General features: G+C 42.8%; 10 protein-coding genes and 1 non-coding gene across 29 annotated transcripts in view; 6 read left to right on the top strand and 5 right to left on the bottom strand.

The window, feature by feature from the left end:
• The window catches only part of fcsk (fucose kinase), a 134,284-nt gene extending 130,905 nt beyond the window's left edge, over positions 1 to 3,379 (bottom strand). The window contains 1 exon segment of the mRNA XM_078400619.1: positions 3,231 to 3,379. Coding sequence (XP_078256745.1) covers positions 3,231 to 3,379 — 149 coding nt within the window.
• Positions 3,380 to 4,075: 696 nt separating this feature from the next.
• On the top strand, positions 4,076 to 144,306 carry st3gal2 (ST3 beta-galactoside alpha-2,3-sialyltransferase 2). 2 transcript variants are annotated; one of them, XM_078400622.1, is made up of 8 exons: positions 4,076 to 4,381; positions 65,705 to 65,757; positions 89,103 to 90,359; positions 122,005 to 122,198; positions 133,074 to 133,253; positions 136,867 to 136,912; positions 137,490 to 137,609; positions 139,472 to 144,306. In XM_078400622.1, the coding sequence occupies exons 3-8, from the start codon at positions 90,021 to 90,023 to the stop codon at positions 139,643 to 139,645; spliced, it is 1,053 nt and encodes a 350-aa protein (XP_078256748.1). In that variant the 5' UTR covers positions 4,076 to 4,381; positions 65,705 to 65,757; positions 89,103 to 90,020; the 3' UTR covers positions 139,646 to 144,306. The 2 variants fall into 2 exon arrangements, with proteins under 2 accessions (XP_078256748.1, XP_078256749.1); XM_078400623.1 differs by lacking the exon at positions 4,076 to 4,381 and adding an exon at positions 4,601 to 4,773.
• An 11,878-nt stretch (positions 144,307 to 156,184) lies between these two features.
• aars1 (alanyl-tRNA synthetase 1) lies at positions 156,185 to 210,839 on the top strand. Of its 4 annotated transcripts, XM_078400625.1 has the most exons (22): positions 164,382 to 164,412; positions 165,306 to 165,412; positions 166,776 to 166,939; positions 170,838 to 171,026; positions 173,057 to 173,202; positions 173,810 to 174,001; positions 175,813 to 175,957; positions 176,785 to 176,930; positions 179,847 to 179,955; positions 180,805 to 180,955; positions 182,377 to 182,501; positions 184,758 to 184,902; positions 186,890 to 187,068; positions 187,320 to 187,433; positions 195,768 to 195,974; positions 198,561 to 198,745; positions 201,606 to 201,714; positions 203,369 to 203,482; positions 205,867 to 205,986; positions 207,711 to 207,797; positions 207,879 to 207,992; positions 208,806 to 210,839. In XM_078400625.1, exons 3-22 carry the CDS (start codon positions 166,781 to 166,783, stop codon positions 208,989 to 208,991), a joined length of 2,922 nt encoding a protein of 973 aa, XP_078256751.1. In that variant the 5' UTR covers positions 164,382 to 164,412; positions 165,306 to 165,412; positions 166,776 to 166,780; the 3' UTR covers positions 208,992 to 210,839. The 4 variants fall into 4 exon arrangements, with proteins under 4 accessions (XP_078256753.1, XP_078256752.1, XP_078256750.1 ...); XM_078400627.1 differs by lacking the exons at positions 164,382 to 164,412; positions 165,306 to 165,412 and adding an exon at positions 156,185 to 156,288; XM_078400626.1 differs by lacking the exons at positions 164,382 to 164,412; positions 165,306 to 165,412 and adding an exon at positions 159,165 to 159,265.
• A 9,052-nt stretch (positions 210,840 to 219,891) lies between these two features.
• On the top strand, positions 219,892 to 222,994 carry exosc6 (exosome component 6). Its single transcript, XM_078401715.1, has 2 exons — positions 219,892 to 220,285; positions 221,438 to 222,994. Exons 1-2 carry the CDS (start codon positions 219,993 to 219,995, stop codon positions 221,967 to 221,969), a joined length of 825 nt encoding a protein of 274 aa, XP_078257841.1. The 5' UTR covers positions 219,892 to 219,992; the 3' UTR covers positions 221,970 to 222,994.
• Positions 222,995 to 228,649: 5,655 nt separating this feature from the next.
• On the top strand, positions 228,650 to 242,501 carry setd6 (SET domain containing 6, protein lysine methyltransferase). The gene is made up of 9 exons (XM_078400628.1): positions 228,650 to 228,772; positions 231,205 to 231,309; positions 233,583 to 233,727; positions 235,989 to 236,130; positions 237,483 to 237,677; positions 238,292 to 238,415; positions 240,253 to 240,433; positions 240,522 to 240,664; positions 241,061 to 242,501. Exons 1-9 carry the CDS (start codon positions 228,746 to 228,748, stop codon positions 241,370 to 241,372), a joined length of 1,374 nt encoding a protein of 457 aa, XP_078256754.1. The 5' UTR covers positions 228,650 to 228,745; the 3' UTR covers positions 241,373 to 242,501.
• A 4,150-nt stretch (positions 242,502 to 246,651) lies between these two features.
• On the bottom strand, positions 246,652 to 411,651 carry cnot1 (CCR4-NOT transcription complex, subunit 1). Of its 10 annotated transcripts, none has more exons than XM_078400631.1 (50): positions 411,614 to 411,651; positions 410,288 to 410,408; positions 392,447 to 392,554; positions 385,095 to 385,193; positions 380,669 to 380,737; positions 380,498 to 380,552; positions 377,263 to 377,466; positions 376,136 to 376,304; positions 374,088 to 374,214; positions 372,186 to 372,296; positions 357,424 to 357,594; positions 354,374 to 354,501; positions 353,961 to 354,201; positions 353,012 to 353,131; positions 347,798 to 347,920; positions 343,771 to 343,922; positions 341,722 to 341,872; positions 336,639 to 336,840; positions 333,511 to 333,654; positions 327,501 to 327,625; positions 326,114 to 326,400; positions 320,554 to 320,632; positions 312,961 to 313,191; positions 311,308 to 311,448; positions 304,482 to 304,661; positions 302,971 to 303,087; positions 302,712 to 302,822; positions 299,072 to 299,149; positions 292,893 to 293,070; positions 287,411 to 287,541; positions 285,043 to 285,339; positions 281,333 to 281,473; positions 281,150 to 281,254; positions 278,975 to 279,094; positions 277,381 to 277,572; positions 276,076 to 276,218; positions 274,949 to 275,057; positions 271,813 to 271,982; positions 271,189 to 271,420; positions 269,542 to 269,790; positions 268,565 to 268,728; positions 267,415 to 267,532; positions 263,359 to 263,460; positions 259,868 to 260,062; positions 259,141 to 259,290; positions 255,139 to 255,319; positions 249,867 to 249,999; positions 249,369 to 249,503; positions 248,726 to 248,770; positions 246,652 to 247,690 (listed from the first exon to the last, which is right to left on the bottom strand). In XM_078400631.1, exons 2-50 carry the CDS (start codon positions 410,387 to 410,389, stop codon positions 247,612 to 247,614), a joined length of 7,194 nt encoding a protein of 2,397 aa, XP_078256757.1. In that variant the 5' UTR covers positions 410,390 to 410,408; positions 411,614 to 411,651; the 3' UTR covers positions 246,652 to 247,611. The 10 variants fall into 10 exon arrangements, with proteins under 10 accessions (XP_078256757.1, XP_078256756.1, XP_078256755.1 ...); XM_078400630.1 differs by lacking the exon at positions 411,614 to 411,651 and adding an exon at positions 410,978 to 411,451; XM_078400629.1 differs by lacking the exon at positions 411,614 to 411,651 and adding an exon at positions 410,561 to 411,451.
• LOC144594991 (U11 spliceosomal RNA) lies at positions 296,606 to 296,729 on the bottom strand. The gene has a single exon (XR_013547446.1). It is a non-coding gene; the product is annotated as a U11 spliceosomal RNA (small nuclear RNA).
• A 7,349-nt stretch (positions 411,652 to 419,000) lies between the features above and the next one.
• Positions 419,001 to 441,488, top strand: LOC144594300 (lysosomal protective protein-like). Its single transcript, XM_078400640.1, has 11 exons — positions 419,001 to 419,155; positions 424,401 to 424,512; positions 424,622 to 424,759; positions 427,347 to 427,505; positions 430,132 to 430,223; positions 434,904 to 434,988; positions 436,132 to 436,281; positions 437,555 to 437,685; positions 439,523 to 439,685; positions 440,138 to 440,227; positions 441,126 to 441,488. Exons 1-11 carry the CDS (start codon positions 419,001 to 419,003, stop codon positions 441,207 to 441,209), a joined length of 1,359 nt encoding a protein of 452 aa, XP_078256766.1. The 3' UTR covers positions 441,210 to 441,488.
• A 12,405-nt stretch (positions 441,489 to 453,893) lies between these two features.
• LOC144594302 (lysosomal protective protein-like) lies at positions 453,894 to 478,510 on the top strand. Its single transcript, XM_078400643.1, has 11 exons — positions 453,894 to 454,189; positions 461,167 to 461,278; positions 462,899 to 463,036; positions 464,368 to 464,526; positions 465,967 to 466,058; positions 468,152 to 468,236; positions 469,830 to 469,979; positions 470,682 to 470,812; positions 473,902 to 474,064; positions 474,951 to 475,040; positions 477,182 to 478,510. The coding sequence occupies exons 1-11, from the start codon at positions 454,035 to 454,037 to the stop codon at positions 477,263 to 477,265; spliced, it is 1,359 nt and encodes a 452-aa protein (XP_078256769.1). The 5' UTR covers positions 453,894 to 454,034; the 3' UTR covers positions 477,266 to 478,510.
• Positions 478,511 to 479,589: 1,079 nt separating this feature from the next.
• On the bottom strand, positions 479,590 to 500,682 carry slc38a7 (solute carrier family 38 member 7). 5 transcript variants are annotated; one of them, XM_078401717.1, is made up of 12 exons: positions 500,594 to 500,682; positions 500,079 to 500,364; positions 497,981 to 498,370; positions 495,043 to 495,241; positions 493,408 to 493,558; positions 490,732 to 490,830; positions 489,906 to 489,963; positions 489,513 to 489,627; positions 488,136 to 488,283; positions 483,968 to 484,167; positions 482,369 to 482,423; positions 479,590 to 480,964 (listed from the first exon to the last, which is right to left on the bottom strand). In XM_078401717.1, the coding sequence occupies exons 3-12, from the start codon at positions 498,230 to 498,232 to the stop codon at positions 480,862 to 480,864; spliced, it is 1,380 nt and encodes a 459-aa protein (XP_078257843.1). In that variant the 5' UTR covers positions 498,233 to 498,370; positions 500,079 to 500,364; positions 500,594 to 500,682; the 3' UTR covers positions 479,590 to 480,861. The 5 variants fall into 5 exon arrangements, with proteins under 5 accessions (XP_078257843.1, XP_078257844.1, XP_078257847.1 ...); XM_078401718.1 differs by having other exon boundaries at positions 500,030 to 500,364; XM_078401721.1 differs by lacking the exon at positions 490,732 to 490,830.
• Positions 500,683 to 509,088: 8,406 nt separating this feature from the next.
• got2a (glutamic-oxaloacetic transaminase 2a, mitochondrial) lies at positions 509,089 to 527,754 on the bottom strand. 2 transcript variants are annotated; one of them, XM_078400641.1, is made up of 10 exons: positions 527,600 to 527,754; positions 523,436 to 523,592; positions 522,159 to 522,287; positions 519,018 to 519,077; positions 517,365 to 517,526; positions 516,121 to 516,225; positions 515,707 to 515,857; positions 514,267 to 514,432; positions 511,293 to 511,443; positions 509,089 to 510,133 (listed from the first exon to the last, which is right to left on the bottom strand). In XM_078400641.1, exons 1-10 carry the CDS (start codon positions 527,680 to 527,682, stop codon positions 510,011 to 510,013), a joined length of 1,287 nt encoding a protein of 428 aa, XP_078256767.1. In that variant the 5' UTR covers positions 527,683 to 527,754; the 3' UTR covers positions 509,089 to 510,010. The 2 variants fall into 2 exon arrangements, with proteins under 2 accessions (XP_078256767.1, XP_078256768.1); XM_078400642.1 differs by lacking the exon at positions 527,600 to 527,754 and adding an exon at positions 527,374 to 527,519.
• Between the last annotated feature and the right edge of the window lie 10,757 nt (positions 527,755 to 538,511).

Below are 538,511 nucleotides of genomic sequence, written 5' to 3' on the forward strand. Positions count from 1 at the left end.
TCTGATCTGTTTGGATAGCATGCAAAACAAAGCTTTACGCTGTACCTCGAAACATACGACAATAATAAACCTAAACCTAACCAGCATTTTATCTGCTGCACCACAGCATTGATAAGTTGAATAGCCAGTCTTTTTGCCAGGGTAGGGGAATCTAAAACTGGAGGACATAGGTTTAAGGCGAGAGGGGAAAGATTTAAAAGAAACTTGGGGGGGCAACTTTTTACGACAGATGGCCAATTATTTCAGCATGGACGTGGTGGGTCAAAGAGTCTATTTCTGTGCTGTGCTCTTTCTGAATTACAAGACTCTATCTGTAAGTCTCAAAATGCTGACCTTTTCAAATAACTGAGCATTACAGCTATAATAACTTGATCTTAAAATTAATTAAATCCAAATGTTTCCAATTATTATATTACCAGGATATATTTATTCCCATCATTTCTGAGCTGATGAAAAGGAATTTAGTAGTAGCATTACAAAGAAAACCAGTGTGTCAGGAATATTTTAAGACTGGTATTTTCCATTAGAACTAAGTTTCAAAATATGTTTTAGATTTAGGCACAATTTCCATCTCAACATAATTTTAATGTTATGCTACGTACAAGATGCAGAACTGGATGCTATTTAAGAGATGAATTATAGGAATGATTATTGTAAAACTAAATATGATGGTTGATTTGCAGAGACCAATTGCTGAACTTGACACAGATAATATCCGAGGTCAGAATTGAACCTAGTTCACTGGTGCTGCAAATCAATAGCTCTTTCTTCTGCTGCATTGTGCTTTTGCTTCCATATGAAAAAAAAATTGTTAGGGTAAGTATCCACATAATTGTCTTATAAGAAAAGTCACTAACTTAGAGAAGAAACAAAACAGGCAGTTAATGCATTATAGTCACGAAAATATAATTTCAACAGCAGGACAAAAGGTTCGCACAGATCACCAGATACAAACAATATGCAGGATTCTCCCAAAAGATATGGGCGGCACACTGTCCACGGTTAGCATAGTCGCCTCACAGTTGCAACGATCTGGGTTCATTTCTGATCCTGGATGCCGTCTGTGTGCATGTTCTCTCTGTGAATGAGTGGGATTCTCCTGGGTGCATCGTTTTCCTCCCACATATCAAAAACATGCTTGTTGGTAGGTTAATTGGTTACAGTAAGTTACCCCTAGTGCTGATGGGTAGAAGGAGAATAGGGACACAGCTCAGAACAGAATGCTTGTTTCCAGCAACCGATGTTGGGGATTCACACAATATGGTTTTCCAATGTAACTGGCTAAAAGTAAACGGGCTTTAAATGCTGGGATGCTGCGCTGGGAGTGGTCACGGATGGTGGTTCCCTTATCATTAATGAATCTGGAAGACTTTGAACACAAGGAGCAGACGTTTTCCACTCAGCCCTCAAATCTATCCTACCATTCATCATAATCATGTCTGATCTCTTCCTCTTCTGTACCCCATAACTCTCAATTCCCTGATCTTTCAAAAGTATAATCTTCCTCCAAGTAAACATTTAAAATCATCTATCTGCTGACCCCTTTTGCCCTCCCAATTTCCTTAAACATGCTCTTCTTCCAAAACCCCTCCAGATATACACTTGATCCCAGTTTCCAATACCTGTCCCATGCCTCATTTTTCTTGACCAGAGCCTCAATGTCTCTCATTATCCAAGATTCTTTACACCCCAATGCCTTGCCCTTCACTCTAACAGGAACTTGCATGCCCTGAATTCTTGTGATCAGTTTTAAAATATCAGTTTCCTGACACCACCAGAAGTGCACCAACCAGAAAAGGAAAAGCATCCCACTTTCTGGACGTTCTTTTCCCCGCAAAGAACCTATTCCAATCAACTGAAGCAAGTTCCTGACTATTACTATCAAACTTGGCTTACCCTAATTCAGAACTCGAGGATAGATACAAAATGCTGGAGTAACTCAGTGGGACAGGCAGAATATCTGGTGAGAAGGATTGGGTGATGTTTCAGGTCATGACCCTTCTTCAGAATGAGCACGACAGAACTCGTGGGTCTGCCCTGTCTCTATCCTTTTCCTTGTGGTAATGTACAGGAAATGTTAATAATTATAGAGTGATACTGTATTGAAACAGGCCCTATGGCCCAACTTGCCCATGCCGGCCAACGTGTCCCAGTTACACTAGTCCCATCTGCCTGCGCTTGGTCCATATCCCCCCAAACCTGTCCTATCCATGTACCTGTCTAACTGTTTCTTAAATGTTGGGATAGTCCCAGCCTCAACTACCTCCTCTGGCAGCTTGTTCCATACACCCACCACCCTTTGTGTGAAAAAGTTACCCCTCAGTTTGCTATTAATTCCCCTACTCTGGGCAAGAGATTATTTGCATCTACCTGATCTATCCCTCTCATGATTTTATACACCTCTATAAGATCACCTCCATCCTCCTGCACTCTAAGGTATAGAGACCCAGCCTACTCAACCTCTCCCTCTAGCTCACACCCTCTAATCCTGGCAACATCCTCATAAATCTTCTCTGAACCCTTTTAAGCTTGACAATATCTTTCCGATAACATGGTGCCCAGAACTCAACACAATATTCTAAATGCGGTCTCACCAATGTCTTATACAACTGCAACATGACATCCCAACTTCTGTACTCAATACTCTGACTGATGAAGGCCAATGTGCCTAAAGTCTTTTTGACCACCTTATCTACCTGCGACTCGACCTTCAAGGAACCATGCACCTGCACTCCTCGATCCATCTGCTCTGCAACACTCCCCAGAGGCTTACCATTCACCGTGTAGGTCCTGCCCTTGTCTGACGTCCCAGAATGCAACACCTCACATTTCTCTATTAAATTCCATCAACCATTCCTCAGCCCACCTACCCAATCGATCAAGATCTTGCTGCCATCTTTCACAACCATCTCCACCATCTGCAAAACTACCTACCTTTGTATCATCGTGTCCAGCATTTACAGTAATTGCCTGTATCCCTTAACTGCTTCCTTGAACGTGCAGTTTATTCATCCTTTTCATATATTCAAACCGAAACATTAACTCTGTCTCCCTTTCCACAGGTAACTGCTCAACCTGCTGAGTGTTTTCAGCACTTTCTCGTTGTAACTACACTAAATCTGGTGTTGGAAACTTTCTCCCAATTGAGTAGAAATTTAAATAAAGACGTAAATGAAACTGTAAATTGTCATGAGCATTAAGATGGAGAGACGTTGAACATTTCACCTTACCTATCCCTCTCTTCAATATAAATGCATGACCACTGCCTGTACAGACATCTTTTCACCTTGTCGCCACAATGTTGACCTTTCCCCTTCCCGGTTGGTGACGTAATCGACGCTGTCGTTGGAGTCCAGCCCGAAGGCGGCTCTACCCGCATGCGCACATGCATTCCGCGTCGGCATGCGCAGTGGCGGGGCGTCGGCATGCGCAGTGGCGGGGCGTCGGCATGCGCAGTGGCGGGGCGTCGGCATGCGCAGTGGCGGGGCGTCGGCATGCGCAGTGGCGGGGCGTCGGCATGCGCAGTGGCGGGGCGTCGGCATGCGCAGTGGCGGGGCGTCGGCATGCGCAGTGGCGGGGCGTCGTCTGTTGTCTGGCGGACTCTGTTGCGCCGCTTTGTCCTTCGAACAACGGTCCACACGCTTTACTGCCCTCCTTCTTTCAGCAATAATTGAACCCCCACCGGCCCCTTCCCTGGGATTTAAAGGGTAGTTTATATCAGTCTCCAGAGCAGTTCCAACTCAGTTTTCCCCTGAAAAACATGAGATCGTGGGGGCATTGTTTCTGAGGTAAAATGTGTCTACTAAATAAATCCGTTTTCAACAAAGCACCAAAAGAGTGACATTTTATTACATTTGTTGCGCCCTCCCCTCAAAGGCTACGGCGAGAGTTGTTAAATGGATGGAGACGGGGTCCCCCGTGCGCGTGCGCTGGCCGCGTCAAACACGATGGGAGTTGTAGTTCCAAACGGACTGTCATTAAAACGAACGGCAGAACATTAAATATAAACTACAACTCCTAGCAGGCCCCGCGGCTCATTCAAACCGTTGTGTGAATGTCTCCAGTTGCCCCCGTGGACTGGTGATGGTAATAGGGGGTTGTGGTTCGGAGGTGGTAGGAGAGATAAATCATTGCCAGAAAGAGAGAATCGGCCCTCACAGTCCACTGGCTGCAGGAGAGTGAGAGAGAGCGAACAAGACGCCTCCTTCCCGCGCCCTCTACCTTTCAGAAAGGAGCCAGATTACCATCACTACCACTCACAGCCTCCGATCAGAGTGCAGGCTCCTGAAATCGCCGAGACCAGCAATAAATACCATCATCTTCCAATTCAGTAACATTCCGTCTATTGGCTTTGCCTTTGTTACTGGAGCACGCCAGAAGGGTAAGTGCTGTGCGTGGACTCAGCCTTTTTCAGAATCTGGCAGTGAGATGTTGCTACATTTGATGCATTTTGGTGTTTCTTCATCAAGTAAGCGTTTCAGTAATAGTTTATCCCATTCCGAGCCACACTCGGGGATTGCGATTTACAAATGGAATCCAGAGTTATCAACAGCTTGGTTTAGTTGTATTGAATTCGAGATACATCAGAGCCAGGAGATTTTAAGCGTCGAACTTTGCTGCAGTTTGTATTTAAATTTAAATGCTGTTGATAAACTCCCAGTAGTTTCAACTTTCTCCTCCCACTCCCCATCATCTGCAAATTAAGGCGAGCCTTAATCACAGCTGCGTTCAGATATGTGGAATTAGAATCGCCAAGCGAGTTGAAAACAAGAGGTACTTTCTGGGGAATGTGCGATTTGTTTTAATGTCTCTTTATTAGATAAAATAAATCAGAAGTTTTTTTTTTTTTTAATAATCTTGTTTTCAATAATATTGTCTCAAGGTACCGTTATAAAATTTGGACGCACAACATCTCTTTCTCGCAACGTGTTTTGTAGATGTGTTTCGTTTAAATCTATCAAGTTTAAAGAATAGATCCTTAAGAATTAAGACTTCGTGAAACGTAATCCAAGTTGGTCTATGATAATTTTGTTTGAGATAAATAATTGTAACTCGTCCCAGTGAATGAAAATGGTCTGGTTTTCAGGCGTATAAACGTGTAACGTTAGATTTTTTTTTAAATCACAGCTCCTGTAAATAGATATTCCGTCACGAACAACTAAATAAACATTAACTTCCTCAGTCCATTTCATATAAGGTTTGTGTTTTAGAAGTTGGAGTGTTAAAAGGTAGAGAATAATCGGCAAAGGAATAAAAAGCCAAAATATGTAGTCAGAACAATGGAATACATTGAACAAGAAGCAGCTTGGCTTAGTTGTGAGTTGAGTTAGGTTTCCAGTTCTGGGTAACATTCGTGACATTAGAAAAGCCATGTCACTAAGTGCAGTTGCCTGACTAGCTTTAAAAACATTGAATGATAAATAAATAATACAGATAATACACGATAATAAATGATACAGACCATACAACCAATGCAATCATGATAATATAGCCATGATACTCATGAAGAGCGAGTATTGGCTGAAAGAAGGTGAGTTAGAGGGAACGGAGATGTAAAAAGAGTGCAAAAAGGTTCAAGTCATTTACAAATTAGCCCTAAAGTAGTTGATTAGGTAGTAGATAAAAAATAAGTGCAGCTGCCACGGAACGGCCCTTGTTGAGGAAGTGCCTTGGTGAGTAAAATGCTAGTCTTTGGCTCAAGAGTCTTCGGCGAGGAGATTATGCTCATAGATGGAGAAGGTGAGAGGCACAACCAATTGGGATTTGTCTACTGAAATAATGGCAGGCAACTTGTTGCAGTGCGACTCTTGCAGGATCTGGGAAGTCAGGGACACTGCTGGTGCCTCTGACAACTGCACCTGTGGAAATTGTGTCCAGGTGCAGCTCCTGAAGGACCGTGTTAGGGAACTGGAGCAGCAGCTGGATGATCTCAGGACCGTCCGGGAAAACAAAAGCTTCCTGGACAGGACCTACAATGAGGTGTTACACCAACGCTATAAGAAGAGCGAAGGTGGATGACGATGAGGAAGGGAAGTAAGAGTGGAGTGCAGGAGACCCCGGTGGCTGTACCTATTGAAAGCAGGTGCACCATCTTGGAAGCTGTCGGGACGGACGACACTTCTAGTCCGAGCGGCGGACATGTCTTTCAATCAAATCCTGGTGCTGAGGTGCAACCTGAGAGACCTACATCGGGTAACTCTGTAGTGGTAGGTGACTCAAAAGAGAGAGGTACAGACAGGAGGTTCTGTGGCAACAGGCGAGACTCGAGGATGGTTTGTTGCCTCCCTGGTGCCAGGGTCGAAGACATCTTGGACCGATTGCTGGGTATCCTCAAGTGGGAAAGGGGGCAGCCAGAAGTGGTTGTGCATGTCGGCACAAACGACGTCGGGAAGAAGAGGAAGGAGGTTCTGCAATGTGAGTTTAGAGAGTTAAGAAGAAGGCAGAAAAGCCGGACCTTAAGGATGGTTATCTCTGGTTTGCTTCCAGTACCTCGTGCTGGTGAGAGCAGGAACAAGGAGATAGGGGATCTGAATGTGTGGCTGAGGAGCTGGAGCAGGGATTTAGATTTATAGACCACTGGGATCTCGTCTGTGGTAGGGATGACCTGTACAAAAGGGACGGGTTGCACCTTAACTGGAGGGGGGCCAACATTCTGGCAGGCAGGTTTGCTAGTGCCACATGGGTGGGTTTAAACTAAATAGCGGGGCGGGGGGGGGGGGGAGGTCGACAAATTGGAAGTATAAGGATGAAGTTAAAGGGAAAGAGAGTACAGGAAAAGTTATGAAAGAAACCCGAATTAATGGGACGGAAAGTTCAAGAAGGGATAAGAGAGTAAGGTCAGGTGAAATAGGAACCGGTGTGAGAGGGGAGGTGAATACCAAATTAAAAGTGTTATATATGAATGCGCAAAGTATAAGAAATAAAGTGGATGAGCTTGAGGCTCAGTTAGAGATTGGTAGGCATGATGCTGTGGGAATTACAGAGATATGGCTGCAAGAGGATCGGAGCTGGGAACTGAATATTCACGGTTGTACGTCCTATCGAAAAAGACAGACAGGTGGGCAGAGAGGGTGGGGTAGCTCTGCTGGTAAGGAATGAAATGCAGTCCTATGCGAGGGGTGACGACCCGGAGTCAAGAAAATGAAGACAACGGACTGTACATAGTGATCAAGACTCTGTTTTTGTTGCTTCATATATTATATATTATCAAAGTTTAATGGTAATTCAGAATAAGAAAACATAAAAATCTTTGTCCTATTCTAAGAGAAGAACCTTCCTCAGTTAATATTAATACCCTAACGCAAATAACTCTAGAGCAAATATAACCTGGCTATGACCAAATTGATTTTTTTTGTTGCTTGTGTTAGAGGTCATGGGATTGTACACTTTAGAAAAAGCTCCTTCATCCCACCATGTCAATGCCGACTACCATGCCTGTCGTGATATCACAAGTCTTGTATTAAAAGCATTGACCGATGAAAGCAAGCCATTTAGATACACCACTTTCACCACCATGTCTACCTTTGTCCCTGGTTTCAGGGAGCTATGTATTTGTACCCTGGATGTGATGTCTCTGTTCAATAATGCACTCTAGGGCAATGTATCCTTGGTCACTACGAGGTGACTGTATTTCAAAAATACCTACACTTCTGACATCCTGAGGTTATACATGATGCAAGTATTTTTCGTTGTATTAGCTTCAAATTCTGTACATTCAAATTTAAACAATAAGTGAATGTGAAATAGCTAGGGAATTTAAAGTACTTAATGAATGCAGTTGCACCAATTTTGACAGTGTTATCTCATTAAATGTTCTTAAACTTGCTTCAATATGCTGGAGTTCAGAGGGGAACATTACCAAAGGTTCTTGTTTCTGCTTAGTTTTAGGCAATTCTGATTGGAAATGGCTAATTATCAGCTGAATGTGATGTCTTAACATTAAACCATTGAACCTGATTTTATTCTAAAGATTTAGCATCCCAGAAATGGCTTTTCTCTTTGCTGTGTGTCCCAAGAAGCAATCAATGGATTTTAGTGAGAAAGAGAACTTCCCTCCTCATCGCTACTTCTACTTGCCCTTAAAAACACCTTCTTGCCCTTATGCAAAAGAAGGGTCCCGCCCCAAAATGTCACCTATCCATTTCCTTCAGGGATGCTGCCTGACCCTCTGAGTTCCCCAGCGCTGCGTTATTTTTGCTCAAGATTCCAGCCTCTGCAGTTCCTTGTGTCTACTTGCCCTTGTGTATTTTTTCTTCCAGCTTGAGTGCTACTTTATAATTGTGCTGCAGCAATTACAAAGAGGCATCAACTGTATTTTTGCTTGAACAAGGAATAGAAATTAAAATATCTGGTGACTCATTATGATTATTATCAAGATTATGAGGGGAATGTAGAATGATAATACTTGAGCACTCATCTAAAAGTTATCATGTAGTTACGACCTACAAGTTACATCAGAATGCTTCATCAGAAGTTTGTCTCAACAGTTCACATTTTCTGCTCAGTCTTTATTAAATAAACATTTCTGAAATTCTGACCCTTTGACTTATCAAAAGTGATAGTCAAAATCTCCATTTTCATTTTGCTGATGGCTTCTTTCTTGTCACAAAAAGGAGGCCATTCAGTTGAATCCGTGCAGAGCAGTCTCGTCAGTCCTAATCCAACTCTCCTTGTTTCCCTGTGGGCCTGCAACCTGTTGTCTCTCTCAGGCCCAGCAACTCTCCTTTGTTTCTTTTGCCACCTACTTACACCATGGGCAATTCACAGTAGCCATTAACATAACATTGCATCTTTTGAGATGTAGGAGGAAAGTGGTGCTCCAAATAGAAACTGGCACAGTCACAGGGAGAATGTGCAAACTCCATTTGGGACAGTGACCAAGATCAGGCCAGACTCGGGATCCCGGAGCTGTGAGGCACAAGTGCTGACTGCTGTACAACTATACCCTTCAATGAATTATAGCACTGAATACAATTTGCTTGATCATGTGATTGCCTGTGATTTTATCATTCATCCGGTCAGATGTTTTAGAAACATTGAAGCAGTATTATGTGCATATATCATATCATCATATCATATATATACAGCGCGGAAACAGGCCTTTTCGGCCCACCAAGTCCGCGCCGCCCAGCTATCCCCGCACACTAACACTATTAACACTATCCTACACACTAGGGACAATTTTTTTACATTTACCCAGCCAATTTACCTACATACCTGTACGTCTTTGGAGTGTGGGAGGAAACCGAAGATCTCGGAGAAAACCCACGCAGGTCACGGGGAGAACGTACAAACTCCTTACAGTACAGCACCCGTAGTCAGGATCGAACCTGAGTCTCCGGCGCTGCATTCGCTGTAAAGCAGCAACTCTACCGCTGTGCTACCGTGCCGCCCTTTCCACCATGGCAATCTTCCACCACATTGTCACTCTTTCCACCATGGGCAATCTTCCATTCAACAATCTTCCAATGTGACGTTAGTAAATCAACGGTAGTAACTAAGGCAAATGGCAGTTTTAAAATATTTAAACTTTTGTTAAGCTCTTACTGTATATCATTCCTGCAAAAAGTAATTCATTTGCATTTCCAGAAAACTCTTTGAATAAATCATTACATTTAACTACATTTATGGTTCATGATCCTTGATGTTCTCTTTGAATATTTACATTTTGTTTAAACTGTGACTAGTTAATAGCACCACCTTATTTAATTAAGGCAAATGGTTTCAAAACATGAAAAATAGAGGCATTGGGGTGACTTGTGAACTGTGCTATGTCAGCCAATCCATAGTGCATTTTAATCATCCCCTGTAACTTCTATTTGGGGAGGGAAGGGTGGGAAACATTTAGATTCCTTTCCTACTTTTACTGACTCTTCCTAGAAATGGATTTGGCTGTTGATACTTTGGGAGTGAATTTATTTATGACTATTTGGTTGGGATGAAATTTGATCGGTTGTATCACCCGAGATCAGGAATTCAATCTGCAAATTGTCTCATAATTGTGTGCCATGCTAGTTAGTGTAAAGAAGCTCATCAAGAGAGTTATACTGATGGCTTTTTACCACTTGATGATGAATTATACGAATAAAGTGGGCAGCACAGTTATGCAACTGGTAGAGCAGCTGCTTCACAGCACAGAGACGTGGGTTCAATCCTGACCTCGGGTGTTGTCTGTGGGGAGTTTGCACATTCTCCCTGTGACAGCGTGGGTTTCCTCCGCGTGCCTCTCACACCATAAAGAAATGCGAGTTCATAGGTTAATGATCTCTGTAAATTTCCCCTAGTATGCAGGGAGTGTGTCGAACCTGTGTGTGAACGGGTGATCAATAGTCGGCGTGGACTCGGTGGGCCGAAGTGCCCGTTTCCATGCTGCATCTCCCAACTCTAAACTAAAATAAAAACATGTTGAATGGGGTCTGTTGAACTGTATAATGCAACTGATTTATTTTGTCCCTGGCAGAAATAATTAGTGAATGCATCCATTCACTATATGCATCCATTGCATCACAGAGCATAGTGACAATTGCTGAAGGTAATTTTGATTATGTCTTGAATTGGACAGAAACAGAATAGATTGCAACTTGTGGAGACAACAGATCAATGCATGTGAAATATAGACACAAGGAACTGCAGATGCTGGTTTACAAAAAAGACAGCACTAGAGTAACTCAGCAGGTCAGGCAGCATCTCTGGAGAACATGGATATGTGGTGTTTCAGGTCAGAACTCAAATAGCTTCTTTGTGCCCAAAGATAATAGAGGAGCAAGATAGACCACTTGACCCTAAAAACCATAGTATATCATGGCGCCATGGCGCCATGTTAGTAGGCAGAAACTTGCTGAAACATTTTAAAAGAAAAATAACAAAAATCTGTGAATTGATAGATGAGAAATATTCTGCATTTTAATGGTATCATCACACATACTGTTCCCCCAAAACACTGATTACATTGCGAGAGGCATAACGAACGGCGGGTTTTGCCTACTAAAATGGTGGACGTTACGCTCCTTTGCGTACTACACCTCAGTATAGGCAATTTAATTAATTTTTTTTATTTAATTTAAATTTTATTTGTCATATGTAGGTTGGCACAGGGTCAACGGTACAATGAAATGTATTTGACAAGACAACGGGTCACCTCAGCAGTAATATTCCAAGGATAAATAAGATAAAAAGACATTAGTAAGATAATGGAGTGATCATCTTGTTCCACTAGTATCTTTGTTTGTGCCAGTGTAATTTCAGGAGAATCCTGCAGCAGGTGTAATCTAATTGGAACAAGTGATTATTTTCTTGTTCTTGCCCCAGGGTATGTGAATTCTCAACTACATGGTTTGTTTTGGAAAATTATATTCTAAATCCTATTTTATGTGTTTTATGTAAACTAATCTGATGTGTTGATTTTCATGTAACCATATTTCATTGAAAGGCTTAGAATTTCGATTTCTAAAAGATGAAGGAAACCATCCAGATATTTTTGAGTATGTGACCTGGCACCTGTAACACCACAGGGAATTAATTAAAAAATAATCTATGTTCAGAAGATGCAAAAAAAAAAAGTGAAGCTTGTTACCATGGAACAGTTGAGGAAATAGTATAGATGTTCTTCAAGGGAAAGTAAATAAGGTGATAGAGGTTGGTGAAGAAGGATGAAGAATGTATCTTCCTCTCTTCAGCGAGAGTTCTGAGACACTCGCTTCCCCTTCTGCGATTCCTGCTGCTCTCCTGCTCTACGACTAAGTTCTGACCTGTACTCAATACCACAGCCATGTTTGTTTACTCAACACATGCCTGTGCCACCATCTTGATTTTGTGACTTCCAACTCCTTTTCCAGGCCTTCCAGTTCGGGCCTAACCAGGATTTCTGATACCTGGACTCAACCCCCCGCTTTTGCCAACAGTTCTCCTTCAGTTTCCTGCGTTCTATTTATTTTTGTTTTCTCCTCTCTTCCCTGTGCTCCACCTGGACTAGCACTCATTTGTCCTCTTCCACCTTCACGCCTTCCTCTGCCTTCACAATTTTCATCTGCGTGCAGCGTAGGTTCACTAGGTTCACTAGGTTAATTCCCGGAATGGCGGGACTGTCGTATGTTGAAAGGCTGGAGCGATTGGGCTTGTATACACTGGAATTTAGAAGGATGAGGGGGGATCTTATTGAAACATATAAGATAATTAGGGGATTGGACACATTAGAGGCAGATAACATGTTCCCAATGTTGGGGGAGTCCAGAACAAGGGGCCACAGTTTAAGAATAAGGGGTAGGCCATTTAGAACGGAGATGAGGAAGAACTTTTTCAGTCAGAGAGTGGTGAAGGTGTGGAATTCTCTGCCTCAGAAGGCAGTGGAGGCCAGTTCGTTGGATGCTTTCAAGAGAGAGCTGGATAGAGCTCTTAAGGATAGCGGAGTGAGGGGGTATGGGGAGAAGGCAGGAACGGGGTACTGATTGAGAGTGATGGCTCGAAGGGCTGAATGGCCTACTCCTGCACCTATTGTCTATTGTCTATCTCTTCTCTCCTAATCTCACCCTCTTTATCTTTTCATCTCTAGCTTTGTCCAATCTTCTGCATCTCAAAATCCCCTCACCTGTATCCACCTATCATTCGCCATGCTTTGTCCTGCCCCACTGTCCTTTTCCAGCTTTCTCCCTGCCCATTACATTTAGTCTGAAGAAGGATTCTTACCCAAAATGTCACCTTTCCATGTTCACCAGAGATGCTGCCTGACCTGCAGCACCTGCATTCCTTGAATCTACTAAACAAAAAAAAATGATAGAGAAATTATTCTTGTTTCTCAAGCTAATATTTGTAATTGGAAACCTGAATACATAAGTAATAGGTGTAGGATGACCAAGCAGTGCAATTTAAACGTGTTTTAAGCTTTTGGTAACATCTGGAGTATCAGGAAGTAGCAAAAACTATTCCAAGCTTGTCTGCATGAATCAATGACAAAGTTTGGAATTTTTTTTAAATTACCCAATACTGTGGCTTAATCATTTTAATTTTCTTTTCATTTGCTTTTGTGAATTGGCCATAAAAAGACCCTACTTCAAACCTTAATTTTTCCCACTCTACTGCATCCTAAGCAACCAGAGGACATTGAAAAAACATTAGAATGTCATAGTTGGACATAAAGAAAGTGGCTCCAGCTTTTGTATGTATTTTTAAATTTTTAAATGATTTGTTAACTGACTGGAAAAAATATTACTCGCATTTAATATCTTTTATGGGATAATAAAGTGGGTATTTTCTGCCGATAATTATGATGCAGTGAGAACCAAATTTGATGCTTTTATCCCTGAATAGAATGTCAGTACTAGTTTGTATTCCTCTGATATCTAGCATAAAATTTTGAAACTACTTTGCTAGACTGAAGGAATACTGCTTGCAATGTAAGACCCTCTTATGTATGTGTAATGGCAACTTCAGTCTTTTCCAGTAAACTCTCTTCTAATTGCTATTACTCCATAGGGAGCTGGACTGATCTTGATGCAAACCCCACAGAGAGATTTTCCAGACGTATTTTCAGTTTAATTAGTTGTTTATTGAAGTGGTTGTACAAATAAGAAGATGAACATATCAGGCTGTACTTATTTTGCATTCAAGTCATAGCTGGCTGCTCTGTTCTCCCCTTCTGCCCACGGCTCTCGTTGCAGGTCTGGTAAGAATTGTATTCTCTCCTAGCTCCCCGTGTCTACCTCCTCCCAGTTCCTGTGTTTCCAGATATACTACCTGGTTCTGGCTCCTCCCAGTCCGTTATGCCCATACATGTATTCATCTAACGACAGCCCCCAAGTGTCCAAAATAATACGGCAAGATATATCTAGACAAAATAATGTAATATGCTAACAGCAGCTACTCCAAACACAAATGGGTCTTACAGTGTGCTTTCACCTCGTTTGCTTGCGCTTACTCTAATATGTCAGATTGCAATGCTTAGTAGATCTAGTAATGTGCAAATAACTGTCCAATAGTATTGTTGTAATGTTTACCCAGATTCAGCAGTTTTAGAAATATAGTTGAATTGTGTAATTGGTCATTGCAGAACATGAGACAAACATCCATTTTTGTTCATTTTCACATTAAAGTTATTGCTGGTGTACAGTCACTAACCAACTGCTTGAGCAATATCTGTTGGGGAAATACAGATATATGATTGAAAAGAGCCCCTGATTAGCTGAATGTGGTTAGACTCTGGCCACGTTAATGAGATGAAACGAAAAAATAGAGTACAGGTATACTACTTTTACAAATAGAAAACCAATGAGCTTGAATTCAGTCTGAAGAAGGGGTCTCGACCTGAAACGTCACCCATTCCTTCTCTCCAAAGATGCTGCCTGTCCCGCTGAGTTACTCCAGCATTTTGTGTCTGCCTTTGATTTAAACCAGCATCTGCAGTTCTTTCTCACACAAACCAATGAGCTTGGTTTATAAATAGATTATAAAATGTAGGGAGAAAAAGAATATTGCTGAGTTCCATTTGGTACAAAAATACAACCTTAACTGTAGTCAGAAGATACCACAAGAAAAAAGATACAAAACTAAAATGTTCAATCTTGAAGAGGAAAATATGCAGTTATGAGAGACTTGGGAAACTAAATTGCAAGAGCACTAAAAGATTGTAACCGTTCAGACTGGCAAAAGGAAATTTTTGAACTGATGTCAGGAAGTTCTGCACAATTTATAAAGCGTTTGGAATGACAAGACTGGTGTCAGACAAACTTCCCCAGTGTGCATTTGGTGTGGTAACACAACAGCCTCAATTTCCACATATAATGATACTGCTGCTGTAAGTGAACACGATCAACATGCCATTAATTAGCCCTAGTTTAACAGCTTAACTGGTCCAAAAATGAAATTATTGATCCAGTTTATGAAAACATGAAACAAGTAAATGTAGCCAGTCAAACTGGGTTTAACGCATAAGTGATAACAGCTTCCTTATTGCAGAGAAACATGTGCTAGAATTTAAATGGTCACTTTAGCACTTTTAAAATACAGTATAACATTTTGAACTGCATTTGGTCTTCATTTTATTTATGTATTGTGCAAGTTGAAGAAATTCATTAACAATCTGAATTAAATAATAATTACTGAAAACAAGGCACAGACAATATGTATTGTATGTTCCTAATTTTATTGGATCTGCTAATTAATCATTTATCTAGACTGGGTAATCTGCACCACTGAATAACCCCTGGACACATGGTACATCATGAGTTTAGAATGACTTCTTTTCCCATTCTGTATACTAATTTAGAATATGAAGATAGTTATTGATTATGGTCACAATTATTGTACAAGGAATTATACTGCCCTTGAAACATGTATTAAAATGCTAGTTTGTTGAGGATCCATGATTATTTATGCTATTGCCATTGAAGCAGCATTTTATTCTGCACATCTTATTCAACATATGGGTTCTGAAATAGAAAGTTGCATGTTTTCCTTATGCATTGAGTTGTAGTCAGGGAATTGTGGAAAGATCGGTTAATGTTCACAGCATAGGAGGCAACTATTCAGTCTATTGTGTATGACCTACTTGAAACAACTAGCTCACCAAATCCTATATTTCAGCCCTGCATTTTACAGTATTTAAAGTGACCAAGTACCATTAAATGTAATCGGAAGTGGGGGGAGGGGAGGGTTTCCTCCTCCATCTTTTTAAGCAATGAGATCCAAACCTCTGCAATCCTCTGGTTATGATTTTCTGTTTCTTTTGTACTTTCTGGCTATTACTTCAAATCTGTACCTATTTTTAACCTTTTTGCTGAGGAAAATAAGCCCCTCATAATTTTACGCACCTTAATTAAATCATTCTTCATTTTCCCCTATTCCAAAGAAAAATGTCTAGTTTTATCCAGTTCTTTAATCATTGGTAAAGTTTTCTAGTCCACACATCATTATAAATCTCCAGAGCATCAGCCAAAACATTATGACCACTGACAGGCAAAGTGAATAACATTGATTATCTTGTTGCAATGGCACCTGTCAAGGGGTGGGATATATTAGGCAGCAAGTGAACAGTCAGTTCTTGAAGTTGATGTGTTGGATGCATGAGAAATGGGCAGGAGTAAAGACCTGAGTGACTTTGACAAGGATCAAATTGTTATGGCCAGACAACTGGGTCAGAGCATCTCTGAAACGGCAAGACTTGTGGGGTGCTCCCGGTCAACAGTGGTGAGTACCTACCGACAGTGATCCGAGGAGGGACAAACCGGCGATAAGGTGTGGGCGCCCAAGGCTCATCGATGTGCGAGGGCAGCGAAGGCTATCCTGTCTGGTCTGAACCAACCGAAGATCTACTGTGGCACAAGTCATAAAAATGTTAATGGTGGTCACGGGAGGAATGTGTTCCAATACACAGTGCATCGCACCCTGCTGCGTATGGGGTTGCACACGGAGGACCAACAGCATATTAGGCAGGTGGTCATAATGTTTTGACTCATCAGGTAATAATGTTTTGGCTGATCGGTGTATCTTTCCTGTGATGTGACAAGCAAAGCTGTGTGCAATACACAAGGTGCGCGCCAAACTAGTGTTTCTTATAATAACCTCCCTGTTATTGAATTCTGTTTATCAGCTTATAAAGGTAAGTCTCACCAAAAGCCATTTTGTGAATGGCACATGACAAAGGAAATCAATCAGCCTCAACTGATGTTGAAGCTCTACACTTAAGGGGGGGCTGATCACTCAGTCACATTAGTGCTTGGAGTCATTGTGCAGTATCTCACAGACAACCCTGCATTATGACTGCTTAGGAACTGTCACAGTTACAGAAGTGGGAAGCCATATTCATAGACAACCTTAAAGGTATCACAAAATGCTGGAGTAACTCAGCGAGTTAGGCAGCATCTCGGGATTGAAGGAATGGGTGACGTTTCGGGTCGAGACCATTCTTCAGACCTTTGATTTGTACCAGCATCTGCAGTTATTTTCCTTCATAGATAACCTTGATCGTGGTAGAATGGGAAACAGCTGCAAGGAAAAAAATTGGACTTTTTTGCCTTCCTTCACAGTGAGGAACGTGGGGAATCTGCTGTGGTGGATGTTTATGTTAACTTCTATGTAGTTATGTGTCGTGTTGCTTTTTTTCGTATGGCTATATGGTAATTTGCTTATCACTGCACCGTAATTGGTACATGTGACAATAAAAGAACTTTGACCTTTGAAAACTTTGAAGTATGCATGCTGTGCCCCACCATCTGCCGATTCATCCAGATGAAGCAGCATTGGAAGGAGCTGCCATGGACATCAATATCAGTGATGAGAAGCCTGTGCCAGCACAAGAAAACATTTAATGACCTTGATCACTTAGTCATGATTAGTGTAGACAGTCTCAGATCCATCTGAGAACACAAGCCGTTCTACATTCTCTCACCTGGCAATGTTCTTGCATCTTGGGCATCACACATACAATGCAGTTGCATTATTCATGCACTTAAAAACACTCACTAACATTCTTCCCTCATTTTGCAAGAGGTGTGCTTATAATAAATACCAGTAAAGCGAACTTTGGCGGTTTGGAGCGTGGAATCCTTGATCTCAACGACTCGCTCTTTGTAGCATCAGCTCTGCTGCCACTCTGACACTCTGCCAGTCAAAACTGAAAGATCAGAAAGCATGCTGTTGACTGGATGTTCCTACCTAATTGGTCCTCTTGTGCCACCTCCCTTTCAATAATATCTTTTGTCGAATGTTTCCTGTGGACTATTTTCACCTGTTGCCTCCCTCACCATGACTATAAATGTTTGCCTTCCTCACCAGATTTTCAGGAGATCCTGCCAATGCAGATCCTTTCAGTTTACGTCCTGGACTCTGAAGAAGACAAATGCACCATCTGTTACTCCCACCAGCTTAATTCCTGGCACCTTGCAGAATCTAAGGGATAATTTAGTGCCACGATCTGTAGATGGTGTTTTGTGGGCATGATGGTCTGCAACTTGCTCCGTGGGAAAGTGGGTGCCTGTTCCCTAAAGGATAAGGATGCATATCGTGTTCTGTACTACAGGGAACTCAGATAAGGATGATGACAATCTATATGGAGAAGAAACTGAATGGAGCTATCTGATGAAATGTCCAGCAACAACATTTAACATGCTTTTGAGTCATGCTTGGACCCTATTCCTTCCATTGGGCAAGTAGCATGCTATTAGTGCAGACCCAAATATTAGGCAGTTGGTAATGGCAGAGGCTACAGCTTCTGCAGCACAGGGAACATCTTCAAATACACAGTACCCACCTACTGCCAGCCTCACCACCTACCACAAAGTTTCTGCGCTGCAGTGCATGCTGAAATTATTGTCATCTAGGCTTCCTTAGTGCCATTACTCCTGAAGCCTTGAGGGTGTGATAATAATTGTCTGATCTTTCCTCCAGCAAATTGCAAGACTACTGGATGCTCTGATCAGAGAAGAGATTTAGGGCTCTTTTGGGCAAGACCCCTAACTTGGCACTCCAAACAGGAGTGCATAGAACATTTTCTAATCAGTATATTTAATACTACTTGACTTTTGCCCATGGTGGAAAACAATTTTGCCCAGTGAATTGGACGTTAAAAATACTTGATGGAATTTTTTCCCCAGTGGGTTACTGCTTCTTAACATACTGAAGTGTTAAATATGCTAATGTGGGTTGATTCTTGTGCTCCGGTATCTAGAACATTCACACACTGTGTAAAGTATGCCTTATAACTAATTTGTTCCTTGTGTAGCAGTTGGGCAGGGAAATTATTTGTATATTGGAGATCATATGAGGAATGAGATCATAATTTTACTACTGATATTTTGTGTTCCACCATTTGTTCTAGCTGTGACATGATATAGCTCGGGAAATGTGTTAAGTACTTTTATCACTGTTATTATTTGCAGATTGATGTTTTGCCATTGTATAATTAGAAGTTTGACTATTAAGTGTGTAAGATGGAGCCAAGAGGTACTGACTAAAGTGAATGAAAATAGACTACTGATATCAATTGTCACATGGATAGTATCAAATGTGGCTGTCAATTGAGATAAGACACAACAGACTTGAGAAAAACATGCAATTAAAATAACAATGTAATAATAGTGAAACTGAATATTGTCAATGCTGCAGATTTTTGTTTATTTAAATTTATCTTGGAGTAAAGAAGTGGAGTTGAGTGATTAATTGAAAGGCTGGAATTCAAAGCTAGTTTTACCCACTGTATACTGGCATTATAAATTACATTGTTTCATTCACTATGCCTGTGCAGTGTCCTGTTGGAACACTGCATAGCCCCAAAGTATCAAGATGTGTCCCTTGATCGCACGTTATCATATCGCCAACATGTTGAGAAAACCAAGGCAAAGGTCAACACCCGGAACAACGTCATCGAAAAACTGGCAAACAGCTCATTTGGAAGTGACCCAACAATAATCCTCACTGGAGCCCTGGCACTCTGTTTCTCAGTGGCAGAATATGCAAGCCCTGTCTGGAGCCGCTCTAAACATGCACGCAAGGTGGACTCTGCGTTGAACACTGCCCGCAGGAAAATCACAGGATGCCTGAAGCCGACAAAGGTTGAACATCTGTACAAGCTGGTTGGCATCGACAAACCATCTTGAAGACGTGATCGGGCAGCTGCAGTAGAACGCTTCAATGCAGATACAGACCCCCGTCACCCCTTGCACAATCACCAACACGCCAAGAAACGCTTGAAGAGTCGGAACAGCTTCATGTAACTCGAGCCAACCGTGCCAGGTACCAAAACCAAAGAACAGATGGCACCAGGACACCACCAGCCTTGTACTACCCGGAAAGCCCTAAACCGCCTCCGCACTGGAGTGGGACGTTGCGGACTCAACCTGAAGAAGTGGGGCTTCTTGGACTCTGACAAATGCAACTGTGGAGAGGTACAGACAATGGCCACCTACTGACTTGCGGCGGCGAGGCATGCACTGCAGATGATCTCCGCAGAGGCACAGATGTGGCACTGGCTGTGGCAAAGCGATGGCAGAGCGTCGTCTGACACACGAGCAAAAAAAAATCACTTGGCTATGCTAATTAGAATGGGGAAGGCAGGTGATGGAATGTTTTAGATTTCAAAAAGAAATTGGAGAACAGTGGCACAGGCTAGCGAAGGGGAGAAGGCTAACCAAAGCATGAATGGAAGAGGCAGAAAATGAAACCAAAGGTATACTATAGAAGTGAATCCACAATAAGTAAGAATTATAACAAAAACAAAGTTTAATCCTCTTTATTTGAATGCATGTAGCATGCATCGTTAGAGAAGCTGATGGCACAAATTGTAACATTTGCATATGATCTTAACAGCTATTATTAAAATCTATTTGCAAGTGAACAGAGTTGGATACTTGATATTCTAGGTTATACAATGTTCCGAAGGGGAAAGGGGTAGGTAGTGTTGCTAATCAAGGAAGGCGTTCGAGGGTGCTGAGTCGTGGTGTAGGTGCTGAGCAGTGGCGAGAAATCAATTTGGGTTGAAATAATAAATACCAGGGGATAGAAGACACAAGTAAGGCTAATCTATAGGCCTTCAAAATGTATCATCTTAATAGTGCACAAAATCAATGGGGAAATGTTAAATGTACGAAGGGAACTGCAATTATCACAATAGATTTAAATCGGCATATTGACTAGACAGATAAAGCCAAAAAGGATTTTGTACAAGAAGTAGTGGTTGAGTGCTTCTTAAGGCTTCTTGGAACAATATATTGCTTCTTGGAACAATAAATTGCAGAATAACCTTGGACCAAGCTATTTTAGATTTGGATATGCTGAAGTAAGTTACTTGCTTGATGTGTGTACGCCACCTGTGAAAAACAAGCAAAGAATACAATGAGGAAGGATTAACAAAATATCATGTGATTAAGGGACTCTTAGGAAGTAGTGACCACACACACAATTCCGGATACTGTTTGAGGGTGAACTGTTTGATGGAATGCCACCTGCCCCAGCAGTCTTGGGTGCACCTGTACCAACAGTTACTGAGGCAGACATAAGATTTGCTTTCCTGAGAGTAAATCCATGGGAAGTAAATGGTAAAGATGGAGTCCTGGCCCTATCCTGAGGACCTGTGCGGATCAGCTGGCAGAGGTATTCACAGACATCTTTAACCTCTACTCCATTCTGAGGACCCCACCTGCTTCAAAAAGACCACTATCATCCCAGTGCTAAAGAAAGGTATTGTAGCAGAATTTGGCTGCACAATGTGAGAGTATAGGGACTATACACATCCTTGCAGGGCACTGATGTTAAGAATTATCGTGGAGGATGTGTTGTCACCTATCCTTTCTGATTGTGATCTAAGAGTCAGGAAGTTGTGGATCCATTTACAGAGGGGGTTACTAAGTACTGAGTCTTGGAGTTTGGAAATGTTTGGTTGGAATTATAGTGTATCTAGAGCTGCTATGGTTAACAAACTTCAGTGTGTCCTAGGTGTCCTTGTTACCCAGATATTCCAGGGATGAGTGTAGAACCTGGGAGATGTCATCTTCCATGGACCTATTAAGATGGTAGTGCAGTGGGTAGAGATTATCTGCGAATTTGGAGTTAATGTGCAACATGACTAGCCTCTTGAAGCACTTCATGATGGTGGTTGTCAGAGCCATCGTTCGGTTGTGATTAAAGCACACTACTTTTTTCTATTTGGCATGGGGAAATCAGTTGGGCACCTTGGAATGGAGGAGGGAGTGGTTAAAGATGTCAGCGAATATCTCTGGTAATTGGTTTCCACGGGTTTGTTCTCAGGAAGGCCGATCTGACACAGTGACCATGGTATGGGTTCACATGGGACACGTAACAGTAATGTATCGACTCGCTGTACAAATCTAGTATAGAATTCATTGAACTCATGGAGGGGCACATTACCCGTGATATTGCCCAACTTCACTTTTTCATTTGCCATATGATGCACTTATTGCCACAATTAACGAGTGTCCATGTGGTTATCATGTGACTCTAGTTTGATCTGGAATTCCTTCTTGGTATTCTTGATGGCTTTGCATAGGTCATATCATTTTCATGTGTCAAGTCAAGTCAAGTCAATTTTATTTGTATAGCACATTTAAAAACAACCCACGTTGACCAAAGTGCTGCACATCTGATTAGGAAAAAAAAGAAACATACAGTGGTAGGCAGCCAAACACAACGGCGCGGCCATCTTGAACAAAATGTTTAACTAAAGCAGAATGGTGTCCCACGGCCGCGCCGTGGCTCAGGACTGTTTGACTTGAACGCAGTCTTGTCCCAGGAGTGGACCTCGCATTTTATTCAAGGTTTCTGATTGGGGAAACACTCAGATTGTCGTCTTTGGTACGCAGTGCTCCATACAGTAACTGAACTCTGATGGCAGTGGCTGCCATCACAGGTTGGGTTGGCTGCAGAGTTTTAGGTTGGCTGCAGAGTCCTTAAATATGAAAAAGGAGTCAAAGCAGTCAACATCCACATGTCAAAGTAGTCATCTCTTGGTGAAAACTGGAACTCCTGGCTAGAATTAACATGGTTACAGAGAGATTGGGAAAACTCTACACATGGCAGCATCTGTGTTCAGGTTTGCACCTGGATTGTTGGAGCTGCAAGGCATCAGCACTACCTGCTCATCGCAGGTTGGCAGAGGACATTACCTTGTGGATGTAAAGTACAAGGCTCATCATCTCGCATGCTTTGGTGAATGAGTTGACAAAGACCTCCAAATGCGTGCAAGTGTTGTCTCCATGTTTTGGATTGATTGTGATGGTTGGAGTGGCCTTGGGTTGTGGAGCAAAGCAAGTTGCTTGGGAAGTATTGTGTGGAGATAGTAAGGAGTAAGACCTGTGTGATCTCCTGGACAAGTTTCGATCGCCTAGCTTGGGGTCGGAGAGGAATTTCCCGGATTTTTTTTCCCAAATTGGCCTGGGTTTTTATCTGGTTTTTCGCCTCTCCCAGGAGATCACTCAGTTCTTTTGGGTGGGCGGTTGGAGCAGCGGCCGGGCGGTAGGTTTGGAAACCGAGCACGGGGCTTTGTTTTCACAGAGGCCCAGGAGCGGTAGGAGCGGTTGGAGTAGCGTCAGGGCTGTAGTTTTTGGAAACCGAGCACGGGGCTTTGTTCTTACAGAGGCCCAGGAGCGGTTGGAGCAGACCACTCTGCAACGTATCCCAGTTAACGGGGAGTATGAGTGCCAGGGCAGTTTATTGTTCTGGGTGTCGGATGTGGGGAATCTGGGAGTCTGATAGTCTTCCAGACATCCACATCTGCGCCAGGTGCGACGAGATGGGGCTCCTAAGGGACCGTATTAGGAACCTGGAGCGGCAGATTGATGACCTCTGTCTGGTCAGGGAGAGTGAGGAGGTTATAGAGAGGAGTTATAGAGAGGTGGTCACTCCAAGACCACGGGAGGTAGACAAGTGGGTCACGGTTAGGGGGGGCAAGGAGCAGAGGCAGGGACTAGAGAGTACCCCAGGGGATGTACCCCTTGGCAATAAATACTCCTGTTTAGGTACTGTTGGGGAGTACAGCCTACCTGGGGGCAGCGACGGCGCCCGGGCCTCTGGCACGGAGTCCGGCCCTGTTGCTCAGAAGGGTAGGGAAAGGAAGAAGAGAGCGATAGTGATAGGGGACTCTATAGTGAGGGGGTCAGATAGGCGATTCTGTGGACGCAGTCGGGAGACCCGGATGGTAGTTTGCCTCCCTGGTGCCAGTGTCCGGGATGTATCTGAACGTGTCCAAGATATCCTGAAAAGGGAGGGAGAGGAGCCAGAGGTCGTGGTACATATAGGTACCAACAATATAGGTAGGATAAGGGAAGAGGTCCTGAAAGGAGAATTTAGGGGGCTAGGAAGAGAGTTTTAAAAAAAAGGACTTCCAAAGTGATAATCTCAGGCTTACTGCCTGTGCCACGCGATAGTGAGAATAGGAATGGAGTGAGGTGGAGGATAAATACGTGGCTGAGGGACTGGTGCAGGGAGCAGGGATTCAAGTTTCTGGATCATTGGGTCCTCTTCTGGGGGAAGTATGACCTGCACAAAAAGGACGGGTTGCATCTGAACCTGAGGGGAACCAATATCCTGGCGGGGAGATTTGCTAAGGTAATTGCGGAGACTTTAAACTAGTACGGTTGGGGGGAGGGACTCAAACACAGATAGCTAATAGGGAGTGTGTGAGGCAGGAGGCAGAAAAGGGAAACACTCAGACCCAATATGTAGGAGAGAAAGAAGTGAAGAAATAAACTGAGAATAAGAAAGATGGGTCCCTTAAATGTGTATATTTTAATGCTAGGAGCATTGTAAGAAAGGTGGATGAGCTTAGAGCCTGGATTGACATCTGGAAGTATGATGTTGTGGCGATCAGTGAAACATGGTTGCAGGAGGGTTGCGATTGGCAATTAAATATTCCAGGATTTCATTGTTTCAGATGTGATAGAATCGGAGGGGCAAGAGGTGGGGGTGTTGCATTGCTTGTCAGGGAGGATATCACAGCAGTGCTTTGGCAGGATAGACTAGAAGGCTCAATTAGGGAGGCTGTTTGGGTGGAACTCAGAAATGAGAAAGGCTTAGCAACACTTATAGGGGTGTATTATAGACCGCCAAATAGGGAACGAGAATTGGAAGAGCAAATATGTAAGGAGATAGCAGATATTAGTAGTAAGCACAGTGTAGTGATTGTGGGTGTTTTCAATTTTCCGTACATAGACTGGGAATCACATTCTGTTAAAGGGCTGGATGGTTTGGAGTTTGTAAAATGTGTGCAGGATAGTTTTTTGCAGCAATACGTAGAGGTACCTACCAGAGAAGGGGCAGTGTTGGACCTCCTGTTGGGAAATGAGACGGGTCAGGTGACAGACGTATGTGTTGAGGAGCACTTTGGGTCTAGTGATCACAATGTCATTAGTTTCAATATAATTATGGAGAAGGTCAAATCTGGACCAAGGGTTGAGATTTTGGATTGGAGAAAGGCTAATTTTGAGGAGATGAGAAAGGATTTAAAAGGAGTGAAATGGGACATTTTGTTTTATGAAAAGGATATAATAGAGAAATGGAGGATATTTAAAGGTGAAATTTTGAGAGTACAGAGTCTTTATGTCCCTGTTCGGTGGAAAGGAAAAAATAATAATTTGAAAGAGCCGTGGTTTTCCAGGGAAATTAGACACTTGGTTCGGAAAAAGAGGGAGATATACAATAAATATAAGCGGCAGGGAGTAAATGAGGTTCTTGAGGAATATAAAGAATGTAAAAGGAATCTTAAGTAGGAAATTAGAAAAGCGAAAAAAAGATATGAGGTTGCTTTGGCAAGTAATGTAAAAGTAAACCCCAAGGGGTTCTACAGATATGTCAATAGCAAAAGGATAGCGAGGGATAAAATTGGTCCATTGGAGAGTCAGAGTGGACAGCTATGTGCTGAGCCGGAAGAAATGGGGGAGATATTAAACAATTTTTTTTCTTCGGTATTCACCGAGGAGAAGGATATTGAATTATGTGAGGTAAGCGAAACAAGTAGAGTAGTGATGGAAATTATGAGGATCAAAGAAGAGGAGGTACGGACACTTTTGAAAAATATAAAAGTGGATAAGTCTCCAGGTCCTGATAGGATATTCCCTAGGACATTGAGGGAAGTTAGTGCAGAAATAGCAGGGGCTATGACGGAACTATTTCAAACGTCATTAGAAACGGGGATGGTGCCGGAAGATTGGTGCATTGCGCATGTTGTGCCTTTGTTTAAAAAAGGTTCTAAAAGTAAACCTAGCAATTATAGACCTGTTAGTTTGACGTCTGTGGTGGGAAAATTAATGGAAAAGATACTTGGGGACAATATATATAATCACATGGATAAACAAGGCCTGATTAGAAACAGTCAACATGGATTTGTGCCTGGAAGGTCATGTTTGACTAATCTTCTTGAATTTTTTGAAGAGGTTACCAGGGAAATTGATAAGGGCAAGGCTGTGGATGTTGTCTATATGGACTTCAGTAAGGCATTTGACAAGGTTCCACATGGAAGGTTGGGTATTAATAGTGAGGTTGCAAGATGGATTCAACAATGGCTGAATGGGAGATACCAGAGGGTAATGGTTGACAACTGTATGTCAGGTTGGAGGCCAGTGTCTAGTGGAGTACCCCAGGGATCTGTGTTGGGTCGACTGTTGTTTGTCATTTACATTAATGATCTGGATGATGGTGTGGCAAATTGGATTAGTAAGTATGCAGATGATACAAAGATAGGTGGCGTAGTTAATAATGAAGTAGATTTTCAAAGTCTACAGAGAGACTTGGACCTTTTGGAAGGGTGGGCTGAAAGAAGGCAGATGGAGTTTAATGCTGATAAGTGTGAGGTGCTGCATTTTGGTAGGACAAATCAAAATAGGACGTACAGGGTAAATGGTAGGGAATTGAGGAATGCAGTGGAACAGAGGGAGCTGGGAATAACTGTGCATTGTTCCCTGAAGGTGGAATCTCATGTGGATAGGGTGGTGAAGAAGGCGTTTGGTATGCTTGCCTTTATAAATCAGAGCATCGAATATAGAAGTTGAGATGTAATGTTAAAATTGTTCAGGGCATTGGTGAGGCCGAATCTGGAGTATGGTGTGCAGTTCTGGTCGCCAAATTATAGGAAGGATGTCGACAAAATGGAGAGGGTGTAGAGGAGATTTACTAGAATGTTGCCTGGGTTTCAGCACTTGAGCTACAGAGAGAGGTTGAACAGGTTGGGTCTTTATTCTTTGGAGCGTAGAAGGTTGAGAGGGGACTTGATAGAGGTTTTTAAAATTTTAAGAGGGACGGACAGAGTTGACGTGGGTAGGCTTTTCCCTTTGAGAGTGGGGAAGATTCCAACAAGGGGACATAACTTCAGAATTAAGGGACAAAAGTTTAGGGGTAACATGAGGGGTAACTTCTTTACTCAGAAGGTGGTGGCTGTATGGAATGAGCTTCCGGTGGAAGTGGTGGAGGCAGGCTCGATTTTATTTTTTAATAATAATAATAATAATGTATTTTATTTATATAGCGCTTTTCATATACTCAAAGACGCTTTACAGAGATTTAGAGAACATAGGGAAATGAATAAATAGATAAATAAGTAAATAAGTAAATAAGTAAACAAACAGAGAAAGGAGACAGAAGGTGAGGTGACCTTCAGTGGTTGAAGGCAGTACTGAACAGGTGAGACTTCAGCGATGTTTTGAATGTGGTGAGTGTGGAGGAGTCTCTAACGGTTTGGGGTAGTGAGTTCCATAGGGTGGGAGCAGCGATGGAGAAAGCCCTGTCTCTCCAGGATCTGAGTTTGGTCCGGATGTGGGGGGATAGGAGATTGGCAGCAGCAGAGCGGAGGGTGCAGGTGGGAGTGTGCCTGTGGAGGAGGTCGGTCAGGTAGGATGGGGCCAGGTTATGGAGGGCTTTGTAGGTTATGAGGAGGATTTTGTACTGGATTCTCTGGGGGATGGGGAGCCAGTGGAGTTTGTAAAGGACGGGGGTGATATGGTCACGGATCGGGGTGTGGGTGAGTAGACGGGCAGCGGAGTTTTGAATGTATTGGTTTACTGATGATTTTTGAGGGTGCGCCATAGAGGAGGCTGTTGCAGTAGTCCAGACGGGAGGTGATGAAGGCGTGGATGAGGGTTTCTGCAGCTGTGGAGGAGAGGGATGGACGGAGACGGGCAATGTTTTTGAGGTGGACGAAGGCTGTCTTTGTGATGTGTTTGATGTGTTTGTCAAAGGAGAGGGTTTGATCAAAGATGATTCCAAGATTCCGGATGTGAGGGGAGGTGGATACTGGGAGACCATCAATGTTGAGGATGAAGTTTTGGGTGGATTTGGTGAGCGTTTTTGGACCAATGATGATGATTTCAGATTTGTTGCAATTGAGTTTGAGGAAATTTGATTGAAGCCAAGATTTTATTTCAGTGATGCAGTTTGTCAGTGTAGAGTGTGTGGTGGGGGAGATTGACTTGGTGGAGATGAGGAGCTGGATATCATCGGCGAAGCAGTGGAAGTTGAGACCATGACGGCGGATTTATTGACCAAGGGGGAACAGGTAGAGGATGAAGAGGAGGGGGCCAAGGACTGAGCCTTGGGGGACACCTTGGGGGAGGGGAGCGGTGGGGGATTTACAGTTGTTAATGGAGATGAACTGGTGTCTGTCAGAGAGGTAAGATTTGAACCAGGATAGGGCTGTGCCGGTGATGTTAAGGGAGGTTTCAAGTCGGGTGAGGAGAATGGAGTGATTTATGGTGTCAAAGGCGGCGCTGAGGTCAAGTAGGATGAGGATGTTGAGGTTGCCAGCGTCGGAGGAGAGGAGAATGTCGTTTGTGATTTTGAGGAGCGCAGTTTCAGTACAGTGGTTTGAGCGGAATCCGGATTGGAAAGTTTCATACAGGTTATTGGTAGAGAGGTGGTATTTGAGTTGGGAAGCTACAGCACGTTCCAAAACTTTGGACAGAAAGGGTAGGTTGGAGATTGGTCTGATGTTGTTTGGGGTGTCAGGGTTTAGACCAGGTTTTTTCAGAATGGGGGTGACAGCAGCGATTTTGAGGGATGGCGGGACAATGCCAGTGGACATGGAGGAGTTTATTGTTGCAGTGATAAGTGGAGAGAGAGCAGGAAGGCAGGCCTTGACAAAGCTGGAGGGGGTGGGGTCCAGAGAGCAGGTGGCAGTTTTTATTCCTGTGAAGAGGTCAGAGAGGTCGGTGCTGGAGATTGGGGAGAACTGAGGCGGGGGTTGACAGGATAAGGGGGGGCAGGTGGTTTGAGGGGGAGCAGGTGCGTTGGTGGTTAAGGTGCTGTAGATGTTGTCTATTTTGCTTTGGAAGAATGAAAGGAAAGTGGTGCATTTGTCAACTGTGAATGATTGGGAGATGGTGTCCAGGGGGCTGAGGAGTTTGTTTATTGTAGAGAAGAGTGTTTTGGGGTTTCCGGAGCCAGAGTGAATTATTTGAGAGTAGTAGGTGGAGTGGGCGCGGGAGAGGGCATCTTTGTAGTGCTGCAGGTGGTCATATAACATATAACATATAACAACTACAGCATGGAAACAGGCCTGTCCGGCCCTACCAGTCCACGCCGACCATTCTCCCTGACCTAGTCTCATCTACCTGCACTCAGACCATAACCCTCCAATCCCCTCCTATCCATATACCTATCCAATTTACTCTTAAATAATAAAATCGAGCCAGCCTCCACCACTTCCACCGGAAGTCCATTCCATACAGCCACAACCCTCTGAGTAAAGAAATTCCCCCTCATGTTACCCCTAAACCTTTGTCCCTCAATTCTGAAGCTATGTCCCCTTGTTGGAATCTTCCCCACTCTCAAAGGGACAAGCCTACCCACGTCAACTCTGTCCGTCCCTCTCAAAATTTTAAAAACCTCTATCAAGTCCCCCCTCAACCTTCTATGCTCCAAAGAATAAAGACCCAACCTGTTCAACCTCTCTCTGTAGCCTAAGTGCTGAAACCCAGGCAACATTCTAGTAAATCTCCTCTGTACCCTCTCCATTTTGTCGACATCCTTCCTATAATTTGGCGACCAGAACTGCACACCATACTCCAGATTCGGCCTCACCAATGCCCTGTACAATTTCAACATTACATCCCAACTTCTATACTCGATGCTCTGATTTATAAAGGCAAGCATACCAAACGCCTTCTTCACCACCCTATCCACATGAGATTCCACCTTCAGGGAACAATGCACAGTTATTCCCAGATCCCTCTGTTCCACTGCATTCCTCAATTCCCTACCATTTACCCTGTACGTCCTATTTTGATTTGTCCTACCAAAATGCAGCACCTCACACTTATCAGCATTAAACTCCATCTGCCATCTTTCAGCCCACCCTTCCAAAAGGCCCAAGTCTCTCTGTAGACTTTGAAAATCTACCTCACTATCAACTACTCCACCTATCTTAGTATCATCTGCATATTTACTAATCCAATTTGCCACACCATCATCCAGATCATTAATGTAAATGACAAACAACAGTGGACCCAACACAGATCCTTGGGGCACTCCACTAGACACTGGCCTCCAACCTGACATACAATTGTCAACCGTTACCCTCTGGTATCTCCCATTCAGCCATTGTTGAATCCATCTTGCAACCTCACTATTAATACCCAACGATTTAACCTTCTTAATCAACCTTCCATGTGGAACCTTGTCAAATGCCTTACTGAAGTCCATATAGCCTGCCATTCTGAAAAGGACCCGTTTTTTCCTACTCTTTGCTTCCTGTCTGCCAGCCAGTTCTCTATCCACATCAATACTGAATCCACAATACTGTGTGATTTAAGTTTGCATACTAAATTTAAGTTTGCATACTAAATTTAAGTTTGCATACTAAATTTAAGTTTGCATACTTTGTAGGCTTGGGAGTGAATTGTGAGACCTGTTTTGTTGCGGAGTCTTTCAAGTTGGCGGGCATGAGTTTTCATCATGCGGAGTTCAGGGGTAAACCAGGGAGCAGAGTGGGTGAAGGAGTAAATTGGATAGGTATATGGATGGGAGGGGATTGGAGGGTTATGGTCTGAGAGCAGGTAGATGAGACTAGGTCAGAGAAAGTGGTCGGCGTGGACTGGTAGGGCCAAACGGGCCTGTTTCCGTGCTGTAATTGTTATATGGTTATATGGTTATATGGTTAAGTGACTCCAAAGACGTACAGGTATGAAGGTTAATTGGCTGGGTAAATGTAAAAATTGTCCCTAGTGGGTGTAGGATGGTGTTAATGTGCGGGGATCGTTGGGCGGCACGGACTTGGTGGGCCGAAAAGGCCTGTTTCCGGCTGTATATAATAATAATAATAATATTCATTTATTGTCATTGCAACGAGTACAACGAAATTAAAAAACAGCCAATCCTGACGGTGCGTACAAACATATATGCAATAAATGCAAAAACAAATAAATACATAAATACAATTAAATTAAGTACAAGATTTTTTAACGGTGTTGCCTAGTGCACAGGTAGTGTTCAGTTCTCGTATGGCCCTGGGGTAAAAACTGTTCTTAAGTCTGTTTGTTCGGGATTTGATTGACCTGAAACGTCGACCAGAGGGCAGATGAACAAACAGACGGTGGCCGGGGTGGGATGGATCTTTTATTATTTTGCCTGCTCTACTGAGGCAGCGCAGGCTGAACAGGTGCTCCAGGGAGGGCAGTGAGCAGCCGATGATTTTCTGGGCCGTCGTGATGACCCTCTGAAGGGCCTTCCTGTCCTTTTCTGAGCAGCTGGCATACCATGTGGTTATACAATATGCCAGCACACTCTCGATGGAGCAGCGATAGAAGGACAACATGAGCTTCTCCTGCAGGTTGGTTTTCCTGAGGATCCTCAGGAAGTGGAGTCTCTGCTGTGCCTTCTTTACTGTGGTGATGGTGTTGGTAGACCAGGTGAGATCCTCTGCGATGTGCGTACCCAGGAACCTGAAAGCTGGTACCCTTTCCACGCAGACCCCATTGATGTAGAGTGGGTCGTAATCTCCACTGGTTTTTCTAAAGTCAATTATAAGTTCCTTTGTTTTGGAGGAGTTCAGGACCAGATTGTTCACTGAACACCATGCTGCCAGCCTTTGGATTTCATCCCTATAGGCTGTCTCATCTCCTTCTGAGATAAGTCCAACCACAGTCGTGTCATCCGCGAACTTGATGATGGTGTTGGTGGGATGGGTGGGGGCGCAGTCGTGAGTGTAGAGGGAGTAAAGGATGGGGCTCAACACACAGCCCTGTGGTGAGCCGGTGCTCAGTGTAATGGTGGAGGAGAGGTGAGGGCCTATTTTGACTGTCTGGGGGCGGTTGGTCAGGAAGTCCTTGATCCATTTGCAGATGGTTAGGGAAAATCCAAGGTCGGAAAGTTTGGTGACCAGTCTGCTCGGGATGACCGTGTTAAAGGCAGAGCTGAAGTCGAGAAAGAGCATCCTCACATAGCTCCCCTGGTGTTCAAGGTGGGTCAGTGCAGTGTGAAGAGCAGTGTCGATGGCATCCCCTGTAGACCTATTTGCTCTGTAGGCAAACTGGTATGGGTCGAAGGTGGGTGGGAGGCTGGCTTTGATGTGCTGCAGGACCAGTCTCTCGAAGCACTTTGTGATGACCGGTGTGAGTGCTACCGGACGGTAGTCGTTAAGACCGCTGATGACAGGCTTTTTCGGCAGTGGGATGATTATGGCGGACTTCAGGCAGGGAGGGATGGTGGATTTTAAAAGGGACAGGTTGAAGATTTTTGTGAAGACCTCAGATAATTGGTCTGCACATTCCCTCAGCACTCTGCCCGTCACACCATCGGGGCCTGCAGCTTTCCTGGGATTCACTGCTCTGAGCACTCGCTTAACGTCATACTCCTGCACATTGAAGGTGTTGCTCTCAGGTGCTGGAGAGGGTGTAATGTCTGCCACTGTAGCTTTCACCTCGAAACGAGCAAAGAAACAGTTAAGTTCCTCAGCCAACGAGGCGTCGCCGTCGGCAGTCGTGCGGTTGCTGGTCTTGTAATTGGTGATGTGCTGGATGCCTTGCCATACCCGCCGTGGGTCATTGTTGGAAAAGTGGTCCTCAATCTTCCTCTTGTAGGACGCTTTGGCATCCTTGATGCCTCTCTTCAGGTTGGTTCTAGCAGCACTGTATAGAGCTCTGTCACTAGACCTGAAGGCGGTGTTACGGTCCTTGAGGAGAGACCTGACATCCTTTGTCATCCAGGGTTTTTGATTGGGGTACAACCGGATGCGTTTGTCGACGGTGACATTGTCAACGCAGTTTTTGATGTAGCAAAGTACAGTTGATGTGTACTCCTCCAAGTCCTGATCCTCAAAAATATCCCAGTTGGTCCTTTCGAAGCAATCCTGCAGCTGCGAGGAAGCTCCTTCAGGCCATGTCTTCACAGTCTTTATGGTGACTGGAGCTTTCCTCCTGAGTGGGGTGTATGCTGGGGTTAGGAATATGGACAGGTGATCTGACTGCCCCAGGTGTGGTAGTGGTGCTGACCTGAACCCCTTCTTAATATTTGAGTAAACCTTGTCTAGTGTGTTTTTCCCCCTGGTAGCACATCTTATGTGTTGTTCAAGTTTCGGGAGAACTGACTTTAGGTCTGCATGGTTGAAGTCCCCGGCTATGATGTGGGCTGCTTCTGGATATGTGCTCTGTTGTGAGTTTATTGCACCTAGCAGGTAGCCTAAAGCTGTGCTAGCGTTAGCATTCGGTGGGATGTAGACTGCTGTTACTATAACCCCTGTAAATTCGCGAGGAAGGTAAAAAGGCCTGCATTTAACTGTTAGGGACTCCAGATCAGGAGAACAGTGGCTATCTATGGTTTGGATATTAGTGCACCAGCTGTTGTGCACATAAATGCATAACCCCCCCCCCTTGCTCTTACCGGAGTCGATGTTTCTGTCCCAACGAAACGCTGTGCGCCCGGCTAGCTCAATGGCTCCGTCTGGGATAAGTGGATGAAGCCATGTCTCTGTTACTAAGAGAATGCAACAGTCCTCCACGAGTTTGTTTGCTGATATCTGTAGTTTAAGTTCGTCCATTTTGTTGATGATGGATCTGGCGTTGGTGAGGAACATGCTAGGTAGCGGTGGTTTGTGTGGCTGTCTCTTTAGCTTGGCAAGTATACCGGACCGGCATCCTCGCTTTTGCTTCCTGTTTCTCCTCCGTCTGCGACGCCTGTTCGCGCCGACAACTATCCACGGAGCGCCCGGTGTCCTGGCAATCTCTTCCGGTATATTTCGCGGGTGTGGAAATTCGCGCACAAGGTCCCGATTGCACTGGAATCCGATGATCAGAAGGTCCTTTCGGTTGTAGGTAGGATTTGCCTGATTTTCCTGGTTTGAATGACTAAATTTGACTAACAGACATAACACAGATAACACACATAAAACGCACCGAAAGGGAGAGCTGTGAGCCGCTGCGTCCATATATGATATGATATGACCGATTGAGATAAATTTGAGATTTTCCCCTTCAGATTGTGAGGAAAGGTTAGTATGCAAACTTAAATTTAGTATGCAAACTTAAATTTAGTATGCAAACTTAAATTTAGTATGCAAACTTAAATCACACAGTATTGTGGGTTCAGTATTGATGTGGATAGAGAACTGGCTGGCAGACAGGAAGCAAAGAGTAGGAAAAAACGGGTCCTTTTCAGAATGGCAGGCAGTGACTAGTGGGGTACCGCAAGGCTCAGTGCTGGGACCCCAGCTATTTACAATATATATTAATGATTTGGACGAGGGAATTGAATGCAACATCTCCACGTTTGCGGATGACACGAAGCTGGGGGGCAGTGTTAGCTGTGAGGAGAATGCTAGGAGGCTGCAACGTGACTTGGATAGGTTAGGTGAGTGGGCAAATGCATGGCAGATGCAGTATGATGTGGATAAATGTGAGGTTATCCACTTTGGTGGCAAGAACAGGAAAGCAGACTATTACCTGAATGGTGGCCGATTAGGAGAAGGGGAGATGCAACGAGACCTGGGTGTCGTGGTACACCAGTCATTGAAAGTAGGCATGCAGGTACAGCAGGCAGTGAAGAAAGCGAATGGTATGTTGGCATTCATAGCGAGGGGATTTGAGTATAGGAGCAGGGAGGTTCTGCTGCAGTTGTACAGGGCATTGGTGAGACCACACCTGGAGTATTGCATACAGTTTTGGTCTCCTAATCTGAGGAAAGACATTCTTGCCATAGAGGGAGTACAGAGAAGGTTCACCAGATTGATTCCTGGGATGGCAGGACTTTCATATGAAGAAAGACTGGATAGACTCGGCTTGTACTCGCTGGAATTTAGAAGATTGAGGGGGGATCTTATAGAAACTTACAAAATTCTTAAGGGGTTGGACAGGCTAGATGCAGGAAGATTGTTCCCGTTGTTGGAGAAGTCCAGAACAAGGGGGTCACAGTTTAAGGATAAGGGGGAAGTCTTTTAGGACCGAGATGAGAGCGTTTTTTTTTCACACAGAGAGTGGTGAATCTGTGGAATTCTCTGCCACAGAAGGTAGTTGAGGCCAGTTAATTGGCTATATTTAAGAGGGAGTTAGATGTGGCCCTTGTGGCTAAAGGGATCAGGAGGTATGGAGAGAAGGCAGGTACGGGATACTGAGTTGGATGATCAGCCATGATCATATTGAATGGCGGTGCAGGCTCGAAGGGCCGAATGGCCTACTCCTGCACCTATTTTCTATGTTTCTAAAAGTGCTGGTATGCATATCAATGAAAATTTACGGTACAGTTAACAACACAGGTTAAAAATTAAACATTATTAAAATAATATACAATTATACACAAAATATCTAATCATTTCAAAATAATGTTTAAAACTTTTTTAGAGGTATCGGTGGTGCTTACTGTCTCTGGTCATCAGTCTGAAATATTAACCATTTCTCTTTCCACTGATGTGGCCTCACATTCTCCAGAATTTTCTGGTTTTATTTCAGATTTTCTGCATCTGTAGTTCTTGCTTTCTGAGTATATTTCTTTCTACCCATTAAGTTTCGGATAAATATCCACCAAACTGCCAATGTCCTATTTCCAAGTTGTGAGTTGTGCTCTTGAGATGATTAATTTAGCATAAATCCATATTAAATTAGATTAAGTTCCATACTTTGGGTCCAGGCTCTGTTGGATTTTACATGAGCTCACTCGAGATTATTCCATGTATAGTCTGTAGTCAGTCAATAGAGGAAGCCTTTAATTTTACCAGTTTAGGCTGGACTTGAAGCCCCACATTTGAAAGAATTATCTCACTGAAGCTCCAGGTTTTTTGATTCTTTCTTTTGAAAAGGGTGGAAGTGCTAATGCTGGTACTCAAAATTGTACCGATAAATTTTAGTGTTTTAAATATTGGAGCACATAAGATCTGTTGCTATCCCAGTAGAAATGAACTGGGTGTTTAACCTATTTGTGGTATGGGCATCAGTCCTAGCATAAATATTGTATTACCAAGATATCGCGAAATAATTTATTTTACATGTCAGTATTCTCATAAGTCATGCTGGAATTATTAGGTGAACAGATACCCAAATATTTATTCACAAAATGCTGGAGTAACTCAGCAGGTCAGGCAGCATCTCAGGAGAGAAGGGATGGGTGACATTTCGGGTCGAGACCCTTCTTCCGACTGATGTCAGGGGGGCGGGACAAAGGAAGGATATAGGTGGAGACAGGAAGACAGTGGGACATGTCTTCCTGTCTCCACCTATATCCTTACTTTGTCCCGCCCCCCTGACATCAGTCTGAAGAAGGGCCTCGACCCGAAATGTCACCCATTCCTTCTCTCCTGAGATGCTGTCTGACCTGCTGAGTTACTCCAGCATTTTGTGAATAAATACCTTCGATTTGTACCAGCATCTGCAGTTATTTTCTTACGATATCCAAATATGGTAATGTACATTGATTGCAGTGAAAGTTTTATCATAACATTCCAAAGATTAAGATTTTTGTTAGCCAAATGATTTTAAACAAGATATGGCATTAATCTTAGATAGACACCAAAAGCTGGAGTAACTCAGCAGGACAGGCAGCATCTCTGGAGAGAAGGAATGGGTGACGTTTCGGGTCGAGACCGGAAACTTCATCAATTTCACCATTAATTTCCATCCAGCTCTTAAATTTACTTGGACTATCTCCCTACAGTTTCTGGATCTCACCATCTCCATCACAGGAAACAGACTAATGACTGTCATCTACTACAAACCCACTGACTCCCACAGCTATCTGGACTACACTTCTTCCCACCCAGTCTCCTGCAAAAAGTCTATCCTCTCCTCCCAATTCCTCCGTCTATGCCGCATCTGCGCCCAGGATGAGATGTCCTCATTCTTCAGGAAATGGGGCTTCCCCTCTCCCATTATAGATGAGGCTCTCACTATCTATATCTCGCAGCTCCGCTCTTGCTCCGCCTCCCTCCATTCGTAACAATGTCAGAATCCCCCTTGTCCTCACCTTCCACCCCATCAGTCAGTGTATCCAACAAATCATCTTCCAACATTTCCGTCACCTCCAACGGGACCCTCTACATCTTCCCATCTCCACCCCTTTCTACTTTCTGCAGAGACCGTTTCCTCCGAAACTCCCTGGTCCACTCGTCCCTTCCCGCCCAAACCACCCCCTCCCCAGGTACTTTCCCCTGCAACCGCAGGAGATGCAACACCTATCCCTTTACCTCCCCCCTTGACTCCATCCAAGGACTCAAACAGTCTTTCCAGGTGAGGCAGAGGTTCACCTGCACCTCCTCCAACCTTATCTACTATCTGCTGTTCCAGGTGTCAAATTCTCTACGTCGGCGAGACCAAGTGCAGGCTCGACGATCATTTCGCTGAACACTTCCGCTCAGTTCGTCTTAACCAACCTGATTTTCCGGTGACTCAGCACTTGAACTCCCCCTCCCATTCCCAATCTGACCTTTCTGTCCTGGGCCTCCTCCATTGCCAGAGTAAGGCCCAGCGCAAATTGGAGGAACAGCACCTCATATTTCGCTTGGGTACTTAACACCCCAGCGATATCAACATTGACTTCTCTAATTTCAGATAGTCTCTGCTTTCCCTCTCTATCCCATTCCCTTCCCAGATCTACCACCAGTCTTCCTGTCTCCTACTACATCCTATCTTTGTCCCACCCCATCCCCTGACATCAGTCTGAAGAAGAGTCTCGACCCAAAACGTCACCCATTCTTCTCCAGAGATGCTGCCTGACCTGCTGAGTTACTCCAGCATTTTGTGTCTACCTTCGATTTAAACCAGCATCTGCAGTTTTCTTTCCTACACCTTCTCTCCAGAGATGCTGCCTGTCCCACTGAGTTACTCCAGCTTTTTGTGTCTGTCTTCGGTTTAAACAAGCAGTTTCTTACACATATGCCATTGATCTTAACTGTTACTACTAATGGATTCCTTGAATAACCTTTGTGCGACAGCAGAGGAGGGTCAGAGATTACAATCGGCATGCTTGTTGAATTAGAATGCTTGCTATTAGTCAGAAATGTGGAGATAGCAGCTATCTGGGAACTGCAACTTTAAATCATTTCAGCTGAGGGTGGTGGTTACAGTGAAAATCTCTGAGCTGCCCTTCTCAACAAGACATGTCTACATGAGGTAGGATTTCAAGCATTTCAAACACAAAGTTTTTAATATATATATATATATATATAAAGATGGCACGGTGGCACAGCGGTAGTGTTGCAGCCTTGTAACGCCAAAGGTCTGGGTTTGATCCTGACCATGGGTGCTTGTCTGTATGGAGTTTGTACATTCTCCCCGTGAGCTGCGTGGGTTTTCTCCGGGAAGCTCCGGTTTCCTCCCACACTCCAAAGACGTATAGGTTTGTAGGCTAATTGGCTCAGTATAAATGTAAATTGTCTCTAATGTGTGTAGGATGGTGTTAATGTGCAGGGATCGGCGCAGACTCAGTGAGCTCAAGGGCCTGTATCTCTAAACTATATAGATTTTCATAAACGATGTAGATTTTCATAATTCATAAACTATATATATTTATGTCTTTATGGTCAGCAAATTTGGAGCACCTTTTAAAGTATTTTTCCTATTAATATATCCTCTTTCACACTGCCCTTAAAAATGCTCCCTCTAATCTCTGTGTGCCTCTCCCTCGATCCCTCTTGCATCACTAACTCTCTCAACATCTACTATATTTTTCTATATTCCATATGCAGGTTATCATTTTGATCTCCTATTGTTTTATTTATTGCCATTCTTCACGTTACCAAAATAAATTTTAGTATTTTCCTTAATTTTGGCTGTCATTAATATTTTTTAACTGTACTCTTTGCATTTCAAATTTCCTTTTATATTTCTCCCTTGAATTTAGGGCCTTCAGAAAAATGATATTAGCAATTTCATAAAATGTTATTATATCTTGGGATTCAGTCGCAAGATAAACTGCTTGACGTGTGTGATAACCTCAACCCTGAAAGTAATATTGCCTTGAAGACTTGATGTTAAATGGTGTTTATTTAATTATGTGCACCCAATGAAATACTACTCGTGTTCTGGAGAGTGCAGCATTTACATTCTGTGACGTTTCTTGAGTGTGCGATAAATTCAGCTTTAACTCTGAATCTTATTTTTTGTAATATGTCTGATGCTTTGGGTATCATTCTACACATATCTTGCTCCCTCTGGCATTTTACTCAAGTGGTCATTTGTTAACTGTGGGTTATAAACTAGGTGCCAGGCATATTGATTATTTCAGTGTTAAATATCACTAGTTCCTTCATTCCTTTCCTTACAAAATAATTTGATGCAATTACAGTTTAGATTAATGTGCTGCTGTGCCAGTGCTGTCAACATTTAATTCATGAACCTTGCATTAATGTAAAGCCTGGTGGTCATAAAAACTTTTTTTTAAACTGCTAACCCAGGTGTGCAATGATTTGGATCAGGTTGGCTTTGAGAAATACCATACGTTTTCAGGCTAATCAGCCTTAATTAGTATTTCATAAATGAATACACCTAATACTTAGAACTTACTAAATAAATGCACTGTTTTATATACTAGTAGACTACAATGTGATGTGGGGGACATATGGGAGATCTGCAATACTGAGTTGAATAGGCACGGATAACTTGTGTGCCTGGACTGGGATTCTGAATAAATGTAGGTGGTCAGATCAGGTGTGAAATTATATCTCCTTTGTTTTAGATAAGGTTTGGATTGACTAGAGTTGGGTCATTTTTTTATTTTGCTCATCTCTATTGCTGATCATGATCAGATAGTACACTATCCAAAGAAATAATTATTCATACTATGCTTGACTATGGACAAACATGAAACAATGCATCCCCTCTGCATGTTGGGAGTAAGTATATATTGAAAATTACTAAATTAATATATTTTCCAGTGTAACATTTGCAGCACTCTCAGTCCTCCTGCATTTTCAATCATTGTTTTCTTTTTAGACAATAGACAATAGGTGCAGGAGAAGGCCGTTCGGCCCTTCGGCCCTTCGAGCGAACACCACCATTCAATGTGATCATGGCTGATCATTCTCAATCAGTACCCCGTTCCTGCCTTCTCCCCATACCCCCTGACTCCGCTATTTGTAAGAGCTCTATCTAGCTCTCTCTTGAAAGCATTCAGAGAACTGGCCTCCACTACCTTCTGAGGCAGAGAATCCCACAGCTCTCTGACTGAAAAAGTTTTTCCTCATCTCTGTTCTAAATGGCCTACCCCTTATTCTTAAACTGTGGCCCCTGGTTCTGGTCTCCCCCAACATTGGGAACAAGTTTCCTGCCTCTAACATGTCCAACCCCTTGATAATCTTATATGTTTCAATAAGATCCCCTCTCATCCTTCTAAATTCCAATGTATACAAGCCCAGTCGCTCCAGTCTTTCAACATACGACAGTCCCGCCATTCCGGGAATCAACCTAGTACACCTACGTGTGCAACGTATGCTAGAAATTAGGTAAGCCTATCAGGCTGCCCAAGATTTGCAGCAAATTCTGGTATTTGAACATGAGCTACATTAAGCTCCTTTATCCTGAAAACATCTTACAAGAATACAAATGTTAAGTTTTTTTTAAATATTAGCAATTCTTCCCTAAAATCCATGTACCTTCAAATCATTATTAAATGTTTTGTACTATGCAGTGTATTTTATATTCCCTGCTAGCTAGATGCGATAGAAACCCAGAGACGCTATTATTAAAACAGACATTGGAAATGACAAAATCAGTGCTGCAGACCCACTTAGTCTTTGTGCTGAATCTCATCCAAGGTCAGGAGTGAGCCCTCTATCGTGCCATTCATCTTGTCTCAAATAGTTGAATAAAGCAGTTAAACCTCCTGTGTCAAAATGTTGCTATTTGTTAAAGTCAATCTTGCATTCAATTAAAGCTAATTAACTATGATTGCTAGGTTGAAATGATGTGAAAAATTGATGTTGAATTAAAATTACAGAAATTTAAAGCAAGAAGAAGGCTTTAAATTGACACTACAATTCTCAGCCAGTGTTTGTATTCGAGGATCTCTTTTGGCTTAATTGATCTGACTCTATTACGAAAGACTTCTCCCTTTTGGATGCTAGTTTACCTTTGCCTTAGTTTGGAAATGTGCCACGTTTCCACTGCAATTTTAAAAATCAGAATTCATCATTAGATTTCGAGAGTGTTTTTATTGTCATATGTACCGAAACAGAACAATGACATTTTTACTTGCAGCAACACAACAGATATGTAATACTCTGTGAACACCATGATAAACAACAATACAGTTCAGTATATATATATATATATATATATATATATATTTATTTTATTTTTAAAAAAATTAAAAAACAATAATAATACAAAGACAAAAACAATAGTCTATGTAGTTTAGAGCTTATTTGGAGGTTGCAGTGTTTAATAGCCTGATGGTTGTAGGGAAGAAGCTGTTCCTAAATCTGGACATTACAATTTTCAGGCTCCTATACCGCCTTCCCAATGGCAGGAACGAAATAAGAGTGTGCCAGGGTGTTTGAGTGTCTGATGATGCTGGCTACCTTTTTGAGGCAGCAACTCCTGTAGATCCCTTCAATGGTGGGGAGGTCAGTTTCTGTGAAAGAGTGGGCAGTGTTCACCATTTTTGCAATCTACTTCATTACTGGGCATACCGTGATGCTATCTACTGTACACCTATAAAAGTTCAAGAGCGTATTTGTTGATATTTATAACAAGTCTCAGTAGTAATTTTGGAATACGGCTTAATATTTCATCAGTGGCAATGCATTCTCATCTACATTCAAGATCTCTATTAGATCATCTTTTTTTTTAAGTCTCAGAGCTCGATCTTCCAAATAATTTCTTAGCTATGCTTTGTTTTGAAACAACTAAACCTTTTGTTTTGAGCTTACCTAGTAGTTTAGTGTATGAAGATACTGAATCATGTTGAAATTCCATCAGGATTCTTTCATAGTCAGTCAACTCCTGGTTATTGATTTCCTGCTCTGCCTTGACATATACAAGATCTAGCCTGTAATGCTGATAAAAAATTGTATTGGATCGTAAGTATCTATGGAACTTTTTGGATAACTAAGTAAAATGTAGGGCCTAATATGGATTTAAAAAGAATTAAGCTATGTGAAGAGTCAAGAGGCAAAAGTATTTACTTGTCCAATGCATCATGACCGGAACCAATTTTCTTACTTGCTGCAGCTTTACAGGCAAACTAAAGGCAACAATATAAAACAAATATACAATAAATTATCAGTTATTCTAGACAAACCAGACGATGATAGTTCAAGCCAAAGTATGTAGTCAAACCTTGGTTATGCAAAGTCCATAGTAGCTTGGTGCTTTGGTAGAGTTGTGGTTATAGTTGGGAAGGGTGGTTCAAGAGCCTGATGGTTAATGAGGCTGTTCTTGAACCAGAGGTATGCTTCTCTGGCTCCTGTACCACCTTCCCCAATGGTATCGGCGAGCTGAGAGCATGGTCGGGATGGCGCAAGTCTTTGATATTATCTACTTTCTGTAGGGCTTCCTGAAGATCCTTCCGATGTTGAGGTTAATACTATGATGGATTGAGCAAATGCCCAACATTTTCTGCAGCTTCCTTTATTCTTGAGCATTTAAATTACTGAATCGGGACACAATGCAACCAGTTAGTATGCTCTTCACTCTACATCTGTAAAGATTTGACAGAGTATTTGGCAACATGTCAAACCTCCTCAAGAATCACCTCAATCCTCTGAGGAAGTAGAGGTATATGTGAGCTTGATAGAAGATGTCGTAAGGTATTTTGTTGTGGTTGTCTTCCTGTAGACAGGAACAATGCCAGTATTGTAATTGAGGCATAAAAAGGCAAAGCATTGGATGGGATCAATTTAGTGAATTAATAATAAGCCGTTTAGCAGCTTTTAAGCTACTAAGTGGCCAAACCTAAATGAAATGTATTCAAGCTGTTAAAGGAAGCATGGGAAGAAATTGAGGAGTTTCTCATTATAAGTTTTAAATATGCCATGTCTATGTGGTTGATGACAGCTACTCTTTTGAAGTTTTAAAAAGAGGAATAACTCAGCAGGTCAGTCATCATCTGAATTACTCCAGCATTTTATGTCCGTCTGTGGTGTAAATCAGCTTCTGTAGTTCCTTCCTACACACTAATTCAATGAGGTGTTTAGAAGGACATGCCAGGCACTGCACAAGGCACACCTAAAAGTGAGGTCGAAAGCTGCAATTCGGCTTACCTAAACAGCATACAATAAAATGCTATTACAACGATCAGATTAAAATTTAAATTTTATCACTTTGGGGCTAAGCAATTGGCAAACTGTTAAGCCGTAGTAGCTCCGAAAGCATCCCCCAATATGAATGACTATGAAGCCTAGCGCAAGATTGAAGAACTTGCAACCAACCATGAATGCCAGGTGAATGAATTTGGTTTCCCCAGTGAGACATAAATGGAAATTGTATTCACTCCATGGTTTATCAAGAAATAGCTTATGGTACGAAACACCAGAGGCTATGTGGGATCAGAGAACATCTTGGCTCTAGTAAGACTAGCACTCCAGAACAGCTTGCACTTAATTGTTCTACTAATAATTCTAATAATTATAGCACTGGCAACTGTCTGACATCCTGATAGATGTCCAGGTAAGTTCAGTCCATTTCATTGTCAGACATCAACAAAATGACAGAGTGATACTTGACAGTGCTATCAGGTGCTGCAATCAAGCTCACCAGTACTCAATTTTGGTTTTGTCTGGATCACTCAGCTCTAGAACACATCAAAACTTTTATGTCCAAAGTCTATTTTTTTATTCCACATGTTTTACTCATCCAGGTTTAAAGCCCCAGTTATGATTATGGGATTTGAACTCTTATCTCCAGATTACAGATCCAAGATGCTGGATTAGTCTCATTATTTCAATGACTACCACCATTACAAATGTACAACATTGGCTGTCATGGTACTCCAATTAAGTAGATAGGCTTTCTGGAAGATATGAGGTTAGATTCTGACTGACCCTCTGTAGTATTTCAGTAAGGACTGTAGAATGAGCTTTCGAACCAACAATGTACTGCATTATTAACACACTGAAGCTTCCCTTGTAGAAATGAGTCAAGTAAGTCGACTAGCATTATCATTATAAAGTTCTTAAAGGAATATGGTTTGTAGAGAGACTGCATAGTCTGTAGCTAAAAGGGGTATCCATCAATGTTGTTGAAAGGGAAACATAAAATAAATTATAACTGGAAAAATGCAGCATTCAGAATGAGGGAAAATGAGGAGTTGAGCAGTTCTATGGGGAGAGTGCTCATAATTATTATAATGGAAAAACAAGATTAAAGGAGCAGAATTCGGCCACCCGGTCCCTCCAAACTGCTTTGCCATTCAATCCGATCATAGCTGATCTACTCCAGGACTCCTCCTGTGCCGGTGGAGGAGGATATGAGTTGGACCTGAAGCAAACTAATGCAGTCTGTTTTAAATTAAGCTAAAGTAACTCTTGCACAACTTGGAAAGCTTCCATTTAATTTTTCCAGTCCTTGTCCAGAATTCATTGTTCCAGTGTGCTCACACTGTACTTGAGTAGTTAGGTTTTGTCAGATGAAATAGGGCATTGCTGCACTTTAGCTTCCTGTCCCATATTTCATATTTATTTTCATATTTCAGATACAGCGCGGAAACAGGCCTTTTCGGCCCACCAAGTCCGCACCGCCCAGTGATCCCCGCACAATAACACTATCCTACACATACTAGGGACAATTTTTACATTTACCCAGTCAATTAACCTACATACCTGTACGTCTTTGGAGTGTGGGAGGAAACCGAAGTATATAGATGAAAAGCAAATAAAAATAAGAACCAAACACGTATGAGCAGTTAAATTGTCTTTCATTTTTAGTAAGTACTAAAACATGAAAGGTATAGAGTTAATACACGTTGTAACACACAGTCTGTTATTACATTAATCAAGTCAAGGTTATATAATTACAGAGACAGATGAAATTTCATTAAAGTATGACTACTTTGGGTCATTGCAAATTTCTATGAATACCAATGCTCTGATTTATCTTCGAAAAACAGCAGTTTTATGAAATTGCTTGGTCCTTGTATGTATATTCATATTTCAGACATGTTAAACAATGGCAAACATGCGAAACAATGTGACATATTCTCCAAGTTTCTTCTTGGGATACAAATTCATTTTTTCAGTTAATAAGATAACTAATATTCCCAGGTGGTTTCCCATTCAAGTTCCAACCAGACCCGAACAGACGGATGCCCGACTTGCACTGCCTCCCCGGCCGCTTAGTGCGCAGGCTTCCGAGGGCACCCGCCCGAATCGCAAGGTGCACCTTCCGTCCACCGCTTTTTCCTTTGCTTTGCCTCGATCACTGTCACCTCCTTCTTCTCCCGTCGCTCTGTCCACTGGGTCTCTCCCTCCCACGCTTTCACCGTTGCTTCCTCCTCCTCCCTGGAGCCACCCACATACGTCACCTTGGAAGCGGCAGCAGGTGAGAGGGGAAGAGCCCCACGGTGACCTAGCGCATCTTGCTATTGGCAGCGGAAGGAAGAAATGCCAGCCAGGGGTTACATCGTAAGCCGCAACACCAACCAAGTGAACCGGTGAAGGTGGGCTTACTGGTGCAGACCAGTGGCATCAGTTTGCATGTAATTGCAACAAAGAACTGCAGATGCTAGTTAATACATAAGTGGACACAGTGCTGGACTAAATCAATCTGAAGAAGGGTTTTAATGTCACCTGTTCATGTTCTCCAGTGATGCTACCTGACTTACTGAGTTACTCCAGCACTTTGTGCCCCTTTGTGTACTAACCAGCATCTGCAATGCTTTGTTTCAACTCAATACACAATTCCATACTCGGTTATAATGGACAATCAGCAATAACGGACATTATACTTCTCCCCCCCCCCCCCCCCTTCCCTGGTTTGTTATAATGAGGATTTACTATACATAGAAAAATTGGGGAAAGTAGACTGAGTGGCAAATTTTGTCTAATTAGCAGAGGGAAATTATACAAATACATGCTAAATAATCAGCAATACAATAACAGTATTTGGGGAGTATTTACTAATAGTTCACAAAAGCCATCAGCACAATGTGTGGCATGAATATAGCTGACTTGTAGGAATGTGTGGCTGAAGGCCGTGGCTGAAAAATTTGGCTTAAAACTTGCCCTTGTAGAAACTAAATGCAGCTGGAAAGAATGTTCCAAGGATTTAAAAAAAGTCTGAACAATTTATCCAAACAAAAATTAACTAATTGGTCTTAGCTGTAAACTAGCATCTGCAGTTCCTTCTTGCACACTAAAGATTAACTAAAGCTGGGCATTACTACTTCAATTCTTAGATTTTGAAGATTATTTTCCTTCACCATCTGCATCCATCTTGCATTCCACATTCAGCAATTCTCTTCATGCAACTGTTAATTTCACTCCTCGTTCCCCTGTTGCGAGGTTTATGCCAGAGTGGAAACTATTATTTGGATTTAATTGAGTAATTCCTTGAAGTAATTTGAAACTTCAAATCTTCCCATTTTTTCTGGATAATCAGATCCAGGCTATTTAAAATCTCCTCTCAATACGGACACATTAGCTGGAGATCAGTTCCACTGCACCGTTTGCAATGTCAGGAAAAGCTTCCTGCAGCATAGAAATTGCATCCAGGATATCTTCGTGGTACAAAAGCAAACAGAACTTGGGAAAGAGCAGGGCAGTCAATAAATTGGACAAGCTGCTCCAGCTAGGTTTTGTTTATTTCCAGTGAGGTTGCGGCGTGGTCGTGTGGAACAGTTATTTCTTGAAAAAGCAATATAGCTATTTTCGTGCATTACACATGTTCAACTGGTACATAAAGTAGCCCACATATCCCTGAAGGATTTGTGCAGATGTGCATTTTCATTAGCACTATCCAACTTGTATTCCATGACACAATTTTCTTTTCTTTTTTTATTTTTATTTTTTATTATTATTTTATTTTTTGAAAAGCATATGTACAAATAGAAATAAAAGACACATTTGTTACAGAGTTCTTACATAGCTTCAATTTTTAAATTTTTAAAGAGAGAAAATAAAAAATAAAGAAGAAAGGAAAAAAAAACAAAAAACAAAAAAACTATAAACTATTGAGAAGAGAGAATAAGAGGATTAAAAAAAAGATATAACTATAAAATTTAAAGGGAGTAGATCCGGGAGACAATAACCACAGTTGTACATCCAACCCTTAACTCAAGTTTCAACTTTTAATTTAAAATTTTTATTTTAGTCCTGTGCCAAACCCATTTACTTTTCTAAAAATTCAATAAATGGAGACCATATTTTAAAAAATAACTCAGGTTTGTCAATTAAGGCAAATCTTATTTTTTCCAAATGCAGGGTCTCTGACATTTCCGTAGTCCACATTTTAATTGTGGGGGTTATTGTTTTTTTCCAAAATTTAAGTATTAATTTTTTCGCAGTTATTAGACTGTAATCAAGAAAATGTACCTGACAAGCATATCCAATTGCTTGTTGATAAATTTAGAAACTATTTTAAAAATCTCCAACCAGAAGTTTTGCATTTTTATACAAGTTACGAAAATATGAGTTAAATTCGCTTCCTGAAATTGACATTTATCACAAATTGGAGAGATACTAGGAAAAATCCTATTTAATTTTGTCTTCGAATAATGTAATCTATGTATTATTTTAAATTGTATTAAGGAATGTCTAGTATTTAATGAACATTGGTGTATATGTTGTAAACTTTCATCCCATATATCTTGCATTATGAGTTGATTCAATTCGTCCTCCCATGCTCGTCTATAAGATTCTGATGACGGAATGTCAGTGTCTAGGAGAGTATTATAAATAAAGGATATTAATTTATTTGAATTATAATGTCGATTCAGGCATACATCAAGTGTTTCTGGACCTCTAAACTTATATTCTTGCATGTGTAATTTTACATAGTCTCTAAGTTGTAAATATCTAAAATAATTATTAACATGTAATCCGTACTTCTGCTGTAAATCCTGAAAAGAAAGAAAAGTTCCCTTATGATAAAGATCTCCCACCCTTTTTATTCCATAACTTTTCCATTGAGCAAATCCTCTATCTAAGACAGACGGTTTAAAAGAAGGGTTATTCGCAATAGGAAGGAAAACAGATAATTTACTCAATTTTAAAGTAAGATTTAATTGTTTCCAGGTACGGATAACACTGTGTATGATGGGATTACCTCCATATGTTTTTTTATTTAAATTTATCGGAGCTAAGAGGATCGCACCAATATCAAATGGTAAACAATCCTCTTTCTCCATCTTTAACCAATCCGGTTGTTGATCAGAATCATCCAACCAGCAGGTTATATTTTTAATATTAACCGCCCAATAATTAAATAAGAAGTTAGGTAAGGCAATTCCTCCATTAGTTTTAGACTTACATAGATGTCTTTTATTTATTCTATGATTCTTGTCGTCCCAAATAAAATTAGTAACAATTGAATCAATTTTTTAAAAAAAACTTTTTTGGAAGATAGATCGGAATTGCTTGAAATAAGTATAGTAGCTGTGGGAGAAAGATCATCTTTATAGCATTACTACGACCAACTAATGATATAGGAAGTGTTTTCCAAAATTGGATATTTCTGTGTAATTTAGTGAGTAAAGGAGGAAAATTTAATTTAAATAAAGAAGTATATTTCCTAGTCACGTAAATTCCAAGATATTTAAACTTTTCATAGGCAATTTTAAAAGGAAATTGTTGAAGTATGGCCGGATTATGCTCCATTATTGGCATAATTTCACTTTTGTACCAGTTAATTCTATAACCTGAAAATGAACCAAATTGAGTTATGAGATTTAATAAATTCGGAATGCTAATTTCTGGCTTTGTAATGTATATTAATACATCATCCGCATATAAAGAAATTTTATTGGTTGTATGTTTAGTATTATAGCCGTGAATATCTGAATTTGATCTAATACTCTCAGCAAGTGGTTCTATAATAAGGGCAAATAGAAGCGGGGATAGTGGACATCCTTGTCTACAACCCCTAGATAAATGAAATTTGGATGACAACATTTGATTAGTTAATATTCTAGCTGTTGGGGATGTATATAAAAGTTTCACCCATGAACAAAAATTTTCACCTAATTGAAATTTTTCCATCACTGAGAAAAGATAGGGCCATTCTACTTGATCAAATGCTTTTTCAGCATCTAGAGAGATGATTGCTAAATCTTCGTTTAATAGTCTATTTGAATATATTATATTGAACAAGCGTCTCAAATTGAAAAATGAATATCGTTTGGCTATAAAGCCTGATTGATCGGGGTGTATCAATTTATCTATAACTAGACAATCTATGAGCTAAGATTTTCGCTAATATCTTCTGATCAGTATTTAAAAGAGCTATCGCTCTATACGAACCAGGGTCTTCAGAATCCTTATCTTTTTTAGGAATGAGGATTATTGTTGATTCAGTCAGAGTTTGCGGTAATCTCTGTTATTTAAAGGCGTGACTATAAATAACGTTTGCAAACGTGGAGAGATCAAATCACTAAATTTTTTATAAAATTCATTATTTAAGCCATCAGGGCCAGGAGTCTTCCCATTTTTCATGGATTTAATGGTCTCTTCAACGTCTTTCATAGTTATTTCTGCGCCCAGTGAGTTTCTATCACTCACATTCAAACCAGGAAGGTTACATTCCTGCAAAAAGTTTTGCATCTGCGCAGAGCTATCTGTTATTTTTGATGAATATAATGACTGATAAAATTGCAAAAATCTCTGATTAATATCCTTAGGTAATTTAAGGAAATCTCCGTTTTCTGATCTAATTTTATGAATTGTAGAATCAACTTCTAATTTACGGAGTTGACGTGCTAGCAATTTCTGTGGTTTATCTCCAAATTCAAAATGTTTTTGTTTAGTATATTGAAAAAGCCTTAAAATATGAGCTGAGAGAATATAATTTTCTTTTCATTTTAAGCTGAAACTGAATATTGACCAAGCATTTTATTGTGATGAGCCGAGACTCGTTCAGACCTAATGCATATTTTCCAACATGCGTCATTGGAATGGTATCTAAGATAAGAGTGAGCAACTATCTTAATATATTTTGGGCTGAGGCTAGACAATGAGATGGATGGTGGAGAAGTTTGGAGATGGGGCAAGTAGAATAATACAAATTTGAAGTGATATCCACAGTCTGAGCTTGCATGACAAATTGAAGTTTGAAGAAATCTAATGTTTAATGATTTCAGCTTGTGCTGTAGCAGAAACGCCACTCATTAGAGTCTGCTCCCTGGCTGTGGTAGTTGCATGTTTTAATATTTGTAGTTTAGCCAATGAACTAGTTCAATTTGGGGTTGCAAGAACAGGAGTGTTTGGTGACTCGGTGAAAATTAAAACATAGACTGCAGAGTTGTCTTGTCCAGAACTGCACTGGAATTATCATGTCTAGAGGTGAGAAAGGCACAGATGAGCATTTTCACAATTGAGTAGTGGTGTGAATTTATTCAATGTCATGATAAATACAAAGGTGGAAATAGATGATTTTGATGATTATACAAATATACACGTTTAGGGTCAAGAGTACCACAAAGGCTGAAGGCGGTCTGATTGTGTTTCAGATAGTAGCCCAGGACAAGGATATGATTGATGCCTAGGGAATGCAGTTTGCAGATTTTCTTTTTATCTGCTCACATGATGTGGATGTTACTACCAATGCTGGAATTTGCTGAATATCCCTAATTAGCCTTGAACAAAGAAGGCAATTAAAAGTTAACCGTATTGGTCCAATTACAGTTACATCTAGGCTGTGTTGTTTGCATCAAACCGGGCGTAAAAGGTGTTAAGCTCGTCCGAGAGCGATGCGGTAGGCTGAACGGTGCTCCTGGTTTTCTCTTTGTAGTCTGTGACGCAGCGTAATCCACTCCACATGCGTCTGGCGTCCGAGCTGCAGTAGTTAGATTCCATTTATTCACAAAATGCTGGAGTAACTCAGCAGGTCAGGCAGCATCTCGGGAGAGAAGGAATGGGTGACGTTTCGGGTCGAGACCCTTCTTAGAATCTTAGTTAGATTCCACTTTGTTTCTGTAGTCTCTCTTGACTTTCCTGATGGACTTCCGGAGGTCATATCTGGCTACCTTGTAGGCGTTGAGGTCGCCTGAGTTGAAGGCAGTAGTCCGTGCTTTAAGTTTAGCACGGATTTCCCGTCCGACCCAGGGTTTCTGATTTGGGTAAGTGCAAATGGTGGCTTTTGGAACCACATCATCGATGCACTTAGTTATGTAGCCTAAGACAGAGTCTGTGTATTCATTGATATTGCCTTCTGCTGCGTCTTCAAACATGGATGCTGTTCATTGACTTTAGTTCAGCATTCAACACAATAGTCCCCAGCAGACTGGTTGAGAAGCTGCTGGAACTGGGGCTTAGCACCCCTCTGTGTGCCTGGGTCCTGGACTTTCTCACCGCCAGGCCCCAAGTGGTCAGGATGGGGGAACACACATCTAGCTCCCTCACCCTGAACATAGGATCCCCCAGGGTTGCGTCCTTAGCCCCCTACTGTACTCCCTGTACACACATGACTGTGGGGCCAGGTTCAGCTCAAACTCCATCATCAAGTTTGCTGATGACACTGTGGTGGTGGGCCGGATCTCCAACAACGATGAGAAGGCCTACCGGGAGGAGGTGGCAGATCTGGCACTCTGGTGTCAGGACAATAGCCTCCTCTTGAATGTCACTAAAACGAAGGAGCTGATTGTGGACTTCAGAAGGGCTAAACATCCAAGGACGTACATGCCACTGGAGATAAATGGGTCTACTGTGGATAGGGTGAGCAGTTTTAAATACTTGGGAGTCCGCATCACAGAGGATCTGACATGGGCAACGCACATTGCCGCACTGGTGGGTAAGGCAAAGCAGCGCCTTTACCACCTTAGGCAACTGAGGAAATTCAGAGTGTCTCTGAGGATCCTTCATTGCTTCTAATCTGGGGCTGTAGAGAGCATCCTGTCCGGCAACATTACAGTCTGGTTTGGGAACGGCTCTGCCCAGGACAGGATGGCCCTGTAGAGAGTAGTGCGTTCGGCAGAACACACCATGGGAACTACACTCGTCCCCCTGCAGGACCTATACATCAGGAGGTGCAGATCCAGAGCAAGCAAGATCATGAGGGACCCCTGCCACCCCAGTAACGGACTGTTCCAGATGCTACGATCAGGCAAACGCCTCCGCTGTCACGCTGTGAAAACGGAGAGGATGAGACGGAGTTTCTTCCCACAGGCCATCAGGACTGTCAACTTTTATAACTCGAGAGACTAAATTTTTGTCTACACTACAGTAACTTATTAACTTTATTTATATGCTGTAACTGTAATTCTTTTTTGTGCACAATCCGCAGGCATTGCCACTTTCATTTCACTGCACATTGTGTATGTAACAAATAAACTTGACTTGACATCTGCCAGTCAGTTGTGTCAAAGCAGTCCTGCAAGGCCTCATCAACCTCATTGTTCCATTTATATATAACCCTGGAAACTGGTTTTACCTGTTTTAGTTTCTGCCTGTATGCAGGCAGCAGTAGAATGGAACAGTGATCTGCCTTATCAAAAGCAGGGCGAGGGAGGGGCTTATAACAGTCTCTAAATGGGGTGTAACAATGGTCCAGGGTCTGCTATCCCCTAGTGGGAAAAGTGATGTGTTGGAAGTATTTTGGGAGAACCTTCTTCATATTGGCTCTGTTGAAGTCTCCCAGGACAATGAACGCAGCCTCAGGATGGGAGTTCTCCAGCTCATTTACAATCCCATACAGTTCGTCCAGGGCTAGAGATTTATCAGCCTGTGGGGGTATATCATCTGTTTTTCGTCCAACAGTGGTATCATTGGTGAATTTAAAGACGATGTTGGAACTGTGTCTGGAGACACAGTCATGGGTATAGACTGAGTAGAACAGGGGACTGAGCACTCAGCCCTGAGGTGCATTTTTATTCAAGGAGTCAATAGTCATTTATTTGACACATACACATAAATGTGTAGTGAAATGAAAAATTACCCGCAGTTCAACAATAAGACCAATAAGAATAATCAATAAAAATGCAATAACACAAACAATCATAAACTAACACCAAACAAAAGAAATAAAAGAAACATCCATCACAATGAGTCTCCTCCAGTCCCCTCCTCACTGTGATGGAAGGCCAGAATGTATTTTTCTCTTCCCCTGCCGTCTTCTCCCGTGGTCAGGCTGTTAGAGTTGCCACGTCGGGGAGTTCGGGGCTCCGAACATTGAAGCCCCCGCCGGGCGGAGAAAATCCCGCGGCCTATTCCAGGCCGCGCCGGACGGTGAAAGGTCCGCGGCGGGCCGACCCAAGCCCCGCGGTTCTGGGCGGGCAAAGACTCTGCCGCTGCCGGAACTCCCAATGTCGGCCCCTACCCAGGGGCCTGCGGGCTTCCGATGTCCAGGCGGCCCGCGCCGGAGCCTCCGGAGACGAGTCGCAGCCGCTCCCGCAGCATCCGAAGGCAGCCAGCGCCGCAGGTGGTGAGTCCGGGCCGCGGGCTCTGCGAACCAGAGCCCAGGTGGTCCCAGCTGGAGGCCGCCAGCTCCAGGTGCATGGCCGGTGGTAAGCCGCAGTGGAAACGGAGACACGACACAGAAAACAAAGGTCGCGTTGCCGTTCAGGAGAGAGAATTTTACAGTTCCCATCCCCCCCCCACATAACATACAAACACTACACCGTATTTAAACTACAATTCAGACAAAAACAACAAAAAACACAAAAGACAAGCGGACTGCAGGCAAGCCGCAGCTGCGAGGGCAGCGCTGGCTCCTCCCAAGAAGTGTTGCCAATTTGTACTGATCATGGTCTGCCAATGAGAAAGTTGAGGATCAAGCTGCGTAAAGGTGAGCAATTACCCAGTTTTGTAACAACAGAATAAAGAATCTAAATTATTTTAGTAAATTGTGCCCTTTCTCCAATTGCAGGATGTATTTCTTCCTGATCACTTTCTTGCATTCCTTCCTGGCTTGTAGCTGACCGTTCCTTTATAAACTTCTAACACGCAATCATGGGTCACATTTCAGGAATTTAATGTGGTTGTAAAACTATAGACAGATATAAAACTTATCTATTCTTAAGGCAGTGGTGATTGGCTGATTACTTCACTAACCTGTGATAATCCTCTCAGTCATAAATATTCTACACTCTCCCTCATCCTGAAGCTGTTAAGATGAATGCAGTGTGAGCAACAAGTAGTATAAGAAAATAACTGCAGATGCTGGTACAAATCGATTTATTCACAAAATGCTGGAGTAACTCAGCAGGTCAGGCAGCATCTCGGGAGAGAAGGAATGGGTGACGTTTCGGGTCGAGACCCTTCTTCAGACTGAAGAAGGGTCTCGACCCGAAACGTCACCCATTCCTTCTCTCCCGAGATGCTGCCTGACCTGCTGAGTTACTCCAGCATTTTGTGAATAAATGCAGTGTGAGCAGCTGTTTCAAATTTGTTCACCCGAACTCTGCTCTCCGATGTCAGAGGATTATTCATATCCAAGGGTTAACTAAACAGCTGGTATTATATCAGCCATAATTCCAGGTGATTTTGTCAACATATTTAACTAATAACCTAACAGCCGATATCTTAATCTGTATAATAAAACATTCCTGTATTATGATTACACTTTCATTCTAATCTTATCTGCAACTCTATTCTAAATCCATCAGTACACTCAAGCATACAAGTACAAATTTTGTCTGTTATCTTGCTGGCTAGATATGGTCAGAGCATTTTTTTAAAAGGGCGGAGGCGTGCGGGAAAAGAGAATTGGGGGGGGTGGTTCTAGAGGTCAGATTCTGGACAGCTAAAGACACAGCTGCTAATTGTGAACGAAAGATAGGTTTGCACAAGAGGTCAGTGTGAGAAGAATGGGGAGCTCTTTGGTATGAATGGCAGGAGAAGGTTATGGTGATAAATGTGACTATGGAGGGAATTAAATACTAGTTCTCATGCTTTGACAAATCCAGTAGAGGAGTTATTAAAGATGGTGGTATAGTCCAATGACAAGAAGTACTTGATTGGAGAATGCAAGAATGCGCTTAAACACATTCACATAAACACATTGACTGGGTTAGTTTAGTTTAGAGATCCAGCACAGAAACAGGCCCTTCGGCCCTCCAAGCCCGTGCCAACCAGCAATCCCTGTGCACTAGCACTATCCTACACACTCGGGACAATTTACAATCTTTACCAAAGCCAATTAACCTACAAACCTACAAGTCTTGTGGGAGGAAACCCACGCAGTCACAGTTGAGAACGTACAAACTCCTTACAAACAGCACCCGTAGTCAGGATTGAACCTGGGTCTCTAGTGCTGTAAGACAACAACTCTACCGCTGTGCCATCGTACACTCAATAATAAAGTCTGGATTCCACATTCTCCCACATTACATCATAAATAATTGGAGATCATTCAGTTGATCTGATTTGCTGGTCTAAAACACTCTGCCCGCTTATCCAAACCTCTCTATCCCTGGATGTTCCTGATCTATTAATTTCTGCCAATTTATCTAAAACTACACTGCTATATTTAACTTCCTGTATACCAGGGAATTCAAGTCAATATTTTTAATATGGAGGAGTGAAAAGCTCAAATATGCTGTATTAAGTTACAGCCGGATGTTTCTCCTCAGTAGCAGAGTGATGCCGGGGTAGCTGGTGATTGCCAGCTGCACTAATCTAAGACATGGGAAAACTCAGGGAATGAAATAATATGTACTTGTAGGTCATATTATCACATCTGCAGGATGACACAAACTGGTTACAACTAAATACTCTTTCGAGCCTGGATTCTGATTTTATCGATCTATCATGACAGAAAGCAGCAAGGTCCTGTGGTTACCATGATGCTCATCGCTCATCTCTGTCTGTGGCCTGGAGCCTTAAAACCAGTTTCATTCTTCCATCTTTAAATCTGTTTCCCTGTTATCTTTGGGTCTTTCTCATCATTGAATAAACTTGTTTGGGTCTGAAGAAGGGTCTCGACGAACGTCACCCATTCCTTCTCTCCCGAGATGCTGCCTGACCTGCTGGGTTACTCCAGCATTTTGTGAATAAATCGATTTGTACCAGCATCTGCAGTTATTTTCTTAAACTTGTTTGGGTTCTCTGTTTATATGGCAAACAGTCATGCAGAGATAAACATAATTTGCATATACATAAGCTGTGAATGGCCCACACATGGTTATTTTGGATTTGCTAGATCTATTTTAAGATTCTGACACTGCAAAAACACTATTGTTTTTGTCGGTGGCACTGACATCTGACACTGACACCTGATGAAGACACTGGAGCGACTGGTCCTCGTCCATCTCCGCCCCCTGGTGAGACCATCAATGGATCCGCTGCAGTTCGCCTACCAGACTTGCATCGGGGTGGAGTACGCCATCATCTACCTACGACACAGAGCTCTTTCGCACCTGGAGAAGCCTGATAGCACTGTGAGAATCGTGTTCTTTGATTTCTCCAGATGCGGTAGTCTGAACAGTACTCCTGTTTTTCCCTTTGTAGTCTGTGACGCAGCGTAATCCACTCCACATGCGTCTGGAGTCCGAGCTGTAGTAGTTAGATTCCACTTTTTTCTGTAATCTCTCTTGGCTTTCCTGATGGACTTCCAGAGGTCATATCTGGCTACCTTGTAGGCGTTAAGGTCACCTGAGTTGAAGGCAGTAGTCCGTGCTTTAAGTTTAGCACGAATTTCCCATCCGACCCAGGATTTCTGATTTGGGTAAGTGCAGATGGTGACTTTTGGAACCACATCATCGATGCACTTACTTATGTAGCCTAAGACAGAGTCTGTGTATTCGTTGATATTGCCTTCTGCTGCGTCTTCAAACATCTGCCAGTCAGTTGTGTCAAAGCAGTCCTGTAAGGCCTCATCAACCTCATTGTTCCATTTATATATGACCCTGGAAACCGGTTTTTCCTGTTTTAGTTTCTGCCTGTATGCAGGCAGCAGTAGAATGGAACAGTGATCTGCCTTACCAAAAGCAGGGTGAGGGAGGAGGGGCTTATAATAGTCTCTGAAAGGGGGGTAACAATGGTCCAGGGTCTGCTCTCCCTTAGTGGGAAAAGCGATGTGTTGGAAGTATTTTGGGAGAACCTTCTTCATATTGGCTCTGTTGAAGTCTCCCAGAACATGAACGCAGCCTCAGGATGGGAGTTTTCCAGCTCATTTACAATCCCATACAGTTCGTCCAGGGCTAGAGATTTATCAGCCTGTGGGGGTATATCATCTGTTTTTCGTCCAACAGGGGGGGGGGGATGTAAGCAGCAGTAAGGAGGACTGAACTGAACTCTTTGGGGAGGTAGAAAGGTCTAGTTCTAATGCTCAACAGCTCCAGAACCGGGGAGCAGTGTATAATTAAAAGGCAGACATCCATGGCCCACGAAGAGTTAACCATAAAGTACACTCCCCCTCCCCTCGACTTGCCTGAGTCCTTCGTTCTGTCTTGTCGGTAGACGGAAAAACTCTCCGGAGTGACGGTACAGTCGGGTACGCTGGTCTCCAGCCACGTCTCTGTGAACGCCAGAACACAGCAGTTCTTAATGTCCCAATGGTGTTCGATCCGTGCGCGCAACTCGTCTAATTTATTGTCCAGGGATTGCACATTAGCTAACAGAATGCTGGGCAGAGGGGGTTTATTACTTCTTCGCCGACCTGCACAGAGCGCCAGCACACTTCCCTCTCTTTGCTTTCCTCCTCCGCCGTGCAGGTAGAGAAAACACCCAGAGGAGGCTATCGTCTGTGTTATCAATAGCTGGCTTAAAGTCCGCGTTGGCTGACGTTCTTATCTCTAAAAGTGTCTGTCGATCATACTGAACATGTGATAGTACAGTATGTGCAAAAAGAGCAAGTAGTAAAAAGTAAATCCACACATGTTTGCTGTGTTGACTCGGAGCTCTTGTCAGTACAGCCATCTGCACGGCGCACTTTCAGTTATCTGATCTCTGCCATCATAACAATGGAGCATTATTTTTTGTCTCAGTACAACTGTGCTTACACAAAGCACCCTTTTAAATTGCTTCTGTTCATTGAATCCTGCTGAAAGGTTTCCTGTTGATAGCAAATGTCAGGTAGCATTCAACTTATTCACCATTTGTCTACCATAGTCTTATCTGGCAGCACTCCATTACCCAGGCTCCTTCTTGTCAAGTTAGTTGAAGATGATTACATGACAATGATTTATTGCTTATTTCTTTTTACTTAGGAGTGTATCATGTGGCTGCAGATTTCTTTGGTGAGAAAACTAAACTCACTAACTAATTTTCCAAGATATATTTGGCTTCAAAGGATATTTTTTATTAGTATCGTCTCTTTTTCAAAAATAAATCCAAAAAGTTGAATCTTTAGTCATTTTTAGATTGCTACTCCCCTTCTCCACCCATGGAAGTCTACAGGCCAGGTGTAAGATCTATGATATGGAACAAATACAATATTATATACACTGTATACACAAATTGTATACACTGGAATTTAGAAGGATGAGGGGGGATCTTATTGAAACATATAAGATAATTAGGGGATTGGACACATTAGAGGCAGGAAACATGTTCCCAATGTTGGGGGAGTCCAGAACAAGGGGCCACAGTTTAAGAATAAGGGATAGGCCATTTAGAACGGAGATGAGGAGGAACTTTTTCAGTCAGAGAGTGGTGAAGGTGTGGAATTCTCTGCCTCAGAAGGCAGTGGAGGAGAGTTCATTGGATGCTTTCAAGAGAGAGCTGGATAGAGCTCTTAAGGATAGCGGAGTGAGGGGGTATGGGGAGAAGGCAGGAACGGGGTACTGATTGAGAGTGATCAGCCATGATCGCATTGAATGGCGGTGCTGACTCGAAGGGCTGAATGGCCTACTCCTGCACCTATTGTCTATTGTCTATTGTCTATTATTTGCCTAAGGTCCAAGGGTCCACACCTGAATTTGGAATTTATATCAATCTGTAGCCCACATTGTCTTATTGTCTTCCAAAGCTACTGAACTTGTTTTCCTACTTTACCTAAAGCCCTCAAAACATTCTCTGCCTTGTTAGCATTCCACATCAGGTAGAACGAGATTTACATCATCCTGCTTCCACTTTGAATTATTTCATACCTTAGAGAAAAAAGAAAGAATTGTTGAAGAGTTTAGAGCATGATTTTAACCAAATTTTCAGATTGCTGAAAGGTGTAATTAAAAGAGAAAGTGCTGGAAATATGTAGCAGTTCAAGCAAAGTGAGACCATTCTTCTGTTTTTTTAACAAAGTTGAACTTTAGTAACTTTCCCCTTATCAAATTCCAATTGTTGTATTGGATATATATCAGTATTCAATACCTCTGACATTGAAGTCAAAGAGGAAGCAGAAAGTGAGGCAATCGCTAATTTACAGATTACTCTTTCCTATTATATATTTCTGAGTAAGGAAAACAGAGAATGTTACCATTTTTCCACCTAATATGCCTTTCAAAGGAAGGGGCTTGGTAGAGCTATCTCTTGTGCAAGTGTTATCCACTGAAAACCTGCTATATTTTAATATTTCTAATTTTCTGCTGATATTGGTGTCTGGCCTTTAGTTGATGGTTGTTGCATGACAAAGCAGGAGCCCCTATTAGTCAAAATTACTTTAAATGGATCTCCAACATACTAAGTTAACAAATGGCATAGGAAATAGAATCTAATTTGCTCATATCGGATGATCCAATACAAGAAAAAATATGGAGACATGAGAGTACAGATGCTGGAAGCTCGAGTACAAAACAAAGTTGGAGGAACACAGCAGGTCAGGCGGCACCTGTGGAGGGAACAGATAGATAATGTTTTGGGTCGGCATCCTTCTTCTGTCCATTCCTTGCATAGATGCTGCCTTCACAATTCCTCCAGCACTTCATTTTTTGCTCAAGAAAAAATATCATTGCTCAATTGGCAAAATGGCTCAATGGGTTATCCAAAGTAAAACTGAATGATACTGGTCCTTCTCTTTGAAAATTAATGCACATTAAGTTAATTGATTTTGGTCATGATAGAATGAAAAAAATATTCACTGCTGAATGTCAATCACTGACTCCTTGGAGCCAATGGATGGCCAGTTCCATTATAATGGCTTTTTGTGATGCATGATTAAAAGTGCCTGTTCAGTCTGATGTAGTTATTGCACCAATGCCATGCTGCTGACCTCTTTGGATAGTTAGAGCAGCTAGCCAACATTCATTCACAAGGGCAAATATTGCAACTGACGAATATGAATGAAGACTGGCCTTCACTCCTTTCTGGATTTGGACTCTGCTAAAGTGCAGAATAGTAATACTTTTCCAAATCAAAATGGTGATTTTAAGGTGGTGGTGCTTTCTTCCATTGCTGCTTCTTTTTGGTGTTTGAAGTCATGAGTTTTGGGAGGAGTGGTGCAGTAGCCTGAGTGAGTAACTGTAATGCATTTTGTACAGTACTGCAGACATGGTAGCTTTTTGTGGAAGGAATGAATGTTCAGGGTAGTTACGTGTGCTGTTTGTCATGTAAGGGGTTGAGTTGCTTGGGCGTTGTTACTGTCTAGATAAATGAAAAATATTGCACTGTATTCCTGACTTATTCCGTGTCGCCATTTGAACTGGAGAGGGGTATTAAAGGTTATTTAGGAAGTTGAATAATGGCAGTACCCAAGAAAATAAAGCCTTCATTTTTGAATGTTGCACTGGGATACTTGGAGGGAGAAAAAATAACTTTTCTTATACACTACCTTTCATGACAAGACAGTTATTTGCAGAACACGATGGAAAAACGTCTAGTACAAAATAAAGTTAAGAGTGCATTAGGGGATAACCAAATGAGGTAGAGTAAAACGTAGGAGTATGTGGCAGCATCTTGAGGAAAGGGGTGTGAAAGAGGTGAATGGCTCAGGATTTGGGCAGCGGGAAAAAAGCTGTTCTTAACTCTGGACACACAGGTTTTTAAGCTCCTGTATCTCTCTGAAGGTAGAAGAGAGAAATTGGAATGGGCAGAGTGCAGGCATGCTTGAGGCATGAAGATGCACTGGAGGAAGAAATTGACAAGCCTGTGATGGACTGGACAGTGTTCACCATTCTGCAAGTTCAAGCAGTAAAGAGCAGAAGAGTTGACAATCTAGGCTGAGATGTGTTCCATCAGAATACTTTAGAGCACATGTGTCTGTGTTTGAGGAATCTTTGTGAACATGCCAAATCTTTGCAGAAGCCTAAGAAAGTAAATATGCTGATGTGGATTCTTGGTCATTACATCAGTGTGAAGGGAGCGGGTTAGGTTGATGGTGAGATGAATGCAAAGTAACTTGAGGTGACTATCTCTACAGCAGTTCTGTTGACAAGGACAGGATATGAATACTCTCTCACTTCTTTTGATCAACAACCATCCTTTCTATCTTACTGATGTTCAGAGCTAGGTTGTTATCCTGACACCATGACACAGGTTTTCAACCTCTTTCCCTCCTTTTGTTGTTGTTGATCTGGCCACAACAGTGGTATCAGCAGCGAATGTAAAGATCAAGTTGGCATTGTACTTGGCCACACAGTATGGAGTTTCAGAGAGTAGAACATCTCCCATCATTTTGCTGGTAATTGAGAGCAAACTAATTAGGGAAATTTGGATTTGTCTTGCTTTTTGTGAGTAGGGCATAGCTAGGCAATGTTCCACATAGATGCCCGTGTTAGAGCTACAGAAACAGCTTGGACAGAGAAATGGCTAGTTCTAAAGCTGCATTTACAGTCCTGCGTCGAATATATTATCCTATCCCATATCCTTTGCTGTATCCAGTGCTCTTCATTGTTTCTTTGTAGCACGAGGAGAGAATTAAATTGGTTGAAGACGAGCTACTGTGATAAACTAGACTATGATAAGCTACTGCGATAAACTGGGAGATCATTTTACGCAACCCCTATGTTCTATCTGCAATCACCACCTTCAGTTCGTAGTTGCATACCATTTCAACTCCCCTTCACATTCCCAACTGACCGGTCTGTCCTTGGCTTCTCCACTGCTAAGGTGAAGCCAAACATATCTTGGAAGAACAATGCCTCATGCTGTTGAAGGAGGTCCTGACCTGAACTGCCACCATCCATGTTCTCCAGAGATACTGCCTGACATGTTGAATTAATCTGGCAAATTGTGTCTTTTTTTGTAAACCAGCATATGCAGTTCTTTGTATCGACCTCATGTTGCCCCTTGGTAATCTACAATCGAATGGTATGAACTTTGAATTTCCCAATTTTAAATAACCTACACCTGTGCTCCTTATTCTCTCCCATACATCCATACACTATTGCTAATAGTCTATCTCCGCCCCCAACTGGTTCTATCTGCCCATCACCCTTCCTAATCTGGTTCCTCTTATCACCCTTATTTATCCGCAGCCTCGGAACTCTACATCACCTGTCAGCCTGTCTCTGACTCGACCTTCCCCTCCCCCATCTTGCTCCATCTGCTAATTTTTTCTCTCTCGTCTCTACCTACCACCCACCAGCCACTGTCTCCCAAATCCACCCCACCTTCCTCAAGCTAGTTCTCCTTATTGCCCACCAGCCCCTGTCTCACCCCTCCCTCTCACCACTTTAAACTGACCAGGTTTATAATGTTCACATGTACCAAGGTACAATGAAAAGCTTTGTTTTGCTTGCTATCCAATCAAATCAGATAATACTATACCTAAATACAATTAAGCTGAACTCATGTACAGAGGTAGAGGAAAGATACAGGGTGTAGAATATAATTCTCAGCATTGTAGAGCACCAGTTCCATGGACAAAGTGCAATGTCCGCAGTGGGGTAAAGCAGAAAAATAACAGAGGTGAAAACGCTGTTACTGTGCCGGGAGGTGCATGCTTTCAAGCTTCTATATCTTTTACCTGACAGAAATAGGGAGAAGGAAAAATAACCAGGGTGGGACAAGTCTTTGATTATGTTGGTTGCTTTTCCAAGACAGCTTGAGGTATAGATGGGGTCATTGGTGGGGAGTTTAGTCTATGTGATGGACTGGGCTACATGCACAACTCTCTGCAGTTTCTTGCGGTCTTGGACGGAGCTGTTCCCAAACCAAGTTGTGATGCAACGTGACAGCATGCTTTCTATGGTGCATCTGTAGAAGTTTTTTACAGTAATTGGAGACATGCCAAATTTGCTTAGTCTCATTCCTCAGCACATCTCCCCTCTCCTGCAGTGTTAGACGGTGCTGAACTGAAAGCAGCAGGAATTAACTGGATGGGAATGATTGTTACAATTAGCAGATGGATCAAGCACCAGAAGACACAAATTTTTACATTTTGGCTGAAAAAATACAAGGGAATTTTCCAGAAATCTGTTGTGCTGAGTAGTTAGGACAAAATTGTTCTACCAGGAGTCAGTCAAGCCTCCATGGGCAGAATGGCCGTCTTCTATGCAATAACAATTCTCTGATATATTTCTTCAGTTTTCTGATGGGTGTACGTGTGCGTCCTAACCCCCATGGAGGAGATGGTCCTTATTTTTATTGGGGTGGCTATTATGAGTAGTTGACCCAAAACCATAATTGGTGAAAGTATCCGCATATCTAATCCAGCTCCCATTTCACTTTCCCAAAACCCACACCTGCTTACTTTTCACAAGCTGCAGATGCCATGAGGAAAGAAAGGCTTGCACTTATACACTTCATGCACATTTCCAGAACATGTCAAAGCAGTCAATTAATTCTTGAAATTTAGACACAGTTACACATAGAAAAAGCAGCAGTCGATTTGCCCACATATCACTCCCACAAGCAGGAATAATGACTGCATAATCTGTTTTGTTTTATACAAGATTCTTTTGAAGAAATATCAGTCAGAATACCAGGAATAATTCCCCATCTTTTTATTTCAGCAGTAGATTCATTACTCTGCTCAGCATGAGATTTAGAACCCAGAATCTACCGATCCAAAGATAAGAGTGGTAGCGGTTGAGACACAAATGTAATTTTACAACCACCTCTCACCATATCCAGTAACTAGAACCTAGCCAGAGGATGGACAGAGAATAAGTAGGCGGTGATGACGATACATCTTTCCTCACTTTCACTTTTGCAGTCAGTAATCAAGACAAAGAAATGTACAAATATGGAGAAAAGTGTAGAGGAAGTGTAAAACCAGAGCACAGACTAAAAATGTACCAGCTTTTGATAACTTCCATTAGCCAAGCTGCTAAAAAAAACTTGTGGGTGCACTCAGCATGTTGGGAAGTGTGTCAGAATGCATAAAGTCAGTATAATTGAATGCAGAGGTATCTAGCACAGCTTGGCACACAGCATTCAGAGGGCTTGGAAACCTTACTTTTGAGCTTGAATCTAGCATCCAACACCATTAACACATTTATGGAACCAAGCATAATGCAGTTTCTGAAGGCTGGCAGATCAGCTTCCTTACCATGAGCAGAAGCCATCTCTTGTTTGCGTGCTGCGATGTAAACACACATTGCTCCCATCTTAGCATTGCAAAATTCAAAGTATTATGTTACAGCAGTTCATCAATCTATCCTTAAAAGTGTGCCTAGCATTGCTGGGGGTCTGCTCTGGGGAAAGATAGTGCCAGCACAAAACCTTTGTCCTCTCTGAATGCTAAAGCACATGTTCTAGTTGTTGCCAACCAGACTGCTGACAACTATTCCCACAAAGGAGGCAACATTATTGAACCTGCTTTACAGAATGGAGCTGATCATTCAGTTGAAGTGTCAGTCAAATAATATATTGGAAATAGTGATAAAAACTCGCAAGTTTGAAAGTAATTGTAGAAAGGTGTAAGGTGGACTGGAAGTTAAGGTCCTGAATTTGGCAAAGGCAGATTTCAGAATCATCATTGGGCGGCACAGTGACGTAGCGGTAGAGCTATTGTCTTACAGTTCCAGAGACCCAGGTTCAATCCTGACTGTGGGAGCTGTCTGTACGGAGTTCGTACATACTCCCCGTGACCTGCGTGGGTTTTCTCCGAGATCTTCGGTTTCCTCCCACACTCCAAAGACGTATAGGTTTGTAGGTTAATTGGCTTGGTATAAATGTAAAATTGTCCCTAGTGCATGTAGGCTTAGTGTTAATGTGCGGGGATCACCGGTCGGCGCTGACTTGGTGGGCCAGAGGGCCTGTTTCCATGCTGTATCTCTGAACTAAACTAAATAAGACGGTGCCTGGTAAATCTAGACTGAGAGCAAATGCATACATGAATGCATACATCTAACAAATGGGAGTCATTCAAAAGCAAAATAGTGAGAGGCCCATTGTGTTTATGTTAAAGGTAAAACAGCAAGTCCAAGGAACACTGGATGCCAAAGGACATTGAGTGGATAAAGAAAAAAAAGGAAGCATGTGACAAGCATAGAAATTGAAAACTGAGAAATCTGTCAAGAGTATAGAAAGCCTCGGGGTTGGTGGAGGGATGGATCCTAAAAACAAAATTAGGAGTACAATGGATTTGTGAAACATCACTGATAGACATGGTTGAGAAAAACCTCCCAAAATTATAAGAATACTAAATGTAAGGGACTAACCAGGGAAAGATTAGGATCTTTTAGGAACAAAGGGCCAATCTGTGCATGGAACCAAAGGACGTGGGTGAAGACTTCAATGAATACTCCTCATCTGTATTCACTAAGGAGAAAGACATTGTATTTTGAGAATTTAGGCAGGAGGGTGGTGAATTCTACAATGTTAGGAAGGAGGTCCTAGGAGACAGCAGCTGGATAAACTTCACGGCCTGAATAGGTGGACCCAATGAGATTAATGATTAATTGTATTTTGTATGTGTTCTTACTGAAATTTGTTCTTTTCTTCCTCTACCTTTAGAAATGGACATGGAAGTATAGAACAGTAAGAAGATATCAAACTGCATTCAAATTGTAAGTAGTTGCTCCCTTAAAAATATATTCATTGTGATGTTGTTCTTGTTAATGAATGAGGAAAATAATCAAGGTTGCCTTCAAAACCTCTTGGAGAAAAGGTGTAATATTCATTCCTGACATTTCCAAGTCCGACAACTCAAAAGAAGACACGAAAGCACAAGATTGCAACAGGATCAGACATGGGCTCAGTGTTAGCAACAGAAGAAGATGCCTCCTTTCAAACCGCCTACTTGCCTGCTCTGCCAAACATCTCCTGCCTCAATCATGTCAATGTGCAGTCCCTCAGTGGTCTTAATGGTCATCTCAGAATCCATAGAGTTAGAATGGAAGTATCCTGATAAACTGCTCAAGAAGAATAGAAACTCCTTCTGTGTTTAAAAGAGTGTTCGCAGGAGTACTGCCTCCAAAGGCCGGTGCAGCATCAAATAAGTAAATCTGATTATCATAATGATCTGCCGACACTACCGACTTATGATGGGCAAGCAGTGGTACATTATAATACCCACACAAAGTTTACAGTTTTAGTTAGCTGAAAACTCTTGCAAACATCTCGTGCTACTAGGTCTAGGTATTCAATATGATGAAGCTTGAATCAGAAAAAAGGAGACTACTGTATTGCAATTTAATAATACAATTTAGACTCATTGCCTGTACTGTATGCAAAGAAAGTAATATAAATGTTACTGCAGTCATGCAGTCAATGAGCTTTTGTTCTACTTGAATGTCAGTCAATGAACAAAGGGACAAGTTAGTCAATATCAAATCTTTAAACATGATCTTCAGTGGACACAAGACCAACACAAAAAAAGTTATATTTGCAATTTCTAGAAATTTTACTCCTTGTATTCCTTTTTAAGGAATCGCTTATACATTATATATTTTTTCTGGTGCTTTAACTTTCAAATAATCGATAACTGAGTCAACAATTCTGAATGCATGAAATCACCCTGAAATGGACATATGTGTCAATAAATATAGATATTTAGTTGTCATTTTTCAGATCACAAACAGTTCCAAATTACGCACGGGAGCTAAAAAGGATAGTTAGAGGGGTGAAGTGAGTTATTAAAATGTTCTTAAAGGGGGTGGATTGTTGTAGCAATAATTCACGCAGTCAAGGACAGGAACATAACGGACCTCCCTACAGGCAAACAAAATGCAGAGTTGCCTGGATCAGAGTCCAGGTTCTGTCTTGGTCAAATTAACTGTCCTTGGGCAGATAGGAAAGTTACAGTTGGCTTAACACTATGGTAAAACAGAAAATTGAAAACTGACCAGAAAGTTAACCATTGAAGTCAAGTTGAGTTTATTGTCATATGCACAAGTACAGTGAAATATATATATATTTTTTAAAGATATCTGTGCAAAACACAATTAGAAACCAAGTCCGACATACTGCAAGAGGTGGCTGTAGTGCTTCATTGCCAAGGTAGATTAGGGCTGTGAAGGTCAGTTCAAGAATCCTATGGTTGTAGGAAATGAACTGTACCTGAACTTGGTGGGTGTAGGACTTCAAATTTCTGTACCTCCTGCTCATCAGTAGCAGTGATAAGAGGACATGGTCTCAATTGGAGAGATCCTTGATGATAGATGTCACATTCTTGAGCTAGTTTTTCATGTCGATGTGGAGGGCTGTGCCTTTGATGGACCAGCTGAGTCCACCATTCTCTGCAGCCACTTGCGTTCCTGTGCTTTGGAAAGATGCTGCCACCTTGAGGTACGTGCCATGCAGTTGCTTTTGATTTTGGGGTGGGCTGTGCCCATGAAGGACTGGCTGTCCATTGTACTCTGCAGCTTCTTGTCTTCCTATGCATTGGAACTGCCATACCAGTCCATCTTGCAACCAGTCAGGATACACTCTACAGTGCATCTAAAGAAGTTTCATTGTTAGTATTAGAAGTTAGCATTTGGTGACATTTGGTTCACCGTTCAAAGAAGCTTAGGTTATAAGAGAAGCAACAATTAGGAGTGCAAGAAATAGGGAGTTCAATGGTTGAATTGGAGGATCAGGAGATTGGAGTTAAGACTGGCTGGGAATTCACAAGCAATTGTTGTGAAAGAGGGCATGGAGCTCAATCATTGAATGCATTCAAAACAGAGATCCATAAATTTTTGGATATCGAAGGAGAATATCTTTAGCGCAGCGGTAGAGTTGCTGCTTTACAGCGAATGCAGCGCCGGAGACTCAGGTTCGATCCTGACTACGGGTGCTGCACTGTAAGGAGTTTGTACGTTCTCCCCGTGACCTGCGTGGGTTTTCTCCGAGATCTTCGGTTTCCTCCCACACTCCAAAGACGTACAGGTATGTAGGTTAATTGGCTGGGTAAATGTAAAAATTGTCCCTAGTGGGTGTAGGATAGTGTTAATGTACGGGGATCGCTGGGCGGTACAGACTTGGAGGGCCGAAAAAAAAAAGGCCTGTTTCCGGCTGTATATATATGATATGATATGATATGATATATGATATGATATATATGAAATTAGCTGAAGAACAGTTTACAAATAAGTCAAGTATTTTGCTGATCTTTAATCTATTTTCCAGCAGGGCAGCAGATTGTAATAGATATAAATTTAAATATGTTATTTAGCAAAACCAATAGTCATCCAAGGCACTCAATATGATAAATGACAGTGGCCCATTATAAAGAAATCATGCTGGGTGAAAGAGCTGCTCCTTCACTTGTTAAACCAACACATTGTCATAGGATTTGATACTGGTAACAATATATTTCAGTTAATATGATTGGAGGCCACTCTGTTTCTTTTCTACTTCTGTTGTTGAAGAGCGGCATCATATTGTAGATTATCTTGGTCCACGTGCCCTCTCCTTATTCCCCGAGTTACACTGTATTGCAAGATGAGACATCAACAAGGAACTGGTTTGTGCAAGGAACTGGTTTGTGCAAAAGCCTTAAAAGCAGCCTCTCTCCTTGCAGACATTTGGAATTTGAAGCAATTATAGAATGCATCACGGTTGTGGAATTCTTCTTACAACAGGAGAAACAAATTAGCAATTAACCCACCGCATTAAAAACATAAACAATGTAATAAAAAATGTAAATAAATTAAACAATTGTAAAACATCAAAGCAAAAAAAAAACCCTGGAGTTTGCCTTTTGCTGACAAAATCTTTGCTCACCGGTTGTTGTTTGATCCCAGGCCAGGTCCAACCTAATCCAAGACTGCTGAACTCCAGTGGTGGAGTGAACCGTTAGATTCGGCCTTCCAAATCAGAAAGTTCTCAGAGTTCACAGCACACATATTAAAGTCTACGATTTGCTTCAATTTCAATGGCAATAAACAGCGAGATCCAATCCATTCTAACTTTTTTTCTCCCATAGATTTTACATCATCTAATGAGTATCTCCAAAATTTACCGTCTTTATTTCAGATTTCCAGTATCTGCAGTACTGCAAGAGTCAAGTCAAGAGTTTAATTGTCATATGTACTGACAATGGAACAATGAAATTTCATGAAGCAGCCCATAAATACAAGGCACACAGATAAAATATAATATTTAATTTTAAAAAATCAAAAAATTAATAAGCATAAAATTAGGTGGCCATAGTAATGCAAAAAAAAAAGAGATCCTTAGTCCAACCAAGGACCGAGTCCATTAGAAGTTCATATTTGCTGAGGAATCCATTTTTGTATTCTTCAAGAGCCTGATGATTGCTGGGAAGAGGCTTTCCTTGAACCTGGTGGTTAGGCTTTACAGGCCATCTTCTCGATGGCAAGAGTAAAATGAGAGCATGGCCAGGGTGGTGTGATGGACTGCACAGTGTTAACCATTCTCTGTAATCAAGTTGTTGAACTAGGCCAAGATGCAATCAATCAGTGTGCTGTTTACAATACACCTGTCGATGTTCAATAGATTATTCATCAACATTCCAACTCTCCTCAATTTTCTAAGGAAGTAGAAGTGTTGATGAGCCTTTCTGACTGCATCAATGTGCTGGGTCCGGGACAGATCTTGAGACATATGCATGTCCAGGAACTTGAAACTGTGACTCACTCCACTGTTGTCTCATCAATTAAGACAGATTCATGGATTAACTCAGTGGGTCAGGCAACATCTTTGAAGAAAATGGATAGGTGATGTTTTGAGTTGGGACCCTTCTACAGACTGGTGGGGTGGGGGGGATTGAAAGCAAAAAAAGACCAGGACAAATTAGGGCGGCAACAGATAACCTCGGGCAGGGTAGTTCCTTGATAGGCCAGTTGTTGGTTAGGGACGGTGTGATCCCAAGAGGGATATATCGTTGTGATCTGTGGAACTGGCTAGATTACCTAAAATTAGAGAATTCAACGTTCACACCGCTAATTTGTCCTGGACTTATCTTGCTTCCAGTTTGTCCCTCCCTCACCCCCCCCCCCCCCCCTCACCTCCTCCTCACAATCATTCTGAAGAGGGCCCCAACCCAAAACGTCACCTATCCATTTTCTCCAGTGATGCTGCCTGACCCGCTGAGTTACTCCAGCGCTTTGTGTCTATCGTTGGCATAAGTCAGCATCTGCAATTCCGTTTTATTACATTAGGTTAATGGAGTCTTGGCTTTCCCCTCCTGAAGCCGGTAATCTTAAGATATGCACCAGTTTCTCATTTTCACCCAAGAAACACCTGTTTCATTTATCATGTTACTTTTTTGCATGTCTTTCATTCATTGTTCTTTACCTCTCTACATCATCACCTATATCTCTCGTTTCCCTTTTCCCTGACTAGTCTGAATAAGGGTCTCGACCCGAAACATCACCCATTCCTTCTCTCCAGTGATGCTGCCTGTCCCGCTGAGGTACTCCAGCTTTTTGTGTCTAGCCTTGCCACTTCGCACTGATTGTGGTCTGTCAATCAGGAAGTCGAGGATGCAGTTACATAGTAATGAGCAGAGACCCGTTCTGAGCTTGAATAGCTTGAAGGGGATGATGGTGTTGAATGCTCAGCTGTTGTCAATTTCTGTCTAATAACATTGTTTTCATTTTCCTGAGGCTTTTTCTCTCCTTTATCGATGCTTTACAGATCGAAGTTGTTTGCTTCATATGCAATGAGGTCTTATGAAGAGAACACATCATAAATGAGCAGTTAATTTGTTTTTAATGCTGTTTTTTGTAGGATTTTAACCATAACATTAGAGTACAAGTTGGTGTTCTGCAGCTGGCAAAACAATTAAGGTATTAGATTATAGTGCTTCTAAAGTGTGGCATCTCTAACAAAATAACATTTCCAGATAATGCACTGAAGTGTCGTACAGAGAACCCTCGTTTAACGGTCCCCATTGTAACAGATTTTGGTGATAGCTGACGGACCCCCTTGACTAGCACCATCTTCGTGGCTGCTTGGAGCGCAGGCCTCTGAGGACTCCAACCAAACTCTCAAGGTGCACTTCCTTCCACCACTGCTTCTTTTGCTTTGTCCGCTTGACCACCTACGCTTCCTCCTCGCGTCGCTCTGTCTTTCCCTCTGCCGCCGCCTCCTCGTCCAATTTCCGGGAGTCGTCAACATACTCCGCCTTGGAAGCGGTAGCAAGTGAGCGGGGAGAGAGCCCCTCTGTGACCAAGCGCATCTTATTGGTAGTGGTCTGAAGAATACACCGTCCCAGGGGTTACAACATAGGCTGCAACAACAGCCACGTGAATTGGTGTAGAATAACTCACTGGTGCAGACCACCTTAGTTTTAAAGTGAAATGATGCAAAGTGCTGGAGTAACTCAGCAGACTGATGTCACCTACCGATGTTCTCCAGCGATACTGCCCGACCCACTGCGTTAGTCCAGCACTTTGTGTCCTTTTGTGCATTAACCATCATCTGCAGTTTGTTGTTTCAACTACAATGATAATACCTTACTTGGTTATAACGGACAATCAGCAATACCAGACACCATTCCCCCACCATGGTCCATTATAACAAGGATCTACTGTTTTTATTGCCTATTCAAATTTTGGATTCAGGCCTGCACTTTGTGAATCATCAAAATGATGTGCTATTACAGAGCCAACACTAAATTGGTTCCAACATTTTCCACTTACCAAGGCATAAATGGCTTCTGAGCATCTGCCTCGTTTTTGGAGCAAGCCTGTGTACCTGTTGAATTGCTCTTAATGTTTAGCAGGAGCATTCTGTCAAGTGACGGTTGTTGCTATAGTTACAAGGCAGTCTGGCTTCTAAAGTGAATTTTACAGAATGCTTTTCACCACTGGGTAAAAGAAAAACAGTCTCCTGGCAGGAGTCATGGTGTTAGAGGGAAGATACTAATATGGATAGAAGGTTGGCTGAATGGCAGAAGGCAAAGGGTGGGAATAAAGGGGGCTTTTTCTGATTGGCTGCTAGTAACTGGTGGTGTTCCGCACGGGTCGGTGCTGGGGCCACTACACTTCACGTTGTATATCAATGATTTGGATGAGGGAATTGAAGGCTTTGTGAATTTATGAATTTGAGTTATGCGCAGCACAGAAGGAGATTTGTGGCTGTTGGAGTTGATCCTCTGAGCCCTAATACATTGCTGGAAGAGTTCCTTTGTGCAGTGTTGGGGACACAGGCAACTTTAGTTGTTGCAGCATTGATCTTCCCTCATGCTAGAGTGGGAATTGTTATTAATGATTCACAATGGTGAATTGAGCTCTCACCCTTTAAATCCAGCAAGCTCCAGACAACATTTAGGCCTGGGTGAGTAACTAACGGTAGTAACAGTTATCATTTGCATCATGCAATTGCCAGGAAATGGGAATCTCCAACTTTCACCTAAATTCCCAACCTTCTGCATCCTGAGAGTGTCTAATAGCCAGAAACATATCTGGACGTGCACGGTAAATACTGTTACTATTAGAGCAGGTTGGGGATTGGGGATCCTGGGGCATATGATTCAATTCCTAGCTTCCCAAAGCCTTTCATTCACTATAACGTTCCTGACATATATCCATCACTTGAGCATATGTGTGCAGAACAGTCAAATACTTTGCTTTTGCCGAAACGAGTGCACTTCACAATATTTGAATCTTAACACCTAAGCAGGAAAAAGCAGCCTGCTTGATTAGCATCTAAATTCACCACCCTAATCATTCATTCCTTCCACCACCAGCATGACTGCAATGCATATCATTCACATAATGTATTTCTGCAAGCTGTCAATTCACCACCCAAACCCTCATTTATCAACACTGAGAAGAACAAGGACAATAAATGCAAAAGAATGCATCACTTTCTTGTTCCCCACCAAATTCCATAACCTTATTTTAAAAATATATTGCCATTCCTTCATTGTCACTGGGTCAAAATCCTGGGACTCCTATACAACAGCACCGTGAGAGTACCCACATTACAAGAACTTCAGCATTAGTGTGTCACCACCAACTTGTGCTTAAACATAATACCTAATGTTGTACAATACAATACAATACAATATATCTTTATTGTCATTGTACAGGGGTTCAACGAGATTGGGAATGCGCCTCCCATACGATGCAATAAATGAATTAGCTAATCAGTATTAATTTAAACAACCCAATGAAACAAATTAGAAACAGTTTTAAAACAGAATAAAGTGCAAGTAGATCTGTGCAAGTAGATTTACCTACAATGCCCATATCATGAATTAATGACAAAAAACTGTGGTTTTGTGTTACTTGACATGAGTTGCAATGTTTCTTAAAAGGTTGGAGTCAAGAACATTTTAATGTTGGATTAACAAGCTGACTTGTTTGTTAAACTGCCCTTTTCTTGGGGTGATGTAGTTTCCCATAAAATGTCAGCTGCCTGCTAGGATTGATCACATGCAGTTTCACATGTTGTATGCAGAACATCAGCAAGGGTGAGATTCTTAAACAGACCCAGATGGTGAAAACGTCTGGTCTTTTAAGTTCAGAAGACAATGACATGGAAAGTAAATAGATTCATGCTGAGCATAAATTTGTGAGCCTGGGTGAAATTAACCAGAGAGAAACTGCATTGCATGTCGAGGCAAAAGGCTTGTAATGGAAACACTTTGGAATCTCTGCTGTCACCATTCATAGTTTGTGTGTGTGTGTGTGTTTAAATATATACATAATCACATATTACTGATTGTAAATCTGCAGTTTAGTGTATACTCACCCACCTCATTATTACAGTTTCAGCTGTCAATATTAGGGTGTATTTCCAATTGTTTCATTGCATAACGTCCTACCTCAAACCAACACCATCACCACAGTAAAGAAGGCACAGCAGAGACTCCACTTCCTGAGGATCTTCAGGAAAACCAACCTGCAGGAGAAGCTCATGTTGTCCTTCTATCGCTGCTCCATCGAGAGTGTGCTGGCATACTGTATAACCACATGGTATGCCAGCTGCTCAGAAAAGGACAGGAAGGCCCTTCAGAGGGTCATCACGACGGCCCAGAAGATCATCGGCTGCTCACTGCCCTCCCTGGAGCACCTGTTCAGCCTACGCTGCCTCAGTAGAGCAGGCAAAATAATAAAAGATCCATCCCACCCCGGCCACCGTCTGTTTGTTCATTTGCCCTCTGGTCGACGTTTCAGGTCGATCAAATCCCGAACAAACAGACTTAAGAACAGTTTTTACCCCAGGGCCATACGAGAACTGAACACTACCTTTGCACTAGGCAACACCGTTAAAAAATCTTGTACTTAATATAATTGTATTTAATTGTATTTATGTATTTATTTGTTTTTGCATTTATTGCATATATGTTTGTACGCACCGTCAGGATTGGCTATTTTTTTAATTTCGTTGTACTCGTTGCAATGACAATAAATGAATATTATTATTATTATTATTATTATTATTATTATCCCAGCATTCATCCATCCTTCAGATGCATTGCCATCTCAACTTTAACAGTGGCAGATACGACAGTGACATTTAAGAGACTTTTAGACTGGCATATGGATATGCAGGGAGTAGGGGGTATAAATTAAGTGCAGGCAGATAATGGCATTGTGTTCCACAGACATTGTGAGTCGAACGGTCTGTTCCTGTGCTGTACAGTTCTATGTAGAAACAAGAACTGCAGATGTTGGTTAATAAACAAATTTAAGAGACTTCCTCACAAACCGCCCACAATCTGTTAAGATCGGCCCCCACAGCTCCTCCACCATTACGCTTAGCATTGGCTCCCCGCAGGGCTGTGTGCTGAGCCCCCTCCTCTATGCTCTGTACACACACGACTGCACTCCTATCCACCCCTCCAATTCTATCATCAAATTTGCAGACGACACAACTGTGGTCGGTCTGATCACTGGAGGGGATGAGTCTGCGTACAGAGACGAGGTCCGTGCTCTGTCCGGATGGTGCGAGGCAAATAATCTAGCACTAAACACTAGCAAGACAAAATAAATAGTGCTGAACTTCAGGAAACAAAGAGCGGCTTCCACCCCACTTCATATAAATGGGGAGGAAGTGGAGAGGGTCTCCACCTTCAAGTTCCTAGGGACCACCATCTCCCAGGACCTCACCTGGACTGCAAATACCAAGGCGGTAGTGAAAAAGTCACAGCAGAGACTGCATTTCCTAAGATTACTTCGGAAAAACAGACTGAAGGAGAATCTGCTGGTGACCTTCTACCGCTCCACCATCGAGAGCGTACTAGCATACTGCACCACTGTGTGGTATGCTGGCTGCTCGGCTGCAGACCAGAAGGCCCTCCAAAAGGTCATCAGGACAGTAGAGAAAATCATCGGCTGTCCACTACCCTCTCTGAAGAACATCACCAGCTCGCGCTGTCTGAACAGGGCCAGAGTCATAATCAAGGACAGCACTCACCCGGGACACGAATTGTTTGTTCTCCTGCTCTCTGGGAGGCGCTATAGGAGCCTAAGGGCCAGGACAAAACGACTCAAGAACAGTTTCTTTCCCTGGGCAATAAGAACAGTGAACGGAAGCACATGATTCGGCTACTATCATTTTCAAAAAAGAAACTTTCTTTTAAGAATTTTTAAGTGTTTAACCCACTCATTATTTATTAGGATTTTAAATCGGTTTTTATATGATACTGGCATTTGTTGTGTTGGTTCGTATGTCTGTGCAATTGTCTCTGCACTGTCGCACTGTTATCAGTTGCAGCATTTCTAATTTCGTTGTACCTTGTGTACAATGACAATAAAGGCATATTATTATTATATTATTATTATTATTATATTATTATTATCATTATTATTATTATTAAATTGACAGAAAGTGCTGGAATAACTCAGCAGGCCAGGGAGCATCTCTGGAAAACATGGATAGGTAACGTTTCAGATCTCCACCCAAAATCTCACTTATCCATGTTCTCCAGAGATGCTGCCTAACCTGCTGAGTTACTCCCAACACATTCTGAACTGTTCTATGTATCTAGACCTGTGCTTGCCAACAATTTCCAATGCATGTTTCTAGATGTCACTCTATTAAATTAAATGCCATCCATTACTGGAGCAGCCTTTTTCCTCATCTGCAATATTTCTGTAACTGATGAACAAGTATTTAAATCAATGAAAAAATAGACAACTTAATTTAATGTTTCCTATGTTCCTTTTCCCCAGGCATGTTTTGAATTTATTCTTGAGATTCATCTTCAGTTTCTGGAGACTGCTAAACAATTCTGGAGGGTTATCAATCCTAGTTGCAATACGCATGCTTGGCATTTTCCCTCTTTTCTCTTGAGTCAATCATCTTCTGTCTTTTGCTGCTTTTCTTTGTTTTATTTTGCTTTGTATGGTGTTTGGCAATAATCTGCAGTGTGCACGATTGTTTAGAGGATAGTGGCATCTTTACAACCATAGAAATTGCTGATCTTATTTTCAGAATATGTTCACACACATACATTCCAGGGTGTGCAAATATTGATAATGACTCAGAATCCTGACTGATAACTGGGAGGCCAATTGTAGCTCCCCAACTGCTACACTGATGGAGAATCTTTGTGGATTGAAATTTCATATTTGGGGCCTTCAAGGAAAAACAATTTAATAAATGAACTCATTATGTGGGGCTAGAATTTTTTTTTTATTGTTATTATTTTTGGTTTCAATTACTTGAAACATAATGTGTAGGAAGGAACTGCAGATGCTGGTTTAAACCGAAGCTAAACCGAAAAAAGCAGTAGTAACCCAGCGGGTCAGACAGCATCTATGGAGAAAAGGAGTATTTTTGCAACCAGATTACATTTACTACTGGTAAAATGGAATTGCTGCAAAAATCACATTAAATTTCACAATAGTGTTGAGCAAAGTAAAACTGAAAAATGCTCCAGATATTATCTGGTTAAAGGTTGTCCAGAATAATCCAGCATCGAGCAACATCTCATATTTTCAACTGCTTTGGACAGTTGATGTGAAAATAATGCTTAACGTTTCTACTTGGCTATTTGCCTATGTGATGCCTATTTGCTATATGCCTATATTTGCCAATATCTAGATGTGGTTACTTCAGGCTATAAATACGATTAATTACAGTTCTGATTGGTAAATAAAAAATGCATAATGGATATCATCATTGAGCATATAAACATATGCAAGTGCAGTGTACCTTTTTATCCATTGCTTAGTAAAATTCTAAGTGAAAGTCATTACAAAGCCACCTGTGTCTTCTGACGTGTATTGTGATTGTGTGCCTGTCATGATGGGCTTCTTTGCAAGTGCAAAGCTCAGGAAAGCTTTGGATGCGTACATTTCAGGGGTCTAGGGGTCCCAGAAAATTATCCATAAGTAAGAATAATTGTTATAAACAATAGGAACCAAATGTGTGCCCTGTAATCTAGCACATGGAATTTCACTTTCATACACAAATCCTTGGCTTCCATTTCATAAACTGCTTAAGATACTGAGCACATACTCTCTTCCATACTTGGATTGATCAATAATGTTTAGGAATGATTACAATTAATTTGTTTGCTCAGTCAAGATATCATCTGTGAGATTGCCTGGTTCAGCAGTTTATGGCTATTACTTAAAGCCCATCTGGAATGACATGTATGAACTGTTCTTATTACTGGCCATCATTAAATAACTGATAGATATATTACTCTGGATAAAGTTAACTTTGATTTAAATTTTGTTTGAATTCCCAGTTTATTTACTTTATTTTTTTAATTAGATGTATATTTGTTTCATTTTGATGTTTGGTGACTAGACGTTACAGTAACCAAAATATTGATAATGATGCATTTACACACCACTTCTGGTTGATGCCAACAGAATTAACTGAATATGAACATGTCATTTAACTTTGCTGCGGATTGAATTGTCCAATGCTTCCAATTTGCAGTACTTAATTCGAGTGCTTGGCACACTTGTGTGAGTAATGATATTACAATGTTGTGGGCAGTAACAGGTATTCAGCTATGTGCTAGGATATTCGTGTTGGTCTCTCCGACCATCTAATCGGTACTTTCAAGGTCTTGGGGAATACAAAATTAATGCTACACATGTCCATATTTGTGTTGTAAATCACACACAAAAAAACCCATCATTGAGAACAAAGGTCAGGTATGGGGTGCGAGAGTGGAAAGGAAGTCAGTGGTTGATGTCTATACTACTTGGGCTGGAGTTACTTTGGTCATAGGAGGACTGGGACCTGGGTTCTGGTCCATGTATCTGGGGATTTTGGACTGGGAGGTGTATTTCATTTGCTGGATAATTGGGCCCTGAAGATGGGATTCAGCCATCAGAGGATCAGGGCCTTTGGAATGGGGTACTTCGGTCCTTGATGGCAGAAGTAAAAATTCCCATTGGAGCATCTGTCCTTTGCAGCTTTTCACATATCACAATTTCTCAAATGCTGAGAGGCCACGTTTAAACCATCCGATTCTTCTGTTGAGAAGATGTGAGGAGGAAAAACAGATATTAGAATGTTCTAAGCCCATGATTATAAATGCTCTTTGTTGATTGCAGCCAAGTCCTTGGGCTCAACATGGCCTACCCTGAGTCTGCTGCTGGAATGGAAAAGTGGAAATGACAGGAGCCGCCTTGATGTGTACCGGATTACCAAATTAGACCCTAAAAATACAAACCCAAGTTGCGGCAGAGTTTGCCAATTCTGAATTGTCCACTTCAGCAATATTAGTTAAATTTTTGTGAGGTATGATCATGCTTAATGACATGAGACTATCATTGAATGGATGATTGATGTTGACCATCAATGCAACATCATTAAACCTTTTCTTCATTACAGGAACCAGATCTTGAGTGTGCTTCTCCATATACTCACGTCCCCAGCAACTTTGCAGTTTCATCATCTTCATATTTTAGATAGCTTGTTGGACCCTACTTGGGACATGTGGAACCTTTCTTTTACAGGAATGTGAGGTGGGGAAGTTTGTTCCCATGGAGATGCAAGAAACTGCAGATTCTGCCCTCTGCATCTTCCAATTCACTCTATCTAAAGTACTTGAGTTTGACCTGATTTTATTTGTGTATCGTATATCTGATCTGTTCGGATCGCATGCAAAATAAAGATTTTCACTGTACCTTGGTACACGTAACAATAATGAGCTACATCTAGACCTAAAATATGCTGGATCTTGAGCAAAAGTGCTGGAGGAACTAAGAGAGTCAAGCAGCATCTGTGAAGGGAATGGATAGACAATATTTCAGTTTGGGATTTTTCTTCAGACTGATTGGAGTGGGGGAGAAAACTGGAAAAGAGAGGTGGGGCCAAGACAAAGCCAGGGAAGTGATAGGTGGATACAGGTGAGGGGGTGGAGGGGGCTGGGTGGGAAGGATTGATTGGTAGAAAGGTTGAGTAAGTGACAAAGGCTAGAGATGAAAAGGAAACAAAAGGGCGTCAGAAATGCTATTAGTGGTTTATATTAACGATTTGGATGAGAATGTACAAGGTGTCATAGACAGTGAAGGTTATCTAGAATTGCGGTAGAAACATAGAAACATAGAAAATAGATGCAGGAGTAGGCCATTCGGCCCTTCCAGCCTGCACCGCCATTCAATATGATCATGGCTGATCATTCAGCTCAGTAGCCTGTACCTGCCTTCTCTCCATACCCCCTGATCCCTTTAGCAAAAAGGGCCACATCTAACTCCCTCTTAAATATAGCCAATGAACTGGCCTCAACTACCTTCTGTGGCAGAGAATTCCACAGACTCACCACTCTCTGTGTGAAGAAATGTTTTCTCATCTCGGTCCTAAAAGACTTCCCCCTTAACCTTAAGCTGTGACCCCTGGTTCTGGACTCCCCCAACATCAGGAACAATCTTCCCGCATCTAGCCTCGGTGTTGTTCAGCTGGGAAAGTGAGCTGTGGAATGGCAAATGGAGTTTAATGTGGATATGTTCGAGGTGTTGCATTTTGGGAAGTCAAAGCAGGACAGGACCATGTTAAATGGTGGGGATCTGGCGAGCGTCGTAGAATAGAGAGATCTAGGTGTACATGTACACATTTAGCTAAATGTGGCTTCACAGGTAGATGGGGTGCTAAATAAGGCTTTTGGTACATTACCTTCATCAGTCAGGGTACTGAGTATAGTTGGGCCACTATGTTCCAGTTATACCAGACCTATCTTTAACACTTCTCTCCCTTTCGCAATCTCACTGACTCCCACAGTTACCTTTACAACACCACCTCCCACCCTGCCTCTTGCAAGAAAATCATCCCTTACTCTCAATTTCTCCATCTGCTACATCTGCTCCCTCGATGAGACTTTCCTATCTAGGACATCCAAGGTGTCCTTTCTTCAGTAAATGTGGTTTGCCCCCTGCAGTTGTGGATGGAGTCCTCACCCGCATCTTCTCTTTATCCACCATTTCTGTTCTCACTTCCCCACCACACAGATGGAACAAGGAGAGAGTTCATCTGATCCTCTCCTTTCACCCCATCCACCTTCCCATCCAACATATCATTCTCCGACATATCTGCCTCCTTCAACGTGATCCCATCACCAGTCACATCTTCCCATCCAGGCCTCTTTCTGTTTCCACTCCCTTTGCAACTCCTTGGTTCACTCATCCCTTCCCTCTCAAACCCTCCCCCCCCCCCCTCTCTTCTGGTTTCCATAGAGACCTCTCCTTCCTTAGTTCACTCATCCTTTCCCACTCAACCCACCCACTCCTCGGGTATTTTCTCCTGTCACCACAAGAGAGCTAACACCTGTCGCTGCACCTACTCTTTCACTTCCTTCCAAGGACCCCAGCAGCCCTTCCAGGTGAGGCAGAGGTTCATGTGCACCTCTACAAACCTCGTCTGCTACATTCGCTACTTGCCTTCTTTACATTGGTGAACCAGGTATGGATTAGGTGACCGTTTTGCTAAACACTTGCCCACCAAGGCCTGCTGGAACTCCTGGATGCAAGACTTTTTAACACTCCTTCCCATTCCCAAAACAACTTTTCTGTCCTTGGCCTCTTATATTGCCAGTGTGAGACCAGGTGAAAACTGGAGGAACAGCATCTCTTACTCCATTGGAGTAGCTTAAAACCCAATTTCCAATTTCAAATAATACCCACCCTTTCCTGTGCCCAATCCCTTCCCCGGTACACATACATTTCTCCCACCACCTATCCCCCTGCCTCCCCCCACCCAGTCACCCTGCGCTTTCCCCTCTGTACACTCATCTCTAACTCTCAAGTCCCCCATTTCCCATTCATACCCCTTTCTTCCCTTTCCACTGTCATCCCACTCTACAACTTTGCTTTTCACTCCTCTTCACTCCTTATCTTAATCCCTTTTGTGCACCTTTACAACTCCAGTGCTTGTCACTTACTCCATCCATCTGCCAATCAAATCCCATCCTTGCCTTATTCCACCCATCACTTGCTAGGCTTTGTTCCACCTCTCTTTTCCAGCTTTTTTCTCCCGACTCCAATCAGGCTGAAGTCCGTCCATTCCCTCCGCAGATGTTACCTCATGAGTGATAGCGAAGAAAGATGGGGATAACTGCACATAAAAAAAGACTCTTTGTCTAAATAATGCTCTGGATGTCAAGGCTTTCACTTCAGCACCAACTACCCTTTTGCGAAGTTGTTTGAGGAATGTTACGATAGGATGTGGAAAAGTGCCTAGGTACATGCTGTCCACAAAACCAAACAGATCAGATACAATTAACTAATTAACCATACCATCAGCCTGTTCTCAATTATAAGCAAAGTAATTGAAGATGTCTTCTATAACGGCTCTAATGTGGCACTTACTCACGAATAACCCGTTCACTGATGTCTAATTGGGTTTCACCAGACCTCATCAAGGTCTTGTTTCAAGGCAGGGATAAGATGAGAGTGACAGTCTTTGAGTGATGAAAGAGCAGCGTTTGAGTGAAAGTGGCATCAAAATACCTTGGCAGGATTTCATTTAATTCTAAGCTGCTCTCATTGTACTCCTAAACCCACAAACTCCAATACCAAGAAGAGCAAAGGTGTGAGACACATGCCTGCATTCAGGCACATGCAGCAGCAGACTCCCCTGTTCTCGTGCAGTATTGTACTATTGTGGGGGGCGTGGCTGTGTTCTGCAGCTGCGGCTCACCGGCAGTCTCTCCGTTTTTTTTTGTGTTTTTTTGTCATTGTTGATGTTAAATGTACGTTTTGTTTTATTTTTAATTCTGTGTATGTAGGGGGGTGGTGGGGGGGTTGGGGGAAACCTTTTTTAAAATCTCCTCCTCAACGGAGATGCGACCTTTACCGTGTCGTATCTCCGTTCGCGCAACGGCCTAACATCGTGGAGTCGGCGGCCTCCAGCTGGGATCGACCTTGAAGACTCCGGTCGCAGGGCCTGGACTTACCATCTCGGAGGCTTCGGCCGTGGGCCCTGCAGACCGCAACATCGGGAGTTCGCAGGTCCCTGGCTGGCGACCGGCTTTTGGGAGCTCCAGCCGTAGCAGCTTCGACCGCCCCGAAGCACGAGGCACGATCAACCCGCCCGCAGGCCCTTCATCACCCTGCGTGGCCTGGCCGCGGCACTTTACATCGCCCGGTGGGGGCTCAGGACTCTCATCGCCCTGCGTGGCTCGGCCGCGGCATTTTCCATCGCCCGGTGGGGGCTCAGGACTTTCTTCGGCCTGCTCGGCTCGACCCTGGGACTTTCCATCGCCCGGTGGGGGCTTCAAGGGGTTGGGAGCCTCGATCGCCTCGTGGCGCCACGGGAGAAGAACGAGGTGGAGATAAGACTTTGCCTTCCATCACAGTGAGGGTATGCCTAGAGCAATCACTGTGATGGCTGTTTTGTGTAAAAAATTGTATCTGTGTGTCTTGTGTTCTTTAATGTCTACTGCTGGACCCTGACGTGAGAGGACGCTGGCGTTGATTATTCGCCGCTTTTCCGTCAGGATAGTTTGTCTGTTTGTCTGTTTGTTTCTATGTTAATTGTATTTGTAAAGCGCTTTGTGCATGTGTTAAGGCGCTATATAAAATAAATATATTATTATTATTATTATCCTGAGCTACATAATTCAGTCTCTATAAAGAATAAAATGTGTTGAAAAATTGGGACTTACAACATGGATCATAATGTCAGCAATTTTTATTCTAAATCTTTTCATGTCAGCCTTGCTAATACCCAAATGCATGCAATATCATTCAAAGCGCGTCTGGATGCCAATTCCATAATTTTTTAACTAGTATGTGTGACCCTCTCTGAGCGGCACTCATACACCAGAGTTTTCACAACACCCAAGATGCCACTTCACATGTCTGTATTAAAGGAGCCCTCCCCGATTGGGACCTCGCCTAGAGCAGGGTGACATGCCACATCCCCCTCCCCCACCCAACAATATGATGAATACTGTTCAAATAATCAGCCTTTGTTTCTCTGTCACATTGTGTTAATTGAAATAAGTTCTATTTCAGAGTAAGATTAAGGAATTGTCACCACATCAGCTCCAGCCACATCTGCAAATCTGGGATTGTTATATCCCTGTGTGTGAGTGATTATTTAAACAAAAGTGAAGTAGGTACTCAATATATCTTTGGCGATGCTTGATGTAATCAAGATCATCAATTTAGTTGGGTAGAGGGTGGGGGGATGGGTGAGGGATGATGAGAGAACTCTGCACCTTTGTATTGCCATTCAATCTACTTCTGAAATTCATGGATCTCATATCCAACTCTGATATGTATTTAACTTGCAAGAGGCAAAGTAACTTTTATGGAAGTAATTAATAATGAGATTCATTACATATTGCTCCAAAAATAAAACTACATTACTTAGAACTTCTCCCTGATGCTGCATTTATACTTTAATTGATAGTTCACTTTATTTGAAAGGTTTGGAGCATTGTGGTGCATCAAAGGAAAGAAATGCCCTTTGCCCTGACCAGACCCGCTCATCATTTTGGAGTCCTAAACTTGCTCTCCTTGTCATTCACCCTAACAGGAACATGCAGCCCCTGTCCTCATGCTCTCCCACTTTTGAAGACCTCCCAGTTGCCAGTCATCCCTTTATCTGCAAACAAACTCTCCCAATTGATGTCTGCAAGTTCCCACTTGGCCTACACATGCCCTGTACATCTCCAGTGACTGCAAAATCAGCCTTGCTCCAAGTCAGGGCCTTAATTTGTGGGACAGTCCTTCCTTCTCCATAAGTACTTCAAAATTCATGTAGTAATGCTCATTGGTCGAAAGGTGTCTCCCCCCCCCCCCTCACCCCATGACACCATTCATTTGACTTACCTCTTACCCTCTCTAGTACGGATTTCTATATATTGATTAAAAAAAGCTTTCTTGGATATAGTCACACAGCTTTATCTCCCCCTGAATCCCAACAACCGGTCAAATTTAATCAGCCTCATGCACTGCCTTGAGGACATAAAATATTGGATGGCACAGAACTTCCTTCAACTAAACGAGAGCAAGTCTGAGGTCATCCTATTCACCCCCCCCCCCCCCCCCCCGACTCCATCAAAACGATAACAGGCAGCCTTGGAAGCCTATCCTCCCTAGTCAAAGCGCATGTCATAAACCTTGGCGTGATATTTGACTCTGTATTAAAGTTTGACAAGCAAGTCAACGCTGTGGTAAAAGCCAGCTTCGTACCATAGCTAAAATCAAACCATTCCTCCAATTTGACGACATTGAAAAAATCATTCACGCATTCATTTCCTCCCGCCTAGACTACTGCAACTCCCTAGACACTGGGATCAGCCAATCGTCCCTGTCCCGCCTGCAATTGGTCCAAAACACCGCAGCGATACTCCTGACGGGTACCCGTAAAAGGGACCACATCACCCCGATTCTGGCCTCTCTCCACTGGCTCCCAGTACGGTACAAAATCAACTTCAAGCTCCTCCTATTCACCTGCAAAGCCCTAAACGGGCTTGCCCCCCCCCCCCCCCCCCCTCCCATATCAAAAATCTTCTAACCCACCACTCTATCTCCAGGTCCCTCAGGTCGGTCGATTTGGGGCTACTCACTATCCCGCGGTCTAGGCTTAAGCTCTGGAGTGACCGTGCTTTTGCAGTTGCAGCTCCTAGACTGTGGAACAGCATCCCTCTCCCCATCCGAACTGCCCCCTCCATCGACTCCTTTAAGTCCAGGTTCAAAACCTATTTCTACTCCCTAGCGTTTGAGGCCCTCTGAGGGGGCGCTGTGAACTGTTTATGTATGTGCTGTTATGTTTGTATGCCATTGTATGTTCGTTTCTTAGTACCTGAACTGATGTACAGTACTTTGGTCAATGTGGGTTGTTTTTAAATGTGCTATACAAATAAAATTGACTTGTCTTGACTTGACTTGATACAGCATGGTAACAGGCCCTTCAGCCCAGCTCAACCGTGATGCCCCATTTTCCCATATTTAGCCAATATTGCTCTAACACTTTTTTATCCATGCACCTGTCAAGTGTCTTTTAAATTGTATCATTGTACCTACCTCAACTACCTCCTCTGGCAACTCATTCCATATACCTAACACCTTTTGAGTAACAATGTAGGCCCTCCAGATCCTATAAAATAATTCCCCTCCCTCTCTAAACCTATGTCGGCTGGTTCTTGATTCCCCTACCCTGGGTAAAAGACTTGGTCCCATCAAGTCCCCTCATGATTTTATCCACCTCTATACGATCACCCCCTTAGCTCCTGCCTTCCAAGGAATAAAGTCGCAGCTTGCTCAATTTCTCCCTATAGCTCTGACCCTTGAGTCCTGGCAACATATCCATAAATCTTCTATGCACTCCTTCCAGCTTAATGACATTCTTCCTATAGCAGTGTGACCAACACTGAACAAGGTACTCCAAATGCAGCCTCGCCAAGGTCTTGTACAACTGTAACATAATATCTCAACTTATATACTCAATAACGTGACTGATGAAGGCCAATGTACCAAAAACCTTCTCTACCACTCTATCTACCTGTGACGCCACTTTGGGAGCTGTGTACTTGAACTCCTAGAATCCTCTGCAACACTCCCCAGGGCCTTACCATTCACTGTGAATGTCCTGCTCTGGTATGACTTCCCAAAAGGAAACACGTCACACATATCTGTATTAAACTCCATTAATCATTCTTTCGACTACCTGCCCAGATGATCAAGATCCTGCTGTAATTTTTGAATATTTTGAAGCTGAGCACCCTCAACAAGTACATCCAATGTTTACAAATGATCTGCAAGCAGCTTAGATAAACTTGTAGTTGGTTAATGCAAGTCATGCTAAATGGGTTTCCTGTCCCACATCCTTTCAGTTTGGCCAGAGCTGTATTAAAAATATTTAGTGCTTATGTTGAGGATTTGCCCAGTCATAAGTTTGAATGAAATCCTTCATTGTAGCCAGGAATGAGTAAGAGAGTGATCCGCTTTGTGACAAATTGGTAAGCTCAGCAGGCAGAAATTGGGCAGTAACGCAGTGATAGAGTTGCTGCCTTGCAACACCAGAGATCCAGGTTCAATCCTGACTACGAGTGCTATCTGTTTTCCTCACGTTTTCCTCGTGACCGTGTGGTCCCAACAGGGTTCCATAGCACTAAGTACTAAGTCCCATTATTTGTTTTAAATATACATCAATGATTTAAACCTAAGGAAAGGGACCATGATAGAGAAATTTACTGATATTGCAAAAATTAGCTATGCAATTGACAGTGAGGGTATAAGTAAATATTTCAAAGAATAGATATTAGATGGTGGAATGGAAAATCTCTGCAGCGAACCAAGCACAGTGGTGTTATTAATTGCATGTAGAACTAATCCACGTTACCCAAGAAAGGATGCATAAATCGTAAAAGTAAAAGAGTGACCTTTGGAAAGAGCACCTCTGTGGGTCATTTAATTGTGGAAAATATCATACCCTGGCCTTATCCTGTTGTCATATTCACAACATAACTCATTTTATACTCGTACAGATTGGCAGATACTCCTAATTGTTTTTTCTTTTCAGTGGCTAGGAGCTTGAGTCAGTTGAAGTTCTGTTATTACACCATCTGAGCATATTTACATAGAACACCAAAAAGAGTGAATTGGGCATATGGTATGTTACCAGACTAACCAGGTGCCCCTTCAGCCCCTCGTTCCTGCATGATACGGCTGGTCAATGGAATGGGGTATTTTTAGGAGCGACTCTAATCCTGACTGTTTATGCATCCCTAGCTTTCATTGTTTATTCCTTTGACTGTTGAGACCTTTTGCTCTTGGATCCCTTCTCCTTAACATACTGCATATGCCTGTCCATCTCTATTTCATTCATTAAGATACTCTTTTAAATAACTATGGCACTTTCGACAATAAAATAAGACAGGATGAACAGAACTACCACCGAATATTTATTTACTTTGCATTAATCCCCCAGGCTGATACGAATAACAAATCTTCATGTGGTATTGGTTCAGATGGAGGTGAAGCTAGAAATGATCGGGAGAAAGTAGGACGAGGATGCAACTTCTTACTTACCCTGGTCAACAGTATACAAAAGCACTAATAAAACACTACCTTGGGCATAAGCAGGAGTGAATATTGAAAGTCACCAGGAAAAGCTATCAGATCTGAAGCTGGTAAAGCTTTAATAACAAGTACCCAGGTATGAACGACAGCTGTTGGTGGGTAGAACTTGCATTGACCTAATTTCTTAATAAATTGCCTCAATGTGGATAGACCATATTTCTAGGATTAAAAGGGAAGCATTGGAAATTATAATAAAGCAGTGACATAGTTCTGCTGAAATATCTTGAAAATCTCAGAAGCTAGCAGATATCTTTTGTGTTTCCTTTATGGAGTTACAAAGGTCATTATACAGTTTAAAATGTAAGACCGCATGTAGTCAGTGATTTTTTAACAGTGGCTCAGACGCCACACTGACAAGGACTAATTTACGTGGATGGATGCTTGGCAAAGGACTACATAAATGTGTGTCAGGGATTTTGCAAAAGCAAATAAAAAATACATGTATTTCAATGGCACATTTTCAGGGCATCTCAGGGTGCCTCCGTTGCAATGCAGAAAAAGCAACAGCCAATTTTTCCATATAAATCTCTGATGGGATAATGCCAAAATTATTTCATATCTTAATGCATCAGCCTGAGAGAACAGATGGAGTCTTCTAATTTCTCATACAAAGCATTTTCCAGTGTGCAGCAGTCTTTTAATTCAGCCTGGGCTTCAGCGCTGAAGACTGGAATTGGAGTGCCACAGTGCAGTACAGTAAAATATTCCAGTTATATTCACCATATAGAACCTCTACTGTACACTTTTCAGCTGGCTGACAGGAATGAACCTCCCGGGTTATGGACTTCCAAACACAGCTCATCTGTTACTTTGGAGAGACAAGGAACTGCAGATGCTGAAATCTTGAGCAAAACACAAAGTGCTGAAGTAATTCAGTGGGTCAGGCAGCATCGATGGAGGGAATAAACGGGTAACATTTCGGCTCAAGACCCTTCTTGAAATAAATGTTGTGTTCCATTATATTTTTAATTAATCGGGTGCTCGAAATCAAAGTACAGTTGCCATGGAAATCTAAGTATATCTGGGCTGCGTTCATATAATGCAAGATTTGGTCTTCCACTGAGCTGTGTAGTACAGAAAATTCCAGGTTCACTCCCTTGGCAATATAGGGAGCTGGTTTCAAATAAGATTGCTAGTTATTGCAGCACTGGGTTAGAGAGCTGGTAGGCCAGTCTTGATTCTCAACCTTGTGGTATCTGTTCAACTCTACTGGAAGGTACCACCAGAGACCAGCTTTGAACATTTTCATTCATATTTTCTTCAGATGAATAGTCTGGATCCAACCTTTGGTTGTTCACCATAAGCTTCCTGATTTCTGGTAGGAGCGGGCAAATTTGAAAACAAATATTATTTTGGTCACAATGACTTGGTTAAATGCCATTTATGTACCATGCACAAGTTTGTTTATTTCCCAATTCAGAACTTTGAATTGATTGAACCATGTAAAAAAGAGCAGCGTGTTTTTGTTTCATTTGCAGACTAAATTTTATTTTCTGCTTTTGTTCCAGTGTCTGTCAGTTGCCTGCCTGAGAATGTCCTGAGTAACGGGCCAACTGCAGAATCCGGAAAGAAACCTGGCATGGGTTTAGAAAGCAGAGCACACCCATCTAATTAGTTCTGCTGTTCATGGAGGGGAATAATTGCTGTTCAGTACTAATGCAATCTCTCACTCGATAGTGGATTAAGAAATCTGAACAAACAATGAACATACAGAGGACTTGTGAGACAATATGAAGAGACATTGCTCTCATCTGATTTACTCCTTTTTTTGAGCACATATTAATTGTCACCTTGGCAACAGCTCTCTCACAGACATACCTCTCATGAACAGAAATCACATGCAAAGCATGCTATGACATTTCTGAAGCTTCGAAATGGGCTCCGGTTAAGAAAAAGAGAGTTTTGAGATCTGGATTGCGCCTCTCAGTCTTAAGATAAATCAAACAGCTGTTTCAATGAATTAATCCAAAATCTTATACCACAGAAATGAAACTGCTTCCTTCATTTCTCAGTGGCTTAAGAAGCTACTGAGTTGGCCATTTGCTGGCATGAGAAGATTAATTCCATCAAGCATATTCCAAAGAATGATTGCTTTTTAAAAATTGTCATAAGATCTGAGCCAAAAGGAGATTTAGCAGAATTTTCAGTCACATTTATAATAGAAGGGAGGAATAAAGGAAGAAGCTAATTGCCATCCAGCAAGCGGTCTCAGTTGGAATTTTTAACTCCTGCATTGGAACTGTTGAAGTATTGTCTGGAAGTCACCAATTAAAACCACAAAGCTGCAGTGATTTAGACAAATATAAAAGGTGTAGTTGGGTTTTGGAACTCCTCTTTGACATTTGTTCTGCTTGCTGAAGTGGTTTAACAGCAGGGAGGATCTTTGATCACGCTAAAAGGCCACACTCAAGGGCAACAGTGCAACAATGAAGTGCTCACTTCGAGTGTGTATCCTTTTCCTTGGACTGCTCATTGTCTTTCTGACTTCTGTGTTCTTCACTTACACACTGACGGGTGTGACCAACATGGCCTACCTGCAGAGCCAATCTGCAGAGGATGTTCATCGTGTCAAGCTGCTGCCTGGCTTCTTGGGCATTCAGAAGTTAAATAAGAACCTTGCAAGTCAGAGGACATGCGCTTGTGATCATTGTGTGGGTGATCCTGGTGTGTCCCATTGGTTCGATGATAAGTTTGATGAAGACATTCTGCCACTTTGGACAAAAGCTAATAGGAAGTTGGAGCCTGATGTGTACAACTGGTGGGTGGTAAGTACATGCAAACTGAGAAAATTGATCTGAAATTGAATGCATTTTTAATTTTCTCACAATCTTCTGAAACTATCGACTTCACTGTGAATGCTGTTGCCATTCCAGCGCTTTAATCTAAATGACTGAATGTTTTAGTCCAGGCAATTAGAGTTACAAGATACCTTAATGCAGTGGACATCCTAAACAACAATCAGTTTGATCTTATCTGACATCCGCTCCTTAATCTAAAGATTACCTCACAAGAGACACAACCTTTTGTGATTTCAACAGCTTTCCTCGGAATCCCCCTTCAAACCCATTCTCCCTCCTTTCTCTCCTGCCAACCTAGAAACTAATTATGGAAATGCATTAGTCTTCACTAAAATATGCTGATTAATGCAGTTGGTGGTAAATTCAGGAGTGGGGAGAGAGTGAAATAGAGTGAGAGACAGAGAGGCTAGAAAGTTACAAGCTATTGGAAATAAAATCACTGGAGTTGAGATTAGTATTCTGAGGTTCATTCTCCATCCAAACATAGAATAATAGAGCTTTATGGCATGGTAACAGGCCCTTCGGCCCGACTTATCAATGCTGACGTAGTTGCTGATCTCATTTGCCTGCGCCCGGTCCATATCCCTTAAAAGCCTATCCTATCCATATACCTGCCCTAATATATTTTAAATGTTGTAATCGTACCTGCCTCTACCACTTCATTTGGCGGTTCATTCCATATACTCATGACTCTCTGTGTAAAAAGGTTACTTCTCAGGTTCTTTTTAAACCTTTCCTCTTTCACCTTAAACCTATGCCAAACAATGTTTGAATCCCCTTAACTTAGGAACAGACTGTGGCTTACCAATGGCCCCCATAATTTTATACCCCTGCAACTTCAAGGGACATAATACCTGTTCCTCTTCCTCTTCCCTCACGTCCATCCAATTACCCCAGCAGTCCTTCCAGGTGAGACAGATGTTCATGGGCACCTCCTCTCACCACATCTACTATATCCAGTGTTCCCCACGTGTCCTTATGTACATGGGCAAGATCAAGTGTAGACTTGGTGACCCTTTTGATCCTGCCGAACACTTACACTTGGTCTACCAAGGCCTGTTGGATCTCTCAGTTGATAACCATTTTAACTCCTCTTCTCATTCCCATACTGACCTTTCTGTCCTCCTTTGCAAGAGTGAGGTCAGACATAAACTGGAGGAACAACATCTCATATTCCACTTGGATAGCTTACAACCAACGAAATGAACATAGAATTCTCCAATTTTAGGTAACTCCAACACCTTACCCCTACCCTTCTTCCCTAATGCCCCCTCCCACATTGTTTACCCCTCCCCTCCTGTGCCCCATCTGGACTTGCACCTATTTCTCCATTCCCCCTCCCCCTACATTCCTTAATTTAGTTTCAAAATGTGCAACTCTTCAATCTTTTTGTCTCACACCTTCTGTCTTTTCATCTCAGGCCTTTGTCCACCAAATGCCAATTAAAACCCACCATCACCTGTATCAACCTATTATCAGCCAGGCTTTGTCCTGCCCCTCCTCTCTTCCTGTTTTTTTACCCTCCCTACAATCAGTCTGAAGTAAGACCCTGACCCAAAATGTCACCTACCCATGTTCATCAGAGATAATAGACATCAGACAATAGGTGCAGGAGTAGGCCATTCAGCCCTTCGACCCAGCACCGCCATTCACTGTGATCATGCCTGGTCATCCACAATCAGTACCCCGTTCCTGCCTTCTCCACATATCCCTTGACTCCGCCATCTTTAAGAGCTCTATCTAACTCTCTCTTGAAAGCATCCAGAGAATCGGCCTCCACTGCCTTCTGAGGCAGAGAATTCCACAGATTTACAACTCTCTGACTGAAGACGTTTTTCCTCATCTCTGTTCTAAATGGCCTACCCCTTATTCTTAAACTGTGGCCCCTGGTTCTGGACTCCCCCAACATTGGGAACATGTTTCCTGCCTCTAACATGTCCAACCACTTAATAATCTTATATGTTTCAAAAAGATCCCCTCTCATCCTTCTAAATTCCAGTGTATACAAGCCTAGTCGCTCCAGTCTTTCAACATACGACAGTCCAGCCATTCCGGGAATTAACCTAGTAAACCTACGCTGCACCCACTCAATAGCGAGAATATCCTTCCTCAAATTTGGAGACCAAAACTGCACACAGTACTCCAGGTATGGTCTCACTAGGGCCCTGTACAACTGTAGAAGGACCTCTTTGCTCCTATACTCAACTCCTCTTGTTATGAAGGCCAACATTCCATTGGCTTTCTTCACTGCCTGCTGTACCTGCATGCTTCCTTTCAGTGACTGATGCACTAGGACACCCAGATCTCATTGTACGTCCCCTTTTCCTAACTTGACACCATTCAGATAATAATCTGCCTTCCTATTCTTACCACCAAAGTGGATAACCTCACACTTATCCACATTAAACTGCATCTGCCATGCATCTGCCCACTCACACAGCCTGTCCAAGTCACCCTGCAACCTCATAGCATCTTCCTCACAGTTCACACTGCCACCCAGCTTTGTGTCATCTGCAAATTTGCTAATGTTACTTTTAATCCCTTCATCCAAATCACTAATGTATATTGTAAATAGCTGCGGTCCCAGCACCGAGCCTTGCGGTACCCCACTAGTCACTGCCTGTCATTCTGAAAGGGACCCATTTATACCCACTCCTTGCTTTCTGTCTGCCAACCAATTTTCTATCCATGTCAGTACCCAATACCATGTGTTCTAATTTTGCAAACTAATCTCCTATGTGGGACCTTGTCGAAGGCTTTCTGAAAGTCAAGGTACACTACATCTACCGGCTCTCCCCTGTCCATTTTCCTAGTTACATCCTCAAAAAATTCCAGAAGATAAGTCAAGCATGATTTACCCTTCGTAAATCCATGCTGACTCGGAACGATCCTGCTACTGCTATCCAAATGCTCCGCAATTTCGTCTTTTATAATTGACTCCAGCATCTTCCCCACCACTGATGTCAGACTAACTGGTCTATAATTTCCTGTTTTCTCTCTCTCTCCTTTCTTTAAAAGTGGCATCGTATGATACAAAAGCAATTTTTAAATACCAGGAACACAATAATGTTGGCTAGGAACGTCGTCCTTGCCTAGTTAGTGGAGTCTATTAGTTGCCTGCTGTGGGTGGATGTAAATATTAGGCGTAGTTTAATTTCCTATAAATTCAATATTTGCATCATCAAGTTGCTGCCAAAGTTCACATGTAAAAACAGGTTACATGAATGAGTATGGCTCTTGGAGCAATGATATTAATCCTGTTCTTCACCTTGATTTTCCCATCACTTTACACTGGGACAAAATTACAATAACCAAATTAACCTGGAAATAAATGATCTAAGAGATGACATAGAAATGGGGTCTAAATTTCATTTCACAGTGATTTATAATGAGAGATTATGAATATTTTGTAACAGTTAAGACAATTGCCCAGGAATAGGATGGACTAAGTGGCTGGAAACATGAATGTGATGGGGGCCAATTTAGTTAGAAATAAATGATTTTTAATTATCTAAAGTGATTACCATGGCCAATGATAGTGACAATAATTAAGGAAGCCCTCAACAAGTGATGCATAGATGCAGAATTCAGTATTTACATGAAGTTAAATTCACAAAATTAAATACAAGAGAAAATGCACACAGCATATTATAATAATATAATTGTGTTAACAAACCAGGCCAGATCTCTGTGTCCAATGTGTTAAAATTGTTCAAGTTGTAGCGAGTCTGATAGCGGATGGATGTTGCAGACGAAGTTTATTGCATGGTCCAAAAACTCCGTGACAATCGCAACACTCAAACTGTAGACAACTACCTAACGTCTTACCTAAACGGAGTTCAAAGCTAGACTATCTCTCCCGCGCTGGCACACCTGGTGACCTCGCTAGCCAATCCGAGGGTTCGAACTCTCCCAGCCAATCCCTATGTCCCTACATGACCCCCCCCAGAACCCTCGGTACCGTACCTCACGGGCGCCCGGACCGCCCGACCTGAACGCGTACGGAGAGGGGAGGCCGGTACTGCCAGCGACGAAGGAGGCGAGGGAGGCCCCGCCGGTGGAGACGATGGGAGCGCCGCTGGAGGGGGAGGGAGGGGGGACCCTGCAGGTGTAGGCGATGGGGGCGCGGCTGGAGGGGGCAGAGTAAACAGCCGTGGGCAGCGGAGGCCCGAGCGGTGGGAGAAGAGACGCAGCTGGGGAACCAGGTGGGCCGGCCAGAGGGCGGCCCCGGCGAGGAGGTTGGGCCACCAGCACGGGACGGTCCTGGTCCAAGTGGGCCGGTTTCAGCCGGGAGACAGAGACGAGCTCCTGTCGGGTGCCCACTTGTAAAATTAAGGTGACCGTCCCCCTTTTCAGCACCTGGAATGGGCCCTGGTAGACCGGCTGCAGAGGGGGGCGGTGGGAATCCCGCCGGAAGAAAACGAACTCGCAGTCCTGCAAGTCCGCCGGTACATGCACTGCGGTACTCCCGTGACTAGAGGCCGGGACTGGGGCCAGGGAACCTACCCGGGCCCAGAGAGAAGCCAAAACTGACGGGACGGACGACGGCAGGGGGGAGGATAAGGGAAGAATGTCACCCGGCACCCGCAGGGGCGAGCCGTAGACGGGTTCCGCCGAGGAAGTACCCAGATCAGACTTAGGGGCCATGCGAATGCCGAGGTGGGCCCTAGGCAGTTGGTCGACCCAGTCAGGGCCGGTCAGGCGGGCACAGAGGGACGCCTTCAGCTGTCGGTGGAAGCGCTCTACCATCCCGTTAGCTTGGGGATGATAAGCGGTGGTCTGCTGCAAGCGGGACCCATACAGCTGCGCAAGCGCGGCCCAGAGGGACGAGGTGAACTGGGCGCCCCGGTCGGTAGTGATGATGGGCGGGACGCTGAAACGGGCAACCCAATGTAACGCCAGGGCCCGTGCACAGGAGGCCGCCGAGGTGTCCGGCCAACGAGTAAAACGGTCGACCACGGTCAGGAGATGAGTGTAGCTCCTAGAGTAGGGCAATGGACCAACCAAATCCACGTGAATGTGGAAAAAACGGACGGGCGGAACCACAAAATTCTGGTACGGGGGCTGGACGTGGCGGTGGACCTTGGAGGTCTGGCACGGGACGCAGGCGTGGGCCCAGGCGGCCAACTGCTTCCGCAGGCCGTGCCAGACAAATCGGGCGGCCACCATGGCCGAGGTCGCCCGAATGGACGGGTGTGCCAGGCCATGAATGGCCTCAAAAACCTTACGCCGAAGGGCGGTCGGCACAACCGGGCGAGGGCGAGGAAAGAAAACGTCGCACCAAAGTGTGGTACCTGTGGGGCCGCACGCTACCTGGGCCAACCGCAACCCTAAGGCGGTGGAGGCGTACGCTGAGGCAATACCTTCCAGGCGCTGAGCCTCCGCTAGCTCCTGGAAATCCACCTCGCCCCCCACCGCAGCAACAGAGGAATTGGCCGGCCGGGACAGGGCGTCAGCAACGGCGTTCAGCCTACCCGCTATGTGGCGAACATCTGTGGTGAATTCCGAAATGAGGGTGAGGTGCCGTTGCTGGCGGGCCGACCACGGATCAGAAACCTTAGAAAAAGCAAACGTGAGGGGTTTGTGATCCGTGTAGGCAACAAAAGAGCGGCCCTCCAAAAAATACCGGAAATGGCGAACAGCTAAATAGAGGGTCAGAAGCTCCCTGTCGAAGGCACTGTATTTCAGCTCAGGTCGAGTGAGCTGCCGGCTGAAAAATGCCAGAGGCTGCCAGTGACCATTGACCTGTTGCTCTAAGACCCCACCCACCGCCACGTCTGAGGCATCCACCGTCAGGGCCGTGGGGGCAGAGGAGCGGGGGTGCACGAGCATGGTGGAGTTGGCGAGGGCCAGCTTGACCGCGTCAAAAGCCGCCTCTGCAGCTGTGGACCAGACCAACTCAGTGGGGTTACCCGCGAGGCATTGAAAAAGCGGGCGCATGATCCGAGCTGCCGCAGGCACGAACCGGTCATAAAAATTCACCATGCCCATGAATTCCTGCAAGCCCTTGATGGTGGTAGGGCGGGGAAAAGAGCGGACGGCGTCCACCTTCGCGGGCAAAGGAGTGGCACCGGCCGGTGTGACCCGGTGACCCAGGAAATCCACCGCGGACAGGCCGAACTGGCACTTGGACGGGTGGAGGATCAGGCCGTGGTCCTGCAGCCTCTGGAACACAGTGCGAAAGTGGACCAGGTGCTCTGGACCGAACGACTAGCAACCAGAATGTCATCGAGATAAATAAACACAAAAGACAATCCGCGACCCACATGATCCATGAGACGCTGGAATGCCTGAGCCGCGTTTTTGAGACCGAACGGCATGCGCAACCACTCAAATAACCCGAACGGAGTAATCGTAGCCGTCTTGGGAATGTCCGGTGGGTGGACAGGGATCTGATGATATCCCCGCACCAAATCGATCTTCGAGAAAACCGTAGCGCCCTCGAGGCTGGCTGAGAAGTCCTGTATGTGAGGGATCGGATAGCGGTCAGGCCGGGTGGCAGCGTTAAGACGCCGGTAATCCCCACATGGTCTCCACCCCCCAGATGCTTTAGAGACCATATGCAAGGGGGAGGCCCACGGACTGTCTGAAGGCCGAACAATCCCCAGTCGTTCCAAATTCAGGAACTCCTCCCGAGCCATGGCCAGCTTGTCGGGAGGGGCGAATGCAGGCGGCCCCTCGGTAGGGATGAAGTGGACGACACCGTGTTTAGCGGAAGGGGCAGCGAACCGCTGTACGAGGAGCTGCGGGAAGTCGGCGAGGACCGCAGCGAACTGACCGGGAGCCGTGGTGATGGCCTGGATCGACGGGCAGGGTGGGGTGGCAGGTGGAGGAGTAGCAGGCTCCATACTGCTAGCCGAGGGTTGTAGGCCCTTCCCGTGGACGTCTGTGACCAACGAAAAAGCCCAGAGGAAATCCGCGCCCAGAATGGCCTGGCCCACGTCGGCAACGATGAAATCCCAATGGTAGGTCTCGGACCCGAAGGACAGGGACATGGCCCTCTTGCCGTAGGTGCGGATGGGACTGCCGTTGACCGCAATGAGGGACGGACCCTTCCTACCTGCTCGAACTTCGCAGCCATAGGGAGGCACGATGCTAACGACCGCTCCCGTATCGACCAGAAAAACGGTGCCGGTACCTCGATCTGTGGCGTAGAGGCGGCGGTTGCGGCCGATCGAGACTGCCTCTATAATCGATCGGCCGACGCATTTCCCGGAAAGGAACACGGAGCCCTGCAATTTCGGGCTTCATTGCCCCATCGCTTGTGGAAAAAACACCAGCCGCGCCTGTGCGGCTCTGTTGCTTGGGCCCGCTGCAAAATGGCGGGTGCTGCAGCCCCGTCTTGGCTGGCTGTCTGTAAAATGGCGGCCGATGCGCCGCCATCTTGGCCGCGCGGCCGGTTGCTGCTAGGCCTCGAAACCCGATTTACCGAGTCATCTCGTGTGGAGCCCTCGTTAACGAGCGCGTCGGCTTTCTCTGCGAACGCTACCGGGTCTTCGAAAGAGACGTCCGCCAACACTAACCTGACGTCCCGGGGCAATTTCTCCCGGAATGCCGCTTCAAACATCATGCAAGGCTGGTGGTCGCCGACCAAGGTTAGCATTTCTGTCATCAGGACAGACGGTAGCCGATCCCCTAGCTCCGGTAAATGTAGGAGCTTCAGGGCCCGCTGGTTTTGGCTAAAGCCAAAAGTCCTCAGCAGGAGCTTCTTGAGCCCCTCGTATTTCTCGGTTTGGGGAGGGTTGGTCAGGTACCGTCCCACCCGCGCGGCCACCTTGGCCTGTAGACAGCTTACCAGATGGTGGAACTTCTCTTGGTCCTCCGCAACTTTCTTGAGGTGGAACTGGGACTCTGCCTGCACGAACCACAGGTGCGGTTGATGGGCCCAGAACGGGGGTAGGTGAACGCCGCCCGCGTTCGGCTGCCCACTGTTCGCTCCTACCTGCGACATGCTCTTGTGATCGTTGATCACGTCGGGGTCACCAATGTAGCGAGTCTGATAGCGGATGGATGTTGCAGACGAAGTTTATTGCATGGTCCAAAAACTCCATGACAATCGCAACACTCAAACTGTAGACAACTACCTAATGTCTTACCTAAACGGAGTTCAACGCTAGACTGACTATCTCTCCCGCGCTGGCACACCTGGTGACCTCGCTAGCCAATCCGAGGGTTCGAACTCTCCCAGCCAATCCCTATGTCCCTACAAAGTATTACTTCCAAAAATTGGGGCCAGGTCCTGGAAATGCATCCCGTTTTGATTCCATCTCCACCTCGTTCTGCTTTCTGCTGCGACTGTTCCCTCTGCAACTCCCTGGTACACTCATCTCTTCCCACCCATACCTCGCTCAGGGACTTTCCCCTGCAACCTCAAGAGTTACAACAATTGTCCTTATCCCTCGACTTATCATATCATATCATATATATATACAGCCGGAAACAGGCCTTTTCGGCCCTCCAAGTCCGTGCCGCCCAGCGATCCCCGCACATTAACACTATCCTACACCCACTAGGGACAATTTTTACATTTACCCAGCCAATTAACCTACATACCTGTACGTCTTTGGAGTGACTCATCCAAGGACTGTGACAGTTATTTCAGGTGAGGCAGAGGTTTACTTGCACCTCCTCCAACCTCATGTACTGTATCCAGTGCTCCCGGTGTGAGCTCCTACATATCAGTGAGACCATGCATAGACTTGGCGATCATTTTGCTGAATATTTATGCTCAGTCTGCCTTGGCGAACACGATCTCCCGGTTGCCAAACATTTTAACTCCCTTTCCCATTCCCATATTGACCTTTCTATCCTGGGCCTCCTCCAATATCAGAGTGAGGCCACATGGAAATTGGAGGAACAGCACCTCATGTTTCAATTGGGCAGCTTACAACCCAGCGATATGAATGTTGATTTTTCTAATTTCAATTAACTCCTGCATTCCACCCCCTACCCCCCCCCCCCTTCTCCCCAACCTTAGTCATCCTACTAATCCCACTGTTCACATCCTTGTATCACATTAGCACATCTACCCCAGCCAGCAATAGGCCATTATGGACTCCACCTTTCCTGAGATCATCTGTTGTCGGCCCTGATTTTCTTCTGGCTTTTGCTCGCCTTCAGTGCCCCCCCCCCCCCCCCCCCCCACCTATCTTTCAATCTGAAGAAGGGTTCCAACTAGAAATGTCACCTATTTATAGAAAATAAGTGCAGGAGGAGACCATTTGGCCCTTCGAGCCAGCACTGCCATTCATTGTGATCATGGCTGATCATCCACAATCATTAACCCGTGCCTGCCTTCTCCCCATATCCCTTGATTCCGCTAGCTCCAAGCGCTCTATCTAACTAGCTTTTAAATTCATCTAGTGAATTGGCCTCCACTGCCTTCTGTGGCAGAGAATTTCACAAATTCACAACTTTCTGGGTGAAATCGTTTTTTCTCACCTCAGTTTTAAATGGGCTACCCTTTATTCTTAGACTGTGGCCCCTGGTTCTGGACTCCCCCACATTGGGAACATTTTTCCTGTATCTAGCTTGTCCAGTCCTTTTATAATTTTATACGTTTCTATAAGATCCCCTCTCATCCTGATAAATTCCAGTGAATACAAGCCCAGTCTTTCCAATCTTTCCTCATATGACTTTCCTGCTATCCCAGGGATTAACCTTGTGAACCTCACTGCCTCAATAGCAAGGATCTCCTTCCTCAAATTAGGAGACCAAAACTGCACACAATACTCTAGATGCGGTCTCACCAGGGCCCTATACAACTGCAGAAGGACCTCTTTATTCCTTTACTCAAATCAATTCCTTTTCTCCAGAGATGCTGCCAGACCTGCTAAGTTACTCCAGCATTTTGTGTCTATCTCCAGTTTTGGTCATCTTACAAATGCTTTATTGCATGACGCAGGGACCCAGGTTTGATCCTAGCTTCATGGTGTTTGCATAAAGATTTCACATTTTCCCTGTGACTGTCCAGTTTCCTCCTAAATCCCACTGTAAATTGCCCCTTAATATATAGATATGTGAGAAAAGAATCAAAGAGGAGTTGAGAGGCATGTGAGGGAGAATAAGTTGCAGGGAGAGGGGGGAATAGGACTTGGTAAGGACCCAATGGGCGACAGAGCCTTATTTTGTATCACAAAAAATAATTATTATTTAATGATAATTAAATTAAATTGGCCCAGAGGCCAATTCCTGAACATCTGTGTTTTAGGTTGTGACTAATTGCCTGCAGCTATACGTTGTCAAAGAGAGATGACAAATTAATGTTTTATATGTAACACCTTTCTTGATTTTAGATACCTTGGGATCCTTTACAAACAATGAAACGCATTTAAAGTACATTCATTATTGTAATATAGGAAACACAGCCAATTGGTACATGGTAAGATGCCAAAATGGCTGGATGATCTCTATTTATGTGTTGGTTGAAGGAGAACTCTGTTCCTACTTCCAAAAATGCCATAGATTCTTTTATGTCTACCCAAGAAAGCAGACAGCCTCGGGTTAACCAAAAGACACCCCCAGCAACAGTTCCCAAGATTGGCCCCTAAAGAATCTGTTTTATATCTTGAAATGCAGACTACTGCAACCTGACATAAATTATGCTGGAAGAAAATACTTCATCTTTTTAACCCTCTTATTATAATAATAATAATAATAATAATAATGCATTACATTTATATAGCGCTTTTCTAAACACTCAAAGACGCTTTACAAGGTTTACTAAAACATAAAAGAAAATAAATAGATAAATAAGTAAACGAAGAGAAAAGGAAAAAGAAGGTGAGGTGACGGTCAGTGATTGAAGGCAGTGCTGAATAGGTGAGACTTCAGTGATGTTTTGAATGTGGTGAGTGAGGAGGAGTCTCTGACGGTTTGGGGTAGTGAGTTCCAGAGGGTGGGAGCAGCGATGGAGAAAGCCCTGTCTCCCCAGGATCTGAGTTTGGTCCGGATGGGGGGGGACAGGAGGCCCACACCGCCCAACAATGTCCCAGCTACACTAGTCCCACTTGCCTGCGCTTGGTCCATAACCCTCCAAACCTGTCCTATCCATGTACCTGTCCAACTGTTTCTGAAATGATGGGATAGTCCCAGCCTCAACTACCTCCTCTGGCAGCTCGTTCCATACACCCACCACCCTCTGTGTGAAAAAGTTACCCCTCGGATTCCCATTAAATCTTTTCCCCTTCACCTTGAACCTATGTCCTCTGGTCCTCGATTCCGTTACTCTGGGTAAAAGACTCTGTGCATCTACCCGATCTATTCCTCTCATGATTTTGTACACCTCTGTAAGATCACCCCTCATCCTCCTGCGCTCCATGGAATAGAGACCCAGCCTACTCAACCTCTCCCGACAGCTCACACCCTCTAGTCCTGGCAACATCCTCGTCAATCTTATCTGAACCATTTCAAGCTTGACAATATCTTTCCTATAACATGGTGCCCAGAACTGAACACGATATCGGAGGGGGGAGGGAGAGAGGGAAAGGTGGAGGGGGATCGGGGGGAGAAGGGGGGAGGGAAAGGTGGAGGGGGGAGGGGGAGGGAAAGGTGGAGGGGGAGGGGGAGGGTGAGGGAGAGAGGGGAGGAGGTAGGGGGAGGGGAGAGGGAAGGGGAGGGGGGGAAGGGGTGGGGAGGGGAGTGGGGAGAGGGGAGGGGGGGGGAGAGGGGAGGGGAGAGGGGGGGAGAGGGGGGGAGGGGGGAGGAGAGGGCGCTACACCAATGCAGGAGAGGTTTGGGTCCAACGAGTCCACTTGGTCTAGTAAACATTAAAAACTAACATAACCCAGAGCACTGGATTGAATTTTAACCAGCAATGCTTAATTACATGTTCCACTTGGTCACTCTCTACACAGACTGACCCTGTTTACTGACTACAATTCTTCTCAATTGTTCAACGCTGACAGAAAAGAATTGTCAGCCATTTCCTTCGATTATATTGCAATCGCTCTCGCCTTCCTGTACATTGTGCGAAAAGTTGTATTTTACTTTCCTTTAACAACAGAACCTTCCGGCAATTAATCCTCGGTTCCTTCCGGTAGAGAAAGTTCAGCAATTCTGTTGTTTGTGTCTAGTTTAGTTTGGTTTAGAGATACAGCGTGGAAACGGGCCCTTCGGCCCACCGGGACCGCAGGTCACGGGGAGAGCGTACAAACTCCGTACAGACGGCGCCCGTAGTCGGGATGGAACCCGGGTCTCCGGCGCTGCATTCGCTGCAAGGCGGCAACTCTACCGCTGCACCACCGTGACCGCCCTTGTTGGATTATATTGTTTACTGTGGCTTTAGGGTGAAACTATTAGAGGATGCAGAAGAGGTTCACCAGAATGCTGCCTGGATTCGAGGACATTTGTTACAGGGAGAGGTTGCACAAAATGATCTTTTTTCTCTCCGGAGTGTCAGAGGTTAAGGGGAGACTACATAGAAATATATAAAATTACTAGACCAAGTGGACCCAGTGGGCCCAAACCTCTCCTGCATTGGTGCAGCACCCTCTCCTCCCCCCTCCCCCCCCCCTCCCCCCTCTCCCTCCCACCCCCTCCACCTCCCTCCCCTCCCACCTACTCCATCCCCCTCAACCCCCATCCTCCCCCTCTCTCCCTCCCCCCTCTCCCCCTCCCTTCTCCCCCTCCCCCTCCCCTCTCTCCCTCCCCTCCCTCCTCCACCTTTCCCTTCCCCTTTCCCCTCCCCCTTTCCCCCCTTTCCCTCCCCCTCCCCCTCCCCCCCTTTCCCTCCCCCATTCCATGCCCCCTTACCCCCCTTTCCCTCCCCCATTCCCTGCCCCCTTACCCCCCTTTCCCTCCCCCATTCCCTGCCCCCTTACCCCCCTTTCCCTCCTCCTTTCCCTCCCCCCAACCCCCTTATCCTCCCCCCCCTCTATCCACCCCTCCCTCCCCCTCAACCCCCATCCCCCCTCCCTCCCTCGGAGATAGATTCAAACCTTAAAACGTGAATAACATCAAAAATACAACCCCAATTTCAATGGAACTTCTTCCATTAGCACCAAAGGGACGACGTTGAGCAAGGTGGGCCCAGAACTGTCGCGCTATCATGCACCGTCTTGGCTGTAGTTCAGGAACAAACAAACAAACGAGAGTTTTAGTGTATAGATGAGAGGCAGAGATAAGGTAGACAGTCAGAACCTTTTTTTTAAATCTCAAAACGGAATTATCAAATACTAGACGGCATAGTTTAGGTTTTAGTTCAGAGATACAGCGTGGAAACAGGCCCTTCGGCCCACTGAGTCCGCGACGACCAATGTTCACCATGGTTCTATCTTACACATTGGGGACAATTTACAAACCCGCAGGTCTTTGCAGTGTGGGTGGAAACCGGAGCGCCCGCGCGGTCTCAGAGAGAATATACAAACCTGTGTACAGCTAGTGGCCGCAGTCAGGACCGAACCCGTGGTCTCTGGCGCTGTGAGGCAGCAGCTCTGCCGCGGCGCCACCGTGCTGCTTTGAGGTGAGAGGGGCAAAGTTTAAAGGAGATCCGTGGGACAACGTTGTTTACGTGAGGGTGCCTGGAACTCACTGCCAGCAGGGACGAGGGAGGCAGGTACGATAGAGGCATTGAAGAGGCCTTTGCATAAACACGTGGATGTGCAGGGAATGGAGGGACATGGATCACGTTCAGGCACAGGAGGTTATTTTAACTTGGCATCATGTTCAGCACAGACAATGTGGGCCGAAGGGCCTGTTTCTGCACTGTAATTTTCTAAGTGTTGGAAAGAACTGCTGACGCTGGTTTGAATCGAAGGGAGACACAAAATGCTGGAGCAACTCTTTATGACACCTAAGGAGACCATTTAACCCATCAGGTTCATGCTAGTTCCCAGCAGAGCAGTCCCATTGCTACCATTCCCCCTCCTCATTTTTCTGTAGCATCAAAATTAATTCTCTCTCACATGCGCCCATTAACAACCCTTTTTTATCCCATTGCCAGGTATCTACAATAAGGAAAATGTAGGGTTAAACTACCACCACATCTTTGAAAAGTGGTAGAAATCCAGGTCACCCAGCGGAAAGCTACGCAGTCAAAGGAAAAATGTGCAGATTCCACATAAACGTCACTTGAGGTCATGTTCACTGGAGCTGAGGCCACAGCAGTAATTGCTGTACTGCCTAGTTACTCCTTGCATCGAGTCACTGGTATATCTGCTCCATACTGTGCATTACAAACTCACTCCCAATCCAGGGTGTGCCCACTCATCACTTGTTTAAAGTGGAGTAGTCTAAATTCTGCCCTTTACATGCCTGGAGACATAACATTCTCACTCTCCTTTTTTTCGCTGGGAATATGACTGATTGTGCCGCGATTGCTTTCGGCTGAATACCAGCCGAACCGCCATGAAATTACAGATCATGTTTTTAATATGAGAAGGCAGAATTGTGCAACAGCTTACTCGGAGGAGTGTCTTTTATGTAGCAGAATGTCTTGAATTGCTGCATGGGAGTGTTGTCAATCGTAAGTTTGACTCTGAGCCCAGCACAAGAACATAACAAATCAAAGCGGGGGAAGGCTATGGAGCCCGTGGAGCCTTCTGGCCCATGCATAAGATTATGAATTGAAAATTAGGTCAGAGTGGGAATGAGCTGAGAAATTCTTGGAAGTAAATCTCAAACTGAAGTATAGTTAACTTTAATATTTAACACTACTTTAAAACCCATTAAAAATCTTTATGTTTATCAACAGTTAATGCTATGGACTAATTCTGCTCATTAATGGCAGCTCACAATTAGCTGTGGGTGTTTGTCTCAATAGGGGGTAATTAGGGAATTGAGACATTCTTGTGACTTGGGTTGCCAAGAAAATTTTGTACAGCTTATCCAATTGAAAATAAATTTTATCCTTCCCAGCGTGAAAAGCAACAACAACTTCCAGGTCATTTCTACCCCCTGAAAGCCATATCAGGGATGCACAGAATCACAAGGCTTCTCGGACAATGCTTCTTTGAGAGAGTTGTGGGAGTACTTGAACCAAGTTTTCTAAGGAACATTTATCTATGGGCACTTTCTGGCTCTCAGCATGTAACTGAGGTCAAATGATGAAACGGTAATTAGTGGCCATTATAGTGCACATCCTCTGCACCCTTTCAAATACACTGGAATTTTGGGCAGCTGTTTGTGCTGCTGCATTTGATCACCACATAGAGTAATCTTCAACAAATGCTTCTTGGATGGAATGGGAGTTAGTCAGAGAGGAAGATTGTGCAGGGGGATGGGTGGTGCTACTTGTTTCCATGACATGATGGTTAATGTAAATGTAAGACTCAAAGTACATTTTGTCTTGTGCACTACAAATAAGTATGGTTATTGTAAAAATAAAAACCCATGTAACAGATGAAAAAATGCAACGCAGATATTTCAAATTAAATTAAGGCAGAGCAGGACTGTGCAGGAGCTGCAACATGCAGGAATTGTGCAGTTGAAGACTGTCTCAAGTGAACATGTGTGCAGTGATATTTCCATCTCAAATCATTGAATCTTTGTAGGTTTAAGTTACCGTGGAGAGCAAGTATGACCCCTTTTAATATATGAAGGATGGGTAAGTGCATCCAGGTAATTTGCTCTAGACCTTAATTATATCTTCTGGAGAGCTTAGTTTAGTTTAGAGAAGCAGGCTCTTCGGCTCACTGAGTCCCCACTGACCAACAATCACCCGTACACTAGTTCTATCCTACACACTAGGGAAACGAGGAAATATAGGACGATGGGATGGGTGAGAACATATGGATGTGTGGGGGATGGAGCAGGGTGACTGGGTGGGTGGGAGAGATGGGTGTGCACCCAGGTGAGGGTGAGGGCAGGGGAAAGAGAGGGTTGGGGTTAATGCGTGTATTGCTTGAACTTGCAATTCAATGTTCATGCTGTTGGATTGTAAGCTACCCAAGTGGAATATGAGGTGCTGTTCTTCCAGTTTATATGTGGCCTCACTGGCAATGGAGGAGGCCCAGGACAGAAAGGAAGCTCCTGTTGACGAACCATTTAAACTCCCCTTTCCAATCACATGCCACCAAAGGTTAAAGAGGAAGGATTAGTAAGTGAAAACTGAGAACCAGGATAGCCATCATGGGCTGAACAATCTGTTTTTATACTGTAACCATTTTTAATTCTATGAAAAAAAAATTGCCAGACAGAGCATACAGCACAATTCCCTGTAGGTACTAAATCAAACGAATCTGCTCCGGTATTAGATCCTGATCTATCTTTTCCTCTCAACCCCATTCTCCTGCCTTCTCCCCATATAATTTAACACCCTTACTAACCAAGAACCTATCAATCGCCATTTTTTAAATATTCAATGACTTGGCCTCCATAGTCATCTGCGGCATTGAATTCCATGTAGATTCACTACCCTCTGGCTAAAGAAATTTCTCCTCATCTCCATTCTAAAGTTACGTCCTTTTATTCTAAGGTTGGGCCCTCTGATCCTCGACTCTTGCACTACTGGAATCATCCTCTCCACATCCACTGTACTTAGGCCTTTCATTATTCGGTAAGCTTCAATGAGATCCACCCCCATCCATCTAAACTTCAGTGGATACATGCCCAGAGCCATCAAGTGCTCGCCATATGTTAAACCAATCATCCCCCAGGATCATTCCCAGCACATCCTGCTTCAGATATGGGACCCAAAACTGCTCACAATATTCCAAATGTGGCCTGACCGGCACCTTATAAAGCCTCAGTATTACACTCTTGCTTTTATATTCTAGTCCTCATGCATTTGCCTTCCTTACTACCGACTCAACCTGCAAGTTAACCTTTTGGGAACACAGCACTCCCCAGTCCCTTTGCACCTCTGATTTCTGAATCCTCTCCCTATTTAGAAAATAGTCCACAACTGTTAACACCTTTTATTCCTATAACAAAATGCATGGCTTTTACACTTTGCTATTTGTATTCATTTGCCACTTCCTTGCAACTCTCAAGACCCATCCAAGTCCTTCTGCAGACTTCTCACTTCCTTAACACTATCTGTCCCTCCACCTATCTTTGTATCATTCGCGATTTTGGCCCCAGTCATCAGTTCCATCATCTAGATCATTAACATATAACGTGAAAAGTAATGTGAAAAACTCCGACCCCTGCGGAACTAGTCACCAGCAGCCAACCAGAAAAAGCCTCATGTGTGCCACCTTATCGAAGGTTTTCTGAAAATCCAAGTAAACAACATCCACTGACTCTCCTTTGTCTATCCTGCTTGTTACTTCCTCAAAGAATTTCAACAGATTTGTCAGACAAGGTCACCCCTTAACAAAACCATGCTGACTTTGGCTTATTTTATTATGAGTTTCCAGCACCCCAAAACCTCATCCTTAATAATGGACTTTGAGAAGCAACAATATAAAGTAGAGAGCACTATTCTAAATGGGGTAAAATAACACAGAGTGCTTAGTTCACTGATAGTGGCAGGACAGGTTAAGGAATTAGTTAAAAACACATATGGGGTCCCAGATTTTCTAAATAGAGACAGAGTACAGGAGCAAAGTCACGATGCCTCTTTATAAGATTCTGGTTTAGCCATAACTGGGTTATTGCCAATTCTTAGAAAAGATGTGAAGTCTTTGGAGGAGTTCCAACAGAGATTTCCCAAAATGATTCAAAGTTTTTTAATCTATGGAAGGAATAGAAAAATGGGCCTGTTCATTTTGATTTGGGCAGAAAGGTGCAAGAAAATCTGACAGTGACATTTAAAACATGAAAGATAGAAACAGAGTACATATAAAGAATCTGGCCCCAATGGCAGAGGAATAAAGAACTCTAATGTAGAAACAAGGTGATTGATAAAAGAACTAACAGTGATAGATGGGAAATATTTTTTTATGCAGGGAACGGCTAGGGTGTGGAATGCATGGCTGGGGTTAACAACGGAGGAAGAATCGATTGCAAAACAAGCTGGATAAGTAACTGAAAGGAAAGAATTTGCAAGATTGTTAGAAGAGGGCAGAGGTGGGGAACCAATTGGATTACTCATATTGAGTCATTACAGACATAATGCGCCAAATGGCCTTCTTCCCAGCTATAATCTTCCATGATTGTGGCAAATGGGAGATTGACAGCGTAAGCACTGGAGTAATCAAAGCTGAAGTTCTCAGCAGTAGATGAGGTAAGGCAGAGGAGACAGGATCAGTAAATGTAGAGGAGGTATAGTTTGTCAACCTCGGTGATGAGGCTAAGGAAAACCAAGAAAACAAATTCATGTTTAAAAAGAACTGGAATGAACTCCTATTGCAAAAAGTAAGGAACAAAACAGAAATCTGGAGAAGAAAAAAAAAATCAAAAACTGAATTATTCAACAGATCAAGCAGCATCTGTGTAGAGAGAAACAGAGTTAATATTTCAGACCTGTTGTTAGAAATTTGAAAGTGTTTGTAAAATGTCAAATAGTTCCTATTTTATTTAACCAGTCTCATTGGCCAGTTACAATTGTGCAACTAAGAATTTCAGAGATTATAATGATTATTTAAGATTCCAAATGTCAGTGGTATTTTGATATTTTTAATGGGGCTCAACAAAGGCTCCAATTTAGTGCAAAAACGTTGATTTAGTCAAGACAACAGTAGGGTTAATGAGGCACACCATTACTGTGCAAATGGTTAATAACAGCAGACAAGGGGGAAATGCAAAATTAAATCCCCAAATCTCAATGTTGTCACTTCATGGTTAGTTTCATTAAACCGGCATTTCAGTCTGCCTCATAATTGAATGTACTGATCAGTGTGACGTTGTTGTACTATATTTGCATGGTATATGCAAACAAAACTCACAACAGAATGAGAACGCTTGCCTCTTCAGTTTGACAGCTTTTATAACAATGTGATAAATACTAGCATATTATAAGTACCGTGGAACTGAAAATGAATAGTCAAAGTAAAAAAATCTAATTCCTTTGATTGTTGTTGGAGATTTTATAGTCATAGAATCATCTCGCACAGAAACGGGGTCTGACATACAACGCTCTGATATACAACACTCTGATATACAATACTCCCTCGGGCCAAACCATTCCCAGTGAATGTTCTACATAGTTCGACCATACGATACCTCATACTTTTCTGGATTTAAATCCATAAGCCATTCATCGGCACACTTGACCAAATCTTTCCCCTTTCACCTTAACTTTTACCTTCTAATTTTTGTTTCCACAACCTTGGCAAAAAGACTCTGTGCATTCACCCTATCTATTCCCCACATGATTTTATACATATCTATAAGATCACCCCAATAAAGCGCTCCAAAGAATAAAGTCCTATCCTGCTCAGTCACTACGTATAGTTCAGGCCCTTGAGCCTTCGCAACATCCTCCTAAATCTACTCTGTTTGGGATCTTTTCTGTACAAAGATGAGGAATACATCTGATACATCTTTCTTCGACAAAACTGAGCACAATACTCCCAGTGCGGCCTCACAAACATTTTGTACACTGGTAATGTAACGTCCCAATTTCTATACTCTGATAACTGACTGATGAATGCCAGTATGCCAAAAGCATATTTCACCACCTTTCTGTACTTTTGATGCCAATTTAGGAGAACTTGGCACTTGTACTAGAACCCTCTGCTCTACGACACTCTCTCGAGCCCTACCATTCACAGTGAATGTCTTGCGTAGTTCGACTTTGCAAAATTCCAGACGTACCTCAGACTTACCTGAATTAAAATCCATTAGTCGTTCCTCGGCCCACTTGCCTGACTAAGAACCGGCTGTAATTCTTGATAATCGTCTTCAGTGTCTACGATACCAACTAGTGTCATCTGTATTTTTAATATTTTGTTTTAAAAATTATTTCATCTTTACTGGTTTTCTCTTCTGAATCTTTCTTTTCCTGTCTTTATTTTTCTTTCTGAAAATTATTTAACATTAAATTATTGAAATCTAATTTGTATTTACAGTGCCCTCCCTAATGTTTGGAACAAAGACCCATCACTTATTTATTTGCCTCAGTACTCCACAATTTGAGATTTGTAATATAAAAAATCACATGGGGTTAAATTGCACATCGTCATGTTTTATTAAAGGCCATTTTTATACATTTTGGTTTCACCATGTAGAAATTACAGCTGTGTTTCATCATTAAACAACCAATATCCCATCTGGTGAAAAGTAAGCACGCACTCACACACACATTTTCTCCTCTCCCCAAGTAGCAATGACGTGTATTGAGGAAAATGGAATCCAGTTCAATCACAAAATGCTCTGGAAGACAGAGCTGGTGCATTTGAACAGGAAACTAGCATCCAATCACAGGGGACCAATTAGAACAGCACTAGTTTTCTAATAGCACCTACTATATCAGTTGTCTCAATTAAATTGGTCCTATTTCTGTGATTCCAAGATGGTTGGAGAAAATAATGTTACTTTTTTGTATGCTAATGATGCATAATGGTAGGTTGTTGCTCCAAATAGTTAGAATAAAAAGGAGATTCTCATTAAAGAAAGTAGAGCAAAGGCCAGCATTATTAATTCAAGTTCTTATGATGATGGGGGAATGGAGACACTTTTACACATTCAAAAGGTAGAAGGGCATCATGAGCTTACATTAGCATGAAAATGATCTTTCAAACAGAGCGGAGGTCATTGGGTGGAAGTGGAAAATTCCCATTTGTTCCACGTTTTCATGTTGAGTGCAACTGGACTCTTCACATGGAATGAATAACTGCTTAATTAGTTATCAACTATCAAGCCATGTGTGTTTAACTTTCTAAGTAACCGTGACCTGCAATTGCCTACAATTATACTATCAGCCTATTATTGATTTTTTTTAAAGTCTATTAAAAGGTTTTTTTTCTTCTCTCTGCAACTTTTCCTGTCTTGGCTCTGTATCATTCCATTGGCACTAAATGAACGGCTTCCATCTGTAGGCCTTGCAATGAACAGATGTTTAACAGAGCAAAGATTGCTTTTGGAATTCTAATAGGACAGGAGAGGGAATGTTTTGTTTGTGGACAGCATTGCATTGGAAATGTCTGAATTGCATTGGATGACCCTAGAATTGTAGAACCTGGTGTGGAAGAAAGTGAGGATAGGGAGAATATCATGATTCTGGGAGGCGGGGAAAGATTGGGGTTTGTGGGGGGGATGGTGGAGAGCAGTAATGCTGGAAACACATGGTTGAAGCTCTGGCAACCTTTGCCGAGGGAATTTCTTGATTAAGGGAAAAAGGTAACATGTTCAAAGTACTCATATGGAAGTTGCCATTGTCATAATCATAATCATACTTTATTAGCCAAGTATGTTTTGCAACATATGAGGAATTTGATTCGCCATACAGTCATTTCAATAAAAAGTAACAAGATACACAATACATTTTAACATAAACATCCACCACAGTGACTCCTCCATGTTCCTCATTGTGATGGAAGGCAAAAAAAAGTTCAATCTCTTCCCTTCTTTGTTCTCCCGTGGTTGGGGCCTCGAACCTTCCGTTGACAGGATGATCTTGGCTCCCGTAGCCAGCGGTCGGGCCCTCCGCATCGGGGCGATCAAACTCCTGCATCGGGGGGATCTAAGCTCCCCTGCGACGGGCGATCGGACCCCGGGTCAGGGCTAGTTGAACCTTCTGGGACTTTGGAGCTTCCCGACATCAGTCTCTACCTGAGACTGCGAGCTCCTCAATGGTGAAATCCGCAGGCCACGGTTGGAGCGTCGATCCCAGGCAAGGTATCACAGGCTCTGATGGCAAGTCCACGGCTCCGCGGTGGGGCTCAAAGTCAGTCTTGAGCAAGGCCGCCAGCTCCATGATGTTAGTCAGCAGAACAACCGGAGATACGATCCAGAAAACAATTGCATCTCCGGCAAGGTAAGAGATTGAAAAAAAGTTTCCCCTGACCCACTCCTCCACCTCCCACATAAAACAAACCAGAGAACATTAACACAAACTTTTTAAAACACACTAAACATAACAAAAAAGACAGACTGGTGAGGCTGTCCGCTCAGAAACAACAGGGGTGTACAAATTGAGAAGTGGAATGGAATCGTTGAATGGAATCCTTAATGTGGGAGGTGTCAAAGTAGCTGTGGGCTTATGATAAATATCGGTTATGTAACATCAAGAATGGAGATAAAGACACGGAGGATGCGATGGTGTGGAAAAGGTGGAAAGTTGTAGCAAACGTGATCATTTTTTCATTTCGGACAGGAAGTGCGAGGTGTTGCACTTTGGAAAGTCAAGTGTAGGAGAAAGTACAGAGTTGATGGCAAGACCCTTAACAGCATTGATGTACAGAGAGATCTTGGGGTCCAAGTCCATAACTCCCTGAAAGTGGCAACACAGGTAGATAGAGTGGTAATCAAGGTGTTTAGAACACTTGCTTTCATCAGTCGAAGCACTGAATATAAGAATCAGGAAGTCATGTTGCAACTTTATAGCACTTTGGTTAGGCTATATTTGGAATATTGCTGATCGCTCCCTTACAGGAAGGATGTGGAGGCTTTGGAAAGGATGTACCAGACTGTTGCCCGGATTAGGGGGTATTAAATTCAGGGAGAGTTTGGACAGACTGGGATTGGTTTCTCTGGAACGCCGGAGGTTGAGGGAGACCTGGTAGATTAAATTGATTGGACATGATTTGGAAAGGCACACACCTGTCTATATAAGGTCCCAAAGTGCATGTCAGAGCAAAAACCAAGCCATGAAGACAAAGGAATTGTCCGGAGACCTCCAAGACAGGATTGTGTCAAGACACAGACCTGGGGAAGGGTATAAAACCATTTCTGCAGCGTTGCAGGTCTCGAAGAGCACAGTGGCCTCCGTCATTCTTAAATGGAAGAACTTTGGAACCACCAGGACTCTTCATAGAGCTGGCCGCCCGGCCAAACTGAGCAATCGGGGGAGAAGGGCCTTGGTCAGGGAGGTGACCAAGAACCCGATGGTCACTCTGACAGAGCTCCAGAGTTCCTCTGTGAAGATGGGAGAACCTTCCAGAAAGACAACTATATCTGCAGCACCACCAATCAGTCCTTTATCGTACAGTGGCCAGACGGAAGCCACTCCTCAGTAAAAGGCACATGGCAGCCCGCTTGGAGTTTGCCAAAAGGCACCTAAAGGACTCTCAGACCATGAGAAACACGATTCTTTGGTCTGATGAAACCAAGATTGAACTGTTTGGCCTGAATGCCAAGCGTCACGTCTGGAGGAAACCAGGCACTGCTCATCACCTGGCCAATGCCATACCTACGGAGAAGCATGGTGGTGGCAGCATCATGCTGTGGGGATGTTTTTCAACGTCAGGAACTGTGAGATTAGTCAGGATCGAGGGAAAGATGAATGGAGCAAAGTGCAGAAAGATCCTTGATGAAAACCTGCTTCAGAGCGTTCTGGACCTCAGACTGGGGCGGAGGTTCACCTTCCAACAGGACAATGACCCTAAGCACACAGCCAAGACAACACAGGAGTGGCTTTGTGACAAGTCTGTGAATGTCCTTGAGTGACCCAGCCAGAGCCCAGACTTGAACCCGATCGAACATCTCTGGAGGGACCTGAAAATAGTTGTGTATCGTCGCTCCCCATCTAACTTGACAGAGCTTGAGAGGATCTGCAGAGAAGAATGGGAGAAATTACCCAAGTACAGGTGTGCCAAGCTTGTAGCATCATACCCAAGAAGACTTGAGGCTGTAATCACTGCCAAAGGTGCCACAACAAAGTACTGAGTAAAGGGTTTGAATACTTATGTAAATGTGATATTTCAGTTATTTCTTTTTAATTACTTTGCAAAAAATTCTAAACACCTGTTTTTGCTTTTTTATTATGGGGTATTGGGTGTAGATTGATGATAAAAAAATGAATTTAATCCATTTAAAAATAAGGCTGTAACTAAACAAAATGAGGAAAAATTGAAGGGGTCTGAATACTTTCTGAATGCACTGTAGATAGGGTAGACAGTCAGGACATTTTTAGACAATAGACAATAGGTGCAGGAGTAGGCCATTCAGCCCTTCGAGCCAGCACCGCCATTCAATGCGATCATGGCTGATCACTCTCAATCAGTACCCCGTTCCTGCCTTCTCCCCATACCCCCTCACTCCGCTATCCTTAAGAGCTCTATCCAGCTCTCTCTTGAAAGCATCCAACGAACTGGCCTCCACTGCCTTCTGAGGCAGAGAATTCCACACCTTCACCACTCTCTGACTGAAAAAGTGCTTCCTCATCTCCGTTCTAAATGGCCTACCCCTTATTGTTAAATTGTGGCCCCTTGTTCTGCACTCCCCCAACATTGGGAACATGTTTCCTGCCTCTAATGTGTCCAATCCGCTAATTATCTTATATGTTTCAATAAGATCCCCCCTCATCCTTCTTTTTGCCAGAAAATTTCAAATACTAAAGGCCATAGTTTTAAGGTAATGTGCAGGGCAACTGTTTTACACAGAGGGAGAATGCCTAGCTAGAACAGACTGCCGGTGGTGGTGCTTGAGGTAGATACGATAGTCACATTTAAGATACTTTTGGATTGGGGTATGGATATGCAGGGAATGGTGGAATATGAATTTTGTGTAGGGACAGATGCGGTCTTGGCATCATGTTTGGCACAGACATCATGGGTTGAAGGGCCTGTTTTTGTACTGTACTGTTTTATGTTCTAAGTATTAGTCAATATTGGAGAAGTTAATATAAGAAGATAACTGCAGATGCTGGTACAAATCGAAGGTTTTTATTCACAAAATGCTGGAGTAACTCAGCAGGTCAGGCAGCATCTCGGGAGAGAAGGAAGGAGAAGTTAAAGTCACACGCTACGACAACCCTGTTGCTTTCCCTTCTTTCTGTAATTTTTCTATATATCTGTTACTCTACTCTATCTGCTGCTGGCTATTGGAAGGTCTATCGGATAATCACATTAAAGTGTTTACAAATTTCTTCTTTTTTACCCATATTTCCACAGTAGGCGAGTCCGCGATGACATTCTCCCTGATTATTAAACCAACTCCTCCACCTCTTTTATATCCCTCTCTATCATGTCTAGAATATCGAAACCTTGGAATATTAAGCTACCAGTCTTGTCCCTCTCGCAACATGGTCTCTGTAATGGCCACAACTTCATTGTTCTAAGCACAGTCAAGGCTCTAAGTTCATCTGCTTTACCCATAATATTCCTAGTGTTGAAATAAACACACTTCGGTCCATCAGTCTCGCCATATTCCTTACATCTCTCTCTCTCTGTCCGTCCTTTGAGACTTACTGGTCATAACCTCTAACTTCCCATCAGTATTTTGATTTACTGCCCTTCTGCTCTGGTTATCACGCCCCTGCCACTCTTATCCATACCCTCACAGAACATTAGCAAACCTCCCTGTAAGTTTATTGTGTTCCCACCCTCCCTCTCTAGTTCAGATGCAACCCGCCCCTCTTGTATAGTCTTGTCTGCACCAGAAGTTATTCCAGCTGTACAAAAATCGGAATCCCTGCCCCCCTGCACCAATTCCTCAGCCATGCGTGCATCTGTCCTATCTTCCTATTCCTTCCCTCACTAGCACATGACACTGAGAACAAACCGGAAATTACTAGCCTTGATGTCCTGCTTTTTCATCTCAACGGCTCTTTTTTAAACTTACCTGCTGCTGTATTGCTCCACCTCCTTCAAGCATCTGCAATCTCTTGTGTCTAGCTTTTATCCCATATCAGTATGAAGGAGGATTAACACAGTGTTAATGCCTCTTGAGACCGATCACCAGCAGCCACACAAGCGTACTTATTACAGCCAAAACTAGAATTTTTCACCTGCAAACACAGCCTGCTCTGCTCCTCTCCCTTGCTTTCTGTTTCTCTTTGAGTCACAGAATGGAAGAATAAATACCTTGCATTCCCTTTAATAAATGGGTAAAATGTACTAATTTTATTTCATGGCCTGCTATCTGGCTAAGGTTTGTAATATCTTTGTTTCCACTCCATCACTTCATATATTGTGGGTCAGCAAATTAAATGTCTGTGGAACAACACAAAATGATTTGTGTCTAACCCAACAAACTCACTCATAGAAATTAAAAAACAACTGATGTGCAAAATATAAAGGTATTGCACATTAGACAGCTGTAGTATAATTTTGATTGCTTTCTTAGGTCAAGGCACATTTTTGGCCAATAGTAGATTAAACATTTTTGATCCAGTTTCCATTCTTGGGAGCACTTCGGAAAAGAAAAGTCATGAATGTCCTATCGTTCTTCCTGATGCAGATAAAGTTTTCCTGCAAAGTTGGAGGTAGACGTGAAAGCAGGAAAACGTATCCAATCAGATTATGGAGTTTGACCTGGATTGTCAGTGGGAGCGAGGGGTTGGGTGATAACACGGAATTGTAGAATGTTTAACTGCAGAAACTCTCCTGTAATCTCTTCAGACTGAATGGAGTTAAAAAGACTATCTTAAACTTTTTGTGTAATGTGTTTCTCAGAACTGTGCACAAATTTAACATTTTTTCTAATTGTACAATCATAACAGTGCGGCCGATTTGTTGTTTTTATTTCGTCAAACAGCTACACAAATTTTTTAAGAAGGGAAGTACAACTGGATTTACTTTGTTGGTGTTTAGTTGCAATATTTTTGCTCCGGCTTTCTCTTCTTCCTTATTGAATATACAAGCTTATTATTGTACAGATCTGTGCTGCCACACAGCCAAGCCAGTGCAACCCACTAAGTATCCATTCTTCACTGTGAACCGAGTCAAACGTCAACAAAGTGAGGTCATTGAGGTCATTCCAGCTCCTGACATCATCTGTTCCACATGGAGCCCTCTCTCCCAGAGGCTGCTGCTTAGCAATTCAGAAATAAGCTGACTAGCTCTGCAGCTGATTCCAACGCACAGCTGTTTTTGGAGGTAGGAGGTCCAGACAGAATATCTTTGTTAAACAGTTAGTTATCTCACCATCTGCAGTCTGGAATTCCGACTTTCAGCATACTGTGGGAGTTGCCAGCCAGAGCTATCAGCTGCTGACATGTTTCTGCATGCTAATCTGAATAGATTTGGGAAGAATTAGTTCGTTTCTTGGATGAACAACGAAGTATATGATTTGTCAACAATGGAGAAAAAGTATGATAAATTTATATTTTAAAATTGACACAAGGTGGCCTCCCGAGTTGTGTCAAATCACATGGGATGTGGATGTTTTGAAGTCTCGGACGTGTAGCTTTACTGTTGTGATGTAATTAAAGTAAAGGGGGAGATGTGATGTAATTAAAGTAAAGGGCGCATATGCCTTGACCCACGTGACCTCAATGCGGCCATTCGTAGGGAGCATTTCCCGATGCCAACGTTCGAGAACATTGCAGCCCGCATGCCGCAGGCAGAATGGTTCTCGAAATTTGACGCTACAAGTGGGTACTGGCAGTTCCCACTGAGCGACGATAGCTCGTGCCTGACCACATTTAATACTCCTTTTGGGCGATACCGATACCTCGTCCTTCCATTTGGCATCTCATCCGCAAGTGAGATTTGGCAGCGGGCGATGCAGGAAGAGTTTGGCGACTTAGAAGGGGTGGAGATAGTCGTGGACGACATTCTCGTTTGGGGTGTGAATACAACATAAATACGACACAGAACGGGTTGGAAATACGACTTGCACGAGAAGTGGGCGATTGTCCAAACCCCCGGCACGGCTTGTTATGTAAAGTTGATAGTTTTGTAGTTTGAAGAGCATTGTGTTATTTGTGGTGTTTCATCCACATTAAATTGATTAAAGCTTCAAGTTATTAGTTTTGACCCCAACGTTGAAGGGGGAGATGTGATGTAAGTAAAGTAAAGGGGGAGATGTGATGTAATTAAAGTAAAGGGGGAGATGTGATGTATATGTAATGTAAATGCCAGTGCACCCTTGAGGCCAAGAGCTTGGCCAATGGGCTTGTGCCTTGTGACTGAGATCAGGTGACCTTCTAGGGCCAATGGGCTTGTGCTTTGTGACTGAGGTCAGGTGACCTTCTAGAAATTTCCTGGTGAAGGATCAGTAATAAAATCTTCTTACAAGATGTCGGGCGTATATTCATTGTGCTAGCCACAACAGGGTCTTACAGAGGACATTACAACTGTGGTATCATTAATCAGATGAGCATTCAGAATATGCATAAATAGTCTCTGGAACAATGATTCATCTTTGATCTCCTCTATGAGAAAATGCATCAGACATTCTCTAATCTATTATGTTACCTCAATTAAAATTATGCTTCTGAAAATACAGCAATTGTCACACACAGCACAGGAAATGCAGCATTGTTGAGAGTTAATTTAGTTACTCTACCTCTTAAACTTCATTGCAGTCATCCAATGTTGAACTAACAAATGATTGAAAGTTTCTGGCCTAAGGTCCCATTAGCACTCTGAACATAATTTGTCTTTGTGCATCCCCACCATATCAGTTGTAACAGATGTATCCTCAGGAAATCTAGCTGAGGAAGCGAAACGACCAACGCTCTGCAAAGGGCAAAAGATCATGAATTAGGGCAAGATAGCAGCTTGTGACCTTATAAGGATATATTGCTTAATTACTAATGCTGATTGGTGATAGATACCATGCTTGTAGCTTTTCGGAATAAATACGAGCTAAAACTTTGGAGCAGTGGACTTTTTTCCACTAGCCCCGGAGTCAACAACTCTGTGTGTGCTTTTAGAAACTTGTCTGAGAGCTCTCTAATAAACGAAGGTTGAATCATAAGTCTGTGCCGCGTCTGATTATTGACAACCGACTGACCGCGAACCGGCACAACATCTTCATTACCCCAGGGAAACAACCCTTGGCTTTATCAATAGTTTGTATCAGTATTGTTATCATTGTGGTACATCTGTGCATTTTTAGTGCTGACCCGCTATGACTAATGAACGCCTCATTTTTAACAAGGAATGAAAGTCAGATTTAGCTTCAGCTATGACTTCATTTGTTGCATGATGACTCGACAGATTACAAGGGGTGATGTTCAATGATCTGTGCCCGGAGCCAGTAACTTGCTTTGGAGCTGCCTTTCTGTGACGGAAGAGTATTTGACGCACATAATGAGTTAGATTGCAAAACTACCAAAGAGCCCCAGTCTTTGCTTTGTCATAACACAAGGAGCAAATGAATTTGAGGCCCATGCTGTGAGAGGAGTGGAATAGGTTGTATCTGTTTTAGGAAAGCCTTTAATTTTATGAGATTCTGCAAACCTTAATGAAAATGTAATGGCATGGCTTTCATCAACTTTCGCATGACTTTTCACTTGATGCCATGTTGGCCATCGTGAAGAAGTGAAACCCTTGAGAATTGTTCACTAATTCAAGAATTTTATCCAATAGGTGTGGCCCAACACATCAGAAGGCACAAATTGGAAATAAACTAGATATATTCACCTATTGTTCATTAATCATATCATATCATATCATATCATATACAGCCGGAAACAGGCCTTTTCGGCCCTCCAAGTCCGTGCCGCCCAGCGATCCCCGTACATTAACACTATCCTACACCCACTAGGGACAATTTTTACATTTACCCAGCCAATTAACCTACATACCTGTACGTCTTTGGAGTTAATATTAATATTTGTTCATATCAATTATTATTGGGGATTCTGTGCAATACCACAACCTACCACATCGAAGAACCACACTTTGGGGTAGGAGAGATTATGAACACTTTGTTCTTACTTTTCAGCATTTATAGCTAAGTTCAAATGTAGAATAAGCCTGTACTTACAAGACATATATTTACCTAAGTTCAGATCCCAACACTGCAACTGTGGAAAGTAAATTTGGTTAATATTTTGGAAATAAATAAAGCAAGCTAATCATTTGTAATGACGATCATAGAGCAACCAGATTGGTTATTAAATCCCACCTAGTTAACTAATGCCCATTGATGGTGGAATTATGCCATCTATGCCTAGTCAAAACTAGGTATTAATTGAGATCTAACAGTGTCATTGACGTTTGAATAATCTCTGATGTAGCTGAGGAAGCCATTCCGTTCTGCCATTTTCACTATGTTGCAACAAAGAGAGAATGAAACCAGATGGAGCTCGCATTGGTCTGGCCATTGAATTTGGACACAGCCAGTTGCACTTATAAAGTTGACCTCATAAACATCTGGGGATTGGTGTCAACGTTGAAAGAGCTGTCGTATAGGCAATTGAAGCATCAGCTTAATGTAATAGCACTCACAGAATCATATCTTAGTGTCCCAGATGCCTCCATCACAGTGGTGGCACAGCGGTGCAGCTGGTAGAGCTCTTGCCTCACAGCGCCAGAGACCTGGGTTCAATCTTGACCTTGGGTACTGTCTGTGTGGAATATGCACATTCTCTCTGTGACTGGGTGGGTTTCCTCTTGGTGCTCCAGTTTCCACATCCCAAAGACATGAGGGTTTGTAGGTTTGCCATCTGTAAATTGTCCCCAGAGTGTAGGAAGTGGATGAGAAAGTGAGATAGTGTGAAGAGGTGATCAATGGTCAGCATGGACTTGGAAGCTAAAGGATCTGTTTCCATGCTGTATCCCTAAATTAAAGAATCCCCGGCGGTGGCATAGTGGTATTCATATGGAACGGAATAGATTTTGGAAGTAGAAAGGAAAATCCATGTCAGCTTACTATTGAAATGCCTACCATCAGAATAAACGGTCTTCAACTATTGGATTGAAGGGTCTTTCAGAAATGCTTTTGGAGACCAGTAATGGAAATGATGACCAGATAAATTTAAACCATTCCAAAAGGCCTCCAAAAGACAATTGTCTATTGTCTATTGCCTCATAATATTTTACCCTTCTTAAGGTTGCTATGAGAAGGCACTTTCCTCTAACTCACTCTGCGGGGTTTTATAGGTAACCCATCAGAACCTACAAAATATTTTTAGTTAAGAGGAGATATTTTTTATACCTGCTCCTATCTCTTATTCTCTAAGCCACATAACTTCCTTATCAGGTGTACTCTTAGTTATTCTATCAGAAAACTATCCAAAATCATTGATTACATTCCATTCTCCATGTTAAGTATGAATATTGAGTGCGGCTATTATTATGACAGAGGTCTATCTATTAATGCAGATGTGTAGACATAAATTTGAAATTTTGACTAGTACCTAGCAGTCTCTGTTATTAAAGGTGTTCATTTCTGTTTGATTTAGTTTAGTTTAGAGGTATGGCATGGAAACAGACCCTTCGGCCACAGACCACGGCCCGTACACTAGTTCTATCCTACAAACTAGGGACAATTTTCAGAAGCCAATTAGCCTACATGCCTGCACTTTTTTGGAAATGTAGGAGAAATCCCATGCGGTCACAGGGAGAACGTACAAACACTGTACAGCCAGCACCCGTACTCAGGATCGAACATGGATCTCTGGCACTATAAGGCAGCAACTCTACCGCTGTGACACTGTGCCACTCCACAGGTGATTTGTGGGAAACAATATTCATTCTCATCCACTCACCCTTACAGCTGTTTCATTACAAGTTTGCTGCAGTTACAAGGAAGGTTGCTGAAAAAGAGAGAAGTATGGGGAGGAATATAATGAGAGATGTATCATTGGAAAATGAATTGCATTTGGGTCAGTTGGTCTGATAAGTAAAGCGACACTTATTTCTATAACAAAGACACTGTAGTCTAGAGTTTTGTACAGAGACTTCATTTAAATCTCCATTGTGTCTTCTTCATCCTTTGCTCCTCCCAGATGCTTCAGCCCCAGTTCAAGCCACAAGGCTTAAAGGATGTTTTGACCAAACTCTTCCTCATTGTGCCTGGAGAGAACCCTTATGGCTCATGGAACCAATCTCGGTGTCGGCGTTGCGCAGTGGTGGGTAATTCTGGAAACTTACATAAATCTCGTTATGGAGAGGACATCAACACGCATGATTTTATCATGAGGTAAATAACAAACTACTAAACTGCAAAGAGTGTGTGTGTTGTACTTGTGTGTGCTGCATAAGCATGCATGAATGTTATGTTTTGTTGCTTGCACATCGGCATGTATGTGTGTGACCACATGTGTGCATTTGTTATACCCAAACATCTACGTGCATTGTACATGTGAGTGTAAGAGAGTCCTTACATATATGTATTTCTTATCTGAGGAGGAAACATTGAGCAGAAAAGCTTGTGTCTTTGAAGAAAATAAACGGTTATTTTATTTAAACATATGATTCAGAGGTACTTTACAGGATAAATATTGTCAGAATATTTCCTTTATGAGGATTCCTTTGTCAGGATATAGGATCACCCACTTACATCTGAGATGAGGAGAACCATCATCCCTCAGAAGAGTGTGAATCATTGAAATTTATTGGATATATTTGGGCTATGGAGAGTGAGGAATTATGGGAAATGGATTGCTAAAATGCAGTTGAGGCCAAAGGTTAACCATGATTTAATTGAATAAACAGTCAAAAGAGGCTTCATCGTCTACTCCTACTATTTCTTATGTGTTTATATAAATAAGTACATTGATTTAAATTCCTTAAATTACAATTTGAATGAAATATCAAAATACTTATTAATCATATTAATTGCTTCATACTGAGGAAATTATCGGCAAAAATGCTGGAATACAAGGTAGGTCTTGTATTCAGCCTCAGAGAGAGAGATTATTCATTGGCTGCACATCTTACATTTCAGCCCCTGATTTGTTTCAAATAGTGTTTTTTTATTTCTCACACTACCTCTTTTATTTCAGATTCTCAGTATCAAAGATACAATATGACAGATATCAAAAATGATCATTGTGTTCATTTTCTATCACCCTGGCAGCAACACGATACAAGAACAGTGGAATCTTTAATTAATCGCAGTGATTGTTCTTTGTTAGTTGGGCAGCAACAAACTAGTTACATGCTCGCGAACAAGCTTCATTTACCACATATCATGTCTCAAATTACACATGCCCCCTATTCCCAAAGGTTAATTCCTGAAAGGAATCTAATCATTTTTTGTTTGAGTAGATACAATTTTCTGCCAACATCTCCCCTGCAACGCAGAAGTTGAAACACCCATCGCTTTACCTCCTCCCTCGACTCTGTCCAGGGACCCCGACAGTTCTTTCAGGTTAGGCAGAGGTTCACTTGCAGACTGGGTGATCGTTTTGCGGAACACCTTCGCTCAGCCCGCCTGAACCAACCTGATCTCCCGGTTGCTGGACACTTTAATTCTCCTTCCCATTCCTACACAGACCTTTCTGCCCTCTGTCTCCTCCATTATCAGAGTGAGGCTAAACGCAAATTGGAGGAACAGCATCTCATATTTCGCTTGGGCAGCTTACAGCCCAGTGGTATGAATTTTGATTTTTCTCACTTCAGGTAGCCCTCTCTCTATCCCTCCCCCACCAAAGTCGCACTAGCTTATCATTTTCAGCTTACAATGGCCTGTTTCCTTTATCATCGTTACTTTTTTGCATATCTTTTATTCATTGTTCTTTATCTCTCCACATCACCGTCTATATCTCTTGTTTCCCTTATCCCTAACCAGTCTAAAGAAGGGTCTCGACCTGAAAAGTCACCCATTCCTTCTCTCCAGAGATGCTGCCTGTCCCGTTGAGTTACTCCAGCTTCTTGTGTCTTTGGGATGGCGGGACTGTCATATGAGGAAAGACTGAAAAGACTAGGCTTGTATTCACTGGAATTTAGAAGGATGAGAGGGGATCTTATAGAGACATATAAAAGTATAAAAGGACTGGACAAGCTAGATGCAGGAAAAATGTTCCCAATGTTGGGCGAGTCCAGAACCAGGGGCCACAGTCTTAGAATAAAGGGGAGGCCATTTAAAACTGAGGTGAGAAGGAACTTTTTCACCCAGAGAGCTGTGAATTTGTGGAATTCTCTGCCACAGAGGGCAGTGGAGGCCAAATCACTGGATGGATTTAAGAGAGAGTTAGATAGAGTTCTAGCGACTAGTGGAATCAATGGATATGGAGAGAAGGCAGGCATGGGTTACTGATTGTGGATGATCAGCCATGATCACAATGAATAGCGGTGCTGGCTCAAAGGGCCAAATGGCCTCCTCCTGAACCTATTTGCTATGTTAAATTAATCCCATCTACCTGCATGCGATCCATATCCCTCCATTCCCTGCATATCCACGTGCCTGTCTGATAGCCTCTTAAACTCCACTATGGTATTTGCTACCATCACCTCCCCTGGCAACATGTTCCAGGCACCCACCACTCTCTGTGTTACACTTGCCTCACACATTTCCTTTAAACTTTCCTCCCTGAAGGCTATGCCCTCTGTTCTTTGACATTTCCACGCTGGGAAAAATGTTTTGACTCTCTACCCTCTTCATATCGCCCATAATTTTATATACTTCTGTCAGGTCTTCCCTCAACTCTGACACTCCAGAGAAAACATTCCAATTTTGTCTAACAAACAATACTGAATCTTTCCAGCATTTTCAGTTTTTACTTTGGATTTCTAGCATTTGCAGTCCTTTTTGATTTCTCCATCATCTGAGCCCTTTTCAGGAGCAATTTACTGTGAGATTTGATTTCCAACCACAGTCTAGACTATAAATTAATGTCAACGTTTCCTGTTTGAGGGAAAGAGGATATTGTGATGTAGCATAAAGGCCAAACTGGCAATAAGTGGATTTAGGAATTATGTTGAATGCTTCTTTAAATTCCTTAGAAATTTCATTCACTTTGTATTCGGCTGATCCAGAGAGACTTATTACAAGTCTTCTTCTGGATTTAATCACCAATAAACTGATGTTAAAATGTCCGATGGAAAAAAGCACTTTAGAAATTTTGATTTTACAAAGAACTAATCTTTGCAGTTACCCCATTATCTCAGGTTGCCTCAAAGCATGTGTCACAACCAACTCTGAAGCACGTCTACTATTGAAATGAAGGGAACGTTGGTGCTAATTTGTGCACAAACAACGTGACATTGACTAGATAATCCACTTCAACAATGTTAATTGAGGGATACATATTGGGCAGAACACTGAAAAGAATTTCCCTGCACTTTGAAAGAGTTTTGTGTGATCTTTTACATCTATAAAAAGGGCCGCCCGCACATACCATTTCTGGCCCCATGCCAAATAAACATACCCAAAATGTATGTGAAATTACTCAGTAGAGGCACTTAAGAGGAACTTGCAAAATAAATATTTTAATCTACTTTAATTATGTCAAAGTGGCTAGAGACAGACTGCAAGAATCTTAGAGAGGATTTACTTTTAACCAGGTTGCAACCTAAGGTTATAAATAATTTAACAACCATTTTATAAATATTCATTTTGAGAGATGATTGTGGCAGAGGCTGGCTTACAGTTACATTCCAGGGTGCTGTTGATTGTTTGGTTTGGACCAAAAGCAATTGGTCCAAAAACACTATTCTGTCCCTGAAAATAATTGGTCCAAATTGAGCAGTTAAACTAAAGCCAAATTTAGTCTTGTAAATGTGAGAACCTATCTCCTGCAACTGTACATATGAAAGTACCTCAGAATGACCTATTTTTCATTCTGATTATAAAGTAAAAACTCATAAGTCTGTTAATTTAAGATCATGGTTTACAAATTACTTTGCCCTAGACTGAGTAGGTTCAGGTTTAATCTTCAATGTATGTGGAATCAGCTGACCTTAATCAACGTGTCAACCTTCCAACTTTAAGATTAGAAAGGGTAAAAATCAACCGAGGTTCCATGTTCTGATTGCCAGCAAGCCCCTGTAACTGGAAGGTATGTGGACAGTGCAATTGAGGCCTTACTGGTCTGTCTCTAATGTCTTCCATCGCTTGTTTCTCTACACTCTGTAATGGAGAACTGTCATTTGAGTCATAGCTGGTAGCTGCAGAACTGTTGCAAAAGGGAGACAAAGTTAGGGAGAAATAGATAATCAATTCCTAATGCCTTTGATAGCAATTTCCTGTGAATATCTCTTTTACTTAACTAGCAAAGGTCTTCAGATATCTTGGACACACTCCGGAGCTCTCTTCTAAAACTTTGCTCTCCACAAAACATACCATTGACATACCTATGGTCTCTTCCACAACTTTCCTTCAGTCATTCTCTCTGCTTTGTGAAACACTTTAGGAGATTTTATTAAGTATCAGCACCTGTACATTTCCTTGGACTCCTGAGGAATACTGCATGTTCACGTGTTCTGCCATCCATGTACATTATGAAGCAATCCATTGTGAAGCCATAGAGTCATAGCGTGATACAGCGTGGAAACATGCCCTTCGGCCTAGCTTGCCCACACCGGCCAACATGTCCCAGCTACACTAGGGACATGCCCATGTTTGGCCCGTATCCCTCCAAACCTGTCCTATCCACGTACCCTTCACCTTAAACCTATGTCCTCTTGTCATCGATTCACCTATTATGGGCAAGAGACTCTGTGCATCTACCCGATCTATTCCTCTCATGATTTTATACACCTCTATAAGACTACCCCTCATCCTCCTGGTCTCCGAGGAATAGGGACCCAGTCTACTCAAACTCTCCCGATAGCTCCGACCCTCTAGTCCTGGCAACATCCTCGTAACTCTTCTCTATACCCTTTCCAGCAGACTGTTTAAGTGAATTCCTTGCTAATATTTGAAAAAGAGCATCGATGTTCTTCCAGAAGACTTGGTAAATTAGAAACAAGGGTGCTAGTTTACAAAAAAAGGCACAAAGTGCTGGAGTAACTCAGCGGGTCAGGTAGCATCTCTGGAGAATATGGATAGGTGATCATAAGATATTTGTGCAATTTTGTTTCACAGAGTGGTGGGTGCCTGGAATAGGCAAAGGCAATAGTAGCATTTGAGAGGCTTTTGGATAGGCACATGGAAATCCAGAGAGTAGAGGGACTTGAACCACGTGTAGTCAGAGGATATTAGTTTAACTTAGCATCATGATCGGCAGGGACATTGTGGGCCTGTTCCTGTGCTGTACTTTGTTCTACTTTCTACAGTGTATAGTTCTGGTTGCCATACTATAGAAAGGATATGATTGCACTGGACAGAGTGCAGAGGAGATTCACCAGGATATTGCCTGGTATGGAGGACTTTAGTATTGGGGAGAGATTGGATTGGCTGAGCTTATTTTCCCTGCAGTAAAGGCTGTGACTGGATAGAAGTTCATGAGATTATGAGGAATATAGATAGGCTAGACCGGTGGATTTATACACTTACAGCCCATATTTTAGGATAGCATGATAAATTGTCCCCTACTGATGAATTGTTCCCTACTGATTCAGGTTTTCAAAGCATTTTATTTTGGCTTTAAATCACGTTTAAAACATTAAATGAAAATCAAATTAAATAATTGAAAACAAAATGAAGGTATGAAATAAAAGACTCATAATGAATATTGTGATGACATTCTATCCACCAGTCCATAGCATGCTGAAACACTCACAGCAGCTGCAAGGCTGTGCGCCAACCATTTCAACAACTTTCGCTGAATTACTTCACGGCCCTGTTTTAATCCCTCGGGCCGTTGATGGATGTTGGGAACATGTAGGTGGTCAACATTTTTTCCAAGAGTAGGAATCTCAAAACCAGGAGGACGTAGGTTTAAGGTGAGAGGAACCAGCACCATAGGGTATCTTTAGTTTAGTTTAGAGATGCAGCGCAGACACAATCCCAGGTTTCACATTTTCGGCTGTACATTGTCCAATTCAGTAGAATCAACATTTGATGCAAGATTAATGATGCTCTTTTCAACCAAAAGAGACTCGTAGTCTTAAACAGCGAGAAACCACTTCTCTTTGTTGAGGAATGCATGCTCAGAAGCAGATGTGCAGGAAAGCTTCTGTGCACTCTTTTCAGCTTAATGACTCACCCTCCAGATCAGTTAACATTGATGACGAAGACAACAGAATAGCAAAAGCCAACTCTGCTTTTGGAAGACTGAGAAGTGTGGGAACAAAGAGGAATGAGCCTGAAGGCCCAGCTAAAATATTTGAAGATAGTCGTTCTTTTGTATAAGAGTGCCATACCTGTACTGCCAATGCAAGTGAAACTCTATATTGGGCCTTTGCACTTTTTGAACTTCCAGCGCTTCCATTCCTGTGGTATGGGTGGTTCATGAAGAATGTATTGAATACTGTAGCCTATTTATATGCTAAATATCAAGACTCCAGGAGCCACAGTTTGGGGGTGGATGGGTGGATAAAGGAGGCAAAGCCAACAACCAACTTTCAAAGCTAATGTTAAGTGCTAATTATGAATGGTATTGCATGGTTTGTAAATATCCTTTGATGCTAATGACCAGAGATTATGTTCATTCTTATCAATGGTTCAAGTATTCCCAGCCTAATTGCATCCATGAAATGTGCACATGGTGACAGGGAGATAAGGGCGAAAAAATGGAGCATGGCATAACACAATGCTTACTGTTTATGTAATTTTTTTCTTTTTGGTGAATAAATTGATTCATACTATTCCAAAACAAGTCATGCTATCTGTTGAAAATTTTCTGAACCTCATTTTTGGCCTATTCCTAGATGCCTTATTTCCAACAGAAAATTTTAAATCTCATTTTTTAACTGAATTATATTGTTCTCCCTTGCACTTTTGTCCGGTGTCAAGCTCCCCAGATAATGTCAACAGTCGAGCAACATGCAATATTTGTCAACAGCACCCTCATTGATCTTGGAGAATGACACTATTAGCCCAGAAACAATGTGATTTAAAGGGCAAACATCAGTATTCTGCAGATAGACGTAGATTAAGAACGAGAGCAAGTACATCATAAACACTGGCACGATTTATTTAGGCTGAACGGGCTTCTTCCATGCAGCACAACTTGTGTAAGGCTCTGTCATTTGTGCCCTATGTTTCTATTTAGTTGCAAATGCACTTTTAGGTAAACTGCAATGCACCAAGCTGTCAACTGAACTCAAGTGCAGTCAGCTGGAATCACAGAGCTTCAGACCTGAAATCAATGGATGGAAAATTGCAGACATGATGTGCATGATTGCTGCCAACCCTGCCTGCTTTATGTGATTCCCTGTTGGCAAGTGCCTGCAAAATCCCCTCCTAGTTGTCTGCTTATCAAATCAGATCAGTTTAATATCCACCGGTCTGAATTGAGTTTGTGCATGCCAGCACAAGACTGTATGTATACTGTAATGAACAAGCAGATTCCTCAGTTGATCCTCTGTCATGCAATGTTGCAAAGGACAGAGTACAATAAAGATAAAGCCACACAGAGCACACTCAGACTTGCAGGAGCTGCAGGAAAACTGTTGACAGAAATCAAAAATGTAATAACTCATTCAAGTGAGATTCTCCAAACAAATTGAAATCTGCACCAAGTGAAACATCTGTGTTAAAAGAGAGTATACTGTTAACCATTGGATGGAGAACTATGCAAACCTCACCAGTTAATTACTTTGGTAACCAAATCATTTCATATGTCTGTGTTTTTACATTTGTACCATAATTAATTAACTATCAAAATGTTATATAAATAAGTACATAGATGTCTATCGAAGCAAACAATTTTACCAGTTTCCATTACCATACTAGATGTAAATAAAGATTGAAATCTTCACGTAAACTTATAACTACCAATTGTTACAATATATTTATTTAACAACTCATTGTTATCTATCTGTTCTGTCTGCCAAATCTTTTATAGCGTGAAAATCGTTGGGATTTGATGCATTGGGTTGATCAAGAGAGGATGTGAAATGTTGTGCTTTACTGGATACCCATACAATAATAATTAATTGAAAAAACAGCTAATTTATTGAATTAGTGTAAATGGGAGTAAACAAGTTTGTCCATAATCATTATTTCGGTGTACCTGGGAAAGGGAAGTCCATCATATTTCTTTCCAATACAAATTTATGTGAAAGAATTTGTTTCAGTGAAATCCATTCCTGTCAGTAATGACAGGTAGAAAATTAGTTTATTACAATTCTGTGTCATATTATCTATAAGCAGGTATGATGCAGAAATCCGATACAATGAATAATAGAGTGAGAAAGATGAATCCTCCTCCGTTGGCTGGTAGAACGTGCTAGAACAGTAGTATAGATCATAGAGCTATGGCTTTACATCTCCTGCAACCCAGATTCAATTCTGACCACCAGGGCTGTATCAGCAAAGTTTTTTTGTTATCCTCCCTGGCCGTGTAGAGTTTTCCCTCAAAAAGCTCAGGTTTCCTCCCACATTTAAATTAATCGAAAGAAAGAAAATGCTGGAGTAAACTCAACGAGTTAGGCAGCATCCCTGGAGAACATGGTTAGATGACGTTTTGGGTTGGGACCCTTCATCGGAATAATTGTAAGTGCAATGGCAAGATAAATCATTGCAGGTAATAGGTCAATCAGGTGAAACAGGGTTTTTGATAGGCAGGTGGTTGGACAATGGTCAGAGATGAACACACACAAGGTGTAAGACAAAAGAATTAGAAAGTTTGAAATGTGAAGCTAGAGGATTAATGAGATGCAAATAGTTTAGGAATGCAGGGGAGAGGAGAGGCATGATTTGAAAGAAAGGAGGGTTATGGGAGAAAAGTGTTTTGTAGATGTTACATAAAGTTGGAGAATTCAGTGTTCATACGGTTGGGTTGTCAGCTACTCAAGCGGAATATGAGGTGCTGTTCCACCATTTTGCGTGTGGCCTCACTCTGGCAATGGAGGCCCAGGACATAAAGGTCACTTTATGTCCTGGGCCTCCATTTTACCACCAGGTGGCAAAGGCCATCTGATGCCAATAAACAGGACACATCAAGCAGAAAAATTCTGAGCTTTAATTCCCACTGAACTCATGTCTTGATTCTACTCTGTCCCTTCTCGACCAGTCTTCTGACCTACATCTGACAAATTATGGAGCTCTCCTACACGCTGCCGCGGCGCACGCCGGGAGCTTTCCTACTGCCTATGGTGCACATACTGCAAATAGTATGTCCTATATATATCCTATTAAATGTTTCTTTAATTAATGAAACAGATGTGTTAAAAGATTGAATGGTGAGAAGAAAATTGTTCTATTTAGTAATCAAAAAGAAAAATACTGTAAATTTGAAATAATAACAAAATATTGGAAATATTTGGCAGGTCAGAGCACATCAGTGGAAAGAAAATCAGTTATTGATTTTCATCAGGAAGATCGATCACCTTATATAATTTTCACTTTTGTGCCAATGTTTATACATTTTTTCCTGGTTTGCTCACAGCACTATCCTGGGGAATAATCAATTCCTGCAGAGACCAAGTAAATTCTGTCTTCTCGATTGTCCTATTCTGGATTATTGATGTTGAAGCAGGTGCTCAATTGTGTCTCATGAAATAAATGACCCAATCCGTTTGTAAGCAGACTAAAGACAGCAGCCCCATGAGGAAAAGGGGGTTCGTTCAGCTCCAATCTTCAGTACATAGAGGCTCAAAATGGGGATGACGACAGTTTAGAACATACATAGGAAGGAAATTTTCCCCACAATATTGGATACATAATAGAAATCTTTAGCTTTTGCTGGTGGTTCTCAAAACATTGCAGAACATTGATGAACTAAAACCACAAAAAGTACCATGAATGGAGCCAGTGCATCCCACATTTAAATATTATCACCATTCAATAACTACGTGTTTCTCATAAGAATCAGGAAATTGATTAAATTTTTAGCAGTCCTCATTATTCATAAAAGAAACAGTTAGCAACATGTTTAAACAAAAGGTAATGCTCTTCTTTGTCTCTGTTTACTTCTGTTGTCAAGGAAACATGGGTAATTGTCATGGTGATTTCATGTTTCCTTCAACCTATACTGCTCCTATTCTCATATTTTAATACCTTCGGGATTCAGTGAGACATTCAAAGTAAAGGGTCCGTCGTGATTTACCAAAATTCGTGCAATCACTAGTTACGCAGGGAAGAAATCAAGGTGAAATTAATGGCAAGTACCTCAGTTAGAGATACAAGCTGCATCAAATCAAACTGCAGGACTGGATTTACTGGTGTGGAATAAATATCAGAAGTGATTTTAGGCTGAAATTTATCCTCGTGGATAAATAACAGAGGCTTGAAATAAATTTCAGATTGCAATCTAATGCTGGGATTCTGATAGAACATACACTGTATACTGATACGTTACTCAGAGCAAATAAAATTAATGTTTGAAAGATGGCCCAAAGAAATATGATACCTCTAGGCTGGTAGCAAATGAAGACAGTCAAATTATTTCTTTGTAGAATGATAGGTGCTCAAGAGCGAGTTAAAGCCTTGTGTGTGCTTGTATGACTGTTTAGGGGAGGTTCCTACAGTCAGAAAGAATGACTGCTTTGTTTTGGAATAAGAGCAGAGAGCTTAAATCTCCATCCAGTCCCAGGTGAGAATATTTCTCTGCATCTTGGGTATGAGATTAAGGTCTGATTTCTGCTGAGGGTGCTTAGTGGAATATTAACCAAGAAACATCCTTTTCTCAGAGCTTGCTTTTAATCAGTAGTGTCTCGATCTGAAACATCACCCATTCCTTTATTCCAGAGATGCCGTCTGTCCCGCTGACTTACTCCAGCATTTTGTCTATCTTCAGTATAATCACTGCATCTTCTTGTGCTTAGAACAGTGAACTGCACACATACCAGGAGCTCTGCTTGAGAGGTGCAACTTCAATGTTACATTGGTATTACCTTTGCAAGTCAGGAGTGACTGCAAGTAATTCCTAAACTCAATCCAAAAGTAAACAGTAGTAAAAAGATTCAGTGATGTATAATGTCAACTTCACTCTGTGTAAATCGAGCTCCCTTGGCTTATTTTCAGTTTTGAGATCAGTATGATGCTTATTTTTAGTAAGCTCAACATGCCCGTCTGTTACAGAATGAACCAAGCTCCAACTGTTGGCTATGAAGCAGACGTGGGTAGCCGCACAACTCATCATTTCATGTACCCAGAAAGTGCAAAAAATCTCCCAGCAAACGTCAGCTTTGTTCTGGTTCCTTTTAAGACATTGGATCTCCTTTGGATTACCAGCGCTTTGTCAACGGGCGAGATCAGGTTGTAAGTATAACACTCAGGTTTCAGATTTGTTTTCCATAGTACGTATTTGTATATGTTGTCACTAACCAACCATAATAGCTACCAACGTTGTAGAGAAATAGAGAAACATTGAAAATAGAAGTATGAGTAGGCCATTTAGCTTTTAAGGCCATTCATCATCCACTTCAGTAATCTGTTCTTGCCTTCTTCCTATAATCCCATGATCCCTTTGGATGATAAAACCCATCTACCTCCTTGAATGTATTTAATAAATCAGTCTCCACTGCCTTCTGTAGTGGAAAATTCCACAGGTTCACCACCCTCTGAGAGGAGAGATTTCTCGTGATTTTGGTTCTAATCGGCTCACTCTGTATTCTGAGACCTATTTCTGGGCTCTCTAGCCATTGTGAACATCCTCCCTGTATAGACTATTAGAATATTATAGATCTCTGAGATTCTCCTCTCATTCTTCTGTAAACTTAGGTCTAATTGACCTAAAGCTCTCCTCATACTTATGTGGAAGAACTTGCTGGCGAACATTCCTTCACTGTAAGGTCAGTTGTTGAGCATTGTACCTGCCTTTGGTTTCTAACCAAGTTCCTCCAGCCCACATCTTATAGAGGCAATTAAACGAGTAACTTTGTATAAGAAGGAGCTTCAAGACATATTTGCATAAAATTTTCCAATGATTGTGGCAAATTAATAGAGTAGGTTTGTCAGTGGATACTTTGAATGGTGGAAAGGAAGAATTAAGAAATAGGTGATTTGCTGCACACTACACCTTTCAGCCCTGTTGTCATTCACATCTAAAATCGTGTAAAGCTAAACTCATATAATGCATCAATCAAACCAATACATTCTAATATATGTAATGAGATTTCTGTCAAACATTAAATTGATACTGAGCCACAAAGAATTGTTTTAGTTGAATGGTTTTAATGAGGACATGATCTGTTGTTTTTGAGAAAGTGTGATTTAATAGATTGATAACTACAGAAATGTCAGAATGAATAGTGGAGCATAGACTTCTGTACAGATTTCCATTGCCTGGATACATTACTTGCAATTGCTTCAACAACAGGTTTGGACAAGAAACACAGCACTTGTAGTAAGAAAACAGTGTTCATTATGGGCTCATAGGGACAATTAAAAGACTAATGTTTGCTTTATCCATTTGAAATTTGATGCATGAGTGAGATAGAGTGAACATAGCTCCGAGCCACTGATCCATGCAGAATTGCATCAATCAGGAGCCACTAGTGCAAGATAATGAAGTCTATAACATGAGTTTAAGTGCTCGTACTTTCATGATCTTTTCTTTTATATCCACTATACTCATAATTGATAGATTTTGCAGTTGAAAGGTTTTCTTAATCGCTGTGAAACTGGGTCTGCGGCAGATGAGTGAACCAACACACAATGAGAGCCTGTCACCTCATCCTCCTACTGCTTCTCCATCATAGGCAGTTCCTTAGAATTGGGGATAACTTACCACCAGGGCCGTTTTTACAGCATTATGGGCCCCCGGGCAAAGCAGTGTACTGGGGCCCCTACCGTTACTCTCCCCCACCCCCCTTTCCCTACCAGCCCCCCCCTGTCGTGCCGGCGAAAAGCACTTACCGAAAAGCACTTAGCGATGGACTTAGGGTGCTACATTGTTGCGAAAAGCACTTACAGATCGCTGTGAGAAGCACTTAGTGACCGAAAATGTTGCGAAAAAAGCACTTATTGAACCTACATTTTTAAAGTAGTATTTATTTATTGCAAGTCACTTAACATACACAGATCAGCATGGGGCCCCTATGCTCGTGGGCCCCCGGGCAAGTGCCCATCAGGCCCATGCGTTAAGACGGCCCTGCTTACCACCACTCCTGTTTTGTGTATTACATAGAAACATAGACAATAGGTGCAGGAGGAGGCCATTCGGCTCTTCGAGCCAGCACCACCATTCAATGTGATCATGGCTGATCATCCACAATCAGTACCCCATTCCTGCCTTCTCCCCATATCCCTTGATTCCACTAGCCCTATGAGCTCTACCTAATTCTGTTTTGAATGCATCCAGTGAATCGGCCTCCACTGCCTTCTGAGGTAGAGAATTCCACAAATTCACAACTCTCTGGGTGAATTTTTTTTTTCTCATTTCACTTCTAAATAGCCTACCCCTTGTTCTTAAACTATGGCCCCTGGTTCTGGACTCTCCCAACATCGGGAACATTTTTTCCTGCGTCTAGCTTGTCAAATCCCTTAATAATTGTATATGTTTCTATAAGATCCCCTCTCATCCTTCTAAATTCCAGTGTATACAAGCCCAGTCATTCCATTATTTTATCATATGACAGTCCCGCCATCCCGGGAATTAATCTTGTGAACCTACGCTGCACTCCCTCAATAGCAAGAATGTTCTTCCTCAAATTTGGAGACCAAAACTGCACACAATCCTCCAGGTATGGTCTCACCGGGGTCCTGCACAACTGCAGAAGGACATCTTTGCTCCTATACTCAAATCCTCTCGTTATGAAGGCCAACATGCCATTAGCTTTCTTCACTGCCTGCTGTACCTGCATTTTTACTTTCAGTGACTGATGTACAAGGACACCCAAGTCTCGTTGCACTTCCCCTTTTCCTAATCTGACACCATTCAGATAATAATCTGTCTTCTTGTTCTTGCCACCAAAGTGGATAACCTCACATTTATCCTGATGAGAACTGCGTAGGAGGTTCAAACTCTCACAGTTGGAGAAAGAAGTGGATAATGAGGCGGGCAGAGAGTAGTTTGTGAAGTGGTCTAATCCTTCCACCACAGGACCTCGGTGCGTTCCTGTTGCATGGCCCCTAGATTAGTCCTCGCTAATCTATTTGCTGCAGAAATATTGTGCCCATGATAGAATTAGTAGGAACTAGACCAAGTGGGTCCAAATCTCATAAGTAGGAATGATCATAATACAGTCCTTGTAGGGATGGATAAGCACTGATTGTTGGCTAGGGACGGTGTGATCCCAGGAGGGATACATTGTTGTGAACGGTGGAACTAGTTAACGGACATTTAGTGGAGAAAGGGGAACATGGGGGGGTGGGGGGGGGGGGGGGAGAGAGAGAGGGGGTGGGGGCGTTTGCAGTTGTATCTATAACTAGAGAATTCAATGTTCACCCAGCTGGGTTGTAAGCTACCCAAGTGAAATAAGAAGTGCTATTCCTCCAATTTGCATATGGCCTCACTCTGGCAATGGAGGAGGCCTAGGATAGAAAGGTCAGTATAGGAATAGGAAGGGGAGTTAAAATAGTTAGCAGCCAAGTGATCCAGTAAGCCTTGGTAGACCGAATGTAAGTGTTCAGCAAAACGTTCGCCGAGTTTACACTTTGTCTCATCAATGTACAGGAGCCCATGTCAGGAACATCCGGATGCAGTAGATGAGGTTAGAGGAGGTGCACGTGAGCCTCTGTCACACCTGGAGGGGGTGTCGGGGGCCCTGGATGGAGTCAAGGATTGCACAAGGACAGGTGTTACATTACCTGTGGTTGCAGAGGAAAGTAGCAACGTGGTCAGAAACCAAGAGTTATAAAAAAGACCTGAATCTATAAACCTATTCTTCATAGATTCAGATTCACCTGTCCATATCTCTTTTATTTTCAGCACTTACGCGCCTGTCAAACAATTTCTACGGGTGGATAAAGACAAGGTGAGTCAGGGTCTGTTGATAGTGTCTTTATTCATATATTGGATGATATGTGAGGTGAAAGCTGGACAGATCTCCTCAAACAGAGGCAGTAATCCTGCTAGAAAGGTAGAGGAAGACACCATCTATTGATGTAGACCCTACACCCTGGAGGACAATTTATACAAGCAAACAGCCTACCAATCTTTGGGGTGTGAAATGCAACCGGAGCACTGTGTGGAAACCCACACAGTCACAGGGAAGACATAGAACCACCACATAGACAGTCCCCTAAGTATAAACTCTGGAAAGATGGAACATTTACGAATAACACAAATACAATGTTTTTATATTTTACTGAAATTACTAACAGAACAAACATGTTGCATATTTATTGTGGAATAGTAGAACAAAGAATAAAACAGATAAAGATTGACCACTTGAGCAAGGCCTTAGTCAACTGCTCTGACCTGAGGTACTGTTCCTGCAGTAAAACTCAAATCCCAGAGAGACATTGAGGATAATAACAAGTGTTTCACCCTTCAGTACTGATGCTGTTTAAAAAACACTGTTTACAGTCTAACTCCTGATCTTTACTCAGGTGCAAATCTACAACCCAGCATTCTTCAAGTATATCCATGACAAGTGGACAGAACATCACGGGAGATATCCGTCCACGGGAATGCTGGTTCTGTTTTTTGCTCTCCATATCTGTGATGCGGTAAGTGCCTCATACCTTGAGCAGAGGGTGTTTTCACCTCCGAGGCTAATTGTAAGGATAAGGGACAAAGTGCCCTCCTTGCCAGTGTTGGAAATCTGGAAGCAGAGGTCAGGTGACCCCAAAGCTTGAAGCTTGTATGAGGAAGAGATAATCAGAGTCTGCATACCTGAGAGAGGATGAAAGCAAATATGGTCATTGCTGAAGCTAATACAAAGCAGAGCATATAAAAAGATGTATCTGAAATCTAAGAGAAAAGCTCGAAGCAGTAACCAGTGTTGAAAAATATAGGAAGGCAAAAATACCTTGAGGAATTAGCGTGTAGAAAGGGATTTCCTGGCAGCTAACATTTTGTTTTTCTGCTACCCTGTTCAAAGAAATCCCAAAAGAATTCTCCCAGATGTTGGAGCCATTTTCAATACCACAGAATCAAGATGCCTAAAATGTCGCACAAAGATACGCCTGCGTGGCTGATTTATAGATGCATGTACTTGCATTAGCACAGAGCAAAGACGGACGTTCACTTAGACTCTCTGTATATGAAACACCTAACCAAGTTATTATAACTTTCATACATATGCATTGACTTATTATTATGAGGGTATGTTTTAAAATGCTGAGATCCATTTCTCCTTTATATTACAAAGAGAAATTTGTTGTAGATTATTGTATTACTCTTGTGCATTGCATGAATGCAGAAAGCTTGGGAGAGCTGCCAGCAGTTATTACCAGTTTTTAAGTTGACACAAGGAACTGTGATGCTGAAATCTTGCTTAGAACACAAAGTAATGAAGTAACAGGTGACCTGACCCAAAGTGTTGCCTATCCATGTACGCCTGACACGCTGAGTAACTCCAACACTTTGCGTTCTACTACCAGTCGTAAAAGCCGCAGCCTTTGGATTCTCAATCTGACGCCCGGACTGGGTATGTGGAGGCTCTGTTAATAATTCTTCCCAGGAAATGCGAGCGGGTTCAAGAAAGCAGAGCCCAGATTATGTGCTCTCCCCCAGGAGGTGTGATGCAGTAAACAGGCTGTGAAAACAAGGAACTGCAGATGTGGTAAATTGGCTTTTGTATTTTGTAGATGGGTCCATTTCCAACATTGACATTTGCTATCACCAATTATAGTACTTCGTATCGATGCACATGCATCTACTGTTGTAGATCCAGAGAGTTTCCATATGTATTTGCATTTGTAGCATGTCCGATTTCAACTGATAGCTGGCACAGGTTAGCAATGCTAAATATGCAAGAATAAAGCAGCAACCCGGCCACCATAAGCCCTCAGCATCTGGATACACACTGCTTGTACATGAAGGCTGCTGGATGTATGTGACAACATTGCCATCAGTGGGAAGTCTGTAGTGTAGTCACAGAGAAGGCTGCTGTTCTTGGTAAAATTGCAGTCATGGTGCCATAGAGCATTCAGCTGAAGTTCACATGAAAGTGCACAATCTTATATTCTTATGTGCTTTGTTAAAAATGAACAGGTTAGATTCTACCTAGTAATACCCCACCAACAATACTATGTAACACATCCATACTTTGTTCTGCTAGATACAGTGCTCTGAATGACACTTCCGTCATTATGTACAGGTCACTGATATCGTTAACATCATGCAGGCCTTTAGAAAATATTGTGATCCAGAAAGAATAAGTTAACATTCACACTTATCCAGAATCAGCATAGCACAGAATCAGACTGTTGTAACTGTAACAACGGGTAAGTGAGCACAGGTTGTGATACTGAACCACGCACCGAGAATGCTCAGTTCCCTGGAATACGAGGTCTCTCATTATCAGAAGAAAGGGACCAGGTAAACTTCTGCAACCTTATTGAACCCCTTTACTTTGTCCCCTCAGGTCAACGTGTATGGATTTGGTGCTGATAACAGAGGAAACTGGCATCACTACTGGGAAAACAACCGGTATGCTGGAGAATTCCGCAAAACTGGGGTTCACCATGCAGATTTTGAAGCAAAAATAATAAATTCATTGGCTCAAATAGGAAAAATCAAAGTTTTCCGAGGAAACTGAAAGGAAACAAATAATTATGCATCTGATCTTCGAAGAAGGGGGCATCAAACGCAATGCTCACCAAATGGATATAAGACAGATTAGCCCATAATTATATATATTGAACATAATTTTCTTTAATCGTGTTTGAAAATTCAGGCAAAACTCTGGAACAAGGAAGATGGAGCAGTTGCTAATTTAATAATACCTTCAAAGGTTCATCGTCAAAAATGGTGCTATTTTGTGGATCATTTTTAAGATGTTATCCTGAAAATCTACAGGACACAAGATAACTCAATGTGCAATTTATTATCAGATCATTCTAGGAGTTGCTAAGAATTTTTTTAATATTTGAGTTGCAAGATCAAGTCAGGCTGATACCAACTAGAACGTGAGCCAAAGGCGAAGAGTGATGCGGGGGAGGGGGTGGCATTTCAAAATGTGCCATATGGAGAATGTCTTGTCTTATTTGTTGAACTCGCTTTCAAGAGGCAAATCGGCAATATTCAAGCTAAAGAAGCTTTGGCATTATCATACTGGGGGGAAAAAACTCAGCCTTTCAGACTCCCTGTGGTTTTGAGAGTGCAACTAGCAGCAAAACCATCTTTCACCTGTCGGCTGCAGTTGGGGTGAAACCATCATGCCACAGCATCAAAGGTCTGGATTATCATGGTTCTCACTAGTCTTGATTGAGTCCGTAATAGAGAAAGATTTGTGCATTGGCAGGATTCCTCCTCGTAGCTGATGGGATTTTTTAGTGAATGGTGGGAGTGTGTGAAACCAAATCTGGTGCACAGGAAGGGTAGGACTTCATTTTAATTTTGTTTCCTCTGATATCCAACTAATCTGATGTTATCTTGGTTGTTTCCTTGTAACCTTTAAGCATGAGAGCAATGAGATGGTCTTATGTTTTTCTTTCTGTAGTCCCGCAGCCCTAATAGTGGGTTTGCACTGTGGATTTACAGTGTATATCCTAAATCCTACCATCACAATGAATCTTATGCCAAGAATTGGGGAGGGAGGCAGGAGCTTAAGCAAAGGTCTCAAGCATTTATGGCTGCTACAAGCTATGAATCGCTAGAAATTCAATGAGTAGCTCAAGAAGCTATTTGAAGAAGGTCGAGTTGGTCATATTATTAGCTCCTTAAACCTTCCGCCCAGAGTGAGTCCCAGAGTAATGTCTTTGTACCAGCGCGCACAGTTGAACTGGAACTAAATGAGGTTTAAAAGCTGAGAATGTCTCCCTGCTCAGCATTGTGGCAACACTGGACTTTGCCCACAGTTGGCCCAAACTCTGCATCTGGAAAACCCCAGCGCAACTTAAATAGGAGAAAATACATAAATGATCGAGTCATTTCTCCTTATCCTTCCCAGCAGCACCTAGTGTAACTGAAGCACCACAGTGAGTAGAGGAGCCATAGGTTCTGTGTGTATTGCTGGAGACAGCATTGGCCCCACGCCAGAATAGGCAGCTACAGTAGACTTGTCTGTCCCTGATGTAAACGTGGCAAGACCAACAGCATCGGCATCAAGGCACGGTAAAAACAGGAGTATATGATATTTGTTTATTAGAAGTTATACATATGAAAGAAATTGTTAGCAATTACATTGAGGTTTTTATATTTGTTTCCCACATTCCTTTCCCATTATAACAAATAAAAAGAAATCCATTCCTCCTCAAACTGTATTTTGAAGGTGGAAATGGCACTCAGAATTGATGTGTCATGGTGTCTTTTGCTTCTCTTGTTACATTTTGTTCCATGTCCAAGAAAGTGCTGTAAGAACCCTGGATCCAAACTATCGCTTGATACTGCGATCAAATGCGGACTGTGCTCAAACTTTGTCCAGAAAATTTGTTCTTTAAACATCAGATTTCAAAAGTAATTGTCTCCATTTACAACAGCTGAATATGTTTTGTGCTCTCACATTTTAATGAGTTAAAGAGATAAGCTGGCTTCAAGGAAGGTTACCTTCTGGATAAATGTTAGTGTTGATCATGGCAGCTGCTGGAAGGAATCACTTCACTTCCACAGCTCATGAGGTGATGCAGCATGGATGTTAGTAACTCATCTGCACTGTTCCATCAGAGGTGGCATCATTCCTTAAGACACGGTAGTAACCAGGGCTGTCATGCTGCAGTTAAATTAAATTGTTATCATGATAGCAATCCTGGCCACAGGCTGAGCTCCAGCAGATGAAGGAGGATTTAAATGTGATTGCCATTGCATGACTCTGCAAAATAGTATGAAAATGAGTTCTGCTCTCCAGGCAACCAATTCACTGAAGCCTGTGGCTGCAGTTACTCACAGCAGGAAGGGTTCAAATCCATAACAATTAAACTTTTAGCAGGATGAAATGCTTATGCCACTCAGCAATGTGTTGTAATTAATATTTTGCAGCAAGGCCCTGGAATTTATCAGGAAGGGTCACTTTACAGCCAACTTTCACTTTTTTATGAGATATTCTTATTTAAAAATAATCACCGAGAATTTCCTGTGAGGGTCCTGTAGATTGGTCTCTGTAATTTGGGCAAGAACCTCTTTTATGCACACTGTGAAGTCACGATGGGGAACAGGATGAGCCAGGAGAAAATCCTTAGCAGATGTTTCTTTTTTATGATGGTCTGGTGATTCAGTAGCTGTGTCACCCCAAGATTGTAACTATATCTGCTTCAATGCTAAATAGGAATGCATCTTTCCAACTGACCCAACCCAGGTTATTGAAATATTCCCTTAACACTCTCTTCCTTCTAACCTCATCAAATTAAAAATATATATTCATGCTCTCCATAGGCCTTCTCCACAGACCTTTTCACTTGGGCGTTTAAGTCTCCAACTTGTCAAGACTGGGGAAAAGACTGGGGAAAAGCAATAAACGATTTGCCTACTTGTGGTACGATTTGGGTTCAAGAACAGAACCGGTCACAAAAGGAGCACACAAAATTTATGTGGGATTTGACAGGATAGATGTGGAGCTGATATTTTATCCTGGTTGAGGTGTCCAGAACTATTGTTCAATCGCAAAATAAGGTGTCATCCATTCAAGACGGAGGTGAGGAGAAATTGCTCCAACCAGGGGGTAATTAATCTTTAGAATTCCCCACGAGGGCTTAGTCACTGAGTAGATGAAAGGTAGAGATCGATGGATAATTAGTAAATTAGTGTAGAAAAGTGGTGCTGAAATATTTGATCAGTCACAATCAGCAAGCACAAGGGGTCGAATGATCTTTCTCTGGTTTTGTTTGTTATATTAAGAATCAGTGAGAAAGGTTGGAAGCAGTTGCCTTCTTTCCCTGAGTCCCAAAAGTAAAGTTATTTGCTCTCAATACACACAAAGCTCCAAGGATAAAATGTTTCCCCTCCAACCATTGTCCTCAACAAGAGAAGCTCCTTGGCCACTGTCCAGACTGCGAGAGTAAAAGAGCACCCACTGTGGCTCAGGTGGCAGTTGCTCAGCTTCTGAGTCAGTAGGTTGTTCATTGAATCGTAACAAAACATACAGCATGGAAACAGGCCCTTCTGCCCAACTCGCCTGTTTGATGCTGAGCTAAGCTAATCCCATTTGCTTGCGTTTGCCCTATATTCCTCTCAACTTTCCTATCCATGTACTTGCCAAATGTCCTTTAAACACTGTAATTGTACCTACTTCTACCATCTCATTTGGCGGCTCGTTCCATACACCCATAAGTAGAACATTTTGCCCCGAGATCTCCTATAACTCTTTCCCCTCTCATCTTAAACCCATGTCCAGCACTTTATTTTTTGCTTAAACCAATGTCGTCTAGGTTTAGACTCACTTACTCAGGGAAAATGACTATCTACCCTATTGATCCCCCTCATAATTTTACAAACCTCTATAAGGACACCAGTCAATCATTTTTGATGCTGGAAAATTTCTATTACTCAAGCAAAATCAAAAAGATATTCAATCTTGCATTACACATAACTTTCCCTGGCTCCTGCTTGATATTGAACTTAGACCATCTGGTAGCTCTTGGGCTACCTTTGACCCTGAGGTGAGCTTCAGAATCCACTTAACCAAGAGTGCTTATTTCACTTCAAGAACTGCCAGATTCTGCCCCTCCCTGCTGCTGAAATCATTCCCCTTGCCTTCTCTCCCTTCAGCCCTCACAATCCCAGTGTTCCTTGGCCAGCTTCGCTCACTCCACCCTCTGTGATTCTCAGGTCATCCCCTTCACTCGCCCTGCCTGCTGACTGGCTGAGGTTGAACTGCAACTTAACTGTAAAGTTTTCATCGTGGCTCCTATATATCCCTATATTCTCTGCAGATCTTACAACCCTATGAGATATCTGCACTCCTACTTACTGGCCTATTTATCATCCTTGAACTACTGCATCTGGCTGATTCTAAATATCTTAAGTTCATTCCCTGATCCTCTCCATACCTCTATCCCCCTTCTACCTCCGCACCTCTTCCTCAATTAAAGAGTTCCTTGAATCACCACCTCTTTAATCCAATCTGCTCTGGTGTCTTAAGGTCTCAGTATCTAATTCCATGTGGTTACCTTTGTGTAAAGGTTTGGTTATGATACATAAATTACCCAAAATGGCGGCGCTGCCCTAGCAGCTGCGGCTTACCTGCGGTCCGTTTGTCTTTGTGTTTTGTTGTTTTTTTGTCTTAATTGTAGATGTGATGTCGTGTTTTTGTGGTTGTGTACTATGTGTGTGTGTGTGGGGGGGGGAGGAGGGGAACTGTAAAATTGTAAATTTGTCCCTTCCGAACGGAGACCCGACCTTTGTTTTCTGGGTCGGGTCTCCGTTCCTGCTGCGGCCTACCACCGGCCAAACTCCTGGAGCTGGTGGTCTCCAGGGCTCCGGTTCGCAGAGCCCACGGACCGGACTCACCATCAGCGGAGCCGGCCTCCCTCGGAGGCTGCGGTAGTGGCTGCGACTCGCCTTAGGCTCGGGCCGCGTGGATGCCGACATCAGGAGCTCCGGCAGCGTGTTCGCCCGCCCCGGATCGCGGGGCTTGGGTCGGCCCGCTGCGGACATTTCACCGTCCGGCGCGGCCTAAAATAGGCCGCGGGATTTTTTTCTGCTCGGCGGCGGCTTCAATGTCGGGATCCACGACCGCCCCGACGTGCAGCAACAGCAGCAAGTGACAGCGTGTTTGCCCGCCCCGGATCGCGGGGCTTGGGTCGGCCCGCCGCGGACCTTTCACCGTCCGGCGCGGCCTGGAACGTGGCAACGACACCAGCCTGACCGCGGGAGAGGACAGCAGGGGAAGGGAAAAGACATTCTGGCCTTCCATCACAGTGAGGAGGGGACTGGAGGAGACTCACTGTGATGGATGTTTCTTTTTTTTTGTGTGTTGGTTGGGGTTGTGTAATTTGCTTATTTTATTGCTTTTATTGTTGGACTGTGGGTGACTAAATTTCGTCAAAAAAACTTGTTTTTTGGATGACAAATAAAGATATCTTGAATCTTGAATTGGTTGCGATGATTGCTTCTGCTTTGTATGTCACCTTCAAACTCTAGAGTCTAACCTTAGTAGAAACTTCTATTACTCAAGCAAAATCAATAAGCCTTCTGCAGTTAAACCATCGTTCACCCTTCAATGAGTTTAATCATTTACAGAACTTCCTTCTTTTAAAATCAATAATTATTTTTATTTAGCACAGAAAAATCAATAGGGAGAAAATATAATCTGATGAAAGTGTACAAAGGTGCTTCATTTTTAACTAAAACTAGACCAAGTGGACCCGTTGGGCCCATTCCTCGTAGAGGGGGGACAGGGAAGGGGAGAGGGTATGAGTGAGTGAGAGCCCTGGACCCAAAGCCTCTCCTGTATTGTAGCACCCTCAACCCCCCCCTCCTCAATCCCCCTTATCCCCCCTCCTCCCCCCACTGACCCACTCCATCCCCCCTACCCACCCCCACGTGACCCTCCCCTGCCCCCAAACCCACTTGCCCCTCCCCCACTTGCCCCTCCCCTACCCCCACTCCCCCCAGCCCTGCCTCCACTCCCATTTCCCCTCCACTCGCCCCCACCTCCCTCCTCTCCCCTACCCCCTCTCCCTGCCCACACCCCTCTCCCCCACCCCAATCTTCCCTCCTCCCCAACCCCTCTCCCTCACCACCACTCTTCCCTTCTCCCCACCCTGCCCTCCTCCCCACCCCCCCAACCCCCCCTTTTCCCCCACTCTCCTCTCCCCTCTTCCCCACCCTCACTCTCCCCTGCCCCGCACTGTCCCCCTTCCCCCCCACCCCCACTCTTACCCCGGCACCCAACCCCCTCACCCCCATCCTCCCCTGCCCCCAACACCCACTGTCCTACACCCCACCTCCCCCCACCCACTTTCCCCCCACCCCCACTCTCTCCTTCCCCCCACTCCTACTCCCACCCTCTCCTCCACCCACATGAACCCCCCTCCTGCGGGCCCGGCAACGCCGCTTAAAGCTCCCCCGTGAAAGGGGAGAGGAAGGCACTGAGCACGGCACTGCAGTCAGTCGGGTGGGTGCCACCCCCCCCCCCACCGGAGCGGGAGAGGCGACGACACCTCCTGGCCGTCAGCGTGGCCCGATTTGAGGAATGTCAGGCGCGAGGCATGCCGGGGGGGGCGGCGGCGGCGCATTAGTCAAAGGTCCAGGGGGAGGGGGTGCGCATTAGTTAAAGGTCCGGGGGGGGGGGGGGGGGGGGGGGGGGGGAAGCGCATTAGTTAAAGGTCCAGCGGGGGCGGGCTCATCTCTCACAGGCGCACGGGTCCCATTGTGACGTCACACGCTGAAGACCTTCAAGAAATGAACCTTTTAAACTTTAAAATCTCTCTAGCTTTAAAAATGTAGCTTCAATTTGAATGAGAGTTGTTAGACATTATGCACAGGATAATGGTGAGTAAGGTGGTGCAAACATTGTGGCGCTATGGTGTACCATTTTGGCTGTGCGAACCATAAAAGTTAATGGACTACTATTACAGAGCAGGGATCCTGATGACAAATGCTGTCCTTTAGCACATTGTTTAGATTGTTGGATCAGAAGGTCCCACATCTTTGCACATCTGATGTGCTGGTGATGTTCCTCAAAGCCAGTTACACGCTGCTTCCATCTTCAGTGTACGTATGGGCTTTCTGCCCCATCCTTCTTGAACACACAGTGAATAGAATGGGCAAAGGTTGGAGGAAACTCTTATAAGCCAAGGCGGAACTATTCGGAAATGCTGCAGGACTGCAAATCCCACTGTTGACACATAAGAATAAGAGACATCAAGTGGGTCTTATATAAGAGACCATGCAAGAAATAAAGATTCACATTTAATGTAACACCTTCCAAGGCTATATGATTTTTCTTAGACAATTAAGTACTGAAATATAGGAACCATGACGGAAAGCCACTGAAGACACAAATGAGACAATGACCAAAAAACACAGACTGCTGGAGGGACTCAGTGTGTCGAACAGCCTTTGTAGAGGCATAGGGAACTTGACATTTTGGGTTGAGACTATGTATCAGGAAGAGAGAGGGCCGAGACGGGGGCTGATAGGTGAAAGGTGGAAGCAGGTGAGGGGGGAGGTAATGGACAGATGGAACCTGATGTGGGTGGAGCGGGGGAAGTATACAGAGAGGTAATAACCAGGTGATCTGTTTTGGACATGGTGGTTTGATAACAAATGTTGTCTTGACATATCAGGGGGATTTACCTTTCTCATTTTAGTTTATTATCACGGTACTGAGGTACAGTGGAAAGCTTTTGTTCCGTGCGGAGGCTTCAGACTGTGCCCTGTGATTAAATATTGAACTGAGCCCGTTACCCTCTAAAGCAGGAAGCGTAAATCACAGGGATTTTATAAACTCTGTTTTGAATTGGGATCGTTGGAAGATGCTGGTAAATGCTGCCAGGGTTGGCTTGAGTGCAGAGAGGAATATAGAACATTGGGTCTTCTTGACTTTTAAATTATTTGTGTGCTATTTAAGTGGATCACATTTCTTTGATTCCCCCCTAGCAGCTGAAATTCAAAATCTCATTTCACATCTTCTGGAAATGCTACACTCAGCTCTTTCTCAAGGACAAACTCTCTTCCTGTCCTCTAGGGTGAGAACACATTACACATACTGAATAAAAGCTGCGGTCAGTCCTTTTCTGCCATTGTCTTATTAAATCCCAGGTTTCATTGTCACACAGAGATATCCCCCCCCCCCCTACTTTTCTCCCTTTTGCTAAGGTACCAACATTCACGAGACTGGCAATTCCATGGCATTCATGTCAAACTTAAACTGCCTGACTTATTTTATGTTTTAATGATCTAATCATAATCATACTTTATTAGCCAAGTATGTTTTGCAACATACGAGGAATTTCATTGGCCATACAGTCATACCAATAAAAAGCAACAGAACACACAAAATACATTTTAACATGAACATTCGCCACAGTGACTCCTCCGCATTTCGCACTGCGATGGAAGGCGAAAAAAGGTTCAATCTCTCCCTTCTTTACGTGAACGTTTAGCTCTTTGAACTAATCCAGCATTCCCATTGCATTGCTTATTTCCTGTTCTTCCACCCAACAATACAACATCTACCCCCAATTCTTCTACCTGCCACCTTTTTGATGAGTATTTTTCAGTGGTTAATTAACCTACCAGTCTTTGACATGCAGCATTTTAGACAATGTTAGCAGGTTTAAAAGCAAAAAAACTATAGATACTGGAAATCTGAATTAAAAATCGAAGATAGTGGAAATACTGAATAGGCAGCATCTATGGAGAGAGAAACAGAGTTAACATTTCAAGGCAATAGGTGTTCATGTATCTAGGTGTAAATATCACCAATAATTTGACATGGTCCAACCATATTGATGATACAGCCAAGAAAGCACACCAATGCCTCTGCTTCCTCAGAAGCCCAAGGAAGTCTAACATGTCCCCAATGATTCTTACCAATTTTTAAAGATGCACCATAGAATGCATCGTATTGGGATGCATCACAGCTTGATAATGGCAACTAATCTGCCCAAGGCCACAAAAAAATGCAGAAAGTTGTGGACACAGCCCAGAACATCACACAAATCTCCCGACTCCCACGTCCCCCCATAGACTCCATTTGCACTTCATGCTGCATCAGGAAAGCAGCCAACCTAATCATGGCCCACCCACATCCCGGTCATCCTCTCCCCTCTCAGAATGGGGCAGAAGATACAAAAGCTTGAAAGCACATACCACCAAATTCAAGAATAGCTTCTTCTCTACTGTTATCAGAGTCTTGAATAAATCTCTCATATGCTAAGATCCCCAATTGTCCAATCTAACTTGTTGTGGCACTCGCGCTCATTTATCCCTGTAGCTGTAACATTATATTATGTACTCAATTTATTTTCTCGAATGTACAAGACTACAGCTCGGCGTTCAATACCGTCCTCCCCTCCAAGCTGGTTACCAAGCTCATGGAACTGGGTCTCTTCGCATCCCTCTGCAATTGGAAGCTCGACCTCCTCATCCATAGACCACAGTCTGTTCGAATTGGCAGAAATACTTCTTCCTCATTAACAATCAGTACAGGAGCACTTCAAGGCTGCGTGCTCAGCCCCTGCTCTACTCACTATACTCATGACTGTGTAGCCGGACATAGTGCGAACTCCATCCTCAAGTTCGCCGATGACACCACCGTTGTTGGATGAATTACAGATGGTGATGAGTCAGAGTATGGAAGTGAGAGTGACCGATTGACCAAATGGTGCCAGCACAACAACCTGACTCTCAATATCAGTAAAACCAATGAACTGATTGTGGACTTTGGAAGAGGAAGGATGAGGACCCACAGTCCTGTTTATATCAACAGGATGATGGTGGAGAGAGTCAAAAACTTCAAATTCCTAGGCGGCATATTTCCTGGATGTGAGACTAAACATTAGAGGTGCATACTGAAGGGGCACAAACGGTATCTAGCTGCCAGCAACGACAAAGCATCTGATGGGCCAGAACCAGTGCTATTTTTGCGACATATGTGCTAGTATGGCATAATGGCATTTTTAAAAGTTAGGTCTTTTCAAATTTTAGAATTTTTAATATATGTACTAGTACCATTTTGTCTGCAATAAAGCACTGGTCAGAACTAATAGGAACCTAGCCTGCAGGCCAAGTATAGGCAAATGCTATGAAAATTACAGATCAGGAAAATGAAACCGTCAATATTTCAAGTTGAAGACCCTATCTCTCCACTGATACTGCCGACCTGCTGAGCTTTTCCAAGTTTTTGTTTCAGATTTCCAGCATATTTTAGATTTTCCTGAACTACAAGTAGTAATCTCCATTGAGCGGGCTATCGTGTTCATACACGTGACACCAAACTCCTGTAGCAGACATTTTATTCCAAGCACTGTCAACCAGCAGATGAGGAAACGATCCATGGGGGTTCTCAAAGCCTCCTTGTAAAAAATCCAATGTCCCCACTAACTTCTGGAATCCTTGGCCCATGGCCAGTCAACATGGAGAAGGAGCACTTCAGAGTCAAAAGTGTTTAATTGTCATATGTAGCAAAAAGAGAACAATTAAGTTCTTGCAGCAGCATAACAGGCCTGTAAACTTAGTACTCATTCATAACATAATAAACAAAACAAATCAATCAATTAATACCCCAATAATAGTGCCTGAAGACCTTAGTGCAACCAAGACGGTTCATAGGTTTAGTTAGTGTTAGTAGTGTTCAAGAATCTTATATTTCTTGGGTAGAAGCTGTTCTTGAACCTAGAGATCATGTTTTCATGTTTTATACTTTCTTCCCAATGGCAGGAGTTATGTGAGAGCACTGCCAGGGTGGTGTGGGTCCTTGATGATGCTGGCTGCCTAAGGCAGTGTCTCCTACATACCTCTTCAATGGTAGAGGTCAATACCCATGATGGACTGAGTAGCATCCACCATTTTTTGTAATCATATCATATCATATCATATATCTACAGCCGGAAACAGGCCTTTTCGGCCCTCCAAGTCCGTGCCGCCCAGTGATCCCCGTACATTAACACTATCCTACACCCACTAGGGACAATTTTTACATTTACCCAGCCAATTAACCTACATACCTGTACATCTTTGGAGTGTGGGAGGAAACCGAAGATCTCGGAGAAAACCCACGCAGGTCACGGGGAGAACGTACAAACTCCTTACAGTGCAGCACCCGTAGTCAGGATCGAACCTGAGTCTCCGGCGCTGCATTCGCTGTAAAGCAGCAACTCTACCGCTGCGCTACCGTGCCGCCATCCTGGCTGCTCAAGTTGCTGAACTAGATTTTAATGCAACTAATCAATATGTTCAGGATCATCCTTAATATGATTCAAGATGGTGTTGAGAATCTCGAGTCTATGCATCAGGAACACACAAAAATATATAAGCAGCATAAGCACATCTCCTCATAATCAATGCACTCGGACACCCTGTCAGCTACCTCTTACCCCATCTTTGGTTTTCACATTGGCCTCACCAGCCATCTGGAAACCTACAAAACTGGAGTGGTAGGAGGTATGTGCTGTAGGCAACGGCTGATGGGGTGAAAGGTGAGGGCTAGATAGACTCTGTCCCTGTTGTGACTGAGGGGATGAGGAGCAAGATCATCTGTTCACTTACCCTCACAGATGCTGCCTGATCCGCTGTTTACACTTTGCACATGTGTTAATAAAAGTACCATTTAATTCCTCCAGCACTTTGCTTTTTGGTCAGCTCTGATTAAAACTTGCTTCAGTTGAGAGTGTGTCAAGCCATATATGGGCCTCAAATACGCAAAGTATTTGATGCAAATTACCTCAGAACATGCATGCATACTTGTTTAACATCACTGGACATGCCCAGGGAATGTAGGCCTGGTAGCAGAACAGATGGGCTTCTGGATGTTTTCCACATGCACGAAGGTCTGATCACATCCAATCATTGCATTTTAATTAACATTTACTCAAAACGCAGGAGGATTTCTCTTCGGGGGGCTTTTCCAGCCTAATAGATTTCATTTTGTTCCTTTCAGAAATTAGAGTAGTTTGTACTTGAGAGCTGCAATGAATGAAACTCAGAGGCCTCGAGCTCCAATTTAAAAATCTGTCCAAACCATCTTTAGCTCAAGACTGACACCCAGTGCCCAATGTTGAAAAGGGCAGGTGTGAGGTCAGCACGTGGCCGAAGAAGGGACACAACTCGAAACATCACCTATCCATGTTCTGTAGGGGCACTGCCTGACTCACTAAGTTACTCCAATACTTTGTGTCCTATGGGCTACCAGCAGCATGGGCTACCAACCTAGTAATAAACACAGGGATATATGGTTCAAGAGTCCTAGGGGAAAGGAAAAATGGCAAAGCCATAACTATGCACAATTCCTGGCTACGTATATAATTTTCCTGTAAAATAGGCACCTAATGTTCAGTTGATTGTTTAAGTAATTGGAACATTATGGAAATTGTGCCTCATATCAGCAAGCCCAATTGCATAAATGGCAACAGAGTGGCCTAGTTCGTAGAGCCATTGCCTCGGCTACAGATCACAGTTTCAATCCTGACCTCAGGTGGTGTCTCTGTGTGGTTTGCACATCCTGCCTGAGACCACGTGGACTTCCCCTGGGTAGTTTGGTTTCCTCTTACATCCCAAAAATGTGTGGGTTGGTCGCTGTAACTTGTCCATGGTGTGTAGGTGAGTGGTAGAATCTGTGGGAAATGCTGAGAATGTGGGATCAATGTAGGCTTAGTGTAAGTGGGTGGTTAATGGTTGGCAGGAACTTGGTGGGCCAAATAGAAACATAGAAAATAGGTGCAGGGGGAGGCCATTTGGCCCTTCGAGCCAGCAACGCCATTCATTGTGATCATGGCTGATCATCCACAAGCAGTAACCTGTGCCCAACTTCTCCCCATATCCCTTGATTCCACGAGCCCCCAGAGCTCTATCTAACTCTCTCTTAAATTCATCCAGTGACTTGGCCTCCCCTCTGTGACAGAGAATTCCACAAATTCACAACCCTCTGGGTGAAAAAGTTCCTTCTCACCTCGGTTTTAAATGGCCTCCCCTTTATTCTAAGACTGTGGCCCCTGGTTCTGCACTCCCCCAACATTGGGAACATTTTTCCTGAATGTAGCTTGTCCAGTCCTTTTATACTTTTATATGTCTCTATAAGATCCCCTCTCATCCTTCTAAACTCCAGTGAATACAAGCCTAGTCTTTTCAATCTTTCCTCATATGACAGTCCCGCCATCCCAGGGATAAATCAAATGACCCACAAAGACAAGCATGTGTCAGAAGGTTGAAAGAAGTAAAGAAGAAACAGCAAAGTATGAATAAAATAATGTGTAGGAAATATCTGCAGATGCTGATTTAAATCGAAGGTTGACACAAAATGCTGGAGTAACTCAGTGGGACAGGCAGCACCTCTGGAGTGAAAGAATGGGTAACGTTCGGGTCGAGATCCTTCTTCAGACTGATGTCAGGGGAGTGGGCGGTAGAGATAAAATATAGTCAGAGACAGTAAGACTGGTAGGAGGACTGGGAAGGGGAGGAGATGGAGAGAGAGGGAAAACAGGGGCTACTTGAAGTTAGAGGTCATTTTCATACCGCTACCCAAGTGAAATATGAGGTGCTATTCCTCCAATTTGCGCTGAGCCTCACTCTGACAATGAAGAATAAAATAATTCCGTGAATCCCGGTCATTCGTGCTGGCATCCATTCCTAACATATGCAATGCCAATATCTTGGGAAGACATCTTATACTAAATTTCATATTCAACTTCGTCCCAATCATAACAAGAGGAGTTGAAAATAGGAGCAAAGAGGTCCTTCTGCAATTGTACAGGGCCCTAGTGAGACCACACCTGGAGTATTATGCAGTTTTGGTCTCCAAATTTGAGGAAGGACATTCTTACTATTGAGGGAGTGCAGCGTAGGTTCACGAGGTTAATTCCCGGAATGGCGGGACTGTTGTATGTTGAAAGACTGGAGCGACTGGGCTTGTATGCTCTGGAATTTAGGATGAGAGGGGATCTTGTTGAAACATATAAGATTATTAAGGGATTGGACACGCCAGAGGCAGGAAACATGTTCCCAATGTTGGGGGGTCCCGAACCAAGGGCCACAGTTTAAGAATAAGGGGTAGGCCATTTAGAATGGAGATGAGGAAAAACTTTTTCACTCAGAGTAGTTGTGAAGCTGTGGAACTCTCTGCCTCAGAAGGCAGTGGAGGCCAATTCCCTGGATGCTTTCAAGAGAGAGTTACATAGAGCTCCTCATGATAGCGGAGTCAAGGGATATAGGGAGAAGGTATGAATGGGGTACTGATTGTAGATGATCAGCCATGATCACGGTGAATGGTGGTGCTGGCTCGAAGGGCCGAATGGCCTACTCCTGCACCTATTGTCTATTGTCTAATTTCCAAAAGGTTTGAGAGCCTGTCACCAAACGAAGGAAAAATTAAAACGCAGGACAAAGCTAGCTAGAAATATAAAAAAGACAATCAAAAAACATGTGAACAAAGTGAGCAGTGATTGTAAAGAAAGTGAGACTGGGAAATTAATAGTGGAAAATAAGCATCCATCTTTGTATCACCAACATAGCCAGCAATCACCCCATTTGTATTCATAGAATGGTTATGGCACAAAAGGCCATTCAGCTCATTTTGCTTTTGTTGGCTTTTTAGCAGAACAGCTGTCCAATTCCTCCCCTCTATCCTTTCTCTGTAGTCTTGTAAATTTCTCATCACCATATATTTATTCAATTCTCTCTGAAATGTCACAGCGAAAGCTGTAACCAATGCACTTCAAGTTCTAGCTATATGCCATGTAAAAAGGTTTCACATGTCTCTATCAATTCTCCTTAGCTTTATTTTATGCCAATCCTCAATCTTTGGTCCTCAATCCTATTTTTGATAATTCTATAAAATTCCCCTTGTTTTTCTCTAAGCAGTCACAGTTACTCCGATCTATCCTTGTAAATGTAGTCTCACATTTCTGGAACCATGGTCATAAATATCTTCTGGACTCTAATGCCTTGACATCCTATTGAAATTGAATTGGCCAGAAATGACCAGACACATCGTTTAATAAAGTTCTGCACAATTTCCTGGGTTTTAATGTTTCTATTGATAAAGCCCAGAATTGTGCATACCTTAACTGTTTTTTTAGCCAGCCCTGCAATTTTCAATGATTTTGTGCATTCATATCCTCAGGTCCCTTTGCAGCTGCATTCCTTTTAAATCTGTTTTCTTTATTCTACATTGTCATTCCTGGCTGCTAAATTTGCTGAAGACTCTAAGATGGGTAGGAAAGTGTGTTTAAAGAAGACATATAGATATTTACTACATCTCTCTCTTTATTCTTTTCAATATTAATTCACCAGCCTCTCTTCTTTTACAAACAATGCTCACTTTGTTTACACATTTTGTTTATCACCCTTTTCACATTTCTGGCTAACTTTGATCTATCTTGTGTCATCCACAAACACAGAAATTGTGGCTTGCATCCTTAAGTTTATGTCAATAATATAAATCAAATAAAGCAATGGCTCCCACGCCAGTGGGGAAAGCCATTATTCACCTTCTGCCTGTCCGACAATCAGCCATTCACTAAGACCCTCTGCTTTCAGTTACACAGCTAAGTTCATATCCAAGCTATCAATGTCCCTTTTATGCCATATTCTGTACTTCAACTTGCTGATAAGACTGTTATGTGACAGCTCTTCAAAAGCCTACTGGAAGTCCTATATACTACATCAACTGCATTACCCTCAGACACCAGCAACACTCTGTTTACAAAAACTTGCCCCAAACTTCTCTAAACTTATCCCCTCGCATCTTAAAGCTATGCTGTCTAATCTTTGTGATTTCCATCTTGGCAAAAAGGTTCTGTCTATCCTATCTATACCTCTCTTAATTTTATATACTTTTATTGGGTCTCCCCTCAGCCTCGGGTGCTCCAGAGAAAACCATCCAAGTTTGTTCAACTTCTTATTAACGATGATACCCTATAGGCCAGGCAGCATTCTAGTACACCTCTTCAGCACTCTCCAAAGCTTCAAAATCCTTCCTCAAATGGGGCAACCAGAACTGCACACAATACTCCAAATGTGGCCTAACAAAAATTCCATAAAGCTGCATAAAGCTGCTGTTCTCAATGGCCCAACTAATAAAGGCAAGCCTACCCTATGCCTTCTTTACTACTCTATATACTTGTGTTGCAACTTTCAGGGAGTTTGGACTTGAACCTCCAGATCCCTCTGCTCATCACTGCTGTTAAGGGTCTTGCCATCAATTGCATACCTTTCCTCTACATTTGAACTCCCAACCTCATACTTGCTCGGTTAAACTCCATCTGTCATTTCTCCATCCATTCCTGTAGCTGAGCTCTATTCCACTGTTTACTTTGACAACCTTACTCACTGTCTTCAACCAGGGCTGTGGAGTCGGGGTCGGAATGGTGGAGTCGGAGCGATTTTGGTGCTGCTGGAGTCGGAGTCAGAGTCGGTAAAAGAGTTCCAACTCCAACCTCAACATAAATTTCAGAGACTACGTAAATCGGGAAAAAACCCCACTTTTTAAACATACCGCACACTTTATTCCCACCCGAGAGAATGAGAAATCACATCAGTGCTGCCATCTGGCGGCAGAACGACGAGAAACAAACGCCATCACCAGCTGATTTCCCTGCACCTGCTACTGAGTGAACATGTCTGGATAATTTCTGAATTCAAAAGGTAAATTTAGTCATTTATTTATGGGGAAATATATTATAAATGAATATAGATTACGAATTTTCACGATTTACTGCAAAATAAATCATCAGTGATGATTAATTCCTTCTCAATAGCAGTAAACACTAGTCTTGGCAAAGTGTCAAAGAATTTCGTAATTTTTCGTCAATACAAACCATGATTTCTACTTTCAGCGGGATGCTTGACACAATATTCTAGGTTTAAAGTGTTAGTAAGGGGTTACGTAATGAAAGAAAAAAAAGGTTAGGGCTCATTTAGGTAAAAGTATAGTAAAAACCGGCTAACCTAAACTAACGGGGGACTGCGTTCCCTTGCCCCCCTCCTCCCTTAACCTAACCTAACTAACGAGGGGGGGCTACATCCCCTTCACCCCACTAATCCCTTAAAACAAGTTTCCTCAAATTATTTAATTATTACCAATGAATAGAGACTACTAAAGTGAGTTAGTAAAGGTAAGTAAAGTATATCAGTGAAAGAGTTTTGAACTGAAAGGAACAGCTCAGTCAGGAAATATGTGGAAACAAGATAAAATGCTGTGAGTAACTGAAATTGCGTTTTAATGCATGACAAAAGAAACAGATTCAGGATGTTGGGACTAAAAAAAGATAAGATGCCCGATTGTTAAGTCAAACCACTTTGAAAGACAAATGTGATCCAGACAAGATCAGAACTGCTGCCAGGAAAGAATAGAGCTAGTGGAGGGATGTGCTGAGGAATGTACTAAGGAATGTACTGACTGTGTGATTAACTGCCTGTGAAAAATCAGGTATAAATGTACTGTTTCCGCTCAATATTATTGAGTGGGACCGCGAGGGGCAACGAGTATGTAGCTCTCTCACTCCCGCACGAGTAATAAAGAGGAATTGGTACATGATTTGGTTCCCTGCTGAGATCCTTTAAGAAGACACCAGGTAAAGAATTCTGTGAAGCGAATAGGTCAGACTACGTGTGGTCTGTGTAAATTGGAATCGATTTTTGTGAATTGAACAGGTCAGATGACTCGGGGTCTGTGTAAATTGGTACAGAATTTTTGTGAATTGAGCTGATCAGACTACTCGGGGTCAATGTAAATTGGTACAGAATTTTGTGAATTGAACAGGTCAGACTATGCGGGATCTGTGTAAATTAATAGTAATAAAGAGGGCTGAAATGGGACAAGCCCTGGATAAGAGTGATGGTGGAGCTCCAGTACAGCACATGTTACTTAGACCGTAAAGGAAAACGTAAAGACATAAAACTAAATTAAACTGAATTAGTCAGCAAAAAAATCTCCTGAGGGACAAGCTGGACAAGCTTCACTTACAAAGTTCATTACTGCAGACAAAGTAACTGTAACGATGACCACAGAAATGTTTAAGAAGCACCTTATCGAACTTGTGAAACTGAAACTCTCTAACCCCTCGCCCTCTTTTCCTCATTAACATATTGCATTAAAGTGATCTATTGTACTGGAATCTATCCAAATCCTAATATGTAGTTGGACAACTAGCTGAAGATTTTCCAACAACCTAAGGTTGTACCTGATCAGATACTAAAATTAATATCATTTGTTATACAGAATATAATAGGGGAGAAATTGGTTTTCATTTGTTCCCCACAGTTTGTTGCAACCTGATCTCCAGATGTGGTGCAAACAGGTGGTTGATCCACTGATCTCAAATAAAAAAACTATAGATCTTCATCAGTTGTGATGAAGGTTTGGTTTGGTTACTTATTGTCACGTGTGCGGAGATACTGTAATATGCTTGTTCTGCATGTCATCTAGTTATGAAATTCCATATACAAGTGCAATAAATCTTCTTCTGGAACAGCACACACAGAGTCACCACATTCCAGTGTCATCTTGCAACGAACCTCAAGCTTGTTTCTCGCTGCAGAGAAAGCTGCCTGTCCTGTTGATTACAGGTAACCCCTGCATTATGCCATTCGGGATACAGAAATTCCCCCTTGTGGAATTTGCAAATCGCAACCCAAAAAGACCAAGATATAACATTTGTTTAAGAATTTATGTGGAGGGGAGAGCAAGAAATCAAATAAATAAAAACTAAATGTGAAACTATAAATGTCGTTTTTTTTCCTACTCTCATTTCTTTACTCATGCAAAATAATGTGGTGGTTTTTTAAAGTGTGGTTGCCTTGTATTACTGTCTGGCAGTTTGTTTCTCCAAGAGTTTTCTATATTATATACTTACAAGCTGTCTGCAAAAAGGCCAGCAGGTTTAAACGTTCTACTTGCATGAGTAGGATACCAACATTTTCCACTTCCACATGGACAGTGGGATGGGGAAGAAGCGGCCAGCGACTGTTTAACTGTTACAAGACCCGTTGGGGGGTCTCTCCTGCTTTGGTGCAGCACCCCCTCCTCCCCTTCCTCTCACCCATCCCCTTCACCCCTTCCCTCTCCCATCTCCCAGACCCCCTGCCCCCACTCTTCACCCCTCCCTCCCCTCTCCCTCCTTTACCCCCTCACCCCCACCCCCGCCACCCACTCCACTCTACCCCTCCCCTCCCACTCCCCTCGGCCTAATCAGTGGAGCCGTTGCGAGGCGGGGAGTACCCCCGTGGCCGTGTGCCAGCAAGGAGGGAAAGAGGGAAAAAGCAATGACGTCGCCCCCGTTTCTCCTGCGAGCGGAAGCATCTCCTGCAGCTCGGCTGCAATCTGCGGCGGGGAATGATAATGACGGCATGGACCCGTTGCTGGGCGGGGAGTGTCTCCCGGGGCCGTGGGTGGGCGAGAGTGGACAGGGAGAAGGCACTGATCTCAGCTCCATTTCTCCTGCTGCGATCGGCGGGGAGCAGTGGGGACGGCCTTCATCTTGGACCCTCTGCCACAGCCTCTGTGGCGCGCTGCAGCATGGGAGGAACGTCAGGCGCGGGTCACACCGGGACGGGCGCCTGTCCTCCCGCTGGTCCTCCGGTGGGGGGCGGGGGGGGAAGCGCATTTATTAAAGTTTATCAGGTAATTTGTTTTTAAAAAGTAACAAAAGTAGGTTTATTCACCCCACAGGGGAATGGTGAGGAGGGCGAGCCTAAAATTGTGGCGCTATCGTGTACTGTTTTGGCTGTGTAGAGAGCATGGTACACACATAAACGCAAACAAACCAAGAGTTGAAGTAGTTTTCTAGACCAAGTGGATCTGTTGGGCCTAAACCTCTCCTGCATTGGTGCAGCACCCTCCCCATCCCCTCTCCCCCGCTTTACCCCTCCCCCACTCTCCCCCCTCCCTCCTTTGGAGATAGATTTAAACTTTAAAATGTGAATATCTTTAAAAATATAACACCAATTTCAATGAAACGGTGAGTAAGGTGGGGCTAAAATTGTCGCGCTATCGTGTACCATTTTGGCCGTGGTTCAGGAACAAACAAACAAACAGAGAGTTTTAGTATATAGAGATATATACTGGACCAAGTGGACCCATTCCTCGTAGAGGGGGGACAGGGAAGGGGAGAGGTTGCCACTCACCTCGGCACCGTGGCGCCAGCGCTGCAGCCAGAGCGAGCCGTGGACCCAAAGCCTCTCCTGTATCGGTCTAGCTCCCTGCTCCCCCCCCACTCCCACTCAATCCCCCTTATCCCCCCTCCTCCCCCCACTCACCCACTGCACCCCCCACTCCCTCCACTCCCCATGCCCCTCCTCCCCCCCCACCCTCCACTCCCCTCCTCCCCCCCCACCCTCCACTCCCCCCCCAACGCCCACTCCCCCTCCCCACCCAACGCCCACTCCCCCTCCCCACCCAACCCCCCACACTCCCTCCCCCACCTCCCCACCTCCCCACACCCCCATCCGCTATCATGTACCGTTTTGACTGTGTAGAGGGCATGGCACACACATAAACACAAACAAACCAAGAGTTTTAGAGATAGATGGATGATAGCTTCCTTATCAAGAGACTAGATGTCTTGGCCTCCTACTTGTGAAGGATTGAGCATCCATTAAGTCAAGTCAAGTCAAGTCAATTTTATTTGTATAGCACATTTAAAAACAACCCACGTTGACCAAAGTGCTGTACATTTGATTAGGTTCCAATAGAAAAAAAAATGAAAACATACAGTAGCACGCAAACAGTTCACAGCGCCTCCTCAATGAGCCTCAAACGCTAGGGAGTAGAAATATGTTTTGAGCCTGGACTTAAAGGAGTCGATGGAGGGGGCAGTTCTGATCGGGAGAGGGATGCTGTTCCACAGTCTAGGAGCTGCAACCGCAAAAGCGCGGTCACCCCTGAGTTTAAGCCTAGACCGTGGGATAGTGAATAGCCCCAAGTCGGCCGATCTGAGGGACCTGGAGTTAGAGAGGGGGGTTAGAAGATTTTTGATGTAGGGGGGGGAGTGTCCATTTAGGGCTTTATACGTGAATAGGAGGAGCTTGAAGTTGATTCTGTACCGTACAGGGAGCCAGTGGAGAGAGGCCAGAATCGGGGTGATGTGGTCCCTTTTACGGGTACCCGTCAGGAGTCTCGCTGCGGCGTTTTGGACCAGTTGCAGGCGGGACAGGGAAGATTGGCTGATCCCAGTGTATAGGGAGTTGCAGTAGTCTAGGCGGGAGGAAATGAAAGCGTGAATGATTTTTTCTGTGTCGTCGAATTTGAGGAAAGGTTTGATTTTAGCTATGGTTCGAAGTTGGAAGAAGCTGGCTTTTACCACAGCGTTGACTTGCTTATCAAATTTTAATGCAGAGTCAAATATCATGCCGAGGTTTTTGACATGCGGTTTGACTAGGCAGGATATGCTTCCAAGACTGCCTGTTATCAATTTGATGGAGTCGGGGGGGCCGAATAGGATGACCTCAGACTTGCTCTCATTTAATTGGAGGAAGTTCTGTGCCATCCAACATTTTATGTCCTCAAGGCAGTGTGAGAGGCTGTTTAAATTTGACTGGTTGTTGGGTTTCAGGGGGAGGTAAAGCTGAGTGTCATCGGCATAGCAGTGGAAAGAAATGCCGTGCCTTTGAATGATTTGGCCAAGGGGGAGCATGTATAGAGAGAAGAGAATGGGGCCTAGGATTGAGCCTTGTGGAACTCCGCAGGAGAGGCTAGCTGGAGCAGAGGAATAACTGCCTATGTTGATGGCGAAACTCCTATCTTTGAGGTACGAAGCGAACCAGCTCAGGGCAGTGCCATCAATGCCAACCGCGTACTGGAGACGGTCAATAAGGATGGTGTGGTCCACTGTATCGAATGCTGCGCTGAGGTCGAGAAGGAGCAGGATTGCACAGTCGCCGGTGTCGATGGCGAGAAGCAGGTCGTTGTGTACCTTCAACAAGGCAGACTCTGTGCTGTGGTGGGCTCTGAAACCTGACTGGAAACTTTCCAGGATGGTGTTTTGGTGCAGGTAGGGCACTAATTGGTTAAGGATTGCCTTTTCAAGGACTTTTGACAGGAATGGCAGTTTGGAAATGGGTCTGTAGTTGCTAGGCAAGGTGGGGTCTAGGTTAGGTTTTTTCAGTAGGGGCTGGACCACCGCGTGCTTGAAACTGGTTGGAACAGTGCCAGTGGCCAGAGAACTGTTGATAATAGAGAGGATGCTGGGACCAGCTATTGCAATGACATCCTTCAGAAGGGCAGTGGGGGCAGGATCAAGGGGGCAGGTTGCAGGTTTCATAGCGGAGATAAGCTTTGCAAGGGAGGATAGAGTGACGGGTTGGAAAGGTACCACTGGACTTCCTTGGTACACATAGCAAGCAAAGACAAACCGTTGTGAATTTTTCAGTGTGTAAAGTCTGCATGAATGTTTTAGATAAACAACCAACAATTTTAAGAGTGCAGCTGATTAGTGTCTCGATACTAACTGAAGAAAAGTCACCTGTCCATTCCCTTCACAGATGCTTCCTGACCTGCTGAGTTCCTCCAGCAATTTGTGTTCTGCTCAAGGTTCCAGCATCACAGTTCTTTGTGTCTCTGTCTAGATATGAACATAGATTTTGTCCTGTCCTGTCCAGAACATTGGACATTCATTAGATTGTTCATCTCACTCTGTAACAAAAAGAAACTGCTGGAGGATCTCAGTGGGTCAAACAACGACTGTGGAGGGAAAGGGGATTGTCAACCTTTCAGGCATCAGAACTCACTGATTAACCTCAGCAGCTTGTATTGTGTTCCAGATTACAGCATCGGCAGTCTCTTATGTCTCCCTTTTAAGAAAGATAGACACAAAAAGCTGGAGTAACTCAGTTGGCCGGGCAGCATCTCTGGAGAGAGGGAATGGGTGACATTTTGGGTTGTGACCCTTCTCAGACTTTCCACTGACTCCCTTTTGGGATATTTCTTTTGCCTTTATTCCAGCCTAGGTAACCCTTCTGCCAAATCAGCTACACTTTCCATTCCCTGTTGTCACCCTCAGACTTCAATCTGAATGAAAACCCCTTGTAGGGAACATCGTTAACATGGGATGGACTTAAATTGTGCAGGAAGGTAGCAAAATGTTCTCCACTATCTCTTTCATAGAATCACAGAGTTACAGAGAGATATAGTTTGCCAATTAACCTATCAACTTGTGCATCTTTATGATGTGGGAGGCAACCAGAGCACTTGCAGGAAACCTACATGGCCATAGAGATAAATGTACAAAGGCTACCCAGTCAGCACCCAAGGCGAGGATTACTCTGGAGTCTCTAGCACTGTGAGGCATGAGGGACTCTACTAACTGTGCCACAGTACCACCTTGTTCCTTTCTAGTATTTAACTTTTCCTATCCGTTGGCAAAAAGGTCAGCAAATTAGTCGGTTGAATAGCACATTGCTTTTAATCCATTTAAAATCTTATATGTATCATTAAACAAAGGCCTTGTAAACCATAGCTTATTGTAAAGCATTTTTCCACAATAAAGTTAAACCGGTGGTTATGCTGAATGTAAGAGCATGGAAATTAGTATGGAGCTTGTCCACACTCCGAGCTCACTCAAAACCGCCGCATGTAATCAGACTTCATTAGAAATCCTTGTAAATTGCTGGAGGAACTCAGCGGGTTCTGATGCAGAGTCCAAATGCGAAATCATCAATTTACAGATGCTGCTTGATCCATTGAGATTGGGTTTCTTGCTCCAGATTGCAACACCTACAGTATCGTGTGCCTTTCGCTTGTTACTACGTGGCAAGGGGTCTTCGACCTGAAAGATTAACCCTGTTACTCTTTCCACAGATACTGCCTGACCTGGTGTTAAAGCACGGTTTCAAGTCAAGAGAGAGGCAATAGTGTTTTATCGTCATATGTCCCAGATAGGACAATGATTTTTTTTAAATTTGGAACAGCACAACAGAATATGTACACATAGTACACTGCAAACAATATAATAAACGACAAATAGTTAACATTTGCGGTGATTTCTTTAATCTTTCGTTTTAATTACTACTGCGAGTGCTCCCTGTCTACCGATTTTCGGTAGTTACTAGATTGGGCTTTCATAAAACTGGGATTTGTGACTTCGGCTTTTGACTTTGTTAAAATTACGTTTAACCCCTGAAGGAAGTAAATAGACAATAGGTGCAGTAGGCCATTCAGCCCTTCGAGCCAGCACCACCATTCAATGTGATGATGGCTGATCATTCTCAATCAGTACCCCGTTCCTGCCTTCTCCCCATACCCCCTGACTCCGCGATCATTAAGAGCTCTATCTAGCTCTCTCTTGAATGCATTCAGAGAACTGGCCTCCACTGCCTTCTGAGGCAGAGAATTCCACAGATTTACAACTCTCTGACTGAAAAAGCAATTGTGTGGTGCAGAAGGCGTATTTACTAAGGTAGAGAGAGTCCTCTCAATTGACCTGGCCCATAGTTTCACTTCACTGATTTGCTGTGGGTTTGATATCTGCTTGAACATTTTACTGTCCTCACCTGTGAAACTCAGTGAGTGGAGCAGGGCCGGCCGGCCGGCTCGGGGCGCGGATGCCGCGGGCGACAGCTCCTCGTTGCATCAGCCGGAGCTCGCGGCGGCCGCAACTGCCTTCTCGTGAGCGACGCGCCTGTCGACCAATCAGGCAGCAGGTATTCAGCCTCACGACAGCAAGCCGACCAATGGGCGCAGCGGGAGGGCGGGCTCTCGCGGGTGGAGTTCGCGCAGGCGCCGTCACTGGTCGCATCGCTGAGGTGATCGGCGGCGGCGTGGGTTCGCACTTGGTAACGTTGTATTTGCAGTTAGTTCTAACCTCGTTCGATCGATGTGCCGGCTTACCGGCGGGGACTGAGGTCTCTGAGGGCGTGGGCAGCCGGCCGCCGGCCCTGAGAGGCCGCCGCACTCCTCCGGCGGGTCCCTCGTTAGCTTCAGCCCCTCGTTAGCTTCAGCCCCTGGGCGCCGTGGGTGAAGCCTCTGCAGCGTGACATTAGCCTGGCCCCTTGTTCATTGTGGCCCATTGCTGGTGGGTGAAGCTGGTCAGAGACATTGACCAGGCCCTCTGGTCAGTTTCAGCCCTGGTACATTGGACAGTGACATTGGCCAGGCCTTGGTGAGTTTGGTCCACTACTGGTGGGTGAAGCTGGACAGTGACATGGCCAGTTTCACCCCCTGGTACACTGGATAGTGACACTGGCCCACTACTGGTGGGTACAGCTTGGTCTGGTGTCATGGGCCAGGCCTCTAGTTATTTTAACCTGTTGCTGGTTGATTAACCACTCACAAGGCAGTGACATGGGCTGGGACCCCCTGGTTAGTTTGGCACACTGCTACTTGGAAAAGTCCTGAAGTTTTGATCTGGTTAACTTGGGCCACTGCTGAGTACCCATCTGCATTGCAGTACTGTGAAAAAGATTGGGCGATTTGATGCCTTGTCAGCATTACAAAAAGATTTATGTGGTGAGTCGTGTAGGAAGAAGGAATGGGTGATGTTTCGGGTCGAGATATCTGGAGAAGGGTCTCATCCCGAAACGTCTCCCATTCCTTCTTTCCAGAGAAAAGTTGCCTGTCCTGCTGAGTTACTCCAGCTTTTTGTGTCTATTGTATGTGGTGATTTATTGCATTCCTATCTGAAAATTTGCTGTGCAATTATTGGCTGCTGTGTTTCTTGTATTAAAAGGGGAAGCAGATAACACTGTCCTGTGCAAGTAGTACATGGTTGCCTTGTGGTGGATGACATCCATATATGAAGGAGTTGATGGATGTCTTTATAAAAACTTACTTGATGTAAGTTTTTGTTGGTCTGGTGATTAATCATCAGGAGCCCGCGGAGAGAATAAACCTTGGTTTCTTTTTACAGCAGGAATTTGAAACTGAAACTGATTATCCTATTTAAACTTTGTTCAAGAGGTGGATCTTACAGTTTAGAAAAACAAGGAGAGCTTTTGCTCTTTCTATCCCCCTCCCAACAGAAATGTTGTACAAATATGCCCCCAACTAATGTATTAATTCCAATTCTGAACACTATACTTTCAAAAGGGTGTTAAGACTTAGCAGAAGTTGCAGAAGATGACTCTGGAAATGTAGAATGATTTATGGATTGACCTGACAATGATGGAGCCAAAATTGCTGAGGAGATGTAATAGTGGTTCAAAATATTTTGGACAGAGTATAAATTGAAAGTGTTTCCAGTGGCAGGATCGTTGGAAAAATGGGACTAACTGGATTGCTTTCCAAAATAATTGGTACCTAAAACTCAACTAAACTGACTGCTGCACTCTACTGATTGGAAAATGGAAAACCACAGTTATATCTTCACAACCTTGGAATTTAATTAGATAATCAAAGTAGTGAAGCCACACTTTTTATTTAAATTGGTGTCAGGGATGTTTCCAATCATTTTCATTATTTGCAGTTTGATGGTCTTCGCTGCGGGCGGCACATTGATGGATTTTAGACTGTACCCTGTTCTTGAACTCTTGTCCTGCCAGGGCACTGGCTTAATTTATTGGAATTGTCATCATGCCAGGATACAATAGATACTGAGATGCTCCATCTACCTGTCATCAGAATTTTATTGGAAAGAATCAGAACTATTGTGAAAATAGGGTAACACTCAGGAAAATAAAAATTGCTGATAATATTTTCTGCCATACAATATTAAGAAGACAAACATTTTTTGCAGTGAAATGAGGAAGGTGCTCCCCCACATAAATTTCAGAATAGGTAGAAATGATTTTAAAGGGTGATAACAAACATGCATATAATTATTTTTATTATTTGTTTTTTTGTTGCTTGCTCTTCTTCTAATGTGATTTGGCCTTGACATATTGCAGCAAGATCTCAGTCAGATTACCAATCTGAATGAATTTTTCTGGTTTTAATCTGGGATTGTTATGCTTTTCAGTATTTTTGGCTGGTAGGTTTAAGCTCTTTATAAGCCAAATTGCTGGTATGAGTACATGATAACAATACTGACTATGGCTGCCTTTAAGTAATTGAAACGCTTCTATTCCTATTGAAATAGCTTGCTGTCTTGAGCTAAATAATGCTGCAGGAACATCTGTTCATCAAGACATGACTTTCGTTTGAAAGGTAAATTGCCATGGAAGGAAGATTAATTTTTGTTACCTGCTGTCATTTCCTGCAGACCCTATGAATTGCTCCAAAATGGCTTTGCAAATGAACGCTGGACAGATTCGCCAGAAATTTATTGATTTCTTCAAACAACACAGCCATGAGTATGTGCACTCCTCAGCCACTGTCCCTCTTGATGACCCCACTCTTCTCTTTACTAATGCTGGAATGAATCAGGTAGGTCAACAGTGTCAGGTTATTGTGGAAGTCTCTCATCTTTTTGGCCTTGACATATTGTAAATATTAAAAATCCTATAAAAATTGTTGCATCGCAGATTTATAATTTGGTAAAGGCATTGAGCTATAAATTTTGAATTTATAGTCCAGTTTGTGATTTTTTAACTTTAGTTTAGAGATACAGCATGAAAACAGGACCTTCAGCCCACCGATCCCCGTTCATTAGCACTATCTTACACACTAGGAACAATTTACAATTTTTACCACAGCCAATTAGCCTACAAACCTGTACGTGTTTGGAGTGTGGGTGGAAACCGGAGGATCTGGGGAAAATACAGGCGGTCATGGGGATGTACAAACTCCGTATAGATAGCACCTGTAGTCAGGATTAACTTGGATCTCTGGCGCTGTAAGGCAGCAACTCTACCGCTGCTCTACCATGTTGTCTGTTTTTGTCATTCAATCTTGATCAGACTACAGTATAGATTGAAGACCAGTCTTTAACCTATTATCTTGTCGCAGAGATAATCTATTAATCTTCCCCTTACAATATTGAAATATTTCTATGTTAGATAATCACTGACTGGTTGATGGCTAATGACTGAGCATTTAGTTTTTTTGCTCTTACAAAGTAATATCAGTTACTTGATGTTAGTTGCCTTGTGAAGTTCCACAAACGTTTTACAATGTATTATTTTAAAAGCTAAGAAAACTGAACCGTAGTGGTTTTGTCCCCCACTTAATTGCAAAGTGAAGAACTTTTAAATTGATCAGTAATTAGGTTGCTCACTAACTCATAACTTGGATGAAGGGATTAAAAGCACCATTAGCAAATTTGCAGATGATTCAAAGCAGGGTGGTAGTGTGAACTGTGAGGAAGATGCTATGAGGTTGCAGGGTGACTTGGACAGGTTGTGCGAGTGGGTGGATGCATGGCAGATGCAGTTTAATGTGGATAAGTGTGAGGTTATGCACTTTGGTGGTAAGAATAGGAAGGCAGATTATCTGAATGGTGTCAAGTTAGGAAGGGGGACGTACAACGAGATCTGGGTGTCCAAGTGCATCAGTCACTGAAAGGAAGCATGCAGGTACAGCAGGCAGTGAAGAAAGCCAATGGAATGTTGGCCTTCATAACAAGAGGAGTTGAGTATAGGAGCAAAGAGGTCCTTGTGCAGTTGTACAGGGCTCTAGTGAGACCGCACCTGGAGTACTGTGTGCAGTTTTGGTCTCAAGTTGAGGAAAGATATTCTTGCTATTGAGGGCGTGCAGTGTAGGTTTACTAGGTTAATTCCCAGAATGGCGGGACTGTCGTATGTTGAAAGACTGGAGCGACTAGGCTTGTATACACTGGAATTTAGAAGGATGAGAAGAGGGGATCTTATCGAAACATATAGGATTATTAAGGGGTTGGATACGTTAGACGCAGGAAACATGTTCCCAATGTTGGGGGAGTCCCGAACCAGGGGCCACAGTTTAAGAATAAGGGGTAGGCCATTTAGAACAGAGACGAGGAAAAACTTTTTCAGTCAGAGAGTTGTGAATCTGTGGAATTCTCTGCCTCAGAAGGCAGTGGAGGCCAGTTCTCAATGCATTCAAGAGAGAGCTAGATAGAGCTCTTAAGGATAGCGGAGTCAGGGGGTATGGGGAGAAGGCAGGGACGGGGTACTACTTGAGAATGATCAGCCATGATCACATTGAATGGTGGTGCTGGCTCGAAGGGCCGAATGGTCTACTCCTGCACCTATTGTCTAACCTCCTTTCTGGCTTACCATGAACTGTGAGACCTATGGTTATCAGCATGTGCTGTAATATCATAGGGCACTACTGTTCTATTTACTGAGCACATTAGAAGAAATGCCCGAAGAGCTCGGTAGTCTCTCTTGCTTCGATAACAACCTGGTTAATAACTACATTCCACTATAATGGGAGATTTGCTCCATCAGGATTCAGTGTACAGAGTGGTAAATGCAAATTAACCACTGCAAACAAAAGAAAGTAATTGATCTGTAACAAGAAAAGTTAAATCTAAATTTTCCAAGCGTACTCTTTACATCATTTTTGGTGATGTGGATGTGCCTGAAAGGTTTTAATGTAACTCAATGGAAAAAGCAAAACAGATGCTGGAATCTTAAACAAAAGCAGTACTGCAAGAATTCAGCCAGCCAAGCTGCTGGAGAAGAAAGGAGAAACCAGTTACAATTTTGAAAGCAATCACCAATCCTGTGTTTGGTTTCTCTGATGTAGAGCAGGCCACATAGTGAACTGAATGCAAATGAATCATTGCTTCAAAAGGATTGATTGATTGGGTCTGTGGAAGATGAGAAGGGAAGAAGTGAATGAATAGCTATTACTGTATCTTTACTTGCATGGGAAGGTGCCATGGGGCAGTGAGTGGAAATGGAAAAGTAAGACGAAATGTGTAGGAAGGAACTGCAGATGCTGGTTTAAACTGTCTGACGAAGGGTCGCGACCCGAAACGTCACCCATTCCTTCTCTCCAGAGACGCTGTTACTCCAGCTTTTTGTGTCTAACTTTGGAAAAGTAAGACCACTCATAGTAGGGATGCATTTAAGTGTGATGGTGAAGCTGCATGCACTGTTCAGGTTTAGTCACCCTGCTTTGGATGGATGTTATTAAGTTGGGGTGCAACTTTTTTTGGTGAATACCTGGAACGAGTTGCCACAGGAGAGAGTTGAGGCAGGTAATATAACAATTTAAAAGACAATTGGACAGGCACATGGATAGTTAAGGTTTAGAGGGATACTAGACCAAGTGGACCTGTTGGGTCCAAACCTCTCCTGCATTGGTCCAGCACCCTCTCCTTCCCCACTCCCCCCCTCCACCCCCCACTAACCCACTCCATCCCTCCTCAACCCCCCTTATCCCCCCTCCTCCCCTCACCCCCCCCCCCCACTCTTAGGGGCTCTCCGGCACTCCCCCGCCCACTCACCCACTCCATCCCCTCTCAACCCCCCTTATCTTCCCCTCCCCCCACTCACCTACTCCATCCCCCCTCAAGCTCTCCTGCATTGGTGTTGCACCCTCCTCTCCCCCACTCCCCCCCCCCCCCCACTCACCCACTCCATCCCCTCAACCCCCCTTTTGTACAATATGAGAATCTTAGTAATATATACTACACCAAGTGGACCCGTTGGGCCCAAACCACTCCTGCAATAGTGCAGCACCCTCTCTGGAATATACATGGAATGTTTCAAATTCAGATAAACTACTGTCATTGTATCCATTATCATGGTCATGCCCCTTTCTCATCTTGTTTCTATAAAATGCTGAACTAACTGTTATCGTGTTTCTTCTCTTTTGATCTGTCTTAACCAATCTTCATATTGTCTTTTGCCTTTCTGTCAGCGGTGCTTTACAAACTGACATCGTGTAACTCACATTTTTTTGAGGCAGATAGGTGTTATTATCATATCATATCATATATATACAGCCGGAAACAGGCCTTTTCGGCCCTCCAAGTCCGTGCCGCCCAGCGATCCCCGCACATTAACACTATCCTACACCCACTAGGGACAATTTTTACATTTACCCAGCCAATTAACCTACGTACCTGTACGTCTTTGGAGTGTGGGAGGAAACCGAAGAACTCGGAGAAAACCCACGCAGCTCACGGGGAGAACGTACAAACTCCTTACAGTGCAGCACCCGTAGTCAGGATCGAACCTGAGTCTCCGGCGCTGCATTCGCTGTAAAGCAGCAACTCTACCGCTGCGCTACCGTGCCGCCCTTTTGTGCTAATTTCTTTTGTGTTAATTTCTTTTGTGTTAATTTCTATATAGTATAGCATTAAACCAAAAAAGTCACAGCTTGTTCTAAAATGGCAGTCAACTGACTGTCAACATGTTTGAGTAAGTGACTTGTTTTTTATCTTTCACAGTTTAAACCAATTTTCTTGAACACGATTGACCCATCCCACCCAATGGCCAAATTAACAAGAGCTACAAATACTCAGAAATGCATCCGCGCCGGTGGGAAACACAATGACTTGGATGATGTGGGAAAGGATGTTTATCATCATACCTTTTTTGAGATGTTGGGTTCGTGGTCTTTTGGTGATTACTTCAAGGTAATACTTAATAATGGTATTGGGGTTAGCAATAAGGAACAAGTGTTAATGTTAAAACCCAAAAAAGGATAATGGTACCTTGTTATGGCTGTTTTATTTTGATGCAGGATTACTGGTTCCGAAGAAGGCTACCATAATTGCCCATGCCCAACTGTCTTTGAAAAGGTGCTAATAATCTGCTGCCTTGAATTGCTGCAATCCATGTGGAGACTAATGCTGTTGGGTTGGGAATTCCAGAATTTTGGCTTATCAATGAAAGTCAAAATACTGTATAAACATGGAACTCCTGTAAATACTTAGGTCAGCATATGTGAAGAGAGAAACAGAATTAACATTTCAAGTTGATTTCCTTTAGCAAATAAAACATGCCTTAAGTTGCAGTGAAAGGGGAGGGTTGAAGGGAACAAATGTAATGTCTGTGATAGCTTGACAGCCAAGAGAGACCTGCAAGTGGAGTGATGCCAGCTGAAGAGTTGAAAGTCACAGATTTTCTGTCAAGGGGAAATACAAATTGGTGACAAGAACAAGTGAGAGAGCAGAAAAATCCATTTGTGAGGTATAAAACACTGCAAATCTGAAATAAAAATGAGAATCCTGAAACACTCGGCAGGTCAAGCTACATCAAGCTCGTTATTCTGCGTGGAGCATTTACTTCCTGACTCCAAATCTTTCCACCGCCTACCGAACATGTCAGGAGTGTGATAGGATAATTGCTGGATGAATACAGCTCCATTAATGCTCAAGAATTTCGAAATCCAGAACCAAGCACTTGCTTGATTGGCAGTCCACTTCTCTGAAAAAGAAAATTCTCCCCCATCCTGACCAAACTGTGTGCAACATTGCCATTAGTGTGTTTGTTCATTTAAGAAGCTAGGATCTTCTCCCACAATACCCCCAAACCCCACCTAGAAGGACAATGACAGCAGATACTTGGAATCACCACCACCCTCAAGAAACAACCATTCCGACATAATATATTGTTATACCCTCACTGAGCAGTACAGTGCAACGCAACACTGTTTACAGTAGGACATATGAAAGTAAATGTTTCTTGCATGTGCAAGGCGTCATTAAAGAATGAGATTGTTTCATTGGGACACTGGGAGCTGTGTTGGGAAAGCAAAGTAATGAATGCACTAGGACATGTAACTATTAACAGTACGGAGCAGGGATGACAGCCTTCACCTAAGATCTGTGGCACTAGATTGTTACCTTTTATGTGCCAAGTGAATATCCCTTAAAGTTTTGTCTGTTTTGGGGACCAACCTATCTTACTCTAGGTTATTAGTTTCTAGTAGGTTATTAGTTTTATTCTTATTACAAAACCATTCCCGTTTATTGATTGTGCAGGAGCACAGAAATGGGATGTTGGGTTAATCGGATCCATTCTAGTACTAAAACTGCACATATGCCTTGTCACAACCCTCTTGCTTCAAGCTTCGTACAATACTTACCCAATTACTATTTGAATACATCTGTAATGTTTTCCTCAATTGCTCTGACCTACAAGTACCTATCTTGTGTGAATTAACTCTTGTTTGGATCTTGGTATCACAAATTGCTGGAGTAACTCAGTGGGTCAGGCAGCATCTCTGGAGAACCACTCCCAGTCTGACCTTTTTGTCATGGGCCTCCTTCAGGGTCATGGTTTTGCCCACCGCAAATTGGAGGAACAGCACCTCATATTTCGGTTGGGCAGCTTTCAGCCCAGTGGTATGAACATTGGCTTCTCTAACTTTAGATAGCTCCTCTGTCCCTCCATCCCCTCCTCTTTCCCAGTTCTCCCACTGTCTTCCTGTCTCCAACTATATCCTTTCTTTGTCTCGCCCCCCCCCCCCCCCCCCTGACATCAGTATCGGGACTTGTTTTGATCTTGCTCATAAATGGTAGCATCCTTACTTTAATTTTCAGTTAAAATATAATTCAAATGGCAGTATTCTTCAAACTAATAGTTGTGTTATGGAGAGAACTCGTAGAATCCAATCTGTAGTGATTTGGGCTGTGTGGACACTTTGCTTCCCTCCCGATAGGAATTGGCTTGCGAGATGGCCTTGAAATTGTTGACAAAGGAGTTCGGAATCCCCATCGAAAGGCTTTATGTGACTTACTTTGGAGGGGATGCAAAAGCGGGACTGGAACCTGATCTTGAATGCAAGCAGATCTGGCTAAACCTTGGGTGAGTTTTTTTCCCCCTCATTTATTTCCATTCCAACCAGATCCCCATTATAGGTAAATTTTACCCCAAAAAATTGTGTTGAAAGAGCAAGTATATTTCTAAGATTGAACACGACTAGATTTTGAGCAGAACCAGGCCAAAGTATTCACAACTATGGTAGTTATGGACTTGTTCCTTGCTGCCATCATTTTCAATATCATAGCAGAGCCAACCATAAGGGAATATGGGAGGGATTTTCCTTTGTAAGAGCAGATGTATTTTCCCAGTGATTAAATCCTTCAACGGCATGTAAAAGAGGATGAATTTGAATGGGTCAATCCTCTTCCATTTTTTTTTTTTTGCTGCTACAGCTGAGATTGTTTAACCTGTGGGAATTAATTCTGCAATCTCCTGGGAATTTGTGAGAGCCATTCAGTAATCATTTCATGGAACCCTGTCATTTGTAAGGTATTTACAAGTGTTGAAAGAAAAACCTTTTCAGTTGTACCTTACGCAAGTGAAGAAAAATAATGTGGCTCTGAAATCAACAGAATAATGTCTGTAAAATGCAATTAGTTTGCTGTCTATTTGCTTTTGTGTTAAATCGAGTTGGCTTCTTTTTTGTAAGAATGGCAGAAGAAAGGATTCTACCAGGCAGCATGAAAGATAATTTCTGGGAGATGGGCGACACTGGACCTTGTGGACCATGCAGTGAGATGCATTATGACCGTATTGGTGGACGTGATGCTGCTCACCTGGTCAACATGGACGACCCAAATGTTCTGGAGGTCTGGAATCTTGTGTTCATTCAATTTAACAGGTAATTATTCCCCAGCATACAATTTACAAAACCCTCCTGTTTAAAACAAAATGGCTCAGCATTGTTAGTTTTGAAATGCAAAATTTATTTTGGCAAGTAAATTAGTGATGTTGCTTTCATCTCTTTTTACATGTTCTCCACTGTGCTGTAGTTAATACTGTCTGTTAATGTGTGCCTCACTTTATATCCTGTTTCATGTAAATGATTACCCTTGTATCTCCTATTGGAATGGGGTAAATTTGTCAGTGCTGGACTGGGCACTTTTCGATGTCATGTAATCCATTATTAGTTAATTCATTATTATGAATAGTCTCACAATTTTGGGAATTGATTGAGTTAGTATGACAAGAACATTGAATATTGATCCATGGTTTGCTGTGGCAGAACTGAGTACTGAACAGCTAAAATTTCACAATGATATGCTTTCAATGGTTCTTTTAATAACACATATACCCAACACTGCCTCCATCTGGTCATCCCGTGAACCATCGCCCCTCTCCTTGCTTGGCCATCTACAACCTTCGTACCCCGGGGGCGCCTCCCACAGCTGACCTTGAGGGCGCGGAAGGTATGACCCCCGGTTCCTTACCAGTCCTTCGTCCAACGTCCGCTGCCATTGCGGACTCCCTCCACCTCCTCACCGGTTCCAGGTTTTCGGGGGTGAGCAGGGGCCGGGCTCAGCAGGCTTCCCTCTCCCGGATCTGCGGTGGACGAGCCAGGCCTGCTGTCAGAGGTAAAGCTGCGGCTCGCTGGGACCTTCTGCTGCGTGCGGATCACCGGGACCTTTATTTGCAGCTATTCGTTTGCACAGACATTTCTGCTTCGAATCCTAGAGTGATACAGTGTGGAAACGGGCCCTTCGGCCCAACTTGCCCACACCGGCCAACATGTCCCAGCTGCACTAGTCTCACTTGCCCGCGTTGGGTCCATATCCCTCCAAACCTGTCCTATTCATGTATCTGTCTAACTGTTTCTTAAAAGTTGGGATAGTCCCAGCCTCAACTACTTCCTCTGGGAGCTTGTTCCATACACCCACCACCCTTTGTGTAAAAATGTTACCCCTCAGATTCCTATTAAATCTTTTCCCCTGCACCTTAAACCTATGTCCTCTGGTCCTCAATTCACCTACTCTGGGCAAGAGCCACTGTGCATCTACCCAATCTATTCCTTTCATGATTTTATACACCTCTCTCAGATCTCCCCTCGTTCTCCTGAGCTCCAAGGAATAGAGGAGTCCCAGCCGACTCAAGCTCTCCCTATATCTCAGATCCTCTAGACCAGGCAACATCCTCATAAATCTCTGTACTCTTTCCAGCTTGGCAACCTCTTTCCTATAACATGGTGCCCAGAACTGAACACAATACTCTAGATGTGGCCTCACCAACGTCTTATACAACTGCAACATGACCTCCCAACTTCTATATGCAATACTCTGACTGATGAAGGCCATTGTGCCAAAAGCCTTTTTGCCCACCCTATCTACCTGCGACCACGTTCAAGGAACCATCCACCTGCACTCCTAGATCCCTCTGCACTACAACACTCCCCAGAGCCCTATCATTCACTGTGTAAGTCCTGCCTATATTAGACTTCCCAAAATACAACAACTCATTTCTTTGTCTTAAATTCCATCAACCATTTCTCAGCCCACCTGGCCAATCGATCAAGATCCTGCTGTAATTTTTCACAACCATCTTCACTATCTGCAACACCACCCGATTTTATATCATCAGTAAACTTGCTAATATTGCCATGTATGTTCTCATCCAAATCATTGGATTCTGAACTGATTGCCTCTGGTTCCACTATAGAGAGGTTGATGGCAGTCTGAAACCCCTGGCTAAGAAGAGCATTGATACTGGAATGGGTTTTGAACGGCTGGTATCAGTCCTACAAGAGAAGATGTCGAATTATGACACAGACTTGTTCATACCTTATTTTGAAGCAATTCAGAAAGTAAGTTCTGAAAATATTCATTTTTCAAACTGTGATTTCTAGCTACCGTGCTTATTACTGTTAATCAGTCTTGGATTCGGACAACAGAGTTTGATGCACTAAATATTTTATTACACTACTAAACAAGGACATGCACTCGCTTATCCCTGTATATCCCCGTAGGCACTCACAAACCCCGAGTACACAGCAGAGCACGCCGCAGGATGTTTCTGTTCTCAATCACCTGCCACTGTTCGTGACACAGTCTATGGCTGGCACGGTCTAATACCATCCTTTATGGCATTTCTTATCAGAGCAGACCGTGCCACTGTCCCCTTCCAGAACCAATCATAAGCCCACCTTGTCTGCAACCTTTCTGCACTACTGGTGGCAGGGGGTCTACCCAACTAATGCTGTTGTGTCTTGTTCACGAAATCTATGCTTTCCCATAAAGTGGCCTGGGAAAGGCTACACTCCCAGACAATGTGCACAGCTGCAAGGTCAATTCTGGGAGATAGTGTGTTTGAATCTTGTTTTCGAGGGGCTATGAATGCAGTGCTGCTAATTTAGTTGATAACTCAATTTTAGCTGAAACTAGACCAAGTGGACCCAAACCTCTCCTGCATTTTTTGAAACTTCCATTGGGGACGAGGTATGTAAATGGAATTAATGATAAGGTGTGGGATTTTCACTAAACACTTGCTCTTGGGCTATTCTGTAAAGTCATTGTGTATCTGGCAATTAGTAAAATTGAGTCCTTCCAGTAACAAAAATACCTTTGTGTTCTGATGCTCCCTTTGCAAGCAAGTTGGGTTGCTAATTATTTGTTTTTTTAAATGTCATTCTAGGGAACTGGTGCCAGGCCATACACTGGGAAGGTGGGAGCTGAAGATGTTGATGGAATTGACATGGCATACAGAGTGTTGGCAGATCATGCACGGACAATAACAATTGCTTTGTCTGATGGTGGCAGGCCTGATAATACTGGTAGAGGGTAAGTTTCATCATAAGCTGAACTGGTTAGAGGTGTGCAGTTAAGAGCCAAATATGAAAAGAATGGCAGGGAAACTAATAGTGGGAGATATATGGCATTGCAAGGATAGCAATATTTAAATGGGAAAAATAATATTGCAAACTGAAATGGAGTGTAAAGAAACAAAGGATAGCTCTGGGGAGGTATCAATCGTCACAGTAGATTATAGGGCCTGTCCCACTCAGACGATTTTAAAGCGACTGCCGGCGACTTGGCTGTCGCCGACAGTTCGCCGGGATGTCGCGGGCATGATCGTGAGGAGTCTTCCAAAAATCGTAGTGGATCTCGGCGCGTTGCTGAGAAATCATCCGGTTTTAAATTTCTCGGCGACAGTTGGTTTGTCGGCAGGTATCGTTGCTTATTGCGGTCGCTGTCGCCTGCTGTCCCCAGGTTTGATAGGTTCTCTTAGATGCATTTAGAAGCACATAATATTAAAATAAGTAAAGCCATTTCAAAATACCATAAAATGCTTGTGTTTAACCAATTTATTTACCGTCAGGCCATTTGACAGGTATATTGGAGGCGACAGTTTGACGGTCAGGTAAGCGTGGGAATTTTCGCGATGTTTATGGCCATCAGCCATTACATTTAAAGTGGGCTCCAAACCCAGATATGCAACCCAGAAACCAGATATGCATCTCCCTTACATTTTCAAAGAATGCCCACACACATTTCACACTTAACCACTTTTTTTTTAATACAGCTATTAGTAAACTGGAAGTAAATCCAGTTTATGCCTTGTTACAGTGAAGCTTGGTTTTCAAGTAACCCGGGCAAGATGTTTTATTTCAAAACTCTCAAGTACTTACCGACTTGTCAGTGATTTCAGCGAAAATCAGGACGCCGGAGAAGCATTGACATTGTGAGAATTTTTGTGATGTTTATGGCCATCAGCCATTACATTTAAAATGAGCTCCAAACCCAGATATGCAACTCAGAAACCAGATATGCAAACTCCCTTACATTTTCAAAGAATTCCCACACACTTTTCACAAAAATCCACTTAACCACTTTTAAAATATATTTTTTAAATGTAGCTATTAGTAAACTGGAAGTAAATCCAGTTTATACCTTGTTACAGTGAAGCTTGTTTTTTAAGTAACCCATACAAGGTGTTATAGTTCAAAACTCTCAAGTACTTACCGACTTGTCAGTGATTTCAGCGAAAATCAAGACGCCAAAACATTGACAGCGTTGGAATTTTCACGATGTTTCCTGAAGACGGTGTAATCTCGACCTGACTCGGCATTGTCGTGGTCATTGTCGTGGTCACCGTGAAGGTGTTTTTCCAATCAAAATTTGTGTGAACATGAAATGTCAGTCTGGATTGTATACTTTGTATGTTTAAATCTCTCCAGAAGGGAACCTTAATCTACAATCTTCACATTAAAAAAGTTAAACCAACTAGGAGCACAAAATGGTATAAACTCTTTCTCAGCTGGCTGTGGTTTGATTGCCTCACAGTGCAGTATCAGGAAAGGATTAATCATATTTTTTAATCCTTTCCCAATTAGACTTTTCTTCACAAATGCTGCCTGATCTGTTGAATATTTCCAATGTCTCAGTTGTGTTTGTTTTCCAGGATCTGCAGTATTTTGCTTATCTAGTTTGTACAGTTACAGGCTTTTCTTCTCTGCTCCTCAGTTTTCAATTGTCTCCTTTGATTCACACTTCCTTCTAACAGACCAGGTGTGATTAAGGCAGGGCGTGAAGTGTAGAGTGACCTGAAGGATATAGTTCATGATTTGCAAAAGATTAGTATTATAATAATTGGGAAAGCTAACAATTATTTATTGCATAAGGTCATAAGTGATAGTAGAATAAGGCCATTCGGCCCGTCAAGTCTGCTCTGTTATTCAATCGTGGCTGAACCCCATTCTGCAGATCCATGTACTTATAAGGTCCTGCCTTCTCCCCATAACCCCCATTACGAGGGCAATGGAAATTAAAAGTAGGGAGGTTATGCTCTATTTAATGGGAGCATTTGTGAGACCACATCTGGAGTTTTAAAAAAACAATGTTAATGTGTTGGAATTGATATGGAAAAAAATTACTCAATTTACCAGGAATAGGCAGGTTGTCTTATGAAGATAGTTTTCATGAGCTGGGCTTGAATACATTGAGAGGAAACAATAGAAACACAAGACTTTGAACCGTCTTAACAGGATGGATATTGAAGAAGACATTTTCTTGCATGGGGAGAATCTAGAATTTGCGATCACTTAAAATCAAGGGTTACCCAATGAACCCAAAATTTTAATTAGTTTAATTTGCTTATAGGCATGGTCATGGGAAAATCTATTTTGTTTTTTAAATTCATTACCTTATACCCTTTTATCACCATTTCCTCATCATTTTTTTTGAGGAATCTCTAAGAAACTAGCAGACAGAAAATCCTTTAGTGGCAAACATCTATCAATAGATGATCAAAATGTGTAATTTGTCTCTTGGTTGCTAATAACTGCGCTTGCAGATAGAAATGGCATTATTTCAAAAATAAAAAATGTAAACTTAATGTTATTTGTGAAGTTCGTGACGAGGAGTGTTAATCTTGCAGAAAGGCCTACACCTTCATCGGCTTGATTGCTTATTCCATTCTTAATCCAGAATCTTTAATGTAAATGGGTGTTAGCAGCAACAGGAACAATATTAAGTTATCTGCTACTTCTGTATATAACCACTTTTATCTCCAAAACACTTACAAAGCACCTTATTAATTAATGTATTCATTTTAAGCATTGTCATCACACATTATACCAATGCTATATACTTTCTATTTTTAATTAGAAATTTAATAATTTGGGCTTCAGAGCTTTTGGTATCAATTTGATCATAGTAACAGATCTTTTGTGTCGCTAAAAGTGATTTTCTACACAGATATGTTTTGAGGAGAATTTTACGAAGAGCAGTCCGATATTCCCATGAGAAGTTGAATGCATCAAAGGGTTTCTTTGCATCTATGGTTGACGTGGTGGTGGAATCGTTGGTATGTACATATAATTGATTATTTATGCAGTTGTAATCTGTGGGTGAGGCAGGTAAAGAAAAAACACCCTGACATTTTGCTCCTGATCATTGACTAGCAATCCTTGTTTAAATATGCTTATTTAAGTGAAAGCTAGATTGGTTTATCTGTGATGACCTAATTAACATACAATGACCAGGGTTTTTCATCTATGGAAATATGACTTTCAACAGACTAGTTTCTCTAATAAACACAAAATTCGGTCATTTCAGGAAAGGACGAACAAAGATTGAATGCTGGATATTGTCCTGAGCCTGCATTCATTGAAAATTTAATGTGACTTATCTCCGACCATTCTCCTATCCGTCGCAACCCGTTTACCTTATAACAGAATTTGTTTTTAAATCGGTATGGGCAATAAAAGAATGTTGTATTGTACAATGAAAATGAAATGTAGCTATGTCCTCATTATCCACGAGTGTTCTGAGCACAGCCTCCTGCAAACAAAAAAGTGATACCACTAAGGTTCTCTCCATTCTACCCAGTGCACCCCTCTAACGTATTGTAGCCTTTAGTATTCTAAAAGCTTTAATAATAAATGTTTTTAAACATTTTAATACCTAAAAGGAAATTACATTAGTTAATAAATTACTGTTGAATGTATTGATACAGACAAAAATGGGTTTTAAAAGCACAAAGTGAGGATGTGTTAACAAAGGTGGCTTTCTGTTAGATCACACAGTACTAAAATATTTTTGTATTATGAACAAGTTCCAGATAGGATGGAGCTGACCTTATAAGTACATGGATCTGCAGAATGCAAACCAGTATATTATGAGGACTCAGTGTAGTTTATTATTTTATGTTTAGGGGGATGCATTCCCAGAACTAAAGAAAGATCCAGATATGGTGAAGGATATTATTAATGAAGAGGAGGAGCAGTTTTTGAAAACACTCAACAGGGGACGGCTTATCCTGGAGAGGAAGATTCAGAGCTTAGCAGATCATAAAATCATACCAGGTAAAGGAACCAAAGAAACATTTATCCAAAACCAGGTTTTAAAATTGTTTTTTGAATTGAGTACTTGTGTTTTCACTTACTGTGAAGGTGAAATTCCTTTTTTTGTTCATTTTTCACACTAGACAAGGCATTGTCAAAACTGAGAATATTGAGATCCCTTTGGTAACTCAATTTTCTGTGTATGAGTAAAGCAATTGCTGACAATTTGATAGAATAAATAAAGAGTAAGAGTAAATAATGTCAATAACCAGACAGCAGAGTTAACATAATTAAAAGAACCATTGGAGAGATGACAATTTTATTTACAATGTTTTTGATGTAGAATGTACTACCTGAAATATTCTGCTGCAAATGTACTGCCTGCAAACTCACCAGTGAGCTTTAACCTCTGGAAATTCCTCTCAGACCCCTGATTATCTAGCTCTCACATTAAAATAAATGCATTCCATCCAACAGTCCTTCTTTGTTCCTTGTCATGCTCCTACCTATTCTATCAACTAAAGTTCCTTTCATCACCTTCCAGCCTCTCACCTTCCTAAGTTCTGCAATGAATCCCATCCCCATGCCAATCTAGTTTAAACCCACCCATGTACCAATGACAAACTTGCCTACTGGGATATTGGTTCCCCTCCAGTTCAGATGCAACCCATCCCTCTTGTACAGGTCACCCCTGACCTGGAAGAGATGCCAATAGTCCAAAAATCTGATTCCCTGCACCAACTCCTTTGTCATACATTCATCTGTCCTATCTTTCTGTTACTACCCTCTAGCACATGGTACTGGGAGTGATCTGGAGATTAGTATCATGGAGGTCTTGCTTTTTAACCTTTTGCCTAACTCCCTATATTCATTTTCCAGGACCTCATCCCTTTTCCGACGCATGTCATTTGTGCCAACATGCATAATCTCCTGTCCCTGTCTGCTCAGCCTCCTTGCCAATGCCTCACACTTACCTTCAACACAGCCCCTCTCCTAGTCGGAACACTCTGCCACACTTTGCCTTCCTTTTATTGGCTGCTCAATTAACCAATTTTGATTGTTCAACCAATCTGACGGCTGCCTTATAAAACGAGAGAGATGAGTTGTAATTTGGAAAAATGAGGTTGACCTCCTCGTGCTGATAGACATTTGTAATCTCATAACTTGCTTTCTGCCTTGAGTTTGAATTGCATGAAATGTCAGATGCTGGGTCTTGATCACTGGATGAGCTTTTCAGATGCCTTTGTTGATTGAAGATGGATTTCAGGAGGCAAAGACAAAATAATAAATTCCTAATACATAAGACTGTTAGATCTAGGAGCAGAATTAGGCCATTCAAACCTGTTCCTCCGTTTTCCAATTTCCAGTTGCAATTAAAAAATAAAAATAATCATGTGTTATTGATTTATTGCATTTTATGATCCAGCTTTTATTTTCCCCAGGTGATACAGCTTGGCTGCTTTATGACACCTATGGTTTCCCTGTGGATTTGACTGGACTGATTGCTGAAGAGAAGGGACTCCGTGTAGACCTAGAGGGCTTTGAGGAAGAGAAAAAAGCTGCTCAAGTATGTTTGTAGTTGCACTTAGATTTTGTTAAGTAGATGTGGGTGACTTCAATGCTCTGTTTTGATTGTCTGAATTATGCTAGAAAGCTTTTGAGCCGTTTTACCCGTTTTTTCAGCAAGGATGATGCAATTTAATGCAAATTAATCTGGTCCAATTGGATCTGAAATATACAATGTATAACCTCCTTGCACTGCATTAATTATTTGTACTGTTATTAATACCTACTACAGAATTGGAATTCTCCAAATTAAGTTATCCTGGCCATTCTTTATCGTCCCACTATTGTCACCAAAATGGTAGATTTGGTCATTAATCACATTACTTTTGTTAAAATTACAATAATCTGAACCTGCCATATGCTATAAAGCACTGGGATGTCCTGAGGTCATACAATTTATATTACAATTATTTATCATCTAAATAGAGGTTCTTTAGTAATTTTATGGAGATGGATGATCCTTTTCACAATGGCATAGATGTATTAATTGTTTTGTCCTCAGTGAGGATGGAAGTGAGCAAGGTATTCAGAAAGTGTGGACCTAAAGGATGGTTTTAAAAGATGTGGGCCCGTTACTGTTTGTCATCTACATCAATGATTTGGATGAGAACATACTGGGCAAGATTAGCAAGTTTGCTGATGATACAAAAGTTAGTGGTTTTGCAGATAGTGAAGGTGGTTGCGAACAATTGCAGCAGGATCTGGATCGATTGGCCAGGTGGGTGGAGGAATGGTTGATGGAATTTAATACAGAGAAGTGTGAGGTGTTGCTTTTTGGGATGTCGAACAATGGCAGGACCTACAAAGTAAATGGTAGGCCTCTGGGTAGTGTTGCAGAGCAGAGGGATCTTGGAGTACAGGTGCATGGTTCCTTGAAGGTCCAGTCGCAGGTAGATAAGGTGGTCAAAAAGGCTTTTGGCATTTTAGCCTTTATTAGTCAGAGTATTGAGAAGAGAAGTTGGAAGGTCATGTTGCAGTTGTATAAGACGTTGGTGAGACCGCATTTAGAATATTGTGTTTAGTTCTTGACACCATGTTATAGGAAAGATATTGTCAAGCTTGAAAGGATTCAGAAAAGATTTACGAGGATGTTGCCAGGACTAGAGGGTGTGAGGTATAGGGAGAGGTTGAGTAGGCTGGGTCTCTATTCCATGAGCGCAGGAGGATGAGGGGAGATTTTATAGAGACATATAAAATCATGAGAGGAATACATTGGGTAGATAGATGCACAGTCTTTTACCCGGAGTATGGGAATCGAGGATCAGAGGACAGGTTCAAGGTGAAGGGGAAAGATTTAATAGGAATCCGAGGGGTAACTTTTTCACACAAAGGTGGTTGTAGGGAACGAGCTGCCAGAGGAAGTAGTTGAGGCTAGGATTATCCCATCGTTTAAGAAACAGTTAGACAGGTACATGGATAGGACGGGCTTGGAGGGATACGGACCAAGTGTAGGCGAGTGGCACTAGGGTAGCTGGGACATTGTTGACCGGTTTAGGCGAGTTGGGCCGAAGGGTCTGTTGTCAAAAATGCTGCACATTTGCCTGGGGTAGTTCAGAAGTAAATGAAGTGGATGCATAGTGTAGTGAAAGCTACAAAGTGAATACTCCAGAAAACATCTACATTTAAAATAGCTCCAAGCAAATTAGGAATAATTGGTGAATAATTTTAACACAAAATTGCAAACAACAAATTGTAAAGGAAGAAAGTTGAACAGTTTAAAAGCAGGTTGGTAATTATAGTGTTTCCCTGATTGTTCCAACAAGCAGTCCTCATTTTAACATGATTCTTAGGAAATGCATCATTCAGAAAATGTTTCAACCTTCTAAAATAGGAGCATGGGGGTGGAGTAGATTTGGGTAACAAATTAGAATGATCAAGTTTACATTGAACTGAGATTCGGAAGAAGCCATGATCTGAATTTGGTTAATAAATTTCTTCAGGTGAAGGAATATCTTAAACATAGAACATTTAGATCACCAGAGTTCGTGTAGTTCGTCTCGTCTTGAAGGTTAACCTGAGCAAACAGAAAGCCGAGACTAAATTGTTTAAACTCTGACATTTCGTATCTGTATGACTCTAAGTAATAACTCAGATGCACTGAGAAGTATTGTACCTCGTGTTGTTTATCGGTTTCTTGCCAATTATCTAGGATGTTAATCTACTAACATCAAGTGTTTAGGGTGTTTTCTTGAAAAAAAATTCAAACCTGTGCTTTGTCGTTCTTCAGAAATGACATATTAATATTTTTAATTTGCAGCTGAAATCTCAGGGTAAAGGTACAGGCGATGATGATCACATCATGTTAGACATCTATGCAATTGATGAACTGCACGCTAAGGACTTTGAGGTCACTAATGACTCGCCAAAGTACAACTATAAATCAGATGATGACGGAAACTATGGTAAATTGTACTATATTTCTTTAACTTGGAAATTATTTTTAAGGGTGTGAATCTGGGGGTAGAGGGGCAGAGACAGTTAAATTCTCATTGTCTATCTCCTACCTGGTGATGTCTTTGTAGAGGAGTTCCATTTGAGTTTGAGGCCTCTGAAATGTCATAAATACCTTGGGTAAAAACTGCAAGCTCAATTATGGGAATGTTGATTAACGTGGGATTTACTGGAATGGTGCTCATTTTTCATTCTCATTCTCTGCGCCACTGATCACCATCATTATCTCTCCTCAATCTAAGTGGTGTTTTTGTTACCTATCTCCTTAACTGAACCTAATCCCATTAGTTCAGTACAGGGACCAGTGTTGAACTTTGCATCGAAGGTAGACACAAAATGCTGGAGTAACTCAGTGGGTCAGGCAGCATCTCGGGAGAGAAGGAATGGGTGATGTTTCGGGTCGAGACCCTTCTTCAGACTTCCTACACATATTGAACTTTGCATGTCATTTGGCAGGCTCTGCTGAGTCAATAAGGGAGCCTTGCTTGCATTCTGTGAAACCATCCATGTAGAATTAGACTACAAGTGTATTCAACCTTCATGGTAAAACATTGTCTTTAAGGCATTCACAGGCAGTCCAACTTGCACATTATCATTTCACCTTTGAACTCTCAGTGCAAATTCATCCTCGGCAGATACTGGATGTTTTGTGTGAACTGAACAGTTGAATTATTCAGCACAAAATTGTTCTTGTTACAGAATCAGTGTGTGGACTGAACTGCTGCTTTCCTTCACTGCAGGGAACAGTGATTTAATGCTGGACTATTGGTACTGAGGTTCTCCACCCCACCATCAGCATGGTTCCAAACCTGGAAGTGCTTGTTGCTGATTTTTGTTTATTGTGATCTCTGGGATACTATTTTGAAATAATTCCATCCAATGAGCCTGTCTATTTGATAAATTAATTAAATACTTAACACCTCACTCTATCATCAAACAATATTCTCTAACAGCAGCTTATTTTATTTTTTCTTGTACTAGTTTATATTCTCCATTTTTGATTAACTTGGTCAATAAAACAAAATCAAAATGTTCGAAATGGTAGGTAGGGTATCATCATCTGTGATATGAGAAACATTTTTTGATTTCTCAACATTTCCATTATTTTATTATTCCTTGATTATGGTGTGTTGCCTGGTTCCTTCCATGTTCTGGCAACTGAAATGAATTGAGAATCCTTAACACAGGCTTGAAAGTTCACAGTTGAATGCTTCACATGTGAACCTCGTGCTTCAAACCCTCAATCATTACTGGTCTCTTCTCGTTGACTGTACCCTCAAACTGGCAACTTGCACTCTAAGATTTGAGGTTTCTTTTCCATTTAGGTTCCTTTCAGCTTACTGCAGAGAAAAATATGACATGGTGTTAAGCAAGCACATTGGCAGTATTTCCTGCTCGAGTATCTACTGTAAGTGGAGACACAAGAGCCTACGGATGCTGAACACAAACTGTTGGAAGAACAGAGGGTCAGGCAGGATTTGTGGGTGGAAATGGAGAAACAATATTTCTTAATTTAGTTTAAAGATACAGCACGGAAACAGGCCTTTGGTGCACCGAGTCGGCGCCAACCCGCGATCCCCATACACTAACACTATCCCACACACTAGGGACAATTTACAATTTTAGCGAACCAATTAGTTTACAAACCTGTACATCTTTGGAGTGTGGGAGAAAACCAGAGCACCCAGAGAAAACACACACAGGTCACGGGGAGAACATACAAACTCCATACAGACAGTCAGAATGTACATGAATTTTGGCGCTGTAAGGCAGCATCGCTACTGCTGCATCACCATATCGCCCGATTGAGCTGCAATTGTTACAGTGGAGGATACAGCATTTAATGGAAATTGATAGCTTGTCTGTATTTAACTGATGTTTGTTATTCCGTATTTATTGTTGCTGTGAGTGGCTAACAGGTCCTGACTTTCTCTGCAGCTTTTGAGTCTGTCGAGGCCACTGTGAAAGCAATCCGCAGGGAAAAAATGTTTGTGGCGGAGGTGAATACAGGTCAGGATTGTGGAGTGCTGCTGGATGCCACGTGCTTCTACGCTGAGCAAGGTGGACAGATTTATGACGAAGGTTACTTGATAAAGGAGGATGACAACAGTGAAGTTGTAAGGAATTTTCATGTTTCCACATTTAGAGAGAGATAAGACTGAGTTCTGGGTAGCTGAACAATCTCTGCCCCACCTCAAACTGAACATTTTTATACCCCATGCTCCTTTGATTAGTGATGACCTAGTCCCTCATTTACCCTTAAAAAGTTATATGCAACCTTTCTAATTTTACTTTGCATTCATGTGTATGATGACAGTCATTTGAACCTAAAGGTAACCTAAATTCGGTTGTACTAATTTATTTGCAGAAAACTGAATTTACAGTGAAAAACGTACAGGTACGAGGCGGTTATATCCTACATATCGGAACGGTTTATGGACAACTGAAAGTGGGAGATAAAGTTCATCTATTCATTGACGAGGTAATACCTTTTTGATGGGTTTAAAATCATATGCCCACTCACAGCCACTTCCCATGCAGTTACTGGGATGTAGCATCTAACTTTTTTTTACTACTTGCTACTTGTGCTTCAGTAAGCCAGAGATTTCTACTTCCTCTTTCTTATACTGTACACTTGCGATGTCTCTTTTATGCCGGGGAAAGCAAAGTAATCGCCTTGACAAATATCACCATTCACTCTAAGGGTAACATTGAATTGCTTGTCACTATTTTATATGATGTTGCTCTCGCTAATCTATCTGCTGAAGATGCATTTATCCACAAACTCGCTGGTGGAATTGTCACTTTACAGTACTTATGCGGCATAGTTTTGTCTTCATACCGAGGGCATTGTCCACCCTGCTTGTGGCACTAAGATTGTGCTAACTGGAATGTCCTGGGAATACATCTGGCAGGTCAGAATTCTCTCCAGTTATCCTTTTTCTTTTAATATACATAAAATCTATTTGGATTTTCCTTAATCTTTTCTGCCAGAGCTATCTCGAGTCCCTTTTTAATCCCCTGTTTTTCTACTTAAGTATGCTCCTCAATCCCTATACCTCTCCTGGGATATACTTGATCCCAGCTGCCCATACCTGACCCATGCCTCTTTTGTTCTTGACCAGAGCCTTAATTTCCCTCATCATCCAGGGTTCCTTATCCTTCCCTAACTAACTGGAACATATCTTAAACTCACACTATCACATTTTTAAAAGCATCCCACTTTCTGGACATCGGTTTGCCCGCAAACAACCTACTCTAGTCAACTTTAGCAAGCTTCTATCTGAGACCATCAAAGTTGTTCTTTCCCCAGTGTAGAACTTCAACTTGTGTGCCAGCCTTGTCCTTTAAGGCCAATAGAACTGTGGTTGCTCGTCCAAAAGGCTTGCCCAGGGGCACTTCAATCACTTGCCCTGTCCAGTTTCCTAAGAATAGGTCAAACTTTGCCCTCTCCCTTGTAGGGCCCTCTACATATTGCCTAAGGAAAAATTCCTGCTCACACTTGGCAAATTTCACAACCTCTAAGCCCTTGGCCTTATGGCAGTCACAGTCGATATTAGGAAAGTTAAGATCCTCTACTATGACAACCCTGTTAGTCTTGCAGTTGTTTGCATATTTGTTCCTGCTATTCTTGTTAACTATTTGGGGGACAATAGTACAGTCCCAACAAGGTGATCATCCCCATTTTATTTCTCAGGTCCACCCCACGTAGCATCACTGAATGATGCTTCAGTAATGTCACTTAGACTACTACCTCAATCAATAAAGCAACTCCCTGTTCTCTTTTACCCCACCTGTACCTTGCCTGTAGCACCTGTGCCCTGGTCATTAAGCTGCCATTCTTGTCCCTCTCTTAGCTATATTTCTGTAATGGCTGCAGAGTCACCATCTCACATACCTATCCATGTCCTGAGTTCATCTGCCTTGCCTGTCAGGCCTCTAGCATTGAAATGCAATTTATTCACCATCTTTCCTTGTTCCCTGCCATGTTTCTGTCTATCCGGTCTACTGATCTGCTGTCATTGACTTCTCTATCAACTTTCAGCCTCCCACCTGTCTTACTACTGCATTGAGCACCTTAAATCTACTCATCCTAAAATTCAAGGGGACCTCATCCCTTTTCCTATCTATATACAAAAGGATATACTTGTTTGGAGGGGAACGGCCACAGGGGATTCCTGCATGCTCTGCCAATCACCTGCAGCTCTAGTTGCTTCACGAGGTCAGTCAGGAGCAGCAATCAGCAGCAGCAGCAGTAGCAGCAGCAGCACCACCACCAAGCTGTGTTACTTGGGAAGTATTGTGTGGGTTAGTAAGGAGTAAGACCTGTGTGATCTCCCGGATAAGTTTCGATCGCCTAGCTTGGGGTCGGAGAGGAATTTCCCGGATTTTTTCCCCCAAATTGGCCTGGGTTTTTTATCCGGTTTTTCGCCTCTCCCAGGAGATCACTCAGTTCTTTTGGGTGGGCGGTTGGAGCGGTTGGAGTAGCGGCCGGGCGGTAGGTTTAGAAACCGAGCACGGGGCTTTGTTTGGGGAGTATGAGTGCCAGGGCAGTTTATTGTTCTGGGTGTCGGATGTGGGGAATCTGGGAGTCTGATAGTCTTCCAGACATCCAGACATCCACATCTGCGCCAGGTGCGACGAGATGGGGCTCCTAAGGGACCGTATTAGGAACCTGGAGCGGCAGATTGATGACCTCCGTCTGGTCAGGGAGAGTGAGGAGGTTATACAGAGGAGTTATAAAGAGGTGGTCACTCCAAGACCACGGGAGGTAGACAAGTGGGTCACGGTTAGGGGGGGCAAGGAGCAGAGGCAGGGACTAGAGATTACCCTAGTGGATGTACCCCTTGGTAATAAATACTCCTGTTTAAGTGTTGTTGGGGAGTACAGCCTACCTGGGGGCAGCGACGGCGCCCGGGCCTCTGGCACGGAGTCCGGCCCTGTTGCTCAGAAGGGTAGGGAAAGGAAGAAGAGAGCGATAGTAATAGGGGACTCAATAGTGAGGGGGTCAGATAGGCGATTCTGTGGACGCAGTCGGGAGACCCGGATGGTGGTTTGCCTCCCTGGTGCCGGTGTCCGGGATGTGTCTGAGCGTGTCCAGGATATCCTGAAAGGGGAGGGAGAGGAGCCAGAGGTCGTGGTACATATAGGTACCAACAATATAGGTAGGATAAGGGAAGAGGTCCTGAAAGGAGAATTTAGGGGGCTAGGAAGGGAGTTAAAAAAAAAGGACTTCCAAAGTGATAATCTCAGGCTTACTGCCTGTGCCACGCGATAGTGAGAATAGGAATGGAGTGAGGTGGAGGATAAATACGTGGCTGAGGGACTGGTGCAGGGAGCAGGGATTCAAGTTTCTGGATCATTGGGACCTCTTCTGGGGGAAGTATGACCTGTACAAAAAGGACGGGTTGCATCTGAACCTGAGGGGAACCAATATCCTGGCGGGGAGATTTGATAAGGTAATTGCGGAGACTTTAAACTAGTACGGTTGGGGGGAGGGACTCAAACACAGATAGCTAATAGGCAGTGTGTGAGGCAGGAGGCAGAAAAGGGAAACACTCAGACCCAATATGTAGGAGAGAAAGAAGGGAAAATAAATAAACTGAGAATAAGAAATGATGGGTCCCTTAAATGTGTATATTTTAATGCTAGGAGCATTGTAAGAATGGTAGATGAGCTTAGAGTCTGGATTGACATCTGGAAGTATGATGTTGTGGCGATCAGTGAAACATGGTTGCAGGAGGGTTGCGATTGGCAATTAAATATTCCAGGATTTCATTGTTTCAGATGTGATAGAATCGGAGGGGCAAGAGGTGGGGGTGTTGCATTGCTTGTCAGGGAGGATATCACAGCAGTGCTTTGGCAGGACAGACTAGAAGGCTCGATTTGGGAGGCTGTTTGGGTGGAACTCAGAAATGAGAAAGGTTTAGCAACACTTATAGGGGTATATTATAGACCGCCAAATAGGGAACGAGAATTGGAAGAGCAAATATGTAAGGAGATAGCAGATATTAGTAGTAAGCACAGAGTAGTGATTGTGGGTGATTTCAATTTTCCATACATAGACTGGGAATCACATTCTGTTAAAGGGCTGGATGGTTTGGAGTTTGTAAAATGTGTGCAGGATAGTTTTTTGCAGCAATACGTAGAGGTACCTACCAGAGAAGGGGCAGTGTTGGACCTCCTGTTGGGAAATGAGACGGGTCAGGTGACGGACGTATGTGTTGAGGAGCACTTTGGGTCTAGTGATCACAATGCCATTAGTTTCAATATAATTATGGAGAAGGTCAAATCTGGACCAAGGGTTGAGATTTTGGATTGGAGAAAGGCTCATTTTGAGGAGATGAGAAAGGATTTAAAAGGAGTGAAATGGGACATTTTGTTTTATGAAAAGGATATAATAGAGAAATGGAGGATATTTAAAGGTGAAATTTTGAGAGTACAGAGTCTTTATGTCCCTGTTCGGTGGAAAGGAAAGAATAATAATTTGAAAGAGCCGTGGTTTTCCAGGGAAATTGGACACTTGGTTCGGAAAAAGAGGGAGATATACAATAAATATAAGCGGCAGGGAGTAAATGAGGTTCTTGAGGAATATAAAGAATGTAAAAGGAATCTTAAGAAGGAAATTAGAAAAGCGAAAAAAAGATATGAGGTTGCTTTGGCAAGTAATGTAAAAGTAAACCCCAAGGGGTTCTACAGATATGTCAATAGCAAAAGGATAGCGAGGGATAAAATTGGTCCATTGGAGAGTCAGAGTGGACAGCTATGTGCTGAGCCGGAAGAAATGGGGGAGATATTAAACAATTTCTTTTCTTCGGTATTCACCGAGGAGAAGGATATTGAATTATGTGAGGTAAGCGAAACAAGTAGAGTAGTGATGGAAATTATGAGGATTAAAGAAGAGGAGGTACGGACACTTTTGAAAAATATAAAAGTGGAGAAGTCTCCAGGTCCTGATAGGATATTCCCTAGGACATTGAGGGAAGTTAGTGCAGAAATAGCAGGGGCTATGACGGAAATATTTCAAACGTCATTAGAAACGGGGATGGTGCCGGAAGATTGGCGCATTGCGCATGTTGTGCCTTTGTTTAAAAAAGGTTCTAAAAGTAAACCTAGCAATTATAGACCTGTTAGTTTGACGTCTGTGGTGGGAAAATTAATGGAAAAGATACTTAGGGACAATATATATAATTATATGGATAAACAAGGCCTGATTAGAAACAGTCAACATGGATTTGTGCCTGGAAGGTCATGTTTGACTAATCTTCTTGAATTTTTTGAAGAGGTTACCAGGGAAATTGATAAGGGCAAGGCTGTGGATGTTGTCTATATGGACTTTAGTAAGGCATTTGACAAGGTTCCACATGGTAGGTTGATTAAGAAGGTTAAATCGTTGGGTATTAATAGTGAGGTTGCAAGATGGATTCAACAATGGCTGAATGGGAGATACCAGAGGGTAATGGTTGACAACTGTATGTCAGGTTGGAGGCCAGTGTCTAGTGGAGTACCCCAAGGATCTGTGTTGGGTCCACTGTTGTTTGTCATTTACATTAATGATCTGGATGATGGTGTGGCAAATTGGATTAGTAAATATGCAGATGATACTAAGATAGGTGGTGTAGTTAATAATGAAGTAGAGTTTCAAAGTCTACAGAGAGACTTGGGCCTTTTGGAAGGGTGGGCTGAAAGATGGCAGATGGAGTTTAATGCTGATAAGTGTGAGGTGCTGCATTTTGGTAGGACAAATCAAAATGGGACGTACAGGGTAAATGGTAGGGAATTGAGGAATGCAGTGGAACAGAGGGATCTGGGAATAACTGTGCATTGTTCCCTGAAGGTGGAATCTCATGTGGATAGGGTGGTGAAGAAGGCGTTTGGTATGCTTGCCTTTATAAATCAGAGCATCGAGTATAGAAGTTGGGATGTAATGTTAAAATTGTACAGGGCATTGGTGAGGCCGAATCTGGAGTATGGTGTGCTGTTCTGGTCGCCAAATTATAGGAAGGATGTCGACAAAATGGAGAGGGTACAGAGGAGATTTACAAGAATGTTGCCTGGGTTTCAGCACTTAAGCTACAGAGAGAGGTTGAACAGGTTGGGTCTTTATTCTTTGGAGCGTAGAAGGTTGAGGGGGGACTTGATAGAGGTTTTTTAAATTTTGAGAGGGACGGACAGAGTTGACGTGGGTAGGCTTTTCCCCTTGAGAGTGGGGGAAGATTCCAACAAGGGGACATAACTTTAGAATTGAGGGACAAAAGTTTAGGGGTAACATGAGGGGTAATTTCTTTACTCAGAGGGTGGTGGCTGTATGGAATGGGCTTCCAGTGGAAGTGGTGGAGGCAGGCTCGCTTTTATTATTTAAGAGTAAATTGGATAGGTATATGGATGAGAGGGGATTGGAGGGTTATGGTCTGAGAGCAGGTAGATGAGACTAGGTCAGAGAGAGTGGTCGGCGTGGACTGGTAGGGCCGAACGGGCCTGTTTCCGTGCTGTAGTTGTTATATGGTTATATGGAGCAGCAACTGCATGCACTTTCCAAAGGTGTAGTCCTCGGACACAGGTTTGCCTGACTTCCCACATCCCGCAGTATGGCAAAATCCTCTTGAGTCAAAGTTTCAACACTTGCCTTCAAACACAGCACTTCACCTCTAAAAATTTCTGTTCCAGAATAGGGGCTTGGTCAATGCCCAATTTCCTTTTATATACTATTAGGCACAGTCACTCCCAAATACCAAATATTTTTAAATCTACTGCGCTGCTGCTCCTCGTAGCTGTTCACTTGATAGTGAAATTTATTTAAAACTAGACTGAGGGTCCAAATCTCTCCGAGCCTCTCCTGCCGGCAACCCTCTCCAACTGATGAAGCGCGTTGCCGGGCGGGGAGTGTCCCCCGGGGTAGTGGGCGGGTGAGGGGGGACAGGGAAGGGGAGATAGTGCCACTCACCTCGGCCCCGTGCCGCTGGCGCCGCAGCCAGAGTGTCCTCCCCATCCCCCACCCATCCACTCCACCCCCCCCTTAAAACTCCCCAAAACCTTTCCTGCATTGGCCTAACACCCTGCCCTCCCCACTCCCTCTCTCCTCCCCACCCCAAACCCCACTCTCCCACTCCCAAGCTCCAAGTGTATTTCCATTTTCAATCCTGAAAACAAAATTGATTAGCCATACCAGATTATATATCTCACTCACCCAGCAAACATGACTTCTTCTCGTCATGTTTCAGATATCTCCGATTTTCACCACCTGCAGATGCATATTGATTTTCACCGATCTTTACCTCCCTCTTCCGGCTACCACCACTGTCACTAATCATTTCATCCCTTTATAACCACATAACCATATAACCATATATCAACTACAGCACGGAAACAGGCCCGTTCGGCCCTTCCATTCCACGCCGACCACTCTCCCTGACCTAGTCTCATCTACCTGCACTCAGACCATAACCCTCTAATCCCCTCCTATCCATATACCTATCCAATTTACTCTTAAATAATAAAATCGAGCCAGCCTCCACCACTTCCACTGGAAGCCCATTCCATACAGCCACCACCCTCTGAGTAAAGAAGTTACCCCTCACGTTACCCCTAAACTTTTGTCCCTCAATTCTGAAGCTATGTCCCCTTGTTGGAATCTTCCCCACTCTCAAAGGGAAAAGCCTACCCACGTCAACTCTGTCCGACCCTCTCAAAATTTTAAAAACCTCTATCAAGTCCCCCCTCTACGCTCCAAAGAATAAAGACCCAACCTGTTCAACCTCTCTCTGTAGCTTAAGTGCTGAAACCCAGGCAACATTCTAGTAAATCTCCTCTGTACCCTCTCCATTTTGTCGACATCTTTCCCATAATTTGGCGACCAGAACTGCACACCATACTCCAGATTAGGCCTCACCAATGCCCTGTACAATTTCAACATCACATCCCAACTTCTATACTCGATGCTCTGATTTATAAAGGCAAGCATACCAAATGCCTTCTTCACCACCCTATCCTTTCAGTCCTTACATTCTCACCGACCTTCCCTTTCATTTTCTCCTGCCCCATTCCCCATCTATTTGCAACCTCAAACCTATTTCCTTTCTGATGTTTTTGAATTTTGATGAAAGGTCACCAACAAATATTAACTGTTTCATTGTCTTCTCAGATTATTTTTAGTTGAGTGATATAACATGGAAGCTGGCCCTTTGGCCCACTGAATCCATGCAGTCCATTGATCACACATTCACACGAGTTCAATGTTATCCCACTTTCACATCCATTCCTTACACGCTTGAAACAATTTACAGAGGCCATTCAACCTACACACCTGCAAGTCTTTGTGATCTGGTAGGAAACCAGGGCACCTGGTGGAAGCCCACAGGGTCACAAGGTAAACTCCCAAAGATAGACATAAAAAGCTGGAGTAATTCAGCATGTCAGACAACATCTCTGGAGAAAGAGAATAGGTGATGTTTCAGGTCGAGACCCTTCTTCAGACTATCTTCAGTTTAAACCAGCATTTGCAGTTCCTTCCTACACGTGCAAACTCCCCACTGACAGCATCAGAGGTCAAGATCAAACTCTGGTCGCTGGAGCTGTGAGGCAGCAGCTCTACCAGTTGTGCCACTGTGCTGCCCTGGCTTGCTGAGCAACTTTGTTTTTGTTTTGTATTTCTGATTTCCAATATTGGCAGCATTTTGCTTTTGGTTTTAAAATCTCATAATTTGATGTATATTTCAAGTTCAACATTTGATAGTCTTTTTGTGTAATTAGGGGTATGAACTGTGGCACGATAATATTTGTATGAACCCAATCATCAAAATGCTTTCTTTTGCACCAGACCAAGAGGCGAACTGTCATGAGCAACCACACCAGCACACACATGATGAACTTTGCCCTGCGATTAGTGCTGGGTGAGGCTGACCAGCGAGGCTCTCTGGTGGCACCAGACAGACTGCGTTTCGATTTCACAGCCAAAGGAGCAATGAGCACGCAGGCGATCAAACAATGTGAAGAGATAACAAACAAGATGATTCAGGATAACAAGGTAAAGAGTTTCAAAATCCAAACTGCTGGAGATACACGACAGGTCAGACAGCATCCATGGAGGGAAATGGACGAGATGATGTTTAGGGTTGAGACCCTTCAGATTGATGGAGCAGAGGAAAGCTGGTAGAAAGATGAGGGAAGGGAGTGCGGCAACACATGGCAAGTAACAGGTAGATCCAGGTGAGGAGGGGTTAATTGGCAGACAAATCAGATTGGGTAAGAGAAGGGTGGAGATGAGTAACCAAGGCGGGAGGTAGAGAAGACACGAGGGGGGAGATGGTGAGATCTGATAAGAAAGGAAGGTGGGGAGTGAAATCTAGAACCGGAGGGAATGAAGGAACAGGAAGGAGTGGGAAGAAAATGTGGGACCCAGAGTGATGAGCAGATGGAGTGGCTAGAAGGAAATGGGTGATGAGGACGGGGAGAGGTGAAAAAATAGCATGCGTGGGGTAGGGATGGAAATTAGGTAGATGAGAAATTGGGAGAGTTTCTACCTGAAATTGGAGAATTCACGTTGAAGTCTCCACTTCCTCCCTGAGGGAAAGATCGATGAATTAAGAGACGAGGCCAGCATAGATCAGCCATGCTCATACTGAAAAGTGAGGCAATCTTGAGTTTACTTATGTCCTGTGTTCAAATTAGGAAATGGGTGTGACAGTGGGAGAAAAGGTCATTGGTCTCAGTGGAGTTGATTCCCAAATTGCTTAGTTTTGCTCTAGATTTGTTTCTGGGAATCAGGTACATACATGTAAGCAGTAATGACTTGAACCATGAAGTGACTGCACCTATGTGAAAGCATGCTGGTTTTAATGAATCGCTCCCACATTATTTTCAGGGGTGGGGGACCAATGTAATACAGACCTCCCAACCCGTCCGAATTTGGCGGAAAGTTTCCGCTTCCTTATTTCATTTCCGCCATTCTGATTTCACCTCACATTTTTCCACGAAACAGTCGGTAATTGCAATTTGTCAATTCGGCCGCTAGAGGTCACTAGGGGTTCCGTGAGAAATCCCCCGCGCCCTGGAAGTCTCCCTGAAAATGTGGCAGCCAGGCTGGGCAAGGCAGCCAATCTCCATCTCATCGGGACTTCCATGGCCAATTGGTGGGTTGAATTTGCAACCTGCGGCCGGGGCTCTGGAACTCCAGCCCAGCTGGAGGAGCCAGCTGGATAAACCAGCAAAGCTCTGGAACCAAGAGTGCCAGAAAATCAGAAAAAAACTGTAATGAGTAAATATTAAATTTAGGTGCAAGATTATATAATTATATTAATTAATTAATTAAGATGGGGTTAAAATATTTTAAAAAATAGCAGAAAAGCCAATTACCACCTTTTTGGGCTGATTATCAATTAATGTGTGAATTTACTTGAACAAGTGCTTCGTGTGCTTAGTCGAGTCGCATATATCAATTCTTTCTTCATAATTTAGTCATACATTTTATGACCATTGTTCTTTTATTCAATACCAAGAGACTTGGGATGTGTAAAGAAAAAGCAAAATAGTAAAAAACAAAACAATTGTTTCTTTGTGTTGCAAAAAGTATCTTTGTTCAATAACCTTTCTATAAATAGCAGAATATACTCATGATAGGCCTGACATTGTACATGTAGTCCAAGAACTACAGACTGTTGGAAATAATAGTCACTTTTCACACATGAATGTAACGCAACACGTATGCGTATTTTGTGTGCATACTTATTTTTGCTGAAAAGTTGCATTATGCGCCATATTTTGAATTTTTATGTAAAATTCTGAAATTTGGGCATCAAAATTATGAATTTGTAAAATGAAATGTTGGGAGGTCTGGTAATATTTTCTTGAAGTTGCAGTATTAGCTTTATTTCAAATGCAGTTATATGGGGTTTACTATCTTAGTGTAAAGACTGTATATCAAATGGGTACAAGTTATTTCAGTTGCACGTTATACCAGTTATTATGCACTGTTAGCTTTGTTAAGAGAGGCTATAGAATAACTAACATGAGGAATAGCACAACAGTGGGAGGAGGAGTACTAATGTGCAAGAAAGCGGACAGAGTAGAGTGAGCTTGAAACAACCATCCACGTATTATCCCAAGCCTGAAAAACGAGTTCTAATTGCTGTAGGAGACTTGGGGACCTCCTACTAAACAATATCTAACTCACAGAAATGATTCCAAATCCCACTAAATTCCAACATCAGAAAGGGAATAGGTTTGAGGTTGCAAATAAATGGGGAATGGGGCAGGAGAAAATGAAAGGGAAGGTCGGTGAGAGTGTAAGGACTGAAAGGGATGAAATGATTAGTGACAGTGGTGGCAGCCGGAAGAGGGAGGTAAAGGCCGGTGAAAATCAATATGGGTCGTAGTGGTGAAAATCGCAGACGTCTGAAACATGACAAGAAGAAGTCATGTTTGCTGGATGATTGAGATATATATCTGGTATGGCTGATCAATTTTGTTTTCAGGATTGACAATGGAAATACACTTGGAGCTTCCTTTATGTGCATAAAATTGATTTTCTTTATTCTGAAACTCTACGCAAGCAGTACAAGAAGGGAAATACAAGTAGACAGGATTTGTAACAACTTTAATTATTTTCTTCTAGCCAATCTATGCCAAGGATACTCCCCTTGCTGATGCTAAAGCTATTCAGGGCCTTCGTGCTGTATTTGATGAGACGTATCCTGACCCAGTACGAGTGGTGTCTGTGGGGATTCCTGTGGAGGATATGTTAGCCGACCCATCAGGACCAGCAGGCTCGGTCACTTCAGTGGAATTTTGTGGTGGAACGTAAGTCCGTTACCTGAATTTGAAAACATGGGGGTTACACACAGCTCCGAAAATAAAGGAGAACTGTCCGAGTTTAAAAAAAATAAAATGATGCCTCATTGATAGTTGTCAGTTGAATAAAGCGTGTAAAGTATTACTGGGAAGGCAACAGGGAGAGAATTAATTTATTGATGAATATATACTGGTAGCAACATAAGGAAGGGACTCAGCCATTTAGCCCTTTGAACCTGGTCCTTCAGTAAGTGAGCATTAACTGATCTTTGACCAGTGTTTTAATAATGTCCTTTTAATGCAATCATTCATATTTATCAAGAAAAGCATATGTCTCAGTAACAAAAGATAGACACAAACTCAGCAGGTCAGGCATCATCTCTGGAGAAACGGAATAGGTGTCGTGTCGGGTCAAGACCCTTCATTAGACTCAGCAATAACCCTTCTTGGCTCAGCAATAACTCTTTGTAATATCACAAATTATCCCATGCATTGAAAAGGAGTGTATGAAAATAACTGCAGATGCTGGTACAAATCGAAGGTGTCACAAAATGCTGGAGTAACTCAGCAGGTCAGGCAGCATCTAGGAGAGAATGGGTGACATTTCGGGTCGAGACCCTTCTTCAGACTAATGTCTGAAGAAGGGTCTCACCCATTCCCTCTCTCCTAGATGCTGCCTGACCTTCATGGATTTGATACCTTCATGGATTGAAAATGTCAATTGAATTAAATCTAAATTTCAGGTAATTCAGCCCTGGTTTATGTAATTTCTGCTTGCTGTTTAAACATCCAGTAAACCCACATTTAATTTTATCCAGCTTCTACTGCTAAGTATACTGTCTAATTTCTGAGTCTGTCCATGACTTTTCCACAGTCTGTTTGCATTGACCCAAAGTTTCTTTGAGTCACTGCTGTTCAAAGCTTTTCATTGCTTGGTATAGAACAGAAGATTTTCTATTGAGAACCAGAGGCAGAATTCGCATTTCCTGACATTGAAATCTATTTTCATGTGTTTCTCATCAATTAATCTGCTAATAATTTAGGAATCCATTCCAATTGTCAAGATCTGTGCAATTTGCTCTGATTAGTGTTGCTTATCTATATGCCAATGTAGCTTTCCATCCCAATATTTTGGTCGTTAATGTGTAATTTAGTTTAGAGATACCAAATAGATGCAGGAAGAGGCGATTTGGCCCTTCGAGCCAGCATGAAAACAAGCCCTTTGGTCCACTGAGTCCATGCCGACCATTGATCACCCGTTCACACTAGTTCTATGTTATCCCACTTTCTCATCCACTCTGTACACTCTAGGGCAAATTTCAGAGGCCAATTCCCCTGCAAACCCACACGTCTTTGGGATGTGAGAAAAAACCAGAGCACACAGAGGAAACCCACATGGTCACATGGAGAACGTGCAAACTCCAGCGCAGGCAGCACCACCCAAAGTCAGGATTGAACCTGGGTGTCTGGCTCTGTGAGGCGGTAGCTGTGCCACTGTGCCGAAGCCATAATGGTGCAGAAGCAAGATAATGATTATGACCAGAAAGGTGGCTTCCATCAGATTTTAGAGTGAGTGAGAGAAAAGTTTGAATTTGGGAGAACCAGCTATTAAAAGATATTTATTCTGCAAAGGCCGGCACAGTGGCACAGCTACTGCCTCACAGAGCCAGACACCCAGGTTCAATCCTGACTTTGGATGGTGCTGCCTGCGCTGGAGTTTGCACGTTCTCCATGTGACCATGTGGGTTTCCTCTGTGTGCTCTGGTTTTTTCTCACATCCCAAAGACGTGTGGGTTTGCAGGGGAATTGGCCTCTGAAATTTGCCACCTCATATTTCGCCTGGGCAGTTTGCAGCCCAGTGGCATGAACATCGACTTCTCCAACTTTAGATAGTTCCTCTGTCCCTCCCTTCCCCTCCTCCTTCCCAGATCTCCCTCTATCTTCCTGTCTCCACCTATATCCTCCTTTGTCCCGCCCCCCTGACATCAGTCTGAAGAAGGGTCTCGACCCGAAACGTCACCCATTCCTTCTCTCCTGAGATGCTGCCGGACCTGCTGAGTTACTCCAGCATTTTGTGAATAAATCCATTATATCTTTGCTTTGCTCCGTTGTTATTTTTGGTGAATCATTATCCTTGATTTGGTATTTATTACCCCTTTGTTGTAAATACTAACATAAAATGAATATAGCTGCCAGTTGCTTATCTTCATTTACAGAATCATTATTACCTGTTACAGAGGGGACCCCTTACTCCTGGACACCTTTATACTAATGTAATTGTAAATTGGATAGGTGACGTTTCTGGTCGGGAGCCTTCTTCAGACTGATCCCGAAGGGTCCCAACACGAAATGTCACCTATCTATTTTCTCCAGAGATGCTGCGAGACCTGCTGAGTTACTCCAGTATTTTGTGCCTATCTTTCTCTAATACCTCAATCTTGCTAATCGAGTAGTTAATAATATTAAAAATAGTTGTTTTTAAATTCTGATCAATAGCTTATTGGCATCCCCCTTAAATTACTGCCACTCGCCCATCAGTGAAACCTCACTAAGATCTTTAGCCTCATTTCTAGGCATCCTTTTGTGTTTTTACCATGTATACTCTTCAAATATTGCATTACAAAAGTTAGTACTAGAATCAACATTATAGATATTGGTTATTCTAAAGAATAGTTCCACATTTCTTTCAGACCACTGAATGTATTTACCATTTTGTTGAATGACAGTTATTGTGACACTTCTGACTTCAGCAATTCTGATTCAATGAAGTGATGTTTTTATTGCAGACTTTGAGAAAGGAGTACTTGGCTAAGTGACTATTGTTTTTCTGAGGTTGCATCTTGTGGTAATTATATATTTTTTATTCTAGGCATCTGCAGAACTCTGGCCATGCTAGACCTTTTGTGATTGTATCAGAAGAAGCTATTGCAAAAGGCATCAGGAGAATAGTCGCAGTTACAGGATCAGAGGCACAGAAGGTTGATGGCTGAGTTTAACAAATTTTTATTACCAGAGATTGTGATTTGATTTTTAGATTATTTTGTTTCATCTGACCAATTTCTTAAAATTGTTTTTCAACTTGCTTTTGGTTATTGCTCTTGACATAAGCTCTCATTTTAAGTCCAATTGATCATTTCTGTGGGAGCTTAGTTTTCAGGCATGTGAATTTTCCGCGGATTTCCGAGTTTTTAAAATCCTTTTTCCGCTCTTTTTGCATGGTTTCTGCGTTTTTCACTTTGCCAAATAAAAAGTGAAATCAGATCGAAAAAAGAAAGGGGAAAAAAAAGTATAGATTTGTAATGAACACTAGGGTTTCGCTAGAAGTCGCTGGGGGTTCCGTGAGAAATCTCCCCAGTTCCCTGGAAGTCTCCCCGGAAATGTGGCACCTAGGCTGGGCAAGGCAGCCAATCTCGACCTCATCGGGACTTAAACGGCCGATCAGTGGGTTGAATTTGCAACCTGCGGCCGGGGCTCTGGAACTCCAGCCCAGCTGGAGCCAGCAAATCTATCCCCATAACTGTCTTCCTTGGCCTGCTGGTTAAACCAGCAAAGCTCTGGAACCAAGAGTGCCAGAAAATCAGTGTTGGAACTGTAATGAGTAAATATTAAATTTAAGTGCAAGATTATATAACTAAATTAATTAAGACAGGGTTAAAATATAGAACACAGCAGAAAAGCCAATTACCACCTTTTTGGGCTGATTATCAATTAATGTGTGAATTTACTTCAATGTTTTTAGTGTACAGTGACATAATCACATTAAATTGCAATGTCTGTTTTTACTTTGAAATGCACTAAAAGAGGCTTGAAACTGGTAATTTTGTGTGTACATTTTCAAAATGTTTCCAATTTTTTGACCCCCGTTGTACGCAAGCGTCGGCTCTTTTCCTCTTTTTTTTACCTCACTCACATGCCTGAGTTTAAAATGTACCGGTGTAATACTAATAATGATCAGTTCATTGGCTCAGTATAAATCTAGTTGGAGCACTTAGTGATACATTTGGGCTTTGCACTTGCTCATGATGAAACTTCTGCTGGAAAACGTACTCCTTGGGTGAGTTGAGGACAGTGTTTATCAGTGATCAGTTGTGCATGTAGAATGGCAATTCCCAAAAGTACTAGTGGATACTGTTCTTCCCAGAATTACAAGTCAGAGGACAAAGATGTTTGAAATGCTAAATGTTCCACCTTGGGATAAGACACAAAGTTCAACCAGTCTTTTTTTAAAATATGTGGCCGTATATCTGCTGTATCTTGTATGTTTTGTAAAACATCCAGAATTCTTATTCCATGCTACCTGTATCTCATGCTATTTCTTGCATGCTACTCTTCTCCATGGCCTTTGTATCTTGTGCTGGCTCTCCCAGTGTTTTTATATGCTCTCATGAATGATCTCGCTTACATTGTTCCTTTCTCCCCTCCCCCATAGGAAACAAAAGTGCTGTGAGTGTGCAGGTGTTCAGTCTGTTTCGTCTCATTTCTCTCCTCCCACCTCTCACTGTCTCCCCTCTCCCTACTTGTGTTGTTGCTCTGGTCCTACATGCCAGATTGCTATCAGTTAATGCAATTAAGATGTTTGAAGTAGTAAGGGTTCCCAGGGTTACATAATTTGAATGTCATTATCTTTTGTAGGCACTAAGAAAGGCAGATGCCCTTCAAAAGTTTCTTGTTGCACTGCAGTCAAAGGTCCAGGTCCAAACCTCTCCCAGTAAGGAGATCCAGAAAGAGATTGCTGACCTTGCAGAGGTAAATCAAAAAAGTGGTACCAAACATTCCCATTAATTTTTAATTTATTCAGAAATAGAGTTCTGAACAGATTTTTAAAAATTGTATTGTTGAAAACGTGTGTTATCGTATTTTCAGTAACAACAGTATTGTATTATCGTAACACTGAAATTGCTCCCTGCGCAAGATAGCAGGAGATAACCCCTGGACCCAGTGGGTGTAGTTGATCTATGGAATCTTCATGGATTTGGCAGAGGTTGCTGATGGTCTTGCCTATCTTTTGGACTATTTGTTACATAAAATTATTTAGTGTCATTACCATTAATCTATGTTATATAATATTGCAATAAAGATGACTTGAATCAGCATGCAGCTTTAACAAATCCAGTACCACATGGGATCATGGAGTAAATAAGAATTGAATGGGTAAAGCAACATGCCAAAACTGGAAGTGAACTACCTTCCAGATTGAGAGAACTCTTACTCAATAGAACCAGTTTTGGTCAAATGTTGGAGATAAGAACTAAAAATCAGCCCTCGGAAGTAAAAAGAAAAACATTACAAATGCTAGAAATCTGAAATAAATCAAAATGGAAACACTTAACACGTCGGGCAGCGTCTGTACAAACAGAAACCCAAATGTTACCATTATTTCCCTTGCCACAGATGCCGCCTGATCTGCTGAGTGTTTCCAGCTTTTGGTTTCTATTTTAATTCAAAAATGTCACTGATATTTCAACAATATTTGCATTTGTAATGCAATATATAAGCATTTTGAAGGGAAAATGGTTAATTATGAAAACACAGTTGCTTTTGCCCACACATGACTGGAATTAGAGGTATAGAGCAGCCTAACAATGTTTGAAAAGATGTGGTGAGATGATAGATATCAGTGGTTGGCAAAGATAAATGTGATCATTTGGGGTTACAGTACAGGATTGCTGCAGATGCTGCAAATCTAAAAGAAAATGCTGGAAATATTCAGTAGGTCAGACAGCATCTGCCGAGACGTGGTCAGTATTGGGGTTAATGACCTTGCATCAGAAGCGAGAAGTGGTCCATGTCCATAGCGCCCTGAAATTGGCAACACAATTAGATAGAGTGGTGAAAATGGCATATGGCATTATCAGTCAGGGAATTGAGTATAGAGCCAGGAAGTCATGCTGCAGCTTTATAGGACATTGATTAGGACGCATTTGGAGTAATGTGTGCAGTTCTTTCTGGTCGCACAATTATAGGAAGGAAGTGGAGGTTTTGGAGAGGGTGTAAGTTAGCAGAATGCTGCCTGCACTAGAGGGTTCATGGAGAGATTGGACAAACTTGGATTGTTTTCTCTGGAGTGTTGGAGGCTGAGGGGAGACCTGATATAAAATTATGAATTACATTGATAGGGTCGACAGACAGAACATTTTTCCCAAGGTGAAAATGGCAAGAGTTGAGTCAAGAGTGTTTTATTATCAAAGACTGGAAGGCATAGCTTTAAGCTGAGAGGGGCAAGATTACAAAAATAAAATGTGCAGGGTAAGTTTTTTTTTTAGCGTGGTGGTTACCTGGAACGTGCTAGGGTGGTTGTGGAGGCAGAAATTATATTGGCATTTTAGATAGTCACATGGTATGCAGGGAATGGAGTGATGTGGATTATGTGCAGGCAAAGGAGGTTAGTTTAATAAAGCATCATGTCTGGCATGAATATTATGGGGTAAAGGGCTTATTTATGTGCTTTTCTGTTTTATGTTCTTTGCAATCTTAAGTCTGCATTAATAATAAATTTAATAGACAATAGGTGTAGGAGTAGGCCATTCGGCCCTTCGAGGCAGCACCACCATTCAATGTGATCATGGCTGATCATTCTCAATCAGTACCCAGTTCCTGCCTTCTCCCCATACCCCCTGACTCCGCTATCCTTAAGAGCTCTATCTAGCTCTCTCTTGAATGCATTCAGAGAATTGGCCTCCACTGCCTTCTGAGTCAGTGAATTCCACAGATTTACAACTCTCTGACTGAAAAAGTTTTTCCTCATCTCCGTTCTAAATGCCCTTATTCTTAAACTGGCCCCTGGTTCTGGACTCCCCCAACATTGGGAACATGTTTCCTGCCTCTAACGTGTCCAACCCCTTAATAATCTTATGTTTCGATAAGATCCCCTCTCATCCTTCTAAATTCAAATGTATACAAGCCTAGTCGCTCCAGTCTTTCAACATATGACAGTCTCGCCATTCCGGGAATTAACCTAGTAATTCCGGGAATTAGACAATAGACAACAGGTGCAGGAGGAGGCCATTCGGCCCTTCGAGCCAGCACCGCCATTCAATGTGATCATGGGTGATCATTCCCATTCAGTACCTCGTTTCTGCCTTCTCCCCATACCCAGTATTACTTGTTTTACTTGTTCTGTTTAATTCCAGATGATAGGCACTGCAGTTATTCCCCAGTGGCAGAAGGATGAAATGAGAGACAAGCTGAAGTCCTTGAAGAAAATTATGGATGACTTGGACAGAGCCACTAAAGCAGAACTGCTAAAGAAGGTAATAAATTCTTGGTAATAATGCACTGCTTTAATGAAGACAACATTCACCTCAAGACTTTTGGTGTTATATTTAAGAAAATAGATGCTCTTTGGTTTTACTCATAAATCTCAGTGGGCATTGGCCTTTGGATGAACAACATTTTAGAGACTGTATTGGTGAGTTCACTGCTTTTCATTATCCTGTATTGGGAGGGTAACCTCAATTAATCTGCACTTGAATCTTCCTGATGTTTGGCAGATCACTTATCTCCATTTCCATGGAATGACTGAGGACAATTGATTTGCCTATTTCAAATGATGAAGGGAATCCAATTGGAGCATAAATAAACTTCAGGATTAGAAACTGTAACCCTCTTTCACAGATCAACCCCACTTATCAGTCCTCCTTTCCAGTCATGCAGCTAGCTATTGCCTACTTTTTCATAAGCGGGGAGAGCGGGGCCTGGGGTATAGGGGAGAGCGGGGCCTGGGGTATAGGGGGAGTGGGGGGCCTGGGGTATAGGGGGAGAGCGGGGCCTGGGGTATAGGGGGAGTGGGGGGCCTGGGGTATAGAGAGTGGGGGGCCTGGGGTATAGGGGGAGAGTGGGGCCTGGGGTAGTGGGGGGGGGGGGAAGAGCGGGGCCTTGGGTATAGGGGGAGTGGGGGGGAGAGCGGGGCCTGGGGTTTGGGGGGAGAGCAGGGCCTGGGGTATAGGGGGAGAGCGGGGCCTGGGGGATAGCAGGGCCTGGGGTATAGGGGGAGAGCGGGGGCATTGGACTGGGACAGTGGGCAAGTCCTAAATGGGACGTATGGGAGTTGGACGACCCTGCCCCCACGATGTCTCCACTGTTTTGTGTGCATGCCACAAGTACAGTTGGTAAGTCGTTGGTTCCAGCGGCTTTCGGGCTTGTCTACCTACCAGAAGGTTCAACGGGCAGGAAGACGATCCCAGCAAAGTGTCGTGGAGCGCAAATAGGGCAGAGTGAGATACGTAGGACACTTCTGACCATCAACTGCATCCTGACCTGTCCCCAGCCGTCTCGACTATGTCTTGCTGCTGGAACCCGATAGGCCAGGACGAGAGAGTGAGGCCGACGATCTGCGTAACTCCCCCTCACTTAAATCCAAGTCAAGCGCAAGTCATGACTTAAACCTTGGCCAGCATACCGGGGCTGGCGGGGATCCCAATCAGCGGTCGAAAAGTTAAGTCATGGTCATCTTCGAACCCGAAGGACGAACAACAACAACAACAACAACATACTTTTTCATATCTGACTGATTTATTTTAGAAATCCACATTAATTTGGATGAAGGATTTCCCGTTGATCTGTTCAAATTCTGGAAGTAACTGGGCTTTCATTTAAACACAGTGCACTATGAGCATTTCGTTGTTGAAGCTGTATGTTCTTCCTGTGAAAAGATCTGTGATGATGAATGTAAACAATCCTATTACATCCTAACATTCTCTTAGCCAGCTTCATCAAAAACTTACTAAACCCTTCCTTCATCCTGTTGGTTGCTAGATTTCAAGTGTGGATTTGCTTTATTTGCCAATTTGGCAGGCTGGGAAGCATTCTGTGATATTTGGAGGGTGCAGGAAGAGTGCAGAAAAATTTACCTCAATATCTCTGGGCATCCTTTAATGCATGCTACTGCTATTGGAATGTTTTGCCAAAGTGAGCCATTGTCTGGATTAGCTTTGTACAAAAAAAAACAGAATATTATTGTTGATTCCATTGACAGGTGCGTGAGAAAACCAAACAGTTCATCGACATTAATCCAAACCAGCCTTTGGTCGTAATGGAAATGGAACCAGGGGCACCAGCAAAGGTGAGAAGAACATTATGAACAGTGCCGGCTGTATTTAATTATTGGACAGTACTGGACCTGACCATGTGTTGTTTTCCCCAGGCGCTAAACGAATCTCTAAAACTGTTTAAGACGCACTCTCCACAGTCTGCAGCAATGTTGTTTGCTGTCGATAGGGATACAGCAACAATCACGTGCTTGTGCCAAGTGCCCCAGGTAAAGTCAGAGAACATGTTGATAGTTCAATGTTATATATGTAATTTCAATCTATCTAAGATTTCAGTTTTCAGAACTGAATAAAAATCAAAGTCATGTTATATATGGATACCGACACGACACAATAGTTCAATTGTCAGAAAATGTGCATTCTAGAGGATTATAGTACCAAAAGATGACAGTTAAGCCACATTGTTTAGGTCAGCATGGAGGAGTTGGGCCAAAGGGCCTATTTCCTTGCTATTTGACTTTGATGAAGTGGTGCTTGGGAGTAGAGTAATCTCATTTCATGGTTTGAAGTGCAAGCTGTTGGGGGTCCATTCTGAGATCTCTAATAATGATCCATGAGACCCCCTGACATCAGTCTGAAGAACGGTCTCGACCCGAAACATCACCCATTCCTTCTCTCCTGAGATGCTGCCTGACCCACTGAGTTACTCCAGCATTTTGTGTCTATCTTCAATGAGACCAGCCAGTAAGTTTCTGCACCCTGTTCCACCATTAAGTACGTCACATTCAAGCTCAATCTTGTCTGTGTTTGTCCTGCACATTTCTGAGTGGTGATCATTCATCAGAGATGGGATCTCTATTGTGTTTTCCATCCCATAACCATGAGGAGGCATTTGGTACACCAACCTACTTGTCCCAGGTGAGATACCCAAGCTGGCATAGACGAGTATTGTCCCTTCTCTCTGCACTGTTTGACACACAGAACAGAGCCTTTGCCTGAATGTCCAAGCACTATTGTACATTGTGTATAGCCACATAAATTTATTGACAAGTTAATTTTCCCTTCTGTTTCTAAACTTTCAGGAAACTGTAAGCAGGGGTTTGAAAGCCAGTGAGTGGGTTGGTCACATCTTGGAATTAATGGATGGAAGAGGAGGAGGAAAAGACATGTCTGCTCAAGCCACAGGGAAAAATATCAATGCTCTTGAAAAAGCACTTAAGCTGGCAACTGAATTTGCTAAACTTAAAATAGGAGACCTCAAAAACTAATAAATATCTTAAATAACACTTGAAAGACTATGGTGTGGGAGTTGGATCCAGCTTCCATGATGGCAAAATGTTCCACTCCCTGCTAGCTGACGTAACAAAGCTACCAATTGATATAAAGAGAAAGGAATGTCTAGAAAATGTATTAAATGGCTTTTAAGTAACTAATCATCTTTGTCAAATCTTTTGTGTTGAAATGTCTGCCATTGATCATTAAGTTTAAATAAAGGGACTGGCCACAAATTCTGCACTTTTTAAAAGATGGCTGTAATTTGCTGAAAATAAAGACAAACTATTATAGCTCCTTCCGTGATCTCACAGCATCCTCCTCCGTGCTTTACTCTTTGTAATATGAGAAATGTGGCTACTAGTTAGCACACAGATACCATTTGTTCATTAACAATGTGATAATGGCCAAGTTTGTTCTGTAATTTTGATTGAAATAGTCAGCAGATACCTGTTCAACTTTCTACAATAATGTAATGAGACCTTGGGCATCCACCTGAGGAAACTCTCATGGCTCTGTTTAATGTCCCATCAAAATATAACCTCCAAGTGAACCAATCTCCAATAAAATTATGAGAGGCATAGACAGTCAGAACAATTTTCTCCCAGGGTGGAAATGTCCAACACTAGAGGGCATAGCTATAAGGTGAGAGGGGGAAAGTTTAATGGAGATGTGTGGAGCCAGTATTTTTACATAGAGGGTGGTGGGGGTCTGGAATGCATTGCCAAGGGTGGTGGTGGAAGTAGATACGATAGTGGTGTTTGAGGCTTTTAGATAGGCACATGTAAGTGCAGGGAATAGAGAGTAATGGATTATGAGATCCATCATATTCGGCACAAATGTGGGCTTGAGTGGGTGGCTTGAAACCATAACCTACCTAGTGTTATCCACTAAGTAAACAAAAATGCAATCATAACCTAAACACTGTCTATTATGAATGTCATGTCTGAACTAATTATTCTTAGCTTCAGAATAGCTGTTGATTGTAATTAATCCTTGTGATCAAAAAATTATTTTAAAATGTTTTAAAGTGCTATACCAGAATCACTGCAAAGGAATTCTGAAGCTCCCAAATGACTCTCATTTAAACTGTCTTGAACCATAGGCAATTGTTAAGCAAGTTTTTGCTTCATGAATAAATCTAAATATCCATTTAGAGTATATCTCACTCATTTCAACTATTCTCTGGTTTGGATCATTCTTCTCTTTACATCTCTAGGCAGATTTGTGACTACTGAATCTTTACCACCATCTGGTAACTTGTGCTGGCTCTGGAGAGGGTCCAGAGGAGGTTTACAAGAATGATCCCAGGAATGAGTAGGTTAACCTATGATGAGCGTTTGTCAACACTGGGCCTGTACTCGCTGAAGTTTAGAAGAATGAGGGCGGGACGTCATTGAAACATACAGAAGTGAAAGGCTTGGATGGAGTTGATGTGGAGAAGATATTTCCACTAGTGGGAGAGTCTAGGACTAGAGGTCATAGCCTCAGAATTAAAGGTTCTTTTTAGAAGGAGATGAGAAGACATTTCTTTAGTCAGAGGGTGGCGAATCTGTGGAATTATTTGGCAATGAAGGCTGTGGCCAAACCAGTGGATATTTTAAAGTCCGATTATAGATAGATTCTTGATTAGTACAGATGTCACAGGTTATGGGGAGAAGGCAGGAGAATGGGTTTAGGAGCAAGAGATAGATCAGCCATGATTGAATGGTGGAGTAGAGTTGATGGGCCGAATGGCCTAATTCTACTATCACTTATGACCTTATGATGTGAACTTATTTGGTCTACATTAGACATTTCTTTTTGGTTTCTCCTTACGAGAAAGGGAGAGGGAGGAGGAGGGGGGGGAGGGTGCTGCACCAATGCAGGTTTGGGCCCAATGGGTCCACTTGGTCTAGTCTACTTTAAATTTTCTCCCTTATCACTTTAAAATTATGCCCCTAGTACATGAGAAAAAAATGAATATCTATCAATTATAGATCAATCATATTAGCTGGTGTCGGTCTTCAATGATGTACATCCGGTCCGTAATCCAGTCCGGGTTTCCTATGTATCATTCGGCTGGCATATAAGGACACCTTAGCCATCAGCCAGTAAGTTAGTCCTGGAGTCCAGAGATGAAAGCACTGTAATGTATTCCCTCTGTGCATATACTTATTAAAGAACTTGTATTTCATGTTGACTGACTCTGTATTGCCACAACATGAACATGGTGTCAAGTGGGATTTTGTCATAATGAGCTGCGTCCATGTAAACATCGTATTCTTCCTCGAAAACACGCTATCATTCTCCGATGTCCGCATCGAAAACCGGTGGCTCAGGCATACGAAGAGAGTCAGCCATGGTAAAACCTATTAAAGTGTAAAAACTTTAAAATCGATGGAGGAGTTAGTTCTTCACTTCTGACACCATGTTTGTGTTGTCAGAACACAGAAATATCTCAATTTTATAAACTATCAGGTCTTCCCTCAACTCCAGGGAAAACAAACCAAATTCTCCTCATTACTACCAAATATATGCTCTAGTTCTGGCAACATTCTGCTAAACCTATTCTGCATTCTCCAATGCTTCCACATACCTCCTGTAATGGGGCAAACAGAACTGCACACAATAGTGGAGACCTTAAAGCAGGCAGGGACAGTGCAGGTTTGCAAGGACTGGTTGAAAATGTCTGTGTAGATCGGTGCCAGTTGTTCGGCACAGAGCTTAAGGGTAGAGGGGGAAACATTGTCCTGGAGATTTCCGGCTTTTCTGTTTCCAGAATAGCCTCTCCACCTCCGCAATTTCTATTGTTGGAGATGGAGAAGTGGCTAGACTGATGTTGGGCAGTGGACAAGGGGCCAGTCTGGAGTCAGGCTGTATGTGCAAATCGGTGGTGATTGCAGAGGGGTGGGGGGGGGAAGAGGCCAGTCTTTGCAAACTGGGGTCAGTCTGTGAGTAGGTGTGAATTGCTGCTTGGGGAGGGGTCCAGTTTTTGCAAACTGGAGTCAGTCTGTGAGTATGTGTGAGGTGTTAATTTGGGGGGGAATTGGGGGTTAATTGAGGGGACACCAGGATTATGTTTCTGTTTCTCGAACCTGCAGTAAAACCCGTTCAGGTAGTTAGTCAGCTGATGATTGTCCAAGGAGCAATTGTCCAAGTTTTCCTCTTGTAGCTGGTGATTTCTTGCAAGTCCTTCCAAACTGAAGAAGAGTTATTAGCTGAGAACTTGCTCCTCAGCTTCTCAGAGTACTTTTCCTTGGCAGCTCTGATTCCTCTTCTCAGCTTGTACTTGGCCTGCCTGTAGAGGTCTGTATCCCCGCTCCTGTCAGCTTCATCTTTTGACTGGCGGAGCTGTCTCGAGTTCTGCTGTGAACCAGGGCTTATTGTTGTTGAACCAGATCCGGGTCTTCGTGGGAATACAACTGTCCTCACAAAAGCTGACATAGGATGTCAGTGTCTATGTACTCATCGATCTTGCGGTTGCTTCCCTGAACACATTCCAATCTGAAGTCAAAGCAGGACTGTAGCTTTTCAATGCCCTCGCTCGTCCACCTTTTCGTTGTTCTAGAAACATAGAAAATAGGTGCAGGAGGAGGCCATTTGGCCCTTCGAGCCAGCACCGCCATTCATTGTGATCATGGCTGATCTTCCACAATCAATAACCCGTGCATGCCTTCTCCCCATATCCCTTGATTCCACTAGCCCCTATCTAACTCTCTTAAATCCATCCAGTGATTTGTCCTCCACTGCCCTCTGTGGCAGAGAATTCCACAAATTCACAACTCTCTGGGTAAAAAAAAATCCTTCTCACCTGTTTTAAATGGCCTCCCCTTTATTCTAAGACTGTGGTCTCTGGTTCGGGACTCGCCCAACATTAGGAACATTTTTCCTGCATCTAGCTTGTCCAGTCCTTTTATAATTTTATGTTTCTATAAGATCCTCTCTCATCCTTCTAAACTCCAGTGAATACAAGCCGAGTAAACTCCAGTGAATACAAACCACAAGTTTAGCAGATTTTAGTTTCTGCCTGTAGGTCGGAATAAGGTGAACTGAACAATGATCGGAGAGACCCAGAGCCCTCGATGAACAGAGCGATATGCATTCTTGATTGAAGTGTAGCAGTGATCAAGTGTCCTCTCCCCTCTGGTGGGGCAGGTAACATGGTCTGTACTTTGGGAGCTCACGACTGAGGTTAGCCTTGTTAAAGTCCGCCAAAACAATGACCATGGAGTCCGGGACGTCACTCTCTACCCTCAATACCTGGTCAGCGAGTTGCGTTTGCACCTCACGTACGCAGGCTTGGGGGGGGGGGGGGGGGGGGCATATAAACTCCAGCGAGAATAAGAGAGGTAAATTCCCTCAGAGAATAAAAGGGTTTGCAGTTGATAAAGAAAGATTCTAGATTGGGGGAACAGAAGTTAGACAGTACCGTGATGTCGCTGCACCAGTCCTGGTTAGTGTAGAAGTATATTCCACCTCCTCTTGATTTTCCCGCTGCGTCTGAGTTGCAGTCCGCTCTGTGTCGTTGAAAGCCAGCCAGTTGCAGCATGTTGTCTGGGGTCGACTCACACAGCCAGGGTTCAGTGAAGCACAGGGCAGCGGCTCGAGAGAAGTCCTTGTTTGTGTGGCACAGTTGTTGTAGTTCGCCCACTTTGTTGTTGAGAGAACGTAGATTTGTGAGGAATATACTCGGGAGCGGTGTGCGTAATCCTCGTCGCCGGAGTTGGGTGAGTGCTCCAGAGCGCTTCCCAAGGGTCCTCCTCCGTTGTATTAATGTATTAATTAAATGTTTTAGCAAAGGTGACTCTTTATCCTTAACTAATAGCTTCGCTTCCCATTTATATATAAATTCTTCTGGACAGGATTCTTTTATTTTATCCATTTCAATTTTAACCCATGCTGTTTTTCCACCCTCTTGATAAAAGGATGAAATAAAACTCATTTGTGCCGCCAGATAGTAATTTTTAAAATTTGGTAATTGCAATCCACCTAATTCAAATTTCCATGTTAATTTTTCCAGAGACACTCTTGGCATTTTACCTTTCCAAAGAAAATTCCTCACAGTTTTGTTCAATTCTTGAAAAAATTTATTTGGCAAAGGTATAGGCAGTGTTGAAAATAAATACTGTATCCTCGGAAAAATATTCATCTTAATACAATTCACTCTCCCTATCAATGTAATTGGAAGATTCATCCATTTCTTCAGGTCCTCATCTATTTTTTTTATTAGTGGTTTATAATTTAATTTATACAAATTATTTAACTTATTATCTACATTAACTCCTAAAAACTTAATGCCTTCTTTTTGCCATTTAAACTGACTTTCTCTTTTACATTGATCATAATTGCCTTCAACAAGAGGCATTATTTCAGTTTTATCTTTATTAATTTTATATCCTGATACTTTCCCATATTCTTCCAGTCTGAAATATAATTTTCTTAAGGATTCCAATGGTCTAGTAAGACAAATTAAGACATCATCAGCAAATAAAGTAATTTTGTGATCTTCCTGATTAACTTTAAATCCTTTAATATCTAAATCTGCTCTTATTAGCTCTGCCAGAGGTTCAATGGCCAATACAAATAAAGCCGGTGACAAGGGACATCCCTGTCTACTAGATCTTTCCAAATTAAATGATTGAGAAGATTGGCCATTTGTCACCACTTTGGCTTTAGGTTGTTTATAAAGAGCTTTTACCCAGTTAATAAAACCATTTCCTAATCGGTACTTCTCTAATACTTTAAATAAAAAATCCCATTCTAACCTGTCAAACGCCTTTTCAGCATCTAAAGCAACTGCTACGCTCAATTCCTTTCTTTTCTGTGCTAAATGTAAAATACTTATAAATCTTGCTACATTATCAGATATTTTCCTTTTTTTGACAAATCCAGTTTGGTCCTCTTTAACCAGCTTCGGTAAATATTCTGCCAATCTCCTTGCTAAAAGTTTAGCAACTATTTTATAATCTGCATTCAACAATGATATTGGTCTATAAGAAGATGCATTTAAAGGGTCTTTCCCTTTTTTTAAAATTACAGTTATAATTGCCAATGAGAAGGAGTCTGGTAATGTAGAAGTTTTTTCCGCTTGATGTATCACTTCCATAAATAGTGGTAACAACAAATCTTTAAATTTTTTATAGAACTCAGGCGGAAAACCATCTTCCCCTGGAGATTTATTACTTGGTAAAGAATATAATACTTCCTCCACCTCTCTCAAAGTAAAGGAGGCATTTAGTCCCCTCTGCTCCTCATTAGAGATTGTTGGTAATTGTATCTTGGATAAAAAATTATTTATCTTAATTTCATCCTTTTCAGATTCAGAATGGTACAGATTAGTGTAGAATTGCTTAAATACCTCATTGATTTCTCTAGGTTTATAAGTAATAATGTTCTGAACTGTTCTAATTGAATTTATTGTTCTTGATATTTGTTCTTCTTTCAGTTGCCATGCCAATACCTTGTGCGCTCTTTCTCCTAATTCATAATATCTTTGGTTAGTTCATAATATTCATTTTTCTGTTCTGTGAGTATGTAAAGTATTGTATTGAAATTTTTTATTTGCAAGTTGTGTTTTTTTTTGTATCTGAAGAAGTTTTCTGTAAGTCTTTTTCTAATACGGTGATTTCTTTTTCTAATCTTTCAGATTCCTTCCTATAGTCTTTCTTTATCTTAGATGAGTAGCTTATAATTTGGCCTCTCAAATAAGCCTTCATTGCATCCCATACAATAAATTTATCATCCACTGAATTTAAATTTGTCTCCAAATATAATTCAATTTGTCCTCGAATAAAATCACAGAAGTCTTGTCTTTTCAATAGTAAAGAGTTGAGTCTCCATCTATACACTGACTGTTCTGTATCTGGCATCGTAATTTTCATTAATAATGGTGAGTGATCCGATAACAATCTAGCCTTGTAATCTATTTGTATTATTCTACCGCTTAATTGAGCTGAAATCAAAAATAGATCTATTCTAGAATATGTATCATGTCTATTGGAATAAAAAGAGTAATCTCTTTCCTTGGGATGGCTTTTCCTCCAAACATCTATTAAATTTAAACTTTCCATTAAATTCAAGGTTGTCTTCGCTGCTCTTGTCCTTGTCCTTGATGATCTATCCATTACTGGATTTAAACAAAAATTGAAATCTCCCCCTATCAATATATTTTCATGTGCTTCCGCTAGATTTAGAAAAGTATCCTGCACAAACTTCTCATCATCTGTATTTGGTGCATATATATTCATTAAAGTCCACAATTCTGAGAAAATTTGACAATGTACAATTATAAATCTACCTACTGGGTCACTTACAATATTTTGTATCTTAATTGGTAGCGTTTTCTTAAATAGGATAGCAACCCCTCTTGCTTTTGAGTTAAAAGAAGATGCGACCATACTTCCTACCCAATCTCTCTTTAACTTTTGATGCTCTTTTTCCGTTAGATGTGTTTCTTGCAAGAAAGCTATATCTACTTCCAATTTTTTCATCTGTGTTAAAATTCTCTTCCTTTTTATCGGTCCATTTAACCCATTCACATTATAGCTTAAAAAATTTAATGTGTTATCCATTCATTCCTTTTTTTTTTGTTTCCTTACCTTGATACCTCTTCCGGTATTTACATTGTGCCGTATTTCAGTGTGCTCCCCTCCATAGTCCAGGTATAAAAACAGAAAAGAAATAAGAAAGATAGAGAAATAGACCCTCCCTCTAATGTTGTTAATAGATTAGCAACATTACCCCCCTCTATTATACGAGGTGTGGTCCGCACCACACTTGTGCCCATGATTATGGTGGAGCATCCACATTCTCCAACCCCCCCGATATATCAAGTACTTCTAAAAATTAACAATCCTTAATACAGTTAATCCCCTCTATAGTATACATATTATTAATAATCAATCATTCATGAATCTTCTTAAGCATTTCTCGATGGCAATTCTTCCGCATACTCTTCTGCTTTGACAAAGTCTTTAAAAAATTTATTTTCTCCAGTGTTGATCATAATCTTCAAAGTAGCCGGATGCAGTAAAATAAACCTATAGCCTTTCTTCCATAGAATATTTTTTGCCTTATTAAATTCTTTTTTTCTGCTCAACAAGGCATTACTGATGTCTGGGTAAAAGATTATTTTAGTACCTTCATGTTCTATTGGTTTTCCCTCTCTTATATTATTCCCGACTGTTTTGAAAACCAATTCTCGATCTTGGTATCTTAAAAATTTAATCAACACAGATCTTGGCTTTTGATTAGCCGAGGGTTTCGGTCTTAGAGCCCTATGTGCTCTTTCTATTTCCATCGGACCTTGTTTATCTATTCCCAGAGTGGTCCCTATCCAATCTTGAAAAAAGTTAATTGGGTCTTCCCCCTCCACTCCCTCTGGCAAACCGACAATTTTAACATTATTTCTCCTGCTATAGTTTTCCAAGGCATCCAACTTCTCCGCCGTCTTTTTGCTTTCAATTGCTGCTGCAGTAATACTGTCTTCATTTTTTTCCACTCTAGATTTTAACATTTCATTTTCCATTTGCATATTATCCACTTTATTTGTCAGTTTGAAATTTCTCCTCCATTTTTTTCAAAGCCTTACGAAATTTCTTGTTATCTCTCCTCATTAATTTGTTATCTCCTTCAATTTTCTTGAGCCTGTTAATAATTTCTTGAAGCATCGTTTTCATATTAGTCTCTGTATCTTCTTGCTTTTCTTCCTCTTCTTCATTTCCACTTCCACTGCTAGTGGAGTCTCCCGTTACCTCATCGTCACTCGAGTCCGAAACTCCAGACAAAACATCAGCAGCCTCTCGGCAAACAGTGGGCTTTTTTGATAACTCACGGCGACTCCCTCGTATTTTGACCCTAGTCAAAGAGCGCTTGCTGGGAGTAGTAGATTCCAGCTTCATACCGGAACCCTCCCCAGACTCACCGCCTGCCGAGGGGTCACCAAATCTAGTCCCCTGCTCCATCAGAGCTGTGGGCCCTCCTTCAATTTTTTTCCTTGATTCCTTTGCTTGCTTCTGTGGCAGTTGTACTCCTCCTTTTACTTTCTTGGAAGGCATCTGTACGTTCTGTATTCTTTCGGATTTAATTTAAAGTACTTGATTCCTTTAGTTCGTCTTTTTCTTAGCAGTTTAGGGCTTTGTTTTCGGGAGTGCTGAAAAGTTATGTCTACTCAGCCAAGCATTGGACACGCCCCCCCATAATTTTATGTTTCTATAAGATCCTCTCTCATCCTTCTAAACTCCAGTGAATACAAGCCGAGTAAACTCCAGTGAATACAAACCACAAGTTTAGCAGATTTTAGTTTCTGCCTGTAGGTCGTAATAAGGTGAACTGAACAATGATCGGAGAGACCCAGAGCCCTCGATGAACAGAGCGATATGCATTCTTGATTGAAGTGTAGCAGTGATCAAGTGTCCTCTCCCCTCTGGTGGGGCAGGTAACATGGTCTGTACTTTGGGAGCTCACGACTGAGGTTAGCCTTGTTAAAGTCTGCCAAAACAATGACCATGGAGTCCGGGACGTCACTCTCTACCCTCAATACCTGGTCAGCGAGTTGCGTTTGCACCTCACGTACGCAGGCTTGGGGGGGGGGGCATATAAACTCCAGCGAGAATAAAAGAGGTAAATTCCCTCAAAGAATAAAAGGGTTTGCAGTTGATAAAGATTCTAGATTGGGAGAACAGAAGTTAGACAGTACCGTGATGTCGCTGCACCAGTCCTGGTTAGTGTAGAAGTATATTCCACCTCCTCTTGATTTTCCCGCTGCGTCTGAGTTGCGGTCCGCTCTGTGTCGTTGAAAGCCAGCCAGTTGCAGCATGTTGTCTGGGGTCGACTCACACAGCCAGGGCTCAGTGAAGCACAGGGCAGCGGCTCGAGAGAAGTCCTTGTTTGTGTGGCACAGGAGTTGTAGTTCGCCCACTTTGTTGTTGAGAGAACGTAGATTTGTGAGGAATATACTCGGGAGCGGTGTGCGTAATCCTCGTCGCCGGAGTTGGGTGAGTGCTCCAGAGCGCTTCCCAAGGGTCCTCCTCCGTTTCAAGACCTTGAACACAGCCCCGCCGACGAGTATGTCCAAATAATCCAGCGAGTAAGAGAATCTGGAACGATGTTTGAAGGCACCGTATGTTTGATGTTAAGTACCTCTCCCATGAAAGTGATCTTTGTGGGATTTCCACAAACACAAATGAACAAACACATACAAAACAGCAAGGAGCAGTACACCGTGGCAGCCATCGTCAGCGCCATGTGCGTGAGAGAGTTCAGAGGGTGTGTGAGGGTGCAGTGTGTGAGAGTGCAGAGTGTGTGTGAGAGTGCAGAGTGTGTGTGAGAGTGCAGTGTGAGAGAGTACAGAGTGTGTGTGAGAGAGAGTGCAGCGTGTATGTGAGAGAGTGCAGTGTGTGTGTGTGTGAGAGTGCAGATGGTTGTTATGGATCTTGCCATTAACTATCCCCAGGGTCTCAACCCGAGCTCTTAAGGATAGCGGAGTCAGGGGGTATGGGGAGAAGGCAGGAACGGGGTACTGATTGAGAATGATCAACCATGATCACATTGAATGGCGGTGCTGGCTCGAAGGGCCGAATGGCCTCCTCCTACACCTATTGTAAAAAAAAACAAAAAAACGTCACCCATTCCTTCTCTCCAGGGAGGTTGCCTGTCCCACTGAGTTACTCCAGCATTGTGTCTATCTTCGGTTTAAACCAGTATCTGCAGTTCCTTCCTACACCTATTCATATTCTCCAGAGATGCTGCCTGACCCGCTGAAATACTTTAGCATTGTGACTTACTTTCCACTTGTCCCCCCCAAACGTGTTCCTACCCTATAATATCCCCTCATGCACCCTCCCTCCTCTCCCGCCATTGTCGAGTGATCGACAGGAGATGCAGTTTGCATTTGATCCTCCGCGCCTCCAGGAGGCGCTCCAGCCGAAGGTTGCGGCATTGGTCGCTCCTGCCGGCATTGCCGCCTCTTTGCCTGCGGCCTTGCCGACAGAGCTGCAGCCCCGAGTCTCAGTCTCATGCCGGTGGACACCAAGCGGGTGCGCGGCCCAGATGAATCGCAGTCTCCGCTGCTGTTCGCACGGTCGGACTCGGAACCGAAACCCGGGCCCTTGCTGCCGCGGGCGGACGGGCGGTCTGCCGCCGAGCCGAGGCCCGTGTTCGCCCGGGCAGGACTGGTGAGCCAGGCGGACGGCTCGGTGTACGCCGAGTGCGGCCGGAGCAAGGTGCTGTGCGCTGTGTACGGGCCCCGCGAGATCGAGCGCAAAGAGGAGCGACGTCTGAGCGGCGCCGCCCTGGGCTGCGAGTTCAGGTGAGACATGTGACCGGGAATGCCCGGTAACGGTCGCGCGCCCGGGGTGGAAAGGGGGAGCGGTGGTCACGTGTGAGCGGAGGAGCGGTGGTCACGTGTGGGCGCGGGAGCGGTGGTCACGCGTGGGCGGAGGAGCGGTGGTCACGCGTGGGCGGAGGAGCGGTGGTCACGCGTGGGCGGAGGAGCGGTGGTCACGCGGGGGCGGAGGAGCGGGGGTCACGCGTGGGCGGAGGAGCGGGGGTCACACGTGGGCGGAGGAGCGGTAGTAAAACGGGTTCACATGGGCAAGGGCTGAGATTAGGGGAGAGTAAGGAATTGGATCATGTGTCTGGGATGTAGTGGGAATACAAAATGCTGGAGTCACGCAGCGGGAGAGGCAGCATGTCTGGATAGAAGGAATGGGTGACGTTCAGAACGAGACCCTTTAGTTTTTTTTAGTGTAGTTTAAAGATACAGCGTGGAAACAGGCCCTTCGCCCCCCGCACCCAGGACCGTGCCGACCAGCATCCCTGCTATCGCTGTCCTACACCCACTTGGGCAATTTTTACATTTACCAAGCTAATTAACTTACAAACCTTGGAGTGTGGGAGGAAACCAAAACTCTTTGGAGTGTGGGAGGAAACCGAAGATCTCGGAGAAAACCCATACAGGTCAAGGGGAGAACGTACAAACTCCGTACAGACAGCACCCGTGGTCAGGATCGAACCTGAGTTAGATTGGTCGGAGAACTAGAATGGGGCAGGGATGGAGAGAGAGGGAAAACAAGTGCTACTTTAAATTAGTCAATGGGTTGAAAGCTACCCAAGTGAAATATGGGCTGCTGTTCCTCCAATTTGCGTTGGGAGACTCTTTCATCAATCTATCCAGCTATTCTGTAGTAGGTATATAGAGTGAGTTCCCAGAGGAAGTAATTGAGGCAGGTACAATAGCAACATTTAAATAACATGTGGACAGGTACCTGGATAGAAATTATTTAGAGGGATTTGGGCCAAACACAGATATGTAGGACTAGCTTAGATGGGATATTTTGTCAACATGGACAAGTATGGCTGAAGGGCCTGCTTCTGTACTATATGAATCTAACTCTATAATCATAACAGTGGAAAGATTTTCCAATATTGACAATTCTTTACTAATTTGTTTTTGTTCTAGATTTGCCCCTTTCTCCTGCAAGAAAAGAGCTGCTTGGATTCAGGGCAACCTGGAGAAGGAGTACTCGTCGATCATGGAGCAGAGTTTGCAGCCAGCTGTCTGCCTCCAGAAGTATCCCAGGTCCCAGATTGACGTGTATGTTATAGTTCTGGAGAATGACGGTTCCACCCTGGCAGCTGCACTGACCTGTGCCTCCATGGCACTGGCAGAAGCAGGCATTGAGATGTTTGACGTTGTTGTGGGCTGCTCCTTAAGGCAGTGTGGTGCTACCTCCCTCCTAGACCCGACTGCGCTTGAGGAGTTCAACGCAGCCAGCTCCAAGGATGTGGATAACGGCAGCATGACTGTAGCACTACTACCCACTCTTAACCAGATCTCAGGGCTGGTGTCAAAGGGAGAGTGGGAGGAACAGACGTCAGTGGAAGCGATCAAAGCTTGTGTCGAAGGTTGCCAGAAACTCTACTCCGTGGTCCAGCAGTGTCTAACCAGATCAGTGAAGAGAAAGATCCCTGAGTTTGTCAGTAAAGCTTAGATGAACATTTAATCACGGACATTCCAGTTAATACTTTTGTTAATGTGACCTTTATAAGTTTTTGTACCAGTCTTTGCTAAATTGAAACGATTCAAGTTATAAAATATACCTTGTTAAAATGATTAAGCTGGTGAGCAACTGTTGGATTGAATATGAGAATTCCAGGATCAATTTGCACCATAAAATAAACTGCTGGAAGAACTCAGTGGGTCAAGCACCATCTGTGGAGGCAAAATGGTCGATGCTTTGAGTTGGGATTGTTGCAGGGTCTTGACCTGAAATTTCGACCATTTCTTTGCCTCCACAGTTGCTGCTTGATTCGATGAGTTACTCTGACATTTGGAATATTCTTTGCTCCAGATTCCAATATAGGCAGTCTTTGATGTCTCAATCTGCACCATACTTGTTTATTGCATCTATACTGCCAATGAAGTAATATGGCCATTTAACTCAACTGCAGTTGCTTCTCTGCAGTCTTGGCTCACATTCCTATAAAAGCCGATCTTCATTTGAAATGGGGAGAATAATTTAAAAAGAAATGATAAAATAATCTGCAAGCCCCTCTCTTCACCAGATAATGTTTATTTCACTACCAGATTTCCCACCCTAGAACCTGTGGAAATTAGACAGATTGCCTTGAATCTGCTGACTGAGTGAATGTTGGATGGATGAATATCTTCAGTGTGTCCCAGGTTACTTCCTGCATACCATTTGAGTCTAAACAAAGTGACCCTGTTCCATTCAGAGATTTTCAATTGAATGAGAATGCTGTCCTATACCAAGGAGAATTTCTGTTGATTACACACTAATTGAACTGGATCATCCACAAGCTAGTCAGTGCAGAAGCATGCAATAGAAAACCGGTCAGAAGTCAACTTCAATTCTAAGACACAGTGGTAGCAGTCATGAGTGTAAATCTGCCCCTTGCTATATTAATAGGTGTCAAATGATGTCAGGGCATACTGAAATTTATCAAATTTGTCAGCTGGAATGTTTAATTTTTTTAACAAATAAAATCAACAATTCGTGATGACAGTAATCTACATGCACAGAGTTGTAACTTGCAGGAAACATTCGGGACTTTCAACAACTCTGGTAGGTAACACCTTCACTGAGTTTGAAAAGAGAGTATTAAGAGTCATACTGTATCGGATCAGGTGTGAATTTCCCATTTGAGGTAGAGGTGCAATGCTGTGACAATTTAACACAAGGAATTCATCTCATTGAAATAGAGACAGACAAATCTCATTAAGCTGCAGGAAGAGGGTGGAGAAGGTGTGTCTGAAAGGGCAAAACCAAGATGACAGATAACCTGTGAACAAGGTTACCTAGTCAGTGATTGAATGGGAAGAGTTGGAAGATGAGAACATAGAAAAAATAACTTGGACAAGTGTCCCAGCCTGCAGAGCCGCCTCCTGTCCAAAATCCACAAGCAGGAGTGCCCGGGTAGACCCACGGTTTCAGCGTTCTAGCCCCACCAAACAATGTTTCATACCGTGACACCATCCTTTCTCCTCTGGTTCTTTCCCTTCCCACTTATCTCCATGACACCTCAAATGCCCTGTGCCACGTCCACTGCTTCCAATTCCCTAATTCCAACTGTTTGTCTTCATCATGGATGTACAATCTCTTTACCCATCCATCCCACCTCAGAGACCCAACCAGTTCCCCTCCATCAACAACTCCACTTCCTTCAGGTCAATGTTGCAGTTCTGGAAACCTGCGTGTATAATGCTGTCCTGTCCTTTCGAGGGACAGTGCTTGTTCCAGTACAACCTAGGCAAGCTCCATCGCTTTACACTACATTGATGACTCCCTCCTGCATCTGTAGAATTGAATAGTTTCATTACTTTTGCTGCCGACACACCTTAACTCTGTCCATCTCTGATTCTTCTCTATTCTGGATCTCTCTGTCTCCATCAGAGATAGGCCGGGTACTAACATCCATTACAAACCCACTGACTTCCACGGCTACCTCCACTATTCTTCGTCCCACCCTGCCTCCCGTACCAGTTCTATTCCACTCTCCCCGTTTCTTCGTCCCTCGTATTTACTCTGATGATGAGACTCTCTGTACATGTACCTCTTAAATGTCTTTCTTCTTGAACCGTGGCTACCCCTCCACCGCTATTAACAAAGCTTTGATCACATCTCACCCGTTTCTGTGCCTCTGCTCGCACTCCTCTCTTCCATGACTGAACAAGGATAGAAATAATTATCTGCAAATTTCCACCACCTTCAAATAGATTTCACCACAAGACACATATTCTCCCTCTCTCTTCAATATCCCCATGTCCACTCTTCTGTACTCACCAATCACTTCCCCCTCCTCTGTGCTCACCAATCACCTACCTTCGGTGTCCACTGATAAAACCCCCTTACTGCACTTTCCCTTGCAACCTCAGGTGATTCAGCACTTGTCCTATCACGTGCTCCCTCCCCACCAGTCTTTCTAGGTGAAGCAGTGATTGACTTGCACTTCATCCTATCTAGTGCACTTAATTTGGTGTTCGCAATGTTGGCTTTCTTTACATTGGAGAAAATAATCACAGATCGGCTTTGCAGACTATCTGTTGCAGACTATCTGCAGGAATGACCCTGAATTTCCTGTTACCAGCTACTGTAATTTCTCATCCAATTCCCACTAAGTCTTCGGTCGGTGTCCTGCACTGTTGTAAGATCCAAGGTAAACATGAAGAACATTTGATAAGGTTCTGCATAGTACGCTGTTCTGGACAGTTAGATCAAATGGGATCCAGCAAGAGCTAACCAACTGGTTAGAGAATTATCTTCATGGAAGGAAGCAGAGAGTGATGGTGGAAGTTTGTTTTTCACACTGGAAGCCTGTGACTAGCAATGTGGTTTATATTGATGATTTGGTTTTGGGTCACCTGTACAGTGGTGAGAGATGTGGAGGGACTGGTGTAAAACCCCTTATGGTTGCAGGGGGGAAGGGATTGGGGAGGGATGGGTGAGAAGAGATGAGAGCAGCAGGGGATCTCAGAGAATAGTCCCTGTAGAAAGCGGGGGAGAGGGGAAGATGTGGCTGGTGGTGGGATCCCATTGGAGTATGTGGAAGAGGCAAAATATGTTATGCTTGATGTGGAGACTAGTAGGGTGAAAGATGAGGATGAGAGGAGTTCTACCTCTCTTCTGGGGCGAGAGGATGGTAAGAACAGATGTGCGCAAAATGGATTAAATCCACCATTCTGTTTTTTTTAATTCCACATTCACGACGAACAGGAGGAAAGTGAAAACCATCAACCATGGAAGAAAAGGCATTTCCCAGAGCAAAGACATCCTAAAAACAGATGTAATGAGCTGAAGAAACTGAGGGAAAATGATGGGGTCCTTACAGGAGATTGGGTGGGAAGAGATATAGTCAAAGTAGATGTGGGAGTTTGTCACTGCATACCTATCGACCCAAGTTTCTTCCCCCTTCATCTTTCCTATCTCCTGCTCTTCCCATCATCTGTTCCACCTCTTACCTACATACGGAGCTTTTACGTGGACAATTCTATATCACGTGTCCATGTGCTGGGATTTGAACCCATGGATTGTGGAACATGAGAGATTGTCATGGTCACAGCATTCTGCCAAGCCTGTCACCTAGAGTCCCCATCCGCCTGCACTTTGAGGTTGGACTGAATGTGTTGAGCCTTTCCAGCTGTCATGGGATAATTGTTTTTTAATGCTGACAGTCAGAATCATACAGTGCATATGCAGGCCCAGACTGTCATGTCCATGCCGACCATTAAGTATTGATCAATATTAATTCCATTTACAATCATGATAGGGTTAGCAAACAGGTTTCTTATCTCCCTAAGACATAGGAGCAAATTAGGTCATTCAGCCCATTGAGTCTAATCAGCCATTCAATCATGGCTGATATATTTTTTCCTCCATCCCATACTCCTGCCTTCTCCCCGAACCATTGACACCTTTCCTAATCAAGAACCTATCAATCTCTGCCTTACAAATACATAAAATGTCTTGGCCTTCACAGCCATCCATGGCAATGAATTCTGCAGATTGACCAGCTATGGCTAAAGGAATTCCTCATCTCCATTTTGAAGGTATGTCCTTTTATTCTGAAGCTGTGCCCTAAGGTTCTAGACTCTCCCATTACTGGAAACATCCTTTCCACATCCACTCTATCTAGGCCTTTCATTATCCGTTAGGTTTCAATGAGATCCCACCTATCCATCTAAGCTCCAGGGAGTACAGGCCCAGAGGCTTCAATCTGCATACATTAATTCAATCATCCTCGTAAATCGCTGGACCCTCTCCTATGCCAGCACGTCCTTCCTCAGATATGAGGCCCAAAACTGCTCATAATATTCCAAATGTGGCCTCACCAATGCCTGATAAAGCCTCAGCATTACATCCTTGCTTATACATTCTAATCCTCCCAAAATGAATGCGAGCATTACATTTGCCTTGCTTGCAGCCAACTCAACCTGCATATTAACCTTTTGGGAATCCTGCATAAGCACTCCCGAGTCTGTGCACCTCCAATTTCTGAATCCTTCCTATTTAGAAAGTAGTCTACACCTTTATTCCTTCTACCAAAGTGTTTGATCATATACTTTGCTACGCTTTATTCTATTTGCCCACTCTTCAACCTTCTGCAGCCTCCCATCGTATCATCCGCAAACCTGGCCACAAAGCCATCAATTCCACCATCCAGATCATTAACATATAACGTGAACACCATTAGTCACCGGCAGCGAACCAGAAAAGGCCCACCTTTATGCGTTCTGCCAGTCAGCCAATCTTCTATCCATTCTACTACCTAGCTTCCAAAACCATGGGTTCCTATCTTGTTTAGCAGCCTCGCGTGCAGCCTCGCGACCGCACCTGGAGTATTGTGTGCAGTTTTGGTCTCCTAATCTGAGGAAAGACGTTCTTGCCTTAGAGGGAGTACAGAGAAGGTTCACCAGATTGATCCCTGGGATGGCAGGACTTACATATGAGGAAAGACTAGATAGACTGGGCTTGTACTCGCTGGAATTTAGAAGACTGAGGGGGGATCTTATAGAAACATATAAAATTCTTAAGGGGTTGGAGAGGCTAGATGCGGGAAGATTGTTCCCGATGCTGGGGGAGTCCAGAACCAGGGGTCACAGCTTAAGGATAAGGGGGAAGTCTTTTAGGACCGAGATGAGAAAACATTTCTTCACACAGAGAGTGGTGAGTCTGTGGAATTCTCTGCCACAGAATGTAGTTGAGGCCAGTTCATTGGCTATATTTAAGAGGGAGTTAGATGTGGCCCTTGTGGCTAAAGGGATCAGGGGGTATGGAGAGAAGGCAGGTACGGGCTACTGAGCTGAATGATCAGCCATGATCATATTGAATGCAGGCTCGAAGGGCCGAATGGCCTACTCCTGCACCTATTTTCTATGTTTCTATGTTTCTATCTTATCAAAGGCCTTCTGAAAATCCAGGTAAAAAACATCCACTGCTCCTTTTTCCATCCTGCTTGTTACTTCTTCAAAAAACTCCTACAGATTTGTCAAGCAAGATCTCCCCATAACAAAACCATGCTGCCTTTACCCTATTATGTGCTTCCAAGTACCCCGAAACCTCATCCTTAATAATAATGGAATCTAAAGTTTTACCAACCACAAAAGTCAGACTAACTGGCGTATAGTTTATTTTGCCTCGAACCCTTCTTAAACAGTGGTTACATTTGCAATTTTCCAGTCCTCTGGATCCATTCCTGATTACAGTGATACTTGAAAAATCACAACTAATGCCTCCACAATCTCTACGGCTACTTCTTTTACAACCCTTGGGTGAAATCCATGTAGTCCAGGTGACATTCATCTTCAGATCTTTCAGATTCCCCAGCACCTTCTGAATAATAGTGACTGCACTCACTTCTGCTAACGGACTCAAATTTCTGGCACATTACTGGTATCTTCCATTGTGATGTCTCACGCAATAAACATTGACTTTATCCACCATTTCTTTGTTCCCAATACTACTTCTCTAAGATAGGCACAAAATGCTGGAGTAATTCAGCGGGCCAGGCAGCATCTCAGGAGAGAAGGAATGGAAGACTTTTCGGGTCGAGACCCTTCTTCAGACCACTTACTACTACTCTAACGTCATTTTTCAGCAGTCCAATGTCCACGCTTGCCTTTTACTTTTTATATGTATCTGTAAAAACTTTTGGTATCCTCTTTCATATTCTTGGCCAGCCTACCTTCATATTTAATCTTTTCTCACCTTAGTGCCTTTTTAGTTGCGTTCAGATGGTTTTTAAAAGCTCCATCCACCAGCTTCCCTGGAGGGAGATAGGTAGGGGGTGGGGGGGAGGGAGGGAGAGAGATATGGAGGAGGAACTGAGATAGGGAGGGGGATAGGGAGGCGGGAGAGAGAGATCGGAGGGAGGGAGATAGGGCGGGGGGGGGGGGGAGAGATAGGGAAGAAGGATGGAGATAGGAGGGAGGGGTAGGAGAGATGGGAGGAAGGGAGGAAGGAGGTAGGGAGGGAGATAGGGCGGGGAGAGAGAGATCGGAGGGAGGGAGATAGGAGGGGGGAGAGAGATAGGGAAGAAGGATGGAGATAGGAGGGAGAGGGGTAGGAGAGATGGGAGGATGGAGATAGGAGGCGGGAGGAGTGAGATAGGGGAGAGAGATATAGGGAGGAGGGATGGAGATAGGAGATAGGGCGGGTGGAGGGAGGTCTGGCCCTTTAAGAGGCGGGCCCGAGCTCTCGCCCTGCCACCGGAAGTGATCGGCGTGACCCGGCCAGGCGCAAGCGGCAAGATGGCGTCCCGGGCCAAGCGGCCGAAGGTGCGACCCCCACTCTCTCCTGGCTGGGGTAGAATGGGGGTGGGTGGGTGAGGGAGGCAGGGGGAGAGGGTGCACGGTTGGTTGGGGGAAAGAGAAGAGCGCGGGGTGGGAGGGGATGGCAAAAGAAAGGGACACCATTGAAAATGCTCGGCTGGTCGGGCAGCATCGACAGAGTGAGGACTCGGAGGGGGGGGGGGTGATTTGGGGGGTCGGAGTGGTCGGATTGATTAATCGGTTTGGGTAGCGGGTCATGGGGGGGTTCAGATCGGGCTGGTTCCATCTGCTCCTCGTTCCTCCCGGCCTGAGGGGTGGGGGCAGCAGGGCGAGCTGTAACTCGGTGGCGCCGTGAGGTGCTGTCGCTGTTCTAACCAGCACCATGACAGCAAACCACTCGGCCCATCCAGTTACACCACCATTTGTCCAAGCCGTGGTTGCTCTCCGTCAACTCCACATCCTTTAATGCCTAGACCCAGGAATGAATTTAGCAACGCAGCCTCTTGAGCAGAGACTTTGTACAGTTCACCACATTCTGGGTGGAGAAATTTAGCATAATTTATTCAACATGGAAACAGGCCTATCAAGTCCGTGCCCATCATCAAACACCCATCTATACTAATCTCGTTTTATTCTCCCCATATTCCTGTCACTCCCTCTAGATTTTTCACCTCACCTATACGTGAGAAGAAATTTACAGTAACCAATGAACTTACCAACTTGTATGTTCTGGGATCTGGGTGGAAACTGGAGTACCTGGTGGAAACTCATACAGTCACGGGGATAGTATGCAAACTCCACCAGACAGCACCAGAGTTTGGGATTGAACTTGTGTCTGATGCTGTGAGGCAGCAGCTCAACCACTCTTCTGCTTTCATCCTAATCGTAAATAACTCGCCTTATTCTCAGACTGTGACCCAACTGCTGTACCTGAGGAAGCACTTTCCCTGATCCATCCTTTAAAACCCTGTAGGATTTTCCATCAGCCGGTGTGTTGCTCAATGTTATAAGAAAATAACTGCAGATGCTGGTACAAGTCGATTTATTCACAAAATGCTGGAGTAACTCAGCAGGTCAGGCAGCATCTCGGGAGAGAAGGAATGGGTGACGTTTCGGGTCGAGACCCTTCTTCAGACTGATGTCAGGGGGGCGGGACAAAGGAAGGATATAGGTGGAGACAGGAAGATAGAGGGAGATCTGGGAAGGAGGAGGGGAAGGGAGGGACAGAGGAGCTATCTGAAGTTGGAGAAGTCGACGTTCATACCACCGGGCTGCAAACTGCCCAGGCGAAATATGAGGTGCTGCTCCTCCAATTTCCGGCGGGCCTCACTATGGCACTGGAGGAGGCCCATGACAGAAACGTCAGACTGGGAATGGGAGGGGGAGTTAAAGTGCTTGGCCACCGGGAGATCAGTTTTGTTAATGCGGACCGAGCGCAGGTGTTCAGCGAAGCGATCGCCGAGCCTGCGCTTGGTTTCGCCGATATAAATAAGTTGACATCTAGAGCAGCGGATGCAATAGATGAGGTTGGAGGAGGTGCAGGTGAACCTCTGTCTCACCTGGAAAGACTGTTTGGGTCCTTGGATGGAGTTGAGGGGGGAGGTAAAGGGACAGGTGTTGCATCTCGTGCGGTTGCATGGGAATGCCCGGGGTTGGGGTGGTTTGGGTAGGAAGGGACGAGTGGACCAGGGAGTTACGGAGGGAACGGTCTCTGCGGAACGCAGAGAGTGGAGGGGATGGGAAGATATGGCCAGTGGTGGGGTCCCGTTGTAGGTGACGGAAATGTTGGTGGATGATATGTTGGATCCGCTGGCTGGTGGGGTGGAAGGTGAGAACGAGGGGGATCCTGTCCTTGTTGCGAGTGGGGGGAGGGGGAGCAAGAGCGGAGCTGCGGGATGTAGAAGAGACCCTAGTGAGAGCCTCATCTATAATGGAGGAGGGGAAGCCCCGTTTTCTGAAGAACGAGGACATCTCGGAAGCCCTAGTGTGAAACACCTCATCCCGGGCGGAGGAATTGGGAGTAGGGGATAGACTTTTTGCAGGGGACCGGGTGGGAAGAAGTGTAGTCCAGATAGTCCAGAAGAAGTGTAGTCCAGATAGTCCAGAAGAAGTGTAGTCCAGATAGTCCATTGTTGCTCAATGTTGTCTGATACCTTCAATCCTGAGGCTGTCAAATGCTGCAGCTACCCCCTATCCCCCTTATCTGGGAACCAGTGCCCTGGCTGGTGTAACCAGGAATTATGTCAATTCTGGCTGATTTCTCTCTTCCGGGGCTATCAAGGCCAATTTTAACACCAATGCTGTTCGGTCATGGAAATAGCTATGTCGAGCACTTGCCATGAATTGGGCTGAAACCCACAAGCTGTGTTGCAGAGCCAGGAGCCAAGTGGAGGCAGCGTCTGTGTTCTCATCTTTGTGATGTTTCCTGTGCTCTGTAGGTGGACACTGCAGAGAGGCCCACGGACCTGGACCAAGGTACTGATGAAGCACTGAGCCAGTTCCTGAACTGGTGCAAGCAGTCAGGCCTGCACCTCAGCTCAAAGGTGAGATGGAGAAAGCTGGCTATCTTTCATACTTTGTCGGGAAACTTATAAAGTAAAAGTAAACAATTAAAATGTGGCGACTTCAGCAGCTGGGGGATTTCCAGTTGCTCTTTGATCATTAAGCACTTGGGTGGCAGGATACTTGCAAGTTGGGAATTGATGAGGGTTCTGCTTAGTCCTTGTGAGGACAGCATTCTGTTCAACCAATTGACAAAACTACCCCCACCTCCCAAAAAAAGTATTTGTTCATAAAATATTCCACAATATGACCTGACTGCATCATTTGCTTCATTGAATGTAACAAACAATTCCTGCAACAAGACAATGGCACTAATGATTTCTGATTGCCACACGACAGGAAGGATGTGGTAGCTTAAGAAAGAGAGCAGAAGAGATTCACCAAGATGTTGCCTAGAATGGAGGCGTTTAATTACAAGAAGAGACTGAGCATTCTGATTTTGTTCTCACTGCAGTGTATGAGGCTGAGGAGTGACTTGAAAGAGGTTTGTAAGATTATGAGAGTCATTGATAGGGTAGATATCAGTCTTTTTCCAGGACAGGAGGGTGTAGAACAAGAAGGCACAGGTTTAAGTTGCGAGGAAAGAAGGGGCCCTAAGAGTAATTTTTTTCTCAGAGAGTATGATGATTATCTAAAGTGAACTGCAGATACAATTACAATGTTTAAAAACGCAAAGTGCTGGAGTAAATCAGCGGGTAAGGCAGCTTATCTGAAGGAAAGGGATAGGTGACGCTTCGGGTTGGGATCTTTCTTCGATGTACAGGGTGCCACCAATGTCGCTCACTGCCTCCCATACTAGCGGCACCAACATCCACACTGACTCGCACCGCTAATCTCCACCTCCCCTCCGGTTGCCAGCAGGCCATGGTCGCCGACGCAGCTGAGTTCAGCGGCTCCCCCAACCAAGATGCTGGCTTCAATGGCTTCTTGACTAACTCTCCTGGGTCCTACTCCTCTCCCCTTCCAATTGAGGACCTTAATATCAACACCACTGGGTCCTGCTGTCCTTCCCCCAATGGTAACCCTGCCACTTCTACCCCTACTCTTACACCAGGCCTTACACTCTCCTCCTTTCTGAGCCCCCATCCTTCCTGTACAGCACCTCCCCCGAGCCTCTTTCAGCCCCCCGTCTCCCCATCTCAGATCCAGGTTTTCACCACCCCCCTGACTTCCCCCTCTCCAATGCAAAATGGTCAGTCCTCAATAGAGGCCTTACCTTTATACCCCTATGTCCATACCTCAATGGGTTCTGAGCCCATCATCATGTTGTGCTCTTCTTCTATTGCCTCTGGGCCTCTTTCTCTGTCGAAGACTCCTTACCTTCCAGTGATGACCCTTTTTTAATCTCCAACAATCCTTCTCCTCAAGGACTCCCCCTGTCGCTCTTCTACCTTCTTTGGATCCCTCGGACACACAGGCCTCTGCTTACTTAGTATCAATCCCAATGAAAGAGTCTAGAAGGGTCCTAACCCAAAGAATATGGAGAAGGGCCCTGACCCACCTATCCATATCCTCAGGAGATGCAACCTAAGCCGCTAAGTTACTGCAGCGATTTGGGTTTTTTTGGAAACCAGCATGTGCAGTTCTTTGTGTCTGCAATGTTTAAAAGATATTTGGTAAGGTACTTGGGAAAGACATAGAGGTAAATATGCAAACAAATGGGATTAGCATAGATAAGTATCACAGTAGGCATGAACGTGGTGGAACGAGGGGCCTGTGTCTGCTCTGTATGAATAATGTTTCATCCCCAAACACTATCAGTGAAATATTTGAGGCTGTAATACAGGGCCTAGGATGAATTCATCTGGTACTGTTAGATTTGAACAAGTGTAGTTAGTTGACGCAGATTCTGCCAAACCCCCTTAGCCTTGGGATAATTGTTTCTATTCTACTATATTTACTCTTCATAACATGGTTTCTCGTAGAATTCAGAATTTCAAAGTATAAACTGGTCGTCTAGTTCATCGAAGGCTCATTTGGATTCAGTCCCATGTTCCACACATCTCCAAAATGGGTGCAAACTCATTTCTCCATGACCATATGCTTTTCGAACGTTCCCATGGAATCGTATTCTATTTTCATGTGACTACGATAGCTCTTAAAAAGGTTCTCTTCATTTCTTCCCCATATATTTTACCAAGTATTCTATGTTTGTGGTGTTGGATACCAACAATGTCCTGATTAATACACACATTTTAAAAGATTTTGTCATTGTTTTTGCGTCCTACACTTTTTGTGTTTGCTGACCCCTCAGGTATATGTGAGTAAGGAGGGCACAGTTGCCGATTATGGACTGGTGGCAAAGGAAGACGTTGAGGAAGGAGAGGTATTGTTTTCCGTTCCCAGATCAGCACTCCTCAGTCAGCACACCACAGTGATCCGTGACCTGCTGAAGAAAGGTACATTAACTAGACTTGGCACTAGCCATCTTCCCATGGGGCTAGTTTCAATGTATTGCTTGGTGCCACATTGAACCTTACGAGAGATGAGAAAATCTTGCATTTCATCTTTCACCTTTGACAAATCATCACCTTTGCAATTGTCTGTTGTGCCTTGAACTCGGACAAGATTAATTGGATGTAACTGAATGTCCTTATCAAATTCCACTGCTGTAAGAAGCGCAATGCAAGTTTCTCATATCTCTTCACGTAAGTGGTGCTCATTTTCCCCTTTCTATTCTGGCAGTTCTCTGCTCGATCAAGGGCTTTGATGTTCTTCCTAATGTGTGGTGTCTAGAAAAGCTCTAACTAGGTCTTAAACAATTACTATTACAATAAGTTATTATTAGTTCCTTGCTTTTGCAGCCAAGACGTCTGTATATCTTTACAGTGGAGACACATTAGGCTGCAGGTGCTAGAATCTGATTAACAAACAATCTGCTGGAGGCACTCGCTGGGTAAAGTCGCAATAGATGCTGTCTGACCCACTGAGTTCCTGCCGCAGATTGTTTGTTACTTCCTTTCCAATAGTCTTGATGTAACCCACTTTCTTCAGACTTTTGCCTGTGTACACCTGAGGTCTTTTTACTCTCACTTCCCTTTAAATATTGTACTATTGAGATAACATTGTCACAATATTATCGCTTTATGTTTCATTGGGTTTTTCTTCTTAGATAGTCCATATGTATGGAGAAGGACTTGCACCATCTGGTGCGTTGGGAGGTGACTGATAGGCCACTGTGGGACTTGCACTCTTACACTCTTCCTGAGCCAGAAGGAGTCCGACAGTGGGGAGTTTGTGAGTGTGTGTACTGTGAACACTGGGCTTCTGTGTACTCGTGATACACACACTTGGTTCTCCACACCATCCTGTACGCTGTTGCTCCCCTCACCATGGTGGTGGGTCAGAGACTCCCAGGAGTAAATGAGGATGTTGCAATACTTTAAGGAGGCTTTGAAAACTCCCTAATGTTTCTAAAGTCCATTTGGTAATCGCTTCCTATGGCACAGTTTTGAATGAATTGTCTAATTTGGGAGTTTGGTGGTGTAATGCTTGTAAACAATGTGATCTGCCCCATGGAGTCGCCATTGGCCTCCCTGCTGGGGATGTTGGCCCGAGAGGAAACTGGTAATAATTCCCTGTTTGTGTATTTGAGAGGTGTTGTGGGATCCCAGCCCCCAGTGGAGGGGAGCTGGGGATTGGGAGAGGTGGCATATGATCCTTTCGATTCTTCTCCCACAGTTCATCATCTATGTTTATCAGTGTAATTCTTCCTCTGGTAACACTTGTTCAGCCTCTCCTTACTGTCTTCAGTCTTTGTCTTGGCAAGTTTTGTATTCTATTTCTAAGAGTGTCATCTGCTTCCTTGGACCAACACTGCATGACTTTCTGTACTGGATCCTCTCACTTCAGTTTCTGCTTGTAAGTAGGGAGTAGAAGCGCTGCCATATGATCAGATTAACCAAAGTGCATTCCGGGAATGGAGCAGTATCTGTTTTTGATGATTGTACAACAGTGGTTTAGGGTGTTTGGGCCCCTGGTTGGGCATAGACATACTAATATTATTTTGGCAGCACGCTTCTGAGGTAGGCCTGATAGAGGTTTGCAGCTATTATGAACAAGGCCTTGGTTGCAGGGCTGTTGGTGATGGTAATTCCCCTAATGCATCTTAGCATCAGTCTAAGGTGGAATGTAGACTGCTGTCAGGATAGCTAAATAGAATTCCTGCGGCAGTTAGTAGGGACGACATTTCACCATAAGATACTCCAGTTCTGGAGAGCATGAGCAAACAGGACCACCTCTTCCAATCACATGCGGAGTTCATTAGAAAGCACGCCCCTCCTCTCAGGTTTGCCTGAGGATGCTGTGTGGTCCATCTGGTGCAGCAAAAAGCCCTCGGGTAAGTGGCCTCCATTACCGCCCTGTTCACTTATGTTGCCTTCTACTTGATTTGTGGGGCTGAGTTCCTCACTGAATAAGTTTAATGAATCAAACCTCCCCTCCCCCTCCCCCTCCCCCTCCCTATTAAATTATTCTATTTACTAAATTGAACTTGCTTAACTGGTCACAATTTTATTCTAAAGCAAGCAGCAAGTGTACTTTTCCAGGGTATCCAGGCTGCTGAATTAGGGAGGTATGCCTGATCATTAGGAGCCTGAAAGGTGGGGTTGTGTGTGCTGGGGGCTTCCAGTCAGTGCTGTAACCTCCAGGTCTGTTACAGAAGAGGCAGCGTTGGAGAGCCGGTCGGGATGGGTGCCACTCCTGCTTTCCATGATGTTCGAGATCACCAGCAATGAGTCCCGCTGGAAGTCTTATTTATCCTTGTGGCCTGGCTTCTGCACCCTTCACCACCCGATGTTCTGGTAAGGGCTAACTGGTGGAGGTGGGTGGTGAGGAGAGACTGTGAGCCCAGTGCTGACGGTCTTGCTGCTGGCTGAGCTCAGCAACAGAAATGTGAGTTGGTGTGGAAGTTGGCACTGGGTCTTCTTGCCCCTGCCATCCAATGCCTCACTGCTGGTTATGTAGCTCAGCTGCCTGCTTTGGTCTTGTCTTGATTTAGGGGAGCACTGTATTACTGAACAAGTGTTGTAATCACCTCGATTCAACACAGTTACTGGGGGTGGTGGTGGGATGGTGTTAGACAGGATCTGGGGTGAAGGACAAAAAGAGCACTGACGATGCGCCAGGAACCTATTGATGTAAAATGGAAACCAGGAACAGGGATTACACTTTGGGTAAATTGGGATGCCCGCCCTACTTCAATTTCCTTTTAACAATCGATAATTTGGCTCAAAATGAAAACCTGTGTAGGTGCGAATACATCTGTTTCCCCAGTGAATAGAAACATAGAAAATAGGTGCAGGAGGAGGCCATTAGGCCCTTCGAATCAGCACCGCCATTCATTGTGATCATGGCTGATCATCCACAATCAATAACCTGTGCCTGCCTTCTCCTCATATCCCTTGGTTCCACTAGCCCCTGGAGCTCTATCTAACCCTCTTTTAAATCCAGGGAATTGGCCTCCACAGCCTTCTGTGGCAGAGAATTCCACAAATGCACAACTCTCTGGGTGGAAATGTTTCTTCTCACCTCAGTTTTAAATGGCCTCCCCTTTATTCTTAGAATTGGGCCAGTGGTTCTGGACTCCCCCAACATTGGGAACATTTTTCCTGCATCTAGCTTGTCCAGTCCTTTTATAATTTTATACATCTCTATAAGATCCCCTCTCATCCTTCTAATCTCCATTGAATACAAGCCCAGTCTTTCCGATCTTTCCGAATATGACAGTCCCGCCATCCCAGGGATTAACCTCGTGAACCTACGTTGCACTGCCTCAATACCAAGGACGTCCTTCCTCAAATTATGAGACCAAAACTGCACACAATACTCCAGATGTGGTCTCACCAGGGCCCTATACAACTGCAGAAGAACTTCTTTGCTCCTATACTCAATTCCTTTCGTTATGAAGGCAAACATGCCATTAGCTTTCTTCACTGCCTGCACACTTACTCTCAGTGACTGGTATACAAGGACATCCAGGTCTCGTTGCACTTCCCCTTTACCTAATCTGACACCATGGAGATAATAATCTGCCTCTTAGTTTTTGCCGCCAAAGTGGATAACCTTTGGCTTTGTTGGGCTTTGGGGTGAGAAGCAATGGTGTTAGGGGAGAAAGTGTAAGGTGTGCTTTGATTTATTGTGTTTGCTTGTGCAGGTCTGAGGAGGAGAGGAACAGGCTGCTGCTGGGCACGGGCGTGGCAGTGGCAGTGGAGAAAGACCTGATCAACATCGAAGAAGAGTATAACAGCATAGTGCTGCCTTTCATGAAATCCCACCCTGACACCTTTGACCCACACAAGCACACCCTGGACCTTTACAAGAAGCTGGTGGCATTTATTATGGCTTACAGGTGAAGGCATTCCCTCCCTGGCCTTGGGCCAGCTGTCATGGTCATCTGTATGCTTCGGGGAGGAGAATGCTCTCCAGCGATCCCTGCTTGATAATGTCCCTTGGATGTTGGTTAGTTGGAGTCTGTCTTAAAAGCTGCCTGAGCAATTAGTGAGCAAGCCCGTCTGTCCTCTGTTTGCCACCCCTGTAGGGTTTGAAAACAAATACAGGCTTTGCCAGTCACAGAGAAAATAAATGATTTTGCTTAGAAACTTGTTAATGGCTTTAATTGCCTGTCCTGCCTCATTTGTTTAAAGGGAATGTGGTGGTGACAATCTGAGGTGAGCTTCATATAAATGTTTTTCCAATACTCATCTTGTGTATGGAAAGGCAGTTGAAGAGAGTGCAGTCTATTTGCACTCCTTTTACCATAACCCATCTTGAGCTTCAGCCATTGGGATCGATGCCTTTGTTGCAATAAAACAGAAAGTGCTGGAGATATTCAGCAGGTCAGGCAGCATTGGTGAAGAGAGAGCCAGGCAAAGTTGGGACCTGTCCAGAATCAGTGCTTCTTACAGTGGAGCACAGAAAGGAGCAAAAAGTAGTAGGACTTAGAATGTTTTTTTTAATTTCTAGTTTCCAGGAGCCAGATGAAGATGATGATGAAGAATTCAAGTCTCTAAACCCTCCCATGATGGTCCCTATGGCTGACATATTGAATCATGTGGCCAATCACAATGCTAACTTGGAATTTACAGCGGTGAGTGGGTAAGGCAGGGGGGTGCTGAGAGTTAGAGTCATACATCAAGGAAACAGGGGCCCCAGCTTGCCCATGACGACCAAGGTGCCCCATTTACATTAGCTCCATCTGCTTTATACCTGACCAGATGTCTTAAATGTTGCAATGAAAAGGAACTGCAGATGCTAGTTTATACCAAAGAGAGACACAAAGTGCTGGAGTGTCTCAGGGGGTCAGGCAGCATCCCTGGAGAAAATGGATAGATGACATCTTATGGTCAGGACCCTTCAGACTGAATGCAGTGCGGGGGGAGGGGGGGTTGTGTGTGGGGAGTGGGGGGGGGGGGGGGGAGAAACTGGATCCGAGGGGATAAAACAGGACAAATTGGGACCACCAAAAGATGACTGGGAAGGTGGTTCCCTGATGTGCCGATTATTGGCCATTGATGAGGGATACATCGTTGCGAACTGTGGAATTGGTTAGTGGGCTTTTAGTGGAGGGAGGGGAGGGAAAGGGTTATGTAGAAGTTATTTAAAATTGAAGAATTCAATGTTCATACTGTTGGGTTGTAAGCTACCCAAGCAAAATATGAAGTGCTGTTGCTTCAATTTGCATGTGGCCTCACTCGGGCAATAGAGAAGGCCCGGGACAGAAAGGTCAGTGTGTGAATGGGAAAGGGAGTTGGTTAGCAACCAGGAGATCCAGTAGATCTTAGCAGACCGAGTGCAAGTGTTCAACAAAATGGTCGTCCACTCTTTGTCTTGCCAATGTACAGTAGCCTACAACACAGGGTGCAGTAGATGAGGTTAGAGGAGATGCATGTGAACGTCTGTCTCTCCTGGAGGGACTGTCGTAGTCCCCAGATGGAGGCGAGGGAGGAGGTACAAGGACAGGTATTGCATTTCCTATGGTTGCAGGGGAAGTTACTGGGGAGGGGGTGGTTTTGGTGGGAAGGGATGAGTGAACCAAGGAGTAGTGGGAATCGGTAGGTTTGTAGTAGATGTCAGTCAATAGTTTGCTCTTGTGATAGAGAAAGAGATCAAGAACGGGGAGGTGTCAGATAGTCCAGGTGGATTTGAGGGCAGGGTGGAACTTAGTGGTGAAGTTCATGAGTTCTGCACGGGTGCAGGAGCCAGTGCCGATGCAGTCGTCGATCGATGTCGCAAGAATGAGTTGGACAATAGGACCAGTATACAGCTGGGACGAGGACTGTTTGACATAACCAATGTAAAGGCAGGCATAGCTGGGGCCATGCGAGTGCCCATGTCTATACCTTTAACTTGGAGAGAGGAGTCAAGAGAGAAGCTGCTGAGGGTAATGAGTGTGTTAGTAGAGGGAAATTGGTTGAGTCTCTGTTTAAGGGGAAAAAAAGAGGGCCATGTGACCTTCCTGGAGGGGGATGGAGGTGTAGAGATACTGAATGTCCGTGGTAAAATGAGTGACTGCGGGCCTAAAAAAGTGAAAGTTATTAAAGAGTTGAAGGGCTTGTGATGTGTCTTGGATGTAGGTGGGAAATAATTGGACAGGGGTGGGATTGAAATGTTTTTAAAAGTTGTTATTCTGTCTCAATTGGAGCTCATTCTATATACCTACCACCCTCTGTACAAAGACAATTTTCTATCCAGTCAGCTAGCTCCACCTCCGAGAGCAGTCTATCATGTGGAACTGTCAAAAGCTTTGCTGAAATCCATATCGGTAACATTTACAACTCTGCTCTCATCAATCTTTTTGGGTTGCATCTTCAAAAAAACCTCAACCCGATTCATAAGACACTATCTCCCACGTACAAAACGGTGCTGAGGATCCCCAATCATCCCATGTCTATCTGTGGGTAATGATGTTTGCTCTGTATTTACAGGAATGTTTGAAAATGGTCTCCATCCAGAAGATCAATGGAGGTGAAGAGATATTTAACACCTATGGTCAGCTTGCCAACTGGCAACTCCTGCACATGTACGGGTTCACCCAACCCTACCCCAGTAACACGCACGAAGCCCTAGATATCCAGATGCATCTAGTGTATGATGCTGCCGTGCAAGGTTGGTCTTGGAGCAAGGTACCAGTCCAGTATGCTCTCGGGATCTGATGTAGAAGAGAGACATTACCAGAATGGTCTTTGTGTTTTAGCTGTGAAGACAGAAGAGGAGAGGAAGTTGCTGGCAGAAAAATGGAAATTCCTGACTGAGTTGGAAGTAGTTGGAGAAGAGGGAGACTTTGTTATCGGCCAGTCTGGAGTCCTAACAGAGGAGGAACTTTACAGTACTCTGAAGGTGAGGACATACTGCTACTGGGCCCCCATTGTGTGGGCATTCTGGGTCTACCATACATTTGTGTGGCACTCTGGAAAATCTATGCACTTGTGGTAGTGCAGTTGATACTTCCTTCTGCAGACTTGTTGCCTTATATTTGGTTTAGTTAGATTCTGGAAACGCATCTGAAAAGGACAATCTGAGTGGATAAAAGCATTTTGATAAAATGTAGTGGGAGTTGAATTAATTGGAAAAGTTTTAAAAGGCCAGCACAGACAAAAGGGACCCAACTTGATCCTGCTATGTGAATGTATGGGAGCTTTTACTTTTGATTATAAAGTGATGTTTTGACTGATTACAGCTGGTAGAGAACACAGCAGACTCATTGATACTACTTTTTTTCTGGACAATAACTAGGTTCTGAGTATGACAATGGAAGAATTTGAAGAATACAAAGCCAATGATGGGTGGGAGGAGGAAGAGGAAGATGATGATATTTCCAGTCTTACCAATTCTGTGATACCTAAACTGAAGCCAGCCTGGAAGCAACTTCTACACAACACTGTAAGAATGAGACTAAAATCATACAGCTCGGGTTTAAAGGAAGAGGAAGCCACATTGGCTAATGTGGAGAACTATCGGCAGCTTAATAAACGGGAACTTGACTCCCTGCAGGTTCGATATGCTCAGAAGATGATTTTGCATCGATTGCTGCAGCTCACAGTGTAGTGGTAACAGCAACTGAGTAATAAAATCTTGTTTATATTCTCACTAATTATAGTTTTGCTAGCCTGCAAAGTTGAAGGATTCAATTGAATACTTTTTTCATGGAAAAATATCTTGGCACTTCAGCCCATCATTTTGCTTATTTGAGTTACAGAAACAAGTGGACTAGGTGATGTTTTAAACTCTCAGGAAATTGTCTTGGTGCTCAAGGGCTCGAGCATTTTTGGTGCCAATTGTATACTGTGGGCTTCCCTTAAGTGGAGCCTATTTCAATGATGTCATCACGAAGTATAAAATGGTGATTTCTTGAATCTGGTCCCTGTGGCTTTGCTCAGTGAAATTATACAAATGTCTGAAATGAAACATTTTGATTCTCAATTCATGTTCTACATTAACTACTCTTTATCAATAATGTTCTTTTTTTAATTTAGTTCAGCATTCAGAATTTATGGAATTCAGCTTTCTTATAGTTTGTCATTAAACAAGCTGTTTAACAGTTAGTGAACAATTGTAATGAACAATCATTACAATCTGCAAAGAGAATCAGTGTTTAGGGATTTATCTCAATGGATAGCATTTGATAACTTTTACAGCTGCAGGCTGGAACGTTAATGCTCCTCTGAAGTTGGATCTAGGGTCAGCAATGCAACTAGCTGGTGGGTGGCAAGGCAGGATCCACCTTCACTATTTGTGGGATCTTCAAGCATTAAGATTCTAAATTTTGTATTGTATTTAGCTAAAGGTGATTTCTTTTAATAAAAACATTACAGGGTTATAAAAGTTTTAATTAATTTTTGATAGTTTAGTTTGAAAACAAGTAAACCCTCAAGCAATGTTCCTCATCGTTATCTCTACAAAAAAATGCCTGGATGGCAGATAACTTGGGCTCAGGAAAAGGAAGATAGAACTGGGACGTTTGATTCAAGCAGCAGTCACTGGTATTAGCCTGGATCATGGCCGTAATCAGGTATACAAGGATATGAGTTAAAGCATAGAACACTACAGCACAGGAAAAGGCCTTCAGCCAACAATGGCTGTGCTGAAAATGGTGCCAAGTTAAACTAGCCTTCTCTATCTGCACGATTCATTTAATTTAGTTTATTGGTATCATGTGTACTGAGGTACAGCGGAGCTTTTTTTGTTGCATGCTATCCCAGCAAAGACTATGATTACAATCAAGCTGGCCAGTGTACAAATACAGGATATTCATATCCTCCATACCCACATGCCTATCTAAAAACCTCAAATGCCATGTTTGTGTCTACCACCACTACACCTGGCAGCATTTTCCAGACGTTAAAAAACCCTCACATTAAAGTTATTCCCTCTAGTCTTTGGCATTTCTACCCTTTCTATGCATGTCATCATTTTGTATGCAGAAACATAAATTTGTTTACAGATACATTTCTAGAAAATGGAAGCGCTGAACAAAACATAGTATAAACAAAGATGCGATCTTGATAATTTATTTTTAAGCTCAATTATTCTATTCACGGTTCCAGTAAAAAAACAGATGTGAAAAGACCCGATTCTCTGACTGCAGCTTTGATTTCCAGCGCAACTCCAACAAGCCCTTCCAGAGATGCTGCCTGACCCGCTGAGTTACTTGCACTTTGCATTTTATGCAAAATACCAGCATCTGCAGTTCCTTGGGTCCGGGGGAACACTGAAACATAACCTGCCTATGCTTAGCCATAAACCCAACTGGGAGAACTACAAAACACTAACCCATAGAAGCTGGCAAATCCTGCCCCTTGCACTCCCCGTTCCGATCGCTAGCAAAAATCACCCATACTCACTCAGTAGAAGACACCTCCAGCCTCGCAGAAGCCAGCAAATCCAATCTCTTGCTGTCCTTCTGTCTCCTGGTGGGAGAAATCACTCCAACTCACATGGCAGAAGGAGCCAGCAACCCCAGACACAACCACTGTGGCCCCTTAAACACCTCTGCACAACTGAGTGGCTCCGACCAACAATTGCCCCTCTGCTGCAGCAGTACTTTCAAGCACCTCCATGCTACCTATTAATATCCCAGCAATCATTAACACCAAGGCATGCACTGGAATAAGGCTCTAAATTGAAAGTGCAGGCCTTAAAGCAGGTAGCATTGAGCATGGTACACCTGTACTTGTCAGGTCTTCCCCCTAACTTTTGACATTCAAGAGAAAACAATACAAGTTTGTCAAACCTCTCGTGCAACATTCTGTATAACCTCTTCTGCAGCTTCTCCAAAACCTCCACGTCCTTCTTCAAATGGGGCAACCAGAACTGCACACAATACTCCAAATGCAGCCTAACCAAAGTCCAATGAATCTCTAACATAGCTTCTCCACTCATATACTGAATGCCCCAACCAATGAAGGCAAGCATACCATATGCCTTGTTTACCACTCTTAGCTATGTGCTGTCACAAGGTTCGTGACATCAACTATATTTTACCCTTACATTCACCTCCCATACTGCAACACCACACACTTGCACGAATTAAACTCCATCTGCCATTTCTGCAGCAGATCTATAGCTATATACTTTTGACTGCCTTTCACTGTCCACAACTCCACCAATGTTGGTGTTGTCTACAAACTTATTAACCAACCCATCTATTTTTACGCCCAAATGAATTCACCTTAGATCCCATGCATCTTAAATCTTCTGGATCAGTCGATCATTCCTCCAAAGGACATAATGAAGTCAGGTAGGAGTGAGGCCTCATGAAGTAATGCAGGTTCCGCTTTTGGCTTAGTTATACATATCAAAGATACTTGATTACCCGGTAAGGAAGAAAAATCTGAATTGGGAAACATGCTTACGGCACAGCAGCCCGCTTGGAGGGGAGCGAAGATAAGCACAGTAATGGTAAACAACAATATATTGGCAGGCAAATAAAGGAGGGTTTTCTTCAGCCACAAAGGAATCTGTCATGAAAACGCACAAGGTTAAGGACTTTGCTCAAGGGCAGCATAATTGGAGAGTTCAGAGGATCTACCTGCTTGAAATGCACAGATCAGGCAGCATCTATAAGAGTAGGAAAAAAGTTAACATTTCAAGTCAGTGGCCATTCATCAGATACCCTATCATTGCTCTATTTTCTGAATATATCCTATTAATCAACAAGTTTCTTGATTCAATTTTCACTAGATTTCATAATTACAAAATTAACAAGCCATCTTTACTCATGCAAAAATAAATTGTTCCACTGATTAAAGCGGTAACAACTGTGCAAGTGCTATGAAGGCAAATCTGATGTTTGGCCAGCAGACAATACAGTTTCCTAGTGTGCCTTACTCAGTGAAGAGAATGATGATAAACAAGCAGTCTATCCAAATTCCGGCAACTTTGCACACTCCTTTCCATCCCCACCACAACATCATATCATATATATACAGCCGGAAACAGGCCTTTTCGGCCCTCCAAGTCCGTGCCGCCCAGCGATCCCCGTACATTAACACTATCCTACACCCACTAGGGACAATTTTTACATTTTACCCAGCCAATTAACCTACATACCTGTACGTCTTTGGAGTGTGGGAGGAAACCGAAGATCTCGGAGAAAACCCACGCAGGTCACGGGGAGAACGTACAAACTCCTTACAGTGCAGCACCCGTAGTCAGGATCGAACCTGAGTCTCCGGCGCTGCATTCGCTGTAAAGCAGCAACTCTACCGCTGCGCTACCGTGCCGCCCATAACTTCTGTAATAAAATAAACTCCAGCGCTCATACAAAGAGGTCCAGTTCCCATGTAAATAATTGTGGAAACACACCTGCTGAATCGCTATAAGGGCCTGAGGGAAAGTGGTTAAAACAAAACTTAAACACAGAAACCTGGGTGCAGATGAATTTTAATAGCAAGTGGCCCATCAGAAACTGCTGTGCTTTATAGTAAGTTTGCTTTATACTTGTCCACTGTTACTGAAATAGTATCAAGCAATTAGATAATTAACCCTCTCATTCTTTGTTTGTAAATGAACCTGGATTCATCAATCCAGGTCCAATTGGAAATAAATTAAAGAAATCCAGAAATCAGTTCCTTTTAGGGTCATTGGCTCATTACCTCAATGACCAATTGCTTTTCCTCTCAAATGTCCTGCTTCAATGGATGCATGGGCAAGTAGGATTTTGTTTAGTCATGATAAGCTTTGGTTGTAGTTTTTAGTAACACTAAAATTAATATGTATTTGCAAAGATACCGCTAATCTTTGTTAATTGAGGGACGGAACTTTCAAGTATGAGTTGGGGTGTATTTATTAATTTTACAGCACATAACTGAAGAACAAGTGTATAGAAGCTACACTAGAAATTCAAGCCTAAAATCGATCAGATTTAGAACATTGTGGACAAAGCTGGACACCATATTTTCATACGGAAATATTTGGCTTGGAGTAGAGTTGATTTACCTAGACATTACAGGTTAAATTGAGGTATTGCACAATATGATTGTATTACCTGGTATTTAAATGATTTGAGGGACATGATTATAGTTCAAGGATTATGGGGAACTGATAGAATAGACTGAATTGTTGGACTTATGGTAGTTTAGAACTAGGTGGTTATAATCTAAAATATTAAACTGGATTGTGGGACGGTAGGAATGTACCACAGTAAAGCAATATGAACAAGGCAGTGAAAAAGACACTAGCCTTTCAACTTCATGGATGGACACTCGGCCTTTATTCTTGCTATGTGCTGCAAGAGATCCCATGCAGTGCAGTACCAAGTGGACAAACAAGAGCTGATGAATTCTGCACTAATTGAGGAGACTCGACAGCCGGTTGCGGAGGGAATGAGAGGCGGATTGTGCATCTGAAGCCTGAGATGGAGTTGAGTGAGCTTCACTTTTTGTTTAAGTTCAGCATGCCGAGAACTGGGTGCTTAAATGGAATATGCCTAATTCTTAGCATTAACATCCCTCATCCTTATGTGCAGGCAAGAACAAGATCTCACAGAAACTGAGCTGGGTGTAATTGAGGTTGCAGTTTGGAAGGAACAAAAAAGCAAATCGTGTTGAATACTTAGGCTGGTGTTAAGTATTAACACATGCAGCTCACCAAATTTTAGGTGTGAATTTATCTTCCAGTTTTGGCATCCACAATAAAGATTAAATTGCATCCACAAAATGATTTACAAAATAAACAGCATATTTTGGGTTGGTAATCGATAAGTGACAAACACATTATTTAAAAACAAGATTGATATTCACAGTCAAAATCAGAACCAACTCTAAAAGTTACACAATGAACATAATCTGGCCTTCAATGTCTAGAGGCAATAAACAAAGAGGAAGTTGCTGCATGACATGGGTTTTAATGCATTAACTACAATATGCTTACATACAAGAGTGTTAAGTGGCAGAACTAGAGCCAAGGAAACTACAAAGACTACAAAATACAACACATGGACCAATACATTTACAAAACAACATTCAAAATCCTTACAAAATGGCCTGTATTGGTCCTTGGTTTCTTTTTACAAACTTAATCGACTTCATGCCGCAAAACTGGCTCTTTTTATCCCACAATTTACAGAATTCAGGGAGAACCGTTTATTTTCCTTTGCATTAACATAGTGAACGCCACAATTAGCCTGGACACCCCCTTGTTAAAGGACAGAAGGAGCGGCTCATCTTGAACACAAACACCTTAAAAAATAAAAACCTTTATGCAAACCATACTGACCTCCATGCTAATCTGCTGGAGGACTTTAAATATACAAGAAAACGGGCAAATAAAAGTCAATACTGCTTTCCTTCTCTCCCTCCCCCACCCCCCACCCCAACAAAATGGGGAAAATGCATCGAATAAAGAGCAGCTCCTGTGACAACTTTCGAGGATCTGTGGCCTGGCTGTAATTTGGAACGGCGGGGAATCTATCCCAGACATGCTTCAATGTGTCATCAGCTGCCAACACCGGTAATAACTGGATAAAAGTCAGTTTAATACAATTTGCACAGATGGAGATAGTCCGGTTTAAGGTTGCACTCCCTTTTATTTACATTTTTATATCATTTCAAATGATATTCACAGCATTTGTTTTTTTTGGCCAAGTGACAAATGAAAAATAAAACATGTCCAACATGAAATCAGTTCTTCATCGACCACTGTTCCTATGTCTGACTCATGCAGCTGGACTGCATTTGATTGGAAGAACCAGCAAGTTACACAACCAATGACAGTTTTCAAGAAAAACACAGGCTGCCCATCACTCTTTCCATGTTGTTTCTCCAAGGAGGTATTGCTTCACCGTTTTAACTTGCGCCAGTGCCTTCCATTACTTGTTGTGCCTGCTTCTGTCCCATACAGCATTGAGCTACAGACTGGAACAACCTGCAAAACAGCCATCGACCAGCATTAGTCCAGTGAAAACAAACCAGGAAAGAACACAGTCTCAGGACATGCCACTGTGCTTAACAGCCAATTGTGTACTTTAAGTTTTAATCCACTATTGCAATGAGGAGGGAATATGAGAATAATTTTGTGCAGAGCAATAAAATACATTGAAACAAACTTCATTGTACACTGAGAAGGCCTGATAAGTCAGTGTCTCACCTGAGAAACAAAATCTTAAGTGCAACACAAAACCTCCACATGGATTATGTGCTCAAACGCCTGGAGTGTGTGCATGAACCACAGGGAGTAAGAATACTACCACTGAGGTTTAGTATCAAGCTGACAGGGAGGTACTTTCTCTGTGCATCAAGTTCCCAACCAACTATATATATCTTGTACAAGCTGCTCCCAATCCACACGAATGGATCACAATGTGGTAATGAGACAAACAGGTCTGATGGTATCAAGTGCAACACCAATTGCAAGCTATAATGGATCTGTGCTTTGCTGAGATTGAACAGCTGAAACAAAGCTCAGGGTTCCTTTATTATTATTGATTCAATGGGAGATAGATGTGTATGTAAACAGGACAAATGCAGTTATGATGACTTCCATGACGGCTCACATCAGGGACTGCAAGCCGACAGCAGAATTGTCCAAATACGGGAGAACATATTTAAGGAATGCTTGTGAGGAAAATTGGATGGGATTAATTAATGTCAGATTAATTAAATTAACTTGTAAATATTCACTTATTCAAGTTTTAAATTGTGTAGTGCATGGTGTGTCAGTAATCAAAGAGGAAGAGGAAGAAGAAAAATAAACTTACAGAAGGTCATAAGTAAAATAGGAAAATACACTGCTGGAAAAGGGAAAGGATACAAGTCCGTAAAATGGAAAGAAGTGTTTGAAACAATCCAAACATTCTAATTGTACAGCATGCCTTAACTGTTTTTCTGAAGACGGTGGCCTGGTAGTTGAAACAAGAATACTCTCAACTAAATCCTAGTTTGATTTGGTGCAATAGCATACCTGGGGCTCAGGTCAGATATTTGGAGAGAGGTATAATGTTGCAACCTACAGAAGCAAAAGACAAACTCAATAACAAAGATCTGACATCCAAGGAGGAATCAAGCACATTGATGTAATCACAAATAAAGCTCATCAACGCCTCTACTTCCTCAAACTTTTGGGGAGATTTAACATGTTGCCAAATACTCCATCGAATTCCTACAGGTGTATGGCAGAGAGCATATTGACTGTTGCAGGAAGCGCTGTCTCAAAAAGACAGCAATCATCAAAAACCCACACCACCCTGACAATGCTTCTCACTGCTACCATCGGTAAGGTGGTACAAGAGCCTGAGAAGTGTCACCTCCAGGTTTAAGAACATCTTCCCATCAACCTTCTGATTTTTGAACCACCCTGCACACCCTAATAACTGTACCTCAGCAGGAAACCACTGTAGACTTTGCACTACCATGGTTGTCTATGTACTATCATGATCTGGTTTACGCAGTAACAGATAGTTTACTATATATTTATTTCTGTTGTTTAATGTGCTTGTAAAACTGTAGCAAATAACTATTTTATTGGTGCAGATCATATATGGCACATATGGCTAACTTGGGGGGGAGGGGGGGGGGGGGCAGGGGAAGAGAAAAAACCCACTTACTTCTCAATCTCAGGAGCACAGTGGACAAACTCATGGTTCCAGAACTTGAAGGCTGGATTTTTAATGAGCTCAATAAAGGTAATGAGCAGTCCCCATGGATGAGGCCTGTTTACAATCAGCCTTTCCAACAGTACTCTGCAAAAGAAAAAGCAATTAAAGCTCAAAACTTTTCAGGTGGTCAACTGAATCAAGTAAAGGAAATATATAGTTCAAAATTGTATTCATAAACTTGCTTCAAACACAGGCCTACACAGTACAATGAGCAGCATTCATTTTCTGTATATACGATTCCCTCCTAATTTAATTCTCTATTTTAATTATATGACCTGACCTTTTTTGTAATAATGGTAACACAAGGAAAGCGTTAGTATGCACTAAAAGGGCATTTACAAGTCAAGGTAAGGAAAATAAAATTGAACTACAAGGCAGTTGTGCATGGACCAGTTTCAAGCACAAGATTGATGTGCATGGTAATGAAAAGGGTCCTCTATCCCTCACCTGGTGATCTGCTCCTGGATTGCTTCTGTATTGGCTTCAGCAAACAGATACAGCATAGTACAGCTGAAATAGTGGGTGTGGCTGTTTGGGTATCGCAACTGATTTGCGATGGCATTCAGGAACAAGTATCGACCTGAAAGATGGAAGAGGGATCATTCCAGCAGGCATTTAATAGAAAGATTAAAATTTAGGCTACTGATATTTCTAAATACATAAATGTCAAAACACTTTTGCTTGAAACACCACAAGCAAAACTCCAGCTGGACCACATAATCCCCCACCAAGGTACATAAATATAGAAAGCAGATATATGACAAACACCAACTGCTGCTTTTAAGCCTAAATAAATTGGCCATTGGTTGTGTTCCACAAACTGAACCAATCTAATAAATCAAGACATGGCAGGCACCTCAGACCTGTGTAATGTACACACTGTACCCTGTGGAAACACTGGGACTTCTGGTGTGTAGGTGGTGTTACGAATTGGAGAAATCTGATCTCTAGACTACTCATGAGGAAGTACTAAACAGATAGCACATTTCAAGAGGAATTGATGACTGATACAGTGAAGGAGAGCAGCCAAGATAGTTCAGGAGACTCCTCACTCTGCAATCAATATTCAGTTCTGAGGGGAAGAAGGACACCATGTGAGAATGCAGCCAGAACCAACACCAAAGCACTATGGCTGGCTCAGCAGTGCAGGGACAGAGGACAAAGGTCAACAAAGCAACAGGTTTTATAGTCTGGGATCCAAATGGTATTTTTGCGGTCACAGACACCACTCTGACAGCTCCGCTGCCCTCCCGATTGCCAAAGTCGAGAACATCTTGGAGGTGAAATCTTAACAGCCTGGGGCTGTGGTACATATTGAAACTAGCAATACAGGAAAGACTTGCAATGAGGTCCAACAGACAGAAAGTCTGGAGTACAGAAACTATTCAGCTGAATTCAACACAAAATTTGGAAAGCAGAGAGGACATGAAGAAACATTGGCAAGTAAAAATCATGTTCTCATGTTACTCTTAATTTTACATTTATTTGAGGCTTTTATTCATTGACACCCCCACCCCAAGGGAATAGCCAATCTGCCAAGACACCTCATTATTTTATATATGTCTATGAAATCTCCCTTTAGCCTTCTCTTCCCCATAAAACTGTCCCAGCTTCTCTCATCGATTGTTGTCTCAAGAATCATTCACAAAGCTTACTGTGAATGCAATCATTATTTTTAACTATATGCTTCTGGAGTGTGCATCTTTTTAACCACTTTCTGAATCTGCTCTCCACCTTTCAAAGATTTTTTACCCTTTATCTCCTGCTTTGCCCTTCTTTCACAACAGTATTCTTTACTCAACATTGGATCTTGTCCTTCTGATGAAAATGTATCACCTCACACATCTCCACATAACCCATATCCATTGATTCCTGTGAAAAATTATCATTCACTTTTTTAATCTAGTCCAAATAACACCCACTTTCTTTTAAACTATTTATAATCCATGCTATTAATGCAATATGTTCAACTTGCCAATAAGCTGGTTGTGGTTCTTTATCAGAATACTCTGAAAGACCTCCTGCACTAAGTCATCACTATGTGTGATGGGTCAAGGTACAGACTGTCTACAAAAAAATGGCATTCAACCATGGTCATTTGCACCCAAAACCGCCAAATAAATATAAATATGCCCTTTAATATTCTGAAACCAAACATTGAAACATTTAATACTTCAAAGAAAATATTAGCTATCAAACTACTTCCATTGAACTAATTAACACTTACAAACAGTAATTGTTTTGAAACCTGAAGATGCAGCTCTGACAATAGACAATAGGTGCAGGAGGAGGCCATTCGGCCCCTCGAGCCAGCACCACCATTCAATGTGATCATGGCTGATCATTCTCAATCAGTACCCCATTCCTGCCTTCTCCCCATACCCCCTGACTCCGCTATCCTTAAGAGCTCTGTCTAGCTCTCTCTTGAATGCATTCAGAGAATTGGCCTCCACTGCCTTCTGAGGCAGAGAATTCCAGATTTACAATTCTCTGACTGAAAAGGTTTTTCCTCATCTCCGTTCTAAATGGCCTACTCCTTATTCTTAAACTGTGGCCCCTGGCTCTGGACTCCCCCAACATTGGGAACATGTTTCCTGCCTCTAACGTGTCCAACCCCTTAATAATCTTATATGTTTCGATAAGATCTCCTCCCATCCGTCTAAATTCCAGTGTATGCAAGCCTAGTCGCTCCAATCTTTCAACATATGACAGTCCCGCCATTCCGGGAATTAACCTAGTAAACCTACGCTGCATGGAAAATGATCACCAATGCCCCCATAATTTCTAGAGCCACCTCCTTAAGTACCTGGGATGCAGACCATCAGGCCCTGGGGATTTATCAGCCTTCAGTCCCATCAGTCTACTCAACACCATTTCCTGCCTAATGTGAATTTCTTTCAGTTCCTCCGTCACCCTAGGATCTCTGGCCACTAGAACATCTGGGAGATTGTTTGCATCTTCCTTAGTGAAGACAGATCCAAAGTACCGGTTCAACTCGTCTGCCATAATAAATTCCCCAGCTTCTGTCTTCAAGGGACCCACATTGCCTTGACTATTTTTTTACTCTTCAAATACCTAAAAAAGCTTTCACTATCCTCCTTTATATTATTGACTAGCTTACCCTCATACCTCATCTTTTCTCCCCGTATTGCCTTTTTAGTTATCTTCTGTTGATCTTTAAGAGTCCCAATCCTCTGGCTTCCCACTCTTCTTTGCTATGTTATACTTCTTCTCTTTTAGTTTTATGCTGTCCTTGACTTCCCTTGTCAGCCACGGGTGCCTCTTACTCCCCTTAGAATCTTTCCTCCTCTTTGGGATAAATTGACCCTGCAACTTCTGCATTATTCCCAGGAATACTTGCCACTGCTGTTCCACCTACTTCCCTGCTGGGGCCTCCTTCCAGTCAAATCTGGCCAGCTCCTGCCTCATGCCTCTGTAATCCCCATTGCTATACTGTAATACTGACACTTCCGATTTTCCCTTCTCCCTCTCAATTTGTAGAGTAAAACTTATCATATTGTGATCACTGCATCCTAATGGCTCTTTTACCTTGAGTTCCCTTATCAGATCAGGTTCATTACACGACACTAAATCCAGAATTGCCTTCTCCCTGATAGGCTCCAGTACAAGCTGTTCTAAGAATCCATCTCGGAGGCACTCCACAAACTCCCTTTCCTGGGGTCCATTACGAACCTGATTTTCCCAGTCTACCTGCATGTTGAAATCTCCCATAACCACCGTAGCATTACATTTGCGACATGCCAATTTTAGCTCTTGATTCAACTTGCACCCGATGTCAAGGCTCCTGTTTGGGGGGCCTGTAGATAACTCCCATTAGGGTCTTTTTACCCGTACAATTCCCCATTTCTATCCATACTGATTCTACATCTCCTGCTTCTATGTCACCCCTTGCAAGGGAGTGAATATCATTCCTTACCAACAGAGCGACCCCACCCCCTCTGCCCACCTATCTGTCTTTTCTATACGTTGTGTACCCCTGAATATTCAGTTCCCAGCCCTGGTCCTCTTGTAGCCATGTCTCTGTAATTCTCACAACATCATACTTGCCAATGTCTAACTGAGCCTCAAGCTTTATTTTTTATACTTCGCGCATTTAAATACAACACTTTAACTTCGGTATTCACCTCCCCTCTCACACCGGTCACAATTGGCCCTGACCTTACTCTCTTATCCCATCTAGAACTTCCCTTCCCATTTATTCCAGAGTCCTTTGCAATTTCTCCTGTATTCGCTTCCCCTTTAACTCCATCTTCATATTCCCAATTTGTCAACCCCTCCCCCCCCACTACTTAGTTTAAACCCACACGTGTAGCACTAGCAAACCTGCCTGCCAGAATGTTGGTCCCCCTGCTGTTGGTCCCCCTGATGTCTAGAACCTGGCACCAGGGAGGCAACAGACCATCCTCAAGTCCCGCCTGCCGCCACAGAATTTACTTTCTGTACCTCGGACAATGGAGTTACCCACTACTATGGCTCTTCCTGACTTCAGTCTCCCCAGTCGAGTCTCCTTGCCTGGATTAGAGCCACCAACCTGTCCAACTGGAAGCGTCTTCTGCCCCGACAGCTCCCAAGAGGGTGTACCTGTTTGCAATAGGCACAGCCACCGGGGTCTCCTGTAGTCCACGTTCACACCCCTTTGAAACGGTCTCCCACTTTCGCTCGACCTGGACCCTTGGTGTGACAGCCTCACAGTAGGTCCTGTCCAGGAAACTCGCGCATTCCCGGGTGGCCCTGAGGTCATCCAGCTACTTTACCAACTCCACAGCACGTCCATTCAGGAGCTGCACCTGGACACAGTTCTTGCAGGTGTAGCTCCCAGAAGCTCCAGCGGTGTCCCTACCTTCCCACATCCTGCAGGAGACACACTGCACCAACTTATCTCCCATTACTTTAGTGTCTTAAAACAAATCAGACTCAAAAACAAATGTAACCTCCTCATCTCAGCCTCTTCGCCAAAGACTCCCACTTTTCGCACAGGGCACTTCCCTCGACACGGCCGCACCCAGACAGGCTCTGCAAAGATCCCATCTATTCAAACAACACATACTTGGCTAGAAACTGATTGCACTACTTTATGCAGACTATGATAGGTAACTCGTATTTGTATGAAATATTCAAGATGATCACAGGGGCTAACTTCACAATAATGCAGTTAATGACGCAGTCGACACCACATAAACGATGTTATCTTCATCAATTCTAAAATCTCAACCGAAGACTCCATTTAATATATGAAGGCACTATTACATGGGCAGAAGAAATGGGACTGATTGGAGGGCTGTTTCAGAAAGCAGGTAAAAATGTTGACTTATTAAAGACAACCTTGGCCAAGAGTCAGTTCAACAACAGCGTTCACAGTTGCTTGTACACAGATAAATTAATTCACTCCTAATCTGTATGCTTCAGATACATGTTCACACCACACTCAGTAAATTGCACTGCAATCATGCATCATTCTGCTGTTTTGCACTCAATGTTTTTGTTGTTACATTTATCATTGCTGTATGAATACAGTTTACTCTGCAAGCTTAACTTGAACAAGGAATTTCATTTCACCCTCGTGTATATGACAATAAACTAGTCTGAAATCTGAAGTCTGAAATGAACCATCATGGACCAGGATTTGGGTGCAAAACCATCTGTCTGTAAAAATATCAAAAATCAGAGATACTTAATGTTAAACTTGAGCTATCTTTACCTTCTGTATCTAGGTCCACAGCCAGGTTCTGGAAGATGTCCATATGGGCCGAATGTGTGATAGTGCTCATGGATGGCGTGCTGCCCTTGTTGTGGATGTGAGCAATCGCCTGCGTTCCCACATACAGCACCAGGGCGTTGATTAGCTGAATGTTGTACCGGTTACCAGGTTCATTTGATACCTGAAGTACAAACATTAGTTTAACTTACTAGAACAAACTTAATTAGAGAATATCGTTAGGAGTAACTAAGCAGGAGATTGCCATTAATGTTCTCCCTCCCAAGCAAAGAGAAACCAAGATCAACTCTTCTTTGACTGATGTCCTAACAGAGATCCACAAACTAAGCACATACCAGCAACAAAACTGTGGACCAGCCACCTTGCCTGATGGTATAACTGGCAGCATATTTTTTTCAGTAAGGTCAGTGAAGTATACCACCAGGGGGCGCCGCATGATGGCTGCCTCACCAACTAGTCTTTTTCATTCTGTGTGTTTTTAGTTTGTTGTAAAATGTATGTTTTAGCTTATCTTTAGTTTTTGTATTTGTGGGGGGTGGTGGGGGAAACTTTTTCTCTCTCTTTCCTCGACGGAGATGCAACTTTTTGCGATGCGACGGAGTCGTATCTCCATCCGCACTGCGGCCTAACATCGTGGAGTTGGCGCCCTCTTGTTTGGGACTTCAAGAGCTCCATCACAGTGGGGAATGTGGAGAAGCTGCTGTAGTAGATGTGTATGTTCATTTTTTTATGTAGTTGTGTGCCTTGTTGCTTTTTTGGTATGACTGTATGGCAGACCAAATTCCTCATATGTTGCAAAACATACTTGGCTAATAAATTACGATTATGATTATGAAGTTACTCTCCATACTTCTTTTCAAGTTTTATTTACCTCACATTATATTTACAGAAATTTGACCAGTTTAACAATGTTGAGACAAGCACAACCACAATTACATATTTAAAATGTATCCAATATAAATGATACTAGTCAGAGCATGAGATTGTTTGTATTCATCAGCATTCTTCTCAATGGTATTAGGCAGGGATCAGTGCTGGGGCCTCTTGTTATTTACTTATATATAAAAAATGATTTGGACAAAAACACAGGTGAGTTGATTATTAAGTTTGCTGATCTTGGGGAGCAATTCCAGAGATCCCTGGAAAAGGCAACACTAGTTGTGGGGGTGAAGGTATACAGTATGCTTGGCTTTAATCAGTTGGGGCATTAAGTACAAAACTTAGGAAGTCATAATATAAGAAGATAACTGCAGATGCTGGTACAAATCGACGGTATTTATTCACAAAATGCTGGAGTAACTCAGCAGGTCAGGCAACATCTCGGGAGAGAAGGAATGGGTGACGTTTCGGGTCGAGACCCTTCTTCAGACATGTTGAAGCTGTATAACACTTTGCTTAGACCCCATTTGGAGTATTATGTGCAGTTCAGGTCGCTCATTGCAGGAAGGATTTTTTATACTTTGGAGCAAGTGCAAAAGAGGTTCACCAGGATCAGAAAGTGGCGGCGCCTAACGGCTGCGGCTCGCTAGCAGTCTGTTCGTCTTTTTTCCTTTTTTTTTTGTTGTGTGTCGGTGTTGGGATGGTTTATTTGTGGTTTTTTTGGTTGTGTATGTGTGGGGGGGGTGGGGGAAACCTTTCTCTTTTAGGTCTCTTCCTCACGGCGCGGGGTGCGGCTCAGCCGCGGGGCCTTCCATCGCCCGGTGCGGCTCGGCCGCTGGACTTAACATCGCCCGGCGCGGCTCGGCCGCTGGACTTAACAGTGCCCGGTGCGGCTTGGCCGCGGGGCCTTCCATCGCCTGGTGCGGCTCGGCCGCGGGGCCTAACATCGCTGGTGCGGCTCGGCCGCTGGACTTAACAGTGCCCGGTGCGGCTCGGCCGCGGGGCCTAACATCGCCCGGCGCGGCTCAGCCGCGGGACTTTTCATCGCTGGTGCGGCTCGGCCGCTGGACTTAACATCGCCCGGTGCGGCTTGGCCGCGGGGCCTTCCATCGCCCGGTGCGGCTCGGCCGCGGGGCCTAACATCGCCCGGTGCGGCTCGGCCGCGGGACTTAGCTGCGCACGGCTCGGTCGCAGGGCCTTCCATCGCCCGGTTCGGCCGCGAGACGTCTCAGCGCCCGGTGCGACCTGGCCACGGGGACTTCCATCCCCTTGCGGGGACTGTGCGGGTCGGTCGGGGACGAGCTGTCTGTCCGTGGGCGTGGGGAAGAGAGTGGAAGTTTTGTTGCCTCCATCACAGTGGATGTTTGGAGTCACTGTGATGGATGTTTGTGTTGGGGTCATGTGTCTTGTGTTCTTTTTTGTGTGTGACTGCTATGTAGTTCCGTTCGGTACCTTGGTACCGAATGACAAATAAAGCTCTGTTGAACTGTTGAAAGCCTTTGCAAAAGGAGAGATGGGACAAACTTGGATTGTTTTCTCTGGAGTGTTGTGAGTCCAAGGGAAGACCACTTCCCCTATCAGCGACTAATTTTTTTCCAAAAGTAACTTGCCACCAATCTCTTTTTTAACGTTCGCTTCCTCCCACTTTGAAGCTACACCTTCCAGTATTTGTTATTGCCACCCTAGGACAAACTCTTGACCATTTATCATATCTATGTCCTGAAACAGAACAATGAAATTCTTAATAGCAGGAGCACAACAGATATGTAAACATAGTGTACGAAGATATGTAAATCATAGTACATAGTAGAACTGATAGAAGTGTGTAAAATTATGAGGGGCACTGTCAATAAAACATGGAAATTATATGGCATATAGAAAGGAGCAAGACTACTTCAGTATTGCTTTGGACTCTACAATTTATCATTCTCCCAAAGTGCTAAATGCCAAATGAAATATCCAGAATGGCCTCAACAGCCTGCAACTGTGGGTGCCAGATCCTGGACCTCAATAATCATTGAACCTTGCTTAACCTAATTAATCAAATTCTATACAACCATACCATTTCTTGCAATGGACCAAATTCAAACAGGAATACAACAGGAATAAAGTAATACATACTTTATTAAAGTGGACTCGCTGGATAACAACTGGATAATCCACTTAGACAAAGGCCAGATATATGCAAGTTTCTACAATTTGTTGGGACAGGATCACTGTATCATCTCCTTGTTTCAATGTCCCGAATCGCTGCCCTGAAATTGGCTCTAATATCTGCAATTGCTGCTCTAATTCCATGGTGCACAAAATGCAATCTGTGGCCAAGTTCTGTCTTCCCTTACACATCCTCATTACAATGAGTAATAAGCCAGCCACTAGGCGGAAATTCACCAAAGCTGAGCAAAGGCTGCGACTGCAGAAATATTTTGTACAGTTGGATTTAGAACGGTATCAAAACTGTCAAAGAGCATGAGGTTTCGGGTAATGTCTCTTGACATTTAAACACATTCAAAAACACAAATGTTGTTAAAAAAGATGACTAAAAAAAAAGTAGACATGTTAAACATTGAACAAGATGAAGTCTTGCTAATAACAATAAATATATATTCAATTTAATTTAAAAACCTCACTTAACTAAAACTCCCCCCTTCCCCATTGAAATGAACAATGTCACTGAACCTGCAAGTGCAGAAATGCAGGAAGTTGGCATGACCACTAGATTCCATGAAAAGAGATTAAAAAGCCATCAGTGACATTGCGGAGGGTCTTTCATGAAGTATAAGCTTTCCACCTTTTTGTGAATGACTCTTTGGACATTGTTCAGACCCTCAATCTAGCCCTGCTTACAAAGAGTTTAACGTAATATACCAGAGAAGAAATTGCAAGAGTTCATCATCCAGGGAAAATCTACTTTCAGTAACACCCATCTATTCCTACCATCCAGAATCTTCAGATCACAAGCTGTGTGCATCGCATCGTTGAATCTATAAACATCATAGATAACACCTCTTATCTCTTGGTCAGAAATTTTTGAAGTGCAGTCTATACCAAAGACTGATTTCAGTCATTCTAAAATGAGATGTTGTTAAGTCTTGTTCTGCTCACCTGCAGGTTACTGCGCAACTCTGACAGGAAGGTCACTGGAGAACGTGTCTTCAAATAGGAGTCCAAGTCCTTCTTAAACTGAGGTGGCATCACTCCAGTGAAGTTGGTTAATATTCGGGGAGCAATGTTGATTTCGCTTAGCATATCCACCTAACACAATCATAACATACCTCTCTTCAGTTATAGCAGTACACAATAGCTCTGAACACAAACTGACATCATATTTCCCCCTGCATTTTTTCATACATGGTAGATCAGTATTGTTCCCACTCATTTGTAACAGCTATTATTATCAGAAACATTCAGGTGATATGCCAATACTGCAACACAATGAAAGTAGTGCTTTGTGGAAGTTCAGGTGAGATTATTGATGGTGGAATGAGCACTTTCTAGACTTATGGTTCTAACAGACTCTCAAGAAGCTTTTTCAAAGAGAATGAGACTTTACCAGCTTCAATCAGCTTCAATGAAGAAAACATTAAAGCATCAAGTTTTTTTAGAACATCATTAGCCGTTGCACCTCCAGATGTTGCACGCATTTCTCCTAACTGTAAGGTATATAATAAAACTATTGTATAGAATGGAATTTTTGAATAGCTTTGGGAACCATGTAGAGACTGGGACATTTTATGCAATTAAGTAAATCGTGCTACCTCCATTTCATTTGTTTAGACTATTTTGTTTAATCACAGTGCAGATTAGAGTATGAGGTTTAGTGTTCTAATACCTTTAGATTAGGCGTGAATGGATCTGGCAGTCGCATGTTCCGTGGGAAGGCACTCAGGATCAAGTTACGCAGCTGAATACAGTTTGGTGGGATCACATCGCAGAAGCCATAATGGTAGTCACAAAGAAACTCGGGAAAGTCGTGCAACAGGACAAGCAAGACACGCAGAGTGCCCTGTAAATATAAAACAATCCTCTTTAAACTTATTAGATATAATGGAAACAAATGAAACAACACATGTGCATTTAGCTAAATTAATTGCAAATAGGAATTATGCCTATGTTTGTGCAATAACAGATATAAACTGGCATCTCATATCAGATTCGGAGGGGAGCCAAAAAAAATTCTTTTAGCCCAAAGTTTTGTTTCAACAACCTTTATACACACAATATTCCTACACAGGTTTGATAAGTTTCATTTTGTTATTTTTTGGATAGTCAAGAAATGCAGAGCATGTAAAACTGAAACCACTGAAAATGTTTTACAGTTTAGGTAGGTTTCAATATTCATAAATTAACCTCACTCTTTTATCCATAATGCAATAATGGATTTGAAACTGTGCTGGAATATTAACTGAAGGACCACTTAGAGGCCTAATCTGAAGCACCACTCATCCATTGAAGGGTTTGTCACCCGATAAATTAATTTTCTCCACAGTTGCTGCCTAACATGTTGAGTGTACCAAGCATTTCATCGTTTCCAGCATCTGTTGTTGATTTTCATTCATGCACTAATCTTACTGGCATTATGCCTATGTGACCAGTTCTTTAAAAAAAAATTAATGTCTGAGAGACAAAAAGCCAAAATAGAACATCAAATCAACAGAGGCTATGGCAAACGCAAATCTTTTTAAATGAAACTAAGCAGCTCAAATACTACTTTTGTTTAAACATGCAACTATCTGAAGTAGAGACTGGCAAAGTATTTCACCTGTTATTTCTACTCCCAGTAAATTAGCTGAATTTCACACAGATTTGAGTGCAGTGTTGGTGAGGCACAAACATCCCATCATTGGAAACAAATACAGCAAATAGATTTTAAATCCACAGAAATTCCTTGCATTCCTTGGGCTCCGAGCAATGCACCGTATGCAGAATAAGAAGTGACCTACAGGACCTGTCATGAGACCACAATTCATCCCCACCAAGCTCATCACCAAACTCCACCAGCTAGGCCTCAGCTCGTCATTATGTGACTGGATCCTGGACTTCCTGCTGGAACGACCGCAGGCAATGAGAATGGGCCCGCACCTGTCCTCCACTATCACCCTGAGTACCGGCACACCACAGGGCTGTGTTCTGAGCCCCATGCTCTACTCCCTCTTCACACACGACTGTGTTCCTGCATTCGACACCAACACCATTGTCAAGTTTGCAGACGACACAACGGTGATCGGGCTTATCACCAACGGGGATAAAACAAACTATAGAGCGGTGGTGCAGAACCTGGCAGAACCAAGGAGCTGATCATCAACTTCCGTAGGTCACATAACGGGGAATATGCCCCGATCTCTATCAACGGGGACAGTGTGGAGAGTGTCCAGCTTCAAGTTTCTGTGCACTCACATTTCGGAGGACCTAACATGGTCCAATAACACTGCTGCGCTGGTCAAGAAGGCACAACAAAGACTGTTCTACTTAAGAACACTGAAAAAGTCTGGTCTACCCCAACAGCTGCTGACGACCTTCTACCGCTGCACCATAGAGAGCATCCTAACGCATGGCATCCCTGTGTGGTACCTCAGCTGCACGGAGGCAGAAAGGAAAGCTCTACAGCGGGTAGTCCATAGAGCTCAGAGGGCCATCGGAACACAGCTACCAGACTTGGAGGGCATCTACAACACACGATGCCTCAGAAAAGCCACCAGCATCCACAAAGACTCTTCACACCCCTGCAACAGTCTGTTCGAACTCCTTCCATCGGGCAGACGATACAAGACCTTCTACGCCCGCACCTCCAGACTCAGGAACAGCTTCATCCCCAGGGCCATAGCTGCTATGAACCGGTCCTGCTGAGCCGGATGGCCACAATGCATAGATCAACTTGCACTTTACCCTGTCTAAAACTGTTACAATTGTTTCGTTTCGTTGGGTTGCTGTTGTCTAAATTACTTAAATTATTGCATCGTATGGGAGGCGCATTCCCAATCTCGTTGTACCCCTGGGTACAATGACAATAAAGATATAGTGTATTGTATTGTATTGTATTGTTGCTGGTCTCAAATCACTGAATATTCACACCATGCCCCTGATCTAATTGAGCCCTCTCTACTCAATGGAAACACAAAAGACCACAGATGCTGGAATCTGGAGTAACAAAAGTCTACCGGGAGAACTGCAGGCCGAGCAGCATCTGGAGGTGTGGGTGGGGAAGGAATAATGATTTTGACCCCAAATGCCAACCATTCCTCTTTCCCCCTTCCCTCCCCCTCAAATGCTGCTCAGCCCACTAGTTCCTCCAGCAGATTGTTTGATCCTATCTACTCAGTGTCTGTCAGGCTTGGTTGGTTGCCCTTATAGCGGGGATAAACATTACACAGTAGGTATGGCAGAGTTGTTCAGTGCAAAAACAGGCCCTTTGGTCCAACCTTGTTCTATGCCAAGTGCCAAATACAACTAAATTATAGTATGCAGTAGAGGAGATTTTAAGCAACTAGATCCTATCCAGCTGTTTCAGTAACCTTTCCCATTTCATAAGATGAGAAAAGGGAATGATCTCTGATGACTGCAATCTTCAATTCCATTCATGACTCCTCTGCAAATCAAGCAGCCAGTGACCGCATGCAGGAAGGCACGGACAGCATTCAGGCATGAGGTAATTAGAAGCAAACAAAATATTGGTGCTACACAAGTACCAAAAAATGACCATCCCTAACCACCCAACCTTGGCATTAGTACCATCAAGGCACATGCCATCAGCATCCCAGTGGTCACGACTGGCCAGAAGTTCTAGTGGGTTAAAGGTTGGGTATTCTGCAGTAAAATTACAATTCCTTACAGCCCAAAACCTTTCTACCATGGAAATACACTGGATGAATGTGGTTCCTGCTATTCAATCAAGCTCAACGGAATCCAGGATAAAGCACCATACACCACCATAAACATTAATTCTCGCCACCTGCAGAGCACTGTAAAATTAATGCTGTACAGTTCCTGAGTTAGATTGCTCCGAAAGCACCTCCCACACCTGTGACTTCCTCCATCGCGAAGGGCAATGGCCGCAGATGTGTGGGAGCAACACCACCAGCCAGTTCCATCTCAAATCAAACATCACCCTGACTTGGAAACATATTACTATTCTTTCATTGTTTCCTGATCTAATCCAGGACTTCTGTCCCCAATAGTACTGTTGAAGTACTGTGGAAGGACCACAGTTGTAAAGATGAAAGCTCACTACCACCTTCACAGGCATTTAGGGATGGGTAATACATATTTTATTTTTAAAGTTATGTTTTCAATTATAACCTAAGTAGTGCTCGTAAAGAAACTTACCTTGTAAAGAATTTGCATAGGTTTTGTCAACTCCACATTTCTCAGGTACGGAGCCAGGAACTTGAATAGATCAATCAACAGCTGGGCATACATGGGCCAGCCCTAGAGAACAGAAATCAATGATATTTCAAAGGGGAATTTATAGATTTCAAGACTTCACAAATGCAGACCTTGTAACAGAAAGATTATACTACTTAAGACAAAGGAACAAGTCAGCACAAATCGATATCCATCAACACAAATCTCTTACCCATTCATGAAATTACCACAGACCACTGATTATAACCAAATTCTGAAGAAAGCCCAGCCCATCCATCCTATTCACTTTGTACATATTCGCCTAGAAATGAGATTATACAGCACCTTGCTTTGATGTTAATCAGTATTTTATTTGCAGTTGATTACAAATCAAATAGTTTTGGGTTAAATCACACCAATGAAGAAATCTGAACATACACTTCCACCAGGCTCCCAATCTTTCCCCCCAGAATCCTACTTCAAATGGCATTGTGCACACATTGCCCCCTTCAACATAAACCAAACACCATACTGTGACAGTGAAACAGCCCCCATACAACTAGGAGCACTTGGCTTAGCTGCCAAATAAAGGGACAGTCTAATAACATCGGGAGACATTACTAGGAAATTTCAGAATTCACTGCAGACGGATTACACACCTTCCAAAGTCAACAGAATGCTTAACCCAACAGAATGCCTTCTCCAGCATTTGCAAGTGAGAAATAGCAGGAATAGGTCATAGCATTCAGTAAGAAATCTGCTGATCTTTAACTTCAGCACCACTTTCCTGCACAGACCATATTTATTAATTTCCTCCAAGTCCAAAAATCAACCAATCCCCGTCTTAAATATATGCAGTGATTGGTCTCCAGAGCTTGGGTGGAAAATTCTGAAGATTCACTATCTGGTGGAGAAATTATCTCCAAACCATAGCCAGTATTTTATTTTCTGATGATGACTGGAGGGTTGCCACTCCAGACCTGAAGAATCCATAAATGGAAGTTAACCTTGATAAATTAAGAAATTAGAATATTTCAACGAGATCACCTGTAATTCTTCTAAATTCCAGAGCACAGGTTCACGCTATTTAATTTATTTTCATATAACTAATCCTCTGACACAGAAACCAACCCAGTGAATCTTCGTTGCACTCCCTCTGTCCCATGCAGTCAGAAAAGACAGCCATTTCATGGATGCCTCAATTATTCCACCACCAGCAACATTTCATTACCGGAAGCATTGCTATGACTATGACTGACCACAGTGTGGTTTGTGGACCTTGGGACCGGAGCCAAAGTTACACCCATCAATGAAGAACTTTGTTCCGAGAGTCATCTTTGATAAACAATGCATTCAAAGATTTAGCTTCTCCAACCCTGTCATGAAGACATGTGGCTTTCTGTGGATGTTCTTTGATCATATTCTCATGTCTTTCCAAGATCACGTTGATTCTCAGCTTCCTTGTTGCGGGAACTTTTTAAGTAGCAGCGGATGTCCTCCATGTCACCCAATCCGTTGATCACGACAGTAGGTAGGTGAATGAATTACTTCATTGACCCGATTTCAGCAGCATTAAAAGGTACTCAGAATTGCCCAACATTACTAGTTTCCAATGAGTGTAGGCAGCCATTGCTTACAGTCAGATACCATGAGAACTCCTGGACTTTTCCATCAACAAGATTTCATTGCTCGCACCCAAGGACAACTTGCAGTTGATCACAAAGTATTTGCTCATGGTGAATATTGTTTTCAGGAAGCCCTCTACTCTTTTGCCTTTGCAGAGCCCACACATCAGCACATATACAGCAGCCAGCACAGCTTGAATTGATGAATCCTGAGAACATGGATTGGACTCTACTTTCCTGACTCCACACAAAATTGAGCTCTCCAATTCATTGTTCTATCTGGGACATATGACAATAAAACACTCTCTTGAGATGTTCATAGATATATAATGAGTCACAGAAATATCAGGCGAAAAAGTTACTTATGACCAAAAGTTCTGGTTTTGTAGCATATTAAGCCCCTGTGGAAGAGCAATAAGAAACCCTACAGAGCCTGAAGATCAAGAGGAGCAGAAGGAAAATGGTGGCCCACCAGGTGGTCCCGGTCAACGTCCATTTCCTCATAACTCAACAGTGCAGAAAACATTAAAAAAAAATAGAGGTGCATCATTTAGTGCTGTTGCCTCCCGCATGACATGACCATAGCAACTATTTATTTCTCTTGTCACTGCAGAATACGATGTTCTGGCATTGGGTGAAGGAAGGCATCATCAGCATGAACTGTGAAGTGCTTTCAAATGTCACTTTAATGAAACTCAGAAATCAAAGCCCCAGTGCAAGCAATCTTTTCTGTTCTATTGAACGATCATTGCTATCACAGTGCACCGATAATCAGGTTGGGTGCCCAGATGATGCACTGCCCCTCACCTGCATTCATTATAACACAAAGATGAATGAATCTTTGTTGCAATTACATAAATAACTTGTTCCAAATTCTATAATTTTCAGAGATAGTACTTCAATTAAAGAACTGACCTCACAGCTTTCTGTAAGGATTACCCAGCTGTAGTGCACAGACCAATCTGATGCATCTTGAGAACATTATGTTTTGTTCTAGTATTGCTTCATTATTCAAGGATTTCATTCCTAGAGTAGCCCAGTGAAGTCAATTGCTGTTACTCTCAAGCAAAGCTTCGCAGGTCTTCTCACCTCCATTTTTACAGGATAGTCCTATCAGCATGCACTTTCTGGATCGACTTGCATGTCAGTTAAGTGAACATGGGAACTGCCTTTTTCATGGCAGCTAACAGTATTCGTTGCTGTGCCTTACTGCCATTATGCAGTTAAACCGCCCTTAAGTATCAACAACTTTCTCCGGCTGCAGTGTAATAAAATGTTGGGAAATGTGCAAAATTAGGTAATCCCCCTTGGGAAATCGTGCAGATCCCATCTTAGCACTTCTGTTGGGGAGGGGAGTTGTTGAGGAATCACTCCACATCTTTTTGATCAATTTCTTAAGTTTTGCCTGCGAACAGGGTGGCCTTAGCACAAAACACAATGGTTTAGAGCACCAGGAAGTGCAATACCACATTTTGGCGACTGGCCTTTTAGTCAACTTTCAAAACAGAGCTGCACAAACTAATGTGGGAATCTAGTGCTTCACCGAAATATTTACTTGAACTGAAATTAAAATGGAGGTCGACACAAAATGCTGGAGTAACTCAAAGGGACAGGCAGCATATCTGGACAATAGACAATAGGTGCAGGAGTAGGCCATTCGGCCCTTCGAGACAGCACCACTATTCAATGTGATCATGGCTGATCATTCTCAATTAGTACCCCATTCCTGCCTTCTCCTCATACCCCCTGACTCCGCTATCCTAAAGAGCTCTATCTAGCTCTCTCTAGAATGCATTCAGAGAATTGGCCTCCACTGCCTTCTGAGGCAGAGAATTCCACAGATTTACAACTCTCTGGCTGAAAATGTTTTTCCTCATCTCTGTTCTAAATGGCCTACCCCTTATTCTTAAACTGTGGCCCCTGGTTCTGGACTCCCCCAACATTGGGAACATGTTTCCTGCCTCTAACGTGTCCAACCTCTTAATAATCTTATGTTTCAATAAGATCCCCTCTCATCCTTCTAAATTCCAGTGTATACAAGCCTAGTCGCTCCAGTCTTTCAACATAGAGAGAAGGAATTGGTGACTTTTCAGGTCGAGACCCTTCTTCAGTCACTAGCACCTCCCCTCCAAGTGGTTGTTATTTATGCGAGAAATGTACTGCATTGTGGCAGCCTAGATTAGCAGAAGGAAGATAGGTGACGCTATAGCTTGGCCTGTTCTCTCATGGTGAGCTGTGGTGGTGCTCCAACATCACTGGTCCAACCAGAAATTAAGGCCTGAATTAATGTGTTCTTGCAAACAAAGAATAAATGCAGCAGCCAAGCAACTGTATGGAAAGAAAACACCCAGGATGAATTGTACTGAAAGCAATTAGTAAAAGTGGTGCAGGCACTGAATGTATTCATTCCTACCTTCTGTTGAGGTGTATGCGCTAGCATTCTTGCAATGAAGATCCGATGGGAAATCAGTTCCAGCCAGGCATAGACAAAGCCAGGAGCTTTAGTGGGCCGCAAAATGTGGAATGTGTTGCTGCATTAAAAAAACATCTCAATTTACAGCAAGAAAAATTCATCTCACTGCAATGTCTTGAAGGAGGGAGGGGAAGGGGAGGAGGGGAGGGAGGGGGAAGGGAGGAGGGAGAGGGGAGGAGGGAGGGAGGATGGGGAGATGGGAGGGAGGGGGAGGGGAGGGGGAGGGGAGGATGGAGGGAGGGGGAGGGGAGGATGGAGGGAGGGGGAGGGGAGGATGGAGGGAGGGGAGGATGGTGGGAGGGGAGGAGGAGGGGAGGGGAAGAGGGAAGGAGGTAGGGAGGGGAGGAAGGAGAGAGAGTGTGGGGAGGGGGAGGAGGGCGGAGGGGAAGGGGGCGGGAGTGGGGAGGGGGGAGTGGGGAAGTAGGGGAGGAGAGGGTGCTGCACCAATGCAGGAGAGGTTTGGGCCCAATAGGTCCACTTGGTCTAGTAGATCGATAAAATCATGAGGGGCATAGATAACGCAAATGGTCACACTTGTCCCAGGGTGTAGGAGTCCAAAACTCAAAAGGCACAGACTTACGGCGAGAGGAAGAAACATTTAAAAGGGACCAGTGGCCTGTTCCTACTCTATTATGTGTTCTAGTGACACTAAGAGCTTCTAAAGGTACATTATAATCTGAAGGTAAACACTGGTTCCTGAGAAGATGAGACCAAGGATTTGAATTTGTTCATGGGAAATAAGGAAGCAACAAAGTCTTTGAGCAAATATTTTATATTTCTCTTCATTGACTGATGCTGAAAGCTTTCCAATAAGAATAGAAAATCTAGGGGCATTAGCCCGTGAGGGGGGGGGGGGGGGGGGGAGCTTAAAGTAATCACTCAACGGCAAAGGTATTAATAGCCGACAATTATTAATTTGTTCACCAGCTATGTTACTAAGTTCGTTTTACTTGGTTCATTCTTTTTCCCTTTTTATAAAAGTCGCAATTTAGCAATATTTCAGTTCTCTGACACACTGAAATGCCAAAGGAAAGTTACCCCTCCTTTTTCTCATGGGACAACAGGGATATTTGCCTTTGTTAATACTTACCAGAAAGCAGTCAGAGTTTGGAAATTGATAGTTTCCAGCACATGCTCAGGGGCGTTTAACTCCAGCAACAACATGATGAAGATACGATGATATGGCAGCTGTTGAAACTCACTCTGACGCACTTCATGATCTTGCAATAGTACTCCTACAACAATCCCCAGTACCTGCAGAACATTAGATTTGGAAGCATTAAAAATAACCCAATTTCTCTTTGCAAGGGAGCATGCAGCCTAGTATGTCCACTCACTCATGAACAATCTTCATGCCATTCCATCAGTATACCACTTGATGAAAACCTTGATAATATTTTTCTTGATATGCCTCCAAACCCGCACTCAGGTCAATGCAAGTTAAATGGGCCACTATTTCAATCTCATTAGCTCAAGACATCAAATGCCAAAAACAAGGAAATTGCTTAACAGATCAAACGCCTTCAGAATTTTAACATGTGCAATCTTGCTTGAGGAACATTAATCAACTTCACTGAGACTTAATCTATTGGCCATTTAACCTGACTACTAAATTTTGAATGATTTTAAAATCTTGTTGAGTGACCATTGAAGAGTAGGTGGCATGGTAACCCATTTGATAAAGGCAACAATAGTGGGAAGCTGGCTTCTATCTAATAAATTCAAATCTACTGTCAAATTGTTTTAATGATACGAGAAAGCAGAGCTGGATATTTGACATATCGCAAGTAAAAACGGAAAACTATCACCGATTCAGAATGGTCACAGTACTGAACCAGAAGCAGGCCATCCCCCAAATTAGTGAAATGGACTATTGAAAGGACAACAACAACTGAGTGAAATGATTATGCATATATTCTGCAATTTAAACCCACCTTTCCAAATTAAACCATGTCCACTTGATCAAAAGATATTCATATTCCCACTGCAAATATAATCTGCTGATCCTACTCAGCAATTAAATATAACTGCAGGTGACAACGGTAGACGACTGCAAAATCTACTCACCTTATTGAGAAGATTGATTTTAGTGACAGTGTTGGTAGCCTCCCCAGAGTGTTTGACCAGCAGGGCTATCAATCTGACAAAAGCATCAAGGTTATGATAGCACTTGGCCCTGATCATCGTAGGATTGGCAGTGGGATTGTGCTGCTGTTCCTGTTGTGCACGGTAACTAATTTCAACACACATTTCAGTGCACAGGCGGAAGAAACGAGTAATCAGGTCGTCAGTCTTCAAAATTCCCTGCTGGTGCATCTGCAGAGATTTTAAAAAACTCAATATTGAACAAGATATTGTTCAAACTCCATGTTCACACTTCAATACTTTTAATAGATCAGTTGCATATTTTGCCATGTTATCAAAATAAGTGAAATTGGTGTGCAGGTCACTTTTTAGGTTACTCCTCAGTGACTGAAAGATCAATAGGTAAAATGAATAGCCATTATAACTAATAGTTTTGGAAATAATTATACATTAAAAGAGAAACTGAGATGACCTGAAAGAGTGGAAAGGTTGAAGATCTTACAAGATGGTATAAGAGCATAATAAGAGCTATAAAATCCAATTTTTCATTTGCTTTTATGGCTAACATTTAGGAGTGAGAACTAATATCTGTGGGGAGCGAGAATGGTGGATTTATGGGGAAGAGATGGTGAGAGCAGGATGACAGAGGGCCAGAGCACATTTGCATAGTTCTACCTTCTCCCACATTTCATGTGCTCTCCTTTCCATCACCCTCTCCTGCACTTACCCCATAATCTCCAACCCAAACTCATTCACAGGTTCTCCTCCTGCTCTTCAGAACAGATGGCAGTAATAGTTTAGGTTTAGATTTAGGTTTATTGTCAAGTGTATTGAGATAGTGAAAAGCTTTGTTTTGCATGCTGGCCAACCAAATCAGATAATACTATACAAAAATACAATCAAGCCAAACTCAAGTTGGTAGGACAAAGGGAAGATAGAGTGTAGAATATTGTTCTCCCCTGTTCCAGAGACAAAGTCCAATGTTTGCAATGGGGTAGAGGTGAATCGAATAGTACCAGGACAGTAATGGGACCTTTTATCTGACATTCAGGTCAGGTCACTCAGAGCTGCAGGAGGATGGAGGATACAGGTCCTCACATATGAAGAGCGATTTAATATTATAATGATGAGGTTGTGAGGGTGGCTGATTCAAATCCGGCAGTGACATGTATCCCCAGTTGATATTACAACCCAAAGCTTGAGAAGACTTAATGATAGGCAACGGGTAACTAAATCACACCCACTTTTGGACCTTTCATATTCTTGGAAAATCTACTTATCTGCCAGATTTAATAGTAGCAAATTAAAATGTAAGAGATGCTGGACAGAGGGTAGGAGAAATCTTTTCATGGAAAATTCATACAGTACTCGAGTTGCTCACCGAAGTAAAGGCCACTTGAACATTTAAGAATAACTTAGATTCCTTTTATTCCTCTTCAGCTAAAAGGATTATAATCATCTTTAGAACATTAACATTGACCAATTGTGCCAACAGCATATTTCCTTGCTTCATATTCTACAAACTTGTGGCTTTCAACAGTTTCCGGCTACCCATCTCTGATTAGATTACACTGGCCTCAACCCAGGTTTCATTAGCTAACTCCTTTAATTCTCAATAACTATCCTTACCTGCCCAACAAAGGCTGAAAATGCTTTGGTGCTGTCCCGCCCAGCTGCTGCAGAGTGGTAAAGGTTTACCCATTCTCTCAGTAAATACTCAGCTTTCTCCCGAAGCCCTGGTGGATCATCATATTCTGAGGCCTGAGATATCCCAGAATGCATCATAAAGTTGGGGCCTCCATGTGCACGATCCATCATAGCTTCATAGTTAGCTCTAAGGAGATCCATGAGCTGTGGCAATCTGTTCACAAAAACAAATGATAGACATTATTACAGAACACAAGCACCACTTCTACACCATGGTAGATGTGCAAAAACATTTCAACAGTGATTTGCAAAATACAATATCCCAATCATTTATTTACATGCACCCAAATACTAATGTTCTGGATCACCAAGGTATTTCAGAGGACAAAACAGCTGAATAACAATGGTTGATTTGAGAGGTGACTGAAGATAAATTAAATACTGTATGCTTTGAGATGTTTGACAATAGTCAGTTCAACAGGAAATATCCCACCCGTGACCACTAATAGCATCAGGTTTCCCAAATGTCATCATAAAACTTGTTTACTTCAACCTGAGAGGATTGGAGTTCAATTACCATCTTAAACCTATTCCCAAACCACTTACCCTTCAGGTGCATTTCCTCTGGAATGAGCACTGATCCTCATAAGTGTTTCAATAGTGTTGAATAAATCTGCTTCGGTAACATGGCTAATGCTTCTCTCATCCACCAAGAGAATCTTTACCAATTGCATGGCAAAAGCTACAGCCATATAGTTCAGGCCATTCTCCATTGACTGCAAGAATTTAAAAAAGCCCAATTAATTCAAAAGCATAGCACAACATCAGCTTAGGTTTATTATTGTCACATATAACAAGGTACAATGAAAAGCTTTGTTTTGCCCACTATCCAAACAGATCATTATATACCATTTGATACAATCAAGTACAATAGATAGAGCAAAGGGGAACATACAGAGTGCAGAATTTAGATCACAGCATTGTAGTGCATCAGTTCTTTCGACAAAGTCCAATGTCTTCAAGAGGATAGACATGAAGCAAACAGTATCCTAGCTTACAGAAAGCCCATCCAGAAGCCTGAAAAAGGAGGGGAAGAAGCTGCTCCCGGGTCTAGTGGTGCGCACTTGCAAGCTTCGGCCAGACGGGAGCAGGGGGAATGATCAAAGTGGTACAAATCTTCGATTATGTTGGCTGCTTTTCCAAGGCAGCGTGAAGTGTAGATGGAGTCAATGGCGGGAAGTCTGACCTGTGCGATGCACTGGGCTTCATCTACAACCCTGCAATTTCTTGCCGTCTTCAGCAGAGCTGTTCCCAAATCAAGCTGTGATGCAATCCAACAGTAAGTATGCTTTCTATGATACATCCAAAGAAATTTGTAAGAGTCACTGGAGACTTAGAATTTCCTCACCCTCCTCAGGAAGTAGAGCCTTTGGGCTGCCTTCTTGGCTGTCGCACCAATGTAGTTGGTCCACGACAGATTATTGATAATATTAACGCCAAGGAACTAGAAGCTCACAACCATTTCCATACCACTGATGCTGTTTGGGCCATGTAATCCACCATGCTTCCTGAAGTTAATAACTAGTTGCATCTAAACTAAACGTTATTCTGCCTCGTCATTATTCATGATTCCACTAAAATGATGTCGTCAGCAAACTTGTAGATGTAATTAGAGACAAATTTGGCCATACAGTCAGTCATGAGTGTAAAGGGAATACAGGTGCTCCCCGGCTTACGATGCTTCAACTTGCGATATTTTGACTTTGCGATCGTGCAAACGGCAGCGACCTGTAGTTCGCTTCCGACCTCGTGATCAATGCATTTCGACATACAATATTTTCAGTTTACGATGGGTTTCCCGGAACGCAACCCCATCATAGGCTGAGGAGCACGTGTATTATATGGGACTAAGAACTTGCAAGGCACGGTGTTCAGCTCTGGAGTAACACACAATTTCCCCAAAAGGCTTGTCTGGTTTGGGGCGTAAGTGGACCAATTTATGTGTAAAAGACATTGAGATTCATCCATCTCACTAAAGAGTTAAGAGTTCAGTCATCCCTAGATGTGCTATTAATACTTTTAATTAGATCATCAAAGAGCAGCATCATCAGAAATTAAGAAAATAATCCTCTCAAGGGAACTCCTGCAGGTAGGAACATGTAACCCAATGGACTTCTGAGCTGACTGTTCATCAGCCAGCTGCAATTTAGGATCAATTTCATTGCAGGGTTGCAGGATGACCGCACCAAACCCTTTCACTACTTTTAAGCCAAATCATTTGTATGTCAAAGCTCAGTGGAGTAATGAGCAATTGTGTCATCAAAAAATGCCAATAGTTTTAAATTAAATTGTTTACATTTTCAACATAAAGCATGATTATGAAAAACCCTCCAAAATTCACCAGGATTTGCTGCTGAGTTAAGAGTATTATGTTTCATTTCAGGAGCTAAATCTAACTCAATTTATCTCATAGTTAGGTATAAATACAATCTGTGGTATAACAATCTCTTACCCTATTTCCTCTCTATTATGAGGACACGTTTTTAACTGTAGAGATGACAGCCCACCTGTTATGCTCTCAGTATTATTAGTTTACACAAGCTTCTACCCCATGATCAAAATGGAAGAGGAGCTTTCAAGGTGCCTTTCAGAATCTTGAGGCCATGCATCAGGAGTACAAAGAAACCAAGTGTACGCAGAAAGAGCGCATCACCTCTGAAACTATTCACCTACCTGCCCATCAATTACTTCCTGTCCCATGTGCAGTAAAGTCTGTGGATTTCACACTGACCTCAATCCCCACCTCAAAACCCACAGTACTGTAGTGGAAGCAGGTTGCCTTTATCCCCAGGGACTGCCTGAAAAGATCTTCCACAATGATGCACTAAACTATTCAACATTCTATGCCATTCAAAATGCCATGTAATAGGTATAATATTGTTGCTAGATTACTTGATCGTGTTGCGAGATTATTTAGTAACGAGATTACTTGCTGTGGTTGCTGTATAACTGGACTGCTGCTGAGAAGTTTGTATTTTCAAACTGAACACACAAAATACTACCCATTTATTGATTTAATAAAACCTTAATCTGTAAACATCTTGCACAAATTACAATTGCTGTACACAATTATCTCTTTTAAATGCAACTTCTAGGATTTCAATGTATTTTAATGCACTTGTATTGGTGTTATTTATAATGCAACAAAATAGCATTCCATTTGTTTCAGCATTCCATGGAATATTGCAGATTCTGATGGTATTCCACGGCTTAGAGTTTTTAAACAGAAAAAATGCCCTGCGCAAGAGTTTGGTGGTTACATTATAAATCGTCTCGTGTCCAGGTGAGAGGTAGGATCTGAAAGCAGGTCATGAAAATAGAGGGAGAAAAAAAAAAAAAAGTGGGATTAACATAGCATTGGATAGTTGATGGCCAGCACAAATTCAGTGGTCTAAGGACCCTTTTCCCTCAAGGTTGCTGAATTCAGCTAGTAATATCTAAATTACAAAATGTAACGTCCATAACTGAAAACTCAAAGCAGAACACCGAGGGTTATGGCTTACACCAAAAAGCAGCTGAGATACCCTGCTTACATTAAAGGAAAGCACGGGATCCTTGGGCAGAACATTTTGCCATTGATTTAAAACAGAACGCAAGGTACAGTATTGATTGCACTACACCTGCCTTATTTGGCTGGCGTATCACCAGCCTGAACTCTACATTCTGGCCTACACATTCTTACCTGGGCTAAGTGAATATCATACTGTTGCATGTTCACTAGATGATGTCTAATGAGCAATTCCACAGCATCCACATTATACTTGTATTCATCACGGCACTCAATTAGGCATCTATTAGAACAAATAAGGAACTAGTTAAAAGTTAGTCCAAACAGAAGCAGTTTACAAATATAATCACTTGTACTGCATATATACAATGGTAGCATGAAGTGAAGATTCTTCATCATCGCTAACCTCTTCTGGCTCTCAAAACATTTGTTCTACTCCAATTTAAGCCTCTTGCACATCCATAATTTTTGCTGTCCTACCATTGGTAGCCAAGTCATCAAATGCCCAGGCCCCAAAAATTAAATATCTTCAACTACTTTACATCTCATCTTCAGCCTCCTCTTTTAAAATCTACCTACGAACAAGATTTTGGACACCTGGCTTAATATTCTGTTGTGGCTTGTGCATAATTTTATTAGATAACTTTTGTTTTTGAAGCATCTTAGTGTCATTGAACAGTAAAATTTTGATATAAATGAAGGCTGTTGATTTGTACATAATTCACACCAGAATATAGACACAAAAAGCTGGAGTAACTCAGCGGGACACGCAGCATCTCTGGGGAGAAGGAATGGGTGACATTTTGGGTCGAGTCCCTTCTTCAGAATGTTTTCGAAACAGCATTAATGGGAAATAATTATACACATTGACAGAAGTCCCTTGACAAGCTTCCCTCCACCCAGTAATAAACAAAGACAGCATATTTCTGGGAATTCAAAAACTCGTGCCATTCACTAGTAAGCGGCTTTGGCATTAAATCCCATGTCTCTTTGCAATGTTTTCTATTGGGGAATGAACAATAAGTTTACTGCATGTGTAGCCTGAAGTTTTCTTCCACCTAGAAGAATTAACATTGTATTTACTATTAGGTGTGCAATCCACACCAACTTGTTGAGGGCCCAGCACATGGCCTACTCCTGGATTATTGGAGACTCTGAACAAGTTTTAAATATGGGATTCCCTATTATTTCTTGAAATTACTCAGTGATAATGAGTCAGTAGTCATTTCTGCTTTAATATCCAGTGTCCTGTACAACAAGTTACAAATACAATCAAATATCTCATCACCTTACTTACATACCTAGTGATTTTATTGTTACACCATTGAGATCCATAGGCACGTCCATCCTGCAGCGCTTTCAAAACCAACAAATGGCATTCTCTGTATCGAAGTAAGAGGTCTGGGTCAGCACCACTAGTGGCATCCAGCAGTCCCTCCACGGCCTTCAATTAAACGTGTCACACATCAGTCACAAACAATTATTTTCTATCATCAGGAAATTACGAAATCAAAGTCCTGGTTTCTGTAGAGTGATAAGAGTTGTATAGCACTGAAGCAGACCCGTCAGTCCACCTTATCCATGCTGACATTTTTTGTATTGTTATATTATTGTCACGTACACCGAGATAGTGAAAAGCTTCTGTTTTGCCCATATACACTAATCCCATTTGCCCACACTAGGTTCCCGAAGGGTTCCCCGTTCCACCACTTGTCCAGTTTAATTTCCAAAGATAAGGCCATTTGTCGGGCTCTTTGTACATAAAAGCATTATTGCTCTTACAACTTTTGGCAATTTGTTTACATATTTGCTCCTCTACACAACTGATAATTATTGGAGGCCTATAATATAATAGAAAAGTAATCATTACTCTCATTCCTAAATTCTACCCATAACACCTTATTGGACAATCCTTCCAGGATAGCCTCTGTTTTGCTGTTATGTTCTCGCTAACCAGTAGTGTGACTGCCCCTCTTTTGGCATTTCTCACACATACCGAGTTATGTACCCCATAACATTAAGCTGCCGGGCCTGCCCTCCCATCCACCAGTTTTGTGATTGCAATGACATAATTCCAAGTGTTGATCTATCTGCTAAGCTCATCTGACTTTCCCACGACGTTCCTTATACTAAAGTTATGCAGCTAAGCCTTCTAGTCCTCCCATATTCCTTTTCCTGCCTATCTGCTCTGCCAACGGAACTTTCCTTTCCTACCCGCCCCTCCTACAGAATACCCTGTACCCAATAGGCATACCCGAGCCTGGCACCAGGCAGGCAATACACTATTCTAGAGTTTGACTTTCCGCCTTAAAACTGCCCATCTATTCCCCTTACCATCAAATTTGCTCACTTAGACTCCACACAATTGTCCACGCAGACTCCACCCCCCTCTCCCCACAAACCATTGCTGGGCATTATGGTGCTACAAACTAGCTGCTGTTGCTTTTCTCTGAGAGGCCGTCAACGAAACAATAACAGGTATCATGCAAACTAAAAATCCATTACCATAAAGACCAGTTTCTTTAATATTCAATTTAATAATAAGCTATCTTGGGCTATTTCAGATTGGCTACATAATTGAATTAGGGACTCTACAGAGTACTTGCCTTCTGCAGGAGGCCAAGAGCAGCAATAGCATCACGTGAATTCCTGGCCATTACCACGGCTTCCAGTAAATTGCGAAGTGCCTGAGCCTGGGGGTTCATGGCCAGAGATGGTGGAATTGCATGCAGATGTTGCTCCAATTCTGTGATGCACTTGTCATAAATCTGTGCAATATCGTCAGTTGCCCAAGCTTGCTGTGAATGACAAAAGATCCAAGACTTCACTGATCTCTTGACCACAAAGGGGAACCATGCAAGAAACTGTTCAATTTCTATGTAGAGTTCAACCACATATGTAAAGGATACGACCATGTTAGACCATGAAAGCAAGAACTTAAGCTGTAATCACTGAATTGAATCAGCAAAACAGAGAACTCAAGCTATCAATATAATCAAATTTTCTGTGGTTCTTGCCCCAGAATATAGCAGAGGAATCTGAAGTTCAATAATGAATGACTCAAGCAAATAAACTGTTTTACTTAAAATGGTGGCAGTACATGAAATCTGCAAAATGTCAGACAATTTCTGAAGGAAAAACTGTTCGCACTGTGTGGTTCCTCATTAATCTATCTATCTGTGCCATTAGTGCCCATGTGCATTACGATCTCTTATTGTTCTCCCTCCCCCTTCAGAATGCCATGTACCTGATCAACACATCTCTGGTCCTGGCACCAGGAAGGCAATATACAGGTGCTCCTCGACTTACGATGGGGCTACGTTCTGATAAACCCATCATAAATTGAAAATATCGTAAGTCGAAAATGCATATTGCTAGCCGGGGAAAATTTTTTAAAAAATTCGAAGTACGGTTTCTACAGAATGTGTATCGCTTTTGCACCATTGTAAGGTCGAAATACTGTAAGTCGAAGCATCTTAATTCGAGGAGCATCTGTACCATTTTGGGGTCTTACAGTCATGGTCATCCCACGAAAAGGGAAAGAGGGCACCTGAACAATTTTTCTTTTCAGATGAAGATGATCAGCTTTGACTAGTAGAATCTCCCACGTATATGGTAATTATGAAAGAGTTTTGATATATTCCTTTTGATATATCAAAATAACTTCAATAACTCCAAGGGCCACCTCCCCAAGGCAAATTTACATAATTGGATAATTCTTGTTCATTCAGTGGTGGGAAGGGCACCTTACTCACCATTCGCCTGTGGTGTGCTGTATCAAGTTTTGTTATATTTTAAAAGTAATTCACTTTATAAACTTTAATAAATGCGCTCCCGGCAGCCGCACCTGCGCGGTTGGGGGAGGGTTGCTGGGCCCGGCGGTGGCACGCCTGCGCAGCAGCGCCGGGAGGACTGGCACCCGTTTTGGCGTGCCCCGCGCCTGACCTTCCTCCCGTCATGCAGCGCGGCAGCAGAGAACGTCAAAGAAGATGGCTGGCGGCAGGACGAACATGTGGGGCAGCGCCTTGCGGCCGCTCTCCTGTTGCTGGCCGCCTCGATGGCCGCCCGGGACCGGGGTGAGTGGCACACATGTTACTAAAGAACCTTTAGTAACAACGGGACCTAACCGGTCCATGAGTCGTCTAGTTCTATATAAATTAGAGGGGAAAATTTCAACATTATGTGGAGTCTCTAAAGTACCTGCATGGGCTTGGCTAAGAAGCCTGTGGGCTGTGAAATGTCATTGCTGGGTAGAAATCCTGGGATGTTGCGTGCAAACTCTTCGTACACAGCCAGTTGTTTAGGATCTACACCACCCACCTATAAAAAGAAAAATAGACTTAGCTGTTCAATCTGCCATAGCACCAATCAGTTAATACTTTAAATTTGCTGAACAAAAGAAAGGTGCTAAATAAGAAAATAATAATAAAAACATTTCCTACGGCAATTTAGATCATAATTCATTCACAATTTCTGCTCTGACATGTGTTAGGCTGAGTGATAGGAAGTTGGGAAAGGAGCGAGACAATAGCATCAATGTCATTATTCACAATTGTAAAATTCAAGGAAGGATGTAATTGAAAGAAATTTCATTTTACTGAGACACAAAGTACTAAATTGTTCTGCTAACTCAATATCTGGTCACAGAGATGGCATAGGTGATTGACAAAAAGTAGCAAGAAAATGATGCCCATTCCAGGACTGACGAAATGGAATGGGAAAGGAGCGCTATTATCGAATATTTATTGACAGCCATATGTTAATTATTTAGTCTGTCACGACCCGCTTCAGATAGAATCTCTGCAGCATTTTCACGTCAAGATGATCCAAGGCTACAAAGTATTATGTCTCTCGGACAAGTTTTATTTGGTCCTTATGTCAGCAATCGTTTCCAATTCCATTAAATGTTTCAGTAAAAAATGTTACTGGGATAACATTCTGATGCATTTCGTTAACCTGCTATCGATTTAAATCTACTTGAATGGCAAACCAACGTTGATAGAATTTATACCGTATAAATTTGAAGTGAAGCACTTTGGGAGGGCTAATAAGGCCAGGAAGTGTACAATAAATAGTTAGACCTGACAGAATATTGAGGAACAGGGGGACCCATGCCTGCATGTGCAAGGCCTCCTAAAGATGGCAGCACAGGTAGATAAGTTGAAGATGACACATGGATTAGATAGTGCACCAAATACAAGAGGAGGAAGTTATGGTACAGCTTTATAAAATATTGGTAAAGTTATAGCTGAAATACTATCTTCATTTCTGATCACCATACTATAGAAAATACATGATTACACAGAAAATGCAGAGGTGATTCAACAAGGCATTGCCTGACTTTGTGCAGCTCGGTGACTGGTTAGGATGGAATTATTTTTCTTGGAGTAATGGAGGCCGAGGGGGACATGACATAGATATGCAAAATTATGAGGGAAATCTAAGGTAGATCATAATTTTCCTTTTGCAAGGTATCTAAAGTTAGCAGATGTAGGTTTATGATGAAGGTTGAGGTTGAGAGATCGGAGGATCAGGGGGTGGTTATAATCTGAAACGCAGTGTCGAAGTTAGTGGTGATACCCTCACAACATTGAAATATCTAGATAAACGCTTAGATTGAGAAAGCACTGAATGTTACAGACCAAGTGCTGGAAAAAATGATTAGTGTACCACCGATCAGCCAAAACATTATGACCTGATGAGCCAATACATTATGACCACCTGCCTAATATGCTGTTGTTCCTCTGTGTGCAGCCCCTTAGGCAGCAGGGTGCGATGCACTGTGTATTGTCGCACATTCCTCCCGTGACCACCATCAAAATTTTCTGTGACTTGTGCCACAGTAGACCTTCTGTTGGTTCGGACCAGACGGGATAGCCGTCGTTGCCCTCGCGCATCGATGAGCCTTGGACGCCCAACACCCTGTGGTATGTGGTTTGTCCCTCCTCGGACCACTGTCGGTAGGTACTCACCACTGCTGACTGGGAGCACCCCACAAGCCTTGCCGTTTCAGAGGTGCTCTGACCCAGTCGTCTGACAATAACAATCTGCCCCATGTCAAAGTCGCTCAGGTCTTTACTCCTGCGCATTTCCCCTGCATCCAACACATCAACATCAAGAACTGACTGTTCACTTGCTGCCTAATATATCCCACCCCTTGACAGGTGCCATTGTAACAAGATGATCAAAGTTATTCTCTTCGCCTGTCAGTGGTCATAATGTTTTGGCTGATCAGTGTCGATAGGCACTTGATGGTCAGCATCGACATGGCAGGCCAAAGAAACTCTGTGCTGCATGACAATGCCTTTTAAGGGTCATCTTTACATTCACAAAAAAAGTCTTTAAATTACAGATATAAATTTTAAAAAATCAAACCTTTAATCTGATTTGCTCAGGCATACGCTCAGCCTGGTAGGTCAGTACTACAGGATCACAGTATCGTCGACCTTCCTGTCTGGCATGCTTCCGAAGTTCAAATTCCTATAAATGGAAACAAAATGTTAACTGGATGCAGCAGTGACAAATGGAGGGTTGGGGTAAAAAGGGCAAGAAACTTACTGTTGCAAGTCGTTTATCCATTTCAGGACCTGCTTTTTCAACAGCTGTTTTCTGAATAAAACAACATGCTAGCTCACAGTTGTCTTGTGCTATCTGGGCAGCTGCTTGTTCCATCATCTCCCTCTGTTGTGGAGATGCAGCCTGCAGGAGAAAATGAACAAATTTCAGGGTTCGCTAGTTGAGTCAATATAAGTAAATGCACATCAAGCAATTGTCCAATAAATTGTATCCAAGCAACCTAGATTGAATTTTAAAAAGAGACACAAGGAACTGCAGATGCTGGTTTACAAAAGAGAGAAAGTGTTGGAGTAACTCAGTGGGTCTGGAGAACATGGAAAGGTGACATTTCTCATTAGGACCCTTCTTCAGAGAGTTCTTCAGACTGATTGTGTTGGTGGTAGTGAGTCATAGAGTCATACATCTTGGAATCAGGCCCTTTGGCTCAACATGCCCACGCTGACCAACATGCCCCATCTACACTGATCCCACCTGCCCGCGTTCAGCCCCCATCCCTCCAAACCTATCCTGTCCTTGTACCTGTCTAAATGCTTCTTAGAAACACAGAAAAATAGGTGCAGGGATAGGTCATTCGGCTCTTTGAGCCAGCACCGCCATTCAATATGATCATGGCTGATCATCTAAAATCAGTACACTGTCCCTGCTTTTTCCCCATATCCCTCGATTCCTTTAGCCCAAAGAGCTAAATCTAACTCCTTCTTGAACAAGAATTGGCCGCCACTGCCTTCTGTGGCAGAGGATTCCACAGATTCACAACACCCTGGGTGAAAAAGTTTTTCCTCATCTCAGTCCTAAATGGCCTACCCCTTATTCTTAAACTGTGGCCCCTGGTTCTGGACTCCCCCAACATCGGGAACATTTTTCCTGCATCTGGCCTGTCCAATCCTTTTAAGAATTTTATGTTTCTATGAGTTCCCCTCTCATCCTTCTAAATTCCAGTGAACACAAGCCCAGTCGACCCATTCTTTCATCATATGCCATCCCGCCATCCCAGAAATTAACCTGGTGAACCTACGCTGCACTCCCTCAATAGCAATAATGCCCTTCCTCAAATTAGGAGATCAAAATTGCACACAATACTCCAGGTGCGGTCTCACCAGGGCCCTGTACAACTGCAATAGGACCTCCTTACTCCTAAGCTCAAATCCTCTCGCAATGAAGGCCATCATGCCATTAGCTTTTTCACTGCCTGCATGCTTACTTTCAGTGACTGATGTACAAGCACACCCAAGTCTTGTTGCGCAACCCCTTTTCCTAATCTGACACCATTCAGATAATAATCTGCCTTCCTGTTCTTGCCACCAAAGTGGATAACCTCACATTTATCCACATTATACTGCATCTGCCATGCATCTGCACACTCACCCAACCTATCCAAGTCACCCTGCAGCCTCATAGCATCCTCCTCGCAGCTCACACTGCCATATCTTAAATATTGTGAGGAGGGAGGGGGAGTAGGACAAATGGTAGGTTGATACAGGGGAGAGTGGTATTTGATAGGCAAATGGTTGGACAGAGATGAAAAGATAAAATGTGAGAGTTATGGATAGAAGAGGTGTGAATTGTGAAGCCAGAGGAAGGAATATAGGTGGAAAAGGCAAATTGGGCGTGATTCCAGATGAGGCACAGTATTAGTTACCTAAAATTGGAGAATTCAATGCTCATACTGTGAAGTCGTAAGCTTCTTAGGAAATACGAGGTCCCGCTCCTCCTGTTGGCATGTGGCCTCACTCTGGCAATGGAGGCCAAGGACAGAAAGGTCAGTATGGGAATGACAGAAATAATTTGCAACCAGGAGATCCAGCAGGCATTGGGGGACTGTGCAACTGTTCAGTGAAACGGTTGGCGAGTTGATGTTTGGTCTCATTGATGTGCAGGAGGCTACATCAAGAACACAATGCAGTAGATGGGGTTAGAGGTGATGCACATGAATCTGTCTCATCTGGAAAGACTGTTGGAGTCTCTGGATGGGAGGGAGAATTAGGGAAAGCTGTTACATCTCCTATGGTTGCAGGGGAAAGTACCCGGCAAGCGGGTGGTTTGGGTGGGAAGGGAGGAGAGCACCAGGGAGTTGTGGAGGGAGTGGTCTCTGTGGAAGGCAGAAATGAATGGGGAATGGAAGATGTGACATGTGATGGAATCGCGTTGACGGTGGCAGATTTGTCAGAGAATGATGTGTTTGCCAGGAAGCTGGTGGGGTGAAAGGCAAGGACCTGGGGAACTCTATCCTTGTTCCGTCTAGGGGAAGGAAGGAATGAGAGCAGAATTACAGGATACAGAGGAGACACGGATGAGGGATCCATTGATGACAGAAGGGAAACCAAATTTACTATAAAAAAAGGGAGACATCTCGGATGAGAGCAGATGCGGCGGAGACAGAGAAATTGAGAGTAGGAGAAATTGAGAGGAGAAATTGAGATTTGAAATACTTTACCTTCAGAACATTTGGAACAAAAATGTATTTTGAATTCGACCAATACTTCTTTTAAACAAGATATTAACAAAGCTACTACACAGTTCATAATACACATCGAGTGAACCTAAAGCACGCAAATGACACAAAACTCCGACGGTTAAATGTAATGAAAAACTAGCTCGTTTTTGAACTGTTCCATGGCTTGAATTAGAGCAAGAATAATTAATAGAGCTCATGTTTACAACCAAGGATATTCTTTAGCACTATAGCGTAGCCTATGTTGGTATGAGGGGCCAGACACAGGTTTAAAAATAGTGCTTGAAAAAGGACAACTAAGCTAACAAGTCAACAAAAAGGGTAAAAGTACAAGTACATTGTGCTTGAAAAAGACATGGCTAGAATGCCTAAAAACATGACAGGTAAAATGAAATGTCAATATACAATTTACTTATTGATACATATTGTTCCAATGTAACTCAGAAGTGAACTATTAAAAGTTGTCTTCATTTTTAACATACACCTAACTATTCCTTCTCTCTAAGGTAGACACAAAATGCTGGAGTAATTCTGTCTGAAGAAGTCTCGACCCAAAACTTCACCCATTCCTTCTCTCCAGAGATGAGGCCTGAGTTACTGAGTAACTCCAGCATGTTGTGTATACCTAAGATTTAAACCAGCATCTTTCCGACACACTATCGCATCTCTCTACCCAGCATGCTAAACAATTGAGTAACTGTCTGAAGAAACATTACCCATTCCTCCTCTCCAGAGATGCTGCCTGAGTTACACCAGCATTTTGTGTCTACCTTCGATTTAAACCAGCATCAGCAGTTCTTTCTGACACACTATCCCTTCTCTCTACCCAGCATGCTAAACAATTGAGTACTCTGCAGTAACCTTCTCTAAATGCATGCATATAATTTCACGATAAGTGGTCAAATGCATCTCGTTCACCTTCCAACTCCAATTCCATTTCCGATGATCAACCTAGCTGTGATAATTATGGTGTTATTGGGAGGTATGCAAAATTTACAATATCCTTGGTGTGGTTCAACAGGAAAGTCCCTCCATTTCATATTTGTTATTTCATCAGAATGAAACCCTCATGACAAGAGGAAATCCCAAAGCAGCTTTCCATCAACTGAGGTTATCGCCTTGCCTTCTCCTAACTTAAATGCCAGGATATACCAAGGAAACGAGGAAAGAGCATATTTATTTTTCATGACCCTGCAGCACACAACTGTGAGATACCATGGGAAAGGAGGGATTTACTAACCCGTAGAGCAGTGGCAAAGTTATTCTTTAGGTTTGTAGCGATGCTCATTAGTAAAGGCTCCCTGCAAGTAATCATGGCCATCCCAGCAGTCAGGTTACGCATCATGTGGTGTGCTGCAACTCGCATCCGTGACTCCTCAGAATCTAGGGCAAAGTCTTTTCGGACTATTTGCTCGCAGGTGGTCATGGCAATTTTGATTGACCGGTCAACGACAGGATGAACAAGCTCCTGCACAGCACGGTCTATTGCTTGCCGAACATATGACTTCAGTTGTGGATGGGCTTGGAACAAAGGAATCTATAAAGGGAACCGAGAATAGCCAGTTAATCAAACTGCTTTGCACATGCAGATGCTCCCAAATTTTAAATTTACTAACAAAATACCTCTTAAACCAAAGGGAGTCTTAGATTAATTCTGAACAGGCCTGGAAAACCATTTAAACTAGTTTAAATAAAGCAAGGTTAAAAGACCAATTGAAACTGCGTTGTATTTAAGGTGCATTAAGAATAGATATCAACATACTATGTTCCAAATCAACCAACATTTATTCACAAGGGCCAAGGGTGATAATTGAAAACAATGCTTTTGTTTTAAAAGAGGAATCCGGTCCTTCGGTCCATTGAGTCCATGTCGATCATTGATCACCTGTTCATGCTAGTTCTATGTTACCCAGCTTTCACTCCCTACACATTAGGAGCAATTTACAACAAACCTGCACATGTTTGGGATATGGGAGGGAACCAGATCACCCAGAGGAATCCCATGTGATCACAGGGAGAACATACAAAATCTACACAGACAGCACCTGAAGTCAGGATCAAACTCTGGCCTCTGGCACTGTGAGGCAGTAGCTCCACCAGCTGTGTTATGTTGCACCCTCGTATTCCTCTATACCGTAGTAATCAATAACTGCTGGAAGTAGCAGCACAAGAAGCTTGATGTATATCCTCAGATACAATCAGTGGATTTAACAAATGGTTTAGATAGAAGGAAAATAGTGCATTGATAACAGTGGAGCTAGTAATGGTAATGTTTCACATCATGCTCCTTGTGGATAATCTAATCTCTGCATTACATCCAAAACACAACATTGTATTTTAAATATTATCTTGGAAATGGATTACTGCATTTTGAAATTATGCATTAATCTTTGTGTGAGAAACAAGCTAACATGAAATAACAAAAAAAAAGAAAACTTAAAAGTCATGTTGTTGCAGGCTCCTGAGTAATTTTTCAAACTATTTTGATTGTCTTATTAGTCAATATTGGTTTTGTGCTTGATGTTCAAAACGTGTCACTGTGATATCATCCTTATCTTCCCCCAGAATGCTGAGACTTCCAGAGTTTCTTGGTTAAATCCTTGATTGATTTCATGCCTGAAGTAACTAGAAACAATATAAATGCCAAAGGAGCAAAGACTCCAAATTGTTCCATGTATACACTAATCATTTACTCAATGCACAGTTGTTCAAGTGTCACAAATACAGAATGTCATATTGCCTATCAGAATCAGAATAACCTTTATTGCCATCCAAAAAAACCAAGTCTTTTGGACAAAATTCCGTTACCCACAGTCCAACAATAAGAGCAATAAAAATAAGCAATAACACACACAATCACAAACAAACACAAAACAAAAAAAAAGAAACATCCATCACAGCGAGTCTCCTCCAGTCACCTCCTCACTGTAATCGAAGGCCAGAATGTCTTTTCTCTTCCCCTGCCGTCTTCTCTCACGGTCAGGCTGTGGAAACTTGCCACGTCGGGGCCCCCAACATTGAAGCCCCCGCCGGGCAGAGAAAATCCCGCGGCCGGTTCCAGGCCACGCCGGACGGTGAAAGGTTCGCAGCAGGCTGATCCAAGCCCCCCGATTCCAGGTGGGCGAAAACGCTGCCGCTGCCGGAGCTCCCGATGTCGGCCCCCACCCAGGGGCCTGCGAGCTTCCGATATCCACGCGGCCCGCAAAGGCGAGTCGCAGCCGCACTCGCAGTGCCACCACAGCCTCCGAAGGCAGCCAGCTCCGCTGGTGGTGAGTACAGTCCGCGGGCTCTGCGAACCAGAGCCCCAGGTGGTCCCAGCTGGACGCCGCCAGCTCCAGGTGCTTGGCCGATGGTAGGCCGCAGCGGGAACGGAGACACGACCCAGAAATCGGGTCTCCGTTCGGAAGACAATTTTTCAGATCCCCCTCCCCCAACACATTGTGCACAACCACAAAAAACACTACATCACATCTAAACACTAGAAATAAGACAAAAACCAACAAAAAACACCAAAGACAAACGGACTGCAGGTGAGCCGCAGCTGTTGCGCAGCGCCGCCACTTCCTACCCCTTCCTCTCACTGACATATTGTAAACAAGCATACTTACATTTGGATTGACTGTAATGTGAGGAGCCAAGGCAGCCAGTGAATATACATTGATGTCATGATAGCTGAACTGTGGCTGTGGAGGTCCAGTGGCAGTACACGTGGTAGTTGTTGCTGGAGTCACTGATGCAGCTGGAAAGCAAAAGCACAACATTAATTCTACAACATTATTTTCTTGTTTATGACATAAAATTCTAAGAGAATAAGTAATTTTCACATTTCTGGGAATAAAGGACATTTTCAAAATAAATGCAAAAATATATATGGGTAACTTTGACAAAAGTAGAAGCACATTTCCAGTCATTTGGAAGCAAAATAAGCAACAACAGAAATTAATATGTTTCAACTCCAATGTTTATCCACAGTTGAATTAATATACTGCTACTATTTGAAACTTTATAAATAAAGTACTGGACTAAAAACATCATAATCTTCTGATCTGAAGTAAACAAACACAGTTCAATTATTCCAATATGACAAGGATTACTTGTGACCCATCAGCATCAGACCTGTGTCAAGAACCCTTGTACAAGAAATGTCATGTTTCAGTGCTGTGCTTTCCCAATGCAGCACTGATGCCAGACCTGATCGAGCACTTAACACTTTCCCAACTTATAAAGGAAACATGTTGTTTTTTGATTGATTTCTCACTTATAATTTTGATAAACCTCATTAAAAAAACATATTCAAACTAGTTAGAAAATTGTCACAGCACACAATTAAACATTTCTCTGGATACATTGACTCACACGGCTACAAATCATTTTTGAAACCCTAGTTAACCTTCCATTAGTATGTTCCTCTGAAGGATGAAGCAAGAGCCTATTGAATACAGAGGAAAGCTGCATTAGAATAAATTTGTGCTGAGTAGACAGAAATGAACTCCAGTAACCCAATGAGCATTAAAAAAAAAAAACTATTTCCACCATATGGTATGATTCCTCTTTTCTCTCCCCCCCCCCCCCCCCTTTGGACAGTGGAGCCTTGAAGGAATCATTCAAACCACCTATGAGACTGGGGTTGACAGCAAAGAGAAATTTGGCTGGTCAACTATTTCAATGATACATTCATTAATACATCTTAAAGCTTCATGGAACACCCACAAACTTCTTCCATCATTGAGAATTTGTTAAATAGCGAAATTTCAAATTACACATAACACCAAGTTGTTAAACCGTCACATGTTAATATAATATTGAGCACCAAGGTGGGGATAAAAATAAAATCATATTAATGCTTCATTCAACTGCTCTGACATGGGAGAAGTAATCATAGAGGATAGCTATACACATTGCTTATTTGATTGTTGGAAACATATCAAGCACCTGTGAGAAATGAAACATTGCTGTAACCCTCTTCCAGGCATGTGAGCAGGGTAAAAAAAGAGGAAAGGAGCCGAGCGCTTGTGCCAGTTTCAAGTCTCTTTTAGTGCATTTCAAAGTAAAAACGGACATTACAAAATAACGTGAATGTCACTGTATATACTAATAATATTTTGAATTTGCACATTAATTGATAATCAGCCCCAAAAGGTGATAATTGGCTTTTCTGCTGTGTTTTATATTTTAACCCCGTCTTAATTTAGTTATATTGTCTTGCATGTAAATTTAATATTTACTCATTACAGTTCCACCACTGATTTTCTGGCACTCTTGGTTCCAGAGCTTTGCTGGTTTATCCAGCCAGCCAAGGAAGTCGGCTATAGGGATAGATGTGCTGGCCGTGGAAGTCCCAATGAGGTCGGGATTGGCTGTCTTGCCCAGCCGAGGTGCCACATTTTCGGGGAGATTTCCAAGGCGCGTGGGATTTCTCGCGGAACCCCTAATGACATCTAGTGGAACCCTAGTGTTCATTACAAGTCTATACACCATCTTTTTTTTCCGATCCGATTTCTTTGTAGGTAAACGCAATGTAGGCAAAGTGAAAAACGCGGAAATCATGCAAAAAGCACAGAAAATCGATTTTAAAAACATGGAAATCCACAGAAAATTCACATGCCTGCTCTTCTCTTATAGCTGGAAAAAGCTCTCCAAGCTATATGGAAGTCCACTGCTGAAACGATGAAAGCACCCCTTGATTCTGGAATAACATCTTGCTTGGATAGAAACAGTTATGAACTTCAGTTATTCAATTGTTCCAAAAGCTGCCATGGAAAAACCTCAGTTGTGATCAGAATTTCCAGGACAGACATTATTTTGTAATCTAGGACACCAAAATGGCAGCATTACTAGTACAAAGAACACTGGGAGGGTAGAACCAGATGTAAATGTTTATTGATGTTCGCTTCCATCTGAAAGACTAAACAGCCATATGTGCTGAAGAGTTTCCCCAACTGAAACATCAACTTTTTTTCACAGGTGCTGCCTGGTCGTTGAATGTTTCCAGCATTTTGTTTTTATACCAACATCCTCAAACATGGAGGGCTATACATGCATGAGGTTAAAAAAAATATAGGAAAAGAGCCGAGCGCTTGCGCGAGGCATACAGCGGGGGTCAAAAAATAGGAAAATTTACACACAGAATTACCAGTTTCAAGCCTCTTTTAGTTAATTTCAAAGTAAAAACTGACATTACAAAATAATGTGAATATATCACTGTATACTAATAACATTTTGAATTCGCACATTAATTGATAATCAGCCCCAAAAGGGGGTAATTGGCTTTTCTGCTCTGTTTTATATTTTAATCTTGTCTTAATTAATTTAGTTATATAATCTTGCATTCAAATTTAATATTTACTCATTACAGTTCCACCACTGATTTTTTGGAACACTTGGTTCCAGAGCTTTGCTGGTTTATCCAGCCGGCCAAGGAAGTCGGCTCTGGGGATAGATGTGCTGGCTCCAGCTGGGCTGGGGTTCCAAATTCAACCCACCGATCGGCCGTGGAAGTTCCGATGAGGTCGAGATTGGCTTCCTTGCCCAGCCTAGGTGCCACATTTTCGGGGAGACTTCAAGGGTGTGGGGGATTTCTCACGGAACCTCTAGTGACCTCTAGTGGAACCCTAGTGGCAAGCGGCACGGTGGCGCAGTGATAGAGTCGCTGCCTTACAGCGAATGCAGTGTCGAACCTCAAGCGGCACAGCAGTAGAGTTGTTACCTTACAGCGAATGCAGCGCCGGAGACTCAGGTTCGATCCTGACTACGGGCGCCATCTGTACGGAGTTTGTAAGTTCTCCCCGTGACCTGCGTGGGTTTTCTCCGAGATCTTCGGTTTCCTCCCACACTCCAAAGACGTACAGGTATGTAGGTTAATTGACTGGGTAAATGTAAAGATTGTCCCTAGTGTGTGTAGGATAGTGTTAATGTGCGGGGATTGCTGGGCGGCGCGGACTCGGTGGGCCGAAGGGCCTGTTTCTGCGCTGTATCTCTAAATCTAAATCTAAAATTTAGTGTTCATTACAAGTCTATACATGGTTTTTCTCTTTTCTTTTCGAGCCGATTTCTCCGTTGGTAAATGTGATTTTGGTAAAGTGAAAAATGCGGAAATCATGCAAAAAGCACGGAAATTAGATTTTTTTAAATGCAGAAATCCGCGGAAAATTCACATGCCTGGTTATATGAAAGTAGCATGAAGTTAGATACATTAAAATGAAGCAGATTCTCGGTTATCTGGGCAAGCAAAAAGTAACTTTTGGCTTACACACCAGTGTGGACAAAATGGGTGTCACGTCTACTCCATGGCATATATCACACAACATCGTAGAAACCCAACACACAATAGGGACGTACATCTCCAGAAAAGCTTAGATAAAGAAATGCCACTATGCCATACCTTTTATCATGCAATACTATTGCCATTCTTCAAAATAGCACAGTAGATGAAAATTCCGTTGGGTCGCTTCTTGATCAAACCCCAAAGCCACAGTGATAAAGCATGTTATTAAAAAAAGTGATGATACTATAGGTTAAAACCAACTATGATCAACTATACTGAGGAATGTTGACAAGAAAACGGCACTGCAAAAGAAAATATGTGTAAATCTCCCTTAGCTCTTTCTTAGTCGAGTAAAGGTTTTACATGCGTTGGGGTGAAGTTTCGTAGATGCTAGCTGTTAGCCATGCATAAGAACCACACCCAAACAACTATTTTCTATATTTGTATTCTTAAAGAAATAAATGCCAGTTGACTACATGATATCAGGGCAAATAACAGATCACATATCCTCTTGCTACAAAGTCGAGGTTGTGAGGAGGTTTAATGGATAACCATAAGCTCAGATATATGTAGCAATGCAGCCCTATTGGTGTGATGCAGAAGCTTACTTGGGGATTTGCTCCCAGTGAATAGCCTACGATCTCTTTTGAGCCTTTACCATATAGGAAGCACAATTCTTGGGAGGATACATCACTGCTGTATATACAGATTAAATGCAAAAATAAGGATCGCTAGGAATCCCCTGCAGTTCAATATAAACAGCTGAACAAAATCTCTAGACAGAATGTCACTTTTTTTAAAAACAAATAATGATAATTAATTTTAGCATAAAATATTGTAGGTCGAAAGATAAATAAGTATATATTTATGTTCTATTCCCATACTCCCACAACAACTCCCCTCTTTAATTTAACTGCAGGGGCAGTGAAAAAGCACGACTGATTTCTGGTGCATCAGGGTCACGAGCGATAAACACAGCCAAGACAGTATAATTGGAAACAAATTAATTACAAAAATGCTATTATTAATCAAGCTGGATTCAATTTTGAAGAGATAGACTATTTGGATATTTCAAAGATAAATGGCTAAACAGGACAAGTCAAAGGGACAAATAGCCCTTTCCTCTTAGCATTACAAATATCAGTCACCCCATTTAGCTTTATTTTAAGATACAGAATAAATCTAAACAATGATCTAATATATATTATCCAGAAACTTTTCCCTAATGAAAATCATTTATCTGCTAAATTAAAATGAATGGCAAAATATTAACACAAAAATGCAGGCATACCAAACCCTAGGATGTTTAATTCCAGTGTCCTCCGTTCTACATCTTACATTACAGTCAGGACTGAGGTGGTAGCGTCTGGTACAGCACATCATGAATTCTAGAATTATATCGCAATTACATTAAAATAGCTGCTGCCCCCCAAAAAGATTGCACAATGGCCACGACTGTTAGAGTATTAGAACCTGCATTTTTGAACCTTCAGAAGACTGACTCCTCCACTGGAAAAACATTTCCCCTCCCAGCTGTTGTGGAGTCACTTCTCTTCCTTTGTCAGCTAAAGACCAAGGCTTCAATCTGGCCTACTGGCAACGCCTGAAAATGCACTTCTCCCTGGGTCCTAGTGCACTCTGTGTTTGTGAAAGCTCGCTCTCCCCTATGATACTCGTAATACAATTACCTGCAGTACACAAGCATCCAAAAAGATCGAAGACCATGTCCAATTTACCGTTTTCTGCTCATAATTAAACAATTGCATGTTAAACATTTATTTTCTGTGGAAGTACTATGATTTTAAATTGAAATAAAAGCACTTTACCAGTGGTGACAACTACTGGTAGCTCCTCGGGTATTTTGGACTCTCTCTTTGGAGCTGATAGCTGTTCTTCTAGGTTTGTCAATTTTTCTTTTTCCTTCAATAACGTTCCAGGCTTCAAGTCATTGATATCCAAAGCCAGATTTTTACACAAGACTTCGATCTCAAACTTTAGGTTTAACTAGAAAAAATAATTTTGGAAAAGACAAGACAATTAAATATACCTCCCAGACTAATGTTATGGCAAGAGCAACTACACATAAATTTATCAACCCAGTGCACATCAAGTTACTGTGGCTCTTGATCCAAAATTCTTGAAACACTAACAGAATTAGTTTTGATAAATGAAGATGCATTTATAGATCCCATTAAGCCTGAAAAAGTGCAGAGAAGATTTGAGGATGTTGCCAGTGTACGAAGGCCTGAGCTAAAGGGAGAGGTTTGGCAGGTTAGTACTTGGAGCTCAGGAGTGATCTTACAGAGGTGTATAAAGCCATGAGGGGGAACAGACAAGGTGAATACAGTCTTTTTCTTCCAAGAACTAGAGGGCATTGGTTTAAGGTGAGAGGAGAAAGATTTATTAGGAATCTGAATGGTAACTTTTTGCACAGAGGGTGGTGGTTACACAGAACAAGTCGCCAGAGGACATAGTTGAGGGAGTTATAACAACAACATTTAAAAGACATTTGGACAGGTACACGGATAGGAAACGTTTTAAGGGAAAAGTAGAATAGCTTAGATGGTGCATCTTGGTCGGCAGGAACAAGTTGGGCTGAAAGGCCCATTTCTGTGCTGTATGATTATGACACATTTGCTACAGCAGCAGTATAGCTTATTCTCCTACCTTATGAAATAAAATCTCAGAGGGAAGTATATTTATATACATGCCTAATACATAAAGGCTTCTGAACATCTATAGCAACAGACATTAAAGTATTGAAATACTTTAGAAAACAAAAATGTTTTCATTCGAAAAAATCATTATCATACCTTCGATTTGTACCAACATCTGCAGTTATTTTCTTATATTATCATAATCAAAATCATTAGATATGGGTGAGGTGCCAGAAGACTGAAGGATGGCTAATGTTGTGCCTTTATTTATGAAGGGCGACAATGAAAAGCATGGGAACCATAGCTATAACATGGCATGGGAACCATAAGTCTAACATCGGTGGTAGGCAAGTTACTGGAGAGTATTTGGATTTGAGTATTTGGAATCTATATGGATTTCAGCATGGCATCTGATCAGGTTCCACCTGGTAGGCTGCTCTGGAAGGTTAGATTGCATGGGATCCAGGGAGAGTTGGCTGACTGGATAGAAAATTAGCTTAATGGAGGGTGATAGTGGAAGATCTTTTTCGGAGTGGAGGCCTGTGACCAGTGATGTGCCCCCAGGATCGGTGTTGGGTCCATCGCTGTTTGTGGTTTATATCAATGATTTGGATGAGAATGTACATGGAATCATTAGTAAGTATGCAAATGACACTAAATGACAGGTGGGCAAGTGGGCTGAGGAATGGTTAATGGAATTTAATGCAGTCGTGCGAGGTGTTGCATTTTGGGAAGTCGAACCAGGGCAGGACCATCACAGTGAATGGTAGGGCTCTGGGGAGCATTGCAGAGCAGAGGAATCCAGGAATGCAGGTATATAGTTCCCTGAAAGTGGCGTCACAGGTAGATAGGGTGGTCAAGGTGGGTTTTGACACATTGGCCGTCATCAGTCAGGATATTGAGTATAGAAGTTGGAATGTAATGTTACAGTTATACAAGACATTGGCGAGGCCACATTTAGAGCATTGTGTTCAGATTTAGTCACCCTGCTATAGGAAGGATGTTGTTAAGCTGGAAAGAGTGCGGAGAAGATATAAAAGGATGTTACGAGGACTTGACGGCCTGAGCTATAGGCAGATGAGGGGGATAGAGTAGATGTACAGAGTCTTTTATCCAGCATGGGGAAATCAAGAACCAGAGGATATAGGTTTAATGTGAGAGGGGAAAGATTTAATAGGAACCTGAGGGGCAACATTTGAATGAATGAATATGTTTATTGGCCAAGATAAACCCACACCAAAGATGGTGGGTGTATGGAATGAGCTGACAAAGGAGATAGTTGAAGCAGGTACTTTGACCACATTTCAAAGACATTTGAACAGGTACGTGGAAAGGAAAGGTTTAGAGGGATATGGGCCAAACACAGGCAGGGTTGTCTAGTGCAGATGGGGCATCTTAGTCAGCATGGGCAAGTTGGGCTGAAGGGCTTGTTTCCATGCCGTATGACGCTATGTATAGATTGCCCATCATTTGAGAAAAAAATGGTTCAAAGGCATCAGAACTTTAAACTTCATCAGTCTCAAGAAGGGTCTCGACCTGAAACATTACCCATTCCCTCTCTCCTAGATGCTGCCTGACCTGCTGAGTTACTCCAGCATTTTGTGATACCTGCGATTTGTACCAGCATCTGCAGTTATTCTCCTACAGAACTTCAAATAATGTCTACCTAAAATGTATTTTATTGGATACTAATTGCTACCAGATATAGATTGGGTTATTTCATTTCAGCAGGAGCACTACAACTACTTTCAAATTGTTGGGATAATGCTCTTTAGTCTAGTTCTGGGTCAAGAGTGACGCAAGTGACCAGATATTAGTAAAGGCTTTTAAAAACTCAGACTTTTGTTCCACCAGGGTATCTAATTAGCTGCTTCAGCAGAGGACAATTTCAGCAAACAAAGGCAGAATGTGCTGGTGTCAACTGATCACCTCAATCCTGGCCCAAGGACAGAAGAGAAAAGCAACCAACTTGCAAACATTTTACATAAATGCAGTGCTACATACTCTCAGGAGATACTTCGTGCAGGCTTCCATGTCCAAATAGTATAATATAGCCCGTTTACTATTGGAAATAGCACATGTTCAAACTCAGCCCTCCGTGCTACAGTAGTCATGACCTCATTTCAACTGCATCTCAGTTCTTTAAATTGAGGAAACAGTTGAGACTTGTTGCAGCAAATTGTCTGACTCACAAAGTGCAGTAATTCCTAGCTGAGTTTAGTCAGAATACAAAATGAAAGAGACTGACAGGGCCATTTAAACTCCAAGGTAAATTATCACTTAATCAAGAAACTAGTTTAGTTTAGTTTAGTTTAGTTCTTGATTAAAATATAATTTGCAGGGTTTAATTCTTGGTAGGTTTGCACATTTAGAGTAATTCCCTGAAAAATGATGAAAAGTTGGAGGCTTTGGCAAGAAATATGCATTAAAAGGTTAATTTCTTGTCTAAAGCACAAAATACTACATTAAGAATTTAATTTCAGTTATTTTAACATCTATGCTTATAACATTTAAAAGTACAGGTATTATAGTCATCCGATATTGTTCGCCATCAAGTCAAGAGATGGAGAGCATAGTTGAAGGGGTTAGGGGAAAGATTTAACAGAAACCTGAAAAGTTTTTTTTTCCCCCACAAGGTAGTGCATATATAGAACAAGCAGTCAGAGGAGAATGTGCACGAACATTTAAACACCAAACCTTTCCTATCATGCACCTGTACAATTGGAGATATGGGCCAGATACAGGCAAATGGGACTAGCTCTGAGAGCTAACTTGGTTGGCATGGATGATTTGGGCTGACGGCTGTACAACTCTCTATTTATCCTCTGGTTCTTTGACAAAGCTCTCCCAGTAAAATTTTTTTTTTACCTCAGTGCTACAGGTCGAGCGTCATTAACAGCCTCGGGGATCATGAATTGTACATTCAAAATCTCTTGATAGCGATTCTACATGGTTAGAGCACAACCTCAACCATGTTTCATTTACTGTAGAAATCATGTACTTTCTTGCAGCAAAGAAAATTCCCCTATTTTCAGTATATACATAATTCAATTCCGTGGGTCACATGTTGAGCCCACAACCTATCCTTTCAAATGAGGCACTCAACTATTTCTGCAAAGAAAATCCTCTCAGTTATATCTCTATTTACTGACCACCTTTGGAGTGAAATAAGTTTCTCCCAAAATATTCCAGAAGAATGGAGACCACCAAAATTAACTTGATAATTATAGCTGCCTTTGCAGTACATTCAAAATTCAGAGCACAGCAGAGTAAATTCTCATTTAGTCTGGTCTCGACATTCTAACTTTTTCCCCCGACAATGTAACTAAATTGTCAATAAATTATAACCCCTTAATTTGTTTTCCTAACGTTTTAGAAAATGGAAATTCATACAGCAGTATGGTAGTGCGTTTGCAGATTTCTGAAATGGTGTTGTAGCAGCCAAATAAAATTTTACAGAACCTCCAAACATAAATCAAAAAACAGGTACCTCAGTTAAATGAAACAGGATCTCCGAATGATAGAAGTACATAGATTTAAATTCTCACTCAAGTCAAAATCTTTATTTTGAAAAAGGCATAGCTTTTCACTATATATGCACCACATATCCAAGATGTTGTTCAGGCAGTATCCAAACCAGTGCATTGTTTCCGATGAATAACAAAAATCCTTTTATACCTCATGGCACTGAAAAAGTTTACGTTTTATAGATACATAGATACAATTTCTAATTTGAAGCAGCGTAGTGCATGGTTGGAAAACACTACAAAGCACTGCAACACCGATAACTTTTTGTATTCTACCCCGCCTTAGTACCGCACCTTGCATGCACGGCTGATATGAAAGAGTCCAAGCTTTTTATCTTCATGGATTTTTCCCGATGTCATTACCCAAACCTAACATGAGGCTTGTAAAATATGATTTAGTCACAATTGTTATGAATTTAGGACAATAGATTTTTATACAATAGCAGCAAAATTTAGTGAGCAATATGAAAGTTCTAATATATTACATTTTAACAAAATAACAGCTCACAAAATTTTTGAGCGAACATGTGGAAGGAGGAAATGGAACATGGCATGTTTGGATTTTAAAATCATATCTTCACAAGACCACTTTCTGCTTACTTCTCCCCACTCCACTTCCCCCAAAGGTTTCTACAAGAAATTTAGTCTGTTCACTTTTGAAATTACCCCAAAGACAGCAAAATATTTTTGTTCTTCTATTTATACGTTCAGTAAAATGCCATGTCAAACCAGGGCAGAGTATACAGTTGGGCCTTGGGGGGTGTTGTAGAGAAGAGGGTTCTAGGGGTACCTAGAAGTGGTATGGCAGGTCAATTGGGTGGTGAAGGTTTTTGGTATGCAGGCCTTCATCAGTCAGGTAATTAAGTATAGATGTTAGGACATTGTACAAGATGCTGTGAAGGCAATCGTGTGCAGGTTTGATCACCCTGATCTCAAGATCCCTTCAAGCTGGAAATAGTGCAGAGACGATTTACGAGGATGCTGCCAGAACTCAAATCCCTAAGCTAGTGGGAGAAGTTGGGTAGGGGGCAGAGGGGTGATCTTATAGAATAAGATACAATAGAATGATACAATTATGAGGAAACTAGGGTGAATGTAGTTTTCTTTCCAGGGTAGGGAAATCAAGAACTAACTATAAGGTAAAGGTTTAAAATGTTTATACGGTTTTAAATGAGGGGGAATGATTTAGCAGGAGCCTGAAGGGAAATCTTTTCAGAGAGTGTTGCATATATTCAACAAGATGCCAGAGAAAGTAGTTGAGGCAGTTACAATAACAACTTTTAAAATACATTTTGACACATACATGGACATGAAAGATTTAGAAAGATAAGGGCCAAACGTGGGCAAATGGGACTAACTTAAATGGGGCATTTTGGTTGCCATGGATAAGTTAGGCAGAATGTTTCAATGACTCTATATTCGAGAGGGCGTGCTCTATAATATTTAGCTCTTTGAATGAATGAATGAATAAGTTTATTGGCCAAGTATGTGCATATAGAAAGAATGTGCCTTGGTACACCGCTCACAAATGGCAACACAAATATACAGTTAACAATTAAGAATAAAGCATAACCACATCAGAACAATAAGGATACAATTATGAGGAAAATAGGGTGAATGTAGTTTTCTTTCCAGGGTAGGGAAATCAAGAACTAATTATAAGGTAAAGGTTCAAAATGAGGGGGAATGATTTAGTAGGAGCCTGATGGGAAATCTTTCAACAATGGAGCAAGTTTATGTAAATTGCATTCTGCATCAGATCCTGTGCAATTGCTGGTGATGATAATTTCCAAAGCATTGAGAACAAATATAAAGATCTACCTTCAAATCATGCTCTTGATGTAGCTCAGCCAATACATTCATGATACCCATTGTCCAAGGATTTGGAGGCCTAAAAACCTGTAAAACAACAAAACTAATGAGACCAAATAGTGACATCTTAAAAAAGAAAATCTAAGAACATTTCTTGAATTCCTCCCCTCCACCCAACATTGAACTCTCTTTCACACAATTTTCTAGCCATTACTACATTCGGCATACTACAGCATTCCTACAACTGTTGAAAGATTTTCAATTCCTGTATATTTAGGAAATAATAACTTCCATTTAGATAAAATTGGGTCGCTTGGCTATCTTGCTCAGCAAACAATATATCATGAGGTTTCAGAAGAGTTAAATACAATAGACTGCTGCAAGTGTTTTCTGTGGAAGTCACTGATGTGATTTAACACACCTGTCAAACACACAAATACAGCAATACCAATACATCTAAACAATTAAAACCAAAAGTAAAACAGTACTGAGGTTTATCCGTAACATTGTAGCAAATTAATTATGCATCCTTAAATGTCATCCTTAAAATTAAGGCTTGCCAAACAATGGTGTTGACAAAGTGTTCAGACCTTAAATTCCTTTTAATAACACTCATGTGATACAATACGGGAAACTTTAATGTGTTTAAGGAACAATATAACTACTGTGTTACTCTATAATTCCTAGGAAGGTGTAAACAATTGGGCTAGGGTTTAAAAAATTTTTTTTAATGCTCTTATCCCAAAGGGTCCAAAGTAGAAGAAATCAATCAGTAAAATTTAAGCCTCAGATGCAACTTCTAAAAATAACTCTATATTGCTCCTCACCTATAGCTAAAGCCACTCACCATAAAAGGTAAGGATTCACAGCTTTTAAAATGTTACAGACTAAAGAAATCCTGAAAGATAAAGCTGCTATTTATGTTCAAATACAGGTACTACACAGCTGAATTGTATTGTTGTTTTAAGCAGTCAGGAATACTGGAGTCTTATCATCATTTCAATTATTGGCACTTCATATATTGAATAGTTATTGGGCACAAGCAGCATGTCATGAAAATTTGGTCCTACTATTAATAAAATGCATCCAAACCTGCAACTCTTTCCTGCTCAATCTCCCAATTCCCTTAATCCCCAAATTCTTACAGATGGCCTTGAATAAATTCAACTACAGGCCTTTGTAGTAGAGAATTCCAAAGATCAACAACTGTGTAAATATTTTTTTTACCTCAACCACTTACCCTGCAACAATGCAGCCTATACAGCTTCGCCAACTGGAAGAAAAAGCCTCCCACCAACTCTTCAAACAATTATTTGAAATCATCACCCCAAAGTTTTGAGCCCTCCGCCTCAGGATTTAGATTCTCTCTCTCAGACCTTCATAAATTTCTATTAGGTTTCTTCTTCATCTCTTGTGTGATATAAAATAATCCCAATTCCAGTCTTCCTTTGTTGCTACAATTTTCCAATTCTGGCAATATCTTTAAATCTCTTTTGCACACTCACCAGTGCAATTATATCATTTTTTGCTAACTGGAGATCTGAATTGTACCCAGTGTTCAAGATGATTGTTTTATCTGGAGTGTTGGAGGCCAAGGTGATAAAACGATATAGAATTATGAGATGCATAAATGGTTCAGACGGTCGGAACCCTTTTCCCCAGTGTGGAAATGCCAAATATAAGAGGACATTCAGAGGGTGAAAGTTTAAAGGAGAGATGCAGGACAGGTTCTCTTGTGTTATAGGTGCCTGGAACGTGCTGCCAAGGGTGGTTGTTGAAACAGATAAATGTTTAAGAGGTTTTTAGGCACATGAATATGCAGGAATGGAACGATATGGATCACATGCAGGCACATGAGGTCTTTGGAAACCCATTAGTAACAGCCTTCCAGTCACAAAAGCATCTATCATTACTTTTTGTTTCCTGCCTCTGAGACAACTTTCAATCCAATTTGCCACTCTCATGAAGCTTTATTCTTTTTACCAGGCTACCATTTGGAATCATACCCAAATCCAGGGTGATAACAAGTGCAATGTTCTCAATTAATCTTATTGTTCGCTCCTCAAAAAATTTGATCCAGTCTTCCTTTCATAAATCCATACGTCCCTAATGAGGGTGCGCCTTCCTTAATAAAAGGTTACTGACCATTAACATTAATTCCAATAATTTGTCCATCACCAAGCATAAACTGGTCTGTATTCACTTGGTTGATTCCTTCCTTCCTTCTTAAAATAACAGCAGCTCGCTGACTTCACTCCTGAAGCCAAAGAGGATCGGAAAACAAAGAGTCAAAATTTCCTCTCTGGCTCTTAACAGCTTGGTGCATATTTTTTCTGTGCAGGCAATTTATCCTATTTAGGAAGATGCTAAACCACTTAAGATTGCCTTTTTACTATGTTTAACCCACCAAATATTTCACTCATTCTCCTCAACTGCAATAAAGCCTCCAAATATTAATCCACAACTATACCCATATCATCTGCCTTCATGCATCGGTTGCATTTTGGTTGCCTAATAGTCCAGGTTCCTTAGATATCTGCTTGCTTTGCAAGTATTTATTAAACAGAACTAATATTTTATTTGTTAATATTTTGTGATATCTTCTTTGCTTTTCTGATATTCCTCAATTTCTTTCTATATGTTAGTTAGGCTTTTGCCTGTGTTAAACTTTAGGTGTATCATATGACATAACTTTTTTATCATCTCTTACCTTTCCTGCAATTCGCTCTCGATAAGGTGATAACTTTCGCCATCAAACCAGAACCCTTTGAAAATTCACATTGCTCCAAGACCAATTTACCATCAAGTAGCCATTTCCAGTCCAATTTTGCTAAATCAACTGAACCATCCTATCAAAAACTGGAGAGCAGTTCTGAGCTACTATGTACCTCATTGGAGACCCTCAAACTATCTTAATCGGACTTTACTGGACCATATCTTGCACATCTGTACACTGTAGATGGCTCAATTGTAATTATGTATAGTCTTTCCGCTGACTGGTTAGCATGCAACAAAAGCTTTTAATTGTACATGTGACAACAAACTAAACTAATCTAAACATTAAAATTATGAATAGTTCTACAGCTGTCAGTGGATCTTTAGGATTCTCAAGTTAGTCATTTGCATCCTTTTGGGATTAGCAATTTTTATATATTTTGGGGATTGGAGGGTGCAAGACCAAACAAAGCTCTTTAGATTCATTTGCTGGATTTTGCAATTCTCTCACATTAGATGGGATTCGTTCTTCAATCCAAATGCATCACAACAGCAGAAAGAGAGACTTGGTCTCTGCACCATATACAGGAAACAACATAAAGAGGACATGCAGCTGCTGGTCAAATTTTGGATTCCCAATAATTTTGTTGCCAATGGATTTATCTGCTGCTACGATTGATATTCTTATTAGTTTAGTGTTTGAAAGAAGTGTCTGGTTCATCACAATTGAGACAGTGTGACCAAGTTCACAAGGGGCCACACAAACAAGTATTTAAGTCTTGTCATCTATTTTAAGTTCAATACAGCAAAATTGCATTAGAATTTTATTAGATCTTTCTCAAAATAGTTTCTTTCTTGGGATTGAGAAGTCACCTCCTAGATTATCCTATAATTATATTTATATTTTAGCTATAATAAAAACATCTTTACTTACCATACTCCTAACGCTGGACTCTAAAACTTTGGCAATAAAAGGGACAACGTAGAGCATCTCTTGCTGACCTTTCATGTAAGCTTCCAGCAGCAATGATTTCACATCCAAATCCTATGCAAGACATTTTCAATAAAAGAGTTTGTAAAAATAAAACATTAATGTATTCAGTTTAAGCAACAAATCAGTTACAATGAAAAGCTGTTCATCACCAAAAAAAGACTCAACCAAACTGAAGAGACAACAATTTGGAGGCACTTACAATGTGCAAGATAGGTTTGTTTTTGGCCAAGGTGATCATACCCAACCAGTGTCCCAGGTTCTTCAACAATGATCGGTCTGAAAAGTTCGCCGCAGCCTTGTCCGATGTTAGCAGTACCTGAAAGGGGCAAGAGAAAATGCTGAAGCAATGCTGCAACTGGCCAATTGATATTTAACACCAAGTCAAAATTAATTTGTCACATTTTTAAAACTTATTTAGCACTTTTAAGTTATCAAACCGCTTCTGAAAATGCTTCAATTACATCAGCTGGAAATGCCACCAAAGAAATTGCTTAATGAGGCATTAAGCCATCTATATACTAAACCTCTTGTTTGTTTCAGAACTACAGCCAAAACTGTACACAGTAGCGCGACAATTTTAGGCCCACCTTGCTCACTGTTGTCCCTTTGGTGCTAATGGAAGTTTCATTGAAATCGGTTATATTTTTAAAGTTATTCACATTTTTAAGTTTAAATCTATCTCCTAGGGAGGGAGGCGGGGGGGGGGGAGGGAGGAGGGAGGGGACGTAGGGGGAGGGGAGGAGAGAGGGGGAGGCGGGGGGGGGGGGTGGGGGGAGGGGGAGGGATGCACCAATGCAGGAGAGGTTGGGCCCAACGGGTCCACTTGGTCTAGTGTTATATTATAATGCTGAACCCCCCCCCCATCCCCAGTAGCCAATGTTGTTCCTTTGTTTAAGAAAGGAAGAGAGAATCCAGGATAGGTCAGTGGTGGGGAAACTATTGGAGAGGGTTCTTCAGGATAGTATGGGTTACTTGGGGACAGTCATGGCTTTGTATGTGGCAGGCTATGTCTTATTAACTTGAATTCAATTTTTCAGGAGGTAACCGATATAGAGGATGTTTAGTTTAGTTTAGAGATACAGCATTGAAACAGGCCCTTTGGCCAACCGGATCCACGTCGGGCATTGATCACTCGTTCACTCTAGTTATCCCACTATACACTAGGAATAATTTCCAGGGGCCAATTAACCTACAAAGCAGCGCGTCTTTGGGATATGTGAGGAAACCCATGTGGTCACATGGAGAACATGTAAACTCCACACAGACAGCACCAGAGGTCAGGGGCGAACCAGCTCTCTAGTGCTGTGCAGCAGCAAGTCTACCACTGTACCGCCCATGTTTTCTACATGGATTTTAGTAAGGCATTTGATAAAGCTCCCCACAATAGTGGCGATTAAGAGATTTTTAGATGGACGCATGGATATACTGGGAATGATGGGGTTTGGATCTTGTGTAGATGAGATTAGTTTAGCTTGGCATCATGTTTGGCACAGATATTGTGGGCTAATAGAACAGTACAGCATAGTAACAAACCTATGTTCTAGAACTGCCTGCCTTGAAATTGCAACAGGGCAAAATATGTTCCTTGAGGATCAGGCAAAGAAAACTAGAGGAATGTTAAAAGGGGAGCTTTCAAAGTTAACAGGCATAAATTAAAAATAAAACCCATCTCGTAATAGTGTCATCTGTTCATACCGCTCCAAATCTTACCTTGATGTTTCTGTATGTTTCGATGAGCACCATTTTGTTAAACTCAGGATTTTTTAATGTATCCATAAAGTTTGAGTAAAGACTGTGAAAGTTTGGTTCAATGCTAACCCGCTTCATAACCAAATATTGAGATACCCAGGGCATAAACTCATCCTTCACGGTCTCTTTTAGCTCTTCCACCTGTAACATCCAAGTAACAATATATTATTCATACATTTGTCATAAGGGTACAATCCAAAGTTTAGGATTAAATTTAAAAATGTGCTGAAATCAGTTAAACATATTGAAATTAGATAAATAATTCAAACTGATAAGTAATTCAATTCACTCAGCATTTGAAAGTTAATCTAAAGCAAGAAACACTACCATTTTTAGTAGCAAACTAAATTTGCCAGTTTTCCAAATATTATTATTACAAGCACAGAGTGTCAACTGAACAAGTAACCAAACAAGAAACGACTGTTAACTAGAAATATCTCATCTTAAGCAAAGGTTTCATTCATCCGCAATGAGAAATACAGAGTATCCTGTTCCTGAACCATCAGTTTGATGGAAAATTAATAGTTTGAGAGAATACCAGTCACCTATCTGGAGAAACTGCAGGTTCCTGGCTTAGTGATCAAAGACAGACATGGATCATAGATTATGTAGACAAGGAACTCAGAGTGAGGCCCAGCGCAAATTGGAGGAACAGCACCTCATATTTCGCTTGGGCAGTTTACACCCCAGCAGAATGAACTTAGACTTCTCTAACTTCAGGTAGTCCCTGCTTCCCCTCCCCCTTCCCAGTCTCCTACTAGTCTTCCTGTCTCCGACTACATCCTATCTTTGCCCCGCCCCCTCCCCTGAAATCAGTCTGAAGGGTCTCAACCGAAACGTCACCCATTCCTTCTCTCCTGAGATGCTGCCTGACCCGCTGAGTTACTCCAGCATTTTGTGTCTACCTTCAATTTTTTCTCCCACACTCCAAAATCGTACAAGTTTGTAGGCTAATTGGGTTGGTATAATTGTAAATTGTCCCTAGTGTGTGTAGAATAGCGTTAGTGTGTGGGGATCGTTGGTCTGCGTGGAGTCGATGGGCTGAAGGGCCAGTTTCCATGTTGCATCTCTAAACTAAACGTGGTTGGATAAAGGCCAGAGATGAGACAAAAGGGTTGAACAGTTGTGCATTGTGAAGCCAGAGGAAGGAATGTAGGAGTAGGGAGAGGGGAGAAATAGGTGAGAGCAGCTAAGGGACAGATGAGGTAGGGAAACAGGAGGCGGGGGTCTATATAGGTTGCTTAAAATTAAAGAATTCCAGGTTCATGCCGTTGAATTGGAAGGTCATAAGGAATAGGAGTAGAATTAGGCCATTTGGCCCATCAAGTCTACTCCGCCATTCAATCATGGCTGATCTATCTCTCCCTCCTAACCCCATTCTGCCTTCTCCCCATAACCTCTGACCCCTGTACTAATCAAGAATCTATCTATCTCTGCCTTAAAAGTATCCACTAACTTGGCCTCTACAGCCTTCTGTGGCAAAGAATTCCACAGATTCACCACCCTCTGATTAAAGATATTTATCCTCGTCTTCCTAAAAGAACGTCCTTTAATTCTGAGGCTATGGCTTCTAGTTCTAGACTCTCCCACTAATGGCAACATCCTCTCCACATCTACTCTATCCAAGCCTTTCACTATTCTGCAAGTTTCAATGAGGTCACACCTCATTCTTCTAAACTCCAGCGAGTACAGGCCCAGTGCCGACAAATGCTCATCATAGGTTAACCTACTCCTTCCTGGGATAATTCTTGAAAACCTCCTCTGGAGATCCACCGGATGGCGCCAGCAATGGCTGCCTCACCAACAGTCTGTCTGTCCTTTCTTTCTTGGTGTCTGTTTTGTATGTGTTAAATGTCTGTTTTTTAGTGTTCTTTAGCTTGTTTTATGTGAGGGGTGGGGAGGCGGGGGGAGTTGGGGGAAGCTTTCTCTAATCTCTTACCTCGACGGAGATGCGATTTTTCCATATCGTATCTCCATTCGCATTACGGCCTAACATCACGGAGTTGGCGGCCTTTGCTGAAGATCGACCAGGAGCTCCATCGCGGTAGCCTGCGGACTTACCATCACGGAGTTCACAATCCCTGTCGGGGGTCATCTTTGGGGCTCCAACTGTGGGAGCCTGCAGGACTTTAACATCACGGAGCCCGCGGTCTTCGATTAGAGACCGACATCGGGGACTACAAGCCACAGGAGCTTCAACCAACTCGACGCTGGTTTCGATCGCCCCGAGGCGGGGGCTTCGACCACCGGCTGCGGGAGTTTTGATCGCCCCGACTGCGGATGGTTCGACTGCCCCGCCCGCGGGAGAATAGAGGAAGGAGATGGACCTTATTGCCTTCCATCACAGTGAGGAACGTGGGGAATCTGCTATGGTGGATGTTTATGTTAGCTTTTATGTAGTTGTGTGTCTTGTTGCTTTTTTTTTACTAAGGCTGTATGGTAATTCGAATTTCACTGTACTGTAATTGGAACATGATAATAAACTGACCTTGAAACCTTGACCCTCTCCAGAGCCAGCACATCCTTCCTCAGATATGGTACCCAAAATTGCTCACAATATTCCAAATGCGGCGTTACCAGCGCCTTGTAGAGCCACAACATTACATCCATGTTTTTGTATACAGCCCTCTTGAAATAAATGCTAGCATTCAGTTTGCTTTCTTTACTACCAATTCGACTTGCAGATTTAACTTTTTGGGAATCCTGCACCAGCACTCCCAAGTCCCTTTGCACCTCCGATTTCTGCATTCTCACCCCATTTAGAAAATAGTCTACACCTTTATTCCTACCACCAAAATTTATGACTTCACACTTTGCTACACTATATTCCATCTGTCACTTCTCTGCCCACTCCCCCAAACTGTCCAAGTCCTTCTGCAGAGTCCCTGCCATCTATACACTACCTGCCCCGCCACCTTTTTTCGTATCATCCGCAAACTTTGCCACAAAGCCTTCAATCCCCTCATCAAAATCATTAATATACAACGTTAAGATTAGCAGCCCCAGCACCGATGTTTGCAGAACTCCACTTGTCTCTGGCAGCCAAACAGAAAAAGCCTCCTTTTTTCCACTCTTTCTGTCTTCTGCCATCCAGCCAACCTGTTATCCATGCTGGTATCTGCCCTTTGATACCGTGGGCTCTCATCTTCCTAAGCAGCCTAACATGTAGCACTTTATCGAAGGCTTTCTGAAAATCTAAGTAAACAACATCTAATGACTCTCCTTTGTCTGTCCTGCTATTTACTTCTTCAAAGAATTCCAGCAAATTTGTCAAGCAAGACCTCCCCTTCACAAAGCCATGCTGACTTTGGCCTATTTTATCGTGAACTTCTAAGTACTCCAAGTAACGCAAGTAAGTTACCCAACCGGAATATGGAGTGCTGTTCCTCAAGTTGGCATGTGGCTCACTCTGACAAAGGAGACGCCGAGGTCAGAAAGGTCAGTATGGGAATGGGAATTAAAATGGTTAGCAACCGGAAGAACCAGTAGGCCTTGGTGGTCCAAGTGCAAGCGTTCAGCGAAACAGCCGCCGAAGTACAGGAGGCCATTTCATAGATATTTGGCCAGCATTCAATTAAGGGTTTGCTGTGAGAAAGTAACTTCAGTGAAGTGAAATTTGATTCAAAGATATTAAAACCTGTATGCAATTCTGAGCCATCAACCAATGAGTTATTCTCCAAACCCAACAAAAATGCTTCCTTGCAGAACAGTCATTGAAACACAAAATTAATTGATTGTATGTGATGCACTGGAGGTAATATGATATAATTTTAGTTATATGGCAAGTACAAGTGAGACAAGACACTGCAGTTGCTGAGCTGCTAGAATCTTGAGAAGAAAAAAAACAAATAGCTGGAGGAACTCAGCAGGTCAGACACCAACAGTGGAGAAAATTGACAGTAAAGAGAGGTGGGGCTGAGGCAAAGCATGGCAAGTGATAGGTGGATATAGGTGAGGTAGGGAATGGTGATTAACACAAGGAAGGAGATAGTAACACGGGCCAAAAGGAGACAAAAATGTATCAGATAAGGAAAGAAGAGGGGTGAAATGAAAAGCTGGAGGGAGGGTTATGGGTGGAATAAAAGGGAAATGGGGGACTTATTCTAATGTAAATAGGGAACTAGAGCACCAGCTGGGTGACCTCAGGGTAATCTGGGAGAATGAGATATCCCCTAAGAAGAGTTATAGCAAGGTGGTCATTCCTAAAGTATAGCAAGAGATAGATGGGTGATCACGAGGAAAGGGTGTAGACAAAGTAGACACTTTAGATTTTTAGATTTAGAGATACAGCGCAGAAACAGGCCCTTCGGCCCACCGGGTCCACACCGCCCAGCGATCCCCGCACATCAACACTATCCTACACACAATAGGGACAATTTTAAAAAAAATTTTTTACATTTGCCCAGCCAATTAACCTACATACCTGTACGTCTTTGGAGTGTGGGAGGAAACCGAAGATCTCGGAGAAAACCCACGCAGGTCACGTGGAGAACGTACAAACTCCGTACAGACGGCGCCCAGTCAGGATCGAACCCGAGTCTCCGGCGCTGCATTCGCAGTAAGGCAGCAACTCTACCACTGCGCCGCTGCGCCGTTGTGGACACTTGTGGACATTCCCCTTCAAGATAGGTATACCCATTTGGATACTGTTGCAGGGGAGGGGGGGAGCGGGTGGCCCATCAGGGGTGAACAGCAGTAGCAGTCAGGGCTGTGGCACCAAACCTGGCTCTGGGGCACAATGGGGAAGGATAGTGTCAGAGCGAGCCATAGTAGCAGATTTGTTCGTCAGGGGGGCAGATAGGAGATTCTGTGGTAGCAATAGAGACTCCAGGATGGTGTTGCCTCCCTGGCGCCAGGGTCTAGGATGTCTTGGAGTGGCTGCATGGCATTCTCAAGGGATAGGGTGAGCAGCCAGAAGTCATTGTGTATGCAGGCAGAAATTACAAAGGTGGGAAATGGGATGAGGTCCTGCAAAATTATTATAGGAAGTTAGGTAAAAGGTTAAAAAGCAGGATCTCTAAGGTAGTGATCTCTGGATCACTCCCACTGCCATGTGCTAGTAAGGGTAGGTTCAGGAAGATAGGGCCAAAAATGTGTGGCTGAGATGTTGGTGGAGGGGATAGGGATTCAGATGTTTGGACCATTGGGATCACTTCTGGGATTGAGGAGACCTGTACAAGAGGGATGGGTTACTGGAGAGAAACCAATATCCTGGCACACAGGTTGCCTAGTGCTACACTGGTGGGTTTAAATTGGATTGGCAGGAGGGAATTCTCAATTCAACGCAGGACTGAGACAGGCAAGAGCCTGGAAGTCGGTATAGGTGGTGATGAAAAGAATATACAGGAGTATGACAGGGAACAGGTAAAGTTGGATTGTTTTAAGGCGAGAGGCCTGACGGGTAACGTAGATAAACTCGGGGTGTGGATAGGTATGTGTAACTGGGATGTTGTAGCATTATGGAAATCTGATTAAAAGAGGGACAGGACTAGCAGCTTAATATTCCACAATAGAGGTGCTACAGGAAGTGAAGGCTAAAGAGGAAGGGGTGTTCCTTTATCAATTAAGGAAAATGTCAGAATATTCTGAGGTGACATTACTCAGACTATCACTTACACAGCTGGATCATTTAGTATAAGAAAATAACTGCAGATGCTAGTACAAATCGAAGGTGTTTATTCACAAGATGCTGGAGTAACTCAGCAGGTCAGGCAGCATCTCAGGAGAGAAGGAATGGGTGACGTTTCGGGTCAAGACCCTTCCTTCAGTCTATATGGGCGGAGCTGAGAAATAAAAAGGGGATGATCACCTTGTTGAAAAAGGGATGATCACCCTGTACTACAGGCCCCCAAGGAGTCAAGAAGAATTAGAAGAGTAAATATGCCAGGAAACTGCACGACTAACAAGGTTGTCAGAGAGGGGGTTATAACTTTCTCAATATAGACTGGGACTGTCGTAGTGCCAAGGACTTAAGACAGAGTGGAATTTGTCAAACATGTTCAGGAAAGTTTCCTCAGACAATATGTGGAGGGCTTCACACGGGAGAAGACAAAGCTTGATCTACGTTTAGGAAATTAGGACGGGCAAGTGACTGAAATGTCTTTGGGGAACCTTGTTGGACCAGCGACCACTGTTCCATTTGCTTCTAAATAGTTATGGATAAAGACAGGGCGGCCCCACGAATTAAAATTCTGAATTGGAGAAAGGCCAATTTTGATGGTATTTGACACGTTGATTGGAGGAGGTTGTCCAGAAAGTGAGAGGGAAAAGTTTTAATAGGAACTTGAGGGGCAATGTTTTGACACAGCAGGTGGTGGGTATATGGAATGAGGTGCCACAGGAGGTAGTTGAGGCAGGTACTTTGGCAACAGTTAAAAGACATTTGGACAGCTACATAGATAAGAAAGGTTTAGAGGGATATGAGCCAAATGCAGGCAGGTGGGACTAGTGTAGATGGGGCATATAGGTCAGCATAGGCAAGTTGGGGCGAAGGATCTGTTCCCATGCTGTACAATACCATGACTTGATTAATGTCACTGAGCTGAGTGGTTGATAGGCTCCACCAGCAACTCAGATGGCAAACATATTACACAAAACCATTTAAATAGTACACTATCAAATACTGAATGTATCTGAACTATCTAACGGTTGCAATATAGTTTAAAGTCAGTCCATTTACTGGAGAAACTATCCAATAGACAGATTGAATTCTTCTGCTTGAATTCAAAGAATATCAACAAGAAGGTTAATTCAGACACAGCCACAATACCAATCTCAGAATACCCACCTTTTGTGTCATGTTGGACTGTGAGAGGTTGTTGAAGATGAATGCTACTTTTTCTTGAATATTCTCAGGTGGTTCCACTATTCTCTCACCCTGGTCTGTAGCCACCAACAATGTTTCTATGTTTGTTGTGTTAATAGAGGGCTAAAACAAAACAATGACCAATGTAAGAGACATTTTGCCAGTGGAACATTACCATACTGTCAAATGCAAAATCCTCACTTGGAAAAGTAACTTAATTGTCAAATGTTTCAGGTTCAAAGGAATTGTCAGCTACATTCAGGATTTTCTTTCTGAATTTAATGTTTTATCAAGGACTCTTAGACCCATTGTGTTTGAACACAATATTAGTGTTTGAACACTAATCTTTTTTGTGGAATCTTCCAATATCTAAGCATACGAAAATAATTCAAAGAAAAATCCAAATAGTCACTACTGCAAACACACAAATATGTCATCCAGCTGGCTAAATTTGCGTATTAAATTTTAAAAATTGACCCATCTCAATACATATATCTAGGCAATTTGTGTAAAATTTCAGCCTTGTATTTTACAGGAACAGTAATGTAACACTGTTGAAATGGTAACATGCAGTATTAGAAAGGAACCATTAGGTGGAGATAAAAACCCTTTAAAAGACAAAGTAATAGCTCAAAAGTTTGTGTTCGAAGTTTCTGGAATAGCAGATTAAAAACCCAAATTGAACTTAAGGTTCTTAGCAACATTTATAAGTGCAATATCAGGACACTTCTTGAGAAATACAATTATAACAGTCAATGATACCCGAAAATATGAATGGTACCTTTTGAAAGTTGGAGCTTATAAACTACTGAGATCTCTCTTACCCATCTCCAACATGTGGGTATGGGGAAATTAAAAAGATAAAAAACTGTATGCAAAACATTTTACAATACTCATTTCCATTTTGCAATATAGATTATTCAATGATTTAATAAGTATCGAGTTCTACAAACAAAACAATGGACCAAAACTTGCAGCTGGGACGAGCTCTCCATGCTTGCAAATAACATAGGCTAATTTAGCTTTTGAATATCTGCTTACGTTGATTTGTTACTCAAATCAATCCCAATCCATAATGTCGAGCCCTGCGTGGCAGCATTGTGGAATGCCAATATCATCACAAGCGGGGCTGAGTGCATAGGGATAGGGGCCCATGAAGTGGCCAAATACAAAGACAGCAAGTACCATACCAACCATAATAGTCTTTGCCAGCTATCATTCATGTCAAGAAAACCTCTGAATGTTCCTGACATTCAAAAACATTAAAATAAGTTTTAAAAAGTTAAACCAAAAGATATAAATTGACATAGAACAACAGTCCCTTGCATTTACTCCTCTCCTTGCCATTCAAGTGAATCAATTTATTGTCAGAGTTTTATAGCTGGCAAGATTTGGTTGGCAGATATGCCAGAGCATCTACTTAAAAATTGGAGCAAATTCATACTTCACTGGACTTCACAGACAGGCCAGGAATCAGTTGGGAAAAAGCTGGAAGAATGTATAGGTAGTACAAAAAACTGAGAAATGTTAGCAGTTTGACATGGAACTATTGGCATTCCCAGGAAGTTCCGTTCGGTCCTTTATTCTAAAACAATTTAATCACAGCTGCCAGTGTAAAAAAATCATAATACTCACCGGTACATCTTTCTTAAAGCTCACTCCAGTTGGCCTGGTAACTGTAGTTGCTTTGGTGACTGTGGTAGTTGTGGAAGTGGTTACTATGGCACTGACCTGTCTGGTCATAGGGGTCTTATTCTGAGCCTGTGCTTGAGCCTGAGCCTGAGCTAAAGCAATACTGCCAGGAGTTGTAATGCTACCCTGCATTTTCACAGGAGGGTCTCTGGACTGCTGGCCATACTCAATGTACTAGAAGAAACAGAAAATTAAAAAAATCAATGAAAATATTTACTGTTCCTTTACTGTTACTAACACGCAGCCAAATTTATTTCTGCATAAACCCGAAAGCAAACATACGTAGTCTACATAAATACTGGACATTACTTAAGGCAGCACAGTAGCACAGATGGTAGAGCTGCTGCCTCACAGCATCAGACACCTGCGTTCGACCCTGACGCGGTGTTCTCAGTGTGGAGCTTGCATATTCTCCCATTGACCACATGGGTATTTTCCGGGTGCTCTGGTTTCCCCCCACATCCCAAAGACCTGCAGGTTTGTATGTTGATTGACCTTTTAAATTGCCCCTACTGTGTAGGGAGTGGATGAGAAAATGGAGTAACAGAAGTAATGTGAACGATTGATGTTGTGCGTGGACTCAGTGGGCCAAAGGGCCTGTTTCTATGCTGTTTTTCTAAACTAAACTTCATCCTGCCTTAACTGAACATATTTAAAATTTACTTTGAACACTGCAGGAAAACTAGTTAACCAGCACAGAAACAGGCCCTTCAACCCAGCTTGCCCATGCCCACCAAGTTGCCCCATGTACACTAGTCCCACCTGCCCACAATTGGCCCATATCCCTCAAAACCTTCCCATCCATGTAGCTGTCATAGTACCTGGCTCAACTGCCTCCTATGACAGCTCATTCCATATATCCACCATCCTCTAAGTGGAAATAGTAGCCCATCCTAAAGTTTTCCCCTTTCATCTTAAACCTAGGTCCTCTGGTTATTGATACTGCTACAATGGATAAAAGACTCCGTGCATTCTCTCTATCTGTTGTACTCATGATCTTATATACCCCTAAAAGATCACCCCTCATCCTTCCACGCTCCAAGGAATACAGTCCTAGCCTGCCCAACCTCTCCCCATTGCTCAGGCCCTCAAGTCCTGGCAACATCCTCATAAATCTACTCTGTGCCCTTTCCAGATTAACAACATCTCTCCTACAGCAAAGCGATCAAATCTGAACACAATACTCAAACTGTGGCCTCACCAGAGCCTGTACAGCTGCAACATAACATACTAACTTGTACACTCAAACAGCTTGACTGATGAAAGACAACGTGCCCAAAAGCCTTCTTGGCCATCTTAACTACCTGTGATTGTGTACCTGCACTCTTAGATCCCACTGCTCTACAAAATTCCCCAAAGCCCCGCCATTTACTGTGAAGGTCCTGCCCTGGTTTGACTACCCCAAATGCAACAATTCGCATTTATCTGTATTAAATTCCATGAACTATTCTTCTGTTCATTTGCACAACTGATCAAGATCTTGCTGTAACTTTTGTTTATCATCTTCGCTATCTACAATACCACCCACTTTAGTGTCATCTGCAAATTTACTAATCATGCCTTGTACTTTCTCATCCAAATTATTAATATACATGACAAACAGCATCAGATCCAGAAGCACACCACTAGTCACAGGCCTCCAGACTGAAATTTCAACCTTCCATCATCATCCGCTGCTTCCATTAAGGCAATGTTCTATCCAATTGTCAAAAGCTTAGTTAATCTCTTTTTTATATTTGGTGATTTTTTTTGGTGATTTCCAGATGACCCTTCACTGGAAGAATTATTTTTCTTCCACTCCCCAAAACCCCCATTCATTACAAATTATGTAAAATATTTGCTCCCATTGCTCTTTGCAAAGGAAAACGATCCTTGATATTAATATTTACCCATTCAGTGTCTCGGTTTTCTATATCTAAAATTAAATATCCTCAGTTTTTTTCTATCCCAAAGCAAACCACATCAGTATATCCGATCTATCATCTATCTATATTATTATATATTACTAAAACTCTCAGTTTGTTTGCGTGTATGTTTATGTGTGTACCATCCCTCTACACAGCCAAAACGGTACAGGACAGCGTGACAATTTTAGCCCACCCTACTCACCATTCCCCTGTGGAATAAACCCACTTTTGTTACTTTTTAAAAACATTTTACCTAATAAACTTTAATAAATGCGCTCCCCCCCACCCCCCCGGGAGGACCAGCGGGAGGACCGGCGCCCGTCCCGACGTGCCCTGCGCCTGACCTTCCTCCCATGGTGCAGCGCGCTGCAGAGGCGGCGGTAGAGGGTCCAACAAGATGGCCGTCACCCGCTGCTCGCAGCAGAGCTGCAGGAGAAATGGGGCCGAGGTCAGTGCATTCTCCCTGTCCACTCTCCACCCACCCAAGGCCCCGGGAGACGCTCCCCGCCCGGCAATGGGTCCATGCTGTTGCCAGCGTTCCCCGCCACAGATTGCAGCCGAACAGTAGGAGATGCTTCCCGGGGCACTCCCCGCCCGGCAACGGTTCCAGGGTTGGGCCGAGGGGTGAGGAGGGGAGGGAGGGAGGGGTGGAGAGGGGGAGGAGTGGGGGAGAGGGAGGGGAAGGGTGGCGGGCGGGGGGAGGAGGCAGGCGGGGGGAGGAGGCGGGCGGGGGGAGGCGGGGGAGGGGAGGCGGGGGAGGGGAGGCGGAAGATTTAATCTCCTTAATACCAGCAAATGCATTTAAAAATTAAAATCAACTGATGATTACAGCAAGGTAGACCATTCAAATTATCGAATCCATGGCAATCCAGTTAATTCTACTCCCCCTGACCATAACCCTAAAAGTGGTTCCCCATAGAAACATGCAGCTCCCATTGAACACTCCAACTAAACCTTCCTCTAAAACTAACACTTGCAACATATTCTAGATGTTAATCATTCATAATTTTTCCCCAGAGGTTATTTTAGATGCTTATTGCCAATCAAAATTTTTCTATGTCCTAGAGCATTGGGAATAGTTTCCATCCAGTGAGTATCTCCATAATTTAAATACTGTTATCGATCTCCTCACAAATTTCCTGTGTTCCAAATTTCTTCAGCAAATTCAGTTAAACTCCCGCATTATCTCTTCTACACCCTTTCCAAAGTTTTCACATTTTCCCTGAAGTGTGCTCCCCTGGACACAATTTATTGATTGTGATTGAACCCATTTCACAAAAGTTCCTTGTATTCTATGCATCCGAGTAAAAGACCCAGGGTCTCATATTTAGGTTAGTTTAATTTTCGTTTAATTTCGAGATAGTTTGGAGATTCAGAGCAGAAACAAGCCCTTTGGCCTTGCCGACCAGACGAACACTATCCTACACACTAGGGACAATTTTTTTTTTTTACAGAAGCCAATTAACATACAAACCTGTACGTCTTTGGAATGTGGGATGTGGGATGAAACCAGAGCACCGTAGAAAACCCATGCGGTCACGGGGAGAACGGACAAACTCCATAGACAGCACCCGTAGTCAAAATCGAACCCAGGTCTCGGGTGCTGTAAAGCTGCGCCACTGTGCTACCAAATGCATTTTCTCAGCTCTCACAAATTTTAGAAAAGTGCTCTGATTTTATTACTTCATTCTCCGTAATAAAACAACTCCATATTTTTCAGCATTAAATTTCATCTGCCCACTGTTCCAACAGCCTAAACATTTATCTTTAGAATCTATTACAGTATAATCCTCCAATACAATCTTCATTGCATCTTCATTTGCGGAGACTTCAGCAGCATCCAGGTCTTTGATGGTGATGCAGGCTACATATTTGTACCTCACCATGCCCTCTGCCTCCATTAATTGATTTCCTTCTTTATCTTTAATTTGCCCCATCTCTCCATGTACTGGACATTTATTTAACTGTACAAACAGCAATAGATTTTTGTTTGTATTCCTTACTTTGCTGATTGACAAACTTTTCTCATTTTCTCCTTTCCCCCCTCTCATTGCTTTTTTATTTCCCTTCTGAGCTTCCTATAATCATCCTGAATCTTAACTATGTTAACCTGGCATCCATATTGAACTCGTCCTCTGACGCATTTTACTTTCTCTTTTTTGATCACCCAGGGATTTGATCACCCATGGAATTTATTTCCCTGTCCTTATCCCTTGTGGGAACATACACTATGCAGTAGCTTAAATGCCTCCAACGTAAATGCCTCTCGTTCTTGTCTGCCAAAATTCGATTTCATTTTACTTCGCCAGTTTTGATCTCATCCGATGATGTTGACTTTTCAAATAACTAGGTCTATATCCATTCCCATAGCTATTGCAACTCTTGCCATATTATGACTGCTGTGTCTTAAATGATGCCTCCCCCACAAATATTTGTCTATCTATTGGCCTGGCACATTTCCTAGAATCAGTCCAGCAAAGCCACTTCCCTCAATGGAAGAGCAGCAGACTAACCAGATCAGTTCTTCTTCCCCACACACCCCCTCAACCTTCTAAATTCTAGCGAATACAGGCCCAGCCATCAAATGCTCATCATATGTGAACCCAATCATCCCCGAGATCATTCTCCTAAGCTTCCTCTAGACCCTCAACACCAGCAGATCCTTCCCCAAAACTACTCACAATACTCCAAATGTGGTCTGACCAGGGTCTGATAAAGCCTCAGCATTTCATCCCTGTTTTTATATTCTAGACCTTTCGAAATAAATGGCAATATTGCATTTGCCTTCCTTATTTACCGATTAAACTCACAAATGTAACCTTTTGGGAATCCTTTACCAGCACTACCAAGTCCCTTTGCGCCTGCGACTTTAGAAAATTCTCATTTAGAAAAAGTCTGTGCCTTTATTCCTACTACGAAAATGCTTGACTCCACACTTTGTTACGCTGTATTCCACCTGCCACTTCTTTGCCCACTCACCCAACCTGTCCAAGTCCTTCTGCAGAGTTCCTGCTTTCGCTACACCATCTGTCCCTCTACCTATCTTCATTCTATCCACAAACTTGGCCACAAAGCCTTCAATTCCCTCATCCAAATCATTTATAGCAGCCCCAGCACCGACCCTTGCAGAACACCACTAGTCACTGGCAGCCAACCAGAAAAGCCCCCCAAAAGAACACCACAGTTCTATTAGCTTTAAGCAAACCACAAAGTGCTGGAGAAACTCAGTGGATTAGGTATCATCTGTGGAGGGAATGGATAGACAATGTTTCAGGTCAGGACCCTTCCTCAGACTCAGATTCCAGCATCTGCAGTTTTTTGCATCTTTCCTAGCTTTAAAAATTATTATGGACATACAAGGGCTGGCCCCCAAATTTAAGTTCTTAAAGATGGTAATAGATAACAACTTGCAAAAGTTGATTGTAGTACTTTGTATGTGGACAAAGGGATGACCAGTAAGTGGGATGCTTTTAAAAGTGTGACAGTGTGAAGGGCGATAATATTAGAGTGAAGGGCAAGGCTGATAGGAATAAGGAACCTTGGATGATGAGAGGAATTGAACTTCTGATCAGGAAGCAGGAAGAGGCATGGGTCAGGTATAGGCAGCAGGGATCAAGTGTATCCCTCGAGGAACACAAGGGATTGAAGAGCATAGTTAAGGAAATCAGGAGACCAAAACGGTGGCATAAGTTAGCTCTGATAACATTATGGACAGCCCAAATAAATATTTATAAGCAGTACGTTTTGGTACACAAATCATTCCTTGCTGTTGGCATCCATCCCCGACTGTCATCCTACAAGGTCCTAAAGCTATTTAAGGACCTAACCGTCTACTTTAATTAATATATATATATTTTTTACTTTAGCAATCTTTTAAAAATTCTAAAAGTTTGAAATTCTAGTTTATAATCATTTTTGAGCTGCAAGCAAGCATTATTAACACACACCATCACAAAAGAAGCACTGATGGTGAGTATATTAAAGGAAGGGTAACTAGTAATAGGACCCCTCAAAATCAATATAGTCATCTATGTGTGAAGCCACAGGAGATGGGCAAGGTTGTCAATGAATATTTCTCCTGTTTTACTGCAGAAAAAGAAAGGAAGACTGGGGAACTTGGAAAAGCTAACGGTGATGTCTTGAGGACAGTCTAGGTAGTGTTGGGTTTTCTAAAATGAAGGCAGATACATCTCTGCACCATAATCAGCTATATGCAAGGACACTGTGGAAAGCTTAAAAAGTCCAGGAGCCCTGACTGAGATATATGAATCATCATTAGACATGGATGAGGTACCAGAAGACTAGTGTTGTGCCTCTCTTTAAGGGTTGCAAAAAGAACTCTGAAAATGTGGAAACTATAGACCAGTAAGCATAACATCTGTGGTAAGAAAGTTACTGGAATGGATTCATGAGGGATAAGATATATGTGCAAGGGATAGTCAGCATGGTTTAGTTCGAGGTCTCATGAATTTGACTGCGCTTTTTTGGAGTAACCAAGAAGACAGGGACTTGGATGTAATCTATAAGGACTTAAGCAAAGACTGCTCAGGTTCCACTTGGTAGGCTGTTCTGGAAGGTTAGATTGCATGGGAAAGCTAGCTAACTGGATACAGAATTGGTTTAATGACAGGAAACTGGGTGGCGATGGAAGGGTGTTACTTGGAACAGGGCCTTTGATTTAGATAAGAATGTACAAGACATGATTAGTAAGTTTGCAGATGACACTAAAATAGGTGGTATCGTAGGCAGCGAAAATGAATTACACTGGGATCTTGATCAGCTGGGCTGAGGAATGGCAAATGGAGCTTAGTTCAGATAAGTGTGAAGTGCTGTATGTTAAATCTGGGCAGGATCTTCAGTGAACGGTAGAACCCTGTGGAGTGTTTTAGAGCAGGTGAATCTAGGAGTGCAAGTACATAGTTACCTGATTTTGGCACCGAACGCAGATAGGGAAGTGGAGAAAAACCGGGGCACTGGCCTTCATCAGTCATTAAGTACGTCTGCACTGGACATTCATTGATTTTACTTTCCAATTTTCATATTCAAGAGTTCTTATTGCACACATTTTAATTTTCATTCTTAGAATTGTACGTTCAATGCTTGAAAGAACTTGGCAGTATTGAACACTCTGGGACAGCAAAAGCTTTCCTTTTTCCCTGAATCCATCCCAGTATGTTTTGACACTTGGGATTGTAGTTTTGGATACCCTGCATTTTTCCTTATTGGTAATTCAGCTGCATTAAGCTTTCTCCATCTCTGTTATGAATACCATCAACACTAAAGTAATAATTTCCAACTGACTTTTGCTAAATAGCATTACAGCCTGATAAAACTCTACTTCAATAGAGAACTTTTATCCCCTCCAAATTTGACCCATTCCATAACTATGCCAAATCTAACTGAATTATGATCATTATCGCTAAATGGTTTGAGCCATCTGTATCTGTGGTGTAAAACAATGTGAAAACTTGGGTCTTTCTAAATTCATCAAAGTCATATTCCAGTGGTACAGTGGAGAGGCTCACAAATGGTACCTCTGCCATGAAGACAATTAGTTCAGCTGTCAGCAATTAAAAGAGTAAGCAATGAGTTACACCAACACTCAGACCATTATTGAAGTACTGCTTACCTCCTGTAAATGATGAGGAAACTGTAAAAAGTGGCCAATAGAGGCCAAATGTTGACAATACTGGGGATAGTCCTTCAATCTACAATCACAAAATTCATTGTTAGAGTAATTTGGTGAACTGTTTAGATAGGCATTCACAAGAAAACAATCAAGATATACAGGAATATAATTAAATATGTTTTTTCAAAAAATGTCAACCATTATGAATTCAATTAACTTTGAGGTTTTAATAGAAAAGCACAGCATCACTTGCCCTCCCAATCTTCAGAAATCAATACAAGTATTCCCTTAATTCATTGATATCATGCATTTCAAATAAATTGTGCCCAATTTCACAATACCTATTACCTGGCTAAAATCTCAGTGCTTGAATCTTTCACCAGAGAGATCAATTTGAAGAACAGAAATTTCAGATTTGGGCCACGTTTGACAGATGAGATATGAGAAGCATGAGATTACATGTTTTCACAGTAGGGGTTATAGGCAATGGTGCATTTTCAAAGTGTGCAGTAATGGGTGAAACTTGCACTCTTTGTTGTGCATTGATCTTTGCAATTCATACTGAATAAGTAGTTAGCAAACAAAATAGAATTTTGAATTTCAAAAGCAGAGATATTACGTAAGGGATGATTGAACTATACCATTGAGCTAATCACAATCTGTGCCCTAGAGCTCGGATCAAACTTTAGGAAGGATACAAGGCCCTTGAAAAGCTGTCAAAGACATTTATCAGAAGGGAACCAGGGATAGAGGAATTATAACTACGTTTAGGTTGAGAAGGTGAGTTTGTCCTTGGAGCAAAGGACGTAGAGGGGACATTTTTTGTAAATGAAAAACCGTTCGCATTGGCTGATGGGACAAGGATGAAGGAACACAGATTTTAGGCTTTGTCCTAAGAGATATAGAGACTTGTGAGGAAGAACTGTTTTGTTTAAACACAGCAGTTATAATGACCTCAAAATTAAAGCTTACACATGTGGTGGAGGCAGAGTTGATCAATATCCACAAAAGGAAAAGAGATAATCCCTTAAGGAGAATTAAAACATGGCTAGACGATTCAAGACCGTGCTTCTTTCCTACAGCTTCTCAACCCAAAATGCTGACCATCCCTTTGCTGCAACAGATTCGCCTGACCCATTGAGTTCTTCCAGCAGTTCATTTTTTGCTTCAGATTCTTGCATCTTCCAGCTTGCAGGATAAATGGGCTTCTCTGCTGAAAGCCAACCTAATCTTGACAGCCTACCATATTGCTATCATTTTTTAAAAATTTGCTGCATGTTGTAGTGCTGCATACATTAATACATTTAGGCAGGAACAGCAAAACTGTGATTAGAATTAAATGGTTCAGTGTTAAAAACAGTAAGAAGCAAAGTCCTTGGCTATTTGAACATCCTTTGGGTTAATCAGATTGCCAAACATGGAAGTAAAAGAATAGATTTACATACAAGTCCATGGATTGGTTGTCTGTGATACAAATCTTTGACTTCGCTATAAATTCTAACACTTGTATTTAGTACTTCAGAGCAAAATTAGAAAACAATGGTAAAGCTTTATAAAATATCTATTAGATTTCAAGAACATTTAATTCTAGATATGCTGAGACAGATGTCAAAAAGTAGTATAGAAACAGATTTATGAGAATTGCATCAATGCTTAGGGACGACAGATATGATCAGATGTTGAGGTTGGCCTCCTGTAAATTGAAGGACCGGAGGATACTTAGATGGGGCAATGAAAACAAATACTTCCAGACAAAAAATTTGCAGTGCCAAAGGACCAGTACTTGGAACACCAAGATTTAAAGTGATTGCCAGAGAACCAGAAAAGGCGTAAATTGTCCTCAAGTTGTGTTCAAGGGTCCTTGACAGGAAATGTTAACTGTTTCTCTTCCCACAGATAGGGCCTGACCCCTTGAGTGTTTGCAGCATTTCTGTTTGTATTTTACATTTCTTGCATCTGTTTTTTTGCTTATTTTCACTTATACAGTTCCTATCTAGCTTTTGCTACCTGAGAGGATAGGGGAGATTCAATTGTAACATTTGAGAACAAATGATATAAATAAATAAGAATAGCACGGGGAGTGGAGAGGTGTAAAAAATTGACAGGTGAATAAAAGAACTAAGAGGATTGATGGGCCAAATTGCTTTCTTTTATGCTCATTAATTCAATGAATCGCTTTCACGACACAGCAGAGCAAATAACCACTCCAAACATGGATGCAGAAGAACAAGTCTATGGCTGGGTAACTGTAATACAAATCCTTGACTTTGCTATAAATTCTAACATTTGTGCTGTACCTCACCAGAGTGAAATTCTAAGATTAACATGGTGTAATTTCCCTACTTGCCCAATTTCCCCCAATCAACTCGCAAAATTGCATAACTAATAAAATAAACTATGCAACCAAATATCCCAAAGCTCTCCACAGACAAAAACAGATCAAATTAGAGATTACATTGTTCAGAGATATGTTTTAAGGAGAGTATGTGAAAGAAAGACAGATACTGGAATAGGGAAAGGGAAAGGGAAAGAAAAAAGAATTCAGGTCATGCTGTTGAAAAGGCAACAAATTTGTCAGTTTGGGATCAGAACTAATGTCGCAAATCATGAGGTTCAACTTCAGGAAGGTGAATTGGAATAGAATTTGTGGAGGAAGACAAACAATGATTTTGGTTTTAGTTAGTTAAGAATAAGGAAGGAGCCATGGGGGGGGGGGGGGGGGGGGAGAGGGAGAGAATGTGTGTGTGCTTTTTCTTGTTTCCTTACAATTTATGAAGAGATTCTTCAAGCATATGCTAACTCAGAACATGCTGATGAGTCCCATGCCCCCAATTATTTCCCTGTAACCTATTCTCTCGTTGTGGTTGGACAACCATAAAAGTTATAAAAACTTACAACACTTAAAATACTACAACAGTGAACGATATTCAGCCCATTGAGTCTGTACCAGCTGAAGACAGCTACTAGATTCATACTCTGTCCATATCACAGTTCTTCATACAAGCTTCAGCAATTTTAAAAATAAATCAGCATTTCTGCAACAAACATCCATTCAGGCAACAAGATACAGCTACCCACCATGTTCTGGGTTAAAGTCTTAATTTCTCTTTTCATCCATCTATCAACTTCTTTAAAATCAATTATCAATAGGTCCTTCCTATTTACTCTATCAGGCACCTCAATTCTATATACCTCAAATTAGGTCTCCCCTCACAGCCTATCCAATGTTTTCTTATTGCGAATTTTTTCCTGTCCTGACAACATCAACATCCATGAGAGTTTGAGGACTGTGGCAAAGTGAGAGGAAACAAATTCCATCAATGGTTTATCATTATGGTACAAAAAGCACAACTCTAATTGAAATATTAACATATCTGGACTAGGCAGTATTCAACTAGAGGATTAAAAAGTGATACAGGTGAAAGACAACTGCTTATGAAATTATTGGAACTAGAGTTCAGATGATCAGTTTTTTAAGTTTGACAGTTATTTTTGTACCTTGAATAATAAGTTAAAAGTCCTCCCCATTTGTCCAAGCTAGAGGGATGTAACTCGTGGAATGCATCACGGCCTAGCTCTTGTCGCTCAACTATTTATAATCTATCTATCTATATAAACTAAAACTCTTGTTTGTTTGTTCCTGAACTACGGCCAAAACGGTACACAATAGCGTGACAAGTTTAGACCCACCTTACTCACCATCATCCCGTGGTGCTGTGGATGGGTTCATTCAAATTGGTGTTATATTTTTAAAGTTATTCACATTTTAAAGTTTAAAAAACGCGCATGCGCAGTTGGGGCCCCGCTGATCTGGTACTTATGTAAGATGGCTGCCGTATCCGCACATGCACAGACGCATCTGCGGAGAGAGGGAGAGGGGGGGGAGGGAGGGAGAGAGGGAGGGGAGGAGAGGCTGCTGCACCATTGTAGGAGGGGTTTGGGCCCAACGGGTCCACTTGGTCTAGTACATATTAACGACCTGGAGGAAGGGCAGTAAGATATGCAAGTTTGCCAATGATACATAAATTGGTGGAAGAGCATGATGTAATGACATCTGGACTCTGCAACAGGATATAGATAGGTTGAGTGAGTAGGTAGAAAGCTATCAAATGGAGTTTAATGATAGAAGAGAGATGTCATGCACTTTATTGAGGAGATCTAAAGATGAATTATGGAGAAAAATTGGAGTTAAGTACTGAAGGAGTAGGTGTTCTTGTGCATTAATCATAAAGTTAGCAGACAGGTGTGCCAAGCGGTTTGGAGGGCAAATAGCATATTAGCTTTATTGCAAGAGGATTGGAAAACTGGGAAAGCAATTTTACAATTGGACACTGAGGTCACACCTGGAGAGCTTGCACAAAAGGAATAAATTGGAAATGGAGACAATCCAAAAGAGAAGGTCATATCAGGAACTAGCCTTGTGAATGCTTTTAGATTGCCTCCATTGCCAATTAGATCTATATTCTTTGAAGGTTAGAAGAATGAGCAATGTGTCCAGATACTTCCACGAAGAGGATCTTGAGTGAGACAATAGACAATAGGTGCAGGAGGAGGCCATTCGGCCCTTTGAGCCAGCACCGCAATTCAATGTGATCATGGCTGATCATTCTCAATCAGTACCCCGTTCCTGCCTTCTCCCCATACCCCCTGACTCCGCTATCCTTAAGAGCTCTATCTAGCTCTCTCTTGAATGCATTCAGAGAATTGGCCTCCACTGCCTTCTGAGGCAGAGAATTCCACAGATTCACAACTCTCTGACTGAAAAAGTTTTTCCTCATCTCAGTTCTAAATGGCCTACCCCTTATTCTTAAACTGTGGCCTCTTGTTCTGGACTCCAACATTGGGAACATGTTTCCTGCCTCTAACGTGTCCAACCCCTTAATAATCTTATACGTTTCGATAAGATCTCCTCTCATCCTTCTAAATTCCAGAGAACCCTGTTGCAAGATTAGACAGTGGTCATTTAAAACTGAGGTGCATAGAAGTTGGTGGAAAAGGGAGAACTGGAACCCTCTACTCTAAATGATTGTGAAAGCTCAATCTTTGGGGATATATAAAAGGAAGTAGATACATGTTTGGAAGATTAGAGAACTAAGGGGTATGGGGAACTCCAACATTTTGTAACTAGTTTGCACGGAACACCCACCGAGTAAAGATGCCTACATAATAATCATTCTAATAACAATTGGCCAATAATCGTTGCGTAAAATAGTGACAATTTCACTTTGCCCACCTGAACAAAGCCATTGGACGAGTATCCATTGTACATATCTGCACTTTCTGAAGCATGGATGCTCAATGGAACTAATCGTTCTATGGAGACATTAGATTACAGCCTAGATGTTCACGGATAATTCAACTTTGTCTGAAGTGACCTAATGCAAGATATCAATGATGTTGTATTAAATAGATCAACCCCTACAAAAAATAAAATAGTAAGATCAATTATACTCCCAACTCTAATGTTAATAGGCATTTATTGCCCTTCCCAATTTTCTTCTTTTGTGAAGTGAAGCTGTACCAATGTAAACCCTATTAAAACAATTTGAATAAAACATACCTGTTTTTAAATCTGTCTAGTGCAGCAATACCAAAGTAGTACATCTTGGAGTCGAATGGTTTACGCAAAGCCTCAAGAACATAACGCAGTGCAAGTCCCAATGCCATATATGTGACCAGGCCCTTCTCAATAATTCCACCAAATAGGCAGGCTGTGATGTGCAGCTCTTTATCTGGATACTGGGGAAAGAACCGGTACTCTTCAAACAGATTACGAAGCATGCAGTTAAAAACTTCCCTTTCACGCTTAATAGTTGAATCCTTAAACCTCTGCAGCATTTCCAGTACCTGATGAAAGAAAAACAAATTTAAATCAGCAACATTTTTCTGAGTTGTCACTTGGCAATTAATGGCAACATGGGGGGAAAACAGCTCCTTCAGCCTTATGGGCTTATTTATTCACCATTCAATTAATCCACAGCTGATGCATTTCTGCTTCATCTCTCACCTAACAGAAATCTATTGTTCAAATATTCTAGTGTGTTTCGAGTTTGAGTTCCAGAATCTCAGGATTACTCAAATGAGCTGATCAGTTTTTTTGACAGATAACTTCATTTCCAATATTATGTGAACATGCTTTAAGTGTTAAATATCAGTGTAGGCGGGATGGGGAGGAAGGAGGTGCTCATGCAATTAAAAAAATTACTAGAAATTTGGTTTTAATCACATTGTTAAGCAAGAAGAATATCAATATTCTTAAAAGATCTAATGGAAAATGTTTTGCCTTTATAACAGTATAACGATGTAGTCTGAAATTATCTTCAAAAGACCTTTCCCATGTAATCTCAAATCCAATAAACTGCAGGGTCCTGGGCCCCAACAATTCTGGGATATGCAAGAAGCCATTATTAGCAATATTTTGCATTATTAGCAACTGCATGATCCTATCATATACTTAAGTTACATACTGGATTACAAAGACGTACAGGTATGTAGGTTAATTGGCTGGGTAAATGTAAAAATTGTCCCTAGTGGGTGTAGGATAGTGTTAATGTACGGGGATCGTTGGGCGGCACGGACTTGGTGGGCCGAAAAGGCCTGTTTCCGGCTGTATATATATGATGATGATGAAAACTAATTTTGATAAGCTTTAGTAACTGCATTACGTGATGCCCTTGTACACAAAGTGTTTATTTGTAAGAGCACAATGCCTAAATTAGCTCTCGAACATCTTTACCACGATCAAAATATCCATCCATGTACACAGTGATTTGCAATCAGTACTTTTTCACGTTCTAATTTTCTAAGTATCTAGCACCCAGGCAGGTAAATTAGAACCTAACTCAGTGTGACTACACCAAGTGCACTTTGCTATCAGTTACTCATCGGGTGTATCTAAAATGACAGCATATATGGATTTTTAACATTCAGTTGCCACGGATACTAACCTCATCAACAGACATTGTAGGATGGGGTGGATGGTTGTAAATTCGCTGGAAGTAACTGTTTGCTTCATCATCAATCTCCTTGCTAAAGTGCTGATTTGCCTCCGGCCATACCTGAGAAAGGTCAGCTGTGCAGAGCAGAATGAAAAGAATCCCATCAAAACCCATTTACTAACTGCCATTACACCATACATACAAAGCCACAAACTTACAAATAAGCAATAGACAGTACACTTGCCAGCACTGGACTTTCATCCCAATTCAATTTCAAGTAATTAATTAATTTATATTTGGAACAGGACAGTGCAAATTTTTCAGTGGGTTTGCTAGAAGTATTTCAGATTTGGCTCCACTTAAATTCACATTAATGCTGAACATTTGAGTTAAAACATGCTTGATTACTAGCCAGTTTTAGGAGTACATTTGGATACTCCATTCTCCAAGTAACCCTATGAGAAAAGCTATAGGGAAACCATCAATAATGGACAGTCCATTCTAGGCAAAAAAAATCTAAATATGCTGCTTTAACTGCTAATGATTTAAGAATATCACTGATCAATTTTACTGTGGTCTCCTTTAAATAGACAAAATCTAATTCAGTGTCCTTTGTCAAGTCTCTGATCCATAATCGAACAAGGAGGCCGTGATACTGGTTTACAATTCCCAAGAGTTAACTTCCCAACGAGATCAAACAAAACACTACAATTGACAGGAGTAAAGCAGCATCAAAATGAAAATTCCCAAGACACACATCTTGTAACTATAATCCATTTAAACTAAATGGAAGTGCATGTTTGGCAGTTAACCGAGAAAGGATGTGATGAAGTTGCAATAAATTCAGTAACCACAGGCTTAACAGGAGTCCAGAAAAAGAGAGCAACACCTTCAAATTAGAATTTGAATGGAGGTATTTATTCATACAGCTAAGTGTGGGAAATTTGGAACTCCTCAAACAACTTCCCAACACACCCCTGAAAGCTGTTATCTTAAATTAATTGAAAATTTCAAAGTACAACGGGTTTATTATTAATCAGGACATTAATCTCAGTAACAAAAGGAGATGACTGGAATTAAGGACAGGTCAGCATCTGAAATGTGTAAGAGGCTTGTGGGCCTTAATAAAATGCAGCAAATTTCAAATGTTAAATTTCTGCTGATGCTTGTGAATGAAAATTTCCATTTCGATAATGTAAAGGCAGTTGTGCAATAATGCGATAACTTTGTTCCGAAGAAACGGTGTTGCAGAGAATTGAGTTTCTAAAACAATGGAGAAAAGGGCGATAGGGACTAGTGAATTTCGTACTCGTAATAATGTTTCTTTTACGCTGCAGGACTTTCAAAAATAAAGGAAATGTTAATACCTGCAATTTATTTTTGCTGTTGCAAGTTAAAGATACAAAAGGCTGCATTACATTGTTTAATAAGAGCATCATGGTACAAGTATCAATAGAAGCAATTATTTGTGAATACCAATGGCCACCTCTGATGAAATTAGCAGCATGTGTTCTTAAGAGACAATGGTATCCGATTACTGCAGGGTGAATACATGAAAACAGTATTTATTTTCCCTGGGCAGTTTTTTTCCTGCTCTAAATTTCCAAAATAACTTGTGGTTTTCTAGTTCTCGATCAAAATGACATTATAAGCAATTTGGTCTATATATTACAAATAGTGTTCATCAATCATGTTACATCCAATTAGCATAATGGAAACCTGCATTATATCAGAACCATCTATACTGGAAACTATCTTTATAAGGAGAGGCAGTAAAGGAATAAACACCTTTATACAGTGAAATAGAAAACTGTAAAAAAAGCCTATCGTTAAAGGTTTCCAAATAAAACTGAAAAAAATGAGCAAAGGGGCAAAAAATCAAATTCAAATGAAACCAATTCCAAACACTTCCACTTGTTTAAGAAAATGTTGGATTATAAAAGAGCTACATTTTATTTTACAAGCTCTGGGAACTTCAACTTAATACCGCACAGATTTCACCTTCAGTTGATGCACAAATAAATAACCAGTTTATACTTCAATACAAAAATAGAAATTGTTGCGATTTGTTGAATTTTGGTTCGATACCCAAACAGAAATCAGCAAATTCTACCCTAATGGAATAGATACAACATCTGCATTTAGATTTGCACCATTTTTCATCTAAATACATTTTTTTTGTTAAGTGAGTGTGTGCAATGATTTGAAAATGAAAACGCTGGCGTTGATAAAGTCCAACACGGGCATACATTTCACAAACATGCAGACAAGCATTCATAACAGTCATGCATCCATTGTTGCAACCTAGAACATTGCTCAAAATAGGGAAGTTTATTCCTCACCATTGGCAATAGTTAGCAATTCTGTCCACCAATTTAAACTGCAGAAGGACAAACCTTTTGCACCAGACATCAACTGGTACACATCATTTCCATCATCCCATTCCCTCCCTACAGAAAATCTTAGTGATATTCTCCATCGGCCAATCTTTGGACTCCCCATTGCTCCTGACTAGATTAACTGGAAATTCAAAAGAAGTACCTGTTCCAACGAGTAATGATTTCTATAATTTTATCACTGAACCCAAACCCCATCCACAAGTCTGCTGCTAGATTTTGACTCTTCTCAAAACCAGCTTAAATTCCCTTAGCTACTAATAATTTCCCATGCAAAAAAGTTACAGAAGACTCATGAGGTTGAAGATAGATAGCACAGGTGGAAAGATCGGTTAATGGGTGTAAAACCGTAGGAATACATTGCTCCATTACAAAATAATGATGGTACTAATGGTACACGATCTATACCAAAGCATCATCAGCCAAACATTGCATTAACGGTTTGGATAAAAGCAAATGTAGTATAGCAATGTTTGTTAATTTGTGGAAGAGTACAGAGCAAGAATCATCCAAAGAATTAAAATGCTGAAAAATTGCTCAAAACCAAATGAACGTTCTCGTACACAAATAAAATTAACATGCAAATAGCAGATACGTCAATTTGTATGTAGAGGTTTACTGCAAAGGTATACGGGTAAGAAATTATTGCTGCAATGGTATAGAACTTCAGTGAGATCACATCGGAGTAGCTTGTGCATTTTTGTTCCTTGTATTTACAGGAGGAAATGCCTGCCTACAGATTCCCTAGACTGATTGCCTACAAGAAAGAATTATGGGTGAGCGTATCTTAACTATTTAGTGCAGATCCCACTGAAACAGTTACAATCTAGAGGTACTGACCAGATGCAAGAAAACACAACAAAACAGATGCACTTGTTGGCCACCTAGCTCCTCAAATCTGCCCCACCATTTCAACAAGATCATAGCTGATCTGTACCAGGTCTCTATTCTTCTGTGCCAGATTCCCGTAGCCCTCCTAACATTTCAAAAATGTATCTTCCTTCTCCTTCCATAACTCTAGTGATCTAGGCTACACAAAACTCTGGGTAGGGAATTCTGGAGGAACAGTACCTCGCATTCCGCTTGGGTAGCTTACAACCCAACAATATGAACGGTGAATTCACCAATTTAAAGTAAGAAGTCTCTCTTTCCTGTGCCCTACATCCAGTGCACACCCATATCTCTCCCCACCCCAATCACTCTTTCTCCTTCGTTGTACACTTATCTTCCCAACTCCAAGCCCCTGATTTCCCTTTCATCCCCTCTCCCCTTCCAAGTATATCCCCCCCTCCGGCTTTACATTTCACTCCCCTTCCCTCATCTGACACCCTTGCTCCATTTCACCCCTAGCCTTCGTCACTTACTCCACCTGGCTGCAAATCAAACCCCCTCAGCAGTTGATGTAGGAAATTCTGAAATTTTTGTGGAAGATGAGTAGTTTGTAATATATTTAACGCAAGAGGCTACATACTGGGGAAGAATGATGTGGAAAAGAGGCCAACAAAGTGAAGAGGTAATAAATAGATTTATAATGGTATTTTGATTCCACAGCATAAGGTATGTAGGTTAATTGACTGGGTGAATGTAAAAAATTGTCCCTAGTGGGTGTAGGATAGTGTTAATGTGCGGGGATCGCTGGGCGGCGCGGACTTGGTGGGCCGAAAAGGCCTGTTTCCGCGCTGTATGTATATGATATGATGATATGATAAGTTAAAATAAACATTTGGGGTTGTAAACTAAGCAGAGAGCAATAAACTGATCAGGAAGTAAGGATTTTGATTGCACCCATTTGTTAGATAAGTGGGAGAGTGGTTTTTGAAAGTTTAAAGATGTCTGGGGAAAGATAAAAATGAAAGGCTACAGAGACATTGATCAATAATGAATTATTTCATAAATGTAGAATCCACATGTAACCATTGCATCGTGAGAATATAAAAATGCTATTGGTGCTGCGAATCTTTGAAACTTTGGGTTCTCAGAGGGTTTCTCAGTTCATAGTGTTAAGACCTTGAATAAACCGACTTGTTTGAGAAAATCACTACAGTTCTGAGATATTTTATTGGGTGCTTGTTCCTATCTGAGCTGTGATTAAGGCAGCAACCAGGACCCGCATGAACACCAAATTCAGGGTGCAGGTTAAACATAAAATTCCCTCCAACGCCTGTATTCACGCATCACCTGACAGGCTTTGTCACCTCTTCTCAAGCTTTCTTCCCGCTACTACAATCAGCCTAAAGCGCCCCGACCTAAATGTTGTCTGTCCATTCCCGCCACAGATGTTGCCTGACCTGCCAAGTTCCTCCAGAACTATTTCTGTTCTAATTTCTTCCATATGCTTGTTTTAGATGCTGCTGGAGTCTTGTGCACTTCTATGATTTTTAAAATTATTCATATGCCGAGGTTCAAGTTAGAACATTCCGCAACAGTGAAACCATTTTATCGTCATCCCCAGGTCATGGCAGAATTCCAGACCTGAGATCTGTTTGTAGCCCAAGCAGTTCACAAGTCAGAAATAGGGCCGTAAACTGAATTTGCAAGATGCTGGAACCCCACAGCAGCTGGTAAATCCATTCCACCAAACTACCAAACGCTCAATCGTACGTACTGGTCGGATGTTCATAAGCATGGGAAGATCTGTACTCTGTAGCATCAGACTTGCCTTCCCTAAAATACAGTCATGGCCAGAGTATTATCCAAGTTGCACAGCAGATGAGCTTGCAGAGATATAAATTCTCTCCTCAATTATCAGAAACAATTCTGTTAATTGAAACAAATTACTTGCTTTGGATTTAGTTACATTTCAGCTTATTTAGTAATCATGGATTCACAGGCATATTATGGAATTTGTGGAATTCCCTGCCTCAGAAGGCAGTGGAGGCCGATTCACTGGATGAGTTCAAAAGAGTTAGATAGAGCGCAGAGCTACAGGAATCAAGGGATATGGGGAGATGGCAGGAACGGGATGATCATTGTGGATGATCAGCCATGATCACATTGAATGGTGGTGCTGGCTCAAAGGGCCAAATGGCCTACGTCTACACCTATTGTCTATGTATCTACGTATCTATGTATTCAACCTTTAAAACAAAATAACCTGCAAAGTACAGAAAATGTTGGAAATATTGAAGTAAATCAAATGGCACCAGCAGAGAGAAAAAAAAGTCTGACATTTTATATCCATGACTTCTAGGCTAAGAAAAATTAAAAGACAATTTTTAGCATGGGGACATGAGAAATAAAGGAAGTCAAGGTAGAAGCCAGGAGGAGATTAAGAAACAGAAAAAAAAGTGATAGTGCAAGGCAAGAGGGTGGCCCTTTTGATCACAGACCTTCCCCAACTCTCCCCTTTTGTGTGCGTCACAAAACCATCTTTTGTAATTTATCTTAATTGTGATGAAAAGTCATTAGCCAAAAATACTACTAACTGCCTGATTTTGAGTATTTCCAGCATTTTGCTTTTAATTTCAGATACTTAATACCCCAAATTACTGGATTATTATTTAAGGAAACCTATTTTGAGTCTTCATTGGATACATAATTGAGTGAACTAATCCTCTCAAAACCAAACTAATAGAATAAGCTAGGCCACACTCACAACAGTCACAGACAACACAACCACTTACAAGGTTTCATCTTACTCTGCTGGAATGTTTGTGGGTTCAGTCCAGATGTGCTCATCTTTCGCTGCCCAAAAGGGTCAGTGTTCACAGTTGGTAGTGCAAGTCCACCAGTTCCCATGCCAATCAAACTCCCTGTGCCCAAACTTCCTGTAGGTATAAAATCAAGTAATGTTTCCCATCAAATCTTTGGTGCTTTTATCCTTATGCCTAAGGAAGTCAAACAAGGCTACGAGCACAACATGTATTAATCATTTATTTTGAAAAAGGTCAGAAAGAATTTGATAATGTAGCATTCTCCTCATCTACTCCCTTTTCAGTACAATCCCTGTGAGTAAAACAATATCCTTCAAAATTGGCCACCTGGATGTTTAGATTGCAAGATATTGTGCAATCAGCTGACAAACTCAGAATAAGCCACGCTCTTGAGATCTTCTTGCCTCAGTGAGACACATCTCCACAAGGATTGTGAATTATGTACCATTTCCACATTCATCTTAGAAGCTTGAGACCAGGAAATATTAGCCTGTTAACATTGTTGTGCCACCCTTGAAGCAAATTATCATGGCAAATTTTAAAACCTGGGTTTGTTCTCGAGGAAGTCTGCACATTGATCAATGTTGATATGTTTCCTTCTCCCACCCCCCCCCACGAGATTCTGATCCAGACCTCAAGTGATATTCAGAGAGCAAAAATTAATGCTCAACCCTATATATCAAATACTTCAAACAAATCAAAATGTAAACGCAAAGTTCCCATATGTTACTAAATTGCACATTTTGAATACATCTAAAATTACTTATTTTTGGCAGCACACGGGTCAATGAGGGAGAGGTGAATGATTGCTGATGTGAACCAACTAACCATACCCATGCAACAGTGTGAGAAATTCCCATGAGACCATCAAGTATTTGAGTATACAGATAAGAGCTCGGGTTTACTGAAGGGACGATTCACTATACCTTTATAATGAAATGTGAAGACAAGGAAACATAATTCGATTGTCCTTTTTTAAAGTTTTGCTATTTATTTATTCCAAACAATGACAGAAAACTTAGTCTGGGATGGTTCCATTGTTCAGATAACTGATATATAGATGAAGTATAAAGGTAAAAGTGCAAGAGTAAATGATTGTTTGGTTATGGGCAGGAGAACAAACATGCTCTAAGGCTCTATTTTGATGCTGGTATAAGAGCTTCCATCTGTTTCGAGATCCAGGTTGCACCAGAACACCAAATGACACGTCAAGTTTTACATGTAATCATAACCTTTACTGACATGACCCATATACATTGTGCACGAGGATGCATTAAACTTCACTCGGTGAACTGCAGTGTATATTTGCGAAGGCATGGTCAATTATGGGTTTACAAAAATACCCTTAAGGTCTCATCACATTTCAATATTTCTCTGTATTTGTTAACATACGTTTCTGCCCCAACAAAAGCACTGGCTTCTTTTTGGTTAATGGGGACCCTAGGATTGAATCAGTGGTTTCAAAAACATCCTCAAATTATTTCTTGGAGCCCTAGATTTAAAAGGTATTGCCCAAAAGATAAACAAAATACAAATTGCTAAATGCAACGTTATTATTTGATCACGCAAACAGATTTAGCATCTCCAGCCAAATCTGCAATTCAATAGTCCATGGCTGATTTGAATGTAAGCTTAACTTCACATTTCCATCTACGAACATTAACCCTGTACTTCCTTATTTATCAAGAATCTCTCTACCTATTCTTCAACAATATATTTTTTTCTTTCTCAAAGGACAATGGAAGCAGAGTTCCAATGATTTTGCCCCATCTACTATCCCATTCTTTTTTAAAACAGTAATTGAACAGAGTACGAGTAGTAATGCATTTATTTTCCATGTGAAAAAAGTGCACACTCTATCGGGCACTTTAAATTATTTCTTCCCAAACCTCCCAAAAATTCCCCCTCCAGTTTTTAAATTACCACCTTTAGAACACAGCTTTGCATTCAACATCCCAGATCCAAAATAGAATTATGTAATTTCAGCAATTCAAAAGACAGGAATAAATTGAAGGATGTGGAATTAGCACACCATTCTGTTGAGCTTGGAAATAAATACAGGCCACAATGATTGTGAAATGCAACTGAAGAACCATATATGAAACTTGAAATCTCAATACAAATATTATTAAGTCTGATATTCAGCGCAAACTCATCCAGAGGTACAGCAGATAGTTTGGTAAAAGATTGTATTGGAAGCTGTTTCGGAGCAGGAACTTCAGAACTATACGACTCACAACCAACCACAGTTCGCTCAAATGGATACCAAAACAAACAAAACCAAGTCGGCATTGTGGCACAGCGGTAGAGTTGCTGCCTTACAACGCCAGAGATATGGGTTCGATCCTGACTGTTGTCTATACGGAGTTTGTACATTCTCCCCGTGACTGTGTGGGTTTTCCCTGGGTGCTCTGGTTTCCTCCCACACTCCAGATATGTACCAGTTTGTACGTTAAAAATTGTAAATTGTCCCTATAGTGTGGGATAGTGCTGGTGTACGGGTATTGCTGGTCAGCGCGGACTCGGTGGGTCGAAGAGTCTGTTTCCACGCTGCATTTCTGGACTAAACTAAAAGTCCTATTCCCAGTAATGCCCTCTTATCCTTGTTAGCAATAAAATGTCAAACAAGCAAATTAAAAATTATTGATGCAAGAGCCAAGCTAATACTCTACAAACAATAAACGTTAATTTGAAAGAGGTAAAGTGACCCACATAGTAGTGGTTTAAAAAGGTAAAATAAAGTCTAGTTACAACATGGAAAAGCAATTAGTAATGAGAGATTTATTCATTGCATGACAGGAACCAGTGAAATACTTCAAAGCTCTTGAATGATGCTTTAAGAATACAGGCTTGAAAAGAACTGAATTCCACCATTAACAGAATGTGCCATTTCTACAATTGTTGGGAGCTACAGGTTAGGTCAAAATGCGCTTCAATTAAAAAAATGCTACTGGAATGTCACTAATTATATTATAATTTAGCCTTCAGCAAACTGATATTACTTAATAATGTGGAGACAGGCAAGTTATCTCCACTTAGGTAGCAATATAAATCAAACTATATTTAACCATGATCACCACAGCATCGTCATTTCTAACCTGGAAGTTGGGACGGAAGAGCGCCGATACCACTGAAGGGAGTTGTCTGGTTTGGTGTTGAGAGTGGAGGAAAGGCTTTCGCTGGTGATTGTGGGGTGTTGAATGCAGAATTCAGGTTGGCTGGAAAACCCTGTATACTCGGAGTGAGGGATGCAGCTGATCCACCAATTGTCAACGAAGCCATGCCAGATATAGGATCAATCTATAAAGAGAGAACCAAGGAGGGAGATAAAATCAAAACCAGAGAAAATTATTAAAATTTAAAACATATTTTTGTATTACCTTTAACTACTAAAAATCTAAAGCAAAATAACCGATTGATAAATTGTAAACTTGATGTGAATTTTCCCTATGGGGAGAAGTGCCTAGAACTATTCTACAATTTTCCCCCTTTGTCAGTATACTTTCTTAAAATAGCTAAAAATAGTTGACCGATGGAAGGCTATATATTTGAACCAACTTATAACTCAATATACTATTGGGAAATATAAAATGAAAATCAGTTCTGATTAACGGTGCAATCCAAAATTTAAATGCCTCTTTTCCTCAAACATGAATGGTATTTTCAGCTAAAATAATTTCATCCTTCCCTTACTTCAGCCATAAAATGGAAAGCATCAAAATATTTTTAACTCTCTTGGCAGGAGATTTCACAAGTTTGCCTCCACATGTTTTTGCTTCCTCGTTCCAAGTTTTTTCTTCCTTTACTTTCTCCACTGAAAGAATCTCCTCCTTTCTTCATGTTTCAGCTACAATTCCTTTCCCACAAACCCAGACTTGGGCGTGAAGCTTGAGCTAGCCATACACAATAAACCTATCCACAACAATGAGAAAGAATTTGGACTAGTGCACGTTTTTCCACTATTATTAGGCTGAATCATAATCTTAGTCATGAAAAGCCATATGCCCAAATGAAATTAGCAGGGTCAGGGAGTATGAAAATTGTGTAAAAAGCTACAACCAGTACTTTACAGAAAGAAGTTGAACATCTACATTGGACAAGATAGAGATATGTAATTTTTGCACTTTATTCGGGAAAAATGGATGCACAGATTAGAACAGTTATCAGAACTTTCTTCTATCTTCGGGATGAAGTACCCGAGGAATCCAGGGTGGAGATGTACTGTATGTTACTGCAACAATTAATAGAGATCTGAGTCACCAGATTTAGCTTTAATCATGCAATCTATCTTTTGGGTAGTGTTAATTGGGTTTAGCTTTAAATATAGGCAATATAGTATATCGTGTTTGTCTTGAAGAATGGGAGTTTAAAAAAACCCTCAAATCTTCTTTAAAGTAAAAAGCAAAATATGGATATTATTTAAAACAAGTAAAGCACAAGAACAGGGCTATCGACCCATAATGTCTGTACCGAACATGATCACAAGATAAACTATTCTCATCAGTCTGTCTGTGATCCACACCCCTCTATTCCCCTGTGTATCCATGTGCCTATCTAAAAACCTCTTCTACACCACTATTATACTTACCACCACAACAGGCAGCACATTCCAGGCACATCTCCTGTAAACTTAACCCCTTTCACCATAAAGCTCTGGCCTCTAGTTTAGTGTAAAAATACAGATTGGAAACAAGGCCTTTGGCCCACCGAGTTCACACCGACCATTGGACTGGCCTGGTAACATGCCTGACCCGAATCTTATTCAGAATTTGTAGTCAATTATCAAGGAGAGAGTGAAAAGAAAGGACGGTACCACTAGACAGCAGCTCACTGAGCCCATAATTCAGCTGTGGTATCAAGATGAAAAAATCCTCCAACTGTCAGAATCTGAGTGATTCCATGCCAAATCATGTCAAAAACAATAAACAACCATGGTGGGCATGTATTGTACTAAAGACATAATGGTGCAATGATAATGAATAAAAGGTAGCCTAATGAGATCTGAGTGTATGCTTGATCCAATTCATTTGCACAAAGATGTACAAACCCGTTTGGGATTGAGATTGTGGAGGAAACTAGAGCAACCAGAGGCTACACACGAGGTCACAGGGAAAACATACAAATTCCACACTGACAGCACAAGAAGTCAGAATTGAACCCAGGTTTCTGGCGCACTGTGGCAGCAGCTCTACCAGCTGATCCACTGTGACACCCTAGTCTTTGACATTTCCACCCTGGGAAAAAGGCTGACTGTCTAGCCTATCTTTGCCTTGCATCATTTTATATACTTCTATCAGGTCTTCCCTTGTCCTCCAGTGTTCTAGAGGAAACAATCCAAATCTGTCCAACCTCTCTTTATAGCTAATACTCTCTAACCCAGGCAGCATTCTGACAAACCTCTAATTTAAAGTACATGCACAGGCAATGTCTACAGAAAAGGGAAAGCAGAGTAAACATTTTAGGATAGATGATCAAGCATTCCTCCCTATTCCTTTTGTTACTTGGTTTGCTGAGTTTTCTAAAATGTTCAACTTTTCATTTCAGTTTCAAAGTCATGCACTGAAATGGCATCAATGCAGAACATAGGAACATTTCTCCATTTAAAAAATGTCATGGGAATATTTGTTAAATTATTTTAAATAATTATCAATTACAGCACCAGTCTGCAGTTTTGTAGGATCAACTGAATCCCACGACAGAAAGCAAAGAACAAACGACACTTAGCTGAGCCATACACCCTGTGTCGCGTTTATTCCAGAAGCCCCTTTTACCTACATTCTCACCAATCATAACCCTTGTGCAGATAAGGCCAATTAGCACGTCTGACCTTGGAGTTGTTATTGAGCTCTTGTGGCTGGATCTTCTCTTGAGGCTGCTGGCGAGTCGCCAGCGGTGACAGGCTGTATGCAAAACCAACGTGGGCGTGAAAGCACCACAGCTCCTTCCCCCCCCCAGCCACCATACAAGGTGGCGACTGCCTGGCTTTGTCCTGCCCGGTCTGGTGGGTCGATTTTACGACCTGATCTTGTTTGGTACTGCAGTGTGGGAGATCTTTGCCAGGAAGTGTTGGGATCTTGTGCCACTGGTTCGGTGGGTGAGGTAGTTGGTCGGTTCTCGACGTATGGCATACTGTATAACCACATGGTATGCCAGCTGCTCAGAAAAGGACAGGAAGGCCCTTCAGAGGGTCATCACGACGGCCCAGAAAATCATCGGCTGCTCACTGCCCTCCCTGGAGCACCTGTTCAGCCTGCGCTGCCTCAGTAGAGCAGGCAAAATAATAAAAGATCCATCCCACCCCGGCCACCGTCTGTTTGTTCATCTGCCCTCTGGTCGACGTTTCAGGTCAATCAAATCCCGAACAAACAGACTTAAGAACAGTTTTTACCCCAGGGCCATACGAGAACTGAACACTACCTGTGCACTAGGCAACACCGTTAAAAAATCTTGTACTTAATTTAATTGTATTTATGTATTTATTTGTTTTTGCATTTATTGCATATATGTTTGTACGCACCGTCAGGATTGGCTGTTTTTTAATTTCGTTGTACTCGTTGCAATGACAATAAATGAATATTATTATTATTTAACCGATCGACAGATATGGTGTCAGTTTTTCCGTTCCAATAGATCACAAAACGTTTGGGTTGGCATTGGATGACTTGGTAAGGGCCATCGTATGTTTGCTGAAGAGGTCAGCGGACGGCATCGTGTCGGACCAAAATATGTGTGCAGCCTTGGAGGTCAGCAGGCACGTAGACCATTGCAGGTGTTCGCCGTGTCGGTGTTGGCCTGAGTAACTGCATATTTCGCCGTAATCGATCAACATACCTGTTTGGATCATCGGATCTGTCTGTGGGGATTGGTTCAACAAATTCGCTGGGCAGCTTCAGAGTTGTGTCGTAAACCATTTCCGCTGACGAACATCCTAGGTCTGCTTTCACAGCCGTACGAATGCCAAGCAGAACCAGAGGCAACCGTTCACTCCAGTTCATCGGATCTCCTCCGGCTGCCAGAGCGGCTTTCAACTGGCGATGGAACCGATCAATCAGGCCTCCGCTTGTGGATGATACACAGTCATCGAATCCGGTTTGTACCCAAAACGTTGGTTACTGTTTGAAACCGCGCAGACTCTAATTGCGGTCCTCGGTCTGTTGTGATCGTACTTGGGACCCCAAAAACTGAAATCCATCGGTCACCAAAGTGCAAGCTATTGGTTCTGCTGAACTGTTGATGATTGGGATAGCATCTTGCCATCTTGTGAATCTGTCTTCACAAGTGAGCAGATATGTGTAGTTTCTTGACGGTGGGACTGGGCCGACCAAGTCCAGGTACACGTGCTCGAAACGGGTGTTCAGTACAGGAAACTCACCGAAAGGGGTCCTAGTGTGCCTGGAGATCTTGGGCTGTTGACAAGGTAGACAAGTCTTCGCCCATAATCCAACGTCACGCTTAATGAAAGGCCAGATGAAACGTTCGGAGATTAGTTTTATCGTAGCCTTTTTGCCCGGATGTGATAAGGTGTGCAGCACGCTGAAAACTTCTCGACGCATCGTCTTAGGCACAAACGGCCTTGGTTTGCCAGTGGAAGTATCACATATGATGATTTCTCTCGTGTCACTGATAGGTACATCTTCCAATTTTAGGGCTGTATACATCCGGTGGTAATGGATAAGATCGGGATCAGTATGCTGCGCGCGAGCCATGGCATAAAAACGTACTTGATTACTGCACCCATGCACAGGTGAACTGCATCTGCCGTCCGGCAATGACCATCTCTCACCTTACCAGCCTCCAACCCAGCACAGACCCATACCAGGAGTTACTTAAACAATTTCCACGACTAATAACTGTGTCTTACCGGCACAATAATATCAAACACTCTATCACGCAACATATTCAGACATGGCCAGTTTCGACAAGAGCGCGTAGGTTACCTGTTGATCGCCTCAATGTTGCAAAACCAACGTGGGCATGAAGGTGCCAGTTTAAATCATGATTTTGCATGGTAAGCTAATGTACTATAACAGCCAAATATATATATATTTAAAACAGATGCTCTCTTTTTCAAATGTTAAATCTTCCTGTTTTTACTGTTCAAAATTGCATAAGGACTTATCAGGTCTTGAATAAGCATATTAAAAGAACAGGACAATCTTGTTCCACGTAACTAATTTTTACCTGTACAGGTGACATGGTTTCTATACTGCTGGTACTAGGTGCGCGGACCTTGGGCATTACTCCTGGAGGTGGCTGCCGGGCTTTGTTCATGACATTGCCACAGTTAGCAACCATTGTAAGAATAGTCTCCGATAGCTCCTGTGACACACTCCTGAGAGAGAAAGGAATTGGAACATTTAAAAAAGCCTTATCATTTGCAATATTTTTAATCATGCAAAATAAAAGTCAATGGCAACAGAATCTGATTAAACAAAATATCTGTAAAGGTTTAAACTGAAAATTAGTTGACCAGACGGTTAAACGTCAACAGATACACTATAGCTTGCTTTCTGTTGCCATTAGAAGGTATTATGAAGCACGCAAATGTTTTTGCAACCTAGAGCAACAACCAGGGCTTGTGCACACAAATGTAACTTCCAATTCCTGCTAACAATAAAGTATTGTTAAACAGCTATAAATCCAAGTTGTGCATCAAGTTCTATCTATAATGTGACAATATAAATCCTGTCACTTTTAGTTTATTCAATTTACCCATTAGAACAGGGCCTAAATTTTCCCAATTAATTACATATAAGAAAATTTTGTATTTGCTGCTTGCAATTGTCTATTCTATTCTGTAATAGAACACGCCACTTCGGAAGAAAATCATCTGAAAATGATGGTTTTAAATTCTCAATAATGCACAAACTGATAATTATTTTTCTCAATCAATTTTTTTAAAATCAATCAGCTGCATTGCTACTTTGTAGATCATTTGATGAATAACACAGGATAGATACAAAAAGGGACAGTGACAATACTCCAAAATCTGTCAAAATGTCTTTTGAAAGTCAGAAATGTATTTGCTTTAATAGCTCCCCCTGGTAACTCATTCCAGGTATGTATGAGCGAAAGAGTTGCCCCTGCTCCATCTTCATTCTTTCCCATCTCGTCTTAAGCTTATGCTCTTTAGTTTTAGAAACCTCCATCCTTGGGAAAAGAGACAGTGTTCACTTTATTCATGTTCCTCATGATCACCTCAATAAGATCACCTCTCTTAGGCTCCAAAGAAAATCTTGCTTCAACATCATGTATTAGAAAGCCATGTTATATAGAACAGTATCAGGGCCATTTTTTTAAAAGTGAGATTGTGTGTCTTTTTTAAAGGCCATGTGACCAGGAATATATTATTCCCCCTGTAACCCTTCCTGAAGGGTCTCGACCTGAAACGTCACCATTCCTTCTCTCCAGAAATGCTGAGTTACTCAAGCATTTTGTGTTTATTTTATATATTATTCCTTGTCTAGGTCACTAAGCATACATGCCTCTTGACTGGCAATTAGGCCACATTCACTTAGTTTGATATCGTGCCATTAATTTACCATCCTAGTGATAAATGCTGCTCCATTCAACATATTTTCTTCCTGAGTTCATCGATGCACTATTGAACTTGTACCTCCTGCTACATACTATGTATTTTGCTTTGTCTCAACCTCTCCCTTTAAATATAAACCTTAGCGTTCCCTCACCTAAATATACTCCCTTAAAATAGACAAATCTCATTTTCTATGTCCCCTTGACCCCACTATCCCAGTTTAAAGCCCAATAATGAACAGAATTATCCAGATCAACAGGTCACTGCCAATTATCCAGTTAACAAGAGCCTTCACAACAGAATAGCCAGGCTATTTTATAGAAAAATTGCTAGAAAGGCAACTTCTCTCATTTTGTTGTTTATGTTTCTTCTCCATTCTCTATTTTGGTGGCTATAAAATAACGTGGCAATGAAATTATAGATTGCAAATCAGCTTCAAGATTACCTCAAACTTTAAAAAGCCATACTCTTATAATTTCAGCATTATTGTCGCCAAAGTATCTTTCAGATGGCACAATACAAGACCTACATGCCTACATTGAGTTTTCTGTGAATGCAGCTAATCAGCTTGGGTATAGATTTCCCACTTTATAATGCATCAGTAGAACACAAATAATTAAGATCTAGTAACTTGTGGCAATTGGAAAACATTTTTTTTTTCCTTTCCAAAGTAAAATTAAAAAGTGTTTCCTTACCCTGCACAAGCCTGTAGGCAAGCCAGCATGGTAGCCAGTGTTTCAGGAGGAAGTTGAGCACTCTTGGGTTGTTCCTTTTCAGGAGCCAGTCCACCCATTATAGAAGGACACCGTCTTTTCAGGAACGTAACACATGCCTGGATAAATGGTTCCTAACAAAATAAAAATTCAGCTGAGACTGACATCTTATTCCAAGCTTCAACACTGGGTGAAGGAGGAAAACAAAGGAAGGAAAATAACCACCACAACAAATCACAAACATTTTTATTTCAGCGAAGAATGACTTAAGATTAAGATTAAGGTTAAGATTCAGGCACATGTTCTGCTGAGAGTCATCCAGCCCATGTACAGTAAGTATTGCATTAAATGAATGAAAAAATAAAAATAAATTTGTCACATTTACCTAGGTATAGTGAAATGTTTCGTTTTGCATATAATCGAGGCAGTACACAAGTGTCGCCGGCAAAGTTCCAGTAAAATGACTGGAAATCAACATCCAGAGGAAAAGCAAGCAGAACCTTGCATTTCGTTTGTTCTGGTAGCTGATCTATTTACAACAAACCTTTCTAATACAAATATTTCTAATGAGTTCACCTGCCTGTGTTTGGCCCATATATCCCTCTAAACCTGTCCTCTCCATGTACACCTGTCTAAAAGTGAGGGCTCCTGCAATTTCTTCTCTAGCTTCCCACGATGTCCTTGCTGTGGTAGTCTGGCGTGCTGACCTCTACCGCACCGAGGCCAGACGACGCTGTGGTAGTCTGGCGTGCTGACCTCTACCGCACCGAGGCCAGACGACAACTATCAGACACCTCTTCCTACCTATCCCTGGACCATGACCCCACCGATAAACACCAGACCTTCATCACCAGCACCATCACCGACCTCACCAACTCCGGCGAACTACCCCTCAGTGCCTCCAATCTCATCGTTCCCCAGCCCCGCACGGCCCGATTCTACCTCCTACCCAAAATCCACAAACACAATTGTCCCGGCAGACCCATTGTCTCTGCCTGCTCATGCCCCACCGAACTTATCTCTACCTACCTCGACTCCATCCTATCCCCCCTGGTCAAATCCCTCCCCACCTACGTCCAAGACACCTCACACGCTCTCCATCTCCTGGATAACTTCCGGTTCCCAGGCCCCCACTCCCTCATTTTCACCATGGATGTCCAGTCACTCTACACTTCCATCCCCCACAAGGATGGTCTCGAAGCCCTCCGTTTCTTCCTCGACCGTAGAACCAGCCAATCCCCATCGACCAACACTCTCCTCCGCCTAGCAGAGCTGGTTCTTACCCTCAACAACTTCTCCTTTGACTCCTCCCACTTCCTCCAAACCAGAGGCGTGGCTATGGGCACTCGCATGGGCCCTAGCTACGCCTGCCTCTTTGTTGGGTACGTCGAACAATCCCTGTTCCAGACGTACACTGGCCCCATCCCCGAACTCTACCTCCGCTACATCGACGACTGCATTGGTGCTACCTCTTACACCCATGCAGAACTCACTGACTTTATACACTTCACCTCCAATTTCCATCCTGCTCTTAAATATACCTGGACTATCTCTGACATCTCCCTCCCGTTTCTGGACCTCACCATCTCCATCACAGGAGAAAAACTAGTGACGGACATTTATTACAAGCCCACCGACTCACACAGCTATCTGGACTACACTTCTTCCCACCCGGTCCCCTGCAAAAAGTCTATCCCCTACTCCCAATTCCTCCGTCTACGCCGCATCTGCGCCCGGGATGAGGTGTTTCACACTAGGGCTTCCGAGATGTCCTCGTTTTTCAGAAAACGGGGCTTCCCCTCCTCCATTATAGATGAGGCTCTCACTAGGGTCTCTTCTACATCCCGCAGCTCCGCTCTTGCTCCCCATCCCCACACTCGCAACAAGGACAGGATCCCCCTCGTTCTCACCTTCCACCCCACCAGCCAGCGGATCCAACATATTATCCACCAACATTTCCGTCACCTACAACAGGACCCCACCACTGGCCATATCTTCCCATCCCCTCCCCTCTCTACGTTCCGCAGAGACCGTTCCCTCCGCAACTCCCTGGTCCACTCGTCCCTTCCTACCCAAACCACCCTAACCCCGGGCACTTTCCCTTGCAACCGCACGAGATGCAACACCTGTCCCTTTACCTCCCCCCTCAACTCCATCAAAGGACCCAAACATTCTTTCCAGGTGAGACAGAGGTTCACCTGCACCTCCTCCAACCTCATCTATTGCATCCGCTGCTCTAGATGTCAACTTATCTATATCGGCGAAACCAAGCGCAGGCTCGGCGATCGCTTCGCTGAACACCTGCGCTCGGTCCACATTAACAAAACTGATCTCCCGGTGGCCCAGCACTTTAACTCCCCCTCCCATTCCCAGTCTGACCTCTCTGTCATGGGCCTCCTCCAGTGCCATGGTGAGGCCCGCCGGAAGTTGGAGGAGCAGCACCTCATATTTCGCCTGGGCAGTTTGCGGCCCGGTGGTATGAACGTCGACTTCTCCAACTTCAGATAGCTCCTCTGTCCCTCCCTTCCCTTCCTCCTTCCCAGATCTCCCTCTATCTTCCTGTCTCCACCTATATCCTTCCTTTGTCCCACCCCCGACATCAGTCTGAAGAAGGGTCTCGACCCGAAACGTCACCCATTCCTTCTCTCCCGAGATGCTGCCTGACCTGCTGAGTTACTCCAGCATTTTGTGAATAAATCGATTTGTACCAGCATCTGCAGTTATTTTCTTATGTCCTTGAATATATCTGATCCAGCCCCGGATCTACCTCCGTAAGCGTCAGGACCTTCTGCACCTCTACAACCGTAATATTGACTGCTCAAGACATTTCCAGTGACTACCCCAAGTTCCTCCATCCTCTTGTCTTTCTCCAAAGTAAAAACAGAGGAGAAATACTCGGTGAGGACTTTGCCTTCACAGAGTTGATCGCTTTGACTCTTGTGAGGGTCCCACTCTCTCTCTGGCTACCCTTTTTTCCTTGATGTGCTTACACAATCTCTTGGGATTATCCTCAATTCTATCTGCCAGAGCTATCTCCCGTCCCTTTTGCCTTTCCAATTTCTTTTTTTAGCTTAGTTCCGCAAACTCCTCCAGGGATGCACTTGATCCCAACTGACTACACCTGTCCCATGCTTCCTTTTTACTCTTGACCAAAGTCTCAATTTCCCTCGTCATCCAGGCTTCCTTGCGTTTGCCTGCCTTGCCCTTTACTCTACAGAGACATGCAGGTCCTGAATTCTTGTCGGCGCACTTAAAAACGTCCCACTTTCCTGACATTCCTTTTTCATCAAACAACCTACTCCAAACAACTTGAGCGAGTTCCTCTCATGCTCTCAAAGTTGGCCTTGCCCCAATTTAGCATTTTAACTTGTGGTCCTTCTCTGTCCCTATCCATAACTATCTTAAACCTAATTGAACAGTAGCCATTGGTCCCAAAAGGCTCATCCACGAACATTTCATCCACGAACATTTCATCCACTTGCCCTTCCCAATTTCCCAAGACTAGATCAAGTGTTGCCCTCTGCCATGTGGGGCCCTCTACATATTGCCAGAGGAAATTCTCCTGAACATATTTGACAAATTCCACCTCAAACCTGTCGCACTGACACTCCCAGTCAATGCTGTGAAAGTTAAAATATCCTACTACAACAACCTTATTAGACCTGCAGCTGCACGCAATCTCCTGAGACATTTGCTCTTCTGATTCCCGTTGACTATTTGGGGGCCTGTAGTACACCCCAGCAAGGTGACCATCCCTTTCTTGTTCCTTAGCTCTGATGCAATTTCATTTTCATTGAGCAACATGCGATTCTGCACAAATTATACAGTCCAAAATTATCAGCAAATTGAAAGTGTTTGAGGCATTTCCCTGTATCTTTACGTTTATAGTAAATTCCAAGTGCACAAATTTAACATTAAAAAATTTAATTTAATAAAGATTGCTTAATTTACAGCATAACCTGACTGAATATAACAATTTAAATTAAAAAAGTTAGCACTGATACCTTACCCCATGTTCGCGGATTTTATCAGTCAACCATTTATCAAGTTTGAGGTATTCTCGGCGAGATGCAAGTGCAGCAAGGTCAATAACAAAGGCAAACGGAGTACCATTTAGCAGCATAGACAAGGCCTGTATAGGAAAACCATGACATATTCACATTCTAATTTAGCTGCAAATTCTGGAATCTTCGAAGTTCTCCGGCTTTAGAACAATTTATAAAGATGGCAGAGTAAAATGTCTAGTTCCCGAATCTGATAGAATTATATCCCAGGTGTTCATGAAACATGCCATAAATGGCTGCTCATTTCTACAAATCTTGAAAAGGTACTCGAGTGCATCAGAAGATGACAAATCGAAGTAGCCCAAGGTGGACCTATTTCAATAAGATGCCTACATGTACAATATCTTAGCAGCACTGAGGTAAAGGCACTGAAGGCACTAAAAACAGATTATAATTCTCTTGTCTCTACACCCTACATCCCACTGGAAGTGTAGAATCCATTTATGGTTTGGTTGCATTGTGCAATATGTCCCATTCAAAAATCACAAAATTGGACAAGGTCCATAAAGGAAATAACAATTAAAACAAATTTGTGGCTTCAGTTGTACAAACCTCTGTAAATTAATCCCAATGGTTCATTGCACCTGCATTTAAATTCTTTGAGTTGAAGCTACATAAGCTTCATCCTGAATGTGCCCATAAAAATCAAGCTCAACTAACCCCAGCATAATAATCACATTTTTCATACCTCTATTTGTACAGGTGGAAAGCCTTCAAGAGAACAGACAGAACAGTACATTCAAAGTTTACATTCTACAGAAGTGCTTATCATTTCCCTACACAACTTTAATTTTGCCATCAGAATGACTTTAATACTCCTCAATGCAAAATCCCCAACACATCCAAAAGATCAGTATAGGAAAAACTCCAGTTGCATGAAAAAAATCACTGTTACTATTGAGCCCATGAGTCTGATAGGGCACAATGAGATAGATGTGAGGCTATTTGTTCATGGAGAAACCTAGAACAAGGGAGTTGTTTCAGAGCATTACTTTTTTTAAAACAGGGAATAGGAAACACGTCTCAGAATCATGAATCTCTGAAATTCTCTGTTGCAGAGCATTGCATGGGGTAAGTCACTGGATATTTTCAAGGTTTAGCTAAACAGATTTTCAGTCATATGGGAAGTTAAAGATTATGAGTAGAAGGCTTGAAAGTGGAGCAGAGGCCAACATCGGATCAGATAATTTATTAAATGAATCCAGGAAGTTCATGGATCCAAATTGACTACTCCTGGTATTTTTTATTTTGTCATCAAATTTTCCTGGATATTAGTAACTCAAAAATCAATTAATTTGTGCAAAATGATTGCCACTGGTGTTGGAGCAAAACTGCAAATATTGGAATAGTGAGGGAAAAAAAAATTGCTGGAAGCACCCCGGCATGTCAGAATGTATCCATGGGTAGAGAAAAAGTTAAAGTTTCAGACTTGCTTTGACGAAAGGTCCACGACATGAACCAATAACCACTCTCAATCCCCAAGGATGCTTCTTGACTACTGAGTGCTTCCGATATTTTCGATTTCTGTTGCCTTTGCTGCTGCAGCTTTGAAGTTCTAACAGTCAAGCTGCACTCAAGTGGTATCATTTATTCAACTATCATTACTGAGATCCTCCAACCAGCAAGTTTATCTCCTGGTCAGTTGTGTCACGGTTGTATCATAATTCTACTCTGTGAGAAGCAAGAACTATGTTGTTCATCTACCCAGAGCTGAGAATATAAACAGTCTCACTATTCGGATACAAACTTGGAAGAATGCACCAACCAAGGAAAGTAATCCACACTTTCCAGGATCATGACGAGGATCTCGAATGTTGAGGGCAACATGGTTCAGAGGGATCAGGTTGAGTACAAAATCCATCCTCCCATGTGGTTTGCTGAACAAGTCAATTATACATTAGCGCTCAGCTTCCAGGCGTATCTAACTTTTGCATTATTTGTACATTGGCCCTCAACTACTGTGGATTGAGCAGAAATGCCTGGAGGATGTTACCAATGTTCCTACTTTAGGAATACTTTGGCCACTTGGGAGACACTTCTACAAGATCATTATGACGACAACTACTGTAGCAGTCATCTAATTCCTTGCAGATGATCATTATCATGTCTCAGATCTCCTGACATGCTCTCTTTTTGAGGCAGACGAGATTCAACGTCATGCTTCAAAAGGCAGATGAAAATAAGTGTAGGAGAAGACTGCCTGGCCCCTCAAGCTTGCCACACTATTCAACATGATCAAGGCCGATCTGCCATATGACTTAACTGGTCTTCTACCTCTAGTCTACATAGCTCTCTATTCGCTTATTGTTCAAAAAAAATCTACCTTTTAAAAATAGTTCCAGTGTACTATCCTCTCCTCTCTGGGTAGAGAATTTCATAGATTCACAACTCAGTAAGAAATTCCTACAAACCTCAGTTTTATAAGGCTGTTCCTTAATCCTGTAAATATGTCCATGTAAGATTCCCCTACTCGTGGAAACATCTCAACATCAACCTTATCAAGCCTTCGTAGGATCTTATGTATTAATAAGAATGCTCCTCATTCTTCTCCAAAGAATGGGGGTTTAAACTCTGGAAAACCATCTTATCCCAGGAATCGTCCGGACTACATCCTTTACTGGTACATCTGCATTAAGGGGACCAAAATTGTACAAAGAGCTCCAAGTACAGCCTCAACAATACTCTGTACAAGTGTAATAATATTTTCTATTTGTTTTCCGATTCCAACCCACCCATCTCCCCCAAAATAAAGGCCATTGTGATTTGCCTTCGTAGTTATGAACTAACTTAGTTAGCACTTGCCTGCTAACATTTTGCAATTCACCTACAAGAACCCCTGTGTAACTTGTTTAGTCTCTCCATTTTGATAACAGCCTGCTTTTTCATTCCTCCAACCAATGTACATGAGCACCTTCCTACATTAAACTCAGTTTGCCAAGATTTTAACCACTCACTCAACCTGCCTAAATTCTGTTGCAGTCTCATTGCAGCACCGTTATAACTGTGTGCTGTCAGCAAACCTCGATGTAGATAATAAATTAGAATAATGTAAACAGTAAAATAATTGAGAGTTAGACTGATCTACTAGCTACAATTTTCCAATCCAAAACGACCCAATTGTTTGTCTTCTCTGATAATGTTCTTCATCCAGTCAGACGCTTCCGCAAAAACCATTTGCACCCACACTTCTTCAAATACTTTCAGGAAACCCAAATGCGCTATATGCTGCTGCTTGATAATGCTTAGCAAAGTTATCGAACATGACTTCCTTTCATAAAACCACATTAACTTGATTTGATTACATTAATCTTTTCTCAATTACTAGCTATTTCTTTTTTGGTTACAGACTCCAGCAACAGATGTTAAGTTAACTATAACCAGCCTCTTGTTTCCTGTTATTTATCTCCTTTCCTTCTTGAACAATGGTATCACAATCGACGCTTTCCAATCTGCTGGCACCCATCAGAATTTAGTAAAATCTGAAAATCTTCAATTAATTGGTCCACTGCCAATGCAGCCACTTCCTTTAAGACCTTTGGACACACACCATCAGATTCCAACAACTTGTGTTCCAATAGATTTTTGGAATAAATGTTCCCGTGGGAATATTACAATTTCTCTCGTATCTGAAACTAGTCCATCTGTTATCTTTGGACTGCTAACCACACTCTTCACTGTGACGGCTGGTGCAAAGTGTTGGCTTAAATTATCAGCCATTTCCTTTTCTCCCATCATTAATTCCACAACCACACTCCAGCTGCCCCACATTTCCCATGTCCATAGAAACTAGCTTTGTTACTTGCCAGTAAACTCTAGGGATTAATTTTTACCCTCCTTATTCATCCTCCACTGCCGATACATAACAATTTCAGTCCTCTGGTCTACCATTAGCTTTTGCCACTTTACATGCTCTTGTTTTTTATTCTGCCTACTCTTGAGGCTTTGTTTCACAACTTATCGTAGTATTTCCAACCTCTAGAGAAGATCCAAGTACCTATACAAGGCCCACATTTAATGGTTGCCCCAACTACTTAAGTAATGTTGAACCATTTTCTTGAACTGCTGCAGTTCATCACAAAAAGATTGCTCCCAGTTTATTCCCAGTTTGTTCCCATTACTCCCAGTAGGTGTTCCAGGATTTAGATCCAACAATGTTGGAACAGTGAAATTATCTCCGAGTCAAGGCCATATCCAATTAGGTGGAGAACTTGCATTTAGTGGCTTTCCTGTTCACCTATTCTCTTATGGTTAGTAAAGTTTACTGATTTTGGAGACGATGGGAAAGGTCTTGTAGATTGCTGCAGTGCATCTTGTAGATATTACCCACTGCTGTGATGGAGAGATTTTAAGGGTGGTGGGTGGGATGCCAATCAAGCAGGCTACCTTGCCCTGGATGCTGTCAATTTTCTTGCGTGTGGTTGGTACCATACTCATCCAGCCAAGCGAAGAGAAGTCCATCTCACTCCCGACGACTGCCTTGTAACGGTGAAAAAATGAGGCAAGAACTGAGCAAGTCACTCAAAGCAGATCACCTGGTAACAAACCAGTTCTTGTAGTGCCGATATTTACATGCTTGGTCCAATTAAGCTTTTTGGGTAAATGTGAACTGTGAACCCCCTCCCCCTACCCTATTCACCCTGAATGCCTATGAGAGGGCGAAGACCAAAAGAGATTGAATGACATAGGTGGGGATGTCACAAGTGACATGGTCATGAAGGCTAATTCATAGAAGCTGATCTATTTATAGGAGAAATAAACAGAAGATGAATGAGAACAGAGTGGAGAAAAATCATTTTAGGGCTACAACAAAATACAGCAGCCTTTTTATTTGATTTCCAGCTGCATTTTTTTGCTATCCAATTACTATAGTGTTATATATTCTACATTGCCAACATTGTTTCTTCGCTCTCTCTTCATTCATTTCCTTCTATTTACATCTTCTCCGGACAGATCTCAGTATGCTGATTTATGGCCAGCCCACATACGCCAAAACACGGACAAAAAAACCTTTATCTACATAAAATGCAAACAGACCAATCTGATGAATTTTAATTGTCTTAGCTTAATTAATATGAACCACACGCTCTAGTTTGGATATACCACCAAAGCACTAAATACACCCACTAAAGAACATTGCGTTGGCTTGTGCATGTTTTTACCTTCAAGTCTTGAGCTACATCTAGAATGCGAGAGAGCTTGGCCTGATCATACTGCTCACCACGCATGTACCACTCTGCCATTGCGTGCATGATCAGTTGCCGGATTGAGGGAGATTGACCCTGTAAAATAGAAAATAAACTTCACTATGGGATATCACACATGCAATTAAATGATAACTGCAAAAGATACAATTTTATTCTGGATTACAAAAGACACTCTGCTCACTTCACTAGACAGATTAAATCTGAGACATCAGACCTAACTTCTCACCTATCACACAAGAGTGTTTGTTGGTTCATCAGCGAGCAACATTGTATATTAGAGACACAAGGAACAGCAGGTACTGGAACCTTGAGGTTAACACAAAGTGCTAGAGGAGTTTAGCAGATCATGCAGCACCTGTGGAGGGAATGGACAGGCAATGCCCATTCTTTTCGACAGACTGACTGTCCATTTCGTCATGGTAGAGATGAATATTAGGTTTGCACGTCATCAAACAGTCATCACACCTGTACAATGGATATGTGACCAATGTACTGACAAGTTGTTTTCTCCATATACACTTCTATTATACTTTGAGGAAACATTTCTCGCTGTTGTTTTTCCCCCAAAATGCAATTACAAGATGCTCACATTTTCCATTCCGCAGAGATGCAAGTAGCTCATTGGCTACCCTGACACTTGACGTCAGATTGTGCCACAAGTAGTATGGTATGAACCACAGAATGGTATGAACTCTAATTTTAGGTATTTGCCCAACTTAATTTTTTGCACTAAAAGCCATTATAATAATTCTAGTTAAGAATCTTCTGAAACTATTCCTGTTAATGAACTACGAAAATTATAATGTGCTAATTAAATGGCTCACATTGCACAAAAATTTCAGACACCTTATCGCACAGAAACCAAGCATAAAGCCTCAATTTCTCGACCAAAATTAAAGCCCACCTGTCCGTGCCATGCATAGTGCAAGATAATGGCAGAATTCGGATGATTGCCCAGGAAAATTGGCATCAGTGTGGAAATCAGCTCATGGCGCAGAGTGTGCCAGGTTGGATTGATCTGGAGTAAGGACAGCACCAACATATCTGGACAGTGTTTGATGGGGAAGTTGAAGAGCTGTTTGACCTGCTCATATTGTCCAAGCTCTGAAAGACGCAGTAACGTTTCAATGAGGTCCAAGCTTTTCCTGCATGAAGGATAACACTGAGTTAGCAAAGACAAAACATTCAAAACACAACTACTGAGTCAGGAGTAGATCCAAACATTAAAGACATGCAGTCAATGGTGTTAGGTTTGCTGTTCTTTTGCTCTGCACAGCATCTCTACATGGGAACACTACTTTCAGGAGAGGTACATACCATGTCGCAATTTCCCGGTTGTCATCCTCTGGAGGGGCTTTCAAAATGTCCGTCACAACAGTATGACATGGGTAGTCAGCAAAACAGAAGACATCTGGGTTCATTAATGAGTGATGAATAAAGGAGAGCTAAAACAACAAAGGTGCAACTTAGTTATTTTATGATGCCCACGGCAAACCAACCTCATCTCTTTCTTTTAAAAACAAAGATTTCCCAATACATAAACCCCAGGATCTGACATTGACATCTTACATAGTGCACCTTTTGAAGGAGGTTAGTTATGCATGATTGAATGGTGGAGTAGACCTGATGGGCTGAATGGCCTAATACTGGTCCGATAACATGAATTTATTAACCTTTCACAAACCAGTTAGCTACCCTCTCAAAGCATTGCAAGTTTCAGGTGAACTTTCTCCCTTTCCAGTACTTTAAAAACGTTCCCTCCTTACTTCTCCAGAAATATTATTTGAAAGATAAAGAATCATGGCATTATAGTTTTGTTTGCATTACTATTTGTTTGCATTACTGTGGTTTCTAACCTGCAATATAATCAGACCTGCAATAGTGAGAAATCACTGTTACCCTACAAGCACTTTAAGGAATCATTTCGGAATACTCTGCCCTCTGCCATATATAAATCCGAGCCAAAGAGGAGAAAGAAGAAAAAGTACAAAGCTGCTTTATCGAGATCAGAAAATAAAGCAGCACCATCAATGTATTTTTCTTTTCAGGTATCTATTTCTAAAGTAAACTGCATAAATGGAAACCAAATTTCCTACTCAATTTTCTAATAATATTCATATCTTAAAAAGTTCATTTATAAAAGTTAAATAAACTCAGTTTCGGAAAAAAACAACTTTTCTTTCCAAATCTGTAATGCTACAGCAATTACAGGGCGGCACGCTGGCGCAGCGGTAAAGTTGCTGCCTTACAGCGAATTTAGCGCCGGAGACTCAGGTTCAATCCTGACTACGGGCGCCGTCTGTACGGAGTTTGTACGTTCTCCCTGTGACCTGCGTGGATTTTCTCCGAGATCTTCGGTTTCATCCCACACTCCAAAGACGTATAGGTTAATTGGCTGGGCAAATGTAAAAAAAAAAAATGTCCCTAGTGGGTTTAGGATAGTGTTAGTGTGCGGGGATCGCTGGGCAGCGCGGTCCCGGTGGGCCGAAGGGCCTGTTTCTGCGCTGTATCTCTAAATCTAAAAAAATCTTTAAAAATTACTATGAATTTTCCCTCCTCCAGCTCTCAAATCTATCAGTACAAAGATCAATAATTACAAATTAGTCTTCCAGTGAATGAACATTTAAAATAAACAATTTAACATGCAGCAGTGTATGGCTCTTTGGAATTAGTAAATGGTTGACTATTAGCACCATTAACACATCACTGTTAATTTTTAAAAACTACTTGGCATTTAAGCGATTTTCAAATTTAAAAAAATGAAGTGTCAGAGGTTTTGGGGACAAGGCAGGAGAATGGGATTAGGAGGGAGAGATCGATCAGCAATGATTGAGTGGCGGAGTAGACTTGATTAGCTGAATGGCCTAATTCTACTCCTATGCTTTATGACCTTAAGTCAGAAACCCTGAAAAAATAGATTTAAAACCAAGAATTAAGATCAAAGGGAATATTTGTAAGTGTTTTCAAATTAACATTTAGGCACAAAGGCTTTTCAATGTCTATAATAATATCAATACTTAATCATGCAAATACTGACTAATGTTAGCATGTTAATTAAAGACCACTCATTATCAACTTAAACCCTTTGGAAGAAATAGAAACAAAACTTTTATCCAACTGCATCAGTTTTGCCTTGTACATTTGTTTGTTAAAAAATTTTGATTTTAACAATGGAATATGCAATATTGGAAAATTTAGCCTCAGTTCTAAAAAACATGGTTAATGTTCCAAGCATTCAAAAGATTGCAAGGTACAATTCTTTAAATCAATAATTAGTCAAACAACATCTCCAATCGCCTTTGCTCAGTAAAGAGACCAAGTTATCAGGAGACCTAGATTGGCCATAAACAGAGGACAAGCCATGGATTCAGTTATTAATTTACTGTTCAACAACTATTTCCTTTGCGTGAAATTATCTTCAGCTTTACTGACCTTTACATTTGACACTTCAGTTTTTTGCTTCTGCACTTGCTAATTTCACATCAAATCAATTTTACTGAGTGGAAAAATACATCCATGTAAAACACTAAAAGAGGTGAGCCTGGTCTTTAGTGTCAAACCTTAAATGAAGGATGAATAAATGAAACACACACCCATGAACGTTTGGCTGCCATGGAATTATTTCTTAACTAGAAATTACCATCATATGAGGATCATAGTTAGTCAACAAGGATTTGTATTTTGCCTTCCATGGCCACAAATCACTTTATAATTTAGCTTTGTTGAAAATGCAACAAGTCACTCTTGTAATGTAGTAAACACAAGCTCCATGTGATGACGACTAGATAATTTACTTGCAAGTGATGTGGACCGTGGGAGAAATTTCAGCCAGATCACTGAGAAAACCCTGATTTCTTCAGAACAGCACCTTTAGAATTTTTTTGGTACATCTAAGGGGGCACATGGGACCTGGCTTGACGTCACCTCTGTACGATGGTACCCGTCAATGAAGCACTTCCCCAACACTGTATCAAAAGTCTCAACATAGATTTTTGTACACATCTCTGGAATAGGGTTTTTAACAACATTCTAACTAAAAGTAGTAATTCAGACAATGTGAAGATATGCAGGCATATTGCTATTTCTCACAGGAAAGTGAAAAGGCAGAATTAAATTTGCATCTATAGACATTACAGTGTACAATCACAGTCTCTTTGCGCGAAGGATTAATGCATAAGGGAAAGGGCACACATATCAACAAGGGTGACAATGAAATGAGGGGATACAATTGGCTGTAACGCCTTAACAAGCTAGGACCAGAAAAGAGCCAGGGGAAGAAAGTCATCTAGCTGAGAAATCAACCAAATGCTCCAGTTCAATACATTATTTTAAATAGCAACAAACAACTTCTAATCTTGTCACTATACCTGTCCTTCTGCATGTTTCCAAGGCCGGTAAATGAGATCAACAGGAAAGACTTCGATTCCCATCCCTTTCTGGATTCCATATACTGCTATTTGCAGACCTTTGCTGTCACGAAGGATGAATCCTGCATGATCCAGCTCGTATGTCACCTCCTTAAAATTCAAGTTTGGATTCTAAAAGTAAAAAAATAACATTATTTCCAAAATAATTTAATTAAATACATCACTAATGTAATGGATCGTACATCTGGCTCTTTGGAAGTGGGAGAAATAGAATAATCATTTTAAATGGAAGCCACAAGTTCTTCAACACCGAGGGTTAGGAATAGAGCTTAATAGATTCTTCCGCAACAGGAATCTAACAAGTCCCATTTCCATGCAATAACTTCATCCTTCAGGTTTCCAATTTCAAATAACTGAATATGCTTCCATTACCCTTTCTGGCAGTGAATTACACCAGGCACTTATCTGCTCATTTCAGTAGTTTCTTTATATACTCTTGATGGACTATCAGTATCATCCTCCTCATTTTTACATTTATGCTATGTAAAACAAATCCTGTAAGATTATTTCTAAACTTCAAAGTAATTTCTATCCATTAGGTTGTGCGCATTTGACCAACCCTTGGGAAACACTGTTGAACAATGATCGCAAATCCAATCCAGTTAATCACTAAAAATGTTGGAAACACCAAGTAAGTTTGGCAGCATCTGTGAACAGGGAAACAGCTTTAACATTTGATATTAAGGACCATTTGCTAAAACCCTCCTTCAACTTCAAATATTAACTTTGTTCCTCTTTCCAAAGTTATGCCTGACCAGCTCAGCATTTGTAGGATTTTCAGACTTATTTCAGATTATTCCATGTTTTTCATCTCTGACCAATTATTGCCCAGGATACTTTCACTTATCAGCAAATGACATCAAGCACCACTTAGTCATCAATATTCACTGATGCTCTGTGTGGAATTCACCAGAACCACTTTATTAATGCCATGTCCAAATTCAAATAGGTGAATTGTGGTGATAATGACTGTCCCTGATATCTCTGATATCAAGAAAATATTTGACTAAGTGTGGCATCAGGGGCACTGAAATGAATGGATATCAAGGGAAAAATAACACTTCAACGAATGGGAATCGGCTTTTCTTGTTACAGGTCATTATCCCAGCACCATTTGATCTCTGCAGGCATTTCACATAGCAGTGGCCTAGGCGTAACTATTTTCAGCTGCCTCAATAATATTCCTTCTATCGTAAAGGTCAAAGTCAAGGCATACACTGATGCTGGCTCTCTTTTCACTAAACCACACACGTCAAAGTACTATTAATTACTTTTCTCTATTCCATGACTTAAACGCTGCAATGTTTGAATAGACTTAATTTAAAGGTCAGAAACAGCATTTCTCTATTGTCTTTTTTGATACAGCCTTTACAATTCTGCCCAGGAAATAAAATCTACAAGTGTTATTATAATACGATATACTGATAATTCCTGATCCTATAGACCAGAGATCTCCAAACTGTGGCCCACAGACCACATCCAGCCCTCTACAAGATTTTATCCGGCCCGCAGCAAGCTCTTAGGCGGCGGGGACTGGAGCCAGAAGCTGCCGGCAAAGGTTTGCCGGAGAGCGGATCGCCACCGACCCAGAGCCGGGACAAGGCAAGAGATCGCAGCACCCCCTCGCAAACAACAAACCCAAGGAAACTTCCCTCCTCGCCGCCGCTCACCCTGGGGAGAGAGGGGTGGGGGGGGGGGGGGGGGGGGGGGAAGAGAGGGAGAGTGACAGAGAGGGGGGGGAGAGAGCCGGGGTAGAGGGAGCAGCAGGTGAGAGCGGGAGCTTGGGGAGGTGGAGGGTGTCAGCGGGAGCTGCTCCCTCCCTCTCTTTATCAGCGCCAGCGAGATCTGTGCCGCTCCTCCACTCTCTTCCCCAGCCCCGTCTCCCTCTAACGGAGCGAAATAAGAACAAACACAAGTGAAACTTCCCTCCTTGTCACCGCCGCCACTCACCCCGGGGATGCAGGGCTTCTGAACAACAACTACACCTGTGTTTGTTCTTATTTTGCTGCTTTAGAGGGAGACGGGGCCGGGGCATAGAGTGGAGCAGCGGCGCAGATCTCGCTGGTTCTGGGAGAGAGGGAGAGAGGGAGAGGGAGAGAGAGAGAGAGAGCAGCAAGGGAGGAAGTGGCGGCGCTCCTTCACCGGATCCTCTGACACCCTCTCCCTCCCCGCACTCCCGCTCTCACCCGCTACTCTCTCTACCTCGACTCTTCCCCCCACCCCCCTTCCCTTCCCCCCCCCCACTCTCCTTCCCTTCTCCCCCCCCCCCCCACCACTACCTCTCTCTCTCTCTCTCTCTCAGTTGTGGTCACTGTACTTTATAAATAATTGTATACCTACTATATATATATAAACATAGCACAAAAAGTAAGGAAATTTGTGTTTGGTAGATTCTTTCTTTGTTGTAACAATGCTTCTTGGCAATAAATCTTATACCGTTGGAAAGCCTGTTTATTTCCCTTTTAAATGGTGCCACATTTGTAAGGAACATGCATTTGTGGGATGAGCAGCAGAGCTGAGTATGTGGGTTGCGCCCATGAAAAATCTGCCAAATCTTCTCTGCCAATGCCAAACAGCTTATTCTGCCATTGACTCTTGTTCAGTGTTGTTTGGTGGATTGGATGATTGAAGTCTGAAGAAACAAGACATATTGGCAATTTAACAATTTATTAATTTAATAAACAGGAGCCTCAGTAGCGTGTGGAAGAACCATACACAGCCACAACAGCCTGGCACCTCCTCCTCATGCTGGTCACCAGCCTGGTCACACACTGTTGTGGGATGGCATCCCATTCTTCAACCAGCATTTGTCGCAAGTCAGCCAACGTGGTTGTGTTGGTCACTCTGGCACGAACAGCATGCCCAAGCTGATCTCACAAGTGTTCAATGGGGTTGAGGTCAGGACTGCTGGCCATTCCATCCTCTTCACTCCCAAATTCTGGAGGTAGTCTCTGAGAAACCCTGCTCTGTGGGGGCGAGCATTATCATCTTGGAGGATAGAGTTCGGTCCCAGACTGTGGAGATATGGGATTGCCACTGGTTGCAGAATCTCATCTCGATATCTCTCTGCATTGAGATTGCCTCCAATGATGACAAGCCTCGTTTTTCCAGTGAGGGAGATGCCGCCCCACACCATCACACTGCCTCCACCAAAAGATGTTACTCTATCGGTGCACCAATCAGCATAGCGTTCTCCGCGTCTTCTCCACACTTTGACCCTATGATCCAACTGCCGTAGGCAGAATCTGGACTCATCGCTGAACATAACGTTCCTCCACATGTTCAGGTTCCAGTGCACGTGTTGCCGACACCAGCGCAAACGGGCCTGACGGTGAAGGGCAGTCATGGCAGGCCTCCTGGCAGCCCTATGAGACCGGAGATCGGCTGCGTGCAGTCTGTTCCGAATTGTCTGGGCAGAGCCGTCGGCCATATCGTCCTGCAAACCTTGACTGCAAATCTGTAGAAGACAGCCTACGGTTCCTAAGTGCTGACAGGGTGAGGAAACGGTCTTCTTCGGGTGTCGTCTTCTTGGGACGCCCACTTCGCGGCCTGTCTCTGACATCCCCCGTTATATGGAACTTGGCCTTCACTTTGGAGATGGTACTAGGGCTCACTCCAAATAATGCCGCAACTTGGTTTTGCGGAACACTAGCTTGAAGTTGCCCTATCGCACGGGCCCTATCAGTCAAACGTGGCATGCCGATTCTTGGAGCAGACACCTACTGACCACTGTAGCAGGGCCCATGCTCACAGATGCCGCCAATCAGGTGCCAATCAGGCACCTGATTGTCAGCACCTGGGGGTACCAGAAGCTCAAAACAAGAGTCAATAGCAACAGCAGAATAAGCTGTTTGGCATTGGCAGAGATTTGGCAAATTTTTCATGGGCGCAACCTATATACTCAGCTCTGCTGCTCATCCCACAAATGCATGTTCCTTACAAATGTGGCACCATTTAAAAGGGAAATAAACAGGCTTTCCAACGGTATAAGATTTATTGCCAAGAAGCATTGTTACAACAAAGAAATAATCTACCAAACACAAATTTCCTTACTTTTTGTGCTATGTTTATATAGTATACCTATATATATAGTATACCTATATATATATATATATATATAGCATATATACACCAATATTTGAAGCTCTTTTTAAAAATTAAATATTTATTATTTATTTGTTGCCATGTAAACCAACCTAATCTAACCTAGTTTAACCTTTCCTAATCTAATCGAACGTAACCTAGTCTAAACTTTGAGTTCATTAAATTTATAAAACTCACACTTCTTTATTTTTTCCTATGGCCTGCAAAAATATGCCAAATATATAATGTGGCCCTCATGCTGAAATGTTTGGAGGCCCCTGCTATAGACTACAATGTGTAATTTGGAAACCGAAATAACAATAGCAAATAGAAATAGCAAATTACCATTACCTAAAAAAAGGTGGATCTTTAGTCCATAGCAATGCTGTTGGCTTGTTTTTACTGTCATCACTCGAAAACTTAAAGAATGTGTGCACACCAGTTTTATTAGGTGTGGGATTGATCGGTAAGGGGCAGGGGAAAAAAGTGCTTTAGCTAATATGGCTCAAATTTTCCAAAGAACACATCTGCATCACAAGTTCCCATCCAGAAATGTAGATCAATAAAATAGCAGTTTTTAAGAATGGTCTTGCATTACTCAAAACACTTACTCCAAATATAGCTGAGGTTTAGAGTGGGGGGAAAAAAAGAATTTAACAGCATTGGTTACATTATGGGATCTCCATGCCCTCACAAGATGATCTTAACTCATATAGAAATGTTTTAAAGGAGAGGTTAGACTCTTCTAATTGTTGTGATTGCAGAATATGAGATGCAGAATGATCTGGGACCTGTGTTCAAGATTCACAAAAGAGTAACGTGCAGGTAAAGCAAGTAATTGAGAAAATCAACATCAGCAAGGGGAATTGAATACCACGGAAGTTATGATTCAGAGTAGAAACAAGGAACTGCAGATGCTGAATGCATAAGTAGTCAAAAAGCTGGAGTAACTCAGCAGGTCGGGCAATTTCTCTGGCGAATATAGATTGATGATGACATAGTTCTAGCTATTTGATAGGACAGAAAAGTACACCAGAGGAATAGGCCTTTCAGCACATGTCTGTGCCATACATGATGCCTAGAAACTCATCTACCTGCACATGACCCGTATTCCTCAATTCCCAACATATCATGTGCCGATCTATCCAAAAGCTTCTCAATCACCACTACCATATCTGCCTCTACCAGCAATGCTGGCAGCGTGTTCCAGGCACCCACCATCTTGTGTGTAAAAACCTCACACGTCTCCTTTAAACTTTACCCCTTTCACCTTGAACCTATGGCCTCTCGTCTTTTGATATTATCAATAGACAATAGGTGCAGGAGGAGGCCATTCGGCCCTTCGAGCCAGCACCGCAATTCAATGTGATCATGGCTGATCATTCTCAATCAGTACCCCGTTCCTGCCTTCTCCCCATACCCCCTGACTCCGTTATCCTTAAGAGCTCTATCCAGCTCTCTCTTGAATGCATTCAGAGAATTGGCCTCCACTGCCTTCTGAGGCAGAAAATACCAGATTCACAACTCTGACTTAAAACGTTTTTCCTCACCTCAGTTCTAAATGGCCTACCCCTTATTCTTAAACTGTGGCCCCTTGTTCTGGACTCCCCCAACATTGGGAACATGTTTCCTGCCTCTAACGTGTCCAACCCCTTAATAATCTTATACGTTTCAATAAGATCCCCTCTCATCCTTCTAAATTCCAGTGTATACAAGCCTAGTCGCTCTAGTCTTTCAACATATGACAGTCCCGCCATTCCGGGAATTAACCTAGTAAACCTACGCTGCACGCCCTCAATAGCAAGAATATCCTTCCTCAAATTTGGAGACCAAAACTGCACACAGTACTCCAGGTGCGGTCTCACTAGGGCCCTGTACAACTGCAGAAGGACCTCTTTGCTCCTATACTCAACTCCCCTTGTTATGAAGGCCAACATTCCATTGGCTTTCTTCACTGCCTGCTGTACCTGCATGCTTCCTTTCAGTGACTGATGCACTAGGACACCCAGATCTTGTTGTACGTCCCCCTTTCCTAACTTATTTCCACCCTGGGAAAAAGATTCCAACTGTCTATCTTATCTACGCCATAATTTTATACACTTCGATTAGGTCTCCCCTCAATCTCTGTCATTTCACGGAAAACAATCCACATCTGCACAAAACTGCACACTGATACTCTAAGGTGTGCTCCAATATTGGAGAAACTAAGGTGTACAAAATCATGAGAGGACTAGATCGGGTAGATGCACAGAGTCTCTTGCCCAGAGTAGGGGAATCGAGGACCAGAGGACATCGGTTCACGGTGAAGGAGAAAAGTTTAATAGGAATCTGAGGGGTAACGTTTTCACACAAAGGGTGGTGGGTGTACGGAACAAGCTGCCAGATGAGGTAGTCGAAGCTGAGACTATCCCAACATTTAAAAGACAGTTACACAGGTACCTGGATAGGATAGGTTGGAGGGATATGGACCAAGCGCAGGCAGGTGGGACTAGCGTAGCTGGGACATGTTGGCTGGTGTGGGCAAGTTGGGCCGAAGAGCCTGTTTCCAACCTGTATCATTCTATGACTCTATACTATCTACTGTTATAGCAAGCTACTCCTGCTCCCAGAGGACAAAAGATTTTGTGGAACTATTTGAAGAGGAGCCAGGTCAATGGCTCCAATGATCTTAGTGCATTACTGTCCACAATACAAATATGATTTTTGTGGGAAACTATAGCAAATAAATTGTAGATATGTTTCTTACATTATAATTCTACAGGCAATATCAAATTCTACAATTTGAGGCAAGTATTTCTAGTATTTTCCATTTAGATCAGATTACCAGCAAGCAGTTTCCTTTCACAAATACAAACTGGAACTCCCAGCCAGGATTATCTTTACACCCTGCCTTCTACAAGTGAGCCAATTTTGAATCCATATGACCAAGTCTCCTGGATCAGAATAATTTATCAAATGCCTTACTAAAATCCACATAGGCAATAACCACCCCTCATTGGTCATCTAAAAAAAAACCTATCAAGTTAAGAGACATTACCTGCTGTGTACAAAGCCATGCTGACTGTCCCTAATTAGCCCAATCCCTGCTCTAGGATGCCTCCCCGATGCCTGTGGTTAAAAAGAGGGCAAGAAGCAAGACCATATAGATTATTCCTGGTGCCGTTCGGTATAGAAGGATAAGCACAGAAAAATACATGGCTAATGTGTGCAAAGGAAGGCTTTAGATTCCTTGTACCGAGTCTGAAACTAGTGCTGTGGAGGAAGGGGCTGAGGTGGTGGTTTAAATCAACTTGATGGAGTTGATGGTTGTCACAAAGAACACCTGAAGAGGAGAAAATAGCTGCAAGAATTGGATGCAGATAAATAGCATCAGAACAAGATTTTTGTTGACCAATTAAAAAAAGAAAGTTTACTTTAAATAAATGCCAAATAAATTCCAGCATCTACAATCTCGTGTCTACAACAAAATCTACGAGTTTACCAATGTGACCCAAGACCCATGGTGTGTTAAAAACAGATCAATAATTGTACAGACAATTAATCATGTAAAAATTACATGTAATAGTATTAAGACAGCTGGCCAAAAAGTAAAAAAGGCAAGAATACACTATCAAGCACAACACACAGTCGAATGGCCAAATGGCCTCCTCCTGGACCTATTTTCTATCAACAGATTCTGAATATTGTTGAATGCAATGAGTTCAGTAAGATGGGGGAAGAGGAAAAAAAGAGGGGCAGTGATTTATCAATTGTGCATATTGCTGCAATGAAGTGAGAAAATTACCTGGCAGGATGAATGACAGAATCTGTTTAAAGATTAGGATGCAATTACATTACTGGGAGTATTTTATACACCACCAACTAACATTTTGGAACAAAGCTTCAAAGAAATTGCACAGATTTATAAAACCCATGAAATGGTGATAATTGGGAACTTCAACTATGTAAACATAGAGTGGAACAGAAATAGCATAAACAGCAATAGTATCTTAAGCTTGCTCAGGATATCTCCCAATCTGTATGTTTCTGAAGAACTTGAAAGGGTATTTGTATTTAAAATGGATCAACAATCTTGGTTCAGAAGGAATACAATCCATTTGCTCAAGAAAGAGAAAATTTCTGTGGTCCTGGCCATAATCTTCCAAACATCTTTCGATTAGAATACCTAGGACCAGAAATTGCAAATGTTACACCTTTTGTGAACAAAATTGCAAGTCAGTTTGACCTCGGTGGTGAGAAAAATCAGCAGCAACTTAGACAAGTGTAGATTGATTAGAAAAAGCCAGCATAGATTTGTGAAAACAAATTGTGGCTACATATATTGATAGTGTTTTCCTACGAAGCAAGAGGAGTGGTGATGAAAATGTGATTGATGAGATACTTATGGGCTTACAAAGGCCACTTGATAAAGTGCCAATATAGTGCCAGGGGCTTCAAAAGATGCATCAACTGACAGAAAATTGGCTATCTAATAAGAAACCGACAGTAGTTACATGATGCCCTTCAATGGAGGCAAGTGTACAGCATGTCCATCAGTATAAAGACCACTGCTTTTCTTTATACCTTGAACTTGAGAGCACAGGGCACAATTTTCAAATCTGCAGATAACTAAAATTGAGAGGAAGGTTGTGATAGATTTCATGGAAGCAGGCAGGCTGCTGGAAAAGTCATAGTGCCCTCCATAACGTGTGGGACAAAGACCCATCATTTATTTATTTGCCTCTGTACCTCACAATTTGAGATTTGTAACAGAAAAAAATCACATGTGTTAAAGTGCACATTGTCAGATTTTATTAAAGGCCATTTTTATACATTTTGGTTTCACCATGTAGAAATTACAGCTGTGTTTATACATAGTCCCCCCATTTCAGGGCACCATGTTTGGGACACATGGCTCACAGGTCTTTGTAATTGCTCAAGTGTTTAATTGCCTCCTTAATGCAGGTATAAGAGAGCTCTCAGCGTCTCCAGTCTATCCATTACCTTTTATTGCCTTTTAACAACGAGGACCAAAGTTGTGCCAATGAAAGTCAATGAAGCCATTATGAGACTGAGAAACAAGAATAAAACCGTTAGAGACATCAGCCAAACCTTAGGTTTACCAAAACCAACAGTTTGGAACATCATTAAGAAGAAAGCACTGGCGAGCTTACTAATCGCAAAGGGACTGGCAGGCCAAGGAAGACCTCCACAGCTGATGACAGAAGAATTCTCTCTATAACAAAGAAAAATCCCCAAACACCTGTCCGACAGATCAGATACACTCTTCAGGAGTCAGGTGTTGATTTGTCAATGACCACTGTTCGCAGAAGACTTCATGAACAGAAATATAGAAGCTACACTGCAAGATCCAAACCATTGGTAACCGCAAAAAAGGATGGCCAGGTTACAGTTTGCCAAGAAGTAAAAGAGCAACCACAGTTCTGGAAAAAGGTCTTGTGGACAGATGAGACTTATAGAAGATTAACTTATATCAGAGTGATGGCAAGAGCAAAGTATGGAGGAGAGAAGGAACTGCCCAAGATCCAAAGCATACCACCTCATCTGTGAAACACGGTGGTGGGGGTGTTATGGCCTGGGCATGTATGGCAGCTGAAGGAACTGGCTCACTTATCTTCATTGATGATACAACTGCAGAGGGTAGTAGCATAATGAATTCTGAAGTGTATAGACACATCTTATCTGGTCCAGTTCAAACAAATGCCTCAAAACTTATTGGCCGGCAGTTCATTCCACAGCAAGACAATGATCCCAAACATATTGCTAAAGCAACAAAGGGGTTTTTCAAAGCTTAAAAAATGGTAAATTCTTGAGTGGCCAAGTCAATCACCTGATCTGAACCCAATTGAGCATACCTTTTGCATGCTGAAGAGAAAACTGAAGGGGCTAGCCCCCCAAAACAAACATAAGCTAAAGATGGCAGCAATACAGGCCTGGCAGAGCATCACCAGAGAAGACACCCAGCAACTGGTGATGTCCATGAATCGCAGACTTCAGGCAGTCATTGCATGCAAAGGATATGCAACAAAATACTAAACATGACTACTTTCATTTACATGACATTGCTGTGCCCCAAACATTCTGGTGCCTTGAAATGGGGAGGGGACTATGTATAAACACTGCCGTACTTTCAACATGGTGAAGCCAAAATCTATAAAAATGGCCTTTATTAAAATCTGACAATGTGCACTTTAACCACATGTGATTTTTTTCTATTACAAATCTCAAATTGTGGAGTACAGAGGCAAATAAATAAATGATGGTGGGTCTTTGTCCCAAACATTATGGAGGGCACTGTAGGTGACAGATTTTTTAAAAAGAGAGTTGGTAAGATTTTCAAAGGCAAATATTTGCAGGAGTTTGGGGAGAGAGAATAGCTGGATAGTTTACATATAGCCAGTCATAGACTGAAGGGTCAAATGGCTGGCTTCTGTGAAATGATGTAACAATTATGTTATTTGAGATCATTGTTAACTTGCCACATTCCATAAATACAAGACACAACACAAAATTTAATTAGAACCACTGTAAGTTACTTTTTGACATCTGTTCAATTAAAGTCATGATAAATCAGAGTTATACTAAATACACGTTTTATAAAATGTACCCTATCTATTTACATTCCTTATTCTACACATCTACAGATAAAGCTCCCAACATCTGCCATCAAATAGGCAACTTGGACTCTTCAAAACCTTCATACTTTTGGCAATGAGTTCCACTGGACTATAAACAAAAATAAGAAACCACTCCGGCCAGAAAGAATGCTAATTTTTTCATATTTTTCTTCAATCTTTCCATTAAACTTCAATTACCTGACATGAGCAAGCATCAATTTAAAAAAATGCAGTTTGTACATCACAGCTGCAATATTTAATCCAAAAGCAAATACCTCAGGAGCAGATGTTGATCTTTTTTGTGATAAACATTTATCTCACCACCTCCTTCTAAGGATAAAACGTAGCTAATTTTTAAATGAACCCAGTGTTTTGCCTCAAATGTATTCTTTGGCCACCATATTCACACTCTGCCCACAAATCTACAAACGCTAAATTTGTATTTAATAATCTTGTACTTGCTTCTTAACTTGCCATCTGTAAAAGGTATTCTGGGTTTTGCCTCATTGAGAGCCTTATATGTCTGGTGGTCATTCGCATATATATTGTTTGGAAGGGTCCATAGCCAATCAAAATATACATTTTCCTTGTCTGATTAATACAATAATAATTGTATTAATTATATTGTTGCTTGGCTGTAGAGTTTAGCATAAAGAAACAAGACAGATTACACACCAAGACAAGTACTGATTCAAAAAATGATTAATTACAGCTGAGGGGTTTTCAGTGCAATGGACAGAACATGAAAGTGTGCTGTCCAAATTATTTTCCTCGAATTTAGTGGAAATACACCAGGTTTGTATTTCCTCAACATGCAGGAACTCTGAAATGAAATGTTGGTCTATCATCACTGGAAATCTGACTTTCATCCTTTTCCCCTCTCCCTGAAACTTGATTTCTACTCCTTCCGCCAAATTGTCTAAACTGACTGAACACAACTGTAGGTATTTATATTCTTTAAAAGTGCTGACTGCACAAGCAGAATAAATCAATGCTTCCCAAGCTGGCAACCTTCCAATCGTCCATTTGCTAGTCCCTCATCACATGCAAGGAATTTCCTAGTCTAGACGTTGTTGGGTTTTCCCCAGTTCTACCAAAAGTTTTCAGAATACCTGAACTGCTGAATGATGTAAGCTACCTGGCTAAGCAAGATCCTTTGAAGGAAAGGATTTCTGTGCAGTCTGGGATAGGAAGGTTGGGCATGGTGAGGTATGCTACCAGGGTTAGTATTTTGTATTAAACCTGACAAATTATCACACCTTGGAAACAGAAGCAATGGTTTTCTTCACTTTCTTCTGACTTTCATAACATAAGTACTTCAAGGCAAAGAAAAGATCAGTTTCATGCTGGCTCCAATTTGGAAATAACATTTTCTTAACAATTTTTCACCAAATCAACATCTGGATTTATGGAGCCCCTCTCCACTCAAAGCAGGCGGGAAACACAAAAGAATGTGTAGGAAGGAACTGCAGATGCTGGTTTAAACCGAAGATAGGCACAAAATTCTGAAGTAACTCAGTGGGACACACAGCATCTCTGGAGAGAAGGAATGGGTGACGTTTCGGGTCAAGACCCTTCTTCAGCCCTGATTAATTAAGTTCCTCCAGCATTTTATGTCTATCTTCGACCACAAAAGAATCTTGACTCTTGTCCACTTATTGGGCTTGGTACTTCAAACAAAACTGCACTTTAGTACAGGCTGTATGGCTGTCTCACCAGATATATCAAACAGCGAAAATCAGAAGGGATATACTATCAAGGTGGATTGCCAATTTCTGTTGATGAAATTCTGGGGATAAAATCGGGTGTGGCGATTAAATGTGTCCATCCACGATATTTAATGTAGGAGTTATGAAACATGTTGAGTGCTCGTTGTATGGGTTTTAGCAGCGGAGCTGCTTATAAGGGCTTAAATGTGGGATGGACAGGATGGGTGGAAAGGGAAATCATAGAATTGTAGAGGTCTGGAAGGGTCCAGAACATGTATCAAACTTTGAAACAAAATTGTATGTAAACCTTAGTTTCAGAGATGTAATAATATTTGAGACATCTGCTTACGATCCAAAGTTGTGCTTAGCAATATAGAACAGCATTTTATACATTAGGATTAATAAAGCATTTTCCAAAATATTTTCCTGCGTTCATAAAATTTATTTTTGCCAACAATAAAAAAGGAAATTCAGGTACCAGAAACTGTTGCGTTCCAAGCGAAAAACAAGTAAAAGTTCAGCAGATGAGGGATGGTGACTATTACTGCCGGGTAAGAACTCAAGAAATAGCGCATCGGACCTTCTGGTTCCAAAATTCAACTAAAGTATTACCAATGCAGTGAGGAGCTAATGCTGAGAGACGTAATAATAAAGTATTACCAATACAGTGAGGAGCTAATGCTGAGACATTTGTTGGAATGTCTCAGTAAACAGCAACTTATCCAAGGTCTTGACATAATGAATCAATCGATCCCTAAATGAAAGCACCCCCTTTACAGTTTACTCCCTTTACAGTTTGAATGTCCGGCACTGAGGGCACTGGTGTGAGCACAGTTCCTCCGTCCCTAATCTATTTACACATACCTGCTTACAATATCTATAATTTCATTAACAACTTGAGGGCTGTATTAATAGCACTAATCATAAAACATCCACCATTTAATTTATAAGAACTTTGAAAAATAGATGAGTTGCCCATTTAGCCCATTGGTCTAATCACACTGAAATCATGATTGATATTTAACCTCCATGACACATCCCTTGATTCCTTTAAAATATATCATGATGTTCAATAGGTAGACACAAAATGCTGGAGTAACTCAGCGATATAGGCAGCATCTCTGGATCATCAGAGATGCTGCCTGTCCTGCTGAATAACTTCAGCATTTTGTGTCTACCTTCAATTTAAACCAGCATCTGCAGTTCCTTCCTATACATGATGTTCAATAGACTGAACTAAGAATGAACAAATAGAGAATTCCAATAATTCAGTGCTAGAGGTAACAACTTTTCCCAATTTCTTATTTTTGGACAGTGACCCCCCTAGCTTAAGGTTTCTTAGACAGAAGAAACAATCAGAAGCCTGCATGTACCCATCCAAGCCCTATGTATTTTGTATGTTATCATTTTTTCCAAAGCTGGCCTTGTTCCCTTAATGTCATCTCAAAGGAGGACAATTTCCAAAAACTCCCAGTCTTAACCCTAGAATTAACATGTACCACTGATTTATAATCACTTCCACAAATGAGAACCTGCAAAACTACTCAGTACCCTTTCTCCAATGCCAATTTAGTTGAATTGAGTTAATTACCTCTGTGCACCTTTGCAGCAAAAGTAAAATAGGACATTTCTATTCAAGCTCCATTGCCAATCGGCGACATAACGCAATGAAAATGGCTTGAACAGGAGATTATGCTATTGAAAAATCAAAAAAACATTTCCTTTGCAACCTATTAATGAGATGTGAACATTGCTACCACCATTCCTAACTTGGTGATCTTAAAGGCAACCAGTTTCCCAAGGCAGCTCTACTTAATTAATTAGGTTAGTTGTGTCAGTTAGGGGACAAATAATGTTATTTCTGGTCAGGCAACCAAAATAAATGGAACTACGACACAGATTATAGAAAAGTGGAATCATTCAACTGTGTTGTGATGTAACAAAATGAATGACATTTTATCAATATTCTTTTAATGGACAGCCAGAGAGAAAAAAAACACTTTTTTGACATTTGGAATTGGAGTGCTATTAAGCAGCAACTTTTTCAGTGCAAAAATATCAAAAATCACCTGTTATTGCACATAATGACATTTCAGCATCTGTCATTCTGACCAACTCAGAAAATCTAATATTTCAAGCATGGTTTCGATAATCTAGACAAAATCTAATTTCCCCCCACATCAACAGCACCACTCTAGACAATCTAAGTAAATGGCAATTAAAACAAAATTGTATTTGACAGCATCAAAAATGTAAAAAAGTATTTTCACTAAAATATCAATTGCTAACTTACCACATCTTTCACAACATCAATAAATATTTCTACATTCCAAGTATGGGCCTGCACAGAATCAGTTTTATCCTTCCCATCACTCCAGATTCCACTTCCAGGGGCTGAGATAGACTGTGAACATAAGTAAAACTTTCATTGATAAGTAAAAAGTCAAATTAGTGATAAGTTTGCATGCTATGATAAGGCGGAATGGTCAGTCCTTTCCCTGAGTAGGGATTTATAAATAGAGGGCAGAGATTTAAGGTGACAGGGAGAGAATTAAAAAGAGATCCGAGGTGCAAGTTTCTCCACACAGACATTGATGATAGACAGAACAAGCTGCCTTGGGAGGGAGAGGCAAATACAATTACAAAGTTAAAAAACATTTGGAGTTATACGTAGATAAGAAAGGTTTACAGGGAAATGGACCAAATGCACAGACAAATGGGATTAGCTCTGGCAACTTGGTTGGTATGGACAGGTTGGGTTGAATTACTGATTCCATGCTGTATAACTCTGATTAAGGCTAAACAAATTACCAATTTAGTTGTCTCCTATAAAATGAACAGGGAGAATACATAATCTTGCTTCAGTTTTAGTTTTAGAGATCGAGGGTGGAAACAAGCACTTCGGCCCACCAAGTCCATGTCGACCATCGATCACCTATACACTAGTCCTATGTTATCTCACTTTCTAATCTTACATACAGTGGGGACAATTTATGGAAACCAATTAACCTACAAACCTGCACTTCTTTGGAATGTGGGAGGAAACCAGAGCAACCAGAGAAAAACCCCAGCACTCGTAGTCAGAATCAAACCCAGGTCTCTGGTACTGTGAGGCAACTAGAGCACATCATTATTGTTAAATGTTCTCTGCCTCAGAAATCAGGAGGCCAATTCTCTGGATGCTTTCAAGAGAGAGCTAGATAGAGCTCTTAAAGATAGCGGAGTCAGGGGGTATGGGGAGAAGGCAGGAACGGGGTACTGATTGTGAATGATCAGCCATGATCACATTGAATGGTGGTGCTGGCTCGAAGGGCCGAATAGCCTACTCCTGCACCTATTGTCTATTAAGGGAGTCTTGCCTTACAATATAATGTAATGCAAGACCCCGTTTATATTGACATGTTTGAGTAAAACTGGCAAAAATCTAAAAGCATAGAAATACCTAAAAGCATGGGCGAGTTTAAACTGGGAGGGCCTGAAGTTGAAGTTGCAGAAATGCTCCAGGGAAGTGAACACTGGGAATAAAAAGCTAGTTTGCACATTTGAATATGTGCAATTCTGTACAATTGAATTAATCCAAGATTTTCCATTCCGCCCTCCTCAGTGCACAATCTTCCAACTACTCCACCTCCGGCTATTTTCTTCCCATTGAAATCAATAGCCCGTTGAACTTAGTTCGAAGTGCCAATTTTCCCAACTAGATGCTATAAAATGTCATAAAGATTGATAGACTTGCCCCCGTCCAGAACTTCTGCCCAGTTTAGCGAGCAAAATCAACAATTTTGGGGACAACGGGAAGATCTGCCTCATGGTTTCTGGGAGAGCTGGAGGGATATTTTCAAAATATGGATACAACCCATTTGGTCACAAACTTGGGTATATGCAACTACAAATACAACAGCAAAAAGATGCTATACATGTAGGTGCTCTGGAGAGGACATGAAATATGCAACAATTTTCTTGTTCTGATTGGAACCTTGGTCCTAAGGCACATTATTGTGGTGAAATGGCTCACAGCAGAGAAATTAACCAGAATTACAGAGAGTGGACCGTACAAAAGTCAACAGATTCAACAAATTCAGAGTACAGTAAGAAAGCCACGCTATAATGAAACATTAATTTAATAACTAAATAATTTTAATATAATTTTATAGCAAGTTTTTCCTATATTCTTATTATCTGAAGTTATGTTTACTTGTAAGGAAATGCCATCAGTCAAGCCCGAATGCGTCCGAGCCATCATTCCCAATACCCTGGCAACCTGAGAAGCTGTCACTTCCCGAACTCCAAACTGCAAAATGATCTGACGGCATTCTTCAGCACTGCAAAAAAAAAAAGTACATTTTCTGGTAGTGAAATAATCTAAACAAATGTGATATTTTTTCTTAAGTTTTGAACAAAAATAATGGACTACTTTGAACGCAAACTTTCATGTAAAGTCACAATGCTCATCAAGAGGATACCTTTGATAGTCAATGCCATTTTTATAGAATATATGCATGCCTCATCACTGGAAGAAAAACTTTAAATTTATAATGTTATGAAAGAAAGTGACTTTGGCATTCTCCAACTGCACACAATCAAGTTAAAGCCATTGAACTAACAATACTGCCCCAAGCTGAACACAAATGTAAGTAATTCATGTAGCAGCACCCCAATTATGATAGGAAGTTACAAAACATCCATATGCAACACAAATTAAATCCCTTCAGTAATACACTTTGCAAGGGCTAGAATTGACAATCAAGATGACAATGCAAGTTTACTTTAGGGCGTAACATTGAGCTTGTTGTGAAACATTTGTCATGTAAAGGACAAATGAAAGATAGACACATAGATTCATCCCAAGCACATAAAAAAAAAGTGGTACAAGACATGCATTCTCAATTATAAGCTTAGTACATTACAATTGGGGAAGCAAAGAGATACGCCCAATTTTATAATGGACTTTCAGAGTTAGGCTATTAATGTAGTGAATTTATCATCAGAGCATGTGCAGGAAAAATGGTATAATTGCTCCCTTTTTAACAAAGGTGACTTACAATTTATAAACTACATCATGATACTCTACATCCAGACAAATTTATGGCCATGATTTCCAATGATATATGTTTTGTTATGCAACTGTACCACTCAGGGCTTACCAAGCAGTGCTCGTGTCATTCACAGCAAGAATGAAATAGAGTAAAGAAAGAGAACAAGAGTCTGCTTGTGGCATAGTAAAATTTGGGTGCATGTATCCCATTCACATTAGTGGAAAGGATTTTTTTTTTTTTTTTGCAGAGGAAAGCTTTAAAAATTGTTTAAATTGGACATTTGGTCATTTCAAGAGGTCCAAATGCTTGATACAGGTGCCAAATCTTTATAAAATGGTGATTTGTTCAAGGACAAAAATATGGAATTGGAATTTTATAACACAATCAGCTATTCAGCCACTGGAATGCCTCACAGCTCTTCATTTAGTTCCATTAACCTGCACATTTCATAAACCCGTTCAAATATTTACCCACTTCCCCTTCAGGATTATCCTTCCATTGTTGCTTCTGGCAGACCATGACCTGCCCAAGTTATTATCTCTCTTCTTTCAATGTTCTCCAATGATCTTAAGATTTTTACCCTCCAGTCACTACTACTTTAAACTGTCATCATTTTAAACACCTGCAAATTGGAGCCTTCTTTACTCTGGTGAAAATAGGTTCACTAATTTTCTCTCGAAGACCCGAATACCCACTACTTCTTAGAGATCGCGGTACATGCCATATGCATTCCGATGACGGGCACACACATCCTACATGTACAACATGTGACATTATACAACAAGTTACTCGGTTAACATTCTTTAAAATTGCATTAACTATTTGTTTCATAAATAAAATTCCCAGGTATTTAATCTTTCCACCCTACACTTTGAAAATAGCTCCTAGTAACTCAAGCCATACAGCAATATTTATAGTTAAAAACTGATTGCCTTTCAGTTTTTGTCATCATTTTATCTGCATTAATACAGCTCCTATCTTCATAACTGGCTTTAGGTTTATAAGCAAAAGCGGTTTTCTAACAGAGGACAAAACCATTCAAGGAAATCCAGCAAAGTAACTTGTTCTTCGGGCAGAAGGAGTTCAATGAACAAACTGATCAGGAAATATTTCAGCAGCTTCCAATAGAACTGGTTAGTCTTGCTCAATGATGTTTATAGTATTTAGAATTAACCCAAAAGTCAGCTACAAGTAAATTTTTACATACCTTGTACAAAAGCCGTAGCCTACTTCTTGCATAAAATCTGCTAGTGAGCTGTCCATCATCGTTTTCACTATCCCTCCCGAATCAGACAGAATCCTATCCATCAGAATGTCCCGTTTTTCAGGATATAGTAGTGGTGCAAGCACCACAGGACAACGCTCTTGCGGAAAATCTGGTACAAAAAAGTATAATGTATCAAGAAAGTAGTAACTTAGAAGTATTGACTGAAATAAATCAATGGGACTATTGAGATCCCTCTAAATAATTAGTATTCATCTGAAAAGTATATTAAAAACAATTCCCAACAAACATTGAACATCTAAGCATTTTTTGTCTGCCTACCCACATTTGTACAATCACAATCAAGTTATTGTCAGAGAAGCTCCAGGTATCACTCTCAATTACTTCTCCCCTAGCAGAGTGCCCAAGCCATTCGATACGTATCCAAAGTGTGAGAGTGCTTAACTACATTAGTTTTGTAACAGGGATCAAGTAAATTAAACCCAAACTTATATTCTTTCCTATTCTGTACACATAGGAAACCTCATTTGAACAAGGTATCAGGTGGTGACCAAAGCACATGAAAATATGCCTCGGATGTTACTAATCATTATACATGATTCAACTAATAACGAAGGAGGATCCGAACCTCCTTTTTCCCCCCCATTCCCAAACTCCCCTTGTATTGGCTTTAAACCATTTTCTGAAATAAGTTTACAGGGTTCAATAAGTTCCAAATTATTTCACTGCCACTTTTTTTTGCAAATTTTGAGCTTTTCCATTATATTAGAGTTCAAAATATTAATGCGAGCACCTTCCCAACATAGAATACCACAGTTCAAAGAAAAGGTTTCCTGGGAAACATGAATGGACAACAAATGCCAACCTTAGCAATAATCCCCCAAATCTAAATATTTAATAAGATGTGATTATAACATCAAGAATTATTCCACAGATTCACTCAGGTCAAGCTTCTATAAACCCCACAACAAAAACAAATTAGTCCACACATCAGCTGCAAAAACAAGAACACATATCTGATTTTTTGAACTACCCACAATTCCCCATTCTGGCATAGCACAGTCTCACCCTTATGGGTGCAGAGAGTCATTCAACTGTGCTTTACTTACCTCTGCACAATGTCTTAAGGAAAGCGTCAATCTGTTCCTGCCCAACACCAAATGCTCCTTTTTGCCCAAAAAGAAGATGGGACAGGAGCAGGTGCAGGACTTCTATTGCAATATCTTGAAAGCCACCTTCTTGGTTCCCACTCACGTCAGCGTCGATGTAGGATCGCAGCAGATCAGGAAGCTTCTGTTTCACAAACTGAAGAGCTGAAATTGGAAGAGGGGTTTAACACAGCAGCAAACTTAACCTACATTTTGCTTCAATAGTTAGACCAGCAGTACAGAGAACTTCAGCCCTACAAATTCTCAGATCACTTCTGACTTTGTTGAATCTTCCAGTTGGAGAAGTTTGGACAAAACAAAAGGAAAGATAATACATATACAATGGTACTTATTGGGATGCTCCAAATTAATGCAACTTTCTAGAACAAAGCATATTACATCCATCCTGCAAATTCTGAGTTGGTGAGGAACAAATCACTTGGTACGAGGGGTAGCGGGGAGGGCAATTAAACACATTTGCAGCTCAAGGAAATAGATATCATATATGCATATAAATACATATTATATTTCAATGAAAATATTTTATTTTAGTTGGGGTTTTTTTTACAAAGTACTGCTGCTCTCTTGCTTTTGAATCAAATACACAGAAATAAAGATCTTGTTATGACTTATTAACATTAAATAGAAAGCTGACAGCATTTTAATTTGAAATTTACTTATCATCTAATAAAAACTTATATCAAAGTCATTTAATACAGAATCTGGTATTAGTGGCAAACTGAATAAACATCCACAGACAATCTTAAAATTGCAACCATCAACTAGAAATGTTTCTAAAATCGGTCCAAATATAAACAGCACTAAGGAACTGGGAAGAGATTTTTTTTAAACTGGAATATGCAATGAAGAGTTCTAAAAATACTGTTAACGTTAGCCTCAAATCATCGACAATAGCACTAAATTAGACCAACCAAAATCACCAGCTTCAAGTGATTCATTCTATTTTATCTACTGACAACTCGTCATATTGCATCTGACAACTGAGCATTATAAAAAGAACTGTCCCGGCAGACCCATTGTTTCTGCCTGTTCATGTCCCACCGAACTTATTTCCACCTACCTCGACTCCATCCTATCCCCCCTGGTCAAATCCCTCCCCATCTACGTCCAAGACACCTCACATGCTCTCGGTCTCCTCGATAACTTCCGGTTTCCAGGCCCCCACTCCCTCATCTTTACCATGGATGTCCAGTCACTCTACACTTCCATCCCCCACAAGGATGGTCATGAAGCCCTCCGTTTCTTCCTCCACCATAGAACCAGCCAATCCCCATCTACTAACACTCTCCTCCGTCTAGCAGAGCTGGTTCTTACCCTTAACAACTTCTCCTTTGACTCCTCCCACTTCCTGCAAACCAGAGGCATAGCTATCGGCCCTCGCATGGGCCCGAGTTATGCCTGCCTCTTTGTCGGGTATGTCGAACAATCCCTGTTCCGGACGTACACTGGCCCCATCTCCAAACTCTACCTCTGCTACATCGACGACTGCATTAGTGCTACCTCTTGTACCCATGCAGAACTCACTGACTTCATACACTTCACTTTCAATTTCCATCCTGCTTTTAAATATTCCTGGACTATCTCCAACATCTCCCTCCCGCTTCTGAACCTCACCATCTCCATCACAGGAGACAGACTAGTGACTGACATCTACTATAAACCCACTGACTCGCACAGCCATCTGGACTACACTTCTTCCCACCCTGTCTCCTGCAAAAAGTCTATCCACTACTCCCAATTCCTCCGCCTATGCCGCATCTACGCCCGGGATGTCCTCATTCTTCAGGAAACTGGGCTTCCCCTCTTCCATTATAGATGAGGCTCTCACTAGGGTCTCTTCTACATGCCGCAGCTCCGCTCTTGCTTCCCCTCCCCCCATTCGTAAAACAAGGACAGAATCCCCCTCGTTCTCACCTTCCACCCCATCAGCCAGCTTATCCAACAAATCATCCTCCAACATTTCCGTTACCTACAACGGGACCCCACTACTGACCACATCTTCCCATCCCCTCCCGTTTCTGCGTTCCGCAGAGACCGTTCCCTCCGTAACTCCCTGGTCCACTCGTTCCTTCCTCCCCAAACCACCCCAACCCCGGGCACTTTCCCCTGCAACCGCACGAGATGCAACACCTGTCCCTTTACCTCCCCCCTCAACTCCATCCAAGGACCCAAACAGTCTTTCCAAGTGAGAGAGGTTCACCTGCACCTCATGCAACCTCATCTATTGTATCCGCTGCTCTAGATGTCAACTTCTTTACATTGGCGAAACGAAACGCAGGCTCGGCGATCAATTCACTCAACACCTTCGCTCAGTCCGCCTTAACCAACCTGATCTCCCGGTGGCTGAGCACTTCAATTCCCCTTCCCACTCTGACCTTTCTGTCATGGGCCTCCTCCAGTGCTATAGTGAGGCCCACCGGAAATTGGAGGAACAGCACCTCATATTTCGCTTGGGCAGCTTGCAGCCCAGCGGTATGAACACTGACTTCTCCAACTTTAGATAGTTTCTCTGTCCCTCTCTTCCACTCCCCTTCCCAGTTCTCTCTCTATCTTCCTGTCTCCACCTATATCCTTCCTTTCTCCCGCCCCCCCCTGACATCAGTCTGAAGAAGGGTCTCGACCCGAAACGTCACCCATTCCTTCTCTCCCGAGATGCTGCCTGACCTACTGAGTTACTCCAGCATTTTGTGAAACAAATACCTTCGATTTGTACCAGCATCTGCAGTTATTTTCTTACACTGAGCATTTCCAAGTTATTTCACAAGACCAAACTGTTCAAAAGCAGTTAAGCAAACAATCCTAAGCACATGCCAACACCAAAGGAAAGTTCAATTTTTGTCTGGGAGAGCCTTATATTAAGTTTAATCAACTACCGGTTCTTGCCATACAACTTCATTGCTTTTAAGTTTCTAAATGGTACTGCTGTTGTAGTTTTTAAACAAATATTTCCAACATACTCCAAGCATTTTTGAACAATTCTGACAATGCGTGTTACATGTGCACCACACTATGAACACTATGTGATTGATATTCTATAGAAAACTATTAAGTTCAGCTGAAGGAAAAAGTGGGAAAGATAATTGTTATTAACCCAATAATCCAGATCCATTAAACGATTGAATATAATTATTAGTTTTTATGCTTTCAAAATATTTTACATAAAGAAAACACTCACCAAACGCTCGCAGATCTGAGCTAGAAGAATTCAGCAAGGCGAGGCCAAAGATAACCTGAAACACAGTAGTCCATAAATCAAACCAGACTGTCTATGGTGGGAATAAATTTTAATCGGAGAGAAGCAAGATTCAAGCCTACAGAACAGCAATATATTACCATATTATCTTACCTCTTGGACTTTGCTTAACTTGAGCACTTTACTAAGTTGAGTAAACAGGTGGGGTGATGGTTTCAGACTCTGTAAAGTAGAAATAGAAACTTGGGTTGTATAGGATAAGAAATTTAAATCTAAATTAGAAATTTAAAAACAAAATCCAATGAAAATTGCATCTGAATCAGCAAATGGAAAACAGAAAGCTTCAAGATGTAAGACAAAAACCTTTCCCTTGATTCTTCAGATGTCTAGATGCCTATCAATCTCAGTTTTAAATAATATCAAAGAGTAGGAATAAACGGGTCCTTTTCGGAATGGTAGGCAGTGGCGAGTGGAGCGCCGCAAGGCTCGGTGCTGTGGCCGCAACTATTTACAATATATATTAATGATTTGGATGATGGAATTAGAAGTAACACTAGTAAATTTGCAGATGACACAAAGCTGGGTGGCAGTGTGAACTGCGAAGAGGATGTCAGGAGGTTGCAGGGTGACTCGGACAGGTTGAGTGAGTGGGCAGATTCAGTATAATGTAGATAAATGTGAGGTTATCCACTTTGGCGGCAAAAACAAGGAGGCAAATTATTATCTCAATTGTGTCAGATTAGGTAATGGGGAAGTGCAACGAGACCTGGGTGTCCTTGTACACCAGTCACTGAAAGTAAGCGTGCTGTTACAGCTGGCAGTGATGAAAGCTAATGGCCTTCATAACAAGAGGATTTGAGTATTGGAGCAGAGGTCCTTCTGCAGTTGTATAGGACACTGGTTAGACCACATCTGGGGTATTGTGTGCAGTTTTGGTCTCCTAATTTAAGGAAGGACATCCTTGCTATTGAGGCAGTGCAGCATAGGCTCACGACGTTAATCCCTGGGATGGGGGGGGCGGACTGTCATATGAGGAAAGATTGGAAAGACTAGGCGTGTACTCACTGGAGTTTAGAATAATGAGAGTGGATCTTATAGAGGGGTATAAAATTATAAAAGGACTGGACCAGCTAGATGCAGAAAAAATGTTCTCAATGTTGGAGGAGTCCAGAACCAGGGGCCATAGTCTAAGAATAAAGGGGAGGCCATTTAAAACTGAGGTGAGAAGAAACTTTTTCACCCAGAGAGTTGTGAATTTGTGGAATTCTCTGCCACAGAAGGCGGTGGAGGTCAATTCACTGGATGAATTTAAAAGAGAGTTAGATGGAGCTCTAGGGGCTAAGAGAATCAAGGGATATGGGGAGAAGGCAGGCATAGGTTACTGATTGTGGATGATCAGCCATGATCACAATGAATGGCTCAAAGGGCCAAATGGCCTCCTCCTGCATCTATTTTCTATGTTTCTATGGCTTCCATTTCATAAATCCATCTCTTCGAATTCAACCAAGGCTTTGACTGACCCAAACATCTTGCATACCGTCAGCCAGTCGGATGTTGGGTTGGCCTTAGCCCAACCCAAAATCCGCAACAGGAGTTAATTTTTTTTCATATTCACACCTGGCACAAGAATGTGACTTGGGCATCATTTCAGAAACAGTAAAAAGGAGCTCACTCTTCCCTTAGAGCTATTTTGCCATTCAATATGATTGTGACTGTCCCCAATGCCACAGTCCCATCTTTCCCTACACCATTTGATGACTTGTGTTGAAATGTCAACCTCTTTTTACAACCCCATGCAGTTGCAAATTCCACAGGATCACTTCAATCCAAATCTCTTGCAATATAACCTGAGATTGTGACACCATGTTCTGTTCATCTCTGCCAGAGGAATTTGTTTTCCTCACAGACTGTCTATGCCTGTCATAGTTTTCTTACCTTCAATTAGATCCCCACCAATTCTTCTAGCACTTGGTGAATGTTCATTTTTAGGCAAGATCAAAACTATATTAAGTGTGATCTCAACAAGGCTTTGTGTAACTGTACATGCATTCAAATCCACTTACTATGAATGCCAACACACCATAAAGATAGTTCAAACGGAATTCCTGAACTCCTGCAAATACTTTCAAACATCAGCATTCTCTCATTTTGAAAGCATGACTTGCAAGGGTGCCATACTGGACATAAATGAATGAATACCAATGATTTGTTTCAAGTTACCGCTTCAGTTACAGATTTATACACCTATCAGAATAAACCTTACAAGAGTTACCAATGTTAGAGATAACAGACAGAATCGCTCTACTCAACAATAATTTTGACAATGCATTGGTAATAAATCAGGATTTGAAGCTATAACTCAAAGACCAACTCAGCAAGAATGAGGCAGAGCCACACAAGGTGACAGACTGCAAAAGGATGCAGAAAAGTGAAGTTTTAGAGACAACTAGACCAAGTGAACCCGTTGGGCCCATTCCTCGTGGAGGGGGACAGGGAAGGGGAGAGGGTGTACCGAACGAAATTACAGCAGTCACAAAACACAACAAAAAAAAGAAAAAAGTACACAGGACACACGACCCCAAGACAAACATCCATCAGTGACTCCAAACACACCCTCACTGTGATGGAAGGCAACAAAACTTCCACTCTCTTCCCCCCACGCCCACGGACAGGCAGCTCGACCCCTAACGAAGCGACCGACACGCACAGCCCCCGCGGCCGAGCCGCACCGAGCGCTGAAACATCCCGCGGCCAAGCCGCACCGATCGATGAAAGGCCCCGGGGCCGCGCCGGGCGCTGAACCATCCCGTGGCCGAACCGCGCCGGGCTATGGAAGGCCCTGCGGCCGAGCCGCACCGAGCGCTGAGACGTCCCGCGGCCGTACCGGGCGATGGAAGGCCCCGCGGCCGAGCCGCACCGGGCACAGTTAGGTCCCCGCGGCCGAGCCGCGCCGGCGATGCTAAGTCCGGCGGCCGAGCCACGCCAGGCGATAGAAGGCCCCGCGGGCGATGGAAGGCCCCGCGGCCGAGCCGCGCCCCGGGGAAGAGACCTAATAAAAGAAAGGTTTCCCCCCCGCCCCACCCCACATACACAGCCAAAAACAGAAACAAAAACCATCCCAACACCGACACACAAACAAAAAAGTACACAGACTGCCAGAGAGCCGCAGCCGTTAGGCGAAGCCACACGTGAGTGAGTTTCATTCATATATATATATATACGAGTTTCATTCATATATATATATATATTATATATATATATATATATATCTATATAATAATAATAATAATAATAATATTCATTTATTGTCATTGCAACGAGTACAACGAAATTAAAAAAATAGCCAATCCTGACGGTGCGTACAAACATATATGCAATAAATGCAAAAACAAATAAATACATAAATACAATAAAATACAATTATATTAAGTACAAGATTTTTTAACGGTGTTGCCTATTGCAAAGGTAGTGTTCAGTTCTCGTATGGCCCTGGGGTAAAAACTGTTCTTAAGTCTGTTTGTTCGGGATTTGATCGACCTGAAACGTCGACCAGAGGGCAGATGAACAAACAGACGGTGGCCGGGGTGGGATGGATCTTTTATTATTTTGCCTGCTCTACTGAGGCAGCGTAGGCTGAACAGGTGCTCCAGGGAGGGCAGTGAGCAGCCGATGATCTTCTGGGCCGTCGTGATGACCCTCTGAAGGGCCTTCCTGTCCTTTTCTGAGCAGCTGGCATACCATGTGGTTATACAGTATGCCAGCACACTCTCGATGGAGCAGCGATAGAAGGACAACATGAGCTTCTCCTGCAGGTTGGTTTTCCTGAGGATCCTCAGGAAGTGGAGTCTCTGCTGTGCCTTCTTTACTGTGGTGATGGTGTTGGTAGACCAGGTAAGATCCTCTGCGATGTGCGTACCCAGGAACCTGAAAGCTGGTACCCTTTCCACACAGACCCCATTGATGTAGAGTGGGTCGTAATCTCCACCGGTTTTTCTAAAGTCAATTATAATCTATATATGTGTGTGTGTGTATATATATATATATATATATATATATATATATATACACGAGAAACTGCAAGACAGGCAGTGTGCAGCTATTACAACTTTCCTGTAATAAAGAAAAGGACCAAGAAGCACAGACATGGGCTTTGTGGTTTTCCCCTATGTTTTATATTTTCTAATAGTCAAAGAAAATTGGAGTTCCTATCTCAAAATATTACGTAATGCCGCTGGAATGTGATATCTGGTGACAACCAGAATTGAATCCACTGCAATGAGGCTTGTATATTAAAGACAATTCTTGGATAAATGATAAATCCATAATTTGCAAAACTACAACACAAGTAAATCAAACTTAAATTAGCAAGTTTAATGAAAGTTTAATGAAAATCCTTTTTCAGTCTACTAATGAACAGTGCTGAATTCAATGCAGCAGGTAAAATTCAATTAAATTTTAAATCCTAATAAACACTCCATTCTACAACTTTCAAAGTACATTGATAAGAATTTTTTCATTTACAGGTATGAGAGATTCAAATCAACACATCCGAAAGTACGCTGTTGTAACCAGTGCCTACCTTCTGATAGTGCAATGGATTGTCAATGGCGTAGCACAGCGTCGAGATAAAGTTTGGCTTGGTAATCAGCGACGCACACTCCTGAATCAGAAATTGCGTCTGCAATAATAGTTTTTTGAAAATGGTCAGAATAATTCAAGACACACTAAATGTACCCAAGTAATAAACATTGAAACAACTCATACACAATAGTTTTAAAAAAAGACAAAGTGCTGGAACAGCTAAGCAGGTCTGGCAGCATCTCTAGAGAGCATGGATAGATGGTGATTAGGGTTTGGACTTCAGGAGGTGGGGGGGGGGGGGGGGGGAAGGGGGGGATAGAAAGCTGGGAGAGAGGAGGTGAGGGACAAGGCCTGGCAGGTAATAGGTTAATACAGGTGAGGGGGGGGGGGGTGATAGGCAGATTGTGGACAAAGGATAGAGATGAAAAAAACAGGTGAGACACAAAAGGTATGAAGTTGAAAATTAGAGGAAGGAATGCAGGTGGAAGGTGCAATTCCCAGTTGGGCACAGGACGGAATGGGGGGTGGGGGTAGGGTTTTATGTAGTTACCTAAAATTGGAAAATCCAATGTTTTTCAACATTTAATACACCATAGTACTTATGGTCAACTTATTTGGATAAGTCTGGATGAATCTCACTGCACAAAATAAGTTCAAACCTTAGCTTTGCACTGTTAACTTACCACAGAGCCCAGCAAAGCTCCCAATATGTTTACTGAATATTGCAGAGTTATATAGTTTCTCTTGATAAAAGGCTAAGCATCTTTTGTTTTGCATTTTTATTCTTGTACAGTCAACTCTGATTAACACCATTATATAACAGTAAATTGTAATCCAACTCTGAAAATTGTATTCTGCAATAAACATCATTGTGGAAACTGGCAACAAAAATAATTCAGATTCACTTGAAGGTAGATTTGCTTGAATGTGGTTCTCACACAATCCGTCAGATTTATATTTAGGGTGGAAGGAAGAAAAAAAAGCATTGCATCTTAAGGAGAATACTTTTCAGGGAATGCTGCAGAGTTTCACTGAAGATAGATGAAGATTAAATTGATGACAGATATGAAATGCTGGAGTAATAACTGGAGTAACTAATTCTCATCTTGCCCAATGGCTTATCCAGGCTATAGCTTAAATAGCCTGGATGGTGTTTCAGGTTGAGACGTTTCTTCGGCCTGAAGAAGGGTCTCAACCCGAAATGTCATCTATTCCTTTTCTCCAAAGATGCTGCCTGACCGTTACTCCAGCATTGTGTCTCTATCTTTGGTGTAAACTAGCATCCTCGGTTCCTTCCTACACATATTAAATTGGTGAGGACAGTTTGGAGCAAAGAACAGTACAGCACATTTCACAGTAAAAGCAGCACCATTTTGTCCTGACTCCACAGGGCAGAAATCAAAAAGGGAATTAATGATTCTTATCCTCTCTCTGGCCTGAACCCTCTACCAGGTTAGTTTAGAAAACCAACGTGATATTTAAACTATAAAGTCAATTACTCCGAGGAGAACTGTACATCAAGTTGGCTAAGCTAAGTATAACAGCTAACATTAAACCGATTATGAAAATTTGGGAATACAAAAATTTGCAAATACGCCTTGCGGTTACATCCATACTCTGACTACAATACCTCACAGTAAAAATAGAAATTCACGATTAAAATTAAGTCTGATTTTATTAGATCTTTCTGATAGGAACGTATTTTCAAAGATATTCAATTAAAAAGTGGGTTGTAATATATCTTGGCTGCAATGTACTGGCAACTAAAAATATTATGTCCCTTAGAAGCAAATAGAATTTCTTTGAAAGTAAAAAACAACTGCGATACAATGTGTTACCCTATCAATCACCATATGATGGGATAGCACAGTAAGTTAGAAAACTGTTTCTGCATTTTCTCTGCCATGAGCAGTTAAGCTGTTGGAAATATTTGCTCATAACACCCTTAAAAGCAAGTTTCAGTGGTTCTGTTCAATGAATGACAACATTCATTCGCTTTTGAAAGTAACAGATGTCAGTGTAAATTAAATTTGCCATTTTAAAACTGAGATCCAGGAATTTGTTGAAACAGTATGGGAAATGTTCCTTGAACCCTGCCGAATTAGCTGCTTTCACATTTTTAGGGCACCCAAAACTATACAATCAAACGTGGTCAACCATTTGTGATCTATTAGCATGGACCAAGGATCAGAGACAGCAGACTGGGTAAAGTACCAGAATAAGCAAATCATTTTTTTTAAAAAAGCAGGGCACAATCTTTAGAGCACTTTGGTAGAACTTGCCTGGGCCTCAACTACTTCCAAGGTGCATCAATAATGCAGACAAAGGAATAGACCATAATGTATCAAGATTTGTTGATGATCCAAGGTAAACTTGGAAAAGGATACAAAGAAACCACAAGAGCTATAGCCTGGATAAACCATTGGGCAAGATGAGAATTAGATGCAGAAGTGAAATTTATCTATTCCAAAGGAAGAATGCAAATATTTGATTTGAATGGCCACAGCACGAATAAACACTGAAATGCAGGTGAAGTTGGAAATTTAGTACATAAATAAAACAATTAACTTGAAGTTAATGAAGTCTGAAGAAGGATCTCGACCCGAAACGTCACCCATTCCTTTCTCCTAGATGCTGCTTGACCTGCTGAGTTACTCCAGCATTTAGTGATACCTTCGATTTGTACCAGCATCTGCAGTTATTTTCCTACACTAATTAACCTGGTTATTGCAAGAAATTAGAAATAAATAATATTTATGCTCGTCTTTATTACAACGGATACAGAATACAAGGCAAGGATGTCTTGCTTTAATTATTTAGGAATTAGTGAGATTACATGTGGAGTTCTCATAGGGCGAGAGAGCATGGAAACAGACTATTCGGACTAGAGTCCATACCAACATTAAGGGTCTGCTTTTACACTGATCCCACCATAACCTGTTTTACTCTCCCCACATACCCATCAACTCCCCACAGACCCTACAACGACATTGGAGACAATTTACAGTGCCCAATTTAACCTATCAACCCACATACCTTTGGAAGGTAGACACAAAATGCCAGAGCATCACAGCGGGACAGGCAGCATCTCTGGAGAGAATGGGTGACGTTTCGGGTCGAGACCCTTCTTCAGACTGATGTCAGGGGAATTGGCGGTACAGAGATAGAATGTAGTCAGAGACAGTAAGACTGGTGGGAGAACTGGGAAGGGGAGGGGATGGAGAGAGAGGGAAAACAAGGGCTATTTGTAGTTAGAGAAGTTAATGTTCATACCGCTGGGGTGTAAGCTACCCAGGCGAAATATGAGGCGCTGTTCCTCCAATTTGTGCTGAGCCTCACTCTGGCAATGGAGGAAGCCCAGGACAGAACGGTCAGATTGGGAATGGGAGGGGGAGTTAAAGTGCTGAGCAACCGGGAGATCAGGTAGTTTTAGGCGGACTGAGCGGAGGTGCTCAACGAAACGATCGCCGACCCTGCACTTTGTCCTGCCGATGTGCAGAAGTTGAATCAGGTAGATTAAGGATGTAGTAGGACCTTTGGGATGTGAACAGAAACTGGAGCACACAGAGGAACCCTACGTAGTCACACAAAGAGCATGGAAAGTCCACACAAACACCACCAGAAGGTCAGGATCAGACCTGGGTTGCTGGAGCTGTATGGCAGCAGCTCTACTAGCTGCATCCTTGTGCCATTCTTTTGGTCTCATTATAAGAAGCAAACCGTAAAATTCAAAGGGAATAATGATCCTTTATTCCTTTCTGGGGGAAAAATACTGAGATCCATCTCTGAATTGAACATTTAGGACCAGGATGAGGAAAGTTTGCATGTCTTAAAAGACTAAATGGTTTGAATTCCCTAACCCAGAGGGCTGCTTGGTCAATACTGAATGCAGAATATTTATGGACATTAAAGCAACAACAGGTTATCTGAATAAGTGGGGAAACCAGGACCACTTCAGAAGATCATCCAAGTTTTTATTGATTGTCAGAGCAGCTTTAAGGACTGCTTATAGTTTTAACAGTACTTCCAGCAGCCACCATAAGAAAAGCAAACAATTTTTGGCAGTTCCAAAGCACATTAGAGTCACAGTGCAATGCAACATATATTTGATGTATTCTTGATGTGTTCAAGAGAGAGTTAGATATAACTCTTAGGGCAAATGGAATCAAGGGATATGGGGAGAAAGCAGGAAAGGAGTACTGATTTTGGATGATCAGCCATGATCATATTGAATGGCAGTGCTGGCTTGAAGGGCCGAATGATAGTATTTATTTTAGTGCCATCTGCAAATTTACTAATCAAACACCTACTACACTCCTTATATACTCACAACTGAGGTGCCAAATTTGGTTCTCATTCCCTCTAAGTTTGCAGATGACACCACTTTGGTGCGCCAGATTACGAACAATGATGAGACAGTGTATAGGAAGGAGATGGAGAATTTACCAACATGGTGTCAGCAACGTCTCCCTCAATGTCAGTAAGATGAAGGAGCTAGTACCAGAGCTAGATAATTATAATCTGCCCAATTCTTTAAGGTGGGGCAGGAGGAATGGGAGACAAGTATTAAATATTAGTCAAGACAAAATGGATGATAATATACAAGATCAATTAATCCCAATTTGAAATAAATGGGTACAATTTAATAGCCTTGACCAATGTATAGATATGATTGAGAGTCACCCAGGAGTTATAGGTTAGGAATTAGAAATAAACTTAAATTGGGATCAATAGAAGACAGAGCATTTCTAAAGAATGAGATAAGCAAAGACAGAGAAAGTAGGACCCCCTTGCTCCTATACTCAAATCCCCTCGCTCTGAAGGCCTTGATTTTCCAACTACACAAAATTAGTTTGATGGAGCTACAAAACAGCAAGAACTAAAAACCTTGCCAGGAGAGTTGTACAACTCAAGACTATAATGGCAATGCAAAGCATAGTCAGGAAATTAGAGGGTGCATGTACAATAATTTTGGGAGACTAATATGTTGACTAGATAAACCAAATTGGCAGTGATAATGAGGATGAATTCATGGAGTACATATAAGATGGTTTACTGGATCCACTTTGGTGGCAAGAACTAGGTGGCAGATTATTATCTGAATGGTGTCAGATTAGGAAATGGGGAGGTGCAACAAGACTTAGAGGTCCTTGTACATCAGTCACTGAAAGTAAGCATGCAGGTACAGCAGGCAGTGAAGAAAGCAAATGGCATGTTGGCCTTCATAGCGAGGGGATTTGAGTATAGGAGCAAGGGGGTCCTACTGCAGATGTACAGGGCCCTGGTGAAACCACACCTGGAGTAGTATGTGCAGTTTTGGTCTCCTAATTTGAGGCATTCGTGCTATTGAGAGAGTGCCACATAGGTTCAAGAGGTTAATTCCCGGGAAGGCGGGACTGACATATGATGAAAGAATGGATCAACTAAGCTTATATTCACAAGAATTTTATATGTTTCCCTAAGATCCCTTCTCATCCTTCATTCCTAAGGGATTGGACAGGCTAGATGCAGGAAAAATGTTCCCGATGTTGGGGGAGTCCAGAACCAGGGGTCACAGTGTAAGAATAAAGGGTAGACTATTTAGGACTGAGATAAAGAAAACCTTTTCACCAAGATAGTAGTGAATCTGTGGAATTCTCTGCCGCAGAAGGCGGTGGAGATCAATTCACTGGATGTTTTCAAGAGAATTAGATATAGGTCTTATGGCTAACAGAATCAAGGGAAATGGGGAGAAAGCAGGTATGAGGTACTGATTTTGGATGATCAGCCATGATCATATTGAGTGGTGGTGCTGGCTCAAAGGTCCAAATGGTCTACTCCTGAAACTATTTTCTATGTTTCTATCAATGTGCTGAGAAACCAAATAGGGACCAAACTACTTTAGAACCATTACTGCACAATTAATACAGATGACTTAATATTCATGAAATTTAGCATTCTTCAAAAATGCATGACAATCAACAAGCAATGGCCAATTAACATAATTGTGACTAAGGCACAAAGCAAAGCAGAAATGGCAGTCCCTAGTTTTGGCTAACATCGAAAATTAAAAATGACAGAAAGGTATTTTGTTATTTAAAAGAGTTGCAAGCGGAAGAATCAGCACGTTTCGGAGTTCAAAGGATCGAGGATTAAAATATTGAAGTGATTAATGGGAAATAAGCATTCTAAAAGTACACAGATATGTGAAAAGAGAGGGATGGCACGCGATAGGGAGAGTGTGAGTCTCATTGACGTCCCTCATGATTTTGTATCGCTCTATAAGATCATCCCTCAGCGTCCTATGCTCCAAAGTAAAAAGCACCAGCCAGCCAGCATCTCCTTACCACTCAATCCCTCCATTCCCATTAACATCCTTGTAAGACTTCTATTTCATTTAGGAAAATGGAAAGTAGTCTAGTTTGTATTACAGTTCTCAGGCTACTGAACCAGTAGTTTTGATATTAAGACTACAAGAGATTCTATCCTTTGAAAGGAACTTTTTAAGTCCTTCCCTCCAAAAATCACAGGCAGCTTAACAAATGTGCCAGGTGTTTTTGCCAGTTACAATTGGACCAGTTTTGTTGCAATTGCCCATTATACCTCCCTTTGTTCAAGGTCCAATTTATAGCTAGAAAACATAGAAAGTTTTTCTCATTGTTCTCTTTATTGTCTGAATAGTACAAAAGGCAATAAACAAGCAGGAAGAAAAGTGGCAGAAGAAAAGCCAATTAACACAATCTTTTGTGAAATAGAAGAGCAGAGTATTTTTTTTTAATGGTGAGGTGTTAGTGTTGAACAGGAACTGGGTGGCTTGCACACAAATAACTAATAGACAATCTTCATCTCCAGAAATGGGTTATTTTCCATTGGAGTAAAGATTACACAGGCCCAGCCTATAACTATTAAGTTAAGATTGCGAGGCAATGTTATTGAAATATATAAAATTATAGAACCAACATTCAAACTCAAAGGATTTGGCCATTCATGAACAAACAAAATAGAATTTTTGTACTCAGGAAATGTGTCTTTGGACGTATACACCAAGAGGACTGTGGAGGCTCAGACTGTGAGAATACTTAAGACAAAACTATAAATCATATTAAATGAATCAAGAGAAACAGGATGAGTAGAAGAATGTGATGCCCACATCCTACTGAAGGACAGAACAGATGCACACAGCCCATGGAGGGTTATGGTCTGAGTGCAGGTAGATGAGACTAGGTCAGGGAGAATGGTCGGCGTGGACTGGTAGGGCCGGACAGGCCTGTTTCCATGCTGTAGTTGTTATATGTTATATATATGTTATATGTTATAAATCCTGCTCCTGCTCTTCAAAATACATCCACTTGAAAAAAAATAATTAAATACCTGATGGAAATCTTTTCCGCTACTTTTACCATCGCCGCTGAAATCCACATGAGAGAATAGACAGCGTAACAAATATCTGTCTGCCTCGGGGCCGTGCCTGCTCACAATCTGCAAGTGAAAAGGGCACATTAACTTAAGTATTCTGTTCTAAGGAAATTAGGAACTGTGTATACACTTAATATGTCTTTTTCATAAAGACAAATTTACACACCTATAAATGGCTTTGCCTTATTCAGCATATACACTGGAACTTATGTATTTCTAAACAACCTAGGAAATAGCTCAGTCTTTATATCTCCACGACATTAACGGGATTCAAATTCTGCAGGCTTGGATGAAGAATGGGTTTGTTTTTAAGTTGCAAGCATGAATCTGACTCCACTGAACACTTTGTCCAACTTGAGCTTACAAATTAAGACCCTAAAAAAAAGTCAAAGGCAAAGCAACACCAGACAAATTCCACTTAAGAAAGGTGATGAGGTTACAAATTAGTCATAGTCACACAGCATGGAAACGTTGGGCCAACTTGCCCATTCCAACCAAAATGTCCCATCCGTACTAGTCCCATCTGCGTGCATTTGCCAAATTACCCTCTAAACCTTTCCTATCCATGTACTTCTCTTAATGTTTTCTAAATGTTGTTATATTACCTTCCTTATAGTGGATATAAAATTATAATTACAAGCATCAAACAGAAACTAAAAGTTGTTAAATTATTTAACGATTCCCCAAAAAACTCAAACTCATAATTTTGACCAGAACGAGATTCAAGAAGTATTTCAGAAAATATTGTTCTATAGATGCACAAAACAAGGAATTCTTTACAAAGAAAAATACCAATCTAAACCACTTTCAAACGTATTGATGTAATAAATTTGATATTTAGGTTAGGAGAGGTCCTAGGTAACCAACTCAGCACATGACAGTTACCTTCCCTGGTGGGCTGCCATTTTAACTGTACTGCAAGATTTGTTACATTTCTTGACGTTATTACCTGGGAGCATGAACATAGATCAACGTGTAACATTCAAGAAGCATGAGCGTGCAAATATTTTATCAACCAATTAAAAGCCATTAATAGTACTTTAATCAATAACCAGATGAAAACAGAAGAAAAAAAAATTCTGGCCTGCACTGAAGGCTCATTTTTCTCAGGGTGTTCTTTGCTCCCAGAAGTCTTACTGATGATGCAGATGAGACTTTGTATACTGACAGGACTAAGATTTTCTGCTTTGAGATGTAACTATAACATTACAATGTGTAGGAAGGAACTGCAGATGCTGGTTTAAACCAGATAGACACAAAAAAAGCTGGAATAGCTCAGCGGGACAGGCAGCATCTCTGGAGAGAAGGAATGGTTGACATTTCGAGTACTCTTTTTCAGAGTCTGAAGACGTGTAACATTACAATGCTACTTCTCTGTATATGCACCCCAATTGGAATGTCTTGGGTTAATTTTATATTTGCATCTAGCTTACTGAGATAGCATACTTGAAAAAGAAAATATAGAACAATTTATTAAGCAAGACCCGAGCTGCAATCCAACATCACTCAGAAGATAACTCTGATCAGGTAATCAACCATGAAGCACCAATTCTATCATGAAAATATTTAGATAAGTTCTTAACAAATCAACCACAAACTGTAATTAATTATGCTATTACCCAAAACCACCCCACTTTAATTCCCTCCCTCCAACCTTCTTTTCACCATTGCTGATAATAAAACCTATTTGCTTCAAAGAAATGTCCAATTTCAGGTTTACAAATAACTACTCAAGTATAGGCTGAACACTAATCTAGACATTAGTACCGATTAAATAAAAAGTGGATGACGTGAGCTCACAATAATATCAGCATGAATGTCAACATGAAACCAAATTAAAAACAGCAAAGCTGCATCTAAAAAACTTTAAACTATTCTAGATGCTTGGAAATTTCCCCTTTTGCACCCAAATAAGTGAATAATTTGACCAAATACCTTTCTTGATTATATTTAGCATTGAATTGAATTTATTTATAATGTAAAAAACGACATTATACAACTACTTCCAAAACCCTATGTTGCAACAGATCATGTTCTCTGGAGTAAGGAAACCTCTTCCCTCAAGGTGATTTTTTAATCTTTGTCTTCAGTGCCACCTTCATCAAGAAAACCTTTTGCTTCAGGCCATGGTTCAGCTGAGATCTCACATCTGACAGGCTTGCAATGCACGTTTCCAATTTTCACTGCCCATCATTTGTGCAAGAATCATCCGCAATGGGTTCACTATTGTTTGCACACTTAAACTGACAAAGTATCCAAGAAAATAAAAATCATTTTAAATGGACTGATTTTTAAAAACTGCTGTGAAAAGAATCAAACTTGAGGGCATGTCCTAAATAGTTCTGGCATTCAATTTTTTTTAAACATTCACCAGTAATCTGACAATCCTAGTGAATGCAATTAATGAACTGAAAATTACCAAGACCTGCATGACCAAAATATCGATTTAGGCACGGCAAAAACCACATGAGTAGACAAAAATATCATCCTGTTGTTAAGGTGGACAGGTAAGAAGTAGGCAACCCTTCGAATCGTCAAACTCAATTACAGACCACTTGTTCACCAATAAACTGTTTACTGATTCCCAGCACTCGTCATAGCATTTATACATACATAGATAAAATGACTGAATTTAAGAAGTGAGGCAAGTGTGACTGTGCCGTCTTTCCCTGGCGTCAAGACATCATTTGACCAAATACTCAGCCCTGACAAAACTGAAATCAAATGGCATCAAGGAGGAAACACTCCACTAGCTGGACTCATACATCGGCAAAGGAAGATGGCAGTGTTTGCAGGACGTTAATCATTCCAGATCCAGGACATCACTGCAAGAGCTCCTCAGGGAAATGAGAGAGACTCAACCACCTTCAATAGTTTCCACAAGGACATTCCTTCTGTCATAAGGTCACTACATTGGAATCTTCTAATGATTGAACAATTTTCAATTCCATTTAAAACTATTCAATAAACAAAACCTGCAGCAAGACCTGACCAATATTCAGTCAAGGGCTGAGAAGTGGCAAATTACATTTCCATCACAAAAATGTTAACCAATCTCCAATTAGAGAGCATCGAGCCAGTTACATGGCATTACTACTCCCTTGACCATCACCATACTCGGGTCACCGTTGCTCACTGTTATAGGCTATGATTGGCAGCACATCAACCAACCTAATATTTATTTGGTTAATAGGACTTCTCTACTACACACGGCAGCTGCAATGCGCATCATCTACACTGTGTACTGCAGTTACTTTCCCAGGCTACTCCAACAGTAAATCCCATACCTGTTATTTCTAGAGGATAAAGACAGCAAGCCGATAGGAATGAAGTCATTTGCAGGTTTCCCAAAGTCACAATTAATTTAGATTTGGAAATTGTGTCAACAGTTCTTTATCACTGTTGGATCTAAATACTGTAATCATCCCCAACAGCACTGTGGGAGTACCTTCATAACAGAAAGACTGCAGCAGTTCAAGGTGGTGGCCCTCCACCACCTTCTCAACAACTAAACATGGGAAATATGCCGTCTTACCAGTGAAGCTCCGATCCTGAAAAATGAATAATGGTTTGCCAATGTAGTTATGATTTCACTCAAAATCCTCAATTTGGTGAAACAATGCTAAATAATATATTTTTTCTTTCATGGAGCACAGCAGAGAATTGCCCATCTTCATTCTTATGAAAATGAAATGAAATCTATTTGACATATTTAAACTGAAATTGATTCACTGCAAAAGAAAAATAAGCCAAGCTATTTGCACACTGCCTGTAGAATCTATATACTGAAACTCTTATTTGTATGTTCCTGAACTACAGGCAAAACGGTACACAATAGCACAACAATTTTAGGCCCCTTACTCACCGTCATCCCTTTGGTGCTAATGGAAGTTTCATTGAAATTGGTGTTATATTTTTTACGTTATTCACATTTTAAAGTTTAAATCTATCTCCTGGGGGGGGGGGGGGGGAAGAGGGGGAACTTGGACAGGTGGTATTTTGAGTTGGGACCTTTCTTTAGTGTATCGTGGAGGGAGGGAAACAAGCTGGGGGAGAAGAGAGGCAACATAAAGACTACTAGGTAGAGGTGGACAGATCAGTGGGATTTTTCAATAGGCATATGGTTTGAACAACGGTTTGAGATTAAATCAGAAGGTGTGGGACAGAAGGATTGAAGAGTTGCAAATTATGAAGCCAGAGGAAGGAATGTAGGAGGAGGAAGAAATAGGTACAAGAGGCGGGGCGGGGGGGGGGGGGGGGGGGGGGTTGTTCGTGGTGACCTAAAATTGGAGAATTCAACATCCATACTGTTGGGTTGTAAGCTACCCAAGCGGAATGAGATGTTGTTCCTCCAGTTTACATGGGGCCTTACTCTGGCAATGGAGACGGCCCAGGACAGAAAAGCGAGTATGGGAATGGGGGTTAAAATTCTGTCAACAGAGGAGGCCCAGGACAGAGAGGATGGTATGGAGAGGGGTGTTAAAATGGCTAGCAGCCAGGATATCCAGTTGACCTTGGCAGACCAAGCGCAAGCATTTGGCAAAACATTCGCCCAGTTTATGCTTGATGTTGCTACTGTATAGAAGGCCACATTGGGAACACTGGATGCAGTACATTAATTAGAATAGGTGCACATGAACCTCTGTCTTATTTGGAAGGACTGCTGGAGTCCCTGGATGGAGATAAGGGAGAGGCGTTACATCTCCTGTGGTTGCAGAGGAAAGTACTTGGTGAGGGGATAGTTTGGGTTGGAAGCAATGAGAGAACCAAAGAGTTACAAGGGTGTGATCTCTACAGAAGGTGGGATGGAAAGATGTGACTGGTAGTGGGATCGGAGGCGATGGAAATGTTGGAGGAGAATGAGTTGGATGCAGAGGCTGGTAGGGTGAAAGGTGAGGACCAGGGAACTCTATCCTTGCTCCATCTGGGGGGAGGGGGAGCTGCAGCAGAACCAGATTCAGTTACTCCAGCATTTTGCGTCCTTTTGTGAAAACCAGCAGCCGTAGTTCCTTGTTTCTACCCTCCTCAAATGATTTAACTTTGTGTAGTTTGTTTCCCTTTCCATTTTTTTTCTTCTTCTTAAAGACACCAAACCATTGGTGGAATACATAAATTTCAATTGATGCAAGCCTTCACACTGAGTGCCAAGAAGGCAAGTCCATCTTGATCTCCAGATCGATATACTTTCAGCAGCATCCATAGGTAACAATCAAGATTAGACTTCATTAACTTTCCACCTCCTAATACAAGCCAATAATTGCATTCCCTCCCACTCAGGGGTGCAAAGGGGCTAGGGTGTGCAGGGGCAGAATTCCCAAAAAGTTAATTTGCAAGTCGAATCGGTAGTAAGGAAAGCAATCGCAATGCATTTATTTCAAGATGACTAGAAAACAAAAACAGAGATGTAATATTGAGGCTTTATAAGGCGCTAATTAGACAGCATTTGAGTATTGTGAGCAATTTATTGAGAGGAAGGATATGCTGGCCCTGGAGAGGTTCCAGAGGTTTACAAGAATGTTCCCAGGAATGAGTGGGTTAACATATGCTGAGCATTTGATGGTGCTGGGGCTCTACTCGCTGGAGTTTAGAAGGATGAGGGGACCTCTTTGAAACTTACCAAATAGTGAAAGGCTTGGATACAGCGGAGAGAATGTTTGTACTAGTGGGTCTAGGATGAGAGGTCATAGCTGCTAAATAAAAGGATGTTCCTTTTTGAAGGAGATGAAGGAATTTATTTAGTCAGAGGGTGGTGAATCTGTGGAATTCATTGACACAGGAGGCTGTGGAGGCCAAGTCAATGGATATTTCTAGGGGTGAAATAGATTATTGTAGTATGGGTGTATTGAGAGAATCAGTTATTCCAATACAGAAACAGGCCCTTTTACTCAACTCATCATCCTGACTTAAGATGACTATTCAAAACATTTCCTTTTGCCTGCATTCCTCTTGATGGGATACTGTCTTCCAAGTACTAAATGTTATACTTGTCCAAATTTTAAATATTGTAATTGTTCCCACCTCTACATCTTCCTCTAGCAGTTCATATGCATGTCGCACTGAAAATATATTTCCTTTCTCATCTTAAATCTAATTCTTCTAGCTTCATACCCACTATCCTGGAGGGTTGGGGGTGGGGGTGGGTGGGGGGAAAGAACTAACCATTCACCTTATTCATGCCACTCATGATACGTATTCGTCTACAAGGTTAATCCTCAGCCTCCAACACTCCAGGGAAAAAAAGTCCAACTCTATCCTGCATTCATTCAATGCCTTGAACAATGAAGGCAAGTATGTCACATGTCTTCTTCTTCACCATGTTGTTTACCAGCATTGTCACCTTCAAGGAACTATGCACCAGTCCTCCTAGCTTTCTCGGGTAGGACCACTTACTGTGCAAGTCCTGCCCTCGTTTAACTAAACAAAATGCAACACACCTCAAATTCTATCTGCCATTCCTTGACCATTTTCGCAGTTAATGAAGGTACTGTTTTAATCTTAGTTGACCATCCTCACTATCCACTACACCATCAATTTTACTACAATCTGCAAATTTACTAATCATGTTAACAACACTCATCCAAATTGTTAGTATAGAAGACAAACAGTGGATCCAGCATCAATCTCTGCGGCACACCGCTGATCACAGGCCTCCAATGTGAACAACAAACACTACCCTTTGTCTCCTTCCATTTGGCACTCTCATCCTGGATCCCAATCTATCAAATCTTCCAGAATAGTCTACCATGCAGAACCGTGTCAATTTCCATGTCATGGTCATAAAGTCCGACAGTATGGGAACAGGCCCTTTGGCCCAACTTGCCCAAGCCGACCAACAAGCCCCATCTACACTAGTCCCACCTGCCTGCTTTTGGCCTATATTCCTCTAAACCCCCTACTCTATCCATTTACTTGTCTAAATATTTCTTAAACATTGCAATAGTATCTGCCTCAACTACCTCCTCTGGCAGCTTGTTCTATACACCCACCACCCTTTGTATAAAAATGTTACTCCTCAGATTCCTGTTAAATCTTTTCCCTCTCACCATAAACCCATGTCTTCTGGCTCTCAATTCCCACACTCTGGGCAAGATCTATTCCTCTCATGATTTTGTACACCCTTATAAGTTCATCCCTTATCCTCCTGTGATCCAGGGAATAAAGCCCAAGCCTGTTCAACCTTTCCCTATAGCTCAGTCCCTCAAGTCCTGGCAACAACCGGGTAAATCTTCTCTGGACCCTTTCAAGCTTGATATCTTTCCTATAACATGGTGCCCAAAACTGATCAAAACACTCTAAATGGAGCCTCACCAACGTCTTATGTAGCTGTAACATGACTTCCCGACTTCTATGCTCAATACTGACTGATGATGGCCAATGTGCCAAAGGCCTTCTTGACCACCCTATCCACCCATGATGCCACTTTCAAGGAACTAGATTCCTCTGCTCCACAACACACCCCAGAGCCCTACCATTCACTGCGTAGATCCTGCGCGTTAAGATTCGGCCCACTGAGTCCACACCGACCAGCAATCCCCGCACACTTTTAACACAATCATACACACACTAGGGACAATTTTACATTTACACCAAGCCAATTTACCTACAAACATGTACGTCTTTGGAGTGTGGGAGGAAACCGAAGATCTCGGAGAAAACCCACGCCGGTCACGGGGAGAACGTACAAGCTGCGTACAGACAGCACCCATAGTCGGGATCGAACCCGGGTCTCCGGTGTTGCAAGCGCTGTATGGCAGCAACTCTACCACTGCGCCACCGTGATGCCCACATTTGTCTGTATTAAATACCATTAACCATTCCTCATCCCAAATGCCCAACTTGGAAGGTACAAGAGACAACATTGACTGCCCTTCCCTCATCAATCTTAGACACTTCTCCAAAATTCTCAATCAAACTTGAATCACGATTTCCCAAACACAAAGCACAAAGTCGTGCAGATTATCCCAAATCAATCTTTGTTCTTGCAAATACCAGTAGATTCTGTCCCCCAGAATCCTCTCCAGTAGCTTCCCCACCACTGATTTTAGATTTAAATCTAAATCTAAAATCAGTGGTGGGGAAGCTACTGAAGGGCAGTCAATGTTGTCTCTTGTATCTTCCAAGTGTTAGGTTCACAGGCCCGTTCACTGGCTTGTCTTTGCAACCCACTTAAATAAAGGCTAAACATTAGCCATCCTCTAGTCATCCAGTACCTGATCTGTAGCCATAGATGATACAAATCTCTGCCAGATCCCCTGCAATTTCTTCCCAATTTACCTCAACCTTCTAGGATAGATTAGTATATCAACTTTAAAAAGAGACCTTAAATAGTGTTTGAAATGCCTACCTCTCCCCATTCTTCCACTTCTGTTGTATTTCCTCCGATGATGAGATTTTCCACATAGATGCCCGAGATGTCTGCCATCCTGAACACATGGCTTCCTTTCTACCATAGTGAACAGAACCCTTGTCAGGATCGCATTCATTTTTCACTTCTCTACTCTTACATCCCGCCTCCTGGACAGAGCAAGGATAGTTACTCTGATCTTCATCTTCCACCCCACCAGCTACATTTAACAAGTCATTCCTCAATAATTTCTTCCAGGCTTCAGGAAGATTCCAATACTGGACATATCACCCCCACTCTGTGTAACTAATGGTCCACTCCTCTATCCCCACAAACTATTTCCAATCAAACAGCACCTTTCCAAGCAACTGTAGAAATGTAACACCTGGCCTTTCACCTTTTCTCCAACCATCCAGGTACCTAAACAAATGACGCAGCTATTCACCTAAGCTAAGAAACAAACTATGCACCTGGCATGGTACATATTAGGATCTTTAAGGAGATAAACAACATTGTAGAGGCTTAGAAATATTGCAGCTCTACTAAATTATAAATGCATGCCCAATAATAAGAATGTTACGTAGTATCAAAGCTAAAACTGATAGCAGTCATCATATTATCTTAGTTAAACTATTAAAGTGTGATATGAAAGTACCACAAGATGCTGCTGGATATAATCCTCTATTCTTTAAGAGGGCGTCAAGTATATTACATTAGTTCACATGGAAAATCTTCAACAATGTAGCACATAAATAATTAATTGCCATAATGAAGAGGAAAAGAGGTAAAACACATTCAACAATCAAGACTAAAATTTGAAAAGCAAAAATTTTACAGATGCTGGATATCTAAAATAAAAACAGAAAATACTGGAAATATTCAGCAGGTCAAGTTGCATCTGTGAGAAGAGAAAGAAAGTTAACTTTCAGTTCAAAGACCCTTTGTAGAACAGGAAATGAGATAAAATTTAGGAGATAAAAGTAATAAATGAATAGGAGCAGTTAAGAGAATGAAAACAGACAAAAAAAATGCAGAGCAGAAGACACTCCCAGCCCTCCTATACTGTTATATAGAGGCCTGACGCGAGCTTAAGGAACAGCACCTTTTCTTCAGTCTGGATATGTTGTAGCCTCTGGAGTCGATGTTGAATTCCCCAACTTCAGGTAACTTGATTTGTCTGTCTGGTTCAGTTATCCATTTGTGATATTAGCTCAGCTTGTTTGCTTTTTTCTGGGAGTAGAGGACACACCCAGCATGACCTGCTGGTTATCTCTTTTTTATACCAATGCTCACCCCAATATTACCCTATCAGAGATAGTTCTGATGAAGTGCCTTTAACTGAAATGTCAACAGTTTATCTTCCTGCAAATAGAATGATAGACAATGTGGAAAGACAGATGATAGACAGATAGACAGTTGGACCCTTTGGTCCAACTTGTCCATGCTGATTATGTTGGCATTCTGGGTTAGTCCCATTTACCTGCATTTGGCCCAAAACAGCCTAAATATTTTATATCCATATATCTGTTCAGATATTATTTAAAAGCTGTAATTGGATCTGCATTTAGACTCCACTGGCAGTTCATTCCAGACACAGACAACCCGCTGAGTGAAAGCATCCCCGAGGTCCCTGTTAAATATCTCCCCTCTCATATACCCTTGTTTAGATACCTCTACCCAGGGAAAAAGACTGAGTGCTCGCTTTATCAATGCCCCTCATTTAGTGCACCTCAATAATGTCACCTTTCAGCCTCTTAGATTCCAAAGAAAGATCACCCAGCCAATCGTGCCCATCCCCAAAATTCCAAGCCCTCAAGTCCAGGTAACATCCTGCTGAATCTTTTTTGCATTCCAACTTACCCACATCCTTGCTGCAGCTGGGCAACCAGAACTGTAGACAACAGTACTCCATGTGTGGTGTCACCAATGATTTGCACAGCTGTATTGTGATGCTCTTCAATACTATTGCCAATGAAGGCAAGCATGCCAATCGTCTTCACCATACCTTCCAGTCGTGTGCAAGTCCTGTCCCAGTGTGCAACACCTCACACGTAAACTTCATTTGCAATTACTTGAGCTATCTTACCAACTGATCCAGATGCTGTTGTAAAATTTCCAATCAATATACCAACACTGTACCACCAATTTTGTGTCATCTGCAAATCTACTAACATTGATATTATCCAAATTGTTAATGTAGGTAACGAACAGTGGACCCAGCACTGACTCACATGGCACAGGCATCCAATCAGAAAAACAACCCTACACCAGCAACCTTTGACTCCTTCCTCTATTGACCAACTCACCTTGGATTCCATGCGATCTATTTTTTTCATATGCGCACAAAGTTATGCTGCCTATTTCTAATCAGACCCTGCCAATCTAAATGTTGATAGACCCTGTTCCTCAAATATCCATCCAACAATTTTGCCACCACTGACATCAGATTCACTGGCCTGTAGTTCCCTGACTTATCCCTGCTGTCCTTCCTAAATACCAGTACATTAGCCACTTTCCAGTCTTCCGGAACTTCACTTGTGGCTAAAGATGATGCCAATATCTCTGCAAGGGCCTCCACAATTTCTTTCCTAGCTTGCCACAAGGAAGAAAGGTCTCAACCCAAAACATCATCCATTCCTTCTCTCCAGAGATGCTGCCTGTCCCGCTGAGTTACTCCAGCATTTTGTGTCTATCTTAGGTCCAAGGATGAACTTGGTCAGGCTCTGAGGATTTATTCACCTTAATGAGTTTAAAAATCATCAATGCCTCCTCTTTTGCAAATTGTATATAGTCTAAGACATCACAACCCGTGTGAATTAATTCATTATTTTCCATCATCTGCTCAATAAAAACAGATGAGAAATATTTATTTAATACTCTCTCATCTCATGGCTCTACATAAAGGCATTCATAAGGGCGGCACGGTAGCGCAGCGGTAGAGTTGCTGCTTTACAGCGAATGCAGCGCCGGAGACTCAGGTTCGATCCTGACTACGGGTGCTGCACTGTAAGGAGTTTGTACGTTCTCCCCGTGACCTGCGTGGGTTTTCTCCGAGATCTTCGGTTTCCTCCCACACTCCAAAGACGTACAGGTATGTAGGTTAATTGGCTGGGTAAATGTAAAAATTGTCCCTAGTGGGTGTAGGATAGTGTTAGTGTGCGGGGATCGCTGGGCGGCACGGACTTGGAGGGCCGAAAAGGCCTGTTTCCGGCTGTATATGTATGATATGATATGATACTGATCTTTAAGGGGACCTATTTGTTACCAAGACACCTTTTATGTTCTTTCTACCTGTAGTATCTCTTTGGATTTTTCTTTATCTTGCCCATCAGATCCATTTCATGTCAATAGACAATAGACAATAAGTGTAGGAGTAGGCCATTCAGCCCTTCGAGCCAGCACCGCCATTCAATGCGATCATGGCTGATCACTCACAATCAGTACCCCGTTCCTGCCCTCCCCATACCCCCTCACTCCGCTATCCTTAAGAGCTCTATCCAGCTCTCTCTTGAAAGCATCCAACGAACTGGCCTCCACTGCCTTCTGAGGCAGAGAATTCCACACCTTCACCACTCTCTGACTGAAAAAGTTCTTCCTCATCTCCGTTCTAAATGGCCTACCCCTTATTCTTAAACTGTGGCCCCTTGTTCTGGACTCCCCCAACATTGGGAACATGTTTCCTGCCTCTAATGTGTCCAATCCCCTAATTATCTTATATGTTTCAATAAGATCCCCCCTCATCCTTCTAAATTCCAGTGTATACAAGCCTAATTGCTCCAGCCTTTCAACATACGACAGTCCTCTTTTTTGCCCTTTTAATTGCCTTTTTAAGTGGCGCTCCTACACTTCTTGTAATTAAGGAGGGGTTAACAACCCAATTGCCTAAGACACAGCCTGATCTGATTAATATTTCCAAAACTAAAATCTGGTTACCAGTGAATTGTGAAGATCTAATTTCCAGGGCCATTATTCATCGTGCCAATCAAAAATGGGATAAAGCCTTAGAACAATAAAAACATTCAAATAATACCAGATGCTTGATTAATTGTTTAGAATACCAAAGAAAACTATGTAACGAGACTGATATGATGAAGGAGGTACGAAATTTGGAATACAGTATAAATGCAAGTTGATAGAGGCAGTGAAAAACATTACACCCAAGATTGAACTAGTCACAATATAGTGAAGGACCAAAGGGTCCTTGGAACATTAAATACAAATCTTTGATGGCAAGAGTTCAGGTTGAGAAACTAATGGAATTCTAATCTTCAATCTATAAAGAATATAAAACAAAAGGTTATCAATCTATAACTCAGATACTCATTGATGGAAAGAATTAGAAGCTCTAAAGAGAGTACAGAGTTGGAATAAATTCTCTTCATAGGTTCAAAGTTTAAATACTTTTCCCACTCATTGGGGAAAGCCTATTAAGTATCCCATTATAACGTGAAAATACTGAGAAATAGCCACATATTATTATGTTGATGGTACACATTGAAGCTTTAAAAATGTTGAAATCAGATTTGACTTTCTTAAAATAAAAAATTCTTATATTGAAAATATTGTAGTGGCCTGGCGGAGGCCAGAGAAAAGGCAAGACTCCAGGCAGTTTTAGGTAAGGTTCTTTATTAGGATGTGAGCTCCTGCTCACAGCGTAGTCCACCTAGGGATGAGCCACGCCTCCCCACGGGCTGGCTTTTAACCCCTTACGCCTGTCTGTCACGTAACGAGGGGGCTGACCCAAGGAGTGGCCTGATCCCCAGGACCGCCACAGGACCCCCCCCCCCCCAAGAACCGGAGGTACAAAACGGACAGGAGGGCGCACGAGGCGACCAGCCCGGGTGCGCACCATGACCGGCGCAGGGACCGGCGACTGACCGACAGGTGGAGGGGTCGTAACAGACACTGGCCGGGGTAACGTGGACGGGGGGCGACCGCGCGGGCGGGGCTGCGCAACCGGCACCGGCCGATCAATGTCCACGTGTGCCGGCTTCAGCCGTGCGACCGAAAGTCTCGCTGCGACCCCCCATGTCCAGAACGAATGTGGCCGAGCCGTGTTGCAGGACCCGGAAGGGGCCCTTGTACGACCGCCGGAGAGGTGATCGGTGTGTGTCCCTGCGCAGGAACACAAACTGGCAGTCCTCCAGAGCGGCAGGGACGTGTGGATGGAAGGTCCCATGACGTGACGTGGGGACAGGTGCCAGCCTGCCCACCGTCTGCCGAAGACGTTGCAAGGCGTCAGAAGGCTGCTCCACTCGACCCTGCGCCGGTGGGATGAACTCCCCGGGAACCGTCAAGGGGGCCCCGTACACCAACTCGGCGGAGGAGGAGGCCAAGTCCTCCTTGGGTGCGGTGCGGATCCCCAGCAAAACCCACGGCAGGGCGTCCACCCAGTCTGGGCCCGTGAGCCGAGCCTTCAGGGCAGCCTTCAGCTGGCGGTGAAAGCGTTCCACCAACCCGTTCGACTGTGGGTGGTACGCTGTAGTGTGGTGTAGGCGGACACCCAAGAGTCGTGCCACGGCCGACCACAGTTCCGAAATGAACTGCAGTCCCCGGTCGGATGTAATGTCCAGTGGCACCCCGAACCGGGCGATCCAGTGCGCCGCCAAGGCCCGAGCGCAGGTGGCCGTCGAGGTGTCCGCCAGCGGAATGGCCTCCGGCCACCGCGTGAAGCGATCGACCACGGTGAAGAGGTGGGTAATGCCCCGGGACGGCAGCAGCGCCCCCACGATGTCCACATGAATGTGGTCGATGCGCTGCCTCCTGCAGAGGCGCACGCACGTGTCGCTGGATTTTTGCAGTTTGGCACGGGATGCAGGTGCGTGCCCAGTGTGTGACCTGCTTACGCAGCCCGCGCCACATGAAGCGGGAGGCTACAAGGGCCACCGTCGCCCGAATGGAGGGGTGAGACAGCCCGTGGAGCACCTCGAATACCCTGCGCAGCCAGACGACAGGGACGATGGGCAGTGGCAGGCCAGTGGAGGTGTCGCACAACAGCGTTGTATCCCCGGGGCCACAGACAATGTCCTCCAGCTGCAGGCCGGACACGGCTGTACGATAGGCGGCCATCTCCTCGTCCCCCAGCTGTGCGGCTGCTAGGGCGGAATAGTCGATCCCCCCGGCCATTTGTAGGACGGCGTGGATCGCGGGTCTAGACAGGGCATCGGCCACCCTGTTGTTTTTTCCCTCCATCACGTCAGGGTCACCAATGTAGTGGCCTGGCGGAGGCCAGAGAAAAGGCAAGACGCCAGGCAGTTTTAGGTAAGGTTCTTTATTAGGCTGTGAGCTCCTGCTCACAGCGTAGTCCACCTAGGGATGAGCCACGCCTCCCCACGGGCTGGTTTTTAACCCCTTACGCCTGTCCGTCACGTAACGAGGGGGCTGACCCAAGGAGTGGCCTGATCCCCCGGGACCGCCACAATATCATTAATTCTATAATTTGAGCATGTCAGGAGAAGGCTATTTAAATTTGGCATATACTCGCCTAAAATCAGAAAGGCTTCAAAATTAAAATGATACCCATTTTAAGTCTGCATTAAGTTTACCCTAAGTATCCTCCGATTTCCTAAAGGCACAAACTCTGGGATTCTGTCCCATATGTATTTGTAAACTTCTCACCCAGGTAGATCATTCTTGCTCTAAGTGTTTAAATACAGGAGTCACTTAACGTAGCCGTCCAAAAGAAACACCGTATGGCTCAGCCACACGGCGGACAGCAATAAGGACAAAGACTCTAATTTGAAGTTCCAAATGCTGTTTTTTGCAAGAACCATGTTTTAATTTGCTGGTACAACAAAACCTCTGTGAATTACTTCCAAATTGCTTTCCAAAAGTGTAAAATTAAACTGGATAAACAAAAAGTTCAGTGTTCTGTCAATTGCTTCAAATTGTTTTAAGTTCACCATGCCCAGCAAACCTTGATAGCTAAGGGTGCACCCCAGCCACATTGCATCTGGTCTCCACCATTATCATCATGCATAACTTCTAGCAGGGGTCAATACTCAGGAACAGATTTAGAGATCATAAACAGCATTAAACTGCCAATTCTCCACGAATTGGACACTGATCTAATCTAAACAGTTTGGGCTTTCAATGGATAAACTTGCTAAGTGTTCAAGGTATACGCCCGCAAATTTATGACTTAATAAAGCCTTAGTATCAGGCTGGCCAATGATGATGAGTGTTGAGCTAGTACCAAATGGACTGTCTTTGGAGGCATGAGTCAACTCAATTCTTCCAGGGAGGTGAGTGTAAAATGAAATTGAGTATTCAATCCACATTGCCTAAAATACACTTGCTGTAGAGAGTGCAAGATTTACAAGACTACTTCCCAGCACAGTATGTTTGTTATATATGCAGATTAGTCTTTTATTCTCCAAGGTTTAGAAGATCGAGAGACAATCTCATTGACTTAAAGAATTCTTGCAAGGTCAGAGTGCACAGGAGGAAATTCCCCTGAGCTGAGAATTCCAGAAATAGGGTCATTGTCTCAGGTTAAGGGGATGCCAGTTAAGACTGAGGTGAGAAGTTTCTTCATTCCAAGTGGCAAGTCTATGGAATTCTGCATCCTAGAGGCTGCACAAAGCTAATCGTTAAGTTAATGCAAACAAAAATGGATAATTTCTGAAGATTAGTGGAATCAAGGGATGTGCATGCAAGAAAGAATGGGAGAGGTGGAAGCCTTGGCCTTGATGAATGGCCAACAATTCCAGGATTTCGGTGAAAGAAGCATATGCTTAAAACCTATGTTCTAATCATATTGCAGTACCTTTCCTCTCCCCAATTAAATTCAGTTTCCCAAAGATGCCATGTCACTTTGAATAATTACTAAAGTAAAACTCTGATAATCCAGCACTCATGGGACTTTGGAAGCGCTGGACCAGATTTTTCAGACTATTATATGTTATTCCTATTAAAATCCAATAAATTTCAGTTTTTAATGCACTGGTAAATTTTCTAGTGAATCCTTGAGTTTGTATGGAGTAAAAGAATTAGTACACCGAGTAAAGCACTCCAGTCCCCAGCTCCATCTGCCAGTAAACCCGACCAATGGAGTTCTGGACCCAAATTCCAATTCCAGCTGTACACCCAGCCCACAATTCAGGTGTAGGCCATAATCCAGACCCCTAGTTCTGGCTGCAAACCTCGCTTACACTGTGGATTTTAGGGTCACATTCCAAACTAATGAGATGGGTGCCACACCATCTGAATTTGCAAATAAATCTGATGCCAAATCACCAGAATTTTACTGTAATGTACCACAAAAAATCTATGGAACTATTATAACATTGAAGAATTGCTGTTTTCTTAAATATAAAAAGCAGAATGGTCAGCCATGATGGATCCTATTCTGCTCCTATAACTTATGAACATGAATGACACCAGTATTAAAAATTATTCCCACACCTAAAAGTACCACAAACTCCAACGTTTTGCTGACTGTTTCACAATTGCCATAAAATCTGAAGTGCAAAAAGTTTAACATGTGCAAATCGTTCACTAAAAGCCAGTTCATCGCTATGCGCTAATAACTGATTACCAAAGCATTTTGCTAATTCTCTTTCAGATCTCAATTTCACTTTTCTATTTAACTGTGAAACAAGAATGAAATTCACAATATCTTTCCAGTATAGATTCAATTTGTTGTCAAGATCTTTACTTTAAGTGATGAAAGGCTCAACTTTTTGAAAAATGAGTGTACTTGGATTGAGTTTTCAGAGAATGATTTGCGTTTGGTGATCATCGGCTTATAAAAAGGAAAGCCTAAAACACTTGGAGAACTTTCCATTAATTTGAAATTAGGGCATGCGTGTACATGTAAGGTACGAATACTTTTTAAACAGTAGCCAGAGTACTTCAAAGTTGGAAACTTAATGAGTCATTGCTAAGTTGCTAGGGAATTTGCTTTTTTTTGCAAACTTTCTATTCAAATAGAATATAAAACAATATAAACATCGCAAAGGGAATTTAAAAATATATACATAGTGAACACACCAACTCCTATCACTCCATCCCCCCACTTTTTACTGATCCTTTATTAGGCCTCGCTCTCGAATGAGTTAGTAACTCTCGTCGAGTTTCAAGTATGACGTTTCTCAAACCTACAACTTTTTCCCCATCCCTTTCAGCAACTAAATAACTCATGCGAGTATTTTCTTTCCTTCTACGATTTGCTTTTAATAAACATTGTTTCCCCTTAGGCCTCAGACTTCACCATGTGAGCGTCTATTCGCCGATCCAGTTTCTCGTAATGAAGGTATCAGAGAAATATCAGATCACAAAGCTGCCTTTCAGTCCATTGTTTTTAAGTTATTTTACAGTTTCTCCCCACTCTCTCTCACGCATACACACACACATTGATACTCTCTCCTCTCGCTCTCTAATGGAGGAGGCCTCAGGCTTCCTGGGCCTCAAGTGCACAGTGCGCGAGAATCGTTTCATGGCAAACTCACATGAGAGATCTCCTGCTGGCTGGATTTGTAATTCTTCTTGGTCAGGTTGTCCACAAGGTAGCTGATTTGAGACAAGGCCAGCGATAACGAGTCAAGATTCATTGCTGGTCGGGGCGGTCAGCTGAGGAAAGCGGGAAATGGTCATTATTCCCCTTTCTTTTACTGGAAAAAGAAAAATTTCTCTTCTCGTTTCAGCGCTTTCCTCTCTCTTTCATAAATATATATAAAAACGATGGAGGAGGGAAGGGATCGCCTTCTGCTAAGTGTTCTCACGGGAGAGTCCGGGGGCCCGATGGTCACTTCAGGAGTGTTTGCTCCGCTTCCGCTCCGGTTCCTCTCAGACTTCGCCCCCCGAGTCTGTCTGTCTGTCTTCGGCCTGTCCCCGGCTCTCGGCTCACTTTTCTCCTGCTGCCGCTGTTCCTCCTCCTCCGTGTAGCCTGAACATGGCGCTGCCTTGCCGGTGGGATAAGAGAGAGGCCGAGATGGGGAGGAGGGGGGAGGGGGGGTGAGTTGGGGAAGGGAAGGGAGGGGAGGGTGGCGGCGGGGAGGTCGGGGGAGAGGAGACGAGAGAGGAGACGGTGTCGGCCTGGCCTGGCTGCGTTTACTCGGGCTCTCGGCTCGCTTTCTCGCACGGTGGGTCGGCGCGGCTGCAAATGGCGGCGGCGGCGGCGGCAGCGGGGCCTCACTCACTGCGCCATCTTGGAACCACCGACAAACACAACAACAAAAAAAACAAAATTAAAAATTTCCTCAGAAAAACTTTTTAGCGCCGGCCAGACACTTTAAAACAAAAGCTCCACTTAAATTTACTCTTAAAAAAAAACCGAATCCAGAAGAAAACAATCCCGAGCCCGCCGATTAGTCGCGCGATTAGTCGGGCGAGAGCGAGACTGCTCCGAGTTTTTTTTGGTGATTGGGGAGGGGGTAAAGTTGAGGGTTTCCGGTCAGCGGGTTGAAGCGGTGAAGAGTTTTGGGGGGTTATTTTTTTTGTTTAAGTTTCTTTTATTTCAGCAATAGTTTTTTTTTAAAACGCCCCCTCTTCTCTCCCTCTCTCTCTCTATATATATATACATATATATATTTATATATATACACATATATATCCAACAGTGCTGGTGGACGCGCCGCTCTCTTCCCTCCAGCCCGCCGCCGCCAGCACGCCAGCCTCAACCTTCCCCTCACTCCCCCCGCCGAGTCCGCGCGCCCGCCGCAGTGGCACAGTCCAACGCTCGCTCGCGCTGCCCGGCGCTAACACCAAATCGTGCCCGCGTCAATTATATATATTTTATTTTACATTAAAATCCATTCACTTTGCCACAGACTCACATCCCTCATTCTCCAGCACATCACTTTGTTGTTTAAGGGGGGGGGGGGGGGAAGGGAGGGAGGGAAGGAGATCTTGCATCACGTGACATTTAATCAGAGTGTGGATTTTTTTTGTTCGAAAAGGGAACGAAATCACTCAAATATACGACCTTTGTCAAGTTTTTTTACGTGTGATCAAAATATAATATACGACCTTTTTTTTTTAAGATTCAAATGGTTGGGGGTGCAAATTGTGGTCATGTGGCTGGGTCATGTGACAAGGCGGCGTCGTCGAGATTTACGCCTTTAGTTCCAATTGTCGCTGGTGTGCACACTTTGCGTCAACAATGTATTCTCATCACAATTACCTCCTCCAACTTCACCACCTTCATTATCTGCAGACACTTTCCCCCATAACATGCAAATGTTGCTCTTCCATGGAGAAGTGTCTATGTGAATATTCTCAAATAGTTTACTTTAGAGATACAGAAATAGGCCCCTCGGCCCGCCGAGTCCACGGCGACTATCGATCATCCGTTCCCATTTGTTCCATGTTATCCCCGCTTTCATTCCCTGCACATTAGGGGACATTTACAGAGTCCGATTAACCTACAAAACCGCACGTATTTGAGATGTGGGTGGAAACCGGAGCAAACCCACGCGGTCACAACATACAGACAGTATCCGAAGTCAGGAGCGAACCCGGGACCAGCGCTGTTCGGCAGCAGCTCTACCAGCTATTTGATTATTTGACCAGATTTTTTTTAAATCATACAGCTGTACAACTTTAAAGCATGGGTTCTGCAATCATTTCAAGAGTAGAGATTAAAGCATGGGTTCTGCAACCATTTCAAGAGTAGGGCTATGCTGTCATAGAATATAGTACAGCGCAAGAACAGGCTCTTCGGCTCACAATATCTGTGCTGAACACGATGCCAAGACCATCTCCGATCTACTTGCACATATCCATATCCCTCCATATTCATTTGCACATCGAAAGACTTAAATGCCACTATCATATCTGCCTCCACCACCAACCCTGGCAGCATGTTCCAAGCACTCAATCACCCTCTGTAAAAACTTTACCCCGCACATCTTGAAACTTTGCCCCTCACCTTAAAGCTATGCCCTTTATATTTGATTTTTCCCACTTGGGAAAAGGGTTCTGACTGTCCTTCAAAATTATTATTCCAGTTAAATAAAAAATAACTAAATTATTTCTCAACCTTATCTATGCTTATGTTATCTATGCTATGTTAACATGACTGTTAAAGCTTGTTGAATAAAAAGTTCAGGCGTACAAAAAAACAAAGTGCTGAAGTAACTGCAAGTTCTGAAGGTGAATAAGTCACCTGGACCAGGTGGACTACATCCCAGGGTTCTGAAAGAGGTAGGTGTTGAGAATGTGGAGGCATTAGTATTGATCTTTCAAGAATCACTAGAGTCAGGAATGGTTCAAGAGGACTGGAAAATTGCAAATGTAACTCCACTTTTAAGAAGGGATACCACAAAATGAAAGGCCATGTTTCCAGTAAAGGGGGAATCTAGAACTAGAGGGCACATGCTCAGAATAAAAGGATGTATCTTGGCCTTTAGAATGAAGATGAGGGTTTTTTTTATCCAGAGGGTGGTGAATCCGTGGAATTCATTGCCAAACAGCTGTGGGGGCCAAGACCTTGGATATTTTTAAAGTGGAGATTGCTTGATTAGTAAGGGCATCAAATGGGGTTGAAAGGGAAAAATAAATCAGCCATGATTGAATGGCGGAGTAGACTCAATGAGCTAAATGGCCTAATTCGGCTCCTATATATTATGGTCTTATATTAAGGCAGCAGGTCAGGCAACATCTCTAGAGGACGTGGATAGACGATATTTCGGGTCGGGAAAGATGCCGACCTGAGTTATTCCAGCATTTTATATTTTTTCATAAACCAGCATCTGCAGTTCCTTGTTTTTCCACTTTCTCGTGGGCTTTGTATTTGCAGTGGACCTCCAGTCTTACCAACGTTTGGGGATGGGGATAATTACTCTCTTTTTGAGTAAAGGGTTACTTTTTGCATAATCCAATACGTATAGTTGGCCTGACACCAATTTTAAGATTAAACTCCCTAGTTTGCACAGTGGATAAAGTATTTGTACTTTATCAACACCTTAAACATTTAAATTTGATAATTTTTAATCTTACATATTAAAAGCAATGTAAACCAGTCTCTATAACCTCTCCTCGATTTAACCCTTTTTACTACAAGATACAAATAAAATGGTGTTTCTCCCTATAAAAATTATATATTCTTTTTTTGGGGATGGCACCAGCACTGAATACAGTATTGCAGTGGATCTAGTTAGTGTTTTGTGCAGCTGTAACAGGACTGCCCCCATATGTGTATTCTTGCTGCCTTTGATAAAGGTAATTAATTGTTAGCCTTTCAATAGTTCACCATGAATACCTAACATGAACCTAAAAACTCAGCCAATCCAATCCCCCTCACCTGTATCCACTTGCCAGGCTTTGTCCTGTACCCACCTCTCTTTTCCTGGTTTCTTCCCACTAAAATCATTCTGAAGAAGGGTTCCAATCCAAAACATCACCTGTCCATTCCCTCCACAAATGCTGTATGACCTGCTGACTTTCACCAGTATTTGTGTTTTGTTCAAGATTCCAGCATCTGCAGTTCCTTGTATCTCCATTTCTCTGAACATCCAGTTTCTTACAATTTACTGGGTAATCTATCTTCCTAAGGTCCAAAGTGGGTGACCTCATACTTTTCTGTATTGAACTCAATCTACTATTTCTTCTCACTTCTTCAATCAATCCTGTTTTACAAACTTTGATACCATCCACCATTATTTATTAACTAAAAATCAGTACAGTACAGATGGCCATTGAATCACCACTGGTTCTTGGTAGAGAAATCTAGTTAGTCCCATTTTCTGTCTCCATAGTCCTGAACTTTATCTGAAAATAATATCCTTTGAAATCTATAGTTGAATTTTCACCCACCACATAGAGGCAGTGCATCATAACTAATGAACATTTTAGATTTTTCATAACTGGATCTTTTCCCATTTAAAAAAATATGTGTCCTCTGTTCTTTCACCTCCCTGCTAATGGAAAAGAAGGTTCTCTCTATTTACTCAGGCTTTATCTGCCATGATTATGCACACCTCTATAAAATGACCTCTCAATTGTTTTGCTTAAGGTATTATAACCCTTGATATTTTTTTATTGGCATCTATGCATCGCTGATAAGGCGACTACTTTTGCCCTTGAGAAGAGGTTATTGAGTCACCTTGAAGAGCTGCAATCCACCTGGTAAAGGTTCGCCCACAATTTTTTGGGGTAGGAAAGTTGAGAATTCAGGAACAATTCAGTGGAGGAATGGTAATATAAAAGTCATGCAATGTTGAGAAGACAGGGAAGGGGATTGGGAAAAGTTTAGAAACTGACTAAGTATGATAAAAAAAATAAAAAGATGACATGCAAGCTAATAAGAAGTAACAAAAAAAAGCTTTGAGATATAAAGGAATATGGCTGCGAAGAAAACTTTGGTCTTTTAGGTTGATACGAGAAAATTGAAAATGAGAAATCAGGAAATGTGGGAGGAGAATACATTTTAATCACGAGACAAAAGATCCTCAGCAACCAAATGGCAACAAGTCATCTGGAATCTGATAGTATGCATCTTTAGATTTTTATTTTAAAAAGTGGTTGCATGGGTTATAATCTTCCAAAATTCCCATTATTTCAGAAATGCTCTAGTAGATTAGCAAACTACAAATGTAAAACATCTATTCCAAATAGAAATATATTATCATATCATATCATATATATACAGCGCGGAAACAGACCTTTTCGGCCCACCAAGTCCGCGCCGCCCAGCGATCCCCGTACATTAACACTATCCTACACCCACTAGGGACAATTTTTACATTTACCCAGCCAATTAACCTACATACCTGTACGTCTTTGGATTATAGATCAATTATCTGAAAATAAGAAGAAAAAAAATAGTGGGTGGATATTTAAAAAATCACATAAAATGAAACAGCAATCGTGTTCACTAAATTTCTGGAGGATATAATGAGAAAGAACATGGTTAACCAGTAGATTTGTGCATTAGGATTTCTGCACAGCCGAAAGGGACAATGTTTTGATCCATTGGGGAATTAAACGTTATGAGAATCAGGCAGGAAATTGGTGCTAACACCAAGAACAGATCAGCCATGATCTTAAATGATAGTGCAAGCTCCGGAGGGGAGGTAATGACATGTGGTCTATTCCATATTGATATGTTCTTATGGCTTAGAGGGGAATCAGCAGATGGTGGTTCTCCTTTGTGTCTCTTATCTTCTGGTATTACTATTAGTTTATTACTGTCATGTGTCCTGAAATTCAGTGAAGAAACGTTGTTTTGTGTGCTATCCAGGCAGGTCATATATACGAGTAGATTAGCTAGTGCTAAAGAAAGAACAGAGTGCAGAATATACAGCTACAGCTACAGAGAATTAACAGATTAAAATAAAAGTGCCACAACAAGGTAGATAAGATGATTGGGATATGAGATGTCCATTTAAGAATCTGATAACAAGAGGAAAGAAGCTGTTTTTGAATCTGGTGGTACTTGATTTCAATGTTTTGTATTTTCTGCCTAGTAGGAAAGAGGAGAAGAAAGAATGACCAAGGTGTGAGTAGTCCGTGATTATATTGGTTGCTTTCCTGAGGCAGCATGTTGGTGGAGTTGATGGGGGGAGAAGCTAGTATGTATGATGGTCTGGGCTGCGCTCACAATTCCTTGCAATTTCTTGCCGTTTTGGGCAGAGCAGTTGCCAAAACAAGCTGCGATGCATTTGGACAGGATGCTTTCTACATGGTATTTGTAGAAATTAGCTAAAGTCATTGGAGATATGCTGAATATACATAGCCTTCTGAGGAAGTATGGATGCCCTCGTCCTTGATAGCAGACTTTGCAAGTTTAGGAGATACTGCCAACAGGTAACTTGCAGTACACTTTGTAGATAGCACCTGCTGTAGCCATGGTGTTTAAGTGGAGGAAGGAATGAATGATCAGAATAGGTGCTTCTTTGTCCTTCATAACGTTTATTATTGTTGGAGTTGTGCTCGTGTATACAGATGAAGAGTATTCCATCAACCCCTGACCATGTCTTTCAGTTACAGGAAAGGCTTTGAACCATCAGCGTGGCTGTGTTCTGCAGCTGCGGCTCACCGGCAGTCTCTCTGTCTTTTTTTTTGTTTTTTTGTCTATGTCGTCGTTTAATGTACGTTTTGTTTTATTTTTAACTCTGTGTATGTGGGGGGGTGGTGGGGGGGTTGGGGGAAACCTTTTTTCAAATCTCCTCCTCAACGGAGATGCGACCTTTACCGTGTCGTATCTCCGTTCGCGCTACGGCCTAACATCGTGGAGTCGGCGGCCTCCAGCTGGGATCGACCTTGAAGACACCGGTCGCAGGGCCTGGACTTACCATCTCGGAGGCTTCGGCCATGGGCCCTGCAGACCACAACATCGGGAGCTCGCAGGTCCCTGGCTGGCGACCGGTTTTTGGGAGCTCCAGCCGTAGCAGCTTCGACCGCCCCGAAGTGCGAGGTACGATTGACCCGCTCGCAAGCCCTTCATCACCCTGCGTGGCTCGGCCGCAGCACTTTCCATCGCCCGGTGGGGGCTCAGGACTTTCATCGGCCTGCTCGGCTCGGCCCTGGGACTTTCCATCGCCCGGTGGGGGCTCAGGACTTTCATCGGCCTGCTCGGCTCGGCCCTGGGACTTTCCATCGCCCGGTGGGGGCTTCAAAAAGTTGGGAGCCTCGATCACCTCGTGGCACCGCGGGAGAAGAATGAGGAGGAGATAAGACTTTTGCCTTCCATCACAGTGAGGGTGTGCCTAGAGCAATCACTGTGATGGCTGTTTGTGTAAAAATTGTATCTGTGTGTCCTGTGCTTTTTGTTGTCTACTGCCGGACCCTGACGTGAGAGGACGCTGGCGTTGTTTATTCGCCGCTTTTCCGTTAGGATAGTTTGTCTGTTTGTTTTTATGTTGATTGTTTTTGTAAAGCGCTTTGAGCACCCGATAAGGCGCTATATAAAATAAATGAATTATTATTATTATTATTATCAGGTGTTGAGACATTCATCTCAGGATTCACAGCCACCTAACCTGCCATTGTATTTATGTGGTGAGAAATGGTGACCCACCAATATGTTTTTGATGTTGGAATCGATGAGGATATTGCGATTGAAAGTCAAGTGTGGATATCTAATCTCTTTCTTTGTAGACATGACTGTTGCCTGGTATGTGAATGGTGCAGCCACTTATCAACAAGTGCCTGAATGCTATTTAGGCCTCTTTGCATGCAGCGATTAGCAACTTCATTGTCAGAAGAGTTGAAAATGTAATTAACATTGAACATTAATCATCAGCAAACATCTCCATTCAGGAGACGTCATGCTGAAGCAGTTGAATGGGGTTTAGGCCTAAAATACAGTCCTGAAAAAATCCTACATTGATGCCCTGCGGCTGGGATGACCAACTACCACAACCATGTTCCTTCTGCATGAGGAACAACTCTATCCATTAGTGTGTTTTCAAATTGATTTCCATTAATACCCATTTTACTTGGACTCCTTGACACCACACTCAATCAATTGCTGCCTTGATGTCAAGGGTAGTATCTTTCATCTTAGCTGCATCTCACCTTTGGAATTCCATTGGAAGCACCACCAGCTATGGGTTCTCCTCCAAGTTACTGTCCTTTAGGATTAGGGCAGGTTGTGAGGACCAGCTGTCTCTAGGATTGGGAGGGGCGGCCTCTACAGTTGTTAGGGTACCTGAAGGGTTGGGGGAAACAGGTTAACCTCTCTGATTTGGTAAGCAGGGCTTTTTCCCCTCATCTTTTGACCATGTGGCAACTCCACGATTGAGACAGTGAGGCCTGTTCTGGGGTTGGGCTGGGAGTATGGTTGGGCTGCCTCTTGTAATGGGGCATTTGGGCTGTCTTAAGAATTGAGATGGCCCATCAATCTCTACAGTTTATGTAAGATGACTTTCCAGAAGTCCAAAAAGTCCAAACCCTCCAGGATTGGGTGGGTTGTTTACCTCACTCTTGGTATGTCTGAAATTCCTAGTGCTGGACAAATTAGTGTGTCTGTCTATTTTTACTCTTGGGCCTTTCTATCTCTCTCACAATCTCTGATAATGCCCGTATCTCTCTGGCATGGCACCAGGAACCACCTTGTGTCTTAGCCTGATTTGGAGAAGTTTATCAGTTGCTAGCAATCATATGTTGTTTGTATTCTGAGCCCAGTTATATTATAAGCCGCCGACCCAACTGCTTCATTCCCCAGATATCCTCTGGGACTGTTGCTGCTCTTGCTTACTGTCTGCCCAGTTAGTCACAATGCTCTGGTGCTTGTTGCTACTGTGTGTAGGTGGCACTCTGGGACAACCCTCCCAAGATGAAGTCTTCTCCTTGCCTGGTCTGAACACCAAGATTAACTTCAAGCAGTGGTCAGGGTATCTGGAGGCAAGTCCTGGCATACATCTGCACTATTGGTGAGTGAAGGGGGTTAATGTCTGGATTCCATGAAGGGCTGATTCAGGTGAGACTCCCAGCCCAAGGCTCCTTATGAAAGAAAGTTGCCTTTATGTATTATGTTTTACAATGCCAAAGCTCTTTACCATTGATGAAGTATTTTTGAAGTGTAGCTAGTTCTAATAATACTGAAATAATTTGTTTTTGGTGATGTTGATTGAAGCGAAATATTAACAAAAACTCTAGGAGAATTCCCCTGTTCTCTGAAATAATACCATGGGATTGTTTAAGTTGACCCGAGGGGGGAAAACTATATTTAATGTAATTTAAAAGACAATGTAGTACTTGATCATCAATCTACATGAGTGTTCTCCTGCCTTTGGACTAGTCGGTCCCATAAGACATCCCAGAATTCATACGAGATTCATGTGGTTTACCATGGAACAAAAACTGGGCATGGGCACCCCAGGAAAAATCTCCAACTATCAGTAACTTGATTTGAAATTTGAATAAATCAAGTGTAAAATGTAAACTGAATGTGAATGGAATGACCTGCCGACCCATCCCCAGCTCCCACCGTTTCCCTGGCCTTTTAATGCCCTGGCTTCCGACGCCACTCCCGATTAGCAAGCTCCATCAGTGAGCTCTTCTTCATCCACCATACGGTCCGGTGACAAAGCTGTTGTTGTGGCTCACATTGTAGCCCCTGAGGACAGCGTTTCTTCAGGTCACCGCCACCAACAGATACCCGTGGGGCTCTTTCCACTCTCACCTGCTGCTGTTTCTTGCTGTCGGCGGAGGCTTTGGCCGATCCCCACTCGACCACCATTGCCTGCTTCTCCCATCGCTCCATCCAATCGGCCTCTTCCCCCCCCCCTCCGCCCCTCCACTTCCCACCGCCGCCGCCTCCTCAGTCTCCCATAGTGTCGCTGACATACTCCACCTTGGAAGTGGCAGCAGGTGAAAGGCGGTGAAGCCCCACAATGAACGAATGCGTCTTGTCGTTGGCGGCGGCCTAAAGAAAACGCTGTCCCCAGGGGTGACAACGTGAGTCGCAACAACAGCCACCTGAACCGGTGAAGAAGGGCTCCATGGTGCAAATCAGTGGCATCGCCACATAGCTTTAAAGTGAAACGATGCAAAGTGTTGGAGTAACTTAGCCGACTGAATCAGTCTGAGGACTTGCTGAATGCCTCCAGCACTTTGAGCCCTTTCGTTAGGTGGTGAAGAGCTTGCTGGTGCACCTTGCGAGTCGGGAGTGAGGTCGGAACACGGCGCTCTAAACAGCCGGGGAGATGGTGTGAGCTAGGAATAGGTCTGTTATATCTGAAGTCCGTTATAAGGGGGTTGTTAATATGAGTGTTTAGTGTATTGTCTTTGCAAAACAGGTAGGAGAGAAGATTGAGAGCATAGTTGAAAAGGGATTTTGGGAAGCAGGCTTTGAAAGGTGCCCAGTAAATTAGAGAAACTTAAGAGGAAGTTCACAGTTCCAGAGGGTAAGAGGAAAATGAAACAGAATGGTAGAGGAGGGGTTGTGGGGTAGTGCATAGGGGTCAGGCAGATTGAAACACTAAAAGCTTAAACACTGAGCCAGCAGAGATAGAATTAGACAAGGCCAAGGAGGGATTTCAATGTTTAGATGTAAACAAATAACTCTTTCATGATGGAGGGACACGACTGGAAAGAGCACTCGCCACTCACAATGCCATGTGCGGCTGCTCAGGGAATTTCAACGGAGCTCTCGTATTTTTGTCTGGATTATAGGGGTGGGCGGACCATCAGTTGCCAGAAAAGTGTTCAACCTGTATGATTTAAATGATTTAAAGGGCTATGGGCTAAACACAGGTAAATAGGACAAGTTGAGGTAGGCACTTTGGTCAGCATGGACGAGTTGGACTAAAGGCCCTGTTTCCCTGCTATATAACTATGACTCTAAACGTTTGTCAGGATGCCAAAGAGAACTTCCATGATGTTGTTTGAACAAAGAGAACAGGTTTATCTAAAATGCCGCACCACCAATGGTACAGTGATCTCTTGGAGCTGCATGGGAGTCTCTGTCTGTATTAGGTGTTCAAGGCCCATTCTGGGAATTTAAAAGCCACAAGACGTTGCCGCTGAGGTGTGAGTGTTGTCAGTGGAAAATTAACTCAAGGTTTCAGCTTTTTGCCAGAATGGAATCTGTGCTGATTTTAGTGAAGGCAGAGGGTGTTATTATCGCTGTGCTGTTCCTACTGATTTAAAACTTGTGTAAACCAAATTCCCTGAGGGCTTCTCAAGTAAATACTGATTAGGAAAGTCTAATTGATGCTAAATCTAAGGGTGGGCAATAATTCACTCCTTTCCCTTTGGCTATGAGACGTCCCTTCTGTGGTACTTTGCAAATTGTAAACACATGGGTGTTTTAAGGAGACGAAGGGGCTACTTAAGGAAAATGTAGGAAGGGAGGAAAAGTGAGTGGAACGATGAGGTGATGGGAGATTGATGGGAATAGGATTTGAAATGATCTTTGTGTGTTACTGCAGTGCACCTTGAGATAGTCTTGTACCAGGACACCAGTGAGAGAGAGAGTGGGTCTTCAAAACCCATTCTCAGTGTGCATACATGCGTTGCATTTTCAAAATACAACAAGACTTTACAAACTAGAAGCTTAAAGAAATCTCAAATTGTCACGCTGAGGAAGTTGCCTAAAGTACATTTTGAGCCAGGAGTTTCTCAACATGATGCTCCCAGATTTACACGCATCAAGTCTTACTGCAACTTAGCGGTGTTTAAATTTGACCACAGAAATTCAATAGTTATAACAGGCTTGGATTTCTATGGAGCTGGTGGTGCTGAGAACCTGTAGCCTTGATACACTATCAGGGCAAAAGGACAGCTTGACCTGCCTTTACGTCATTGTAGTTGTGGTCACAAGATATCAAATGTTATGTAAACTATAACTGGCAGGACTTTAGGAATGAACAGCCTTTCCTCTCGTCCTCTATTGCAACATCAGTCATTCAGCAGGAAGAGACTGGCCTTTGGTAAAGAACATTTCCAGAATATGAGAAAGCAAAGAGAATTTCATTTATAGAGCACTGCTGCAGATGCATGGAAGCATTTTGCAATTAACTTTGGACCTATGAAGTCTAGTCACTTTTGTCATGTAAGATGTGCAGCATTAATTTGTACACAGCAAGATTCCAGATATAGTGAGTGTGATAATGTTTTTACTGAAAAAAGACAGAAAGTGCTGGAGTAAGGACATGGAGAGGTGATGTTTTGGATCAAATGCTGCCTGACCTGCCAAGTTACACTGACACTTTGTGTCTTTTTTTGAAAATCAGCATCTGCAGTTCCTTGTATCTCAATATCTCAGTGATGTTGGTTGAGAAGCAAATAAGCCAGGACATACCAGGGGCATGTTCTTCAAATTAATATCATTGGATCTTTAAGTGCACCCGAAAGAGCAAGTGGTCTTGTTTCACATCTCATATGAATGCCAGTCCCTCAGTAAAACATGGGAGCGTTGGCTGGATCTTGTGTTCAGGTCTCCGATATAAGATTTAGCCAGCACCTTCTGACTCAGAGCAAACAGCTCTATGACTGAGCTAAAGCTGCCAATTTTAGATGTCAGCACATGGTGATCAGGTGATACAAGCTGAAGATTGTGGAAAAAAGGAGCAAATAATTGCAAGAAGGATCCTTAATATCCCAGAAATACATGTTTTGTTGAGCTGGATCAAGTGGGATAATTTCAACAATGAGGAAATATGATGAAGAAGCATGATCAGAATTGGGTACGTCAAGTGAGATTCTCTTGTCAGATAATAGTAATTTATTTTTGGAATTGGATGCCTCGTGTAGAACTAGACTGCACAGAAACATGCTCTTCAGCCTACTGTGCATGGGCCAACCATACAAAGAAAACACATTACAAAAATATTCTGCATATTCCCAACAAATCCACCTCCCACCAATTGTACCACCCAGTTACATTAATGGAAATTTGCATTGGTCAATGAATCTGCAGACCTGGGATATGGGAGGAAACCAGAGAACCCAGAGAAATCCTATCTGGTCACAGGGGAAATGGACATCTCCAGAAAACAGCGTTGGAGCTCAGGATCAAATCTGTATCACGAAAATGTGAGACAGCAGTCTTACAGTCTTACAGTCAGGCCCTATCCGTTCAAAGTTAAGAGAAATCATTTGAGATATTCGCAAACTGCTGAAGTAACTCAGCGGGACAGGCAGCACCTCTAGTGAGAAGGAATGGGTGATGTTTCGGGGTCGAGTCGGCTGCCAGTCTGAAGAAGGGTCTCTACCCGAAACATCACCCATTCCTTCTCTCCAGAGATGTTGCCTGTCCCGCTGAGTTACTCCAGCATTTTGTGTCTATCTTCGGTTTATACCAGCATCTGCAGTTCCTTCCTACTCATTTAAGATGGTATTGAGAACTGCAAGACCTTACATTGGTAGCACAGAAATACTGCTTAATATGCAGAAGGAGTGCACCACTTCTACTACCTTCTTCCCACCATTGGACACTATCTGCCCCATTCCTGCATGTGTCTGCAGTTCCCATGTTAACTGCATTAGTCATAAAACCAGTGAAAGTAGATACACAAAAGATGCTGGCATCTTGAATTTTTAAAAAAAGTGCTAGTGGATCTCAATGGGTCAGGTCGTATGTGTGGAGGGAAATGGACAGATGACATTTTGGGTTGGGATCCTTCTTCAAATTAATATGATTTAGAGTGAAAGTACGTCATCCTCAATCACGAAGAGCAAATTCTGGGTTGTTGTTCCAGAAACCAACTCATAGAATTATTGAAATGTGCCGCACAGAAACAAGCCCTTTTGGCCCATTTCATCCATGTCAACCGTGATGTTTATCAATGATCATTCCAGTTACTTGTATTGGCCCCGTATTCCTTTGCGCCTTTCTTATTCAAGTACCTGTGCAAATACCATTTAAATGTGATTATATCTGCAACTTCTGGCAGTTTATTTCAAATATTCATCTCCCTTCAGATCTCTTAAAAAAAATTCTGCTCTCATCTTGAACCCTGTCCTGGGAAAAAGATACAGTCACGGGTGGTGAAAAAGCTACGGGTGGTGACAGGATCGGTGCCATCAGAGGGGAAGAGTAGAAGTGGGCCTGAAGGATGTCCCTCCTTCAAATACCCAGTTGGCGACTGTGAGATGAGTTGCTCACTTGTCTGTGGTCCTGCAGAGTCCTCTGTCATCGTCGTTATTTACTGTGTGGTTTCTGTCCTTCAGGTTTGTGACATCTCAGCGAGACCCAACTACAGACCCTGTGGTCCTGTGGCTGAATGGTGGACCCGGGTGCAGCTCCTTGGACGGATTCCTCTCTGAAAATGGACCTTTTCATGTAAGTCTTCCTGTGACCCAATGGCGAGGATTGGGAGTGTGAGGTTTGGGCTGTTGTTTAATCTGGTAGAAAACCTGAACTACATTTACCATGATGTGTATGTTTTCAGGTGCAGGATGATGGCAGCACACTCTACATTAACGAGTACAGCTGGAACAAGGTAGCCAGCATGTTGTACCTGGAGTCCCCGGCTGGGGTTGGCTTCTCCTACTCTGACAGTGGAAACTACGCCACTAATGATAAACAGGTATTGTGGCCGATCTATCTGGCCTTGGTCTATCAGGACATCCCAGGTTCTGTGGGCTCTGTCACCACTTCAAGCAGAAGCGGGAGTAGCATATATAATGCAAGTTACATGTCACCTGACCCGCCAGGTCCATTTGCTACTTGTACTCAACAATGAATACATTGCACTGAGCATCCAGTAGAGCAGCGGGTGCTCACTGTCCAATTGAGTTGATGTGGACTGATCTTTTTCACCCTGGACCCTCTATGTACCCCAATCCCTTCCACGACAGTTTTTTCCTCCAAATACCTCAGCCTTTGCTCCTTTTCGCCTGCCTCCCTAATGGTTCTACTATCATCCCGGCACTGATGTTGTAGCCTTCCCACCGCTGTGATTTCTGCAGTAACTCATTTTGAAAGATGTTACTGTACTTCGTACATGGAGTAACATGTGGTGATTGTTGCTCGAGAGGTAATGGTGCAAGTCCACCTTTGTTACTAAGTTGGAGGTTTTCCTAAGAGGGTATATGTTTTCATGCTCAGATGAGCTGCATCTCAAGAGGATTTAAATGTTGCAGGATCGGGAAAATTATATTCTTACCTTCTACAGCTTTACAGGTACAATAAACCCAATAACACAACATATAAATAAATAATAAATTGACAGTTTTTCTAGACATGCATACCATGGAGGTGCAAGCCAAAGTGTGTAGGGCAGAGTCAGTGCTGAGGTAGTTTAATGGTTAGGGCTGTGCAGTGTGGTTCAAGAGCCTGATAGTTGTTGGGAAGAAGCTGTTCGTGAATCTGGAGGTAATGGATCTCAGGCTCCTGTGCCTTCTTCCCAATGGTAGCAACAAGAAGAAAATGTGGCCAGAGTAGTATGGGTCTTTGATGATACACGCTGCCCTCTTGAGGCATCGCTTCCTGTACAGATCCCTTCAGAGGTCAGTACCCATAGTGGACATTTGTATGACCAGTACTTTAACCAGCCTATCACGGTCCTTTCACTTTGCAGCTTGTGAATTTGTAAGACCAGTGCTTGGCATAGGGAGAAATTAAATGGGTGCAGGTAGAGACCATATGGCCCTTGAACCTGCTTCACCATTTAGTAAGATCGTGGCTGATCTGATCTTGACCTCAACTCCATTTTTTTTCCATATTTTCACAATCCCTGTTTCCTGTTATTCAAAATTGTATTTAGCTTTGGCTACATTCAGTGACACCATCTCCCGATCTTTCTGGCTAGATAATTACAAAGATTAATGGCCATCAGAGATGATGCTCCTCTCTCTTAAATGGATCAGTGCCTATTCTAAAACTGTGCCCCCTCCCCCCCATCCCCTCCTCATCCCCAGTTCTAATTTCTCCCATTCGAGCAACTATGCTTTCAGTGCCCAAGAAAGGGAGCAGCATTTATCTAGGTGTCCTGGGAGTGGAACTAAATAGACACAGTGTGAAGTACTTTGGGGAACAAACAATGTTTAAACAGACTATAAATGACCTAAATGTTATACAAATAACAAGCACAAAGAACTCTCACTTACTTATTTAGTGTAGTGGAAAAATACAATCTTATCCTGTTAAATCTGGGAGATACATTTCAGGTTCTTTCATTAATCCTGAAAGAGAAAGTATACATTTTAATCTATATATTTTTTTTTAATCTGGCAGACCCAAAAGGTGATGTCTCTCTTGAGTACATTCTCTCTCAAATCTATATACTAAAACTCTAGTTTGTTATCTTGTTTGTGACTGAACTTCAGCCAAAACGGTATACGATAGCACGACAATTTTAGGCCCACCTTACTCACCATTGTCACTTTAGTGATAATGCAAGTAGTTTTATTGAAATCGGTGTTATATTTTTAAAGTTATTCACATTTTAAAGTTTAAAAGGAGGGGAGGGGAGGAGGGAGGAGGGAGGGAAGGGGGGAGTGGGGGAGAAGGGAGAGGGGAGGGGGGGTTGAGGAGACAGGGGAGGGGGGGAGGACAGGGTGGTGCACCAATGCAGGAGGGGTTTGGGCCCAACGGGTCCACTTGGTCTAGTATCTATTAAATGTCTCCCTTCGATTTTCCTATACTATCTGCACTTTCATCAAGATCAAGATTCAAGATATCTTTATTTGTCATCCAAAAAATAAGTCCAACAATAAAAGCATTAAAATAGGCAAATTATACAATAAAAGCATTAAAATAGGCAAATTACACAACCCCAACCAACACACACAAAAAAAAAAGAAACCCCACTTATGAAATAGTTCAAACAGAAATATAGGTGCATTTTCCCTCTTCAAACGTTTTACTCATTTTAGAGTTTGTGTCAATAATGAATTTATTAATGGAGTTGTTCAGCAATTACTGTGAAGCCTTGCATGATGTGCTACTCAACATTGGCATTTGAAGTCTTGGTCTGGATTAAACTCCCTGGAGTGAAACCTGAACACAAGAGTTTCTAATCCCGAGGCAAGAATGCTACTGACTGAATTTGGAATTCTTGACATGGCTGGAACTTAATCTCAAGGATAACAGGAAAAGACTTTCTATCGATCATTGACCTATCAACATAGTATTAACCACAAATCTTTATTCACCCTACCTCATTCCTACAGGTTGCAGAGAACAATTACCTGGCCCTGCAGGATTTCTTCAGAAAGTTCCCTGAATTCGCAAATAATGACTTCTATGTGTTTGGTGAAAGCTATGGCGGAGTTTATGTACCATCGTTGAGTCTCAAGATTGCAGATGGTCCAGCCAATATTAATTTCAAGGTATATGTTCATAAATTCATAAGATCATAAGATATTGAAGCAGAATTAGGCTATTCGACCCATTGAGTCTACTCTGCCATTCAATCATGCATCTGTCTTTCTCTCTAAACCTCTGCCTTCTGTCCTGCCTGTAGCCTTTGACACCCTTACTAATCAAGAACCTGTCAATCTCCCCTTTAAAAATATCCAATGACGGCCTCCACAGATAATTATGGCAATGAATTCCACAGATTCACCACCTAACGAAATTCACCACCTGAAGCTAAAGAAATTGCTTCACATCCTCTTTCTAAATGTATATCTTTTTATTCTGAGGCTATACCCTCTGGCCCTAGACTTTCTCACTTGTGGAAACATCCTCTCTGCATCCACTCTATCAAGGCCTTTCATTATTCATTATGTTCTTTGTTTCAACATGAATGGCCTTCTTTCCATTGTTCTTCTGCCTGTTAGTAAATGGAATATTGTGTCCCAACTATGATCAGGATCACTGTTCCTTGTTTACAACTCTAATGTGAAAATTAAGAATTGTGTTGGTTTGAGAGAACAGAATGTGGGCACACTTCACTGCCATCCCAAAACATCCTACAACTAATAAATTAATTTGATGTGTAACTGCGGGAAATCAAGTAACCAGTTTCTGCATTGCCAAATCCCACACAGGAAATGAGATAATGAGACCAGTTAATCTCTTCTTTGGCAGTGTTGGTAGCAAGAGGCCATCTATCCAGAGAAATCTGCTCTCACTCCATTAGAATAGGTATTTAGGGCATAGGGTGATCTGTAGTCTCAGATTGTTGACATCTGCTCAAATAAATTGAGCCAAGTAGTGGAGACAGACTCTGTGTGGTTCTGATGTAAGTAGAGTCTGAAGTTCCTTTCTGACACTGAGGTCCTGGTTACCCCAGTCATGTGGTCTCTCCAAATGTATTTAGAACCAGTTTGAATTACTTCTTTTGGTTCACATATGCAGAAGGAAAGGCTCAGGTCTGTTTCCGGTAAATGACAAAGTGGGCTATTCCAGCACATCACAGGCTGGACTGAAGCTAATGGTTTAGGGTAATATGGATTGAGAGTTTGTTCTCTCAGTCCTAGAATAAAAAAGACAAATAGCACAGAAACAGGCCCTTTTGCCCATTGATTCTACGTTGACCATTAAGCAACCATTTAAATTAATCCTACCCTTACCCACTTTATTCTTTTTCCCCACATTCCCATCAGCTCCCTCCACCCGGTTTCAACCACTTATTTACACAATAGCGGCAAGTTAAAGTGACCTACGACCAGCATGCCTTAAGGATGTGAAAGGTAACCAGAGCACCTGAGGGAAACCCACGTGGTCTCTGAGATGGTGCAAGCTCGCAAACTCCACACAGCAGATGTCGAAAAGTTGATTTTGTCCTATAGTCGGAAAATGGAAGTACTTTGGAAGCACTGTGTGTGAACTCAACACAATTTATTTACTGACAATATGGTAACCATACTTCCAGTTTTGTAATAAACAACATGGAAAGCATATGAGACTGTTTAGAAAGAAAATTACTGAAAGTGGTGAGAGGAAATTATTTCTGCTATTCGTAAGTTCATAGGAACAAAATAGATTTTAACATGAACATCCACCACAGTGACTCCTCCACATTCCTCACTGTGATGGAAGGTGAAAAAAAGTTCAATCTCTCCCTTCTTTGGGGAGCACTGCATGATGGCTGCCTCGCCTACAGTCTGTCTGTCACTTACAAACTCTTGTTTTAATTTTTGGTAAGTTTTAAAAGTTTGTGTAAATGTTCTCTGGTTTGTTTTATGTGGGGGGTGGGGGAGGTGCTCGAGGGAAACCTTTTTTCAATCTCTTACCTTGCCGGAGATGCGATTGCTTTCCGGATTGTATCTCCGGTCGCTCTGCGGCCTAACATCACGGAGCTGGAGGTCTTGCCTGGGACTGACTTTGAACCCCTGCGGGGGCGTGAACTTAACATCTGAGCTGGCAATCCCTTGCCTGGGATCGACGCTCCAACCATGGCCTGCGGACTTTAACATCAAGGAGCTTGCAGTCTCGAGTTGAGACCGGTCAAGAGCTCCAAGCTGCACGACGTTCGACTAGTCCCGACCCGAGGTAGATTGCCGGCGCGGGGGAGCTGAGGTCCCCGCGCCAATGCAGGAGCTTGATCGCCCCGACGAGGAAGGCCCGCCGCCGCCAGCTACAGGAGTCAAGATCGTCCCATCAACAGAAGGTTAGATGCCCCCGAACCCCAGAGGACAAAGAAGGGAGATTGAACTTTTTTTCGCCTTCCATCACAGTGAGGAATGTGGATGAGTCACTGTGGTGGATGTTCATGTTAAAATGTATTTTGTGTGTTCTGTTGCTTTTTATTGTTATGACTGTATGACAAATTAAGTTCCTCGCATGTTGCAAAACATACTTGGCTAATAAAGTATTATTGTAATTGTGAAATGCATGTACATACATCTGACTTTTGAAATTAATAATATTATCAAAGCTTATTTATAAGTGGTGGTGTCCATAATCGAGGATATGTAAACCGGGGACTGCCTGTACTCTGGAAGCTATGTGTATGAACTGTGTGTCTAGTTTATTAACACTAGGATGACACTGTGTCCTATTTTGCAGGGATTTGGTGTTGGCAATGGACTGAGCAGCCAAGTTGACAATGATCAGTCGCTCGTCTACTTTGCATATTATCATGGACTCATTGGAGACACGTAAGCATCATATTTGAACACCCAGACCGGTAATACTAAAGATTTGTGTGATCAGTCTCAAGGGAACCCCCCACCCTCCCCATCAATTTGTGTAAATGGCCTGGCAGCCCCATCCAATGTGCAATGAACCTTAGATAGACACAAAAAGCTGGAGTAACTCAGCGGGACGGGCAGCATCTCTGGAGAGAAGGAATAGGTGCTGTTTCGGGTCGAGACCCTTCTTCAGACTACCCATTTCAGGAGTTGATCTTCTATTCTGACCAGCATCGCATGCTCAAAGCAGTGTTACCTCCAGCATGGAAGCCATGGTGGGAACAGGTATCTCACTATATTTAAGAAGTTTCTAGACAAGTATGTGAAAGGCAAGGAACACCAAAGGCCAAGTCCTGAAAAAATAGAATTAGTAGAGATTAATACTTATCGGACAGCATGGACTTGATGGGCTTTAGAGCCTGTGTCTGTGCATATGGCTATGACTGGTGGGAGAGTTAGAGGGTTCTGACCTTATGCCATCCTTGATAAAGCAGATAAGTAAAATGATCAGTGAAGAGTTAAAGTAGAGGGAGAGTCCCAAGGAAGAATCCGGTGTAAGGAATACATTAAGATGGAAGAACAAGGAAGCATGAGTAATTGGGAGAGGGGGTATATTTTCCCACAGTCCCTATTCCATATAGATCCTGTAACCATTAAAGATTTCCTCACATCTTCTCCCATCAATACAGCACCATACCTTAGGAAATGCAAGAAAAAAAGGTGAAAGAAATATTTAAGGGAAGACACTTGGGACTAGTGCAAAAGTGAAAGCAGTGTATAAAAAGATGGATATGACTGTCCATATTCTCTGCCTTAAACTTAATTATACATTCCTCTATTGACATTTATAATAGAAAGCACTTTTAGTACTGTAATTACCCCTTCTCTAATGTCAGAAACCACCACCTGCAGTGCAATGGAAGGTATAATTACAGCACAGCAATTTTATATTGGTACATTGAGAAGCTTGGAGTTTGTGATGGAAAAAGCTGACAATCAATATTTACATTTTGGGGGGGAAAAAGCATCAATAAGATTTAATAAGGTCATGTGATAGGAGCAGAAATAGGCCATTCGGCTCATAAAGTCTCCTCCGCCATTCAATCATGGCTGATCTATCGCTCCCTCCTTACCCCATTCGCCTGCCTTCTCCCCATCATCCCTGACACCCATACTAATCAAGAATCTATCTATACCTTAAAAATATCTATTGAGGCATCCACAGCCATCTGTGGCAAAGAATTCCACGGATTCACCACCCTCTGACTAAAGAAATTCCTCCTCATCACCTTCCTTAAGGAACTCTCATACTTGTGACATAGGGCAATGTCCTATTATAAGTTATTGTTGGACTAATCCTAAGGTATGGTGCTGTATTGACAGTAACTTGCATTTATGGAGCACCATTAATAAAGAGAAATATTCCATTATGTTCCAATGGGAAAGAGGGAATGCAGTCAAATGATGAGGTCTTGTTGGATTTTCTCTTGTTAGATATCAACATTGCTTTGCATTTGTGTGGTGTGAATGTTACTTACCACCTATTAGCCCAGGATAGGTCCAGATCTTGCATTTGGTTGAGGGCTGCTTCACGTCTGAGAAGTCACAAATGGTGCTGAACATTGTGCATTCATCAGCAAACATCCCTACTTCTGATCTTATGATTGAAAGGTCATTGATGAAGCAGAGGAAGATGGTTGGGCCGAGGACACTACCCTGAGGAACTCCATCAGAGATGTCCAATGGCCGAGAAGATTGATCTCCAACCACCGCAACCACCTTCCTTTGTGCGAGGTGTGATTCCAACCAGCGGAGGGTTGTTCTCCTGATTCCCATTGAGTCCAGTTTAGCTAGGGTTCCTTGACATACATGATCAAATCCTGCCTTGATGTTACCTCTTATGGTAACACATATGGTATTCAGGTTTTTTGTCCATGTTTGAACCAAAGCTGTCCTGAGGTTAGAAAGTGAGTTTCTGTGGGCAAATTGTTTCTGAGCAAGTGCCACTTGATAGCACAATCGACGATTCCTTCTGTCACTTTGCTGATGATCGAGAGTAAACCATTGAGGTGCTAATTGACCACATTGGATTTGTCCTGCTTCTTGGGTCCAAGATATACCTGAGCAATTTTCCACATTGTCAGTTAATGCCAGTGTTGTAGTTGGACTAGTACAGCTTGGCCTAGGATTCGGCGAGTTCTCGACAACAAATCTTCAGTACCTTTGCTGTTTCCAGAGTCTTTTAACTGTTTCTGGAGAGCATGCGGAGTGAATCAAATTGGCTGCAGACCGGCATCTGCCACACTGGAGGAGCCCAAAATGAGCTATCCACTTTGGTACATCTGGTTGAAATGTCCTGTAAATACTTCAGCTTTGTCTTTTGCACGGATGTGCCAGGATCCCACATCATTGTGAATGGGGATATTTGTGAACCCTTCTCCTCCAGAGGGCTTTTTTCACAAAATGCTGGAGTAACTCAGAGGTCAGGCAGCATCTCGGGAGAGAAGGAATGGGTGACGTTTCGGGTCGAGACCCTTCTTCAGTCCTCCAGAGGGCTGTTTATTTGTCTACCACCATTCAGGACAGGATGTGGCAGGACTGAAGAGCTTAGATCTGATCCCTTTGTCTTGGGCTGTTAAGCTCTGTCTAAAGTATGCTGTTTATATTGTTTGATGTGCAAATAGTCCTGTCCTGTTCCTTCACCAGTTTGATCCCTTGTTCTGAGGTATGCCTTGTGCTACTGCTGGCACACTCTCCTTTTCTCATCATTGAACCAGGGTTGATTGTCTGGTTGATGGTAATGGTAGAGTGGGGGCTTGCCAGGCCATGAGGTTGCAGATTGTGGTTGAGTAGGTCTGCTGCTGTTGATGGTTTGCAGCGCCTATTGGATACCCAGTCCTGAGCTCCAAGATCTAATCGCAGTCTGTCCCATTTACCATATGACACGATGAAGTGTATTTTCACTGTGAAGATGGGTTTTGTTTCCACAAGGACTGTGGTGTGGTCACTCTTACCTATAATGTCACGATCAGATCCATCCGCGATAAGTAGATTGGTAAGGCGGAGATCAAGTAGGTTTTTCCCTCTTGATAGTTCTCTTATCATCTGCTGAAAAACCAGTCTGGCAGCAGTGTCATTCAGCATTCAGCCATCTCAGTCAGTTGTGGTGCTACCGAGTCACCTTTGGTGATGGACACATTCTTTGCCTTTGCCACTTCCAGTTGTTCCTCCAAGTGGTGTTCTACATGGAGTGGTATTGATTCATTAACTGAGGGAAGGTAGTGAGTGGTAATTAGTAGAAGGTTTCCTTGACGAAATCTAACCTGATCCCATGAGATTTCAGTCTCGAGGGTCAATGTCGAGGACTCCCAAGGCAGTTCCTGTCCAACTGTATACCACCGTGTCACCACCTCTTGCCTGTGGGACTGGACATCCCCAGAGATAAAGATGATGCTGTCTAGGATGTTGACTGTAAGGTATGATTCCATGAGTATAATTGTGTAAGGAATTGCTCAACCAGCCTGTGAGACAGCTCTCCCAATTTTGTCACAAGCCCCCAGATGTTGATAAGGAGGACTCTACATGGTCAAGAAGGCAGTTTCTGCCATTGCTGTTTCCAGTGCCTAGGTTAATTCCAGGGCAGCACGGTGGCGCAGCGGTAGAGTTGCTGCCTTACAGCGAATGCAGCGCCGGAGATTCAGGTTCGATCCTGACTACAGGTGCTGTCTGTACGGAGTTTGTACGTTCTCCCCGTGACCTGCGTGGGTTTTCTCCGAGATCTTTGGTTTCCTCCCACACTCCAAAGACGTACAGGTATGTAGGTTAATTGGCTGGACAAAATGTAAAAATTGTCCCTAGTGTGTGTAGGATAGTGTTAATGTGCGGGGATCGCTGGGCGGCGCGGACCCGGTGGGCCGAAGGTCCTGTTTCCGCGCTGTATCTCTAAAATCTAAAAAAATATATATATATCTGTCTTGTTTTGTTTCTTTAATGTGTGGTGTGGGAAAAACTCAAACAACGATTTTTTTATCAGTCGAAATTTTGACCATGCACTAAGCTATCCAGAACTGTATTAGTCCAGCGTGGTTTCGTTCAGTTTAATTCAGAGATACAGTGTGGAAGCAGGTCCTTCAGCCCACTGAGTCCATGCCAACTATCGATCACTGTACACTGGTTCTATTCTATTCCACTTTCGCATCCTACACACTAGCAGCAATTAACCTACAAACCTGCATGTCTTTGGAATGTGGAAGGACGCACCAGTCACAGGGAGAACATACAACCTCCGCACAGACAGCACCTACAGTCAGGATCCAACCCAGGTCTCTGGCGCTGTGAGGCACTAGCTCTACCGCTGTGCCACTGTGCCATGAATATTCTATTAATAATAGAATATTGATATTAATAATAGAATATTTGCCATTAGTGGGTTTTGCATGCATTAAACAATATGGTGTCGTAATGGAAAATAAAGTCTCTCACCATCTGTCCGCTGAGATAAGGAAATAAGATGCACAGGTGATCAATGGTAACTGTAAACTGAGCTTAATGCAAAGGAAATCCCTTATGGTAAGGATGCTTGGCCTGTTACAGTTGAATGCTACATTTTAGTTTACATTATCTCTCTTTTTTCCCCACTCATTTAAGGGTGTGGGCTAACCTGAATTCATACTGCTGTTCATATGGATCCTGCAACTTCTTCAACAACAATAACAATGGCTGCCAACAATCAGTAGGTTCTTTTTCACTTTCTGTAATAATCCATCCGCTCATTGAATCTGCACAATGTGCATGTTTAAAAAGCATTAACATGGTGCTTTTGAAACCTCAATGTGCCAAAGCACTTTACGTTCTGTTAAGTATGTTCATAGTTACTGTTGTAAACATGGCAGTGAAATATGAACTAAAAACAGCAATGACTGGATGATCCGTATTTGGTGATGATTGGAGATGCGTACTGGCCGAACAAGAGAGTGTAGATGCTGGAACCTTGAGCAAAAAACAAGCTCCTGTAGGAAGTCAACAAGAAGCGTCCCCATTCAAAACAATGCTCATTTTCCTTCATGGATGCTGCCTGATGCTACCTGCGGCAGTTTATTTTTTGCTCATGAATGCTGGCCAATTGACTACGAATAACTGCCTATTCTTCTTTCCTATGGTGCTTATTGTCACTGTCACTGCACTGAGTAGCTCCTTCAGTGACAGACTCCTTCACCCCAAGTGCGTGAAGGAGAGATATAGGAGGTTCTTCCTTCCCGCTGCTGTGAGACTGCACAACCAGCACTGCTCCCAGCAGACGAGTCAACGGTAACAGTTAAGAATACACAGAAAACTGATGACAATTTATCCTTGTCTTTACTTTTATTTATAATGAATGATCTCTTGCTATCCACTTTGCTGCTGGAACACTGTAAATTTCCCCGGTGTGGGACAAATAAATAAAGGAATATAAAGGAATATTGTCTAATCTGACTGAGAAGATACAGGCCACTCTTTCACACTGCACATTGTAACCTCCTTGATTTTGTACTCTGCCTATATGCGAAATACCCTGTAGCTTGTCCTCCCATTTTCAAAGATGCATGGGCATAATCCCTAATCATGTGTAATCCCTATACCTGATTAGGGATTATGCCCATGCACCTTTGAAAATGGGACGATAAACTACCGTATTTTGCATATTGGCAGAGTACAAAATCAAAGAGGTTGCAGTGTACAGTGTGAAACAGTGACCTGTATCTTCTCAGTATATGACAAGTCTTTGGCCTGGATGTAGGACATTGTGAAAGGGGAGGAATGCAGATTTGGCATCAAGGGGATGAACTGATGGGTATTTGAATAGAACTGGAAAAAAAAAATATTTTTCTTTTAACAGCTCTCTGAAGTATACAAGGTCATCTACAACAGTGGACTCAATCTGTATTCACTGTACATGAAATGTGCTGGGGGTGTAGGGAAATATTTTGGACGATTCGACGCTGAAATGAAGAACATCTTCCAGTTTTACAAGTTTGACATGCAGATGGTAAGAAGTATCCATTTCCTATTCTGCTTAAAATACCAACGCACCACCTCCTTTCCAAACAGTATAAAATATGAGGCTAATGTCTCCACCATTGCTTTCACAATGTTAGTTCCAAAGGGCATTAACCCTTTCATATACTCTCTTCACTCACTTATCTAACATGTTGATGATTGCTATCCACTTCCAAGTTTGGGATTTAATACTCAGATTCAAAATGGCCTTAAATAAAGCATTTGTGAGTCAACCAGCACATTACGATGGCAACAAGATAAATCACAGCTTGGTAAAGCAACTGCTGTGCCTAAAATTACAAGAAATTGCAGAGAGTTGTGGATGCAGCCCAGTCCATCACACAGACCAGTCTTGTCCCAATTAATTCCAAATAGACCACACTACCTCGGGCAGTGAAAGTATGTACAACCAGATTCAAGAACAACTTCTTCCCCATTCTTATCCAACTCTTGAAATTACCTCTCATATGTTAAGGTTTAGTTCCCTATCTTCCAATCTATCTCGTTCACAATCCATTCTCATGCTTTCTCCTCATAACCCTTGACACACTTACTAATCAAGAATCTGTCAATCTCCACCTTAAAAATACCCACTGACTTGGCTTCCACAGCTGTCTGTGGCATGAATTCATTGATTCACCCCCTCTGATTAAAGAAATTCCTCCTCACTTCCTTTCTAAAGTATGTCCTTTTTTTTTGAGGATGTGCCCTCTGATCCTAGACTTTCCCACTTGTGGAAACATTCTCTCCACATCCACTCTATCCAGGCCTTTCACAATTCGGTAAGCTTCAATAAGGTCTCCACTCATCCCTCTAAACTCCAGCGAGTACAGGTCCAGTACCGTCAACCGCTCATCGTACATTAACCCAATCATCCTTGGGATCATCCTCATAAACCTCCTCTGGACTCTCTCCAACACCAGCACAACATTCCTCTGATATTCCTCAAAATTCACGCACCTATTGAATCCTAATGGCTTCATAGACACTCACTGCGTTGAGTTGATAAGCCCAACCAATCCTCTTAACTCTCATCCTGAAGAATTCCACAGGGCCAAACTCCTTCCTTCTGTACCTAGTCTCATATACATTTCTTTATCTTGGTATTAAGTAGCTTCTAATTATCTAAATGGTTTTGAAATTAGTTCACCTACTACTCTGTGAAGAGCTGTGGTTGTGTCTCTAATCGATCAAACGTTCCTCCTGCTGAATGTACGTCATCATTCACAAATACTTACGTTATCACCTCCCTCGCTTGCCAGACTGCAGATACATCCAGAAACTTAGCTCCTCCGTGCATCAATGACACAGCTCAGTGGACTTGGTTAAATCGTGCTGATGTGAGAACAGCTCTGCACATCCCAGCAAATGTCCAGGGCTGGGAGATCTGCAGGTAAGGGATCACCTAGTAAATTTGGAACAGCATGTGCACAGGATGTGTAATTGCTTAGATGCACAGCTATCTCAGATGTGCAGATGAACAATGCTTTCCATGCCCTTGTGATGTCCAAACATGCTATTTAGTCAAGAAATATAATAGTTCTGCTGTTGTAGGTAAGGTGACATTACATTTATGCCCAGCCAGGTCTCTTCCAAGTAAAATGGTAATACCCTGTTGTAGTGATGTTGACTGGTGCACAAGAAATATGGATTTAAACATCATGGATAACTTACCTGTACTTCCTAATAATATCATCGTACCTTTCATATCCACATGAAACAAGATGATTGCTTTATGCCTCGTGCGTTCTCTGCGGAGACTGGTATCCCTAACTTTATGTTGTACCACGAACCCAGCCACACTCTAAATTTGCAAATCTCCAATTTAATGCCTTCCTTACTTACACTTTTAGTCACCTTCTTAGAGGCAAAGAGTCAGAGATGAACAGCACAGAAACAGGACCTTTGGCCCGACCATCAAACATCCACTTACACTAATCCTACGTCAATCTCATTTTTTATTCTCTCTACATTCTCATCAACTCCCCCCCCCCCACCCCAGATTCTACTATTCACAAACGCACATACAGCAGTAAATGTCTTTGGGCTCAGAGAGGAAACCAATGCACCAGTGGGGTGGAGTGGGGGGGGAGGAGGGGGGGGGGGAAGGGGGAGGGGGGGGAGGGGAGGTCTATTTCACGTTTCTCTTTCTAGTGCATATCTTAAGCCTATCTTAAAACAGTGCTCTTATTGTATTCATTAGTGCACAACTATGGTTAGTTCATGGGATGGATATGCAGGGTATCAAACACCAAGCCCACCCACCCAGGATCGTTAGTTATGCACTTTGGAAAGTTAAACCAGGCCATGACATACACGGTGAATGGCAGGGCATTGTGAAGTGTGGTTGAATAGCGGGACCTTGGAGCACAAGTATATAGTTCCCCAAAGTGGTGATACATGTAGATAGGGTGGTGAAGAAGACATTTGGTAAGCTTGCCTTAATCGGCCAATGGATTGAGTACAAGAGTTGAGATTGCACTAAACATTGATTCTAACTGGATGTGCGTATTGTGTACAGTTATGGTTATCATGCTTTTGGAAGGAAATCATTAAGTTGGAGAAGTTGCAGGAAAGGTTCACAATGTTGTTGCCTGTACCGTAGTCTTTAGGAGAGATTGGATAATCTGGGACAGTTTTCCAGGGGGCGAAGAAGGTTGAGGGTTGATGATATGGAGATTTATAAAATGACAAAGGGTGTAGATAGGATTGTCACAGGCTTTTTGCCCAGGATAAGGAAGTCTAACATTAGAGGGCATAGGTTTAGGGTGTGAGAGGAAAGATATAAAGAGGATTTGAAGGACAATTTTTTCACACAGTGAGTGGTGGGTGTATGGAACAAGCTGGCAGGGGAGCTGGTGGAGGCGGGTACAATTAAAATCATTTGGACAGATTCACAGATAAAAAAGGTTTAGAGGGAAAGTGGCCAAATGCAGGAAAAAGGAATGCCTTGGTCAGCATGGACAAGTTAGCCCAAAGAGACAGTTTTCATTCTGTACAATTCTATTAATCTATAAGTCTCAGCAACTTGAACACATTCAATAAGAACTTGTCCCCCCCAACCCCATCACTGTATTTTATTGGTAACCAAAGATCTATCCAATCAAAATTGTAAACTGCTCAGATCACTCCTGAACTTGTTACAGTAAAATTCAATTGAACCTGGATTTGTTTTAATGTACTTATGTAGTTGACTCTAACCTCTGATAATTCATCTGCTCCATCTGCAGTCAAGAGATTAGTAGAACCTATGACCGTATGTACACCACCATGGAAAACTTCTACCTGCAACTCCTCAGCAAGGGTCTGCGTGTACTAGTCTACAATGGGGATACGGACATGGCCTGCAACTTTCTAGGAGGCAACTGGTTTGTGCGGTCACTGAATCAATGGGTAAGTAGTATTCCATTAAGTTTTCTTCTCAGGTTGTGCATCAGGATCAAGAAGGATTTGCTTCCACTCTGGTTTAGGGAATTGATGGTGTCAACTGCAGATATTGTGCACCGGTGGTGGTGGATGAAATAAATATTGAGTGTGATGGATGGGCTGATGAATATTCTGACAACAACCAAATGAAAGAAAAGTCTTGCTAAAGGCTTTTGGCCCCCTCAACTGAACCCCAGGTACTGAGTGACTGGTACTGATCAGGTGTCCTTTCCATCAAAGGCCTTCCCTGTTTACAGCAACTTCCCAGCAGGGTGTGTCGAACTTTCTCCCAGACTGCCTGGAGGATCGTCATACAGTGGGATAACAGTGCATCTGTCGGGCCTGTGGGCTTGGGGAGGGAGAGATCGCAAGAGGGGCTCTCCTCAGCTGCAGTAACCGATTGTCTGTTTTGTCATTAGAAAACAGTCGACTACCAACCATGGATATGTGATAATCAAATTGCTGGATTTTACGAGCAGTATGATAACCTCACCTTCATGACTATCAAGGTAACCAACCCTCCCTCTTCACTCACCCGTTCATTTGAAGTAAGATTACTCACTCACCCAAGTTCATTTGAAGTAAGAATACTTTTGTAGGTTAAGGATTTGTGGCCCCACTCTGACCCATGTGATATCCACTCCATCCCTTTCTGATCTGTATGATAACTCACACTTTGTCCCGCTGACTCATGTGATACTCCACGCCCCAATGCCTGTCCCACTCTGATCCATAGGATACACCATTCTCCACTCTCTGTCCCACACCTTGCTCTGTTATACCCAACTCCCCAAACCTTGTCCCACTGTTTTCTGTAATGACACCCTGACACCTCCCTTTAAGTCCCTTTATGTCAGACATCAGGCGAAAGAAGGGTCTCAACCCGAAACGTCACCTATTCCTTTTCTCCAGAGATGCTGTCCGACCTGTTGAGTTACTCCAGCACTTTGTGTCTACCTCTCTTTAACATATTGATCTGCATGTTCCCCGGTGACCAACATTTACTGCCCACCATCATTCCACTGACTAGTTGGTGATGACTGCATTTCTGGATTTGTGGTTCTCAGGAATTGGTCATACCAACCTTCTTGCTTGCTGTGAAATCCTATCCAAGAAACTAGAAACAGGGAACTACAGATGCTGGTTTACCAAGAAAAGACACAAAATGCTGGAGCAACTCAGCGGTTCAGGCAGCATCTCGACCCAAAACGTCACCTATCCATATTCTCCATTGGTTGCCTGACCCGTTGAATTTCCTCAGCATTTTGCATCTTTCCCGAGAAAGTAGAAGATTAGTGTCATCCTGAGCATCTCTTGGTTCAGATACAGGGATCATGGTGGACAGCTCTGGGTGCCTTTGTTATCAGGGGAATGTTGATAGCCTGTTTCTGCTTTGTTTATCTCCAGGGAGTTGGACACATGGTACCACAATGGGCACCAAGGCGAGCCTTGAAGATGTTTGAGTCCTACCTCTCCAAGACTCCATACTGAGACAGCACCAGACTTGGTCTTCCAGTTTGCCAGCTTACTGTTTCAATGGCCTTATAATTGATTATTTTCTTGCTTCTCTTGCTTCAATTGGCTACAGGAGTACCAGGCACTGTAGCGAATGCTCAGTTTGCATCGGCACAGGAGCTCATGTGGACCTGTTCTCCAAGCCCTTTGACACTGCTTATATTTTATTCTTTAACCTGCTGGCTGCTTAGAACATGCTCAGGGTCAGGCACAACAGGGTTTTCTGTAGTACAATGAATTGCAAATAAATCATTCAAAACACTACTTCTTGCCTCAATCGTGAATGAATGGTTTGGGTTGGCAGAGACTAGGATTGGCTTGGAGTTCCCAGAAATTTAACATCAATCTCCAGGAAACTGTTGTATGCAATAGGGGAAATAATCTAAGAGTTCCTAAACATAATTAACAAATAAGGGAAAAAAATACAGTTGCTGGAGATCTGAAATAATAATAGAAAAAGCTGGGAACACATAGCAGGTCAGGCAGCATCTGTGGAGAGAGTAAAACAGGTAATATTTTGTGCTGAATATCCTTCTTTGAGATTGTCTTGAGCCTGGAGAGTTGACCTGCTGAGTGTTTGCCAGCTCTTTCTGTTTGTATTTCTTGTTAGGAGCCAGTTATTCATGCATAATTGTAGGAAGGTCGTGCAATTTACCTTGAGAATGGTGGTTACACCCATCAGGTCAACCTTTGCTGCAATGCTACATACATGGGGGGGACTCTCTCTTCCCCAGAAATTCTAAACCAACATATAAAAACAGAATATGGAAAATTCCACCTGGAAGAATTATGTTTGGTTCAGAATGATGGGACACTTTCTGGAAATTTAGAGGTTTCAAACAGTATTTCCACAGAGTAAAGCCCCGTCAATTTAGGATGACTAATAGGGAGGAGGGATCTTAGGGTACATTTCTAACCTCAACTGTGGGGTTGGAGAAATTCAAGTCTGTGGCAAATGGAAACATAGGCATTGCCTGAGATGGAATGTTTCAGTGGTGAGCTGAGACTGGAAAAGGTAGATCTGCTTTCTCTGGAGTGGAGGAGGTTAACGGGGGACACAATTGAAATCTATAAAATTAAGAGGGCCACAGATAGGACAGACTCTAGGAAACTTCTCCCCTAACCCCCCCATCCCCTTTTCCTTCTGAGAGGCTGTTTAAAGGCCACAGCTCGCAACAGGACTTCATGAGTCAGTGCCAACATTTACCGGAGGAACACACACAACTCCCAAACCAGCAAAGAGCACTTTTTGGATAAATTACCCACTGACAAGCTCACTCAAGGGGTACTTTAGCAGATGCCGCCTACATGGATTTGAGTAAGGCATTTGATAAGGTTCCTCATGCTCCAGAAGATTAAGATGCATAGGATTCATGAAGACTTTGGTCATACATATTCAGAACATAGGAGACAGAGGGCTCGAGTGGAGGTGCGTTATTCTGCCTGGAAGTCTGTGATCAGCGGAGTTGCACAGGGCTCTGTGCTGGGACTTGTGTTTGTGACATGTAAAAACGACTTGGACATAAATATAACTAACTGGGTTGGTTAGTAAGTTTGCAGACAACACCAAAATCGGTGGAGTTGTGAACAGCAAGGAAGGTTGTCAAAGTATACAATGGGATATAGATCAGCTACAAAAATGGGCGGAGAAATGTAAAGTAGTGTTTAATCCAATCAAGTGTGAGGTGTTGCACTTTTGGAGGTCAAATATAACCCTATCTGTGCCCCTCATTAGGTATATGTTTGATGGCATCACCCTAAACAGCATTGACATGCAGAGGGACCTTGGGGTCCAAGTCCATAGCTCCCTGAAAGGGGCAACACGAGTAGATAGAGTGGTAAAGAAGGAATATGGTATGCTTGTAATCAATAGTCGGGGCATTGAGTATAAGAGTCAGAAAGTCAAGTTGCAGCTTTATAGGACTTTAGTTAAGCACATTTGGAATATTGCATGCAGTTCTGGTCACCCTAACACAGGAAGGACGTGGAAGCTTTGGAGATGGCACTGGAAAGGTTTACCAGCATGCTGTCAGGATTGGAGGGGTATTAGCTGCAAGCAGATGTTGTACAAACTTTAATCATAGAACAGCACAGCACAGGCACAGACTCTTCGGCCTATAATGTCGGGGTTGAACAAGATGCTGACTAACCCTTATCTGCCTGCACATAATCCATATCCCTCCATTCCCTGCATATCCATGGGCCTTATCAAAAGTCTCTTAAATGCGCTATTGTATCACATCTGCCACCACCACCACCCCGGCAGCGCATTGTAGGCACTTACTACACTCTTTGTAAAAAATCTAGCGCCAGACATCTCCTTTAAACTTTGCCCCTTTTACCTTAAAGCTATGCCCTTATGGCGAGTCCGAAACTTGTTGGTTGTAAGAGGAGTTTATTGCAGCCGCAATATTCGGATACAGAGTTAAACAACAAGGTAAAGGACAACCAATACAAACTTACTGTCTTCCTTGAAGACTTCGCCGAACTCCCTCAATCGGGCGCCAAACACACACATGACATCGCTGGCCAATCAGCGATGTCGCTCTCTGGACCAATCCCTATGGTCGCGTTCCCACGTGACCTCGCTGGCCAATCCGAGGGTTCGACGACCTGGACCATTCTCTATGGTCGCTACATGACCCCCCCCAGAACCCGAGGTGCGGAACCTAGCAGGGAGCCGGATTTCGCGACCATAACGAGTACGGAGAGGGACAGCCTGAACCACAGGAGCCGGAGGTTCCGGACTTGGCGGAACAGCCGGAACGAGAGGTTCTGGAGGAACTACCGGAACGGGGGGTCCTGGAGGGACTGCCGGAACGGGGGGTCCTGGAGGAACTGTCGGAACGGGGGGTCCCGTACTGAGCGGAACTAACGGAGGTCGGCCTCTCCTAGGGGTTTGACCGACCAGGACTGGTTGATCCGGGTCCAAATGGGCAGGTTTGAGCCGGGACACCGAGACGAGCTCACTCTTGCCGCACATGTCTAAGGTGAAGGTAGCCGTTCCCTTACGTAAAACCCGGAACGGCCCTTGATAGACCCTCTGCAACGGGGCGCGATGGGCATCTTTACGCAGAAAAACAAACTCACAGTCCTTCAGGGAAAACGGTTCATGTACCATGGGACACCCATGACGTGAAGTCGGAACTGGAGCCAGGGAGCCCACCCGTTCCCGGAGAGATGCTAACACTGATGGGACTGTAGGCAGCAGGTCTGAAGGGTCCGGAAACAGATCTCCGGGTACTCGAAGTGTCGAGCCATATACTAGCTCTGCGGACGACGCACCGAGATCTGGCTTAGGAGCAGTCCGGATGCCCAAAAGAACCCAAGGGAGTTGGTCTACCCAGTCCGGGCCTTCAAGCCTTGCACTGAGGGACGCCTTAAGTTGGCGGTGGAACCTTTCTACGAGTCCATTTGCTTGGGGGTGATATGCAGTCGTGGGTTGTAACTTGGACCCGTACAGTTCTGCCAGCGCGGCCCAGAGGGACGAAGTGAACTGTGGCCCTCTGTCAGTGGTAATAACTGCCGGGACCCCGAAACGAGCTACCCAATGAAGGGCCAAAGTCCTAGCACAAGACGCTGATGAAATATCAAACAATGGGAAAGCCTCTGGCCACCGGGTGAACCGATCCACCACCGTGAGGAGGTGGGTGTAGCCCCGGGAGGAAGGCAAAGGCCCGACCAAATCCACGTAGATGTGGAAAAAACAAACAGCCGGGACCTCGAAATCCTGTACGGGGGGCTGGACGTGGCGCTGGACTTTAGCGGTCTGACAGGGCACGCAGGAACGTGCCCACCCCGCTACCTGTTTCCGCAGGCCATGCCAGACAAACCTCGCTGCTACCAAGGCAGAGGTGGAGCGGATGGACGGGTGCGCCAGCCCATGAATGGCATCGAAAACCCGGCGCTGAAGGGAGGGCGGTACTACCGGCCTGGGACGGGGAAGAGAAACATCGCACCAGACTTTCGTGCCCTCCGACCCACAAGCTACCTGGGCCAACTTCAATCCCGAAGTGGTGGACCGGTAAGCCGAAACGGTATCCGCTAGGAGCTGTGCCTCCGCAAGCTCCTTGGGATCCACTTCGCAGTCCACCGCCGAAATAGGGGGAAAAGCAGGTCTAGACAGGGCGTCAGCAACGGCATTAAGCTTACCCGCGACATGACGGACATCGGTGGTAAATTCGGAGATAGCGGTCAGGTGCCGCTGCTGGCGGGCCGACCATGGGTCAGACAATTTCAAAAAAGCAAATGTTAATGGCTTGTGGTCCGTAAATGCCACAAATGGGCGGCCCTCGAGGAAGTACCTGAAATGACGAACAGCTAAATAGAGAGCCAGAAGCTCTCGGTCAAATGCGCTATACTTCAGCTCGGCCGAATTTAGTTGCCGGCTGAAAAACGCTAAAGGCTGCCAACGGCCACCGACCTGCTGCTCCAGAACCCCGCCCACCGCCACGTCAGAGGCGTCAACCGTCAGGGCCGTGGGGGCGGAGGGGCTCGGATGGACCAACATGGTGGCGTCTGCCAAAGCTGCCTTAGCTGCTGTAAAAGCCGACTCAGCGGTCGGGGACCACAACAACTCTACCGGATTCCCTGCAAGGCATTGGAAGAGTGGGCGCATGACTCGCGCAGCTGCCGGAACGAACCTATGGTAGAAATTAACCATGCCTACGAACTCCTGTAGCCCTTTTACTGTGGTGGGCCTAGGAAATGCCCGGATAGCCTCCACCTTTTCGGGCAAAGGGGAGGCGCCGGCAGGGGTAATTCTGTGCCCTAGAAAATCAAGAGCAGGAAGGCCGAATTGACATTTGGAGGGTTGGATTATGAGCCCGTGGTCTTGGAGCCGCTGGAACACGGTCCGCAAATGGGCCTGGTGTTCCTGCACGGAGGGGCTGGCTACCAGGATGTCGTCTAAATAAATAAACAAAAACGGTAAACCCCGGCCCACGCGGTCCATCAGTCGCTGGAAAGCCTGTGCCGCGTTCTTTAAACCGAAAGGCATACGCAACCATTCAAACAACCCGAACGGAGTAATTGTTGCAGTTTTCTGTATGTCCTCCGGTCGCACCGGAATCTGATGGTATCCTCGCACCAAATCGATTTTGGAAAACACCACCGCTCCTTCCAGCCCAGATGAAAAATCCTGTAGGTGCGGTATGGGGTAGCGATCAGCCGTGGTGACAGCATTGAGACGCCGATAATCGCCACATGGTCTCCACCCCCCAGATGCTTTGGAGACCATGTGTAACGGCGAGGCCCACGGGCTGTCAGACTGACGGACAATTCCCAATTCCTCCATTTTCCTGAACTCCGCCCTTGCCACCACCAGTTTGTCTGGCGGTAGTCTCCTGGCCCGAGCGAAAACGGGAGGGCCTTCGGTGCGGATGTGATGGACCACACCGTGCTTAGCCGAAGGCATGTCAAAACGTTGGACGAGCAGCTCCGGAAACTCTGCCAGAATCGCAGCATACGAGTCGGGGGCCGCGACGACGGCCTGGACAGTAGGGCTGGGCGAGGAGGCGATTGTCGGAGCGACGTGCTCATCTTCGGCGGAGGGTCGGAGGTCGTTACCGCGGACATCAGGAACCAGTGAAAAAGCCCAGAGAAAATCTGCGCCCAGGATCGCTTGTTTGACGTCGGCTATGATGAATGGCCATTCGTACGTGCGGAGGCCTAACACAAGGGACATCTTCCGTGTACCGAAAGTGCGAATTGGGCTGCCATTAACCGCGATGAGGGTGGGACCTGTCTTACCCGATCTGGTTTCGAGGTCGGTCGGCGGCACTATGCTGACGATGGCTCCCGTGTCTACCAAAAATTCTGTGTCCGTGAATCGATCATGGACATAGAGGCGCTGGTTCTGGCCAATCGTAACTGCCCCTATGTACGATCGGCCGAGGCATTTCCCGCGAAGGTACAAGGCAAACGACAGTTGCGGGATTCGTTACCCCATCGTAGGTGATAATAGCACCAGCCGCGCTTGTGCGGATCTTTTTGGCGGGCTTTCTGAGAATTGGCGGGAGACATGGCGCCATCTTGCCGTCGCTGTGGCGTGGTCACTGATGTCGAGACTTTGTTGATCGAACCACTCGCCTTGTTTTTTGCCGCTATGAGCGCGTCCGCTTTCGCTGCATATGCTTCGGGGTCCTTAAAAGAACAATGCGTGAGCAGCAGTCGGACATCCTCGGGAAGTTTCTCGCGGAATGCCTGCTCGAACATAGGGCAATCCGTATGCTCACCGGCTAGCATCATCATTTCGGCCATGAGGACGGAAGGCAGTTGGTCTCCAAGATCCGGTAGGTGCAGAAGTTTTGCCGCACCACCATGCTTATTAAACCCGAAGGTTCGCAGTAATACTTTCTTCATGGCCTCGTACTTGTTTTCCGCAGGTGGATTCACGATGAACCGCATCACGCGCTTGGTTGTGTCCGGCGATAGAGCGCTGACGAGGTAGAAGTACTTCGTGGATTCGTCCGACACCTTCTTTATATGAAATTGAGCCTCGGCGTGGATAAACCAAGCTTGCGGTGCGTGCGTCCAAAACAACGGTAGATGAACGCCTGCCGCGCTTGACTCCGGTGTGCCCTGCTCGGTCATCGTCAACGAGGCGTCGGGTTCCTGCTCAGTCGGTGATCGTCCAGATCACGTCGGGGTCACCAATATGGCGAGTCCGAAACTTGTTGGTTGTAAGAGGAGTTTATTGCAGCCGCAATATTCGGATACAGAGTTAAACAACAAGGTAAAGGACAACCAATACAAACTTACTGTCTTCCTTGAAGACTTCGCCGAACTCCCTCAATCGGGCGCCAAACGCGCACATGACATCGCTGGCCAATCAGCGATGTCGCTCTCTGGACCAATCCCTATGGTCGCATTCCCACGTGACCTCGCCGGCCAATCCGAGGGTTCGACGACCTGGACCATTCTCTATGGTCGCTACACCCTCTTGTATTTGATACTTCCAATAAAAGAATAGCGCAAAGATGCAGCCAGTAGAGCTGCAGCCTCATAGCTCCAGCAACCCAGGTTTGATCCTGACCTCCTGGTGTTTGTGTGGAGTTTGCATGCGCGGGTTCGATCCTAACTACGGGTGCTGCCTGCAAGGACTTTGAACATTCTCCCCGTGACCTGCGTGGATTTTCTCCAGGTTCCTCCCACACTCCAAAGATGGACAGGTTTGTAGGTTAATTGGGGTGGTATAATTGTAAATTGTCCCTAGTGTGTGTTGGATAGCGTTAGTGTGCAGAGATTGCTGGTCGGCGCGCGGACCTGGTGGGCCGAAGGGCCTGTTTCTCTGTATCTCTCAACTAAATTAAACACCTCAGCCTCCCACGCTCCAGTGAAAACAATCCAAGTTTGTCCATCCTCTTCCAGAGAGAACCTGGCTGATTACAGAATATGAAAAGTCTCAATTAAAAATAGAAAGGCATTGAGAGAGTATAAAAAAAATAGATAGGCTGCCAACATAAAGTGGAGTTCACAAGTTTTCAATGGGAAAATAAATCTAATGGAGAGGCTGACTAAAGACAAACATGTTGAGGGCGGTGTAAGGTACTGGCTGAATAAGAACTTTTCACCAGGAGCATGAGATCTGAGAAGTAGATAAAACAATGAGAGGCACAGATAGAGTAGTCAGATTCTTCTTATCTAGGGTGGAAATTCAAATACTATAAATCATAGCTTTAGTGTAATGGGGGATGGTTTAAAAAAGATTTATGAGGCAAGTTTTTCACCAGGGAGCAGGGTATTTCAAATTAATAATGAAGAGAGAACATGCTTGAGGCAAAGCATACATTAAAAATCAATAGCAGCAGCTATTAGAAACATTGGCTGAAGTTAAAGTAGTAAGTCAACAAGACTAGATGAGATGTATTCAGTGGCTGAAGATCAGATTTCACCCACCCATAGGCACAGTGGACGTGAGCTTCACTTTATGAAACTGAAACATTGATGCAGGGAGTGACAGCTACACCATACATGGCCCTTTTCCCAACTCACACAAGGCTTTCGATACGTTATTCAGGGATAACTGTGGAACCCTCTCCTCAGCCACCTTTAGCCACTCAGCACAATTCATCTCCATCTTATGTTTGCTTAACAATATTGCAAAAGCTACGATCCCATCCAATGGATCTACAACGCAAGACAATGCCGGATCAATTCTGCCAACACTCTTCTCCATCTTTCTCACCACAATGATGAGGAGTGCAACTCATCGTTCAAACTAGTGGGGAACTGTTCAACCAACAGGAATGCCCTCTGGATCCAAGGTCACAGAATACCCACCAGTTGAGCTGCAGGATACAGGCAGGGCTTGCACTTGTTCAAACTCGGAGACCGCTTGTCAAGATACTGGAGACACTTTCATCAAAGCAAGTAAGAGGAACGCACAATGTGGCTACAAGAGCAAGTCAGAGGATGGGAATCCTGTGGTCAGTAACTTACCTCCTAACTTGCGTGGTGGCATGGTGGCGCAGCGGTAGAGTTGCTGCCTTACAGCGAATGCAGTGCCGGAGACTTAGGTCCGATCCTGACTACGGGTGCTGTCTGTATGGAGTTTGTACGTTCTCCCCTTGACCTGCGTGGGTTTTCTCCGAGATCTTCGGTTTCCTCCCACACTCCGAAGACGTACAGGTTTGTAGGTTAATTGGCTGGGCAAATGTAAAAATTGTCCCTAGTGGGTGTAGGATAGTGTTAATGTGCGGGGACGCGGACCCGTTGGGCCGAAGGGCCTGTTTCTGCGCTGTATCTCTAAATCTAAAAATCTAACTTCCCAAAACCTAACCTCCATCTAAATGTTCAGGTCAGGAGTGTGATCAAACATTCTCCACCTGTCTGAATGAATAAACTTGACATCATATAAGATATACTAGCCCATTTAATAGGCATCCCATCAAGAAACATTCACTCACTCCACCCCTGATACACAGCAGCAGCAGTTTGCACCATCTACAGGATGCACTGCAAGTGCAGCCACACGAAGGTCTTCTTAGACGGAACTTTACAAACCCACCACCTCTCCCAGCTGAAGGACAAAAGCAGCACATGCATGGGCAACACCATCATCTGGAAGAATCTCTCCAAGCCACACACCATCTTGACATGAGAATTTCACCTTTCATTCACTGTCACTGGGTTAAAAACCCAGAACTCCCTCCCTAACAGCTTTTGGGGTAGAATCCTACCACAAGGTGAAGCAAGCATATCCACCTTGCTTCGTAAGCAAGAAGACAGCTTACGATCACCTTCTCGGGCAATTTTGGGATGGATAATAAAATGCTGGCTCAGATTGTGAAGCCAACATTCCTTGAATGATTTTTAAATTTTGATATGCACAAAGTCCTCTACCAACTTGCCCCAGATGACTATATTGCCCTTTGACAATAAAGGTTCATGGCGAGAAAGAACATGGACCACTTCCCATATCTTAAGAGTCACCATTGATGAAGAGTGTTTGAAAAGCTGGACCTCAGGCCTGGCATGAGTCATGTAGTCTATTGGGCAGCGGTGGGCCTGTCTTTCTGTCTGCTTGAGACCTGGACTATCTTCAGCATCCCAAGAGAGATGTCACCAACTCTCCCTGCAAAATCCTAGAAATGTATGTATGCACACGTGTCTATGTGTGTGCCTGTGTGTGTGTGAGTGTGTGTGTGTGTGTGCAGAGGAGGAAAGGGGGAAGTGGGCATGTTAAGAGAGTCAAGAGTGTTTAGTTGTCATATGCTTCGGGACCAGAACATTGAAATTCTTACTTGCTGCAGCTTTACAGGCACATTAAATGCAACAATACAACAAACAAAAATACAATAAATTATCAGTTATATTAGGTAAATCAGACCGTAATAGTGCAAAACAAAGTATATAGAGAAACCTTAGTAGAACAAAGTCCATGGTAGTTCATTGCTGAGGTCAGGTTGTGTTTGGGATTGTGTAGGGTGGTTCAAGAGTTTGATAGTTGAAGGGAAGAAGCTGGTCTTAAACCTGGAGGTAATGGTTCTCAGGCTTCTGTACCTTCTTCCCAATGCTAGCAGTGATTTGAGAACATGGCCAGGATGACGTGGTGTGTGTGTGAGAAGTGACAGTATTTAAAGAGTGGCATAAACAATGACATAGAGGTGATATCATGGTGTTGTGATATTCAGCTTTACAGGCACTGCTCATTGTACACAGGTTGTCTCTCAAGGGCATGTATCACACTCCCAGGCATGGCAACCGCTCTCGCTCACTCACAGCAGCTTCCTCTTCAGCCTCTCCCTTCGCCAGTGGGTGGCACTGTCATGTACTGTCAACTGACACCCTTCTCCCACCTCTGTGTGAAAGTGCAAGCAGCGGTGGTGAACCTAGATTCTCACTTTAAAGCATCTTTTTGGGAAGAGGCCACACCGATTCTGATGCACTCTTGATGGCTGTCAATTTCACAAGCATTTTTTGTGGATCCAATTTGTTTCCAAAGCTGGTTCAATCCTTTTTCAGGCAAAGTTATCTGGAGGCAAAGAACTTTCGAGCAGGGGCCTTTCAGCCCACCAGGTCCATGCTGACCATCAAGTTACCATCTATACTAATCCTATCTCCTAGCACTTGGTGTGTGGCCTTCAATACCATGACAATTCATGGGCTCACCTCTTTGTTAGATGACCATCAGGTTCAATGACATCAGTTATGCAGTCTTTGTTGGTCATTCTGAGTGTGGCTGGTGAGACCAGCCCTGGAGATGCAGTTCCATTGGAGTTGCTACATTTAAAGTAGACACAAGCCCTTTTGGTCAAAGCATATTAAACTGTTCTATCCCAGCACGGAACTCCATCTCCAGCAAGGAGGCACTGCCTGCTGTGTGCGCGAAGACCAATGTGAAAAACATTGCTAGTGCAAGCCGGCAGGGAACAGGAAATTGGAAAGCATTGTTGTGGGCTAGGAGGAAGGAGCAGCCATGTCGGACCAGATCACATTGTTGAAAATCATGTTGGCGATGAATGAGGGCTACTAATCTCTTTCCGCCGCCAGCTTCACCACAAGATGAGGTAATGCTGAAATCCGGTGGCTGCCTCGGGAGAGATATACAAACTCGTAGAACTCGTTGCAGAGAGGAGGGGAACTTCAAAGTAGGAGGAGATGTCACAGTGGTGCAGTAAAGGGAAACACAAGAAACTGCAAATGCTGGATTCCTGAGCAAAACATAAAGAGCAGGAAGAACTCAGCAGCTCAGGCAGCCTCTAAAGGGAAATGGATAGACGTTACAGTCGGAACTCTTCTTCAAACTGCTGTGTGCTCTAGGAGTAGGTGGTCATAGGAGGTCCTACAGCTGCTGGGTGAGTGGATGGTGCACTACCTGCAGCAGGTGAAGCAGGTGCACTGAGTGGCAGTGGAAGCACCTGATGAGATTGGGCCAGGCCAACCTCTACTTCATTGGCCAACACTGGGCCAGGCCAACCTCTGCTTCATTGATCTAGTGTTGCCAGGACACCAGGCCTAAAAGTGAGAAAATAAGAGATTACATAATGTCAGGCCAAGGTCAGACTTTTCAGAGACTTGGAAGTTGCAAGGTGGCACTGGAACGTGTCAATCTGTGTGGTGTTCCAGAAGAGGATCTATTGTTCTTATGCAAAGTATGATTTGACTGTATAACATGCAGAACAAGCATTTCACCGCATCTCTGCACTCATGACAAAAAAAAATGAAAAAAATGCGTTGTAACCACTGTTGCAGGGATTCCATTGTGTTGAGGCTGCCTTCGATACAATCCGATCACTTACTTGGATGCTCATGGTTCCAGTGGGCCTATGCAAGAACAAGAGTGGCATTCGGGATCTGTCCATTTAGATGATGTGACCTGTCCAGCACAACTGTGTCCTCAATGTTGACCACAATACATGTTTGTCACCCTGTCCTGCCATTTGATGTCCATGTGTGAGCCCTGAGATCTCACCTAGAAATGCTGAAGTTGCTTATGTGCCAGTTCCACAGCCAAACAAAAAGCTTGTGAACACTCTGCTTTATCCAGGCCGATCTTGTTTTACAGCTTGACATTGCTGAGCTTGTCCAGGTACTTCTTAAACGTGTGGGTGTCTCTGTTTCCAGCACCACCTCAAGCAGTGTGTTCCTGATTCCAACCACCCTCAGTGAAAAGATTCTTTCTGAGATTTCTTCTAAGCTTCTTGTATTTACTATAAACTTACGCCCTTTAATTTTTTGGCACCACTATTAAGGGGAAATGTTTCTTCGTATCAAGTCGATATATGCCCCTCCCAGTAGTGTCGACCTCAGTCAGTCTCCCGCACCTCACTCCGCTCCAAGGCAAACAACCCCCAGTCTATCCAATCTCTCCTCATAACTTGAAGATTTGCTCCCAAACAGTGCCCTGGTGAATTCCCTGGTGCTGTGTGAATATCGTATGGGTAAAATGCTCTGCAAATTACTTGGATTGGGAGCTGTGCGGGAATTCCTCAGCGGTTCAGGCATGAAAGTTTCCACCGCCCACACATGACTTGGCGACCGGCTCTGCTCGCTTCCTCTTTTGGTTGATGCGAGGATTCACGGTGGGGAGGGGGGGGGGGTCGAGGACTGGGCTGCAGCAGTCCTCTATCACTGAATACCACTGGATTCCACTCCCTCCCTCCCACCCTCCCACTCTCCCTCCCTCCCTCTATCTCTTTATCTCTTGCTCACACACTGGCGCGTTTGCAAGAGCCCTGCTTCAGTTGTGGGCGATCATGTGATGTTTCTAACCGGAGCCAGAGTGCATAACCAAACCCACTTCCTCATTCCTTGCCCAGTCGCCGCTCTCGTTCTCCGCCTGTCCAGACAGACACGATGCTCCGGTGCTTGTTGCTACTGTGTTTGAGTGGCGCCCTGGGGCAACCCTCCCGAGATGAAGTCTTCTCCTTGCCCGGGTTCAGCGCCGGGATCAACTTCAGGCAGTGGTCAGGGTATCTGGACGCAGGACCTGGCATACATCTGCACTACTGGTGAGTGAAGGGGGTTGGTGTCACCGGGGGCTGGGAGAGGTGAGACTCGTTCTCCCGGTAAACAGGGCTGGGAAGAGGCTGACAGGGTTCAACTGTGGAGTTGGGTGAATGGGAGGTTGGAGGAAATGCTGTAACTGTTATTGTTTCTAATCACTTTCCAATTCATTGCTGTCGGGATGCGCATTAAAGTGTGTGTTTCCGCCCCACTGTCGAACTGGCGTTGGTTCAGGGCGATTATTGTACAGATCAAAGATACTGGAGGATCCTCAAGTACCTTTGGTACAGATTGGCAGCCGCCCGCTAGAACCTATCGCCGACTCTCCGGCCCGGAGCGCCCCGCGCCCCGCGCCCCGCGCCCCGCTTCCTCTTTTCGGGTTTTGCAAATCGTTTGAATGTTTCGGTCAGCGAAGAGATTTTTTTAATTTTTAAACGATGGTCACGCGGAAGACATGTAGCCACTTAATTATAGTTACACAGCAGGGAAAAGGGCCCTTCGGCCCAACTCGTCCTTGCCAACCAAGATGCCTCATCTAAGCTCGTCCCATTTGCTCGCGATTCGTATGTCCCTCGAAATCTTTCCTATTCATGTACATGTCCAATTGTGTTTTATACGTTGTTATTGTACCTGCCTCAACTACTTTCGCTGGCAGCTCGTTCCTCATACCCACTGTGTGAAAACTTGCCCCACAGGTTGTAATTAAATCTTATTAAAATGTTCCCCTCACACTTTAAACCTGTGCACTCTGGATTCCCCAACCCTGGGTAAAGGACTCCATGCATTCACCCTCTTTGTTCCCCTCATTTTATATACCTCGAAAAGATCATCCTCCAGTCTCCATGCTCCATGTAATAAACTCCTAGTTGCCAGCCTCTCCCTATGACTCAGTTCTCCAAGTCCTGGCGGCATCCTTGAAAACTTTCCTGCACTCTTTCCAGCGTAATGCCACATTTCCCCCAGGAGGGTGATCAAAACTGAACAGGCTTCTGGAGTTTGCAATGAAATGAGAACTAAAAGGATGGGGGTTATCTTTGGTTGATCTCACAAAAGAAAATAACTGCAGATGCTGGTACAAATCGAAGGTGTTTATTCACAAAATGCTGGAGTAACTCGGCAGGTCAGGCAGCATCTCAGGAGAGAAGGAATGGGTGACGTTTCGGGTCGAGACCAGTCTGAAGAAGGGTCACAAAAGGAAAGTCAGTGGGATCTGGACAGACTGGTGGAATGGATAGAGAATGGTTAAAGCTCGTTGATGGTTGGAAGAGTGCAAGCAGGAAATGCAAACGAGAGGGCACATTTCTGGATGGGTTACAAACAGAGATTTGTGGGTAAATTAATTAATATATGGAAAGTGCGCTGAGAACACTGAGAAAACTGTTCAAGATGCCACTAATGCAGGGCATTATAAATAGAGATAGAGAGAACAAGATCAAGGAAGTCAACGTGAACATTTATAAGCACTGGGTTTAAAACACCAGTTGAGTGCATCCAGTTCTGGCACTACACAGAGGGATATTATTATTATTAAAATTTATTAAGCAGACTCATGGTCCATTAGAATACACATACAGTACACAGTATATACATATAAAATTAAATTAAATTAGAAAAGGCAACAATACCAATGTTTCCACATAGGTGACAGGTATCTCACGGCACTGAAACCAGGATTTACCAGCAGCACAATGATGGAATTCTGAGAACCATTCAATCGGCATATAAATTTAAACATGAGATTCCTCAACAGGGCATGAAACGTATTGACTCCTGCACTACAAAACAGTTCACTTGCACTGCACCACCTTGGCTTTCTAAGCAATATGCGCATGCAGTCATTATAGGCAACCTTAAGTTTATGGATGCTTGACTTATTAAACTTTATCCACAAAGGAGCAGTGTAAAGAGGAGTACAGTACGCTCTAAACAGGTTTATCTTGACATTTCCTGAGCACCAGTGGAATTTCCTAACCAACATGTTAGCTTGTGCATACAACATGCGGCGCTGTCTATACATGTCCTCATCATCAGACATTTGATCTGTGATGACATGTCCCAGATACTTAGCTTTACAGCAGACAGATAGAACCTGCCCTGACAGGATAGACGCAGGATTGGTATAAATGGGTGGGTGATGATTGGCATAGACTCAGTGGGCCAAAGAGCCTGTATATCTCGAAAGCTCTTCAGATAACTCCGAGTTCTGTGAGGCAGAGACCATTGAAAAGCCTGTATCGAAATTTGAGATTTAACAGTTTGCAGAGCAAATTGGAGAAAATATCTACCCTAACAATAGCCACTCATTATTGGGACAGTTCAGTGAGACAAGCTTGTCATCTGTTATATGAAAAGCCCAAATTGGTCATTGGTTTGGGCAGCTGAAGGAGATGTCGAGTCAGGAGGATTCTGGCTTCATGAGCTGGCATCTGGACCTGGTGGACCAGGTGGTGGTTCACTCGTCACCACCTCTGGACATTCCTTCTGAGAACAGCAGTCTCTGGGGAGTAGATCCTCGTGCTTAAACAGAAGCCAGGCAAGGATTTCAAGGTAACACTTCTGTGTTCTGGAGCTGGTGATCATTCTTAAGATGCAAACTTAGACCTGAAACTTCATTTATTCATGTCCTCCAGAGATACTGCTTGGCCCGCTGAGTTACTCCAGCACTTCTTTTCCATGCAGACCTAGACTGTTGAGTTCCTGCCATTTTCCCATGGGATGGAATGGCCATTGGCATGATTTTCCCATCCCCACTGGCAGTTCCCTGACAATCTGGAAATGGAAGCCGGGGAATCGACTCTGTACACCCCAGGAATTTATTACCATCATCAATTGGGACAGAATAATTAGAGTTGCTTGAAGCCAACCACAGTCACAGACGCTTTGTAACTCATAGTTTCACGTGGATTCCTATGCGATCAGTGCAAGTTATGTCAAGTCGAGTTTATGATCATACACATCAGTCTGGTGAGGTACAATGAAAATCTTGTTTTCAGCAACACCACAGGCACATAGACTCAGACGACACACAAAACCTTAAAATACATATAAATCATGCATAAATTACAAACAAATTCTATAAGACAGTGAAAAGAAAAAGACTACAAAAAAAACAATAAATTAGTGTAAAACACAATTAGTACATTGGGGCAATAATTCATCTGCGTTTATTTCTGTGTGTGGGTGTGATATCATGCTGATGTGTACGTGTGACCACCGGAGGTTTGCAAATGGGTAGATTGTATTTCTAGATCTTTTTAATGATCACCCAATGCAAAATGTCCAACTATTAGTAACTTGCGCAGTGCATCTCTATTTAGTCCAAAATTTCAGAGCCACATAGAAATATAAAATGCTTGTTGATGTGGTGCAAGCCACATTTGAAAGTGTCACAAACTGCTTTACAACTGATGAAATACTTCTGAAGTGTACTTATTGTTGTATTACAGAGAACACAGCAGCCAATTTGTGCACCATAAGGTTTCACAACAGTTTAGGGAGAAAATTTGCTCTTTAGAGAGATAAATATTAGTCAGGGGAACCAATAGAACGTGGGATTTAAAAGCCACTAGGTTATGCCTTTGAGGTGTAGGTGTTGTCACTGGAGAATTAGCTCAAGGTTTCAGCCTTCAGTCCAGAACAGAATCTGTACTGACGTCAGTGAGGGCAGAGGGTGTGATTATCATCATGCTGATCCTACCGATTTAAAACTTGTGTAAACCAGCCCCCCTGAGGGTGAGTTTCTCAAGTAAAAAACCAACACTTTATGGATTAGAAAAAACTGATTGTTAAATTGATGCCAAGTCTGGGGATGAGCAGTGATTCACTCTTCTCCCTTTGGCTGTGGCACATTCCCACAGCTGATGCTTTTTGTTCACAAGAACTGTTTCTGACTTAAATGTCCTGCCCCATTCCCAATCCTTTTGGCATCTTTACTTCAGGTTGGCTGGCATGGATGTTGGACCAAAGGGCGTGTTTCTGTGCTTTATAACTCAATGACTCTATTCTGCACATTGTGACTGTGCCAGCTCTCAGGACAACTATCTAGTTCCACCCTTTTGTCTTCATGTAAATTGTTTCTCCACCTTGTATTTGTACAATTCCCTCTAGAATCCACAGTTCTTCTTACACCTGAATCCACCACATCTGCATGCAGTGCATTGCAGATTCCAACAACATGTCGTGTTTTAAAATAAATTCCTCATCTTAATTCTTTGTGATTATGACTGTGGTAATTTAACACCTCTGCCAACAACTGTCCACTATCCATTCTCTCCAGAAGTCCCATCATTTTATGTACTTGGTCAAATCTCACAGCTTTCTCTTTAAAGGAAACATGAACAGGCAGGAAATGGAGCGATATGGATCTTGTGCAAACAGATGGGATTGGTTACATTCGGCATCACAGTCGGCATATACAACATGGGCCTAAGGGCTTGTTTCTGTGCTGTAATGTTCAATGAGACAGTCCCAGCCACTGTAATCTATCCCTATAACTGTCGACCCTCAGATGTTTTGTTTAGTTTAGTAATGAATGATTGCACATCCACTTGTGGGACCAGCACACAGGGAGTCGCCTGGCTTGGGTGCCATCTTGTGCTGTTCCTCTGAAGTGTTGCCTATAAATGTTCCTTGTTGAGATGGATGTTAATCGAGAGAGTGAGCTCAGATTTCTTCTGGAGAAGATGGCGTGAGTTGTGACTGAATCAAGACTGTGCCTGAACAGCAAGGTTACAGCCTTGCCATGGAAGGAGGGCAAAGCTCTTCAGCACATGACAATTGGCTATGTTAGGTGTTCACATGAACACCTGAATCACTTCGGCATAGAGAGCCTTGGGCCAAGTGCTAGGGTACCCTCTGGTCAGCATGGACGAGTTGTGCTGAATGGCTTGTTTGCATGCTGTTCCATTCCACAGCAGAGGCCAGAGGCAGTGCATATGTGTGGTCTGGTTGGTCAGGGCACTGAGGATCTGACGTGGTCATACTTGGGGAGTTGGGACTGCATGGCTAAGCTATCCACAGTGGAGGAGGAGTTTTGACCCCTCCAACGACCTCTTTCAATTGTGCCGGTCAAGAGACCACGAAAGGGACAACTTGACCTGTTTTTATCACAGCGGTTGTGGTCACAAGATATGAAATGTTATGTAAACTACAACTGGCAGGTCTTTGCTTTACAGCCTTTCTAACCATCAGGAGCTCGTCATTATTGCGACATTAGTAAATCAGCAGGGAGACGAGCCTGCACCAAAGGCTCAAGTCTAAGACCAAAGGGCATGTATTTATGATGAGGAGTAAAAGGGTTTAAAGAACGAGAGACATGGCTTTGGTGCAGGACGTTGCCAGAATGAGAGAAAGCAAAGAGAGTGCCATTTCTAGAGCACTGCTGCAAATATCTTGGGGTATTTTGCAGATAACATTGGATCTTTGATTATCATATTGGCAATGCAGCAATTAGTCTGTACACAGCAAGATCCCAGATACAGAACTGTGATAACGACCATGCAATGTTTCTTAATGATGTTTGATTGGGGATCAAATAGGTCTGGACACCAGGGGTTGATGAAACTCTGAGGATGGAAATATTAACTGGCTTCTCATTCCACAGATGCTGCTTGACTGGCTGACTTCTTCCAGCATTTCTGTTTTTGTTTCAGATTACACCATCTCCAGTTCTATTTGTTCTCTGTAACTGCCTCATTCTTTAAATTAGTGACATTTGATCTTTAAGTACACCTGGGGGAGCAAACTAAGACAAGTGGGGTCCTTTGTGTGCTGGGGAAGAATTGGGTTGTGTTGGTTCAAGTGAAATCCTTTTAACTCAGTGAGGATATATGAAGGAAGAAGCCTGACCAGGATTGAAAACATGGGGATTAAATGGAATATGAGAGGGGTCCTAATGAGAGAGTGAATAAACCAGGCAGGACAGATTACAATGGAAGTGGAGATCCGGGTGGGATCCCTTGTCCTGTGACCAGTCGTGACCCCTTCAATTTTACTTTGGTTGCCTCTGCTGGGTTCCCAGACCTTACGTAGTCATAGATTCTGGGCCAACATGGTATTGGGAGAAGGCAGGAATGGAGTACTGATTGTGAATGAATAGCCATGATCACAATGAATGGCGGTGCTGGCTCGAAGTGCCGAATGGCCTAATCCTGCACCTATTGTCTACTGTCTATTGTCTAACATATAAACAGACACTTTCACACACCACATCCATGCTGCCCATCAAGTCCTATCAATACTAATCCCATTTACCAGCAATTAGTGGGTGGCCTTCCAAGCCATGGTGATTCAAGTGCATGTCTAGCTTCTTAAATGTAGTGAGGATCTGCCTCCAACATTTTTTCCAGCAGATTGCAATTTCCAGATTGCAAGCAACCTCTGGGTGAAAATAAATATTCTTTACTTCTAAAAGTGTTCTTTAAACCCTTTTACTCCTCACCATAAATACATGCCCTCTGGTCTTAGACACCTCTGTTTCTGACTATGTCTCCCATAATTTTGTACACCACGAACATATCAGCCTCCACAACTTCAAGGAAACCAAACCCAGCCTATCCAGTCTCTCGTTGCAACTACGATGTTCCTTCCCAGATTCCATCCTGGTAAATCTTCCCGGCTAATGAAGGCCAGCATCCCCTGTGTCTTCTTCAACCTTATCTACCTTTGCTGCCTTCTTCAGGAATCTTTCAACTTGTAGACCGAGGTCCCTTTGTTCCTCAATACTCCCTTGGGCCCTACCCTTCATGGACAATGTTTTACCGTTATTAGAACCTTTAAAATGCAACACCTTGAACTTAACAGGATTAAATTCTACCTGCCATTGCTCTCGGAGCCATCAGAGGGGAAGAGTAGAAGTCGACCTGACGAATGTCCCTCTTTCAAAGGCCCAGTTGGCGACTGTGAGATGAGTTGCTCACTTGTCTGTGGTCCTGCAGAGTCCTCTGTCATCGTCCTTATTTACTGTGTGGTTTCTGTCCTTCAGGTTTGTGACGTCTCAGCGAGACCCAACTACAGACCCTGTGGTCCTGTGGCTGAATGGTGGACCCGGGTGCAGCTCCTTGGATGGGTTCCTCTCTGAAAATGGACCTTTACATGTAAGTCTTCCTGTGACCCAATGGCGAGGATTGGGAGCGTGAGGTTTGAGCTGTTGTTTAATGTGGTACACTGGCCCTATCCCCGAACTCTACCTCCGCTACATTGACGACCACATTGGTGCTACCCCTTGTACACATGCAGAACTCACTGACTTCATCAATTTCACTACTTATTTCCATCCTGCTCTTAAATATACTTGAACCATCTCCGACATCTCCCTACCGTTTCTGGATCTCACCATCTCCATCACAGGAGACAGACTAGTGACTGACATCTACTACAAACCCACTGACTCCCATAGCCATCTTGACTATACTTCTTCCCATCCTGTTTCCTGTAAAAGCTCTATCCCCTACTCCCAATTCCCCGTCTATGCTGCATCTGCGCCCAGGATGAGGTGTTCCATACTAGGGCATCGGCGATGTCCTCATTCTTTAGGGAACAGGGGTTCCCCTCTTCCATTATAGATGAGGCTCTCATTAGGGTCTCCAAAGACGTCTCCAAAGACGTACAGGTATGTAGGTTAATTGGCTGGGTAAATGTAAAAAAATTGTCCCTAGTGGGTGTAGGATAGTGTTAATGTAAGGGGATCGCTGGGCGGCACGGACTTGGTGGGCCGAAAAGGCCTGTTTCCGGCTGTATATATATGATGATGATGATGATGATGATGAGGGTCTCCTCAATATCCTGCAGCTCCGCTCTTGCTCCCCCTATTCGTAACAAGGATAGAGCCCCCTTGTCCTCACCTTCCACCCCATTAGCCGTCGCATGCAACAAATTATCCTCCAACATTTCCGCCACCTCCAACAGGATCCCACCACATCTTCCCATCTCCACCCCTTCCTGCTTTCCGCAGAGACCATTCCCTCAGAAACTCCCTGGTCCACTCGTCCCTTCCCACCTAAACCACCCCCCTCCCCAGGTACATTCCCCTGCAACCGCAGGAGATGCAACACCTGTCCCTTTACCTCCCCCTTCGACTCCATCCAAGGACACAAACAGTCTTTCCACGCGAGGCAGAGGTTCACCTGCACGTCCTCCAACCTCATCTCTTGTACCCGCTGTTCCAGAAGTCAACATCTCTATATCGGCGAGACCAAGAGCAGGCTCGGCAATCGTTTCGATGAACTCCTCCGCTCAGTCCGTCTCAACCAACCTGATCTCCCGATGGCTCAGTACTTGAACTCACCCTCCCATTCCCAACCTGACCTTTCTGTCCTGGGCCTCCTCCACTGTCAGAGTGAGGCCCAGTGCAAATTGGAGCAATAGCACCTTATATTTCGCTTGGGCTGTTTACACCCCAGCGGTTTGAACATTGACTTCTCCCACTTCAGGTAGTCCCTGCTTCCCCTCTCTATCTCCTCCCCCTTACCAGTTCTCCTACTAGTCTTCCTGTCTTTGACTTCATCCTATCTTTGCCTGCCCGCCCCCCCCCCCCCTCCCCTGACATCAGTCTGAAGAAGGGTCTCGCCCCGGAACGTCACCCATTCCTTCTCTCCCGAGATGCTCCCGGACCCGCTGAGTTACTCCAGCATTTTGTGTCTACCTTCGATTTAAACCAGCATCTGCAGTTTTTCTTTTTTCCTACACTGCATTTACCATGATGTGTCTGTTTTCAGGTGAACGATGATGGAAGCACACTCTACATTAACAAGTACAGCTGGAACAAGATAGCCAACATGTTGTACCTGGAGTCCCCGGCTGGAGTTGGCTTCTCCTACTCTGACAGTGGAAACTACGCCACTAATGATAAGGAGGTAACGTGGCTAGCCGATCGTCAGCTATCGTGTCTGGGACCGTCTGGGAAGGTCATAGGTTCTAGTTGCTCGGTCACTACTTAATGAAGGAGAGGGAATGGAAATATTCAATGTAAACTTTCTCCGGAGACCTCACCCAATACTGCTTTGCTCCCTCCATCTCCTTTACTCCTGATTCTGGGGCTGTTCACCTCAGTAAACTATTGACATTTTGTGATCATTCTTCATTGGTTCATGTAGCAAAGATTCACCTGGGTCGGATTCACAGTGATCGCTTTCCCTTTCCTAAATGGTGTATAGTGCAAAAAAAATGTTCTTCACTATTTGGGGCAGGAAAGATTATCTAAACAGTGAGAGATTACAGAACTCTGGGAATCAGAGATATCCAGGTGCCTTTGTGCGTAATTCACAAAAAGCTGATATGCATCTACAGCAAGTAGCTGATATGCATCTACAGCAAGTAGCTGATATGCAACTACAGCAGGTAGCTGATATGCATCTACAGCAAGTAGCTGATATGCATCTACAGCAGGTAGCTGATATGCATCTACAGCAAGTAGCTGATATGCATCTACAGCAAGTAGTTAGGAAAGCTAACAGAATGTAATTTATTTAGTGGGGAACTGAATGCTGAAGTGGTGAGTTATCTGAAATCACTGAATATTGAATCCAGAGGGCTGGAATGTGCTGATTCACAGGAACAGAGCAGAGGACCAGAGATGGAGTGGTAGTGAGATGGAAAATTAAAATTAAAGAGGGGTGATGTGGGTATCTGGTTAGCCTTCTATTCAAGGAAGGTCCTCAGACAACAGCTGAGAAGTGCAATTGAATTGTCGCGACAACTGGAAAGGCAGATTGGGTGTTAAGATGAGCTGGTTGGGACCACGAATATGCAAACTGGCAATGTGGCCGAAGGGTCTATGAACAAGGTGCCCCTTATTTGACATGCTTTATCCATCACCACCACATTCCCTATAACTGAAAACTAACCTTGCTTCACTTCCCCATTCTGACTGGGTGTCTTTGATCTGGAATTTTAACTTGTTTTCCCTTTCCACAGATTCTTCTTAACTTGTTGAGCATTGCTGGCATTTCTTGCTCTTCTTTCTGTTTAATTGTAGGACTGCATCTCACTCTTGCTGCAACTTAACACTAGCATTCCAACGTCAAATGTACTGAGGTCAGAGCTCCTTGACATGGTTGGAGCTTAAACACAAGGGCAACCCTCCGCTAGAAATATCAAAGACGGTGCCTGCTGGTCTCTGTCAACCTTTGATCTTTACACAGGAAGGAACTCGTAATCCCGCTCCACATTCACTCCATTCCTGTAGGTCGCGGAGAGCAATTACCTGGCCCTGCAGGACTTCTTCAGGAAGTTCCCGAACTTCACAAAAAATGACTTCTACGTGTTCGGTGAAAGCTACGGTGGGATTTACACTCCGACCTTAAGCCTCAAGATTGCAGAGGGCGCATCGAAAATTAACTTCCAGGTATGCATGCTTCATTTCAATGTGGAGACTGAGATCAGCCTTCTCTTCTGGCTTAGCCTGTTAGTTCCTTCTATTACTTTTGAAAATATAAGATCATCAGAGGGTTAACAGAGTAGATGTTGAGATGATTTCACTAATGGGAGAGTCGCAAGTAAAGGGACAGAGGTACATGGACATTTCTTAGACATGTTGAGTCTCTGGATTTCATTCGATTATTAAGGTGGAAATAGACAAATATTTGGAAGATCGAGGAATTGAGGGGAACTGGCACAGAACAGGAGTTGAGACCAGCATACATCAGCCATGATAATATTTAATGGTGGGGTAGGTTTGAGAGCTGAGTGGCCTACCCCATCTCCATTCTTCATGTTAGTAAATGGATGTCATGTCCCAACTGTGGTCAGGATCGCTGAGCTTCACACACAATCTAATGGAGATTAGGCCGAGGGGCTTGTTTTCATACTGTTCAATTCTATAGCTCTGGTGCTGTGTAAAGCACTGGAGTAACTTGTTGCCACTCACTTCTACTCTGCTTCTGTGTGTGGCCTCCTACACATATACCAACAAAGTCCAATGTCCGCTCAGGGAACAGCTCCTCATTTTGTCTAGCTGCACTGTGACCCGTGGGATATCGAACTTATCAATTTTAGAAAAGCGCCCTTTCCAATTTCTGTCAGATGGCTAAGACCAGTAATATAAATTATTTTTCTCTGCACTGATGCTGCGAGGTCTGCTGACAATTTCCAGATTTATAGCCGCTGTGGTATTATTTCATGTACCAGCAATTTTTTTCACTCCTGTCCTCATTCATCTCCCCGATTTACATTATATTCAGGCAGTTCAGTTGCGATTAACAAGCCTTCGCTCCTCCCACTCGGCCAGCATCATTTGCATCCTCCAGCCCCGTTGTTCTCTCTCCGTTTCCACTTCTCCACAATTTGAAACATGTGTCTGACTTTTCCAGTTCTGACAAAGGCACAATTGACCTGAAATGTTGACTCTGTTTCCCCAATCACAGATGCTGCCTCAACTACTGAGTATTTTACCACATTCTCTGATTTTATATCAGGTTTCAATTATGCAGAGAGCCATGAGTGATCTCCCACAAACAGCGGTGTATACACACCCAGATAACTGCTTTAGTGACGTTGAACCTTATTCTTCTTCAGTTTGGACATCTGACTCCTGCCAGAATTTTACCGACCAAGAAAAGGGTTTAAGACGATTCCTTTGGTAGCTTAGGAGACCAAAGCAGCGCACGTTAAAGTGACACTTATCCGTGGCACCAGTCATGTGGGCTTATCTCAGCTGTAGACGAGGAGCTGTTCTCACTATCCTGTTTGTGGAATATGTTTTCATTGGACAAGGTGCTTGTATACTTGAATGCAACACGATCCCAGTGTTTAGGATGCTATGGTGATGCTGTGTCCTCTCTTGCAGGGGTTTGCGGTTGGGAATGGTCTGAGCAGCCGGTATTACAACGATCAGTCACTTGTTTACTTCGCATATTACCACGGACTCCTCGGGGACGTGTAGGTATAGTGCTTGAACCTCCAGACTGGGAAGAAAAGAAGTGTGCATGATCAGTCTCGAGAGAGAGAGAGAGAGAGAGCCTCCCACCCTCCATCAATTTGTATCAATGTCTCGTAAGCACCAGAGATGATCTCCCATTCCCACCACTGCCATGTCCTTGAGGCAGTGACACCTCCAGCACATGTGTGGTTGGGGACAGAGTGAAGCTCCCTCAACAACGTTCCAATCCACTCTCCTAGGGTTAGACACAGAGTGAAGCTCCCTCAACATCATTCTCTTACACATTCCCACGGTTAGACACAGAGCGAAACCCCCTCCACACATTACCATCACACATTCCAAGGATTAGACACAGAGTGAAGATCCCTCAACACCATTGTGTCACACATTCCCAGGGTTGCACACAAAGTGAAACTCACTCCACATTGTTCCAGCACACACTCCCATTGTTAGACAAAGATGGCCAAGATGGCCATTCGCGACTCCAGGCAACGGGTAGTCGACGACCGCTCAGGGGTCGGCTGCCTGCCCCTTTTCCGGAGTTACATCCGTGCTCGCGTGTCCCTGGAGAGGGAACACGCGGTGTCCACGGGGACGCTGGAGGCCTTCCATGAACGCCGGTCACCGCGGGAGGTCTAATGTGTTATTGGCAAAGTTGGCGTCATTTTAATTTGATAATTGTTTTGTTTGTAAACTGCCAATATAGGCACCTTTTGATTTGATCGCGTTACTACTTTGTATGTTTGTTTTTGTTTGGGAATAAAGTATTTGTAAAAAATAAAAATTAAAAAAAAGGATTAGACAAAGACACTCTCAGGGCACAGGTTATAAACAAGGGAAAAGAAAACAAAATGTGCGTGGTTGCTGCCTTGGCAGCTTCATCCTGCTGGCCATTGAACCGATTCAGTAGCTTCAGGGCCAGGGCTGAGCTTCCTCACCTCAGCCTGTGTTCTCCAGCAGAACCCCAGGCCATGCCAATCCCGCAAGAGGATCAGCACTGATAATGAAAACATAACAAATATAATCAATTGGTATTATGTCACTTCCATTCCCTTGCAACAGATTAAATTCTGAAGCAAAGACATTAAACATAATAGTTGACAATGAGAAAAATTGATATTCTGAACCGTTTATCTAGGACGGAAAAATTAATTACCAAAGCGCATAGTTTTAAGATGAGAGGGGCAAAATTTGAAGGGGATATGGACGGCAGATTTTCTTTACAGATAGGGTGGTGAGTGCCTGGAACGCACTGCTGGGGATGGTGGTTGAGTCAGGTACGATAGTGGCATTTAAAAGACTTTTGGATAGGTATATGGAGGTAGGGGGGGGTTACGGATTATGTGCAGGCAGTTGAGGGTTGGTCTTGGGTTCATGTTCCACACAGACATTGTGGGCCAAAGGGCCTGTTTCTGTGCTATAGGATTTTAAGTTGTATGTTCTATGTTAATGCTCCTCACACTCAAGTTTCTGGTGTCTACCCCCTGGATACAAAGAGAGCAAATTAACAAGGAACAGACACAAAGTGCTAGAGTAACTCAACGGGACAGGTTACTACTCTGGAGAACATGGATAGGTGATGTTTCTGGTTGGGACCCTTCTTCAGTGATTGTGGGAGAGTGGGGGGTAAATCGGGAAGAGAGGAGGGGCAGTATAAAGCCTGCCCAGTAATGGATTGATGCAGGTGAGAAGGGATTTTTAATAGGCAGATGTTTGAACAAAGACCAGAGATGCAAAGATAGAATGTGTGTGACAAAAGGATGGAATAGTTGTGAATGGTGAAGCTATAGGGAGGAATTTGGATGGAAGGGGAGAAATAGGTGTGAGCCCAGGAAGGAGACAGGGGAGGGGAAGGGGGGGGAGGGGGGCATTATAGGGCGAGGTAGTAACCCAAAATTGGAGAATTGAGTGTTGGTATGGCAATGAGGGGTCTCTCAGTATCTCCCTTCTGCAGAGATAGGGAAATATTGAGCAAGGGTAACTGCAGAGTGATCTTACTGTGGGATTAGGTGAGGGAAAGGGTGGAAGGGCGGTGTGGTGAAGGTGCCTGACCTTCTAGATCACATTATCTTTCTCTTTCTGTCTTCACAAGATTGTGGGCCAACCTGAATCGGTTTTGCTGCAGAGATGGATCTTGCAACTTCTACAATAACACGAAGAGCAACTGTGTGGATTCAGTAGGTTCCCATTCACTTCTTTGCCAAGACAGACTACCCACAGCAGACTGCCTCGGTACCGTCTTGCAGCTTCTGCTTACCATGCCCGGGGCCAATAATAAAACAGTCACAATGGGAGTGGCTGCGAATAGCACAAAACTCATGCAGCTGTAATTCCTCCTCCTCTGTACATTTCTGAGACCTGGACTAACTAAACCAAACACCTCACAGCAATGGAGCAAAACCACCCACAATTTTTCCGCAAAATACTTCAAATCCACCAGCGGGGTAAGCAAACCAACAACAGCGTCCTCTCCCAGGCTTATATCCTAAGTGTTGGGCCCCACTTACATTCAGTCAGCTCCAGCGGAAGGCACAATGTTCTCCTGACCAACACCAGACCCTTGGAGCAGTTATTCTGTACTAAACTCATGGTTAAAGGTGACCAGGTGGACAGAGGAATTGATTCCACGATGATCTGACAGCCTCCTTGACATCATGTGGCACCTTCACCGAGCCAGGGGAATCACTGCTTCATCAATTGCTCAAGATCTGGAGGACAATGGGTTGACATTAAAAACCTTGTGTCCAGTTGTTGAGCACACAGCTCAGTGCAAACGGTGGAAAGAGTACACCACTTCCCAATACCATCACCCACCCCACCAGTACCGCCAGCCCCACCTCTGGCCGACCCTGGTCATCAGAATCCAATATTTGCACCATTTTGCCTTCACCACCTATCACCTCCAGCTATAGTTGCTATCTCCACCCTTTTCTTCCCCATCAGCTAATCAATCCCTCCTCGCTGGAATCCACCTATCAATTGCCACCGCGTACCCCACCATTCCCCTCACCTCTTTCTACCAGCTATCTCCCCTCTCCCTTTCTACCAGCTATCTCCCCTCTACTCCATCAGTCTGAAGAAGGGTCCTGACCCAAAACATCATCTGTCCATTTCCCTTCTTGGATGCTGCCTGATCTGCTGAGTTCCTCCAGCAGACTTTTGTTTTGAAGGTTCCAAATTGGTCTTATCATCTCAGAACCAGAGTGAAACCGAATGATCTCCAGCAAACATGCTCACTTATTTCATGCCACCTCCTCTCGCTGAATGAATGGATACACTGTGGATATATGAAAAGGAGGATTTCATTTCAGCAGGATTGTTGCGTCAATGTCCCCAAAGCACTTTACACTCAATTCAAAGTATCCACAGTTACTGTTGTGAACACGGCAGTGAACGACTGCATGGGCAGTAGCAAGGTGACAATGACTGCATCATCTGTCTGTTGTTGTGGCGATTGGTAGATGAATACAGGCCAGTTGATTGAGAATAACTGCCCACTCTTTTTCACAAGTTGAACATTGACTGATTTATCTCTGTGTAACACTACACTCGCCTTTGTACTCTATCTAAATGTAGAAAACCCTTTCTGCAGCAGGCTTGTTTCTATGGTGACCTTCACAGCTCTTCATCGGTATGTGTATGTGACCCTAAGCCGAGCATTGGTATGATCCTTGGCCTAGATGTTCTTGGATGGCGAGGGACCCAGATTTGGTGGAAGGGGAACAAACCACTAATTGAGCTCACCTGATACTTTTTTTTTCTTTTAACAGATCAAGCAAGTTAATTTCATTGTCTTCGGCATTGGACTCAATGTATACTCACTGTACATGGACTGTGCTGGGGGATTGCAGCATTACTCTGCACGCTTTCACAGAGACATGACGAATCTCTTCCAGTTTTACCAATTTCAGACAGTGAAGGTATGAAGATCTTTGCTTTTTCTAGGAAAGCTTTGAAGGGTTCATCCCTTTCCCAAGTGTACAAATGTCCAATGCTCATTCGCTCCACTGTATAAAATGCCAACAGCATCAACCACTTCATTGAACCGACCATTGAACTTCAATGCTCCAGTTGCCACAGTGAGAGTTGACTCTTGTCTCTGGATCATCAGTCCAGGCTTCTATTTTACCAGTCCAGTAGTTTGACCACTCCACCTTTGCTATACACTCCATGGTTTAAAATTGCTTACAAGCCAATGACTCCAGCTCAGCATATCAAATCCCATGGATCCACCTTCTACCTAATGCATCCAACTTAGCATATCAGAATTAACCCTTGCCCAAGCACTGCCATTGCATGCATTTTTGACAGACCAGATCGCCTCTCGAGCATTGATTTCTGTTGAATCCCAATGGGCCCAGCTCTCCCTGTGTAGAGTTGATGAGTCCTATCCCATCCCCTTAAATGTCACCCTGCAGGATCCCACAGGGCCAAACTCCTCCCTTATGTTCCAGGTTCTATATATTGGTTTCAATTAAATAGTTTATGCATATCCAAAATGATCTTGCCTATAACTTTGCAAAGAGTTGTGGATACTTTTGATGCTGGGTGGAAGTTTCTCACTCTGTAGTGGTACACCATCACTAGCAGATCGATGGCTGTCATCTCCTTTCTCTCACCAGACCAAAGTAACAGCCAGGCAATTTGATCCTCCATGCATCAATGATACAGCTCAATGGGTATGGCTGAATCGTGCTGACGTGAGAATGGCCCTGCACATCCCAGGAAAGGTCCAGGGTTGGGAACTCTGCAGGTAAGAGGATATGTCGCAAACTCCAAACATGACCTGGACAGGTTACTGACCCAGTTGGGTCAGCTAAGGAAAAATGACTCGCACAGGACTTTTCATAGAGCATGTGAGTGGTACAGGTAATCAGAGATTTGGACCAACATTACAGAAACCCAAGATTAAATTCCACCCACAGCATCCGGAGAGTTTAAATTCAGTAAGATCTGGAATTTTAAAATAAAGCCAACTTATGAACATGAAAACTATCAAACTGTTGTAAAAACACATCACTTGACCAAAGCATTCTGCAAGGGTTTCTACATGTGGTTGACTATTAAATGCCCTCTGAAATTGGCCAAGTCCCTCACTTATACCAATGTTGCTAAGTTTAAACAGAGAGAATAAAACCAGACCAACCACTTAGCATTGCCAGTAACTCCAATTCAGATGTGTCTAAGTCATTGTCAACCCAGTTGACCTCGCAGTGCTCTTCCCACAAAGGTCCGGGACCAGTATTTAAATGGGGAGAGCTGTCCAATAGACCTGTCGAGCACCTACCCGGTACTTGCACACTATGCCAGACTACCCCCACCACAACTCCAGAGTAATGCTGTTCCACCGGCAAGACAGCCCCCCGGGGGATGGTGGCACAGAGTGATGTAAGCAAGAGGGAATGGTCCCGAGTACCAACATTGATGTCATTACCCATGAAGTCTTTGGCGATCAGGTTAAACAAGGACACAGTAACCTCCTCGTCATCAGTCACTGTCCTCCCTTAGCTGACAAAGCAATGCTGTTCCAGTCGAAGAACACTTGGACGCTGCACCCGAGGCAGAATGTATATCCTGGGTGGGACCATCGAGGATCACACCATGTATTTTTGACTGAGTTGGCTGAATGTGGAAGGATAGGAGCAGCCAGGTTGGGTCCGTGGCAGCTGGTGAGTGAACCACACCACAAGGAATAAACCAACCTGATCTCGTCATCGCCAATTTACTGTGGCAGACACATCTGAACATGAAAGCACTGGTAGACGTGACCACCACCAGAGTCCTTGTGCAGGTAAAGTCCTGTCTGCAGACTGAGGAAACCTTCCATGTTTTGTATGGTACTCCTAACTGGAATAGACTCAGACTAGATCTGGCAGCTCAGAGCAGGCCGTTCACAAGGCAGTGTGGACTATCAACAGCAGAAATGTACACCACCACAACCTGGAATCTTATACCTTACAGTATATCGCTCACTCTGCCATTACTACCAAGCTAGGTAATCAACCCCTGTTCTGCAAGGGGAGCAGTTGGGCATGATGGGAGCAGCACCAGGCATAACTAATAGTGACGAGGTGCCAGCTGAGTGCTGTTGCAACACAGCACCCTGTGTGCTTAACCACAAAAACAGCACAGAGTAGATAGAACTGAACAACTTCACGACCAACAACTCAGGTTAAACCTCTGCAGTCCTATATCCAGCCATGAAAGTTGGTGGACATTTAAGAGATAAGAGGAGAAGGCGGGGACGAGCTCAGGGCATGATGAAGAACTTGCGACTGGATACTGTAGTTATTACTGAGAGGTGGATGAAGGGTCAACAATACGGGCCGCTCAAAGTTCCAGGGTGCAAATATGTAAAGAGATCCCAGATAGATGCAAGAAAAATAAGGTTGTAATAGTGGTGGATTTTAACTTCCCAGATATTGACTGGGAGGACTGCCATGGTGCTAAGGGTTTGGATGGCGTGGAGTTTGGTGTATTCAGGAAAGGCATCTCAATCAACATATATATGGCTTGCATCTGCACTGTTTGTACTGAGGCCTGGAGTCTAAAAGCTGTCAGAAACAGGCCTGAACATTAGTGAACAGGTTAGAACATATAATATAGAACTGTACAGCACAGGAATAGGCATTTTGGCCCACAATGTCTATGCCGAACATGATATCAAGACCAACATATATCTGCTTGAATGTATTCCATATCCTTCCATTCTGTGTGTATCCATGTGTCTATCCAAGTCTTTTAAAAACCACTATCATATCATCATATCATATCATATCATATATATATACAGCCGGAAACAGGCCTTTTCGGCCCACCAAGTCCGCGCCGCCCAGCGATCCCCGCACATTAACACTATCCTACACCCACTAGGGACAATTTTTACATTTACCCAGCCAATTAACCTACATACCTTCACCATATCTTCCTTCACCATATCTACATATCTACATATCTTCCTTCACCACCACCCCCAGCAGTGCGTTCCAGGCACTCACATCCTCTGTGCCAATTCCATCTCAAAGAATCCTCTCCCATAGCTTCTCTACCATTGTTGTGAGGTTCACTGGCCTATAATTCCATCTCTACTTTCCTTTTTAATCAAAGGTTGTAAAACAGGTGATAGCTTATAGCAAGCTTGACGACCTATTCAACTCTTGGATGGCTGCGAGTGGAGTGATGGGCTGGTAGATAGCTGGGCCTGGCTGTGGGATAAAGTTGCTCTCGTGATTTTGCAGTTACCCGATAGAAGTCCAATTTGTAACAGGAGGAAATTTACAGAAAAAAGTTCATAAACATCAATTTGACAATGATAGGCCAACCTGCTTGTGATTTGTGAGAGAGAAATATTAGCCAGGATGCTGGAAGAATTTGTTTGCTGTTGGAAGAGTGTTTGGGATTAGTATTGGATTGGTTTACCAAGGAACCAGCACGTACAAAGAACTAAAAAGCTTGGCCTGGAAATCATCAATTAATCTATTGTTCACTAGATTAGATCTTTCATGTCTGTCCTATTTTCAGTCCATGTATATATGGTTACATCATGGGTTCAATGTGTTGAATGCACCTGGAGCAGGGAAATAAAATCAAGTCTCGTGAAAATATCTCGTTGAACAAGAACAAAGGAAGCAAAAGGTCGTCACTGAAGGAGTGAGTTCCAGGAACCAGTTGCACCACTTCTGGCCCTACCCCACTAACCAACAAAAAACAATCCAATCAAACCCTTGAGAATTTTAAACTCTGCTTAAATTATTCCTGAACTTGCTACATTCAGGATTTGAACCGTGATTATTGTTGATGTTCTTATGAGATTTATTCTAACCTGCGCTCATCCAATTGCAGCGAAACTGTTGCTGAAAACTATGACCGCATCTACTCCACCATGCATGACTTCTACCTGGCGCTACTCAGCAAGGGTCTACGTGCCCTCGTCTATAACGGGGATACAGACATGGCCTGCAACTTTCTGGGAGACCAATGGTTTGTGAAGTCACTGAATCAGAAGGTAAGCTGTCACCCAGTCAGTAATAGGAGTGGCCACTGTGTTCTGCCTAGACCTTTAGACATGTTGGTCGTTATTATTGTGCCTTTGTTATTTACACAGCTGGTCTTCCCCAGGGATGTTTGGAAACAATGAATGATACATGTTAAGGAAGGGGGAAAAAAGTAGCAAGTTTCCTACTACAGAAAATATCTGGGTTTCAGATTTATGAAGAAGAATTTGCTGAGGTTTCTTTCCGAATCCTTTCTGATGAAAATCAGTTTTAGGCTATGGATGCTGATGGGAAGGGCAAGTTACTACCCTTTGCTAACTGCCATGAGAAGGTGGATAGGACTCTTTCTTTTATACAGTTGTGCTAGTTACGGCCCCCTCTATTGATGGTTAATTAAAGGATTTACAGCTAGTGACAAGGCAGGCTAATGCATTTCCAAGTTAGTCGAGAGTAGACAGTAGTTTTCCCTTGCACCTGATGCCCTGTCCTACTAAGTAACAGATGCCCCATGGCGAGCGTTACCAATGCAGGGCATTGTGTTGATGATACACACTGCAGGCACTATGCAGCTGTGGTGATAAGTGGTGAGACAGTTAAAAAGGATAATGTCTTGCGAAAGATACTTGACTTCTGGGATTATCTCAGTGTCTGGGTTTAATTTCAATTATCTGGTGTCCCAAAGGCACTCCCTGTCCACAGCAGCTCCCCAGCAGGGTGTGTGTAACTCAATCTCCCAGAACTGCCTGGAGGATCGTCATACAGTGGAATAACAGTGTCTCTGTCGGGAGAGGGGAAACTCCAGTCTGTGGTCTTGGGGAGGGAGATTGCAAGAGGGGCTCTCCACAGCTGCAGTTGTGTAGTTCCAGGAGAGTAACTGATTGTCTGCTTCATCATCAGAAAACGGTCGACTACCAGCCATGGGTTTGTAATAACCAAATTGCTGGGTTCTACGAGCAGTATGGAAACCTCACCTTCCTGACCATCAAGGTAACTAGCCCTTCCTTTTCACTAGAGGTCAAGTCATTCCTGTAGGGCAAGGACTGTCTCACTCTGAAGATAGACATAAAACACTGGAGTAACTCAGTGGGACAGGCAGCATCTCTGGAGAGAAGGAATGGGTGATGTTTCGGGTCGAGACTCTTCTTCAGAATGATGTCAGGGGATTTGTGTGCAGGATGGAAATTAGTAGTAAAGTTATTGAAGTCAGTAGGTTCTGCATGTTTGCAGGAGGTAGCACCGGTGCAGTCGTCAATGTAGCGGAGGTAGAGTTCGGGGATAGGGCCTGTGTTTGCCTGAAACTCAGACTTCATTAACTTTTCTAGTAATTTCCATCCTGCACTCAAATTCACCTGGACCATCTCCAAAATGTCCCTAACGTTTTTTGATTTCACCGTCACCATCACAGGAGACAAACTATCAACTGACATCTATTATAAACCCACTGATTCCCACAGCTATCTAGACCTCACTTCTTCCCAACCTGCTTCCTGTAAAGACTACTCCCTATTCCTTCGTCTGCACCCAAGATGAGGTGTTCCATACCAAGACATTGGAGATGTCCTCATTCTTTAGGGAACGGTGGTTCCCCTCTTCCATCATAGATGAGGCCCTAACTAGGGTCTCCTCGATATCCCGCAACTCAGCTCATGGCTCCGCCTCCTCCCCATTGGAACAGGGACAGAGTCCCCCTAGTCCTCACCTTCCACCCCATCAGGTATCACATACAGCACACAATCCTCCGACGTTTTTGCCACCTCCAACAGGATTCCACCACTAGCCAAATCTTCCCATCTCCACCCCTTTCTGCAGAGACCGTTCCCTCTGCAACTCCCTGTACAACTCCCAGGTACTTTCCCGTACAACTGCAGAAGATGCAACACCCGTCTCTGTACCTCCCCCCTCGACGCCATACAAGGACCCCGACAGTCATTTCAGGTGATGTAGAGGTTCACTTATAGCTCCTCCTATGCCATTGACTGTATCCACTGTTCCAGGCATAAACTCCTATAAATCGGCGAGACCAAGCGCAGGCTCGGTGGTCGTTTCGCTCAGTCCACCTAAACCTACCTGATCTCCCAGTTGCTAAACACTTTAACTCCCCCTCCCATTCCCACACTGACCATTCTGTCCTGGGCCTCCTCCATTGCCAGCGCAAAATGGAGGAACAGCACTTCATATTTCGCTTGGGCAACTTACACCTCAGCAGTATGAACATTGACTTCTCGAATTTCAAGTAAACCCTTGCTTTCCCTTTCCATCCCTCCTCCTTTCCAGTTCTGACTAGTCTTACTGTCTCTGACTGCATTTTATCTCTGCTTTGTTGTTACCTTCTCCCAGCTAATAATGATCTGTTCTACATTTTCTTTGACCTCCATTCCCTTTGTCCTGTTTTCACATCTTACACTTCCTTATCTATGTACTTCCTCTCCCCTGACATCAGTCTGAAGAAGGGTCTCAACCCAAAACTTCACCCATTCGTTCTCTCCAGTTACTCCCAACATTTTGTGTCTATCTTTGGTTTAAACCAGCATCTGCAGTTCCTTCCTACACATCCTGTCTCACTCCAACAGCTTCCACCACAGGCAATTTGTATTTACCCTCAGGGTGGGTATTGCAGGAAACCCCACCATTGAGTGTCCATACCTCGTTATCCTGAGAGGCAGTGTGCTGCCTTTCTGATTCCTGGTTCTCAGGATTTGATTTCCTGTCCTCTGTTCCTGTTCAGCCCTAAACGTGTGGTGTCACCATCGTACAGGCATTGTTGATGGATGTTTGTCCGTCCTCTTGGCTTGAGTTGTGACCTTCAGCACCATGGCACTTAACCCAGGTTCCCAGCAAAGACAATGCGTCTTGACTGGGCAATAGCTTGCTGTGACACTGGCCAGCACAAGCCCAGACACATGCAGGAAATGTTAGCAGGTCGTCAGGGTAACAGTTGTCACAAAGCACCTAGCAAAGTGACATGGGAAATGCATTATGACATTGCTGGAGGCAGTAGCAGGAGGCATTATGGGTCTCCCTTGCTGCATGGATTGGGATCAGGATGGACAGCTCAACTTCTGTTACCAGGGAATGGTGTTCACCATATATTTGGCCCAAGACCAATTCTAATGCTTCTTTATCCACAGGGAGCAGGCCACATGGTACCACAATGGTCTCCCGTACGAGCTTTGAAGATGTTTGAGAGCTACCTCTCCAACTCTCCATACTGAGACAGCGCCAGCCTTGCCTTCCCAGCTCACTGGCTATCTGACTGCCATATGATTGGCCACTTTTCTTGCTTCTCTCACACAAACATATTGAGCTTTTTAAATCACAGTACATCGATCAAACCAATGACACCAAACTAAGCCAAGTCCTAGCAGCGATAGCTCGGGTCCAAACAGAGACTACATCAGGCTGATCTGCATGAAGTATTACCAGTAATTTGAAGAACCTCCAGATATTGAAAGAAGTGGAAAGCCCCTTAAATTCCCTCAGCCCAATTTGGCGGTGTTGCTTTATCATTTAAATAAATTACGTGTTTGGAATTTGCCTAATTTTCTAATCAGAGGAAAAACACAAGTCAAATCAATTCCTTGAGGGGACTTCTTCATGAATGATTTAATATAATGTTAGTGATTTTCTAAAGCCAAAGGTCAGAGACTATTGAACAAATTCAACAACTTCACCTCTGCTGGGAAGGGGCAGGAACCCCACTCCTGCAATGCAATTCCTACTCTTAGTTTGTGGAAAGGATTATTAGATAACACTCATGGTAAATGTTGGATGGAACACGATACCTCCAAATCTATGTTTCCTCATTCTAAATCTTATAATTATAATCGAGACAGACTACTCCCAGCAGTAGCTACAACAGACAAAGTAGATGCCTCACCCAGAATTACGCTGGATCTGCATTGAGGAGCAAGACCCAGCTCGTACCAGGCTGAGAGTGACCATGGTTGGAACACTTAGTCAGCCTCAGCAGCAGCACAATGCAAAGTTTGCTCTGCCCATTACATTCCTTCTAGTCAACAAGATCAGAGTTATGGAAGCAACAAATTTTGGCATATGCTCAGTTTACATTGATCCATGTGCCAGTGTTGACCCAGTCAGCAGCACCTTTGATGTTTGGAGAACTATACCATATCTACAATAGTAACTGCACTGAACTGGGACGTGTTTTGACTGTCAATTACGAGATGCCTGGTTCAACAGGTTACACTGAAGTACAATATAATGCAAACAAATTAACTAAAAATCTACTTCCTTTATCATGCATCTCGAGATAGGGGTGGGTTGTCAAATTCCAGGATGAGCCGGGAGATTCCAATAATATTAATCTCTAGAAAACATGAGCACCTCAGAAAATAAGGTTCAAATCCAAGATCACTTTTCATTTTCTGCAAATAACTTTTGTTCACAAATTGTTTAAAGATAATTTACCTGTTTGGCTATTAAAACTGTCAAATGTGGAGTGGTCCCTTTGCTTTTTCTTTGTTTTGAGGAGATGGGGCAGAATGAAACAGGCTTCTTCTACAACTGGTAGGAGTGTGGATGGAAGCTGAAATGAGTGGAAGCAGGAATACTTCCACTACCTCTCGTACACTGTTTGTTCATCATATATCTACAGCCGGAAACAGGCCTTTTCGGCCCTCCAAGTCCGTGCCGCCCAGTGATCCCCGTACATTAACACTATCCTACACCCACTAGGGACAATTTTTACATTTACCCAGCCAATTAACCTACATACCTGTACGTCTTTGGAGTGTGGGAGGAAACCGAAGATCTCGGAGAAAACCCACGCAGGTCACGGGGAGAACGTACAAACTCCTTACAGTGCAGCACCCGTAGTCAGGATCGAACCCGAGTCTCCGGCGCTGCATTCGCTGTAAAGCAGCAACTCTACCGCTGCGCTACCGTTCCCACAGCTTAATTAAGTGGGAGACTGAGACCGATTGTGATACTGCATCACTGGCTGCCAGCTTGGGTTTGGCGTGCTCAAGCTATTGGAAGTATAGTGAAATTACTTTAGATGGGCAGCCTGTTGAAGTTAGAGTAACCCTAATGAAGAGCTGGGTTTGAAGTCAGTCCACCCAACTCATCAACCACAAGCTGGGAATGTGACACCAACTCTCATCAATGCTCCGTATTTCCTGACTAACCCAATCCCAACTTCTTGTATATCCCGTAGGGCTGCAGCGAGTGTAAAACTCCATAGAAAGGTCTCTCCAAGTTGATAATGTGCCGTTTACCTTCCTGGTCAGCCCTGGTCCGTGGAATGTCAGCTCAAGCTATTCACCATCAAGTTAATGCCCGCACCCAACAAACAGCATGTGGGAACTCACTGCCGTAGGGTGCACCATTGGTTAATTAAAATCTATAGTCCATTGCAGTATCCTCCTTTGAAATTGATATCCCTATCCAGTGATAACAAAATCCATGCTGACCAGCATCGAACTGGGAACTCTTCCGCATAACATAGCTGATTTATAGCTCGGTAAATTCATGGTCCAGAGCCGTAATTTAAATTATTATTTCAAATTAATAATGGTTCGACTAAAAAAAATCTGTATCTTTATTGAAAGTTGCAATGTCGGACATTAGAAGTAGAATCTCATTTTCCAAGAGTCCCAGATGGGCTGACATTTCATCAGTATAGATGTCGGATGCTGCGGGCCACACCGGGTTGCACAGCTCACAGTGCAACCTCGTGCTTGGAAGCTGTCCAACGCCACCAACAAATTAACACTGCACATCTGCACCACAGCAAAGAATCAACATCTGCACCCTGCTAATAATTAGTTAAATCAGCACCTGGCTGACCTCCAGAATCACACAAAAGATTTAGTTCCGAGCCCTCGTAGCGGGCAGAGTCTGAGAAGAATTCCTGGCTCCATTTGGTGTCCAGAACTCTGTACATAACTGGCCATAGTAGCAAGGTGGACAAATAGGGAGATCTTGGTGTATGTGGGAGAGTAAGAGGAGGTTAGTGGTGGGCTCAGGGAGGTCATTAGCTAATTAGTGTATTAATGACAACATGCATTATTTTAGTGGCAGTGATACAGAAACCCTTCTATTGAAACTTTCACCAGAAAAAAAGTGATTTCAGAATGCTTCCATCACCATTGTGACGAATTCCAAAGTGCTAGTAATAAGTGAACAGAGATGCCCCCTCAACATTCCAGTTTGGTCCTCATCTTCAACTCACTGGTGGGATTCAGGCATAAAATAGTGCTCGACTATTGCTGGAAAGAGAATCCCCACCAAACGTTTGTAGGTTCACGTCAGAGGGTGCCACACAAAGATAACCAGTGTGCGTCAGGGCAGTGCACTGCAGGCCTCATGGGCTATCAGATGCATTGCAACAGACTGGGTAACTTTGGGTCGGTGGGGAAGGGAATGGGAGGTCACTGCCAACATATACCCCAAAGTCTCCCACAACTACAGGACAACAGCTGCCTCATAACAGTGTGTTTCCCAGTGCAGCACTGCTTGCAGCTACAATTGTACAATGGTACAGACAGAAAGGCAGCCCATAGAAGCAAAACGTGAAGAAGAAAAAGTGAGATGCATTCCACTGTCAAAGCACCAGGAAAAGCAAGGCCCAAATCCCTTACTCTGGAGGATACATATTGGCAGGATACTTTCATTCCATTGCATTGACAGCTTTAGTCGCATCTCAACTCTTGGAGCAGGTGAAGTCTCTATAAAAGTTGTACTGTTGGCACGGTTCAGACTGGATCAGTTTGCCAGCAGCCGGTTGTGAAATGCATTGGAGTGGCAGGAGTAGAGGTAACGATGGTATCAGGAGGCGGGGCAATTGTCATTTGCGTTGGTCTTGGTAGATGGAGCTCACTGTGCTCTGGCCAAAGATGAAAGTTCCCATACACATCATGAAGATCCCAAACAGCACAAAAGACCACCATCTGGGGTGGAGGGGAGAGAGAGAAAGATTCTGTTAGAGAACCAAAGTTAATTTTATCACAAAACCAGTATAAAATGAAAACACAGCAAAGTCACCACCCCACCGTGGATATGTATCCACTTCTTGAAGCACTCTTTCCAGCGCTGACCTGAAGGCACAGCAACTCCTCAGACAACCAGGCAGTCCATGCCAACGTGCAAGGAGACCATTCAGGTGGTTACATTTATGCCACATGCCAAGCAATGGCAATTGGCAGCTTTCACCATTACCAGCACCAGTCCCCACAAACAGCAACCCCAAGACCAGAGACGTTCCTGTGGTTACATGATGCAACAAGGATAAACCAGACGAAAAACTACATTTAAATTGCAAGGAATATGTTTTTATTCCTCCGGACTTAGAATCTTTGGAATTGACTTGAATATTAAAGGAAACCAAAAAGGTGAATGAAAGGAGACCATTGTCATCGCTTGGGGGCAGAATCGACAAATTTATGCCTGGCCTTTTGGGCAAATGTGTAGAATGTGGCAGAAGTTTGATAGATTCATCTGCTGATGGCATTTAATGCAAGCTCACTGGTTAATGTTAAACCCAAGACTGTCACTAGCTGAATTATGAGGTATGGTGATGTTGAAGGAGGGGGGGGACGTAAAGATAGGAAAGGTTGTTGCAAGACATCTTTGATCTCCAGCCTGGTGAAACTGGCTTGAGGGGCAAAGTGGGCTGCTCCTGCTCAATGTCCCTAATCAGATGGGTGGTCAGAGGATATGGAGAGTGGGAAAGACAGAGGACCAGAGATGTTCAACATTTGGACCATCCGTCTTCAGCCTCACCAACTACACATTTGGAAGACTCAAACCCTCAAGGGTCAAAGCCAAATTGCATACATTTCAACTATGGCCTGGTATCCAATGCTTTGATATATTCCTCATGCACCCAGCTCAATATGCAATCCCAACAGACCCGTCCTCCTCCATCCTGCAACCACTCATTCCACCCAGCTTATGATCCCAAACCCCACCAGCTCTTACTCTACCCAAGTTCGGTGCATAATCCTGAAATATACCTCTCTCCCTCAATAGGTCCTTCCCTCCAGTATCAGTATTAATCCAACAGATCCCTCTTTGAGTTCAGTAATTGACTCCTCCAACAAGCAATGGGTTAAGGACACAGACCCCTTTCCTTCAGGTTACTAATAACACAAATGACTCCTCTCATCGGGTCAGTGTATGGTCCTTAGACATTTCTCAGTCACCACACTCCACCAAATTGCCTCAGAAAGTAGCAGAGAAAAAACCCCCCGTTATATTGTTTGGAGTTGACACATGAAAAGGAATGTAGTTCAGGACAAAGAAAGTTCTGCCCCCTGGGCATTGATATCACAAATGCATCCTCTAGTATTTACCTGGCAGAGTCTGCTTGCCGGATCTCAGAAAGCTTTGCTTCGACCAGACAGAGGCCTGAATACACAGAAAACAACATTAGGAACAAGCACACTACTGCCTCTTTGCTTGCAAGCTGATGGAGCTGCAGTGCAACTCCCACCCATCCTCCTGCTCTTCCCCACACTCCACTGATTGCCTCTTTCAACCCTCTCTTGAAAGCCACAACAATCTATTTCTAGCACCACAAAGGCAATGCGCTCCACATTTGGAGAATTGTGTAGTTCTGGTTGCCCAACCAAGGCAAGCATGTGGAGGCTTTGGGATGGGGGGAGAGGGGGTTGCAGAAGAGGTTTACTAGGATGTTGCCTGGATTAGAGGGTTCTAGCTATAGGAGAGGTTGATAAAACTGTTTGTTGTCTCTGGAATGTCAGAGGCTGACGGGAGACCCAACAGAAGTCTATAAAATGAGTGGCATAGGCAATTTGGCATATTTGAACCTTAATGCCACGTGAAAGTGTCAAAAACTCAAGGGCATAGCTTTCCAGTTAGAGGGGAAGTTCAAAGGAGATGTGCAGAGCAAATTGCTTTTTTACTCAGCATGATAGGTGTCAGAAAGGTGGGGAAAGCAGATACACAAGCAACTTTTAAGAGTGATTTGGACAGGCACATGAAAGAGCAGAACATAGAGGGACATGGATCATGTACAGGCAGAAGGGTTTAGTTTAATTTGCATTATGGTCAGCACAGACATGCTGGGTGATGGTCCCGTTTCTGTGCTGTACAGTTCGGTGTTTCATTACTGCTAAATCTACTTCGACACTGATTGTCTCTTTCAACCCTCTCTCGAAAGCCACAACGATCTATTTCGAGCATTCTGGATCAATGGTAGACACAAAATGCTGGAGTAATTCAGCGGGTCAGGCAGCGTCTCGGGAGAGAAGGAATGGGTGACGTTATGGGTCGAGACCATTCTAAATCACTGGTCTGCAGTCAAGTTTCTCTCATCCCTGTTCTGGCTTTTTTGGCATTTACTACAAATCAGTGTTCTGGTGTTACTGACCTTTCTGCCAGCACTTGATCAAGGCCTTTTAGAAATAGGTACACTTTTAGAAAATGTCTTTCCAAGTTTTCTGCTTTCTCCCCTAAATTTTCTTCCCCCAGCATTGCCCTCATCGGGAAAGGATGAGAGGTGCCTGGGAGGGGAAAGGTGGGACATAGCACAAGACCTCAGGGATAACTAAAGCCCAAGACCTCCTGAAACACCAACACCTGCTGGGTACTGAACCCTCTCTCTGCTGCACCATGCACCAACATGGTGCAGGATATTTAACTGAAGCAGGCAACATCTCCAAATCACAACACCACAGAACCACGTAGTGTACCTGAAACATTGATTGTATCTCTTTCCTAGCTGACCTGCTAAGTTTTCCAACATTTTACATTTTTATGCTGGATTTCGAGCATCTGCGGTTTTCTTTTGATATTCAACTCCAAATCATCTTTTGCCTGCTGCAGTGAACTCTTACTCCAGCGACCTAGTCAGACTCTCCAAACCCAAGCATGGCTAGCCAGACCTGCTCCTTGCGGCATCGTGTGGCATTCAGCCATCTGTCCTGTACCTGGAAACACGAAGATGAAGCAAGCAGCCAATCCTCCTACAACAGAGATCACTTTCCCAATGTCCGGAATGAAAAGTCCCAGCACCAGAGTCAGCAGGAACCAGGTCACCGTCTGCAGTATCCGTCGCCACCTCTCCCGGGAGCCGTCCACCTCCAGGGCCTCCCCTTTGTAACGCAGCCACAGTCCTTCGATCACAGCCCTGGATTAGAGGAGGCAACAGATCAAGCTAGAGACACACTGATCAGCTCACTGACATTTAGATTTAGATTTTTTAGATTTAGAGATACAGCGCGGAAACAGGCCCTTCGGCCCACCGAGTCCGCGCCGCCCAGCGATCCCCGCACATTAACACTATCCTACACACACTAGGGACAATTTTTACATTTACCCAGTCAATTAACCTACATACCTACAATTAACCTAACCTACATACTGAGCCATGATGCTCATTGGCTCAGGAGATTATCCCTCCTCAGTTTTAAGTCTCCCTACCCTATCGCCAGCTCAAGATTAATAAATAGGTCTGTCTATATAGGACGATTGCATCAGACTGCTCATGCCCCATGAAACTTGACAATCTTTTCTCCTCTGGTCCATCCCTTTCTACTTAAATCCAGGATACTATTCTTCACTTTTGAGAGTTTCCAAGTCTGTGGTCTCAGCGACTCTTCCTTTACAAGTGTCTGAGTGCCCACCGCTTCATCCTTGAACAGAGGCCCAACCAGTTCCCTCCACCAAAACTCGTTCAGCTTGCCCAACTTGATCTCACATTGGACATCTTTATCTGCATTCACTTCCTCCAGATCACAGGTAGAGCTCCGGTTACTCAAGTGTGCTCATGCATTGCCTGCCTTTCTGTGGGATATGTGCGACAATCTTTGCTCCATTCTATCTCAGAGTCACTCCAACTCTTTTTCCAGTACATCAATGACTGCGTCGATGTTGTTTCCTGCACTCACAGAACTCAATATCATAACCATGCCTCCTAATTTCCACCTTTCTCCAAAAAAACATCTCCATTACCTTCTCAGATCTCTGTCTCAATCTCAGGGAAAGGCAAGCAGCAAATGTCCATTACTAACTTAGACTTCACCAGTTAACTTGACTAAACCTCCTTCCGCCCTGCCTCCTGTAAGCACTCCAAACTCCCAATTTTTCCACCTCCATTGCATTTGTTCCAATGACAAGATTTTCCATTGGGATGCCTGGAAGATTCATTCATTCATTCAAGATGCCTTTTTTCACCCCCCCCCGGACCATGGCTTCCTGGATTCCATTTAAAACCGAGGCCTTGGTTTGGTCCACATGCATTCACTGCTGATATCCTGAGGAAGTCGTGAAAGCAGGTATAATTACGATACTTTGACAGGTACATGGAGAGGAATGTTTTGGAGGTATATAGGCCAGGCAAGTAGGACTAGCTTAGCTTGGCAACTTGGTTGTTACGGACAAGTTGGGCTCATGGGATTGTTTCCGTGCTGTATATCTTTATTACAGTCTGTTGGCTGCCTTCTCCCCAGTTAGTTCCTTCTGTCCCCATCTCACCCAAGGTGGCAATGTCTGGGTGAGCACATTCTCAAGATCAGGTTTCCTCTGCTCAGGTGAGCCAGCAAGTTTCTTCCACATTTCTCAGGAACCCAACACCATTTCTATTATGATTGGCAATTTTGGATGATGCCTGCCACAGGAACAGTGGACCTCCAAGCTGGACCTGCCAGTAGGGACAACCTCATCCAAGTGCAACATTGGTTATTAAAGTTTGCTGACAGCCATCGCGGCTACAGAGTGCACCATCCACAAAAGATCCACCCATCTACCCACCTGGTCTACTCCAACAGCACCACCCAACCTTGCAACCTCTACCATGGCAAAGGACAGGGGCAGCAGGGACAGGGGCACCAGTGGCTGTAGGTTCTCCTGCAAGTCAGGCACCATGCAGACTTGAAATTGATCACCACTCCATCATCATTGGATCCAAATTCAACACAACAGAAGACAAAGTACTGGAGTAACTCGAGCAAGTTAGACAGCATCTCTGGAAAACATGGATAGGTGACGCTTTGGGTCGGGATACTTCAGACTTAACACAACAGCATTGGTGTAGATCTTCATAAGAGCAACTGCGCCAGTCAGAAAGTTATACGACATGGAAACAGACCCTTCTACTTCAACCTGTGCATGCGAATGCAAAATGCCTATCGGAACTAGTCTCACTTGCCTGAATTAAGGGCCTTATCCCTCTAAAACTATCCTATTCATATACCTGTCAATTTAATCATTCAATTTGTAAACATCTCTACTACTTTTTGTGGCCGCTCATGACTTATACCTCTGTGCAGAAAAGGTCTCTCCATCCATTTAATTATTTCCCCTCTCACCTTAAACCAATGCTCTCTGGTTATAAAACTCTCCCATCTGCATCCTCTAGATGGCAACATTTACCCCTCAGAATTGGATAATAAATGTTGGCGTTACCAGCAACTCCTCAGCCGTAATGTAAAATAATGTTGTAAAATGATATGGATTAAATGAGTCGTCAGAACAGATTATTGTGGACAAATATCATTGTCTCTTGATTCAAGAAAAACAAAGCAGTATATTTTCTAAATGGCGACAACCCGAGGATTACAGAGAAGTCAAAGAACTTAGGCATCAACATCCACAGCTAGTACACAGACTTCAAGAAAATTGGCCATTTCCTCTTGAAACAAGAAAACCACTCGTACAAATACAGCAGACGTTGCTAATGTAAAACCACAGGTCACAAGAAGATTGGATGAATCAGGAGATTAGAAAGAACAAAGATATGGATTAGGACTGGACAGAACTGACTGTCTGAGGTGGGACTTCGGCAATGGGACACAATTGTTTCATTGTCCAAAAGTGTTTTTTTTTAAAAAATCATTGGGCGTGTATGTAATTCAATATCTGTGCTGAAGGCCGATTCGCCAATCTGCAGGATACAATGCTTAACCATTCTACATGTTGCTTGAGTAAAACAAAAGTGCTGGAGAAACTCAGTGGGTCAGACAGTATCTGCAGAGGGAAATGTACACATGGCATTTCAGGTTGAGACCCTTCATTATACTGCAAACAGACCCCAACCTAAAACACTGTCTGTCCATTTCCCTCCCCAGATGCTGCCTGACCCACTGAGTTCCTCCAGCACTGTTGTTTGCCCATGATGGCTACTGTCCCTTATGTCTACATGCCGGTTAATGGTGTTGAGCCCTGGTCACTTTCTCCCTTCTTTGGCTAAAATCTGGAGCAGTCACTTGGAAGCCACTGACAATTAACATTTTCAGATAAGACACGAGGGCTGCTAGACAGCACACTTGAAATAATTTAAATTAATAAAAGTCGAGCCCAGAGGAACAAAAGGCTGCAAGGCTTCAATCATGACCTCGGGAGTTGTCTGTGTAGAGTTTGTACATTCTTTGTGACTGCATGGCCTTCTCCAGCTGCAGTTTCTTGCAGGCTACAAGGTGAATCATCCACTCTAAATTAATCTGAGTGCAGTGGGTGAGAGGTGAATTGGGGAGTGTTGATGGGGATGTGAATGAGAATAGACTGCAGGCAAATAGATGGTGAGGTGGACTAGGTTAATCTGAGAGCCTACACAAGAATCATTCAGCCCATTGAGTCCATGTCAGAAGAAAATGAATATTTTCATAATCTCCACTTCACTCTCTCCAGCACAATCGTAACCTCCTTGTAGTATGGGATTGGAACTCTAGTCAATACCAAAAGCTCATTCTCGAGTACATTTACTGGGGAAAGAGCAAGATCTAACGGATCCCGCTCCTGCCCTAACGGAGGTCTGCTTAAGATGACTTGAAGATTTCAATGTCAAACCACCTCCACTGGCTGAGAACGAGAGTGAAACAGAGTCCAATCAGTCAGGAGTGATGTCGGAAAGCTGGGAACCTCAAGGTTGGGATGGGAGGGAAGTGAAATGTAAAATTCAAGTACACAATGAACAGAATTGAAATAAAGAAGCAGGTTACATTCTACCCCAATGACTGAAGGGCCAATTTTCCCCGGCTTCCCGTTCTCTTGGCAGTGTACTCTGCTGTGAGCATTTAAAAGGTGATGAATCCAACAGCCACTCGATGGCCTGGCTTCGCCAATTCCGCTCTAGTGCCTGGACCCAGGCAGAAGTCTCACCTGCCGCAGAAGTGAAGGATGGGGTAGGAGGTGAGCACGCAGAGGATGATGGAGGTTCGGGCAATGGTCACAGAGATGTCGTCTGATGGGTAGGACAGCAAGACATCAACGTTCACACTGGAACCAAACGTCAGAAAACCACAGACACCTGCAAAGAGATTTAGCCAGTGGTCATGGGTATGGAAGTTTTGAAGGTCAGTCAGACATTATACACTGCACACGGACAGACTGGTCAACAAAGAGAATGTACACTGGCCACCATTTCCCTCTTCAACTACTCAGCCAGCAGATGCTGCACTGATTCAATTCAGAGAGAAATGTCCTGTTGCCCCAAACACTCACTATGCCGATACAATGCAGGCGAGATAAAGTAGCCCTTTCTCTGCACTGTGTCACCACAGACCTCACAGCACCTGCTGCTACAACAGTGTTTTTCTCCTCTCCTCCACCTAAACAAGCTGATAATCTACTCATCTTTGGAGGCAAATCCCATGGCCAATTTGAATTGGAGGAAACATGCCCAAACTCACTTCCAAGGTCACTGCTGCCAGTTTTGTGAAGCTTGCACCTTGATGTCACTCGAATAAGGGCAAGGCTTTTAAAAATTCTACACACCGTTTCCTTAGATCTCAAGTAAGCCCAAAAGACCCATGAGAATGAGTTGTTGATCCCAATATCAAACCTTCCTCCAGTTGACTGGTGATCCTGTTCTTTCACCACTCGCAGTCAGAGAGAGGATGGGGACAGAATAAGATCAGTCTCGTTGCTCCCTGCATTCACCATAACCTCTCACTCATTGTGTCCCTGGTTTGAAAGGCTGTTTGCCCACCATTTAAATTTGTGAAACCAACAGCAATCCCAATCTCCGGTCACCTTCTCCATTCCGTCCCCACTCTCGCGTACCAGAGGAAAAACCACAGGATTTACACCTTTGACATCTTGCACAACACAGAGATGAGCTTCCGAACTACATCCCTTTCATCACCACAATTGCTTGTGTGCAACTCACCACTCTCCCCCACTCACCTGCACATAAACTCTCCCAAGACTTTGTTTGATCATTCCAAAGCTCCTTTGCCTTGCCTCCCATCTTCATGAGGTCAAGCTTCACATCCCGGAAGGGACTTCCTGCTTTGCCCCAATCAGCCTTAAGCTCACCAATCCAACTGCCTTCAGGTCCACTTTAAAGTTCTCATCTTTATTTTTTTTAAAGTTTTCTCGCCTCCTAACAAACACCTGTGATCTCCATGTTCCTCCAACTTAATTTGATCTGTCAGATTAGGTAGTTAATGTTTCACCATAGACTGCCTCAGCCCTTCACCCAAAGGTTTCATTTGCTCCATGCGATCCCAGTAATGGAGGCGGCGTGCACCGTACCTGTGCCCGTGTACACAAACAGGCAGATCACAACGGCTGCTGTCACCACCCATCCCCAGCGCTGCAACGTGGGTCTCTCCATGCTGTTGTACACAGGAACACTGCTCACATGACACTAATGACACCAAGGAGGAAGAGACAAAGAAAGAATGTATTTAGTGACACCAAGCTATGATGCGGCCAAATAGGATCACAGTGCATCTGTAGAAGTTGGCAAGAGCTATTGGAGACATTCCGAACCCTTTCTGCAAGAGCATTTATGTCTACCTTAGATAAAATAGCAAAGCAGACATGATTTATCTACCATTTTCCACGAGCAATGATTAAGAGCATTTTGTTCCAATGTAGCTGATACCAGCAGTGGAAAAATAAAGGGGCATGGGAAAGCAGTACCTGGAAGCCAAAGCAGATGGTTGGAATAGCATTAAACACCGCCATCCAGGAGGAAGGGCTAAGAACAGAAAACAGTGGTTAACCTTGCTGGCAGCTCTATAAATTCAGTACACGTCACCCACTATTTCCTTTCTCATTGGTCCCACCCCGACAGTAGTGCACTGCACTCACTACGTTCTGCTAGCCAACTGAGGCCACTAGGTGGTCAAGCAACTTTCTTGGCTTGTTATTGCCCAGGGATACCACAGCAGGCACACAGAGTTGCTGTTTCTTAGTAGAATTCCTTCTCATCTTACTCCCTCAGCCACACAGAAGGTGATGGTTTGGCTGAGCCCAGAAATTCCAGATGCCAAGTTCTATTCTTGCATAAAGCAGGAAAACTGCAAACACTCCGAGTACAGAGAGAGACCATTTAACTATTTCCCCATCCTCACCCTCTACCGCTGTGGTGGCGCAGCGGTAGAGTTGCTGCCTTACAGCGAATGCAGCGCCGGAGACCCGGGTTCGATCCCGACTACGGGTGCTGTCTGTATGGAATTTATACTTTCTCCCTGTGACCTGCGTGGGTTTTCTCCGAAATCTTCGGTTTCCTCCCACACTCCAAAGACGTACAGGTATGTAGGTTAATTGGCTTGGTAAATGTAAAAATTGTCCCTTGTGGGTATAGGGTAGTGTTAATGTGCAGGGATCGCTGGTTGGCATGGCCCAGGTGGGCCAAAAGGGCCTGTTTCCGTGCTTTATCTCTAAACTAAACTATATTACTGCAGCTCGCTGGCTCGGCAGACACTTGTATGAAAGAAACCAGGCACCAAGAGATTACACTTACCTGGTGGGGATGTCCCCAATAATGATGCCTTTATCTGGCCAGATGTGTTTAATGATCACTATAATGGTCACATACCAAGTTCCCAACACACTTAGCATACTAGAGAAAAATAAATAAAACAATCAAAACAGGACCAACCATGGCCATACACATCCAACAGGGAAGATGTTATGGGGCTGCCAAATACAAAAATGGTTTGAATCCAAAACTGCTTCAACTTCCACTTGAAGCCTTGGCTTGGATAAGTTTCTCCATCCTTTTTTACAAGGAATAGAATCTCCAGCGAATGAAACACTTGCATTCTAGGTTCTCATTGTCAGTATCAACCCTCGCCAAATCAAGTGAACCAGTTTGGCAACTTCAGATACTGTGGAAGATCTGAATACCACCCTCCCCCCTCCCCTCTCCTCTCCTCCCTCTTCATATTACCAGTGTGAGACTTTGGGGTCTAGCTTCCATTGTGGAGCAGCATCAGGAAGCAGCCGGTCAGTCACAAATACTTTATAACAGGTACTAATCTGGATTGGATTCAAAGGTCATTAGTATGGTATTCAAGCTCATGGTCCAACCCACCCAGGATCCCTCCTCCAACATAACTCCCCCACGCATCCTCTCACCATAACCCCATCTCAATCAATCTAGCAGAGCCAATTGACTGAGGATTAAGCAACACTAGTCACAACTATCCACGATGCTGAGATTGAATAGTTGCAAAGAAATCAATGGGCTAGTCATAGAAAAGATGCAGTCAAAATGTGTTTCATTATGTGTTTCATAAGCCAAGACCAGTGAACTGAGATATGGAGGGACCAGGCAACCACTCTGCCAAGACTTCCCAACTGGCTGTTTAACCAGGTTAGGCAAGAAAGCAGATCAAGAGGTGACAATATTGGAGAGTGAGGCCACACGGTCCATTCGAGAGGGTAGAAAATAGAGGCGTCAAATTGTTAATGACACAGTGAAATGTTTGATCAGAATGGAGAGTTAATAAAATGAAATAATGAATGCACACTGACAGCCTCATTTACTGAGATAGGTGCAGTTGGTCCAAGAGGACACAGTACAATATTGGCTCCACCTAGCCACAGCTCCAAAGAGGGTTTGCAAGGATGTCTAATAAAAATAAATCACATCGTCCTTGCTCTGTTGGAAATCTGTTAAACCACTTCTACTCGGGGTAGAAACTGAACCTGGTCAACTTGTGGGAGTGTCTCACGGATATACTCTTCCCTTCCAACTATTTCCACTTCATATTCTGGACACAACTGTTCTTGCAGTTGACCCCATAGAAAGCACTGCAGGGGGTGGGGTGGGGGTGATGGTGAGGCAGGGAGACAGTGGATAAGGTGACTGTGTCTGACAATTGATTATCAGTGGGGCTTTAGGCTACTTTAGCCTTGGAGGGCATCTACAACACACAATGCCACAGAAAAGCCACCAGCATGCACAAAGACTCCTCACACCCCTGCGATAGTCTGTTCGAAATTCTACCATCGGGTAGACGCTACAAGGCCTTCTACGCCCGCACCTCCAGACTCAGGAACAGCTTCATCCCCAGGGCCATAGCTGCTATGAACCGGTCCTGCTGAGCCGGATGGTCACATCGCATAGTGAATCGGCACAGACCTACTTGAACTTTATTCTGTTTTAAAACTGTTTCTAATTTTATTTCACTGGGTTGTCTAAATGAATACTTATTAGCTAGTTAATTTATTGCATCGTATGGAAGGTGCATTCCCAATCTCGTTGTACCCCTGTACAATGACAATAAAGATAAATTGTATTGTATTGTACTAGAGATTGCCAAACTGATTTTGAGCAACTGTGGGTGATATGATAGGGGTGGTTTTGATGCTTGGAAATTTCTAATCTGGACAATGAGAAAGCCGATAGTCGTGGGGTTGAATGGAGATAAGATTAATGAGTCACTTGGCAGAGGAGGTGGTTGCATGAATAGTCTCAGCCATCTGGGGTGAATAACCTGATGGGCTCATCACATTTGTTTAAGACAAAGCCACAGGGAGATTTAAAGAAATTACTTGTTGAGGGTGTTAGAATTAAGGAGCAAAAGTTGAGATCTGCAATGGGTGGACACAGTGAATGAATGGTACAATCGGGGAACAGTCTATCAAGGATTGCATGGTAGGCAGGAAGGTTTGAAATATGATCAAGATGTAATAAATTGTACAGTCAATGGCTATTGGTCAGATGGGGAAGGTACAGGGACAGGAAAACTGAGGAGGAAAGGCTGAGGTTGGAAGCGATAGTCATCGACTCAATACCCAGACGAGGGAGATGGTTGTGACAAAGGAAAGGAAAGGTAGGATTTGAAGACATTGTGCTTGGGGGCATCTGCCAGACATGATTCCTTGAGGAGTGAAGGGCACACTTGTGACCGACAACTTTCTTCCTCGGAAGAATAATATAAATGAAAAATTACAAGGATTCCCAGAGGTAAAAATCCCAGTGTACTGTTGGACAGCTTGGTGCTATATTTAGAGGGAAGGCTAATTACTGTTGCCTCTGCACTCTATCCCCACTTGCTTTGTTAACCACTGCCCTGGCAGGGAATGGTTTATATCACGAGTTGGGAATGGAATATGCCATTCGCTCCCCCGCTCCATCCACTGCCACAAGGACCAAGGAATTCACCACTCAAACAGTGAGGGCACTAACCTGGCGTACTTCTGGAAGCCAATTTCTTTGGGTATGGAGAGAGGTAAGATGACCAGGATGGAGATGACAGAGATGGTGAACTTACGGTCACTGTACCAGTGACCATTGATGGAAGCATCTCCTTCAGGCGTGTGCATCAATGCCCCAAGTACTGGAAGACAAAACAAACCATTCAAAATCTCTCCCACACAAAATATTTACCTCAAAACATCTTTCAATTCAGACAACAACCTGAGAGTAAAGGGGCAGCGTTAACTGCGTCAGAGGGAACTCCTAACCACTTTAGACTTGGTCCACTGCTCAGTCGTTAGAATTAGAAGCTAAAAACAGTATAGCATAGGAACAGACCCTTCAGTCCACCAGGTCTGCAAACTATAATGCCAATTTAAACAAATCCCATTTGTCTGCACATGCGGGCATTCCACTATTCCTTGCCTGTTCTTGTGAACAGTTCCCGTTCCAGGCATCCACCATTCTGATAAAATTAACCTGAACTGCTCCTCACCTTTTACTTACTCCACCCCCAGCCTTAAAGCTATGTCCTCTAATATTTGTGCACAATCTATGTTTGTGTGGTCCGAGTCAAAATGCCTGTGATGCTGCTGCCAGAGGTAGTGTCTGCTGTGTCCGAAGACAAGTTCAAATTCCACCACGGGAATCCAAGGACTTCAAATTCAGGTGATTTATCGATACTTAAATGGTAACCTCAGTTCATAGTTAAAAAAGGGTGAACAGCAACACCTCAATTGTGACATCTACATTAAAGCATAGAATGTGCATTCATTTGCGTAATGTCTGATGACTCATTGGCAGAGAAAAAATGTCACTTTTCCGAAACATTGAATCCCGCTCACCACATATACTGATCGGCCTAAACAAGACTCAATGAGAGTGGGCCCGTGAAAGTGTAACAGTTTAACCAACGCAACCAATCAAAACTGTCAGTGCCCAGCACGAGGTAGCAGGTAACCCCATTGCACTCTCCCAACAAAAGTTGGGTGAAACTTTTTTCAATCTCTTACCTCGACAGAGGTGCGATTTTTCCCCATATCGTATCTCCGTCCCCAATGCGGCCTAACAGTGTGGAATTTGCGGCTTTTCCTGGAGACCGACGGGCGCTCCAAGCCGCAGGAGTCTGCGGGACTTTAACATCGCGGAGCTTGCGATCTCTTTGCCGGGGATCGAAGCTCCAGCCGCGGGGCCTGTGGACTTTAACATCGTGAAGCCCGCGGTCTCTGGTAAGAAGAGGCCGACTCGGGAGCTCCATGCCGCGGAGAGTTTCAACCACCCCGACCGAGATGTTTCATCACCCCGTCGCAGGGGCTTCGATCATCGGCTGCAGGGGGTTTGATCGCCCCGAATGCGGATGGTTTGACTGCCCCAAACCACAGGATAACAAAGAGGAAGGCTGAACTATATTGCTTTCCATCACGGTGAGGAATGTGGAGTCCATTGTAATGGATGCTTATGCTAATCTTTATGCGGTTGTGCGTCTTTTTGCTTTTCACTTAGTATGGCTGTATGGTAACTCAAATTTCACTGCATCTTAATTGGTACATGTGACAATAAACTGACCTTGAACCTTGAACCCCAGCCCTGAACCCCTGGCCCCCCACAACCTCTACAGTGACTCACTCTTGTCCAGCTGATCGCCGATGATGATCAAGAAGGTGATGCAGGTGCAGAAGGTGTAGATGGCAATGAGGACATCGCAGATGGTGCCCACTACCTGGCCGCAAGCTGCCCGCACCACCTCCTGGTAGGTGGCCTTACTGCTGACCTGAGAGCAGTAGGCTAGAATCACCAACCCAGCAATTATAAACAGGAGCAGGCACTACAAGAAAACAAAACAACATTTCACAAAACTACAAGATCACAAAACAACATTTAGAAATCAAGGGTCAATCACGAGGGCTTTTAAACAGAGTGGATTGCGAGCATCTTACTTTTGCTGGTAGAATGACTGCTACCTTCCCGGTGTGGGGAAAATTAAATGGGTTCAATGCAAAGTGGAAATCTTGCAACTTCCCACGACAGCTCAGACGAGAACGTTAATGCTCGACATCAGTCTAAGGGATCACCGTCAGCTGGCTGCACTATTGTCCGAGCCAGATAGTTGTAGGTCTGAGACCCACTCTAGAGATGGAGCACAAAACTTCAGGCTGACATTCAGCACTGAGGCAGGAGTTGGAAGAGGCATTTAACCAATCCACAGTTTACCCTCTCAGGATATACACGATGGTGTGACGCATTTTTGAAGTGGGTAACTTTTAGTGTATGAATTAGTTCTGCGGGAAGTCCCTCAAGCCTATCCTGCAGTATGATCACAGTGAATCAGAACACACTCTCAACTTTGTACCCCTGACTACTCCAGCAATCTTTTACCCCCAATGACACAGGCTCTATGCTGATTGTTTGGGGAATTATCTGCTACACACAATTAAAACTTGTGGAATTCCTTTTGGCAAAAGCTTTACCTGTGATAGCAGGTGAGCTATTGCAGTATCTGGAATGTCTGATTTGTGTATAACATTTGTGTATGACATTTGAATCAGGCTTATCTTGCAAAACAAAGACATGAGGTAAGTGGTGACAGTGCCTGTGGAAATCTGGCAACAATCTTCCACATTTCAGCTGAAATTCCATCTTTGCAGGGGGGGGGGGGGGGCTTTCCCTGCGGTAGTGTAATTAATAGACTCTCTGAACTCAAATACTGAAGGCTTCACATCAATCAGCTAACTGCAGAAGAACATCGAGCATAGGCCTAGAGACAACCGCCTTAGAACCAGGAACACTGCTCCCGCTACTCTTGATAGGATTGGGGTATGTTTTACCAGCCTATAATGACAGTAAAATATTCAGAACAGTAATCTAAAACTATAACATTAAGTACAAGTCCAACCAAATGAAAAGCCTCGGCCAAACCAATAAGTAGTATCACAGGTTTTAGAAGTTCTTTGGCCTCACTTAATAAATTTAAATTAACAAAGTTCTGATTGCAACAGCAGTGGTGGAAAGGAAGGGGACAAGTAGCCATTAAAAAATATATTTTTGTCTATTGTTGTTTAAGATTGCACGTCCACCTTTTCACTGGAACTTTGTGAACGTTCTTAGGACAATAGGCCTCATGGGGAATTATGTGCTACACATAATGGCTGTTGATATACCATTCCACAGCTTCCACATTTGATATGCAAGGCTTTTTTCTGATATCTTGTTGAAGCTCCTAACTCAATAATTTTCTCTGAAGCCAGGTAGCCAACTGTCCTAGCAAAGAATTGCTGACATGGGTGCCCAGTTTGGATGGACGATTGCTGCACTACCGAGGCAACACACGATACAGTGATGTCCAACCAAAAAGACTAATTGGCTACCTTGTATTTAGGCCATTAGTGAATGAAAAACAAAAGCCTTTGGCAGGAATTACAACCAGTAGCTAGCGGCATTGTAACAGCATTGCAGCCCATCCTATTGACAAAGGCGAGGGTTCCGCGGGAGGCACCACTGCCGTGACGAAGGCTACAGAACCACGGATCACACTGCATCTTCACCCAATGACTCGCTATCGTGGCATTTCCCTACCCTTCCAGACTTGCCTACAGTCACCAGTGGAAATGCAGCTCATGACGGGGCTCACCGAAGTATGACAGCTGCATATCATCAGGCAGAAAATTGCTAACCGATCATAAAATAGACACTGATGTTTGCAAAAATGTGAGACGATTTTCTTTCCACAGGAAATCCTGCCCCTGGTACCAGCGGTACCGTCTTAAACACCTAAACAGTGCAGGTACCATCATTGCACTATAGAACAAAATATATGGAGTTTTCCAGTACTTGATTTTTTCCTCGGGAGTCCAGCATCTGCAGGCTCTTGTATCCATCGTACTCTTATATCCATCATACATTGTACTCTCTTCATTTCAAAGCCTTTGCTACACATTAGAAAGAGCTAAGATCCCAGTACTGAACATTAAAAAAGTGTGTATTAACTACCTGCAGAGCTGAAGACAATTATCTCATGCTCAGCATCACACTGGCATGCATGACACCAGGGGACCTATAGTCAGATGGAGACAAAGCACAGAAACAGGTGTTTTGGCCCACCAAGTCCATGCCAACAATCAGTGATCCATTTATACTAATCCAATACCAATTCCATTGTATTCTCCCCACCATGCCATAAACTGTGTCCAGATTCCACCACTGATTTGCACTCCAAGAGTAATTTTATAGTGACCAATTAGCCTAACATTCTGCTTGTCTTGGGATAGAAGAGGAAGCCGGAGCACCCCAAATAAATCCACAAGGTCACGACACTAGAATTCAGGATTGAACCCAAGTCGCTGGTACCAGACGGCATTGGCCCTAGCCATTGCGCCACTGGGCACCTTAATTTGGGATTGGATACCGTGCTCATTCCAAAGATCCCAATGGAGAAGCTGGGTGTGGTTAGAAATAGCCTCATTATTGCCATAGATGAGGCAGAGGCATGGTACTGGCAGGGGCCTGGAGGAAGGGTTTGAGGATCCAAGTCTGCAGAGATGAAACTACCAGAATGTAAATAGCTAACCATCTGCAGGACTATCCCGGTCACCACTCCTCCTGCCATGTAGAAGGCATAGGGAAAGTTGAGAAGCCCAGCCCCAAGTGCGGCATTAACCACAATGAAGACAGCTGCATAAGATGGTGTCCTTCCTTGCTTCCTCGTGTCCCTTAGCTGGTCTGTGGGCGAATTCCGCAGGAGGCCAGATTGCTCCCCAGGGTCACTGTCCGAGCCCCAATCCTGCTCGTCACTGTTCACGGTGGCTTCACAGTGGGCCATCCCCCACCAGCACTGGCTTCAAATGGTCCCGTAAATGGAGCTCCCGCTCGGCCTGGGCGAGTGTGTCAGACTCCCGAACTCAAAGCATCCACAGGGAACTGAAAATGGTGGATCTTCTCAACGTTTCACATGCAGCAACTGAAAAGAAAGGAACAGAGAAAGTGAAAAGGGTACTGCTATAACAAAATACACACTGCACAACTCCCCTCCATCCAAACCACTTACATTTTCCTCACTCATATTAGAAAACTGCCTATGTAGGCGATGAAAGGAGATACCATAATTATTTTAGTTCTAGACAAACATGTGAATTGGCAATGCATTGAAGGCTATATTAGTACTGTACTATCAGAGATATCATGATCCAGATACAAACCCCACCCTCTAACCCTGCCCAACTCTCCCTGCCCTGCCCCTCTCCCTGGTATACTGTTCAAATTTATCCATCAATCAGTGTCATTAACACAGTTCTGTCAAAGGGTTTTCAGCTGGAAATGTTAACAATTTCTCTCCACACCTGCTAAATGTTTCAATTTTCTGTTTTATTTCAGATTTCCAGTAAATGCAGTTTTTTGTTCCACTTACACATTATCTTCCTTGCTGATCCAAGATGCAAATGAAACTTGCTGACATACAAATTGTCTGATACTTCCCAATTTACAACAGCAATCAGAAGATAGACTGGTCAGAGCCATGCGGCATGGAAACAGGCCCTTCAGCCAATCAAGTTCATGCCTGCCATCAAACTAATTTATTCTCCCCACATTTCCACTAAGTCCTCTCAGATTCTATCACTCACATTATATACTTATATTTTCAGCAGCAAATTAATTTAAGAACCCGTGTGAGAGGAAACTGAAAAACCCGGAAGAAACCGATATAGCCACGGGGAGAACGTGCAAACTCCACATTGGCAGTGTCCAAGTTTAGGTTCGAACCTGCTTCCTAGAAACGTGGGGCAGCAGCTCTACAGAAGCACTTACCTTGCTGCAAGCGGGCTTGGAGGACACTGAATTTGCATAACGTGCTATGGAAATAATATTTTTCGAAATGGTTTAAATAACTTGCCACTCTGCCGCTCAAACCATGTGACAAGACATGTGACATCCTACAGCAGAGTAGCTCATTCTCCACCCACTTTTCTATTTTTTTTTTCGTAAGAAAATAATGTTGAGCAATACTAACTGGATTTCACAAAATCACAGAAAGGCTACAGTGAGGAAGAAAGCCATTCTGCCCACTGAGCCTGTAGCAACTTTCCTCAGGAGAGTCCCACAACTAATCTTCACCGCTAACCGCACACATTGCCTCATGAACATACGCTGGCATTTTCTACAGTATCCCCTAGCTTGGGTAAGCAGACCAAAATAAATACACAGTACTTAAAGTGTGATCTGACCAAGTTCACGTTTAACTGTAGCAAAGGCATCCCTGCTCCTGTGCCAGACCTTCTTAACTGTTTGTTGCACCTGTATGTTTGCTTTCGGAGACTGGTGTACAATGACGCTCAAGTCTCTATATACTCAATTTACCACATATAAAATAATGCATTTTTCTGACTTTTCCACTATCAGTTAACTTCACGGTTATCCTAGTCACACTGCAACTGCCATGTCCACTTGCTCGATCTAAATCGCTTGGAATCCTCACAATCCCACCAGTTCGGCATCACCAGCAAATCTGATAATGTTACATTAGGTTTCATCAACCAAGCCAGTGGTACTTACTGTTTGTTGTATGCTGGAGTCCCAGCACTGACCCCCCCCCCCCCCCCCCAGGATACCCACTGATCATCACCTGCCACAGAGTCCCATTTATCCTTCCCGGACCCGGACCAGTCACTCACCAGCCACCTCTGCGTCACATGGTCCCGGGATCACACGCACGTGACTCAATCACAGCCGGGAAAGACCTCGCGGTGTTTTCTGGGAACTGTAGTCCCTACACCGAAGAAGGGTCTCGACCCGAAACGTCACCCATTCCTTCTGTCCAGAGATGCCGCCTGTCCGGCTGAGTTACTCCAGCATGCTGCGTCGACCTATTCCACCGCTCCCGCTTCGACGACTTGTGCTCTTGCCGCACATTCCGCACCTTTGGAGGGACGTGGACACGCAGCGGTTGTTGGCGAGTGTCTGTTGGGAAATGTAATCTCAAAGTCGGTCTCCTGTGGCAGAGGGTTGACCCCAGCAAGGGAACAGGCCCTTCAACCCATCTCGTCCATGCCTGCCGGGCTTGCCTGCACCCTGGCCCATATCTTTTGTAAACTCCGTTTACCAGACCTGTCCATACCAGGTCCATACCTGTCCATATATTTACGCCAGACCTGTCCATATCTTTTGTAAACGCCGTTATTGTACCTACCAGTGTTATTTGCTCTGACTGCTTGTTCCCTCATACTCAACACGCTTCATGCGAAAACGTTGGCTCTCAGATTCGCTTTAATCTTTCCACTCTCACCTTAAACTGCGCCCTCTAGGTCTAGACTGGGGGAAGAAATCTGACTATCCATCCTATCTATGTCCTTACGATTCTATTAACTTCTATAAGGTAACATCTTAGCATCCTACGTTCCAGTGAGAATAAACCCAGCCTATGTAATTTCTCCTTTAACTACAGCGCTTCCTTCCAGGCACCATCCCGGTGAATCTCTTCTGCACTTTCTTTATTGTTACTGCATCCCTCGTCGTAAGGATACTAGAACTACACTCCAAGTGCAGTCTAATCAAGGTTTTGTACAATTGCACATAATGTCCCAACTCTTATGCTCAATAGCTCGGCCGATGTGGCAACTGGCAAGCATAACTAATTCCTTCTCCACGACCATCTATGCACGTGTCGCCAGTTTCAGTGTGTTTATGGACTTGCATTCCATGTCTGCACATTATGATCTACATATACAGTATGTACATCGTCACACTTGTAACCTGGGCAGTTAGGAACGTGAGACATGTTGGTTGGTTTAAGGTGCAATGGATTAGTGAGAGCAGAGGGAGTTTGCCTGAATCCAGCAACGTTTTGACAGAATTAAGTAATTTACTGTGCCCTCTCAAACCTTTTCTCTCGGGTATTTATTCTTGTCCCTTTTAATATTATAGATGGAGAGGGTGGTTAAGACTGCAACATAATACAGTGCTGGGAAGCTGAGTGGAACATAGACACATGAGCTAAATGCAACCTGATAGCAAAAGTAGCTGCTTGCATCTTTTCTTGTATTTCCATATTGGCAAAGGAAGAGCAATTTAGACTCTCGAGTTCATGTCAGCTTCCAGAGCAATCCCATTCCTCACTTATTTCACTGTCATCTGTTTTCCCCACATGTTCATCAACTGCACCCAGATTCTCAAACTTTCCATCTCTAATTGAGATCATTTGCAGCAGCTAATGAACCTACCAGCACATGTTTTGGATGTGGGAGGAAACAGTTATAGGGAGAACAAGCAAACATTACATCAGCAAAATCCAAGATCAGGATTGAACCTGGGTCTCTAGATCTGAGGCATCAGTATTACCTTATGTCTGCACAACTGAAACACTATCTATTCTTTTCACCTCTATTGAATTGGCAGCTTAAAGGTGCATGTGTACAAATCTTTAAAAAGAAGCAGTACAGATCGTCCGAACAATGTTCTAACACACAGTGGGATTCATTTCTTGGAGTACAGAACTGAATAGACGTGTTGTTAAATCACTTGTAGAATTCTGGTCAGGTCGCATGTGCAGAGTTCTGGACTCCATACTTTGAAAAGGATAGTCACGAGATAAAGTTTAAGATTTCCAAGATAGCACCAAAAGTCAAGGGTGTTGTCATGTGTACCAATAACAATGAAATTCTAACTTGCAGCAGCTGAACAGGCTCATAAATGCAATATACACAGATAACTATAATAATCAGAGGCCCAACAGAGGATGTACTTCCTGCGGCAGCTGAGGAAACACAATCTGCCACAGGCAATGATGGTCCAATTCTATACTGCCATTGTAGTCTGTCCTCACCTTCTCCATCATGATCTGGTTCGGCTCAGCTACCAAACACGACATCCGGAGGCTGCAACCAATCGTTCGATCAGCTGAGAAGGTTGTTGGCTGCAACCTTCTCCCCCCCCCCTATTGATGAGCTGTACACTGCAAGGGCCAGGAAGCGAGCGTACAAGATCATCTCTGACCCCTCTCACACTGGCCACAAACTCTTTGAAGCACTTCCTTCTGGAAGGCAACTCTAGACTGTCAAAGCAGCCAATGCCAGACATAAAAACAGCTTTTTTCCCCACGAGTAGTAGCTCTACTCAATAACCAAAAGTCTGTAGTCTCTTTTTGCTCTGGTTTATTTCACTTACATGTTTAACTGTAATGCGTATTCTTAATGTTCTGTTTTATGCTTTATTCTTAATTATTTACTGTATGTTCGTGTTGATACTTGCGAGCGGAGCACCAAGGCACATTCCTTGTATGTGTACATACTTGGCCAATAAACGTATTCATTCATTCATCAATAAATTTATGACTAGTGCAAAAAAAATGCCCATTTTACGGACCGCTGGCATGGGATAGAGTTCCTATAATATTAAATTCGAAAGAATGTGGAGTTATGGTTACCATATTAGGTGTTTTTTGTGTATTTTTAAACTGTAAAACATCTGTAAAAACAGAATCTGTTCATGGCCCAGACAGCCTGAATCAGAAAATATTAAGCAGATTGGGGATTTTTTATTCAGAAGATTGAACCATTCAAATTAAATATGGGTTAGTCGGGTAGTCATATACAGAATATTTCCATGGGAGAATCCAAAACCAGTAATCATACACAAAGGAAACTTACTGATAGGAAAAAAAGGACACGTGTCCTGTTTCTGTACTGCATACTTTAGGAAATTGTACAAAGCCTGATTGGGATTTTGACTCTGTTACTGTGGTAGGACAGCCCCATATTTGATTAAATTCCGCCACCTTCAACATTTGTTCTTTTGGTGATGATCTTAAATTCACATTTAGAAGTTCCCCATCTGTCTTGTAGGCCTTGAACAAGATTGTTATTTGACTCTATCCAAACAGATTTCCGTCACAGCCTTGGAACCAAAAGAGCTTTTTATCAAAGCCATTGACAGCATTTGTGATGTACGCTGTTCTTAGCCTATCTGCACTTTGGACCTCTTCACATTCAAGCTTTGCTCGATCTTCACCATTTGGCTGGGATCAGACTATAATTCCTTTGTTCCACTCTTATCCATCAGGCTGGAGCAAGAGATTGACCTCCAATGGCATCTCTTCTCATGCTAATATAGTTGCTTCTAGAGTATAACAAATATATGTAGTTGGTCCCTACCCAATTTCTCATATACACGTTTCCTTTTATAAATGGTGTGAAGATGCAGGTCTGGTCGGCCAATGATGCCTGGTTTTTTAAGTTTGTCAGAGTGCTTGTCCGACAGAAATTTCCTCCAGGTAAATCTCAGGACAGATGCCATTGTTGTCAATTCTTGTCACAAATTCAATTCCACATCTCTCTGGAATTGGCTGAAACTGAAACATGCTGGTGTCGATTTTGACACTGAGATTCGCTTCAGATCACATATTTACACAATTTTTTGCAGAATCTTGCGGCTTCAGTTTTCTAATGCACTGATGATGGACCTCCCTTATTCTTTCTTCTCTTGAATTAAACCATCTACGCCAATTGCCCCCTGCTTGCTGATCTACACAGGTTCCCAATTAAACAGCACTTCTTTATGTATTCTTATGCTTATTTTTCTATTCTCTCCATTGCTTCATAACTTATCTTTGAATTGTCCTGACCTATAACCCTTTACATTTTCTTCCTTTCTCTAACGTTGGCTTCTTGACCAACGTTGGCTTTAATCACTCCATCGTTGTCCATGTGTCCATTGTTCAGCTGTCAAGGCATTCAGCAATGGCATTCCTTCACTCAACTTTTCTATCTATTTCTTTAAAAATCTGTTTGATCAGGTTTTTAGTATTTTCCTTAATATCTCATTTGGCTTAATATCAAATGTGAAATAAAAACAAAAATTGCTGGAAATATTTGACAAGTCAGGCAGCATCTGTGGGGAGAGAAACTGAATCAACGATTAGGACAAAGATCCTTTGTCAAAAGAAAGAAAATAAATTATTTGTAAATAGCAGAGAGTGGTAGAGGTATAGACAAGAACAATAGGATATCTCTTGAGAGGGTGAGGCCAGGGTTTATGAAGATGTCTAGTTGTTGGATTAATGAGGCCTGTTAGAATATCAACAGACGGAACAGGTAAATATTGTGAAATTCAGAGACCTGTCGAGAGTGTTGGAAAAGTGTTTAACTGTTTGAGATTAATGGAATATGTGTACATGTTACACAGTCTCCCACTCTGGTTCTCTGGAGGCTGATGAGAACAGTCTGGGACCACAGACTCTGCCGCAGGTGATTGACAGAATTAAGGGAGTGTAACTATTTATTGGCTGCTTATTTGGGATCTTTAGTTGCAACCGGAAAAGACAATAGACAATAGACAATAGACAATAGGTGCAGGAGTAGGCCATTCAGCCCTTCGAGCCAGCACCGCCATTCAATGCGATCATGGCTGATCACTATCAATCAGTACCCCGTTCCTGCCTTCTCCCCATACCCCCTCACTCCGCTATCCTTAAGAGCTCTATCCAGCTCTCTCTTGAAAGCATCCAACGAACTGGCCTCCACTGCCTTCTGAGGCAGAGAATTCCACACCTTCACCACCCTCTGACTGAAAAAGTTCTTCCTCATCTCCGTTCTAAATGGCCTACCCCTTATTCTCAAACTGTGGCCCCTTGTTCTGGACTCCCCCAACATTGGGAACATGTTATCTGCCTCTAATGTGTCCAATCCCCTAATTATCTTATATGTTTCAATAAGATCCCCCCTCATCCTTCTAAATTCCAGTGTATACAAGCCCAATCGCTCCAGCCTTTCAACATACGACAGTCCCGCCATTCCGGGAATTAATCTAGTGAACCTACGCTGCACGCCCTCCATAGCAAGAATATCCTTCCTCAAATTTGGAGACCAAAACTGCACACAGTACTCCAGGTGCGGTCTCACCAGGGCCCGGTACAACTGTAGAAGGACCTCTTTGCTCCTATACTCAACTCCTCTTGTTACGAAGGCCAACATTCCATTGGCTTTCTTCACTGCCTGCTGAACCTGCATGCTTCCTTTCAATGACTGATGCACTAGGACACCCAGATCTCGTTGAACTCCCCCTCCTCCTAACTTGACACCATTCAGATAATAATCTGCCTTTCTATTCTTACTTCCAAAGTGAATAACCTCACACTTATCTACATTAAACTGCATCTGCCATGTATCCGCCCACTCACACAACCTGTCCAGGTCACCCTGCAGCCTTATTGCATCTTCCTCACAATTCACACTACCCCCCAACTTAGTATCATCTGCAAATTTGCTAATGGTACTTTTAATCCCTCCGTCTAAGTCATTAATGTATATCGTAAATAGCTGGGGTCCCAGCACCGAACCTTGCGGTACCCCACTGGTCACTACCTGCCATTCCGAAAGGGACCCATTTATCCCCACTCTTTGCTTTCTGTCTGTTAACCAATTTTCTATCCATGTCAGTACCCTACCCCCAATACCATGTGCCCTAATTTTGCCCACTAATCTCCTATGTGGGACCTTGTCGAAGGCTTTCTGAAAGTCGAGGTACACCACATCCACTGACTCTCCCTTGTCAATTTTCCTAGTTACATCCTCAAAAAATTCCAGTAGATTTGTCAAGCATGATTTCCCCTTCGTAGACTTGTACAATCTAATTAAATTTATGCATTTAATTTTCTCATTATTTTAAGTAAATTAATTTTCCTATTCAAAGTCCTGAACGTTGTCAGAATCCTGAAATGTGGATTGACAGGTAGAGAAAGTGGAATCTCCGGATTGCCCGCAATGCTCAGGCAAGGGGACGTTGGAACACATCCTGAGCTGCTGCCCAAAGGCTCTTGGGCAGGGCCGGTACACCTGGCGTCACGACCAGGTTCTGAAACCCATTGCAGAAGCCATCAGCATGGGAATCAGCAGATGCAGACGAGCACACCGCAACATCCAGATGATCACCTTCGTGAAGGCTGGAGTGCAGCTGCCAAGAACCACAGCAGCCAAGAATCTGTCGGGAATCCTGGCGACTGCGCAGGACTGGCAGCTTTCTGTAGACCTGATGAAACAGCTAAAGTTCCCACGGCACATCGCCATGACCACCCTGAGGCCAGACATCCTCCTGGTCTCAGAGGTGACCAAAAACATTGTCTTGTTGGAACTGACAGTGCCGTGGGAGGACCGTCTGGAGGAGGCCCACAAGCGGAAGCAGACCAGGTACGAAGAGCTGGTCAGAGACTGCCCTAAGCAGGGCTGGAAGACAAGGTGTATGCTTTTCGAGGTTGGCTGTAGAGGTTTTGCAGGGCAATCACTCTACAAAGCCTTGAGTGCATTGGGCATCACCGGAATGGAGAGAAGAGTCATCAAGAACATCACAGAGGCAGCAAAGAAAGCCTCGAGATGGATCTGGATCAGGAGAGGAGGTCCATGGGGAGGAGCGAATGCCACCTGAACACAAGTCATGGTCTGATCGACCACAGCTGGATCGCCTGGGCGAGGGCGTCTGATGTTGAAAGACCCAAAACACACAATGACCCCAGGTTATTTCACTGATGATGTGTTCAAGAGCATCAAGAGATGTATTTATTAATCATGCTGCCTGGGTTTGGAAACATGGAGGCTGTTCAACACCAAAAGATATAAATGCCAACAATGGAATTATGATTATCCTTTAAGTTTTGTTGCTTTTACTTTCCTTAGTTAACCTTCAAAGTGTCATCTCACGTTTTAAAGCATTGAATTTCACCTGGGGCCCCTCAGAAGCCAAAGTGGTCATCTAGGTGTAGATCACAGGAGAAGGGCAAGGTCCTCTATGAAGATTTCTCCTTTGTTTTTACTATGGAGAATGACATGAAAACTAGAGAATTTAGGAAAGTTGATTGCAATATCTTGCGGTGGTTTTATAGTCAGGCAGTGACTAGTGGGGTGCCGCAAGGCTCGGTGCTGGGGCCCCAGTTATTTACAATATATATTATCGATTTACATGAGGGAATTAAATGTGACATCTCCAAGTTTGCAGATGACACATAGCTGGGTGGCAGTGCGAGCTGCGATGAGGATGCTATGAGGCGGCAGGGTGACTTGGATAGGTTGGGTGAGTGGGCAGATGCATGGTAGATGCAGTTCAATGTGGATAAATAGGTTACCACTTTGGTGGCAAGAACAGGAAGGCAGATTGTTATCTGAATGGTGTCAGATTAGGAAAAGGGAGGTGCAATGAGACCTGGGTGTGCTTGTACATCAGTCACTGAAAGAAAGCATGCAGTGAAGAAAACTAGGCATGTTGGCCTTCATTGTGAAAGGATTTGAGTTCAGGAGCAAGGACGTCCTACTGCAGTTGTACAGGGCCCTGGTGAGACCACACCTGGAGTATTGTGTGCAATTTCGGTCTCCTAATTTGACGAAGGATAATATTGGTATTGAGGGAATGCAGCGTAGGTTCACCAGGTTAATTCCCAGGATGGTGGGACTGACATATGATGAAAGAATGGGTCAACTGGGCTTGTATTCACTGGAATTTAGAAGGATGAGAGGGGATCTTATAGAAACATTTAAAATTCTTAAAGGATTGGACAGGCTAGATGCAGGAAAAATGTTCCCAATGTTGGGGGAGTCAGTTTAAGAATAAGGGGTAGGCCATTTAGGACTGAGATAAGAATTATTCACCCAGAGTTGTGAATCTGTGGAATTCTCTGCCACAGAAGGTCAATTCACTGGATGTTTAAGAGTTAGATTTAGCTCTTAGAGCTAAAGGAATCAAGGGATAGGGGGAACAAGCAGGAATGGCATACTGATTTTAGATGATCAACCATGATCATATTGAATGGTGGTGCTGGCTTGAAGGGCCAAATGGCCTGCTCTTGCACCTATTTTTCTATGTTTCTAGTCAAGGAGCTGCTGAATGCCTCAAGTCTTCCATGCCAGATGAGGAATATCCAAGGACACCATGGTAAACTTGCAGAGAAATTGCAGGAGCCCTGGCTAAGATACACAAATCATCATTAAGACATGGATGAGATACTAGATGCTAATGTTACTGGAGAGTATTTGGAGGGCTTGATTTGGGATAGTCAGCATGGTTTTCAGTCATTCATGAATTTGATTGAGTGTTTTTTTTAAAGTAAAAAAACTTCAAAAAAGCTCCAGGGCTGGTCCAGGACAAATTACTGGCAATATTTATCCCTAGGAACTTGAAGCTTTCAACCATCTCTACTTCAGCGGCATCAAAGTTGACTGGGTGTGTGTACTGCTTTGCTTTCTGAAGTCAATCACAATCTCCTGTCTTGCTGACATTGCGGGAGAGGTTCTTGCCTTGGCACCACGTTACAAGGTTCTCAATCCCTTTCTGTATTCAGTATCATCAGTATTCGATAGCCAGCCCACTAGGGTGATGTTGGCTGCAGTCATGAGGGTATGAATGTAGTAGCAGGCTGTGAATGCATCTTTAGGGGGCACCAGTGTTAAGAATTATTATAGAGGATGATTTGTGACTGATTGTGGTCAGGTAGGAGTAAGTCAATATGGAGTGTCTGAATCTGCCATTCACACTTATAATAGATGAAAAGGGACTCTTTGATCTCAGTATAGTTTCCTCTGGCATCAAATGCTTCAGAGTATCTAATGTCCTGAATTCTACTGCCAACATTGCAAAAGATCTTTAACCAGCAGCAGGATGTAGTCACAATTAAAACTAATTATACAGAATGCAAGACACACATGGAAGTACAATAATTAATTTACGCAGTTGCTTTATTGAACCTCTGCCTACAGGTTTACAAGGCAGCCAATTTTTGACAGGATTAATTATCTGGCAGCAAACATAAACTTGCTTCCACAGCCTTGCAACATCTCCTTAGAACAGCTCTTTGAATTTCTTGGACTGTCCATAAAAGTGCTATCAAAAATGGTGAACACAACACTAAAGCCAAACATAACAGCTCCAGCCTTAATGGAACATGCAAGTAACCCATCTACCATGATTGGTGGCTATTGGTGAGGGGCCATTCCAAACAGCAACTCTCACAGCATGATTACAGAGATCTGTGACAATAATGACCAGAAGAAATGTTTGATAAATTTTCCATAGGCAGATCAGTTTAACAAATGTAACTAAGCAATCAAGCTTATGAATAGACTAAGCTTTGCATGTGCTAGTAATATCTGCTTATAACATCTCAACTTTCTGCTTACAAAGCTGAAGAAAGGCCCTACCCAGTATTGACAGCAGATACGAGCAAATGCAAAATGTGTGCATAACAGTGCTAAAGCTGGTCAATTGAAAACAATCGGCTGAGTAATTCTCTCTGAAGGTTGAAGCAAAGAAAATATACAAAAGATAAAAACAGGGCTTCAGTCTGAAAAGTCCCTGGGGCAGAGACAGGGGCTCACTGTAAAAAAGTGAACTGTTTCTGTGGTACAAACCCAAGCCTTCAAACAAGGGAAATGGGGTGAACTTCATTGTTACCATTAGTTTTTACAAGGTTAATTTTGGATGGACACTCCACTCCCCACTGTCAGCCAAGAGACGAGTAATTAACACCCACCATATGTTAAACTACAATGTCAGTCTGTACAAGTTGATTGGTTTCTGGCTGTGGCTGAAAGATGAGCCCCCCTCCCCATGTCTTCCCTCTTTCTTGAATGCTTTATTTAGATACTTTATGGATGCCATGTGCTAGGTATCCTACGTTGGATGAGGTGACTCCAGCAACAGAGATTCGGCCATCTTTTGTCATGTAAATAGAGAATTCCTTCGTCAGACGCTCCACCTGCAGGTAAAATATGAAATACGACTATGAGATGCATTGTGTCATTATATTGAGCAGTAAAATGTGACAATTATTTCAATCCGGATGACAGAGTTTAAAACGACATACCAGAAACTGATGATTTAGGTTTCCCAAACAGTGAGTTTGCTAAATTCTCCTCGGGTCTCCCAATAACGAATTTTTCAATGTAAGATTTTAAAATATATTATTTCTATGCCTTACTTTGAATGTTGTGTTTCACTAACCAGTTGACCATTAAAGCACAAGTAATTTATAACAATGAATTTAAATATTCAATTTAGAATTTTGAGACAGTGGATTTCTGTACATCTTTATTATGTTTTTATGTACATCTTTACCAAGTTAAATATCGACACAAAAAAAAATGTGGCAGAACCTTGGCATATGGTGCAAGGACATGAATGATGAGGCATGCACAGGATTCTTTCAAAGGGCGCATTGTTAAAGTTCTGGTAAAGAATGGATGGTCAGAAGCTCCAAGTTGAAATCCTATCACAGCAACTTATGAAATAAATGTTTTAATAACTATAATAACCAAATGCCTGCAGGATAGAGAAATTTACTAGAATATTGCAACACCCTGACCGGTTCTTTACTGGCTTTGTGATAAAGATCTTGCAGTCTCTGGCCAGTATGTCTACACCTGGCTCAGATCCCATAAAAAGGGCTGAGTAAAGGCCACAATTGCAAAGCAGTAACGGGTCAAATGAGGACTGCATCCAGGAAAGAAAAGCAAGTCACATATGGACGTCACAGAGGTTGTATAATAATAAATATAAAATTGACCAATGCTACCCCTGCTGCTCGTCACAGGGCTCAGTTGGGCTGAATTTCTGGACCACAATACACTGAACAAGAGAACACAAATGCAATGTTCCATCAAACCAGTATTCTCCCCACGTTCTGCTCTAACAGCAACCATGTATTGTCAGTTCTCTCCTTGGTCCTAGAAATATTTCCCAATTTCAGCTCCATTGATATTATTTATCTGTTCCAATCCAATTATTTAACTTGGACAGTGTCCACCCCACTGATTGTGCTTTGTGCAATGTCTTAGACTCTTCCAATGGTCACCCCTCCCTTCACCCATTTTCCAGTGCCACAGATTACTCTGAATTAATCACTGTTTTGGGTTTACCTGTTCTGGTTTGAGTCCAGTGAAGCAAAACATTCCAATCTGTTCAGTAATGTGCTGCCAGTTGTGAATTGAGCCTTCCTTCTTCAGGTTTGATACCAGCTGTTCTCTCATGCTGATAATACGGTTTGCCATTTCTTTCACCTCTTCTAGCCTGGTTATGGGCAAAGTTAAAAAAAATTGTCAAAAGTCTCTCCTGCAGAACAAACACACCCAAACCAAAAAATGTTGGAAACATGACAGGTGCAACATCAAAAGCATTACAGGTACAGCATACAAGCTTAGGTTTGTAAAGCACATTTATGGTGGGAGGGTTTTCGAATTCCACATGAATAGCATGCCTTTAGATCCAGTCACATAGTAATGCCACTTATTGGGATGCATTATTTTCCAAATTAACCACCGTGTTTTTTTAAAAATGAGATACGCAATCTAACAGGGCCATTCAGCTTTAGATCGCATCACAGCTTTGATACAAAGAGCTAAAATCCAAAAGGGAGGTGAGAGTTAGCCCTAGAATACAAATTCTAGCTTTCCTCAGGTCACTGTCCCAGGCTCAGCATCTCACAGCTATTTCATCTTACGTCTGAAAAAGGGCCTTGACCCAAAACGTCACCCATTCCTTCTCTCCAGAGATGCTGCCTGTCCCGCTGAGTTACTCCAGCATTCTGTATCTATCATCATACTTGCATGGAATGTTCACTTAGGTTTGTTTTTTATTAGCAACTCTTCAGATAAAATAATGTAGAGTATTTAGTAAATTGTTAAAACTCATCTTTGTGTTTCTGCCTAGATGTAATAATACTGATACGCACATCCAGTTCCATACCCCCTTCCTTGCTTTCATACTTAATTCATTATATTTTTCACACCTTAGGGCAGTCTTCACTAACCACTCTGTTCATCAAGTACCTGCCATTTTCATTGCAGCAGTATCGTGTAAGTGACAACAGTTTGCTCGTGTGCCTGTGGGTAAGTGGCGCTGAGATACCAAGAGGTAACATACGAAAATCTTTGTACGAGGCATCACTAACTCAGTGAATGAGAACAAACTCTCATTTAAGTTTTTATTTTGTACAGTAATCCTTGTCACAGAATTACAAGACCAGAGATGTTTAAAAACATATAGTGAACATACTTTGAGGAGTGATGCACAAATTCTAGGGGTTATGGACAAATTATTTCTAAACCTAGCCACTATATAGGCCCTTATACATGCATGAATCATACTCAATATGAAGGAGGGGAATATCTGACTGTCCAGTACTGCATGCATGACTCAGAAACTTGGGAAGTATTTAACTGTAGATAGCTCACTCAGCCATCACTCTCCAAAAGTAAAATACTGCAAACGGTAGAATCCTGAAATAAGAACTGATTCTCCAGTGATCCTGGATGGCGAGTATTAACTGCCTGACCCGAGAGAGAGAGTCAACAGCAGCGGCCTTTCCTCCCAAACTTAAGTGATGGAACACCCTCTCCACCAGAGCCAACCCAGAAGCAATTGGCTTCTGTACCAGCCCAGTTTGCAAGTTCCGAGGACAAATTCTTCCAATTACATATCAGCTACTATAGAATAGATTTTATATTCCATCTTTCATACGATCAGGACATATCAAATGGTTTATAGCCATTCAATAGATTATGCATAATCACCAGTTAAAACCTTTCAGTTTGCACTTGGGGAGAAAACTACTGCTCAATTGTATACAAGGCTCAGTATACATTGCAAATTACTGCTGTTTGATCCAGTATACAAAAGAGCTGGTATATTTATTTTTGGGGATGGGAAAATAATTTATGCTACACACATTCCTTAAAATCATTACACCGGATAACAACTGTCTTGGTCGAATTGAGAACCAGATATTGTCCTCCCTCGGCCATCAACTGTTATTCTTCAGTATGGACTGGGTTTCCATCAGCATTCATGGGCTGGAGGAAGTGCAACTCGCTCCGGGCAAGGAAGCAAATCACAAGGTGATAATCTTCACTGTCACAATGAGCTGACTCATTGACACAATCTGCCACCCATCATTTCCCCTGTACATTGGCTGCTGATCTGAGCGGGGTTGCATGGTTTGCTTCCTCCATAACTCCTTTTATGCTGTCAATGAAGTGTTTCCTGGACTAAGTGTTCAGGACATACCCTTCCAGTTTGTGCAAAAGAAGGGAACAGCAACACTAAGGAGTGAGCCAGTTCCAAAGTATTTAGAACCTAGTCACTGCTGTGGTGCTGAAAATCTGAGAGTCAACTCGTGCACTCCCAACATCCACCAATGGCAATAGATAATAGGCAGGTAGTTATTGGAATGAAACTGGTCAAAGGATAAATACTGGAATCATGGTCATGTGAAGAAGATGACCAGGCCTTGATTTAATGAATTACCTTCAAGACAACTGGCATTATAAGCAGGCACTGCATTGTCAGCCTGTCTCACATCTCAGGAGCAAGAGTGCTGTGCCCTCAGCCATGCCTGACAGGTACTCTGCTCTCAAAGGCCAAGCCTGTGTACCTATCCACACTGAAGGGCAGCACAGAGGCATAGCTTGTGGGGCTCTGCTGCCTCCTAGTGCCAGAGTCCTGGGTTTGATCCTGACCTCAGATGCTGTCTATGTGGAGTTTGCATGCTCCTCTTAAGACCGCATCAATTTCTTCCGGATGATCCGGTTTCCTTCCACATCCCTAAGATATGCAGATAGGTTCATTGGCCTCTGTAAATTGCCCCCCGTGCATGGGGAGTAGATGCAAAAGTGGAATAACAGAACTAGCGTGAAGGGGTGGTCAATGGTCAGCGTGGACTCAGTGGACTGTAAGCGTGTTTCTATGCTGTACTCTTCGGTCAATTAAATCAATCAATAATGGTTGATACGTGGAAGGACAATAGTTGGTTCTCAACAGGAAACAGCAAGAGATCAAGACGGCTGTGTGCTGCAGCTAGCTCTTCAACACAGCAATACCTTTATCTGCACTCACCATTCTTTTCGGAGATCTGGTGTGTTCATGAGGGTGGCAGCAATGCGAGCTCCATTTAATGGTGGATTGGAATACAGAGGACGGATCAGGATCTTCAGCTGGGATTCCACTCGCTTCGCCTCATCAGCATCGCTGCAAATTACAGTGAATCCACCCACACGCTCACCTGAAAGGTTAAAGCAAGGCCATTGTGTTGTGATTCAACCGTGGTATCCAGGAGTAAATAAACCTCAGAATCCACTTGACAGTTTCGGCTTGAGACCGGGAGCACCTAATAATTTTCTATCTTTCCAACTGCTTCAGAAATAACTATTTCCTTACAGGTCACAATCCAAGCTACGTAAGATTGGACATTAACAGGATATTTGACAAAGTAGGGGCTTAATACTCCCCACAAAGTACTCTTCCAGCCTGAGAGCAGTGGATAATGTTCCCAGTACATATGATTAGTTGATATTTAAGTTCAAATGTCAAGGCCAATTATAACATTCAAATCTCTTATGTTGAACTTCTCCAGAAATTTTGCTCTTTGCTTTCTCGAGTTATCAGTCACAGGAGGAGAGGAAAAATACAAGTAATCTACCCCAAACCACAGTTTTATCATATCATATCATATCATATCATATATATACACAGCCGGAAACAGGCCTTTTCGGCCCTCCAAGTCCGTGCCGCCCAGTGATCCCCGTACATTAACACTATCCTACACCCACTAGGGACAATTTTTACATTTACCCAGCCAATTAACCTACATACCTGTACGTCTTTGGAGTGTGGGAGGAAACCGAAGATCTCGGAGAAAACCCACGCAGGTCACGGGGAGAACGTACAAACTCCTTACAGTGCAGCACCCGTAGTCAGGATCGAACCTGAGTCTCCGGCGCTGCATTCGCTGTAAAGCAGCAACTCTACCGCTGCGCTACCGTGCCGCCCATTTGTCAATCAACTGTGAAATCATTCAGAAAGTTGGGAAACTTGAGCTCTCACTGGTAAAAGCCATGCTCAGTAATAGTTCATCACTCAAAGGATGTGAGCACAAGAGTAGGCAAGGAAGGTGAGGTAGAAGTTCATCTTTCTGGATGATTAAGCAGGTTCAATGGACTGCATGCGTTTCCCTTGTTCCTACTATTTACTTTTATTCCTGATCTCCAACAGTGACAAAAGCAGCAGGTTTTCCAGCCACATCATCTGTGCCTAATTTGCACCTACATATCTGTCAGTGTTTGGATATTTAAAGCAGAAAAGGCAGAGTCACAAGATTTCAACTTAGCAGCTTCTTCATCTGGCAAGCCAACAGAAAAGGTTGCTTCAAAACTGAGATGGATGATTTGTTGAGATGCAAGAGATACCCTTGCTGATTTTGAGACTGCAGACACTTCAAAGTGTTGAAAATCAAAATAAATTGCATTGAGTAATTATGCATTTGGGCCATTTACTCACCATACAGCCCCATGTTCTTTGCAAAAGATTGTGAGAGAACCAGATTCTGTCCCTGGTCAACGAAATAGCGCATGGCCCAGGCATCTCTGTCAGCATCGCCACTGGCAAAACCCTGATAGGCCATGTCGAAGAATGGGAAGAGATTTCTTTGCTGGAAAGAAGAAATTTGAAATCTCAGCTTCATGCATGCAAGTTTGTCTGATCTAACTTTATTTAACAAAACAAGTTTACACTTTTTTAACATCCAAGAACATGCCTCCCATGATATACTGGATAAAATGGACTGTTCTGGGTTTATTCATAAATGTTGCATGCTTGTAAGTAAGCTTTATACATCTCCACCATAGTCATGGAATAATGGGATTGACTTCAAAATCCAACACTGAAAGACGCAAGAGTTTATTGTCTTATCACCTTAACAACAGCAGCTATCTCTTTCCATTCCTCTGGTTTTGGGTCTACTCCTGTGGGGTTATGAGCGCAAGCGTGGAACAGGATGATGGCTTGCTCCGGGAGTTTCTGCAGGAATACAGGGAGATACAAATAAATATCCAAATACATCTTCTGTAACTGCAAAAGGTGAACAAAAAATTTAAACCATGCTTAACAATGTGTTATTTTGCTTTTGTGATTTGTAGCAAAACACATTTTAGAATCAGAATAACTTTTATTGTCATTCAAAAAAACAAGTCTTTTGGACGAAATTCCATTACCCACAGTCCAACAATAAGAGCAATAAAAATAAGCAATTACATACACAATCACAAACCAACACAAAACAAAAAAAAGAAACATCCATCACAGTGAGTCTCCTCCAGTCACCTTCTCACTATGATGGAAGGCCAGAATGTCTTTTTTATTCCCCTACCGTCTTCTCCCGCGGTCAGGCTGTTGAACTTGCCATGTCGGGGCAGTCGGGTCTCCCGACATTGAAGCCCCCGCCGGGCGGAGAAAATTTACAACATTGAATGCATGACTCACCATCCAGTGCACAAATCCTGGGAATATTAAATACCTACAAACACAGGCCCCTGTTCTGACAAAAGGTCTTCAACCTAAAATGTTAACTCTGTTTCTCTTACCGCGGTTGTTGTTGGACCTGCTGAGTGCACTTTGCATTTTCCAGCATCTGCAGTTTTTTAATGATTATTTTCCACCCATGAAAGATCTTTGCTTCGATTTAGCTGTTTCATTGTCAGGGTTAAGCCATTAATAGGGAACCTGCCTTTGGTGCTGTATTGGGGAACAATGTGGATTCAAAGTGTGCTTGAATTAGGAATCGATCTTTTAAATTTTCATTGAGAATTTGATAACAGAAGGGATATTCGGACATTGAATTTTTTCCTTTACATTGTAATTAGTCAGTCTTCTCATCTGGCATTTGGGGTGTTTCAGGCAAGATTGCTATCTTTGCAGACATTCTTCAAAATAATTAATTAAATTTAAAAAAACATTTCAAACACAAAATAAATAGAAAACCCAATGTCTGTGCATGACATGACTGAATCTCAACCACAGCCTGTTTATAAATACAGAATTATCAGTTCCAGGCAGACGGCTATTCATAATTTTCAGCAAGTATCATCTTCATATTGTGAGTGTTAAATTAGAAACATCACAATCGCTGTACTTATGAACGAGATTAAGCACCCACTCACTGAAATGTCCTCCATTGCTCCAGCAAAATCAAAACCACAGGTCTTCGGATCATAATAGCGGTAACTTTTGACTTCGAAGCCTGCATCCCTGAAGATAGGTGTGTGATTGCCCCAAGAAGGTTTGGGCAGATAGACCTCTCGACTGTTTTTGTAGAACCGTTGCTGTAGGGAAGAAAAGTATCAACAGCGTGACACATTGGTATTAGGCTGTTATTTTGTGTTCAAGTCCTAGATCTTCTACCTTGGTTACTCCCAAGTCATCAAACAACTAACCCTCAGTTTTACTGTAGCACACACAACACTCTTACGATTGAGTGAAGAATATTCTCCCTGATACACCTGTGATTAACTGAAAGACATTACATGAGAAAGAGAAAAGTAGATTACCGAAGAGAGCCTGTGATGTGTTTTCACCAAGATCTTGATATTATGTAGGTGACAGTTTACATAATGCTAAAAGCACCCTACTGCCAAAAGAGAGGCTTCCAAATATATATATATATATAAACATAGCACAAAAAGTAAGGAAATTTGTGTTTGGTAGATTATTTCTTTGTTGTAACAATGCTTCTTGGCAATAAATCTTATACCGTTGGAAAGCCTGTTTATTTCCCTTTTAAATGGTGCCACATTTGTAAGACACATGCATTTGTGGGATGAGCAGCAGAACTGAGTATATGGGTTGCGCCCATGAAAAATTTGCCAAATCTTCTCTGCCAATGCCAAACAGCTTATTCTGCCATTGACTCTTGTTCGGTGTTGTTTGGTGGATTGGATGATTGAAGTCTGAAGAAACAAGACATATTGGCAATTTAACAATTTATTCATTTAATAAACAGGAGCCACAGTAGCGTGTGGAAGAACCATACACAGCCATAACAGCCTGGCACCTCCTCCTCATGCTGGTCACCAGCCTGGTCACACACTGTTGTGGGATGGCATCCCATTCTTGTCAACACCTGGTGGTACCAGAAGCTCAGAACAAGAGTCAATAGCAACAGCAGAATAAGCTGTTTGACATTGGCAGAGAAGATTTGGCAAATTTTTCATGGGCGCAACCCATATACTCAGCTCTGCTGCTCATCCCACAAATGCATGTTCCTTACAAATATGTGGCACCATTTAAAAGGGAAATAAACAGGCTTTCCAACGGTATAAGATTTATTGCCAAGAAGCATTGTTACAACAAAGACATAATCTACCAAACACAAATTTCCTTACTTTTTGTGCTATGTTTATATATATATATATATATATATATATATATATATATAAAGATATATAATCAGAAACAGAACATTTCTGAAAAACAAGGCCTTACTATGTTTTAATTTCTAAATGTTCCCATAGACAGAGTGCTAAATACCCCTTCAACACTCCCAAATTAAAAAATAAAATAAAACAGGGAAAGATAAGTTGGGAACTAGTCTTGGAGTTGAGCTCCTGAAGGCAGCAGGAAGAAGAAAAGAATGTCAGAGGTAAGGATTTCCAGTTTTGAGATACGGAGGAAATCTGCTGAAAAACTATTCAAGAAATCTTGATGTTAAAGAATGCGAAGCAAAACTTTGTCATACATTGTGTCTGCAGCTCCAGTGATCTGATACAAAACACACCAGCATGACATTTACTCAAACAAATACTGATGGCACTTACCAAAAAATTAGCACCAACCCTCAGAGATCCCGTTCCCGAAATGGTTTGCACGGTGATGTACTGAAATCAGAAAGACGCTCTAATTAATGATTGTGCATTTACAAAATATTTAATACCCAAAGAGCAAAAAGGAGAAATTGTTACCAATTAAACTAGAGTGATGAGAAAATGAGTAGAACCAGGTTACGCAGTTTTACATTTTCATTCATGTGAAATACAATGCAGATTGGCAAGTAAAGGGCTATGAATCTGAGTAGTTTTGGCTCATTTTTATTGGAAACACATACCAAGTGCTGATTCAGGAAAAAAAAACAGTTGCTCATTTCAAGATACTTCATGGTTATTTAATGTGGAAAATAACTAACATGGAGTTTAGTTCTGAGAACAGTTCACTGATATGAATGGATTGAAGGGAGCTTTACTCTTCACCCTTTGTTTATCAATTCATCCCACACCTCAAATTTAAAGTGCTAAAATGTGTTTTTGCCTGTGATTATCATTAATCGCTACAGATGCTTAAACAGCTGCTAATTTCCCTTTTCTTGGACTCTAGGATCTCACACAACCTCTGATGCACCAAAGGCTGCTGTTTTTTCAGGTGTCTTGAAATACCCTCCATAAACTATTCATTTCAACTGATTTATTTTCCTTCCAGAATGCTGAAAAATGTAATATTTGAAACATCTTTCAAAAATGTGTTCCTTTGGCATGTTGTTAGTTGTTTTGAACTGATGTAAAATAGCCTTTGGAAATACCTGCTTCTACCGGAGGATTGCAGTTTGATAAATGGCATAATGTTCAAATTGCCCAGACTTAAAAAAAGGAGATAAAAACATTGTGAATGTCAGTCTTTAAGGATCATGGGACCAAGTAGTTCCCACAAATGGCAAATTTCTCCAGGACAGTCGTAACCAGCTCAAACACACAAGTAACAGATATAGGCTAGATAGCCCTTGAGCTTGCATTGCCTTCAGATTGAGATCATGGCTGTTCAGATTTTAGTCTCAGCTCCATTTCCCTGCTTAATCTTTGGCAGTACAAAAATCTATGCAACACAAACAAATACATTTAGATTCACTCACCAGTGGGGAACATCCTCATAACTTATACCCAATTATGGTGTTAAGGCTCCTCAGAATATTGCTCATTTCAATTAGATTATCTTTTATTCTTCCAAATTCTTGAGCCTAGGCAAAATCTGCTCAGTTTGCCTTCACATGTAGAATCAATCTAGTGATCCATCGTTCTATCATCTCAAGGCAAGCACACCCTTCACTTGAGACCAATACTTTGCTCAGTACTTCAAGAGTGATACAGCAAAACTTGCTTATATTTTTGGCAACAAAACTCGACATCCCCTATGCAGATAAGCTTGCACAAAAGTCTAGCTTTGTTTTACTTAGAGACTTAGATCTCCCTGAATGCTAGCAGTCAATAGCTTCACACTATTTAAATAATGTTCCACTTTTCTATCCTTCCTGTGGATAGCGTGCATATCTACACATTATCTGCTATATTTCTGTCCACTCAGTTAACCTGTGCATCGCCATTTTTTTCATTCTTTATATCCTACAACTTGATTTCCAACCTATCTTTGCATCATCACCAAATATGAATACATTACACCTAGTTTGTTTGGTTAGGTATTGGTATAACATAAACAGATGACTCTCATATTGATTCCTGTGACACTGCAGTTGGTGTAGCTTGCAAACCTAATAATGACCCATTTAATATAATATATACTTTCTCTCAATTAACCAATCCTCTATATTCACAATACGACACACCCTTATTTTATGCAGCAAATTATTGATTGACTTCTGAAAATCCAAATACACCACAAACTCTGATTCCCATCATTCACCCTTCTAGTTAAAAGTGTTTAAATCGATTCTCACTTATGGTGTAAGCTTAACTCAGTTAATAGCAGTTATGATATTCTGAGTAAACATTGCAGTGCTGTTTTGGTCAACATTACCTCTGCAAATACCACCACATACATGTGGTGGTAATTGGGACAAAAATGGGACAAAAAGCCCCATTGGTCCCATGGCAAAGTGGGACTTTGCCATGCACCCATATAAAAGTTACTCGTTTCTAAATAGTTATAGCTTAAATTCACAATGTTTATTATTATTAGAAAGAGTGAATAAACATGTTACAAATGCACATCTATATACTAAGACTCTCATTTGTTTGTTCCTGAACTACAGCCAAAACGGTACACGATAGCGTGACAGTTTTAGGTCCACCTTACTCACTGTCGTCCCTTTGGTGCTAATGGAAGAAGTTTCATTGAAATTGGTGTTATATTTTTTAAGTTATTCACATTTTTAAGTTTAAATCTATCTCCTAGGGAGGGAGGGATAGGGGGAATTGAGGGACGGGGAGATAAGGGGAAGGGAGGAGAGGGTGCTGCACCAATGCAGGAGAAGTCTGGGCCCAACGGGTCCACTTGGTCTAGTAAGCAATTAAAATTAAGAGTCATACATCATGCTAACAGTACTTCAGCCCACTGAGTCCATCTATAACAATGCTGTTATTTTCTCCTCACATTCCTATCAACCCTGGCCCCCTCCCCATCCAAAGATTCCATCAATCACCCACAGTGCTACTTGTTTGATAAACAACTTATTCACTTAATCTCAGGCTTACCACTGAGCAACTTTGAACTTGGTCTTTCACATATCTTTAGCTAAAATGCTTAGATGAATGTCACTCATTGCTCTTAGCCTTGTTAAAACCTAGGTCATGTTATCCCTCTCCAATGATCGAAGGTTTATTTTTGTGTCATCTTCCTAAGTTTGTAATCTGCTTAAACTTTTGAATTATATCCGATGTGCAGGTAAATTTGACCATACCCACAGTCTGTTCAAATCAAGAATAAATGACTTCCACTAATTGTCAAAAAGTTAATCCTGTTATCTAAACCTATATCAATTGTTTCATATTAACTGGATAAATTTATCAAACCCATGTTCCTCCCCAGCTTTAATAAAGGGATTTTCTCTATTTCCCATCCATCGGGCCATCTGTCCAATACTGTTCCAATTGACTGCTCCATTTATTGGTCCAGAAACCCATGAATGCCACTTGCTGCTTGCCCAGCCCAAATTAATAGAAAATATAGCTCTTTACCCTTCCACTCCTGATGACTTCGCTGTTGTTCCCTAGAGCCAGCTCTGCGCAGGCCTTGTTGAAGTCTGCGAGGCCACCAATAGGGAGGTACTCTTTGTCCATTTTCTTTGTCGCAATTTGACTCTCAGCCTGTTAACAATATCAAAACAATAAGGTAAAAATCAGCAGTAGTACGTTGAGAGACACTGATTGTGCTAAAAAGGTTATTGTTTCCTTTCCAGTGCATCACTTCCCTGAAAAGTTATTTAATGAAGGCCATTCCTAAGATGACTATCAGATAACCAGAGTCCCTAGGATTACGTGCCACGAAGTAGTTAAGAAATAAAGTGCTGGGATATGAGCTTGACGTTATCAGCTGGACTTTGGCATTGTTCTTCAACACCACCCCACACCCTTCTACACTATTGCATGATATATATTTTCAATAGATGCATGTTATTGTGGCATTTGAAATTCTGGATTAGTAATCTAAAATGTTAAATTAATAGAGAAAAACTGAGCTCCAATTCCATAATGAAAATTGTGAATATGAATTCATTTAATAATAAAAAATATTGGTGAAAGTGATCATGAAGTTGTTGGATTGTGAATCCATTCACAACTCTTTTGCTCAGCATAGCACTCGGTGCTACCGTGGTTCAGTCTCACCACCACTATCACAGGGTAACTAGATTGAGCAATAAACTCCATCTTACCAATGACATCCAATTCCAAGAAAAGAAGTTCCCTCTGTTACATTTCCACAAGCAACAGAATAGCAGCTGTTTCATAAAGATCTCAGAACAAAAAACAAACTTTGAGCATTCATTCTGATATGAATAAAAACACTGACCATATAATATGTGAAATGCTGAAGCGCCATTTCTACATTCGATACAATGGACTCTTATTAGACAGGGTCTTATAAAAAAAATAGGATCCTATTAATCCCCAATTTTCAGATGCTTTAGGCATACATTGAATGTGCAAGCAAAAAAATTCACTGTGCAATATGCACTGTGCACATGTGACAATAAAGTATTCCATTCCACAATATGAACCACAAGATGTTATTCTGCAACTGATGAGCTTCAAGGTTTCTCTGTTCACAAATGCTGCCTAAATATTTTGATTTTATCATTTTATTTCTTTTTCTTCCCAAGTATGTACCAACTTCATCTAGTTCCCAGGCTTCTTCCAGTATTGCTCAGTCAAGAGACCCCGAGAGCCTAGTGGGATTTGGTCTCTCTTCATCGTAACTAGATTTAAAAACAAAAAGAACACCACAATCTACTCACCTTGCGGACAGAGCTCAATACAAATGGCTTCCCATTGTTATCACGGTATGCACCCACACCCAAGTTCATTTTCTTGGGGTTGTTGTCACGCTTGAAGGCTTCAGTAACGCCAAGAATTGGATCAGGAGGACCCATTTCTACATGTGACCACACAGAGCTGGAAGATTCAGAAAGTAAATGTCAGCACAATTTTATTCAAAAGGCCATTAGTTTAAATTAACATAAAACTGCCTAAATTTGAGCAAATAATCTGCAATTTAGAACATTACAGTTGGACAATAAGGAGTTAGCTTGTTTTATATTTACCATTTACAATCCCCAGATAAAAACGATAGATTTTTCTACCAATTGGGCCAGTGTGGAGGAACCACTGACGACAACAATATAATTAAGAGTGACAAATTAATGTGGAATCATAAATTTACAAAACAGGAGAACATTTGGCCCATTGTGGATATTAAGGCCATAGAAAACCCATCTAGCCTAATTCCACTTTGCCCCTCAATGTCTGCACCTGTGTTACAGCATGTGAACAGCCCATCTAGGCATTCACTTAACATAATTTCAGGTTGAAATCCCATTAACCACTGGTAATTCTTTTTTGTGTAAGATGGAACTGCAGATGCTGGTTTAAACCGAAGATGGACACAAAAAGCTGGAGTAACTCAGCGGGACAGGCAGCATCTCTGGAGAGAAGGAATGGGTGACATTTCGGGCCGAGACCCTTCTTCAGTCTGATGCTGCCTACCCCGCTGGGTGATTTTTTTTCCTTTGCTTCCATCTAAATCTATTACAGTAACCTAAAATATGTGATGTAGTCATTGAATCAACAAATCTTACTTTAATAATATTTACTTTAAATGTTGACAATAAAACTTCACTGCTCTTTGGAGAGGAACGTGGGATCTGCTCGGACTGCCTGAACAGGCACACACTTTGATCGAGTCGCGTTTAAAAGATGGCACCACCAACAAAGCAACACATCCTCAATACCACACCAACAAGCAACCTTGTATCCATATCCTAAAGTGGCTGAATTACTGAGTGACAGTATCTACTAAGTAATAGTGGGAAGAGACCACTTGTGATGACCCTCAGAGCCCAATTAAAAGATTCAAAAGAAAATCAGCTCAGGGAACCTGACCCACACTAGTAAGAGAAAGATTGACTGCAGGAAGAGAAATTGGAATCCTGTGTCTTTGCCCCCGACATGGAGCATTAATCCATAATGATTAAACGGAGTTACATTCTGGAGGAAGCACAAGCAGGTGAAGGCAATTTTATAATATCATCCCAATAATTAGTTCCCATTTAACTTTAAACAAAGTTTGGCAAACTACAAAATTAAATGGAGACAAGAGGGCACCCACATTGTCTCATTCCAGGATATCAGTCAGCGACTTCTAGTGTGTGATGAACTTCCACCAATGAGTTGCAAATGAACTGGCTTAGTTTCCCACTGTCAAACTTTTCTGGTAAGTTTTTGATTTGTCCCTTTTACTCAGTTGAGACATGCATGACTGGATGGAATTGAGTGTTTACTTTGTTTACTTCCATTGTTTTCAAAACCACAGTGGAACAGATTCTCACTATCCACAAAAATGTCCACATTCACTAACACACAATCGAACATACCACATTGTTCCCTGTCCTCTCCTCCCTGTTCTAGTGGCCAATCCTTCCGCAAAGCCAGACTTCACTTTTTTTAACCACCTCCATCTTTTGCTCCTTTCCCGAGGAATATTCTTCTAAAACACAGATGCTACATCACCTGCATGCAGTTACCACCATCCCCATTATCACACAACACTGTCCTAACCATTCTTTAATGCAGCTTACAATGGTCCCAGTACATGCATTCTACCCCATTATCAAATGTGCATTAGTAAACCACTCTCTGCCAGAATGTGGCTGAAGGGTCTTATATGATGAGGTTTTAAGTCCAAACTGGACAGAACAATCAATTGGAGACTATACCGACACTGGTCACCATACACACCATTGTGTACATCCTGGTATTGATGATTAAATTATCCCATACTTCAAATTCATAAATTTATATGATAGGAGCAGAATTAGGCCATTCAGCCCATCAAGTCTACTCCACCATTCAATAATGGCTGATCTATCATTCCCTGTCAAACCTATTCTCTTGCCTTCTCCCCATAATCCCTGACACAAGTACTAATTAAGAATCTATCAATCTCTGCCTTAAAAATATCCATTGACTTGGCCTCAACAGCTTTCTGTGGCAATGAATTCTAGATTCACCACCCTCTGATTAAAGAAATTCCTCCTCATCTCCTTCCTAAAGATGCGTCCTTTTATTCGGAGGCTATGGCCTCTGGTCCCCACATCCACTCTATCCAAGCCTTTCACTATTTGATAAGTTTCAATGAGGTCCCCCCTCATCCTTCTAAACTCCAGTGAGTAGAGGCCCAGTGCCATCAAACACTCATCATATGTTAACCCACTCATTCCTAGGATCATTCCTGTAAACCTCCTCTGTACCCTCTCCAGCACCAGCGCATCCTTCCTCAGACATGGGCCTCACAAACGCTCATAATACTCCAAATACAGTCATACCAGCGCTTTGCAAAGTTTCAGCATTGCCTCCCTGTATTTATATTCTAGTCCTCTCAAAATATATCCTAGCATTGCACTTGCTTTCCTTACTACCAACTTGACTTGCAAATTAACTTTTTGAGAATCCTGCACCAGCACTCCCAAGTGCCTTTGTACTTCCAATTTCCAAATTCTCTCCCCATTTAGAAAATTGAAGATGTTCGCTGTTGCTCAATATAAATCAGAACTGCCCCCCAACCAGTGCTGTGTGATAGGTAATAAATGCTGGTCCTATTAACCAACCCAGAAAATGAAAAAAATGAATAAAAATAACTGGAATAAACTAGAATTTCAAGGCAGGCAACACTAGTGGAATATAGGGGAAATTGTAAACTGGGAAAAGACAGATAAATATTTATGGCTTGTTTACATCTACTGCTTTGGAGTATATTAGATTTTGGATTCTAAGGATGCTATTAGAACCAAAGGGTTTGAGTTATAACGAGAGATTAGAGGGGCTGGGAATCATCAAGGGTATAAATAGATGATCAGTCTTTTTCCTCGCGCAAGGACTTCTAAAAGTAATGCCTTCAGGTGAGAGGGGGAAATTTTCAGGGGTACGAGATGCAACCTTTTCACAAAGGTGGCAGGTATGCAGAACGAGCTGCCAAAGAAAATGGACGAGGAAGGGAAAATTACAACATTTTAAAAGACATTTGTCCAGCTACGTAGGTTGCAAAATGTTTAGGCAGATCAAGACCGAGGTGTGCCGAAGGGCCTGTTTCTGTTCTGTTATGTCTAGAACTCAGTCCGAGTTGGGAGAGTTTAAATATTCTGTTATGTTGCGATAAGAAAGAATGTCATTGTTCTATCTGGGACATATTACAATTAAAAAAACTCTTGGCCGGTTTGGGATGTGAAACCGAGTGGGTTCCACCTATTCCTCGAGGCGAGGGAAAATGGGCGTAATGCTCAGAGATCAGCTTCCCAACACGGCATTAAACTGGTGAGCCTGAGCCTTTGCCCGCACCATTGCTTGCCCGCATGCCAAATGGCCTCCTCCTCCTGCACCTAGTTTCTATGTTCCATTGCTTGCCCGCTGCGGCGCGGGTGTCGGCGGCCACACGCCTGCCCTTTAACGCCCCTCCGTCAAGGGCATCGCGTGCAGCCGCCGCCTCCGCCTGGTGGGATGGCGGGGCCTGGCGCCTCCTCCACCAATCAGCGGGCCGGGCCCGTCGAACTGACGCGTGAAGACGGCGCGCCGCCACCAATCGGCGAGCAGCGGCGGCGGGGGGTGGGGGGGACGACGATGGGCGGACGCGGTGTGTGGGACGGGACGGGACACAACCCCCCCACCCCCACCACGAATTCACCTCGGGGTATGGGAGCACGGTTCAGGTCCGGGTTTGCAAAAAGGTCCCGTCTCGAAACATCGCCTGTCCATTTCCCTCCCCTGACCCGGCGCTGTGTTACTTCAGGACTGAGGTATTCCTCAGCTTAAAATCAGCGGCTTTCCTTCGCTCCCGCCTCCACATCATAGATAGCGAATATTCCCGCATAACTCTAAGGGCCACCGTTCAACATCAACCGCTGTGTTACCTGGCTCGTGCGGAGACCACGGCGGCCAAGGCCGGGTGGTGGGAGGCTGTGGCGAGGAGCCTGCAGGAGCTGAACATCGCCATGATGAATGAAGTTTGGGGTTAGCGGAGAGGTCAGTGGCAGCTTTATATCAGCTCCGCAAACCAACGACGTGCGTGCGTGGCGGCAAGAGGTGACCTTCCTCTGTTGAACACGCGCGTGGGCTCACATAGCGCCACCTTCAGGCCGAATGACCTATCACTCATTGAGTGGATTTAAATTGTTGTGCAGGAAGGAACTGCAGATGCTGGTTTACACCGAAGATAGACACAACATGCTGGAATAACTCAGCGGGACAGGCAGCATCTCTGGAGAGAAGGAATGGGTGACGTTTCGGGTCGAGACAGTCTGAAGAAGAGTCTCGACCCGAAATGTCACCCATTCCTTTTCTCCAGAGATGCTGCCCGACCCACTGAGTTACTCCAGCATTTTGCGTCTATCTTTGGATTTAAATTACTGCCTCAGAACGTGACATCTATCATCAAGGATCCCCATCATGGATGCCATGCCCTCCTCTCGCTGCTACTGGCAGTACAGAGGCCTGAAATATCCGTACCTCACCGTACTTGAGTGAGAGATGACGTGATTGAAAAATATTCATGGCCTGGGGACCTTGCTGGAAGATTGGTCCAATGAGTAGGGAGACAGGAGTGATTGTATACTATAAATCATAGTAATAAGGAAGTCCATGAGTCGCTTGTAATGTGTAGTGAGGAACTGCAGATGTTGGTTTACACTGAAGATAGACACAAAATGCTGGAGTATCTCTGGAGTAAAGGAATTGGTGACATCTCGAGTCAAGACCCCCCTTCAGACTGAAATTACAAGTTGCTTGTAATTGTTGCTGGGAAAATGGATGGAGGATTCATGGGTGCTCCACAACATGATCAATCAATCTGAAACAAAATATAACAGGTGAATCAATGACTCAGTTGCTCTTCTTTCAACTGCAGAATAGGTGGAGCACCTGCTTTAGATCTGCATGGCAACCCTGAGTTTACTGTTGCCTGCTTCTTTAATTCTCTATTCTGCATTCATTCTGACTCACATTTGACAACCTGACATTTAAAATTAACAAATGCCCTGTCATCAAATCCTGTTTGCTGAAGACAGTTCCAACTTTGTATGTAAAAGTATTTCTTATCTTCACAGCTGAAAAGTCTGTCTTTGATTGTCAGACTTCAACTCCTGGACCAGATCCTGCAGCCTGCAAAGCAGTATTAGTTTTCCTTCGATTAGTTCCCTTTCATTATCAACCATTGATCAAGTCGTGTTTCTCCCCTCTTAAATATCGATATTGGTTTTGGCAATGATTTATTATTGCCACGTACCGAAATACAGTGAAAAACGTTTGCGCGCTATCTTGTCAAATCATACTATACATGAGTACAATCAAGCTATACACAAGTACTGTGGGTAGCGCAAAGAGAAAAATACCAGAGTGCAGAACATAGTGTTACAGCATTATATCGTTGCAGTTACAGAGAAAGTGCAGCTGAAAAAAAAATTCAGGGCCATAATGCGCTACGTTGGAGATCGGGACTACACCCTTAAGAGAGTTCTGTTCTGTAGTCAAATAACAGGGAAGAAATTGTTCCTGAATTAAGCTTTTGTACCTTCTGCCCAATAGGACAGGGGAGTAAAGAGAATGACCAAAGTGTAAATTGTCCCTGATTTTGTTGGTTACTTTCCCAAAGTACCAGGAAGTTTAGATGAAGTTGATGGAAGAGTGGTTTGTGTGATGGACTGGCCTATATCCACAACTCTCTGCAATTTTTTGCAGACTTAGGCAGAGCTGTTGACATACCAAGATGTGATGCAACTTGCTAGCATACTTTCTTTGATGCATCTGTGGAAGTTGGTAAGAATAATTGGAGACATGTCAAACTTCCTTAGTCTTTTGAGGAAGTAGAGGTGTTTTTTTTTTTTTTTTTCATTGGTCCAGAGCAATGGGGGGCTGAGGCAACAGAGGCTCTGGTCAGAAAAAAGGAGCAAACATCAGAGTTAGGCAGTCGTGATGAAGCAAATCTCTCCATGAACATAAGACGTGTAGGAGTACCCTTAAGAAAGCAATCAGAAGGTCAAAGTCCGCGTGGATGTCGGAAGCCCGCAGGCCCTGCCCTGGGTGGGGGCCGACATCGGGAGCTCCGGCAGAGGCAGCGACAGCGTCTTCGCCCGCCCCGAATCGCAGGGCTTGGGTCGGCCCGCCATGGACCTTTCACCATCCAGCCCGGCGCCTCAATGTCGGGAGCCCCGACCACCCCGATGTGGCAACTCCAACAGCCTGACCGAGGGAGAAGACGGCAGGGGAAGAGAAAAAGACATTCTGGCCTTCCATCACAGTGAGGAGGTGACTGGAGGAGACTCACTGTGATGGATGTTTCTTTTGTTTGGTGTTGGCTTATGATTGTATGTGTTATTGCATATTTTTATTGATTATTTTTATTGGTCTTATTGTTGAACTGCAGGTAATCTTTCATTTCACTGCACATTTATGTGTATGTGACAAATAAATTGACTATTGACTATTGAAAAGGACATGAAATGGAGTTGGCAGACAAAGAAATTCCCAAGACATTCTATAAGCATATTAAGAATAAAATAATGGCGAGGGAAAGAATAGGTTGCCTTAAAGATCAGCTCAGCTATTTTTATGTAGAGGCACAGGAAATGGGAGATATTAAATGAAGATAGACACAAAAAGCTGGAGTAACTCAGCGGGACAGGCAGCATCTCTGGAGAGAAGGAATGGGTGACGTTTCGAGTCAAGACCCTTCTTCGGACTGGTTAGGGATAAGGGAAACGAGAGATATAGACGGTGATGTGGAGAGATAAAGAACAATGAATTAAAGATATGCAAAAAAGTAACGATGATAAAGGAAACAGGCCATTGTAAGCTGTTTGTAGGGTGAAAATGAGAAGCTAGTGCGAATCGGGTGGGGGAGGGATCGAGAGAGAAGGAATGCCGGGGCTACCTGAAGTGAGAGAAATCAAAATTAATACTACTGGGCTGTAAGCTGCCCAAGCGAAATATGAGATGGTGTTCCTCCGATTTGCATTTAGCCTCACTCTGACAATGGAGGAGACCGAGGACAGAAAGGTCTGTGTAGGAATGGGAAGGAGAATTAAAGTGTCCAGCAACTGGGAGATTATGGATCTACTTATCTGTGTTCACCAATGGGGAAGATCATGGAAGTTAAGGAATTGAGGCATTGGAGTTCTGATGTCTTGGAGCATATACGAATGACCAAAGAGGAGGTATTGGCAGTTTTAAAGCGCATTAAGCTGGATAAATCCTCAGAAATACATCCTGTTATATATATATTAAGGATTCACTGTAACCGAAGAACATTATTGATATCTCTACTGGTTAAGGTTGGCCATGAAACTACTGCGAAGATCCCACCCAGTTCATTATAGGTATTCCACAATTGTTAAACATTCAATAATGTCATTGACTCTTTGGGGTACATCTGACTTTGATCTATTTTTCACAATAACAAAGGGCATGCCTCGCTCTGATTAAGATACCTCGCTCTGGTATTGACCAAAATACCACAATGCACTTCAATAGCCCTTCTGATTAATGAAATTTTGCATTATGATACATTTTCCAAAAATGCCTTTGTATGTAAACTGAGGTCCTTTATGGAGGGAAATGTCATTCCAGATGTCTAGTGATCTGCTGACTCTTAACTTCCTTTTCATTGACTAAGCAAAGCATTCAGTTATACTTTATCATTACAATCTATAATCCTGTGGCTTGGCCAATCCCTTGCTTTATCAGTAGTAGCAAATGGGGAACAACCCTGCTTCAATGTGGAGTGCAGCAGAGCATTCTGGGGGAACCACCAGGCATACGAAAGATGAAGGACATCCTAGAGAAACTGCAACACAGCACGTGTGCGAATCAACAAAAAACTGAAACAGGCCCTTCAGCCCACCTCATCCATGCCAACCGTGATGCCCATCTCTGTTAATCCTTATTATCTGCTTTTTTCCGTGTCCCTTTAATGCCACAAATATCTGTCCAAATACCTTTTAAACATTGTATTTGTATCTCACATTAAACCTGTGCCCTCTTCTTCTAGAATCCCTTTCCCTGAGAAAAAAACACTGACTATCCATCCTATCTATTCTCTTAATGTTATTATCTCTGTAAGGTCATTCCCCGGTCTACGCTTCAGAAAGAATGTAGAAGGCTGAGGTCCTCCTTAAACTTATTTGTCGCTTATGAATGGGCCATCCATGAATGAGCGTTGTAGGTGGCACATTCTAGGGTCCAGGTCAACATGCAGAGGGGTGCACTGAGGCATTGTGCAGTTTCCATAAAGGCTTCATGGGGAACAGAGGGTTTAAGGCCCTCTTGTCATTGCAGATGATTAGCAGGATGCTGTGTTTTTTTTTAAAAAGCCCTCAAGCAGTTTGCTTCAAAGAATATACAAAGGAAAATTAATGTTGTGCTGATGCAGTTCAAACGGAATGAGTCTATTGCATGCATAATGGTAACTTGCCATATACCATTTGCAAATTTTATGAATAAAATATTTTTTAAATGCAATTTAAAAAAATGGTGAAATTAATCCAAGAAGGGGCCAGGGCGAGGTGACCCAGTGGATGTACCAATAATAATAACTGACTGCAGTAGATACAGGTTAGGCCATGGTGTGACCAACATCCTGGCTGTAGTGTAAACGACTTGTGCTCCATAATAAGTCACAAATCCAACCAACAATGTGGAATGTTACCCAGAAATGTGGAGTGTATGTTTGCAAGATATGGGACCAGTCCAACCTTGGACTACCGCTTTCATTCAACAACAAAGGTAGAACGTGCTGCCAACAGTTATCAAATGGAATTTAACAATAAATAAAAATCAATAAAACTACAGTTGCTGGGAATCTGAAATAAAAGCAGAAAATGCTGGAAACGCTTAGCAGCATCTGTGAAGAAAGAAAGAGTTATCGTTTCTTGAGTTTATGTGGTAAGTGACATTGATTTCAATTAGCTGCCATCTCCAAAATGAGTTAGCTTAATACTCTATGGTCGTGATATTAGGCAATGTCCAACAATTATAATTATGGTGAACACCATTATCTGAAAAAATAACAGGACTAGTCCCAATAATACTGTGACTCCAAGAGCAAATGTGAGGCTGCATATCCTGTGGCGAGTGAGTCAAGTCCTGACCCTGCAAAATCTTTCCTGCATAGATGCTGCCAGACCCACTGAGTTCCTCCATCCCCTGCAAGGGGCCGAGTGCACGATCAGACACGGCCTGGAGTTGCGCAGAGCAGCGATGGACATCGACAGCATCACCTGGCCAAGATGACCCTGCAGTTCTGACCGAGTGCTGCTGCCAAGACAATAGGCCTTTATGGTCAAGTTAAGACTTGACATTTTAAAAACTTTGGACTTGAATCATACAACATAGCGCCGGTAATGTGATGACTCTTGTGTCCTGTATCAGTGTAATCTCCTATTCTTACAGTCTTGTACTCATATGATTGTGTCTATAGATTTTTACTGAACTGTATGCGAAAAAAGGAATTTCACTGTACCTAGATACATGTGACAATAAAGTATCATGTCTTGTTACTATTAACTGAAATAGTCTGTAAATATCCCATCGGGTTGAACAGGATTGGAAACAGCTAAACATGCACAGACATGTTGCTGGTAATTAACAAATTAATAATAAAATATTTCTTCTCAACAATAAACATAGATCTAAATGGAAGATGAAGGCACTTCTTTTAGAGATAGTTTGAGGTCCATGTCATAAAATAGATTCCACATAACACAGAGCTTCGAATTGGATGCAATACACCAATTACTAAGGTAATGGGGAGTAATGTTCAATTAGACCTTTCAATCCATCTCGTTGTGGCCCTTGCATTTTTTTAATCTGCACTTTCTCTGCAGCTGTAACACGATATTCTGCACTCTATTTATTTTATCTTTTGTACCACTTGATGCACTCTCTGCTACGATTTTTCTGGATAGCATGCAAAACAAATTTTTTATTGTACCTTAGTGCACATGACAAAAATAAAACAATACCAGTACAAATTGACTAGCAGAATTGAATAGGATGGAAAGAATAATATTGGAAAAGTAGAAATTTCACAAGTTCAAACATTTCAGTAACTTGATTCGGAAACTCAAAAATATTTTCCAATATGGCCAACAAAACAAAATGACAGTGATGCTAAAGAATGTTCCTTGTTGATCAATGCCAATGGAGCAAAACTCAGTATGGAGAGTTGACTGTAAATTTTCAAGTGTGAGGAGGAATAAGGATAGAAAAAGTGAAACAAACAAATTCCTCCACTCTCTTCCCATATTACCAAACTTGCAAAGTTACACTCAGTCACTGGGTGGCTAGAGAGAGCTCTATCTGTTCTACTCTTCTGGGACATGGTGGTAATGGTGTTGGGAATTTCCGTGGGGTTTGTGCATGGCATTGCAAGGCAGGCAAGTAATTGCAGGCAAGTAATTGTACCCTTGCCTCGCTTTATGTGTGTTCTCCCCTTCCATTCTCTTTAGCTGGGCTTTCTCTAGACAGTCAAATGGATTAAGCCCTCTCAAGGCTCTCAGAGATCTAGTTCATTTTCCAGGTTTGGCAATATGGGAAGAGCAATTAGAGTGAATTTTATTTTTATTTTGTTCCTCCTCTTGATTTAACTCTCATCACATTTGCAGTGCTTGTACTGCTTTCATAGGTTGGGTAGATAATTACCAGGTAGATCAAAGTAAAAGACTTAACATGCATGAAACATAGTTAAGAATAAGTCAAACATAGGACAGAATAAGCCAAACATAGGAGAGAGTAATCCATAGATAGGAAGCTAAACACCATGCAAAAAGAGTTGTAAATACAAATAAGAAAAGTGAACAGATTTATTCACTCAATACAGTAAAAGAGATCAAAATCAATGTAGCAAGCAAGAGCTAATGATAAAGATGAAGATCAGAAAGGATCAGTGAGTTATAGATACATTGTAAGTGATTGGAATAGGGTAAGCAATTGTCATCTAAAAGAGGAATGTTGGCGTCATGGGTTGAGAAATACACAGGAGGTATAGCAGGGGTCTGAAGATGACAGTTAATAGACAGTGTAATGGCAGGCTTTGAGTGACACATGTGCAATTGTATCTGTGAGTGGCAGTCACATGGCATCAAGAGAGTGTGATAGGGCCTGGTGAACATACCCACTGTAGCAGGGAGCCATTAACTGACACATCCATTGCAACAGGATGTGTAAGAGATGTTAATATATGATGTCAGGGAATGGTTGGGACCAGTGCGTTCCTTGTGAGGGTGTTGTAATAAAGATCAGTGAATGACACCGTGTCAGGGAATGAATTATAGGTCACTGGGTAACATATACATTATTCCAAATTTGGAAGTGCGATCAGGGATAAATGAATGTCAAACAAGTGTGAGGATTGTAATAGCGATTATTAAATGACAGCCACACTTTGTGAGAGAGCAATGTAGGCCATTGCCTGACAAAGTACAAGTAGATAGTTCCCTGAAATTGGTGTCTCAGGTAGACAAGGTGACAAACAAGCCATTTGGCATGCCTGCCTTTATCAGCCGGGGCATTGAGTACAAGAGCTGGGACATCATGTTACAACTGTATAGGATATTGGTGACTGCATCAGGAATATTATATGCACTTTTGGTTGCCATACAATAAAGAATGTGATTGAACTGGAGAAGGTGCAGAAAAAAATCACAAACATGTTTGCAGGTCTGGAGAGCTTGAGTAATGAGGAGAGACTGAATGAGGAGAGACTGGGACTGTTTTCCCTGGAGCAATGGAGGCTGAGGGGTGACCTTGTAGAGGTTTATAAAATCATGAGGTATATAAATAAGGTGCATGGTCAGTCTTTATCTCGGATAGGTAACCTAAAACGTGACGGCACAGGTTTAAGGTGAGGAGGGAAGGATTGAAAGGAGACCTCAATTTTTTCAAATAGAGGGTGGTGGGTATATGGAATGAGCTGTCAGAAGAGGTGGTAGAGGTAGGTACAATTTCAATGCTTAAAATGCTTTTGAAAATATACATGGAAACGGAAAAATTAGAGCGATATGGGGGAATGCTAACAAATTAGACTGGCTCTTGATTGGCATAGACAGGATTGCAAAAGGGCCTGTTTCTGTACTATTTTGCTCTATGAATCTGCAATAATAGGATGTGTAATTTGGGGTCAGAATATGATAAACTATCAGGAATTGAGGCAGTGAATGACAGACTGCAAGGTAGGATATAATAGGGATGAAGTTAGTGCCGCACGCACTTTTAATATGTATCAGTGAGTGGGAGCCCAGTTAGTGTAGCACATGTGTATGTGTACACTGCATTCAGAAAGTATTCAGACCCTTTCACTTTTTCCACATTTTGTTACATTACAGCCTTATTTTAAAATGGATTAAAAAAAAAAAATCATCAATCCACACACAATACCCCAGAATGAAGAAGCAAAAACAGGTGTTTAGAAATATTTGCAAAGTAATTAAAAAGAAATAACTGAAATATCGGATTTACATAAGTATTCAGACCCTTTGCTATGACACTCAAAATTGAGCTTAGGTTCGCCCTGTTTCCATTGATTATCCTTGAGATGTTTCTACAACTTGATTGGAGTCCACCAGTGGTAAATTAAATTGATTGGACATGATTTGGAAAGGTACACACCTGTCTATATAAGGTCCCTCAGTTGACAGTGCATGTCAGAGCAAAAACCAAGCCATGAAGACGAAGGAATTGTCCATAAGACCTCTGAGACCAGGATTGTTTTGAGACACAGATCTGGGGAAGGGTATAAAACAATTTCTGCAGCATTGCAGGTACCGAAGAGCACAGTGGCCTCTGTCATTCTTAAATGGAACAACTTTGGAACTACCAGGACTCTTCTTAGAGCTGGCTGCCCAGCCAAACTGAGCAATCGGGGGAGAAGGGCCTTGGTCAGGGAGGTGGTCACTGACAGAGCTCCAGAATTCCTCTGTGAAGATGGGAGAACCTTCCAGAAGGACAACTATATCTGCAGCACTTCACTAATCAGCACTTTATGGTAGAGTGGCCAGACGGAAGCCACTCCTCAGTAAAAGGCACATGACAGCCTGCTTGGAGTTTGCCAAAAGGCACCTAAAGGACTCTCAGACCATGAGAAATAAGATTCTCTGGTCTGATGAAACCAAGATTCAACTCTTTGGCCTGAATGCCAAGCATCATATCTGGAGGAAACCAGGTACCCCTCATCACCTGGCCAATACCATACCTACAGTCAGGCATAGTGGTGGCAGCATCATGCTGTGGGGATGCTTTTCAGCGGCAGGAACTGGGAGACTAGTCAGGATCGAGGGAAAGATGATTGGAGCAAAGTGCAGAGAGATCCTTGATGAAAACCTGCCCCAGAACATTCTGGACCTCAGACTGGGGTGGAGGTTGACCTTACAACAGGACAACAACCCTAAAATTTATAAACACCTGTTTTTGCTTCTTCGTTCTGGGGTATTGTGTGTAGATTGATGATTTAAAAAAAAGAATTTAATCTATTTTAAAATAAGGCTGTAACGTAACAAAATGTGGAAAAAGTGAAGGGGTCTGAATACTTTCTGAATGCACTGTATATGTCCGATATTTCAAGTTAAGGTCAAAAGTGGAAATATTCAGTTATGATGCACTATACTCAATCACATTCCTCGGGTAATTAAGCTAACCAAACCTGCAGGCAGATTGGGCTGAGAAGTGGCAAGGTAATACCGACAATATTTAAGTCAAACAATGATCTTTAACAAGAGAGTCTAATCACCTATCCTTGGTATTTAACAGTATTCTCACAGTCAAGTCCTCAGCCATTAACATCCTTGGGTCATTGTTGACCAGAAACTTAACTAGATTGAGCACTGTGACTGCAAGAGCAGGTTGGAAGTGAGGCACAAAAGTGTAAGGGAACATGGTCCACTTGTCTGGATACATACAGCCTCAATATGTTAGTAACCTATATCCATGTAGGACAAAGCAGGTGCTTAAATGGCACCCATCAGCCTGAATATTAACTGAGTGTGTGGCACCTGCACACTTACTCCAGAACTTTGCCTTTTGCACTGCCCCACAACCTTTACTGCTCAAGGTGAGAGGAGCAGGCAGAGTACGGCCTACAAGCCACATACTCTACTCACCTAAAAATATATTATCACTGGCTCTAAATATTGGAAACCTACTCTGACTGAAGCAAATTTGACAGGATATAATAAAGTGTCTGAGTGATAGGACCAATCACAAATGCTCAGAAATGGAAAATGTAATGCTTCTCTGAGGTAATCATGTTGTTAGTGGGAGTGTAATGGGTCAGAGGAATGACAAGTACACCATAAAGGGATAATTGATTGATGGGCCTTAACTGGAAGAGGAACAGATTTGAAGATGAACAGGGATTGTATGGGAAGTTATTCTTATAGTAGGGGACAATTGAGCGACATTCTTACTTTAATAGGGATAGCCATGTGCACAAGTGCGTGTCAATTATATCAAAATGGGAAGTGTAATGAGGGTCAGTGATAGCCAACACTGTAAATGGTGAGTAATGGAGCTGGTGACATTGATGAAAAATGTAATGGGCACAGTGAGAAATAGACATACAACACCCAAGAGAACAGTGGAATGGGGAGTACACTGTAGGAATACTGTACTCTATTGTCACATATGACTAGACACAGTGAGATTCTTTGCTTGCATACACAATGTACACAAATAGCTGCCACCTACGGCACTGACAAAGTTACAAAGCACACCGGCTCCCCCTTTTGTCCTCCCCCACCCCCAACAGTTTCCCCTACGCCAGGTCCCCATTGTCCATTG

This window comes from Rhinoraja longicauda, chromosome 6, assembly GCF_053455715.1.
Source record: "Rhinoraja longicauda isolate Sanriku21f chromosome 6, sRhiLon1.1, whole genome shotgun sequence".
NCBI lineage: Eukaryota > Metazoa > Chordata > Chondrichthyes > Rajiformes > Arhynchobatidae > Rhinoraja > Rhinoraja longicauda.

What these genes read in the sequence shown, in the direction of transcription:
- setd6 (XM_078400628.1), top strand. Translation starts at nt 228,746, where the DNA reads ATGGCGTCCCGGGCCAAGCGGCCGAAG. An exon ending in CCCGGGCCAAGCGGCCGAAG is followed by an intron (nt 228,773 to 231,204) that starts GTGCGACCCCCA and finishes TGTGCTCTGTAG; the next exon opens with GTGGACACTGCAGAGAGGCC. An exon ending in CCGTGACCTGCTGAAGAAAG is followed by an intron (nt 233,728 to 235,988) that starts GTACATTAACTA and finishes GGTCTGTTACAG; the next exon opens with AAGAGGCAGCGTTGGAGAGC.
- LOC144594300 (XM_078400640.1), top strand. Translation starts at nt 419,001, where the DNA reads ATGCTCTGGTGCTTGTTGCTACTGTGTGTAGGTGGCACTCTGGGACAA. An exon ending in ACAAGTTTGACATGCAGATG is followed by an intron (nt 436,282 to 437,554) that starts GTAAGAAGTATC and finishes CTCGCTTGCCAG; the next exon opens with ACTGCAGATACATCCAGAAA. An exon ending in CAGGGCTGGGAGATCTGCAG is followed by an intron (nt 437,686 to 439,522) that starts GTAAGGGATCAC and finishes CTCCATCTGCAG; the next exon opens with TCAAGAGATTAGTAGAACCT.
- LOC144594302 (XM_078400643.1), top strand. Translation starts at nt 454,035, where the DNA reads ATGCTCCGGTGCTTGTTGCTACTGTGTTTGAGTGGCGCCCTGGGGCAA. An exon ending in CATCGAAAATTAACTTCCAG is followed by an intron (nt 464,527 to 465,966) that starts GTATGCATGCTT and finishes CCTCTCTTGCAG; the next exon opens with GGGTTTGCGGTTGGGAATGG. An exon ending in CACGGACTCCTCGGGGACGT is followed by an intron (nt 466,059 to 468,151) that starts GTAGGTATAGTG and finishes TGTCTTCACAAG; the next exon opens with ATTGTGGGCCAACCTGAATC.
- st3gal2 (XM_078400622.1), top strand. Translation starts at nt 90,021, where the DNA reads ATGAAGTGCTCACTTCGAGTGTGTATCCTTTTCCTTGGACTGCTCATT. An exon ending in TACGGGTGGATAAAGACAAG is followed by an intron (nt 136,913 to 137,489) that starts GTGAGTCAGGGT and finishes ATCTTTACTCAG; the next exon opens with GTGCAAATCTACAACCCAGC. An exon ending in CTCTCCATATCTGTGATGCG is followed by an intron (nt 137,610 to 139,471) that starts GTAAGTGCCTCA and finishes TTGTCCCCTCAG; the next exon opens with GTCAACGTGTATGGATTTGG.
- slc38a7 (XM_078401717.1), bottom strand. Translation starts at nt 498,232, where the DNA reads ATGGCCCACTGTGAAGCCACCGTGAACAGTGACGAGCAGGATTGGGGC. An exon ending in ATCCTTCACTTCTGCGGCAG is followed by an intron (nt 484,168 to 488,135) that starts GTGAGACTTCTG and finishes CCTCTAATCCAG; the next exon opens with GGCTGTGATCGAAGGACTGT. An exon ending in CTTCATCTTCGTGTTTCCAG is followed by an intron (nt 482,424 to 483,967) that starts GTACAGGACAGA and finishes CTGTGTATTCAG; the next exon opens with GCCTCTGTCTGGTCGAAGCA.
- cnot1 (XM_078400631.1), bottom strand. Translation starts at nt 410,389, where the DNA reads ATGAATCTTGACTCGTTATCGCTGGCCTTGTCTCAAATCAGCTACCTT. An exon ending in GCGGAAAAGATTTCCATCAG is followed by an intron (nt 385,194 to 392,446) that starts GTATTTAATTAT and finishes CTATTATTGCAG; the next exon opens with ACGCAATTTCTGATTCAGGA. An exon ending in TTGATGTTGTGAAAGATGTG is followed by an intron (nt 357,595 to 372,185) that starts GTAAGTTAGCAA and finishes TTTTACTTTTAG; the next exon opens with AATCCAAACTTGAATTTTAA.
- aars1 (XM_078400627.1), top strand. Translation starts at nt 166,781, where the DNA reads ATGAATTGCTCCAAAATGGCTTTGCAAATGAACGCTGGACAGATTCGC. An exon ending in AGATGATTCAGGATAACAAG is followed by an intron (nt 195,975 to 198,560) that starts GTAAAGAGTTTC and finishes ATTTTCTTCTAG; the next exon opens with CCAATCTATGCCAAGGATAC. An exon ending in GCTTGTGCCAAGTGCCCCAG is followed by an intron (nt 207,993 to 208,805) that starts GTAAAGTCAGAG and finishes CTAAACTTTCAG; the next exon opens with GAAACTGTAAGCAGGGGTTT.
- exosc6 (XM_078401715.1), top strand. Translation starts at nt 219,993, where the DNA reads ATGCCGGTGGACACCAAGCGGGTGCGCGGCCCAGATGAATCGCAGTCT. An exon ending in GCCCTGGGCTGCGAGTTCAG is followed by an intron (nt 220,286 to 221,437) that starts GTGAGACATGTG and finishes TTTTTGTTCTAG; the next exon opens with ATTTGCCCCTTTCTCCTGCA.
- got2a (XM_078400641.1), bottom strand. Translation starts at nt 527,682, where the DNA reads ATGGCGATGTTCAGCTCCTGCAGGCTCCTCGCCACAGCCTCCCACCAC. An exon ending in GTGGTCTCCGCACGAGCCAG is followed by an intron (nt 523,593 to 527,599) that starts GTAACACAGCGG and finishes TGAATCTTCCAG; the next exon opens with CTCTGTGTGGTCACATGTAG. An exon ending in GAGCAATGGAGGACATTTCA is followed by an intron (nt 516,226 to 517,364) that starts GTGAGTGGGTGC and finishes GTATTCCTGCAG; the next exon opens with AAACTCCCGGAGCAAGCCAT.